The sequence below is a fragment of the Moschus berezovskii genome, chromosome 26 (assembly GCF_049115385.1).
Source record: "Moschus berezovskii isolate FMDL1 chromosome 26, NW_MosBer_1.0, whole genome shotgun sequence".
Lineage (NCBI taxonomy): Eukaryota > Metazoa > Chordata > Mammalia > Artiodactyla > Moschidae > Moschus > Moschus berezovskii.
Genome location: NC_142485.1, coordinates 31176071 through 31624331, shown reverse-complemented (window position 1 = coordinate 31624331; position 448261 = coordinate 31176071). Strand labels below are relative to the sequence as shown.

Here is a 448261-nt window from a genome sequence, read left to right as displayed (position 1 = left end):
AGACAGCTTCCCATCTGTGAAATTCGCTAATGCACAACTCCGCTCCGATGCTTTGTAAGGCATTTGATGACATCCGTGCAGCTCTGTTAAAGAAGACGCTTACAGCTAGGAGGAGACAACAGCAGCAGCAGCTCAGGAACAGAGCCGTGTGGGCTCTGGGGAAATTTCCATTTTCTCCTCGCTTAGAACCGTTCACCACCACGCTCGGCGAATCCCCGACTCGATGATGATGCCGTTTCTGAAACGCCCTCTCTCGGCCCTGAGCTGGATGTGGACAGGGTGGATGCCTGCCTTCTCTGCCCTCCCAGCCAGGCGGGAGGCCCCCGCTTCCGCCCCGCGGCGCCGGCGCCGGCTCTGCGGCCGCCGGTGCTCCCCGCCCGGCACTGCGCCGGTGCGCGCGGCGGCCCCGCGTGCGGGCCAAGCGGCCAGCGACGACCGCGGACGCCAGGGGCGCCCGTGGACGGGTCCGCGCCCGGCCCGGCCCTGGCCCTGCCCAGAAGCGCCTGGGGGGAGAGCGGGCGCTATTTCAGCCTGCCTGATGCGCTTGAGCTCAGATTTTCCCCTTTCTCTCCGGCTTCAGGCCTCCCACGCGCTGTGTCCTCTTTCCCTAAATCAGCATCTTTTCTCCGAGTCACTGCTTAGATTTTCCTTCCTGCCCGTGTGTCCCGGACACCGTAAGGGTTCAAGAACGAAAGGAAAGGGCGACGCGGTCATGGGGTCCGGGAGGACCCGATTTGGCCCATTTCGAAATGTAAATTTGCTTTTAAGTCATAAAAGGGCTATAAAAACCTTACGCTAAATAAGGAAACCTATCCCATTCAGGGGCCTAATTCCGCCCGGTTCTGCCCGGCTTGCCTCCCTCATTATACTTGTATAATACAGTATGGTTTCTATTCAGCCTTCCCTTCCTGTTTTTACACTTATTCTTGCTTCACTGACTTTATTATCGGCAGAATTTTGCAACGTTTTTTTTTTTAACACAGCCATAAATACTATTCAATTCAACAAATGCATACAAATGGTTTCCATTAGAATTTTAATCTACTCTCAAAATGAAAGAAAAGCTTAATATAAATCTTTTTAAATTACCAGAACATAAATGCAGACAGGGACAGCTCCAGATGATGCACAAGGGGTCGCACCCCGCTGTCCTCACTCATAAATTAATTGAGGTCTCTGGCGGCCCGTCAACGAATGGTGCATCCAAGAAAGATCATATCTGTCAAGATTTCAGATTGGTTTCCCCCAGACTTTGTAAAAGTCACAGCTTACAATACCTTCATTATGCCGATGAGAATGGCTGTCTCCCCAACTGGAAAGAAATAGGTGTTTTTGTTCTGTTGGACCAAGATTTACAGAAAGCAATTTCCCTCCATGCAGGAGATATGACAAACCTGCTGGAAAAAAAAAAAATGTCATTTCACAACTTCTTTCATTTCATCACCTTTTTTTTTACTATTATTATTTTTTAACGGCGAGATGTAGATTCCGTCCCCAGTGTGAATGGGCTGCCGTGACATTTAATGGCTGAGTAAGAGGAAGTCACCGCTGAGTGGAGGTGCTGAGCGACAACCTCCAAGAAGTGGTCTGGAAATGCCCCAGTGTCTGTTGGCCCCAGGAAGCGATAACCCAGGCCCCTGCAGCCCTGGGACCAACTTGAACTTGAGAACTCCCTCGACTCCCGACAGCCTTCGGCCAGCTGCTGAGCTGGCCTGTGTCCCTCCTGCCGGCGGAGCCCCGGCACGGCCGTTCTGTCCTTGGGCAACAGCCGGGCAGGCTCCGGAGGACGACTGAAGGGCAGAGTGTGGGCTTAGGTTGCTTTTTTTTTTTTTTTTCATCTCCTCATGTCACAACCTAATGCCGTTCTAGCAGAGCTTCTGCATATTAAATTGCCTTTTAGCAACTGGGAAGGGGGTGGCCATGATCTGCAGAGAAGCGACCCCTCACGTCAATGGATGCCGGGGCTGACACTCCTCCCCGGAAAGGGCAAGACGAGCCCGGAGACCAGGGGTCAGCACACCCCGGGAAACATCACTCCGTACAGCCACTTCCCTCTCTTGGGGTCAAGAGCTGCCGTTCGGGGCTCCTCACCGCAGGACCCCATCCCAGGCCTGTCACTGTCTGTTCTCTGGGCCGCGGGGGGCGACAAGGCTGATGGAGCCTGGGGAGGGACACACGCAAGGGCTCTGGGCCCTGGGGGCTTCTCTGAGTTTTGGGTACCAGACAGCAAGTGACGGAAAGCCGCTCAGTCATGTCCGACTCTTTGAGACTCTCCATGGAATTCTCCAGGCCAGAATACTGGAGTGGGTAACTTTTCCCTTCTCCAGGGGACCTTCCCAACCCAGGGATAGAACCCAGGTTTCCTGCACTGCAGGTGGATTCTTTACCAGCTGAGCCACAAGGGAAGCCCGTTGGCTTGGGTACCAGATAGAGACCAAAGACAAAATTAAATCTCTCCTCTTCCCAGGAGGTGCACTGGGCCCTGGGCAGCCAGCTGCCCTGGAGACGAGGGCTTCCCACCTGGGCGGCCACTCAGCTGCTCCTGGCGGGCAGGGCAGGGCCGCTGGACTGCCTAGTGGAGCTTTGTGTCTCTGGGGTGGTGAGGGGGTTTGCAAATCTTGCTACAAATGATGATCTCTATCCACATAAAGTGCTATAATAACCTCTTCGCTTATACTGAGTGGCACTGGCTGTTCAAGTGCTTATTTCTTGATTCTTAGCCCATTTGCTTTCCATTAGCAGTAATCCTGAGCCTGCGAAACTCCAATTACTGAATGATAATAGAAATTCGGCTCTGCCTCGAATTCTCGAGAACACGGGGTCCAGAGCAAGCCCAGGTTCCCCCACACAGTTGTGTTAAAATCGCATTTATGTCACGAGGGTGAGAAATCTGCCTGAGCCTGGGGTGAAAGGGTCGTTCCCGGGGATGGTGCTCTGCATTGCAGGGTCCTAGGGAGCTGGGTGAAGCAGGATCATCCTCCTTAGAGAGTCTGAGACCCTCAGGTGGAGAAATCCAGACAGAAAATGGGAGGCCGAATATGTGTTTCCTTGGATTCTTGAGTTGCGAGTAAGGATGCCTGGGCACCAAGTGCCTCCTGAGAGACACAAGTTGGTGGTGGTGGGGGCAGCTCAGAAGTTCACCCTAAACGATAAGCATATTCACAATGTGGCCCTGGTGAGCACTCCGGGGGTGTGGCAGCTGTTTTGCTTTTATTTTTCATCGTGGTAAAACACGAGTACCATAAAACTGACCATCTTGACCCTGGATAAGTGCACAGTTCAGCAGTGTGAAGTATATTCACACGGGTATGCAGCCAGCGTGCTCCAGAAATTTTTCATCTTGCAAAACCGAGACTCTGTGTCCACTGAACAACCTCCCTACACTCTGGGCCCTCAGCCCCTGAGTATATATGTGCTTAGTCATTCAGTCGTGTACCAACTCAGTCGTGTCCCATGGACTGAAGCCCACCAGGAAGGCTCCTCTGTCCATGGGGATTTTCCAAGCAAGAATACTGGAGTGGGTTCCCATGCCCTCCTCCAGGGGAATCTTCCCAACCCAGGGATCGAACCCAGGTCTCACTCATTGCAGACAGATTCTTTACCATCTGAGCCTCCAACCACCATTCTATTTTCTGTCTCTATTTTAACTATCCTGGGTAGTTAAATTCTCTCCCCCTACAATGTACACATACATACACAACTCAGCTGTTATTATTGTGCATTAGTGTGACATTCGCTATAAATGATAATCCAATACTGATATATGATTATGAATTAATGTCTATAGTTTACATCTGGGAAGCCTACATTCTCATCCGGGGTGTCTACCTCTAAAGCTGCAGAAGCCCGGGTAGGTGGACGGTTGAACAGATTACTGTAAACACTAATGTTCTTTAGCAACAACGGTGGGAGGCTGCTCACCCACAGGAGGCGGATTCACAGGGCGCCCCAGGGATCCAAGCACACGGGCACAGCGCTGGCGTTTCAAGAGTCTGAGCTCTTCCCTTAGACAGCCGCTGCGGTTCGTGCGAGAGTGGAAGGGTGCCAACCGCAGTTCGGGGACACTAACAACTCACTTGGCCCGTGAGCAATGTCGCGGCCGTGTCCAAGAGAGGACAGCCTGGACGAGAGAGCGGGAGCAGGCAAGGCGCCCGCTCCCAGACAATGAGGCTCGCAAGGGTTCCTGACTGAGCGGGAGTCTAAATTGAAACATCATCCCGGCTCAGCGGTGTGATCGCGCGGAAGCAAGTTGGAAAAGCACCAGACGGCGCAGACCAGGGCTGCCTGCGCCCGAGGCTCCGGCTGGCGTCCTAATTGGGCCAAAGCGCGTCCACTGTTGAGAAGCACCAAGTTCACGCGCATCACCTCGGAAGACTGAGTCAACCAATCCTTGACTCAACTAAAGTAGGTTCCCAGGCGGCATGGAGGGGTCGGGGACTGACTGTCCTGATACAGCGTCCAGGCTGCAGAGACCGGAGCTCACGGCCAGGCCTCCACCTCCATGGCGCCTCCCCACCTACGACCCAACAGACCAAAACCTGAAGGTCTCCTGATGGGGGAGACGCACCCAGTGGAATCCTAATCCACCTATTACTCAGTGAGAACACGCAGTGATGCTTTTAAATCAGGGCGCTGTTGCTGTTGGGTTAAGAGCTCCCTGGGCTTTTTTGGGGGGCGGGTGGAGGGGGCAGGCCCATGTCACAGTGCTGCTCTCCACCTCTTTCCTCTGAATTTCACAAGCTGGACCTGCATTGTGTAACTTTCCCTCCAGACAGCTGCTTAACCTAAGCATGCAGTGAAGACCGGCACTCATATTTGGCAGGGAAGTGCTGCATTTATTTACAGGGGTTGTTTTTCCTTTTTAACTGGAGAATAATTGCTTTACAAAGTTTTGTCTGTTGTTGTTTAGTCACTCAGTTGTGTCTGACTCTTTTGCGACCCCATGGACTATAGCCCACCGGGCTCCTCTGTCCATGGAATTCCCCAGGCAAGAATACTGGAATGGGTAGCCATTTCCTTCTCCAGGGGATCTTCCCGACCCAGGGATCAAACACGTCTCCTGCATTTGCAGGCTGATGCTTTACCACTGAGACACCAGGTGAGCCCTCTGTAATTTACGGGTGCATTTTTGTCCAGCATGTTTCTGAAGCCAGTTTGCACTTTCCTCCTGTTTGTCCTCAGTGTGATGTGGGGTCAGCCTGAGCATCACCCCGGATACAGTGGAAAAGAGAGGTGAGGGGACACAGCGAGCTTCCACGGCATTAGTCTGTGATATTTGTCAACCATGTGAAAACTGTCCTCTCACCCCACCAGGCTTCAATCTTAGAAGCCAGCTGGTGGAGATACTGCAATTGGCTTCATCTTCCCCTCCATTTCTGGCTCACAAAACAAATCCAGGTCACAACACACGCAGAGAGCCTGCTCACAGTATGGAATGTCTCCTAAACAATACTTTTCTGATTCATTTTATTAAGGAAATTAAATCGCTGATCCATATGAACTCTCATTAATAGATATTAAATGCTGCTTATTATCAGAATGCTAATAAATCATCGGGTTTTTAAAAAATTAACCACCCAATGGCTAACAAATTAAATGTAAATAATTAAGTCTGATATTCCTAGAGAGGGATCACAGGGGGTGGTACATTAGAGACCCGGCTTTTATTTTGCTTGGTTTTAAACAAAAGGAGCCCTTGCTGGCTGCTGGCTGGCGCCTCCCTGGCCCCGATCCAGAAGGCGGGGAGCATCTACAAGGCAGCTGACGGCCGAGGGGGGCAGTTTGGAGGTGGCCCGGCTACCTGGGCCTCAGGACCGAGTCCATGACCTTGGCCTCATTAGTCCCGGCTCTAACCAGCTGCGATTATCAGTGCTGGCCAACATGTGCTGTCACTGATTCCCTCCTCAAGGGCTGCTGCAGGTAATTAAAAGCATCAGCTCCACCAAGAAGATGGCCAGCCAGCCTGATCAGGGGTTAGACAGAACCACCGTGTCCTCACTCAGTGAAAAGGAAGTGAGAAACAAGCTTCCATAAGGTGGTTCTGGTTGTCACTAGAACTCAGGACATTAAGGAAAACGAAAAGATAAAAGTTTCGGCCAAAGAACTGATGCTTTTGAACTGTGGTGCTGGAGAAGCCTCTTGAGAGTCCCTTGGACTGCAAGGAGATCCAACCAGTCCATCCTCAAGGAGATCAACCCTGAATATTCACTGGAAGGACCGACGGTAAAGCTGAAGCTCCAATACTTTGGCCACCTGATTCAAAGAGGTAACTCATTAGAAAAGACCCTGATGCTGGGAAAGACTGAAGGCGGGAGGAGAAGGGGACGACAGAGGACGAGACGGTTGGATGGCATCACCGACTCGATGCACATGAGTTTGAGCAAACTCCAGGAGTTGGGGAAGGACAGAGAAACCTGGCATGCTGCAGTCCATGGGGTCGCAAAGAATTGGACATGACTGAGTGACTGAACAACAACAAAAATTTGTTATCCGGCACTGTGAGTTTGACAACTTCCCAGTACTTAGAGGATCTTTCTCATGAGATCAGTTGTAGTATTTTCAAACTTGATTCTGAATACTGTATCATAGAGACAACACGTGGAAGATCTTCATAACTCAGTGAACCAGCATTTTCCCAGTGACCAAGGCATGCTATAACAGCACACATGAGTAAAACATCAATTCAAAGTACCAGACAGACCCATGGCTTTTGATGTAAAATGACAGGAAATGTTCATTGTTATGGTTTCAGATTTTACACAGAGGCTATGCTTTAAGAAACTATCACTCATCAAGTTGTGGTGTGGTATCAAAGAAGAGGATTTGTAGTTTTTTTAAAAGGCAACTAAAAGTCTTCCTTTTTCTAATTAAAAAAAAAAAAAAATGTGGCCTCACTGTGCAGCAAGTGGGATCTTAGTTCCCTAACCAGGGATCAAACCCATGCTCCCTGCTTTGGAAGGGCAGAGTCTTAGCCCCTGGACCACCAGAGAAGTCTGCCTGCCCTTTTCTGACTAACTACCTGCATGTAGCCTGATTTCCTTCACACATTTCCACCAAAGTAATGCATCACAGCAAATAAAGAGCACTCACAGAACTGACACTCACCGTTTTCTATTAAGCCAGGTATTTAAAAGAGTTGCAAAAATATATCTTTTTAAAGAGTTGCAAAAATGTAAGACCATGTTAGTCTTTTCACAAAATACTTTTTGTTGTTCTGCAAAAGAGTTATTTTCACAAAAGTATGTTATGTTAGCATGTAAAGAGACCGTTGTTATTTTAAATGAATTAAAACATTTAAAAAATTTGTTTTAATTTCTAATCATTATCATTTTATTTCTAAAGGATCAACCACAATAGCAAAACTGGAATGGAAGTACCCAGACAGCCTCCCTTGGTGCTAAGGGAGCCCTGAGTCATACTTGTGGCCAGTGAGACAGAAGGGAGTATCTACTGGGAGCTGCTTTCCTGATAAAAAGGACAGGCAACAGAAAAGAAGTCTCTTGTTCACTCCCCCTCCCATCTTCTCATCTTGTACTTAATAGGGATGCTTGGAGCTTGACAAAACAAGCTTTAAGACATAATGCTAAAGTTATAAAGCAAAACAGCATAATGAAGTCCTTTGCCTCCTTGTGCACTTTTTGATTAATAACATTCTCCTCCAGTTCCAGCAGATTGTGCACCAACGCTCGCTGCAAGAAAACTGGGATACCAGTCTACTTTTCTCTCCTTCTCTGAATAGAATACATTGCCATTTATCTGTGACATGAATCAAAAGAATATGCAAAATAGGGTATTTCTGATACAATCTACCTTTATAAGAAAAGAGCAATTAATAAGCCAGCAGAATGATATTGATTCAATAAACAGCAAAAAAAAAAAAAAGAAGATGGATTTTAATAAAAATTACGCTTTTATTCTGCATTTAGAGGTGATCTGTATAAAGTCTGGGCCAAAATTTGGATACTCGAAATAAATCATAATTTTAATATTTAATTATCAGTACATAATGTGATAAACACCTTTAACACATAAAGCTCATTTAACCCTTTGTGTTAATTACTTCCTAGGATCAAGTTTCAAATGGGATTACTTGGGTCAAAGATTATAAACGTTTTTACGGCATTTATAAATATCTAAATTGCTTTTCAAAAGACTTCCTTCAATTACACAACTACTAGCAATACACATTGCATCAGCCTTACTTTATGGTTACCAAAGGTATATGATTGTGTGACATCTTTGTAATTGATTGTTTTAATTTTCTTTCTGAGAAGTTGGAACATTTTTTTCTTTTTCTATAGCAAGTAAAAAAAAAAAAAAAGACATAATGCTAAAGTTAGCCAAGTAAAAAATAAAGAAGAGAGCCCAGATCTTTGAGCCGCTGAATCCACTCCAGCAGATACAGTTATTATGTGAGAAAAATAAACTATTTGTTTAAGCCATTGAGAGTCGGGTGTCTGTTGCTTATAGCTTCGTATATTACTGATGCCTGCTTATTCAGGAAAAATGAGGGAAAGGCAGGAGAATAAACACAAAAGGCTGCTGCATGCCATGCATCAGTGTGCAGAGGAAGCCATTCAATACCAAAACACCCATCTGAAACCTGGACCGAATGGCATTTGTAACAATACCAACGATGTAACAGTCTTCATTAACAAAAGGTACAATAAAGCATCCCTCAACAGTAAGGAACCTGTAGTGATTTAAGACCCAATAAGGTCAAGGCATCCTCTAATCAGATGGGTTTACATGGAAACATCATCTCTGAGGTCCTGCCAAAAGCATACATTACTGCCAGCTTCCTAATCCAAAACCATATATAAGAATGCTTTAACTGAAACACAGAAGTTAAAAATAAGACATTTAAATTGTTATCTCCCTTCTCTCTCAAAGACAAATGTGCCCATTAACCCCAGACGTGAACAGGAAGATTTCTTCCTCTTGCATTCTGTGTGATCATATTTTTTCAAGATGTTCACAAGGAAATCAGTGTGCAAAACTAATTTAGGAAGTTGGCTTCTGATCAGCTCACTGAATTAAAGTGCAATCAGGGTCGTAACTTTTAAATGGAAATGTTAAACGTGTATTAAATACATCTGTGTCAGGTACAATGCAATGATGTGGGTGGGACAGGAGGCAGTGGGGACAAAGAAACAAGACATGCTCTGGTGGAGTTAATCATCTGGTTAGAACAGGAAGAGATCACTGTGAAAAGTTAAATGAAATGTCTCAATAACAGCTCTAGACAGTAGAAAAGATGTCATAAAACTGCACGATTCATTGCCAAAAAGATTGTTGCTAACAATCTTTGATGTAGGATTGCAGAGAAGACACAGATCGCTCCCAGATGGGGAAGGCCAGGGGAGACTTTACAGTCAACGCAGGATTCCTGCGCAGTCTTGAAAGAGACATGCAAAGTTGTGTGGGGGCAGAGGATGCACAATAAGAGCCTCTTAGAAAGGCTGGTTTAGGGTGGTCTGGTGGTTAAGACTTCGAGCTTCCACCGCAGAGAGCCTCAGGGTTCGATCCCTGGTCACAGAATTAAGATCCAGCATGCCTCACAATGTGGCCAAAAAAAAAAAAAAAAAGCTGGCTTATAGGAAAAAAATAAAATAAATATATGTATATATGAGGAATATTCCAGGACATCTGGGTGACCTGTGTAGGAAGGGAAGCAGTCCAGGACCCATGCGAACAATGCCAGGTTGTAGAGGAACATTAGACATTCAAAAGAAGGCGGCAGAAAAGGTGGGGACAATCTAAGAGTCCATCAACAGACGGGGAGAAACAACGTGGTGTGCGATGAAGTCTATTATTCAGCTTTCAAGAGGAGGGAAGTTCTGACACGTGCTGCAGTACGGATAAACCTTGGATACTATGCTCGGTAAAATAAGCCAGTCACAAGGAAACAATTCTGTATGATCCCAGGTCTAGGAGGTTACCTGGAGTAGTCAAATTCAGAGACAGAAAGTAGAATGCTGGTTGCCAGGGACAGAGGGGAGAGGGCAACAGGGAGTTTGTGTTCAGCGGACAAAGGAGTTTCAGATTTTTTTAATTCCTATATTTTATTTGGCTGCACCGGGTCTTAGCTGCATCATCAGGGATCTTCCATCTTCTCCGCAGCGTGTGGGGTCTAGTTCCTTGACCAGGGATTGATCCCAGATCCCCTGCATTGGGAGTGTAGAGTCTTAGCCACTGGACCACCAGGGAAGTCCCGAGTTCCTGTTTTGTAAATAAAAAGACTTCTGGGGCTGGATGGTGGTGATGGGCACTCAACAAAATGTGAATGTAAAGACTCTGATGCTGGGAGGGATTGGGGGCGGGAGGAGCTGGGGACAACAGAGAAAGAGATGGCTGGATGACATCACTGACTCGATGGACATGAGTTTGAGTGAACTCCGGGAGTTGGTGATGGACAGGGAGGCCTGGCGTGCTGTGATTCATGGGGTCGCAAAAAGTCAGACACGACTGAGTGACTGAACTGAACTGAACTGTATGGTTGAAAATGGTTAAGATGTTCAATTTTTGAGAGTCCCTTGTACTGCAAGGAGATCCAACCAGTCCATTCTAAAGGAGATCAATCCTGGGTGTTCACTGGAAGGACTGATGCTAAAGCTGAAACTGCAATACTTTGGCCACCTCATGAGACGAGTTGACTCACTGGAAAAGACTCTGATGCTGGGAAACGTTGGGGGTGGGAGGAGAAGGGGACGACGGAGAATGAGATGGCTGGACGGCATCACCGACTTAGTGGATATGAGTTTGAGTGTACACCGGGAGTTGGTGATGGACAGGGAGGCCTGGCATGCTGTGATTCACGGGGTCGCGGAGAGTCGGACACGACTGAGCGACTGAACTGAACTGATATTTTACATGGTAAAATGTATTTAAAAACAGAAAAGACTAGCAGCTGGCAGGTAATGATATGGCCTGGGCTTCAGGAGGGAGTACAGGGCAGGTAGGAAGAATTTACTTGGCTGCTGGCCTCCAAAAATAAGAGCAGCATCTTTTTCAGGGTCCAGGCCTGGAGCTGTGGGTTCCACTCAGTGATCCCATTGCTGAGAGGGGAGCAGGTGGTGTACAGAACTCCGCTCCAATTTTCCTTGGCAATACTGAACGCAACTTAATGAAGGACCTTAAAAATCTTTTAAAATATCTGACTTTGGAAATGCAGTTGGAGTCAGGAAACTGCAGACACTCACTTGTGACCCTGGCCGTCTCCCCACTGGCCTTACTCACATGGATGTGGACACTTCAGACAGCTTGATCCGGAAAAAATAAACTGCAGGTCGCATTCACATGGCTCTGACAGGTGGACAGTGTTCTTTAGCCTGAGGTCGGCAGAGCTGGGCTTCATCTAACAAATCTATCTTCTCTGACTCTGAACGAGGAAGCACTGGAGGACCCACTGAACACTTGATGTGGGCTCAGTTACATCAACTCTTTTGAGACCCCATGGACTGCAGCCTGCCAGTCTCCTCTGCCCATGGGATTTCCCAGGCAAGAATACTGAAGTGGGTAGCCATGCCCTTCTCCGCGGGATCTTCCTGACCCAGGGTTTGAACCCGAGTCTCCTGCATTGGTAGGATTCTTTACAATTGAGCTACCTGGTAAGCCCTGATACTTGGTTAGGCACTCAGTAACGATTTGGAGATTGATCTAGCCTCACAAATCAATGGCTTTTAGCCCCCCTCCAACTATTCTGCAGATGGTGATTGCAGCCATGAAATTAACGGACGCTTACTCCTTGGATGGAAAATTATGACCAATCTAGACAGTATATTAAAAAGCAGAGACATTACTTTGCCAACAAAGGTCCGTCTAGTCAAGGCTATGGTTTTTCCAGTGCTCACGTATGGATGTGAGAGTTGGACAATAAAGAAAGCTGAGAGCCAAAGAATTGATGCTTTTGAACTGTGGTGTTGGAGAAGACCCTTGAGAGTCTCTTGGACTGCAAGGAGATCCAACCAGTCAATCCTAAAGGAGATCAGTCCTGGCTGTTCATTGGAAGGATTGATGTTGAAGCTGTAACTCCAATACTTTGGCCACCTGATGCGAAGAGCTGACTCATTGGAAAAGACCCTGATGCTGGGAAAGATTGAGGGCAGGAGGAGAAGGGGATGACAGAGGATGAGATGGTTGGATGGCATCACCAACTCAATCAACTCATCACCGGGAATTGGTGATGGACAGGGAGGCCTGGTGTGCTGTGGTTCATGGGGTCGCAGAGTCAGACACAATTGAATGACTGAACTGAACTGAACAACAATTCTGAAAAATGGAACCAGCTCCAGGTCTTTCTAGAATTCTTGGGCAGCCTTCATCTAAATGGGATAAATGTGATCCCAACTCCAAAAGACTGTGGCCCAGAATTGCTTTGCCAGCTTCTGCCAATGCTAACGTCTCATTACCATGGTTCCCAGAACTGAGCAGAGCACAGACCTTCTCATTCAGAGCCTGGTCCTCCCACAGAGCTTAAAGGCTGCCCTTCTGACTGATGACTTGCAGAATCTACCACTTTCAGAGTAACCTTAGTTTAAAAAAAAACACAAGTGAACTATGAGTGTGAAAACGTCTCACCAGCATTACCAAGAGGAAAACTACCTGCCCTGCACTCTCAGGCTCTCCTATTACAACAGTCAATTCTCCAACCTAAATATTTTTAATCCTCAGGTGGATATGGACATTGGAAGATCAAAACTTATGCCTCAGGACTTCCATGGCAGTCCAGTGGTTAAGACTCCCTGCTTCCACTATAAAGGGTGCAGGTTTGATTCCTGGTCGGGGAACTAAGATCCTGTATGCTGCATAGCTTGGCAAAAAAAAAAAATTAAATGCCACAAATAAGCATATTCAAAAAAACCCTCCAAAACCCCTCGAAAACCCTGCTTCCTCAAGAGGCACAGAGGAAGTGTAGATTACTGGTCATTTTTATTCAAGCTCTTCTCAACCTTTCTTTTTATGCTTGTTTCCTTATTTTGCTTCATTTTTAATTAAGGAGGAAATGGCTAATATCTCCGATCACTTCCACTGCTGGATCTTGTTGGGCTTCCTAAGTCTCTAAGGATAGACTCTTTGAAAAAGGAAGAGAGAGCACAAAATGTGTCAAGAAATGGAGTTCCTGTCATTTCCCTGAGAAACGCTGCCTTTTAAATGGAGTTCTCCTACCAGCGGTTCCGTGAAAGATGGTTTCCTTATTGTCATTTATTACCCATGACAGGCAGCAACACTGCCTCCGAATCAGCCTCCATTCACAATTATCCAGCCGAGCCTGCAAGGCAAGAGAAGGCTCGAAACGCCTTCCTTCTGGAGCGCCGTTCCCAAAGGCAACAGTTCAAAGCAAACCTCTATTAGCTGGATCGCTGATATCTACCGAGTTCTCTGGACAGAAGATTCCACTGCTCCCACAGTGATATGGGAAACTAACATGGAATCACGTGCATTTCAGTCACCAGGAAGTTCAGCAACGTGGTCTATACATGGACACTTTATACACCCACCCATGGGCGATCACCACCACAAATACAACCCACCAGGCTATCAAAAGACGTGCTTCGTTTCTAGCAAGGATACTCCCTGTTAACCTCCTCCCAAGAAGGAAATGAAAAAAAAAAAAAAAAACTTTTTTTCATTAAAAACGTAATAAAATGGGACAAAATATAAGACAATATCAAAAGTAAGTTAGATGCACTACAGTCATTCCTTGGTATCCTAGGGGATTGGTCCCAGGACCCCCTGTGGAAACCCAAATCCATGGGTGCTCAAGTCCCTTAAATGGCAACAGTATTTGCATATAACCCAGGAATATCCTCTGTACAGTTTAAGTCCTCTCTAGATCACTTATCATACCTAAGTAAATAGTTGTAAGTACAATATAAACCTACATATAGACAAGACCTCAGAGGTATTTACGGCAATAAAGCAAGTATCACAATTAATCAAGTCATGTGCATTTTTTGGTTTCTATGTGCATACAAAAGTTATGTTTACACTATACATAACTAGTAGCATTATGTCAAAAAATGCATATACCTTAATCAAAAAATACTTGACTGCTACAAATGCTAACCATCATCAGAATCTTCAGTGAATTATATTCCTTTTGCAACAGTAACCTCAAAGATCACAGATCACCATAATAAACATTAATAAAGACGCTTAATATATTGTGAGAATTATCAAAACATGACACAGAAATATGAAGTGAGCAGATGCCACTGAAAAAAATGGTGTTGACAGACTTGATCCAACAAGGGTTGCCCCAAACCTTCCATATGTAAGAAACACAGCTTCTGTCAGTTCAGTTCAGTTCAGTCACTCAGTCGTGTCTGACTCTTTGCGACCCCATGAATCATAGCACGCCAGGCCTCCCTGTCCGTCACCAACTCCTGGAGTTCACTCAAACTCATGTCCACAGAGTCGGTGATGGCATCCAGCCATCTCATTCTCTGTCATCCCCTTCTCCTCCCGGCCCCAACCTTTCCCAGCATCAGAGTCTTTTCCAGTGAGTCAGCTCGTCGCATGAGGTGCCCAAAGTATTGGAGTTTCAGCTTTAGCATCAGTCCTTCCAATGAACACCCAGGATTGATCTCCTTTAGAATGGACTGGTTGGATCTCCTTGCAGTCCAAGGGACTCTCAAGAGTCTTCTCCAGCACCACAGTTCAAAAGCATCAATTCTTCAGCGATCAGCTTTCTTCACAGTCCAACTCTCACATCCAGTAGAACACGGTAAATAGAGATCTGCCTGGAAATAAATGGACATGGTAAATTCAAGTTTTGTTTTTAAGAACTTTCTGGATTTTTTTTTTCCCGACTATTTTTGATCCGAGGTTGGTTAAACCTGCATATGTGGACTCTGTGATTGCCGAGGGCTGACTGCACAGGATACTAACCCCCAGGCATATTCACAGATGTGACGTGACAATGACATGTGCATCCGTGCTCCGCCGCTTCACTCGTGCCCGACTCTCCGACTCTATGGACTGTAGCCCGCCAAGCTCCTCTGTCCATGAGATTTTCCAGGCAAGAATACTGGAGTGGGTTGCCATGCCCTCCTCTAGGGGATTCTCCCAACGCAGGGATGGAACCCGCATCTCTTACATCTCCTTGCATTGATAGGCAGGTTCTTTACCACTGGCGCCATCCTTGCCAAAAGGGCTCACAACTCATTTACAGCAACACAGAAATCTTACCCTATACTGTCCATCTCTAACTATCTGTACTGATTTTTTTGTCTACCTACTTTTTGTTCTATGCATTTTACAGCAGAGTGTGGGGGGTTTGGAGGAGATAAAAGAGAAAAAACTGAGGAGAGTAAAGGAGATTTAGAGAAAGAATGCGATAGGAGAACAGCAGGAAAAGCCAGACTGGAGACTGGAGGATTCTGGGAGGGAAGAGGACCTGGGACCGGTCAGGTTGCTGAGATGACCTGTTGGACAGCCACACCTGAGACGGGAGCAGGGCGTGCTGGGGAGACAGAGGGAAGAGAGCCTTCCTGGGTATCTCGTTTCCGGTCCATGGAGACGTATCACCCATCAGCCCCGGGAAAGCCTCAATCTGTTCTCTGAGCATTAAAATACACGCAGTGTCTCTGGAAAAGGAAATGGCAACCCACTCCAGTATTCTTGCCTGGAGAATCCCACTGACAGAGAAGCAGGCTCCTCTGTCCATGGGGCCACAAGAGTTGGACATGACTTAGAGACTAAACCACCACCACCACCACCTCCTGTGGGAGTTTTCTCCCAAGAGTTTCCTGAGGTTCAGAAAACCTTATGGTCAGGTTTTTATGTTGTCTGCCAGGTTATGCTAGATGGAAAAAATTAAATAAATAAAATAAGATACATGCAGTGTGCTTCACAGACAACCCGGAGACGACAGAAACAGAGTCGATCACATCATTATAATATAAAAATGAACATACCACAGCGTGGCGGACTCTAATATGATTTTAATAACATTGGCAAGGAGCCAAATTACAAATGTCCCAGAATCTGGAGTACAGAACCTCAGAGACAAAATAAAAAGTCATAAAAAGAGGAGAGTCTTTTAAATCGGTCAAAATCTTTAGGATAAAGAAACCGTTTTCTCAATGAAGGTACTGAGTGCATTTAATAAGAATTAAATGAGATTAAAGACAGGTGCACTGTGACCCATTCCCCAAACGGCGGTGATTAGGAAGGTGAGATTCGTGTCAATGATGAAGGCAGGGCGCCAGGCACACATGGGAGCTCGTGTCACCAACAGACCTGGACAAAACGGAAACCTGCTCCCGTTTCACTGGTAGGCGACAAGAGGGCAGCCTTGGAAATGGACCAAGGCATGCAGGCGCATCCCACCCTTTCACCCACAGAACCTGGGACAAGGCAGGGAGACAGGCTGCCTCCTCCAGGACCAACTCGTTACTCAGAGGCGCTAAGGTAAGAGCTCCGCATCCCCCACAAACCAAGAGTAAGAAGCTGGAACAGAGGTCCCCAGCCCCTAGAAGGACCGGGTGCCACCACCCCGGGGGTGGCAGGACCGCAGAAGTGGAGAAAGAAGCCCCCGCGTCAGCGATGCTCATCACCCGTCAGGATGAAGGGGCACCCCCTGCAGGATTTCTGGGTGGATGGGGGCATCCCTCAACTCTCCAGAGCAAATGCCTAAATCCTACTGTCCTATGGGTCTCTCTCTTCCCCCCGAGGACATCACGTGGTTTGCTTCATTTGGGCCAGATGTTCAGGTCAGGGTGTCTGCTCATCCCAGAAGGAACACAACTGCAATTATTTGTTTGCTGCCAGCACACGTGGTGTTGAAGAGTGGCTGTGAAACAGTGGATGACACACAGCTGACCCGCTTCTGCAGAGCCACCGGTGAACCAGGAGACATGAGGGGGCAGTGCCTTTACTTTAAACCCTAAATCAAGACTTTCAACAGATGCAGATTCCATGAGACAGGAGTGGGAGTCAGGAAGACGAGGTTTTATACTCTCTAGATGTTGACTTTGGCCGTCCCGGCTATCAAAAAGTTACGTGTAACTTCAAGATGAGACGCATTAGCAGCTTCTTAGAAGAGGATAATCCCAATCTTCAGGAGGTTTAATGAGATGGTGCTCACTGCAGCTTCTGACTCGGTCTGCTGTTAATTGAATCAAAGTCAATGACAATCTGGCTGCACTTTGGTGTGAATTTCCTAAAGGTAAGAAACAAAACATAGAAAGACATTATCCAGTGAGGAGTTAGAGCCATTTGTTTACTTTGGCTTAACCTACATTTTCTGCAGGGAGGGAAGAAAAAAAATTCCCTGGGATTCACTTGATACTTTGTCTCTATAGGAGCCAATTAGAGTGCACCATACCGAGAGAAATAGGGACAGGAAAAGACTAAAGACAAAAAAAGATGCGTGGGGTGGCTTGGTTTGTGTGTTCCTCAGCTGGCTGACTTCATGAATTACTGGGGAATCAGAGGATTTCTAACAACTTAGCGGCACGGCATGACATCCGATGACTAGTTTCCCCACCAGATTTATCTTATTGTTTAGGAAATTTCTGCAGCCAACCTGCAATCACTCTAAAGCAAAAAAAAAAAAAAAAAGAGTACATTTTCTTTTGCTCTTGTGCATAGCCAAAGTCAGCCAGCTCTAATGAAGAGTCATTTTAAAAATCATGTTCTATAAATGCAGAAGTAAAATAAACTCAGTTTTTCTTTTTACTCATTAATGTATCTTCTCAAAAAGGTAAAAAGAACATACTGGAGGACTAAACATATTCTTTAAAAAATCAATAAATATCTAATTATTGTTGTTTAGTCGCTAAGTCATATCGGATTCTTTTGCAAACCCATGGACTATAGCCCGCCAGGCTCCTCTGTCCAAGGAATTCTCTAGGCAAGAATACTGAACAGGGTTGCCGTTTTCTTCTCCAGGGGATGTTCTCAACCCAGGGATCAAACCTGTCTCTCCCGCATTGGCAGGCAGATTCTTTGCTGCTGCTGCTGCTTATTTAGTTGCTTCAGTCATGTCCTACTGTGTGACCCCATGGACTGTAGCCCGTCAGGCTCCTCTGTCCATGGCATTCTCCAGGCAAGATATTGGAGTGGGCTTCCATGCCCTCCTCCAGGGGATTTTCCCAACCCCAACCGACTCTTTACTACTTGTAAATAATTTGTGTCTTATAAGGCACAATAGTCCAAGAGATTCATTACATATAACCCATATCTGTAAAGAATCCAAAAGGTTAGCCATGTTACCAATTATAAGGACCCCAGTTGTGGACCACAGATGCTATAAAGGAACATCTTCAAGAGTTTTCAGTCTAAAAGAAGTTTCAACCAGAAAGCAAAGGTGGTTGGACTGACTTGCAAGTAACATGTACCTCCCAATATCTGCATAGCAAAGCAAAGGTGGTTGGACTGACTTGCAAGTAACATGTACCTCCCAATATCTGCATAGCAAAGAAAAGCATACAAATCTCAACAACTTTAAATCCCACTTAAACTATTACTGTAAAAAGAATTCCCAGTGTTCCAACCTAGCAGGTTACTTTCACCTTAAATTTTTTATGCCAGAGCTGTTATGTTACATCTGCAAAATTTAGAAAGGTTTAATGTTAATATAATAAAACATGTGAATTTTAAAGTTTCTCACTACCAGAATAATTAGTTCAAGCCCTGGGAAGCCATTAATATTAAAGTGTAATCATTACACAGTCTTCCGATACTTCTGTCACTACCCATTAAAATTGACCCTGAGGATGATCTTTAGAGCCGTTAACACAAATTTAAAAAGATGCTTCCTGTATCCAGACAAAACTCTAACCCAAAAAGATACACATACCCCTATGTTCACAGCAGCACTACTCACAATAGGCAGCACACTAAATGTCCATCAGCAGGTGAATGAATATAGAAGAAAGGATAAACATACACAATGGAATACTACTCAGCCGTGAAAAAGCGTGAAATAATGCCACACGGATGCAACTAGAGATGATCAAACTATGTGAAGTCAGTCAGAAAAGAGAAAGACAAGTACCGTATGGTGTCACTTACATGTGCAACCTAAAATATGACACAAGTATCTGTAAAATAGAAACAGAGTCACATAGGGAGCAGTCTTGTGGTTGCCAAGGGGGATGGCGCTGGGGGAGAGACGGAGTGGGAGGTTAGGGTGAGCAGATGTAAGCTTTTATATATGGGATGGATAAGCAACAAGGTCCTACTGTGTAGCACAGAGAACCATAATCAGTATCCTATGATAAACCATAAGGGAATATTAAAAAAAAAGAGTGTGTGTGTGTGTGTGTGTGTAACTGAATCACTTTGCTGTACTGCAGAAATTATCACAGCGTTGTAAGTCAGCTATGCTTCAATTAACAAAATAAGAGAGGCTCCCAAGTATGGCGTCAGGCCTCCCAGGCAGAAATCAAACATCAGGCAGGGTCAAGCGTGCAGTCTTCATCAGGCTTTTCCCAGCACCCTCTCCCGCAGTGTCTCCCACTCACCTGAAGGAGACCCCGGCCATTTCAAACATGAGCCTCGCAGCTGTTGTCTCATTGCTGTCGTGGTATTTATCAGACATGAAAATAACTTCTTTTATACCTTAAAAGGCAACGATGGGAGAAATCTCATTATGGGCACGCAGAGGTACTGCCACAGGCATGCGGACAGAAGCCCAGGGTGAGTCTGATGAGTCACGCGTCCCGAGTGGAGCGGCACACGCCATCCAGTTACTGACACCTGTGTCTGTGGCTTTCAAATCCAGCAGTGGACGGATTATACATCATCTGCCCTCCAGTCTTTATGGACTTACTTTTTTAATAAATGCAAAGTGAAAATGTGTCCAATAGTCAAGCCTTGATTCGATTAACAAATTTTCTTTACTTCAGGAAATCGAATATTCTTTTTTTCACAAGGCAATGACTCCTTAGCTCAAGAAGCTAGTGGGGGTGGTAGAGAAGGCTGGCACCATCAGAGATGTGGACCAGCATGCTGCCAAGTAAAGACTCTGCAGACCAGTTCAAGCCAGCAGACCAGTCCAAGACAAAGGGCCCATCTGGTCTCCTTCCCTGTCTCACCGGGCAGTTCAAGCACAAGGGCCAAGAGTCTGGAGGGCACGGGACACATCACACGCTCCTCCACCAGCCTCAGAAGGGACCACCGGAAGCTGCTCTTACCACGCACCCGCCGTCACCTCTGTGCTTGAGGATGGCGAGGAAAACTCGCAGAGGATGGTGCACCACCAGTGAGGAAGCCCACGACATTCCTTAACGGAGACTCTTGATCCTGAACCACCTAGACCCCTTCTGCTCAGAGATCCACGGGCTTGTGATAAACAGCCCCGTTAAAGCACACATCTGGCTAACATGATAAGTCTTTAAATCTCAAGCCGAGAGCTTTATGGAGATAAAGTGTAGCTGAATCTGAGATGTGACAGTTTGAAAAAGGTGCAATATTCAGCACACAATGGTGCAGATTTATGGTAACCGTAACGTGAGGAAAAACCTGAAGTCGGAATTTGAGTCTTAATGACGTTTATATGTACAAAGATATTTAGGTCCCAAGTATCTACCATATATTAGAGACAAATTAAAATTTCATGTAGAGACTCCCAGCTGACCTTGTTTCTGACAGAAATTCACTTCTCTCCCTCCCCCCTAATCTATGCACAATATGTCAGAAAATGGTAACTTGACAGTAATTATATGCAATGCCTGTGTTGTTTTTTGGCAGCTTGCAGTTTAAGAAGTTGCAAACTAAATTAAAAACATGCTAAGAATCACAGAGGATGCAATTAGTCTCAGAATACCTGGCACTGTTCAAAAATAAAACACGGGAAATACCTTGCAAAGTTGATAGTGCAATTAATTTAGATCTAAACAATAGCGATTTAAGATCAAACACATCTGCATTGAGCAGGCAGAGATGCAAATACGACAAATGCAACGGCCTGGGTCCTACCTGCCTGGATGATGAGCTTAGCACATTCATTACACGGGAACAAGGCGACATACATGGTACAGCCTTTCACGTCTGCTGAGTTTTTGTTCATAATGGCATTCAGCTCGGCGTGGCACACTGCAGATTTGAAGGAGAAAGAAAAACTTAAGACTGCAAGCTCGTGAAGAATTTGCTGATAGTGTTGAGGCATTCCGCTTGCCCCTCTGAAATAACACAGATGATAGACTCGACTTTTCAAAAGTTGATTAGAGATGGAAAGTACCCAAAAACAAGCGCCGCCTGGACTGACGGGTTGGCGATGAGCAGTGAAACTGTTGACCGCAGCAGCCCTGGGCCTGTCTGCACCTAGACCAGCCAGGAGGGGCCAAGGTCAAGTGTCTTCGCCCACCCCACGCAGAGCAAGAGCTCACGACTCCACGAGACCCTGGGGATGGAACTGCCAGCACCATTTGTGTGTTGATAAGCACACGCGGGGATATTTGTTGGAGCCATTAAAAGGGCAAAGAGCAATTTTAAAAGCAAGAAAATCAGGAAGTGAAAGTAAGCATTTCTGTCCCCAGGGATCTGCTGCACCATATGGTCCTCAGTCCACACACCCCCAAGAAAAAGATCAGCGGATAAACAGCAGTTTGTCATCCGAACGAAAAACATCCATCCGCTTAATAACCATGGGAAGTCGAGTTCTCACTATACAGGTCAGTGACCCCAGTCGGTGATCTAAGGGCATCCCCAGGCTTGACTAAGTCCAGGGTTAAGGAGGCCCCCTTCTCTCCTGTCCTGCACGTGCAGAAGCCCACCCAGCTTCCCAACTACTTGGCGAGCTGTTCCCATCACCTAACCCACAGGGCACTCCTGGGAAGGAGCTAGAATCCTTCCCCACTGGGCTCTACACCAGAATCCTCAACCTGCTTTGTCAGGCTGCTGTATTGCTTTCTAATAACATCACTTAAGTTTCTGGATGCTTTATCTAAAATTCTTCTCCTTGTGGTTGTGATTTGCAGACTTGTCTGCCCGGTTGGCATCCCCCAGGGAGGACACACCCATGTCAGTGTCCCACATGGGGACACTGTGATGGTCTGGGGTGTGGTCTGGGCTTTGGAATTTTTGAGATTCTCTCTGCAGCCACGTTGAGGAAACAGTGCCTGATAGAATCCTCTTCTATCTGCAGGAGGACCTAACACATTCCAGGCACACCAGTGCTAAATAAATGTTTACTGAATGAATTACCATCTGGCCCTGGTCCAAATCATACAAAAGTCCTAATTCTTAATATGGGGCCTTCCAAGGTCTCACCCTCTGTCTCCAACTCATCCACCTTCTACCCTGAGCACCTTCTTCCAGGAGCCTTGAGGCTGTAAAACTAAGAATGCTGCTTACCAACTGGTTCTACAAGATCAGGTCAGCAGCAGCTACAGTCACTGACCTGCCGTGCACCCTGAAAGGAATTCAGGACAGAGCACAGGCGCAGGCACTCTGGAAAGCAGGCAGAACAGGCCCTTAGACAGTTAGAGACATCTTTCACGAAAAAATCAGGTACCGATTCCAAAAAAATATTTTGATGAACCCGGATTCATGAATCTTCCCAGACTTCAGTTCAGTTCAGTCACAGTTATGTCCAACTCTTTGCAACCCCATGGACTGCAGCACGCCAGGCCTCACTGTCCATCACCAACTCCCGGAGTTCACTCAAACTCATGTCCATTGAGTCGGTGATGCCATCCAACCATCTCATCCTCTGTCGTCCCCTTCTCCTCCTGCCTTCAATCTTTCCCAGCATCAGGGTCTTTTCCAATGAGTCAGTTCTTTGCATCAGTGGCCAAAGTATTGGAGTTCCAGCTTCAGCATCAGTCCTTTCAATAAATATTCAGGACTTAGGAAAGCACTAAACTCATTAGCTGAGATACTTGTTCCTCGTGACTGGCTTATACTGATGGCACAAACTCCTTAGCCAAAATCATGTATACCCAGACCTCCCTTGCTATGTCTTCGGAGCTGCTCCTCTGACCTACCTGAGAGGCTGAATCCTGGGCTACAGTCCTCAGTAAGACCCTGAATAAGCTCTGAATAAGAGCTCTTACGATCTGTCTTTTTCTCTCGGTCGACAAGGCCTTAAAACAAGAGAGACCTGAACTCATGGCTGTCTTGTATTCGAGCCAGGGCATGCTCGCTTGGTCAATGCACTTTTTTTTTTAATCAATGCACTTTTACTCTGGCTCAGACAAGACACAGACCCCGCTCTACTTCCTCCCCAGGTCTCCAGTTTTCGGGGGACATCCTAAGTGTCCCTGCAAACCCCGCAGCAGCTCTGCAATGCTGAAGGCAGAAAGCTGACCAAGGGCCTCTCGGGAGATGTTGAGGGGTGTTATTTTAGCCTATGAATAACTCAATCCTGGGTGTTCACTGGAAGGACTTATGCTAAAGCTGAAACTCCAATACTTTGGCCATGCAACGAGCTGACTCACTGGAAAAGGCTCTGATGCTGGGAAGGATTGGGGGTGGGAGGAGAAGGGGACGACAGAGAATGAGATGGCTGGATGGCATCACCGACTCAATGGACATGAGTTTGAGTGAACTCTGGGAGTTGGTGATGGACAGGGAGGCCTGGCGTGCTGTGATTCATGGGGTCGCAAAGAGTCGGACATGACTGAGCGACTGAACTGAACTGAACCATGATTTAGCTACGTGTGGAAATGAACAGTCTCTGGCATTGTTAAGAAAGTCTAAAGTTGGGGTGGGGAGCTGTGTTTCATCAGATCACAGCCAGACAGAGAACAATCCTCGCTGACTGCAGAGGGACCGGAGCCTGGCTCCCCGAGGCTCTGTGCTGTAAACCCCGGGTTGGGGGGACGCTCAGGGCTCTCAGGGCACTGGCCTGGGAGGGGCCAGGTTAGCCTCATTTCCCTCCTGGTACTAACACTGCTCAGTGTTAAAAACAATTAGATGTAATTGTTTCTTTTACTTCCCCCCTGAGGGCAGAGCCCAGCCTGGCAGGCTCTCTGTAACTCCCCCAGAGCCCAGTGTTATGCCACCAGCATAATGGGTGCTAAATATTTACCGAATGAAAGAAGGAGGGAATTCGGATTCCAACTGATGGGGACGGCGAGGAGAATACAGAAGGTCCCCTTCAATTCAAATGTCAAAAATATGCTTTCCCCTCTAATGACTGTTTTTTGATGGTGCTGGGATTAATATTCAGAACTGCAGTTTCTGAATCTGTTAGGAAACACTAGGATATGGTCTTCTTTTGCCTCTCTTAAAAACAGTCACATTGAAACTACCTTCCTCTAATTCATTGGAGGCAGTGTGGGGCAAAATTTAACATTATGTCTGGACTCATTAATGAAAATTATCACATGAAACAGATTCTCTTGGGCGGCATCTGACATCCCTGTATCAAGGGTAGTTTATAGAGCTAATACACAGGACTCTAAACAGACTTCCTGTCTCTTAAATACGAAAACCACAGAACGGAGAACACAGAGCTTCTTGTTGGAGAAACAAGAGGTCTCCCGGGCATGTAAGCGGCCGAGTGCTGGGCACACGTGAGGAAAGGAACAAGTCACAATCTACCATCCTGCATGTGCAAAACCAGACAAAAGCGAGACCCAGGCGCCCCACCCATGCGTCACTGCCTTTGCTAACCTGTGCACCCCTCCAAGTCCAGATGCATCCAACACCTGCCCCAGCTGCTGAACTCAAATACCTGCTTCTGAGCCTGCATCTGAGGGTTGAGGGGAGAAGCCCCCCATCCCCACCCCCAGAAGCACCTGACACTCAGGGATGCCCCTGTGCTGTCAGCCTGGGTCCCCGGGTCCGAAAGTCTCCCGGCCTGGCTGACCTCTCGGCTCCGCCGCCTCCAGTCTCGGTGGCCCAGACCCTCGCTTCCCCTCCAAAACTGCCCTGACAAAGTTAAGGAAGTTCCTAGACACTGTTCTGGGTATAACCTTTATTTGCTGGGTCACCATGTAAACAGGTTAAGAAATACTAGTTGATGGAAACCTGTTGACCTCTGTAACGTGCTAGTGCCTGTATACAGTTCAGTTCAGTCGCTCAGTCATGTCCAACTCTTTGCGACCCCATGGACTGCAGCACGCCAGGCTTCCCTGTCCATCACCAACTCCCAGAGCTTGCTCAAACTCATGTCCATTGAGTCGGTGAAGCCATCCAACCAACTCATTCTTTGTCGTCTCCTTCTCCTCCTGCCTTCAATCGTTCCCAACATCAGGGTCTTTTCAAATGAGTCAGTTCTTCGCATCAGGTGGTCAAAGTATTGGAGTTTCAGCTTCAGCGTCAGTCCTTCCAAAGAATATTCAGGACTGATTTCCTTTAGGATTGACTGGTTTGATTTCTTTGCAGTCCAAGGGACATGGATATAACCAACTAATTAAAAAAAAAAAAAAGCTAAGTCCTAGTGTGTAGCATCTGCCAATTTCTGTGGTAGAAACACTCCCCCGGGGCCACTTCCAAGCTCCCAAAGTGATTATCATCGCAGAGAGATGCATAGAGGAGGCTACGCCCACACCCCGCCAGGCAGCCGCCTCCTTACCAGGCCCTTTCCGGCTTCAACCTCTGGGTTCCCTGCTCTCCTGGCCCGATTCTCAACCTCTCCCCCACCAGCCCTCTCAGCATCACCAGACCCTGTCTCTGCGGGCCTCTGCCCTGCCCTCAGGTTTCTGGGCATTTCCCAAAGTGCAATCCTGCTCTTTGGTTTTCCTCCCACAATGGTCGACTTTGAGAATTCATCCATTCATAGATCCTCAGAGAGCAGATCTACTTGTAAAACCCTGAAATCTACATTTCTAACCCCAATCTCCCATATTCTCTGCAGGCTTCACGTCTTCTTTGTGGGGGGTGGGGGGGGCTGAGTCCACTATGATGAACACTCCGCAGATATCTGATGGCACTAGGTTAAAGGATGCCTTTATCTGTTTGAGTGTTAGCGTTTTTATGATGTAGCTTAGGAAGACCTTCAGCTGGAACTACAAACAGGCCTGAGCACAAAAACCAAGCAAGGGGGATGGTTCTGTTACTGATCTCAAGATAAGCCTGGTTTCCACATTCACTGCAGGAATCTGGACCAAGTATTCCAAAGAGACACAGTGTCTGGGAAGTATTCAGAAGACAGTTAAATTGTTACACACACACAAGAAGACTCGTTTTCTGTTTACCCAGAATTACTCACCTATGGCTGAACAATAAGCAAAAGAAGTCTTCAAATACTACATGTATATTTGTTAGGTACAAAGAGTGACATAGAAACCTTCACTGATTCTCCACACTGTTTAAAAGGAAAAGAATCAAATGCTGAAAATATCAGATTCATGCTTCCAAAAGTTCTTGATTGCTAGAAGGAGAATCTCTGTTTCAGGTAATTATAAGACAATTCATATGCTTTGGCCTTTTTTCTTTTATATTACTGACTGTCAGAATTCAGAACACATTAACCTTGGCCCACTGAGAAGAGACTGTATAATTAGAAAACTGTATTTTTCAAATTCCCTCTTACTAGGGCTTGATTAATCCTTACTGTCTCATGTAGGCGTTTCTCTGGAAGTTTGACAAATTAACAGGATATATTCCATCCTTCGTTAGATTTAAGAGACTCAACATTTTATAGATTTAACTTTCATCTCGTTTGATGTAAGACTAATACAATATCTATTTTAGACAGTAGCATTATTAAGGTTTACTCAAATAGGTTTAAAAAAAAAAAAGAAGCCTCAGAATAAAGGCTAAACAACTGCTAATTGCTGCACAAATAATTTAATAATGTGATTCTAGCCCAAACCAATCATCACGTGGCTGCAAGGACGTGAGGGGAGCTACTGGGGCCTGATATAATTTGGGGTCAGGAAAATGAAGTTTCTATTCCAGTTAAACTCTCCAGGTTATTTAAGATTCCTTCTCGTTAGTAGTACAGGATTTTACTTGAAGAAAATGACTTCCGAGGGCCTGAGGGCTATTCTGCCGAGGCTGACCTAGAAAGCGGGACAGGCTGGTGAGCAAGCAGTGTCCGGGCGAGTGAACGGTCCAGACACAGGGCACCTGTTGAACCCAGCCTGGCCTGCCCTGCCTTCTTCCAGCGCTCCCCAGGCTGCACCTGACAGGCCTCGGCGTCTCTGGGGGCACTCCTGGGCCCCTGACTGATGGCCGTGACATTTCTTGGGGGAGGTGAGGCCACCCAGGATCAAAGTAGGGACAGTCTGTCTCGCTGCCAAGACACAGGGTCAGGACTCGGAGCCAAGTAGGGTGTGCTCAGGTCCGGAAATAGGTGGGCAGCTTCACCCTGCAATTAACAACTGACACAAAACGGGGTGCCGGAATTCAAGGTTGATCCGTGCATTAAAAAAAAAATAACTCAGTGTTAATTCTTTCAGGATACTCCTCTTCTGATAACAGAGCTTTTTTGGCATTCCTTCTGGAAAGCAGAGTCTGTGTTTTTACTGCTGGAGTCATACAGGTAAGCGAGGGGTTCACCCGGATCCCTCTCTTGGAGCACGAGCACCTGCTGACCCCCTCGGACACCTGATGGGGGGCTTCTGCTGAGAGGTGGAGCGTGTGTCCACTCCTCCAACAGATCCACGCAGGGGCCGCTTCCCTGCTTCAGGAGTTAAGACGGAATTTCAACTACCTGTTTCTTAATTATTGAAGGATATCCTGACAGGGCTTCATCCATCACCACCAGCCTCCAAAGGACCCGTCCTTCAAGTCAGTAATTGAACAGTAGGGGAGCCTGCAAAGTGAAGCCCTCCCATGGACAGGTTCACACTGCTGTATTTAAAACGGAGCGCCGACAAGGACCTACTGGTCAGCACAGGGAACTCTGCTCAATGTGATGTGCCAGCCTGGACGGGAAGGGAGTTTAGGGGAGAATGGATACATGTGTATGCATGGCTGAGTCCCTTTGCGGTCCACATGAGACCATCACAACATTGTTAATCGGCTATACTCCAATACAAAAGAAAAAGTAAAAAAAACAAAAAGTGAATCCCTCCCTGCCTGACCACCCCCCGGCACCCCCACAAAGGTTTATAAACGTCCGTTATCCCCCAAATCCACAGCAAACATAGCTACAATTTGGCTCTCAACAACATCACTCCTGGGTCTCATCTCCTGTCCGTGAAGCTCCCACATCTGCAAAGTAGCGACTGGATTCGTTATCAGAGTTTCAATGGACTGGAGGTTAAGGTGGAGCGGGGAAAGGGAGAACCGACTCAGAAACCCGCAGTTACATCACTTCTTTAGAAGAAAGTCTTGGTCGCTCAGTTGCGTCTGACTCTGCGGTCTGTCCATGGAACTCTCCAGGCAAGAATATTAGAGTGGGTTGCCATTCCCTCCTGCAGGGGATGTTCCCGATCCAGGGATGAACCCAGGTCTCCTGCACTGCAGGCAGATTCTTTACTGTCTGAGCCCCCTTCTCAGGGACTTTTCCTCCAACCCCAACCTGCGAGTTCTATGACCCTCTGCATCCCGTGAAACTCAGCCTCCTGGCCTATGAAACTGAACGCAAAGGACCTGCCTCTGAGACCTGCCATGCATGCAATGCGTGCAGCCCCAAAGGAGGACTTGGGAAACGTCGGCGCCTGCTGACTCCTCCTGAGACCCGTCGCTGCCCACCCGAGACCCTGTGGCCCCCAGTGGCTCAGCGGAGTGGGCAGGAGGGGAGACATCTCTTCCCCCTCTGTCCCCTGCCCCCTTCCTCTTGCTGAGGCTGCTGGCGAGCAGCTCAGGGCACCCAGGGGAGCCACTTAGCCCCAATGGTAGTGCTTGGGGCTAAAGAGACTTCTGACTGTGGTGTTTCCATTACTGATGACACAGCCCCCGGAACTCTAATTACGCTGCCTCCCTGTGTGCTAAGGGCACACAATCAGGTCAGAGGGAGGAGGAGCTGGGAACACTGCACTTCACCACGGGGTGAGCCGTGTCCCCCTTCTCACCGTGCATGCGATGGAGACACATCTGATGCTGAGAAGGTACCGAAGCAGCGTAGGGAGAAGGGGACGCGCGGCACCATTGGACAGCGTCGTGATGCGAACAGTCAAGCCCCCACGCTCCCCTCCAGGGTTAACAGCTTTCAAGGGTGAAGTGCAGCTGACCAGTGGGCACTGGACCGGGAGTCAGGACATGGGTTCTAACTGACCCCAGCTCCATCAGGCATGCCTCTTCGGGTGACATGCTGATCCCGCCTCGGCGGGAGGATCATTCGAGATTCCCGGGTGAGACCCAAGCTCCTGTCCCTGCCCCACGCTTCCCGGGCAGCTCTCAGCCCCTCCCAACACAACCACCCCTCCTCCTCCTCCCCAGTACCGGAGACACTGCTGCACCTCCTCCCTCCCCTCTCTGCCACTGCTGACCTCCCCTGCCGACCTCCCCTGCCGACCTCCCCGATCCTTCACCGAAATAGGCAATTGATCACATTGCTGTTGTTCAGTCGCTCAGTCGTGTACGACTCTTTGTGACCCCATGGACTGCAGCACACCAGGCTTCCCTGTCCTTCACTATCTCCTGGAGCTTGCTCAAACTCATGGTCACTGAGTCAGTGATGCCATCCAACCATCTCATCTTCTTCCTTCCCCTTCTCCTCCCGCCTTCAGTCTTTGCCAGAACTTGGGTCTTTTCCAGTGACTCAGCTCTTCACATCAAAGGTGGCCAAAGGATTGGAGGTTCAGCTTCAACATCAGTCCTTCCAGTGAAGATTCAGGATTGATTTCCTTTAGGATGGACTGGTTTGATCTCTCTGCTGTCCGAGGGACTCTCAAGAGTCTTCTCCAACACCAGAGTTCAAAAGCATCAATTCTTCAGCACTCAGCCCTCTTTATAGTCCAACTCTCACATCCATACTGGAGAAGGCAATGGCACCCCACTCCAGTACTCTTGCCTGGAAAATCCCAAGGACGGAGGAGCCTGGTAGGCTGCAGTCCATGGGGTCGCTAAGAGTTGGACACGACTGAGCAACTTCACTTTCACTTTTCACTTTCATGCATTGGAGAAGGAGATGGCAGCCCACTCCAGTGTTCTTGCCTGGAGAATCCCAGGGATGGGGGAGCCTGGTAGGAGGCCATCTATGGAGTCACACTGAGTCAGACACGACTAAAGTGACTTAGCAGCAGCAGCATGTCCATACATGACTGCTGGATCAAGCCTGGACTATATGAACCTTTGTTGGCAGAGTGATGTCTCTGCTTTTTAATACACTGTCTAGGTTAGCCATAGATTTTCTTCCAAGGAGCAAGCATCTTTTAATTTCATGGCTGCAGTCACTGTCCACAGTGACTTTGGAGCCCAAGAAAATCACGTCCCCACCTGTAACTCCAGGAACCGAAGGTCGGCTGTCACGGGCTCGGTCCCCACACAATGTCCTCCTCCAATCACTAAGCGATGAGCTTGGGGACCAGCCCTCTCACATCCCTCATCAATCTCTCTCTCTCTCCTGGAGTATTCCCATCTGCAAGCAACTATGTGCTGTAAAAACAGACAGACAGACACCAGACCCTCCCCTTGGTCAGACAACACACACCTCTCCATCACCACGCCCCAGCCCCCCAACTGGCCGTCATCCTCTCTCTTCCCAGACATCTCAAAAGCGGATCTCCATCCGCTCTGCCCAATGCCTCACCTGCTGTGCGTCCTTCACCTGCCTCCAGCGTACCTTCAACCCTCCCTGCCACCCGGAGCTGCCCTCTGCAGTGTGGGCATGGCCCCCGTGGTGCTGAATCGCACGGGCATTTCCCCATCTCCCTGGACCTCTCGGTAGCCTTTGGTGTGGCTGCCCCTCGCTCCTTCTGGAAACACTGCTCTGCGTGCTCCCTAACGTCACAGTCTTTCCCTGCAGCCCCTTCCGCTTCCATCAGCCTCTGCACCCGTGGCTCTCAGGGACGCGGCCAGGGCCCGGCCTCTGCATGCTCCCCCTGCGTCAACTCACCCATCCCCATGAAGTCACCCCAGGTCAACAGGCCACGTGGACATCACCCTCTGCTCTCACACACCCAGCCTACAGACCTCACACACTCCCTGGGAGCTCCCACAGATGCCTCCTACCTCACAGCTCCAGATTTCCCTCACTCTGACCCCAGACCTAGGTCCTGGGACCAGCGCTCTTCCCATCCCCAGCACCCGCCCACCACCCCATCCTTACCTGATGGGGCCCAATGAATCCTTCAGATCTCCAGGTAATGCTCACTTCCTCAAAAAGAACATTTAGCAACATCTGTTTGTCCCAGTCCCATCCACCTGCTCTATCACTAGTCTGCAAGCTCCTTGAACACAGACACCACGGTCATTATTTACTGCTGTTGAGTGCCTAGCATGGAATACGTATCACAGATCTCCCGTAAGTATTCGCTGAGTAAATGAACAAGTAGAGGTGAACATACGTGAGAAGACATCATGTATTATAAAATACAGTTACAATCTTTAAAAAAGGAAGCAAGAAGCCTCAAGAACCCAGAACAGACCACTCAAAGTGGTACAAGAATAGAGGGCTCATTAGTATTTATTTCAACTTCTAAAAAGTTATAATTCACTTGCAGAAGGAAAAAGGACACGGAGGAATTCTGCTTCTCTCTCCCACCTAAACTCAAAATTAATGGCATTTTGAACAAAGTCTTTTAATTGCAGAATTTAAAAATTCATGCTCGGTTATCTTATTCAATATTTTAAAGTTACTATGGCATCTATCATTTGAAAGAAGCACAGAGATGAAATTTACACCTCCACTAACTTGCCAGGACCTGTGCCTCAGATGGTTAGACGACATGAGCAGAGAGAAGACGGGCATGTTCTAATCCCCAAATTCTCCATTTATCATGGGATTTCCTGAAGCCAGGCCAGTATCCGTGTTCCAATAAACACCACCAGATGGACTGACTCACAGAGGATTCCCTAGTCCTTTCTTTCTGTTTGGGCTTAGAATCACCTCTTGACTAAGCATGTCTCCTTGCTTCATATATTTTCTTGTATTTACAGATGGGCTAGAGTAGGAAAAGACAACCCACTCCAGTATTCTTGCCTGGAGAATTCCATGGACAGCGGAGCCTGGTGGGCTACAGCCCATGGGGTCACAAAGAGTTGGACACGACCGAGCAACTCAAGCATGCACACCCACGTGGGGTCTTCTTCATTGCTGTCCGCCAACCTTTTTACATCTGTTTGTGGATGAAACACTCTTCAGCTGTCCCCTCCTGCTTGTGTGTACCGTCTCCATCTGGTTTATGCATCTCAGAACTGGAGCAGATTTGAATCACTGGGAGGAGGGGAAGGTATAAAGCCTGTTCTCTATTAATCTGTCCACATGCAGATTAATGCGTATTCCTTCTGTGTCACTGCCAATAGCAGCCATTTGCTGTAGTTCTCACCCCAGATGCTTCCAGAACACCTTAAAAAAAACTCTAAGCAGAGAAACTGCACTCTGATTGAATACAATCAAAGCTATATTGTTTAATTTTTCCGGAGAAGTCTAGAACTGGTGGAGTCCTCAGTAATCACTTATTTCATAAAGATATTGGGACGTGAAAGTCAAGCTGTGTATCTGACAGCCCCACAATCCCTGGGTTTACACACACCACACCTGGAGCCCAGGCTCTGGACGGTCAGTCTAGGAAGATTCTCTCGTTTGAACCTGATAACTGTCATCTTCAGCACTGTGCAGTTTTTCTTAGCCAGTATGCATATTAAAGGTTTGCACAGCCCTATCCAAATATAAAACAATAGCTCCTTAAGAAGCAGAAGCAAAAAACAATATAAATATTTGCAAAAATCTCTAGCAACCAAATTTTGGTGTGTATTTCTGGGAGAAAATATGTATCAGTGACAGCATTAACACAGCTTATGAAAGATGGAGTCTTGATGAAAAAAATACTCAAAACAAAACCTTAACGATTCAGGCCAGTTTCAGAACAGATCAAACAAAATCAGCATAACTGACACAGAACAGATCGATAAAGACCCCAAGGTTCATCGGAGTCAGCTGCTCCCTGTCAGCACGCTGCCTGGTAACACAGAGTTTCTAAGCAAAAGCTTATCAATGTAGAGAATTAAAGAAGTTATATTTATCATTCAGATAATTAATGGGCTGACACACTTGACACAACCTAAACGAGGCTGAATGTGGCCCTGAAGTTTTATAGAGGCTATTAATCTCTCAGCAAACCTTTTATTTAGAGACAGTACAAACTTTAGCCTGCTTCCTGGTCATCAATTTGGAAATCACTAACCTTGAGTTATTTTAAGTTTTATTATAAACTTCCACAAAGTAAACAGACTCTTTGTAAGCGAAGGCCAATATGTGTATTTTCATGGGTAGGTTCGATCCCATAGATGAGCATTTGAGCTGTTCGTACATTGCTACCTCCACAGAGCCAGGTGTTAGTATACACTGTTACTATACGGCCTTTCCAGATACTCAGGGTGAAATAGTAATCTCCTGCTCCTTGAAAATAATTAGCCCTGAATCTATAGATTAAAATGTATAGACAATGAAACTTCCCTGGCAGTCCTGTGGTTTAGACTTAGCCTTCCACTGCAGGGAGTACAGGTTCAATCCCTAGTCGAGAAGCTAAGATCTCACAGAAAACAGAAAAACAGAAGCACTATTGTAATAAATTGTATGTAATAAATTCCAAAAAGACTTTAAAAATGGTCCACATCAAAAAACTTTTAAAAAGTGTACAGATAAAAGTCAAATAAATGAATAAAATCATGATTTCTTCTTTCCTAAGGACTGTTTATAAACATTTATACCTGAAAATGAAATACACTTATGTTAAGCTGGTTAAATTTCAGGGGGAGCCTCACACATAAGCCGTTGTGTTTCCCTGTTTGTCTAAGACAGTACATGGTTGAAACCCAAGTTTGCCCCTCTTTTCATAAGAAGGATCTCCTTTATTTCTTTACTGTAAACTTGCTCCAAGGTTTTCCATTGATTACACTAGTCATTTTGTACAAAGTCCCTAATTAGACCCACTGTCAGGACACGAGTGCCGGATGGCCGGGGGCAGGGGGTGGGTGGTTGGGGACTGCCACCAGTGAAATTAGAATTCTGCAGGAAAAGAAACAGCAAGTCATCAAATCCATGGATCTGCCTAACAGAACCAGAGGGCACTCAATTTCAACCAGCTGAGGGAACAAATTTGATCTTAATTACTAAGAAGCTCTTACAAGTTGTGAGGAAGCCACAGCTTAAGACAGATCAGCCTCCTAAGTTCTTGATAAATTAGTTTCTCAAGACTAACCTTTTGGATGCCAAAGAAATATATCACGTGCGTGGCAGTCAGGAAAATGTCAGTGTTCAAGGGGGTAAGGTAAACGGCTAAGGAAATCACGAAAATGACATCTATGCGTGCTTAACAATATGCTAAACCTGAAAAATAAAGATTACATTTAAATATAAAATTGACAGAAGAACTGCCACATACTGGCAAAACTGTTTCAAGCTGCCATGTTCAACTCTTGCCTTAATTAATTCCAGCACTTTCCTTCCCAGCATTATACCCTTTTTAGAGTTTTTCTGCAGAAATACGAACTGACTCTGGAAAAAGTCCCGCGTCGCCATGTTTAGCTAACGCATCAGAGAACAGGGCTGCCCACCCTCTTGGGACATCAAGGCGATGGTCCCTTCCATGATGAAAAGGGCAGAGCAACAGGCAAAGCAATCCTGGCTTCGTGATTGACCAGGAGGGGCAGAGGAGGCCGAGCAAAGACATGTGCTTCGCCATGAATCCCTTCTTCAGTGGGAACCAGCATGGCAGGAAAACCCAGGCAAGCCTGATGTGCATGGGGAGCTCCTTTACAAACATGAAGTTTAACAACGGCTGCTGAGAAATAAAGAAGTTGATTTCACGCCAACACTCGGTCTGTAAACCGTGTCATCAAAATCGCTTATGAAAACCCACAGAAAGAGCGATCTCTGCGTTACCACGAGTATTTCACCTCCATTTTATAAAATTGGTATTTTGATTAAATGTGCTTCACTCTGATGAATTCCACAAAAAGAAACGAATGGAAAATGTCAGCTGAATTCTTCATCCTGGGGTTAGCAACCACCCCCTCATGAAAATCAAAGCCTTCCAAAGGTTTTTACCTGGTAAATTAGATAAATCTGATCCTTCCTGGGTTTTTTTCTTTTTCCATTGTCATTCATGTGAAAAGGTGTCACTACAATAATGCTAATTTCTTCCTGACACTGTTAACTGACATCATACTATCTTTTGGATTTTTCGGGAAGAGATGAGATAAAAGGCAGTTTCCTTGGCAGGGGGAATTTTCATTTTCCATATTAATACTACATTATCATCAAATTGTTTCCTGAAGTTTTGATCCTAAGCCTGGAAGGAAGTCCAGAGACCTGGCCCAGAAGAAGCCCCATCTTCCTATTCTGACACACATATTCTGTGATTACCTCCTGTCCACAAAGTGTCAGTCAAGACTAGTGACTTCCAAATTTACAGCATTAATAAGGAGAATTATTAAGTTGTATAACTTACTGGTAAACTTAAACTTACACAATTCCCAAGCTCCCCTTTGCAATGTGAAGGCAGGCCAGGTGTATATGGCTTCCTACTCCATCCTAGGTACAGGCCGCCACCATCTGAGCATTCCACCTCTGGCAGGTCGTTTCATGGAAATCTCTATTTGCTCAAGTGCATAGTGAGAAGACGAAAATGGGAGGCCCACTGTGCCTCGATCTACCCGTTTCGGCAAAGCTGAACCCCTGTGCCTCCCTGCAGGAAACACAGAGCACCGCCCCAGCATTAGATAATGTCACCTGCCTGTGTGGCTTTGTATTAGTTACTTAACGTTTCTGAGCCTTCAGGTTCCCAACCATGAATGATGTGGGCAGTTTAGACCCTGTAGGCATGAACCCCTGTGGGGTACAGGACCACAGACTGGCAAACAGACATCCAGCACTTACCTACACTTTTCCCAAACATGTACAAATGCTGTTCAATAACGTTCAGATTAATGCAAAGTATTACTGATAAACAACTCTTTGTCATCATGGATTTTCTGACTCAAAAGATACTACTAAAAAGTATGACCTCACTTACATATAGAATCGAAAAAATAAAAACAAGGTCACAGGCACACAGAACAGATGGATGGTTGCCAGAGGCAGGAGGTGGGGCAGAGAAACAGGCAAAGGGGGTCAAAGGTACAAACTTTCAGTTTTAAAATAAGTCCTGAGACTGTGATGTACAGCATGGTGACTGCAGTTAATACTACTGGACTGCACACTCGAAAGCTTCTAAGAGAGTAGATCTTATAAGTCCTCATCATAAGAAAAAACAATTTTCTGTAGACATTATCAAATATTGGTATGTACGAATCAACATGTCATATACTTGCAACTAATGTAAGTGCGTATGTCAATTATACCTCAACTTTTTAAAAAAGATACTAATAGTTTAACTAGCATTATACAGGGGTCTTGGAAGTTTTTTGACATTTAAAAGCGCGTCCCATATAATCAGTTGCTGTGGTTCAGTTGCTGAGTCGTGTCTGACTCTTTGTGACCCCATGGACTGCAGCATGCCAGGCTCCTCTATCCTTCACTACATAATCAGGAGAACTAGGAAATCAGTGGTCTAGAATCTAGATCATCTCTACAGCTCCTTTATAGGGATGGACACATCATCTATCCTTCCTGAAATAGCAGTCTGTCCACCAGGTTGATCCCACACAATTTCAGACATTGTCATTTATTTTGTCATTAATTTTTTAAGTCATAAAATGGAAAAAAAAGAATCTGCAGTTTAGTCAATTATCACCAAACATTTCTATTACATCCAAGGCTACCTAAACATTTACTTCTCTGTGGCTGAAAACCCTTAAAAAGACGGGAATCGAGTGTACGGTTTCCAGCCAGTCATAGTTATTTAGACTTAAAGCCCATCTCCGCCTGTATTATGATGGCAGTAATACTAAACGCCTCTTAAAAACCATTTAATACCTTCTCCGACTTTTACGGTACATCGAATTACAAGCTCGCTCTCCTGAAAGAAAACAGTCTACCTTCTAACACAGCTCTATGTAAAAATGAATAATTGATAAGTAAGGGGCAAAGAGCTTTGAAAACCTAGAGGTATCACATGAATGGTAAAAAATAATTCAGACAGACAACCGGTGCCCTGAAACTCAACAATCATGCAACAAAAAGCAATCAGAGAAGCTGGACAAATGCCTGTATGGGTTCTTTTTCCAGTTCCTTCTGGAAAGGAGCTCTGAACTTGGACAAAAGGCAAGTGTCTCAGAACAAACATAATCAGCTACTGGAGAGGTTCTGGAAGTGGGAAGTCGGGGGGCAGCGGACAGTAAGTGTATTGCAAAGCCTTTGGCTTTCTAGGTCACTGCCAGAAAGGTGCCTGGGCTTCCGGTGATTGAAGGAGGCACAGGTCCCACTGGGAGTAACCAATGAGGTTACTCACAGTTTAACTAACATTATACAGGGGTCTTGGAAGTTTTTTGACATTTAAAAGCGGGTCCCATATAATCAGTTGCTGAGTCGTGTCTGACTCTTTGTGACCCCATGGACTGCAGCATGCCAGGCTCCTCTGTCCTTCACTATACAATCAGGAGAACTAGGAAATCAGTGGTCTAGAATCTAGATCATCTCTACAGCTCCTTTATAGGGATGGACACATCGTCTATCCTTCCTGAAATAGCAGCCTGTCCACGAGGTCAAGCCCACACAATTCCAGACACTGTCACTTACTTTGTCATTAATTTTTTTAAGTCATAAAATGGAAAAAAGAATCTGCATTTTAGGAAAAAGCTGAGCTTACTATGAGTAAGCTGAGCTCATGAGTAACTGAGCTCAGGAGCCCATGAGGACTCCTCTACATCCAGGCGACCGCTGGCATCTCTTTGTGTAACCAGCCTCAGCACCAGAGACACCTCCCAAGAATCCCTCTATCGGGAATTCAGCACTGTCCTGACTCAGTGAATAAGGGCTGGGGTACTCACACCCTTCAGTGCGGACTCTGAATTCACTGACTCATTTTTGTGATCTTTATATGGGACCTTGGACTGTCCCGTGAGAAATCACCTTTGCATGTGCCTACAAACAACGAACCATTCCCCTTCTTTCTTATTGAAAGCACACAGAATCAAAAGCAAGAAGACCAAAAGTTTCTAAAACACGTAGGCCCATCGCTCCCGCACTTCACTCCTCTCAGCTGAGGCGGAGAAGGCAGTTTTACCCTCTCTTCCCCGGGACCCTGCTTTTTCTACTGCTCCCGGAGGGTGGGAGTGAAATGGACTAAGCCAACTATGAAACCCCCTGCAGCACCAAACTGTATCTGAGTCCCTGAGAACCCAGAGTGCTCCGTAGATCTCCCCAGTCTCATTCCTCAATTCCTTCTCCACCTCCAGGCACGTTTTTCTTTTTCTGTCAAAGACTAAGTCACTGCCCTGAAGCAGCTTAGACGAAAGTTATGGGGCGTATATAACATGATTAAGTTCCAGGAACATTAGTAAAAAATATGTAAATTCGGCTAAACAGAGACTTGGAGCTCTTCGTGAGGAAAAACTCCAGAGGAAAACCTCACAGGCAAGAGCCAACTTTAACAGAAAGGGCTCACATCACACCTGAACTCACTGCCTGCCTGCACTCGTTTCCTGCGAGCACATCTTTCGCATTGGGGTGTCCCCCATCTACGTGACTCCCAGCAGAGGGGGTCTGTTCATAAACACAAGTCCGCGCCTTAAAAGAAATTCAGCAGCATATGAAGCCCAAGGCAACTCTTCCCAGCATTAGCTGCATATTCTCCAGGGAATTTAAGGAAGACAAGGATGCTTGCTGGGCCCTCCCAGCTTATCTCTAAAGGGAGTCTCCCTGGGACTCAGATGGGCCACAAGCATCCTTCCCTAATTTAACGATAAAACCCAGAGATGGCCAGGCCCAGGGTCGGCTCCACGCATCTGACTTGCGGTCTCACCCCCATCCCCACCCTGGCAGTGCAGCGCCCCAGAGAACAGGAGGAGGCGACCACGTCATCCCTCGCCAGTGCCCAGCTCACAGCTTGTGTCCTGCCTCCCAGAGGTGAGCCTGAGCCAGAGGTCCTTGGTAGGTGGAAATACATGCTGCTCCTCATCAGAGCAAAGCCCAGGCTGGCACTTGGTTAACTGGCTCCATTCACGAGTCGCCAAGACACAAAAGGCAGGGGCCACGGTGCCCACGTCACGGTCGCCGACCCCGGGGCTGCAGCACTCTGCAGAGAAGCCCGCCACCTGCTACGCTGCCCAGCGCAGCCACCACCACGCCTCCACTCCTTGACTCTCTCTGGAATTTAAGGGAAGGGGTGGGAAGCTGGGCTAGTTCAATAGCATTTGTTTTCTTAACTGGAAAGGAAGACAATGCCTTCTGACTGTCCCTGGTATGTAAGCCCTCACCAAGGCCATGCCACGAGCAGGACAGAACACACAATGTGCCCTACCGTAAGGATACTTGGTATCCAGGATGTTCTCCGCTGTCCTCCTCCAAGGCAAGAGGTCATCGCTGCACCCGTTTGGCATCCCATTGTACCCGATGCCCACGATTTTGTTTTCTGCATTCACGATGCAGGCACCAACCTGCGGGGAAACACGCCCAAAGGCTTGATGACTTCGAGGGGCCGGTCTGCCACTGCAGAGGCAGCAAATGAAACCAGAGGCCTGCGGAGCTCCAGAATGGGCAGGCAGCCTCTGGAGGGGCTGAGAGTTCTGTCTCCTTGGGGTACAAGAGACAGTGAACAGGGATGTGTGACAATTTAGTCTATCACAGGAAAATGTGAGCAGGCAGGAATGCTGCGCGAAAGACAGCAGATTGACTCTGCTTTTCTAAGTTGGCAGGGGTCCATGGAGCCTCTTCCTTTTGTAATTTGCTCACTTGTGGGCATCTCCGTGTCTGTCTGCCAGTGTCCAAACATTCTCCTGCAGAACTCGCTTACCTGGGAATTTGGATCTTTGCTCCTCTGTGCTGATAAGAAGGCCACCGCCATGAAATACTCAGGCCATTCGAGATAGTCATCACGTTTTCTGCAGGGAACTTCGCTCATGCTGGGTCTAGAAGGCAAACACACAACAAAACAGCAGTCGACAAACACATTTTGGTCAATCTGCTTTCCAGTTCGACCCAAGCACACGTCAGCTTTGGCTCTCCAAACTTAAAACAATTTCTACTGACATTTATGAATCAGACATCACAGCACATTAACCCTGGACATTCTGTGGTCTTAAGAGAAAAAAAAAAAATTAAGTGAACTATTTTGAAAGTTTGCCTGTGTGGCTGCACCTTCCCAAATATTACATCTGTTTACTACTTTCTCACAGGACTTTTTTTTTTTGCAAGTTACTACACATGCCTGAACTACAAATCATTCTCATCTTTCACCTCTCTCCCTTATCAAAGGATGTCAGCACAAGAGGGCAGGGGAAAAGAGAACATTTTTTTGACCATCCAATCTATCCTGCGTGCATGCTAAGTCACTCCAGTTGTGTCCAACTCTTTGTGACTCTATGGGCTGTAATCCGCCAGGCTCCTCTGTCCATGGGGATTCTCTAGGCAAGTACACTGGAGTGGGTTATCATTTCCTTCTCCAGGGGATCTTCCCAACTCAGGGATCGAACCCATGTCTCTTATGTCTCCTGCATTGGCAGGCATGTTTCTTACCAATAGGGCCACTCAGGAAGCCCAATCTACCCAATCTATTTCAGATACTCTTAAGGGTTGTACACATCAACTCAATGAAGGCTCCTTCTGAGTTAAGGTAACTTACACCCCTCTTACAGAGACTCGAAGAACTTACGTAACTGGCCCTAAATCAGGTGGGATTACTATCCACGCCAGATGGATTCCATATGACTCCATCCTAGCTGTGATATTCCTGTATCCCTAACCTTCCCCTTCCCTTAGTTTCCCCAGCTGGGACAGAAATTATCCACCCTGAGTAGTGACTCAAACGAAGAGAAACTATTTAGACTCTTGCTATGATTATGGCAAGATTTCAGTAACATTGGGCTACAATGGGGGGAAGGAACTGTCTCTACAACGGGGACAGAGTTCCTAAAGTGGGCTAAAACTGCCAGTAAGGTGGGGGGCAGCTTTCAAGGGAGAGGAAAACAAGAGCAAAAAGCAGAGCTACACAGGAACGGACTTCAGTGAGTCTGGAGAAAGCCTAGGCATCTGGGCTTAAGAAAGGTGGGCATTTCCCAGCAGCTCTGCTTCGGGATCCAGCTGTGACGCTTACAGCTATGAGCAGCGCCCGAGGGTGCCTAGGGCTGGGTACCATCCACTGAGAACGATCCGTTTTGTTGTTGTTTAGTAGCCAGTCGCTCAGTCTGACTCTGCAACCTCGTGGGCTGCAGGGCTCCAGGCTCCTCTGCCCATGGGATTTCCCAGGCAAGAATACTGGAGCGGGTTGCCATTTCCTTCTCCAGGGGATCTTCCCCACCCAGGAATCGAACCCGTGTCTCCTGCATTGGCAGGCGGATTCCTTACCACTGAGCCACCGGGGACATCCCCGAACTGGCTCATTCAAAGTTTAAGGGTTAGCACCCAAACTCGCTGCGGGGGCCCCGGGATGAGTGATTGCCAAACAGAAAGGTGAAGACGGGAAGGAGAGGGGAACTTAAAACCCCGGTTTGGTCTACCGCTCGCCCCCGGTGCAGAAGCACAAGAGGACCACAGGTCCCGGGACATGCCGCTGGTCAACCGGCAGGGTCACAACCCGCCCTCTCCCGCCCCGATCCCGGGCCGGAGCCCGCCGCCCCGCTGCACACGTGGCCGCTGGAAGGGACTTCCAGAGCCGCCGCCCCCGGGGCCCCGGCGCGCGCCCTCGGCTCCCGCGGCGGGGAGAAGGCGTCTCGGAGGCCGCGGGGCCCGCCGCGAAAGGCGCCGAGCGCCGCCGACCCCGCACGCGTTCCCCCGGCAGCAGGCGAAGCCGGGAGGGGCGGCCCCGGGGCTCCGCGCGCCACGTGGCCCGCACCGCCGCCCGCGCGCCCCTCCGCTCCCGGCCCGCGACCTGCAGGCCAGCGCCCGTCCCCGCCGCCGCCGCCGCCGCCGCCGTCCCGCCGCGCGCCCGGGAGGAAGTCGGCCGGGGGCGGGCCCGCCGCGCGGCCGGAAGGCGGCGGAGGCCCGGGCGGGCGCGCGGCCGGGGAGGGGTCCCCGGCGGGGTCGCGGCGCCTCGGCGTCCCGGCTCGCTGGGGGCCCGGCCAGCCCACCCGAAGGGCCGGCGCGGGAACGCCTCCCCCCGGGGCCCTTGTCCCCTCTTTGTTGTGGGGGGTGTGGTTTGGGGTTCGCCGTGACTTTGATCGGGTGGCTGCGACCTGCGCGGTCGCCCCGCCGCCCGGGGTCCTCCCGAGGGGCCGCCGGCAGCCGCTCCCCCGCCCCGGGCTCCGACTTCAAGACAACCGCTGCTTTTTTTCGGATCTCTGGATCTGAGGGTAGTTCTTGTTGTTGATGGTGCAGGTTTGGGGTGTTTCCCCAACACCACCGCCGCTTGGATCTACCGTCAGCTACTTAAAGCTCTCGCTATACAGAAATGTGATAGATAAATAGAAACTATGAGAGTAAAAGACCCGAAAGAGCCTATAGCAATCAAACCGAAAGGGCAGGAAGGAAGAACTGGTTTTGGCCTCTGGAGTGGGCCTCCCGTGTCGCCGTAGCAGCTTGGGTTTCTGGCAGGAAGGGTTCGTCGGAGGTGGCGCACAGAAGCTCTGCCTCGAGGCACAAATGCCTCGAAGTTGTATTTGCATAGGCGCTTTGCTTGGCCAGTTTCCAGTTCCTACTCAAATTGTGTGGACGGGCCTGACACGTGTGCTGAACTAGCCGGCTACCCCTTCCGGGCCCCCAGCCCTGTCCACACCCCCTCCTGGTATTTCCCCGTGAAAGGTTTGCTGGCTATAAAATTGTGCATATTTTGTTACAATTGTTAAAAAGATCAGCAACACATAGTACAGGTCAATAGGAAAGACCTTGGGTGACATTTCTGAAGTCATATGCTCCAAGGAAATAAATCTGATTTTAATATGGTATTCTAGTCAGACATCTAGCCCCTAAGTCTGGTGGAACACTGGTTCCACCACAGAGAATGACAAAAGAACCCCTTTCTGTCTCACATATGGGGCTTGAGGATACTGTCAGCACTCCATAAATAACAGCTAGTGTAGTAATCATGAGTTCTGATCAGCACCTCCCAGATCTGAGCCTCTAATCCAAACAAAAGCGTGTTAACTATATTAATTTAGCCTCACAGAGGAAGAATGATGAGAACAAACAGTTGGTTCTATCTAATTTCTCACTACAGCAGACACATCATTCTTCATCTCCATGGTCCAGCCTGTAGATTCAATAATTAAATTATGTACTGCCTTCAGTGAATGCCGGGAAAGGGAAGGGGGAAAATACTTCATCGTTAACTATAGATTTTTTTTTTTTTAATAAGACTTGGGCTGGAAAGAGCTACATAGATTAAGATGATGATTTTTAATGTCAAGTTAACTTTACTCAGCTGTCTTGTTGCCACTAAAATATATTATATGCTGAGCCCCTGGTTCCCCTCCCCTCTCCCAAATCCACTGCTTGGTCCGTGTCACCCTCATCTATAGTCTTTGCGTCTTCATAGATCCATTTCTCTTCTTACCAACCTCCAACCTATACATCACCCATTGCTGCTGGTCTTTCAACCACAACATCATTAAGCTTTCTTCCTTCCTCTGCTCTGTAAAGACTGTCATACATAATTTAGTTACTTCTCATCATTCTCCATTTTGGTCAACTCTCACACTCCCCTCTGCAATAAATTCAGGATCCTGCTTGCTGCAAACACATTACCCTCAGTGTTCCTGCAATTCACTGAAAGTCTCTCATCTTATTAGATGACATCATTCATAATACAGGAAACCCTCCTGATTCATGGTTTCACAACCTGAGGTTTCAATTATTCTACACACACAGTGAACCCAGGCAGCCCAGGAGGAAAGAAAATGCCTTCCTTGGTTATCTTGCTCATTAACACCCTGTAACTCCAAGTGTGACTGTAGGTGTTAAAGCTCTCCTGTTAATATCTTGCATTTTGGTTTATAATTGAAGATCTTCCTCCACCCACCGCAGACACATTTTCAGCCACATCAAGTGTGAGGAGGTTTCACACGGGGTGAACACAATCAGTTGTTTGAAGGATTATGGTCACAGGCTTTGGCTCCGTGCCTCTATTTACAGGCCTGTGGGTTATCTATCTCTGATCTGGAGAACAACCTGGAATATATTTCAGTACCTTGAAGGCGACGAATCCAGGTTAAAAGGCAGCCTCAGATGGGGCTTTGACGGCATTCATAGATGTCGGCTCTATCAAGACACCGCTCACCACCTCTCAGCTACCCAGAAACAGAGGCAAGAAGAGGAGGAGGAGGAAAGTCACCAATCTAGGGACATCAAGTTTGTCATAGGAAAAAGAGCACCTGCCTTGGCATCTAACCAGACTGTGACCTCCAGTTCCACTTCTTACCATGTGATCTTCAAGAGTCTTTTGTTTCCTCATCTGTAAAATCAACAACATTCATGCATTCGATCATTTTTAAGTAATTCTCTGTGCATTAAGTGAAGTGAAAGTCACTCAGTCATGTCCAACTCTTTGCGACCCCCTGGACTCAAAGAGTCCATGCAATTCTCCAGGCCAGAATACTGGAGTGGGTAGCCGTTCCCCTTCTTCAGGGGACTTTCCCAGCCCAGAGATCGAACCCAGGTCTCCCTCATTGCAGGCAGATTCTTTACCAGCTGAGCCACCAGGAAAGCCCAAGAATACTGGAGTGGGTAGCCTATCCCTTCTCCAGGGGATCTTCCCGACCCAGGAATCAAAAAAGGGTTTCCTGAATTGCGGGCAGATTCTTTACCAGCTGAGCCATCAGGGAAGCCCATGCATTAAGTGCTGTGAATCTCAGTGACAAACAAGATAAACCCATTCTTCCCTTCACAGAGCTTACCACCCCCGCAAATAAATACTAAATAAATGACCCTTATTGCTGGCTCAGTTGATGCAACAAATGCCATTATTAGGTAACACACCTGTCGGAATATCTTTGTTCTTAATCCAGTCTTTGTTAGGACCAAAAACTTCTTTCCATAGCTCAACCACAACCCTCAGACACAAAGGACCACTGGAAACAGCTGTTTAAACCTTAAGTAAGGGGATGCATGGACCAGAAGTCGACGTAAATGATAGGAAATTAAAACTAACTATATGCGCTTGTCAATATATACATTTGTATACATGTGTTAGAGCAGGAAGTCGGTTGTTCACGGTTAATGAAAGGCAGACAGACTGCAAATTGACTTCGAGATTCCTAAACAAGATGTGGGTTTATGAGTTGAGGTCCCCAATGATTTCTATCATGACAGAGCTTCACAAGATAACAAAGATCAGTGAAGAAGTGTTAACTTGCCTTGTACACAAAGCTGGGTGCTTTGCTATTGTGCATCAATAAATGTTTGTGGACTAAATAGAGGAATTTTGTTGTTTTGTTTAGTCACTTGGTCGTGTCCAACTCTTGCGACCCCCTGGACTGTAGCCAGGCTCCTCTGTCCATGGGATTCTCCAGGCAAGAATACTGGAGTGGGTTGCCATTTCCTTCTCCAAGGGATCTTCCCAACCCAGGGATCAAACCCACATCTTCTACACTGGCAGGCAGATTCTTTGCCACTGAGCCGGAGTGGGTAGCTGTTCCCTTCTCCAGGGGAATCTTCCCAACCCGGGGATCGAACTCAGGTCTCCCACATTGCAGGCGGATTCTTTACCACCTGAGGCACCAGGGAAGCCCAAGAATACTGGAGTGAGTAGCGTATCCCTTCCCTTCTCCAGCAGATCTTTCCAACCCAGGAATCAAACCAGGGTCTCCTGCTTTTCAGGCTGATTCTTTGCCAACCGAGCTACCAGGGAAGCCCACTGAGCCACCAGGGAAGCCTAAATGAAGGAATTAATGGGCAATAATTGCTTTATGCCAAATTTTTTGGAGCATCCATCCCACGTGTCAAGAGAAGTATTCCTTGAGACTACCCTGGAGGTCCAGCGACTAAGACTCCAAGATCCCAACGCAGGGGTCCCAAGTTCGACTGCTGGTCAGGGAACTAGATCCTGCTTGCCTTGAGTCAGAATTCGCATGCTGCAACTGAAGATCCCACGTGTTGCAACTGAGACCCGGCGCAGCCTACATAAATAAATATTTTAAAAGGAAAGAAAGAAAACAAGGAGGGTTTTGGTGCAACCCGGGGAGCACAGGAAGATTTAGTAGCTTAAAAAAAGAAGAGGAAGTCTTCCTCTGTAAATTCTATTATACGCCTCTATCTGCTTCCTTTTTCTCCTTGTGCTTGATGGACCTGGAAAGACATTAATAAGTAAGACACTGGAGCGAGTAGCTGAGGAGCCAAGGGGGAGTTGAGCTGTTTTCAAGACTTGGGGGATCTTAGTCTTAGGATCCGAGTCTTGGCCTGTAAGTAACCAGCCATCTCCAGGGCCAGAGCCGCAGGCAGCTGGGAGGCTGTCTCTAGCATATCAGTTCTCCCCATGACTTGCTTTTCCTTCACAGAGCTGCATTTGCAGCCTCTTTCACACATAACTGGTTGAAGTTGATGGAAATTACATGTCTTATCACTTCTTAAAAGAAAAAAAATATAGAAAATGTAAATCTAAAAGAAATGGGCAATTTTCTTGTACCACTTTATATTTCTGTTTAAGTTACCAAGTGCCAATCATTCTTACTTTTTAAAATTCAGATTTGTCAAGCAGCATGCAGGCTTTCAATGTTGTACAAGAAAAGATAATGCTTCGTGTGGAACAGTCACTTATGTTAGTTCTGCAGACGTGCCTGCCTACTAAAGAGAATTTAGCAGACTGCTGGTTTGGGAGAAATATTAATGACCTCATTAAATGATCCCCTCAGCTCTGGGGTCACCATGGAAAGGTAATCAACAAGGTATTACAGTTCTGGATACAGAAATCTTTACTGACATCAAAGTCACCACTCATTTGTAGTGTGTTTTTAACTGATGTAACAAGGTGAGTGCCCAAGAATCAGTATAAATAAGAGGCCCTGTTAAACTGTACTGGGAAGTTAACAGCTATTATAATCTGCTTGGCATGTTGTACCTTCCATCAGCTCACCAGAGCGCTCACTAGGGGTAAACGTCTAAAATGAAAAAGCAAGAATCAAATTAATGTTTCAGTACTGCAGCTCACCTGTTGATGTTCAGTCGCTAATTCACATCTGACTCTTTGGCATCCCAAGGACTGTAGCCCACCAGGCTCCTCTGTCCATGGGATTTCCCAGGCAAGAATACTGGAGTGGGTTGCCATTTCCTTCTCCAGGGGATCTTCCCCACCCAGGGATCGAACTCGAGCCTCCTGCATTAGCAGGGGGATTGTTTGCCTCCGAGCCACCAGGGCAGTCCATTGCAGCTTCCTCCGAATGTGTATAGTGAGGGTAACATCTGTGGTCTTGCTAATGACAACAAGAGTCAAGGCCCTGAAGTGAAAAGTCAGCTTCTACAGGCATGAACGAGCAAAATAAACCAGAGAGCCTACCCTGTCTGAGTTGCTACTGACACTGTTCACAGTAAGAAATTCTAAGCTTGGATGCAGGAGGTGATGGAGAACAACGTGGCAATGACAAGGTCAGAGTCTGTCCACGCCCCTTCGGGATCAACCTCTGTCTGCTGCAGCGTGTGACTGACAGCCCAGAGACGATGCCCGATGCCAGCCACGGAGCATTCTGAGACACTCTGCTAGTCATGCTATCTTTGAATTAGCCCTGGGTTGAGTTAAATATCCACCGAAAGGAGTGGAAGGATCCTCGTGAAATCATCCTTATGAGAACAGGAGAGATTTAATAGTTTGGTGGTTACAGTAACCACTAGCCTGCTAGAAAAATCAATATCTCCACGGTGTTAGAATCACACCAAGGGGTCCTGGAGCCGAGCCCTGTCACTGAAGAAGAAACTCGGCTTCATTAGAGCAGGAAGTCAGGATGTGCAGGGAGGTCAAGCACAAATACAGCCTGGGCTCTTTTGTCCGCAAATCCAAGAAGATGCTCTTCTTTCAGGATCCAAGTTTTTTTTTTTTGAAAAGCACAGAATTTACAAAGCTGGAAGTGACCTCAACAATCATCGAGTCCAGCCCCTTCTCTTTACAGATGGGGAAATAGTGGCCCAGAAAGATGACTTGGCTTGCTCCCATTCACCCAGCTGACCTGGTGAGATTTCCTCCAGGCATCACAAGGCCTGTCCCCACTGTTAGAGTCTATGAACAAAAGCACACAGCTCTTCATTTAGAGCCTCGAAGGAAGGCACTCTGCTCAGCCTTCCAGGAGCATAAAGAAAGCGGAATCAGTTTCTCCCAACTCTGCACCTGAGAGAAGGTAAAACTACATGACGGGGTAGCAAACGTTCAATGGTTAGGTTGCAATTTAAGGTGATGATAAAAAAGGTGTCCAGGGGACCTCCCCGATGGTCCAGTGGTTACGACTACGCATCCTAACTCAGGAGGCACAGGTCTGATCCCTGGTCAGGGAAACTAACATCCCACATTCCGCACAGCATGGCTGCTGCTAAGTCGCTCTAGTCGTGTCCGACTCTGTGTGACCCCATAGACGGCAGCCCACCAGGCTGCCCCGTCCCTGGGATTCTCCAGGCAAGAAAACTGGAGTGGGTTGCCATTTCCTTCTCCAATGTGTGAAAGTGAAAAGTGAAAGTGAAGTCGCTCAGGCATGTCCGACTCTTCGCAACCCCATGGACTGTAGCCCACCAGGCTCCTCCATCCATGGGATTTTCCAGGCAAGAGTACTGAAGTGGGGTGCCATTGCCTTCTCCACAGCATGGCTAGGGGAAAAAATAAAATCAATTTGAATGAGCTGTCCAGAGTAGAACATGATTTGTTGTGTGTGTCTTCTACAGAAATATAGCCTTTTCTGCCCACCCAGGAAGTAGTTTATAGACATAGAGTTACCCCTGCTCTCTTTGTCATCACTGCCAGTAGATACAATATTCTGCTTATAACCCAGTTCCTTTTTCGGAAGAAGTACAAAATACACAAGATGCAAAAGACGAGCGCCTACACAAGACATAATAAGGATCACACGCATCTCAACCATTAGCACCAGAAGTTGCCCTAACTGTAGCCAATCACAACCTGGGGACAAGATCCCATCTTAGGGAACCGTCTTGTGTTTCTGTGTGAGTTGCTCAGTCGTGTCAAACTGTGTGACCCTATGGACTGTAGCCAGCCGGGCTCCTCTGTCCATGGGATTCTCCAGGCAAGAATACTGGAATGGGTTGCCACTCCCTTCTCCAGGGGATCCTCCCCACCCAGGGATCGAACCGGGGTCTCCAGCATTGCAGGCAGATTCTTTCCAGTCTGAGCCACTAGACCTGTGCTTAAGCCTGGACCAGGAAGACTGCATGCCCTCTTCTTGTATTCACTGAATATTAAATGTTACTATGTCCCTAACATATTCACAGCCCCCTTCCCTCCAGAACCATGGACTTTCAGACAAATAAGTATATAACACACATATACAAGGTCTTTCTGCTTTGTTCTATTTAATTCATGCCTTGTTGAAATCCCAGGGATAACATTACCTTTTTAGATAGAGTCCCACTATCTTTGCACCTATACAAAAAGCATCGTATGAAATACATAAATAAGAGCAGGCAGGGAGCACAGCCTCGCGGATTGGAGAAGATGCCTGGATCTGGCTTGGAGGCTGATAGCTAAAAAACTAAGCCTGGCTGCTGGAAACCAACAATATCTGCACAATAATGCAGAGACCCCCATGTAAACTCCTTATCTTTGCCTTCCACTCCTTTACGTTTTCGTATGCATGGCTCCCTGTGAGACTCAGAGGAATTCCCTTTCTTGAAAGTCTTTGTTAATAGCCTATTCAGTCCCTTGCTATTTTCATGTAACATCACAAATGCTATGTGCTGGCAAGTTTATGTTTTAGAGTGTGATTTCACTATGGAGCAGTTAGTTTTGTTTGTAACAGCCTGCCACTGTTCCAGCCAGATGCAGTATGCCAGGCTCCAGGATAGAGGAAAGAACTTCATTTTCTAAAAATGGGGGCAAATTCTATCACTGATTTTAGTGGCACATTAAGCCGGTTAGTACTAGACAGAACCAACATTTCACATGCAGACATATTCTCTACTTGAAAGTCAAGTGTCCTTCAAAAGACGGAAAAATTATTTGGGATTTCTGAAAACATCAAAGGAATCCCCCGCAAACCATCCCCATAAACGCTTCGATCAGTTTAGCAATTGGGGCCAGAGCCGATGGCTTTGATTTCTCTTTGATGCAAACCATAATACAAGATGGAATGGCTTTGGGAAAGGCTCATAAGCACTGGTCAGGAAAGTGGATTCTTCTGTGTTCACAGCCAGACCCCCGTGCCGATGGGCTGAAGCCCAATTGATGGTTGGCATTATTCATTCACAATGCACACTACAAAGCACTGCCCCCGCTTGCTTCATCCAAACAGAATCGCATCCTCCTGCTGTATATACAGAGACTGCAGCAGTAACCGAGATGCTTGAAGAGTTTTTTCACCGCATATGCCTTTAGAGGTACACATTTGGCTCAGCAGAAGCTAAACATTTTTAAGAGCACAGTAAGACATAGGCCAGAAAACATCAAAGCTTTATAGCTTTTGAGAAAACTTGATGGTCTTGCTGGTACAACTCCCTGTGATATGGTTCAGTTGTAATAACAATGGAAACTGTATCAGTGCAAGCTGCTGATGAAACATCAGAAAATGTAGCCAAGGGTCTTTTAAACCCATTTAAGAACTGTTCTTTTGAACTGCGCCTCTTAGCCTTGGAAAACATCTTCGAGATTTTAAGCAGGGCTCTGGATGAACTGCAGAGTGAGAACCTGAAATTATCTCGTGCCCTGGAATCAATATCAAGCGGTATTTTCTCTGAGAGAAATTCAGTCCGACAGAAAAAAGAAGGAGCCATAAGGAAACCGGGACCCTGGCTAAAACGCTCGCCTTAGAAAATACGCTGTAAAGCAGTCCAAATGAGGTGATGTCACCAGAAGCAGAAAACCATAGTGACAGAATCAAATGTGATCTGGGCTTCAGAATACTTCATTATCACTACCACAGGTCACTAAACTTCACACAACGCATCCATCAGACTGGATAGTCATTTGGAAGCCACCGCTGGTAGCTAGATGGCGCAGTGACCAACCACACACCCCGCGATCGCAGGCGAGCAGGGTTGAAACGGAGGCCTGGGTGCTCAGACCCAGGTTTGTTAGTCTCAAAGTGCTCTCTAGTGGCCACAGGAACAGAAAATTACCTGACACTTGGAAAGCACTTCGGGGGATGATTGAGAGCTAGGGAGAGGTCTTGGGATGGCAGGGTAGAGATGCTGTCTAACGCAGTCTGCATCTCCTGGGCCTGGAGTGTTAGAGGTTCAGTCGCATCTGACTCTTTGCGACCCCATGGACTGTAGCCCACCGGGCTCCTCTATCCTGAGTCTGTGGGAACCTTTTATGAGCAAACTTACCATTTCCAACGACCGTGTCGCTACCTGTAGAACACTGATAAATTATTACGCTTGACAGTGTAATTGCTATACCGTGTGCTAGAGGCTTATCAGATTCATGGGGGGAAGCGTTGGGGTTTAAATGAATCCTTGCTCACTTGTAGGGGGCTCAGTAGTGAAAGGTATGTCTAAACAGAATACAAAGTGCATTGAGCTTGTCCATCTATCTGACTGTGCCAATGCTCTGTGCTCTGCTTCGTAAGCGTAAGTCACTGTTTCAGGGAATGTGATGAGGCTAGGCATCAGGCTTGGCTGAAAGAAAACCATTTCTCAGCACCTGTATATTCCAAGCACAGTCCTATATTTTATCTCTGTGTGCATGCTCAGTCGCTCAGTCGTGTCTGACTCTTTGTGACCCCATGGACTGTAGCCTGCCAGGTTCCTCTGCCCATGGAATTTTCCAGGCAAGAATACTGGAGTGTATTGAATTTCCTCCTCCAGGGGATCTTCCCAACCCAAGGATCAAACCCACATCTCCTGTGTCTCCTGCATTGGCAGGTGGATTCTTTACCACTAGCACCTTTGTTTAATCCTCACAAAGAATCTTCTGATGGAGGAATCACTGGTTTTTTCTTTTTTCCAGAGATAAGGTGGAGGTTGACAAATTTTTCCTAGAAAGGATCAGCAAGTAAATATTTCAGGCTTTGAGGGCCAGCTGGCCTCTGTCACATCTGTGGATCCACTGATCTCTGCAGTTACAGCGTGAACACAGTCAAGGACGATAGACAAACAAATGGGAGTGGCTGTATCCCAATAAAACTTTATTCGTGGGCACCGAAATGTGAATTTCATGTAACTTTCGCATGTCTCCAAATAGTGTTCTTCTTTTGGTTTTGTTTCAGCCATTTAACAATGTTAAAACCGTTCCTGTCTCACGGGCCATACAAAAATAGGTGACAAAGCCGTACAAAAGCAGTGGGCTGTGTTGGCCACCAGCCAGAGTTTGCTGAGTCCTGCGATAAGAAAACTGAATCTCAGTGCACAGTTCTGTAAGTGGTGGCATCGGCAGTCAAGCCAGGCCTGACTGTGGTCCCGGCTGAATTGTGTGTCACGAGCTGGGCCTTCATTTCTAGTACATCAGACCTCCTCCTGCTCCTGCCTTCAGCATCGGAGTAAATTTGGTTTTTGTTTGTTACGAAAGAGAAAATTCGAAAGAGAACTTCTCCAGAAAGAGCCAAGACAAAGACAGGAAAAGAAAACAAGCGCTGAAGGCGGCCAGTTAAGCATTAAGAGTTATGCACAGCGCCCTTCCTGGAAGACCAAGACGCTGTGGAGATTTCTTAATCAGATGGAAGGCACGGGCCTTGAATTCAAAAGACTTGGTATCATAGAAGGAACATATCAGGAAATCATCAAAACACATTTTAAAACGTGCATGTGTCTATCCAATCACCGTTAGCTGGAGGGCAATACACAAAACAAGAGGGGCTGCTAGGAGACAGCCCTCCTGGGAGCCCAGGTCTCCTACTTTTAAAAGTGTCAGGCAGGTCTGCCCTGGTAGTCCAGGAGCTAACCCTCTGAGCTCCCAATGCAGAAAGCCCAGGTTCGATTCCAGGTCAGGGAAATATAGCCCACATGCCACAACTAAGAGTTCTCATGCTGCAACCAAGATTCAGAGCAGACAAAAAAAAAAAAACAGACTAGCAATTGTCTGAAAAAAAGCAGTGTCAGGCATTAACTCACTTGTAGCCTGAAGAATTTCAGGTCACCATACCCAGGCAGAATAAGAAAAAAATTTCTTATCTTTTTTAGAGTTTAGATTTAATTTTTACTTTGGGCTGTAATGCTGTCGAGCAAAAGAAATGTAGACTTGGTCTTCTCAGGTTTAAAATCATACATAAATAAGTAAGCCAATCACACTTTATCAGCACAAAGGCAGAGAAATATGTTACTGGAGCAGAAAAGAGAATCCATAAACAAGCTCAATTACAAACAGAGACTTTATAAATTACCATGTTAGCAACTGCAGAGCAGTGGGGGGAAGTCCATAGTGCCAGAAGAGTTGGAGGCCCATATGGACAAAATTAAAACTTGACCACTAGCAAACATGAACACAAAAGTTAATACCAGGTGGACTGCAGATCCAAATGTGAAAAGTGAACAATAAAACTTGGAGATCAGTGCTGTCCAAGAGAACTTTCTATGATGGTAGAATGTTCTGTAATTCTGCATTGCCCAATACATTAGCCACTAGCTACGTGTGCTTATTGAGCCCCTGAAATGTGGCTAGTGCAACTGAGAAACTGTCTTTTAAATTAAATTAAATGTTAGTTAATTTCAGTTTGAAAAGTCAAAGTGAAAGTCACTCAATCGTTTCTGATTCTTTGCGACCCCATGGCCTATGCAGCCCATGGAATTCTCCAGGCCAGAATACTGGAGTGGTTAGCCTTTTCCTTCTCCAGAGGATCTTCCCAACCCAGGGATCAAACCCAGGTCTCCCACATTGCAGGTAGATTCTTTACCAGCTGAGCTGTATATGGCCAGTGGCTTCCCAGGTGGCGCTAGTGGTAAAAGAACATGGCTGCCAATGCAGGAGACATAAGAGATCCAGGTTAGTTCCCTGGGTGGGGAAGATCCCTTGGAGGAGGGCATGGCAACCCACTCCAGTATTCTTGCCAAAGACAGAGGAGCCTGGTGGGGTCCATAGGGTCTCAAGAGTCAGACATGACTGAAACGACCTGGCATGCATGCATGTCACACATGGCCAGTGGCTACTACTACATCAGCACAGATCTAGAGGAAAATTCAAGATAATACTTTCCTGACCATGCGTTAGGAAAAAATTTCTTAAAAATCAGACATGTAAGAGTACGTAATAAAAATTCAGGACTTCTGGGACATTGCTGCTGCTGCTGCTAAGTCGCGTCAGTCGTGTCAGACTCTGTGCAACCCCATAGATGGCAGCCCACCAGGCTCCCCCGTCCTTGGGATTCTCCAGGCAAGAACACTGGAGTGGGTTGCCATCATTATGCTATGTGAAATAAGCAAGTCACAAAAGGACGAATACCATACAATTCCACTCATCTGAAACATCTGAAGTAGGCACAAATCCTTTCCATCAGTCCTTTTGTCAAAAGACCAATCAAAGGAAGAGTGAGGAAAGGTCATGACCCACGTTCCTCCCTTTAATTTGGCAACAGCATTTGGCTGGTAAACAGCAATTTTCAATATTTTCACTGGGTTGTTCTTGGCCAGGTTCTACCTTCCAGGAGTTTTGGTATTCTTAGGTCTGTGATTTTAATTTTTTTTTAAAAGGTGGTTTGCTTGAAAAAAGTTGGAATAATTTTTCTTTTAGTACAGGAAAGTATTATATTAATATAACCAAATTTAATTGCTTCACACATGGAACAGAAAATGAAGCAAACAGATCTCACACGGCTTCAAAAGAATTTGAATTATATTTCTGAATTCAGACCTGTATCATCAACTGAGATAATAGCAGAAAATCTACCAGGATTCTTCCCTGACAATAGCAAATATTGTATGGAATTCATTAGTACTTGAGTTATCAAATAGAGGATGATATCTGGGAAAAATAATGAGTTTAGTGATTATATGAAAACCAGTATGACATATGCTAAGTCATATTTTCAGTATCAAGGCTTGAAGCCAGACAGAATATTAATAGATGTGTGTGTACTTTTATCATAAACTGCTATCCAGTGATATAGCCACTAGTCTCACCAAAACTTCCTATATCCAAAAGAGAGTAAGCATTCTAGCTATAACAAAAATAACAAGACTGACTGTTGTGGAGTCCATTACTTTATAATCAAATTACATGACCTCTTGAAGTGGCTGACCTTTTACCTTCATTCAACAGTTTTACTTTAAAAAAAAAATGACATATTGGTTGTCACTGCACAAGTTTTATTTTATCAATACCTGCACTTTTCAGAATTTTGAAGAATTTGTCCAACCAGAGGTCAGAGCTACACTTTCTGGTAAGCTCTACACTTTCAGTTAACCCACTTTCTAGAAATCATAAAAATAGTAATGAAATCAACACACTCTGGAAACATGTTAAATGTTTGGAAATACCACTACCACCATCAGCAGCAGCACTTAAAACTTATTGAGCATTCATGGAGAAATAGAATTATACCCATTTCACAGATTAGAAAACTGAGACTCCAAAAGTTGAGTAACTTACCCAATTCCACACAGATACTAAGTGATGAAGCTAGCAGTCAATTCCAAGCATTTTGTTTGACTCTGGAGCCTGCTGCTGTGCTATACTGTCCTAGTTTCTACATTGCACCATCATCAAAAAGGGATGGATATCGAGTTCAAAAATATAATGGAATAGGAACCAAGCAGAAAGAACCCTATATTTTAAAAAAATACGTAATAGTTGAAAAAGATTCATCATATCTTAAAGAAAAAACTTTTCTCTGGAGTACTTACTGTATGCCAGACATTGCAGTTAAGTTGCTATGTATACAACTGTTTCTTTTAATCCTATTAACTGCTGTTAATTCATTCTACTATTACTATGAACTCCATTTTTAAAATGTGGAAATTGAGTCAGAGATTTAAGAATCTTGGCCGAGATTGCACAGCTAGTAGATGGCAAAGCCAGTGAACATTTCAACGTTGATTTCCTTTTTTCGTGTTTTTTCTCCAGATGAGACTCCACAGCTTAGCCTTTAGTCACCTCGCCTGTCTTCCCCTCCATCACACCTGCCTGAACAGACCCACACCTGCCCCCAGCAGTGAACCATGCGAGGTTCACACAACTGGGCAAACGGGCTTCACATTGAACTTCGCTGGGCTTCCCCGGTGGCTCAGACAGTAAAGAATCTGCCTGCAATTCAGAAGACGAGGGTTCGATCCCTGAGTCGGGAAGATCCCCTGCAGAAGAGAATGGCTACCCATTCCAGTCTAGTTGCCTGGAGAATTCCATGGACAGAGAAGCCTGGTGGGCTACAGTCCACGGGGTCGCAAAGAGTCAGACACGACTGAGCGACTAACAGCTGCACTTTTTACTGTGAACTTCACTATCCCACACCCCAGATGTGGGGTGTCATTATAACCCAGCGAGCCGATGCTTGTTTGCTGGTAAGATTACTGTCCTCATCTCCAACAGAAGCGTCTCTTCTCTCCTCTCAAACCTTCTGCCTATCCTCGTGCCTTCCTCTCACCTTCCATTACTGATACTTTGCCCTTTACTTGATTGAGAAAAGAAGACCTTCACACTATCTGCTTTACAAATTTACCCTCACCTGTGCTCTTGTCCATTTCTCCCTTCCTTTGGCAGCTGATCAGACAGCTTCCTTTCCTGTCAAGGGCGATCCTTCCTGTGTTTTCCGGATCTCATCCCTGCTTGAGAAGTGATCGCTTCTCAAGTATTTTGCTCCTTGCTGCTGCTAAGTGTCTTCAGTCATGTCCGACTCTGTGCGACCCCATAGGCGGCAGCCCACCAGGCTCCCCATTCCCTGGGATTCTCCAGGCAAGAACACTGGAGTGGGTCTAGTTTTCCCTTATTTCATCTTCAATTTTCCCTTCCCTCATTTCTTAAATGGAGAAGGAAATGGCAACCCACTCCAGTATTCTTGCCTGGAGAATCCCATGGACAAAGGAGCCTGGTGGGCTACAGTCCATGGGGTTGCAGGGAGTCGGACACGATTGAACAACTAACACGCATACACACATTTCTTAAAAACAAGCTAAACCCTGGACCTTCCATCTTTTAACCTCTCAGCATCTCAGCATATAGGCAAGGTCGAGTTAGGGTGAGTGGTGGAACCACATTTTAAGGGAATGGACTAGCCAGTGTCACGATTAGTCCTCCAGGCTCAGAGCAGACTCAGCCGCGTCTGCTGCAGCCTGACCTGCAAGGACCCCCTTCATCCTGGAGTACTGACCTTGCTGGTCATCCAAGAGAACAGGAATGGCAGCTGCATCACCTCTGCTGGAAACCAGGTGCTCTGGACGGGCGATGTTTTCACATTGAAGTAGAGCGCCCTGGCGAGGGGAACACCCTGGTGACATTGGTGATCTCTTATACATACTCTAAACCATTTGCAATAGTTGTAGGGGACTCCAGAGTCACAAAGATGACCCCACTAGGGGCCAACTGACACATATGTGTTCCTGAGTCAGTGAGAGATGGGGTAGAGTCTGTTGTCCAGGTAATGATGGGAAACTGAGTGCCAACCATGCCCCTGGGCATGCACTCTCAGAACGCCTGCAGGTAGCGACTAGCATCCTTCAGCCTTTTGTGTATCACTGGGCAACGGACTAAAACACGTTGTCTGGACAGTCACTTCCCTGGAGAGGGTTTACAGAAGTAAACTATGTAGATCTCAAGGCTCTGAGTCTCTTCAAGGGTTCCAGGAATCTCTGCCAATCTCTCTGCCCTCCCACTTACCATTACAGATGGTGAAGTTCCTGGCCCCGAGCTTCGTTTGACACGTTGCCAGTCTGACTGCCCGTGAGATACTGATATGAAGGAGACCAGGGATGAGTTTCAGAAAAGTGAGATTGATCCCAGAGTCAAACATGGCAGGCTATCAATCTCAGCAAGAGAGAGAGGGGTCTGTCTTATAGATGCTCCAGCCAGAGGGATCTGAAATATCTGATCCTTCTAACCCAGAGTACTAGCAGCTTCCCAAGACCCTCCAAGGAAAAACCCAATTCTCCATGCCCTTGACCACTCAGAAAAGTCTGGTGGGATGAACGCCAACAGGAAGGCAGAGATGCAGAAAAGGAAAGAGAGACTCAGGGAGAAGAAGTTCTTCCAGACATAGAACTCAGCTGATCCTGGATGGAACCAGTGAGAAAGGAAGGAAATAATCTGCCTACCCTCCTCACCCCCCAACCCCAGACTTAACACTGTGAAGCACAACAACACGAGGGGCTGAGGGCTTTCTAGGGTCCCAGCGCCAGCTCGGCCTGCAAGCAGGGGAGGGTGGAAATTCCACAGAACTGTGGTGCAGGAGAAGACTTGAGAGTCTAAGGGACGGCAAGGAGATCGAACCAGTCAATCCTAAAGGAAATCATTGGAAGGACTGATGCTGAAGCTGAAGCTCCAATATCCTGGCCACCTGATGCTAAGAGCCGACACATTGGAAAAAACCCTGATGCTGGGAAAGAGTGAAGGCAGGAGGAGAAGGAGCCGACAGAGGATGAGATGGTTGAATGGCATCACCGACTCAATGGACGTGTGTTTGAGCAAACTATGAGAGACAGTGAGGGACAGGGAGCCCTGACGTGCTGCAGTCCATGGGGTTGAAAATAGTTGAGATACGACTGTTGGCTGAATAAAGCAACTCAGCCCCACCCCAGTGGTCCCCAACCCAAGACAGGGAAGGGTTCTTTCTACACTGGTTCTGAGTAGGGTTAAGCTCCACGACCACAGCTGTGGTTGATTTGACGGCCATCCCATATAGGTTGCTTTCCTGCCCTGCCTCACTTTCCCCTCTACTACCTGTGCTTTTAGAAGAGTTTCCAAATAATGACTTGCCTTGAATCCGGTCTCCGTTTTGTTCCCACTCTCACAGATTACTTATTAATAACAAAAGAAATCTGGCAGACCACATCTTAACTAAATGGACAAATTTAGCATCCTCAATGATGGGACAAACAGATTCAATGGGAAGTGAACACAACATCACCTACAACGTACTCTCAGCAAAAACTCTTCAAGCTCAATCAATCATAAGGAAACAATCACACTGTTATGTGTCGAATTGTGTCTCCCCCAAAATTTGCCTGTGCAAGGTCTTAGATGAAGCATGTGGGATCTAGTTCCCCAGCCAGGGATCGAACTCAGGCCCCGTGAATTGGGAGCAGGAGTCTTAGCCACTGGACAACCAAGGAAGTGCCAACATGAATATTTTTAAAGAATCAAACTAGTTGCCCTGTAGAATATCCCACAAAATTCATATGTTGAAGGCCTTATCCCCAGTATCTCAGAATGTGAACTTATTTGGAAGTAGAGTCTTTGTAGATGTAATTAGTTGGTCAAAATAAGGTCATGCTGGAGTGGGGTGGACCCTAAATCCAACGAGTGGTATTTCTTATAAAACCATCATATGAAGACAAAGGTAGAAATTGGAGTTATGTTGGCCAAGGCCGAGGGAAATCAGGAGTTGGCAGAGGCAAAAAGAATACTTTCTTGGAGCCTTTGGAAGGAATGTGGCCCTGCCAACTCCTTGATCTTGAACCACTAACCTCCAGAACTGTGAATCAACACATTCCTGTTGGTTCAAGCCACCTATTTGTGGTACTTTGTTATGGCAGTCCTAGTAAACTGATCATACACAACACAGATTGTGGGATATTCTACAGGACAACTTGTTGGATTCTTTAAAAATATTCATGTTGAGACTTCCTTGGTTGTCCAATGGCTAAGACTCCAGTTCCCAATGCAGGGGGCCTGGGTTCGATCCCTGGCCGGGGAACTAGATCCCGCATGCCTCAACTAAGACCCTGCATAGGCAAATAAATAGTTTTTTAAAAGTCCATGTTATAAACAACACCAACACACACATACAAAATGGGTGGGACTTTGTTCTAAGGTGAAGGAGACTGAGGAGACATGCTAATTAAATGTACTGTGTGGCTTGATCCTGGCTATTAAAGGGACAACTGGGGAAATCTGAATATGGATTGAAAAGATTATGTTTTTGTGTCCAGTTGGGTCCAACTCTTTGAGACCCCATGGACTATAGCCCGCCAGGCTCCTCTGTCCTTGGATTTTTCAGGCAAGAATACTGGACTGGGTTGCCATTTCCTCCTCCAGGGGATCCCAACCCAGGGATTGAACTTGAACCCACGTCTCCTGTGTCTCCTGCATTGCAGGCAGATTCTTTGCAGGCTGAGCCATCACACTAAACTTCCTGGGTTTGCTAATGCTGCTATAGTGATACAGGAGATTTCTTCACTTCGGGGGGAAAATGTTTCTTGATGTCTACAACTTATTTTCAAATGGTTCAAATAAAACCATTGAACACACACACACACATGCACACATCCCCACATAAAGACTGCCCAAGCAAATGGGGCCAAATGTTACCAACTGGTGATTCTGGATGAAACATAAATAAATGCACTACTCTTTCAACTTTTCTTTAGTTTTGAAAATTTTCAAGGTGGTAAGCTGAAGGAATTATTGTATTTTTTGTGGGTGGTGGTTTATGGCAACCAATACTCTTTCACAGAGATGATGCCTAACTTCTTTTCTAACAAAGTAACTAGTTGTAAACAAACTGGTCGGCTTTTGTTCAATCCACATCTTGGTTAAGCGGGCAGATATCAAGGCATATAAGACTGCATCTCCTTTGAGAAACCAGGAGAAAACTGAGCAGATGATCCGTCTAAAATCTATCGCTTTGGGAAGTGTGCACCAGTCCCTACTCATCTATGCGATCCCGCTTCTTAGGCAGTCTTGACTCTAGATGTGTCGTTGCACAGACATCCCTTAAACCCGAGGCACTGACTTTCAACTAACTCGAATTTTAGCCCTAAAGATGAGCATCCCAGATTTAGATTTCAGCATTCTTTTTTGAGATTATTATAACTTGTTATGACCCTAACTCATGGAATAAACCTTACTAAATGTATTTTTCTCACTCAACTATTTAGGTTGAACATCTACGTGACAGCATTGAGAACTCTGAGTGCGTTTCCCTCATATTCAAAGTATTTCTATTCTCTGGACACCTCAGGGTAATTTCTGACATTATGACAAAGATAAAAACCTGAATGGCTGAACTTGCGAGTGCGAAGTAGTTATATTATGGCATTTATAAAGAATCTCTCAAAAGGATCCATTCAGCCGTATATTAGAGTTCATTTATAGAACATAAAATTTCATTTTTACACTGGGGAATCTCAGGAAGACTTGCTCTATACGGTTCCATGCTTGGCTTCAAGCACAGTAAGAAATGACACCTCTGGCATAATCATAAGAATACAAGAGGGAAGAGACACGGATCTGGCCATGATTGTTAGCTGTGATATTTATAATCTGATGTGTATATTTTAAATAATTTATTTAAATTTCTAATATTTTTATTAATATATTTAGTATCTAGTATGAATAGAATGGCGCTAGTGGTAAAGAACCTGCCTGCCAACGCAGGAGACATAAGAGACGTGGGTTTGGTCCCTGGATCGGGAAGATCCCCTGGAAGAGGAAACGGCAACCCACTCCAGTATTCTTCCCTGGAGAATCCCATGGACAGAGGAGCCTGGAGGGCTATAGTCCACAGCATCGCAAAGAGTCTGACACGACTGAAGCAACTTAGCATGAAACCTACTACAGGTTTCTTGACTTCAGTAACTCAGTACCAATAATATAAATTTCAATTGGTCAACTGGTCAAAAAATGACCAACGAGGGTGAGTCACGTAGAGACTTCAGTCCTACTCACTGTTTCCCCTGTTGGGAACTGCCCCTCCACTGGCTTCCGTGATACACATTCTCCTTGTTTTCTTCTGACCTCTCAATTTACTCAAATTTATTCTTCCTTTGATAGTTCCTCTTCCTTCAGTTTAGTTCAGTTCAGTCGCTCAGTCGTGTCCGACTCTCCGCGACCCCATGAACCACAGCACTCCAGGCCTCCCTGTCCATCACCCACTCCCGGAGTTCACTCAAACTCATGTCCACAGAGTCGGTGATGCCATCCAGCCATCTCACTCTCTGTCGTCCCCTTCTCCTCCCGCCCCCAACCTTTCCCAGCATCAGAGTCTTTTCCAGTGAGTCAACTCGTCTCATGAGGTGGCCAAAGTATTGCAGTTTCAGCTTTAGCATCCTCTTCCTTCAGTCACTACTTAAATATTATCTTTCCCTGCAGACTTTACCTGGTTTTCTCTTCACTCTATACACTCTGGGGATCCTACACAGGGTGTCACCTACCACTGATTGCTCTCAAAAATATCTCCTTTGAGCCAGCACTGCTCTTTGGAACTTCAAAATCAAGTCTATTTCTTCCTGCTGGACATCTCTCTCCCAGATATGCTCCTCCTTCTGTAACCCTGTGCTCAGCAAGCGACATACTTTTCCTGCACAAAACAGCCTTTTCCCACACAACACTTTGGGGTTATCTGTGACTCTTCTTTCTTTCTTTCCTTAAATGTAATTGCTCAATATGTCCTGTTGAAACTACAGCCTGAATATCTTTAAAATTTTCTCTTATTCTCCATCTTTACTTTCAATGACCGATGACTCAGGATTTCTGTCATATTCCAAAATCGCCTCCCTCTCTTAGACACTACATCTGAATCTACTCCTTACATTACTGTCAGAAGGACTTTTTAAAATATGAAAACAACATCACATCCCTTCACTGCTCAGAATCCTTTTTTCCTTTATCTCCCCTTTATTCTCAGGGAACATCTAAACTCCTTAGAATCCTCTGTATAGCTCTTTCTGATCTTGTTTTTTGACCATTCATATCCACTGTGCCACCATAGTGAGTGCATTTAATTTCAAAATCTTACTCGATTGCCTTGCACCTCTGCACACACTGCTTTCTTTCTCTGGAATGACTTTCTTCTGTTTGTTTTGCTAGCTGACTCCTACTGCCCTTGAAAGAGCGAGCTCAGGCATCATCTCATCTGGGAAGGCTGTCCCAGTCTGATTAGGTACTTCTCTGTGGGCTAACAGGCTATTCTGTTTATATATCTATCAAGAAATATAATACAGTGATATTAGTTTATCTTCTTGCCTGTGTCCTTCACTGGATCATTAAATTCCTAAGTATCAGTTCAGTTCAGTTCAGTCGCTCAGTCGACCCCATGGACTGAAGCACCCCAGGCTTCTTTGTCCATCACCAACTCCCAGAGTTTGCTCCAACTCATGTCCATCGACTCCATGATGCCATCCAACCATCTCATCCTCTGTTGTCCTCTTCTCCTCCTGCCTTTACTCTTTCCCAGCATCAGGGTCTTTTCTAAGGTGTCAGTTCTTTGCATCAGATAGCCAAAGTGTTGGAGTTTCAGCCTCAGCATCAGTCCTTCCAATGAATATTCAGGACTGATCTCCTTTAGGATGGACTGGTTGGCTCTCCTTGCAGTCCAAGGGACTCTTGAGGGTCTTCTCCAACACCACAGTTCAAAAGCATCAATTCTTAGGCACTCAGCTTTTTTTATAGTCCAACTCTCACATCCATACATGACTACTGGAAAAACCACAGCTTTGACTAGACAGACCTTTCTGGCAAAGTAATGTCTCTGCTTTATAATATGCTGCCTAGGTTTGTCATAGCTTTTCTTCCAAGGAGCAAGTGTCTTTTAATTTCATGGCTGCAGTCACCACCTGAAGTGATTATGGAGCCCAAGAAAAGAAAGCCTCTCACTCATTCCACTGTTTGCCCATCTATTTGTAAGGAAGTGATGGAACCAGATTCCGTGATCTTAGTTTTTTAGGTATTGAGTTTTAAGCCAACTTTTTCACTCTCCTCTTTCACTTTCATCAAGAGGCTCTTTAGTTCTTCTTCACTTTCTGCTATAAGGGTGGTGTCATCTGCATATCTGAGGTTATTGATATTTCTCCCAGCAATCTTGATTCAAGCTTGTGCTTCATCCAGCCCAGCGTTCCTCATGATGTCCTCTGCATAGAAGTTAAATAAGCAGGGTGACAATATACAGCCTTGACCTACTCCTTTCCCAATTTGAAACCAGTCTATTGTTTCATGTCTGGTTCCAACTGTTGCTTCTTGACCTGCATACAGATTTCTCAGGAGGCAGGTAAGGTGGTCTGGTATCCTAAGTATCAGTCTCTTTTTAATCTCTATATCCACATGGCCTGGCACATAACATTCTCAAACAAATATTCATTAAATGGAAATATACATTTAAAACTTTCATCAAAATAGAGTTTCAATGTATTGAGTCATTCAAGTATTATAGTCAATATTGAAGTTGAATATTGCTGGTGATATCCACAATCAAACACTAGTTTTTCTCATTATCAAGTGACCAGAGATTTGCTGCAATAGAAAGGAAAAAGTAAATTTTAAAATGATCTACTAGAGGTTGCTATCAGTTCAGTTCAGTTCAGTCGCTCAGTCGTGTCCGACTCTTTGTGACCCCATGAACCACAGCATGCCAGGCCTCCTTGTCCATCATCAACTCCCTGAGTCCACCCAAACTCATGTCCATTGAGTCAGTGATGCCATCCAACCATCTCATCCTCTGTCGTCCCCTTCTCCTCCTGCCCTCAATCTTTCCCAGCATCAGGGTCTTTTCAAATGAGTCAGCTCTTCGCATCAGGTGGCCAAAGTATTGGAGTTTCAACTTCAACATCAGTCCTTCCAATGAACACCTAGGACTGATCTCCTTTAAGTTGGTATAATAGTTATAAATTCTCTAGTGGCATTACAGTAGAACCATTAATAACAGATATTTCTCTGTTTTTCTAATTTCTCAGTATATTTTTACTTTTATGAGAAACCTAACTATTTTTCAACACTTTGGATCTCTCTTAAGCTTTCTAATTTGCATTCAGCTAAACTATAGCTAGCTGGAGATTTAGAGAGGAAATACTCTTTCATCATTTATATAACAAGTGCTGCAGGTTCTATAATCTTTATGAGTTTCATATGAACCACTGATTTGTGACAACATCAGTTGACATTTTATAGATCATCAGAATCTTCCTCAAGGCAGAAATTTACAGTGTTGTTTCTAATAGCCAACAGTCACAGAACTATTCATGTACCTGCTAACATTTATATTCCTGAGCCCCACTGTACAACTTCATTGTACTGTATAATCTTTGACAGCAATTCTTTCTCCTGTTTTCAATCATTCTCGGTTATAAAGCTATAAAATTAAGAAAACATCTTAGAATCTTCTTTCAACATCTTCCTTGTCTTTGTTTTTTCAACAGAAAAAGGCAATTATTCAGCTAATATGGAGACTTACTTAAACCTTCCATTTCTTTTTATTGTCAGTCTGCATCTTTCCAAGAAAAAAACTGATAACTTTGTTCCTTCAATATGGAGGAAAGAGAATGTTTACTTTACTCCTCTGGAATTTCATGTCAGGAACTAGAATCTTATTGAGATGATAGCCTATAACATTTCCTTTTGTTTCAAAAATAAGAGGGGAAATAGACAGGAATCCCCAGTATCTGTAGGTTGAAAGATATATACAATTATACAGTAATAGCGATCACAGTTCAGCACCACGGACAGTGGGACAGGACTCACTGCCCCATCTCTGATTTTTAAAAATATTCTACTTACACATCATTATCCAAAGTGAGTTGCACTAAATGTTCCTCTGGGATGCCAGGAGAAAAATATTAGAACTTCATTTCTAATTAGTTTCATTTAAAAAATTGTAAAGTTAAGCTTAGTTAACATTAAGTAGATGAACAGACGTGAGTACTGATGTACAATTTATAAGTAAATATACATATATATGTATATATTTGGGGTGCATGCTCAAAATACTAATATGTACAAAATCAAATGACGTTTGAGAGTGTGCCTATAGATGATGGGGCACTCCTGAAAGTTTTGGCCAGGGGAATGACATGATGAAAGAGGGTTTGGGGGAAAGCAATCTAAGAGCAGTATAGGGGTTAGATGGGAAAGAGTAGATGTTGAAGTTAGGAAGACTGGTTAGGAGGCTATTGCAAGAATCTAAATATCAACTAGTGTGGTGACACTGGGGAAGCAGAAAGCCATACTTGCAACAGATGTTGTAAAAGAAGAATCTTCAATATTAGGAGTGAAAAAATGTCAAAGAGCAAGTAGAATTTTGATCTATACAGGGAAAAGGGGAATCAGTTTTGAGACATGAACCACACTGTAACTGCCATTGACAAAAAAGCCCACATAAATAATACGATAATCTACAGTATTATCTTCTTGAACAGGAAAGTTAGGATCCTGGAAAGGTCCACAGCAAAAGATACATAGTTGAATAACTTAAAACCTTATAGGGAAAATAAAAAACAGAATTGTGGAGGCAATGATTGTACCCAAACTTATGGAAGTCTTATTAATTTTTATGTTCAGAAAAATAAAGCAATAATTACTGAGACCCCTCTGAGTAATTTTCCATCCATAAAATAATAAATATTAGGTAAGAAATAGCAATCAATTAAGGAAACATCATAAAATGTACATACATATGTAACTAGTAATGATAATTACTATAAATTATTCTCATTTGCCAGCTATAATACCCTGGGAATTTTTCAGGTACTTCCTCTTCCATTTTCAAGATGTGCTTTGGAATTTGTTTTTATTTTTTGTTAGACAAATGCATAATAAAGAATTTCCTGGCTGCTAGTGATACATTTGAAAAGATCCTGATGTTGGGAAAGATTGAAGGCAGGAGGAGAAGGGGACGACAGAGGATGAGATGGTTAGACGGCATCACCTACTCAACAGATATGAGTTTGACTAAACTCCAAAAGTTGGTGATGGACAGGGAAGCCTGGCGTGCTGCGGTACATGGGGTCACAAAGAGTCAGACACGACTGAGCGACTGAACTGAACTGAGTGATACTTAGCCTCCAAATTTCTTTCTAATTTTTGACTTGGATATGTTGCTTTATCCCACTGTGACTCCAGAAGATACACAGTAATTGGGATGTGAAACATATAAAATCTTTTAACCTTCAAATCACCTTAACCTTGGCTCTGCCTTTGATAAAACAGGGCTGAATTACATAACAGCACACCATAAACTTCTCCCGTGGAACCTCTGCTAGCTTTCGTGCAACTAGAGAAAGGTCCTCCCTTTGGGCAGAGGCAGCCCCCAAATCAGTGTGCACTTCAGTCTCTATTCTCACCATCGCCAGACACCAATGTACAGCACACAACTTCTGTTGTTTTAAGCCACTTGGTTTGCAATACTCTTTACAACAGCCCTAGAACATGAATACATGTGCCATCAACTCTCATCTTGCACCTATGTCCAGTTCACTGAGAATTTTTAAAATGACCAGGGACTTCCGTGGTGGTCCAGGGGTTGAGAATTTGCCTTCCAGGGCAGGGGATGCGGCTTTGATCCATGGATGGGAACTAAGACCCCACATGCTGCAGGGCAACCAAGCCCACATGCCTCAACTGCTGAGCCCTCACTCCAGAGCCCATGCTCTGCAACTAGAGAAAGCCCGCAAGCTGCAACAAGAACCAGTGCAGCAAAAAAAAAAAATGGCCTGGTTCAAAGATGAGTCAATGGGGTATGCTGAAGTGAGCTACAGTGGACTGCTAAATCCACTCAGAGGTGCCCCTGGGTGGCAGCAATTGCACTGGGCAAAGCAATGGGCACTGTACCTAGTGATCCTTCTATATCGAGAGAGAACTGGCTCAAGCTAAGTATGTATATGGACTCTTGGGCAGTGGTGAATGGTTTTGGCATGTCTGTTATGGGCATCAGAAAGGTAGGTCTGGAAGGGGACAAGGAGGTCTAGGGAAGAGACATATGGATGAACCTACGGAAGTGGACACAAAGTGCGAGAATCTTTCCATGGCACGATGGTGTCTATCAGAGAGCTTCTGCCACACGCAAGGCATTAAACAAGCAGGCAGATGGTACAGCTCATCCAGCCGATGTTAGCCAGCCTCTATCCTTGCCACCCCAGTGCTTGCAAAAGTGCTCGTGAACAAAACAGCCAGGCGGCACAGATGGAGACTGTTATGGAATTTGCTCTGACTGTTTCCTCTTCCTGGAGCAGTCTTTTGCAGATTTCTACGTCCTTGGCGTACATGCTCCCCTCTTTCAAGTCCTGGACAAATATTTCCTTCTCAGTTAGACACACCTGCAGAGGTGGAGTGATGTGTGAAGCTAGTGATGTTTAAGTTGCCCAGCATATAACTTGCACAATCCCCTGCGTGGGCTGGAAACGGCTGGTAGTCTTTGAGTGTGGAGGAAAGGATGTGAGTTTACAATTAGGTGGTATTTCTATGTCAACATTTCTGGTAATTGGCTTCATCAAGAGACAGGGACCTATAACTCTGAGGTGACTATAATTTCTTGTAACCTTTCCTCATTCCATAAATATTCACTTTGGGGACTAAGTTTTCATTCCCAATTTTGCATTTGTTTCTTAAGATGGATCCCCCGCTCCAACTTTACAAGCTTTGGGTACCACAAAACCTGGCTGTCCCTGCCTCTTCCAACCACTGTTTTACTACTTTTTAAAAAACTGCATCTGCTTTTTCAAAAAATATTTATTTATTTATTTGGCTGTGCCAGGTCTTAGCTGAGGGACACAGGATCTTTGTTCGTTGTGACCTATGGGATCTAGTTCCCCAACCAAGGATTGAACCTGGGCCCCGCATTGGGAACTTGGAGTCTTGGTCATGGGACCACCAGAGAAGTCACTGTTTCACTTCACTGCCCTTTGTGGTCTCATTTACCCTGCTTTAATTTTTCATTTCTTTTCCCCACTGCCCTCATCACCTTTGAACATTCTGTTTGATTCACTGCTTGTTGTTTATTGTCTGATCCCCTCCACTTAAATGTAGGCTCCAAAGAATCAGGGGTCTTAGCGTCATTCCTGGACTCCACGTGCCTAATGACTAGCTACCTGACACATGGCAGGTACTCAACAAATACTCGTGGAGGAGAAGACAGAAGGGAAGGAGGGAGGAAGGGCAGGAGGGAGCGAGGAGGGAGAAGGGCAGAAAAGAAGGAGAGAAGGGAGGCAGCAAAGGCAATTAGAAACAATTAGAGTCATAGCATCCATAACGGCAGCAAGATCAGAGGTAGGATTGAGGGAGCAAGGGACGACAGGAGCGCCCTGACCACAGGAGAAGAGACCACATGCTCATCAACCATGCGGGTCATCAGGGACCGCAGCCACGCACAGGCAGCGGGCGATGGAGATGTCAACCCTGAAGCCAGCGCAGTCTCTGCGGGTGGCATGAGGACCTCAGCTTGAGGACTTGAGGCCGCCTCTCCTGACCACCGAGAAGGCACTGTGGCTTGTCTACATGCCCAACATCTGCAGGAGGAGAAAGCAAGGAGAGGCACTCTGAACACCTGAGCCTCTGCCTGGAGAAGTGGATTCAAACCGGAAGAGAAAGCACTGATGGGCAAGCCCTTCCTCCTCTCCCTGAAGAGTCTGAAAGATTGAAGGTCTGAAACAAGATTCTGTCAACTAGAGGAATAAACCATGTGTTCTTGGCACATCAGAGTAGTAGTATATAGCCTTTTCAGTTCAGTACAGTTCAGTCACTCAGTCGTGTTCGACTCTCCGCGACCCCATGAATCACAGCACGCCAGGCCTCCCTGTCCATCACCAACTCCAGGAGTTCACTCAAATTCATGTCCACAGAGTCGGTGATGAAATCCAGCCATCTCATTCTCTGTCATCCCCTTCTCCTCCCACTCCCAACCCTTCCCAGCATCAGAGTCTTTTCCAGTGAGTTAACTTGTCGCATGAGGTGGCCAAAGTATTGGAGTTTCAGCTTTAGCATCAGTCCTTCCAATGAACACCCAGGATTGATCTCCTTTAGAATGGACTGGTTGGATCTCCTTGCAGTACAAGGGACTCTCAAGAGTCTTCTCCACCACAGTTCAAAAGCATCAATTCTTCAGCGATCAGCTTTCTTCACAGTCCAACTCTCACATCCATACATGACCATGGGAAAAACCATAGCCTTGACTAGACGGACCTTTGTTGGCAAAGTAATGTCTCTGCTTTTTAATATACTATCAAGGTTGGTCATAACTTTCCTTCCAAGGAGTAAGCGTCTTTTAATTTCATGGCTGCAATCAGCATCTGCAGTGATTTTGGAGCCCAAAAAAATAAAGTCTGACACTGTTTCCACTGTTTCCCCATCTATTTCCCATGAAGTGATGGGACCAGATGCCATGATCTTTGTTTTCTGAATGTTTAGCTTCAAGCCAACCTTTTCACTTTCCTCTTTCACTTTCATCAAGAGGCTTTTAAAGACTAGGAAAAACTAGTGATGAAGTACACAGAATAACTGGCGGTGTTTCGACACGCTCTATTCTAAAAGGTCTGAGAGTACCCACAGAAAAGAGGTGTGCCATCAATATTTTGGTCAGTGTTAGAAAACAGGTCTTTCTTAGTATTTTTCCTTGCATGTGTGCTTACGTTTGACTACTGACAGCATCTCCCCAACTAGGAGACCCCAGGTGGTTTTCACTGTGCTTGTGCTATTTTGACAAAACCGTGCCTTCGGTGAGTTATTGAATCATTGATTGCAGCTATGTCATGCAGCATTACGGCTTGTGGCTTCTACTTTTAAAAATTAACTGGGTTTTTTAAATATGTGTAAAATGAATTAATGGAACAAGTAAGTACCTCTAATATACCTTTTATTTATTTACATTTATAGATGAGTGATTCATACTATGCACACACAGACACACACACACACACAGAGTCTTAGCCTTTATGTGGAAAATCATCCTCTTGGCAAAAGAATGCATTTACCTGGAATTTAAAGAAGCTAGAAATAAAGAGTATTTGCTTTTCTGGAATAAATAAAAACCCACCTTGCCTTTTGCATTTCCTTCTGGACATAACAGGAAGCCTCTTCTCGGACAAAGCTAATTGCTTAACAGAAAATGCCAGCGAAGCTCATTGTAATGGGATTCTGTTCATCTGTAATTTCCATTCCCAGAACCAAATACTTTCATCTGTTCCCACGTCTTCCAAAAGATTAGGACCCTTGGTGGTAAAGGGAAACATCTACAGATTGTCATCTCATTTTTGAGAGCCATTCAGAGAGAAAGAGACATACTACAAGCTGGGGACCAGAACAGATTGAATTCATAAAAAAGGCACAAGCCAAACTGTTCACTCTGGTTCATGAAAAATTATCACTGTTGTTAAAGCCATATGTTCTAGGTAAGAGGACAGGTTTTGTATTCACTGTGACATTTGTTCTGAGGAATGTTAATGTACTTAATGCTAGCATGTGCTTAGCAGCAATTTGCAAGTTTGAAAAGTAACCCAGAGTTCAAAAAATGAGGAAGGAAGATAAGAAACTTCGTGTGAGATATTTCTCAATTATCACTGAGTCTGAATGTTAGAGCAGAAGTGGAGACCCTTGACATTTGTCATCATTTCATTGCTTTAGGTATGCAGATTCAACCTTTAAAAGTTGGTTCATTCCTAAAAAAAGAAAAAGTAATTTTTTAAAAACCTTTAAATTTTTTAAGCTGCTGTAAGGTGAAATTAGTAGAGGCAAAGGAACATAAATTACATTATTTCACTCATAAGAGTCATCTAGCATAGTCAAATACATTGAGACAGAAAGCAGAATGGCAGCTGCCATTAAAGGGTTAATGGGAGGAAAGACTGAGGGGTTAGTGTGCAACAGGCAAAGCGTTTGTTTTGCAAGATGAACAACGTTCTGGAGGTGTGCGCAGTGATGGTTACATCAGTGTACCGAGTTGTACTCAGTGCCACTGAACTGTACACTGACAAATGGTATGAATGGTAAATTTCATGTTATGCACGTGAAATTGTCACTATTGTTTAGTCACTAAGTTGTTTAGTCCAACTCCTTTGCAACCTCATATATTATAGCCGGCTGTCAGTATATGTATATGTGTAGCCTACCATAGGCTCCTCTGTCCATAGGATTTTCCAGGCAAGAATAGTGGAGTGGGTCCCCATTTCCTTCTCCAGAGGATCTTCCCAACCCAAGGATCGAACTCGTGTCTCCTGCTTTGGCAGGCAGGTTCTTTACCACTGAACCACTTGGGAGGCCCATGCATACTATACGACAATTCAAAAAATAAATTTATAAAAAAGTATATTGTAAGAATTCTGCTTTCCAAATGGCAATGTGAAGATCTCTACAGACCCATTTCTTAGTGAAACAAGCCTAACTGGTGAAAATTATAAAAATGTAAAGTCTCTAAAAATTGTCCTAAAGGCAAGTGAAGAAAATTTAAGAAAATCTACCAAAATTCAGCAAGAACAGCAACAGTCTATGGCATTTGAACCACAGATCTCTTCCTATGGCCTCATTTCCAGCATGAGGAAATCTAACCCCAGATGAGTGCAGCTAAACCACAGAGAAAGAAATGAACAGAGCTGCGGAGGAACGCAGAACAGCACCAAGTGTCCCAGGATACACACGATGGGAGCCCCAGAAGGAGACAGGAGAGAGAAGGAAAAGGTTCAAAGAAACAATGGCTGGGAAGTTTCCAGATTTAATGAAAAACGTGAATCCGCTCATTCAGAAATCTCCATAAACTCCACGCAGGATCAAGGCAGAGAGGGCCACTCCCAGGCACAGTTCAGTAAAAATGTTGAAAAAGACAGAGATTCTCTTCAAAGCAGCAACTGAAAATCAGCTTATCATAAGGAAATTTCAAAAAGATTAACAGCTACTTCTCATGAGAAACAACGGAAGCCAGAATGCAGTGGGAAGACACATCCAAAATTCTCAAAACCCCTCCTAACAACAACAGAAAATAACCCAAAACTATCAAATGACAATCCTATACACAGCAAAACTAGCCTTCAAACACGAAAGCAGAGCAACATCACTCCTAGATAAACAAAAACTGAGTGACTTCACTGCTAGTAGATCTGCCTTTCAAGAAAGAAGTTCTTCAGACTGAAACAAACTGATCCAGGCAGTAATTCTAATCTACATGAAAAAACAAAAAGTGCCAGCAATGTTAATTATATAATTATGAAAGATACTGTAAAAGCATTTTTCTTCTTTCTTCTCTTTTTTAAAAACTAATTTCAAAAACAGTTGTATGAAACAAAAGTATATAATTGTATTGTTGGGCCAAAAACATACAGAAATACAATCTATTTCCCAATGATAGCACAAAGGAGGTGTCTAAGCAAGGCTACATCAAAGTAAGAAAATGAGGTGTGTACGTGCTAAGTCGCTTCAGTCATGTCCGACTCTGTGCGACCCCATGGACTGTAGCCCACCAGGCGCCTCTGTCCATGGGATTCTCCAGGCAAGAATACTAGAGTGGGTTGCCATGCCCTCCTCCAGGGGATCTTCCCCATCCAGAAATGGAACCTGCGTCTTTTATGTCTCCTGCATTGGCAGGCAAGTTCTTTACCACTAGCACCACCAGGAAAGTGAAAGCCACTCAGTCGTGTCCAACTTTGCAACCCCATGGACTATGGAGCACGCCAGGTTCCTTTGTCCATGGGATTCTCCAGGCAAGAATACTGGAGTAGGTTGCCATTCCCTTCTCGAGGGGATCTTCCTGACCCAGGGGTCGAACCTGGGTCTCCCACATTGCAGGTAGATTCTTTACTATCTGAGCCACCAGGGAATCCCAATAGAAAGTAAGATTTTTTTCAAAAGCCACATGCAATCATATTCCTTAATATTAATATTCTATGAAAACGGTGACATTAGAGAGGGATTAGTTCCTGCTAGATTCATGTTTTTACATAAACGAACGCCTGACTCTAATTTCACAGCAGAGCTTTATGGCTGCAAATCAAAAACACAGCAAAGATCCATTTTTCCTCCTCTTCCTGTGTGCCCAAAACAAACAGGAAATTTGAATCAGGAATTCGTTATCACAGACAGTAGAATTCCATCAAATATCTGTAACACCAAGTACATCAAAATTATGAAGGTAAACTAAATTCTCAATTTACCAGTTTCAGGCAATAATCTACAAATACAGTTCAAGTTCTGAAAACTTAAAACATATTCAACGCCTGAGAGCAAAAGGCATTTTCTAATGCTCATGTGTGAAGGAGGCACGTTTTGCTTTTTAGACAAAATTTTAGACTGAAATTCATAAATAATGGAGTGAAAGCTAGAGAGTCATCTTTCCTTTCATCTAAACAAAAAGCCCTGGGAATGAGCCTCAGAAGAAAAATCCTCAAAGACGTGTGGAGAAGCTGAGAAAATATATCTGTGCATCTCTATAAATATAGTTAAATCTACCTACAGCTATTGCATAAGCTGTATATTATATCACACTGGAGACTTTTTAAGAGGTGATTTTTCACATGCATATAAGTTTAAAACAAGACATTTTCTGTATTCAATAAGTTACTAGCCTCTGAGACCCATAAGAGAAATTCTGAATTGACAATTTTCCTCCAGAAGAGGTATGAAAGAAGAACCCTGGCAAGCAATAATTTAATAATTTCCTCTTCTGTGTAACATTCAATAAATCCAGTTATTTTGTCTAACCAAGATCTATAAGCACAATAAAGGTAAATGATATTGTATCCACTGGACACATGTTACATATATCCTGGCTAAAAACAAAACTCAATCTAGTTTCCACAATAAATGAAGAATAATTGGAAAAGTCATGCATCTTAAAGCTTTGTTGGTTTTCTTTTTTAAGACTGATTTTCTGGCTGTGCTGGGTCTTCACTGCTGCACGCAGGCTTTTCACTAGTTGCAGCAAGTGGGGGCTACTTTCTCCGGTTGATGTGCTTGGGCGTCGGATTGCAGTGGCTTCTCTAGCTGTGGAGCACAGGCTCTCGGCTGCGTGTGTTTAAGCAGCCACAGCACGTGGGCTCAGTAGTTTTGGCTCCTGGGCTCTAGAGCACAGGCTTGATTGCTGTAGTACATAAGTTCAGCTGCTCTGTGGCATATGGGATCGTCCCGGACCAGGGATCAAACCTGTGTCTCCTGCATTGGCAGGTAGGTTCTTAAGCACTGAGCCACCACGGAGGCCCTAAGATTTTTTTTTTTGACCCGGACCATTTTTAAAACCTTTATTTAATTTACTACCATATTGCTTTTGTTTTTCACATTTTGGTTTCTTAGCCAAGAGGCATGTGGGATCTTAGCTTCCTGACCAGGGATCGAACCTATAATCCCCTGCACTGGAAGGCTAAGTCTCAACCAGAGGACCTCCAGGGAAGTCCCCACTTTGCTGGTTTTTATTTTAGGGATTAAAGGAAATTACGTATAGGAAATAATTTTTATAACATCTATCAACATTAACATTTTTCTTTCAAAATCTAGATTTGGTCTTAAATGTAATATGTGAAGTGCATGAACTGTAAAGATAGTCTTTTACTGGTAGTTAGTCACACCAGAAACCCACTGTTCAGTTAAAAATTAAGCCCAAGAAGAGAAAATTGAAAACAAATACATAACATTTATAGGCCAAAGTATGAGAGATTTTGTTGTTGCAGTTTAGTCAGTAAGTCGTGTCAGACTCTTTTGCAATTCCATGGACTGTAGCCCTCCAGTTCATGGAATGTCCATGGAATTCTCCAGGCAAGAATATTGGAGTGGGTTGCATTTTCCTTCTCCAGGGGATCTTCCCGACCCAGGAATTGAACTCTCATTCCTGCATTACCAGTTGAATTCTTTACCACTGAGCCATGAGAGGCTAAAGCTGGATAAATTTGTAACTGGGGCTGCTTTGCTAATCATCAAAATCTTCACCATGATGTTCAGACAGGATCCTCTTAGCCCAGAAGTCTCTATATAACAAGATATTAGAGTCTTTCTACAAACTTACAATGTTATGAAAAGATTTGACAAGAATGATACAACTCTCCCTCTGAAGTGAGAACTCCGTACCCTTCCTGTTAATCTGAGCATCAGTATATACAACTAAGAAGGCTTAGTAAAGTCCTGTTATTCAACCGCTAGTTCCCCCACATGGAAAACTCTAGAATGGGTTTTCTATTTGACCCTACATCTATAAAAACATTATCACTAATATACTTAATAGCAAAAGACGGCAGACTTTCCCCCTTTTCAGGAACCAGGCAAAGATGTCATCTTCCACCATGTCTACTCAACACTCTCCTGGATGCCTTGTGTGTGCTTAGTCGTTCAATCGTGTCTGACTCTTTCTGACCCCATGGGCTGTAGCCCACCAGGTTCCTCTGTCTATGGGATTTTCCAGGCTTTCTGCTCCAAGTCTGGCCAACATTTCAGCTAATAAGAAAGTGCACTCTACATTGGTATTGTCTGTCGTTCTTGCAAACCAAAAACTCCTATCAGTGGGTTTTCCCAATGGCCCTAGACATTTTGGTCAGACTTCAAGCACTGCTATAACAAGAACTATAATACACAAGTAGTTTGAACTTGGAACTCCAGGCCCAATATTCAAATCATCTTTTCACGAAAACCTGGGAAATCATGTCTATCTCATCATAGCCTTTGAGAAGAAAATAACCTATGACTCTGTACAGATAAAAAATCTTATCTTCTGCACTTAATTTTACTTTAACTGCACAGAAATTGGTATCTTCATACAGTCAACTACAGACATTCACTGGCCCCGTCCCACCTTCAAGATGTCCAGGTGTATTCCTCTTTCCAACGGTGTTTTTCAGACCTCATACTGTTGAACGAGGTGACACCAGGGACGTTCACAACTGCTGAGCAAACAAGCAAAGCCAAAAATACCCAATGGAGCTGCTGAAATGCAGCTGCTACCAGAAATCCTCCATAACCAAGCAGGACGCTTTTGATAACCAGAACAAAAAGTGAAGAACTATTACACGTTTTCTGAAAATTATTGGATTCATTAAAGAAGGCAGATTCAAAAAGAGTCATCAGCACAGTATCAAAGTAGCTGTTATATCACAGGATTTAAAAACTCTAAGTAACTTAAGGATTACTGAACTCAAATGTCTTCAGGGAAGCTATGGATCTGAGAGGTTATGGGTATTTTTCAAGGTCAGATATTGTTTATGGCAGGATTAGAATGTATGTATGGATGTGAGAGTTGGACTATAAAGAGAGCTGAGCACCGAAGAATTGATGCTTTTGAACTGTGCTGTTGGAGAAGAGTCCCTTGGACTGCAAGGAGATTCAACCAGTCCATCCTAAAGGAGATCAGTCCTGAGGGTCCTTTGGAAGGACTGATGCTGAAGCTGAAACTCCAATACTTTGGCCACGTGATGCAAAGAACTGACTCATTGGAAAAGACCCTGATGCTGGGAAAGATTGAAGGCAGGAGGAGAAGGGGACAACACAGGATAAGATGGTTGGATGGCATCACCAACTCAATGGACATGAGTTTGGGTGGACTCCGGAAGTTGGTGATGGACAGGGAGGCCTGGCATGCTGCAGTTCATGGGGTCACAAAGACTCGGATATGACTGAGCGACTGAACTGAACTGAGGATTAGAATGAGCACCCAGGTCTCCCAAATCTCCCTGAACAGCCGCTACTCTGCGACTGGGGACTGGTGAGCTGAATTCAGAGCTCACAGCATTTCTTACATGGCTGAAAACCCCAGGTCTCAAGTGGAGAATGGGCACCCTGGGTTTGTGGTATCTACTCTGCTGTTGTTGACCCGACACGGAGGACTTGATCTCACTGAGACAGTGTCTCATGGGAAACCATGCTCACTGGGTATCTCTCACCAGTTACCTGATGGTCCAGAGACCTACTGTCCAGAGACTATACACATGTCACCAATGCCACCCTGGAAAGTATAACCTATTTCAAACTATCTAGTGTACAGAACCATTTTACTATCATAAAACCCTTTTGCTGAATGCCCAATAAATAAATAAACTTGAAATAGAGGTTTAAGGTGCAGAACAGTGGAGACGGTGGAGAAAAACAGCATGGTAGTCCCTCAAAAATTTAAACAGAGAATTACCATGTGATCCAGCTTTTCCACATCTGAGTTTACACACAAAATGGACGAAAGTAGAGACTCAGATACTTACATACCCACGTTTAGCAGCATTATTCACAACAGCCAAAGGATGGGAAGAATCCAAGTGTCCATCAACAGACGACGGGATAAGCAAAATGTGGTCTATACATAAAATGGAATATTAATCACTCGTAAAAAAAAATGCAGGAACTTCCCTGCTGGTCAGTGGCTAAGACTATATTCTCCCAGTGCAGGGGGCTTGGGTTCAATCCTTGGTCAGGGAGCTAGATCCCACATGCAACAACTAAGAGTTTGCATGCCCCAACCAAAGATCCTGTCTGCTGCAGCTAAGACCCAGAGCAGTCAAATAAATAACTACATAAAAATAAACTTTTTTTTAAAGGGAATGCAATTCTGATACATGATACAAGATGGAAGAACCCAGAGGGCATTGTGCTAAGGGACAAAAGCCAGACACAGAAGGGCACATGTTGAATGATTCTACTTTAATGAGATAAGTAGGTCAGTCAAATTTATAGAAATAGAAAGAAAAGTAGTGATCATCAGGGGCTGGGGGGTTATGAGGTGATGAGAGGAATGTGGAGTTGGCATTCAGTGGGTACAGAGTTTCAGCTGAAAACAAAGAAAATTGCTTGAGATGGATGGTAGCAATGATTGCACAAGAATGAGAATGGACTTGATACCGCTGAACTGTACTCTTACAAATGGTAAACTTTATGTTATGTGTATTTTACCACCATAAAAAAAGGGGGGGTAGATTCCTACTTCAAAAATGGAGTCGGTGCAGAGGAAGATGTCAGTGAAACAATACATTGTTAGCAAGAGCCCACTTCTAAAGAAACAGGATCTTTCACTAAACCCGTAATTGTGTTTGCTCTTTCTCAAAAGATCAGAAAGAACTGATGCTGAAATTTAAAGCACCCCTTCCACCAAAGTGGTTGAATATTGCAAGGAAAGCACTGTTATCGCAATCTCTGTACCTGAACAAATCTTCTTCTCCTGTTTGTTGTCAGACTTTGATGTGTGTCCCTGGCCTGCAAGCTACCCTGCTTGGCCGCGTAAACTCCCATCTTGCCCCCGACCTCGGGGGTGACCCGGCGCGTTAGTGACTCCTGGCTGAGGTAAATAATACGGCAGCGTAGTAATCGCAGCTGTCAGATCTCACCCTTTTATCTGCCTCCATTCACTGTGAAGTGTCTCTCCCCCACTCCCTCCTACCAGGTATCAAAAACCCAGATAAAGGGGAAAGGAGTTATCTGAAGCATTGTGTGCCCCCTGTAAGAAATCCAATTATTTATGGTCACTGGAGACATTTCCTCTAAGTGTGTTAGTGAGTGACCTAAATGCATGGTTTTCCTCCTACCATTAACGGAGTCTTCCTTTATCTTGCATTTTAAAACCCTGAAGAGTCCTTTCCCTTCCTCAAGACAACGACAGAAGTTCATGGAAACACTCTGTGTTCCGTCACAACGCAGGGAAGGCACAGGTACTGGAGCCCTGTTTTGTTTGCTTGACTGGCTGGTTTGGTTTTCCTTTTTGGTCGCACCATGCGGCACGTGGAACTTCCCCGACCAGGGATCGAACCTGTGCACTCTGAAGTGGAAGCCTGGAGTCTTAACCACTGGGCCACCAGGGAAGTCCGGAGCTGTTCTTTAGTTTTTATTTTTCACCGTTTTTTAAAGAAAAATGGATCCTAACACTGTTGCTTCAGTCGTGTCTGACTCTTTGTGAACACTTCCTGGGGCAAAGATTCAGAGACCCTCCTATTAAGTCACTTCAGTCGTGTCTGACTCTTTGGATCATGGTTCTCCAGGCTCCTCTGTCCATGGGATTCTCCAGGCAAGAACAGACTTTTTCCCTAATTATCCTCCTCCTTGAAATTTTAATAGGACATTCATGAAGTGAAAAAGTGAAAATGTTAGTCACTCAGCTGTGTCTGACTCTTTGCGACCACACGGACTGTAGCCTGCCAGGCTCCTCTGTCCATGGGATTTTTCCAGGCAAGAATACTGGAATGGATTGCCATTTCTTTCTCCAGGGGGTCTTCCCAACCCAGGGATTGAACCTGGGTCTCCTGCATTGCAGGTGGATTCTTTACTGTCCAGGACATTTATGTAGGTTATCTATTTCTGTTCCATGAGCATATTCATACTTTATCATAAAGTTTCCATCCCTTCCCAAGAACCAACTTCTGGTCCCTAGGGGGCAAGGTGGCCCCCTCAGAAGATGCGTGCCCTCACTCCTTTGGAGAACCAGTTGGACTAGCTGTGACTTGAAGACAGAGCCGTGATGGGCCATCTTCTTGTGGCCAGTCTGGCAAGCCAGCTATGGAGTGAAACTTACCAGGGTCTGCATGCAAGCTCCACCCTTCCCTAGTGAGACCAGCTGGCTGAAATTTAGGAAACCCCCATCTTTTCTCAAGGCTCAGTCTTCTCCTCTATGAAATGGGAATCCTCTCTACCTTCAGGGCTGCAGTGAGAATTACACACTGTGCGTTACAGCACTGAGTGCCCATCATGTTACATCCTCAGGAAATTTTCAGTTCTCCTCTCTCCTTCTTCCCTTCAGTTTTCTGTCAAAAACAGAATATTCTGCTTTATGAGAGCTATCATGTGTTTGTTAGGAGGATTTTATTCCCTTTTCTGGAGATATACTAGATTAGAAACTAATTTGCAAATGAACGTAACATGTGTTGCTGCTACAGCTGGTGTGGAAATGTTAACGACCAACAGCTAGTAAACCTGATCATACATTACGGGAAAATAAAAAGTTATACACATGCTCAAACTTTACAGCTCACTGAAATTCCTTTGCACTTGAGAACTGAGGATATTCATCACTCTCTTCTCCCTTCTTTCCTTCCCCGATCAAGTTTCCCTCTTCTTAACTTAAAGCTCCATGGAGAGGACACCAACAAAACAGAAAGCATTCTCTCAGGGCAACTAAGCCCATGCACCACAGCTACGCAGCCTGGGCTCCAGAGCCTGCAACTCACAACTATTGGGCCCACGCACTGTAATGACTGACAAGTCCACGCACCCCAGAGCCGGTGCAGCGCAGCAAGAAAAGCCACCACAGTGGGAAGCCCTGAACCACAGCTAGAGAGGAGCCTCCACTCACAACCAGGGAAAGCTTGTGCAGCAAGGAAGACCCAGTTACAGCCAAAAATAAATAACACAATAAAAATTTTAAAAGCAAGGAAGATACTGTTTTACCAAAAAAAATAGAAAACACTCCTTCTTTCTTTCCAAGAGTAAGCTCCATCAGGCACACACTCAATAGGATTTTCTAACAAGCAAGCCTCTCATGAAACTTTCAGAGACAACTGGTTTACCCTGCTCTGCTCCACCCACCCCTTACTATACACCCAAAAGTCAGAAGTAATTTTAAAATTCGGCCCGTTAGGAGTGAAGGTACATGAAGAAGGATGCTTTGGAAGTTCTGTGATGGGAACTTTATGGTAATCTAATTTGGGAAGAAAATAAGGCATCTGAAATTACATCAGATGATGTCTTTCAAAAGATAGTAATCTGCCAGCAAGTACAAAATGTGCTTTCATGCGTACTTCAAACTAAGAAACTCACAGTTTTTTAAATAAGTAAATAGATAAATGACATTAGATACCAAATGCGAATTTGAGTTTCTGGCATCAGAGCCAATGCTTTCTCCACAGGAGTGGGTGTGGGTGGCAGATAAACTTTTCAGTTGGATTGTCTTCAGTCTTCAGAGTTTTTGGGGTCCTTGGGCACCCCTGGGAACAATGACTAGTAAGTCAGTGTCCCAAGGAGAAACTACTATATTTGCTAGGGAGGGATCTCACTCTTAAGCACCCTTACATGTCATTGGGTACAGTACTTATGGATTTGTGGTTCTGTTTTAGAAAAAGATCGAAAGTCTACTTTTTTTTTGGCCACCCTGTCTTGCAGAATCTTAGTTTCCTGACCAGAGATGGAACCTGAGTCCTTAGTAGTGAAAGTTTAGAGTTCGGACCACTGGAACACCAGGGAATTTCCTTAACAGCCTACTCATGTTTGTAGGTAATGATAAACTTGGGTTGATGATAAACTTGGGTAACAAATAAATTCTGAAATCTCAATGATGTAGGACTTCCTAAAGGTTCATTTTCCAGCTTCTACAAAATCCACAGTGGGCCTGGTGACTCTCCAGAGTGGCCTCCTGCATATCACTGAGCCAGGTCACTTCACACTATTGGCTTCTCCTACTCCACATCTTGAGAGTCCCATGGATTGCAAGGAGATCCAACCAGTCCATCCTAAAGGAGATCAGTCCTGAGTGTCCTTTGGAAGGACTGATGTTGAAGCTGAAACTCCAACCCTTTGGCCACCTGATGCGAAGAGTTGACTCATTGGAAAAGACTCTGATGCTGGGAAAGATTGAGGGCAGGAGGAGAAGGGGATTACAGAGGATGAAATGGTTGGATGGCATCACCGACTCAATGGACATGGGTTTGGGTGAACCCCGGGAGTTGGTGATGGACAGGGAGGCCTGGTGTGCTGAGGTTCATGGAGTCGCAAAGAGTCGGACACGACTGAGCGACTGAACTGAACTCATTTGGCTTCCAGCGTCGCTATTCCACCCCTCATCCAGAGGGGGCGCTCATCCTCCTCGCCTCTATCTAGAAGTGGGGCTGAGTTTGCAGGGTAGCACGACTGTCCCTTGCACAGCTGGACTTGGTCAAGTCTGCCCCTCAGCATCGTCAGGTGATGGTTTCCTATTCACCGTGCCGCCTCTTGATTTTGTGTGTGTGCGCTGGGTGTCGGGGTGGGGGACTATTTCCCTCCTGAATACGGAAACAGAGGGATCTGCACCTGCCTGCTGTTGAACAGCAAAAGTTCAGCACGTTTGACTCAACCAGTAGGGCTTAGCTCCTATGTACTCCACCTGGGCAAGTCACAATTTGAGGAATCAATTTTAAGCTTAAGAGGTCAATCAGCATTGCTTGATATAATAAATAACTCATCAGCGGACAGATTCAGCATCTTATTTACCAATGTCTTATTTCCTTCCTCAATGTTATTCTGGAATCAAATGAGTTTAGTCTCCCAAGACTGCACTGCTTCCGGTAAAAGCCAATACCCAAACCCGAGAGTTTATCTGGAATGTCCAAATATCTGGGGCTGCAGACAGTGAAAAATGGGACCGTCCCCATCAGTGCAGATGGCTGGGAAACTTGTGGTACCATGGACCGTGTTCAGGGATGAGATCAGTCACCATTAAGCCAAGTTCTTTTCTTTTATGAACTTTTAATGTTTTTTGGCATACTTGTAAGGGGCAATAAAAATGAAAAAGTATTCATCAGTATTAGTATGTATCTCTGTGGTCTTCCTGGTGCATGGTCGTATCATTAATTATGGATGGCTCCCACAGGGCAGTGCGACTCAAGGGAGCAGAAGTTGAATGCAAAGTCTTTCATTTTTGTTTTCACTCCAACATGTCATTAGTTCCCCGAGCACATCCCCCCCAATCCTTGCCCACTCACAGCATCTTGCTGGCAAGTCGATACACTATACCTTGAAGGGACTCTGCAGTTTCCCTCCATTTCCTGGCAGGTGAGCATTTCTATTTTAAGAAGTGGCTTGGTCTGAAATAGCCACTCTTTTCTCTGAGTGCCATCAGCACAATTGTATTTTGCATGTGACATACTCATTTAGCCTTTCCTCTTTGGGACCATGTAACATTTTGGCTGCCTAGACACACTGCTATTTCTGATCCCCCCTAGTTTCATGCCCAGAACAGAGACAGGCTTTTGGATGGATACCTAAGAGGAAAGACTTTCCTCCTCCATGGGAGACCAATAGTGCTCAGTTCTGGAGACTTAACTTGTTTTTTCCACCTCCTGCAGGCAAGAAGTCACATCAGATCCCCTTGCAGGGCCATCTCTCTCCTGAAAACAGCAGAGTCTGAGCAGCTAAGTGCAGCCACAATGGGACTAGGGGGTCCAATGAGCGCCTTTCTCAGCCACCAGGTCCCAAAATAAAAGGAAATACTTGGGATTTCCCTGGTGGTCCAGTGGTTAAGACTTCCCCTTCCAATTCAGGGGACAGGAGTTCAATCCCCTGGTGCCTTGCAGCCAAAAAACCAAAACATAAAACAGAAGCAATATTGCAACAAATTCAATAGGGACTTTAAAAAAAAAAAAAGGAAAACTCCGGGAAGAAAAGTGAGCCAGAGCAGAGGGAAGCAAAGTGGAAAAAGACTCCAGAGTGAGTGACAGCAGTGAGGTCAGTACAAAGATGTTAGGATGATGAAGAGGAGACGGGTGCAGCACTGTGTCCTTCATCCCGGGGTCCACAGAAAGAGGGGCCCTGCTGTGCACTCGGCCTGCGGGGTTCCCACATCACAGCGTTATCGTGGCAGGACGGGTCCTGGAGGAGGTGGAGAGCTCAGAGTAGGCTGCTTCCATTAACGCCTCCTGGGGAAATATGTCCTTCCGGTTCTGACTCCCTTCCAACTGCAGGAGGCTTCTCTGGGCTGGCCTTTCTGCCTTCTAATCAGACAGACCGAGCTATTGCATTTGAGGACACAGACTTCACAGCAAGGGAGAGGAGCTAGATGCCTCCTCCTCTGTGAAGCCTCCCCTGGTTTTCCCTCTCCCAGCACTCTCCTCCACGCATCCCGTTTCCACTCACCCACCTCTCCCAGCAGCTTGAGGGCAGGAACTGCATCACGCTCACAGTCCTGTCTTCAGCGACTGCCACCCTCCCAGCTCCTAGCCTGGGATGCTGTAGGAGATCAGTGAATGTTTGATACAACAATTAACAAATGAATGAACAGAACAAGCTAGTCCTCAGAAGAACACAATGCTGAACACGGTGTTCTTCAACAGCAAAGAGAGGCTGGAAACCCTCGTGTATGAGTTTTTTCCCTGTTGACTGGTAAGTATATTCAACGCTTCGGGACACCATGGAGGAAAGGTGTAGGCAGCACACACAGTCCTTTTTCCTTTCACTGACATCTCTGACCACACAGGGGCACTTAATCCTGTGAATCCTTTTATTCATGTATTCTTTAAGTTAACATGGATATTCATTAACCATGACTGAGCTTTTTGAATCAAGTATCCATCTCAAGATGTTTGAATCAGTGGAGTGCATCCCTGGGCAGCTGCCGGAACGGCTGGAATGGGTGTCAGGGGCCAAGCTGGGGGCAGGAATCCAAGCTAGTGACTTCTGCTAGGACTGCTGATGGTCAGGCTGTGGAGGACTCAAGTGCAGGTATCCTTGGCAGATAATTCCACTTCCATCTAGATCATATTTTAAAAATAGTTAAATGTGGTCTTATGAACCACAGTATATTATGACCAAGGGCTTCCCCAATGGGTCAGCAGTAAAGAATCCACGTGAAATGCAGGAGATCCAGGTTCGATTCTTGGGTCTGGAAGATCCCCTGGAGAAGGGAATGGCAACCCACTCCAGTATTCTTCCCTGGGAAATCCCATGGACAGAAGAGTCTGGTGGGCTACAGTCCATGGTGTCTACAACCCTCTGGGGTGGCAAAAGAGTCAGACACGATTGAGCAACTAATCAACAACAACAGACCATGAGCGAGCCCAGACACTCTGGTATAACCATCACAGAAACGGAAATAAATACATAGTCATTTTAATTTTTAAGGAAACATAGCACTGTTTTTTTGTTTTTTCATTCTAAGCAACTCTTTGCCTATGAATAAACTTGAGGATTTTCCTTTTTGGAAATGGAACTCTACTAAACTTTCCCCCACCATTCAATCCCTTTTTAAGTTTCACATTGATTTAAGATTCACATTGATCATCTTTCAGAAAGGAAGAACAAGTGAAGGGTATGGTGCCTGACAGAATCCTTACCAGTTAGAAACACAATGGAGGAACCAAGCCAGTAGGACCAGATTAAATCTATAAAAATTCCAAGCTGAGTCTCCCAAAGACCTGTTTGGACACGGCATATACCAAGTGGCTCAGACCCTCCCCACCCACACAGCCACGTTCCCTTGTCCTTATCTGTGGCTCTTCGCTACCATTTGTCCACCAGAGGCCACAGCTGGCTATGATGGCCTGAATATGGCCCACAGACAACTTCTTTGGCTCCCTTTGCGGTTTGGAAGATTTGCGTTCGGTGCTAACATTTAAAATTAGAGACTTCATTTTTTTTCTAAAGAACGAAAAAAAAATCTAGATTCCCATCATCTTCTCTTTAAAAATCAAAAGATGTGGCAACACTGGGCATGGATTTCTGTGTGACCGCATTGAGCTCAAACAGGTGCAACTGATTCTTTAATAACAATGGTAATAATAATAGAAGTTTTAGCTAATTGTGTAATAACAGCATTGTTATTCACCATACACTCTCTCTGAATTGCTTTGCAATGTATTCAGCCCTTTAATCCTCACATCAACCCTATGAAGTAGGCGTTGTCGTTATCTTCAATTTCTAAATGAAGAAAACAAGGCAAAGGGAGATCAAGTTATTCGTTCAAAGTCACACAGTTTGAATGGCAGAGCCAAGATTTGACTGAACCAAGAGGGTTGGCTCCAGAGTCTAAACAGTTAAGTACTAGTAATATGGTCTCCCCAGAAATGCTAGGTAGGAACAGACTGTTGTAGACATATGGATGCCTAGATGTGAAAACTGCTGAAATGAATGCGTAACAGTTAAAGGTAGTATGGGGTCCCACGTCAGGCTGCCTCCCAGGGCTCTGCCACTGGGAGAACTTGGACCACTTGAATGTTTTCAAGTTAATCTTATCTGTAAAACGGGAAAATAGTACCATCCCATGGACTGTTTAAACAATACAGAATTAAGAGAGGAACTCAATATAAAGTCCTTACCATAATTAAATGCTGAAATATGGTAAAGATTCAATTAATGCTCACTGCTATTATTTTAGGGCTTCCCACATGGCTCAGTGGTAAAGAATATGCCTACCAATGCAGGAGACACAGGATATGTGGGTTCAATTCCTGGGTTGGGAAGATCCCCTGGAGGAGGAAATGGCAACTTGTTCCTGTGTTCTTGCCTGGAAAATCCCACGGACACAGGAGCCTGGACAGCTACAGTCCACGGGGTTGCAAAGAGTCAGACACGACTCAGTGTGCTCGCACCAACCCAACCACCACCGTTATTATTTTATGTGGGTGAATCTTAGCTCCGAAAACTCTATACGTGTTGGACTAAGAAAAGCTTTTAACACTTTCTCTAGTTTCTAACAATTTGTAGTTTAAACTGTAGAGAAAAATGATATGGTTCTATGTCTAGGAAACACAGTTGAAGTACTAGTTAGTTGAAGAGCATCACTATGTAAAATAAAATTGGCCTTTAATTTTTTCAGCACACATTAATTAAGCCTCTGCTACATCATATTCATTGTTGCAAATCTAATATTTTAGCCTAGCTCAGAGCAGAACTTCAATAAACACTTGTAAAATAAGTAAAAGTGAGAAGTTGGTTCTTCTGAAAGGGAAGAAGCCAGAAAAGAAATTCTGACAATCAGTTCACAAAGAATAAGCAAACAAACTGAAAAAGTGCAATGGCAGAAAATTTTTTCTTGTTAGGATCAGAATTCATTGAACACTAACGAAAACAGAACACAGACCCCTTCTGACGTATTTTATACTGTTTAAAGATAAACATTTGTGCGCTGCAAGCCGCAAATGGATTTAAACTCCAACGAGGACTTTATAAGCCATCTGCCGGTCTCCTAATGAGGCTGGTAACTAGCATTGTTTACAGTTAGGCAACAGGGGTCATGGATATTTGTTGTAATGAAAGCTGCGATGCATCACTGCAGAATCTAAAAGAGCCTTCTTCACAAGGGCTAATTACAAATATAATAAAACAACATGAAAAAAAAAACAGAAAACCTCTTGAAGTCCACAGAGAAATCTAACTTGGCACAACCAATACAAACCATAGTACCCGCTCTGTTTTCATTTCATGAATTCTGATTACAGAAGCCAAATCATATTTAACTACTAACAATACTAGGCCACCAACGGGTCTTTTGCTTCAGATCACTTAATCACAAGATGCTTCGTGGACCATCTGGATCTCTAAGAAGTTTGCTGTCGCTCTAGCAGACAGTAGGCAAATGATTAGCAAGACCCACAGGTTTTTTTGGTGGGTTTTTTTTTTTTTTTGATAAGGTGTTACTTTAAAACTGTGCCTCCCTGGTACCCAAACTGAACCTGCTGAGTTAGTTCATTTAAGAAGGCCGCAGGGGTTGAGATCGGGGAGGGGAGTTTGGGAGAAATTTGATTGCTTACGATCACAGAAACAAAGGTACTGATTGGCTAACTGAATTTTTCACTTTTCAACTGGCTATTTTAGAACCCCAGAGATGTAGTCCGAATCATAACTCTTCTGGTCCATATATTATGGCAGTATTTACATAAGCAACTGGGGGGAAAAACTAGTGTACTGCATTAGTGGATGAGATCCGCATGAGTTCATTTCCTCAGCCTCCCAGACTAGGGAAGTTAAGAGTCACAACGTGACGGGGTTCTTACAGCATGTTTCACACTGGTAGCACGCTCAGCACCTGAAATGGTGAAGGTGAGGGAAGGCTTTTATCTTATTTAAATAGCCTGTTAATAGCCATGATGACACTACAAGGAGAAAAATATCCTGAGCCTGGAGAATGACTTCATAGTCAAGTACATAAAAATAAAAACTCAAATCAAAGACCACTAAGTAGGGACTTCCCTGGTGGTCCAGTGGTTAAGAATCCGCCTTCCAAAGCAGGGGACAAGGTTTCATCCCTAGTCGGGAACTAAGATCCCACATATGGGGGGCAACTAAGCCCTGGAGCCCCAGCTGCTGAGCCCACATCACAACTACTGAAGCCTGTGTGCTCCAGAGCCCATGCTCCTCAAGGAAAAGCCCAAGCCACAGCTAAGACCCCATGCAGCCAAATAAAAAAATATCTTTTAAAAACCCACTAAGTAATACACATGTCCCTGGGGAAAGAATACCCAGTAAAACTTTGACAGCAGGAGGAACATTAGGTGGATCTTACAGCTCAGACTGTAAAGCGTCTGCCTGCAATGCAGGAGACCTGGGTTCGATCCCTGGGTCAGGAAGATCTCCTAGAGGAGGAAATGGCAATCCACTCCAGTATTCTTGCCTAGAGAATTCCATGGACAGAGGAGCCTGGTAGGCTACAGTCCATGGGGTCGCTAAGAGTTGGACACAACTGAACGACTTCACCTTCTTTCTACACTACCAAATATTGAAACATATTAAACATAGATAAAGTCATCTGGTGGAACTGGGGCTTTCCTGGTGGCTCAGATACTAAAGAATTCGCCTGCAGGGCAGAAGACCTGAGTTCCATCCCTAGGTCAGGAAGACCCCCTGGAGAAGGGAATGGCCACCCACTCCAGTATTCTGGCCTGGAGAATCCCATGAGCAGAGGAGCCTGGTGGGCTGCAGTACATGGAGTCACAAAGAGTCAGACATGACTTGAGTGACTAAGTCATCTGGTGCAGATGAAAGAAAAGAATGAGGAACCAGTGAGTGGAATGGAAAACAAAGATCCACAGCAGATCCAATATGACTGGAGCCCCAGAAAATTGTACCTAGGTATATAAAAAAGTTTGAGCGTTCTTTGGCATTGCCTTTATTTGCAATTGGTTTAGAAAAGGCAGAGGAACCAGAGATCAAATTGCCAACATCCGTTGGATCATCAAAAAAGCAAGAGAGTTCCAGAAAAACATTGATTTCTATTTTATTGACTATGCCAAAGCCTTTGATTGTGTGGATCACAATAAACTTTGGGAAATTCTGAAAGAAATGGGAGTACCAGACCACCTGACCTGCCTCTTGAGAAACCTATATGCAGGTCAGGAAGCAACAGTTAGAACTGGACATGGAACAACAGGCTGGTTCCAAATAGGAAAAGGAGTACGTCAAGGCTGTATATTGTCACCCTACTTATTTAACTTATATGCAGAGTACATCATGAGGAACACTGGACTTGAAGAAGCACAAGCTGGAATCAAGATTGCCGGGAGAAATATCAATAACCTCAGATATGCAGATGACACCACCCTTATGGCAGAGAGTGAAGAAGAGATAAAAAGCCTCCTGATGAAAGTGAAAGAGGAGAGTGAAAAAGTTGGCAGAAAACTTAGATAATGGCATCTGGTCCCATCAGTTCAGTTCAGTCGCTCAGTCGTGTCCGACTATCCACGACCCCATGAATCACAGCACGCCAGGCCTCCCTGTCCATCACCAACTCCTGGAGTTCACTCAAATTCATGTCCATTGAGTTGGTGATGCCAGCCAGCCATCTCATTTTCTGTCATCCCCTTCTCCTCCTGCCCCCAATTCCTCCCAGCATCGGAGTCTTTTCCAGTGAGTCAACTCTTCGCATGAAGTGGCCAAAGTATTGCAGTTTCAGCTTTAGCATCAGTCCTTCCAATGAACACACAGGACTGATCTCCTTTCGAATGGACTGGTTGGATCTCCTTGCAGTCCAAGGGACTCTCAAGAGTCTTCTCCAACACCACAGTTCAAAAGCATCAATTCTTCGGTGATCAGCTTTCTTCACAGTCCAAATTTTACATCCATACGTGACCACTGGAAAAACCATAGCCTTGACTAGATGGACCTTGGTTGGCAAAGTAATGTCTCTGCTTTTTAATATGCTATCTAGGTTGGTCATAACTTTCCTTCCAAGGAGTAAGCGTCTTTTAATTTCATGGCTGCAGTCAGCATCTACAGTGATTTTGGAGCCCAAAAAAATAGTCTGAAACTGTTTCCACTGTTTCCCCATCTATTTGCCATGAAGTGATGGCCAACTTCAGACTTAAATTGAAGAAAGTAGGGAAAACCACTAGACCATTCAGATATGACCTAAATCTAATCCCTTATGATTATACAGTGGAAGTGAGAAATAGATTTAAGGGACTAGATATGATAGAGTGCCTGATGAACTCTGGACGGAGGTTCGTGACATTGTACAGGAGACAGGGACCAAGACCATCCCCATGGAAAAGAAATGCAAAAAAGCAAAATGGCTGTCTGAGGAGGCCTTACAAATAGCTGTGAAAGGAAGAGAAGTGAAAAGCAAAGGAGAAAAGGAAAGATATAAGCATCTGAATGCAGAGTTCCAAAGAATATCAAGGAGAGATAAGAAAGCCTTCCTCAGTGATCAATGCAAAGAAATAGAGGAAAACAACAGAATGGGAAAGACAAGAGATCTCTTCAAGAAAATTAGAGATTCCAAGGGAGCATTTCATGCAAAGATGGGCTCGATAAAGGACAGAAATGGTATGGACCTAACAGAAGCAGAAGATATTAAGAAGAGGTGGCAAAAATACACAGAAGAACTGTACAAAAAAGATCTTCACAACCAAGATAGTCACAACAACGTGATCACTGACCTAGAGCCAGACATCTTGGAATGTGAAGTCAAGTGGGCCTTAGAAAGCATCACTAAGAACAAAGCTAGTGGAGGTGATGGAATTCCAGTTGAGATATTTCAAATCTTGAAAGATGATGCTGTGAAAGTGCTGCACTCAAGATGCCAGCAAATTTGGAAAACTCAGCAGTGGCCACAGGACTGGAAAAGGTCAGTCTTCATTCCAATCCCAAAGAAAGGCAATGCCAAAGAATGCTCAAACTACTGCACATTGCACTCATCTCACATGCTAGTAAAGTCATGCTCAAAATTCTCCAAGCCAGGCTTCAACAATATGTGAACCGTGAACTCCCAGATGTTCAAGCAGGTTTTAGAAAAGGCAGAGGCACCAGAGATCAAATTGCCAACATCCGCTGGATCATGGAGAAAGCAAGAGGGTTCCAGAAAAACATCTATTTCTGCTTCTATGCCAAAGCCTTTGACTGTGTGGATCACAATAAACTGTGGAACATTCTGAAAGAGTGGAGAAGGCAATGGCAAGCCACTCCAGTACTATTGCCTAGAAAATCCCATGGATGGAGGAGCCTGGTGGGCTGTAGTCCGTGGGGTCGCTAAGGGTCGGACACGACTGAGCAACTTCACTTTCACTTTTCACTTTCACACATTGGAGAAGGAAATGGCAACCCACTCCAGTGTTCTTGCCTGGAGAATCCCAGGGACAGGGGAGCCTGGTGGGCTTCCATCTATGGGGTCGCACAGAGTCGGACACGACTGAAGTGACTTAGCAGCAGCAGCAGCATTCTGAAAGAGATGGGAATCCCAGACCACCTGAGCTGCCTCTTGAGAAACCTGTATGCAGGTCAGGAAGCAACAGTCAGAACTGGACATGGAACAACAGACTGGTTCCAAATAGGAAAAGGAGTACGTCAACGCTGTATATTGTCACCTTGCTTATTTAACTTATATGCAGAGTACATCATGAGGAACGCTGGGCTGGAAGAAGCACAAGCTGGAATCAAGATTGCTGGGAGAAATATCAATAACCTCAGATATGCAGATGACACCACCCTTATGGCAGAAAGTGAAGAGGAACTCAAAAGCCTCTTGATGAAAGTGAAAGAGGAGAGTGAAAAGGTTGGCTTGAAGCTCAACATTCAGAAAACTAAGATCATGGCATCTGGTCCCATCACTTCATGGGAAATAGATGGGGAAACAGTGGAACCAGTGTCAGACTTTATTTTTTTGGGCTCCAAAATCACTGCAGATGCTGATTGCAGCCATGAAATTAAAAGACGCTTACTCCTTGGAAGGAAAGTTATGACCAACCTTGATAGTATATTAAAAAGCAGAGACATTACTTTGCCAACAAAAGTCCGTCTAGTCAAGGCTATGGTTTTTCCAGTGGTCATGTATGGATGTGAGACTTGGACTGTGAAGAAAGCTGATCGCCGAAGAATTGATGCTTTTGAACTGTGGTGTTGGAGAAGACTCTTGAGAGTCCCTTGTATTGCAAGGAGATCCAACCAGTCCATTCTAAGGGAGATCGATCCTGGGTGTTCATTGGAAGGACTGATGCTAAAGCTGAAACTGCAATACTTTGGCCACCTCATGCGAGGAGTTGACTCACTGGAAAAGACTCTGATGCTGGGAAAGGTTGGGGGCGGGAGGAGAAGGGGACGACAGAGAATGAGATGGCTGGATGGCATCGCCGACTCTGTGGACATGAGTTTGAGTGAACTCCAGGAGTTGGTGATATACAGGGAGGCCTGGCGTGCTGTGATCATGGGGTCGCAGAGAGTCAGAGACGACTGAGCGACTGAACTGAACTGAACTGAACACTAAGTAATAAGCTAACTTTTTGAGGAATGGGAAAGATACTCACATCTTCTCATATGCCAAAATAAAGTCTAGAGATCCCACTACTGGGCAGATAGCCTCAGAAAACCATAATTCAGAAAGACATGTGTATCCCAATGTTCACTGCAGCACTGTTTACAATAGGCAGGACATGAAGTAACTTAAATGTCCGTCGACAGATAAATAGATACAGAAGATATGGTACATATCTACAATTGAATATTATTCAGCCATAAAAAGGAATGGAATGGGGTCATTTGGAAACGGCAACCCACTCCAGTGTTCTTGCCTGGAGAATCCCAGGGACAGGGGAGCCTGGTGGGCTGCCGTCTATGGGGTTGCACAGAGTCGGACACAACTGAAGTGACTTAGCAGCAGCAGCAGCAGCAGTGACAGAGATGGACCTAGAGTCTGTCATACAAAGTGAAGCAGGTCAAAAAACAAATGTCATATATCAATGAATATATATGGAATCCAGAAAAACAGTACAAATGAACCTATTTGCAGGGTAGGAAGAGAGATGCAGGTGTAGAGACTGAACATGTGGACCCAAGGAGGAAAGGGGAAGGTGGGACGAACTGGGAGAGTAGGATTGACATTTACACCACCATGTGTAAAATAAAGAGCGAGCAGGAAGCTGCTAGATAACACAGGGAGCTCAGCTCAGTGCTCCGTGATGACCTAAAGGGGTGGGCTGGGGATGGGGGGAGGGGGGCTTAAGAGGGAGGAAATATGTGCAAACAAATACAGCTGACTCATTTCATGGTAGAGCAGAAACTAACACAACACTGTAAAGCAATTATACTCCGATCAATCAAAATTTAAAAATAAAGTCTACAGAATTAAAGAATCAAATATAAAAAAATGAAACTATGTTTTTAAAACTTTTTAAAAATGTAGGCAGATATTTTTCTGAGCCCGAGGTGGGAAAGGCAGAAACCGTCCACCAGTAGAGCTCACAAACCCTCTGTCCCCTCAGTCTATCAAGGAGCCTGCCAGCAAAAGAGGAAAAGCTGCAAACCAATTCTGTTCATACACATGTTGTATATTTTAAATGCAACATAGACAATGATTTTCACAGAAATGCCATGAAAGACTAAACATATTACGAATTTAGAGGCTGCACAGAAGCTCCACACTGTGTTGATCATTTTGGAGGGCACACCATCCCGTGAATAAGACTTGCTACCTTCTGACTTCTGTGCTTTCAGATCACTCACACGGTAGTGCTGGCTTAATTAAACATGCTAATAAAAATAAATAAAATTTTAAAAATTTATTTTTACTCACACGCTGAATTTTAGCTCCACTTCTCAAAGGTGCATTAGTCACTCACAGGGGTTGACTGTGAACCAAAAAAAAAAACAAACTAAAAAAAATAATAACATACATACCACTCAGAACAACATCATACACGTATATAATAAACGAGTGTGTGCCTACATGCTAAGTCGTTTCAATCATGTCTGACCTTTGTGACCCTATGGATCGTAACCAGCCACGCTCCTCTGTCCATGGGATTCTCCAGGCAAGAATACTGGAGTGGGTAGCCATGCCCTCCTCCAGGGCATCTTCCCCACCCAGGGGTCGAAGCTGCATGTGTTTCATCTAACTTGCATTGGCAGGCAGGTTCTTTAACACTAGTGCCACCTGAGCTCATAATAAATGAGACCCCAGAGCAAATATAAAATGAATCCGTGCCTGCCAGGACAAGTGAGCCTCCAATGGTGGTGATCTCATACAAGAATTCTACAAGAAAAGTGTGAACAAGATGTCAGATAATGAATATCTAAAAGCTGGATTTTGTTCAACAAGGAATCCATGACTCTCTGTCGCTGGGCACCGCCTGTACTGAAATTTTGTCGTAGGATGACACGAAGCCATCAAAACTTTTGCATCATCTTCAGACCAGTCAGCGACCTTTCTGTCATCCATACAAGGCTTTTTGGAATGAAAGCAAAATGTTGCCCTCCAAGTAAGACTCTAACTCATTCTATCCCTAAAGACAAAGAAGAGGTAGTGACAGGAACAGATGTCAGTGATAGACCATTATAATATATGAAGTGAAGTGAAGTGAAAGTCGCTCAGTCGCGTCTGACTCTTTGCAACCCCATGGACTATACAGTCCATGAAATTCTCCAGGCCAGAATACTGGAGTGGATAGCCTTTCCCTTCTGCAGGGAATCTTCCCAATCCAGGGATCGAACCCAGGTCTCCCGCATTGCAGGCGGATTATTTACCAGCTGAACCACAAGGGAAGCCCAAGATATTAGAATGGGTAGCCTATCCCTTCTCCAGCAAATCTTCCTGACCCAGGAATCGAACCAGGGTCTCCTGCATTGCAGGCAGATTCTTTACCAACTGAGCTGTCAGGGAAGTCCATTATCATATATACATGTATCAAACTCACACATTGTCTACCTTAAATTCATACAATGTTATGTGCCAAACATAGTCACTGTTTAAAAGAGAAAAAATATAAAACCAATCCAGAAGCTAAAGGCCAATATTATGCATAAAGAGAAAGCAGAACAGTTCTTGGCAAAATGCCTCTGGTCCAAGGTCAATGGTGGACATCATCTTAACAGTGAACACCATCCTAGGTCCCTGGTGGAACACCAACCTAGGCCAATGGCAGATGAAGTGAAGGATTCATTGCTGCATGTCCTCCTGCTGCCAGATATTTATTTCTGTTTCTTGTTGGACGAGAACACTGAGGAACAGAGCGCAACTCTGCTCCCAGCATATGTGTGCCACACGCACAAGGAAGACATTCTCTGTGGCTTCTGATTCTGTTAATCTCCGAAAAGCCATGCTACATAAACAGGTATTTCCTTGTTTAGGTCATGATTATATGATGATTCAGTCAACCCAGCCTCTCTTTATTCATGGAGAACAGTTGGTGGCCAGAAAGATGCCTTTTGATCTTCATGAGTATTGAAAGAAATAGTGCAGTATGTAAATATCATTAAATCACCACCACTGTAAGTGTACCTTGTATACGGGAAATGAATGACTAGGAGTGTTGACCTGTTTTTTTAATACCGAGGTTCCACTGGAAAGGGAAGCCTGGCATGCTGCAATCCATGAGGTCACAAAGCGTCGGGACACAAGTGTGCAACTGAACTGAACTGAACACTGGTCATTGGAGAAGGAAATGGCAACCCACTCCAGTAATCTCGCCTGGAAAATTCCATGGATGGAGGAGCCTGGCGGGCTACAGTCCATGGAGTTGCAGAGAGTTGGACACGATTAAGTGACTGAACACACTGATTACTGAAAGCAAAGGGATCACCCAAGACTGCAGTCTTTAGATAATTTTTATAACCTCATTAGAACCCATAACAACCTTGGAATGATTTCCAGGGACTTGTTGCCTGCAATTTAATAGAAATAGATTTACTACTATCTCCCAAGTCAGAACTCTCAGCCTCACAGCTTTGACAATGACAGGCCTGTTGGGTTAGCCTCCATAGAAGAGTGAGCATAGACTTGAGCTGAAAAGCTCATCACAGTGTCTAAGTTTAGGTTCTATCTTAGTAGGCAGAACTAGCTGACGTGCGCGTGTGCTAATTTGCTTCAATCATGTCCGACTGTTTAGGACCCTATGGACTGTAACCCTTGAGGTTCCTCTGTCCATGGGATTCTCCAGGCAAGAATACTGGAGTGGGTTGCCATGCCCTCCTCCAGGGGGTCTTCCCAACCCAGGGATCGAACTGGCGTCCCTTATGTCTCCTGCATTGGAGGGCAGGTTCTTTACCACTAGCGCCACCTGGGAAGCCCAGAACTTGCTGAAAAACTCTCTCAAATCCTTGCTGCCATTTCCAAAAATATGAAATGTAATAGGAATACTCTAGAGTGGGAGAATAACGTCATTCTGGGGCAAGACAGTGAAAGCAAGTTCTCAAGTTCCCGTGCAATGAAAACTAATCCTCCTCCTGATGAGGTGGAAAGAATGTATTTTCCAGAATACCAGTTGCCTACCATCTACCCAGACGGAGCTAATGTGCTCTACTAAAATACCATATCCAGAAAAGTAGCTAAAATTGGGGTACTGAATGCTAGGTTTGTGACAGCCCGCTGTCATCTAAATGAGCCATCCAGATTTTTCAAGAGGCCAGTGTGGTGCATTAAAATGGGATCCTAAAGAAGACACCATTTGGAATGATTTGGTCAAACTGAAAGATCTAAGTCTTGAGGGGTGGGACCAATCTCTGCAGTCTTTCTGAAATGAAATATTTACTACCATAGTCAGAGAGGGTAGTTTCTGGGGTTTTCTTTTCATATATATTCATTTTTATTTATTTTATTTGACTGTGCCTGGTCTTAGCTGTGGCATGCAGGATCTTCTGTTGTAGCATGCAAACTCTTAACTGCATTATGTGGAATCTAGTTCCGTGACCAGGGACCGAACCAGGTTACACGGTCGTGATCTCTTCTTGAAGCTTAAAACTGCACTGAGGCTTTTAGCATATTAATTAAGACCTAGTTGACTGCCCATTTATCTTGCCCCAAGAAACTCCATGTCCTATTACTCACTACCGACCCCTTAGAGACACCACTATAGACTAGCCCCCTCCCCGACATCAGTATAAACATATTGTCCTAACCACAATCATGCCGTCTAGCTTCTGACAGTGATTAAGTGCTGCCACTTAGCCTCTGCTAGTCTGGGGACCCCATTATCCCTATGGGAGAGACCAGTTCTGTAATAGCAGCCCCACAGACAGCCCCAGTCTGCAGGGGACGATGGCCACCAGAGAGCCTCTGGATGATGCTGGTGCCCCTTGCCAGGCGTTCCTCACCCCCAGGGGACAGAGGGAGCAGATGGTACTTGGGGACCTATTCTCAGGCACCCACTTCTCTGAGCCTTTTTTCTTTGCTCCAGAGTCTGCTATGGCAGTTCTGCCATCTTTAATTCATCTTATGAAGTCCTAAAGGAAATCAACCCTGAATATTCACTGGAAGGACTGATGCTGAAGCTGAAGTTCCAACACTTTGGCCGCCTGACTTTTCCAGTGAGCTGACTCATTAGAAAAGACCCTGATGCTGGGAAAGACTAAAGGTAGGAGGAGAAGGGGATGACAGAGAATGAGATGGTTGGATGGCATCAGCGACTCGATTGACATGAGTTTGAGCAAGCTCCAGGAGATGGTGAAGGACAGGGAGGCCTGGCGTGCTGCAGTCCATGGGGTCACAAGGAGTTGGATCTGACTTAGTGACTGAACAACAATAAATGCAGGCCGACACTTTGTCCAAGATCCTAGGAGTCATCTGAGGAGGATGTCAGAGCCGACTGCTGGCACTCCTGCCTGGGAGTTACATCCTGCAGGATGGGAGAGGGCCCCCAGCTGTGAGCCTGCACCCTCCTGCAGGCTCTCACTCGGGGTCCTGCCACGATTGTGTCAGCAGGTTCAGCAGCCACTCAGGTTCAGAACCCCTCTTCTCTCTTGCTGGCTCAGCTCTCCCCCAGGCAGGCTGTGCTGATCTATGACCCTATGATCCCGTGGCCAGACCCAGAGGTGCAGGCAGACCCTTAGGAAGACAAGGCGTTGTCCTGCAAGGCACCCTTTTGCAACGTGGTCTCTAGGCAGAGGGATGCCCACCGTCTTCCAACCAGCACTGTGGCCACTCCTGCAGTCCCTGAGTTATATCCACCTAGAAAAATCCAGTGTAGGTCTCAGGGTCCCATTTCACTGTCAAAGCCCTGAATTAATCTTCCCACTGAATCAACTCTTCTCGTTCACATCATGAATGCTCAGTCGCTCAGTCGTGTCCGACTCTTAGCAACCCTGTGGACGGTAGCCTGCCAGGTTTCTCTGTCCGTGGAGTTATCCAGGCAAGAACACTGGAGGGGGTTGCCATTTCCTCCTTGAGGGGATCTCCCGACCCAAGGATCAAACCTGAGTTTCCCACATTGGCAGGCAGATTCTTTACCATTAGCACCATGTCCATCGGCAGAGGAATGGATAAGAAAGCTGTGGTACATATACACAATGGAATATTCAGTTCAGTTCAGTTGTGCAGTCATGTCGACTCTTTGAGACCCCATGAGCTGCAGCATGCCAGGCCTCCCTGTCCAACACCAACTCCCGGAGTTCACCCAAACTTGAGCCGATGATGCCATCCAACCATCTCATCCTCTGTCATCCCCTTCTCCTCCTGCCCTCAATCTTTCCCAGCATCAGGGTCTTTTCAAATGAGTCAGCTCTTCGCATCAGGTGGCCAAAGTATTGGAGTTTCAACTTCAACATCAGACCTTCCAATGAACACCCAGGACCGATCTCCTGTAGGATGGACTGGTTGGATCTCCTTAAAGTCCAAGGAACTCTCAAGAGTTTTCTCCAGCACCACAATTCAAAAGCATCAATTCTTCAGCGATCAGCTTTCTTCACAGTCCAACTCTCACATCCATACATGACCACTGGAAAAACCATAGCCTTGACTAGACGGATCTTTGTTGAGAAAGTAATGTCTCTGCTTTTTAATATGCTGTCTAGGTTGGTCATAACTTTCCTTCCAAGGAGTTCAGTTCAGTTCAGTTCAGTCGCTCAGTCGTGCCCGACTATCTGCGACCCCATGAATCACAGCACGCCAGGCCTCCCTGTCCATTACCAGCTCCCGGAGTACACTCAAACTCATGTCCACAGAGTCGGTGGTGCCATCCAGCCATCTCATTCTCTGTCGTCCCCTTCTCCTCCCGCCCCCAACCTTTCCCAGCATCAGAGTCTTTTCCAGTGAGTCAACTCGTCGCATGAGGTGGCCAAAGTATTGCAGTTTCAGCTTTAGCATCAGTCCTTCCAATGAACACCCAGGATCGATCTCCCTTAGAATGGACTGGTTGGATCTCCTTGCAGTATAAGGGACTCTCAAGAGTCTTCTCCAACACCACAGCTCAAAAGCATCGATTCTTCGGCGATCAGCTTTCTTCACAGTCCAACTCTCACATCCATACATGACCATTGCCTTGACTAGACGGACCTTGGTTGGCAAAGTAATGTCTCTGCTTTTTAATATACTATCAAGGTTGGTCATAACTTTCCTTCCAAGGAGCAAGCGTCTTTTAATTTCATGGCTGCAATCAGCATCTGCAGTGATTTTGGAGCCCAAAAAAATAAAGTCTGACACTGTAAGCATCTTTTAATTTCATGGCTGCAATCACCATCTGCAGTGATTTTTAAGCCCACAAAAATAAAGTCTTTCACTGTTTCCACTGTTTCCCCATCTATTTCCCATGAAGTGATGGGACCAGATGCCATGATCTTTGTTTTCTAAATGTTGAGCTTTAAGCCAACCTTTTCACTCTCCTCTTTCACTTTCATCAAGAGGCTCTTTAGCTCTTCTTCACTTTTTGCCATAAGGGTGGTGTCATCTGCATATCTGAGGTTATTGATATTTCTCCCGGCAATCTTGATTCCAGCTTGTGCTTCCTCCAGCCCGGCGTTTCTTATGATGTACTCTGCATATAAGTTAAATAAGCAGGGTGACAATATACAGCCTTGACGTATTCCTTTTCCTATTTGGAACCAGTCTGTTGTTCCATGTCCAGTTCTAACTGTTGCTTCCTGACTTGCATACAGGTTTCTCAGGAGGCAGGTCAGGTGGTCTGGTATTCCCATCTCTTTCAGAATTTTCCACAGTTTATTGTGATCCACACAGTCAAAGGCGTTGGCATAGTCAATAAAGCAGAAATCGATGTTTTTCTGGAACTCTCTTGCTTTTTCCATGATCCAGCGGATGTTGGCAACTTGATCTCTGGTTCCCCTGCCTTTTCTAAATCCATCTTGAACATCTGGAAGTTCACGGTTCACATATTGCTAAAGCCTGGCTTGCAGAATTTTGAGCATTACTTTACTAGCGTGTAAGATGAGTGCAATTGTGAGGTAGTTTGAGCATTCTTTGGCATTGCCTTCCTTTGGGATTGGAATGAAAACTGACTTTTTTCTAGTCCTGTGGCCACTGCTGAGTTTTCCAAATTTGCTGGCATATTGAGTGCAGCACTTTCACAGCATCATCTTTTAGGATTTGAAATAGCTCAACTGGAATTCCATCACCTCCACTAGCTTTGTTCCTAGTGATGCTTCCTATGGCCCACTTGACTTCACATTCCAGGATTCTGGCTCTAGGTGAGTGATCATACCATCATGATTAACTGGGATGTGAAGATCTTTTTTGTACAGTTCTTCTGTGTATTCTTGCCACGTCTTCTTAATATCTTCTGCTTCTGTTAAGTCCATACCATTTCTGTCCTTTATGAGCCCATCTTTGCATGAAATATTCCCCGGACTCTCTAATTTTCTTGAAGAGACCTCTAGTCTTTCCCATTCTATTGTTTTCCTCTATTTCTTTGCATTGATCACTGAGGAAGGCTTTCTTATCTCTCCTAGCTATTCTTTGGAACTCTGCATTCAGATGCTTATATCTTTCCTTTTCTCCTTTGCTTTTCACTTCTCTTCTTTTCCCAGCTATTTGTAAGGCCTCCCCAAACAGGGGTTTTGCTTTTTTGCAAAATAGAATATTATTCAGCTATTAAGAAGAATGCATTTGAGTGAGTTCTAAGGAGGTGGATGAAACTGGAGTCTATTATACAGAGTGAAGTAAGTCAGAAAGAAAAACACCAATACAGCATACTAACACATATACATGGAATTTAGAAAGAAGGTAATGACGACCATATATGCGAAACAGCAAAAGAGACACAGATGTAAAGAACAGACTTTTGGACTCTGTGGGAGCAGGTGAGGGTGGGATGATTTGAAAGAACAGCATTGAAACATGTATATTACCATATGTGAAACAGATCACCAGTCCAGGTTTGATGCATGAGACAGGGTGCTCAAGGCTGGTGCACTAGGATGACCCTGAGAGATGTGATGGGGAGGGAAGGGGGAGGGGGGTTCAGGATGGGGACACATGTACAACCACAGCTGATTCATGTCAATGTATGGCAAAAACCACTACAATATTGTAAAGTAATTAGCCTCCAATTAAAATAAATTTAAAAAAATTTTTTTAAGCTGAAAATTAAAAATTTTTTTAAAAAGCAGTATGTGTGGAGAGTATTGGATGGGATGTTAGAATGTAAGAGAGATGACCGTGCCTTCCTTGGTGGGTCTTTGGTGGATATTGGAAAGCAGAAAATGACGTTAGCATTAATGCAGAGGGGTCAGTATTTATGCCCAATCTCTTGAGGTCACTGCCCTGTCCTTAAACATACACAGACATGCCCAGGCCTCACTCTGCAGAGGGCAGCTCTGTCCACAGCCAGCAAACACAGAATGCATGCTCTCGGTATATTGCCCGCTCACAGCATCGCTGGAGAACTTCCACTCCTCACTTGCCCAACTCATCTTCAGATTTCTTGGTCACAGACTTTGCTGTTTATTCTCACATCTCTGTCCTTCCCTAAGGCCTCAGATTGGTCACACCCAGCTCCCTTGACACAGGACCACCTGCACTGCCTTCAGTGAGACCCTTTCACCCGGTTAGAACCGCCAGCCTGAGGCTGCCACAGCTTCAACCACGGCCCCCTCCCAGCTGAGCCGTGCAAACCTGTGAACTCGGGGACACACCAGCATGGTGGGAAGGCTGACAACAAACGAGTCTGTTCTGTTCAGAGGTCAGGACGCATTTGCCTGTGTTTAGCCAATAAGCTCGGAAGCAGAGACAACAGCTCAGGCTAAAAAATAGAGAACAGACACTCCGAAAAGCAAGGGAAGACGGGTACAAACTCCAGGAAGACAACAGACGCCGCAGTTCCTGACACAACGCTGTCAATTCCCAACAGGGAGAGAAATCCCCAGCTGACTTAGGCAGCCTTCCTGATGCTCCCACGAGATCCTCCTTGGCACCCTGAGACCTCATCCTCCCAGCTCTGTATCTGAGGCTTCACTCTCTGCTTCTTTCACCGTGTTAAACACACCTCGAGGGCAGAAACCGAGTCTAAGCATCACCACCCCCCACCCACCTGGCCACCCCTGGGGGCTGGAGCGGAAAAGCAGCCCTTCCGCACAAAGCAGGAAACACTTCTGACTCAAGGCGTCCGTGACCCCAGCATATGTGAATCCAGGGTGAGCCAAGGAAACAGGCCAAACCACAAGGAGTGGAGAACTGGAGGAGCCCGAGCAAACAGAGGGAGGGAGCAGCCCGGATAGCTGCGCGCCAGGAGAATGGGGCAGGGCCAGGAGTGCGGGGGAGAAGGGGGACCCTCAAGGCCACGTGACATCACTGAGGCCCAGAGGACTTCAGGATGCGGGCCTGAACTCGCTCCATCCCAAGATGACGAGAACAAGTGGAACTGGGATGCTACGCAGAAGGGAAAGACTCAGGAAATTTGGAACAAGAAAGCTGGGTCCAGGCGGGGTCCAAGCTTGGCCTTAGTCACAAGGTATAAGGCAAGAATCTAACGACTAAACAAAACAAGAAGTCAGCACAGCAACGCCTTACCAGCTACATGACTAGGCAACACCAAGAGAGGCAGAGATGTTTTTCAAATGGATGGATGGATGGATGGAAATACAAAGGGTTTACGATGCTAGATCATCTAGAGACCAGGCCAGGACTCCTTAGATTCCTACCTGCCAGGAATCAGGTTGGGTCCAAATTTTGGTTCAAGTGAGAACTGAGTGGCCACATCTGTGGAGATTCTCCGTGTCATAGGTCAAGGCATCAGAGGAAAATACTGACGGCTTCAGGCATGTCCTGAGCCAAGGCTGCTGGACTGAGGAAGCTGTAGAGGCAGTGACTAGAAATGTGGCGTCCTATGCAGTTAAGTCGGGCTTCCCAGGTGGCTCACTAGTAAAGAATCCGCCTGCCAAGCAGGAGACGCAGAGTTTGATGCCTGGGTCAGGAAGATGCCCTGGAGAAGGAAATGGCAACCCACTCCAGTATTCTTGCCTGGAGAATCCCACGGACAGAGGAGCCTGGTGGGCTACAGTCCATGGGGCCACAAGGAGTCGGAGGCAACTGAGCGACTAAACAACAAACAAACAGCATGTGGGGAGTTAGGGGTGTATATTGTGTCTTTCTCTAGTTGGTCTTAGGTTGGAAGCAGGGACCAAATTAAGGAAGCTGTCAGTTATTATTCAAGTCCTGGCCACTCTGGACTGATTGGTGGGGAGGTTATTGTTACGGTTTGGTTTCCTGCATTGCTCCCTGAGACCAGCCTGACATCCTGTGAGTCTGCCCTGTAGCAGGCTTAAGTCCTGGGCGAGTTGCTGCGGGCTTGTGGATCAACACTGTTTTTACATATGGTCAGGCCATTGTCCGTGTGCATGTTCAGTGCCTCCATCAATGGACTCCTTTCCCAAACCTACATCAAGAGATAGACTTCTCGAGAACAGTTGGGGAATTGTCTCTGTTGCTAAAACTTAAATAAAAATGTGTCTACTATCTTTAATGCCTGGAGACTGATTCAAATCCAACCTGGATTTGGAAACTCAAACCCAATCTGGGGTGATATTTCAGGCAAGCGCAAAAAAGAGAAAAACAACTTCACCCGCCTCAACTACACAGTAATCAGTTCGGATGCCACACCAAGCGGTGAATAAAAGAAGCCAGAAAGGCATTTCTCAACCTGTGCAGAGTCTTCTGAGCTCTGCAGGAGACACTGAAAAGTTAGAGAAGATTAAAATGGAAGGGACTTCCCTGGTGGCATGGTGGTAAAGAATCTGCCTGCCAGTGTGAGGGACACAGGTTCAATCCCTGGTCAGGGAAGATTCCACATGCCGCGGGGCAACTGCTGAGCCTGTGCTCCACAAGACAGAGCCACTGCAATGAGAAGCCCACTGCACCACAAGGAAGAGGGGCCCCCGCTCATCGCAACCAAAGAAAGCCCGCACAAAGCAACACACACCCAGCGCAGCCAACAAATACATAAAATTTATAAAGGATGTAAGTCTTCCTTCTCAGGCAGAAATTCTGACAAATTAGTGATACATTTCACATGTTAAATAATGTCACCAGTATAGATATAACCTAAGTACAGCCACACACCCAGGGGCTGAACTTGACCTAAAAAGTGCACACAAAAACATTTTTTTTTAACAACAGAGGAACAAGATTCTAGGATAAGTTTAATCTTTGTAATAATTTCCCTTTAAAAAACAGACAGCTTATCGGTAAGAAAGCCTCCTAATAATCAATCTGACAATGTTACAGCCACATTTTCACAGTATATGTTCATAAACTTTAATTACTGGAATTAAAAGACAGCAGCACATATGGTAAGACTATCTTAAAATGTAAAGTGACAGATGTCTATAAATATTAAAATTCTGTAATTATCAGTATAGTTCATTAATTATCTGTCTTCGGATCTTAAAAATAGGAATGATATTTATTCACAAACATTCAGCCATTTAATGAATAAGAATTCATACGAGGAAAACAAGGTGTGGCAAGCTGAGGCCTTTTTAGGGTTAGTATTTACTTTTAATCATCATGCAGTCAGAAGCAGTATGGTGACTTTTAACATGTCCTCATACTGGGAGTACTGCAAACCAAAGCTTAATTTGGATTTAAATAGACTGAATTTCCTCCCTATTTTTTCTGAGAACTAATGAAAAACAGTATAACTAGCTGGGTCATGGATACTGATGGGAAATAATTGAGGAGTATGACCTGACCTGTTTGATATCAACATTAATATTAGAGTATATAAAGCAGTAATGTTTGGCTTTCTTTCCGCTAGGGAACCTCATGGGATCTGAGCAGGGTTATTGAAGCCAGGACTTTTCAAAATGTACTGTTCATAGTAAATGCCTGGGGATCTGGGTCCAAGGTAGGGCCGGAGTTTGCATTTCTGCACAAATGCTAAGCTTCCAGTCCCAGGACTTAAGAATAACAAGGTCCGGACCACCAGCCGCCAAAGATTTTAATGCATCTCACACCTATCTCATAGGCCTTTATACACCTTGGCATGTAAAACGCTTTGCAAGCATCTCTAAAGAATGTGTGCATTATAGTGTCTGTCCTTTAGCCCTCATTGCTTTGTATTAGTCGCCCAGTTGTGTCCGACTCTTTGTGACCCCATGGACTGTAGCCCACCAGGCTCCTCTCTTTCTGGGATCTTCCAGGCAAGAATACTGGAGTGGGCGGGTTGCCATTCCCTTCTCCAGGGGATCTTCCCGACCCAAGGACCGAACCCAGGTCTCCTGCACTGCAGGCAGATTCTTAATCAGTTCCTCAGGGCAAACTTCCCAGGGGAAATTTCTATGAACCCGACAGGGGACGTTTCTGCTTGTCATTGACCACAGTTATCCCAGCTCGCTAAGAAACACCACCACTCAAAATGGTCATCCTAAGTGTGAATGTGGAAGGATACTATAATTCTGATGACTGAAATACAGGAGACTTTCTATTATGAGATATTCTGAAGTAGCCCAATCAAAGATTTCTGCTTGCCTTTTCAAATTATCACAAATGAGTACCGTTGCTTTGGGCTATGGGAGGAGATTTGTACAATTAAATTCATTCCTTCGAACAGGGGAGCCACGTGGAGGTCCAAGCCAACCCCGACGGCATCCCCCTGTGCCTGGAGGGCAGGGGCGGACAGGCATCATCCCTCACTGGTTTCTGCTATGCAGTGCCGGAGGTTGGCTGAGAAGAAAGGGCAGTGGGCATCTGAGACTTGGAATTCCAAGACTGTCCCAAGTCAAGGTACTGAAGCCAGAAACCTGCATACTCCCTTCTCCTCCAGCTCATCCTAAGTGTCCAGGGACCCCCTGAGGGGTTTTCCATGCCAGACTCTGGGCTCCTCTTCCCTAACACAAATGTGCCTGACCTATGCTCGCATTTCTTAAACGGGTGACTGGAGAGTATCCAGCGTTGCCTGAAAGGAAAGAGGACCGCTTTGCTTGTCTGAATCATCCCTCCATCCTTCCACATTCACACGTCTCCCGTGCTCCAGGGTCCAGGCGGACACCACCTTCTCCACGGAGCCTTCCAGGATGCCCCCAGCTCACTGAGCTCTGCCGCTACAGGACAAGGCTGTTGGTCTCAAGGCACTCACCTCCGTCTGCCTGGTATTATACCTGAGTACTGGGCCTCTCCTGAAACACTGCAAGCTCCGCAAGGGCAGACTGTCTTGTGCATCTCAAGCAGGCACTCAGGGAAGATTTTGGAATGAAGACATGAATAAAGGCTGGTATATCCTAAAGCCTGTCAAGGTGTTATTAGAGACTACAGTAAAGCTTGTCTTACGCCTATCATGCGTGTTACCTTATCTGCCATAACTCTAATGCCACTCACATAGCATGGAAGCATTTACACACAGTATTTGTTTAACCAACGTAAATCTCCAGTGTTGTACTATGCAGGTGATATTTGGGGGCCAGTGCCTCTGTTCTCATGCCCCCAGTGTACAACCAGCAGTTGTCTGCCTGCACCCCAATTAGAGACGCACAGGGCTGACAGCATACTGGTTGCACAAAAGACCCATGACATGAGCACAGCGTGACGACAGCTCTCTAGCCCAGGTGAGGAGAAAAACCCTTAGCTCTACTTAATATATTTAACAGAGGGAGCGGTATTTTTTTTCCCCTTTCCTCTCCTCCTCTTTTCCTCTTTTTTGTTTAAAATGACCACTCCTTGTCCCCACAAATGTTTTACTAGATTCAAACTGCCATTTTGTTTCCTTCTAACTTTTCATCTAGATGAACTTCTATGGTTCTTATGAGTCCTTCTTTTTCTATTTCTTCTAAGTTTTCACCTCTTCTTGTCTGCTTCCCAGTTCTCCCAGCTGTTTGTTTTTATTGCCTAACCATTTGCCACAGACTGAATGTTTACGACCCACAGAACTTCATCTGTTGAAACTGGACGCCCAGTGTAACGGTACTAGGAGGTGGAGTTTGGAGAGAGGCAGAGGCCTGGTGATAGGGTCAGTGATGGTCTACAAGAGACCCCAGAAAGTCCTTACCCTCTTCCACCGCATGCATCGTTGTGTCTGACTCTGCGACCCCATGGACTGTAGCCTGCCACGCTCCTCTGTCCATGGGGATTCTCCAGGCAAGAATACTGGAGTCGGTTGCCATGCCCTCCTCCAGGGGATCTTCCCAACGCAGGTCCCCCACATTGCAGGGGGATTCTTTACCAGCTGAGACACCAGGAAAGCCCAAGAATACTGGAGTGGATTGCCATTCCCTTCTCCAGGGGATCTTCCCAGACCAGGGATGGAACCTGCGTCTCCTGCATTGGCAGGCAGATTCTTTACCACTGAGCCACCAGGGAAGCCTCCACCACATGAGAACACAGGGAAAGGACAGCTGTTCAAGAACCGGGAAGCAGGCCACCCACCCGGCTCCCAGCAGACACTGAACCTGCCGGAGTCTTGATCGTGGACTTCCATCTGCCAGAACTGTCAGATTGCTATTATTTATAAGCCACGAGGTCAGTGATATTTTGTTAGAGCAAACTGAATGGACTAACACAGTGTCTAAAGTGGTACCAACCACAGTCCTCTTCTTTTCTTCAACTTTGTTCTTTAATGATAATTTGTTTTCTGTCCTTTCATCAGCGTCTCAATTTTATAAATTTTCTGTATCATCACTTCCTCTGTTATCTCAATTATTTTTTCATTTAACATCTAGATGACCCAAAACCAAAACAAAACAAACAAATGACCAAGTTCAGAGGCTTACACTGCAAATATCTGTGGGCTCACTACTCAGCCAAATTGGCTTCAGATTTTAATTTTACTGGAAAATAAAAGTAGGTTAAGCAAGTTTTTTCTTTCTATTCCTGTTTTAGTAAAAAAAAAATGTTATCATGAACTGATGTTGAATTTTATCAAGTGCCATTTCTATGTTTTCCAAGATGCTCTCATTTTTTTCTTTTTTAGTCTGTTAATGTGATAAATAATGTGAACACGATTTTCTAATTTTAAACGTTTTTGCACTCTGCAATTAACCCAATTTGTTCGTGAAGAATTCTTTTATTTCTATATTGCCAAAGCTCAGTTTGCCAAATTTATTTAGGATTTTTGTAACAACGTTCGCAAATGAGTCTTTGTAACTTTCCTTTCACTGTATAAGTTCGTGACGTGAGTTAGAAGGGTTGCCTCATAATCTATTTAAAAGAGTCCTTCATCATTCAGATAATCATTGGGTATGCACTGAACATTTCTGGAGTTAGGTTTTGGGAATGATTTTTAAGTACCGATAGGATTCTTCCATGATTTTTGATATTCAGCTTTTCTCTTCCTCTTCCAGTCCCTTGAGAAGTTACGTTTATTTGGGAAGACGGTCCATTTTATCTGTTTTCCCAGCACGGGTCTTGTGCTGTGCACAGCACTCCCTCTTGGTTTTCAAACATCTCTGCTCCGTCTCTGGCAACGTGTCTCAGTGCAGTTTCGTGTGTGCTTTATCTCTGTTTTTTTGCTCCGTCTTGCTGGCAGGTCTTACCATTTTATCAGTTTCTGCAGTGAATCAGCTTTGGGTTTTATAATCTCCTCTACTGTTTCTTTGTTTTCTATTTTACCAGTTTATGCTTTCTATTAATTTCATTGCATTTACTACTGTCGGGTTCATTCAGCTGGGTGTACAATTCAGTTGTGGCATTTAAGACTATAAATACCCCAGTCATTACCACTTTTGATGTACCCTGCGTGAGTCTGTGTATTTTCTTTTCATGACCATTCAGTTACAGGCTTATTTCCTAAGTGGAGAAGCTGTTTGGGGTTGTGATAAAAAAAAGATGGTTCTGCCTCTTGGACGAGTTACTGAATCACTCTGTACCTGAATTTCATTATCTGTAAGCTAATAGAATATCATTATCTGAAGATGACAGTTCTTTGTGTCACAGGGTTGTTATGAGCGTTAAACTGCCTAATACGTGTAGGATGCATTAACCAGTGCCTGGCATCTAGTCACTGCTCAAGTAACATTAGCAATTGTCATTCCATTATAACTATTTTATTGTCTAAGCTTTAGACGTTTTTTCTTCATTTGCAAAAACATGAAACTCTGCTATTTGTTTTAATTTCACATTAATAGCAGTGAGGTAAGAAAAGGTGGCCAATATGATAAAAATGCTTTGGTATTTGTTGGTTTTTCCTTTGTGACCCTAATTATGTTGCACATATGCCTTAAAATTACAGCTATTCTCTATGGGGCATAGGCTTTATATATATATATATAGCCATTAGGTCACACTTGTTGTATTATCAAAATCTTGGGTGTCTTTGCTAAACTTTTACCTGCCTGACCCATCAGTGACGGACAGTAATATGGTTAAAAACCACTCTACGTTGGTGGGTTTTTTTACTTCTGATTCTCTTCTGTCAACATTTGCACTTTACATTTAGGACTTGGCTATTAGGTACATACAACTGAGTGACTGAACTGAACTGAACTGAACTGAACTTCAGAATTATATTCTTAGGTGAATTTGTTCATTATTTAACAGTTTTCATTATCCCCAGCAGTGCTTTTCGCTTCCAGCTCTGTGATGCCCAATATTGTTATGACTCACAAAATTTGTTGTTTTTTGGTTCTGTTTTGGTTCTGGATAGTATATGTTTGGTTTCGGTTGTTTGATTCCTTACTTAACCTTGCTAAGTCATTATGTTTTAAGTACGTCTCTCGTATACAGAATATGGCACAAACTGTTATCCATTTACCTTTGCCAGTGTATCAGTATACACTGGATTTATTTCTACCAGCTTATTTTCATGCTACCTTCCATCCTTTTCTCTGCTTCTTATTTCTCCTTGCCTATCCCCTAGTGAATTAATAATTTTCATCATCATTTCTCTCTTATTTTCAACTCATTTGTAAGTTACATGTTCTACTTTTATTCTTTGAGGAGTTACTCTTAATAATATGATGAATATTTGACTTAAAGCCAAATTTAGTCAGTATCCTTACTCTCTTTTCAACTGACACTAGGATTTCAAAATGCATTTTAAAATGCCTATTACCTTATATATTTTCCAGTAGTTACAACCCTGTTTACATATTCTCAAGTCAGTCATTACTGTTGTTGCTATGAGTTTACATTCAGTTCAGTTCAGTTCAGTCACTCAGTCACGTCGGACTCTTTGCAACCCCACGGACTGCACACGCCAGGCCTCCCTGTCCATCACCAACTCCCAGAGTTTACTCAAACTCATGTCCATTGAGTTGGTGATGCCATCCAACCATCTCATCCTCTGTTATTCCCTTCTCCTCCTGCCTTCAGTCTTTCCCAGCATCAGGGTCTTTTCAAATAAGTCAGCTCTTTGCATCAGGTGGCCAAAGTATTGGAGCTTCAGTTTCAACATCAGTCTTTCCAATGAGTATTCAGGACTGATTTCCTTTAGGATTGACTGGTTGGACCTACTTGCAGTCCAAGGAACTCTCAACAGTCTTCTCCAACTCCACAGTTCAAAAGCATCAGTTCTTCAGCGATCAGCTTTCTTCACAGTCCAACTCTCACATCCATACATGACCACTGGAAAAACCATAGCCTTGACTAGACGGACCTTTGTTGGCAATGTAATGTCTCTGCTTTTTAATATGCTGTCTAGGTTGGTCATAACTTTCCTTCCAAGGAGTAAGCGTCTTTTAATTTCATGGCTGCAGTCACCATCTGTAGTGATTTTGGAGCCCCCAAAAATAAAGTCTATCACTGTTTCCACTGTTTCCCCATCTATTTGCCATGAAATGATGGGACTGGATGCCATGATCTCAGTTTTCTGAATGTTGAGCTTTAAAAAAGCCAACTTTTTCACTCTCCTCTTTCACTTTCATCAAGAGGCTCTTTAGTTCTTCACTTTCTGCCCTAAGAGTGGTATCATCTGCATATCTGAGGTTATTGATATTTCTCCCGGCAATCTTGATTCCAGCTTGTGCTTCCTCCAGCGCAGCGTTCCTCATGATGACTCTGCATATAAGTTAAATAATCAGGGTGACAGTGTGCAGGGTGACTGTGTGTTTTATGTGTTAGTTTACATAGCTAGTGCTTTTTAAATTTAGCCACAATGAATATATCTGTTTGCTTTCTATTTATTCTTGTAATTTGGTCTTTCCTTCTGAACGCGGTTTTCTTCTTCCTCCTCTGTAGATGGGATTCAGCAGGCAAGAATACTGGAGTGGGTTGCCATGACCTCCTCCAGGGGATCTTCCCAACCCAGCAATCAAACTTGCATCTCTTACGTCTAAACTGAATTGGCAGGGGGGTTCTTTACCACTAGTGCCACCTGGGAAGCCCAGGTCTAGTTACCCCCAAACCAAGAAATGACCATAAACTGGTACCCTTGGGCTGGAACCATGGGCTTTTCCTAAACTACTCATGGGTACCAGAGTGCAGCGGCTGCCGCCACAGCCATTCATTCTCTCGATCAACAGGGAGCTGGAAGGAACGTGTTTTTGGCCACCACACAAACACCTCAGACACAGGGATTCTCAGGCATGTGCTATCAAACAACTGCTTTGATGTATTAAGAAGTAAAAAACCAGCTTGAAAATATCTCCAGGAAACCAGAAACTATAAACGTTACAGTAACAAAGAAGCAAACAGAACTTCTAAAATTGAAAAATTCTATAACTGAAATGAATTACTCAAAAAAAGCTTGCAAGCAGGTTAGACAGAACTAAAAAGAACATTACTGAACTGAATGATGATGCTGGTTAGAAGAAATTACCTAGAATGCAGCACAGAAGACAAGAAATACAGAAAAGAGGATAAAATCATAGAAGGAAGAATCACGAGGGCCTTATAAACATTTATGGAGAGTCTGGAGAGGATAAAATAAGTAAATAAAAACCAAAAAAAAAAAAAGAGAGAGAGAGACAAATCCACAGATTTAAGAAGCTCATCAAAGCCAAAGCAGGAAAAAAGAAAATCCAGCTTTAGACACATCAAAGAAAATGAAAACAAAACAAATTTCTGAAAAGCCCTAAAAGAATATCAATTATTCTATAATTCGAAGAGAAAGATCTTAAAAGCAGCCAGAGGGGAAAAAACAAATTACCTTGGAAAGAGTTATAGTCGGGCTTCCCCAATAGCTCAGCAGGTAAAGAATCCACCTACAATGCAGGAGACACAGAAGACATGGGTTCAATCCCTGGGTTGGGAAGACCCCCTGGAGAAGGCAATAGCAACCCACTCCAGTATTCTTGCCTAGGGAAATTCCATGGACAAGGGAGACTGGTAAGCTACAGTCCATGGAGTCACAAAAGAGTTGGACATGACTGAGCAACAGCAGCAGAAAGAATTATACTTAGTTAATTCCTAAGTCTTTAACAGCAACAAAAGAAGCTGAAAGGATGAGATTTTTCCAGGTGTTGCATGCTCAGTCACTAAGTCGAATCCAACTCTTTGGACCCCATGCACTATAGCCTGCCAGGCTCCTCTGTCCATGGGATTCTCCAGGCAAGAATACTGGAGTGGGTCGCCATTGAAAGTGAAAGTGAAGTCGCTCAGTCATGTCTGACTCTTTGCGACCCCATGGAACTACAGCCTACCAGGTTCCACCGTCCATGGGATTTTCCAGGCAAGGATACTGGAGTGGGTTGCCATTTTCTTCTCTAGGAGATATTCCTGACCCAGGGATTGAACCCAGGTCTCCCGCATTGTAGGCAGACTCTTTATTGTCTGAGCCACCAGGGAAGTCCAACCAGGGTTGCCATTAAGAGACCATAATTGTCAGCCTAGAATTATTTCAGGAAGGAAGGCAAATAATGACATTTTCAGACAAACAAAACAGAAGTTGCCACCAGCAGAAGCTCACTACAGGAAATTCTGAAGGATATACTTTTGAAAGGAAAATAACCCTATATGAAAGGCCAGAGATGAGAAAGGAATGAATAGCAAAGGAAACCGTAAATGTTTGGCTAAATCTAACACTGACTGTATAAACCAAGAATAATGTTGGGGATTCAAAAAATGATAACAACGTCACTGGTATAATCTCTATGAAGGGAAATTTGGCAATATCTATCAAAATTACAAATGTATGTACCCTTTGATTTAGCAACCCCACCGTGAATTCTAGGAATTTATCTGAAAGTTACATAGTTCTCAAGATTAGTCACCCCAAATGTTTTGATTGCACATAAGAATATTTCAGAAAATATGAGCACACTCTGTGGAACGAAGAGAATTCTGAATTTGTGTGATTCTTTCCAAATTCTTTGATTCTTACTGGTTCTGTGTTTATAACCACTGGATTTAGAGCAATTTCCATTTCTAAATGCTTTATAATTAAATCACAATTTAAATGCATTCAGAAAATCGTGTTATTTAGAGATTCCATGATAGATGACCTATGAAGTAGTAAATCTTTTAATATTATAAACGAACTAGCCCCTAATTTCTGACTCTTAACTGAAGAAAATTTTCCTGTTGGCGTGGACTACATTTCAAAAGCTTTTAGCTTCTTTTTTTGGCTGAAATGAATTTTCCCTAAAAGCAGTTTAATCAATGGTGATGATGCTTACAAACAATCTCAAATAAGCTTATATAACCCAAAATGAGCTGAAAGTAGTAAAAAGCAACACTTACCGTGGCTAGAAATAGAAAATGGATGAGAAGAATTGGAAATATTTTTCTTCAATGTTGGTGCCTCGGGAAAAGTAAGTAAAAAATAGTATAGACACAATCAGATGGGAAGACAGAGTCCTTTGTGAAACTCCAGGCCCTCTCAAAGGCTTCAGAAGTTTGTGGGAAAATTAAAAATGTATGACTTCCCTTTTCCTTGGAACAATGTCTAACAGCGTAACATTTTCGCTTTGAGCCATGGTTATCGTCACTGATGGTGCCCAAACGGAGGCTAAGAAAGAAGGAGAGGAGGGCTAACCATTTCCAAAGGAGCCAAGCAAGAACTGAGAGGGGACAAGAGAATGAGTCTGTTCCCAAGAAAGCAATTGCCTGGGACTAAATAAATTGAATTGTAAATGGTAAAAAAAAAAAAAAAAAGAAAAGTAGACAGGGGATAGGTATGTCCCCTAGGGAATATCACAATCCCCAGCCCTCATGTAAGCTCAATAAATATTTACTAAACAGGGCAGACCTGGAACTGAACAGGATGGAGGGTGCCTGGAGAGAAGTTTGGGGGTCAATGTCAGTTACCTCTATTGACCACCAGGTGGTAGCATCATCTCATGACCTCTCTGGTGTCCCAGGTAAAACCTGGGGGGCAGGAAGAGGAGGCGTCAGTGTACAAACGCTAGATTCGCGCGCGCGTGAATGTTCCCGGCCAAGGGTTCAGAAGTGGGTAAGAACCTGCATGGACGTTCTCAAATCAGGTGAAGTGTACTGGAGTAATCCTACTGGTGAAATTTGGGTCCCAAATGCCCTATAAATTTTAACCTAAAGTCATTTTGTTCAAAAACTTGCCCCTCTGAACTACATTTGTACGTTTCTAACCATTAATATCAAGCTTAAAACAGGTGGAATGGGTGACTGAGCAGCAGTTCTGATGATCCATATTCAGAAAGTACTGCTGCAAGATGCTACCTTTTTAGTGGCAGCTGTGAACTGACCTATTTCCCCAAAATACAATTATTCCAAGCTCCATTATTTCAGGCTGGTTCATATATGAATATTCCTCTGGGTATTACTAAAATAAAAATCAAGTGAAACAGATTAAAAACTATATTTAATGGTCCCTAAAGAAACACTTTTAAAAAAATCTGCCCATGCTAGAGAATGATACCAAAGTAGTTTAAGAGTTTTAAGCAAGTAAAGTAGAAAGAAAAACAAAATGTCCTTAGACTATGTTAATGAAGATTTGGATAAATCCTGAAAAGAACATAGAAAACATAACAGAGATATGTCTTTTCTCCCCCCACCCCCTGCCCTTTTTTTGACTAATCACGTGGCATGTGGGATCATAGTTCCCCCATGGGGGATGGAACCTGCACTCCCTGTATTAGAAGGGGGAAGTCTTAACCACTGGACTGCCAGGAAGTCCCCCACCTCTCTTTTTTTTCCCCATTTACCTAAGCAATGACTGCTGAGTTTTCCAAATTTGCTGGCATATTGAGTGCAGCACTTTCACAGCATCATCTTTTAGGATTTGAAATAGCCCAACTGGAATTCCATCACCTCCACTAGCTTTGTTCCCAGTGATGCTTCCTAAGGCCCACTTGACTTTGCATTCCAGGATGTCTGGCTCTAGGTGAGTGATCACACCATCATGGTTATCTGGGTCATTAAGATGTTTTTTGTATGGTTCTTCTATGGATTCTTGCCACCTCTTCTTAATATCTTCTGCTTCTGTTAGGTCCACACCATTTCTGTCCTTTATTTGGCCCATCTTTGCATGAAATGCTCCCTTGGTATCTCTGATTTTCTTGAAGAGATCTCTAGTCTTTCCCATTCTGTTGTTTTCCTCTATTTCTTTGCGTTGATCACTGAGGAAGGCTTTCTTATCTCTCCTTGCTATTCTTTGGAACTCTGCATTCACATGGGTATATCTTTCCTTTTCTCCTTTGCCTTTTGCTTCTCTTCTTTTCACAGCTATTTGTAAGGCCTCCTCAGACAACCACTTTGCTTTTTTGCATTTCTTTTTCTTGGGATGCTTTTGATCACCACCTCCTGTACAATGTTATGAACCTCCATCCATAGTTCTTCAGGCACTCTGTCTATCAGATCTAATCCCTTGAATCTATTTGTCACTTCCACTGTATAATTTTAAGGGATTTAAGACATATCTGAATGGTCTAGTGGTTTTCCCTACTTTATTCAATTTCAGTCTGAATTTGGCAATAAGGAGTTCATGATCTGAGCCACAGTCAGCTCCTGGTCTTGTTTTTGCTCACTGTATAGAGCTTCTCCATTTTGGGCTGCAAAGAATATCATCAGTCTGATTTCGGTGTTGACCATCTGGTGATGTCCCTGTGTAGAGTCTTCTCTTGTGTTATTGGAAGAGGGTGTTTGCTATGACCAGTGTGTTCTCTTGGCAAAACTCTGGTAGCCTTTGCCCTGCTTCATTCTGTACTCCAAGGCCAAATCTGCCTGTTACTCCAGGTATCTCTTGACTTCCTACTTTTGCATTCTAGTTCCCTATAATGAAAAGGACATCTTTTTGTGTGTGTGTTAGTTCTAGAAGGTCTTGTCTTCATAGAACCATTCAACTTAAGCTTCTTTGGCATTAGTGGTTGGGGCATAGAGTTGGATTTCTGTGATATTGAATGGTTTGCCTTGGAAACAAGCAACGACCATTCTGTCGTTTTTGAGATTGCACCCAAGTACTGCCTTTTGGACTCTTTTTTGTTGACTATAAGGGCTACTCCATTTCTTCTAAGGGATTCTTGTCCACAGTAGTAGACATAATGGTCATCTGAATTAAACTTATCCATTCAGTCCATTTTAGTTCACTGATTCCTAAAATGTGGATGTTCACCCTTGCCATCTCTTGTGTAACCACTGCTAATTTACCTTAATTAGTGGACCTAACATTTCAAGTTCCTATGCAATACTGTTCTTTACTTCCATCACTAGTCACATTCACAACTGGGTGTTGTGTTCACTTTGGCTCAGCCTCTTCATGGGCTTCCCTTATAGTTCAGTCAGTAAAGAATCTGCCTGCAAAGTAGGAGACCTGGGTTCGACTCCTGGGTTGGAAAGATTCCCTGGAGAAGGAAATGGCAACCCACTCCAGTATTCTTGCCTGGAGAATCCCATGGACAGAGAAGCCTGGCAGGCTACAGTCCCTGGGGCCACAAGAGTCTGACACGACTCAGCAACTAAACCACCACTACCACCAGCAGCCTCTTCATTCTTTCTGGAGCTATTTCTCCACTCTTCTCCAGTAGCATACTGGGCACCTACTGACCTGGGGAGTTCATCTCTCAGTGTCCTATCTTTCTGCCTTTTCATATTGTTCACAAGGTTCTCCAGGCAAGAATACTGAAGTGGTTGCCACTCCCTTCTCCCGTGGACCACATTTTGTCAGAACTCTCCACCATGACCCATCCATCTTGGGTGGGGACTGCTGTGGGAAAATCTGGGTCTTGCTCTGGTGGGCAGGGCCACGCTCAGTAAATCTTTAATCCAATTTTCTGTTGATGGGTGGGGCTGTGTTCCCTGAGGAACCTGGTAGCCTTTGCCCTGCTTCATTTTGTACTCCAAGGCCAAAGCTGCCTGTTACTCCAGGTATCTCTTGACTTCCTACTTTTGCATTCCCATTCTCTATGATGAAAAGGACATCTTTTCATCACCCTAGGCCTAACTATGGAAGGGGTAATGGCGACCACTTTCAAAAGGACTTATGCCAGCGGATCCCAGGACTGTTGTATTCAGTACTCCTGACCCCGAAGCAGGCCACTGCTGACCCATGCCTCCATCAGAGACTCCTGGACACTCACGGGCATGTCCAGCTCAGTCTCTTGTGGGCTTACTGCTCCTTTCTCCTGGGTCCCAGTGCACACAAGGCTTTCTTTGTGCCCTCCAATAGTCTGTTTCCCCAGTCCGGTGGAAGTTCTGTAATCAAATCCCACTGGCCTCCGAAGTCTAATTGCCTCGGGGGTTCTCTGTCCCTCTGCCGGATCTCCAGGTTGGGAAATCTGCTGTGGGCCCTAGAACTGTCCAACACTGTGAGAACTTCAGTATAATCCTTCTCCGATTTCTGGGTCACCTACTTAGTGGTTTTATGGTGGAAGTAACGGTGACCTCTTCCAAGAGGTTCTATGCCACACACTGTGCCTCTGAGGTCTGCTGCAGCCAGAGCTCCTGTCCCTATGGCAGGCCACTGCTGCCCCATGCCTCCGCAGGAGACACTCAGATGCTCAAAGGCAGGTCTGGCTCAGTCTCTTGTGGGATCCCTGGGTCCTGGTGCACGCAAGTTATTGTTTGAGCCCTCCAAGCACTTCTGGTGGGTATGGAATTTGCTTCTAAACATGACTTTACCCTGCTACAGTCATGTTGGGGCTTCTCCTTTGCCCTTAGACACAGTCCTTCCACAGGACTGGAAAAGGTCAGTTTTCATTCCAATCCCCGAAAAAGGCAATGCCAAAGAATGTTCAAACTACCACACAATTCCACTCATTTCACATACTAGCAAAGTAATGTTCAAAATTCTCCAAGCTAGGCTTCAAAGTATGAGAACCGAGAACTTCCAGATGTTCAAGCTGGATTTAGAAAAGGCAGAGGAATCAGAGATCAGATTGCCAACATCTGCTGGATCACCGAAAAAGCAAGAGAATTACAGAAACATCTACTTCTGCTTCTTTGACTACGCTAAAGCCTGAAAGAGATGGGAATACCAGACCACCTTACCTGCCTCCTAAGAAATTTGTATGCAGGTCAAGAAACAATAGTTAGAACCAGACAGACTGGTTCAAAATTGAGAAAGGAGTATGTTAAGGCTGTATATTGTCACTTTGCTTATTTAATTTATATGCAGAGTACATCATGCGAAATGCCAGGCTGGATGAAGCTCAAGCTGGAATCAAGATTGCAAGGAGAAATATCAGTAACCTCAGATATGCAGATGACACCACCCTTATGGCAGAAAGTGAAGAGGAACTAAAAAGCCTCTTGACGAAAGTGAAAGAAGAGAGGGAAAATGCTGGCTTAAAACTCAACGTTCAAAATACCAAGATCATGCCATCCAGTCCCATCACTTCATGGCATATAGATGGGGAAACAATGGAAATAGTGACATACTTCATTATCTTGGGCTCCAAAATCACTGCAGACGGTGACTGCAGCCATGAACTTAAAAGACACTGGCTCCTTGGAAGAAAAGCTATGACCAACCTAGACAGCATATTAAAAAGCAGAGACGTTACTCTGCCAACAAAGGTCTGCAGAGTCAAAGCTATGGTTTTGACTCTTAATGACTCATATATGTCTCCAGTAGTCATATATGGATGTGAGAGTTGGACTAGAAAGAAAGGTGAGTGACGAATAATTGATGCTTTTGAACTATGGTGTTTGAGACGACTCTTGAAAGTCCCTTGGACTGAAAAGAGATTCAGCCAGTCCATCCTAAAGGAAATCAGTCCTGAACATTCATTGGAAGGACTGATGTTGAAGCTGAAGCTCCAGAACTTTGGCCACCCGATGCAAAGAACTGACTCACTAGAGAAGATCCTGATGCTGGGAAAGATTGAAGGCAGGAGGAGAAGGGGATGACAGAGGGTGAGATGGTTGGATGGCATCACTGACCCGATGGACATGAGTATGAGCAAACTCCGGGAGACTGGGAAGGACAGAGAAGCCTGCTGTGCTGCAGTCCATGGGGTCAGAAGAGTCGAACACGACTGAGTGACTGAACTGAACTGAACTGAAGTGCTGACACTGGATCACTGCCCATGAATCCTCCTTCCTCCGCTTGCACACAGAAGATTCAGCTCCTCGTCTCCTGCATTCCCTGGCTGATGATCCATCCTTCAGCAAAGCTCTGTTGATTTCCTGGGGAAAAGCTGCAAAGCCTTCACAGAGATCTCCCTTCCCCCACCAAGTCTCACTCCTTTATCTGCTGAAGACCTGCCCTTGGGAGTCTGTGGATCTCGAACTGCCCCAAGAATGAGATTGAAGTGAGGTTCCCTTTCCTTTTCTTTACTATGCAGGATTTCACATACGAATTCACGTAACATTTATGGAAGAGGTCTTAGGAGTATTTATGCAAGGCTCCCTAGGAAAGCATTTGACTGCCATGGACTTAGGTCAAGGATGCTTGATACTTTCCAAGGAGTGCCTCTGACCCTTGACCATTTGCAACCGTGATGCAGGGCCATGGTATCCTTGAAGTTTTTTAAATAGGCCTAGGATGAATGAGGGATGCACGCACCCAAATCATTCTCCCCAGTTATACAGGTTAATGTGGATAAGATATGACGAGATCAGAACCACAGTGAGATCTCTAACCTCATGCTTGTTAGAACTGCCATCATCAAGAAGCCAAGAGATAGCAGATGCTGGTGAGGATGAAGAGAAATGGGAACCTTTATGGCCTGTTGGAAAGACTGGAAAATGGTGCAGCCAGTATGGAAAATAGTACAGAGGCTCTTCAAAATGTTAAAAATTGAGGTACCGTATAATTCAGCAATTCCACATCCCGGGATACATCTGAAAAAATGAAGACATTATGTCGAAGAGCTATCTGTACCCCATGTTCACTGTGGCACTATCTGTGTGTGCATGCGTGCTTAGTCGCATCAGTCGTGTCCGACTCTGTGCAACCCCATGGGCCATGGCCCGCCAGGCTCCTCTGTCCGTGGGATTCTCCAGGCAAAAACATGGAAGTGGGTTGCCATTTCCTTCTCCAACTGCCTCCTGGAATTTGCTCAAACTCATGTCCATTCAGTTGGTGATGCTACCCAACTCTCTCCTATATATATACACACACATGTGCATACAGACAGACAGACATACACAACGGGGGGTTTCCCAGGTGACGCTAGTGGTAAAGAACCCGCCTGCCAATGCAAGAGACGCGGGTTCGATTCCTGGGTGGGGAAGATCCCCTGGAGAATGAAATGGCTACCCACTCCAGTATCACTCCTGGAGAGGCGTGGACAGAGGAGCCAGGTGGGTTATACAGTCCAGAGGGTCCCAAAGAGTCAGACAGGACTGAGTGACTGACCACACGCACAGAAAAACCTGGGAGAAAGGAATACACACAGGTCTCCACGTGTATGCACATGTCTGTCATCTCCGCCTTCACTGAGAGAGAAAGAAGTAAACCGGGAAGAAACAGCAGATTCACAAACAGCAGCCAGACTCTCCAGCCGTCTTTCCATAAGGCAGGATGGAGAGACGAAGAGTGTCACTCCTCCTTGTGAGTGACAGTTGCTTTCGTTTTAACAGATCTTTTTTCTGGCTGTGGCACACAGTATGCAGGATGTTAGTTCCCCCACCAAGAGTCGAACCTGTGCCCCCTGCAATGGACACGCCGAGTCCTAACCAGTGGACCGCCAGGGAAATGCCCTCTTTCCAGTTCCACAGCAGGTCTTTATAGCCTCACCTGTACGGTCCTGCTCCCCCAGCCCCTCCTGGATACTGTCAGAGACTTACAGCCAGGGGATTGTCTGATTCTTACTGACGCCAGAGTAGCCAAGGCATTCACACCCCAGGAATGCTTGAACAGAGCCAAGAACAGGGCTTAATCAAATAGGTGGAAGATTGCTTCACCCCTTTGTAAGGAGAGGCTCCCAGCTTGCACCTTGGACTTTTCAAAAGAGGCCAAGAGTGCTCTCTGCTAAAAAGAAAAGCCTCCTTTCTCAACATGAGTTTTGCTGTCACTTGTCAACACACAACTTTTTTTCTTTTTGCATTGAGAAACCAGAGCAAAACATAGGAGTGAACTTTGTAGTTGTTAAACTCAAAAACCAAAGACCAGCCAGATGGTTTAGAAGCCAACAGTGGTTGGATGACCACCACTTTTAGCTGCGTGTTTGCAAAGACACATGTATGTTAGTTACACTGTGTACAGTCACATAGAAAGTCATTGTAGCACCTACAACCTTTCTACATTCAATACTAATCAGTACCAGCCCTGTGATACATTTTTCTGCCTTCACAGAGTTAAATAGAAATCCACCAAGGGATTTAACTAATAGGTGGCTCCAGTGAATATATTTAAATCAAGAAATTCTCAATACGAGATTTCTCTGGGTATGGAGCCCAAATTAGTCTTATAGAGCTCAATCTTTCATATTTATTTTCAAGTAAATTCTTTATAAATTATCATTCTATTATCCATGATATAAACTTTGGAGGGTCAATATATAAGAGAGAAAAAAGCAGAAGGCTGTGCAACTTACAACCACAATGGCAGAAAAATGGAGTTTTCATGCCAGTTACAATATAAGAGCCAGAAGAGCAGGAGGATTTTCTGGGCTTTATGGCAGCTCAGAGTCCATCTGTTTCATCTGCTATTTGGCTGTCTGAACGGTTGGACTTTATTTCCTCTACATCATCCTGAACTTTTAAGAACAAACAAAAACTCTTAGCCAAGGATTGGGCACAGATGTGTTGCATTACATATTTAAATAGGCTTTATGTGCACCTCCTCTATAAATCTTAGATAATTTATTGTATTTGGGCTCCAGAATTCTATTTCTCTGAGTCTTTAACCTGCCAGTTTAGTGTCCAGGACAGAACAGCTATTCAAGACAAATATTGTTTATTAACACATATACACGAAATCTGGAAAGATAGTATAGATGAACCTGTCTGTAGGGCATCAGTGGAGACACAGACATAGAGGGCAGACTTGTGGGGGGGGGGGCGGGAAGAAGAGGGTGGGACGAATTGAGAGGGCAGCACTGAAACATACACACTATCGTATGTAAAATTAGAGAGCCAGGGGAGATTTGCCGCATGACGCAGGGAGCTCAGACCTGGGGCTCTGTGACAACCTAAAGGGGTGGGAGGCGGAAGGGAGGTTCAAGAGGGCAGGGACATACGTATACCTATGGCTGATTCATGTGGATGGATGGCAGAAACCAACACAGTATTGTAAAGCAATATCCTCCAAATAAAAATAAATAAAATTTTAAAATAATAGAAGAGAGAATATTGGATATTTGAAAGTCACAATCACGCCACGTAAACTGCAAAAGCAGACAAAATTATTTAGAACTAGTTCTTAAAGATTTTTGTCTAGTGTTTTGAAAAGTTCTAATCATTCTTGTTTGTGCTAAAAACATTACTTCACGGGGTTTGATTGTATCATACAGTAAACTCTTGTTACACATGAAATAGACAATATTTAAAATTGTCCATATGACATGTATTTTACGGCATTCATAGCATACTTGCCCACGTTGCATGAACTGTGTTAAATTCCTATCAAGGTGGAATCATAGATCTGGAAGAAATCTCAAGTTAGCAAATGGTTCAGCCTGCTCCCACGCAGGTGGACCAACCAGTCTCCTGTAAGAGGCAATGGTGGTCTCTGCACATTTAGAGATCTCTCCATAAGGCACCCTCTAAAGGGCAGGGGAGGGGAGCCTCCAACAGGGCAGCTGATGGCCCACTGTTGGCTTCAAGGCTGTTGAGCAGGTTGGACAGACTTGTCCCCAACACAGTCTCATTGGAGGAAGCCTGTCCTTCTTCCTTCTGTGGGAAAGTTTTTGCCTCATCCTAAACAGCCTGGGGTCACTGCCTGGAACCTAGGTTTACTGAATGGGGGAAAGCGGGTTTGGCCCAGTGGACCAAGCTGTCCAAAAGTAAGGCGCCAACTGGGGAATCAGGGCAACTGCCAGACTAGACTTCCGCACCTAGGAATGAATGAGGTCGGCTGTGGGGGTGTGTGCCTTTGAGGTCCTCTTACAGGCTGGGTTAGACGGCCATGGTGGCAGACATGGCATCAGGCAGAGACAGCAGAAGTGCATGGACTACCGCAGTGGGCACGCCTCCCGGACAGAACTGCTGTTGGGTGAACCCAGTTAGCAAGCCGAGAGCCCCGAGAGGCCTGTCTGCAGAACACAGAGACGCCCTCTCATTGTGCGCACTGTGTTAAAACCTGTGGGATTCTAACTTATGGAGGTGACTAAGTGACCATGGAGAGGTTAATGCCGGTGAAGTAATTTCTTACATTTTCCAAAGGAAGTGGGGCACACGGGGGCATGTGGAGAAGCACCAGGTTTGGTAAGAGCAGAAGCAGGAGTAGGGAGGCCACAGATCACAGCCTTTACTGGGGTTTCCCTGGGAAAGGCAAGCTTTAGGGTTAGCTGGAATAATTCTAGCATGGGCTTCAAAGGGTAGGGGCTATTCCTGGTTGTCTGGTAGGCAGCCCCGGGTTGATACAGAGCTGGGAAAATACTGGCTTGGTGTGTGAGAGTTAAATGAAGGAGGTGGTTAGGGATATGCATTTGGGATTGGGTGGGGGGGGGTTGTGGCATGAATTTTGCACCCCCCACAAAAGTTGGACCACAGTGGAGATGGAAACAACTTTGGCTGTTCGTTTGGCCCTGGGATGGCTGACTGCCAAGTGGACACAGAATTTAAGCAAACACAATCACAACACTTTAATATACCCCATTGTTTTGCCCTTTGGGAACCTCTTTTTTACATTTATGTATTTATTTGGCTGCACTGGGTCTTAATTGCAGCATGCAGGATCTAGTTCCCTGACCAGGGGCCGAACCTGGGCCCCTTGCACTGGGAGCCTGGAGGCTTAGCCACTGGACCACCAGGGAAGTCCCTTTGGGAACGTCTTTATTTTCTGGGCCTACGAGGTGATCCAGACACCTCTTGCATTTTCCCTGCTCTACCCCTAGAAGCAGCTGCCTCTTCGAGGATCCCTGGTTGCTTTTATTGGAACATAGTGTTGGAAGCCAAGCAGTAAATGCTGGTGCTAAGTACTGTGTCTTCAGTAGCGAGTTCTTGCCACTGAAGTGCCATTGTTTCCAGGTCCTCTGATGAGACAAGCCAGGAAATACATGTGTGTGCATAAACCCATGGATACATCCATAGTCCTTTTTTTAGAAAATATTTATTCATTTGTGTTGGGTCTTGGCTGTGTTGGAGAATCTTGTTGCGATGCATGGATTCTCTGGTTGTGGCGTGCGGGCTCGGGAGTTGCGGTGCCCAGGCTCCAGAGCATGTGGGCTCCAGTAGTCACAGCACGCACATTTAGTTGCTCTGCGGCATGTGACATCCTAGCTTCCTAAACAGGGATCAAACCCTGCATTGCAAGGCAGATTCCTAACAACTGGACCACCAGAGAAGTCCCACATGCACATTTCTAATTATCTGTATCTACCTATCATCTCTCTGCCTGTATTAAACTAGACATGAATTCATACTGATGCCTCCAAAACTATTTCAGAACCATGGGGTTCATTCTAGATTTTCCCCTTGCTTATTTGTAACTTCTTTTTTTTTTTTTCTTTGACAGTGAGAAACCTGGCTCAGGTCTACCCAAACCATCGCTGATAATAATGAATCAATTTTGAATGAAGATAGAAAATAAAGAAGCAACGTGCTCTTCATAACAACTGCCCACATTAACCACCACTCTGCTACAATGTGGCGGAGAATGTGGGTCCTGGAGTCAGCCCCCTGGGTGTGAGTTCCAGCTTCCTCACTTAAGAGATGTGTTGTCGGTGGACAAACCAGTTAAGCGATCAGGGTCTCAGCTTCCTCCCCTCTCAAAAGGATTCAAGAAAGGACATAGCTCACAGGGCTGATGGAAGAGAAAAGAAGTTAAGAGAAGAAAAGCACTTAGGATAGAACCCGGCTCATGGTACATGCTCAATAATTAACTTTTTTTAAAAAATATATACCAGATTTATTTGACCAAAATCTCCAATAGCCAAGAGTGACCTGACGACTTCCAATTTTGACTGTTTTGTAAATACGATTCGTAAATCAATCTAATACAAAAAAAAAAAAGTCACTTCAGTATGGAAAATCTTCAGTGGTTTAATATTTGCTCAAGATGAATCAATGCATTCCTCTGCAGCCAACTCTTTAACCATAACTTCTCCAAATTACACATCATTCCTTTAGCGTGCTGTCATGATGTCTACTTTCAATCCTCTTTGATCATTATTACTGTTTTCCACTGGACTTATTTCCTTTTCGCTGAGAAAGTTGAATTTTTTTACCTGAAGCCTGATCTTCCTTCAGGTCTGAAGTTTTTATTATGTACTAGTCCATCACTTTAATATTCCCAATGAGAAAGCAGCACATGGGTATTAGTATGCAACCTTGACATTTTAGGAATATTTTAAATCTCTGCACTGGCAGTTTCTTTAAAAATGTAAAAAAAATCTGAAATATTTAGCCTTCGCAAAGATATAAAAGACATGTCTTGAATTTATCATTCAGATATATCTTATTTGAGCATTATAGCTGCTCTGTAGACAGCCTGTACTTTTTCCTCTAAAGTTCACAGCTATTGGTTCATAATTAAACAAGGTCTTGTATAGTCAGGTGAAATCAAAATATTATAGAACTGGAGACAACACGCAAAGTCGATCACAGCAATACTTACAAAACTCACTTAGTCTCAGGAGAAACGTGGATGGAACTTATTCAAGAGAAGGTCAGGATTAAACACACAGATTCCCCCAACCCGTCTCCAGGAGAGTCTTATGCAATAGACCTGAGCCTGCAAATCGGAATTTTTACCAAGAGTTTCAGGTGCTGTTCCTCACCAGGTACATTCAGAAACACTGATTTTAATCCAAGATCCTGATTTTGTAAGGAAACTGAGTCCCAGAGAAGAAGTTCCCCACCACCACCCCCCACCTCCATTCACCCACCCAGCGTTTGGGAAACACCTCCTCCTATGTTGAAAGTATGTTTAAAGTCTGGGGACTGTGAGCTGCTGCTATGCATGGCCAGTGGAGCTGCAACTGGGTACAGCTTTTCAGACAGACGGTTTGGCAGTACATGTCAAAATATTAAATGTGCTTTATCCTTTGATCCTATAATTCCAGATGAAAACGGAATTTCTGAAATTGTCACTCAGACCACTTGCATCAGAAGCAGCTGTTGAGGTTGTGGATTTCATCATCTCGTGTCAATCGACTGAGTCATACATAACCTCTGGGAGTGGGACCCAGTCGTCTGCATTTTTAACAAGGTTACCAAGAGGTGAACAAGATTCACTGAAGCTGGGAGAAACGCTGCCCTTACAGGTGTGAGGGTCAGAGTCCGAGCCGGGGAGATGCGGGCATCCACACAGAGGGGTAGTTCCCCGCACCCCCGGCACGGGACGCGGAACATCGGAGCCCAAGGAGGGTAAGAGAAGTGTGTGCTTGGATGGGGAGGAAGGCGGGCAACACGAAGATGCTGTCCTCAGGGGGCGGTCCCCACACCTGGCGTGGGAGCCCTCCGAGGGGAGGGGGTGGGCCAGGCGTGAGGCATGCAGGCCACGTGGGGGCGGGGTGGTACCATCCGGGAAGGCGCCTCTGCAGCCTCCTTGGTTACATTCCCGAGCGTTGATTACATACATAAGTACAGTGAGGACAAGGAGAGTCAGTTCTCTCCCAGGTCGAGAAGGGAGTGAACAAACACGAAAAGCAAAGAAGACTGGAGTGAATGCTGTGATGCTGGGTGTGACGTGAAGGAATTCCTGTGACCGAGAAAGAGATATGCATGTAAATATGTTCACTACTAGGAGGGTTGGGGTGGCCCTCCTAGAGCGATGAGTTCACCTAAGTGCCCAAATGCCAGTTTATAAATACCGTTCCTTGCCTACAAAAAGGAACTGGGTGGGGTCCCTGGAGAAATAGCGGAGTCGGGCGCTGGGGCTGAGAAAGGATGAAAGGAGCCTGGAAAGGCTTCTTGTGCCAGAAAACAAGGAAGTGCTCAAAGAAAGATGGAGCTACGTCAGAGGACACAGGAAACAGACCGCAGGAGCTCCGGTCCTCGGCCAAATCTAAGACAATTTGAGCATTAAAAAAAAAAGATGGTGTAGTTGCCAAGAACTCGGGGGAGGGGAGCATGGGTATAGAGTCTGGGGAAGACGGGGATCCTGGAGATGGATGGTGGTGATGGTTGCAGGACAGTGTGAATGCACTGAAGGCCCCGAAACTGTATGCTTAAAAATGACTAAAATAGCAAGCGCTGTATTTATTTTGGCATAAAAATGATGGAATGGAGTATAACACACAGGATAAAAAATAATCCATAGGCCCCGAATGATCAAATTTTTTTTTTTAATGACAATAATAAGGGCAAAAAGAGATAGGAAAAGGTCTTCACATAAAATGCTGGCTGAAGGACTTTCCTGGTGGTCCAGTGGTTAAGAATCTGCCTTGCAATTCAGGGGACGCAGGTTTGATCCCAAGTCGGGGCAACTCACCCCTCCACCAGAGAGGCCATTTGCCACAACTACTGTGCCTGAGCACTCTAGAACATGTGCTATGCAACTAGAGAAAAGCCCACGCACAACAACAAAGAGCCTGCGCGAACACTTAAAAAATAAGACGAAAATAGAGCCAGATTTTAAAAGCTGGCTGATAAATGGAAGGGAAACACACATCATTTTGGAACCATCAGTGTAATAACTGATGTATGCAAGCATGGAAAAAAGAAAGCTGAGCACGGAAGAATTGATGCTTTTGAACTGTGGTGCTGGAGAAGACTCTTGAGAGTCCCTTGCACTGCAAGGAGATCCAGCCAGTCCATCCTAAAGGAGATCAGTCCTGGGTGTTCATTGGAAAGACTGATGCCAACGCTTAAACTGCAATCCTTTGGCCACCTGATGAAAAGAACTGACTCATTTGAAAAGGCCCTGACGCTGAGAAAGATTGACGGCGGGAGGAGAAGGGGACGACTGAGGATGAGATGGTTGGATGGCCTCACTTATTCAATGGACATGAGTTTGAGTAAACTCCAGGCATTGGTGATGGACAGGGAGGCCTGGCGTGCTGCAGTCCATGAGGTCACAAAGAGTCAGACACGACTGAGCAGCTGAACTGAACCGACTGAAGCATGGATCTTGGATAAATGCCAAATCCAGGGGGCGAGAGGTTTGTTTGGGAAAAGGATATGCACATGTAGTCTCCAAGTATCACCTCACAGGTGGTTACTAGTTACCGAGGAAAAGAAGCCTTTACATGGGTATCACGTACACACCGGTCAGACCCCACCTTGGGTGACTCGGTCGTGCACCAGACTGATGAGGATGTCAGAGGGCTCCTGATGTGATGAGGTGGGAAGTATGAACCTAACCGTGGCGCTTTCTTGACAAGACTTTTCATCTGAATCTTGAGGAAATCATCAAAAACCAGACTGGGGGGATAATCTGCAAAACTGCTAGCCTCGACTCTTCGTCACTGTCATGGAAGAATTTTTAAAGAATAAAAACCAGGAAGGGAACTTCCCTCGCAGTCCAGTGGTTAGTCTTTAACCACCCCCTGATCCCTGAGCTAAGATCCCATGTGCCTTAGGGCCAAAAACCCAGAACATAAACAACAGAAACCATGTTGTAACAAATTCAATAAAGTCTTTAAAAATGGTCCACACCAAAAAAAAAAAAAAAAAAAATCCGAAAAAAAAGAAAAAGCAGGAGGATGTTCAAGATTAAAGGAAACGAAAGAGACAGGCCAATTCAGTGCCACACGACGTCCTTGACTGCATCCTGTTTTTAAGAAAAACAAACCCAAATAGCTATACGGGACATTTTAGGGTAATCAGGGAGATTTGGGTATGGACTGTATGTTAACTAATACTTATTATATCAATTTTAACTAGGGGGGGTTGATAATAATGCTATGGCTATATATAGCAGAGAATGTCCTTATTTTTACTTTTATTCACGGTCGAATGAAAAAGTTCTTTATCTATAGATAGAGACATAAAGGTGATGTGGCAACATGTTATTATCTCCTGGTGAATCTAGAAGACAGTTACATAGGTATTCATTTTATCATGCTCTCAGTTTTTCTACAGTTTTCACGTTTTTCAAAATAAAAAGAATCCAGCTGTCTTGGGCATGTCTCAGGAAGTAAATGGCTCCAATTTCCTATTGTTTAAATATTAAAATAACACTATTACAACAGTAATAACAATATTCCACATTTGTAAAGACATAAAAACAGGAACTTCCCTGGAGGTCTTTATATGAATGAAATCTTTCTGAACAAATTCTTTTGTTTCTTGCTTCTTCTGTTGTGGCTGTTCAGTCACCCAGTCAGGTCCGTCTGTTTGCAACCCCACGGACTGGAGCACGCCAGGCCTCCCTGTCCCTCACCAGCTCCTGGAGTATGCCCAAATTCATGTCCACTGCATCAATGATGCCATCCAGCCGTCTCATCCTCTGATGCCCTCTTTTCCTTCTGCCCTCAATCTTTCCCAGCATCAGGGACTTTTCCAATAGTCGGCTGTTCGCAACGGGTGACTAAAATATGAGAGCCTTAGCTTCGGCATCAGTTCTTTTTTGCGTAGCTCTAGTTGATCCTTTTTCAGTTCAGTTCAGTTACTCAGTTGTGTCCCACTCTGCGACCCCATGAACTGCAGCACACCAGGCCTCCCTGTCCATCACCAACTCCCGGAGTCCACCCAAACCCATGTCCATTGAGTCGGTGATGCCATCCAACCATCTCTTCCTCTGTCGTCCCCTTCTCCTCCTGCCCTCAATCCTTCCCAGTTGATCCTTTTATCATCACTCTATTGTGTTGTTTAAACAAACCACATGATACGTTTATCCACTACAGTCTTTATCAGACATTTGCATGCTTCACTTTGGGGCTATTGTAAATAATAAGCCCTAAACATTCTGGTACACGGATCTGACGCATGTATGTGTGAATTTCTCTAGGGATACACCTGGGAATGGAATCAGTAGGTCTTAGGAAGTGTGGATAGCCTCTATTTTCTTAGATAAGGCCAAAATATGTCTCTAGCAGTCTGCATTCCCACCATCACTGATGACAATTCCTGTTGCTCCACATACTTACCAACACCCGACATTACTACATTTAAGTTTTTGCCAATGTAGTGGCCGCATGGACAGAGGAGCCTGGTGGGCTACAGTCCCTGGGGTCGCAAGAGTCGGACACAACTTATCAACTAAATCACCACCACCAGCAGCTGCGTAAGTATTTCTCATTGTGGCTTTAGTTTTCATTTCACTGGCTCTTAATGACGTTGGGCACCTTCCCACACATTTATTGGCAAAATCTATTTCTTTGAACATGCTTTATTACACAGACCTTTTTTTCCTCTTTATTCAATTTGAAAATCCACAAATCAAATGAATTGGGGAGATTATATTGTAGTTAATTTCTCAAAGCCAAATTTACAGCATTGAGTCAACATCAGGAAATCAAGAGCTAAGAGGAAGAAAGAAGATGATGCGGGGAAGAAGAGACTAATCGATGATAAGCAGAAAAGAAAGATCTTAGTGGAAAATCCAGAGGGACAGGAAAGGAGATACAAAATTGTTTTAAAAGATAGGGATGAGGGAATACAATCCCATCATTTATTTTATTTCTTTATTTACTTATTGGCCCTGCTGTACAGCACTTGAGATCTTGGTTCCCCGACCAGGATCGAACCCAAGCCCCCTGCACTGGAAGCTGGGAGTCCCAGATCCCATCTCCTAAAGCTGTTTTTCATGGATTATAAAGTTGGAATGGGGGAAAAATGCATATTAAACATAGTAAAAGGAAAATGGAAACTTACATTATTATGTAAGGAAGAATGTAAACGGATATTTATTCTAACAGTCTACCCCACAGAGCTTATAAGAGATCCCTTCTGAGAGCCTCACACTTACAAACATGTCATTTGAACTTTTGTTCCTCTGCGCTAATAAGACAGCTATTAAATGTTTCCTATCCTTTTAGCAATCACAGGGTTTGCTCAATGTGGTTCTCCATCTGCAGTGAAACAGGTAAAATCTAACCTGTTTGATGCTGCTTACTACTGAACCGGAATGATTGTTGCTGCCTAAGGTGTTGGTATCATAATTAACTGGAAGGGAAGTGGCTGTGGTAATTGAGCTTTCTGCTTTGGCCTGGCACTGGGAATTCTTAAAAGGTCATATGCCTCTCTTTTTTTCTTTTTAAAATTTTTATTTTTTGGCTGTACTACTTGGCTCCCTGACCAGCGACTGAACCCACACCTCCTGCACTGGATCACCTGGGAAGTCCCTCATATGCCTATCATTTTAAGGACTGTCTAGATAATTCTCCAAGCAAGGCTTCAGCAATATGTGAACCGTGAAATTCCAGATATTCAAGCAGGTTTTAGAAAAGACAGAGGAACCAGAGATCAAATAGCCAACACCTGCTGGATCATGGAGAAAGCAAGAGAGTTCCAGAAAAACATCTATTACTGCTTCATTGACTATGCCAAAGCCTTTGACTGTGTGGATCACAATAGACTGTGGAACATTCTGAAAGAGATGGGGAATACCAGACCACCTGACCTGCCTCTTGAGAAACCTGTATGCAGGTCAGGAAGCAACAGTTAGAACTGGACATGGAACAACAGACTGGTTCCAAATAGGAAAAGGAGTACGTCAAGGTTGTATATTGTCACCCTGCTTATTTAACTTATATGCAGAGTACATCATGAGGAACACTGGGCTGGAAGAAGCACACGCTGGAATCAAGATTGCCGGGAGAAATATCAACAACCTCAGATATGCAGATGACACCACCCTTATGGCAGAAAGTGAAGAGGAACTCAAAAGCCTCTTGATGAAAGTGAAAGAGGAGAGTGAAAAGGTTGGCTTGAAGCTCAACATTCAGAAAACAAAGATCATGGCATCTGGTCCCATCACTTCATGGGAAATAGATGGGGAAACAGTGGAAACAGTGTCAGACTTTATTTTTTGGGCTCCAAAATCACTGCAGATGCTGACTGCAGCCAGGAAATTAAAAGATGCTTACTCCTTGGAAGGAAAGTTATGACCAACCTAGATAGTATATTAAAAAGCAGAGACATTACTTTGCCAACCAAGGTCCATCTAGTCAAGGCTATGGTTTTTCCAGTGGTCATGTATGGATGTGAGAGTTGGACTGTGAAGAAAGCTGATCACCGAAGAATTGATGCTTTTGAACTGCGGTGCTGGAGAAGACTCTTGAGAGTCCCTTGGACTGCAAGGAGATCCAACCAGTCCATTCTGGAGGAGATCAATCTTGGGTGTTCATTGGAAGGACTGATGCTAAAGCTGAAACTCCAATACTTTGGCGACCTTATGTGACGAATTGACTCACTGGAAAAGAGTCTGATGCTAGGAGGGATTGAGGGTGGGAGGAGACGGGGATGACAGAGAATGAGATGGCTGGATGGCATCACCAACTCGATGGACATGAGTTTGAGTGAACTCTGGGAGTTGGTGATGGACAGGGAGGCCTGGCGTGCTGTGATTCATGGGGTCGCAAAGAGTCGGACATGACTGACAGACTGAACTGAAATGAACTGAGACAATAACATTTGCTGCTGCTGCTGCTGCTAAGTCACTTCAGTCGTGTCTGACTCTGTGTGACCCCGTAGATGGAAGCCCACTAGGCTCCCCCTTCCCCGGGATTCTCCAGGCAAGAACACTGGAGTGGGTTGCCATTTCCTTCTCCAATGTGTGGAAGTGGAAAGTGGAAAGTGAAAAGTGAAAGTGAAGTCGCTCAGTCGTGACCGACCCTTAGCGACCCCATGGACTGCAGCCTACCAGGCTCCTCCATCCATGGGATTTTCCAGGCAAGAGTACTGGAGTGGCTTGCCATTGCCTTCTCCGGACAATAACATTTAGGAACTGTCAATTAGGGTTACCTGTTCATAATAACTCATAGAGATAGCGACGTTATTTAACACTTCAGATGCAGAAAAGCAAAAACAAAAAAGTCACTAGTTCGATCTAGGGGAAAAAAGTTCTATTCATTTAGAAGTTCCGGTTTATATAATCCCTGATCTCCTGGAGAGACAGGGGATATTAAAATATTAAAACCAGTTCCTCTTGTCCTACACGTGAGTTGACTCAATAGCTTAACGATAAAGGTTATAACAATAATTCATTCAGAGATGTATTACACGCTAGTAACGAATTCTTACACACATCCTTGAAAATGGAGACCACATTTTACAAAGAAATAAACTAAATCGTATCAAATTACTGAAGAGTTCTTGGCCAAACACAGGATTACAGATGGGTTATTTAATTCTATTAGACTTGGATATTTCCTTCCCAAGATTCAGTCCCAAATCCTTAGCCCTTTACAGAATTTTCGGATGGGCAACATTCCTGACCTTTTGAGTCCTGACCTTTAACTTTCTGCTGGAGTATCTCTAATTTCTAAAAATCAAAGGATTACAGATGGGTTATTTAATTCTACTAGACTTGGATATTTCCTTCCCAAGATTCAGTCCGAAATCCTTAACCCTTTACAGAATTTTCAGATGGGCAACATTCCTGACCTTTTGAGTCTTGACCTGTAACTTTCTGCTGGAGTATCTCTAATTTCTAAAAATCAAAGCCCATATCAGATCCCCTTTTGGACTTCCTCATTTATTTCAGCTATTTGAGTCTCTCCTGATGGCCTAAAATCTTGGAATTGGACCAGGTTCCTCCTTCTGGTCTAGTCACCGCTTAATCTAATCAGGAGCAAATTCTTGCCGGATCATTCCTTTCCATGCCCTCCTCACTTTATTTCTAATCCAGGCTTTTATCTCTCTCATACCTATACTATCACGCCAGCCTCCTAACCAGATGGCTCCAGCCAGTCTTGGGTCCTTGCACACCAGGTTCAGCCTGGAGTTCTAGCACCCACGTTCTTCTGTAAGCCTGCTGGCTCTGCCATGCTGGTCCATTCCGGAATCATGTCCTCACATCTCAACCCCATCCATTCACCTTACCAATCATTTTCGTCATGCATACTGCTTTGATGAGACCTTCCTTTCCGACAGCCCCCACTCTCTTCATTTACCGTCTGAATGCTCCCCTTGACACTAAGCAAGCATACAGGAAACTGTGTTCTTTAACTTTTATGACTGGATGCATCTCCAATGAAGTTAGCAAGAAAAAAAAAAAGCTGTTTTTCATGGATTATAAAGTTGGAATGAGGAAAAATGCAAACTAAAGATGGTGAAAGGTGAATGGAACCTTATATTTTTTTCATTATGTAAGAAAGAATGTAAATGAATTCTTTACAAGCAAGCGTCTTTTGCACCTTACTTTTTTTCCAGAATCCTGGGCATCTTCCCTTATCAGCAAACACATTTTTACTCAATGCTTTTTAAATGCCCGCTGAGCATGGATAATTAATTTGCTTAGTCCCTTAATGACAGACACTGGTGATTTTTCCAGCTTTGTTATTATCGAGCATGCTACAATGACCATTCTTGCATACCTAGGGCAACTTTAATATCCATAGGTAAAGGAACCCTGAGGGACTTCACTGGTGGTCCAGTGGTTGAGGATCCACCTGCCAGTATAAGGGACAGAGGTTCTTTCCCTGGTTTGGGAAGAGTCCACTTGCCTCGGGGCAACTAAGCCTGTGTGCCACCACTACTGACGCCTGCCTGCACTGCACCAAGAGAAGCCGCCACAATGAGAAGAGCAGCGGAGAGCAGCTCCCACTCTCCACAACTGAGAAAGTCCTGGCGCAGCAATGAAGACCCAGTGCAGCCAAAACTAAGTAATCTTACATATCATAGAACTAGGATTGCTAAATATGTATGCACACTGGGCTGCTGCTGCTGCTAAGTCACTTCAGTCGTGTCCGACTCTGTGTGACTCCATAGACGGAAGCCCACCAGGCTCCCCCTTCCCTGGGATTCTCCAGGCAAGAACACTGGAGTGGGTTGCCATGGCACACTGGGCTAAAAACATATATTTCAATTTGGATAGATATAACGACTTCTCTGTTGAAATAATTTTCACTCTCCACTCTCGTTTTTGATACCACTCAACTTCCTGCCACCCAGGATCTGGACATTGACATGGGAGCTTTGTTTAATGGCAGCTCATCCCCACCGACTGTCAGTATTGGAGAACATCGGAAAGGTGGGAGAAAAAGGGAATTGAAGGCCAGAAAACTGGAATAATCTGGGATCTGGGGCAAGAGTCAGCATCGTCCTTCTGAACTGGAACCAAATGAAATCTAAATGTATCATCTATAAAATAGTGGATAATTTTCACGTTGATTTTATTTTTACAGACGTGAATATAAACAAAATGAAACGTCATCGTCTTAACCCCTAGGAATTCTCTGAAGGGATGGTACTATGTAAACTGCGTGAACTCAGAACAGCAGAGTGAAAACTTGATCGAGACAAAAGTCCTGCAGAGAAGCGACTTCCCTTTCTATCATCTGAACTGCTTCTGTGTGACCAAATGTTCCCTGTGCCACTCAGTGGAGAAGAAGTGAGCTTGTCTCTTAAATGCTTTGAGTTTTGTCTATTTCAGGTCCCTTTTTGAAGTCTTGGGCTTCCCTAGTGGCACAGCTGGTAAAGAATCCGCCTGCGATGTGGGAGACCTGGGTTCAATCCCTGGGTTGGGAAGATTCCCTGGAGAAGGGAACAGCTATGCACTCCAGTATTCTGGCCTAAAGAATTCCACGTCAGTCCACAGGGGTGGCAAAGAGTCGGACTAGACTGAGCCACTTTCACTTAAGTCTTAGATTTATGGAACAATAAACAACCATGACAGCTGTGTGCTATTTTGGATTCCTCATCCATTTTAGAAGTTGGGTAAGAATACTGACTTATCTGAAAGCTTATCAAATTTGAAATTAATTGAGAAGTATCATGCAGTAGTTTATCCCAGGGAAACAAACTAAATTGTGGCCAGGGCAAAGTGTGTCACTTTTTTCTCTAATGGCAGGATGCAGACATTTTTAATATGAAACATGTTTTCTGTTTAGGGGAGGGAAGCATATCGGAAGCAAGGTTTAAAGAATGGCTTGGCTGGGTTGCCAGATGATGTTATTATTAATAGTATACCATGACACAATTTTTGACCATGGTAATGGGCCAATTTAGAGCAGTCCAAAACAAAGCTTCTCCTTCACTCAGCGTGAGAGATTAGTTTTAGTCTTCTCTTTTTCCCAGCATTCACAAGTACAACCTTAAGCTTACACACTAGGATGGCCCATCTCACCTGAAATAGGGCGAAGCTTGCCCTCTGGGGTCACTTCCTGATGAATGGAGTGAGGCTGAAGGAGGGAGCAAGAGGGGTCTTCCCTTTGTCACCGGTGAAGCCTGGCTTCCTGGGTGTATACGAGGAAGACCTAGAAAGATACAGAAAGTGAATTCATCTTGGGTGGCTATCTTCCCTGCCTCCTACACCCTCGAGTAGCTCCTGAGGACAACCCTCTGAGTTCTCTAGAGTGTCTTATGGTTAAAGTTTCTACTCAGATGCTCCAGGTACGGATACAACCCCTCTAAGGCTCTCGCCCGAGAAGGCAGGTCCAGTCCTCACCACAAAGCTGTTCCAAGTCCCTGAGCCTCCATCCTTACTCTGCGGGACCAACCTCCTCCTCCTCCTCGGAGATGGACCACAGACGTTCCAATGACCTGGAGGACCAAGGGCCGTCCCCACCGCCAAGGCGCCCTGGGGAACCTCAATTAACTCGACTTCCTTATCCGTGGGTGAATCCAGGAGGGGAGGCGGACGCGGCTGCAGACCGCCCCCCCACCACCCGCCACCTCGAAAGCCCTAGTTGTGCACTGTATCCCGTGCAAGGTGGGAAAAAGTCTACGCATAAGGCGGCAGGATTAAGCGAATTCACACCTAGAGGTGAAGTACTGATCCCCGGGATCTTCCTTGATTTTTGCACACACCTCCCCCCCACTATAAAAGCAGCTGCCCAGTAACCCGGAAGACTCTGAATGGTGGGGACGGTGGTGCAGGCCGGGCTGGAGAGGAGTTGGGGGATTGGGAGGCTCCCTTCGAGACGGAAGGGCTGGGGAGCGGGGGGCCGCAAATGCTGTGGGTCGGGGCTCTGCCAGGCCTGCTGCCCGTGGCCCCGTCCAGCCCGGAGCCCGACGTCCGGGCCGACCAGGACGTAGTAGCTGCTGAATAAACACTTGTGGAATGAGAGCAAGTCCGCGTTCCTTCCCGGACACGTCCAGGGGCCGGGCCGCCGCGCTTTCCTTCCAGCGCGCTCGTCCGCACCTCCCCGGGCGGCGGCTGGGCTCGGGGCGGGGGACTTCCCGGGGCGGGGGCGGACGGAAGGGGCTGGATGCCCGGGGCTGGCACGTCCAGCGCGGGGCCCCGCGGGCCGAGCGGACGTGGACGACGACCAGGGCGGGGTGGTCAGCCGCTTCTCCGGGTCTGGCCCGAGTCCTCCCGGCGGGGGCAGGGGGGGTCGCGGCGCTCTCGGACCTCGGGACTCGCCTTCGCTGTCCGCCGCGAGGCGCCCGGGGGCCCCGCGGGGCTCGGAGGTCCCGGAGGGCCGGGCGCCCTTGCCGAGGCCCCCGGACGCACTTCCCGGCGCCGGCGGGGCTCTTCACACTTTCTCCCCACCCCTCGCCCCGGGAACCGCCCGGGGGACCGAGAAGGGGTGCGGAGCGCCGCGCCGGGGACCCTTTTGTGCCCTCGCTGTCCGCTGGGACCTTTTGCTTCCGAAGGGAGCCTCCCCACACCCTCTTCCTCTCGGGGAAAGTCTTGCAGTTTCCCTAGAAGTCGGAAAGAGGTGGAGAAGGCTGCGGAGCGCTCTCTCGTTAGTTTCCCGTTCCGAAACTCTTAAAAAAAATAAAATAAACCCCAAGCGTTCGTCCGTAGAGAGACTTTGGGGGTGCGGAGGAAGCAGCGAGCCGTGCATTCCTCCGTCCGCCTCCCTCCCACCTGGCCCGCGGCTCCCCTCCCCCGCCGCCGCCGCCGCCGCTGCCGCCCGGCTCGAGCCGGCGCCCAGGCCCGCGCGCAGAGCCGCGGAAGCGGCAGGGTTAAGCCCTGGAATGTGGCGGCGAGGAATGTGCATGCAGATGAGCCGGGCGGGTGGCGGGGCGGGGCGGGAGGCGTGGCGAGGGGCGGGCCCATGCTAATCAAATGCAAATGAGGAGCCCTGTCGCCTCCTCGGCCGCCGCTCCGCCGAGCTTCCCGGATCCGAGCCCAGACGGCGGCGGCTCGGGCAGCCTGGGCGCCGCGACCCTCGGCGGCCGTAGGGGGACGGGGAGGAGGAGGAGGAAGAGGCGGAGGCTGCGGCGGCGATCGCGAGGAGGCGGAGGCGGAGGAGGGTTCGCTCGGCCGCTCCGACGCAGACATGGTGGACTGATCCCCGGCGGGGCCGAGAGCAGGGTTTCCTGAGACGCCCCCAGTCCCCGCGCGCGGCCCGCGCCGCAGCCCCGCGGGCCCCCACCCCTCGCCGGCGCCCGGACCTGGGGTGCGGCGGCCGGGCCGGGGCAGTCGCGTTCCCGCCGCGTCCCGCGCCCGGGTCCCCTATGGAGGCGCCGCCCGCCGGCGAGGCCGCCGACCATGCCTAGGAGGGCCGGGAGCGGGCAGCTGCCGCTACCCCGGGGCTGGGAGGAGGCCAGGGACTACGACGGCAAGGTCTTCTACATCGATCACAACACCCGGAGGACCAGCTGGATCGACCCCCGGGACAGGTGGGCGGCCGGGCCGCGGGGCGCGCGCGGGGACCCGCCTCGGGAGCGCGGCGGCGGCTGTTGTCCGGGAGACCCGGCCGAGCGGCGGCGCCCGCGGCGCGGGGGGCGCGGGGCGCGCGGGGCGTCGCCGGCCCCCTGGGGGTGCTGCCGGGAGGGCTCCCGGGGAGGAGGCGCGGGGACCGTGCGCCCGGGCCGGGGCTGCGTCAGCCCGGCCGGGCGCGCTGGCCAGGGGGGCCCGCGGAGAACCGCCGCACCCGGGCTCCCCCTTGGCCACCACCTTCCCGAGCGCCCCGGGACCTCGAGACGCTCGGGCCGCGGAGGCGAGGGTGGGACCGCCGCGCGGGACGGGCGCTGTGCCCGCTTAACGGACCCAGAAGGGCCACCTGAGCCCTGCTCGGCACCCGCCTCCGCCCGGAGTTGACCAGATGGAGGCTGGAGGGCACATTCGGACTGGGTGGCGGGGCGGGGCCCGGGGCCTCCGGGAGAAGGAAGGCCCGAGCGCCAGGTGGGGGGTCACCCACTGGCTAGGCCACCTGTGGCATCTCTGAGGGCCGCTCTTGGCTTCCAGCCTCGAGTGCGCCGTCTTGACCCGGGGCGCGCCCTCAGGAGGGCCAGAGGTAGGCCCGGGGCGTGGAGGGGGTCCGGGCGCCCTTCCCCGCTGGGCCCGGGTGCTGGGTGCAGTTGAGTTTGCCCCTCAGATTCTGGAGACGCTTGTTTGGGGGGTTGCTACCTGGTGTTTATCTTCACCTGAATACTTGAACTGCCTCCCAGATCTTGAAAAGGCAGATTCTGTTTTGAAATAAAAAGTGGTGACATGAACCGTGGAACTGAACCTGGGTTATTGAGGAACTGGCGAACTTGAGCTTAGCATGTGTTCCTGTAAGTTTTTAACACACTTTTTATTCCTGCTCAGAAGCAAAGAGGAAAAACATGACATTCTAAGAAGTTTAGGAGCTGAAGTTTAGGTGAATGTTCACAAACATAGTTTCTCTCTTCTATCTTTCTTTTCACCCTGAAAAAGAAAATGTCCCGTAGTTAGATTTTTAGAAGAATCATAGGAAAGATTTCTAATAGTAAGTTTGTAAACTATTAAGGAAATATTCCTACTTATAAATTTAAATAATATACGATTAAGGAAAATTTCAAATCTTGGATGGTTATCATTTCTGAATTTTCTTTCCACCTACTTTTATCCTAAGAATATTGTTTTTGAATGCTATTGAAGAGCAGTTACAAGAAAGTCACAAGTGGCATTATAAATTTATGGAGCAATCCTTGTTAAATTATCCATGAAGGTATCAGTTTAGGTTTCCCTCTTGAAATGAGAAAAGACACCTGTGCTGAGGTCGCTTCTTGCTCCAGCCTGGTTGCCTGTTGCTGGCCTGATGAAAGTTATGACAAGCATCACACCTTCACAGTCTCTCCAGGCGTGTTAGCTGTTGTCATAAACCATGCTCCAAGCCAGTTATTGCACTTTGAAACTACTTAACAGATAATAAATGTCAGAGATGATGGTATGCACCCAACAGTGGCTTTTAAGGCACCTGTATAAATACTTGACTTTAACAGACGTAGGGTCATTCTTTCTGCTTTCTGATACTTGGAGTTTCAGGTTATTGAAACTTCAATGCATTCTTGAAATATTTAGGCATTTGAGATTCTCTTCTGCTTCAGTTTACATGATTTGTTAATATCATCTCTCTTGTGTTTACCAATAAGGACTACAAGGCTGTGTAATGCTTGGGTAAAGCAAATAGAAAGTGAAGTAAAATTATATGGCTTGGCTTATCTTTATCACCACTTCTTAAACAAGTTAAGCATGTCTTTTATTTTAAATTGTTAATGGATTAACAATTATCATGAACTCTGTTTTCAGGAAATGTGTAACCACTTCATTTGATGGGGACAAGCACTTTTGACTAAGGTGATTTGTTATTATTCCAGTTTTGCTTGAAGCTGTTGTATCTTTAAGTATTTATAAATCTGACTGGTTATAACTATTTCTGGATTTCAATAATAAGAGTTTTAAAGATATTCTGCAAGATCAGAGTCAGAGCTGATATACTTAAATTTGGTTGTGTTTTCTTTTAGGGCAGTGAAGTTTCTATACAGTCTTGCTCACTAATGTAGAAGATGGTCGGAGAGGTTATTTGAAGGAACCTGTGGGCAGTTTTGTTACACACTTACCAAACATGTGGACAAAGAGGTGTCATACAGGTCAATTGGAGTGTGCCCCTTCTTTTTACAGGATCAAATGAGAAATCCTGAAAGAAAAGTGACTTGATAAACTGTGGGTCTGCGGTACTTTTTACCTTTTAAAGCCATTATGATTATTTACCCACATTTATGTTCAGAAAAATAATGTGTTTTTAATGGTCTGTCAGAATCTGTAAGGTATTTCTGATTGCATAGGTAATTATGCAGATGTCTTGGAGGAAGCATGGGGGATTTCACAGGAACATAATTTTATAAAACAATGGTGATTTTAACATATCGAAGTATTATTTTAAATGCTTTTAAGCTTTTGAAGATTGATGACACAAGGCAGACTCTGCTGTGACATGATCAGAGCTCTCATTGCTCCACCTTTATTAGCTGAAAAAAGCTCAGATGAGTATCTGAACCCCTCTGAAGCTGCATTTTCACCTTTAAAATGAAGATCATACCACCTGCCCCATGGGGGTATCTTGGGTGCCCACAATGAGGGCCCAGCCAAAGAGAAGTAGTCATAATGTTGTCATTCCAGTTCAGGAACCCACTGGTCGTTCAGGGAAGCCCTGAAAAGAATAGATGTTCTGACACACATTTTCTCAGTGTTTATTGTGTGGTAGCCTCTGCACTAAGCTCTTTAACTGTGAACTCATTTTATCCTGCCAGTGGTCCTGAGAGGTGGGTGTTGTTATTATCTTCCAGTTACAGTTGGGGAAATGGAGTCACAGGGAATTGGAAGCCAGAGAACGCGACCGTAGAGTCTGTGTTCTCTGTCATTCCTCTGGACTCACTGGACATCTGGGCGTGCTCAGGGGTCTTTGCGTGGAGGACAGCCTCTTTGCCTAGGGTTGATTTTTTAGGCCAATTGACCAGTCTTTTCTCTTTGTTACTTTTATATAATTTATTTCCATTCTATGCAGTTTTTAAATGTTGCTTCCATGTATAGTGAATACGCAGTATTGCCTGTATTCCCCGTGTTCTACATCTCCTGTCTGACACTCAGTAGTTCATGCCTTCCACTCTCTCAGCTCTGTGTTGCTACCCCTCCACACTGGTAAGCACTAGTTTGTTTCCGGGAGTCTGCTGCTTTTATGTTGTAGGCACTGGTTAGTTGTATTTTTTAGATCCCATGTGTAAGTGATATCATCGAGTATTTATCTTTCTCTATCTGACTTATTTCACTTGGTGAAATACCCTCCAAGTCCGTCCACGTTGCTGCAAATGGCAAAATTTTGTTCTTTTTTATGGCTGAGTCGTAGTTCATTGTATATATATATATATATACCACATCTTCTTTGTCTATTCATCTGTTGATGGATACTTAGGTTATTTTCACGTGACCCATCTTTCTTGGCCTTCAGAGGATCCTGTCAACTGTGCAGGATTCTCTGATGCCTGAGCTCGCCACACAGGGTGAATGCCTTGGGGTTGTGGCCTGGGGACCAATCAAGCTGACCCCACTAAACCACAGTGCTGGTCCAGCTAGAACTTGGCAGTTCAGTGTTCTCTTGAGCACGTTAGAAGTTCAGTTTGGGGAAGCGTTAAGGGCTCCCTATCAGTATGAATAGATTATAGTTTCACTGTAACAGCCTTGACTTTGCCCTTCCTCTCCCCCTCCCCGAGTCCTGGGGAAAACTTCTCCGTGTCCATGATTCTTTGGCAACCCTCCCCACCCCAAGTGGACCAACTGTTCTTTTGCACGTCTGCTTCTTCACTCACCTCTTATTTTGCTCAACATAGGCCCCCTTTGACCACACCAAATGGTGTTTATGGTGGGCCATAGATCATGGCCAAATGGCCCAGTGTTTAAAAAAAAAAGCTAGTCCATGTTTTCTTCTGTTCAATGAAGGAGAAAAAGGTGGAGTGTTGGATTTATTTGCCTCTTGGAGGAGTAGGTGGCTAAGGCAGACAGGCATCAGGGCTAGGATGAGTGGTTTTACAAATCCCCAGGGGAATTCTGTTCATTTTCTGTCCTCAAATTGGATGTTGCAATAACTTTGTCTCGTTGAACTTAAAAGATTTATCACCACATAAAGCGACTTGGTAAAGAACCCGCCTGCCAATGCAGGAGACTAAGAACTCAGATTCAATCCCTGGGTCGGGAGGATCCTCTGGAGGAGGGCACAGCAACCCACTCCAGCATTCTTACCTGGAGAATCCCATGGACAGAGGAGCCTGGCAGGCTCCGGTCCATGGGGTCACAAAGAGTTGGACACCACTGAAGCGACTTAGCACACACGCAGGCAAAGCTACTTTACATTAAAATGGGCTGATGGGCCATAATCTCTGGTTTATGGCTTGCATCAGACGTTGAGCAACTTGTGCTTTCTGACTGGTGGGAAAAAATCCTGGGGATTGGGAGCGGGGTATAGGAAGAGGATGTCAGCAGGGTATCACCAGTGTCTAAGTTAACTTTGGCTCTCCACACCCAGCCTAACCAGCACCTGGTTAGGCTCTGTGGAAACTCTGTGTTATCTTTCTTTCAAAGTCAAAGCAAGTAATTTTTCTCAGCTTACTGCTGGAGTGTGAATTTTTCAATATTGCTCTCTTTGTCCTTTGTATCTGGTAGGTGTTAAATGAACATTGGTTCTGTTGCTGTGTAGTCGCTAAGTCATGTCAGACTATTTTGTGACCCCGTGGACTGTAGCCCGCCAGGCTCCTCTGTCCATGGGATTTCCCAGGCAAGAACACTGGAGTGGGTTGCCATTCCCTCCTTTAGGGAATCTTCCCAACCCAAGGCTTGAACCAGCATCACCTGCATTGCCAGGCAGATTCTTTACCACTGAGCCACCTGGGAAGCCCGATGAAGAAAGTTTGTCAAGTTAATGAAAGAATACAAGTGGAGCTACTCTCGTTTCCAATTTCTTGTTGGGTTTTCAAAAACTATACCCATAACCACCAACAACCAGAGACAATTGATTTTCCAGTTAGATTAAAAATAATGAGAGCATTAAGCCACTGCATTTTGACTAACAGCATAAATATGTGAATTACTTATGAGAGCAAAGAACACAAAATCAACCCCAACTGCCTTGATCACAGTCGCCCTTGTCATAGATGGCTGGGGATTGTCCCTCTCCGGGCCCTGTCCAACTCTGAGTGCCAAAGTGCTTACTGTGATTTGAGTGATTATGATATTTGAAGTGTGGAGAGGTTCTTAGAAGGTTGTTTTTTTTTTTTTTTTAAATCTCTCTGGGAAGCCCTAATTTAAACATAACTATGCTGTCCTCCAAAAGTTCCCAGCAGAAATACTTCTTGTTCTCAGCAGTTGGCTGAGATGCTTGCTGGAGTGAGCAGTGGTTGCTGAGTACACGACTGAGATTTCTCCCCTGACTTTTACTGGTCCATAGATTGCACTTTAATTTTGTTAGAACTCTCAGGACAAGAATTGCCTTTTCCAAGGAAGACTATTATTTATGAATAGGCAATTGATTGATTTTTAGCAGCAAATCACTTAAGTTGTGAGATACGTAATCAGACATTGTGATATGTGGCCTGCAAGCCAAGATCTCACTTTGCTGTGGGTGAGCCCTGGTTGGGTGTGCTCTGCCTGCCTCTGGGGCTTGGACATGTTGCCCTGTGGATGGCACGTGGGTACGTTTTCTGCATGGATGTCTGAAGGAAAACCATGCCCCCGCTGTAGAGGAGTGTAGCCAGCCTCATGGAGCCGAGGTGGGACTTGAACTGCACCAGCCCTGATGCAGTGTAAATCCCTAGAGACTGCGCCCTGGTCCTGTGTACCACCCTAGTCCCATGAACTGGACTGAAATTGGTTGAACTGATTTCCTATTTGAATTTTGGGCTGATTTCTTCATCCATTTCCAAAGCTCTTTTAATTGGAAAAATCACCACAAAAATATGAAGAAAAGGAAAGGAATTTTTAAAGGTACAGAAACAGTGTCAGACTTTATATTTTTGGGCTCCAAAATCACTACAGATGGTGGTTACAGTCATGAAATTAAAAGATGCTTACTCCTTGGAAGGAAAGTTATGACCAACCTAGACAGCATATTAAAAAGCAGAGACATTTCTTTGTCAACAAAGGTCCGACTAGTCAAGGCTATGGGTTTTCCAGTAGTCATGTATGGATATGAGAGTTGGACTATAAAAAAAGGCTGAGCGCAGAAGAATTGATGCTTTTGAACTCTGGTGTTGGAGAAGACTCTTGAGGGTCCCTTGGAATGCAAGGAGATCCAACCAGATCATCCTAAAGGAAATCAGTCCTGGGTGTTTGTTGGAAGGTCTGATGTTGAAGCTGACACTCCAAAACTTTGGCCACCTGATGTGAAGAGCTGACTCATTTGAAAAGACTCTGATATTGGGAAAGATTGAGGGCAGGAGGAGAAGGGGATGACGGAGGATAAGATGGTTAGATGGCATCACCAACTCAGTGGACATGAGTTTGCATAAACCCCAGGAATTGGTGATGGACAGGGAGGCCTGGTGTCCATGGGGTTGCAAAGAGTCAGACATGACTGAGAGACTTAAGTGAACTATGCATGTAAGTTGTAGGTTAAAACTGATTCCCCAAATATATAGCTTCAGAATGTTTTCAGTGTCTTTGGTGTTTTTTCCCCCAGCTATTTATTTTTTTACTGCGATAAAAACATCACATAAAATTAGCCATTTTAAAGTGCACAGGTCAGAGGGTTGTTTTTTTTTTTTTTTTAGTATGTTCATAGTGTCGTGCAACTGTGATCATTATGTGATTCCTGAATGTTTTTATCACTTCCAAGAGAAACCTGGTACCCATTAAGAGTTCAGTCCCCATCCTTTCTCCACCCCTGATGCCTTTGGACACCCCAATCAACTTTCTGTCTCTATATTTTTGCCTAACTGGACATTATAAATGGAGTAATGCCATATATTTCCTTATGTGTCTGGCTTCTCACATTTAGCATAAGGTTTTCAAGTTTCATTCATTTGTAGCCTGTACCGGTGTTTCATTCCTTTTTGTGACTTTGAATAATGTCCCGTTGTGTGGATATGCCACACTTTGTTTACCCACACATCAGCTGTTGGGTGTTTGTATTGTCTCTACTTTTGGATACTATGACTGAACGCTGCCATGAACATTTGTGTATGATTTTTATGTGACTACATGTCTTTGTTTCTCTTGGATAAAATACCTAGACGTGGAACTGCCGGGTTATATGTTAATTGTCTGTTTGACTTCATGAGGAACTGCCAAACTCTTTTTCCACAGCGGCTGCATCATTTACACTTCTGCCAGCAGTGTGTGAGTGTTCCAGTTTCTCCACATCCTCACCAATGCTTTTTTTTTTTTTTTTTTGAGCATTTCTAGTGGACACGAGCTAGTAGAGCTAGTATCTTACTGTGATTGGTTTTTGTGTTTTTTTTTGGCCACACCTCACAGCATATGGGATCTTAGTTCCCCAACCAGGGATGAAACCCGTGCCTCCCGCCTTGCAAGCATGGACTCTTAGCCACTGGACCATCGGAGAATTCCCTTACTGAGGTTTTGATTTGCATTTCCCTCAGTGTTTTGATAGTCTCAATGTGACCCAAGTTTTCTCCTTGTATCATAGCCTTTTAGCCTTTGTTACTGTACCCACCTTTTTGTGTTCCCAGCAGGCAGAGGAAGAAGAGTTAGGGTGAATTAAAAGTATAAAATACTGATAAGGTACATATTAATTTTTGTCTTCATCTTGGATATTCTAGGAGGCATAGATGTGAATTGCATAGATAATGAATCATCATCTGTGTGTATATAAACAGCCAGCTTATTCGATGATTTGATGTTTAAAAGCTTTAAACTAGTAATATATGGTAAGAATTAAAATCATTAAAAAAAAAAAAAAAGGCAGTTAGAGGAAGTGTGACGCCAAAGCTTCAGCCAGGCGATCGAGGTAAATGTCCACAGCAAGAAGTCACGTTGAGGTTCCACTGATACAATGTGATGGTCACTTTTTCTCAGTGGCCTTTCTCCCAGAAAACCAGCCTAATCATGTGAAAAACACCCACCGAAAAATCTCATAGAGGGCATTTCACAAACTGTCTGACTCGTATTCCTTAAAACTGACATGGTCATTAAAACAAGCAGTGTCTGAGAAGCTGTCCCAGCCTAGGAAGGCAGGGTGAATATGCAGGAGGGTGTCATGACGGGATCCTGGGGCAGAAAAAGGACACCACATAAAAGCTAAGGGAACCTGCATCGTAGGTAATAACAGTGTATCAATATTGGTTCATGGATTTGAAAAAACTTAACCCTGGGGGAAATTGAGGGTGGGGTGTATGGAAACTCTGTACCAACTGTTTGCTTTCTGTAAATCTAAACTGTTCTAAAAAATTTTAGTTTACTTTTTAAAAAATTACAGAAAAACACGCAAAACAGTTGGAAGTGTTTTTCTTTCGTCAAAGTGTGACCACACTATATAATTATGGTTTTTTGGTATACTTGAAAAGCAGGGTGGGCCAACTATGGCCCAAGGGCCAAATCCCAGACCACAGCCTTCTTTTTGTGGCCCCCTCCAGCTGAGAATGGGTCTTACATCATTAAAGTGTTGGAAGAAACAATAACAAAGAAGAATATGCGTCCGAGATTGTACGTGGCCCACAGAGCCTTAAATATTTACTCTCTGGCCCTTTTCAGAAGTTTGCCAACCTCTGAAGTCAAGTGAAATGAGAAAGCCTGTAAAATATTTTATGCATGCGTGCGTGCCCAGTTGTTCCAGTCGTGTCCAACTCTTTGTGACCCCGTGGACTGTAGCCCTCCAGGCTCCTCTCTCCATGGGATTTCCCAGGCAAGAATACTGGAGTGGGTTGCCGTTTCCTTCTCCAGGGGATCTTCTCGATCCAGGCACGGAACCCACGTCTCCTGCATTGGCGGGAAGATTCTTTACCACCACTGAGTCATTAGGAAAGCCCAAAATATGTTATACAAACACTTAAAAGAAATATTAGTCTTTTATGATAGGATGGAATGTTTATCAGTGGTCATTGACCATCGATTTCACAAGTAATTTGGACTCTAGACACTTTTGTGTAAAAATACATCAGATGTGGATGCTGAATCAGAGGAGATGCCTTGTTTCTCTTACTGCTTTTCTTCTAATGACATACAGCACACTCCTGAAAGTTTTCCAAACCTGTTGTTGCCTGTCTTAGCTGGAATTGTACATGGGGACAGGAGAGAAACAGGCAAAAGAAAACCCCACAAACTCTTGGAAGTACCATAGTTGTTTGTGTCCAGTTTACTCTTGGAAGTATAAACATCACAGTGATCTGTGTTGATCACTGGAAGGGCTGACTTTCCCAGGGACATCTTGATAGTATTTGTAAAGCACAGAGTTGGTGATGATGATCAAATAGAAAATATTTCTGTGTATTCTCTTTGCAAAGCTTTCACAAGTACAGGTGTTGCAAAGATGCTGTGAAGGGCTAAAATCATTTTCCTCTGCAAATAATTTTTCCTACACTATTAACCATGATGTCAGTAAAGAAATCACAGTTCTGAGAAGACAGCAGTGAGTAGCACTGGAATCAAGACCTACTGGGAAGTGGACCAGGAGTCGGGTAACAGAGCTGAGTTCTGAGAGCTGTTCTGTCATTCCAGTAATTTGGGAGTAGTGACTGTGGTCCCAGTGGAGAATCTGAGCAGAGATGTTCACTTAACCAGCTTCGGTCTCACTGAGGGGGGACATAGGAGATTTAATTTTAAAGAAATGCAGACATTATTCTGGGGGCTTCCCTGGTGGGTCAGACAGTAAAGAATCCGCTTGCAAGGCAGAAGACCCAGTTTGATCCCTGGCTCAGGAAGATCCCCTGGAGGAGGGCATGGCAACCCACTCCCGGATTCTTGCCCATGGACAGAGGAGCCTGGCGGGCTCGCAGAGTTAGACACGACCAACCGACTTATACTTTCACACTTTCAGACATTATTTTGACTTAATAGTGACTTTCAGCCAAGTTAGTGTCCCTGTTTTTTTCTAGAGAAATGAGTGTGTCAGGAGTAGGCAGGCAGAGAGCCTTTGCTAGAATCCCTTTGTGCTGTGTTTTCTCACAGGCTCCAACGTGAGTACCAACAGTTTGTGCTGTAAGCAAGGTTGACCTAGAGAGATTTGTGCTACAAACTCCTGATGAAGATTCTGACTTAGTGAGAGACCAGAAATATACTTGACTGACACCGCTCCATTGTATGCGAGGGTGGTTTTGTTAAGTGGCACTGTTACTCAATCAAATGTAAAGCATGGTAGATAATGTTTATTCTCAAAGGTTTGACGAGCACACCATTTCACTGAGTGCAAAACTTTACAGTTTTCCTTTGTGTTGTGGTTTTAAGTAGAAATGAATTGAAATGCCAGGCTTTTTTTTTTTTTCTTTGAAATTACGACCTGAGGATAAGAACATGCCATCCGTGTGAAAATCCGGAGTAAAAGAGTCGAAGCAGAGGAACAGGTTAGATTCCTAGCCCTTCTGCCTGGTACGATAACTGCTAGGAATGTGTGGCTATTTAAATCAATCAGAATTAAATAAAGTTAAACATTTAGTTCCTCACTAAATATTTAATCTCACTGTTCCATTCCGTTGCGTCGCTCAGTCGTGTCCAACTCTTTGCGACCCCGTGGACTGTAGCCTATGAGGCTTCTCCGTCCATGGGATTCTCCAGGCAAGAATACTGGAGTGGGTTGCCACATGCTAAGTGCCCAGTAGCCGTGTGTACAGATATAGAGCATTTCTGCCAGTGCAGAAAGCTCTGGCAGACTGCGCTGTCCTAAAGTGCTAGGGAGGTTGCTGGATTCAGGGAACTGAAAGAGCCCGTGTGGCTGCAGTGCAGAGGTGGAGAAAGAAGGGACTCATGAGAGAGGGCAGAGAGGTGAAAAGGGTGTCTGATCAGGGATGCCTTGTACACCATCAACATTTTAAGGGCATCTGGGAGCCATTGTAGAGTTTTCGGTTGAATGGAGCAGTGATGGGGCTTGTGTGTGTGTGTGTCCTTGCCCATTTTTTAAAAAGAGATCATTACTCTGTGGAGAAGGAATCATAGCAGCTATTGCAGTCGTGTAATCTAGGTGAGAAACAATCAGATCTTGAACTGGAATGATGGCTTTGGCAATGGATTGGAGATTGTTTTTCAGGTGAAAGTGAAAGAACTTGCATGTAGTGGTGGGGAAAGACCATGGAGGGCTTCCCTGGTGGCTCAGACGGTAAAGACTCTGCCTGCAACGCAGGAGACCAGGGTTCAGTCCCTGGGTCAGAAAGATCCCCTGGAGAAGGGAATGGCTACCCATTCCAGTATTCTTGCCTGGAGAGTCCCATGAACGGAGGAGCCTGTTGGGCTGCAGTCCTTTGGGTCGCACAACTGAGCAACTAACACCAAAGACCAAGGAAGGAATATGGTTGGTTGGCATCCAGTTGCATCAGTGTTCCAGAGTTCTCTTGTAGATTTATCTATCTGAGATGGTTGTTAAGATATGTACATGGAGACATCGAATAGGCAGCTGGATATAGAGTCTGGAGTTCGGGAGACAGCTCCAGAGCTGGAGGCACTAAATTCAGGGATACATAGCTAGTGTTTTTAAATTGTGGGATGGAGTGAGACTCTTGGGAATGCAGGAAAAGAAGAGGTCCCAGGACTGAGCCCAGAAGCATGCCACTATTTGGAGGGGGGAGTGAATCCTTGTTCCAGCTGAGATGTTATATTCATTCTCATGATAACATATCTTGTGCTTTCCACCACTGTGCTAACGATGATGAAGATGGTGATGATGATGATCTAAGTACCATGCTTGTTATTTCAGGCTCCAGGAGGGCAGGTCCTCCTCTGTCTTGTGTACTGGTTTGTATTTCAATGTTCAACTCTGTGCAAGATCTTAATGAATATTTATGGAATAAATGAAACCTTTGACAGGAACCGTTAGCCTCCCGATTTTAGGAAGCTGAGGCTTAACAGGTGAAGCATCTTGTCTAGGGCACAGAGCTGTTGAGCAGTGGTGGTGGGACTCACCCATGCCCATCTCACTTCAGAGCTGTGCCTTTTGCTGTGCAGAACCTCCGGGTGCCACTCACAAGGGCCCTCGGCGTCGGGTTTGGGGTCGGAGGCCAGGGCCACCTTTCAAGATTCAGTTTCAACACTGGAAGCGTCCCTGGATCACTCAGCCCCACGAGATCTTCCAGCACCTTATTTCTCATGGCGCTTGTTTTCAGCATCAGTATCAAAACTAAACGTATACTTCATTGATTCTTGTAATTGAACTGTTACCTTTTTCAGAATTTACTTTTTATTTTGCCAAACAAGTGGGTAGGCTCCATTTGGTCCAACCATGCACACTCTTTATATAATGCCCCCTTACAGGACACCCAGCCCAATGTCTTGTGCATATTTGGTGCTCAATTGAAGCCAGATCTGATTCTGTCACTCCTGCCTCATTCCAGGGCTTTGAGTTCTTTCAGGGGCTGAGATCTGATTGGCTGTTCTGTTTCTAAAACCCTCAGACCTTGTACCACAGCCCGCTCCCAATCCAGGCTTCCGTAGAGCCATCCACAGCACCTGCACCCCACGCCCCCATGCCCCCGCCCCAATTTGAGGACAGGTGAACTGATAATTAAAGGATGGAGAAGTTTCAAAGCCGTAATGCTGAGCTCCAGCTCTCCCAGATTCTTGGACAGAACTCTTTCTCTCGCATTGATTGAAACCCTGAAGAGCAGTTTGTTGTGAGAATGCCTTGGTTCCACAAGTGTGTAAGTTACAGACCTTGATTGGAATTCTTCTTTTACCTTTGAGCCTAAGTATTTGCCGGGGTGGGGGGGGATTGTTTCTTTCTATACATTGCCCCGAAGAAGGCAATGGCACCCCACTCCAGTACTCTTGCTTGGAAAATCCCATGGATGGAGGAGCCTGGTAGGCTGCAGTCCATGGGGTCACGAAGAGTTGGACACGACTGAGCGACTTCGCTTTCACGCATTGGAGAAGGCAATGGCAACCCACTCCAGTGTTCTTGCCTGGAGAATCCCAGGGACGGGGGAGCCTGGTGGGCTGCCGTCTATGGGGTCGCACAGAATCGGACACGACTGAAGCGACTTAGCAGCAGCAGCTGTACATTGCCCTGTTAGCATTTGCTTTACTCTGCTTAGATTTGGATTCAGGCTCTGGCCTCGGTTAAGGGGAAATGGCAGAAACTAAGAGTCACACTTTACCTATTAAGCCTCAGCTTCCTAAAATCAGGTCGTTAATGATTCCTGTTAAAGCTTTCCTTTATTCAGTAAATATTTATGAAAACCTTGCACAGAGCTAAACACTGAAATATAACCCAGTAGGAAGTGGCAGAAACAAATAGGTAAAGCTGTGAAACTTACCTGGAAGAATATGAACGTTTCACTAAAACCATGGTTTGTAAAAGAATCATTAAACTTGCACATTCCTTATCCCTATCACAAGCTACGCTTTTTTTTTTTCCTTTGTGAGAGCTGAAGCGTATACTCTGTATCTACTGCTATATGGGAATCTAGTATTCTTACATTTCCACTCTTGACTTGGTTTGAGATCTAAGTTTGTGAATTTCAATTAAATGCTTAGATTATGCATGGGAAAAATCTTTTGTTCCTGCGTTGCTATGAGCAACAGTTGTTAAAGTTAATCTTCCCTTTTAAAGGAATTGTGGGCAAATAAATATATGAATTTTAACAGGTTAAAAAAAAAAGGTCGTCCTTGAATGTTGTGAATGTTCTGTCTATAAAGTAAATCGTTACTCGGACCGTAATGATCCCGGTGAAGGGAAGAATGCGGTAAAAGTGAATACTCATCCACACTTTGACAAAACATTCCTAAAATACTATTCAAATGAGGAAAGACGACGGGCTGCAGTCGAGTGTAGCCAAGCCTTGAGTCTGACTGCGTTTATTATTGTGGCCAAAAAGAAGCCGTGTGTAGTGGTTTGCGTAGGAAACCCATGATTTATCTGAAATTTCCCAACTTTCTGTCTTCTTCTTTAAAAAAAAAAAAAAGACCTCGCCTCTGCTCCTCCACACCCTGCACGTTATCTGCTCCTTAAAGACTTCATTTGGCCTGATGTTTGTCTCATTGCTCTCCACCTACTTCAGCCTCAGTTTTCCTGACCCTGTGACGGCTTGCTGTTTGATTCTGTCTGTCGTGTGATTGTTTGCTGTTGCTCTGTGCTGTGGAAATGAGCAGTGTTCACCCAGATCAACGGTAGTAGTGAAGGCCCAGGTTGGCCCCTCGGAAGGGAAATCTAGAGCTGGCCCCGTGGTGGAGGCTGCTGGGTGGATTTCCGTGGATTCACTCTGCAGAAGGGCACCAGGAATGGGGCCGGCCTGCAGCAGCCAGTTCCCCAGTTAGAGGCACGTGCTGGGAACTGGACTGACTGTTGCAGGGATATCTGTGTGCATGGGTGTGTGCTCAGTCGTTTGGTCATGTCTGACTCTTTGTGACCCCATGGACTTTTAGCCTGCCAGGCTCCTCTGTCTGTGGGGATTCTCCAGGCAAGGATCCTGGAGTGGGTTTCAGGGATGTGTATCGATAATGTAATTCATTCTCCCTCAGAGAATACAGGATTCAGTGAAAAGACGCCGTTTGTCCACAGCCTGCATTATCGCCTCCTCCCTGGCTCACTCTTGAGAGCACTCACTAGCCCTTGACACAGTTTGCAGGAAGAAAACATATTTTTCTTCTGTAAATTTCAGAATAACCTGTGGAGCCCTCAACCTTCAGGAAGGGGTCAGACACCTGCCTCCCAGCACCTCTGTGTAGCCATCCATGCACCTTGTGTGTTGGGAAACGGTGATTTCTTTTTTGAAACAACAGTTTCATTTTACTTTTAAAAATTTAAATTGGGTTTTTATATATTTTTTAAATGCCAGTTTTAAAAGCAGAGATATAATATTTGGATATTAATTCTAAAAGATATTCTGGGTTAAGAGTGAGAACTTAAATGAGCATGTAGTGTTTGAGATGAATATTCTCTTAACTCATCAAGGAATGTTTTTTATGTGTAAATCATAGAAAACCATGCCTCTCGTATGTAAAGTACATTTCCTTTCACTCTTGTCAGTTCTTTTTCCAAGGTCAATATTTCACCCAGAAATTCTTTATTCCTATATTTATCTATAGCAATTATTATATAGTTCTTAAGCTGTTCCTTCAAGGAACTTGCATTTGTTTGTTGCTGACTTTTAAAGAAAGTCACAATGGAAACAAGTCATCTGAACCTCCGGTTTCATCAAGATATCAGAAGCATTGTTGTAGTTATAGAGATAAAAATTACCTTTGCAAATATAAAAAGGATATTTTACCACTTTAAGATTAAATCCTTCTAAGTTAATAATTTGGGGATTGAAGAAAAGATTAGAAAGCTGACTTTCCTTTTCTGATCTTGAAGACGAAAAAGAAAAGTCCTGTTTGTTGAAAAGCCAGTTATTTTAGAATTTTTAAGGTCACGTGATCAGCTGCCTGAAGGGGTATGTGTTTGTGTAATATATAAATTTTATTGAAAAACATCTTTATTCATGTTGAATAATTATGCAGGTGAGTGTGTTAGTCGCTCAGTCATGTCCAACTCTGCCCACCAGCATGGAGTTCTCCAGACAAGAACACTGGAGTGGGTTGCCATTCCCTTCTCCAGGGAATCTTCCCAACCCAGGGTCCAAACCCACATCTCCTCATGATGCATGGTTAATAAATGTGGTGAAAATCTCACTTTCACTATTAATAAGGGAAATGCAGAGGAAAACTCCAGTGAAATACCAGCTCATTTTTACCAGATTTACTAAAATTAATAAGCCTGATAGCAATCAGGTGTGGAGCGGATGCAGAGAAATACAAGCTTTCACCACTGCTGATAAAAATGTGAATTGATCAAACCACTAAGAACTGGCAGTGTATGTCAGCTTAAACATTTGCTTTCCTATAAGCCCAGAGCACCACTTAGTATCGATATATGTAAGCATGTGCAAGCAAGTTCATTGTAGCACAATTTATAAAAGCAGAAAACTGTCAGAAATCCAAATGTCCATCAACAGGGGATTGTATTAAGCAACTTTTGTGGTTTAGTCATATAATGGAATGCTATACAGTGGTTGAAACAAATGAACTAGAATATTCCTACATATATCAGCACAGATGAATCTTGATAGTGTTTAGAGAAACAAGGAAGGTTTCAGAAGTACATGTATAGTATATTGTTCATGTTAAATTATTTTTAAAAAAACCCCAAAATTAGAGTGGCAGGGACGGTGGAGCCTGGTGGGCTGCCGTCTGTGGGGTCGCACAGAGTCGGACACGACTGAAGTGACTTAGCAGCAGCAGCAGCATTTATGGACACATGTGGTCAGGCTTCCCACGTGACAATAGTGGTAAAAACCCTGGCTGCCAGTGCAGGAGACATAAGAGATGCAGGTTCAGTCCCTGGGTTGAAAAGCTCCCCTGGAGGAGCGCATGGCAACTCACTCCAGAATTCTTGCCTGGAGAATCCTATGGACAGAGGTACCTGGAGGGCTGACACGACTGAAGCGACTTAGCATGCATAATGAATTTTATTAATAGATATCCTAATTTTGAATTTTGGTGGAAAGCCCACTTGGTCACTTAAAAAAAATGTATGGCTAATATTAGGATTTGTACTTTAATATTCATGAGAATATTATATTAATATTCATAAGTCTGATTTTCTTAATTTTTTTCTTCCCCTCTTTTGATGCTCCCTTGATTAGGTTTTTCGTTCTAATGTTCTGCTGACTTCCTGAAAAGCATTTGGAAGCTTTCACTGTTTTCATGGAACAGTTCAACTTTCACTGAAATTGGGTGTTCCTTGCAGTTTAGTAGTGTTCACATTCATGACTTACTTGATTTTGTACTTTTTCTGGGGGATTAGTTCTTGGCTAACAGCTTTGGTGTCTATACGACTGATTAGATTTTTCCCTGTCCTCAGGGAGGCCAGTTTGGTATTTATGTTTTCCTGGATAATCGTCAGTGTTTTCCAGTGGATTGGACGAGGTAATCCCTTAACATACTTTACTTTCCTACTGTATCTCTGGTTCTTCCCCTGTACACATTTATTACTCAATTTGTGCTTTTTCATTCTTTCTTTTCAGTTTTTAGGTTATCTAATTGCTCAGCTGTTTTGCATATTTCTTTTTAAAGTAACCATCCCAAGTTTATTGTTATTAGCTACTTTTTCCAATTCCATTATTAGCTTTTTACCTTTTTTCTTTCCTTCCTTCTGCATTTTTGTTTTTTGTAACTTCTTGAGATTGCTTAATTTATTTTCATTACTTCTTTAGTCATGTTAGCAGCTAAAGCTGTGAATGTTTTTTTTCTCTGATGGTTTGGGGTGAACTTGAACCTGTCACGTTCTTCACAACCATCCCCTCTTCATCAGACTTAGCGTAAGAAGACATAGGCCTAACTGTTTCTTCAGATCTCTATTTCCTTCTGAAGGTTTCCCGTGAAGCTTATTAAATAAATTTGTGTGTTCTTCTCCTGTTAATTGGTCTTTTGTCAATTTAACTTTTTCAACCCTGCCAAGGACCCTAAGAGGGTGGAGGAAGGCTTTTTTTTTTCTCCCCTCCAGACCCCTGATCCCTGCTGCAGTTGTATAAGAGCTTCTGAAATGTTAAGATTTCATGGTTATTTGGTACTTAATCACCAGTATTCAGTTTTGAATTCCTCCTCATGTCAGAACTTCGAATCCGTGATAGCTCAAACCTCTCCACAAAAGCTTAGATGTGCTAGACACACTACCTTTTTCTGATGCAGTGTATGGCCAAAGAAATCATCTAAAGTGCAGAAAGCATCCCCAGTGCTGAACCAAGGTGCTGCCCAGGTGAGCCCGACAGTCCTCAAAGTAACTGAGAAGCCGCCATCTTGGCCATTCAGGTGTGTGGGTAGCTTTCATCTGCTGCAGGCCAGAACTGGGTGAGAATCAGTTACATTCTGGATTCTTGAGCAGTGACGGCGGTGTTGCTCTTTCAGGCTGACCTGTACAGTAGTGAAGACCTGATCCTAGAAGCTTCTTCCTACATCTGATCCCCTGGAATCCTCTTATGGCAGAGAAGGGTATCAGATGCAGTGACCTTGATAGCCTTCCCAACCCCGTGGGTATCCTGGGGCTCCTCTAAATATCCGGTACCTGGGAGATACACGTGGATGATGAAAATGACTGGGAGATACGTGATGTTCTTCTTACCCACTCTTGTCATTTTCAAGGCAAATAGACCTGACATTTCTTAGGAATAGCAGAGAACTGTTGTAGAGGAAGTGAAAGCAGTTTCCTTAGAACTCTGTAGGGTTTACATTATTACCGTATTTTCAGGTCAAAGGATGGATAGGTTAGCCTTTACATCAAACCTGGTGTGTGAATATGAAAAATAATTGGTCTGGTACGTCTTCTATGTCCTATGTACGTACACATTACTTTATTTTTATTCATGTGTGAGAATGAAAAAAGAATTGTAAGAAGGAAGCAGGATGCTGTACAAAAATTCTCTATTGTTACGACAGTAGAGTTACTGCACCCTGAAATGTGTTGGATTTTGAATTAGGTGTGAGGTTGAGCGTGTGCATATTTTTAATATTTCAGGTCTTTATTGCTCTTCACTTGGAGGCTTTACTGGGTGCTCCCTTGACTAACACCAGGAATTGTGTTAACCCCCACGCCGACTTCACACTGGACTTCCTTTGTCATAGGGTTAACACGTTTCTCCAACCAGAGTGGTTTTTCCAATGCCTGTGTTGTTTCTGGCTCTCCACTCTCCCCACCTCGGAATTCTTTTACCTCTTCATCATTATAAGCCATGTCCTGTGAGTTTGTGAAGAGATGCCTTAAGTTTTCAGTTTCCTGAAATATATCTTTTTAATTCTGCATTCTACCTCTGATCCTTAGTATATGCCAACTGTGGGCATTCTAGCCCTTCTGTGAAGACTGGTTCAGGAGTGGACAGGTGGCTTGTTCTGGACCCTGAGACTTGAGGGGGAGTCTGCTTGAGGCTGGGAAACAGCTGGAGAAGGGGACAATTTTTCTCATCCTCCTGGGTGTTGTTCTGCCCGGGTGCCGCCTGGAATGATGGTCCCCGTCTTGCTGCCAGCCTCAGAACGAAGCCCGCAGGGAGGATGGCAGGGTCGTGAGGGACAGAGGCGAAGTCTTCAGTGACACTGTTGAGCCACGGAGCCACACAGCCCTGGAGTCCCCAGCCTCCCTTGTGTTAGGTGGGATGATGGTTATTGTTGTGTGATCCAGCTGCAGACCAAAAGCTTTCATTTGCAGCAGAAACCTCACCCTTGCCCCTCTGCGTGGAATTGCGATTCTGGAATGTAGGCTTTGGAATCTTGATGGATCAAAATGCTGGCTCTTCTGTCTGCTTGGTAGCTTCACGATCTCATGCATGGTACTATTAACTTTGCCTTAAAGGGCTTCCCAGGATGACTCAGTGATAAAGAATCCGCTTACCAATGCAGGAGACATGGGTTCGGTCCTTGGCTCAGGAATATCCCCTGAAGAAGGCAATGGCAACCCACTCCAATATTCTTGCCTGGAGAATCCCATGAACAGAGGAGCCTGGTGGGCTTCAGTCCATGAGGTCGCAAAAGAGTCAGACACGACTGAGTGACTAAACAATTGACAACAGAGAGGCTTAATTTGTTTTGGTGCCAACATAATTATAGCAGTTAATCCTTTTATATTACCATTTCCCAGATGAAGAAAACTGAGGTTGAGATAAATTCAGCTTGTGAGTAAGCAAGAACTGAAACAAAAACAGACATATTTGACCCAGCTTCTCAGAGCCTCATTGTTTAATGTGAAAAATGGTGATATGTTAATGCCAACCTCTTAGAAGTGTTGGGAGGATTAAATGAGATGATTTTCATACAGGACATGTTACACAAACATCATTCAATAAATAACTTTTATTATTATTATTGCTATCGCTGTTACTGTATTCTCTGTTGTCTTAGGGTTTACAGCGGAAAATGACCCATGAGCCTTTGAAGTACCTTAATATGTCTCTTCTTTTCAATTGCCCATCTTCTTGAAATAGCCCTTCCACACTCAACGTTCAACAAATACTTGTTGATCATATGCTCTATAAATGATATGAATGATGGCTGCTGTTTTTTTTTTAATACCCTCTGATCTCATTTTCCTGTTCATTGCTTTACTATAATCTGACCTTTCAAAAGTAAACAGTGATCCTCTTAATAAATCCAGTGGGGTGTCAATCAGAGTTCGTTCAGGAAAACAGTCTCCTGTCTGTATTCTGAGGGATAAAGGGCTTAGTACAGAATCAGCTGCTGCCACCCCTGTTGGAAGAGTGAGGAGAGGCTGCCGCTGCAGGTCAGGGAGGCTGGCGGGGCAGGTGCGCTGAGCCCGCGGGCCGGACCGCAGAGCCGGCTGCAGTTCTGTGGGCTTCCCCCGATGGCCTGTCTACACTGCGGGGAGGGGACGGCTCTCAGGACCCGACCCGGGCTAGGAAGCCACTGCCAACCTCCCCTGGGGTCCTGCTCTCTGCTCCACTTCTGTCTCTTCCCGGGACAGGCCGCCAGCAGCCACGCCCGCTGGACGCGCAGAGATGTGGGCCCGGCCTCTGCCGGGTCCCTGAGAGTGGGGTCCCTGAGAGTGGGGTCCCTCACTCACCCCGCTTCTTCTCTGCTCTCTGACCCACTGCCCACTCCGCCCCTCGCCGGTTCTGACTTTGTCCTCTTCCCCGCGCTTGAGACCCTCCTCCCACCTGGGACTCCCAGACACGTGGCCCTGAGCATGAAGTCAAAGCTGTAATGCGCTGCACTTGTATTTTCCATTTAGATTTTATAGACTTTTATGATGTTTAGTGTTTTGAAATTTTGCGTGTTTTGCTTTTATGCTTTGTGTGTTGTGCACCCAGACGCTCAGTTGTGTCTGAGCCTTTGCGACCCCATGGACTGTAGCTCCGCCAGGCTCCTCTGTCCGTGGTGTTCCCCAGGCAAGAATACTGGAGTGGGTTGCCATTTCCTTCTCCAGGGGATCTTCCCGACCCAGGGATCAAACCCGAGTCTCAAGAGTCTCCTGCACTGGCAGACAGATCCTTTACCACTGGCACCACCTGGGAAACCCTTAGGTGTTTTGTAAAATGCCTAGAAAGCCTTTTTCTGTGTGAAGATTATGCAAATATTCATTATTTTTCTTCTAGTCTTTTTTTTTTTTTTTGAAAAAGGATTCTTTTATACATTTATCTTCAAATCACTTTCCCATCATTACTTAACATGTTCAAAGCTAAACCTACCACCTGTCCTTTGTCCTCTGTCTGCCTTCCAGGGATGTTTGTATCACTGTAGTTTTCACCATCTGGGCTCAGGGTCCTTTTCTAAAAAAAATTTTTTTTTTTTTTTGCTTTTTAATTTTTAGAGTGCAGTGTTTCTGCCATTCAACAATGTGAATCAGCCGTAATTATACATCTGTCCCCTCTGATTGACCCTCCCTCCCCTCCCTGCATCAAACCCTTTTGGTCATCACAGAGCGCCAGACCAGGCTCCCTGTGCTGTCCGGCAGCTTCTCACCAGCTATCTGTTTCACACATGTTTGTGCATATATGTTGATGCAGGGTCCTCTTGGATTCTGCCGTCGTCCAGTCTCTCTCTCAGCTCTTTCCGTAAGACATTCTCTTTGCTCTCCACTGTAACCTTTGACTCCCTACTTGGTTTTCTTATTGGGTCTTCCTCTAACTCTTTAAAAATGAGTGTTTTTTTCAGAGTCATATGTAGGTAGGGCAAGGTATCTTGTTACCATTGTACCACCAAGGCAGCCACGGTGCTTGGCACATGTGAGAACCTGTATGTATTGAATGACTTGGGGAATACCCATGAGTGAATGTCCTCTGTCCTTGTGATCTGTCTTCAGGATATTTCCACACTGACGTGCAGCTGTTACCTGCAGAATTAAGTGACCCCAAATAGTCTTCTGCAGTAGACATGGTGCATCTGCACAAGATATTGTGTACCGTTCTTACCAAGAACGCGGTAAGATACGGACTTGTTAACCTTTTTAGTTAGACATGCTAGTAATTGAGTGACCATACCTAAAGGTGTCCATGAGAGGTCAGTGGAATCTGGAGAGGTAATTTCTTTGGGCTTATTCTAGGATTCTGACAATAGTTCCAAGTTCAGTGTGTGTGTTTTTTTTTAATTTTAATTAATATTATAGAGGAAAATGCAAATTTATCAGACTTGCAGACAGGACAAGGCAGCGAAAGATCAGGTTCATGAGAGAATCAGGACCTTAATGTCACATAGACTTGGATACAGTAATGAACTAAATGAAATCCAATGCAGCATTAAAGGCCTTGCACCAGGATCTAAAAATCTGTCACATGAATATAGGATTGCCTAGTGGAAACACGAGGGGAAAGGGTGAGAAAGTTTTCATTGATAATTTGGGCTCAGCATAAATAATGTAACCTGATTTCTGAAAATGCAAAGGTGCTCTTATATGGTCAGAAGAGTAAATTCTGATTTTTCCTGTGATGTTATACCTAGACTGTTGGGTTTGGTTTAGGGATATTAGTCACCTGGAGCTTGTTCAGAGCTCAGGGCTTAGGGAGAGTGAAGAGCCTGGAGATAAAGTCACAGGTTGAATGGGTGGTGAGAAGGTGAACGTTTAGTCTGAAGAGGAGGGCATCGGGAAGGTATCTCAGTACTGAGCGATCCTACAATTTATTGTCTAAACCAGAACTCTGTGAGAGTGAAAGAAGGTGCTGTTAGTGCGTATGCTGGGCTGATGTGCATACAACTAGGACTGTCCTGGGCAGATGAGAACATGATCACCTAATGACAATGATCTGAAATATTCGAAGGTCTGTTATATGAAAGAAAGTTTGGACTTTACCTGTTCGAGTGATAGGGCCAGTGGATACAACTGCAAGAAGACCTGCATGTTCTTCCTTGTAATGAGCCCCAATCTGATACTTTGGTTGTTGAAGAGTGAAATAGATTACCTTACAAGGTGGTGTGTTCCCCATCACTGCTGATGCCAAGACTTTTAACCTCCCTTTCTAAGTCTTGGTAATGTACAGATTAGGTGAATGAACTTGCGCCAGTCCCTGAAGTGTTTGTGTGCTTACTCTTCCTAAGTACTCGTCAGCTGTCCGTTTTCTCGTTACATTTGGCACGGCCGTTTGCGGGTTGCTGGCCCTGTGCCTGTCCCTAGCGAAGGTTAGAACCATGGCTGCGATGGCTCTTCCGACAGGCCTGGTTCTGCAGTGAGTTGATCTCCTGTCCCAGCTGCCGACTCGAGTCGCTGTGCGTTAGGGCACTAACAGCCTCTCCTGCTGTTGTCTTGTTCACTTCTTCTCGGTTCCCGCATGCCTCTCTTTTTATTTCTGTCTCCGTGAGTCGTGGCTTTCATGCTAAATAGAAGATGCCTCTTCTTCCACGAGGGAGCAGCCCCTTCTGTGATCAGGGAGCCCAGCTTCCGGTCTGCTCATGTCTTGCTGTGGGTGCTGTGGTCTTTCTTTGGCTTCCTGGGAGCTCTGAGTCCATGCTCGAGTGTCCGATCCTTTCTTTAGTCCTTTACAACAGAAGAGGCACCTTTGACTGTTTCTGTTTTATTAATGAGGTTTAGAAAGGTTAGATGATCTGCTGGAAGTGACCCATCCAGTAGGTGTCTCAGCTGGATCCAAGCCCAGGTCTCCTCATTCATCCATTTAGATTCATCTGAATGATAAACAAAGTGGCTTTTTTTTGATACTAAAATACCATCAACTGTTAAAAGTAACAAATTATTGTAGATGAATCTCAGATGCATTATGTGAAATCAATGATTCTCTCAGCCTTTAAAAAACTATTGTACCCTGCAGCCCTTTTACATATTTTCCCCACCTGCCTATTCCCTTCATGATACCACAGACGTATCATCTCTCAGTTTATGTACCATAGCCCTTTGGCAGACTCAGACCATTGAAATATCTAAGATTTTTACACCTGCCAGGAGTCGGTTTTCACTTCACTCTTACTTGCCCATTGAGAATGCACGGACTAAGGAAGGAAGTCAAATTCAAGTGGTTGCGTATGGTGGGAATCCATTTCTATGGCATTCTTGAACAGGAAAATCCATCAGATCAGGGTCTTCAGTCCATTTTGCTTTTATTTTTATAAAGGATGTGAGAAAATGGTCTAGTTTCATCCTTTTACATGTTGTGGTCCAGTTTTCCCAAAACCCCTTATTGCAGAGAGTGTTTTTCCCCCATTATGTTCTTGCTTCCTTTGTCATCATAATTTTGCCATAATTCTTCATAATAATTGACCATATGTGTGTGAGTGTATTTCTGGGTGTTCTAGTCTGTCCCATTGATCAGTGTGTCTGTTTTCATGCCAGTACTATACTATTTTGATTATGGTAACTGTGTAGTACAGTTCAAAGTCAGGGAGCAGGATACCTCCAGTTTTGTTCTTCTTTCTCAAGATAGCTTTGGCTGTTTTCAGGGAAACTTCTCTAGTAATGAGCTACAGAAATAATCCCAGGAAGTATATATCCTTAAACACATACAGCTTTCTGGAAACACACACACACACATACACACGATGTGCAGCCGAAGATGCCATGAAAGAACAGTGTAAATGGAGGTTGTCTGGAGACTCGTAAGGACTGTGTCCTTGACACAGAGGCCAATGTAGATTAATCAAGATTGGCAATCCTAGTTTTTCCCTGGGACTTGCTAAAACCAGGTTGAGATTTAAGTTGAAAAAAAAAGAGCAGAAGGAAAGTGGTTTCTGCTTCTTAGTGGAAGCTGGCTCATCGTTTCTCAGTCTGACTTTTTAAGTTTTCCAGTTCCTGTGGCAGCCAACATGGGCAAATGTCTTTCTGATACATTTGCCTTTTTATGGTTAAAGCCAAGATTCTTCTTTACTGTAGGCTCCAAATGAAGTGTGTTAGCATCCTATATCAAGAGGAGCCTGGAGAAGCAGGGCTGGTGGAAATAATACAGGTTTTGCTTTTGGAATAACAAAAGTATTTGAATTTCTAAATGTTGCCAAGAAATGGAGTTTCTTTCTATATTCACATTCTTACATGTAATCATCGTATGGCATCTGATTCTGAGCCAAAATGTTATATTTTAAATGGTGTGGTGACAAATGACCTGTTTTTTTCTTTTGAAAGCCCTTACTGAATTGTCACATATTCTAGGAAGGTTCCCAGATATTGCTGTAGGGAAAATACGCCTTTCATAATCTCTATACTACAGTACTGAATATGGGCTTCCCAGGTGGCTCAGTGGTAAAGAATCCGATAGCCAATGCAGCTGATTCAAGAGACTTAGGTTCAGCCACTGGGTTGGGAAGATCCCCTGGAGAAGGAAACCGCAACCCACTCCAGTACTCTGGCCTGGAGAATCCCCGCGGACAGAGGTGCCTGGTGGGCTCCAGTTCATGGGTCGCAAAGAGTCGGACACGACTGAGTGAGAGGGCACTTTTCCTGGGAACGTGGAGAATATGAATGAGACTGAAGACAAGGTGTCTTCAATTTAAGTCACATTTTCAGCTGACTCAGTGTATCCTCGCCCCTAATCTGTCGTCTCCCGCAGTCACCACAGGTGTTTCTCCTGCAATGCGGGAGACCTGGGTTCAACCCCTGGGTTGGGAAGATCCCCTGGAGAAGAGAAAGGCTACCCACTGCAGTATTCTGGCCTAGAGGAGTCCATCGACTCTGTAGTTGGAGGGGTCACAAAGAGTTGAACACGACTCAGCGACTTTCACCCACTTCCCTTATCCCTGTTGGTGTTGTCCTTAATTCAGCTGAGATAGCGTCTTGTCAGGGTGGTTTGTTTTTTTTTATATATATATTATAAAGTTCCTTTTTCCTCCCCTCTTTCCATTCTGTCCTCTTGAGAAGAAAGTCACCATGTTCAGCCCACACTTAAGAACTGGGGAGTGATGATGTGCCTCCGCAAGGGTACAGTATGTACATAAATTAAAACAATATTTTAAAAAACTTTTTATTTTGTATTGGCGTGTAGCCGATTAACAATGTTTTGATTGTTTCAGCTGCACAGTAAAGGGCCACAGCCATACATATACATGTATCCATTCTCCCCCAAACTCCTCTCCCATCCAGGCTGCCACATAACATTGAGCAGAGTTCCCGCTGCTGTACAGTCAGCAGTCCTTGTTGGTTATCCATTTTAAGTTTAGCAGTGTGTACACATCCACCCCAAACCCCCTATCTCTTCCTCCCATCTTTCCTCCAGGCAGCCATAAGTTCGTTTTCTAAGTCTGTGTAAAACAGTATTTTTATAAGCTAACAGTGGATAATTGGAATCCAAAATGAGATACCACTGCACGCCTTTTCCGTTCCGTTCCATCGCTCAGTCGTGTCCGACTCTATGCGACCCCGTGGACTGCAGCCTACCAGGCTTCTCCGTCCATGGGATTCTCCAGGCAAGAATACTGGAGTGGGTTACCGTTTCCTTCTCCAGGGGATCTTCCCGACCCAGGGATCGAACCCGGGTCTCCCGCATTGGAGGTAGACGCTTTAACCTCTGAGCCACCAGGGAAGACTTTTAAAATGGCTAAAATGGAAAAAGTAGTGACATTAGCAAGTGCTGATGGGGATGTGAAGTAACCAGAACTCTCATCCATGCTGATGGAATGTGGAACAGGACAGCTCCTCTGGAATAAAATTGGCCACTTTCTCATGAAGTCCATACACACTTACCATGAAACCCAACAGTCCCACTCATTGGCATTTTTTCTAGAAAAGTAAAAACTTACATTCACACAAAAACCTGTACACAAATGTTTACAGCAGTTGTGGTCATAATTCCCTCTAACTAGAAATGACCCAGATGTCCTTCAAGGGGTGAAGGTGTGAGCAGATTACAGCGCTTAAATCCAGTTGAACCCTGCTCAGCAGAGAGAGTGGTGGAAACAGCTTGGATGAATCTCCTGGCATTTACTTAGCGAAAGACTCTGTCTCAAAAGATTCAATGCTGTATCCTTCCATTTATACAACCTTCTTAAAAAGATCAGTTTATAGCAATGAAATTAGTGTTTGCCAGGGTTTGGGGGCAAAATGGGAGGAGGAACGTGTGACTACAAAGGGCTAGAATGAGGCCTTTTTGGGTGTGATGGAATATTCTATATTCTCATTGCGGTAGTGGTAACTTAAGTCTGTACATCTACTAAACACTCCAAAAATGTCAATCAACTAAAAAAATAGCCTAAATAAAAAGACTCCATTAAGGTCAATACACAATTAAAATTTAGAATTTATCCATGTTGAGAATATTTTCATGTGTTTAGAGGGCATTTGGTCACCTTCAGTTCAGTTCAGTTCAGTTCAGTTCAGTTGCTCAGTCGTGTCCGACTCTGCGACCCCATGAATCACAGCACGCCAGGCCTCTCTGTCCATCACCAACTCCCAGAGTTCACTCAAACTCACGTCCATTGAGTCGGTGATGCCATCCAGCCATCCCATTCTCTGTCGTCCCCTTCTCTTCCCGCCCCCAACCCCTCCCAGCATCAGAGTCTTTTCCAGTGAGTCAACTCGTCTCATGAGGTGGCCACAGTATTGGAGTTTCAGCCTGTGGTGCTGGAAAAGACTCTTGAGAGTCCCTTGGACTGCAAGGAGATCCAACCAGTCCATTCTAAAGGAGATCTATCCTGGGTGTTCATTGGTCACCTTATATATGTATATATTTATTTATTGGGCTAAACCGGATCTTAGCTGTGGCATGTGGGGTTTGCAATCTTTGTTGTGGCGTGTCTGTTAGTTGTGGCGTGCAAAGTCTTGTTGTTGTATGTGGGATCTAGGTCTCTGGCCAGGGATTGAACCCACGCCCCCCGCTTTGGGAGCTCGGAGTCTTAGCCACTGAACCACCAAAGATATCCTACCTTTTCTTTTAAACTCCTGGGTGGGGATTTTTTTTGGTTCCTCATCTTCTTGTTGGCGTACTAGTTTTTTGTTTTGTTTTTTATTTTTTAACATTAAAAATAAAAGAGTTTCTTACATATTTTAGAAACAAATTTTTGTGAGTTATATCTGCTGTAAATTTCTTCTCCCAGTTCATAGCTTATTTCTCTCTCCCTTCCAGGGTATTTGATGAATGCCAGTTATTGGAGGAGGAAATGGCAACCCACTCCAGTGTTCTTGCCTGGAGAATCCCAGGGATGGGGGAGCCTGTGGGCTGCCATCTTTGGGGTCACACAGGGTCGGACACGACTGAAGCAACTTAGCAGCAACAGTTCTTAATATAGTTGGGTCTGTCCATAGTCTTATTTATGATTGTACATTTGTTTCTTGTGTAGGAACACTGTAACCTGAAGTCATGAAGTATTCTACTGTATTATCTTTGCAAAGCTTTAAAGATTTGCCTTTCACATTTGGGTCTTCAGATCACTAGGACTTGGTTTTTGAGTATGGGGTGGGTGGAATAAAGCCAATTTCATTTCTTACCCTTTATATCTAACTTGTCACCACAGCACTACGTATTGAAAAGTACAACTTTTCCCACTGAACAGTAATACATCGATATATCTCTCACATCCATTTCTCTGTATGAAGTGTCAATCTTTGGGTGGTTCTATTTTTACGTTGTTCTTCAATTTATATTTATTGGTCTATATATATATTCAGTCCTTTCACCATTATAATATTACCTTAAATATTATAGTTTTATAATGAATCTCAATATTTGATAGGAAAAGTCTCCTAGATTATTTATATGAAAAGAGTGATAACATTTGCAAATAATGACACTTTTGTTCTTCCTTGCTAATCCTTAATCCCTGTCTGTCTTTTTCCTGCCATACAGTACTAGCTTGGACTTGCAATGCAGTGTTGAAATGAAGAGTAATAACGGGCGCCTTTGTTTTGTTCTAAATCCTGCAGGAAATGCTTTCAATGTAAATAGGCATTTTGTGGACGCCTCTATCAGGTTAAGGAAGTTCCCTTCTGTTCTTAGCATGTTAAGGGGGTGTTTTTCTTTCTTTCTCAAATGATGTTGAATTTTGTTAAAAGGTTTTCTGTTCTCTTTGAGATAATCAAATAAGTTTTCTTCTGTGAATGGCATGTTGCATTAAATATAGTAATTGATAGTTTAATGTTAAGCCAACCTTGCATTTCTAGGATAAACCCAGATTGGTTATGAATTACTCATATTGTTAGCTTTACTTACCAATACTTTTTTTCAAGTTTAAAATGCCATTTAAGTAACATGCATTCCTGTTTCAAGGATATTAATATTTTAAGTGGCACATGATTATGGAGTCTCTTAGGCTGTAAGATGTATTTTGGTTTCAGAGATGTTAAAATACTTTAGCATATAATGTGCTATTGTTTTGCTTTATGTCTACATTCTTAAGCTATAATTGTACTTCCTCATTCTTTCCTTGTCAGATTTTGGTATTAAGGTTATGTACTTATACCATGATAAAATGAGTTGGGGAATGTGCCCACTTTTTCTATTCTATTGATTAATTGATATAACATTGGCCGTAATTCATTCTTGACTGTTTGGTTGATCATGCCTGTAAAATCACATGGGTGTAGCATTTTAACTGCTGATATAGTTTCCTTAATGCTTTTGAAACAATTCAAGCTTTCTGTTTCTTCTTGATTCAGTTCTTTCGAGTTTCAGTTTTCAGGGATTTTTTTATTCCATTCATATGTCCAAATCTGTTAGCGCAGAGTGGTCCATGAGAAATTCATCTGTTTAATCTAGATTGTAGCATTTGTAGTTGTACTTCCTCTTCATTTCTGCTATTTTCTATTTGTATTTTTATTTTCTTCCTTTTTCTGTTCCTGTAGGAGGTTAACCAATTTTACTTTTTTAGAAAGAAATGAATTTTGATGTTGATATTATTCATCTTTCTTATCATTTGCTTTCTGTTATGATTTTCTGCACTTATTGTTTCCATTCTTCTAATACTTTGGGTTGATTTTGCTGAATTTTTTTTCTTAAAACTTCTTAAAAGAGATGGTTAAGATTTTGGTCTTTTCTCTTTAAAAATTGTACTTCCTACCTAGTAAAACTAATGCCATTGTTCTTGAATTTGTTTATAGTTTTACATGTAGGATTTTATCATTCTGTTTCACACATTTTGTCATTTTTAGCTGTTTTTTTTTTCCCCATAACAAAGGTTTGTCATAGATTTTGATTTCTGATGCAGTTAAACTGGAGTCGGAGAACGTGTACGTATATTGCCATTTTTGTTGTTGTTGTTTAGTTGCCCAGTCATGTCTGACTCTTTTGCAACCCCATGGACTGTAGCACCAGGCTCCTCTGTCCATGGGAAGAATACTGGAGTGGGTAGCCATTTCCTTCTCCAAGAGATCTTCCCGACCCAGGGATCAAACCCACGTCTCTTGCATGGAAGGCAGATTCTTCACCACTGAGCCACCAGGGAAGCCCATTGCCATTTTAGTGAATATTATTCAATACATGTATGCTTGAAAATACAGTGTATTCAGCAGGCTGTTATTACAAAGTTTCTTTCCTACATGAAACTTGAGACCACTGTTCGGAGGGGAGAGTGGTCAGGCGCTGCCCATAGAGAGAAAGACCAAAGCCGACTCCCTTCATTGTTGTTGGTGGATGGTATTAACTCCCATAGCACTCACAAACATGAACTACTTACTCAGAACTTCTCAATACTTTCAAGAATGTATCGAGATAACAACTTTTCATGTACACAAAGAAGTATTCTCTTTAATAAGCAGATAAAATTAGGATTTTACTGTTGATAAAATGATTGATGAGTCCTTATGAGAACAGCATGGGAAAAAATTAATTGCTTTCTTGATTTATATCCTGTTTTGTTTACTTGTACTGATATGATAGTGTGGCATTAGTAATAAAAGCAGGAACCTTTACAGAGTTTTCACCCTGAGCCAGTTGCCAAGTTGAGAACTTAGACCCTGGAGTTGGACTGCCTACCTTCAGGTCTCGGCTCCCCCACCTGAGTGACCTTCCTTTGCTTCAGTTTCCTGAAACGGCTATACTGGTTGCATACATTGCGTAGTATTATTTTAGGAGTAAAATTGGATGATCCTGCTTCTGATAATAGGTGTTGTTGTTGTTCAGTCACTCCGTAATTTCTGACTCTTTGCGACCCCAGGGACTGCAGCACGCCAGGCCTCCCTGTCCATCGCCAACTCCCGGAATTTACTCAAACTCACGTCCATTGAGTTGATGATGCCATCCAACCATATCATCCTCTGTCGTCCCCTTCTCCTCCTGCCTTCAGTCTTTCCCAGCATCAGGGTCTTTTCAAATGAGTCAACTCTTTGCATCATGTGGCCAAAGTATTGGAGCTGCAACTTCAGCCTCAGTCATTCCAATGATTATTCAGAACTGATTTCCTTTAGGATTGACTGGTTTGATCTCCTTGCAGTCCAAGGGACTCTCAAGAATCCTCTCCAACACCACAATTCAAAAGCATCAATTCTATGGTGCTCAGCTTTCTTTATAGTTCAACTCTCACATCTGTTGGGTTCCCCTGTGGCTTAGTTGATAAAGAATCCGCCAGCAATGTGGGAGACCTGGGTTTGATCCCTGGATTGGGAAGATCCCCTGGAGAAGGGAAGGGCTCTCCACTCCAGTATTCTGGCCTGGAGAATTCCATGGACTGTATAGTCGATGGAAGAGTCAGACACGACTGAGCGACTTTCACACTCACTGTCACTTTCTCACATCCGTACATGACTACCGTAACTTTGACTAGATGGACCTTTGTGGGCAAAGGGATGTCTCTGCTTTTTAATATGCTGTCTAGGTTTGTCGTAGCTTTTCTTCCAAGGAGCAAGTGTCTTTTAATTTCATGGCTGCAGTCACCATCTGCGGTGACTTTGAAGCCCAAGAAAATAAAGTCTGTCACTGTTTCCATTGTTTCCCCATCTATTTGCCATGAAGTGATGGGGCTAGATGCTCACTGATGATAGTAACCAATATTATATGACATTTACTTTGTGTGACATAATGCGCTAAACTTTTACCATAGGTTAATTTAATTGTACAGATCCCTGAGAATTTTGTATCAACAAACCCCCATATTTAGACTTACTGAGCCTTAGAAAGACGTCGGGATAGAAAGAAAGCCTTCTCAGGCCTGCTGACTTGTGTTCCTGTGGTGGGGAGTCCCAGCCAGAGCAGCTCCTGCGTGAGAATGAGCTGGGCTTGTGGGAACCACACTGGGATGATTTGGTTGGTGTTAATTTTCATTCAGCTATATTTGCATTACAAGTTTGTGTTAATTTCTGCTGACTGAATCAGCTGTATGTCTACATATACCGCCTCGTTTTTCACCTGGGGAGGAGTTAACAGGAAAGGAGAAATGGGTTTTAGAGGATTTCAAGACTGTTAAGGGTCTCCACCCTCAGCCCACTAATCCATGCTGCCATAAGACAATGGCACTAGTTCTGGAGACTGGAACTCCAAGACCGATGGGTTGACTGATTTGCTTCCTGCCGAGGGCTCTCTTCCTGACTTGTAGATGACCCCCTTCTCACGTGTCCTTATGTGGCTCTTCGCCATCAGTGTGTGTGGAGAGGGAAGAACTGCTCCCTCTTCCTTCTCTTATTGGGCTTACCCGGCGGCTCGGCATTAAAGAATCGGCCTGCAGTTCAGGAGATGCAAGAGACTCGGGTTCGATCCCTGGGTCAGGAAGGTCCCCTGGAGAAGGGAATGGCCCTTCTCCAGTTTTCTTGCCTGGAGAATCCCATGAATAGAGGAGCTGGCGGGATACAGTCCATGGGTCGCGAGAGTCAGATGTGCCTTGGCAACTAAACCACCACCTCCACCTCTTCTTTTGAGACCACCAGTCCTATCAGATTAGGGTCCACCCTTATGACCTCACTGAACCCTCATCAACAACACTTGGATGTCGGAAGGGCACAGTCTGCAGCACCCCACCCCCACTCCAGGGGACAAATATGACATCTTCTGTGCCTAGTACGTTCTCTGCTGCCTCTTGGTGAGTGTCAGTTTAAAAAAAAAAGGTCTTGCCAGAGGGACTAGGTTCACCTTTGTATCACCAGTGGGCTTATTTCACAGTATTTGTCATTTCTGCGGGCAGTGAGGTGGCATGCGTTCCTTAAATAAGGCAGACGGTGGCCCTGCTGTGGAGGCCCCGGAGCCCGTCCTTCTGGGCCAGGAGGGGTGTGTTGTAGGCGTGCAGCTCTGCTGTCTTCATGTCTCCTGTGATGCATTTCTGAATATACAGATGCATCTAGTCATCAGCCATGTCACAAATATTTAACCCTCCTGCTGTATGCCAGGCACTGTGTATGAGCTTTGACAATATGTGATAAGCAACACAGAAAACTGGGCTGTCTTAGCAGTGTGGTCCCTGCAGTTTAACTGACCAGTCAGCAGAGACGCATAGCACAGTATGTGTGCTGAGAAGAATTCAGACAGGTGAGGCCACTGGGGAATCAAAGTCTTGATGGGGTGGGGTGCTATTTTAGAAAAATGGTGGAAGAGTATTGGCAAGAGCCAGGGAAATATCTGAGAGAGAACATTCTGGACAGAGGAGATGTAATACAAAATACAGAGGTTCACTACTAGATGGAATATTCTTGGCAAGCACTGGAAGGGGGACACCAGGTGCTGGGTCATATTGCCTGGAAATGCTCAAATGAATGTTTAGTATTGCTACCATTAATGTGATTATGGTGCAGATAAAGAAACAGAACTTTTTCTGCCCAAATGTACTTGTCGGCAGTTAAGTTGTAACCAGGATCAGCTTGCCATCCCTCTCCCCTTTTAAAATCAAAATCAACTGTTCCATTTTCCGAGTCAGTCCTCAGTTTATGGACACTAATGGAGCGATGCTGTGTTTCTCTGAGCTTTCCACCAAAGTGTTATAGATGCAAAGACTGAACCCAAGAAGGGGGGTGTGCGTGCGCATGTGCAGGCGCGCACAGGTCTTTCCATAAAGGGAACATTTTTTTGTAATCTCTTTTCTCCTTCTAGAGATCCATGCCAATTTTACGTTCTTCTGAGTAATACATTTGTGCCTACTTTAAAACCGAAATACCGTTTTAAATGCCCAGCCTGTGTTGTGGGTTTGCGTATCCTCACCCCCAGGCACATTCCCCGACTGCACCAGGCTGAGCAGCTCTGGAGCAGAGCCATGTGTGGATGTCCTGGCCCACGTCCAGCAGCAGCTAATGTTACCCAGGGGGATTAGGGTGTGGGCTGGGTGGTTTTACTGTTAGTATCCTGTAAAGTGAAACACAAGAATGTTCAACTTCCTTCCATAAATTACATATAAAGTAAAAACCAAGAAAATGTCATTTTCTTCCCAGAATGAGCAATGTAAAGTGAAGCCTAAGAAAATCCAATCTCTTGTCAAGAACGAACAGTGAAATTGACCCTGGCGCCATCGGAAGAGAATCACCAGATAGATGATGTAGCAACAAGCATTTACCCCCAGATCGCCTTTATTTGGCTTTGGAATGTGTAATGTGCCACTCACTTTTGCAGGCTCATTTTCTTTCTAGATTATGTTTGATTGAATTATTATCCTGACCGTCTCTGAATATTTATTAATAGTGGGCAGAGGTGACTCCAGCATGGCACCCAGGCGGCTGTACTCTCCCCTTGCGTCCCTGCGCTGGCCGTGCTGCCTAAGGATCCTTCTCGAAAATGTGCTCTAGCAGATCATTACTAATTGATGAGGGTTGCCATGGAGATGAGACCCATTTGCTGTCTCTTTCATGTTAAGCATGTATGGACCTCTTTGGATAATTGGGAACCAGCAATAAATAATCTGATGACCATTCTTTTAGTTTTATGTATTTTTAATAATATACAAACATTTTTTAAGTTAAGAATTACACTCGGTTCTATTTCTAGAATAGTAAATGAAATCTAATCAAAGTTTTTAGTAGAACTGAAAATGCTACTTATTTTGAGTCATTAATTTGTATGGCATTTATATTCTTAGTGTGAACTCTTCTTTAGCAGAAAGGCTAACCTACTAGTGAATATGAGATTAAGATAATGGATTCAGAGCCACGAAGAAGGAAGTCATAATAAACTGTTTCCAAGGGTCTTTAAAAGGTGTCTGTATTTCAGAATCTTGTGTGAACTTACATATCTTCAGAACTTCTCCTGAATAATTTGTTCTCTGGCTTGAGTATTCAAAAAGTAACAAAGTCAAGTTTCCTTTTAACAGTTGATTTGCTGTTCAGTCACTAAATCCTGTCCCACTCTTCAGTCGGTTAGTTAACTTCGTTAGTTTAGTGTTTAGGAATGTTTATTAGTCTGAATCAGGGAGCTTTTCTTCTGGTTGGTGTGTATGTGTTGATGAGGTTGCAGAGATGATTTAATAAGGTAATAATTGGGTGAAATGTGACCATTTTGACTTGAATAAATAGTAATTATTTACTGTGAAAACTTAGTGCTTAATTTAGTAACCTGTTTTGGAATTCCGAGATTCCCTGGTGGCTCAGATGGTAAAGAATCCTCCTGCAATGCAGGAGACCCGGCTTCGATCTTAAGAAAGTCTGCCAGTTTAGAGATTGTTTTACTAGGAGATTAATACTGAAAGGTACTCAAGTGAAGAAAACTGGTTGGTTTAATTTCTTAATCTTGGAGTGTTGCTAACTCATTCTTTTGAAGGTTAAAATTAATATTTGAAGGTAATAATTAAGTCCGTGGCTGCCAGGACTAATTGAAATTTTTATAGAGAGAAAATATACGATCCCAGATGTCATTATCCATTCATGCCATGTCTCATTAATAAGAGGTTATTGAGGTTATTCCGGCTTCATTTGTTTTCACGTTAAGTGTTTTTAACAGGACAAGATTTGTTTAATGATGTTCATTGTACATGGAACGCTGTTCATTGTAAACACATTGTATTCTAATTAGGAGATTGTATGCAAACAATGTTATGATTTTTAAATATTGAGGAAACGTGCCACCTCAGTAACATCTAGGGCATTCTTAAAGCCCCTGTGCTCTTCTCATGTTGCTAAGTACTGGCTGCTTTTGGTTTTATTTAGCTGATGAGATCTGACAAAAATCACAGCTTAGGGGAGGATGGCCATAGATGAGATCGGGTGCTCACAGAATTCTCTGTGCTTCTTAGAGTGTGGACTCCATAGGCACAGAGGAGGTTGAATAAGTTTAGTCCTGCAGCTGAGAATCTCAATGGCCTGGCAGTTGAGAGTGTGGTTTTGATTCTGGCATCGTGGATTACTGACTGTACAGCTCTGGTAGGTTTCTCTGCCTGTTTCCTCAGAGGGTTGTTTTACTGATTAAATGTGTGTTATTTAGAAAACACTGAAGGATCACAACGGCCTGTATCCACAATAAATGCATATAAATAACTTTTACATAAATACAGAAACTTTCGAGTAATATTTCTTGATCTCTTCAAGCTGTTTGAAAACATACCTGGCAAGCTTGTTTTCTCGTATTGTTGTTGAAAAGATGACAGACCAGCAGTACTAAGGAAGAATTTACAAATAATTACCCATATACCCAATATTTAAAAATAATGCTTGCATACTATCTTCTAAGTATAGTTTATTTGCATGAATATTTTATGTTAATTGACACAGTCACTCTGGGCAGCTGAATGTGACTGGCCCGTCCTGGTCATATCCTTGCTAGGGAGCAGGCTGGGCAAGGTGGTGCCCATTGTAGCCCCACGGGAGGGAGCAGGACATGTTCCCTCTAGCAGACAGATGGGGTAAGCAGCTGAAGCTACAGAAATCCACTACGGTGCATAATGGGCTCCTCATACTGTGTGGATGGTCTTTCTCATCCAGAAATATTTGTCTTTTATAAACAGGTATGATGCTTTTAGTTGGTGTCTCAGCGGTAAAGAATCCGCCTTCAATGCAGGAGACTCGGGTTCAGTCCCTGGGTCAGGAAAATTCCCCCTGAGGAGAGAATGGCTACCCACTCCAGTCTTCTTGCCTGGAGAATCCCAAAGACAGAGGAGCCTGGAGGCTATAGTCCATGGTGTTGCAAAAGAGTTGGACATGGCTTGGCAACTAAACCAACCAACAAACATAGGTGTGATGCTTCTAGTCCAGGCCAGTAGCCACGAGGATGTACACCTCCAGCAAGTGTCCATCATAACTTGTTTAGAGTATTTATTTGCCAGAATGTTGCTCCTTTTATGTTAACTTGAGGCAGAATGGTTGAAGGGATATAAGTTGCAATGAGCTGCCTCCAGAAGGTTGCAGTGTAAGGTGTTTGGACGAACCCTCTCTGCAGCTGGGGCAGGGAAGCAGGATGTGGGTGTGGACTCGATTCTGGGACCTAGACCAGCTGGATCCTTCCTCGGTTGACTTGTCAATTCCAAGGAAAGCCTTGAACGTGAGGCGCAGGGAGTTCTTGCAAGTTCTCTACCCCAGGTCCCATGGGTTGGCAGAATGATGCTTTTTCTGGATGGGAAGGACCACTTGGGATTCAGATGGGCACAGGTCAGCCCACTCCTGAGGGCACCATGCAAACTGGGTGGATACCTGTCTGTCTAACAGCGTGGTCCTGGGGATGGCAATGTGAGGGTTACCTGGCTGTCAGCAGGAGAGGACTGCCGGGAGGGATGGCAACCAGCTCTAGTCTGGGAAGTGAGCCAGCGAAGTCAAGAGCAGACTCTCCAGAGCCGGGCAGTGGCGGGAGCTGGCGTGGTGAGTGGAGGGAGGAGGTGGCCAGCCCGGGTCAGGAAGCGGGATGAGGGGTCGTGAGAGGCTGCTGCCCATCAGGACTCTGTTTTTGGAACAGAAGTTGTCACACTTTAATGATCTTAAGAAACACCTAGGGACTTCCCTGATGGTCCAGTGGTTAGGACTCCATGCTTCCACTGCAGGGAGCAAGGGTTCAGTCCCTGGTCGGGGAACTATGATTCCACAAGCTGAGCAGCAAGGCCAAAAAAAAAAAAAATAGAAAAGATTAAAAGAAACATCTAGAAAGCTTATTAAAACATAGTTTCTTGGGCTCATCCAAAGAGATTGTGATTTGCTAAATTGAGTTTGGGCCCGTGCCATGAATTTGCCTTTTTAGCAGGTTCACAGGGCATGTCAGCACTACTGGCCATGGACCACAATTGAAGAGCCAACTATTCTAGACCAAGAGTGGTATCTCAGGCAGACTCTTCTTATCCCTCCACTCTCAACACCTCTGATGAGAAAAGAGAAGGAAATAGGACTTTTTGAGTTCTAACTCTAAAAATCAGATGATATATATTTATATATGTATAGCATCATTTAATTCTCACGCACGTACATAATGTAGTCTATTTTCTGTGAGGCTGTGGAGTCTCAAAGAGACCAAGTAATTTGCCCAGAGCCACACAGCTAGTCTGTGTTGTGACTGGTTTTCTGAGTTAAAGCTAGGCCCTTATTATAATTCATATTATTTTCCTTACAAGTAACTGCACAGCAGGGCAGTTGGAGGGAGCCTTCACACCTGTGATAAGGAACAAATGCTTGGCTTCCCCTGGCGCTATTGTTGGTGGCTACATTCACCCGGACCTAGATTCTGGCATGTGAATCGCAGAGATTTTTAACTGGTAAAACCTCTTCAACATTTCGCTTAGGATGTGTTAAAAAGATGATATTGAAAACATAATGAAATTTTAAAAGTTTAGGGTCAAGCTGAAAACGGTACAGAAATTTCTGGCACACTTTTCTTTAGGATTTCAGTTAAATCTTGTAAATGATCTTGAATGATGTCAAAATGAAGGATCATCCAAACAATTTATTTCTTTTAAGTTCTGTTTTCCAAAACATAAAGACAAACACAAAAGCAGATGAGGGCAAATAGAAGAAGGAAAGGTGAAACATCCTTTTCTGCAGTGAAGTATATATTTGCGCGTGCTAATATATTCCATTCTATGTCATTGTTCAGTATGAAAACAAACAGAATGATTGTATTGAATAATCCTTTTGTTTTGAGTAGTTAAAAAAAATTAAAAGTAGGTTATAAGAAATTTTAGAACTCTGTGAAATTATAGCTCTGCAGCTAGCTGATCTTGTACCAAACCGCCCTTAAACCCTGGTTTACCTCCTTGAGTACAAAAGCTGTATGTAGCATGTGAGATTGTGGGTGTCTCACTGTACTTTGTGTGCACGTTTCTCCTCCATAAAAAAATACCTGTCTTGGCTAAGCACGTGCTTTGGGGATATAAAGTGGTGTTTGGATATATGTGTATATATGCTTCCTGGGTGGCTTAGGAGAGGAGCCTTGTGGGCCACAGTCCATGGAGTCACAAGAGTTGGACGTGACTTAACAACTACACAGCTGCTACCATAGAAAGAGAGAGATGTTGATACACTGTTCAAGAATTAATCTGGTAATGACATATCCCGTATTTATATCACTGTTAATGAATGGTGAGGTTTAATAAACTTGATGTGGAAAGCCTGTTGACCGTTACTTAAATTGTCTCTAGATCTTAGATTTTTAACGAAGTGAACATATTTAGATTACCGTGCTGCTTCTATATCCTCCTCCCCGTTTTGAAATTAGATAAAGAACCTTAGATGTCTCTGATTTTTCTCGTGAAACTCATGTTTACCAGACTCTGCTTTTCTGTTCTCTCCTGCTGCCTTCTCCGTTTCCCTGCAGAGTAAACGTGGCTCCCTTCCCCTCCAAAGATAAACGACAAGAGTAGGCCGTTGAGTTCAGGGGATGGTGGAGCATCTTAGCTCCTCTGTCTGTATCCCGGCTCTGCTCTTGGCTCACCAAATAATTATCCATGGTTCTGTGCAACTTCTCTCCCTGAGTTTGAACTCCTTGTGACATGGACTTTCTTATTCAAGTTGGAATCTCTAGAAGAATCTCTCTCCCCAATCAGGGTGACACGGAAGAGCTAGGAAAAAAGATCAAGCATTTAGTAGAACTGAGCAATTAAGAACAAATCCACCAAACCTCAGTCTCACCCCCACGATAAGGTCAGAGGTTTACTTTTTAAGAAAAGACAGAGCAAATACAAACCTTTAGGGCCCCTGAGCACTGCAGAGATTATATGGTGTTCCTCCAGGATAGCTCAAAATAAAGAGTACTGAAGAGAAAGAGAATTAATAAAGGACCTCCTCAGGGTTCTGACTTTCTAATGACCTCTTCATTTCTTTTTTTTCTAAGTATTAAATCCAAAATTATTCTTTCTAATTGGTGTAAGAACAGGAAAGGAGAGTTTTCAACTCTTTTTTTTTTTTTTTTAAGTGTGTGTTTGTGTGCAGGTAGAGAGAGAAACTAGGTTTAAAAAATACAAAGCTTAATGAACTGTTATAAATGAATACCTTTCTAACACCACCCAGGAGTCTAGAACTTGACCAGCCGCTCCGGAGGCCTTCTATATCCCTTCTTATGAAGTAATTATCCTGAAAAAACTATAAGCACCATGAATTTATTCTTTAAAAAATAATTCCTCTGAATACTTTTTTATTTAATCCACAGCTTCTGTCTTCACTCTTTTTTTTTTTCCTGATAGCATTTCCCTTGTGCAATTTTGTGTTTCTTATAAATGAATAATAGATCTATAAATCTGATCAAATTCAAGATAGATAACAGAGATATTTTGGTGGTAGAAAGCATACACGTCTGAGATGTTTCTCAGTGAGGTTGGGAAAACAGTTAGTGTTTGAGTCATGGATGTTCATTGTCTAGATCTATGAATACTAGGGAGTTGCAAAATGATGCTGTCATTCAGACATTTGTCATTCATTTGTTAACTGGATTATTTCTGGGAGGAAAGATTTCCTTCATCTGCCCCCACAGAGTTCAGGGGAGCTTCTGGGGTGCTGGGACCTGTGTGAGCCATGGAGTTCTTCTGCCCACCTGACCGCCTGAGATGATAAACAGACCTGGAAAGGGCCATTTGAGAGGCATTTTGGTTCTTGGCTTGGACAGGGAACAAGTGGTAGTGGTCTGCAAATTGTTAGCTGTTACCTACTCGCTACCAGTGAATCTTTTTTCAGAGAATGAACTCTGCTTTAGAAAAACCTTTGCTACTCAGGTTTTTTTGATCTATTCCTGTTTGTCGACAAATCTAAAACCTTATTTTGCTAATGTGTGCATGTGTGCTTAATCACTCAGGCATGTCCAACTCTTTGTGGCCCCAGGGACTATGGCCCCAGAGGCTCCTCTGTTCATGGGATTCTCCAGGCGAGAATCTGGAGTGGGTTGCCGTTTCCTCCTCCAGGGGAGATTCCCAACCCAGGGATTGAACTGGCATCTCCTGCATTGGCTATGAAACCACTGCAGGATATCATCTGGTCGTATCTCTTGCCTTCAGTGGGTCACGTGAAGGAATCTCCATCCTACAGAGTTTAAAGCCATCACAGGGGCTCACAGAGGCCAAAACTGTCAGTTTTTTAAAAAAGATTTTTTAAAACAAAATAATTTCAAAAGTTAAATTTTAAAGTAAATATTTTTGCATAAGCCATCCATATCAACTGGAGTATATTATTGCAATTGTTTTCCTCAAAGTTTCAGAGATGAAAAAGGGGGATATTGACACATTTCTTGTCCCTTGGACTCTGGAAAACAGCAGTATAGTTTGGACTTACTCATGAAGGGAGACCACAATTTATCTATCTATTGGGACTTCCCTGGTGGTCCAGTGATTAAGACGCCTTGCTGACAATGCAGGGGGCATGAGTTCAATCCCTGGTCAGAAAATTAAGATCCCACATGCCTAGCGTATTGGCAAAAAGATTTTAAAAAGAAAAAGGCAATCTGTCTGTTCTTGTTTCTCTTGTAACAAAGAAAAGGATTTATTTCCTTTAGGTATGCTGTCTTGTGTATATTACATATTTTTGTCTTCAAAATAACTTGAGGCTGTTGGTGTGAGTTACACAGCTCAGAGAGGTTAAATACCTTTCCCTGAGGTCACAGAGCTGGAGAATGGACCAGCTGTGATTCTCACAGTGCCTCTCAGCCAAGAGGTGGTTCTCTGTGCTTCACCAGCTCTCAAAAAGGGATGGGAAGATGGAGTCACATACCAGATATTTTTTCATGGTAACCCAGCTGAAATGTTCTGTTTCATTAGTGTTTATTTCATTTTGGTTTTAGCACTGTAATTCATGTTTCAGTTCAGTTCAGTCGCTCGGTTGTGTCCGACTCTTTGCGACCCCATGGACTGCAGCACCCCAGGCCTCCCTGTCCATCACCAACTCCCAGAGCTTGCTCAAACTCATGTCCATCGAGTCGGTGATGCCATCCATCCGTCTCAGCCTCTGTCGTCCTTTCTCTTCCTGCCCTCAATCTTTCCCAGAATCAGGGTCTTTTCTAATGAGTCAGCTCTTCGCACCAAGTGGCCAAAGTATTGGAGTTTCAACTTCAGCATCAGTCCTTCCAATGAATATTCAGGACTGATTTCCTTTAGGATGGACTGGTTGGATCTCCTTCATATTTAAATATATAATTCATATTTACATCTAAAATATTTAAACATTTAAAATGATTATTGTTTTATACCTTTCAAAAATGATTATTGTTATTAAAGAAAGATCTCCATACCACGTTAATGTTATTTTGATTAAACTAATAATTAAAATGCCAGTTTTTAGTAATTATTATTGCCCTACAAATAGTTATGATTAATGAGCTCGCTATTTTAACAGTAGTTTAGATAACTTTTAAAAGCAAAAAAAAAAATAGTTTTTAATCAGTTAAGTCTGTTTAAATAGACTGCATTCTAAAAATTAACCCCAAAATATGCAATTAAAATACTATAATTTATATTTTGTAGATAAATATTTTCGGAGAAGGCAGTGGCAAGCCACTCCAGTACTCTTGCCTAGAAAATCCCATGGATGGAGAAGCCTGGTAGGCTGCAGTCCATGGGGTCGCTAAGGGTCAGACACGACTGAGCGACTTCACTTTTCACTTTCACACATTGGAGAAGGAAATGGCAACCCACTCCAGTGTTCTTGCCTGGAGAATCCCAGGGACGGGGGAGCCTGTTGGGCTTCCATCTATGGGGTCACACAGAGTCGGACACGACTGAAGTGACTTAGCAGCAGCAGCAGCAGATAAATATTTTATATTATAATATAAATATTATACTTTTGGCTTAATTTTTAGAATGCATTTATTTGATTTTTTGGATATGTTTGTATTTCTATTGAAAGTGGGGACTCTGGAGATTGCCTGCATCTGAATCCTGGCTCTGCTTTCTCTGGCGGTATGATTTGCAGCAAGTTACTTAACCTCTCTGAGCCTCAGCTGCCTCTTACATTAAGTCATAGGAGTACCTAACTCAAAGTTTTATTAATGAAGAGTAAGTGATTAGATACCTGCTGGAAATGTGTTAACTGTTTCTGTGATTACCTTGAATTGTGCATACTGAATATTTGAGTTACGAAAAGGAGTATGTCAAGGTTGTATATTGTCACCCTGCTTATTTAACTTATATGAAGAGTACATCATGAGAAACGCTGGGCTGGAGGAAGCACAAGCTGGAATCAAGATTCCCTAGAGAAATATCAATAACCTTGGATATGCAGATGACACCACCCTTATGGCAGAAAGTGAAGAGGAACTAAAGAGCCTCTTGATGAACGTGAAAGAGGAGAGTGAAAAAGTTGACTTGAAGCTCAACATTCAGAAAACAAAGATCATGTCATTTGGTCCCATCACTTCATGGGAAATAGATGGAAAAACAGTGGAAACAGTGTCACACTTTATTTTTTTGGTCTCCAAAATCACTGCGGATGCTGATTGCAGCCATGAAATTAAAAGATGCTTACTCCTTGGAAGGAAAGTTATGACCAACCTAGATAGCATATTAAAAAGCAGAGACATCACTTTGCCAACAAAGGGCCATCTAGTCAAGGCTATGGTTTTTCCCGTGGTCATGTATGGATGTGAGAGTTGGACTGTGAAGAAAGATGATCGCCAAAGAATTGATACTTTTGAACTGTGGTGTTGGAGAAGACTCTTGAGAGTCCCTTGGACTGCAAGGAGATCCAACCAGTCCATTATAAAGGAGATCAGTCCTGGGTGTTCATTGGAAGGACTGATGCTAAAGCTGAAACTCCAATACTTTGGCCACCTCATGCGAAGAGTTGACTCACTGGAAAAGACTCTGATGCTGGGAGGGATTGGGGGCGGGAGGATTCGGGGACGACAGAGAATGAGATGGCTGGATGGCATCACCGACTCGATGGACATGAGTTTGAGTGAACTCTGGGAGTTGGTGATGGACAGGGAGGCCTGGCCTGCTGTGATTCATAGGGTCTCAAAGAGTTGGACATGACTGAGCGACTGAACTGAACTGAACTATTCCTGAAGTTTCTGTCTTATAGGGAAAATCTTTCTCTCTCTCTCTTTTTTTTTTTAATCAAAATGGTCAACTATTTTTGCTATGTTCTCACCATTCTGGCTAAATATTGATTCTCATAACAAACATTTTTTGGGCCCATAAACTGGGCTGGAAGCAGTAGATATGTAACTAAAAGGCAGTTTGCTATCAAAGAATTCACTCCATTGGAGGAGTGGGCAAGGGAATGCAGGGTTTTCATACATGGAAACGCAGGGAGTGAAGGATGTAGCTCTCTGGGTTGAGGCTGATCCTTGGGAGCGCTTGTGGGGGTTGCAGAATGCCATTACTCAAATGCTTTTTGTCTCTCTTTATTTTAAAGACTTTTAAAAGAGGAAGCACATTTTTTAAATTTCCCCCTTTGAGCTGGGCTTTTGAGTTTGTATAACTGAACTGCAATTATAAGAATTTTTCTTTCAAAAAAATTCATTAATTTAAAAGATTTAGTTGTAATTGACATATATCTTGAGTGTAGATGTACAACGTAATGATTTGATATTTATACATCTACAGTGAAGTGATCTCCACAGTAAGTCTAGTTGACATTGGTCCCTACACATGGTTACCCCTTGGGTATATCTTGAAATGACCTTGAACCTCCTGTCCTGAATGAAGAGAAGGGAACGGTCAGGTATAACCTTGAGTCTGCCCCAGTGCATTTACCAGCGGGATCTCTATTTCTGTAATCATATGGTTATGTCTTCCATAGAGAACCTACCCTTTGTTACTGCTATACTTTGAAAATGTTGCAGCATTTCACTAATTGAGATTTATGTAATTATAACAATAATTTGAACTGAATCAGGATGTAGTTAACCCTTGTGTGTTTGGTGGCATTCGACGCTGACTAACCATCAGTCCCTCCCCGGTTGGGATATCTGTTCCGTTCAGTCACTCAGTTGAGTCTGACTCTTTGCAACCCCATGGACTGTAGCCTACCAGGCTTCTCCGTCCATGGGATTCTCCAGGCAAGAATACTGGAGTGGGTTACCATCTCCTTCTCCAGGGGATCTTTCCGACCCAGGGATCAAATCCGGGTCTCCCGCATTGGAGGCAGACGCTTTAACCTCTGAGCCACCAGGGTTGGGATATAGCCTTGTATATATCCCTGGTTGGGATAGAGCCTGTGCCCTCTGCTGGAAGCACCCATTGGCAGCGCCGTCCCCACCCTGCCCCAGCACTCTGCTCCTTCCCTCCATCCCGGCCCCTTCTCTCAGAGCACCAGTGCCAGTTCTCCCTGAAAGCTCTTCTTTCATGCTTCTTTGAGAACTACAATTCCTTTGCTATCTCTATGCTCTCACAGCTGCCCTGTCCTATTGTATTATAGAATGGTGGTGGTTCAGTCACTAAGTCGTGTCTGACTCTTCTCTCACACATGGACTCTAGCCCGCCAGGCTCCTCTGTCCATGGGATTTCCAGGCAAGAATACTGGAGTGGGTTTCCTTCTCCAGGGGATCTTCCTGACCCAAGGATCAAATCCATGTCTCCTGTGTCTCCTGTGTTGGCAGGCAGATTCTTTTCTACTGAGCCACCTGGGAAGCCCATATTATAGAAGAAGAATGTGCAAAACTGGACCAATAAGATGAATGAAAGGAGGGGGAAACTGATAGGCAAAATTAGATAATCGATATTCAAAAAATAGAACTTCGTAGGGCTTCTGTTAAGACTTCCTTACCTCCTTCCTTCCATGCTTTTTTTTTTTTTTTTTTTTAACTTACATGCAGCAAGTTCTAATTACTACATCTTCCAAGGAGAGGGAGGTAGTTGGGATAGTGAGAACAGGCTTCACCAAGTTGATGGTCCACCAGATGGGCTTGGAGGATCAGCGGGGATAGTTGGAGGTCAGCACAGACATAGTAGCCAGTTTTGGTTGAAGGAAGATTAGATAACAAATTTGGAAAAGAAGCTGAAGACTAGCTGGTAGGAGACCGTGAGTATTGAGGAAAAAAGATTTGAACCTGATCCTTTATAAGTATCTTTCAAAGGGTCTTGATAAAGAAATCATGGCTTGGAAGGTGTATAGAATGAAGAATCTGGAAGCATGTGGCTGGAAAGATTGAAAGGAAGAGTGCTTGGAGGGAGGGGGGCTAATTGGGACAAAACTATGACGATCTCGGGTGATGAGGGCGCCTTGGTCAAGTGCTGTTCTTCGAATGAACATATGTAAGGTTGCACCATTATTCTTTCCTCTGTTAGCAGTTGGTTGGACTGGCCCTTCTCTGTATGTGAGTGCCTGCTGCTATATACTTACAGAGTCACTGATGCAGGAGCACCCAAGGAAAGACGGAAAGAATTTTTCCCTGTGCTACTTGGCAGGGCTGGTGGTTTAAATCAGGATTTTGCAACCTATATTATGGAGCCTGATTACTTAAAAGGTTGTTGTTGACTTTTTTTGCTTTCTGAATTCAGATTTGAGGATGATGTAATAGTGTTATTTGTGAATTTCCCATTCTCTTTTGTTCTTTGTTCTTTAATTATACTGCCTTCTACTCTTGGTTGGCTTTGTCATTCTCAGTGAATGAGCTAAGAGCTTGACCGGCAAGTACTAATGGGAAGGCTGGGCAAAATTTATCTTTCTGTCTTTTTAACTTGTTTTGAAATCATTACATACTTACAGTTGCAAGAAGAGTACAGAGAATCCCCATCTATCCTTCACCCAGATTCCTCAAATGTTAACATTCCTCCCCCTTTCCCCCGCCTACACACACACACACACACTCTCTCTCTCTCTCTCCCTTATATACATTAATTTTTATTAACCATTTGAGAGTAAATTACACTTATAAACCTTCACCCTTAAGTACTTCACTTTACATTTCCTTCAACAGGACACTGTTTTCCCTAATCACAGTACAGTGATCTGTTCTCTGTACTTTAAACTGTGCTATGTCGAATTTGTGCCCCACCACTGGCCTTTCAGGACAGGTCCCCCATACAGTTCTGGCTCACCTGTTTTATTTAGTTGTAATGTCTCATCACTTTCTCACAATCTAGAATAGAATCTCAGTACTTCTTTGTCTTCCTTGAACTTAACATTTTTTTAAGAGTATCAGTCATTTTTTGGAATATTGAATGTCCCTCGATCTGTGTTTGTCTGGTGTTGAATCACGATTAGATTCAGGTTGTGCATTTTTGCTCGAAACACCCGGAAGTGATCCGGTATCCTTGAGTGCATCATATCAGGGGGTATGTGATGTCTGTCTGTCCCGTGGCTGGTGCTGTGAACATTGGCCTCTTGTTGCAGGGGCTGTCTGCTGGGGTTCTGCCGGTGTCCATGGTGCAATGGCCTCTGTGAGGGCAGGGGACGGGGTGGGTTTGTGTGTCCCTCTGTTGTTGGCATGTCTCTTGCAGTTTTCTGAATTTCCACCTCTTGGCTTTTTCCTCTTTACCATGCAGTTTCCAGACAATGCCTCCCCTCTCCTTTCTACCTTCAGTTCAGTTCAGTCATTCAGTCGTGTCCAACTCTTCGTGACCCCATGAATCACAGCACACCAGGCCTCCCTGTCCATCACCAACTCCCGGAGTTCACTCAAACTCATGTCCACAGAGTCGGTGATGCCATCCAGCCATCTCATTCTCTGTCATCCCCTTCTCCTCCCGCCCCCAACCTTTCCTAGTATCAGAGTCTTTTCCAGTGAGTCAACTCATTTCTACCTTGTTTTCCCCCAAATAGTCGCCTTACCAGGACTGCCTTCTGGTGTCTGGATGTACTTTTTTTTTTTTAATTAATTAATTTTAAAAAAATTTTTTTATTGAAGTGTAGTTGAATTATAATATTGTACTAATTACTGCTGTACAGCAAAGTGACTCAGATTTGTACATACATATACATTCTTTTTCATATTCTTTTCCATTATGGTTTGTCGCAGGATATTGAAAATAGTTCCCTATGCTAAACAGTGGGACCTTCCATTCTATACATACCAGTTTGCATCTGCTGATCCCCAACTTCCAATCCAACCCTCTCCTTCATTTTCCTCCCGCTTGGCGAACACTAGTCTGTTCTCTGTGTCCTTGATTCTGTTTTGTAGATAGGCTCATTTGGGTCGTGTTGTAGATCCCACGTGGTATTTGTTTTCTGACTCTCTTCTCTTTGTATTACCATCTGTAGTCGGATGCACTTCCCTGTAGTCTTCTCCCCACTCCCCAATATTTTCACAGTTAGAGGGACTTTCTCTTTTAGGCTATAATTTTGTGTTGAAATAGAGTTGTTTTATAATGTACTAAAAACACTTGAATCACAGTAAGTCAACTTCATGAATAACTGTACTTTATAATGAAATGTTATTATAACCCTTCTCTTCTGTTTCCATATGCCGTATTTATGTGATTCATTTTCCCTATTCAGTCAGATTTTAGAGCTCTTTTTGCCTTCCCCTAAAGTTTCACTATTTCAGTAAGATGTTAAAATCTTCAGCCTGATCCAGCCCTGGTAATTTTTACTCAGGGACTGGAATGAACTAAGGCAGAGCTCATTTTGCACAATTCTGATGTGCACACACATGGTTTCTGTGTTTAACACCAGCCCCACAGCAACAGGGTTCAAGTTGCAGCTTCCAGCACGTATTAACTGTAACTGTGCAAAGTATAAACCTCACTTCCATCTACGATCAATGCCCAGATAACAAATGTGTGCAATTATCAGTGACAAATCGTATTCCTTTTTTCACCTCTGCCACTGATTGTTCGCCGTGCGTCAGTTATTCAGTTCACGCACAGACAACAGAGTGTGCAGCAGTACTGCCTCTTTATTTCCCAGTGATAAACCCCGTGGCATTTTACAAGAATGAATAATTGAAAGAGGGAATTGGGCCAACAAAAAATGAAGGTGCAGCAAAGAAATGAAAAGTGAGCGTGCTGGAAGTGAAATGGGAAGTGATTAGAAAACGTGAAGGTGTGACAGCCAAGCAAGGAGAAGATGAGACCGAGGCCCGCGTGAAGCATATCGAACACATCCTGCGAATGTGGAAACAGGGTGAAGTCCGTTCAGCATCTTTTAGTTTAAACTGTGCTAGGAACTGAAAGTTGCTTTTGGTTGACATGGGGCATTTCCTTATATTTTGGATCAAAGACTGTAATTTTAAATATCCCAGTCAGCTTGATTATCATTCAGGCCAAAGCAGGGAAATTAGTTGCTGCGTTGAAAAAAAAAGTAAAAACGTGGGTAGTGAAGAAGGCATACTCTCTGTAAAGACTGGCTTCATTATTCAGAAGCTGGCATGAATTGATTACTACCAAGCCATCGAGGCCTGGTGTGCTGTGATTCATGAGGTCGCAAAGAGTCAGACACGACTGAGCGACTGAACTGAACTGAAAGCCATCGATGAAACTGTAGCACAGATATGGATGCTGCTGAGAAGTTTGCATCCAGGTCCCAAGGATTAGTTGCTGCAGGTAATGATGATGAAACTCAGATATTAATGTTGATGGGACAGGTTGGAACTTGTGCCATAAAAGATGTCAGGTCTCGACGTGGTTATGAAGGAAGAGGCTAAACACAGAGTAACTGTGTTTACCCTGTTTGCGTTGGGTGACTTTAAATTAAAACCTGTGTGTATCCATCAGTCTGAGAATCTTAGAACATTAAATAGTCCTGAAAAAGCATCTCAACCAGTCATTTAGCACATAAATAAAAGATCATGGGCTATAGTATCATTGTTTCAAAACTCGGATCAATTGTGTTTTTGTCCAGAAGTATGCAAAATAATTTAACTTTTGAAACACAACCCCTACAGTTATATTCTCTCGGGAACTTGCATGAAAATAGCAAAATTTGCTTTTCAGTAGCTTTTGAAGTATGTTATCATAAGTGGACTTTCAGACTGATTATTGATTCTACAACCAGAGATCATGCATTTTCTGGAGCTGAATTTTGGAAGAAATACAAGATGAAGCATGCATTAGAAACAACCAAGCATTACAGTGGAAAGTAACAGTGAGTAATGATGGCAGAAACTTTTGCCACACTGTGAAAATGACATCAGTTCAGTTCAGTCGCTCAGTCGTGTCCGACTCTTTGCGATCCCATGAATCATAGCACGCCAGGCTGACATTGCAGGGTTTAAATCAAATGTAAATAGAGTTATAGAAGGAATAGTTGACAGCAGGAACGTTGACACTGCCTGCATATGAAAGACGAGATGTGTGGCCCTAGGAACTTAGTGAAGGCGAATTTTTTGGCTTAAATGAGGCAAGTGACTATGATGAAAAAGACGAAGACATCCCAGATCAAGTGATGCCACCGAATATCTTAACATTAAAGCAACTCTTGGAGATAATTCACAAAGGATAAAGTGTTACCAGTTGATCCAAACTTAGAAAAGAATGTGGCAGTTTGTCAAGGTATAGAAGAGATTCTCTTTTAGAATCATAAGTTATACCACATGAAGAAGATAAGCCCTGTTCAAACTACTCTTGATTAAGTTTTTTTCACAAATAAACACTTTAATTCTGTTTTAATGTTTCAAATTACAGTGTGAAAGTAAAGCTGCTTAGACGTGTCTGACTCTTTGTGACTCCATGGACTGTAGCCCACCAGGCTCCTCTGCCCATGGGATTCTCCAGGCAAGACTACTAGAGTGGGTTGCTATGTCCTTCAGGGGATCTTCCAGACCCAGGGATCAAACCTGGGTCTCCCACACTGCAAGCAGACTCTTTACCAGCTGAGCCACCAGGGAAGGCCCCAAATTACAGTATACTAAATAATTTAGTAAATTACAGTATACGAAATAAATATTGGAGAAGGCAATAGCACCCCACTCCAGTACTCTTGCCTGGAAAATCCCATGGATGGAGGAGCCTGGTAGGCTGCAATCCATGAGGTCACTAAGAGTCGGACACGACTGAGCGACTTCACTTTCACTTTTCACTTTCATGCATTGGAGAAGGAAATGGCAACCCACTCCAGTGTTCTTGCCTGGAGAATCCCAGGGACGGGGGAGCCTGGTGGGCTTCCGTCTATGGGGTCGCACAGAGTCGGACACTACTGAAGCGACTTAGCGGCAGCAGCAAATAAATATTAGTTTTACCATTTTTTCATTTCCCTATACACTGAGAGCTTTTAATATTTTGTTGAAAAATCCCAAAGGTCCTGAAACGATTGAAGCCTTTTCTCATTAATTATTAAGATTATTTTGCACAATTTTGGCTTTTACATTCATTTTTATGGTCCTACACCACCTCGCAGACCACCTGTACTAACAATAAAAGTTCTTCATCTCCCATTGCCAGCACTGCAGCAACCACTCTCAGCTGTTCTGTTGTCTATGTCTTGCTATATTGTTAGACTCTCCATTGTGTTTCCCATTAGCATGCTACCCATTATTCTATTGGGTTGGCCAAAAAGTTCATTTGGATTTTTCCATAAGATGGTACAGAAAACCCCGAACGAACTTTTTGTTCAAAGCAATACATGATACCTTGTTCTCCCCTACCCTGGCCTTGTTTCTTGTCTGCAGTGTTGGCAAAAGTGTCCTTTTTTTTTCCTTCTTTCTTTTCTTTTTTTTGTGTGTGTGTGTGGGACTTTTAGGTTTTCTGAGTCATAAGGAACAACTCTGCTACTCAACTCTATTACCCAGTTCTTCTCACTTCCCCCTCCCCGTACCATTGCCAAGTCTAGTTAATCTAGTTCAGTGGTTATCTTTGATTCCTAGAGCATGTACTTGGTCCCATCATTAACCCCAAGGTCTCATCAAAGGCCTTTTACACATTTGCCTTTTCAAACAGGTTCCTCGTTCTTTTGTGTTCCAAGAGGCATTGTTATTGCTAGCGTTCAAGTTTTGTTCTTCTCCTATAGAACCTTGGGCTTCCCTTGTGGCTCAGCTGGTAAAGAATCTGCCTGCAATATGGGAGACTGGGGTTTGATTCCTGGGTTGAGAAGATCCCCTGGAGAAAGGAAAGGTTACCCACTCCAGTATTCTGGCCTGGAGAATTCCATGGACTGTATAGTCCATGGAGTCGCAAGGAATCAGACACTAATAAGCGACTTTCACTTCACTTATAGTGCCTTGGCGAGAGGAGATGGCTTAAAGGAAGAGAAGCCCTGGCCCCTAAGAGACTAGCAGCGAGAAACCTTCGGATATCACAGTGATGGGGAGTAGGGAGCAAAGAGGATAGAAGGAAGCAATGAGACCATTTCCCCAGTGAACATAAAGGAGGAACGCTCTGGATGATGAGAGGCAATAAAGACAGTAAAAAGGGACGCAGGCAGGATGAGAGATCAGAAGGCCAGAGTCTTGGGAGACGTGCACTCGATGTCCCGGGGTTATGTTATCCACACCCTGTGTTCCCAGCTCGCCTGGGCTGCAGGACCTGGTGAACTGGAGCTGGAAAGTGTCTCCTCTCAGCTGATGGAAGTGGTCAGAACAGAACAACAGATCCTCCTTCCAGTGATAAAACTTGTCGTACAACAGGGAAAATGCAGAGAGCTTTCTTTACATAAACTCTGGGTTTAAGAGACTTCTGTGATCTGATTTGGGGGCCTAAGCAAGTAAGTAGCCCAAGAGCTCAAGCAGCTGATTTACAATAAATGAACTTTTGGAACCCAACTCTAGTGTAAATTAGAATGTGTTCTGTTTCTTTTATTATTTTGCATTTGATTCTTTGAATTGACCCAAATGACTGGAGGCCTCTTCTGTCTTGACTGTGCTATGGTGTGTAGATTGCCCAAAATTATTAAATTGAATCTAAATGTTTTCAATTTCATGAAGAGATGTTGGGTATTTTCTAGGTCATTGTACAAAAGTGATTTGTGATCTAGCTTATAATTTTATAACATAATTACACATAGAATTGAATTATTGAATAAGGTGGCAAGATTAGTGGGCGTGGTTTGCTATGATGTTACAGGTTGTATTAATTTTAGAAAAAATGAAATTAGTGTTCCAACGGACAAGTGAGCTAAGCCCCTGAATTACTCTATTCAGCTGGGACAGACTCAATTTAACAAAACGGTACTTTTAGAGTTTTTGAGGGTAATGAGAAAATGGAACTGAAATTAAAATTCTCTCATGCCATTTGGACAAAATAATTTCTGTGAGCAGCAATTAGGAAGGTCCATATAAGAAATTCACTTTCTGCTCTAAATTTCATTTAGTAAGACTTCATAATCTTAAACTGCCTATTACTTTACTTGTAAAATATTATAACTTAATGGTAGGTCAGTATCCTCTGTGATTATGTGATTCAACTTTTTTTTTTTTTTTTAAGTAATAGGAAAAGAAAGAAGAGATTGGGAAATGGTCTTCAAAAGACAAAAGTTTGAAGTAAGCTAGAGATTCTGCTTTCTTAAAAATCGAGGCTATTTTAGAAAAGTCTTAAGGCAGTCTGCACTGTTGGAGAAAATCCCTGTGATACATATGACTTTGGAGTAAGTCCTTTCTTGTGGGTATGGGTCCCAGAAGAGCTCTGGTTTAGGCCAGCTTGACCCTAAGCCATATCATGAGGATGCTCCTCAGTGGAGTCAGCCCTCCTTGGTATTCCTTGACCTTGATTGGCTTCTGGGGGCATGGATAGATGTTTTAAAAAAAACCAGGCAAATTATGACTGGCTGGCTGCCAGTTCTGTGTGACAGCCTCCAGTATGGTGACTACCACACCCTCATTACCATAATGATACTTATCCTGACCAATGATGCCCTATAGAAAAGGCACACTGGGGGCATTTCATAAACCAGAAGTACTAATAAGTGTTACTGGGGACTATTGCAGATGTATTGCATGCATGATAAATCACTTCAGTAGTGTCCAACTCTTTGCAACCCCCTGGACTATAGTCAGCCAGGCTCCTCTGTCCATGGGCTTCTCCAGGCAAGAATCCTGGAGTGGGTTGCCATGCCCTCCTCAAAGGGATCTTCCCAACCCGGGGATTGAACTGGCGTCTCTTAGGCCTCCTGCATTGGCAGGTGGGTTCTTTACCACTAGTGCCATCTAGGAAGCCCATTGCAGAGGTATTAACAACTAATAAATGTTAGCCTTATCTCAGCACTATATTCACAAGCTTTACCTCTAATGGACCATCAAGAAACATTTCTTTTGTTCCAGAGTCTCACATATACTGGGTAAACACCCATGGGAGCTCAAACCACGGTCAGGGGTTGGGGGGCGGTGGTCAGGGGTTGGGGGGCGGTGGGCAGGGGTGAAAGGCCTCTCCCAACTTGGAGAGTCAGAGGTACATTTGCATCAAGGCGTGGAAGGGCCTCTCGACGAAGGTTTGGTATGTAGAGAGTGGAAAGCCAAGTTGGTAAGCTTTCTTTTTTTTCCTCCCAAATTCCACTCTGATAACAGCAGAAAAGCATATTTGGCCTGCGTGGCATTACAGGATTTGAGCATTAGAGGTCAGGGACTGGCTCGAGGAGCTGTCGTAGCCAGGCCCCGTCCAGCCTCAGCGGTGGTATCGGAACAAACCGAGGAGTAGGTGAGTTGCTTCTGTGGGTGACGTGTGTTTCATTTTTAGGGAGTACAGCAGTCCTTTTGAAGGCAGTTTAAGGAGTGGGTGTGGAGGGGGTGTGGGGGAAGGAAACCTCAGCAGCACGCTCTTAGAGATTTCCTGTTGTATAAACGCTACATACTTCTCATGCCTTCAGACTCAGCAAACGGGAGCGAAGCCCGTTGGGGCTGAAATTTAATTACTTTTACAAAGAAAGAATGTAGAAACCCTATAGGTAATGAAGGAACTTAAAAAACTGGCACAAAGTGCGAGTTTTAATTTTTCATCCAAACCCTATGTGTGGTGGTTGAAATAGGGGATCATGAAAATACTTGGACAAAAAAATAAGTGCGTTTGATTTTTTTTTTTTTTAATGCTCTGGTTAAATTCGTAAGACTTTCTGTTTTAGCAGAAGTGTCCATCTTTGGGGGGGACATTCTGGACAATAAAGGGCCTGCTTTATTGTGTCCCCGAAGTAACAACGCATTTGTGTGTCTCCAGTGTGCTTGGCGCAGACCCAGAGCACCACTGATACCCTTACACTACACACTTCCTCCTTCTAGTTTCATACTGTGTTAAATTCTCTCTTTCTCTTACTTATGTTTCCTTTGCTTTCCTCCCCCCGCCCATTCCAACTTAGCCTGTTCGATCTATACCAGTAGCTGAAAGAAGCAGCTACTGAAAGATTTTTTTCCCTTTCATTTTCAGAAAATCGGCAGAACTGCGTCAGACCCTTGGGGCAGTTGTGCATCATGGCCTGCGACATTCAGGGCTGAGAGTGATGTTTTCTGTTATGCAGGTGCCGTATCTTCGAATTCATTGCAAGTGTCCTGAGGGGACCACAGTAGGCCTGGTGGTCACAGTGTCTGGATTTAAGACCTGGCTCCTCACTTAGCAGCCCATTCTGGACAGTGCTCTTCGTTTCTGTGAACCATAAAATGTTCGTAAAACGGGAACGCATTGTATTTACTGCACAGGATGTTTTGACACATGGAGGAGCTGGGATACAGGGGTGAAGCAGGCCCGGCTCAGCGTGTGTTTACAGCATGCTTCCGCCGGACCACAGAACCCTTATTCCAATTGCATTGTGCATAGGGCCATCCCTGGGGAAGACGGGTCTGCGGGGTGACCGAGGAGTGTGGCTCTTATCTGTGTGAATGGGGGTGCTGGTTATACAAGGGCCTGTATGGACTTGAAAGAACCTAATGTCTACTGGAATCACACATGCTTAGGAAGAGACTCAATTTATCAAACGTTTGCTGAGCACCCACTATGTGCCAGGCATTGTGGGGAGTCAGACACCAAATCATTTCATGATTCGGACTGTTACACCCATAACTCAAATGCACAGCAGAAATGATCTTTGAAAGGGGATACAAATTTCCAGTGGGATTTGTGTCGATGGAAGGAGAGACATTTCCTGTAGGTGTGCCCTCACATGTCCCTGTGTGTTGGGGGAGCCCCAGTTTATTCCTGATGTCCCGGTGTCCTACAAATTAACATCCGCTGTCACTGTCAGAATTGTCCCAGTTTGGATGATATATGGTCCCCTTAGCTTTGAGGATCAGGTAAAACTTGACACTTTGGAGCTAGAGAGCAGTCCAGGTAAAGATAATACCATGAGCAAAACACATGGGCACTGGGAAGACTTTGGTATTCTTGAGAGAAACATGTTTAGGGACTTCTCTAGTGGTTAAGACTCTTTGCTTGTAATGCAGGGGATTTGGGTTTGATCCCTGGTCACGGAACTAAGGGATCCGTGTGGCACAGCCAAAAGAAAAGAAAAACAGGTTTAGTTTGTAGCTTTGGCAATAAAAAAGGGACTCTGGTGATAACAGTTGGGAAGGTGGGCTGGGGTCTGATTCTGTATGTCCTAAATGCCAGAACACATCCCTTGGATTTTATGTAATTGACACTAGAAGTCAGTGAGCGGCTCTTTCTTTTTTTTTTTAAAGATTTAAAAAGATCCTTGTATTTCCTGCCAGATACAGTGAAGGGCTTTTTAGGGGGCACAAGGGTTTGAAACAGAATTGTTAGGGGTCACTGCCAATAAAGAAGGCAGAGCACCGAAGAATTGATGCCTTTGAATTGTGGTGCTGGAGAAGACTCTTTAGAACCCCTTGGACGGCCAGGAATCAAACAAGTCAATCCTAAAGAAGTCAACCCTGAGTATTCATTGGAAGGACCGATGCTGAAGCTGAAGTTCCACTACTTTGGCCACCTGATGTGAAGAGCTGATTTCATTGGCAAAGCCCCTGAAGCTGGGAAAGATTGAAGGCAAAAAGAGAAGAGAGTAGCAGAGGATGAGATGGTTAGATAGCATCACCAACTCAATGGACATGAATTTGAGCAAGCCCTGCGAGACAGTGGAAGACAGAAGAGTAACAAAGAGATGGACATGACTTAGCGACTGAACAGCAACAACTGCCAATTAAGGATCATTTAGATTTCTGTCTGAATCAGTGGGAAAATAAGGTATGAATTACAACACCCTGAAAGTTTGCAAAATCTAAAATATCATCAAGCTTGAAAGCGTAAATTGACTTTGAGTCTTTGAATCAAACCCCGTTGTTTTATAGTTGAAGAAAGCTAACAATCAAAGAGATTGCTAAGTGTTAGAGCTCTCCCAGCAAGTTATTGGAAAAGACAGGGTCAAACCCAGATGCTCTGATTTTCGGTGTGGTGGGTATTTCGGTTCACGGTAGAGCTGTATCTTGGGAGACTCCACGTTACTTCTGGCGCACACATCTGGGTCTCTGTGTCTTGGCTTAGTTGTGATGGAGTGAGAAACGTCTACTTCAATGTCAAGGATATTGAAGCTTATTTTATTGTCTGGTGCCTAGAAATTCTTTGAAGAAAACAGACATTAAGGACAGATTGTAAAGCCAGTCATCCCCTCTCTGTATGTCACTGAGGGTGAGGGTGCACGCCAGCTGCAGTAGAAATCGTCCAGGACAGAAAGAAGTCTAAAACAAGACTTAGGAGAGTTACCGCTTTCACACATTGAAAAAGGATTTTAAATCATGGCGTGCGTAGCAATACAAGAGTTTTTAAAAAAATTATCTCTTAATTATGAAATATCTTTTTTACAGCATAAAGTATTGTGAAGTCTATATCTTTGTATTTTAAAAAACCTTTGGAAATATTAAAATTAACAAGATTGATCAAACGAATACAAGCTTAGCATCATTGGCACGAAAGAACTTTACATAATCATATTTTTGGTACTTGTAATTAAATGCGTGACTGTAAAGGTGTTTGAGGAAGAAAAGACAGGCGTGTCATATTTTTTATACTTTTTGGAAAGTTAGCTTAGGTTTTTTTATCATCATATTTTCAGATGTCCATCAGAGAATTTCTGAAATACAGTTTTGGAATGACTCTGGTGTACCCAAACGATGGAGTATAAATTTTGATGCATATAAACCCAGGTAGTTATATCACATAGTTTTTGCATTAAAGGAGGTAATTTTGGAGATTCAGTCCTGCGGTAGAGACATGAAGTGTTAAATGTTACAGCTTTCCGTTGTAAACCAGAGGATTACTGAGTATCTGATAGTTGAATACTCAGTATGAATATCAAAATAATATGTTTTCATCCCAGAAATTTTTGAAACCCGATTCTAGCTTACTCTAAACAATCAGGTTGTTGTTCGCCTATGTAAGGAAGTAGCTATCAATAGTTTCTCAGGATACCAATCTGAGCTTCAAAAGAAGAGCCTACTTCAAAAGGCTGATTTTATTTTCTTTGGAAAATGGGTTTTCAAGATACTTAGAGAAGACAGTAGTAGGTTTGTTGGACAAAATGAGCATAAAGCCGCAGCAGAAATAATGATGAGAGGGTGGTTCCAGATGTACAGGCCAGGTGCTTATTCACTTAAAAAAAAAGACAAGAACGTTAGGTGAACAGTTGCTGTGCTGGCCAGAGAGTGATTTCCACTCCCTGGAAAACAGTGGGTTTTCCAGAAAACAGTGGGTCCTCTTTGACACAACATCAGCTTAAAACGTCAGATTTGGGAGGCAGACTGACCCACCACTCTTCCCCAGTCAGCCATTTTTACATATTTAATGGCTTTTCTTGGTATTCACCTCTGTGTTTTTAAAATAACACTTGGATGTGTCTTGATTCTTTAGTTGGTAGATTTGGAGAATTGACTTCCCACTGGGGGTGAGGACTCAGCTCTCCTAGGTGCCTCCCCACGTACACATTCCCCTTCCTTTCACCCTTGGGTATTATTTGTTCTTGTTCAGTCACTCAGTCATGTCCGACTCTTTAGAACGCCATGGACTGCAGCACTCCAGGCTTCCCTGCCCTTCACTGTCTCCCAGAGCTTGCACAAACTCGTGGCCATGGAGTCAGTGATGCCATCCAGCCATCTCGTCCTCTGTCGTCCCCTTCTCCTCCTGCCCTTCATCTTTCCCAGCATCCGGGTCTTTTCCAATGAGTTGGCTCTTCGCATCAGGTGGCCAAAGTATTGGAGCTTCAGCTTCAGCATAAAGTCAGTATTCAGTGTTTACATTCTTTCTGGCTATGTAAATATTGTTTCTGGATGACCAGTCTAGTGTACTACAGTTGAATTTCCTTTGGCTGTCTCTGTAGTTAATCATTCTCTTTTTTTTTCCATTGGCTTACTTTTTTGTGTCCCTGTCACCCATTTACTGCCAAAGTTTCCGTTCAGCACATTTAAGCACAACAGGCATTCTGTCGGTTTCACACCTGCTCCTTCTGTTCTTGGTCTCCAGTTCACCCTGGTGAGCCACGCAAGGGAACTGTTGCACGTATCATCATACACTCATGGGATGTCCATTTTCTAAAAGTTGAAACACTTAAATGTTTGAAACCCATGTCTTCCAGTTTTCTTGATATTCTCTCTCCTTTTGGTGGAGTTGCTTTAGAAAGGAGACCTAGGAGATAAATTTGTTGAGTCTTTGCATCTCAGAAATGCCACATGATTCTGTTCTCATACCTGACAGATATTTTACCTGGGGATGTAACTTCAGATTGGAAATAATTTGTACTGAAAAATGTGAGCATATTTCTCTACTGACTTCTTAGCCTCCAATCTTCTGTTTGAGAAGTCTGATGCCTTTCTTATTCTTTCCTCCAGACCCCTCCCCACCCCGCGTTTTATTGAGAAATGATTGACATGCAGCACTTTTTATCTGTTCAAGGCATACATCATGATAATTTGACTTATATATATGGGTAAAATGATCATCACCATAGGTTCAGCTATCTCACAGATACACTAAAAAGAAAAGGAAGAAAAAAGAAAAAGTTGGCTACTTATGGAGAACTCTTAATATTGACTCTCTTGGCAGCTTCCCTGTATATCGCACAGCAGGGTTCGCCGCCGGCTGTCAGTGGTCATCATGCTCGATGTCACGTCCCTAGCACTCAGTTACCTTATAGTTGGGAGTCTCTGCCTTGGACTATCTTCCTCCAGTTCCCTCTTCCATCACCTGCCTCCCCTGGCCACTGCAAGTCTGATCTCTTTCCTTTACTGAGGGTTTTCTGTTTTGTTGTTTGTTTGTTTGCAGATTCCACAAATAAGTGAGATCATACAGAATTTGTCCTTCTCTGTCTGACTTATTTCACTTAGCCTAAGGCTATGGTTTTTCCCGTGGTCATGTATGGATGTGAGTTGGACTGTGAAGAAAGCTGATCGCCGAAGAATTGATGCTTTTGAACTGTGGTGCTGGAGAAGACTCTTGAGAGTCCTTTGGACTGCAAGGAGATCCAACCAGTCCATTCCAAAGGAGATCGATCCTGGGTGTTCATTCAAGGACTGATGCTAAAGCTGAAATTCCAATACTTTGGCCACCTCATGCGACGAGTTGACTCACTGGAAAAGACTCTGATGCTGGAAGGATTGGGGGCGGGAGAAGAAGGGGACGACAGAGAATGAGATGGCTGGATGGCATCACCGACTCAATGGACGTGAGTTTGAGTGAACTCCGGGAGTTGGTGATGGACAGGGAGGCCTGGCGTGCTGTGATTCATGGGGTCGCAGAGTCGGACACGACTGAGCGACTGAACTGAACTGAATGAACTGAATGACTGGTGATGTTGAGCATCTTTTCCTGTTCCTATTGGCCTTTCCTGTAACATCTTTTGTAAAAAATCTAAAGACCATCCAAAACAATGGTCCTGTGCCCATTTTTTAAATTCGGTTATTTTTTTATTTTGCTGTTGACTTTTAGCTTTGCTTTTAGTTTTAGTTTGCTTTGGATGTTCAGGGTCTTTTGTGGTTCCATATAAATTTTAGGAGTGTATTATTTACTTCTATTTAACAGAAAAGTCATTGTTATCTTGATAGGCATTACACTGAATTTATAGATGACTTTTGGTAATATTGACATTTTAACAATATTAATTCTTCCAATCCATGAAAACAGGATACTTTTCCGTTTATTTCTGTCGTCTTCAATTTCTTTCATCAGTGTCTTATAGTTTTCAGAGTAGAGGTATGTCACTTCTGTAGTTAAATTTATTCCTAGGTATTTTCCTGGTTTTGATGCCATTGTAATTGAGATTGATTGATTTATTTCTTTTTCAGAAATTTGTTGTTAGTGTATAGCCTTTCTCCTGCACTGGCAGTCAGGTTCTTTACCACTAGCACCACCTAGGAAGCCCTCAGTTCAGTTCAGTTCAGTTCAGTCGCTCAGTCGTGTCCAACTCTTTGTGACCCCATGAATCACAGCACGCCAGGCCTCCCTGTCCATCACCAACTCCCGGAGTTCACTCAAACTCATGTCCATCGAGTCGGTGATGCCATCCAGCTATCTCATTCTCTGTCATCCCCTTCTCCTCCTGCCCCCAATCCTTCCCAGCATCAGAGACTTTTCCAATGAGTCAACTCATCGCATGAGGTAGCCAAAGTATTGGAGTTTCAGCTTTAGCATCAGTCCTTCCAATGAACACCCAGGATTGATCTCCTTTAGAACGGACTGGTTGGATCTCCTTGCAGTCCAAGGGACTCTCAAGAGTCTTCTCCAGCACCACAGTTCAAAAGCATCAATCTTTCGGCGATCAGCTTTCTTCACAGTCCAACTCTCACATCCATACATGACCACTGGAAAAACCATAGCCTTGACTAGACGGACCTTTGCTGGCAAAGGGTATCTCTAATTTTCTTGAAGAGATCTCTAGTCTTTCCTATTCTGTTGTTTTCCTCTATTTCTTTGCATTGATCGCTGAGGAAGGCTTTCTTATCTCTCCTTGCTATTCTTTGGAACTCTGCATTCAGATGCTTATATCTTTCCTTTTCTCCTTTGCTTTTCACTTCTCTTCTTTTCATAGCTATTTGTAAGGCCTCCCCAGACAGCCATTTTGCTTTTTTGCATTTCTTTTCCATGGGGATGGTCTTGATCCCTGTCTCCTGTACAATGTCACAAACCTCTGTCCATAGTTCATCAGGCACTCTATCAGATCTAGTCCCTTAAATCTATTTCTCACTTCCACTGTATAATCATAAGGGATTTGATTTAGGTCATATCTGAATGGTCTAGTGGTTTTCCCTACTTTCTTCAATTTAAGTCTGCATGTGGCAATAAGGAGTTCATGATCTGAGCCACAGTCAGCTCCTGGTCTTGTTTTTGCTAACTGTATACAGCTTCTCCATCTTTGGCTGCAAAGAATATAATCAATCTGATTTCAGTGTTGACCATCTGGTGATATCCATGTGTAGAGTCTTCTCTTGTGTTATTGGAAAAGGGTGTTTGCTATGACCAGTGCGTTCTCTTGGCAAAACTCTATTAGCCTTTGCCCTGCTTCATTCCGTGCTCCAAGGCCAAATTTGCCTGTTACTCCAGGTGTTTCTTGACTTCCTACTTTTGCATTCCAGTCCTCTATAATGAAAAGGACATCTTTTTGGGGTGTTAGTTCTAAAAGGTTTTGGATGTCTTCATAGAACCGTTCAACTTCGGCTTCTTCAGCATTACTGGTTGGGGCATAGGCTTGGATTACTGTAATATTGAATGGTTTGCCTTGGAAACGAACAGAGATCATTCTGTCTTTTTTGAGATTGCATCCAAGTACTGCATTTCGGACTCTTTTGTTGACCATGATGGCTACTCCATTTCTTCTAAGGGATTCCTGCCCACTTTAGTAGATATAATGGTCATCTGAGTTAAATTCACCCATTCCAGTCCATTTTAATTCCCTGATTCCTAGAATGTCTTTGTTCACTCTTGCCATCTCCTGTTTGACCACTTCCAATTTGCCTTGATTCATGGACCTAACATTCTAGGTTCCTATGCAATATTGCTCTTTACAGCATCGGACCTTGCTTCTATCATCGGTCACATCCACAACTGGGTATTGGTTTTGCTTTGGCTCCATCCCTTCATTCTTTCTGGAGTTATTTCTCCACTGATCTCCAGTAGCATACTGGGTACCTACCAACCTGGGGAGTTCCTCATTCAGTATCCTATCATTTTGCCTTTTCATATTGTTCATGGGGTTCTCAAGGCAAGAATACTGAAGTGGTTTGCCATTCCCTTCTCCAGTGGATCACATTCTGTCAGACCTCTCCACCATGACCCACCCATCTTGGGTGGCCCCACACAGCATGGTTTAATTTCATTGAATTAGACAAGGCTGTGGTCCCTGTGATCTGATTGACTAGGAAGCCCTAGCCTTTCTGATTCTTTTTTTTTTTTTTTTTTTTTTGGTGACCTAGTTCTTGAAAGTTTTTAGACTCTTCTCATTGCATCTGTGTTCTAAAATAACACATATTGGGCTTTGACATGGGTCTTTTTTTTTTTTAAACAATTCTTCTGGGTGGGCTATTCATAATCAAGAAACCAGTTGTTCAGTTCAGAGAAATTTTCTTGTATTGCATCTTTGATAATGTCATCCCTTTTCATGTGTACTTTGACCTCTCTCTTTCTGGAACTTCCGCTACTCAGATAGTAGACCCCACATTCTCCCCACCCCGTCCCACCAAGACTGGTCCTCTAATTTTTCTATCATTCTCTTTCTATTTGTCTTAGTTTCTGGGAAATTTTCTTAATCTTCTAACTCTTCAATAGATAGGATCACTTCTGCTGTCATATTGTTCAGGTCTTGAAATTCTTTCTCCATATGTTTATTTTTAGACAGTCTGTTATAGCTCTCCGTTTATAGCAAAATGGTAATCGATTAAATTTCCTTCAATTTCTCTGAACAAAGTTCAGATTTTCTCCTGTGCATTAAATTGCATGTCTCATTGTTTTAGTGTATTTGTGTTAGATTCTGCTTTTATTTAAGAGGCCCAGTGTTCTTAACTTTTGCCTTCCGTTCCATTCCGTTCAGTCGCTCAGTCGTATCCGACCCCGTGGACTGTAGCCTACCAGGCTTCTCCGTCCATGGGATTCTCCAGGCAAGAATATTGGAGTGGGTTACCATTTCCTTCTCCAGGGGATCTTCCCGACCCAGGGATCGAACCTGGGTCTCCCACATTGGAGGCAGACGCTTTAACCTCTGAGCCACCAGGGAAGCCCAAAACTTAGAATAGCTAATACCACTCATTCTGGTTCTTCCATTCCTTCTAGGCACGTGAGGGGATTAATTTCCCTGCCTCCAAAAGATGTGTTTTGGCCATGGAATGTGAAGAGTGTGGATGTACATGTAACCCGCACCCACAAGACTGACCGATCACGATCTATCTTATCTAGTATTGTAATGGAGGTGCCAGTCACCCGAGGTATATCTGGGAACCCTGAGCTGTACTGTGGAGGCCAGCTGCCCGGGGGAGTCATCCAGAACCACTTTGAACTTGGCTTGAGTGGGAAATCAGAGTCTGCTGTGTTCAGCCACTGAGACTTTGGTATTGTTTTTTATTATAGCATTCATTACCTGGCCTAACCTGAGCAATACAACTTGGTAAATGTAAGCCCCTCTACCAGGGGTTCTGAGAGCTGAGTAGGGATAGGGTGCCTGTACCAGTTGCCGGAAAGTGCAAAATCTCGGTGGCTGAGTCTTTCTAGAGAGGAAACCTTCAGTTTCACCCACGTTGGGCAAAGGCAGGCTGATTGTCTGGCTACTTCTTAACAGACTTCCGGCCAGCCCTCCACAGCCACACCCAACTCTCCGATGTCCTTGAAGCCGGAATCCCAGACCTTTCAGGGGTTTGCAGCATGAATCAATCAGCTGCCTGGCTCTCCCTTGCCGACTCAGGTTTCCTGTTTCTCCGCTCTGCTACCTCAGTTACCACACGACTTTCCGCCAGCCCAAATTTTGTGGCTCTTGTCCCCAGACTTGCCCTCTGTCCTTCTGTGCTTGATTTTTTAAAATCCCTTTCCTGCAGTTTTCTAGATGGAATGTATTGAATCTATTGTGTTTATTGAAATTTCCTTAATAAGGGATTTTTTTTCCTTAATTTTTTATTATGAAAAATTTGAAATCTGACAATTTATCACCACATTTCCTTTATTCTCTCCTCCCTCTCTGTTTAGATATGTGTGTGTATTGTGTTTATGTTGGGGTTTTGGAGTTTTTTTTGCTATTACATTGGCAAGTAAGTTACAGATATCATGACCCTTCACTATTAACTAGTTCAGCATGCATCTTCCAAGGAAGAAGTATTCTTTTATAAACCATAATACCGATTATTACAACTATGGAAAATTTTTTAAAATCCTGTCATATCATCTAACATGTGTCATCCAACATCTAGTATAACATCTATATATTTAAATTACCCAATAATTCTTTTATCCTGTTTTCTTAATTAAAAATTGGGATCCAGTTGAGATAAACATGGTTTGTTGGTTGTTATTTCTCTCCCTCTCTCTCTCTCTTTTTTTTTAATGTCCCCACCTGGAAGTTTGCAGGATCTTAGCTCCCTGACCAGGGATTGAACTTGTGTTGCCCTGCAGGGAAGCACAGACTCTTAACCCCTGGACTGCCAGGGAAGTCACTCCTCAACGTTTTTTTGTATTTTTTCTTTAAATTAATCTTGAGCAGTACCAACACCTATAGAACTGGATTAATAACTAAAAATGAACCCCTGTTAAGGAGATGCTAGTAACAGTATACAGGAATAGGGCAAACTTTGTAAAGTGGTTTTAATGGTTGGCGTTTCTCACTCAGGTGTCACTAATCGAAAATCTAACCAAGCGATGCTTCGCACCTTGGGTGTGTTAACGTTTTGGGTAATGAAGCAGTCTTGTCTTCGCTGCGATGAAGAACTGTATTTAGAGTCTTCTCAGCCTTCCCGACAGCGGCCTGTGCGCTTGGCCAGCACTCAGCCTCAGGACTTTTGTTTGCTTCGAGCTGAATTTGAGTCTGGGCTCAAAGGGCATTTCTGTTTATGACTAATGGGGGAGCTCCAAAGTTAGTGTAGTTATCAGACATTGCTGACATGCCACACGTCGAATTCCTAGTGCTCGGAGGGCCTGGTGCCCTGCCAGAGGAAAACAGAGGCTGGAGGGCACAAGGAAATGCCGCCACAGAAAGTCTTCCTATAACTTACAAAAATCCAATCATGTGTTTAGCCAGCAGACCAAATGCCGGGGATGGAAGTGATTTGTAGCATGTTAGCGCCATTCCTTGGGCTGCTTACGAACATTTCTTCATTTTCTGATACTTGATTCTCAGAATTCCATTCCTGTAGCTTTAAAAAAAAAAAAGAAATTCTTTTTGTGATTCTTTTGGTTGTACTCTGAACCAGAATGAGGCACTTTTTAATGCAAAAACCTCTACCTTGAGAGGGTTTTAGAGTGTGATTGGGGGATGGGGAGTTGGGTTTGACGTCCATCAGTGCAGATGCAGTCCTCAGCAGAGAAGACAGTGATTGAGCGTGTCTTGGATGTGGCCATTGTCTGGGCCCCAAAGACTCCTGCGGTGGACAGGACAGGTCGTAGGGAGGCGGGAAGAAAGACAAATCAGTCTTTAACCTACGTGGATGTACCACTAAAACATGCTAAATGAAGCCAGACACAAGAAAGCACAGATTTCCATTTGTATGCAAGTCCAGGAAAAGTAAATCTGTAGAGACAGAAAGTAATTTAGTGGTAACCGGTGGGGGTGTGGGGAGTGGCGATGGAGCTCCTGGTGGTGCAGTGGTAAAGAATCCCGCTGCCAGTGCAGGAGATTTGGGGGTTCAGCTTCATGGGTCAGGAAGATCCCCTGGAGGAGGAAACGGCAACCCACTCCAGTATTCTTGCTCGGGAAATTCCATGGACAGAGGAGCCTGGCGGGCTACAGCCCATGGGGTCGCAAAGAGACGCAACTAAGCACAGCAGCTGGAGCAGGGGGCATCTTTTGGGGTGGTCAGAATTGCTAGACTTAGATTGTGGGGTTGTTTTAACTCTATAAATTTACTAAAAATTTCTGATTTGTACACTTACAGTGGGCAAATTTTCTGGTATATAAATTAAACTTCAGTTCAGTCGCTCAGTCGTGTCTGACTCTTTGCGACCCCATGAATCACAGCACGCCAGGTATCCCTAAAATCACTGCAGATGCTGATTGCAGCCATGAAATTAAAGACACTTACTCCTTGGAAGGAAAGTTATGACCAACCTAGATAGTATATTAAAAAGCAGAGACATTACTTTGCCAACCAAGGTCCGTCTAGTCAGGGCTGTGGTTTTTCCGGTGGTCATGTATGGATGTGAGAGTTGGACTGTGAAGAAAGCTGATCGCTGAAGAATTGATGCTTTTGAACTGTGGTGCTGGAGAAGACTCTTGAGAGTCCCTTGTACTGCAAGGAGATCCAACCAGTCCATTCTAAAGGAGATCAGTCCTGGGTGTTCATTGGAAGGACTGATGCTATAGCTGAAACTTCAGTAATGCTATGAAAAAAAAAAAGCTCTTGACTTGGGATTATTAAATTCCAGCATGACCCATAGCTGCTTTCTGTGGTCAGAGTGACCAGGGGCACGAAGGTGGGTAGTTACTGTGGACTCAGTGGAAAGGAGAGAGACTGCGTCCACGGGGTCTCTGCGCAGGCTGGCTTTCCCGGACTCTGGAGGTTGCATCCCCTGGTAACAGACACTGAGCCTCCAGACATAAAAGAGAGATGGGCGCTTTTGTTCTGGGAGCCTAGCCCCGTGTGGTCGTTACAAGGATGACTTTGTGTTCCCCTCAGCTCTGCCTGCGGTCGCAAAGGCACTGGTGTTCATCCGTGACACCGCAGGGAGGCACAGTCCAGGTGTATTTGTCTCCAGAGCAAACGTTTAGCCACCGCCGGCAAGGCGATTTCTATGCAGCTCCCACCTAGGGGACAGGCGCTCGTGGTCTGCAGAAGCAGTGGTGGGACCAGAGCCAGACTCCGTGCATCTCGTGTGTCCCAAAGCTTGAGAGAGGCTGTCGGTAAACATCGGAAGACCCGACGGGCGCATGAATGAAATGTCTCTTTGTTGGTAGTTTTATTGTTACTTCCTATTGGCAGGAATAAAAAGACTGAAGACTGACGTGTCTTGTGGTTGTTTTTCCTCTTCCAGTCGAAGTCGGTTTCCTCGGCATCCTTACCGTGACCTCCTTGTATCCCCCTAAACGTGGGCACATCCCAAGGCCTTGCCTGGCTCATCAGTTTCACCCATTATCTGATCTCCGCCTGGAAATTTCATGCCGCATCTCACCTGCCTTGTCCCTCTGGCAGCTGGCACACGACATATCTTTACGTTAATTGATTATCATTTTGCTTACCTGGGCTGGTATCAACACACTCCTTTGAAACTGCAAATCGTAGCCTCGTGGACTTTCTCGGTTCCTGCTCTCACGTCTGTTGAGTGCACTGTTTGAGTAACACTCCCAGCGTTTGATTACCCAGCTTTTCCGCTTTCAAATATCCAGCAGGGCTGCCGGCCCCAGGAGCCTGTTTTTTCGTTTCCCTGCCCTCCGCGCTGCCGCCAGCTCGGTCGCCTTCCTCGTCACGGTGGTCGCCTCCTCTCTGCAGGTGAAAGGGAAGACTGGATTCCGTTTCAGCCTCTCTGCGGTGCTCACAGGCGTGAGGATCCCTGAGGATCCTGTGGAGAGCATGACCGTGCCCTCTCCATTTCCGATTTAGTGGTTTGCGGGGAGGAACTTAATAACTTGAATTTCCACCCAGGTTCCAGGTGGTGCTGACACTCCTGGTTCAGGGACCGCACTTTGAGACCTGCTACTTTTATGCACCCGGTCCATCACTCTCAGGTCCGCTTTCCTAAATTAAAATTTGCCCCAGGTCTGCATTCCTTGCTAAGGTCTTCTATTCAGCCTAGGACTGTATTTTCCCAGGTAGGTGTAGTGGAGTAGGAAAATCACATTAAGTAATTTTTAGTCTTTTTTTCCCCCCCGCTACTTTTCAGGTCTTCTTATTAGATCAAGGAGATCTAATGGTGCTAATATTATGTCTTTAGCACCTTTCTAATACTTGCTGGTGTTATTCAGTCACTCAGTCATGTCCAGCTCCTGCGACCCCATGGGCTGCAGCACACCAGGCTTCCCTGTCTGCAACCATTTCCCAGAGCTTGCTCAAACTCTTGTCCATTGAGTCGGTAATGCCATCCAACTGTCTCATCCTCTGTCGTTGCCTTCTCCTCCTGCCTCTTGTCTTTCCCAGCATCGGGGTCTTTTCCAATGAGTTGGCTCTTGGCATCAGATGGCCAGAGTATCAGAGCTTCAGCATCAGTCCTTCCAATGAATATTCAAGATTGATTTCCTTTAGGATTGACTGGTTTGATCTTCTTGCAGTCCAAGAGGTTCTCAAGAGTCTTCTCCAACACCACATCTATTCTTCAGCACTCAGCCTTCTTTATGGTCCACCTCTCACCATACACGACTACTGGAAAAACCATAGCTTTGACTAGATGGACCTTTGTCAGCAAAGTAATGTCTCTGTTTTTTAATACGCTGTACAGGTTTATCATGGCTTTTCTTCCAAGGAGCTAGTGTCTTTTAATTTCATGGCTGCTGTCACCATCCACACTGATTTTGGAGACCACGAAAAATTCTGTCATTGTTTCCCCATTTATTTGCCATGAAGTGATGGGACCGATGCCATGATTTTAGTTTTTTTAATGTTGAGTATTATGTCAGGTTTTTCACTCTCCTCTTTCATTTTCATCAAGAGGCTCTTTAGTTCCTCTTCACTTTCTGCCATAAGGGTGGTGTCATCTGCCTATCTGAGGTTATTGATATTTCTTCTGGCAATCTTGATTCCAGCTTGTGCTTCTTCCAACCCGGCATTTTCCATGATGTACTTTGCATATAAGTTAAATAAGCAGGGTGACAATTTACAGCCTTAACATGCTCCTTTCCCAATTTTGAACCAGTCTGTTGTTCTAATACTTAATTGCTTTTTTAACAAAGAGAGCAAGCCATTAGCTCAAAGCTGCTGCCAGCAGTTTGATAAAATTTTATATTACAATTTTGTTTTCATTGTATTTATTTTCAATGGCAAGAGTTAAGGGGCTACAGTTGGAAACACTGGGTTAAGGGGTGGAATCCAGAAGTCCTAAAGAATTCTTGCATATCTTTTCTTCCAGTGGGTTTCATACTTCAGTTATTTTCATATATCACGTATAGTTCTTTGGATTTATCTGAAATTAATTTTGTAGTAAGGAAGAGAAAGGATCTAGCTTTTACCCCCTAACTGACTGTCCACTTAGCTTAACACTTTCAAATAATCAATCTTTTACTCATCGTAAACAAAGTTTATGGGTAAGTAATATCCTTGGAAAAATATTTACAGCTTAACAAAGGATTAATATCAAAATATATTAAAAATTACCACAAATCATTAAGGACAAACAACATAATTTTAAAAAGGACAATTCACAAAAGAAGGAAATAGCATATAGAAAGATTATGAACCTTCAGTTCAGTTCAGTTGCTCAGTCGTGTCCGACTCTTTGCAACCCCGTGAATCACAGCACGCCAGGCCTCCCTGTCCATCACCAACTCCCAGAGTTCACTCAAACTCATGTCCATCGAGTTGGTGATGCCATCCTGCCATCTCATCCTCTGTCGTCCCCTTCTCTTCCTGCCCCCAATCCCTCCCAGCATCAGGGTCTTTTCCAATGAGTCAACTCTTCGCATGAGGTGGCCAAAGTATTGGAGTTTCAGCTTTAGCATCAGTCCTTCCAATGAACGCCCAGGATTGATCTCCTTTAGGATGGACTGGTTGGATTTCCTTGCAGTCCAAGGGACTCTCAAGAGTCTTCTCCAGCACCACAGTTCAAAAGCATCAATTCTTCGGCGATCAGCTTTCTTCACAGTCCAACTCTCACATCCATACATGACCACAGGAAAAACCATAGCCTTGACTAGACGGACCTTTGTTGGCAAAGTAATGTCTCTGCTTTTTAATATACTGTCTAGGTTGGTCATAACTTTCCTTCCAAGGAGCAAGCGTCTTTTAATTTCCTGGCTGCAATCAGCATCTGCAGTGATTTTGGAGCCCCAAAATATAAAGTCTGACACTGTTTCCACTGTTTCCCCATCTATTTACCGTGAAGTGATGGGACCAGATGCCATGATCTTAGTTTTCTGAATGTTGAGCTTCAAGCCAGCTTTTTCACTCCTCTTTCACTTTCATCAAGAGGCTTTTTAGTTCCTCTTCACTTTTTGCCATAAGGGTGGTGTCATCTGCATATCTGAGGTTATTGATATTTCTCCCGGCCATCTTGATTCCAGCTTGTGCTTCCTCCAGCCCAGCATTCCTCAAGATGTACTCTGCATATAAGTTAAATAAGCAGGGTGACAATATACAGCCTTGATGTACTCCTTTTCCTATTTGGAACCAGTCTGTTGCTCCCTGTCCAGTTCTAGTGTTGCTTCCTGACCTGCATACAGGTTTCTCAAGAGGCAGGTCAGGTGGTCTGGTATTCTCATCTCTTTCAGAATTTTCCACAGTTAATTGTGATCCACACAGTCAAAGGCCTTAGTGGTCATTATTAGATTCTGCCCCCTCTTCCAGTTATCTTGTCGAGGAATGGTGGTATATGGTTAAATGAACCTTCACTTACTTTGTGGTTGTTTTATTCACTAAGTTGTGTCCGATTCTTTGAGACCCCACGGACTGTAGCCCACCAGGCTACTCTGTCCATGGGATTTTCCAGGCAAGAAGACTAGAGGGGGTTGCCATTTCCTTCTCCAGGGGGTCTTTCCAGACCAGGAATCGAACCTATGTCTCCTGCACTGGTAGGCGGGTTCTTCATCGCTGAGCCACCTGGAAAGCCTAGTTCCTTAAGTTCTGATAAAAGTAGCTTAGGTTCATTGAGTCGACTTCCGTAAGAGAGGCTTACTCTCACAAGGTTCCGTCCACACAGGGTGAGTGTGCAGTGTCGTCTCTGTGGTTGTGATGGGCATGTCCTCCAGTGACTGTCAAGCCTCTTCCCATCCTGGTCCTCGAGCAGCTGTTATCTGTGATGCAATCTGCAACAGCTGTGTGTTGTTTAAACTCTAGGTAGGAGAACAAGACCTCGGTGGTGGGTTTTCATTTGTTTGGACAGTCATCTCTTAAGCCCTCTTCCTCTTCCAAACATTCCTACCTTCTTTGCCAACATATCCACTTAAATTCTCAAACTATTTTCCAAAACCAAATAATCAGGCAAGCAAATATTTCTTGGCACTTAGCAGAGAAAAGAGGTACAGGTTAAAGTGTTTGCTGACCTCTGTGTTTTCTCCCAGTAAAATACTTAAAAAAAAGAACTTGCTGAATTTTTAAAACACCTGAAATAAATTCTTTGCCTTCTTTGTAACTAAGAATCTGTTTTCTGTTTAGCTATTCATTTCTGATACATAATGTAATGATAGTCAACTAAAATAAATTATGAGACCAGGTATTTTGGTTCGGGTTTTAAAGATGTTTTCCTCCTATCCTGTCCCATGATATAAGGTCAACTATCATCTCAATATCAACCTTCATATTATCCTTTTAGTTAATGCAATTTACTGTTAAATGTCTCTGTAAACTGAACATTTTTTAAAATGACAGTTCTTCCATGGTGTCCTTGTTTTCATTTTTGTCTTCCTTTCTGACCTGCACCCACTCAGTCAGCCAACACAGATGCTCTGCTGACTACATGCGAGGAAGGCATCGGGCTAGAGATGCAGAGAAGGCTGAAGGGGCCCTGGCCTTGAGAAGTCCATAGGCTGATGGGAAAGACAGGCCTAGTAAGATGCTTAAGGTGGCTCCTGCGTCTTTCTGGGGGTGGTCAGGTGGGACGGGGTTCGGGGAACACTGTGTAAGAATTGCACTCCTAGGTTACATGGGATCAACAGTGTAATGGTTTCTTAATACTGCCAAACTGTTAAAAGGATATATCAAGTTACAGAATCACCAGCAATAAATGAATGGAACTGATTTCCCACATCCTCCACCAGAACTGAATTTCATCCTTGGGACAAAGCAAAACAAAACAAAAGCTTGATATCCTGAGAGTCTTAAAAATCAAGCCTCATTATTGTTTTATTTGGCATTTATTTTTATTATTAGTGAAGTTGAGTATTTTCCCATGTTTTTATTATTTTACTTACTCCAAATAATCACTTGGAGTCTTGGCATTCTTAAAACTTATTACTAATTTTATGAAAGGATTTATTGAGGTGAAATTCACAAAGCACAGAATCAGTCACTTTAAGATGAACAATTCAATGGCATATATGTGTTCGCAATGGTGTCCAACCCCCACCGCTCTCTAGTTCCAAAACATTTCCATCACTCCACTACTGATGGGCACTTGTCTATTGCTCCTCTCTGTGGCCCCTGGCGACCATTGATCTTCTTTACATTTGCATGTGTTTATCTATACTGGATATTTCATATACATAGAATTATAATATGTGACCTTTGTGTTTGGCTTCTTTCACTTACCATAATGTTTGGAGGTTCATCCGCATTGTAGCATATTTAGTATTTCGAGGTATTGATACTTCATTCCTTTTTATAGTTGAATAGTATTCCATTGCATATATATACCACTCTTTGCTTATCCTTTCATCCACTGATGGACATTTGAGTTCTTTGCACCTGTTGGCTTTCGGTGGTGCTATGAACCTGCTGCTGCTGCGGCTGCTGCTGCTGCGGCTGCTGCTGCTGTGTCACTTCAGTCGTGTCCGACTCTGTGTGACCCCATAGACGGAAGCCCACCAGGCTCCCCCGTCCCTGGGATTCTCCAGGCAAGAACACTGGAGTGGGTTGCCATTTCCTTCTCCAATGTGTGAAAGTGAAAAGAGAAAGTGAAGTCACTCAGTCGTGTCCGACCCTTAGCGACCCCACAGACTGCAGCCTACCAGGCTCCTCCATCCATGGGATTTTCTAGGCAAGAGTACTGGAGTGGCTTGCCATTGCCTTCTCCGTATGAACCTGCAGGTACGTGTAATTGTTTGGGTACCTGTTTTCAATTATTTTGGTTATTCACCTCAGAGTGGAATTGCAGGGTTATACAGCAATTCTGTGTTTAACTCATTGAGGAACTACCGAACTGTTTTCTATGGAGGCTGTACCGGCTTAGCTTCCCATCAACAATGTCCCATTTCTCTACATCCTCATCAACACTTGGTGTTTTTGCTTTTTAAATTATAGCCATCCTAGTGGGTACCTCATTGTGGTTTTGATTTCCATTTCCCTGATAACTAATAATGTTGAATACTTGTTACTGTGTATTTCATATAAAAGTGAGAAGATAAGAGAAAGAGGAAACCGTGTTTCTGAAGAACTTAAGTGTTCTTTGAGGGAAAAAAGTTTACTTAAAATTAAAGTGGTCCAAATTTGAGAATTAGCAAATTAGTTGTCGTAGAGATTTCTGAAGCATAGGCTTTTGCTTCCAGTTTTTTTTCCTCCCCCAAGCTGCAAGTCTTGCAGGATCTTAGCTCCCAACCAGGAACTGAACCCTTACCTTTGGCAGTGAAAGTACAGAGTCTTAACCACTGGACTGCAAGGGAATTCCCTCCAGTTTCATTTTTAAGTTGAGTTTGTTTTCATTTTCTCTATCACCTGGGTGGATTGGGGCTGTATAATGTGCCTTTAAACAATGGTTCTCAGAAGTGTGGTCCAGGGAACAACAGCTTGAGCATCGTTGGGGAACTCGTTACACACACAGATCCTTCCTTTCCCTTCTGCTCACTTCTCGCCGCTTGACATTCCAGCCGCCTTCTTTGCACCTTGGGGCCGTGTCTCACACAACTGGGGACATCAAGGACTTCCTGCTCACAGCCAAAGGGAAGGACACCGGGTCTGTCCAGGTCGAGGAAAATGTGAAGTTTAAAGTTTGATGCAGCAGATACCTTTACTCCTTGGTCATCACAAACAGCAGGCAGAGAAGCTGAAGCAGTTCCTGGCCCCAGATTTGGCAGTGAAGGAGCTGAACTGAATCACAAACACTGATTTGAACTGTATGAAAATTTTAAAAATTCTCAAAAAAAACACACAAAACCTTGCAAATCCTAGTATCAGTAGATCAGTCCCCACCCCCCTATCTGCTGAGTCCCAGAAGTGGCCCCAGCAATCTGTTTTAATCATCTTTTCAGATGAGTGGAATATGCTCTTAGGTTTGAGAACCTCGGCTGTAACTCAGAATTTCAGGTCAGTCCCAGTATTAAAGAGCTCCTGAGGGAGAGGGAATTCACAATTTTGACTTTGTTAGCATCAACTCTTCTTTTTATCTTTCATAGGCAGGCCATGCAAACAGTTAAACTGAATCGTATTATAGTCTCCTGCTAATTCTTAAACATCATATAGTTTTACCTAGAAATTGCTGTCCAGTCTGCTTTTAATCTTTGATCAAATCTCTAAAGAATTTAAGAGCTGCGTGTCCTTGGAGTGTATCTTCCATTCATCTGCGGTCGGGCTTTATTTTTCACTTCTTTGGAGCCGCTCCTGCCGAGGTTTCTGGCGTGAAGGCACCGTGGGCACTTACAGCCACTACTGCTGGATCCAGGTGTGCTCAGGCAGAGGCAGCAATGGACCCCTCCTCAGCGGGGTCATCTGAAATTCCAGGGCCCCTTCCACCTCCTCCCGCCAGAATTTCTTTTTTGGGGGGTCCACACTGCAGGTCATGTGGAATATTAGTTCCCCGACCAGGGTTTGAACCTGGGCCCTCTGCACTGGAAGCATGGAGTCTTAACCACTGGACTGCCAGGGAAGTAGCCCTCCAGAATGTTTTTAAGGAATTCCTTTCTTGCAATTTCTTCCAGAAATTGGTGGCCAGTCAATCCAAGTAACATATCAGTAGTTAAATCCGTGCCCGGAATTGGTGGTACCAATGGCTGTATCCTGCACAAGAGACTTAATGGCTGGAAACCACAAACTTGGACTAGAGGGGCGTGTGCAGCACAGTCACAGGCTCCTTTGATTTTTGTTTTGTTTTTCCTGCACAGGGTATTCAAATGGAGATAATACTTAACTGTACTTGGCAGGATTTTATGGGGATTTAACTCATATATAGATATTTAAAGCATGTGTGGTACATGGAAGCACTCAGAAAATGTTTATTAGTAATATAATTTACTCTATGTAAAAAATTGACCTTTTTTTTTTTTTAAACATAGAATATTGGAAGTATTGACATTCTTGTAGGTACTGTGTTTGTGTCCCCAAAGCAGCAGCATTTTGGGGGCACACAAGCCATGTGTACTTTCTAAGGTGAATTATTCACAAATGTTGCCTTTCAGGCAAATGTTGCCTCTCATTCCTATTTCTGAGGGAATGAGAGGATTCCGTTCGGTGGTGTAAGGGAGATGCTGGTCTGGCCTCCTGCCATCCTCCAGATCTGAAATCTCTATGCCAGAGTTAGAGTGAAGTTAAGGAGTCAATGTCCAGTGGTTAGGACCTGCCTTCCAATGCAGGGGGCACAGGATCAATCCCTGGTCTGGAAAGTACGGACCCAGATTGCCTGGGGTGTGATCAAAATATTAAAAAAAAAAAAAAAAGCCGGAACACCTGAGGGAAGGCTTTTTGAAGGGTAAGAGGGGACTGTTCTTATTGTTTGGTTTTCAGCCACTCAGTCGTGTCCAACTCTTTGCGACCCCATGGACTCACCAGGCTTCCCTGTCCTCCACTGTCTTCCGGAGTTTTGTTCAGACTCATGTCTGTTGAGTCGGTGATGCCATGCCTTGCGTCCTGTTTACTTGTAGGCTGAGGGAGAAGAACTGTGAGATAGTTATCAAGTTAACACCGGATGGTTACTGATGGAGCGTGGTTGCAGCACAGGGAACAGCAGAGGCGATTACGGACGGAGCCTGGCGGCTTTTCAGTGGAGGGGAGAGTCGTGAACTGGTGAGGGCATGGGGCATCCTAGGCTGCAGGCCAGCGGACTCGGAAACAAGACTGCTGTGTTTAAATATCTGAAAGCCCGTCACACTGGCTCTCTGTGGCACCGCGAATGAAATCGGCCGCGGTGGGTCTCAGCTGTAGGGAGACCCGAGTCTAGCAGAGGAGGCCGGAATGGGAGCCAGTGGCTCAGAGAGGACGTGGACCCAGGCTGAAGCGGTGAGCCCGGCTAGGCGCCCCGTGACGCCCCTTCCAGCTGGCAGCCTCGGATGAGCCCTGGGGCGCCGTGCCCTCCCCGCTCCGGGGTCCTGCCTGTCTGCCCGCCCTCGCCTATCCAGCAGGACCCGCTGAGAAGAATTTAAGCAAACTTTCCCAAGGACGCAGAACTAACTGCCTTACCCTCTTCCGAAGAGGCTTGCGCTCTTAAAAGCCAGTTTCTTCTCGCTGCCTCCGTTCTCTCGGCCCTGTTTCCCCTGCTCCCTTTTCGTTCCTTGGTGTGGCTAGTTTCCCGATGGAAACACAAGCTGCTTTCCGGGGACTGATGAGCACCATTTGTTCTTTCAGGAGTAGCGAGCGTTCTGTTATTTTTACGTTCCCTGTGAAATTCACGCTGTGAACCTCATCGTTAGCCCCAGCCCTGTTCTCAGAGCAATTCAAGCAGCTTTGTGTGGACCGATTCTGCAGCGATCGCAGACGACGGCGCGGACTCCGCCTTGAGTTAAACGTAGGCAGCAACAGATGCTGGGAAGTAAAAATAACCCTTCAGACCTTTAACGTTCATGCTCAACTGTACATTTGGGAGGCTGGGGCCGTGGCAAGAGTTTTATTAACCTGCAAATGGTTCTCTCTGTCCAGTGCCGTTTCATCTCACGTTAGTCCGCGCAGCCTCGGTTGCAGTTCGCTCCGAGTGAGTGTGTCTGGCTGTGCACTTGCGCACACACAATATTCACCATCATATAAGCGGGAGGAGTGCATTCATCTGTGTGTGACATCTCCTGTCATAGGACCCTGACTCCGTGGCCTGACAATAAACACTCGATGATGGGTTGTATGAAAGAATGATATAATGCCCACAAGGAGAGGAAATGCCATGCAGAGTTCAAGCTTTGTATGTAAACTGTGGCAAAGTGCTGCAGTAAATTGCCATTTTCTTCACATTAGTCACGGAGCAAAGGAAGACTGTTTTTTAAGCAAAGAGTAATCTCTGGAATTTAGCATAAAGACGCTCGGTAATTTCAGGCTTTCTGCCTGCTGTTGCTCCTTTGTGGGAGAACCAACTAACTCCATCCATTTTTTTACATCCTCGACATCAAAGGAAGATTGACTCTTTGAGAGATTCCTTGTGCAAAACAAGAGGAAGAAATTTAGAAACACTTCTTCTGAGTCACATTTCTAATTTTGGAATACGTCTGTTATTTCTGTTTCTCCTTACTTCTTACTGTATCATAGTAATATGTTTTCTTTATCAGGATAGCAGCGTATCTGAGTGCTTTTGTTTGTTTGGTACCTGAGAATGTTACTCTATTTCTGTTTCATAATTTGCAAAAGAAATAAAAGTTTGAAATTTATTAATGTGTATTTAATGATAGTGTGTATCTGTTTTTCTAGATACAGAAAATACAGTATTAAATTGATTTTTGCAGCAACACTGCAAGGAAGCATTTATGTTAAAGTTACAGGAAGGGAAATGTCTGAATTTTTAAGTGAGTTCACAGTTACATTTATACTTACAGAAGTAATGCCAATGTTAGGACAGTGACAGTTAATAAAGTACTTATTATCTGCTTTGAGCAATAATAGGAAAAGCTGAATTATTTCCAAGTGTAATCAAGTTACTATAACTTGTAATCATAGTGCATGTTCTGAAACTTTCGTGACTTATGATTGTCGAAGTAGTAGGTATATTTACATCATACTTAGGCTTGAACATGTTGCTTTGCTACCCGGATAAAGCTTGCATAATGTCTCTCTTTTGTCATTCAAGCATACCATTTCCATGTCTCCTTATCCTTTATTTCTTTGGGATGCATGTGCCTTTTAGACAGCCAGGATAGAGGAGATTAGGGCGAGAGGATCCTCCAGCAGAAGGATGTGCAAGGATGTCCAATCAGGTGATGGAAGCTCAGTCTCACAGACAGAGTATGAAGACAGGGCCATGTCCCATGGCGTGGGGAGCTTTTGATACACATAGAATCTAGTCCCTTTTTCAAAAGAAAACCCAATTTTCCTGCACATTTTTCATGATATAAGGTGGGATTTGAGCACAATTCTAAGAGCCAGATTTTGGACTCAGATTAAGTTCAAATTGACTCCAGGTTTGCAGAGTGAACGTGGCAAGTTGCCATGTTTAGATGCCTTGCTTAACACGGCTGAGATTCATTTTGCTCGTCTACTACATATGGAAGCTTTCCACTTGTCAGGCATCACACCAATTGGTTCGCATTTAAACTTTCATGATCTCCTCCCCACTCCGTCCCTACCTTTTAAAAAAAATTAATAGATTGGAAAACAGAGGCTTTTAAGGTTGATAACCTGCCTGGCGTTGTAAGATGGCAGAACAAGGACTTGAATCCAGGTCCCTTTGATGCCAAACTTCAAGTTCTTAACTTCTGAGGAAAATTCTTTCGAATTACTTGGAACATTTGATTAAACAAACACCACTGGGCCCTAGAGTTTCCGATCCTATAGGCATAATATAGACTGTACTCCAGGGCCCAAGGATTTGAATCTAACCGGCTCTGAGATTTAGAGCTTCTGGTCGTGGGAAGTGGACTCTGACAAACACTGCTGTACACTGTACTGCCTGACTCCGTCCCCTGGAGGGTGAGAGACTGCACGCACGTGTCCTGCTTGAGTTCATATATTGCCAACATTCGTTGACTGCCTAACCATATCCTAGACACTCTTGAGTTAGTCCGTTCTCATCCTTCCATTCATCGTAGCCAGTAGTCACATTGCAAGAAGATAGTGGTGTGACCACCACTTAAAATGAAGAGAAAGAAACTGAGGTAGGGAAGGCTGTCCAGTAAGATAGCCCCACCTTATAGGTTATTATTTTTTTAATGTAATTCAACCTTTTCTGTAAATTTTTTTTAAAAAATTGTGAGGGTAATGATAAACAAGATGTGAAGTTGCTCAGTCGTGTGCAACTCTTTGCGATCCCATGGACTGTAGTCCTACCAGGCTCCTCCATCCGTGGAATTTTCCTGGCTATGATACACAAGATGATCATAAAAGTATCCTAGTGAGCTGCAAGTCCTGGAGATAAATGGAAAAGTTATCATGACAGTTCTTAGCAGTCCTTGCCACCCAAGTAGATAGAGTGTTCACACTAGTCCTCAAAAAAACTGAAGAAAAGCCTACTGTGTTGAAATGGGGGTTTTAAAAGAAGCTTTCCTCAAGTCAGTTTCTTACAATGCAAATGTCCTGTGATGTGGCTGTACTGACCCTTGATGTTTACAACAGTGGCCAGACTAGTCACCTGCTTTCACTTGATGTTAACAGCAAGCTTGGGCCTGTGATGTTGGCCTCGCTACTCATCAATGTACTGGCCATATCAAGAAGAGCTCTAGAAAAAACTTGGGGAATAAACAGCTCTCTGCTCAAAATCATTTTCTTAAAATGATTGCTTTCAGTTTAGTTCAGTCACTCAGTCATGTCCGACTCTTTGCGACCCCATGGACTGCAGCATGCCAGGCTTCCTTGTCCATCACCAACTCTCAGAGCTTGCTCAAACGCACATCCATCAAGTTGGTGATGCCATCCAACCATCTCATCCTCAGTCGGCCCCTTCTCCTCCTGCCTTCAATCTTTCCCAGCACCAGGGTCTTTTCCAGTGAGTCAGTTCTTCGCATCAGGTGGCCAAAGTATTGGAGTTTCAGCTTCAACATCAGTCCTTCCAATGAACACCCAGGACTAATCTCCTTTAGAATGGACTGGTTGGATCTCCTTGCAGTCCAAGGGACTCGCAAGAGTCTTCTCCAACACCACAGTTCAAAAGCATCAATTCTTCAGTGCTCAGCTTTCTTTATAGTCCAACTCTCACATCCATACATTACTACTGGAAAATGAAAACATGGAAAATGATTGGTTTAGTTGGGAGACTAAAGAGGAAAAAAGCTAAGTGAGGAATTAGAAGTCATTCCCTTGGTGAAAATGAAGTGACTTGGCCCCGAGGTCGGTCCTGGGGGGCATTCTTCATGACTCTTCTCTGGGCTGGACTGCTTCAGAAGGCCGGGACCCCTGCAGCCACATCCAGAAGTAGACTTCACACTCAGGGAAGGTTGACAGAAAAGGAGATGCTTCTTTCTTTGGAGCCTTGGTGTACTTCATCCTCGGAGGAGGGCTGTTGCAGGCCATGCCTGAGAAGAAAGGATTTCCTTCCTTTTCATGTTTTCCTCCCAGAGTTCAGAAACACTACACAACTCATTACTGTGATGAATGATGCAATTCGAGAAATGACCTGTATTTCAGTTGTGCTGTGAGATCACTGATACGCACCAGCATGGATCACAGGGTCCAGGTGACTTCATATTTGGAACTGCACTGATGGGGCCCGAGCGTTAAATTAGCAGAGATGTCACCTGAAGTTGGCCACCCTACAGCAGGGTGGTCACCAGTCTTTGGCGCTGGCCTGCCTGCAACTGCTGTAACAACCAAGGAAAATCTGAGAGGCGAAAATGAAGGAAGTGAGAGAGAAAATCAACCCATGATAAAGTCCAAAACCTGTACTCTGCTTAGATAACTAGTTTCCCTATTACTTTTAAGGCTTAAAGAAAAAATATAAGGCATTTCAAAAGGTGAGGTCACGTCAATATATAAATATTAATACTTTGTGTGTTTGGTTCCATTAAACATTTTGTTGAGGGACTATTAAGTCCAAGTGTAAAAATAAGATCTATTTGTCCCTCCTCTCAAGGAGAGCTCTTCATGGACCTCACAGTTGAGTTAATTTTTAGAAGAGCAACCAAATCTGTAGTTGGTGTAACCAGGTGTATATCTTGTCTTGAGCATGTGTGTGTGCTCAGATGCTCAGTCGTGTCCAACTCTCTGCGACCCCATGGACTGTAGCCTGCCAGGCTCCTCTGTCCATGGGATTATCCAGGCAGTAATACTGGAGTGGGTTGCCATGCCCTTCTCCAGGAGATCTTCCCAACCCAGGGATCAAAGCCACTCCTCCTACGGCTCCTGCATTGACAGGCAGATTCTTTACGTTGAGCCACCTGGAAAGCCCTTTTCTGTTCAGTGGGAAGGCTATTTAGCTTCAGAGTTCACTCTGTATCCCAGCTGTCGTAACCCTCAGCTTGGAGTTCTTCCTGGATGACCTTATTCATTTATTGTACAGATTTATCTCCCAGTCTTAAGCTGTAAACTTTCAAAAGGTATCATGACTTGCTACTTTTTTGGATATTCATCTCTCCTTTTCAGCCCTGTTTCTTTTTTTTTTTTTTTTTCCTTTAAAGATTTCAAACATAGTAGCGGAAACACTAAAGAACAAAATGGAAATGCAGCCTGGACACTTAGCACGCGGGTGTTGCTGGACTTCGACACGTGCGGTTGGATGGAAAGAGTCACTTGTGCCTCTGTTCTGGTCTGTTCCAGGTTGACCAAGCCCCTGTCATTCGCTGACTGTGTTGGCGATGAGCTGCCGTGGGGATGGGAAGCCGGGTTCGACCCTCAGATTGGTGTCTACTACATCGATCACATAAACAGTGAGTTTTTCCTTTTTGGTACAAACAAGCATGTCAGACAAGTAATCCCCCCAAATCTAGAGTCATACAGGAAAGCAAACACTCTACAGAATGAATTTCTCTATTTCAAACCCTCACTTTCCATATTTAACAGAAATATCCATTTTGGAAGTTTTGTTGGGCTTATGGGGGCAGAGAGGGAGAGGGGAGTCTGTCTGTCTGTCTGGAAGGGCACCAGACCCTCCACCTTGCAAGTCCCCTCCCCCATTCCAAATGGCATGCCCCGTGCAGGTATGTCCATAGTACTGGCTGCTCACTCATTATACTGCCCTCACATTATTTGTTTATAGGTTTTTCCTCACTAAATTGTGAGCTTCCTGTGGACGGTGACTGTGGCTTTACTTTTCTGCCTTTGGGTGCCTCATATGATGATAAATTCTTCCATGTTAGAACAGTGAAGAGCTTTGTCATGTAACGCACAGATTAAAAACCTTTCTGTTTGTTTTTAAGAAATTAAAGTGCATTTCGGTTCTAAATTTTGCTTCAGAAAACACTGTCCTGCATATTTAAAAACTTGATGATCAGAATATAAATTTTTAGGTCTCCCATTTTTCTTTTATACAGTAATGGGATTCCAGTGGCCTGGCGGATTTACTGTGCCCCGAAGTGCCCCAGTTACCCACAGCAAGTAGTCTTCCCACTAAAAAGGCTCTGATCCGTTGTCTCATTAATCTTAAAGATATTCCTGTGAAGTAGTTTAGGGAGGAAATTGTATGTTCTTCTCTTAACAGCTGGTCTACACATATGTTATGTCTTGACATTGTTTGGTTTCAGCATTATTGTCTTTTTTTTTTTTCCAGTAGAAAATTAGTGTTTGGCTGTTCAATACTATTTCTATGTCACACTATTAAATACCAAGAAGTACAAGTTTTGACCTTGACAATGATAGTTACTTTAGGCCCTAAGTGTTTGTGATGAAATTCACCTTTCAGTGGCTATGCGTGTGGACTCAGGGTTCTGTATAGATACTGATGGGGGTGTTTGTAACTAACTATTAATAGAAGGTAATTATGAAGTACTGTCTGTAAGGTTTTGATATTATCACTGCAACCAGAAGTAAATCACTTTTTGATAGAGTCAGAGTTGTACCTTAACTCTTTTGTCTTTTAGTAATTAAGGTCCATTTACATATAAATATGCACAAATTTTAAGCATGTATTTCAATGAATTTTGGCAAATATATACTCCTTTGCAGCTGCTTCTCAATCAAGATGCAGAATATGGTTTTTTCCTCTGTGTTTTCAGACTTGCTCCCTTAGCCTTATCAGACTCTTGATACTTTGTGCCATTCCCTTTTTTAAAATATTTTAAAATTTTAAAAATCTTTTTCATAGAAGCAATACATGTGCTGAGGAGAAAAGTATAAATTATAGGTTAAAAAAAAGGAAGAAAACTCAGAAATAGCCAGGTATTCTAAGCCTTTCAGTGTGTCTGTCCAGACCTTTTCATGTTCACACACAGTTTTCAATTTATTTTTTACATCAAGTGGAACTATATCACGTACAGTTTTATAAACTGCTTTTTAAAACTTAATATATAATCTTTCATCCAAAAAATTTTCTGCGCATCGTATCGACTCTTTTGATAAGAGAACCTCATATTTCTCTCAGATGATCTTCCTAAAATAAAACTAAGATCCATTCATGCCCTTCCTTAGAACCTTTCTGCCATACACTGTTGCTTACAGAATGAGTTCTATATTTCTCAACGTGACATTCAAGAAACCACAGCTCGTCCCTCTTGAGGTCTTGGGGAAGAAGTGAGAGAGCAGAGCCTTAGATTCTATTCCCACCATCGCCAGTAGATAAAGGAGAACAAGTAAAGCACCACGTCCATTCTGAGCGGTGTGCCTGCAGCTCCCGAGAGAAGGTGCTTTAAGCTGATGCCCAAAGGATGAGTGAGTTAACCAGGGCTGGAGAATAAGGGGATGGGGTACAGTTTGGGGGCTGGAAGGAGAAACTGCCTGCAGAAGGAAGCCCCATAAGTAAAGCCAGAGGTCTGAAGAGGCCACAGGAAGCAGGACTTAATGAAAGAAAGAAGAGAAAGTCAGTGATCTGAGGCTGGTGTGAACGAGGCTGGGAGAACGGCTGGAGCGCCAGAGAGGGGTTGGTGCTCGAAGGGCCTCTTGTCTCAGAACTTTCAAAGCCCTGCTTAATCACTGCTGATTCCACGGGACCTGACTTTTTCAGCTGGAAAAAGTCCCCTGTCTCTAAACTGCCATGGCACTCAATCTTGCTCTTCTCGGGGCTCTCACCATTTTCTACCGTATAAAACGCTTGTTGTCCTTGTTGTAGCTTTTATTCCTGTGTCACGACCTGTCCTGAGCTTTGTGATCTCTTTGGCAGGAGGGATCACGCCCGAGCATCTTGTTTTCCCTAGTCATGCAGCAGATGCTCAACTGTCTATAGAAATAACACACCATAACAGGTAAACATAGCAGAGAGTTTATAAAATGGAAGATAAGGAGAGTTGCTCATATTTATTTTATTCATTCTTCCTGAGCACAGCAGAAAGAACAGAAATGTACTTAAGAGACAGAAGTAATATTCCTTTGAAGAGTCTAATGTTATCTTCCCTGATAAGTTCTTATAGCTCACAGTGTGTTCGCTATCTATAAATTTCCCCATCTGTAAAACTGATGAAATGTGAATTCCCTTGAGGTTCGTGATGTCTTAACAGTATGTGATATATTACTTCTCTTATATAGTAGACAACATGCAAATTATATTGCATTATAATACAGTGATCTCCTAAGGCCACCAGGTCTTAATAAAAAAAAAAAATTTGTGTAATGTACTTTTTTTGAGTATTTACATTTAATAAATATTCTTCACTGATCTATTCAGCAAACACAAGTGATGGAGATAAAGCCCAGTTCTACTTTATGAAGCCTTCAAAGTGCCTCTGGGAACCCACGTTTGTAGTTCCTATTTGAATGGGACAGTATATCAGAAATGTCAGTGGTGCCTGCCGAAGCTAGTAGCATCTGCTATTTAAACCAGTCGACTGGAGTATTTCAGCTAATCTATCCAAAACAAGTGCTGACAGTTTATTATTATGATTATTACCATTGTACTTTACTCACTTAAGTGTCCATCAGTGTTACTTTCGGTGTTTTGTGGCAATTTAGCCGTTGACAAGCATTTTATTGAAAAGTATGCCTGTTCGCCAATATATAGGGAAATACGATTAGGTAAAACCTCCAAAGATATTGAGAGAGAACTGGGAATACATATCTTACTACAGCTGTTATAACTTAAAAGCATTTCAGGTTTTTCATTTACACTTTCAATTTGTGTCATCTCTTTATTTGGTTAGTTTCCTAGTTATTTACCTCACTGCAACAAGTTACCCCAAAACTTATGACTTAAAATCCGTTTATTATCTCATCGTTTCTGTGGGCGATGAATCCAGGCAAGGCTGGGGGTGGTCAATCCTCTGGCTCCAGGGCTCTTTCCAGCTGACCTCAAGGTGTGAGCCGGGCTGCATGACCGGAGGGACTGTGCTTCTAAGCTCACATGTGTGGTTCTCAGCATAATTCAGTTTCTTGTCAGCTGCCAGCCAATAGCCCCCCCATTCCTTGCGTGTGTGTGTGTGTGTGTGTGTGTGTGTGTGTGTGCGTGTGTGCGTGCACACGCTCAGTCACGCAGTTGTGTCCAACTCTTGGCGACCCCATGGACTATACCCTGCCAAGCTCCTCTGTCCATGGAATTTTCCCAGGCAAGAACATTGGAGCGGGTTGCCATTTCTTCCTCCAGAGCATCTTCCCAACCCAGGGATCGAACCCACGTCTCTTGTATCTCCTGCAGTGGCAGGCGGGTTCTCTACCACTAGGGCCACTTGGAAAGCCTGCTATGTCCATAACGTGAAAGTGGAAGTGTTAGTCGCTTAGTCGTGTTCAACTCTTTGCAACCCCATGGACTGTAGCCCTCCAAGCTTCTCTGTCCATGGGATTCTCCAGGCAAGAATACTGGAGTGGGCTGCCATTCCTTTTTCCGGGGGATCTTTGCAACCCAGGAATTAAACCCAGGTGTCCTGCATTGTAGGGAGATTCTTTACCATCTGAGCCACCAGAAAAGCCCACTATGTCCATAGAACGGCTTTTAATTTGGAAGTTGGCTTCATTAGATTGAGAAAGCCAAGAAGAGCCAGGCAGAGAGAGCAAGACGGTGGTTGCAGCCTCTGTAACCCAATCTCCAGAGACACCCCGTCTTCATCGTGTGCTCCATTTGCTGCAAGTCACTAGGTCTGAGTGGCATCCAGAGGCTTGCACACTAAGAGGCAAGGATAATCGTGGGCCATCCAGAGTGAAGACCATACATTTCTGTGTTAGAGGATGGATTCTCTCTACTTTGAGTCAGTTTGCATTCATATTTTTCAAAATACTGGAATTGAATGTAAATATCACACATTTAGGTGGCCATAGACCTTGAATTCGGAGAAGGCAATGGCAAGCCACTCCAGTACTCTTGCCTAGAAAATCCCATGGATGGAGGAGCCTGGTAGGCTGCAGTCTGTGGGGTCGCTAAGGGTCGGACACGACTGAGCGACTTCACTTTCACTTTTCACTGTCACACATTGGAGAAGGAAATGGCAACCCACTCCAGTGTTCTTGCCTGGAGAATCCCAGGGATGGGGGAGCCTGGTGGGCTTCCGTCTATGGGGTCACACAGAGTCGGACACGACTGAAGTGACTTAGCAGCAGCAGCAGACCTTGAATTATAAGGAATATTTGAAACGGAGACGTTTGGGCTCTTAGTGGCTGACCTCTGTCTATGATCTGGGCTTTTATTGTGGTTTCCTCTGGGAGGGGTGCAGGAGGCAGGTTTCAGCAAGTTTAAGATGGGATATTTCAAATAATTTCATAATTCCACACAGGATGCAGTGCGTGAGCTGTCGCAAAGCACAGGCTCTCAGCTGCAGCCGCTCATGGGAATCACTGGAGGAGCTTATAAACCTGCCATTGCCTGGGCTCCACCCGCAGAAACTCCGATTGGTCCGGGATTTCTTTTAGAGCCCTTCAGGTGATGCTCGTGTGCAGAAGTGCAGGACCAAGAACAGTACCTTGAAATACCTTTAGTATTCTCCTGAAGCTGGGCACCGGGGTTTGGTCTTTTCTCTTGTTTTAAAATTTCTGATTCACTGTGGACTGACTGGTATTTTTATAAAAGAACAATCACCATGAATTAGAAAAGTTGAAAAAATTAAAAATGCAAGCCCCCGTATTATTATTAAGGTCAACAGGTACACAGTAACTGTATGAAATTGCTGTAAGATTTCAGTGTTTACTCTTGACGCCTGTACTTACTGCCACAGGCACATAACCGAGCTCGTGGACCGGTGCGGGTCTGCATCCCAGACCCTGAGGTTGTAGACGTAAAGGGCAGCCTGGCGAGAGTCCTGTGTTAAGTGCGCAGAGGTGTAGGGAGTGTATTGGCTTCAGATTACACAGGGGCCATAAGTAGCGTGGCTTCTATTCTGAAGGTACTGGGGAGCCAGAGGGTTCTGGGAAGGGCTGACCCAATCATAGCCATGTCTCTGTGCTTACTTTGACATTGTATATGATATATTTCCAGTGAGAATAAACTGATGACAAGGACAGAAAGAGGTCAGAGTGGGGATGGACTGGGTAAAATAAAGCAAAAACTCTATCACGTTTCTGGAGACATCACTTCATAACACTAACTACGTGAAGGAGATAAAAATTAAAGACGGCTACTCTTTTTTTTTGGCTGTGCCTCACAGCTGCAGCATGTGGGATCTAGTTTCCTGACCAGGGACTGAACCCAGGTCCTCTTTATTGAGCGCGCAAAGTCTTAGACACGGCTCAGAGCACAGAGACCACCAGGGAAGTCCCAGCTACTTCTTTTTTAAAGCGTAAATAATAAAATAAAAAGCCTGTCATTAAATTCTGAAAAATAACCCACCTGATTTATTTTCAGAAACCACCCAGATCGAAGACCCGAGGAAACAATGGCGGGGGGAGCAGGAGAAGATGCTCAAGGAGTACCTGTCGGTGGCCCAGGACGCCCTGCGGACACAGCGGGAGCTGTGCCACGTGAAGGAGCAGAGGCTGGCCCTGGCCCTGGATGAGTACGTCCGGCTGAGTGACGCCTACAAAGAGAAGTCCAGCTCTCGCACCAGCTGTAAGTACAGAGTGGCTGTTCAGACCTGAGAAGTGGGGACCGACCTGAAGGTGATGGGAGGCCACTGGGTGTCTGTGGGACTGCGCTCTGGGTCCTGTGCCTCCTTGGGCAGGAGGAGCCCCTCAGCCCCGCTTCACATAAAGGTCTCCTCGCTGAGGGATCAACGTTTACCTTTTCAGATCAGGGCAAATAATCTGGCCCTTGTGCTGCTCTTGTACATTGTTTTTAGTGGGACTAAACTGAAACTGGAGCAGTTAGCACAGATGAAGTTTCTGTTGACCACCTGAGTTGACCGGCCTCTCTCTCATCTCAGAGACTGGCCTTTTTTAATGCAGCAGCTGTGATGGGCTCAGACGTCCCACTTAAGTGACAAGTTTCTGGGTAACACAAAGCGCAGTTAAGCTGTATCTGCAATAAGCTCCTCTAAGATTTTATCCATAGATATAAAATCCACAGGAAACTGAGGCACTGGGGTCTTGATAACGTTCCTTTTTATTGAAAAAAATGATGAAGGTTTGAAGATGACTTTTTATATCTAGGTGTCTGATGAATGACAATAAAGGAGTTATAAAGTTAAGTAAGTATCCCAGAAGCATGTAAATCTTGTCGTTTTTAGCGTTTGTAATTTCTAAGTTGACAGCTAATTATGCAGTTTGTACAAGTCACTTTTTTTTTCCCCCTCTCTTCTCCCTTTGAAAGTATTCTCAGGCTCTTCATCCAGTACTAAATATGACCCTGATATCTTAAAAGCTGAGATCTCCACTACACGATTAAGGGTAAGATTTTTTTTTTGACTGTGGTTCTATTAATATGCTGAACATATGCAGAGTCTGGAAGGGGCCTCTGTGGTCATCTGCCATCTCAATTCAGTGAAGGAACTGTTCCACTTATCCTCAATGGATGGTCTTTCTGCTTTTGTTAAAACATGTTCGTGAGATTGTTCTTACTAATGTGACAGTGTGTTCCATTTCTGGGCAGTTTTATTGTTTGCGGTTAGTCTATAGAATCAAAATCTGAATCTAAAAAACTTCAATTTTCCTTACTGTGCTGAAAGTACACGTCCAAATTGGAGCTTAGTTGCTTTTTCATCAGACGGCCCAATCTATTAAGATGTTCACAGTTCACATTACCAAATCACTTCTTTTTCTAAGTCAAACTTTACTGGTGCCTCACACTTCCTTATGGGTTGTTTGCTGATCTTTACCCTAAATCTTTCTGACCACACAGCTGTTAAGGTCACAGCTTGTTTATCCTTGATTTTTGGAGTCTTAAAGACTGCTCACCAAGTAAATAAACTCATGCAACCCTTGCATAGGTCATGAAAGAGATTATTGCCGTGACCCCAGAAGCCCCCATGGTATTCCCTTGTCACCCTTGTCCTTCTCCCTAAAGGTGACACTAAGTGACCTTTATTGACAATGCTATAAATCAATTTTCTGCCTGCTTTGAACTTTGTGGAACTGAAATGCTACCACATGGATTGCTGATGGCTTCTTTTGTTCAACATTTCTTCTGTATTTTTAAAAATTTATTATTATTATTTTATTTTGCCTGTGTTGGGTCTTAGCTGAAGCACGTGGGCTCTTAATTGCGGAATGTGGGATCCAGTTCCCTGACCAGGGGTTGAACCCGGTGCTCCCTGCATTGGGAGCTCAAAGTCTCAATCACTGGACCCTTGTTCAACATTTTGAAATTCATCCACATACACTTTTATTGTGTGTAAACCATCCCACCTTTGTGTAGATACCATGAATTCTTCATTTTTTCTACTATTGATGTACATTAGAGTTTATACAAATTGCTAGTAATTAAAAACTTGCATCTTAATGTGTGTGTCTGTTACACATGCCTTTTGGGGCACAGGTATATGCATTTTTGTTGGTTATGCAACCAGGAGTGGAACTACTGTGTTAAAATATACTCGAGCAGCTACTCACACACAGTTTCGGGCTTTGTTAGTCAATCAGTTCAAAATGTTTCCTGATTTCTTTATGATTTCTCATCAGAGTGTTCTGCTTAGTTTTTAAGCAGTTTTGGATTTTCTTATCCTTTATTCAGCTTAATTCCACCACAGGTTTTCAATTCTAAAATTTATTTTTGTTTTTAATTACCTGCCAAGATTCTGCACATCAATGTAATAATTTTTTGAACAAAATGATCAGTTATTTTCAAATTCCCTGTCTTGATTAGTATAATGTCTAAACCTTCCTATGTGTTGAATTCTTTGGTCTGGTTTGGTTTTTTTCTCTGGATTTTTGGTCAGTATTTGGCCTCTCACAGCTGCTTGCTTTTAATTAAAAGCCATATATTATATATGAAAGAGAATAAAGATAATTTAAGGTTTGGGATGATCTCGTTATCCTTCAAAGAGGATTTACTTTTGCTTCTTAGAAGAAATTAGTTCAGGGGCAGATAACTTCACTTCAGTCAGGGTTTGAGTTTTCTGAATTCTGGCCTTTATTCTTCTTCTTCTTTTTACTTTTTCACCACTCCCGTGGTATAAGGGGAATTTGTGCCCCAACTGGGAATCGAACCCACAGGGAAGTCTGTGGGTTTCATTCATTTTCCTCAGAGTGGGTCTATTTCCAGAGCACCCTTTCTCTTAGGTCAAAGCTCTTCAGAATCCCAGTTGAACTCCTGGGCTGTTTCCTGAGGAAGCAGGCTGTTTGAGGCTGGACTGCAATGTCTCCCTGGAGCCCTCGGCTCTGAGGAACAGCCAGTGCTTCTCTGCATGTCAGGCTCCCGGTCACCGCATTCTCCCAGCTTTTCACTTTCTCGATCACATAGGCAGATGCCTCAGAAGGAAAACCGATGCCAAGTTTGGATCTTGCCTATAGGCCTCTCTTATCATTTGGCTCTTTAACAGAAGTTCTTGCTGTCTTGGTAATTCTCCAGTGTCTCCAAACAGATGTTTGTTTAACCTCACAACTTTTCTATTTGTTCTCAGAAAACATGTGAAGAAAGTCCATCTATACTTTCTAGAAGCAAACCGCTCTTCGGTGTGGACTTTCGGGTGTAACTTATGAAGTCACTGTTGGAAGTTTTCTTTTCTGCCACAAACAGCCCTATGCCCTGTCCAGCCGCCTTCATTTCTCTGTCTGTTCCTCGCGGAGCTCACGGGCGGTTTGTGGGACACCTCGTTGCTGCGTCTCTGTGTCATGTCGGTACATTTCTGTAATCTCTCAGGCAGACATCTTATCTAAAAAAAGGCTGGGGTGGGACGACGGGTGAAGGTATGTTGTCAAAACTTACCCTTGCTAAACTTCAGTACTCCCGGGAGCTGTGCCCATCTCCGACGTCATTACGTATTATTGCTTCCGCTTTGAAATTTTAACCATTCTTCACAGTTCTTTTTTTGTCAGACATAAATGCAGTACCTCATATTGTATATGGAATACCTCAACAGGCTATCATAATCTGTCCCTTTAAATCCCACTGTAGGAAAGATGCAAACTGAGAGAGGGGTTTTTTCCAAACAAAAGCAGGGCTTCCCTCGTGGCTCAGTGGTAGAGAGGCCATCGGCCAACGCAGGATACATGGGTTCGATGCCTGTTCCGGGAGAGCCCATAATGCCTCGGGGCAGCCAAGCGCCTGCGCCGCGGCGCCCGGGAGCCGAGAGCTGCTGCGCGCACGCGCCCTGCAGCCGGGGCCCCGCCGCGAGAGAAGCCTCTGCGAGGAGACGCCCTCACCACCACGAGAGAGCAGGCCCTGCCCGCTGCCACTGGAGAGAAGTCTGCACAGCAAAGGCCCAGCACAGCCGAAATAAATAAATGAAATGATTCAAACGAGAATAAACAAGAGCACACAGGTTGCCTCACACCAATAGCCATCGGAAGGAAACGGAGCCCTGTATAACTGGGAGAGATCCCGGAAGACCCCACGGAGTCTCGACCCCCAGACTCATCGCCTGATGCCGCGGAACCCTCTGATAAAGCTTATTCTGCAGCGGGTTTAACGCGCTCTTAGGAGCCTGTGTTCACACGTGTGTCATCGCTGTGGGACCACAGAGTCGGGGAGGAGTGCCCGCCTCGACAAGGCGCTCCCCTCAAGAAAGAGGGAGGAGGCATTCACGAGTAACGAGTGAAAGATGAGAGCCTCTCTTCCGTTAATGACTTCCTGGCAGTGAAAATGCCTTTTAATGGGGATGCTTCCACAGCACAGGGGCCCTCGTGGTCCACGCTCTCTTGTGATGCTTTTAGCCATACCATGGTTTGAACGTGGCAGGGCAGATGGTGCCCTCTCTCTGCCACATGGGCATGTTTTGGCCAGGTAGCTCTTTGAGAGAGCCCCAGGCGTTCTGAAGTGCCTGGATAGCTTGAGCCGAGTTTCGTGGATTTTGACAACCTACCTTTTCTTGGCTCGCCTATCCTGGAGAAGTCCTTGCATGTACCCTCCCCTTTCACAAAGTAACGCCACAGAAATTGTTGTGCAGTCGGTCAGTCGTGTCTGACTCTTTGCGACCCCATGGACGGCAGCACACCAGGCTTCTCTGTCCTCCACTATCTCCTGGAGCTTGCTCAAACTCATGTCCATCGAGTTGGTGACACCATCCAACATCTCATCCTCTGTCGTCCTCTCCTCCTGCCTTCAGTCTTTCCCAGCATCATGGTCCTTTTCAGTGAGTTGGCTCTTGGCTTCAGGTGGCCAAAGTATTGGAGCTTCAGCTTCACCATCCGTCCTTTCAATGGGTATTCAAGATTGGTTTCTTTTAGGATTGATTGGCTTGATCTCTTTGCAGTTCAGGGGACTCACAAAAATAATAACTCATGAATTAGCTAGCTCCTCATTGCTTTGGTGTCTTATAGGACCTGTCTCCGTTTTGGGTTCTAGCAACAATTTTTCAGACAAAGCCTAGCACTGGTTTCATACCGCATTATTTTAACATAACAATATTAGCCAGTGTGCTTTATTTGTTTTTATTGAATTAGAGCAAGTGGGTAAAGTGTTTGGGAACCAGGTACATAGGAGCATCTGTCTAAAACATCTGTTTTATTTTATATTATGGTCGTAGGTGTTGGTGATAACTGGGCTTTAGTTTCCTCCTCAGGCTGATGGGATGACAGTACTTCCTGGCGTCTAGTTGTTGAAAAGGTGAAATGAGTAAATTAAGCTCTTTTAATAATATACTCATCATTTTTAGAGGTAGTGTTCAATTTTTTGGAAAAAAAAATCTTTTTTTAAGATGAGGAATGTAAAAAACTTATACCAAAATTTATTATTTCATTTGTTCATTATGGACACTTACGATAGAGAGTAGAATATCTTACATGAACTAAACCTTCAATTCAACTGATATTTTAAAAAGTTTATAGCAAAAGTTACAAATAAGTGGGATTTGGTAAAAATTTGATGCAGGAAAATTTTGGTGACTTGATTAGTTTTACTGATTAAAAACAAATAAAATGTTGGAAGTGTAAAAGTGTAAATTTCTTTAGAAATACAGATGCAGTTGAGAAATTTTTTTATTAACATTTTCAGATCTTTTTATATAGATTTTTTTTAGTCTTTATTGAGTTTGGTACAGTATTGTTTCTGCTTTATGTTTTGGTGTTTTGGCTGGGGGGCATCTCAGGTCCTCACCCAGCGATCTAACCTGCACCCCCTGCATTGGAAGGCAGAGTCTTAACCACTGGACCCCCAGGGAAGTCTCACATTCGAGATTTCCAGCATGTCACTACAGCATATGCTGTATGATCCAACTTCTAATTGTGTCAAAAAGGAAGCAAACACTCCTTTGGTTAAATTATTTGCTGCTGCTGCTAAGTCACTTCAGTCGTGTCCGACTCTGTGTGACCCCATAGACGGAAGGCCACCAGGCTCCCCCATCCCTGGGATTCTCCAGGCAAGAATGGGAGTGGGTTGCCATTTCCTTCTCCAATGCATGAAAGTGAAAGTGAAGTCGCTCAGTCATGTCCAACCCTTAGCGACCCCACCGACTGCAGCCTCCCAGGCTCCTCCATCCATGGGATTTTCTAGGCAAGAGTACTGGAGTGGCTTGCCATTGCTTTCTCCGAAATTATTTGCTCTCCATGCAAAATCCATAGCTGGTTCGTGGGCACTGCTATTGATAACAGTGTGCTGTCTTTTGTTCTTAAATGTATTTACTCACACATTGTTAATACTAATCCACTTTGAATTATTTTTAATTTAGCAATGGTGATGGACTCAGAAGAGCCATCCACAATCTCACCTATTTGTAGTTGTGGCCATAGATTTTGAAAGAATAGTGGTTTAACGTAAGGGTTAGTTTGTAACTGTGAACAGAGTTAGCTCATGTTCACGTCAAACGATGGCACTGTAACCAGTGCTGTAACTAACCTACCAAAACCATAACTGTGTGTTTCAAATAAGAAGAAAGATGCCTTCTGAGAATGTAAATTGCTACCAATAGGGATTGTCTCTATTGACTAATAGGGGCTAATCCTCTCTAATAGGGATTGACTAGATATGAGTGACGTCTTTATGCTTAGCTTATTTATTAGGTTTTTATGTAGGCCATTTTGCTACAGGTCTAGTTTGTCTTCCCTGACAGAGGTCCGTCTAGTCAAAGCTATGGTTTTTCCCGTAGTCATGTACAGCTGTGAGAGTTGGACAATAAAGAAAGCCGAGAGCTGAAGAACTGATGCTTTCGAATTATGGTGCTAGAGAAGACTCTTGAGAATCCCTTGGACAGTGAAGGGATCAAACCAGTCAATCCTAAAGGCAGTTAGTCCTGAATATTCATTGGAAGAACTGACGCTGAAGCTCCAATACTTTGGCCACCTGATGCGAAGAGCAGACTCATTGGAAAAAGACCCTGATACTGGGAAAGACTGAGGGCAGGAGGAGAAGGGGGCGACAGAGGATGAGATGGTTGGATGGCATCATTGACTCAATGGGCATGAGTTTGAGCAAACTCCAGGATATAGTGAAGGACAGGGGAGCCTGGTGTGGTGCAGTCCCATGGCGGGGTCTCAAAGAGTCGTACACGACTTACTGACTGAGCAACAAAGATTGTCTTTGATCTTACATATACTATCAAACCGCTGATAACTAAAACCTTTATAATGGTAGTTTTCAAAAACTCTCCAGGCTTCTAGACCACTCTCTGCTGCTTAGTAAGTAGAGAGTAATCCACTTCAGTGGATTACTTATTCTCTTTAGTACTGAGATCCGTCACTTGTAAAATAAGCATTAAAACTCTATCTGTCTAATAGAGTAGTTGTGAGGATTGAGAGGACAGTGCCTGGAACATGTGAAGCACCTGGAATGTTACCTCTCATCTTTGCCTCCAAGTAGAGTCCACGTTTTTTTAGAGAGTCCACATTATTTTAGTCTACATTTTTAGAAAAGGCAGAGGAACCAGAGATCAAATTGCCAACATCCATTGGATCATTGAAAAAGCAAGAGAGTTCCAGAAAAACATCTATTTCTGCTTTATTGACTATGCCAAAGCCTTTGACTGTGTGGATCACAACAAACTGTGGAAAATTCTTAAAGAGATGGGAATACCAGATCACCTGACCTGCCTCCTGAGAAATCTGTATGCAGGTCAGGAAGCAACAGTTAGAACTGGACATGGAACAACAGACTGGTTCCAGATAGGGAAAGGAGTACGTCAAGGCTGTATATTGTCACCCTGCTAGTTTAACTTACATGCAGAGTACATCATGAGATACACTGGGCTGGATGAAGCACAAGCTGGAATCAAGATTGCTGGGAGAAATATCAATAATCTCAGATATGCAGATGACACCACCCTTGTGGCAGAAAGCGAAGAAGAACTAAAGAGCCTCTTGATGAAAGTGAAAGAGGAGAGTGAAAAAGTTGGCTTAAAACTCAACATTCAGAAAACTAAGATCATGGCATCTGGTCCCATCACTTCATGGCAAATAGATGGGGAAATAATGGAAATGGTGACAGACTTTATTTGGGGGGGGGGTGCCAAAATCACTGCAGATGGTGACTGCAGCTATGAAATTAAAAGACACTTGCTCCTTAGAAGAAAAGTTACAACCAACCTACACAGCATATTAAAAAGCAGAGACATTACTTTGACAACAAAGGTTTGTCTAGAGTTGGACTGTGAAGAAAGCTGATCACTGAAGAATTGATGCTTTTGAACTGTGGTGCTGAAGAAGACTCTTGAGAGTCCCTTGGACTGCAAGGAGATCCAGCCAGTCCATTCTAAAGGAGATCAATCCTGGGTGTTCATTGGAAGGACTGATGCTAAAGCTGAAACTGCAATACTTATGGCCACCTCATGTGATGAGTTGACTCACTGGAAAAGACTCTGATGCTGGGAGGGATTGGGGGCGGTAGGAGAAGGGGACGACAGAGAAAGAGATGGCTGGATGGCATCACCGACTCGATGGACATGAGTTTGAGTGAACTCCGGGAGTTGGTGATGGACAGGGAGGCCTGGCGTGCTGCGATTCATGGGGTCGCAGAGTCAGACACAACTGAGCGACTGAACGGAACAGAACTGAGAGTCCACATTGTGCTAAACGTGCCAGTCAGCACTAGCGTAACCCTTTGCTGTGACCTCAGGGTATTTGTTTTTATGTTCTGTGTCCTGCATTGAAACTGGGCTGGAGAATGAGAGTAGAAAACAGTGATAGCTAAAGACATCAAATGGCTCACTGAGAAGAAAAGATGTTGGACACTTAATCAAACTCTCTTCTTTTAAAAATACAATTGTATTCTAACAGAGTTCCATTTGCAACTTTGACCTATATAAGAAATAGAAATGGATTTTATTTTATTTTTCTTATTTTTAAATATCTCTTTTATTTATTTATTTGGCTGCACCAGTTCTTAGCTGCAGCACGTGGGAGTTTTTTCAGTTTTGGCATGTAGGATCTTTATTTGGCTGCGTGTGGGATCTAGTTTCCTGACCAGGGATCGAACCCAAGACCCCTGCATTGGGAGCAAGGAGTCTTAGCCACTGGGCCACCTGGGAAGTCCCAAGACCAAGCTCTTAAAAACCAGAAACAATCCCAAATAACGTTGAGTTGGAAATAATACCTGTTTTTACTTATTATAATAGAATCAAACATTTTCATCCTTAACAAAATAAAATGCACATTGGTATTAGGCAGCTGAGAATCACTCATGTAATCCGTTCAGAAGCCTCCCCAGGATAAAAGCAGTAGCTTCCAGTCAAGTGTAGGAAAAGTAAATAACGGAGGAGAAAGGAAAGCACAGGCGCGTCAGTCTCCTCTATCATTGTCACCCAGCACACGATACAGTCTCATGTCACTTAAGCAGGGTGTGCATCGTCAAAAGTTTATTTAAATTTTAAATGATCATTTTAAAAAAAAAAACTTTGTTTTTTGACTGCTCTGGATCTTTGTTGCTGCGCATGGGCTTTCTCTCGTTGCAGCTGCAGGGGCGGCTCTTCCTGGCAGTGGCCTCTCTTGTTGCAGAGCACGGACTCTAGGCACACGGGCTTCAGTAGTTGCGGCACACAGGCTTGGTAGCTGTGGTGCACACTCCTAGTTGCTCCGCGACACGTGGGATCTTCCCGGACCAGGGGTGGAACCCGTGTCTCCTATATTGACTGGCAGACTCCCATCCACTGTAGTACCAGGGAAGTCCTTAAATGGTCATTTTTGAAAGAATTTAGATGGGTGTGTCATCGAAGTCCAAATGATTTTCAAGTTTTATGTCTGTGAGACACACTTTTAATTTGGTTGTTCCAAGAGGGCTCAATAGATAGCATGCTTCTATCAACTGTGTTTTCAAAGGTAGATACAGGTTTCAGCCCAGCTATTTGAGTTACCATTGATTTTTTGGATTTCTGCTCCTGCTACTATTATTGTTTTTAAATAACAATGCTGGTCTTTTTTGGTAGAAAACTGTTTGAGAGTGCTGTCAGAAGTAGAATCACACGTGGACTGAACTGAGATTGTTGATGGCTCCTGATGTGGTCAGAGTCTGATGCTAAAACTGGAGTGTCTTCGCTGAACAGTGTGCATGAGCTTGTTGCTCTGTGTGAATGTTAAAGTGCCTTCAAGATCCCTCTCTCCCAGGCGAGCCCTCCTCCCCTGGCCAGGGTAATCCTCTCCTCCTTGGGGTCCAGGAGCATCATTTGTACCTCTCTGTGTAGTTAGGAATTGGCCCTGCAACACAGTTGTTTTAGTTTACTTTTATTGAAGTATAGTTGATTTGCAGTGTTGTTAATTCCTCTTACACAGCAAAGTGGTTCAGTTACACACACACAGACAGACATATATGTTCTTCTAACACAATTATTTCTGTTTCCTTTTCCCTAATAAAATATAAGTGCCTTAGGGCTCAAACTGTTAAGCGTTCTGATAAACCCAGCAGGTAAATTATGGAGCATCTACTCTATCCAAAATATTGGGCCTCACGGTCTAGAATCGTGAGTGTCATACCGCCCTCGTCCTTGTCATCTGAGTCCTCAGAGTGGCTCTTCTCCCTCTCGACTTTTTCCCTTCTGGTCCACAGTGCTGTTTCCCTGGCTTCTCTTGCCTATGCTTCACCATGTCCTATATCTCCTCTCCTCATGGACCTCTGAGCGCTGCAGATGCCCGGGTTCTTCTTGAACCTTCTGCACACGCTATCTCTAGATGATCTCACTTAGGCTCATGCGTGTAAAAACCGCATCCTTCTATCAGTGACCTCCCTTCTGTATCTCTAGTCTGGACAGTTGCAGGTGCATCCAAAGCGCCGCGGGTATCAGAAAAATAATTGTCTTACCAGAAACCCTTGATCTTCCCCCCACAAATCTGGTCCCCCTCCCCATGAGAGCACCTTCACGCACCCAGGGTTTTGGAAGTGACCTTTGACGAGTAGCTCAGCTGTTAAAGAATCCACCTGCAATGCAGGACACCCCGGTTCAATTCCTGGGCTGGGAAGATCTGCTGGAGAAGGGATAGGCTAACCACTCCAGTACTCTTGGGCTTCCCCGGTGGCTCAGCTGATAAAGAATCTGCCTGCAGTGTGGGAGAGCTGGGTTTGATCCCTGGGTCGGGAAGATCCCCTGGAGAAGGGAAAGGTTACCCACTATAGTAACCTGGCCTAGAGAATTCTACAAATTGTGTAGTCACGGGGTCTCAAAGAGTCGGACACAACTGAGCAACTTTCCCTTTCACTTTTCGGAACATCTTCTCCCTCGCCGTCCACACTGAGGCCATCACCCCGTGCTGCAGGTTCTACCTCTGAAGGGTCTCCTGCAGCACGCCCGCCCACCTTGCAGACAGGACAGCCCCTTTGGGCCACTGCAGTCAGCACAGTGGCCTTCTGCAGCCATGAAGCAGCTCTTGCTCTGCAGTCCCGCCTTGATTCTCATTGTTCTTAGGAGGAGATTTAGAAATCCTCAACGTGGCTTCAGGTGCTGTGTCATCGGGCCTCCTTTTCTGATCCCACCTCCTGCCCCACATGGCACCTCTGTAACCCAGTAGTGGCAGCTATCTCTAAATCCCAGACGCCGGCTGAGGTTGCCCTGGCCATGCACAGCTTAGGGTGTGTCCACAAGCTCCACCCTGCAGGGACCCTTCGATCAGTGAGGCCTGTGGACCTTCTGGCCAGGGAAGTCCCTCTGTCCCCATTTTATGTCTTGAAGTATCCTGTGCTTTTCTTTTCGATCACCAATGGCAATCGGTAAGGTTTATTTCATTGGACGATTATTTGCTCAATGTCAGGCTCCCTCATTGTTCTGTAAAACCCATAAAGGCAAAGATCGGGTCTTTTGTGTTCACACTTTCAGACCCAGGGTCTGACACACTGTGGAGAGTCAACACATATTTGTGGAATGAGTAAACAGGAAATAAAGGTGCAAAACGCGGAATTGCTGTACACCAGAACGTGCTTAAAACTTTAGGCTGCAACTTATATGGAAATAAGTTTCTGACACCCATGAGAAGACCTTTAGTTTGTGACTGAATGAGGCTCGTACCATATCTCTGACCTGGCAGGTTTTAGTATTCTTATTTCCAAAGATAACGGGGAAAAAATAATTGTTACCAGTTCAACAACAAATTATTTATTGACCTCGTGGTGTTCACCTGGTATCACTCGGCAAGCTTGGGGGTACAGCCTATGTGATGCTGCTTCTTCCATGGGGGACAGACAGGAAACCAGTGCATAGACAATTTCAGCTCTTGGAAAACTCTGCGAACTGAACAAAACAGAGTAACGGCCTTCATGGGGTGGCCAGAGGAGTGCCGCCTGGCACTGCCAGTCATGATGTCCAGCTCAGAGCAACTCTGCTACATAAGATAATGAGAGCAACTTTGAGTAATCGCATCACCGATAATCTAAACTTACTTAATCTCTTTCCATGGAATTTATATCCAGGGGAAATGAGTCGAGTAAACGTTAAACCAGTGGCTGTGTTTAATAGGTTACTAATAGGTTACCTTTTAAAACTGTGTTGCTAATTATTTACAAACATTCATATTTACATTTTCTCACAAAAGGTCAAAAAGCTGAAGCGAGAACTCTCACAGATGAAGCAGGAATTGCTCTATAAAGAACAAGGCTTCGCCACTCTGAAACAGTGAGTATGAAAATAACGAAATTAACTCTCAAATAATCCAAGACCCCTGAGCCAATCCAAAGAAAGCCGAAGTGCAGATGACATAAGAGTTTTCTCAAAGAGTAATCAAGTAGGAGGTGCAAAGCTTGGCACCAAAAAAAAAAACAACAACACAAGAAAACAATCAACCATAGAACAATAAAAAAAAAACACTCGGGAAAATCTACTATACACTTTGAAAAGGTCTGAAGTTTTCCCTAATAGGTAGAAGACCCAAGGAAACCAAAGTGAGAGACTCAGCTTCATCTCGCAGGCCCACCAGCTGGCCTTAGGTGGAGACGGAGCGGGCAGTTGGGGCCCAGGACGGGCTGGGGTGACCAGGTTCTCTGTGGAGCCTGACCCAGGGGGCCTGTCTGCCTCTGATGCCTCCCGCCCTCACGGAGCCAGTCAGGGGTGTCTGCCGAGGGGCCAAGTCCGGGCCCTTGAGTTCCCTCTGCCCTTTCCTGCTTTGTGCTGAAGTCCACTGGACCCCAGCCCCAGGCTGAGCCAGGTCACAGGAGAATGCAGATGATGGAGGGCGGGTCGGAGGACTGGGGCTCCCAGACCTGACAGGCGCACCCAGGCGTCCAGCTCCTGCAGCACCCACCCCGGAATCTCCACCACAGGGACGCAGTGGCAGTTCACGCAGCCCACGGCCTTGGGGAGGGCTGAAACCATAGTCCCTTGAAAGGCATCCGGTGGCCCTTCTGGTCCCCTTCTCCTCCCCCACTGCCCCGCGGAACCCTGCAGTAAGGCAGGATTCACTGGGGCTTCCCAAGGGGCTCCTCTCCAGGCAGGTTTACGCCCTTCCCCTGTCTGCCTCCACAGCATCCAAGGCAGCAAGGCGTCACCCCGTTAAAGATCCCACGTGTTCACTGACCGGGCCATCTGAGCCAAAGTTTGGCTGAGGAGCTGTGTTTCGGGACCCCCATCGCTCCTCTCCGATACCAGCCACATGACTTTCATCTCAGACACTGCTTTCCGGCCTAGTCTTCAGTTTTGACACTCACCTCATGTGATCATGAGCATTGGATTCTTTTCGATGCTTCCACCCTGGTGGTTCTCCAACCTGACTGCGTATTAGAATAATCTGAGGAGCTCTTAAAATAAAATACATGTGTCTGGTCTCCATCCCAAGACCCCCCATGTGGTTCTCAGGTCCAGCTCTGTTCAGAGAACCTCTGTGGAGTTTGCAGCGCACCCCCAAAAACTGAGCAGCCCTGGCTTCACCTAAATGTGTTGTTTAGTCAGTTGTCCATCAACATACAGGAGGGCGTCATGGTAGGAACGCCAGCAAGCATTTAGCCACATGTTACGTACTTTTAAGACACATGAAAGTATAACTCATGTCGCCACCAGGATTAAAGGTTAGCCACACTTGCTGTTTTTGTTATATCGATGTAACAAGGATGTATTGTTTCAAAGCAGTTTGCTTGCAAGCAGTTTTTATAGGAATCCAAGGCATGTTTAAGAATCTGTCAATAACATTCCACAAGAAAACAATAGCCATTTGTTGTAGAAATTCGGGCTTTCTCTTGCAGTGATTCTAATCCGAGGAGCAAGAGCAGAGAGATACCCTATCTAACGTTAGACGCCTCTCCTGCATCTTAACTATAGACAGAATAAAGCTGTTTTCATTCAAATGTTTACCACCATACTACGAGAAGATTGAATAATAACTGATTATACCCAGGGACCATGTTTTTCAAGAAATCATGTTCCTGATACTAAAGGGAATCTTACTTGGGGTTATGACCGAAAATATATTTCAGTAATAAATTTAAGCAGAATCCCACTGTAGGATTTTGCAACTTCACACTCACAGTAAAATGGAATAATTTTGTGGAATCTGCACCGATTTAAGCCCCGGTTTTCATTCTGCCTGGTGCCATCGTTTATGCTGGATGAATGAATGTAGTTTTATTCTCTGTGTTACTCATTTCAGACTATGGTCCCAAGGGGGACCTTGGCCCTCAGCAATAGTGTAGCTTATGTGTAGATGGACACCAGCAGGAGAGGCATATATCCGCTTTGGCCCATCCAGTGGCATTGGTTGCATGTACTTTATTATAGAATTGATTTATGATGAGATTTATTTTATTTTCTTAAGTTCTTTCAGACTTTAATTACTTGTTCAGCACCATAAAATATTTCCTAAAGTTCTACTTGGAAAAATAAGTTATCTACAAACTGTCCTCATTTGAGTAAACTTTAGAAGAGAGAATAAGATAATATGACGTTAGTTAATTTTTTTTTCAGACTATACCCTTCACATTGAAATAAATACAAATTAGTAAATGTTTTAAACCAAATTAGCTCACAGACAGTTTTCTATGATTTAATAGGTGCCATATCTCCAGAGAGTCTGGGAATTAGACAAGGACATGCCCGAGATCGTGTGTCACAGCATTGTTGGCTGGTGCGACAGGGGGGTGGCTGTGTGTTTCTGAAGTAAATGTTCTTTCCTAGAGTCCCAAGCAACATAGGTGATGACGAAGAACCTGAACCTTTTTTTTTTTTTTTTAAAGAACTAGGTCATTTGGTTGGGCCCTGTGACCCCAAAGAATTCAGTTACCTGAAATCCTCTGACGTAGGGTGACCCTATGAACTGTGGGATGTTCAGTAAGCAAGTACTGCTTACCAGGTACTAATCAACAAGCTCACTGGGGAGCTCTTGATTCAACATTAATGGACAAATGAACACATCTGCCCTTGCGTCTTGTTCCTAGATTTGAACTCATTCAGCAAGACAGGCAATATTATCTTGACTCATAACTGCCATAAAAATAGAATGCTTTTCATATATTTAAAAAGAAACAAGAAACTAACCAAATAATCCAAGCATTGTAGGATACTCACTAGTATAAGCAAAAATCACCACCCTTTATTAATGGTCACCAGACTATGCCCTGGGCTAGATTTTGCACAGACATCACGGCACATAAAATTAGATGGCAGTGATGAATCCTGAGGTTCCTGGGCTCGCCCAGTTTACTGGCATTTCTGTCTTCCTGCTGAATCAGTTCCCCGGGTCCCAAACCTTTGCCAGGATCAGCGTGTGATGAGGTTTGAGTTCAGTCAGCGGTGGGACCACCCAACCAGACTGTAAACAAGAAGCCTGAGCCCGATGCTGATGGCAGTGGGCTGGGTATGAGGTCGGGGGTGGCAGGGGTCTCAGCCCAAAGCGGTCAGAAGAGAAAGGAGAGACCACCACCCTGAAGCTGTGTATGAGTCCAGCAGTAAACATCAGCTAACCGAGACATCCCCACACCCAGTTCCTGCAGTCTGTTTAGCCTGTACTCTGACATCCTTTGATTGTTTTTTTCCCCTCTCTTTTAACAGAATTGATAAAAAAATGTCTGGAGGCCAGAGTGGCTATGAACTTAGTGAAGCCAAAGCTATCCTAACAGAACTGAAATCTATCAGAAAGGCTATTAGCTCAGGAGAAAAAGAAAAACAAGATCTGATGCAGGTATGTGATAGAACGTTTTTTTGGGTCAAGTCAAACTACTACCTTCTTGGGCCTCAGAAATGAGGCCCTTGAGCAGAAAGTTCTCCATCGGAGTCTGGATGGCCCCTTTCCACCACAACCCCATCCCCCCCCCACCCCCGCCTGCACCCCATTCATACAGAATTTGGTCTCATTGGAGACTGTTACGGGTACTGAGCCAGCCGCTACCTTGGAGGAGAACAGATGGGTCCTAAGGTTCTGATATGCTTATTTGAAGGCTGGCTTTGGGTGACCTTTGAGACAGGGGCTGGCAGATCCTGGAGCCCGTGTATGGAGATTAGCATCTTGGTGCGCCCTGCAATTCACTGCAAACTTCAGGCGGAGCCCTAATAGGCAGGGTTATCTAAACCAGTGATCCTTAGCCCAGGATACAGAAAGGGCATGTCACCTGCCATCAGTGAGTAGATAATACGCCTTGAGAAGTGGGGGAAGAGTGCGAGGAGCTTAGAAAAGTTACTCCCCACCCCAGGAGATTCTGAAGTGCTAGCTGGGAGTGGCACGGAAAGATGCTGACCCAGCTGGGGGGCAGCTGTGGAGTCACCTGGGAGACAGGCTGATGGCACTAGATCCCCTGGTTACACCTGGACACGTCTCACCTTACGGACCTGAGCTCCATTGGCCCAGCCCTACGTGTAAAAAAAACAACCGTTGCATGATCAGTGTTCTGCATCTATATATAGCACATACAGTCAAGTTTTTTTTTAAAGAGGTATCTCTTCCTCCTCCTCCCCTCCTTCTATCCCATAATTATCACAAGCACTGAGGATTCTTTGTAAAAGTTCAGATATTTGGAATTCTTCACCTGGCTGGGTGAGGATTTAGTCTGTCTTTCAGAAAATGTTTCAGCCCATGGTGAACAGAGCCTCTGCATTTAAATAAAATATTCAGCTACTTAATGTCAGTTTCCAAAATTCTGATTGAATACAAGTGAATATTCTTGAACCCATATAATTTTGCATTGGGGGATTTTTAAAATAACTTTCAAGAAGCAATTAAATATAAAAGACAACAGTAATAATAGCAAATACTTAAAATACTGACTTCGTGCCAGACGGTCTTCTGCCTGCTTTGCATAGAAATACTTCATTTAATTCTCTCGGCAACCCTAAAGATAGGCTCTGTTATTATCCTCAACTTACAGATACGAAAACCACAGTACAGAGAAGGTGAGTTACTGAAAGTCACACAGCTGATAAGTGGCAGGACCAAGGTTCAAAACCAGGCAGTCTTGCTTCAGAATAGATGGTTCTAACATACACATAACGCATACAGAACTTTACTTGGATACGCTTTTTGTTGTTGCTCTACAGTGAGCCTGCTGATTAAATCAGTCATCCCTGAAAAAAAGTTAATGGTACTTGTACAGATTTACATTGGACCCTCATAATTTACCAATTTTAGGTCCTCTTTGATTCTTCCTGTAAACTTTGAATTTATACATAGGACAGATTAAGTTTAAAAATTAGATAACTTTTAAATTACTAAAATATGTAAAATAAGTGATAAATATAGAAATCAACAACAGGGCTGAAAAGGACTTTATTTTTTTTTTTATTTAATATTAATTCAATTAAAATTTTATTTTATTTTTTTTTCCCTTGCAAGACAATTGCCTTAATCATTTATTTATTTATTTATTTTTTTTTTTACAGTTAAAAGTATTTTTATTGAAAAAGCACAAATGCAAAGAAATGAACAGAGGAAAATTTATGCGTCGAACCTGGACTGGTCACTTATGATAATATAGATGCTACAATTCCATTCTCCCCAATCATTCCACCTTCACCCTCTCCCACAGAGTCCCAAAGACTGTTCTAAATGCCTATGTCTCTTTTGCAGTCTCTTATACAGGGTTCAGGTTACCATCTTTCTAAATTCCATATATATGCGTTAATATACAGTATTGATGTTCTTCTTTCTGGCTTACTTCACTCTGTATAATTGGCTCCAATTTCATCCACCTCATTAAAACTGATTCAAATGCATTCTTTTTGATGGCTGAAAAATACTCCATTGTGTATATGTACCAAAGCTTTCCTATCCATTCATCTGCAGATGGACATCTAGGTTGCTTCCATGTCCTGGCTATTATAAACAGTGCTGCAATGAACATTGGAGTACATGTGTCTCTTTCAATTCTGGTTTCCTCGGTGTGTATGCCCAGGAGTGCGATCGCTGGATCATATGGCAGTTCTATTTCCAGTTTTCTGAGGAATCTCCACACTGTTCTCCATAGTGGCTGTACTAGTTTGCATTCCCACCAACAGTGTAAGAGGGTTCCCTTCTCTCTACACCCTCTCCAGCATTTATTGCATGTAGACTTTTGGATAGCAGCCATTGAAAAGGACTTTAGATATCTTCTGTGACTTTCAAACCTCTTTGGATATGACCCACAGTAGGAAATATATTTTTCATCAAGACACAGTAACACAAATATCTTCACCTGTAGATATACACACACACACCAAATTTCACAGGAATATGCTTGCTTTTGATACTAGTAATATACTTTGACTTTATTTCCTAGTCTCCCCTGTTTCATTTTAAAACATACTAGTCATGACCTACTAAATTAATTGAATTCATGGTCATCCCAGATAGGTTTGAAAATATACATCTTTTCACTGTTCACAAGGAAAAAAAAAAAAAAGAGAGAGACTTGTCCAAAGTCTTTAAAAGGTTTCTTTGTTCTTTTTTGCAATGTATTATTCCATGTGACGTTTTATCCCTCATACGTTTTGGATAAAAATATATACATTTTGTATAAAAATGCCTTTGAAAGAAAATAGAGGTTAGGTGAAAAACAAGTATTAGATCTCTGATAGTCCTAATTTCTTATCGTGAGGATTTTATATATCAGGAATAAATCCTGGCTCTTCCTAAAGCTGATAATAATGAGCTTCTTACGTTTTTGTTAGTGTTTTGTAAGGGGGGGTTGTTGGTAGAAGTTTAGATTTTTCATTTTTAATGCTATCACTGGCTCACATCTTCCCTGTAAAATAAACTCCCTATATTAAACCTGGATGCTGACAGCAGTCATGTTCAATTGTAATTATGCACTTTCCCAAACCAGACATCACTGCAGGTACTGATCGACTGCAGCTTCTGGGCCTCTGTTTCCTAATCTCTAACATCTACGTGAGCTAAATAATCTCTTGGATACTATCCAGAAATGAAATGGCATAACTGTAGACATCTTCTCAGTAGGAAGTCTGCCTGCTTTATCTAAAATGAGATTGCATTATAGGTATCCCATGTCTCCAGAATTTCTACTGAATAAAATGGGTAGCCCTCATTAAAATAGATTTCTTTTTAACAAATTTTCAAAATGAAAAATGCATTTGTATGTATAACGGAGTCACTTTGCTGTCCAGCAGTAATTACCCCAACATTATAATTCAACTATACTTCAATAAAAAATTAATTCAAAAAATTTAAAATAAGAAATACATCTATTAAATATAAAGATACCATGATTTACAGGGTGAAGAATTCCCAAGCTGTCTTGAGAAAGAGAAGATAGCCTGTTTTAATATGATCTCACATATTTTCAGAGTCTGCATGTATGTGCAAAAACTGTCTTGTACCCTTATTTTTTTCAGTCCTTTAAAGTGATAAACACCCACTAAGATAAATGAATTGTTGTTTACACTGAGATTAGCTCTTTCGACGTAATTTTTCCCTGGTGGGAAGTTTCACCCTCTTCAGTGCTCGACTCTATGAAGTGCTTTGTGTTTCCTGAACAGAGCCTTGCTAAGCTGCAGGGGCGGTTTCACGTGGACCAGAGCATCGGCACATCTGAGCCAGACCTGAGATCCAGTCCCATGAACTCGCATCTCTCCCTCTCCAGACAGACCCTGGACGCGGGCTCACAAACCAGCATCTCTGGGGACGTAAGTCATCCGCGTAGAAGGGCCCTGGTTATAGCATCGCTGGCAGATGGGATGGGGGCCAGAAAGAGGGTGCAAGTTCCAGCTGTGTGCATGCAGCATTTCGTACTCATAAGACTGGATTTACAACCTTAGCCTCATCTTTTCTGCCTAGGTGCCAAGCATATCAGAATCTGTCCAGATAAATAGCTTGGTTCAAACTTTCTCATACTGTGTTTATTCAGAGACTCTATTGAATGACGAGAGACACGTGAGAATTTAAGTTTTTCCTCTTAAGTTTAGAACCTTGGAAATTAAGGTCCTTCCAAATACACATTAAGGCTAATGAAAAACATAAATATGTGCCTTTGAAAATGAAACCAAAGAACTTGCTTTTACACATCTGAAGTTGATTATATTAAAATGCTTGATTGGTGGTTTATACCTGGCACTTGAAAATATTTAATGTGGTTTGAATATTATTACCAGTTTATAGTCTACCTTTTGGGACACCATTAGCAGATATTTACTTTTCAATAAGTTCCCAGTTATTTTTGTGTTCTTTGAATTCTGTGCTATGAAAGTAGAGCAGGTAGAGATCAACAGTAGGGCTTACCTGTTTGAAAAATTAATTTTTGAAGTAATTTATTTATGTTCATGCATTTGGAAGTTAAATGATGGAAATTTTGGCTCACAGAGACAAGGAAATTAGTTCCAGTTCATAAATTTTATTGACCTGTACGCCCTTCATAAACTCTTAGACACCAGAAGCATTTACCTGATTTTTTTTTAATCCTGATTTTAATGTGTAGAGAAAAGGATGTTAAAGTCTTTGAAAAAAAAATTCAACAAGCTTGAATTAAAAAGAAATGTTTTTGTCCCCACTGAGACGCGAAAGTAAGTGCCTTTGCAAACTGGCGTTCCCAATTTCGATACTGTCTTCTTTAGCTTTTCAATTACTCGTACTTCCTAGAAACAAAAGCAGTTTTACTTCATTCATTAGCAGAGTTAATTGACTTTTTCCCTTTTTTTTTTTTTTAACTAGATCGGAGTGAGAAGTAGATCAAATTTAGCTGAAAAGGTCAGACTGAGCCTCCAGTATGAAGAAGCCAAAAGAAGGTAACAGCAGGGGAACCGTGTGGCGGTCAGTGGTCAGTGGGCTCACCCAGTGTTTTCCAGAATTCATCTTTATTCCTGTGGTGACATCTGCTGGGCGCTCACCACACGTTCTTACTGAGATCACCCTTCAGATCCTGGAATATAAAGGTTGTGGGGTCTCCCCCACCCCACCCAAAGCCAAAGAACAAGGAGAATTCATGAGAAGGGCAGGAATGGAACTGTCGCCTTCTTTCTGGAAGGAAGAAGCTTTTTAAGGCTGTACGGTACCTACTCACAATTTAAAGTGATGAAGTTGGTTCCCCAGACAGTGCTGCAGAGACTTGGGTGCTGGGCTTGGTAGCAGCTAGGAGCTTGAAGGTAAACAGCTTCAAGCCCCTTCCTCGGTGTCGGAGGGAAGCCCCCCGCTGGTGTGCTGGGGGATGTCTGGGTGTCACTCAGTCCTTTACCCTCTCCACTCTTCTTCAGCACAGCCTCACCGCCTTTTTCTTACCTGGGCCTCCGGAGAGGGTCTGGGAGACTCCTCTGTCCTCAAGTTGGCGACAGACTGAGCAGGTTTTCATAACGTAGGAACTGTGCTTGCTCTGAGAGAGAGGGTCACACCGAAACACTTCATCATTTTCCTTTTAAGAGTGTGAGGATGCTGCTGTTCCGTTGTCTGGGAAGGCACTGGGGGCCCAGGCCTGTATTATCAGAAGCAAGAACTGCTCAGCTGAGAATGGGTGTGGTTTCCCACTGCAAGGCAGCCCAGTAGGTGGATATTGAAGTGTATCTGTTAATACTGGTGATGATGAGAATTTAAAAGTCACTGGCTAGGGACTTCTTTGGCAGTTCAGTAGTTAAGGCTTCATCTTCCAATGCCGGGGGTGGGAAACTGGGAATCCCATAGACCTCGCAGCCAAAAATAAAAACCCAAAGCATAAAACAGAAGCAGTATTGTAACAGATTCAATAAAGATTTTTAAAACAATCCACATCATAAAAATAAATAAATAAATATTAAAAATATTTTAAAAAAAAACTCATTGACCAGATTTCTTAGAGGTTGTCTGGTTTTAACAATGCCATTATTTGATCTGCCTCAATCCAATATTTGCCTCTGCATAGCCTCTGTTACTAATATTACTTGGTTCTTTGATTTACTGAAAGAACCCTAAGCTTTGTTCCACAAGTTATTAACCACCATGAGCTTGAGCAAGTCACTTCGCCTCTGAGCAGCATTGTGCCTGGCTAATTTTAATGCCTGTAAAGTTTCCCAGGTGGATTGTAAATGTCTTGAGGGTAGGAAAAGTGTCGTGCACCTCGTTGTCTGCTTCTCACGTCCGGGACTGGCGCTTTCCCCTCGACCAGAACTGAGGGCTCCTTTGTGCTGCTGCAGACTGGGGACATGGGAGCCTGTTTGGGTCGCTCCGGCTATGAGCACACCAGCCCCCGAGCCGCCAGAACTCCTCGGTTCTGACATAAACAAAGCCAAGATCAGTGTCTGGCTCTCCGAAGGAGAACGGCCGTAACTCAGAATTAATCTTGGGGAGGTGGGCCTCATGCCCCTTCGTCCTTGGGGTTTGACTCGACTTCCCTTGGACCAGCTTGAGCTCCTGCTGGACTCTGGCTCCATCTGGAGCTTAAACAGCACTTGTCTTCTAGGTGTTCCCAGAAAGCGTCATGGTTTCTTGCCCAGATTTGGCACAGTCTTTGCAAATCAAATTCAAGACCTACCTAACGCCCGACCCCACGAGCAACAGGTGCGGCCTTTCTTTCACTGCACTGTCGCTCATGCTTCGGTTGTTTCATTCAGTCCCATCGAGACTTAAGGTGTCGGGTCCTTCCCATTCGGTTGCACTGCAGTTTCTCTTACCATTTGGGGTTTTGCTTTAAAGTTGCTAGTGATTCTGAGGAGATGGTAAGTCTCGGGGGTTTCTGCATGTGTTGAAAGTGCTTTTTCTTCCTTAATTCTGAATAAGTAAAGAATGTTGTGTTTACTTGTGTTTGGGTTGTGTTTCTCGGACACCTGTTTTCTCCTGCAGCCTTTGTTTTACATGCTTAATGAAGCTAATAATATCATGCTTATTTAGCATTTTGATGATTAATTTTCCAGTACGTTGAGACAGTTGTTTACAGTTTTGTCGTTAAAGCTGAAGAATAGCTGATGTAACATCTATCCTAAGTGCAGATGACAGGTGAAAGTCACAAGTACATTATACACACAGCACAGTTTAAGATGGCAACTTTCCTTTTAACTCAAACAGGAAACTTAAGGCACGAGAATGTGGAGCTACTTCCCTCTTGGTCCTGATAACGGTTTTTAATCACCTTTTTCTTCTCTTCTACAACTTCTTCCATCTAAAAGGGGGGGGCAGGCGCCCCCTTTTCTCTCTTCGTCTTCTGCTATGTGCTGTGATAATACCAGAGTAACCATCCAACATTTTGAAACAGGAATATAGGGTTCCTAATGCCAATATCAGCTTCAGCATCAGTCCTTCCAATGAACACCCAGGACTGATCTCCTTTAGGAGGGACTGGTTGGATCTCCTTGCGGTACAAGGGACTCTCAAGAGTCTTCTCCAACACCACAGTTCAAAAGCATCAATTCTTCGGCGACCAGCTTTCTTCACAGTCCAACTCTCACATCCATACATGACCACGGGAGAAACCATAGCCCTGACTAGACACACCTGAGTGACTGAAGTGAAGTGGAATGAGTGCCAGTATCAGTTGCGTTCTTAGTGTGCCTTTTTGAAAGGTATTTTATTGATCTGTTTGTTTCACTGCCCCAGGTCTTAGTTGTAGCTTTCAAACTCTTAGTTGTGGCATGTGGGATCTGGTTCCCTGACCAGGAATCGAACCCAGGGCCCCAGAGTTGGGAGTAAGAGGTCTTAGCCCCTGGACCACCAGGGGAGTCCCCATAGTTTGTCTTTATCTTGTGCTTGTGGTCAAAAGCCAAGTGCCGTTCCTCTTGTGAACAGTCGCGACAGTCCTCACAGTGCCCCAGACCAAGTTATTGGATTCGGGTGGTCCTTCTGATTGAATCGGGAGTTGACTTGATGGTTGAGTACGAAGCTCTAGACGCAGTGAGGTCTGGGATCAGCAAAATCATGAAGCTGGGGAGGAGTCCCTTGGCTGTGTTTTCCTCCTCCCTGCTCTCCTGGCCGAGTTGCCCCTTCCTGCCACCACCCCGGTTGGGCCACTCCCCCAGCCTGTGCTGGACGCCGCCGCCAGCCATGTGCAGAGCAAGACCAGGTCGACACGGCGACCGCGGGGCTGGCTTGGGGAGCACGTGGTATAGACTCTGCCCAGGCCCGGAGTGGGAAGCGAGCTCCCGGCTGGAGGAGGCCCTGCCCACCCGCTCTTCGCTGGTGATGCTGGGACCTTGAGAGGCTGCCTTGGTCATGGTTCTGGGTGGCTCAGCCCTGTCTTCTCCCCTCCCATGACTGGCTGATCTTCAGTTGCTGCCAGCGTAGCACAGGTTCAGCATCTTGACCCAGAGGAAGAGAGCCAGAATGACAGCATTTCAGGCATCACTCACCAGAGTTGTGGTTTTTTTTTTTTAACAAAGTCCTCAGGTGTTCCTCCATGCATCAGGGCTGACTGGTCCTCTGCTTCTTAAGCATCTATGTAGTTTGACCTTCATCCTTCTTTTCAGGAAGTAGCTGTGATGACTGGATTTTAAAGGTGGGGAGGGTGAGGCAGATGAGAAGTAAGTGTAGCATCAGCTCAGGGACCCGACTAGGGGCTGCGGTTCTGTCAGCCTCTCACCCACCTGTCGCAGCTGCCCCTGGGGGGTCAACCGTAAACTTAGCTTGCCTAGTGTTTTCCCCTCCTTGGGACTTCTTAGAATGTGCACGGCCATTTTATTTTGTCATATTTTATTTTCATAATATATATATTTAATAGAAGTACAGTTGACTCACAGTGTTTCAGGTCACAGCAAGGTGATTCAGTTATACACATACACATATATTATTTTGGGAGTGGGGGCTTCCCCAGTGGCTCAGATGGTAAAGAATCTGCCTGCAATGCAGGAGGCATGGGTTCGATCCCTGGTTGGGAAGATTCCCTGGAGAAGGGAATGGCAACCCACTCCAGTATTCTTGCCTGGAGAATCCCATGGGTGGAGGGGCCTGGTGGGCTACCGTCCATGGGGTCGCAAAAGAGTCAGCTGTGCCTTAGTGTCTAAACCACCACCATATTATTTTTCAGATTATCTCCGTTATAAGTTATTAGAAGGTACTGACTTTAAGTTTTATTTCAGTATGGCCAACCTGAAAATTGAACTGTCGAAGCTGGACAGCGAGGCGTGGCCTGGGATGCTGGACATAGAGAAGGAGAAGCTGATGCTGATCCACGAGAAGGAAGAGCTTCTGAAGGAGCTGCAGTTCATCACCCCGCAGAGGCGCACGCAGGACGAGCTGGAGAGCCTGGAGGCCGAGAGGCAGCGGCTGGAGGAGGAGCTGCTGGCTGTGAGGGGCACGCCCAGCCGGGCCCTGGCCGAGAGGTGCGTCTCCCGCCTGGGGCCCCGGGCCATCCTCCTGGTCCAGGAATTTCAAACGCACCTGCCCATTGGAGAGCCAGCACGGAAGGACTGCCCCCGCCCCGTAGAGCAGTAAAGCACACTCCCCTTTGGCCCCCTGGTTCCTCGGAGATTGTTGCAAATGTGAAAATGCCTGAGACAGATGTTGAATAAGTGAGGAATGTTGACAGAAAACTAGGAATGCAGTCTGATAACAGTGGCTGTAAACTATCGCAGCACTCCGATAAGAGAGATTATCTGGACTGTTAGAGCGGCCTGAAGCTTCCTACTCTGGGCTTTATTACCCACAAGAATGCAAAAGTTGATTGCTTTTCAGTTCACAAGGAAAAGACGTCTTGCTCCCTTTGATATTTCACCAGGTCACAAGACGTTCGCTTGGACTTTGTCTGTTGAAACCTTCATCTGAAGCAGGTGAAAAATAGGAAAATACTTTAAGCCATTTTTAGATCTTCCTGTGGGAAGGTGTAAATTGATCATTTGATCTAAAAAAAAAAAAATGCAGTTCTGTAAGCAGATCAGCTGCACTCTCAGGCCGGGGGACCCGTGTGTGCAGGATTGCCATGAGGCCATTGCCCCCCCGGGGTTCAGGCCTTGCTGACCAATGCCCAGACCTGTTCCTCTGTCTCAACCATAGGCCAGGTAGCCCTTTAGAACCCCCCCTGCACCCATCATTTAGGCCCACAGGTAAGGAGCAGAAGGAAAAGCAAGAAACTCACATTTGCATATTTTCAGGTGACCTGGAAGTAAATTTAAAATCCCCAGCCATAATCCAGTCACTTTTTTTTTTTTTTTTTAACTTCTTGGCTCCTTGCATGCCTTGTCCTCAGCATTTGAGAAGTAGAGTGGTAGAGAAAGCAGGGGTGGTGGGCAGGGAAAAGCACCTCTGACATTCCTAGTCACGCGTTAGCCTGGGCACCTGTTTAACCATGACCACGTGGGGAGCGTCAGCCTCCGTGAGCTAAGGTGCTGACGGAGATGACTCGTGGCTGCAGCGTCACAGCTTTTGGGAGCATGAGAAAGTATCCAGGGGGACCCTTTACAGATGATGACTTTTCACCATCTTAAATACTTCTCATCACTCCCCTGCATCTCCTCCCCTCCCGCACTGACATCTCTAGTCCTGTGAGCTCTAGGCTCAGCCCGCAGGCAGGTGTCAGCCGGGCTGGCCAGGTAGGGATCCATCTGAGCAAGACGAAAAGGAACAAAATGTAAGGATCAGAAGGCAGACTTCAGTTGTTTCCCTGAATTACCTTGATGCTCTTGAATGTCTCTGTCTGTGTCTCTTAAATTTCAAGATTTAAGAGATTCGCAGGCAAGATTCTGCGTCGTTACTGACTTGTGGCCTCTGCAGGGGCCCACAGAACTCACATGAATTTTCAGCCGGAGGGTGAGCCCCCAGAATCCCTCAGCCCCAGTCCTTGTGGGCTCACTGACTCTCAGGACCAAGGAGGCCAAGCTCGCCCCCTGGTGGTCGTAAAGCGCATCCGGCGGCGTGATGCTGCGTGTGACCCATTTCCCGCAAAGAGAAACAACTCTCAAATGAGAAAAGCCTTCCTACACATCTGCCTGTCCTTACAGTTACTGAAATTCCTTAAACCCTGCGCTTTCCTACAGCTGATAAGATCTTAACATTGCTCCTTCTTTTTTCACAACTCTTAGGGGTTTTGCCTTACGTCTTGCCAAGATGTCTTCATTCTCTCTTAATTATATGAATATTTTTGCCACTGGTTCTGAGAAAAAGGGCTTCCCTTGTGGTTCAGCTGGTACAGAATCCACCTGCAATGTGGGAGACCTGGGTTCAATCCCTGGGTCGGGAAGATCCCCTGGAGAAGGGAATGGCTACCCACTCCAGTATTCTGGCCTGGAGAATTCCATGGACTATAGAGTCCATGGGGTTGCAGAGTCAGACACAACTAAGTGACTTTCACTTCACTCACTGAAAAAAAATTCATAGCAAGTGGGAGGGGGTATGAGTGTATTTTTGTTTTTTTTTTTTTAAATGGAAAAGGAACTTGTTCCTTCTGTAGATGACATGCGCCCTCTGCTGGGGACACCGGGGGCAGAGGTGAGGGTTCGAAGGCACCCTTGTCTTGCCAAGGGCAGCCGAGCCATGGTGTGGAGCCGTGGGACCGTGGGAGGCGGCCTTCGGGGCCAGATGGAAGAGAGCCTTCTCACTCAGGAGGACCACTGGCAGGGGCTGGAGAAGGGTGAGGGGGGGCTGGAGAAGGGTGAGGGGAGACAGGGCTGACGTCTGAGCAGCATCTTGGGCCCTACCGGAGAGGAAGGGGAAGAGGTCATTTTCCAGGAAGGAGACCGCGAAGCTGCTCCCACCGGGAGAGGCTCTGATCCCATCAAAGACAGGAGGTAGGGCGCTTGACCAAGGACAGTGACAGCCTCACCCACCTGGCGGGGCTTCTGTAACTCCTGGGGCCTTCGTCAAGCTTCTCCCAGTGACCTGTTACCTAGACACCTGCTGGACTGGTCCTGGGGAGGGGCTCCTGCGCTCTCCAGGCAGTCTGGGTGGAATAGGGAGAAAGAGGGGCCTGCCCTCCGGGAGCTTAGGGTCCAGTGACGGGACACAGGCCAGGCCTCAGGGGTTCAAGGGAACCAGAAAGGGTCCAAAAGAGCAGTACCTGAGCCATCATCAGGGGAGGACACAGGGACCATCAGGTATGACTGACTAGGACAGAAAGCTTCAAATTTAAATTGCAGCATGAAACACACTGTCACATGGAAGCCTCCTTCAGTTCAGTTCAGTCACTCAGTCATGTCTGACTCTTTGCGACCCCATGGACCGCAGCACACCAGGCTTCCCTGTCCATCACCAACTCCTGAAGCTTGTTCAAACTCATGTCCAAAGAGTTGGTGAAACCATCCAACCATCTCATCCTCTGTTGTCCCCTTCTCCTCCCACCCTTAATCTTTCCCAGCATCAGGGTCTTTTCCGATGAGTCAGTTCTTCCCATCAGGTGGCCACAGTATTGGAGTTTCAGCCTCAGCATCAGACCTTCCAATGAATATTCAGGACTGATCTCCTTTAGAATGGACTGGTTGGATCTCCTTGCAGTCCAAGAGACTCTCAAGAGTCTTCTCCAGCACCACAGTTCAAAAGCATCAATTCTTCGGTGCTCAGCTTTCTTTATAGTCCAACTCTCACATCCAAACATGACTACTGGAAAAACCATAGCTTTTACTAGATGGACCTTTCTTGGCAAAGTAATGTCTCTCTTTTAAAAAAAACAGCAGAAAACCTTCGTGTAGGTGTGACAGTTTTAAAACTTACCTCAAAAGTACTGCTTCTGTATCAGGTAGATTGAAGGACTTTCTCCAGACCTTTGTGTACCTTCTAATTCAGTTCACCTACTTTGAATTAATATTTTTCCTTGTTTTTGTTTATATTTGTTTATATTTAAGAAATTTTAAAGAAAATAGGACCGTACTCCTTTTCAAAATACACCTGTGAAAACTGTGAATTAAGAATTTATCACCCTTTGAAGTACTGAACAAAATGATAAGAGTTACTTTTTTTTTTTTATTTTAACACAGTGAAATTGTGTTGGTGACACATCAAAGGACAAATACCTATAAATAAAATATGGTCATGTTTCCTTGCTGCCTAAAACGTACATAGGATTTCAAAGAGGTTGAAAAATTAGGGAAGTTTTCTTTTTCTGCAAAGAAAAGTAGCTAATTTTTTGTATCGGCACCTTGCAGGGCGTGCTGAGGCTCTGAACACGGGAGATTGGTTTTGATGTCTGCGGAGTTCTTTCACGCACGTAGCTGGCTCCGTTTGATCCCTTGCACAGCCTTAGCAGGTGGACGCGGCAGGATTATAATCACCATTTTACAGATGAGGAAGTCAGGAGCCACGGTTAGGTGACTTACTGTAAGGGCCCGCCAGTGAGCAGCCCACCCCAGAACCGAAATTGTGGTGGTTTCCTGGGTCCCCTTCTGCTCTTTTCAGTGATGTCTAAAGACCCTGATGTAGACAGTATGCTTGATGTGTTTTTAAAATGGCTTACTCAAGTACACAATTCCATCATACTTGGATTTTTTTTTTTTTCAGTCTCATAAAAACTTGTTCAGCTGAATGTGGATTAAATTTCATGAAAATCCCGTTGCAGGTGATGAGAGGTGCTGTCGATGGAAATCACTTTTATGTCTTTTGCTTGCTCAGAGGGTTAAGCCAAGATTAGCTCACACTGGCAATATGGACACTGGACTAATTTGTTTCTTAATCGCCAGAATTCTCATCAAAATGAGATTGGAATTCTTGTCACTGAATATGATTTCAGAACAGCCCTTAACAAATTCCATGCTCAGATGATCTTTCCTAATTCCTGTTATTTCCTAATTCCTGTTATTGTTGTCAGACGTTTTAGTAACGGAAGTGGAAGTCACAAGCCTGCAGAAGAATCCTTAATCTTTGCTCATCTCTGTTGTTTTCGTTTCCTCCCCACTGTCTTTCCCTCATTTGTGAGTGTGAGGTTTTTTACTCGTTTAAGAAACTTTTAGAATACCGGAATTGTACCAGTTCCAGTACCACCGGCCACATGGCCATCTCTTCCTTTCACCCAGTGGCAATGGCCGTGGATGGTCCTGACCACTTTCCTTCTGATGGGTTGTTCTGTTTTCTCTGTGTCGAGTTCATTTGGATTTCACAAGGGAAAATAATAAGGATCTTTTTATTTTCCCTTCACTTTCTATGCTTATCGTAGTTATGTTGAAAATAAATTTATTTCTCTCTCTCTTTTTTTTTTTTGTCTAGATTGAAATTGGAAGAGCGGAGGAAAGAGCTGCTACAGAAACTTGAAGAAACTACTAAATTAACTACATATTTGCATTCACAACTTAAAAAGTAAGCCTGTTTGGTTCTTGAAGGGAAAATTTTTCTTGGCTACCTTCAGGCGTGTTGCAATTCTGCTTCAATTACCTCCTCTTTATTTTTGATGACTTAAAAGTAAGAAAATAGTTAACACTAGTACAGTTAAAACCTGGATGACCAAATTTAAAGTTGGAGAGATTTGTTTGTTTGCTTTCATGAGCCCCAGGGTCCTGCTTGGAAGCTGTTTGCAATGTGTTGGGAAGAAGATATATTTGAATGATCAGGACATACTTAGGAAAATAACATATTTCTCCACAACATCCCTTCTTTTAAAAAGGGAGATTTGCCCTAAAATAGCCACACATTCACTTCCAAAACATACACAGAAAGAGGAAGAAGGGGAGTGAGCCTAGCGGCCTTTGTCTTTAGAAGCTGGCCTTATCCTCTCTCACAATAAAAGATTTCATTCTTTAAGTAAAGTCACTGCATTCACCCTTCATACTGTTTACCTCCACACACACACTTGTATATATTTTTAATTGCACAGTTGCTTCTGGATATTTATGCAGATAGATTTATCAGTAGATGTTTGATCCCTTTTTAAATTTTTTGTAAACTTTTACACAAGGAGGATGATTTTTGGTAAGAGTAGGATCGCTCCTTAAAGAGTCTTTGAGAGCCGGGTTGGGAACGTTCGTAACTAGCCACGGAAACGTGTGATGTAGCAGCAGGGGCCCTTTCCCCGGTCGTTGCCCTTGATCTTTGGCATCACTGGGTTCCTTCCCTCTCTGCCAAAGGAGCCAGCAGGGGCTTCCATCTACATCTTCGAAGTTTCTTGTTTTGTTTTTGTTTTTTAAGTTTTATTTCTTAATTTATTTTGGCTGTGCTGGTTTTCCGTCGCTGCATGGGCTTTTCTCCAGCTGTGGCGAGCAGGGGCCCCTCACTAGTTGCTGCACTTGGGCTCCTCGTGGCAGTGGCGTCTCTTGTCGCCAAGCACAGGCTCCAGGGTGCTCGGGCTTCAGCAGCTGCAGTTCCCGGGCTCTAGAGCACAGGTTCAAAAGCTGTGGGGCATAGGCGGAGTTGCTGCTCAGCATGTGGGATCTTTACCACTGAGCCACCCGGGAAGCCCGCGTCCAGGTTCTCACTGTGTGCCTTCCTTTCCCAGCCTCTCCGCCAGCACCCTGTCCATGTCCTCCGGGAGCAGCCTGGGCTCCCTGGCCTCCAGCCGGGGGTCCCTGAACACGTCCAGCAGAGGGTCGCTCAACTCCCTCAGCTCCAGCGAGCTCTACTACACCAGCCAGGGCGACCAGCTGGACGCAGATTATCAGTACAAACTGGACTTCCTCCTGCAGGAGAAAGGCGGCTACATGCCTTCTGGCCCCATCACCACCATCCATGAACACGAGGTGGCCAAGTCCCCCAGCCAGCCTGGCCAGAGTAGTCCCGGGGGGGCGGGGGCCGCAGCCCCAAGCCACCCCGCCCCATTGGCCGAGGCCCCCAAGTCCGTGGCATCCTTGTCCTCACGGTCCTCCCTGTCTTCCCTGTCCCCACCCGGCTCCCCCCTGGTCTTGGAAGGTGCGTTCCCCATGTCTCCCCACGACGGCCCCCTCCACCAGTTCTCTGCTGACTTTGATGACTGCGAGCTGAGTGGCCGCTTTGCAGACATCAGCCTCGGAGAGCATCAGCTGCTGCTGGACCCTGACCCGGGAGGAGCACCCCTGTCTCTGCTGGACGAGAACAAGGAGCTCGGCGAGTGTGCTCAGGAGCCGCTGTACGAGGGGCCCACAGGTACATGGAAACCCCGCTCTAAGCTGCCCCACCAGATCATCTTAAGGGATGAGGGGAGGTTACTTTTTCCGTGGGAGCAAATATTGGTACAGTCCCCCTTCTCTTTTGGCTGCTCTTTTTCCATTTTGGCTTCATTTGGGAAAGAACGTTTATTGCTATAACTTGCACATTTTTTTTTCCTCTCATCAAATACAAATCGCCTTCCGTATTTAACAGATTTAACCGTTAAATGTCCATTATGTCGTCTGGTACCCTGCTGTGTCCTGCAGCTGCCTGGGGACATACTTTGTGAACATTCTTCAGGCTTCCAGATAAGGGTCTGTTTCTGAAATAGTGAGGTGGGGAAGAGGACTTTTTTTTTTTCCAAAGTTGGCCTAAAACAGATTCAAACCAAGGCAATTAGCACAGCAGCTAATTAGTACCAAGGTTCAATGTTTAGATTGCTATGGGAATTCTCTATAAATACAGTTTCTGTTTCATGCCAGACTCTCCCTTTCCGTGGAGAGTTAATTTGGAGAAAGCGGTCCCAGACTGCGGTGTCGCCCTGCCACCTTCTGGCTGCAGTGCTTGTTGCCATGGGGTTGAGTTCCCACTCCTGCCTCTGAGCTCAGAGAGGCAGAAACAGAGGGGGAATCTAATACGCTTTAATTGCTTGCCTTTGCGAGGCCGGAGCTTTTAATACAGCAGATGTGGTTGTAAAGATCCCGGGATGGCGTGCACCTTAGTTAGCAGGTGGTCACAGCTGTGGTCTGAGGAGCCCGCCCCGAACACGATAAGAAAGAAACCGCAGTGCCCGGAGCACAGACAGAGATGCTGCGCGGTCCGAGGAGCCCGCCCCAAACACGATAAGAAGGAGACTGCAGCGCCCAGGGCACAGACAGAGATGCTGCGTGGTCCGTGTACCGCCCGCCCGGCAGGTGCCAAGGCTGCAAGTGACATGTTAACGGAAATAATTAGCCGCAAAGAAAAGGAGCTCCGGAGCAGTGTTCACAGAATGGCTCCAGCAAAGCAGACACCTGCCGCGGGGCCTCGCGCCTGCCCCCGGGAAGGCATGCGGTGTGTGGCACTGAGGTCCGCCACCCCCCCGGAGCCAGCCCGACCTGCAGTCGCATCTCAGGGGCCCCTCCGTTCCAGCGAGCACATTGCCCCGTCTCTCAGGCTTGTTAGTCCCTCACCTGCAAGGTGGGGGCAGCACGGCGTCTGCCTCATGGGGTGCTGGGAAAGTTGACGCGCTCATAATGCATCAGGAGCATCAGCCACGTCTGGCGCTCGGTGTGCAGCTCACGGGAGTTAATATCACCCCTATGACGCTGAGCAATGCACACTCTGCCAAACCCAGTTCCTGCCACAAACCACTGACATCTGCAGAGGAAGATAAAGCTAGAGAGAGGGAGGAAAGAGGAGTGGGTTTTGTGCCTTTGTCCTGTGCTCTGGGCCTGAAGGACCTTACAGTTACCGAGCATTTCGTCCGGTTCCTGCTGATGGCGGAAATCAAGTCAGGTTACCTCCAAAGTCCGTCCGCAGTCAGCCTCTGTCATCGTCAAAGTCAATTTCAGGCTGCTGTGGTTATCCCTGGGGGTAATCAATAAATCATGTCATCACCTTCACCCCTCGTGAAGGAGGGGTGGGTGGGGAGAAGGCACTCCATCATCAAGGAAGAAGCATTCCTCCTGCCAGAGATAAAAAGGGAAAGGCAGCAATCAATCCAGAACCTAGAGCCTCAAGACTTAAACATCTTAACAAGATGTAAAGTCACGACTCAGAAGGGGGGCGAAATGAATACCAGTGTGGATCCTTGCTCTCCGCCGGGCCCTCCACCGGCCCGAGGATGAAAGCGCGCCGTGGGCTTGCAGCTTATTACACGGGAGTGCAGATTCAGACGAGGCTGCCGGCTCTCCGCAGGACTCCCGGCCATAAATATGAGTCAGAGATAAAAGTTAAGTGGGAGTCGGTGAGGATTCAGTAACTCACAGTTTTTAATGGTATTTAGCCAGTGAGGAATTCTGTAAGTCAAAGACGTTTCCCCTTTAACTTCTATTAGAGCAGCAGCTGGGGAGATGGAAACTAGAGAGACGTTTCTTCCATTGAGCACCAGAAGCTGTTACAGAAACTTCTCCAGCACTTGAGGGAGTCAGACAGCTTCTTACCCCCGACTGTGGCTTCTGTAGTGATCACTGAGACACGAGAGGCAGGGAACCCAGGAGAATGTGTGCCATTGATCCCTCCCCTTAAAATATCCTGGGACGGGAACACCAGATTCTTTCCCAAATAATGACCAAAGTTACAAGCATCCCAGGATTTTGTAAGTCACAGCACCTAGAATCATCCACTTCTGTTGATATCCTTCATTCTCAGTGGAAATTTTATTTTGAATTTCTCAGAACCAAACCATGTGTGTGCGTGCATGTATGTGTGTGTGTGTGTGTTAGACTTAACTTTTCCTAAGAAGAAATCCTAATGGCTGCTATTACTCTCCCCTCCCTAGATGTTGAAAAATCGTTACCAAAAAGAAGAGGAGTCCACTTGCTGGGGGAGAAGACTGCCTGTGTGTCAGCTGCGGTCTCGGATGAGTCGGTGGCTGGGGACAGCGGGGTCTACGAAGCATTCGTGAAACAGTAAGGACCCAGCCCGAGCGGCTGCTGCATGCACGTGGGTGACCGGCCGGGAGTGCCCTGCCCTCTGGCCACTCACTGCAGCGGGAAGGGCTGTGGGCATTAAAGCAGGGGCAGGCCTGAGAAGGTCGGGGGTGCTGGCAGCATTCCACTGGCAGGGAGTGAGGGACAGGTAGATGTGCTCACCAGCTGAACCTCTTAGAGACGCAAATGTGATTTTTTAAAATTATTTATTTATTTGTGTCAGGTCTAGGTTGCAGCACAGGGCATTTCCACTGTGGTTCATGGGCTTCTCTAGCTTCGGCACCCAGACTTCCGTGTAGCTGTGGTGCGAGGGCGTAGTTTCCCTGAGGCGTGTTGATCTGAGTTCTCAGACCAGGGGTTACACCCATGTGCCCCGTGCACTGGACCACCAGGGAAATGCGGCAAGCTTGATTTCCTGGCACGCCGCAGCGGCCGCCCAGTGCCTGTGTGGCACACAGAGTGTCTTGTGTGTGCAGGTCTCAGGCACCCCAGTGCGGGGTGCGGCACATCCCAGGGAGCCATGGGAAAGCCGGTCACCAGGCAGGCCTGCCCCTCGGGGCCCAGGTGCAGTCCTCCCAACGAGGGGAAGCCAGATTTGAAAGAGTGAGCTTGCACTGGGGTCAGGCCCACAGGCCAGTCCAGGAGTGCTGTTAGTTCAGGATTTTGTTCAGAATCAGTGAGGGGCACACAGTTCCCAGGTGGCACTAGAGGTGAAGAACCCGCCTGCCAATGCAGGGAGACATAAGAGATGTGGGTTCGATCCCTTGGTCGGGAAGATCCCCTGGAGGAGGGCATGGCAACCCCCTCCAGTGTTCTTGCCTGGAGCATCCCCTGGACAGAGGAGCCTGGGGGGCTACAGTCCATGGGGGTCACAAAGAGTCAGACACCACTGAAGCGACTTAGCACGCACGCAGTGACCACAGCCCCACGTGTCCTGATTCACAAACATTCACCTGGCCTGCCGGTGTCCCACCCGCAGGCCCAGTGAGGCCGAGGACGTGCCGTACAGCGAGGAGGACACCGCGGTCATGGAGACGGCCCAGGTGCAGATCGGGCTGAGGTGAGGACGGCTCCAGAAGGGCAGCTTCTCGCCTCTGTGCACCGGCGAGTGGCCTGAGCCCTGCCTCATCTCATCCGCTTCTCTCTGAACAGATACGATGCAAAAAGGTCGAATTTCATGGTGATTGTAGCACAGCTCCGAAATCTGCATGCCTTCCTGATACCTCACTCTTCAAAAGTGTAAGTAAAGTCGGTGGCAAACAAATCAAAGAACTTCAAATTCCCAAGTGAGAATTTTACATCTAGCGGTTCATCCAGGTGAAGACACGGGGAAAGACACGTACGGCAGGGCTGGTCATGCCTTCGTGAGCTCTAGATAGAGACGAAGACAGAGTGATGCTGGCCCACCCCTCCTCTGGTTTTCCGAGTGGGGCAGTGAGGTGGGGGCTTAAGAGGGGTGGCTCCAACACCCCCGGAGCCTGCCTCCCAGCGCTGAGGTTAGGGGTCCCCATCAGTAGTGTTCAGGGATGACTAGCTGATGATTCTGTCGGTGACTGCTCCCTCCTAATTGAAGGCAGGAGGAGAAGGGGGCGACAGGACGAGATGGTTGGATGGCATCACCGACTCAATGGATATGAGTTTGAGCAAGCTCCGGGAGAGAGTGAGGATAGGGGAGCCTGGCGTGCTGCAGTCCATGGGGTCACAAGGTTTCGGACGCGACTCAGCAACTGAACGGCAACGGGAAGGCAGAGAAAGTCGACTTCTCCTGCAGCGTCTCCAGCCTTAATGGCTGCGGCCCAGGGCCCACTGGGTTTTTCATGCTGAGTCCCCGTTGTCAGTATCGCTACAAAGCACAGAAATAGTACGGCCTTCCTCGGTTCTTCACATGGACTTATACTGTTCATGATCGGAGAAGGAAGCTCTTTAGAACATGAATTAGAAGGCCTGGAAACGGGGCAGTGGGGAGGGATTTAACGGGTGTTCTGTTTCTGGGAATTTAACAGAAGATACCTCATGCTGTTTATAGGGACTGTGGGTCCTCATGTAATATGCGCTCAGAAAACTCACTTGAAAGTGATGGTAGAAGGTACTGTTTTTATCAGACTCTTCCTCTGAATTTGACAAAGCATAAAACCGTTTATCATATCTGAGACTTCTGAGATGCTAGGCAGTGATTTTTTGAACTGTTAAAAATTCATCTCTCAAATTGTCATAACTGTACGCTCCTTAGTGTTTCTTTTCCTCTGGAAGGACAAGGCGTCTCATCCCTAGGGAATGACCGTCAGCATTTCTTGTCTAATGCGCAGGATGAGTGTTCTTTGGAACACAGTCACCCGTGTCTACTTGGTGTCCCCACCTTCCCAGGTCCCGATGGTGGCCGCTGTGGAGCCAGCCGGACGTGGTCAGGCAGGACGTAAATCCGTCTGGTCCTCAGTCTTCGCCCCCCCCACTTCCCTACTGAGGGCCTTTGCTGCAGCCCCAGGGCGTGGGGACAGGCTCGGCCTGGCATGATCCAGGACGCCAGGGGCACCAGTGTGTTAGGAACAGAGCCTTCGAGCCCCTGGGTATGACGACAACCATGGTGGCCACAAGCCTGGGGTTGACGATAAAGTCAGTGTACCCCGGTGCTCCTCCCCCGGGAGGAGTGTTCCAGACACCAGCTGTGAAGCCAGGATTGTTGAACCAGTGAGTCCATTTCATCCTTGTTCTTTGCAGGTATTTCCGGGTTGCTCTGCTTCCCTCCTCAAGTGACGTCAGCTGTCTGTTTCGAACGAAAGTACACCCAGCTGCGGAGTCCCTGCTGTTCGGTGATGTGTTCAGAGTGGCCGTCTCCCAGACGGCCCTGCAGCAGAAGACCCTGCGGGTGGACCTGTGCTCCGTCGGGAAGCACCGCAGGGAGGAGTGCCTGGTAGGACCTCTCGTTTCGACCTTCAGATGACACCACTGGACGTGCTGAGAGCCCCTTTCCAGTGGCCATTCTGCCAGCCCTGAAACTACTACCTGTCTGCCCAGTGTCTCTGACACAGCCCAGCGGTGGCTTCATCTTTTTGTCTGAAGTCTTAATTTCTGTTTTCCGTTCTCTTTATTTCAGACCTTTCTGATTTGCTTAGCAATTATGATCCTCCATAAAAATCGAGTTCTTTATTTCTAACCATTGGATAAAGAGCTCTGGCCTCTGTTACGACCATCACTGTAGAGTATGCTTATTTATTCCCAACAAGAATAAGCACCCGGTGCTGGGCGCTTTACATACATTATCTCATCATCCCCTCGACAGTCTTAGGAAAAGGGTATGATGACATTTGCAGATGAGAAACTCCTTAGAGGGGTCATGTGTTCAAGGTCACGCAGCTTGTGAATATGGATAGGTATCAAAAGGACATCCCACCCCTAGTTCACTGTTCAGATTTAATTTAAGCAGGATGCTGAGTAAAGTTCCCTACTTCAGCATGTTCTCCCAGCGATGGGGTTACAGCTGGTAGAAGAACTCAGTGTGACTGTTAAGAGCAACAGGATCCTTGCATACCAACACAGAAGACCTCATACATCACTAATAGTGGGTTCAACCCACCGGTGTGTACATCATCACATCCCAGCAGAGTTGCACAGGGTGCAGGCGTCTAGAGGTGTGCCCAGGTGTTCAGGAAGCCATGCGGTCTCCAGCTAAAAAGCATGTAGTTCAAGGGTCAGCTGTAACACCAATCTAAAAATCAACCCTGGGATTCTTTCAAGGTCCACTTACACACAGATTTTTTTTTTTTCCTACTAAATTCTTGCCATAATACTACATAATCTGTGGTTGGTTGAATCTGAGGCTGTGGAACCTTGAATACAGGGTGCCAGCTGTAAAGTTAGACATGGATTTTCAACGGCAGAGTGGGGAGTGCTGTCGGCCCCCCTAACCCTCGTGGTGTTCAAGAGTCAACTGCATTTTTTTTTTAACATTTCTTACTTAGTCACACCTGAAAATATGACATCTCCAGGTTTAAAAAAAGAAATCCACCAATGCTTTGTATCATGAGTATTGCATCTTTTTCTTTCCCTAAAACAAGCTTGTCCAATAATCTTCATTATATTAGAGGGAGCAAATATGGATTGAAACATTTCATTTTCTGTCTCTCTCTCTTTATTTTTTTTTTTTCCTTTCCTTTCACACAGGCGGGAACTCAGATCAGCCTGGCGGACCTACCCTTTTCCAATGAGATTTTCACTCTGTGGTATAACTTGCTTCCTTCAAAGCAAATGCCCTGCAAGAAAAGCGAAGAGGAGACAGAGGACTCGGTATTTCAACCAAGCCAGCCGCTTGTGGACTCCGTAGACTTGGTGAGTCAAGTCTTCCTGAGACACTTAGGTCTGCAGTCCGTCTGAAATTAATCTTTGTGTCGGCTTCGAGGTAGAGGTCAGGGTCGTTTCTTCTTTTTAATCCATGTGATAGCCAGTTGGCCCAGGATCATCTGTTGAAACGACATCTGTCCTAACTGCACTTCAGTGCCAGCTTCTATCCTAAGGCAGGTGACTTCTGCGTGTTAGCCGGTCCCTGAACTTTCTCTTCTGTCCTGTTGCCTTAGTTGTCCGTCTCTGTCTACATTACTAGGCTTTTTCAAAATGAAGGCTTTCAAGAATTCATCATTTAGAGTGATGTTTTCTGAGGCTATTCATAGATAATTGCTATCAGATTAAGGAAATTTCCTTCTCTTTCTAGTTTGCTGAGAGTTTTATTATGCGTGGATATTGGATTTTATCAAACATTTTTACTGTATCTCCTGAGATGATTACATGGCTGTTTTCTTTTATTCTCTCAATGTAGTGGATTATACATTGACTGACTTTTGAATGCTAAATCTGTTTCAGATTCCTGGAATAAAGCAGACTGAATTGTGGTGTATCTAATGCGTGTTTTTACATATATTCTATCGTAAAGAATATTGAGACTTGCTTTATAGCTTAGCAGGTGTTCAATTATAGTACAGTTCCATATAGTCTTGAAAAGGATGTATTTTCTGCAGGTCACCTTTGTTAGTTTTGCTTTTCAAATCTTCTGCATTTACTGATTTTTCAATTTGCTTATTTTATCACTGTTTAAAGGTACAGTAAAATCTCCAGCTTATGATTATAGATGACTGTTTCTTCTTTTAGTTCTATTAGTCTTTGCTTTATGTATTTTGCATCCAGGTTATTAGATGAATATAAATTTAGCATCGTATTGTATCTTTCTGTTCAACTGACCCTTTTATCACTATAAAATATCCCTCTTTATTGCTGATAACACTGATAGTAATAAACATATCAGTTTTTTTTGTTAGCATTTGCATGGTTTATCTTTTATTATTCTTTTACTTTCAATCTTTCTGTGTTCTTATATTTAAAGTGTTTTTACGTGTAAGCAGTACTTAGTTGGTTTTGATGTCTTATCCAGTTTTAAAATCTTCTTTTAGCTGAAATATTTATTTACACTTAATGCTATTATTGTTGTATTTGGCTTTGAACCTTTCATCTTACTCTTTGTCCCCTTTTAGTCCTTTTTTCCCCCTTCTTTTGGATTAACCAAGTATTTTTAAACTTAGATTTTTCTTTCTATTGGATCACCAATTAGTACTATAGTCTTTTCTTTTTTGCTGTTTCTCTGATGATTACAGCATGCACCCTTGACTTATTAGAAACTGTGTTAAATTAATGCTTTTTGCTTTTTTGCAGATGGTACAAAGATTTTTAAAGGCTTTTCTTTTACTTCATGATTCTCTTTCCTCCTCCTGTACAAGTACCGGATATATTTTAGTTACATTTATTTTAAATCCTACAACACATTATTATCATTGTTTTATTGACAATCAGTATTTATTCAGGTTTCCCTATACCCTTTAGCCTTTCTTTTCCTTTCTGCATTATTGTGCTTCCAATTCAGGTCATTCTCCTTCTGCCTGGAGAATTTCCTTTAGTGTTTCTTTTTGTACAGGTCCATTGGCATATTCTTTCAATTTCATTTGTGAAGGACTCTTTTTCCTGTATATTCAGAATTCTAAGTGAATGATTATTTCTCTGGACACATTGAAAACAATGTTTTGTTGTCATCTGGCTTCCATTGATTCTGTTCAGCTGCTGGAGGACAGGCTAATTGTTGATTCTTAAAAAGTATTACACCTTTTTTCTTCCACTGCTTGTAAAATTTCCTCTTTTTCTTTGGTTTTCAGCAGTTTCACTCAGATGTGCTCATATGTGTTTTTCTGTTTATTCTAATTAAATTCTCCATTGTTTCATCAACAATGAATAAATTCTTCATTGTTTTCTTGAACATATTAATTACAAAACTTTTACTTTCTTCTCTAAATAACTATGTATGTGGATCACCTATGGGTCTGCTTCTTTTGCCAGTCATTCTTCTTGGCTTTCGGTCATGGGGTCCTGTTTCCAGCAGGGCTGGATGTTATGTATGGAGTGCAGAGGATCTGGCGGGTAGCTTCCTGCAGAGATGATCTAGTATCCTCCTGGAAGGCAGATGACAGCATGGGCAGCTCACCTGGATCACTTGAGGGACCTGAATTCCAGTTATTCTCTTCCTAGGACCATGAGGCAACTGAAATATCTGCTTAGCGTTCAGCCTCCTAGCAGGTGGTTTTACTTTCTCAGCTTCTCACTCTGCACGTATGTGACTTGGGTGGGGCAAAGGTCTCTACGGGAATATTGTACAGAATACTGGGCCTGCATCAGTTTCTTTCCCTGACCCCTCGTAGGCGGACTCCCTTGTCCTCAGCTCTGTTTCATCTCTGCATCCTGCCATCACTGCCACAGTCCCGGGCGACCATAGCCCCTCACCTGTGTGCCTCACCGTGGCATCGAGACACACCCCCAAGAAGAAGAGTGGCGTTGCATTTCCTCACATTCCCCTCCTCCCTGGGATCTTCGTCCTTGAGTCCTAGCTGCCTTTGCTGCTCTTCGTTGCTTTGAAACAACTGGAGTTTTTTGCTTTTCCTTTTATTGTATTCAGCTTTCATATTTGTTCTCAGCGAGAGAAGTGAGTCTCATACTTCCTTCTCCTCCACAACTAGAAGCCTAAATCCCCATCTGATAAGTTTTTAAATCATTTCTGAAGTTTATGGTGTTAACTGCCCTACGTTGTACCTTCTCCAGGATGCAGTGTCAGCCTTACTTGCAAGAACATCAGCTGAGCTGTTAGCCGTGGAACAAGAATTAGCACAAGAAGAAGAACCAGGGCAGGAAGAAGAGCACAGAGGTCCAGATGGAGACTGGTAAATAAGACTGATTTCATTTCAGAGGGTGTGTTCAGTTCCTCAGAAGACACTTTGAGGGGCACCTTCATGGGTTCAGATCTTGTTCTGGAATTAATAGAAAATAACGCAGCTTCAGGGAGTGGCCCCAAGGAAAAGCCGCTCCTTGGTGTCAGAGAGTTGAAAAAGTAATGGTGAGACTGTGGGCTAAGTTACTAACATGTGAGCAAGATTCTTTGTTCTTACCTGAGTAATTTTGACACTACTTTCTGAACTTTTCTTGTTGATTTGTTTAAAGTCTTAAACTATTTTAAAAATATGATAGTTTATTACAGAGTCATAGATAAATTTAAAAGTAGACTCTTTTTCTGTGAACTACTGGAAGCACCATTTAGGCACTGGTAGTTCAAAATAGATTTTTAGAAAACAGCTTCTGAGTGGTTCCTTTCCTGTCTGTTGCCACTATTCACCTTCTTTTCCTGTTCCCTTCTCATTTTTCATACCTCGATTTTTTAATTTTTTTAAAGAAAAAAAGGTATTACAGCGTTTGTCTAGATACACATACGTATGCTGCTGCTGCTGCTAAGTCACTTCAGTCGTGTCCGACTCTGTGTGACCCCCTAGACGGAAGCCCTCCAGTCTCCCCTGTCCCTGGGATTCTCCAGGCAAGAACACTGGAGTGGGTTGCCATTTCCTTCTCCAATATGTGAAAGTGAAGTCGCTCAGTCGTGTCTGACCCTTAGCGACCCCACGGACTGCAGCCTACCAGGCTCCTCCATCCATGGGATTTTCCAGGCAAGAGTACTGGAGTGGCTTGCCATTGCCTCCTCCGACACATATGTATAAAGAACTGTGTTTCTGGGTTTGCACTGTTTTCTCTAACACATATTTTAGTGAAGGTGTCAGGTTTTTTTAGTACATATGTAAAATCATTTGGACTAATTTTGTGTGTTTTGTTATGCTGTTATGTTTGAACTACCGTCAACATATATTTGCATATACATACATATATAGCAGCGTTTGTCTGAATGTGTGTGTATATACAAGACTCTACAAACTTGGAGTAACAAGGTGTAAATAACAAAACTGGCTATTTGGAAGAAGCAGCTTACTACAGTGACGTAAAAACGTACAGAGATGCCTTGTTCTTATCAAAAGTCCTTTATAGTGAATAAAAATCAGAGCATTGCAAAAAAAAGTAAGTCTGAGAGTGACTATGAGGTTCATCGTATCTTTAATACCTTGCACACATAAAGTACAACTTGTTTCACACATATTTCAAAAAAATACACTGAAAGGGTCTTCCCTGGTGGTCCAGTGGCTGAGACTCCATGCTCCTAACGCAGGGAGCTTAGGTTTGACCCCTGGTCGGAGAGCTAGATCCCACACGCTGCAGCTGAAGGTCCTGCATGCTGCGATGAAGACCGAAAACCCCGCGTGCCCCAACCGAAGCCCAGCACAGCCAGAGAAGTAAATATGTTTAAAAATGCACGGAGACTGTAACCTAAGGGGACTGATGACTTAGAGTCCTCATTGCTCGTTTCCCCGTGTTCGTTTCAAGACCAGGTGTTTAACAACTAGTCTGTTCCAGTTTGTCGGTATGTCACCGATCACAGTTAAAGCTTGACCTTTAGTTATCAGTGGAAAAAGTGTTCCCGTACCAAGAACGTGAAATGCAACAAAGAATGGGACATTCTTCCCTATCCGGAGACCCTTGCTTTCCTGTCAGGGCAGTTTATGCAGAATATGGACCGTATTTGTTTTCTGGAGCCTGAGTTGTAGTGCCACCCAAGCCCGGGCAGTGAGTGGGCTTTTGTTAAAGACAAGAAAGCAGACCATTCAGAGTCTCTGTTGCCCGAGTGGCGAGACTCTTCTATCCAGGGTTCCACCTTTGCTACCCTGTGAGCACAGTTGAGAGTGGATATTTTTATTCACTCTTAGCAGAGTTGCTCTACTCTGTGGTTTGATTAATTGTGTAATAAATGAACAATTGACACCAAGTTATAGTGAGTGTCAATATGTTTAAATGGTGGGTTAAACTTCGTATGTGATGTTTTAGCATATTTAGCTTAATTTAGGAATTATATCAAGTTTCATGAATTTCCCTTTTTGTTATGAAATTATGGTGATTTTACTGCAGATTGCTGGAGAGTAAGATGTTGACTTTATTTTTCATGAGCATTTTAGTAAAAGTTCCAGCCAGAGAACTGGCTTGCATCGTGATGTGTGAGTCTGTTCGTGACCCAGACCTCGGGTTAACACGCCCAGGTAGCACTGCTCACAGAGCACACCTGGTTGACCCTGAACGGGGTTGTGTTCTGTTTCACCCATAGGTTGGCCATGCTGAGAGAGGCCTCAGATGAAATTGTGGCCGAGGAAGGGGCCGAAGTGAAATTGGAGGGCAGTCGCTGTGCAGAAGACGTAAGCTCATGCCCAAGTGTGCCCGAGATAAATGAGGATACAAGTAGGAAAGAAAGCGGCTGTGCCAATGACCTTGGGAGTCAGCCCCCCGCAGGAACACCGGCCCTGGTGAGCACTGTCGACCGTCCCCTCCTAAAGCGGTCTCCTAGAGGCACCACGGAGTCCAAGCTTGTCTCTTTGTGCATAATTCATGTTAGGATTTTTGTGCCAAAGCTGATCAAGATGAGTGTTTGTGGGAACAGACCATAAGAAGCATTCAGTTCAGTTCAGTCGCTCAGTCGTGTCCGACTCTTTGCGACCCTATGAATCACAGCACGCCAGGCCTCCCTGTCCATCACCAACTCCTAAAGTTCACTCAAACTCATATCCATCGAGTCGGTGATGCCATCCAGCCATCTCATTCTCTGTCGTCCCCTTCTCCTCCCGCCCCCAATCCTTCCCAGCATCAGACTCTTTTCCAGTGAGTCAACTCGTCGCATGAGGTGGCCAAAGTAAAATGCCTTAACATTTTCAAATGGGCCCCAAATACTCATTTTCTGCTTAAATTTCATAAAAGAAGATAAACAGTGCTGTTTAGCTCTCTGTGAGAGTTCTGTGAATATTTACTAGAGGTGTTTTCAGGATTTCCTGGAAAACTCCAGGATGCCTGCTTAATTGTTTTACGTTTCATAAATGTTATGGGTCCGTTGTTTCCGTCTCAAACGTGAAGTGAACATGTGAAGCCCATTTTGGTTAGATGGGGTTCCCACTGAAACCTGTCCCGGAAGGGGCGGGTGACCTGGTTGCGGTGCGGTTGCCAGGCCCGTTAACCAGGTGGTTTTGCTGCTCAGTGAGAGATGTGGGGACCCCCATGGTGGTGCAGTGGTAAAGAATCCGCCTGAAACGCAGGGGATGAGGGCTCAATCCCCAAGAGAAGGAAGTGGCAACCCACTCCAGGATTCTTGCCTGGGTCATCCCATAGACAGAGGAGCCTGGTGGGCTACAGTCCATGGAGTCACCAAGAGTCAGATGCAACTTAGTGACTGAACAAAGAGACATGTTGAAACTACCAGACCACCATCTCCAAAGGGGGGAAACCATTTTCAAGGTTTGAGGGTGCCAACAAATGTGGAAGTTTTAAAAATTCCAATTTATTTCTGATTAAAATACCCTGACTGAAAACTTCATGTGTATGAGTACATTCGGCCCTCAGTGTCCATGGTTTCTGCATCCGTGGATTCAACCAACCATGGATCTGACTCAGCGACCCGCAGACAGTAGCCGTGGTCCCCAAGTGGCTGACCGCGATGGCGGGGAACCCCAGATGGGGAGGCCAGCTGTGGGACCTGAGCGACCACGTAGCTCAGCATGCTGGAACCCCACCCCCACAGAGACCCATGATGGCTGTACATACAAATTTGTATTCTGCGCAAACCAGAGGTTTAACTAGTATATTTCCGTCTTCCTGTGTTTATCTACTTTTATCATTTATTCAGCAAAAAAACTAACCATAAGGTTGAATAATGTTTATGATGAAGCATTCTCAAATCAGACTCTTTGTAGATGTACATTTATCCCTCTGTGGACTAAGGCTTCATTATTTTAGGCCTGACCTGTTAGAGGGGACCCCGCCATTCCATTTATGGGTGACCTTGTTGGACAAATACAATCCTACCCACTGAGGGTGACTTCCCAGAAACTAATAGAAAACCGCCTTCGCATCTGGAGAAAGGCCCTGGTGCTCCCTGGGTCTCTTGTAAGCTGTTCTTTCCACACTCAGGAGAGGAGCACCCCATGCTCCCATCTCACCACCCCTGACAGATCGCTGACCTCTCTTCCAGGTTGATAAAGAGACAAACACTGATGAGGCCGGCAGTACCAGCATGGCTGTGCGCCCCAAAGACCGCAGCAGCCTGAGTGCGCGCCAGCGCCCCTTCGTGAGGAGCAGCGTGATCGTGCGCTCACAGACCTTCTCCCCCGGGGAGCGGAGCCAGTACGTGTGCAGGGTAAGGCTCTGCGGGGTCAGGGGCCTAAGGGGTCAGGGGTCTGTGGGCTTAGGGGTCTGCGGGGTCAGGAATCTATGGGGTCAGGGGTCTTCGAGGTCAGGGGTCTGCAAGGTAAGGCTCTGCAGGGTCAGGGGCCTACAGGGTCAGGGGTCTGCAGGGTAAGTCTCTGAGGGGTCAGGAGTCTGCAGTGTCAGGGGTCCACGGGGCCAGGGGTCCACGGGGCCAGGGGTCTTCGGGGTGACAGGTCAGCAGGGTCAGGTGCGCATTGTTTCTGGGGAGCTGCCACATGCACCCCCTGCCTCCAGGGGTGGCCCATCAATGACAATAGACTGGGTCATGGGCGTCTTCAAACTCAAATTAGCAAATACTAATGACTAGAAATGCCAGAAAATATACATAAAATATCACACTCCCAGTCATTCTTTTTAGTGTGGGTTGTGGAATTTTTTCCTTTCCTTTCTTTTCCCTTAAGGGCCTAGCCGCTTAGTCTACCTGAACCCCAGTGTATATTCAAAACCTTCAGTGATGCGAGAGTTATGGTGGCTGGTGTATTTCGGCACGTTGGTCCTGCCAAACTAAAAATAGTGAATTGCGTTTCAGAACAAAAATCACCTTCACTGATGCCTACAAACAGATTCATAGTTCTGTGGAGAGTATTGTGTGATACATATCAGTTTATCACATTCTAGTTCCATAAGTATTTGTAATTGATAGTAATTTAGTTTTGACATTACAAAGTGGGTTAGAAAATACTTTCAAAATTCTAAATTTATCCATTCAGTTCAACAAACATTTTTATTAAGCACCTGCTATTTATTAAGCATAATTTCAGGTACTTGGGATTCATCCATGAACCAAAGACCCAGAGCTCTGCCCTTGCAAGGCTTTCGTTCTTGTGAGTTGAGCCAAACAATAAACATAACAGATAACCTGTGACGTCTCTGGGTGAGGCCCAGTGCTATGGAAGACTGTAGAGCAAGTTAAGAAGGGTTAGGATGTTGAGGATGAGGGTCGCAAATTGAAGTAGGGTTGAGAACAGACGTCCCTGGAAGGTGACGTTTCAGCAAAGACCTGAAGCAGGTGAGGCAGTGGGGATGGCCCCCCTGGGTGAGGGTGTCCCTGACGCTGTGACTTCACTCTGATCCCGAGCTCTGTGTCTCACACAAACTTTTCTTCTAAAGAATGGATGATGCACATTAGCTAACGATTCAAAGGATAATTTTATTTCAAAATTTAATTATCTTAACACATAACTTCTTATAACTGAAATCAAAAGGTAATTATTTAAGAAAATTAGAAAAGCATCAACAGGGAAAAATTCTTTTGAGGAGGATCTTCTTAAAGAAATAAACTGTGGAGAAGGAAATAGCAACCCATTCCAGTATTCTTGCCTGGAGAATCCCATGGACAGAGGAGCCTGGCAGGCTACAGTCAATTGGGTCGCAAAGAATAGGACCTGACTGAAGCAACTTAGCATGCACGCACAGGTGATGTCACTGATCCTCAGAACACACTTTGAGTTGCAAGGGCATGCTGCTGCTGCTGCTGAGTCGCTTCAGTCGTGTCCGACTCTGTGCAACCCCATAGACGGCAGGCCACCAGGCTCCCCTGTCCCTGGGATTCTCCAGGCAAGAACACTGGAGTGGGTTGCCATTTCCTTCTCCAATGCATGAAAGGGAAAAGTGAAAGTGAATTTGCTCAGTCATGTCCGACTCTTAGCAACCCCATGGACTGCAGCCTACCAGGCTCCTCCGTCCATGGGATTCTCCAGGCAAGAGTACTGGAGTGGGGTGCCATTGTCTTCTCCGTGCAAGGGCATAACCCTCTGTTAAAAGAGGGAAAAAAAGACTAGTAACTACCTTCTTTCTGTGACCAAGTTCTCAGTTCCAGCCTTCCTCTAGCACAGGGTGAGGCACTGATTTCTTTCTTTTTCTTTAATTCTTTGTTGCCAGTTAAATCGAAGTGACAGCGACAGTTCAACACTGGCTAAAAAATCACTGTTTGTGAGGAACTCCACCGAACGGCGAAGTTTGAGAGTCAAGAGGGTATGTAGTCCACCGGCAGCATCCCGAGGTTGCGGACCGCCCCGCGTCGGGCGTGTCAGACACAGAACCCCAGGGCCTCAGGGTGTCCTTGCTCCGTGCTCCTGGGCTGTGGGTTGAAGCCACTGTAATCGTGGAGACACAAACGCCGTGTCTGTTCTGAAGAAGGACGAGTTAGAGACCGCTTATTCATCGCTGGGATGGAACCTGTGATAGCGAAGGATAGATTCGGTTTGAAGCGTGGACAGAGAAAAGGCTGCTGGGGGGTGGGGGCGTCTCGGCCACTGGTGGGTGGGGGCGGCCAGCTCTGGAGCAGCTGTGGGGAGAGTATAACACCTGGTACGTTATGTGAGAGGCAGACGTCCTGGTAAAGGAGCACATGGTTTCAGCCGCTTTCTTAGAAAACAAGATCTTTTCCGAAGGCTAAGATCAGTGTAGATGGAAAAGCTCAAGTCAGGTTTCTCTGGAAGCCAGAGATCTCTGGATAAGAGCGCAAGGGCAACTCTTGGTGAATATTTAAATAAATTAATATGGTTGGAGTGTTCAGAAATTCCTGTTCACTTACCGGCAGCTGAAATGCTAATAGAACGTGTTCATTTGCTGATCTTTTGTTTTGTGCTAATTTCTGAAGCTGCTTTGTATTGGCTTAGAGCGTGTTCCTCAGTGGGAACACAGCCCTGTGTGAGCTAAGCTGTGCAGTGATGGGCAGGGCTTCCGGTCTGCAGGAGGCCCTTCCAGGGCGGACAGGCAACCCCAGGTGCAGAGAGAAGAGGGCAGTGGGCTCACTGTGTCGGGAGAATCAGAAAGCCTTCACAGGGAAGGTCTCTGACCTGTGGACAACAATCTCGAAAGAAGGTGATAGCTTTGCTGGGGGAACAAGCGGGATGCTGAGTGCTGTCGGTAGGTGTCCTGACATGGCACAGGGCCCAGAAACACATTCAGAGAAGGAGTGACCCTGCTCGGCCAGAGCGTGAGCCTGGTGGACCGGAGTGAAGACTGGAGGGCACAGTGAATCATTTGTCTTCACCAGCGACCCTGGTTTAGTGCCTCTGGGCAAAGTGCTGGACGTGTGACTGGGCAACACTGAGCTTCCTGGTTTATTTAGCTTCCTAGTTACTTGATGGACATAAACACATTTCTTTTTTCCAAAGGTAAATATGCAAGCATTTATTTAACCTCAGCATTTTCAGGACATTTTCAAGTACAGCTGTTTGAGGTTACCAAACTTTATGCTTTAAAAGCACCTCAATTTCCATCAGCTTGAGTGAAAATTCTTTTCCACGCCTTTCTAAGTCCCCTGCACTTTTTTAGAAAAGCTTTTTTATTTTGTATTGGAGTATAGCCAGTTAACAATGTTGTGGTAGTTTCAGGTGAACTGTGAAGGGACTCATGGATATACATGTATCCATTCTCCTCCAAACTCCCCTCCCATCCAGGCTGCTACACAACTCTGAGCAGAGTCCCCTTTGCTAAACAGTAGGTCCTTGCTGGTTTTCCATTTTAAATATAACAGGCAACCGTAAGCTCATTCTCTACGTCTGTGAGCCTCTTTCTGTTTTGTAAGCTCGTTTGCATCATTTCTTCTTAGACTCCGCATATAAGGGGTGTCATCCGATCGATCTTCTCTGTCTGACTTAAAACTTCACTCAGTGTGACACTCTCTAGGTCCATCCATGTTGCTTCAAATGGCATTGTTTCATTCTTTTTAGTGGCTGAGTAATATTCCATGGTAATAAACATACCGCGTCTTCTTTAGCCATTCCTCTGTCAATGGACACTTAGGTTGCTGATGTCTCGGCTACTGTAACCAGTGCTGCAGCGAACATTAGGGTGCGAATATCCTTTCAGATCATGTTTTTGTCCAGATACATGCCCAGGGGTGGGATTGCAAGGCCCCTGCACTTTTAAAAACACATACCTTTAGAGAATGATAACATTCTTCAGAAAACTGTTAACCAGAAGTGTTTTATGAATTGAGTGAAGCTGAAAAACAGTGGGCTTACTGATAAACCTTAGTTCCTAGAACTTCTTGAACCGGATAAAGGCTAATCCTGAAATATCATTTAGATCATTTTTAATGGCTTTTAAAGTGGGCAGGTGGAGTCTGGTAGACACAAATGAGGAAGAGTATTCTGATGTAGGAGTTACAGCCTGAGACGTGAAGGGAGCCGAAGGGAGTGGGGCAGGCGTCCTGGCTGGGAAGGCGGGGGCCCCACGTGAGGCACAGGGTTGGGGGGCCCGTCAGCAACCCCCTTCCCAGCTCAGTGGCACCACGCTGACAGCCTGAGAGCAGTCGTGGCGGGGTCATGGACACCAGGGAGATGGGTAGAGCTCACACACAAGCACACCCTCCGTTACACCCTTACCAACAGGCTGTGCACTCGGGAGTCTTTAGAAAGCCTCCGCGTGCCTGACAGCTGGGAAGGGTTTCTGATCTTGAAACAGTGAGTAATGCAATGAAACAGGGTGTGTATCTAGATGATTCTGCTGTTTGTTAGAGTAGAGGTTGAATAAAGGGAAAGCTAATAAGATGCTGAAGCTCCAGCATTCTGGCTACCTGATGCAAAGAGCATTGGACTCATTAGAAAAGACCCTAATGCTGGGAAAGATTGAGGGCAGGAGGAGAAGAGGGTGACAGAGGATGAGATGGTTGGATAGCATCACCGAATCAATGGACATGAATCTGAGCAAACTCTGAGAGATAGTGAAGGACAAGGAAGCCTGGCGTGCTGCAGTCCGTGGGGTCACAGAGTCAGGCACGACTGAGCAGCTGAACAGCAACAGCAGAACGTTCCAGCAGGATACACTGGGCGGCGAAGGGGAATCGGAGGAGACAGTGCACGCTATTCAGGTCTGGGTGACGGCTCTGAAACGAGAAGGGGGACAGACGGCCCTCTCCCTCCTGCCTGTCATGAGCACTGTCGTCATGCCAGCCCTCCCGGCTGGGATGCCTGTCCAGCCTGAGTCCTTCTCTCTTGTGTCAGGTGGTTCCGTTTTCATGAGTAGTAATCCCTCTTTTCCATCCCCACTGCCAACAGTTTAGGCAGGAAACACCCTTCTCATCTCCCTTCACCCCAGAGTACTGCCCACCCTGTCTGAACAACTTTCCTCACGTGGGTGTGACCCAGCCCTGAGCATCCCTCCTCGCCTTCCTTCCTGTGACACTGTCTCATGGTTTTCTATCGTTTACTGTCTCATGAAAGTTGCTCAGTCATATTCAACTTTTTGCAACCCCCATGGACTATATACAGTCCATGGAATTCTCCAGGCCAGAATACTGGAGTGGGTAGCCTTTCCCTTCTCCAGGGGATCTTCCCAAGCCAGAGATCGAACCCAGGTCTCCCGCATTGCAGGCAGATTCTTTACCAGCTGAGCCACAAGGGAAGCCCAGGAATACTGGAGTGGGTAGCCTATCCCTTCTCCAGTGGATATTCCCAACCCAGGAATTGAACTGGGCTGTCCTACATTGCAGGCAGATTCTTTACCAACTGAGCTATCAAGGAAGCCCTATTTCTATGGTTTTCCATTATTTACTGTCTCATGTTGAGAGGGTAACAGGCAGAAAGGCCAAGGGTCTCCAAATGCTTCCCCCAAAAGTCAAGGTCTCGAGTCTGGAGTCAGTGTCTGTCCCAGGACATACGTTGTATCTCTTCAAATAAGCTCATAAAGTAAAGTTAGTCCTGTAAAGGCTTCTGTGTACTTTTTGGATCCTCTCGTTAGTCTCGACCGCAATTGGTACTGTTTGAACTTCTACCGGGACTGAGGCAAGCCCTCCTGGAAGGGTGCCCTGACTCTCAGCCTGTTCAGTTGGGAGCCTCAGAAACAGGGACAGAGTAAGGACAGGAGGGAGCTGAAGGTTTCACACCCGAATCTGCGCCCTTAGGACACAAGTCTGGCACGTCTCGCAGAGAGAGAAAGAGCAACTCATATGGCACTTCTACCCATTTCTCTTGTTTTCTACAGAACTGGTCTAGTGTGAAACGGTATTGTTAAGAAACCCTTCAACTGGCCAGCATTCCCCATCTTTCAAAGGATACCCGACCATTCAGTATCTCAGAAGATCAGGCATGTCTTTTTAAACTCTGGGGATCAAACTTGTCCCAGCTTTTTTAAAAAAAAATTCATTGTAAAGGAGTGATTCTGGAACTGCTAGCTCCCATCTGTGAGAGAAAAAAGCAGCATCCACAGCCGTGGCTTTTTTCAGCCAGAAGCATCCTTCCCCACTCTAGATGGGGGTGTGGACAGACTTTCCACCAAAGCTTTCCTTCCCTGGTCGGACTTAGCCTGTCCCTTACTGATGCAGGCATCTTACTCGTCCCTCCGAGGCTGGGCGGAGATGCACCAGGGGTAGACCTAATGGCATCCCAGACTGACTTAGTTCCATACCACCAAGACCTTGGTGTGATTTGCCCTCTTCTCTGATGCTACCCGGGGTGGAGCAGAGTAGTTTTCCCGGAATGTTTGCCAAGCTAGGACTCCTAGGGGAAGCATCCATCTTTATGTGCCTCTGCGCATTCCTGAGTACAGTCCTGACCACAGGAGAAGCAGAGAGTTATAAAGGGATGGATGACAACCAAGATGTCCCTTCTGAGTGTCTCCATGCCAGGATGTGTGATAGCAAAAGAGGTGGTAGAGGGCTGGCCAGCAAGGAAAAAGTGATTTTTGTCCTTGAGCTATTAGAGCTAATCCTCCCAGTTCATTTCCACAGATTCCACAAAAGGAGTATCTAGGGAGTTGAGACAAAAGCCACCAGAAAACCTCCTCTGGTCTGCTAAGAGCTAGCGCTACCAAAGAAGAAGCCCATTGCACTTCCAATCTGACCAGATCCTGCAATTCCCGATCTGTGTCCTCAAACACCGCGTGGTCACCAGCAGTGCTTCTATCCACATAGATAGGAGCACAGCTGTGACAAAGACTCATTTTCAGGTCGCTGGCCCCTGAGGCCGGCAGCCAGGAGAGTGACCTCTAGCCTGAGAGACATTCCTGGAGCTGGAGTTCCGCCTCACTCCCAAACATGCTCCTGTAACTTTCGGCTCCTAGCAAGGCTAGGCGCTTCCATGACTACCAAGCTTAGGGTCTAAGTAAAAAAAGTACATAGTAATGGCATGAATCACAATCCACTGAAAGTCTGTGATCAAACAGATCATGTTAGTAGTTCTAATTCCCCACGCAATTATGAAATGGTCAAAGAGACCAGGAAAAGGTGACCAAGGGAAGAAAGTTCGGTGTACACACTTTCCCCATCTCTGGCCGCTCTCCTAGCAGGGACCTTGGGTGTCTCTTGGCATTGGCAGATCGGTATAAACCCCAACAAGGCTCCCCTTTTGGGGGCTGCCTTCAGTCATTACGAGGCACCGTGAAACCGCAGAGTAGGGCTTATCACTTGCTTCGCGCAGGGCGTGTCATTCATTCACAGAAGCACACTGTAGAATTAGTAAAGTGGAAAGCGTGCATACTGAGAAAGCAGAGAGGCTATAGCTCTGAGTGTGTGCTTCCCTTGTCCTGAAGATCCTGGACGAGCCCCTGAGATGATAGCCAAACGATGTGATCTCCGAAGAAGATTTAACTCCGGGACCAGGGACCAGGCTTGATCACTCAAGAGTTTTTGTATAGCAGGGTTTTATTAAAGTATAAAAAGCGACAGAGAAAGCCTCTGACATAGACATCAGAAGGGGGACAGAGAGTGCCCCCTAGCTAGTGTTAGCAAGGGAGTTATGTACTTTTTAAATTAGTTATTACAATAAATTAAAAGAATGTCTCAAGGTTGTAAAGATCTTACTAGACCCACTCCCATAATATACATTTTAAGATAACAGGATTAGCCAGAAGGTTTTCAGGAAGGAGAAACTGTCCTCAAGCAGGATACATTATTGTTCTATAATCCTTAGTGAAAGTGAAGTCGCTCATTCCTGTCCGACTCTTTGCGACCCCATGGACTGTAGCCCACCAGGCTCCACCATCCATGGAATTTTCTAGGCAAGAGTACTGGAGTGGGTTGCCATTTCCTTCTCCAGGGGATCTTCCTGAACCCAGGGATCGATCCCAGGTCTCCTGCATTGCGGGCTTTACTGTCTGAGCCACCAGGGAATCCCATATAATCCTTAGTCTGAAGTTTAAACTGAGTTTGTTGTGTCATCATCAGTTGGGGGCTTAAAGAAAAAAAAAACATTTTATGTAACTAAAACTAAGGAATGTAGGGGAAACAAAAAGATGTTTGTCCTTTCCTCCTCCTTGAGAATTCCAGACCCCTATCTCCACTTTGAGAAGCCCCAGACCCTTCTTCTTATCCACCTGCCTAGGAATTGACTCTCAACATCATCCTCTAAACCAGTTCCTCGAGGTCAGAAATATCGGAGGTGTCTTCTCCTCCTGGTGTTTGTTTTGCCGACAGACCCCTAGCGGGGGGGTCTTACTCATACACAGTCAATGATTATTTCTTGATAAGCAAGTGGATAAGCTTGGCCCCAGAAGGAACACGGTGACTCAGGGACGAGAGTGGGTGTCAGACGATGGAAAATGAGGAAGGAGCCGGAGTCGAAAGACGTTGGTTCGAGGAGGGTGTCTGGACCCCAGCTCCGCTGAGCCTCGCATACAGAAGTGATGGGCGAAGGGTGCTCTGCGGGGACACAGGTGCAGGCCTGACTCGGAGTCAGTTCCTCACGATGCGTCTGCGGTCCGCATAGGGCAGCTCTGCGCAGTCAACTGGTCCCTGGTAACAACTCCAGAGATTCTGTGATTCAGGGCAGTACAGGCTCGTTCGCCTTGACCGCGCGTGCTCCGAGGTGGGTTTTGCCTGGTTCCTGTGTCCCTGGGGACCGGGCCACAACCCCTTGGTCCTCCTGTCCGGGGACCGGCGCTGCAGCGGGGCTGTCATGTCGTGCTCTAACCCCGCAGGCGGTGTGCCAGCCGGTCCTCCGGAGGGCAGCGCCCGAGTGCCCCGTGCGGACCTCCCTGGACCTGGAGTTGGACCTGCAGGCCTCCTTGACCCGGCAGAGCCGCCTCAATGACGAGCTGCAGGCCCTCAGGGGCCTGAGGCAGAGGCTCGAGGAACTGAAGGCCCAGGGCGAGACGGACCTGCCGCCGGGCGTGCTGGACGACGAGCGCTTCCAGAAGCTCCTGAGACAAGCGGGGAAGCAGGTAGGCGGCGCCTGAAAGCCTCTTGGCGGTGGAGGGTGCCAGCCTGCACCCCCGCCCCACTCGGGTCTTCACACCCAGCACATCCGTGCCCATCATGTTTGCTCCTGCCCAGTGGCAGCTGTGGCATCGAACCGTAGAGAGGAAAGAGCCGCAGCACACGGTGCATCTGTGCCCTCTGGAGACGGATCTGACTCCCCTGAGTACAGGTGCTTTTCCATTGCTGTGTTCCCCGCTCCGTGAACAGGCAGGTCACCTGAGTCCTGAGCTTTTCTTTCCCGTCTCTGAAGCTTGCTGTCCCCGCCTAGAGACTGTGTCCACCGTGCACCTCGCATTCTGGCCACGGAGGTCGGTGAGAACCGCTGGCTTCTCTCCTGCTTGCTCTGCAGCCCCACGCCCCCTCCTTACACACACGGGGACACCCCGGCGCACACGCGCACGGGCACACACACCCCTGCCCCTCACGTCCACCTGTCCCCTGCGGCCGGGGATTTGTGGGGTTTTCGGCCCTGTGGCCGTAAAGTGCCTGGCGGTGAGCGAAGAGCCTGCCAGCTGTCGTAAAAGACAGCCGTGAACAGAAGCCGGCGGCAGAGCGCGGGTCGGCCTTCCTCGTCGGGTGACACGCGTTACCTTTTCCTTCGTGGTGGGAAGTCTGTTTTGCAGCTCAGAATAAAAGGAATCAGAGTCCGTGTCCTTGTGCGTCATACAAGCCCCAGGAGGCAGAGCGAGGAGCCGGGACTGTAAATCTGCGAGGATCACGTTCCCGCCCCGCCCGGCTCTTTAACGTGACCGGGACTAAATCACGGGACCGCCCTGTGGAGCGGGCTCCTACCCCGTACGCTGAAGGTTAATCACACTCTCCTGAAAGTGAAAAGTGACAGTGAAAGTCGCTCGGTCTTCTCAGGCTCTTTGCGACCCCATGGACTATACAGTCCGGGGAATTCTGTAAGCCAGAATACTGGAGTGGGTAGCCTATCCCTTCTTCAGGGGAATCTTCCGGATCCAGGAATCAAACCAGGGTCTCCTGTGTTGCAGGCAGGTTCTTTACCAACTGAGCTATGAGGGAAGCCCACCCTCTCCTGAAATCCGGGGCGTAACACTGGCTTCCCAGATTTCAATCACGGGACCCTGTGGACCTGAACACTCCCGTACAGTTTGGGGCACCTTTCTCATTTCACTAGCATTTCCAGAGACAAACTCCTAGTCCTACAATGGTTATTTGTATCAGCTTGGCTGTAAACCAGAGACCTTGTCCTGTCTCTTAAGCCTGAAGACCTTATTCTTTGACTCTAAAGTGTATAGCTGCCTGCGTTAATAACAGGAGCCCAGAGGGTCCCATTGATGGGAGGACCCATCAGCTTGCTGCAGGCAGCACCATCGACAAAGCTGTTTTCCCGCCTGTCTCCTAGTGCCGAATGCCTAGCTCTGGCCTGAGCTGATCCCTCTTGGAAGCCTCTAATTTCCTCACCCATTTCTTTTACTACCCTCACTGCCCCCACCGTGACCAGTGGTCTCCAGGAGGCAGGGCCACACTTAAATCCCGCTGCCAGAGCACCCACTTGGGAGGCCATGGGTGCCCAAGCCAGCTTGTGTCCCCAGCCCCCTGGCTCAAGTGACCCCTCCCGACACACACTCTCCTCCCTGCCGAGGGCCACAGCGCAGCTCATCCTCTGGGCAGCCGGAGGCTGTGTGGAAACTTAGGGGTCCGGGCTTCCCCTGCCCTCCCCCCGGGGTGTCTGCAGTCTGGTGGGTGAGCAGGGCATCACTTTGTAAAAGCCGCACACCCCTGTGCACTTTTCTGGCACAGTATGTCAGTTTTATATCAGTAAGCAACTTTTAAAATGCGTGAGACAGAAAGAAAAGGTAAGAGATTGAAAGTGTATTCACCAAAATGTTAACGGTAGCTACTTCTTGAACATGGTGCTATAAGTAGTTTTTCATTTTTCTTTTTTTTTGAGAGGGAGGGTTATTAGAAGTTCTAGAGGTAACACAATGATCCCATATTGCCTGTATCAAAAGGTTGTTTTTTTTTTAATGGGTTAAAGCTCCCCCTTGCCTCGACCCAGTGGCTGCTCCCCGTGGTCGAGGTGGGCTAGGGGATGTCGTCCCCTCTCCCCCACCCCTCAACGTGGAGAAAAGCGCCCCCGGCCTGCGCTGCCCGCCCCGCTCCTGACGGGAGCCCCGGCAGCTTCCCGGCCTGAGAGCGCGCCCTCGGGAGCCTCCGAGTAACGTGCCGGGGGCCCTGTGCCTCTGTTTCCCCGCCAGGCCGAGCAGTCCAAAGAGGAGCAGAAGCAGGACCTGAACGCGGAGAAGCTGATGCGGCAGGTGTCCAAGGACGTGTGCCGGCTCCGCGAGCAGAGCCGCAAGGTGCCGCGGCAGGTGCAGTCCTTCCGGTGAGCGCGGGGGGCCCGGGGGCCCGCGCCTTGCAGGCTCCAGAACCGGGAAGCGGCGGTTTGGGGGGAGTGAACGGAGGGGCGGTGGGGGGCGGGCGGCAGCTGGGTGAAGTGACTTCTGCTCTTGGACGCACCAGCCTAACCATTCCAATAGAGCAGCTCAGGGAACCACGGCCTGTAGACAAGCAAAGATAAAAATCTGGAGCCAGGATTAAGGATCAGGTGGGAGATAAAAATGCCAGTCTGCATCCTACTATAGTGGTTCCCCAACCAGATGTGGGTCCGACATCCTAGGACGGGTGAGAAGGTGACCAGGAGAGGAGATGGTTGGGGTGTAGGAAGGACCTGCCAGGGCAGGGGGCGGGGCATGGTCCTGGTCTGGGGGCGGGGTGAAGGATGTTGTCAAACACAACAGCAAGAAGAGGGTTGACATTCCCTGAACAGAGGGCCATGTGACCATCCAAGGACACTTTCAGTGGAGTGTGGAGGGGGACACAGAAGAGGTGTGGCTTTATTGGTTGTGGCGGGTGTGTGTGTGTGCATGTGTGTGGGGGGGGGGGGGGAGTTGTAGAGGAGACTGTAGGAAGCTCCTGGTGGGAGGGGAGAGACCCGAGGAGCGTGTTTGATGGCAGAGGCAGGGTGACGTGGAGGGGCTGGACGGGAAGGAATGGGGTTTGGTGCCAGAGGGGAAGTGGGAGGTCAGGGTCGCCTGAGTGAGTCCAAGGGGGTGAGAGGGGACGGGGGCATCGTGGGCTCAGACTCTTCTTAGTATTCTGGCCTGAAGAGTCAGCGTTTTCCTGTCTCCATTCAGCTCCAGAATCACTCTTGAAACTTGCAGAGGATGCTGCTTGGGGTGGCGGGGGGGTTGTGGAACTGCAGGGTGGCGAGAGGAACTTTCTCATGCCTTTGGTGCTGTGGTCACTTGGAGAGTAAGAAACACAGTCCAGTGGGGAAGTCATCCAACCCCAGCTGTTACTAAACCCAAAATAAATCATAAACACTCCTGAGTCCCTTAGCATCCAGACCCATGCACATCACCAGGCAGGTGATGCAGACAAGGGAGGTGGGCCGGGATAAGGCATCTGCCTGGAGGCCTCCAGGCGCCAGGTCCCTCCACGGCCCCGGGGATGCTGCCTGAGCTGCTGTCTCACCTGGAATCAAAGGAAGAAATCAGGAATTTGATGTGACCTATCTCAAGTGGAGACCCTGACAACTAATTCGGGTGTTTAAAAAGACATGTAAGCCAAAGACATTTGTTTTCGGCGAGTGTCAAAGCGGAGGTCCCCGTGTTGAGTTCTGTCTTCAGTGACGTCAGGACCACTTTCACCTGCCTCTTCAATGCTTCATTTTATCTCATTGACTTGAACAAATGGACGGGACTCTGCGCCACAAAAATAGTTCTCCTTCCAGTTTCCCGGGGGTTTTCATGCTTCCTTCCTTCTCTGTCTCTCTCCTTAGACTTGGAGCTTCTCTGCTCAGTCCTGGCATCTCCACCCTCATCCTCAACCATCTAATCTTTATCCCTCCTTCCGGCGCCCCGCGTGGGGACCCCCTCAGCGAACTGTGTTCCACGTGAAGACTTTGTAGAGGATAGACATATTGCTCCTGCCTTGGGTGGCTCTGCAACCCTAAAACCTTATTTCTTTAACACTCTGCTGACAACTGAAGACCATCCCACCCTCTTGTTTCTCAGTTTGAGCCTCTGAGGTTGTTTCCACCATACTCGCCCCTGCCCAAGTCGGGATTCGGGCAGATCTGCCTTTACGATGGTCAGGCTCCGTCTCTTCTCCCATCTTGTCCTGGTACCCATCGCCTATTAAGTTGCCCCTGACCTTAGAATAGTATTGAGTTTGAAGAATTTTCCCAGGAGCATCTACTTTTCTGTAAGGATTCTGGCTTCTGGAATTCTCTGCCACCTGGTTGAGAAACATGCAGGCCTAGACTGACATCCCGCTCCCCTGATGATTTATAAACTGAGGCTGGAAACACTGGAAGGGACCTTACTGCCTCTGTCCACAGAGTTGCCACTGTCCCTCAGGTCCTTGATTTTAAATGGAGTTCTAGCTAAGGACAAAAGCTCCCATCCAGGCCTGTGGATACACTGGCATTCTTGAGACTATTTCTGTCGGGCGCAGAGCATTTTCAGCATCCTGTTTAAGCTGGTGTGTTTCTCACCCCTGGTTCCAGGGAGAAGATTGCCTACTTCACGAGAGCGAAGATAACCATCCCGTCCCTGCCCGCTGATGACGTGTGACCACATCGCCAATGAGCTCGTGTTTCCCACCTCTTCATTTCTTAGGGAGGGCAAAAGACTGAACATGCGTCTTGTTCGGGATTTTGTTTTGTAATATAACTGTCAACTCTTAAAGAGCTTTTATTTCACATCAGATTTTCAAACATGTTAATTTGTAAAGTACCTTGAATATAATTCTTATTTGTTTAAAAAAAGAGAAAAAAAAATCAGATAACCAAAACAGGATCACCCAGTACCCAAATGTACAGTTTTGCCAGTGGGCTTTATTTGGTAGAAATGGAATAGAGGCAGGACCCCATGTGTATCCCATTGGGCCAGCTGTTGAGAAATAACTTGGTTTAGCAGAAGGCGGTTTTCACGTTTCCTTTGTCCTCCTGTGACCCACCGTGAGGCTGGCAGCAGGTGGCCCTGGGTGCCTGAGGGTGGCTCCTTCCACAGGAGCAGGAGCCTCAGCGTGGGGTCCCAGGTCCACATGGGCCAGAGGCCACATTCATCTCCGTCACCTCTGCCGGAACACTGTGTCCTGAGAACAGCTTCCTTTTTGTCCTTTTCTATGTGTCTAAAGAAAATAAAAACAAAACACTAAGCATGAGAAGGTAAGGATGCAAAGGAGCCATTCTCCTGGCGACACTTCACATATCGTGACATGTGACTTTAAAGGCAGGGAGATGCAAGGGGGGAAGAAGGCCAGTTTGCCTCCAACACAGCAGAATCAGCACGTCAGTGAGCACCCGCTGCTTCTCAGTCGGCGTGAGTGTAAGTGTTCACACCCGAGTGTATGGTGTGCCCCAGGCAGGTTGGGTGCTAGGCGTAAGGGTGGTACCCGGTGGAGGAAGGTGGGCGCCCGGGGCTCAGAGGACTGGCAGTGCCAGCAATGCCAAGGGAGACACGTCAGCCGCACGCGGTGCAGCCAGGAGCAGAGGAAGGAGTGTCTTGACTGAGTCGGGGTTAAATAACTTCAGTAAACAGATTTCTTCTAACATTTACTAGAAGTTACTTTGCAGCCGTCATTTTTAGGGAATCCTGCCTATAACTTGTGGTAAGCAGTTAGGATGCAAAGAGAAGAGAGTGCCTGGGGAGATTGTTAAGTTGAAGTAAAGGCTGAGTCACTTGTAAAAAAAAAAAAAGGTATATTCCAGACGAATAAGATGGAAACCAACTAAAGTTCCTCCGGTGGAGAATGTTAGCTTACCCAACACAAGCACTTCAAAGAAACAAATCCCTCGTGTAGCCCTGCCTGCATACAAGGCTTTTAAAATAAATAGTTTCTGTGCAAGTTAACCCATACCTATTACCCAGTCTGTAATACTGGAAGAGGCAGTGTTTGGTGAGCCACCTTAGGTAGCAAGTGAAATCAATTTTTTTTTTTAAAGAGATGCAAAAATCGTCTTAAAGTAATGGGTCCCCTAAAAAAAGAAACATGAGTTCTATTCCTACGCTAGAATCCTCATCAGTAAGAATTTATGTTTGAAAGCAATTACACATGTTTTGGAAAGTTCATTTTTTCAGAATCAGAATTCAAATCAAGCCATTTCTGAGCCTAGAATTGCAATGACTTTTCCTAAGTGTCCCCACCATTTATGTACAAAAGTCTCTGAAGCGATAACTGGACATGACACTACTTTGAACAAAAACCAGCCTCGTGAATTGACTGAGCACAGTCCTTGCAGGCAGCCCAGTTCATCCTGTTAGGTGACCGAGGAGAACTGGAAAACGAGCACCGATCCTCCTTGTCAAGGTCAAATGTGAAAAACAGAAGTTTATTTAATGTAGAGTTAAATGAAGGTCAGCTGTCTTCAGCTTCTCAGTTTGACCATGATAATGTTTATAGGATTATGTGTGGTTGTACCGTACGATTTTATTTTCTTCATTTATTTATTTACGGTCTTATTTATGTTCTGTTTAATATATAGTTCGGTTCTGGCCATCTTAAATGTTTGACATAGAAGAGGCTATATTGGAATATTTACAGCTTTATAAATTCCATCAGATTAGCTGTTAACTTTTTGTACTACACAAGAGTTTCAGACAAGCGTAAAAGAATAAAACATGTCTCAGGCTCGTACTTAGCAGTTGTATGCAAGATGCTTTGGTTTTATTTTACAGCATTTGCTCATTTCTAACATGAGAGACAAACTTATTTTAATATAATCCTTTTTCACACTTTAAAAATCAGCAATAGTGTTATGTATTTATAGGCAGCTTTTAACAATCCTGTCGTATTTGTACTAACCCAAATGATTCACAGTGACAAAGCATTTTAATAACTTGATCACAAAACCATCTGGACAACATGAATTTTAATATTATAAATACTATTTTTTAAAGGTAGAATTTATTCTTCACAGGGTAAAAAGAATGTAATATTTAGTTCTCAAGTTTGAATTATCAATATGTTATTACAATTTTGTATATCAGAATCTTAAGTGTTACAGGTACAGAAAGAATATTGCTAGCCAAATGAACAAAGTTTAGCTGAATCTCTGTAGCATGCAAATCAAATAAATTTAAGATCTTTTTGGTATTACTTTATATTGTATTAAATATCAAAAGCTCAGGACTGAAACTAAATATTTAATCAGGTTAAATTCTGAATATGTTTCTGTTTTAATTTGTCTTGTTTGTAAAAGTATACAAATACATCACATAGATTAACTCTGGTTTCTGCACTTTTCATGTGTTTGTGGGTGGAAAAAAAATTCAGTTTTTTTTTTTTTTAAACAAAGATACATATTGCATAATACTTTATTTCAGTGTCTTTATTGTTCACTTAATTTCCTTGACTGGCACAAACACAAAAGTTTACTCAAGCTATGTACCAAACAAATATAAAATCTTTCACGAAGAATTCGTCAAACCCACGGCTTGTTGTGAATAGCTCTTAGCTGGACCATATGTATCATTGATTCTTTTAAAAGGGGCCTGGGGAGGGGGACGGTGCTCTGCCCACAGCCCCCAGACCTGGCCCGCAGCACCCCTGTGGCTGGTCCATCTACCCCAGAACACAGGGCACAGAAGCAAAAGCACATCTGTGTGGTAGATTTTTACATGAATCTTTAAAACCCCAGACTGCCCTCTTCTTCAGTCTCCAAAGAGGCACTGAGTTCTGCAGTTAAAAAGGAGACGGTGTGTCCCCCATAGGCACCTGTCATGCTTTCAGACAAGCAGCGATTCTCTTAGTATAATCAAACAGCCAGACTTTTGTGGCTGTTTAGTCACTAAGTTGCGTCTGACTGCCATCCCATGGACTGTAGCTTGCCGGGCTCTCTGTCCATGAGATTTCCCAGGCAAGATAACTGGAGTGGGTTGCCTTTTCCTCCTCCAGGGGATCTTCCCAACCCAAGGATCAAATCCATGTGATTCTTTCCCACTTAGCCACCAGGGAAACTAGACTTTTAGTTTCAATATAACATGATTTTAAACATTAAGTCAATGATTATCAGTAACATTTTCATTTGCCAAGTGATTTTATCTCTATGAATAACACCTTCAAAAGATGTGTAGGTGCTGATATAATGTTTTATTGACCAGTTCTGTGCAGTCACTGAATCTATTTTAAAATTGAGAAAACCCATCCCCAGTAATGAATATGATGACTATTAAGTCTTGAATGGTTTTGGTCTCAGAGTAGAAAAAAATAGTTTACCACCTTAGAAAGAAATGACAGTTTCAGAAACAACAGAGGAAAATGCATTTTAGAAAGTGGAAAGCATAGCGAATGGGTGACTGTGTAACCAGGAAATCCTACCAAATCATCCAAGGAGGAGACACCGTGGACCCCTTCTGGCTTAGAGTTTCAGGTGAGTGGTTTTCATCTCCAGATGTAGATGGTGAGGCTGTGTTTCTGCCACTGCATAGTGGCCGGAAGCCAGGGGAGCCTGGGTCCCGCAGGCAGCCCAGTTCAGCAGACACCCTCCTAGCAGGAGAGAAAATCCAGCAAACCAGCCAATAAAGAGGGCCTCTCCAAACTCCCACCTGGGCACAATCTCGGGGATGCGCTCGTCCCAGAACTCCTGGACCGTCACGTGGGCCACCCAAGAGACGGGAACGAGAGCTGTGACGCCTGCTGTCCAGAACAGAATTCCTCCCAGGATCAGCAGCCGCTTCTTGACGTCCCGCTGTGTCTCTCCAATCCTCAAGCAGTCCAGGCCAAAGCCCGATACCAGCAGGCCCAGGAGCCCCAACCCATTCGAGAGGAACATTAAAACCCTGGAGATCCTGAGCTCAGCAGGCAAACCCAGGAAAGACTCGAAGTCCTTGCACTGCATCCCCACTTCCTCCTGGAAGACACAGGCTTGCCAGAGTCCCATAGTCCAGTTTTCCATTTCATTTAAATCCAGGTTGAAATTCTTCCATTGTGGCAGGTAGTTTGTAAGACAGGATAAAACCCATCCCAGCAGGGATAATGAAATTCCAACTAATTGTACCACCGCTCTAAACACTAAAGCCATCATAAAATCCTGCGACCTTAGCCAGGCTAACCCCTGTCTTTCAGTGGCTGTGAAAAGAAGTGTGACACTTGTATTAATATTATCACTTGCAGAGCTCAAAACTATTTTTTCATTGTGTATATAGGAGGATTCTTGCCAGAGTTGCTATTGTTCGATTCTGTGTTGAATAGATTTCAGAAAAGGATAGGGAAATAATTCTGCAAACCAGTCATGCCAAGGTGTGGCCAAGATCATGTTCACGTCCTATGGACTGCATTTCGTAGTAAGCAGTTTGTCCCCGAAATAACATGAACTGGTAATAATCCTCTCATTGTGAATGTATAAATGGTTTTCATGTTGTTCCCAAACTTTCTGATAAGTCAAAGAATTAAGAAGTCTCCAGGCCAAATGTTTAATTGACAGTTTGGTTCAACTCCTGCTGCTTTTTATCTAATTGCACCTGTCAGACTTTCTTCTTTTCAGAGGTCTCATATTTCAGTACGCTTATTGTGGTAAGTGTTATCGGCTTTAAAAATAGGTTCAACACAAGTATTTCTTAACCAAATCAATCATAGAAATTTCTTCTGTAGGCTTTAAATCAGACTTTGTTTTTAATCTCTTAGGCTACATATACCCCATAACATATCAAAACATTCTGAACTAAGTATCAGGTCTGTTTAACCCCAGTGCCTTCCTGACAGCTACACTCATGTGGGCATAAACACTTGCTATTTTTCATTTGTTTCTTTTCCTGAATAATTATGCAGCAGAAAAGTTAAGCAGCATTACTGTGTAGGTTAGAATCCACGTCCGTTTCGGTTCATCCCCATGCTTATAACTTTTCATTGAACAAAGGAATGTTTTTATTACAGCCAATGAGCTGAAGAGCAAGCAAAATATTTTTGGCATTGTTTTTTTCAAGTCTGAAGCTTTTGAGGGAATAGACAAGAGAAGAGATTGGCTGGTGTTTTAAATCTCAAGAGTATCACAATGTACTGAAAACTTCAGCCTCTTAAAGTCCTGCCTAGCAGGGTTCCTAGTAATTTCCTAAACACAAACCACCTCTGTTCAAGAAAGACCAAGTCATTGTTGTGGAAATGGCACTTTGGAGAGGCTTAGCATGTGGTTTAGCTAGTACAGAATGCTTAAAGGATTTCAAATTGTTAGGTTGTTTTTTTTTTCCTTGAGGAAACAGGTTATCAATTTCAGCTACCAACAAAACCAATAACAATTTCTAATATCAAATTAACACATTAAGCTTAATGCTGACTCTCTTGGACAATCACCACTACGTTTTGATTGAAATAACCAGATCAATGAAATTTCTTTTGTTCATACCTACGTAATGCTTACCACAACAGTTTTCCTTTAGATATAAGATTGGCCTCTTTCTTACTTCTCCAGGTTTGGGGAGGATGAGCTATCTAGGATAGAAAAGTCATTGTCTGATAAGAAAATGTGAGCAGCACAGAGTTAGTTACATAATGAAGACCCCTTTTTCCTACAGACACTCCACCCGAGTTGATGAAGGAAGATATACCTCTCTGTTCTCCTCAGTGCCTTATAATGAAGGGTTGGCAGTTCCATTTTCCAGGTATGCACACTGAGTTTGGATTTCTGCCACTGCATAGCGGCCGGAAGCCAGGGGAGCCTGGGTCCCGCAGGCAGCCCAGTTCAGCAGACACCCTCCTAGCAGGAGAGAAAATCCAGCAAACCAGCCAATAAAGAGGGCCTCTCCAAACTCCCACCTGGGCACAATCTCGGGGATGCGCTCGTCCCAGAACTCCTGGACCGTCACGTGGGCCACCCAAGAGACGGGAACGAGAGCTGTGACGCCTGCTGTCCAGAACAGAATTCCTCCCAGGATCAGCAGCCGCTTCTTGACGTCCCGCTGTGTCTCTCCAATCCTCAAGCAGTCCAGGCCAAGGCCCGACACCAGCAGGCCCAGGAGCCCCAGCCCATTCGAGAGGAACATTAAAACCCTGGAGATCCTGAGCTCAGCAGGCAAACCCAGGAAAGATTCGAAGTCCTTGCACTGCATCCCCACTTCCTCCTGAACGACACAGGCTTGCCAGAGTCCCATGGTCCAGTTTTCCATTTCATTTAAGTCCAGGTTGAGGTTTTTCCAATGTGGCAAGTAAGTCGTAATAATGGATAAAACCCATCCCAGCAATGAGAGCAAAATCCCAACGAATTGCATTGCTACTCTCGAAACTAAAGCCATTGCAACAGACCTTAGGACCCTTGACACCCCTATAGGAGCTGCCGTCTCGTGGTGGGCAGTAGTGTGACAATCTCTGTTCAGTGCTGCTCAGGGAATATAAGCTTTGGTCGTTAACTCTTTGCGCACTCTGAAATGCGTTTTTGTTCTTCTCGAATATAGTGTTTCATGTAAAGGACGAAGGGCTCTGTTAAAACTATGAGTTACGCTTTCCGATAAGGATTTGATCTGTTACCTTCCAATTTGCTTGGTAAAATTATATCCCCTATGCTTGATGATTATAAGTCTAAGGATGAACAAAGAGGGCTCTATGACCCCTCACCCTAAAATACAACAGAAATCTTTGTGCTTCAATATGGATTAATTAGATTTTAAGTGGTGATAAAAGGCCAGCTCTTTCTACAACAGGACCTCATTGTAATAGCTGAATCTGAGATTTCAGAGATGCAAAACAAGACCTTGTAAAGAAAGGTAGACTGTTTGTCTATAATCTTTACTCTTCTCAGCCTTCCTTAACCTACACGAGAGCCTGGCCCACGTTCTTGAGTGTCACAGGGACTCGGTTGGGACTTGGCAGAGAACGTTTCCCTCAGATTCCTTTGAAAGGTAGAGGCGGGGTCACTGGATTAATTAAAATGAAAGACACCGAGGCCATGCCCAGCGGTACCAACTGAGAAAGGGGGCATCTCTGGATTTCATTCTGAGATTTTCCCCATCCTTGTTAAGGACCTGAGATAGATCCTGATTTCTTAATATCCAACAGGTGTTTTATTTGGTCCAGAATCAAGCTGTCTTCACTATCATTTAAGCCACAAAGGCAAAGCAGCACCAGGCAAGGAAACTCCTACCAATTCCAAGACAAAACAGCCTCCCTGGGGCTAAGCTTTGAGGCGTCATCTTGTCTATGTGTGTCTGTGTGTGTGTGTGTGTGTTTTCTCACTACGTTTTAATTAATTAACTGAAGGATAATTGCTTTACAGAATTTTGTTGTTTTCTGTCAAACCTCAGCATGAATCAGCCATAGGTTCACATATGTCCCCTCCCTTTCGAAACTCCCTCCCATCTCCCTCCCCACCCCACCCCTCTAGGCTGATACAGAGCCCCTGTTTGAGTTTCCTGAGCCCTACAGCAAATTCCCGTTGGCTGTCTATTTTGCATATGGTAATGTCAGTTTCCATGTTACTCTCTCCATACATCTCGCCCTCTCCTCCCCTCTTCCTACGTCCATAGGTCTATTCTCTATGTTTGTTTCTCCATTGCTGCCCTGTAAATAAGTTCTTCAGGACCATTGTTCTAGATTCCGTATATGTGTTAGAATATATTTATCTTTCTCTTTCTGACTCACTTCACTCTGCATAATAGGTTCTAGGTTCATCCACCTCATTAGAACTGACTCAGATGCATTCCTTTTTGTGGCTGAGTAACATTCCATTGTGTATATGTACCACAGCTTCTTTATCCATTCATCTGTCGATGGGCATCTAGGTTGCTTCCATGTTCTAGATATTGTAAATAGTGCTGCAGTGAACAATGGGATACGTGTGTCTTTTTCAGTTTTGGTTTCCTCAGGGTATAAGCCTAGGAGTGGGACTGCTGGATCATAAGGTGGTTTTATTCCTAGTTTTTTAAGGAATCTCCATACCATCTTCCATAGTGGCTGTGTCAGTTTGCATTCCCACCAACAGTGCAAGAGCGTTCTCTTTTCTCCACACCCTCTCCAGCATTTGTTGTTTGTAGACTCTTTGATGGCCATTCTGACTGGTGTGAGGAGATAGCTCATTGTAGTTTTGAGTGGCATTTCTCTAATAATGAGCGACGTTGAGCATCTTTTCATGTGTTTGTTAGCCATCTGTATGTCTTCTTTGGAGAAATGTCTGTTTAGGTCTCTTTCCCACTTTATTTCCGTTACTCTAGGAGGTGTGTCATAGGGGATCTTGCTTTGATTTATGTCACTGAGTATTCTACCTATGTTTTCCTCTAAGAGTTTTATAGTTTCTGGCCTTACATTTAGGTCTTATATTTAATCCATTTTGAGTTTATCTTTGTGTATGGTGTTAGGAAGTGTTCTAATTTCATTCTTTTACATGTAGCTGTCCAGTTTTCCCAGCAGCATTTATTGAAGAAGCTATCTTTGCCCCATTTTATATTCTTGCCTCCTTTGTCAAAAATAAGGTACCCCATAGGTGCACGGGTTTATTTCTGGGCTGTCTGTCTTGTTCCATTGGTCTATATTTCTGTTTTTGTGCCAGTACCATACTGTCTTGATGGATGTAGCTTTGCAGTATAATCTGAAGTCAGAAAGGTTGATTCCTCCAGCTCCATTCTTCTTTCTCAAGACTGTTTTGGCTGTTTGAGGTCTTTTGTGTTTCCATATGAATTGTGAAATTTTTTGTTCTAGTTCTGTGAAAAATGCCATTGGTAATTTGTCAATACCCAGTTGTGGATGTGACCAGTGATAGAAGCAAGGTCCAGTACTGTAAAGAGCAATATTGCATAGGAACCTGGAATGTTAGGTCCATGAATCAAGGCAAATTGGAGGTGGTCAAACAGGAGATGGCAAGAGTGAACATAGACATTCTAGGAATCAGTGAATTAAAATGGACTGGAATGGGTGAATTTAACTCAGATGACCATTATATCTACTACTATGGGCAGGAATCCCTTAGAAGAAATGGAGTAGCCATCATGGTCAACAAAAGAGTCTGAAATGCAGTACTTGGATGCAATCTCAAAAACGACAGAATGATTTCTGTTCGTTTCCAAGGCAAATCATTCAATATTACAGTAATCCAGGCCTATGCCCTAACCAGTAACACTGAAGAAGCCGAAGTTGAACGGTTCTATGAAGACCTACAAGACCTGTTAGAACTAACACCCAAAAAAGATGTCCTTTTCATTATAGGGGACTGGAATGCAAAAGTAGGAAGTCAAGAAACACCTGGAGTAACAGGCAAATTTGGCCTTGGAGCAAGGAATGAAGCAGGGCAAAGGCTAATAGAGTTTTGTCAAGAGAACGCACTGGTCATAGCAAACACCCTCTTCCAACAACACAAGAGAAGACTCTACACATGGACATCACCAGATGGTCAACACTGAAATCAGATTGATTATATTCTTTGCAGCCAAAGATGGAGAAGCTCTATACAGTTAGCAAAAACAAGACCAGGAGCTGACTGTGGCTCAGATCATGAACTCCTTATTGCCAAATTCAGACTTAAATTGAAGAAAGTAGGGAAAACCACTAGACCATTCAGATATGACCTAAATCTAATCCCTTATGATTATACAGTGAAAGTGAGGAATAGATTTAAGGGACTAGATATGATAGATAGAGTGCTTGATGAACTATGGACGGAGGTTCGTGACATTGTACAGGAGACAGGGATCAAGCCCATCCCCTTGGAAAAGAAATTCAAAAAAGCTGAATGGCTGTCTGAGGAGGCCTTACAAATAGCTGTGAAAAGAGGAGAAGCGAAAAGCAAAGGAGAAAAGGAAAGATATAAGCATCTGAATGCAGAGTTCCAAAGAATAGCAAGGAGAGATAAGAAAGCCTTCCTCAGTGATCAATGCAAAGAAATAAAGGAAAACAACAGAATGGGAAAGACAAGAGATCTCTTCAAGAAAATTAGAGATTCCAAGGGAACATTTCATGCAAAGATGGGCTCGATAAAGGACAGAAATGGTATGGACCTAACAGAAGCAGAAGATATTAAGAAGAGGTGGCAAGAATACACAGAAGAACTGTACAAAAAAGATCTTCACGACCAAGATAGTCACGATAACGTGATCACTGACCTAGAGCCAGACATCTTGGAATGTGAAGTCAAGTGGGCCTTAGAAAGCATCACTAGGAACAAAGCTAGTGGAGGTGATGGAATTCCAGTTGAGCTATTTCAAATCTTGAAAGATGATGCTGTGAAAGTGCTGCACTCAATATGCCAGCAAATTTGGAAAACTCAGCAGTGGCCACAGGACTGGAAGAGGTCAGTCTTCATTCCAATCCCAAAGAAAGGCAATGCCAAAGAATGCTCAAACTACCGCACAATTGCACTCATCTCACACGCTAGTAAAGTCATGCTCAAAATTCTCCAAGCCAGGCTTCAGCAGTATGTGAACCGTGAACTCCCAGATGTTCAAGCAGGTTTTAGAAAAGGCAGAGGCACCAGAGATCAAATTGCCAACATCCGCTGGATCATGGAGAAAGCGAGAGAGTTCCAGAAAACCATCTATTTCTGCTTCATTGACTATGCCAAAGCCTTTGACTGTGTGGATCACAATAGACTGTGGAAAATTCTGAAAGAGATGGGAATACCAGACCACCTGACCTGCCTCTTGAGAAACCTGTATGCAGGTCAGGAAGCAACAGTCAGAACTGTACATGGAACAGTACAGACTTGTTCCAAATAGGAAAAGGAGTGCGTCAAGGCTGTATATTGTCACCTTGCTTATTTAACTTATATGCAGAGTACATCATGAGGAACGCTGGGCTGGAAGAAGCACAAGCTGGAATCAAGATTGCTGGGAGAAATATCAATAATCTCAGATATGCTGATGACACTACCCTTATGGCAGAAAATGAAGAGGAACTCAAAAGCCTCTTGATGAAAGTGAAAGAGGAGAGTGAAAAGGTTGGCTTGAAGCTCAACATTCAGAAAACAAAGATCATGGCATCTGGTCCCATCACTTCATGAGAAATAGATGGAAAAACAGTGGAAACAGTGTCAGACTTTATTTTTGGGGGCTCCAAAATCACTGCAGATGGTGATTGCAGCCATGAAATTAAAAGACGCTTACTCCTTGGAAGGAAAGTTATGACCAACCTAGATAGTATATTAAAAAGCAGAGACATTACTTTACCAACCAAGGTCCGTCTAGTCAAGGCTATGGTTTTTCCCGTGGTCATGTATGGATGTGAGAGTTGGACTGTGAAGAAAGCTGATCGCCGAAGAATTGATGCATTTGAACTGTGGTGCTGGAGAAGATTCTTGAGGGTCCCTTGTACCGCAAGGAGATCCAACCAGTCCATTCTAAGGGAGATCAATCCTCGGTGTTCATTGGAAGGACTGATGCTAAAGCTGAAACTGCAATACTTTGGCCACCTCATGCGATGAGTTGATTCACTGGAAAAGACTCTGATGCTGGGAAAGGTTGGGGGCGGGAGGAGAAGGGGACGACAGAGAATGAGATGGCTGGATGGCATCACCGACTCTGTGGACATGAGTTTGAGTGAACTCCAGGAGTTGGTGATGGACAGGGAGGCCTGGCGTGCTGTGATTCACGGGGTTGCGGAGAGTCGGACACGACTGAGCGACTGAACTGAACTGAACTGAACTGAATTTGATAGGGATCGCATTGAATCTCTAGATTGCTTTTGGTAGTATAATCATTTTCACAATATTGATACTTCCAACTAGGAACATGAAATATCTCCCCATCTTTTATGTCATCTTTGATTTCTTTCATTAGCATCTTATAATTTTCTGTGTACAGTTCTTTTTGTCTCCTTAAGGAAGTTTATTCCTAGATTTAATTCTTTTTGTTGCAATGGTGAATATTATTGATTCCTTAATTTCTCTTTCTGATTTTTCATTGTTACTATATAGAAATGTAAGTGATTTCTGTGTATTGATTTTGTATCCTGCAACTTTGCTAAATTTACTAATTAGCTCTAGTAATTTTCTGATACTATCTTTAGGGTTTTCTATGTACAGTATCAATTCAGTTCAGTTCAGTCGCTCAGTTGTGTCCGACTCTTCACAACCCTGTGAATCACAGCACGCCAGGCCTCCCTGTCCATCACCAACTCCCGGAGTACACTCAAACTCATGTCCACAGAGTTGGTGATGCCATCCAGCCATCTCATTCTCTGTCGTCCCCTTCTCCTCCCGCCCCCAACCTTTCCCAGCATCAGAGTCTTTTCCAGTGAATCAACTCATCGCATGAGGTGGCCAAAGTATTGCAGTTTCAGCTTTAGCATCAGTCCCTCCAATGAACACCCAGGATTGATCTCCTCTAGAATGGACTGGTTGGATCTCCTTGCAGTACAAGGGACTCTCAAGAGTCTTCTCCAGCACCACAGTTCAAAACCATCAATTCTTCGGCGATCAGCCTTCTTCATAGTCCAACTCTCACATCCATACATGACCACGGGAAAAACCATAGCCTTGACTAGACGGACCTTGGTTGGCAAAGTAATGTCTCTGCTTTTTAATATACTATCTAGGTTGGTCATAACTTTCCTTCCAAGGAGTAAGCGTCTTTTAATTTCATGGCTGCAATCACCATCTGCAGTGATTTTGGAGCCCCAAAAAATAAAGTCTAACACTGTCTCCACTGTTTTTCCATCTATTTCCCATGAAGTGATGGGACCAGACGCCATGATCTTTGTTTTCTGAATGTTGAGCTTCAAGCCAACCTTTTCACTCTCCTCTTTCACTTTCATCAAGAGGCTTTTGAGTTCCTCTTCACTTTCTGCCATAAGGGTGGTGTCATCTGCATATCTTAGGTTATTGATATTTCTCCCAGCAATCTTGATTCCAGCTTGTGCTTCTTCCAGCCCAGCGTTCCTCATGATGTACTCTGCATATAAGTTAAATAAGCAAGGTGACAATATACAGCCTTGACGCACTCCTTTTCCTATTTGGAACAAGTCTGTACTGTTCCATGTACAGTTCTGACTGTTGCTTCCTGACCTGCATACAGGTTTCTCAAGAGGCAGGTCAGGTGGTCTGGTATTCCCATCTCTTTCAGAATTTTCCACAGTCTATTGTGATCCACACAGTCAAAGGCTTTGGCATAGTCAATGAAGCAGAAATAGATGGTTTTCTGGAACTCTCGCTTTCTCCATGATCCAGCGGATGTTGGCAATTTGATCTCTGGTGCCTCTGCCTTTTCTAAAACCTGCTTGAACATCTGGGAGTTCATGGTTCACATATTGCTGAAGCCTGGCTTGGAGAATTTTGAGCATGACTTTACTAGCGTGTGAGATGAGTGCAATTGTGCGGTAGTTTGAGCATTCTTTGGCATTGCCTTTCTTTGGGATTGGAATGAAGACTGACCTCTTCCAGTCCTGTGGCCACTGCTGAGTTTTCCAAATTTGCTGGCATATTGAGTGCAGCACTTTCACAGCATCATCTTTCAAGATTTGAAATAGCTCAACTGGAATTCCATCACCTCCACTAGCTTTGTTCCTAGTGATGCTTTCTAAGGCCCACTTGACTTCACATTCCAAGATGTCTGGCTCAAGTCATCTGCAAACAGTGAGAGCTTTACTTCTTTTCTGAGCTGCATTCCTTTTATTTCTTTTTCTTCTTTTATTGCTGTAGCTAGGACTTCCAGAACTATGTTGAATAATAGTGGTGAAAGTGGACCCCCTTGTCCTGTTCCTGATCTTAGGGGGAACGCTTATAGTTTGTCACCATTGAGAATAATGTTTGCTTTAGGCTTATCATATATGGCCTTTACTCTGTTGAGGTAGGATCCGTCTATGCCCATTTTTAAAAGAGTTTTAATCATAAATGAGTGCTGAATTTTGTCAAAGGCTTTTTCTGCATCTATTGAGATTATCACATGGTTTTTATCTTACAATTTGTTAATATGGTGCATCACATTGATTTGTGTGTATTAAGGAGCCCTTGCATCCCTGGAATAAACCCAACTTGATCATGTTGAATGAGCTTTTTAATGTGTTGTTGTAATTGTTTGCTAGAATTTTGTTGAGGATTTTTGCATCTGTGTTCCTCAGTGATATTAGCCTGCAGTTTTCTTTTTTGCATGTTGTCTTTGTCTGGTTTTGGTATCAGGGTGATGGTGGCTTCATAGAATGAGTTTGGAAGTGTTCCTTCCTCTGCAATTCTTTGAAAGAGTTTTAAAAGGATAGGCAATAGCTCTTCTCTAAATGTTTGATAGAGTTCTCCTGTGAAGCCGTCTGGTCCTGGGCTTCTGTATTTTGGGGAGAGTTTTGATCACAGCTTCAATTTCAGTGCTTGTAATTGGGTTGTTCATAATTTCCATTTCTTCCTGGTTCAGTCTTTGAAGATTAAACTTTCCTAAGAATCTGTCCATTTCTTCCAGGTTATCCATTTTATTGCTATATAGTTGTTCATAATAGTCTCTTAAAGTCCTTTGTATTTCTGCAATGTCTGTTGTAACCTCTCCTTTTTCATTTTAATTTTGTTGATTTGATTCTTCTCTCTTTTTCTTGATGAGTCTGGCTGAAGGTTTGTCAATTTTGTTTATCTTCTCAAAGAACCAGCTTTTAGTTTTATTAATCTTTACTACTGTTTCTTTCGTTTCTTTTTCATTTATTTATGCTCTGATCTTTATGATTTCTTTTCTTCTACTAATTTGGGGGGGGGCAGTGTTCTTCTTTTTCCAGTTGTTTTAAATGTAAAGTTAGGTTGTCTATTCAATGTTTTTCTTTTTTCTTGAGGTAGGATTGTATTGCTATAAACTTCCCTCTTAGAACTGCTTTTGCTGCATCCCATAGGCTTTGAATTGTCATATTTTCATTGTCATTTGTTCCTAGAAATTTTTCTATTTCCCTTTTTATTTCTTCAGTAACCTGTTCATTATTTAAAACCATATTGTTTAATCTCCATGTGTTGGTGTTTTTAACAGATTTTTCCTTGTAATTGATATCTAGTCTCATAGTGTTGTGGTCAAAGAAGATACTTGATATGATTTCAATATTCCTAAATTGACTGAGGTTTGATTTGTGACCCAAGATGTGGTCTATCCTAGAGAATATTCCATGCACACTTGAGAAGAAGGTGTATTCTTCTGCATTTGGATGGAATGTCCTGAACATATCAATGAGAGCCATCTCATCTAATGTATCATTTAAGACTTGTGTTTCCTTATTAATTTTCTGTTTTGATGATCTGTCCATTGGTGTGAGTGGTGTGTTAAAGTCTCCTACTATTATTGTGTTACTGTCAATTTCTCCTTTTATGTCTGTTAGTGTTTGTCTTATGTATTGAGGTGCTCCTATGTCGGGTGCATAGATATTTACAATTGTTATGTCTTCCTCTTGGATTGATCCATTGATCGTTATGGAGTGTCCTTCCTTATCTCTTGCAATATTCTTTATTTTAAGGTCTATTTTGTCTAATATATGGATGGATACTCTAGCTTTCTTTTGCTTCCCATTTGCATGGAATATATTTCCCCATCCTCTCACTTTCAGTCTATATGTGTCTTTAGGTCTGAAGTGGATTTCTTGTTGACAGCATATATATATGGGTCTCGTTTTTGTATCCATTCAGCCAGTCTGTGTCTTTTGATTAGAGCATTTAATCCATTTACATTTAAAGTAATTACTGATATATATGTTCCTATTGCCATTTTCTTAATTGGGGTTGATTTTGTAGACCTTCTTCTTCCCTTGTATTTCTTGACTATACAAGTCCCATTAACATTTGTTGTAAAGCTAGTTTGGTGGTATTGAATTCTCTTAACTTTTGCTTGTCTGAAAAGCTTTTCATTTTTCCATCAATTTTGAATGAGATCCTTGCCATGTACAGTAATCTTGGTTGAAGATGTTTCCCTTTCAGTACTTTAAATATTTCCTGCCATTCCCTTCTGGCCTGCAGAGTTTTTGCTGAAATATCAGCTCTTAAAAGTATGGGGTTTCCCTTGTATGTTACTTTTCCCATGCCGCTTTTAATATTCTTTCTTTGTGTTTAGTCTTTGTTAGTTTGATTAGTGTGTGTCTTGGCGTGTTTCTCCTTGGGTTTATCCTGTATGGGACTCTTTGCGCCTTTTGAATTTGATTGATTATTTCCTTTTCCATGTTGGGGAAATTTTCAACTATAATCTCTTCAAAATTTTTCTCATACCTTTTCTTTTTCTCCTCTTCTGGGACCCCTGTAATTCAAATGTTGGTGCATTTGATATTGTCCCAGAGGTCTCTGAGGCTATCCTCAGTTCTTTTCATTCTTTTTACTTTATTCTGCTCTTCAGAAGTTATTCCACCATTTTATCTTCCAGCTCACTGATTCATTCTGCTTCAGATATTCTGCTGTTGATTCCTTCTGGAGTATATTTAATTTCAGTAATTATGTTTTTTGTCTCTGTGTGTTTATTCAGTTCTTCTAGGTATTTGTTAATTGCTTCTTGCATTTTCCCCATTCTGTTTTCAAGGTTTTTGATCATCTTTACTATCATTATTCTGAATTCTTTTTCAGGTAGTTTGCCTATTTCTTCTTCATTTATTTGGACTTCAGTGTTTCCTGTTTGTTCCTTCATTTGTGTAGTATTTCTCTGCCTTTTCTTTTTTTTTTTTTTAACTTATTGTGTTTGAGGTCTCCTTTTCCAGGCTTCAAGCTTGAATTCTTTCTTTGGTCCAGTGGTTTGTGTAAGCTTCATATAGGGTGAGATTTGTGCTGAGTTTGTTTGTTTGTTTGTTTTTCCTCTAACGGGCAAGGTTGAGTGAGATGGTCATCCTGTCTGCTGATGATTGGGTTTGTATTTTTGTTTTGTTTTTTGTTTAGATGAGGCCTCCTGCACAGGGTGCTACTGGTGTTTGAGTGATGCCGGGTCTTATATTTGAGTGGTTTCCTTTGTGTGAGTTCTCACTATTTGATGTGGTTCATGGTGTCACAAAGAGTCGGACATGACTGAGTGACTGAACTGAACTGAAGGTTAGTTCTCTGGTAGTCTAGGGTCTTGGAGTCAGTGCTCTCACTCCAAAAGCTCAGGGCTTGATCTCACAGCTCCTTAGCCAGTTTCCAGGGGTTTTCAACATGTTTCTAGCCAGTTTCCAGAGGTTGCAGGCAGCTGCTCCAGAAAGTCAGCTCTGCTCTCCTCTTCCTGGCCGAGTCTCCAGTGCATGAACTCTGCTAGTCAGCACACACTATGCACCATAAAGGGGGAAAAGCAGCAGCTGCTGCGGTCACAGGCCTTGTCGATGTTTTTGATAGAAGCCACACCTGAGCTCGTGCTTCTGCAGAACAGTATCCTCAATGTGGGGCCTCAGGGACCCAGGACGAGAGACCATACCCAATGTCCCCAGAGCTGGTGCCCCCAGCAGGGCCCTGGGCTCCTGTATCCATAGCCAGAGGGGCAGGACCAGATGGGCGTGCCAAGAACAGGAAGGACCTGCAGCTTCCTAAAGTGGAACCACTACTACCCTGAAGATTCTCATCCATGAACCAGACCACCACCCATCATCAGATTTCTAGTCCACAATGCAGGGAGTTCCTTCAGGGTGTCGCTTAGTGATCAGAGAGACAGCACCTGGATCCTGAAGCACCTAAGTAAATCACAGGAGTCAGGTTAGAAGACATTCCTTCATCAACATTTTCCATCAGACATTAAACAGGGTGAATTCTTTCTCAACTTTTAAAAATATTCAGGATCCCCTAGAATCGATTGCTGTCCTCAGTATACTGAAATAAGTTGCTTCAGTTTGCACAATGATACAAGGATCCAGAAAGGGTTAACGACCTGCCAGGAGGGTGCCTCATCCCAGGGAATAAGATACTGGCAACTTAGAGTTTCCTTCTAGGGGGAGGTCAAGTTGATCAAGCTCTTCAGAGCATCACTAACAGTTACAGAGCATGTGTGTGTGCATAAGTGCTCAGTGGTGTGACTCTGTGCGACCCCATGGACTGCAGCCCGCCAGGCTCCTCTGTCCGTGGGATTTTCCAGGCAAGAATACTGGAGTGGGTTGTCATTTCCTTCTCCAGGGGATTCTCCTGACCCCTGGATTTAACCCAATGAAGGCAGATTTTTTACCACTCACCACCTAGAGATGATTCTTAATATTGCATTGACACTTTAAAAATGGAATGGAACAGGCTACTCTGCATCTCCGAGGTGTTAAAAAGATGATTCTCACCTATCTGGGCTATGGGGAGGAAATTTCTCCGTGGTGGGAAATAACCTCCAACTCTTTGTTCTTGCAACATGCAAAAAAAAATTTTTTTTGAGCACCTCCTACTGACCGAACAGTAAGTGATGAAGACACTGCCAAGACCCACAGGGATGCAGACCCCACCCCTATCTGGGATGGCAGGGTCGGGGTTGGGGGGTGGGGCAGTGGTTGAGGGGGTGGGCTCACGTTCAAGTGGGAAAAGCTGTGAGCAAATGAGTAAATACCATCATTCAAAGCAATAAAAAAAAAAGGGGGGGTGTGAGTGTTCCAGGCCGAGGAAACCCCAGGGCAGCAGCCCTGAGGCCAGAAGTATGAAGCCTCCCCTCCCCTGACCTGGGGGCTCCCGTCTCCACATCTCTGTTCACGGATTAGCAGCTCTGACCATGATGCTCCCAGAAGGGGAGGTAGGAGTGAAATTCAGCCAGGAAACAAGTATTACCGGCAGGTTTCTCAGCGTGTGGAGGACAAGATGAAATGGTTGGCTGGGTTTGGGATCTTCTAGGACACACGCCCAGTGAATGTGAAGACACTAGAGTCAGCAGTGCTTTGAGAGAGGAGGGCCCTGGGGGCAAGCACTCAGAGAAACCAAACGCCCCACCTCTGCTCCGGTCAGGCTTTTCTATGGACAGGTGCTCCAGGCAAAGGGGTGCCTCCTGCTGAACCAAGGTTTGTTTTGGGTTTTAACTATTTATTTTGAATTGGAGCATAGCCAATTAACAATATTGTGATAATTTCAGGTGGACAGCAAAGGAACTCAGCCACACAAGTACATGCATCCATATCCCACACCCCCCAAATCCCTTCCCCTCCAGCCTGCCACATAACATTGAACAGAGTTCCCTGTTTTATTTTTCTTTCATTTTTTTTCTTTTTGATGTGGATCCTTTTTAAAGTCTTTATTAAATTTGTTAAAATATTGTTTTTTGGGTTTTTTTATGTTGTGGTTTTTTTTGCCCCAAGGCATGTGGGATCTTAGCTCTCTGATCAGGGATCAAACCCCCACACCCTGCAGTGGAAGGTGAAGTCCTAACCACTGGACCACCATGGAAGTCCTCAAATAAAGGTTTTGGGGTGTTTTTTTTTTTAAGGAAAACTATAGCTCGTTTTTTTTCTTCTTCTTAGTATTCCTAGTTTGCTAAATAGTAATCCTCGCGATCAGCGCTGCGAAATCACCTAGTGTGACAAAACACCCTGTAGCCTTCACAACCCCCAGAGCACAATGCCTTGTATCTATCAGGTGCTCAACAAGCACATGTCTAAGAAACGCGTGAGGTGGCTCCTCCTCGTGCTCATGTGCGTGTCTTCAGTCACTCAGTCCTGTCTGACTGTCTGTGACCCAGTGGACTGTAGCCCGCCAGGCTCCTCTGTCCATGGGATTCTCCAGGCAAGAATACTGGAGTGGGGTGCCATTTCCTCCTCCAGGGGATCTTCCTGACCCAGGTATCGAATCTGCATCTCCTGCCTTAGCAGGAGGATTCTTTACCACCTGGGAGCTGACAGTGAGTGTTTGTGTACAACGACAGCCCTGCAAACGCTGATCTCAAGGCCAGTCACCTGCCCTCTCGACAACACAACATGCTGGTGCCTGAGCAGGACGAACGGGCTCAAAGCTGTGAACTCAGTCAACTGCCTATAGTGAGATAGTAAATAAGCTGTCAAAACATCAGGAGTTGACCTACAAGACTGCCCTATTCTTGAAAGGTGTCAAGATGGGCGTAGGCTAGGTTTGGGGGAAAGGAAGGAAGGCTGGATCAAAGTTTTCAAAGGATGCGAGAGATGGATGCTTGCTCATTTTAACATGAATGTTTAAAAATTCAGGGCACTTATCAATTTATATAACTGCCAGGCAGTGTATTGAGTGGCTCTTGAAACTTTCATCAAAAAGTTTTGGTAAGAAGAAAAGAGGAAAAGATGCCATCCTTGCCCATTGGAGTTAAAACAAAAAACCTAAGGACTTCCCTGGTGGTCCAGTGGTTAAGACTTTGCCTTCCACCGTAGGGCCTCAGGTTCAGTCCCTGGTAAGAGAACTAAGATTCCACATGTAGCACAACCAAAAAGCATAGAAAAACAAAAACCAAATGGCAAATAAAACAAAAGAAAACAAAATAAAAAACCCAAGTTGGGGGACATTACAAAACTGTAAGGAAACATCTATCAAGTATAAACTAATACTGCTCTGCAACTTTAACATGTGTGCCCCGGTCTTTACACTTGTAGACAGTGGCTTCCTGCATTAGAAGATCTTGGGGGCACGGGCGGGATGGTGGTCAGCACCTGAAAGTTACTCCCTCTGCCTGACATTTTGCTCAGGACTTTCTGGGGACGAACAAACAGAGCAGGTGGTGGGAGGGGACCATTGCAGCAGAGAGCTGCTCCGGAAGGAATATATGGACCCTTCCCTGGGGGCTGCCCTCCAAGCCCCCGTGCAAAGAGGGTGTGTCCGGACGTCCACACCAGGATGCATCACCCACACGTAAGCACTGGTGTGTGTGAGCGTGTGAGCAACTGCAGGTGTCCTCAGGCAGAGGAAGTAGGGGAACCCTGGAGGAAAGGGTGTATTTCCAGCCCCAGGGTTGAAAGCCCTTTTCATCACTGGTGTGCCAGAGTGGATTGTTTCTGAAAGCTAAATCATGTGATGTTTCCATCCTCTGAGGCCCTGGCTGACATTTTATCCCAAGCCTTAAAAGGACAAATGTGTAGAAGATAATGTGAGATCTGAGTTCTGGAGAATGAAAGGGACATCCTGTCATTCAGTGAGTGACTGATGGGATTAAGGGACACTTTAATATTAAAGTATAATATTATACTATATATATAATACTAATATACTATATACTTTATAATATTTTATAAATATTATAGGGCTTTCCTGATGACTCAATAGGTAAAGAACCTGCTTGCCAATGCAGGAGATGTGGGCTTGATCCTTGGGTCGAGAAGATCCCCTGGAGAAGGAAAGGGCAACCCGCTTCAGTATTCTTGCCTGAAAAGTCCCATGGACAGAGGAGCCTGGCAGGCTACAGTCCGTGGGGTGGGAAAGAGTCGGACACTACTGAGCGATTGAGCGCAATGAGTACACATGCTTTATAAAGTTTAATATTCATACTTAAATATAATATTAATAGCCAGTGTTTACTGAGCACTTGCTGCCTGTCAGGCATTAGGAGAAGAGCTTTATCTGTATTATCTTGCTTATCCTCACCGGAACCATGCTATTCTTGCCTCCATTTAATAGATAAGGAATTTGAGGCTTAAATAAGCCAGCCAGCCGCGCTGCATAGAGGAAGATTCAAGCTCAAATTCAACTCAAATAGCCAGGTCTTAATCATTTTATGGTGTAAAAAGTCATCTTTGGCCGTTGTCACCGCCACCTCTTCATCCTGTCTGGAAGTTATACCCGCTCACCATCAGCATCCACTTGGCCCAGTGTCTCCTCCTTGGACAAGGGTCGGGCGCTGTTTGCATCTGACAGCAGAGGGGCTGAAGCCACAGAAGCTGGGGCCGGCTTCGTGGCTGCAAAGCTAGAAACTGCATCAGCAAAGGACCTTTTCGGGGAAGAAAGTGAAGTGGGGACTGTCCTAGCCAGGGACTCTGTCCCCACCCACTTCACAAATAGAAATGAAAAGCTTTCTATCTCCGGATTAACTGGGTCCTTTTCTTTGTAAATCCTTTCTAAATATTAATCTAGGCTCACCACCCTCGGGGCTAAGTTAATTTCCAGTTAACAGATGGGAAATACATTGCCCAACAGCTGCAGCCTTGGCACCTCCCTCTTCGGGAGGTGAGTGTCAGGAGAGGCCTGGAGTCAGGGTCAGTCCACATCTCAGACACACAGTGGCTTCATCCCATGGGACACTGAGGCCTAAAAAAAACATGCACCTGATTAGGACCAGCGTCAAGATGAAGGCCTGGTCTCCAGGCTGGGTCTGCGGGGCTCTTTCTGAACCTCTCCCACGCTGCCGGGCTCTGGAAGGAATCCACAGCCCCTGATGGTACCCCAGGCACCCGGGTATTTGTTTGCCATTTCTGCAGGAGAGAGACCAAATTCCATGGAACAATAACCTCGCACCTGCCACGCAGGGGAGGGGAAAAGCCAGGAGGGAGGTGTGACTCCAGGTCGAGGGGGTGAGGCAAAGTCAAGGCCGTGGGCAGCCAGTCTGAGGCTGCATTAGCCCCTCTTCCCAGATTCTGGCTAGCAGGAGGATGAGGTGGATGGTGGGGCCACAGGGGTGACACTGAGCAAGCAGGCTGGGGTCAGTCATTTGACTCCCAAGCAGCTACTAGATGTGAAGCCAAGAGCCAGGCCCTGGGGTCAGGAAGGGTGATGAAGAGATGCGCGGTCCTCGCCCATCAGCGAGGGGGACAGACGGTACAGGAGTGAAACGAGAACCAAGTGATGGGGAAGCTCTGAGATGCATGAGGGGTGGTTCGGTCTCTCTGAGAACGTGAAGCATGAGCCGAGAACTAACCAATAGAAGGTCAACCGAGCCAAGACCTGGGGGGACCAGTCCAGGCTGAAGAGGCCAAGGGGATATTCGCTTGGTGTGGCTGAGGAGCCAAAAAAGAAAGTGTAGGCAGCTTCAGGCGTGGAGGTGACGAGGCTCAGCCTGGGGAGGGACTAGCGGGGATGGAGGGATTCTGGTGGGTCTTCCGGAGGGGACGCCGGCAGGACCGACTGATGACCAGGCATCGGGGAGAAGGCACAGAGGAGTCAACAGTGACACCCAGGGTCATGGCTGGAGCCTCTGGGTGGCTGGTGACAACGTGTCCTGAAATGAGACAGACCAGAGGAGATGGCAGGGGGTAGAAGGCTCAAGAGCCCTTTGGGGTCGTTTCATATTCAAGATCCTATTAGTTATCCGCACAGTGATGCCAAGTAGGTGGCTGGATAAAGGCACCTGGCGCTCAGAGATCCCAGTGGAGAGACCTATGCTGGGAGTCACCGGCCTTCAGAGGGAATTTAAAAATCTGGACCAGATGACCCATCTGAGCAGCCAGCTGTGTCCCAGGGCCTTCAGAGCCAGGAGGGATATGTCACTCCAACCCAGAGCCAGGCAGGCGCTGCCCAGTCCAGGGGCAGGGGGGGCGAGAAAGTCCGTGGACGGGCAGGCATGCTGGCCCTCCCCATCCCAGCACACCTGCCGCTGCCAGGTACCCAGCTCCCCGAACACAAGCCCCTTTGTTCTCTCAACAGCTTGTTTCCTTCGGGTTTCCCGGGGGCAGCGTGCTCAGGGGGTCTGAAGGCAGTCTCGCCCACAAATCCCCTTGCAAAGAAAATCCTTGTGTCCCCATGACGGTTTTTGTCTTGACCTCTCTCATAAACTCTTTGTTAACACACCTGTTCCTGCTCAGGGTTTTAGAGTTTGGAAGGGAATTTGGGGTTGGGAGTTGGAGCGGGATGATGAGATTCAGCAGTGGATTTCAAGCGGGCCCCTCCCTGGCTCCAAGGGAAGGGGTGGCGGCAAACACTCGCTCACCTACATGGGCAGTTCCCAGAGACCAGTCAATATAATATTTAGCCAGTCAATATAAAGGGCCTTGGGAAATCCCCACCTAACACTCATAAAATGGTCTTACTTCAGAATTGTTACATGGGTTCCCTACCCCTGCCGAAGAGAAAGATTTCTCCATAAATCAAAGACTTACTTAAAGGAAATGCAAGAGCTTGGGCTCTGGCATTGGAAAGACCTGATTGAAACCCTTAACTCAGCTACGTACACTTCTACAGTGGAGATCGCTTCTTTCACTTTTCTGTGCCTCGGTGCCTTGATCTGTAAAATGGGGATAACAGGAATAATTCACTAGCATTCACCAGCTGACTGAGAGGGCTGGGGAGAACTGTGGAAGCTGCAAAGCATAGGAGGCCCTCAACCAACAGAGCTACTGTTTTCACTTTGCATTTTGTCTTTCAAACCCATGTTCGCAGGATGATGGGAAATTGCGTCTCTTCAGCGGCCAGGTGGTTGTTGTACACTGGCCAAAACAAGTCCCCCTTTCCAAAGTCCTCGTACACCTGGAGTCTTCTAAAACCAGGGTTTGTGCCTTGGCAGGCGGGCTTGGCTCCGCCGGCCTGCCAGTGAAACCTGCTCTTTCCCTTTAGACAAGAGTGAATGGCTCTCTCATCGGATTGCTCCTCTGACACTGCTCCGTCCAGGGTGGTTTTGGGTGACTGTCTCCCTTGCCCTCAGATTAGCAGGATCAGATGGCCCGGTCATCAACTATGGTTCCTGTGGCCACCGGCCCACCTGCTCAACCCGTGGCCAAGCCGGGGAGTCTGGATCCAGAGTCAGTGTTTCTTACCAAGTCTCCCTAGGACCCTGCTTAGGGAGAAGAGCTGTCTATACTATCAGCACAAAGATTTCCATCAGCCTTAGCTGGAAGGAAAATTGTACTTCTAAGAGGAGCAGAATTGATTTAGAGACATTGTAAATGTGAACCACTTTGCATCTGCCCTGAATTTTTTCATCCTTCCATCCATTCACCCACCCACCCATCAGCATGTTCCCTCCTGCACCAGGTATTTCTGGTTGTGTCCCTATACTAAGCTAAGCTAATAAAAATGTAATTTTTCCCATTTGGAAGAGCCCTTTTCTTGGAGTTCATTGACTCTGAGCCTCCGAACCCTGATTACCTCCTCCAGCCCTGCCCCCTCCAGCCACTCTGGATTCTGATTTATTTGTTCCTGGTCATGCTCCTCCTGTCTTTACTAAAACGCGAGCTCCCTACACACCTGAATCCATCTGTCTTTTCACCTCTGTATCCCTGGAGCCTATCAGAGGCAAGTCTCTGCATGCATTAGGTGCTCTGTAAATGTTTGTTGAATGAGTGAATGAGTTATGCCACCGTGAGGATTTTAGAGTTTGGAAAGGGATTGGGGGTTGGGGGTTATAATGGCACCATGAGATGTACCTGTGGATTTCAAGCAGAGTAGAAAAAACAAAACAAAACCAGTCAGGTATTCCCAATGCTATTCCACCTATTCTGGCTCAGGGGAGGAGTCAGGATGGGTGCAGAGTGACTCTGGTACTTTCGAAGGTTGTGTGATGACCTTGCCATTCCTGTCACCCATTCACTCAACCGAGAGTTCCCGAGAACTGACAGATGAAGGGCATTGCAGTAGGATCTCTGACTCACACACAGATGGATAGATACGGTCCCCATGAGTTTGGAGCATGTCCCCCCACCCCCGCCGCAACATTTAGCTTTCCAGACTTTACTGGCTGATTGACTGGATGCATGTATAATGCTGTGAATGCTCTGGGCAGATGGATGTGGCCCCTCTTTAAAAGACGGTGTACAGTCTTACAGGGAAGACAAGACATGCACCGGTATAACTAACACAGGTAAGGATGCGGCGGTGGGCCAGGGACTTATTAAAGGAGATGTATTAAGGGGAAAGAGGAGGCCCAGCTAAGGAAAGGAAGAAATAGACTGACTTGGGATGGTGTCGAGGAGAAAGTGGCATTTGAGTTTAGCCCAGGAGATTGGGCAGGACTTGAATAAAATTCACTGCACGTGGTTTATTCCTTGCCAGTAGAGAGTGATCACAGATCGGAAGTCTTCATCCATCTCCTTGATGTTTCCTTATTAAAGATCCAGTTCAAACCATCAGACACTGTAAGTAAACCTTCCTCATCTGAATTTTACTTCACATGCCCTCAGTGTTCAATTAGACTGACTTTTAAAGCCATCAGGACTCCTGCATAATTTGAAACTTATTTTTGTGGAAGTGAAGCTTTCAAGAAGTTCCATGATCCTTACAGTAAAGACAAGACAAAGATATTTCAGCTAGCTTGTGACATTCATGCAACTCCTACTTGAATCCTTAGTAACAATCTTTAGAAAACTTTCTGATGATCTTTAGAAAATCATGGTCTTAAGGGGGAAAAAAAACCAAGCCTGTTGCTTCTTGATAAATTGAAAACCAAATAGAAAAACAAAAAACAAAAGTGCTTCAGGAAATAAAGGTAGAAGTAGATCTTTAACAAGCTAGGACTTAATTTACTATCAAAAAGACATAAAAAAACATGAGGTATAATGTTGCTGCTACTGTTGTTGCTAAGTTGCTTCAGTCATGTCCAACTCTGTGCGACCCCATAGACGGCAGTCCACCAGGCTCCTCTGTCCCTGGGATTTTCCAGGCAAGAGTACTGGAGTGGGTTGCCATTTCCTTCTCCAATGCATGAGACTGAAAAGAGAAAGTGAAGTCGCTCAGTCATGCCCGACTCTTAGCAACCCCATGGACTGCAGCCCACCAGGCTCCTCTGTCCATGGGATTTTCCAGGCAAGAGTCCTGGAGTGGGTTGACATTGCCTTCTCCAGAGCTATAATGTTAATGTCATTAATTTGAGGCTCAAAAGAACCAGAGAGGAATGGACTTTGTATCATAAGCAGAAAAGCTATGACCAACCTAGACACCATATTAAAAAGCAGAGACATTACTTTGCCAACAAAGGTCCATCCAGTCAAAGCTATGGTTTTCCCAGTAGTCATGTATGGATGAGAGTTGGACTATAAAGAAAGCTAAAGAATTATGCTTTTTAATTGTGGTGTTAGAGAAGACTCTTGAGAGCTTCTTGGACTTCAAGGAGATCCAACCAGTCCATCCTAAAGGAAATCAGTCCTGGGTGTTCATTGGAAGGACTGATGTTGAAGCTGAAACTCCAATACTTTGGCCAACTGATGCGAAGAACCGACTCCTTGGAAAAGACCCTGATGCTGGGAAAGACTAAAGGCAGGAGGAAAAGGGGATGACAGAGGATGAGATCGTTGGATGGCATCACCAACTCAATGAACATGAATTTGAGTAGGTTCCAGGAGTTGGTGATGGACAGGGACGCCTGGCCTGCTTCATGGGGTTGCAAGGGGTCTGACATGACTGAGCAACTGAACTGAACTGAACTGATTAGATCAAATGTTTCTTAAACTTGAGGAATTTTCAGGTAAATAATTTTTAAGTCCTCTCAGAATTAGCTCATGAATCCCAGTTTGAGAAAACGATGACTTAAGAAATGCAGTCTTTTATGAAAATACCAAATGCAAATTGCCATGGTAAGTTTTCTCTTTATAATTGACAATTTTAAAAAATTATCAATAAGGTGAAAATACAAAATTAAAATCTTGCAGATGCTTAAGCATCTGTGATTCCCAGTTTGAGGAACTTTAAGAAAATTACATTTAAAGTAAATAGGATATCTAGTTGCCTAAGAAAGGATAGTCACTATTGTCTTTACATGATATACTGAAAAAAAGTTAAATTTTAATTATACATGGACACAACATATGGTAGAGAGAAAATAGTAGAATCTAGGGATTCTATCTTTTTACTTATTAATTTATAATATATATCCCATCTAACCTACTTCTCTAAAGAATCTGAAGTTGGCAAAGACAAAATTATAAACCTTGCAAAGCAACACTGTTGGAAGAATTTTTCTTCTTACTGATTTATCGCTTTTCCACCAGAGTACGTCCAACATTAAATTTTGAAGATTACATGAAAAGATAGATTTATGCAACCATCTTTAATATCAAACACACATGAAATAAACTCTTTGCTTAAGCAAAGACTAAGGTGCAGGACTTCCCTGGTGGTCCAGTGGTTAAGAATCTGCCTGCCAATTCAGGGGACATGGGTTTGATCCCTGGTCTGAGAAGATTCCACGTGCCTCAGGACAACTCAGCCCATGGGCTACAACTACGGAAGCCCATGCTCTAGAATCTGGGAGCCTCAAAAACAGAAACCCATGCCCTGCCACTGAAGAGTAACCCCTACTCACTACAACCAGAGAAAGCCCCTGTGCAGCAATGAAGACCCAGGGCAGCCAAAAATAAATTGTTTTTAAAAGAGATAAAGGGGAAAAAGGAATTTAAAAAAAATTTTTTAAAGACTACTGTGAATCTTGTCTAAATTATTAGATAAAAAATTTACTGCTGGTATATTTCTTGTCACTGCAACAAGAAAACAACCATGGCTAGAAAACAGTATTCGCTTTCACCAGGGCCTTCTGAGTTCTGGGACCTGCTTTCTCGTTTGGTTTCCCTGCTGACTGGATGTTTGGGAAAGTCCTTAAGGGCAGTGGCCATATGCTGTCCCTTTCTGGAAGCTTCATGTCTGCCTGGGACCTTGGGCCTTTCAGAGACCTTCTCGCCATGACCACTCAGAAGAAGGCTTGGACTCCGCAGGGCCCTCTTGCCCAGCGACACTCATGCCCTCTCCTCTCTGCCAGGCCACTCTGTGTTGTCCTTGTTCTTAGGCCTTGCTTTCCACACAATCATCAGCTCGAATTTTCTGTTTTGTTTTTGTGTTCCTCGCAGTTGCCCCAAATTTAGAATTTCTGTGCCCACTTCCCACCCAAGGAACCCCAGCCCTGGCCCCCAGTGTGACCAGAACTTTGCAGGGGCTCATTGACATCCGTCAAGTAAACAGGATGAAGCGTGGTAAAGACTCATCAAGGGCCCGGACTGTGACACACATGGGATATTCTGTGAGGTCTTCCAAGAGCAACATAATAGAAAAGGAAATCTGCTTCCTCGCAACGAAGTTTTGATTGATCGTTTTTCTTTTTTCTTTTCTGGCCTCAATCCGTAAAGGGAATCGGACGCTCTAAGACCATAGCCCAGAATGTGTTCAGAAGAATTGATTCTGATGTTACTGAAGCTGAGAGATAACTGAAGAGCCCGTTGACGACGAGACCCCAGAGTGCTCCCCTTGCTGCCTCAGCTGGGAGTCAGTCCTACTCATCTCCAGGTTCTGAAGCGAAGAGAATCCAAGGGCTCACTTGCCATGGATACCTCACAAGTTTCTAGTCCAGCCCTGGATTGCTGCAGAATGTCAGTCCTGGTGGCCACTGTCAGTACCAAGGTTAATTACTCCATCCTTCCATCATCACGTATGTTTGTCCATACATCTATTCTTTCCACAAACTGAGCCCTGCCTCATGGACTGGACATGGCTCAAACAGGCTTCTAGCCACTACAGTCCAGTGTGATGAGTGTTAGACCAAGAAAAGGGCAGGACGTAGGACTGGTGGTCCAGTGGCTAAGACTCCTGAGGAACCTCGGCACACACGCAGGGTGGAGAGAAGCAGGGGCAGAGCTGCACTCCCAGCCCCTGTGTGGTTCCCCAGGGCTCCCCTCCACGCTTTCGTAAAGTCCAGACTTGTCACATGAGCCCCAAACGCATTACCCACCTAAGGATGGGGATGGGAGAATTTGAAGGCCAGACTCATAGAATTCTTGGATTTTACCCTGGGGGACAACAGACACCTCCCATGTGTGGTATAAGCCTCCTTAGGAGTCGCTTCTGTGAAAGAGAAATGACCTCCGGGCACCGGGGGGCCTGCCTCCCGAGTGACCTATTTGCTCTTCCCTGGGCGCGGCCCTACATTCTTTCATGCTGGAAACTCTTTGCCAACCTGTGGCCACCTGGCCCCATGCCAGGCTGATGGATTTCAAACCCCCAGCAATGACAGATATGTCACTTAAAACAATCTCCCATCTATTAAGCTAGCATAATTTTTTTTTTTTAAGAATAGAGCACAATGCTGGCAGGACTTTAAGGAAATAAGCACATTCATACACTGCTGGTGAGTTTATAGTGGTTCCTCTCTTTCTTGAGAAAAAAAATCAGACAATATGTAACAGGAGCTGAGAACGGTGTGACCCAGTCATTCCACTTTTGGGAATATGCTGCAAGAAAATAATTCCAAGAGAAAAATAACCACGTACACACAAATATATGCACAGCGACTGAGGTTCAACACAATACAAAACTGGAAATGGGCCAGGACACACAATAGGGAAACGGTTAAGCAAATTGTGCGATGACATGAAACAGCCTATGGCCATTAACCGTGACAAGTGTGGACCTTGCCAGCATGTTCAGATCTGGATGTTTAAGCCGTGATAGAATGTAAAGTGGCGTGTCCTGCTGAAGGTGACTAGTTTTTACAGTTTGTAGGTATTCTCTAAACATTACAAGATAACCTAGAAGGAAAGAAGTTTAAGCGCTCCTTGAGTCCTTGCCTTGTAGAGTTGCTTAAGTTCGTCATTTACAAAGCATGTTTTTGAAAAGCTGACGTACAGATGGCTCTTTAAAAGGAAACCAAAACCCCAACCAGGGCTCAAAGGAGCCTGGTGTCCTGTAGTGTTGGGACCCCAGGCTGCTGGTTTTTGTTTGTTTTTTTGATTTTAATTGGAGGACAATTACTTTACAATATTGTGATGGTTTTTGCCATACATCAATATGAATCAGCCATAGGTATACCTGTGTCTCCCCCATCCTGAATGCCCCTCCCACCTTCTGCCCACCCCATGGCTCCAGGTTGTCACAGAGCACGGGCTTGGGGTGCCCTGCGTCATACACCAAGCTCCCACGGTTATCTCGCTTACAGATGGTAACGTGTATGTTTCAGTGCTATTCCCGCCCTCGCCTTCTCCCACTGTGTCCAAGAGTCTGTTCTTTACATCTGTGTCTCCTTCGCTGCCAGGCTGCTGTCCTTAATGCTGCTTCATCTCTGACTTGGACCTGACGGTTACACACCTGCGTCAGACAGGAGACACGCCTCTTCTTTCTCCAAGCACCACAGGCTAGCCCCGGGCAAGGAGAGCCTCTGGTCCCATTTCTGCGTCAGGTGGTGCCCAGCAGGAATTTACAGGGGGCCCCTGGGCAGGAGCAGGGGAGGCATTCCTCAGCTTGATGGAGAAGCCAAGACATCTTCCTCTCCTCCGGGACGGCTGGTCTGGCCAGACTGGCATCTGCTGTGCCTGCCTGTAAAGAAGCTACACGCAAGGAAGCGAATGAGCGGCAACCTGGTATTGAGGATCTTTAGGGTCTAACAACTCAGAAGTTTACAGGCACCAATCCTGGTGCAAACTGGGGCCTCAGGAAATAGCTGCAATCAATTCTCTTTTCTTCATTGTATTATTACTATTCGAATCCAATCCAAAGACTGTTGTTTTGGTAAGAGCTTCATTAAGATGTAATTATATACCAAGCAATTCGTGCATTTAGAGTGCACCATTCAATGCTTCTCGTGTCGTCACAGTTCTGCGGTCATCACCACGATCAACTTCCAAACGCCTGCGTCCCCTTTAGCCATCACCTCCTAATCCCTCATCATCCACGCAGAGTACGGAAAGATCCTCACTACTGGTCACCACAGAACCAAAGTATACGGCCAGGAGGGGGGGGTGGTGATGTCTGCCCACCCAGGGCACGTCACCCCTCCTCCTTCCCAACACCTGCTCCCCACCCCCAGCTCGGTTCAGTGAGCCACTCCTCCCCAAAGGCGGCTGGGCCCCCTGGGGCTGGGGGGGTGGGGGGAGCCGACCAACCTCACCCCATCAGGGTGGGCCCGCCTGGACCAAGCGTAATCCTGCTCCTTCTGGTGATGGGCCTAGAACAGATTTAGGACCCGAGGCTGCCCAACAGGAAGTGACAAACCGACTAGGGGCTTCTGGGGAAAGTTTCGTCTGCCCTAGAACAGTCTCACAGGAAGGCAGGGTTTCTTTTCTTCATCCGACTGCAATTCGTGGAAACGCCCCGACCGCTGGCTTCCAGCCTGAGGAGGAAGTCAATGTTGAGGATGACAATGGAGCAATGGAAGGACCCCCGGCCCTTGGTGAAACTGTAACACCCGGAGCCGGTGACCCAGGGCCGCCCCACCTCCAGACTTCCTGTTAGGAGAAAACAAATTTGCTTGTTGTTTAGGCCAGGGTTTTAGTTTCTGGCGGTTTAACACATCCTGGTGGACATGGGATGGTTAATGGGAAGGCCTGACCTTAGAATTTATAACAAGGGAAAATGCTTTGTCTACCCGGCAATACTGATTGTATGCACACAACGGTGGGTGGAAGAGGAACGGAGGTTTTGTTTTCAATCAAGAAATTTCTTAATAATTTTTAGATTCTATCTTTTTATTGGATGGGATTAATTTCAAACCATCCAGCTTAATCCTCAGGCCTATGGAAGTAAGCAGAAACAGTCAAATGAGAAAGTAAAGGGGTCAGCTGTCCTGACTGGAACTCTGAGAGATGCAAAAGTAGGCAGAGGGGTGGGAGAGCTTTGTAGAGAAAAAAGGGAAGGCTTCCAGTTGGCCCTAATTGGAGGCTGCTGACCCCAGGAAGCTGTAGGTGGGCCACTCAAAGCTGGCCATCCTTCATCATCCATTAAGGGTGCATGTGTGGCTTTCTGGGCTTCCCTGATAGCTCAGATGGTAAAGAATCTGCCTGCAATGCAGGAGACCCTGGTTCAATTCTTGGGTCGGGAAGATCCACTGGAGAAGGGTTAGGCTGCCCACTCTAGTATTCTTGGGCTTCCCTGGTGGCTCAGCTGGTAAAGAATCCACCTGCAATGCAGGAGACCTGGGTTCTATCCCTGGGTTGGGAAGATCCCCTAGAGAAGGGAATGGATACCCACTCCAGTATTCTGGCCTGGAGAATTCCTTGGACTGTATAGTCCATTGGATCACAAAGAGTCAGACACAACTGAGTGACTGTAAGTATAACATACTTCCTTTTGGGAAGAAACTGTGTGAAACAGAATTTATCAAAATTCCTGTGTTTGAGGGCACAAATCTCTAGCAGTACTTCAAACAGAAAAACCACTTGTACTTGAAATTGCATGCATGATGTATCCAAAGTGTTATATCAAGCGCTGGCGTATCTGACACGACTTTTGTCTTGAAGTCTCGCAGCTGCAGACAAAACAGCACACAAAATTCTACCAGCACAGTAAGATCACCCAAGAGATAAACATTCCCAGTTACAAAATGGCACATAGTCATCAGCGAGTCAATGTATTTCATTTCAGAGTTATTTGACACCACATTTGTGTAGCTCAACATAACAAAGAACATTTAAAATGTATTTGCACGGCTCATAAGGGTGCTTCCTATTACACTTGTTTATTTATATATAGATAAATAGATGTGGACCATTGTTAAAGTCTTTATTGAATTTCTTACAATATTGCTTCTGTTTTTTATGTTTTGGGTTTTGGCCACAAGCATGTGAGAGCTTAGCTCCCCAACCAGGGATTGAATCTGCACCTGCTGCATTGGAAGGCAAAGTCTTAACCACTGAACCACTAGGGATGTCCCTACGCTTTTTTCCTTAAAGTAGACCTTCCAAATTGTATGTGCTTCTCTTGAAACACTTGGATCTACCCAAGTCTTGAGCGAAAGTAAAAACAAAAAGACAGTGGGAGAAGCACACATTTCAACTTAAAACAGCAAAACAAAAAAGTATAGTTATTTGTAGGTATAAAGAATATCCCTGCCCTTTTAAAATGAAAGCAGAGCATATCTATTGTTCTTACAATTGACAGTTTCACTCCTTCATGTTACCTGCCTGGCCCCTGTTACTAAGTGGGTCACCCCATTGACAAAAAAAATTGCATAGACTTAAACAGAAACAGACTCACAAATTTATGGTTACCAAAAGGGAAAAGGAGGGGGAGGGATAAATTAGGAGTATGGGATTAACAGATACCCACTACCACATATAAAATAGATGAGCAATGAGGATTTACCGTGTCACACAGTGAACTATGGGGCTCTCCTGGTGGCTCAGTGGTAAAGAATCTGCCTGCCAATGTAGGAGAGGCAGATTTGATCCCTGTGTCAGAAAGATCCCCTGAAGAAGGAAATGGCAACCCACTCAAGTATTCTTGCCTGGGAAATCCCATGGACAGAGGAGCCTGGCAGGGTATAGTCCATGGGGTCGCGAAAGAGTCGGACAGGTCTGAAGCGACTAGAACAACAACAGGGAAATATACTCAATATCTTGTAATAACCTCTAATGGAAAACAGCCTGAAAATATAAATATATGACTGAATCACTTTGCTGTATACCTGAAACTAGCTCCATATTGTAAATCATCTGTATTTCAGTTTTAAAAAATGTGGAAGCTTGACCCAGAGGCAAATGACAGCCAAAAGCGGGGAAGAAGGAGACATGTGAGCCTCCAGCCGCTGCTGATTTCTGCAGACTCTTGTTCAGGAGGGAGACGAGGGCTGAGGGGCAGAAGCCCGCTTATCAGATGAGATCAGCGTGGGGAGTAAGTCATCAAATGGAAAAACAGTCTCTTAAAGTGGGGAATCGGGAACAACGACACAGAAACTTCCTGGTGGTCCAACGGTTAAGAATCCACCTTGCAATGCATGGGTTCAATCCCTGGTTGGGAAACTAAGATCCCACATGCCTTGGAGTTACTGACCTCATGCCCCAGTGAAAGATTCCACATGACTCGACAAAGATCCTGCGGGCCACGACTAAACCCAATGCAGCCACGTGAGTAAATAAGTATTTAGGAATAATGACATGTGTTCAACTGCATCACACCACTTTACTTGCCAAGACAGAAATGAACATTCTGCCTGTCGACACTCATCTCGCGACATCAGGCCAGGCCGTTTCAGGAGAACGGGTCAGTGGACTAGGAAATTTCTGACTTTTGTGCAGAAAGCACACTTGAACGCAGCCTCTGCTGAATCAACTCTTGGTTTCTTTAAAACAGAGTAAAAACTTACAGCTCTCGAGCATTTCAGGTGCGGACGTCAGGATTCTTCTGACTTGCCCCTCATCTGTTATAATTGTCTCACCAACACCAAAGATAAAGAGAAGTTTTCAATCACTCACCTGGATCGGTTTTTCCAAAGTTTTCTAACTAGTTTTCATATGAATGAAGTTTATTCTCACTCAAATTGAATTAGTTCAAGTGATATTTAACTAAAAGACAAATCAATACCAAGAAAAAATGGCATAAACTGGTTAGGAAACAAACGTCACTAATTTAAGGCAATTGACTCAACCGGTGAGAGTCAATTGCTTAGAACAGCCTGCCGGCTGAGAGCTCTCTGCCTGCGGTGGCGTCCTTCCGTGAACTTCCCAGGGGACCAGAAAATGTCAATTAGTCAGGCTAATGGACAATGTGATCAAAACGTTTGCTTGATGACCTCTGGACAGAGCAGGTCTTATACTGAGTATCCAATGAGTTTCACCTAGTAGTGTAGCAGCAATCTTTGAAAATGTCAAATTTTAAGCAGCATGTAACTTGTGAACATCACTTGCCATCGTGTGATTTGAGGCAAGTGAAAATGTATCCACCAAAAAGTTAATTTGTAACTTTTGAACTAATCTTTAAATTGAGACCAACCATGAAAAGAAATGGATTGGCCACCATCAAAACCACCAGATCGACCCTGATAGTCCTTCTGATTGGAGTTTCAGGTTCCTGTGCCTACAAGACACACACGTGGAGACATCGGTGTGTTCGTTTAACAGGGAAGCAAATGGAAGACACTAATCTTGTGTCCATTCTTAACTGAATTTGGTGAAATTTTTAATTGTCATTTACTGAGCTTTTTGATTATACCTTCCACATGACTTGCATTTGGCACATGAGACAAATGTAAATATGCTCCCTTTTAAATGTAAGAACACGGGACTAACAGTTTAAAGAAGCCAGTGCTTTATTGCTTTTCCGTTATGAGGCAAAGAAACTTTAACAATCAGAATATCACTGGCAATTTTTGCTCAAGAGTTTGTTCTCTTTCAATGGTAGGTCACAGAAACTTACCATGAACTACCTCCCTCTAAAAAGGAAATTTATCAGCACACATAACTGGGAAGGTCTGGACGGGCCTTGCCCGCAGGGTGGGCTAGACTCAGTGACCTCGGCCTTCGGTCAAGCCCCTCCCTCCCTCCTGTCTCCTGTCTCTGGTTCTCATGCCTTCGTTCTCATGCTTTTGTCTCACCTGCGTCACCTTCCACCATCAGGCCCAGGTTGAATGACCTTCTTCTTCCTTTTCTGCTATGTGTCGACATTAAACCCACACAGCCCTGCCAAACCAAGTGAGCCCGACCACGTTGTGAAACTAAAGGAGTTTCCTCTAAATCCATGGAAATCTACAGTGAAAGAGTTCTACCCAGCTTCTTATGAGAGGACCCAACCTCCCTGCATAGATAAGAGTGTTCAAGAAAATAATCCAATATTCACTCAGGTCAAGGGCAAAAGGTGAAGAGGAGGTCCATCACAGATCACGGGACAGGGCTCCTGGGGACCAAGGCTGGACTCCACGCACAGTGGAGCCTCTCAGACCCTCTCTGCTGTCTGAGAAGTTCTCCAGAAATCAAGGGGCACCCCCAAACGGGAAGAACTTAGACAGGAAATGAGAGAAAGAAGCTGAGACTCAGAAAAACATTCAAGAGGCAAAGTTGAAATGCATTTGCAGGCCTGTGTTCCAAACAAAACAGCTTTTGAATGGAAAACTGCTCTTTAGAATGATAGACAGGAATCATATAACCCCCTCCAGGGCCACCTGGTGACCAGCGCAGTAACAGGATGGATAATATGCCAAGATGGGGTGTATTGCTTTCCTCTGGCTTCTGTAAGACGTTAACAGATGGCTTAGAACAATAGGGGGCTTCCCTGGTGGCTCAGCTGGTAAAGAATCCACCTGCAATGCAGGAGACCCCGATTCAATCCCTGGGTAGGGAAGATCCCCTGGAGGAGGGCGTGGCAACACACTCCAGTGTTCTTACCTAGAGAATCCCATGGACAGAGGGACCTGGCTGGCTTCCTTTCCATGGGGTCACAAAAGAATCATTAACACTTAGAACAATAAATAGGAAGTAGTCCCTCTTCAGTTCTGGGGCCGAAAGCCTGAAGTCCCAGTGTCGGCTGGCTGAGCTCCCTCTGGAGGCCGTGGGGGGTGGTGCGGCATTGCGTTCCTGGGGGTGGTGCGGCATTGCGTTCCTGGCCTCTTCCAGCTCCTAGTGGCTGCCGGCCTCACTCGCCACTCTGCTCTGTCTCTGACTCCACAGGGCCTTCTCTGTGTGTTTTTCTTTCCAGCCTGTGTCTCCCCTCTTTGTAAAGACTCTTGTCTTTGGATTCAGGGCTCACCAGATAATGCAGGATGATCTCTTGAGAGCCTTAATTACATCTGCCAAGTAGATTTTCCAAATAAGGCCGCATTCACGTGGGAGATCACTGTTCATCCTACTAACCAAGGACTTGCCAGTTGCAAGATAAATGGAATTTCTGCTGAAACAGACAACTCTCAAAAGCTTTTGCTTTCTGGTGTTACACAGTGCAGCGGAACATTAAAATTTAAAAACGAAAATAGCCTTCCTTTTCTAATGGGTAATTAAATGCTTCTCTATTAGGGATAGTTTTTAAACTAATTTTACATGGCCACATGTGTAAAAGAAGCTTTGGGAGAGGTGGGTTCCTACTGGTAGGATGTGGACCTTTGCAGGCTGTCTTGTAGATAAACTAGATCATTCAATTCAATTCAGTCGCTCAGTCATGTCCGACTCTTTGCGACCCCATGAATCACAGCACACCAGGCCTCCCTGGTCCATCACCAACTCCCGGAGTTCACTCAAACTCATGTCCATTGAGTTGGTGATGCCATCCATCCATCTCATTCTCTGTCATCCCCGTCTCCTCCCGCCCCCAATCCCTCCCAGCATCAGTCTTTTCCAGTGAGTCAACTCGTCGCATGAGGTGGCCAAAGTATTGGAGTTTCAGCGTTAGCATCAGTCCTTCCAATGAACACCCAGGACTGATCTCCTTTAGAATGGACTGGTTGGATCTCCTTGCAGTCCAAGGGACTCTCGAGTCTTCTCCAGCACCACAGTTCAAAAGCATCAATTCTTCGGCGATCAGCTTTCTTCACAGTCCAACTCTCACATCCATACATGACCATGGGAAAAACCATAGCCTTGACTAGACGGACGTTGGTTGGCAAAGCAATGACTCTGCTTTTTAATATGCTATCTAGGTTGGTCATGACTTTCCTTTCAAGGAGTAAGTGTCTTTTAATTTCATGGCTACAATCAGCATCCGCAGTGATTTTGGAGCCCCAAAAAATAAAGTCTGACACTGTTTCCACTGTTTCCCCATCTATTTCCCATGAAGTGATGGGACCAGATGCCATGGTCTTAGTTTTCTGAATGTTGAGCTTCAAGCCAACCTTTTCACTCTCCTCTTTCACTTTCATCAAGAGGCTTTTGAGTTCCTCTTCACTTTCTGCCATAGGGTGGTGTCATCTGCATATCTGAGGTTATTGATATTTCTCCCGGCAATCTTGATTCCAGCTTGTGCTTCTTCCAGCCCGGCGTTCCTCATGACGTACTCTGCACATAAGTTAAATAAGCAGGGTGACAATATACAACCTTGACGCACTCCTTTTCCTATTTAGAACTAGTCTCTTGTTCCATGTCCAGTTCTAACTGTTGCTTCCTGACTTGCATACAGGTTTCTCAAGAGGCAGGTCAGGTGGTCTGGTATTCCCATCTCTTTCAGAATTTTCCACAGTTTATTGTGATCCACATAGTCAAAGGCTTTGGCATAGTCAATGAAGCAGAAATAGATGATTTTCTGGAACTCTCTTGCTTTCTCCATGATCCAGCGGATGTTGGCAATTTGATCTCTGGTTCCTCTGCCTTTTCTAAAACCTGCTTGAACATCTGGAAGTTAGATCATGCTAAGTCACTTCAGTCGTGTCCGACTCTGTGTGACCCCATAGACGGAAGCCCACCAGGCTCCCCCGTCCCTGGGATTCTCTAGGCAAGAACACTGAAGTGGGTTGCCATTTCCTTCTCCAATGTGTGAAAGTGAAAAGTGAAAGTGAAGTCACTCAGTCGTGTCCGACTAGTAGCAACCCCACGGACTGCAGCCTACCAGGCTCCTCCATCCATGGGATTTTCTAGGCAATAGTACTGGAGTGGCTTGCCATTGCCTTCTCCAAGTTAGATCATAGGGAACTTCAAATTCCCACCTACAGCCAAAACTCCACCCTTTTCTTTCCTCCTGTTCGGAGACATTCCACCTTCTGCATGTTTGCATCTATTTAAATTTTTTTTCTTGTGATGAGAACTTTAAAGATCTACTCTCTTAGCAACTTTCTTCTTTTTTTTTTCCTTGAAGTCGCTCAGTCGTGTCCGACTCTTTGCGACCCTGTGGACTATAGCCCACCAGGCTTCTCCATCCATGGGATTCTCCAGGCAAGAATACTGGAGTGGGTTGCCATTTCCTTCTCCAAGGGATCTTTCCAACCCAGGGATTGGACCCAGGGATTGAACCCAGTTCTCCCGCATTGCAGGCAGACGCTTTAACCTATGAGCCACCAGGGAAGCCCAGCTTTCAAACACGATACAATATGGTTAACTAAAGTCACTATCCTGTACATCATACCCTCAGGATTCATTTAATCAGTGAGCATCTTTGGAATCAAATCATTTGATAGAGCCTTGATTATTTAAGATAAATTTCTAGAAATACACTCACTTGATCAAATAATTTAAAATGATTAACTAACAGCTTGTTTAATATATATTATTCTCTGTTAATGATTTAATCCCAAACTCTTGATACATAGCACAAAACTGCCCTCCGAAACTCTTATATCAGCTGACACTCCCATCAGGAACATAGAGACCTATTTCCTCACACCAGCTCTCACCAACCTTGTTGGATAATTAAAGAAACCTAAAGATCTAGTTGTCTCTGATTTTGCTGTTCATTGAGAATCTGAGGACAAAATAAATTAGCTTTCTGAGCAGTGACTAGAGCCTCACGGGATGGAAAACATCTTAGACGAAAGCAAAGCAGGTAGCTCCTCTACTTCAGGTTATCAGGAGCTTGTCTGAAATAGTTTGGAATGAGTGGTTTAGGTCAATGAGAGGGTGATTCCAATTAAGGAATTTTAGCAGAGGGGAGAAGGCAACTTGAGTAAGTGAATGGCCATTATTGTCTGAGATGAAAGCAGTAAACCCGTCCAATAAAGAACACGTTGTTTGAAAGACCTGATTAAGTACATGTCTGCAAACGGACGTCAGCATGGCAGGGAGGGTTGTTCTAACCATCGATACTGTGACTTACACCATGACATTGACCTCATCTTAAGTGAGTTACGAAATTTTCTGGGTCTCAGCCATGAGATTTCTCACTGAGCTGACCTCACAGTGATAAGATAGTCCAAGCTCGGGTCTGTCAATGCCGTCTATCTGGGCAGACCCAGGAAAAATAATAAATGAGCAACTGTGTAAGGCTTAGATATAATCTCATTAGGAGGCCTTTGTGGTGAAATGGTGGGAAGTGGATTATGGTGACCTAGTTCTATAACCCATTCTGAAACTCTCCGAGACTATTCCAAAACCTGTTCTGCCTAGAATTAAAATACACATGCTGTAAAGTCATTTGGTGTTTCCAGTGGAATCAGAAGCAAATCTCTACTATGCGATGCTGAATGGATACAGAAAAGAGCTGTGAAAAAGCTCTGCGTTAGAGCTACCTTGGGACTTTGGACGGCTATTCGGAATCCCAAGAAGCAAATTGTTCACCCACAAAACCTAAGTTCTGCAGATAGGAAAATTAACATGTATTTAGAACCTGAAAGAAACTGAGCTGTGAGGAGGAGATGTTCAAATGAAAGTTAAAAATAAAACCCACCACATGGGACTTTCCTAGTGGTCCAGTGGCTAAGACTCTGTATTCCCAATGCCTGGGGACCCAGGTTCAATTCCTGACCAGGGAACTAGATTTCACACGCTGCAACTAAAGATCCTGTGTGCCCCCAACAAAGGCCAGGAGCAGCCATATATAAATATATGTAAAAGGAAAACCTACCGCATGGATGGACTTGGAGGGCATTATGCAAAGTGAAATAAGTCAGGCATAAAAATACCGTATGGTATCACTGGTATGTGGAATCTAAAAAATACAATGAACTAATGAATATGACCAAAAAAACAAGGCTGTCTGAAGGACTGAAGGAGGTCAGACGTGCAGAGGTTTGAGAACCATGCTTGGTACACGGTAGGAATAAATACATGTTGTCTCTTCTGAGACAAGAAATGTTTATCAAACGCAACTGTGTTTCAGTGCCAGGGAGCTGGCCCTGTGTCTCAGCCTACTGGAAAATGGAAAAGAAAACCCCACAAGATGACCAGAGAAGTCACTGGTGCCAGGGGAGCAAGGCAGGACACCATCCCAAGCCACTCTGGGGAAGAGGACGAGACTCAAGGAAAACTTGCCAGAGGGAACGACCCGTGTGCTGAACCCCTGCAACTGTTCACTCGGTGAAGAAAGGAGAAGACGGGAGAGGGGAGAAGACTCCAGAGAGCAAGAGACATGTGCTGGTGGTTCCGGAAGGCTTGAGCAGGTCATGGAGGATGCCTGGTGGCAGAGCAGACGCAGCTGAACCAGGAAGCGCACTTCTGCCATCCTCGGGGATCTGAGCTTTATCCTTAAAGCCAAGGGGAGGCCCTGGAGGATTTTAAACAAGCCCACCCCGTAACAGGTTAACAAACCAGTGTGCTGCCGTCCACCCTGATCTTTATAGAGTATCTGCAAGAAAACCTGTGTTTTTCTTTTGTCATCTCTAAAGTACTTGTAGTAACACTTGTCTGGGTCTTTACAATTCCGTAAGGACAACCAGCTAGATAAGAAATGCTTGCTCCTGTGAGATTTTTCCCCCCCATTTCTTTGCTCATTTTGTGCAATCACTTCCAAAAACAGGGCCTGCCGATTGTGTTTCTCCTCATGTCCCTGATGTGGGATGGAGGCACGGAGGGGCCTTGTGCTGTCTTTACGGCAAACCACGTGGCCAAGCGGCGGAGTCAGCCTGAGGGTCATCCACAGATTTATTTGAGGAGATGCATTTATGGTACTAAATGGCTGGGCTAAATGGGTCCATTATCTGGCCTTTTCGCTGCTGCTATGAATGTCCCTCCAGAATGTGGGTATCGTGCTTCCCAGACGTGACTTTGAGACATTTATGCCAGTTCCGGTCAACGCACACGCATGGGCTTGGGTCATTTTGGTCATGTTTCTTGAACATTTAGGCACAAACTCAATGGAAGATCCTCTATTAAACGCTTCCAGAGCAATCAAAGGCAGAAAGAGGGGAAAAGAGCAGAGATTTGTTGAATACTCAATGGAGTCTAGGTGTTGAAATGCAACCCTAAATTATTCATGGCTTGGAAAAAGCCGAGAAAAAAAAAAAATTGTCGCTCTACATCCTGTGGGCCACTTCAAAGGATACCATCTTTCTTCTGGACCTGGGGGTGCCCTCGCCACTGGAGGTAGGGAGAAGGAACCCCGCTGAGGGGGTACCGTCCAGGGGACCATCTGCCAGGAGTGAGAGGCAGACACCTCCCAAGCTGAGCCCCTGAGGGGCAGGCACCGCCCTCCGAATGGAAACTGTTGGCTTCTGAGGTTCATCACCCCACCCTGCAAGTATACTCCAAGACACACGGCTGCTTCTTATGAACTGTCTGTGCCAAAGCCCCAAAATACCTTTTCCATATGTTCTTGTTTGACTTCCCCACCTCTAAGGTTTGTTCAGCAGAAATTGGAACAGATTCTGGAAGAATGTACTAGCTTCGATTTATTTAACAAACTAATTGTGTACATAAAGGAATAAGCAGGGGTGTACAGACATACAGAAATGTGGCAGATATCCATTCAGTTATGTGCCTCTGACATCTGAGATATGGGCATGTCTTATGAGAAAGGGAAATGACTACTTAAAGAATAAAATTACTGCAGAATTTCCACATTCTAGGGAAAAAAGCGGTACTCATAGTAGGCAGCACAAATGGTTAAGAAAACGTGTGTATGCTCAGTCGCATCCGACTCTGTGTGACCACATGGACTGTAGCCAGCCGGGCTCCTCTGTCCCTGGGATTCTCCAAGCGAGAGTACTAGAGTGGGTTGCCATGGCCTCCTCCAGGGGATCTTCCTGACCCAGGAATCGAACCCATGTCTCATGTCTCCTGCACTGGCAAGCGGATTTTTTACCACTAGTGCCACACAAGAAAATAAAGGGGACCTTTGGGTCAGGAAAGGGGACATCCCCTGCTCACTCTCTGTGGGCTGGGATTAGGCAGGGAAGGGCAGAGAGTAAGAGAAAACCCACTTACTCTGCTTGATAAAGAAAGGGCAGCAGGCACAGTCCTCTGGCCATTCTGGAGGAAAATGGCTTTAGGGGCCTGGGTGGTCGAAGGAGGAGCTGACGGGGAAGGAAAGAGGCCTCTTGAGAAGACATGCTGGCAGACACCCACACAAGCAGGACAGCCGATGAGACTTGTGGTAGGGAGCACAAAGGGACCAGAGGGCTGCGATACTTGATTCCTACAGTCGTCCCTCAGCATCCAAGGGGGAAGAACTGGTTCCAGATCCCCTCCACCCACGGATACCAGAATCCACGGATGCTCAAGTCCCTCATATAAAATGTTGCAAACTCCAATACTTTGGCCACCTCATGCGACGAGTTGACTCACTGGAAAAGAGTATTATGCTAGGAGGGATTGGGGGTGGGAGGAGATGGGGACGACAGAGAATGAGATGGCTGGATGGCATCACCAACTCAATGGACATGAGTTTGAGTGAACTCCGGGAGTTGGTGATGGACAGGGAGGCCTGGCGTGCTATGATTCATGGGGTTGCAAAGAGTCGGACACGACTGAGCGACTGAACTGAACTGACTGAACTGATACATACTTTCACATTTATTTTTAAATTTTTAAAAATTTTATATTGGAGTATAGCTGATTAACAATGTTGTGATAGTTTCAGGTGGGCAGCAAAGGGACTCAGTCATACATCGACATGCATCCATTTTCCCCAAACTCCCCTCCCATCCAGGCTGCCACACAACACTGGCAAAGTTCCCTGCTCTCTGCCGTAGGTCTTTGTTGGTGATCCATTTTAAATGCAGCAGTGTGTACATGCTGATCCCAATGGTCTCTAGTTTATTTCCAATACCTAATACAGTGTAAACTCCACCTAAATAGTTGCAAATATTATGTTCCTGGCATGGCAAATGCCAGCTTTGCTTTTTTGCAACTTTCTGAACTTAAAAAATATTTATTTCCATCTGCATTTGGTTGTATCCACCATCTAGGAACCCCTGGATACCAAGGGCAGAGTAAAGCAGCAAGTCTTTGCCTGTTTGAGCAGTGATGTAAGAGTCTTCTTAGGCCCTAAATGTTCATCAGATTTTACTGCTGTTTGTGCTATGAGGAAAGAGAGATGGGTGTGTTTAAGGTGGACAGAGCAGCCTTAGGAAGCAACAAGATGGACAGATCACTCGGATTCAATAAAGCAGGAATTTGTACCAACAGTTGACTGTGGGAATACAGCCCATAAACCCCCTCCCCTCAGTTCTGGGGCGTCACTAGAAATCTCAGTAAAGCCGGGAAAGTTCTAGAGCCAGAGCTTGGCATAGGGCCTCCATCAGGTCTATTTAAATATGAAAGAAAAAGGGAGATCTGCAAAAGCCTGGAGAACATAGAAGCATCCAGGCAGCTGACACTGATGACAATTCCACATAATTACGAGTATGGATCAAAAGCGAAGAAACCCTGGTGATTCATCATTTCCAGATTTGCTGCTCTGACTTCTTCATTGGGCACCAACTCAACCTGTGGCCCATGATGCCATGTTATTTCTCTGGCTTTTCCAAAAGCCTCTTCAGTGTTGTTGTGGTGGGTTTTTTTGTTGTTGTTGCTGTTGTTGTTTGCCACAAAGGAGAGAGACTCTAGTAGACACAATTCCTTCTTTTTAATTCCTTCAATTAATGATGTGCTCATTTCTCGTGTTCTCTAATTGAAGCCATTTTTCCTCCTTTCACAAGCGTAGCACAGAATCGCCCAGTATATAAAGAAAGGCCAAATGGGAATGAACAATTACATTGTTTTCAAAATGGAAGTGATTTTCTTGGCTTTTCATGCTATAAAAGGAACTTTCTAAAAAGAAGCCTTTTTTAAAATCAGACAATACAGAAAACTAAAGAGGAAAATAAAAACACCTGAATTCCTACCACACAGCTTTTTTTGATTTTGCAAAAACTCCATAATAGATGGTGCAGCTGCTGTGCTGAGCTCAGTCGTGCCCAACTCTTCGCAACCCCATGGACTGTAGCCCACCAGTCTCCTCTGCCCATGAGATTTCCCAGGCGAGCATACTAGAGTGGGTTGCCATTTCCTCCTCCAGGGGATCTTCCCAACCCAGAAATTGAACCCGGGTCTCCTGCATTGGCAAGCAGATTCTTTACCACTGAGCCACCTGGGAAGCCCAAGAGATGGTGCATGAAGCTAGCTTCGTTTCTTTCTAGCTCTATATGGTGAATGTCTATGTCAATGAATGTGGAGCATCATTTTAAGCAGCTGTATAATATTCTGTTGGATAGAGTCCCTTCATTTATTTCGCCAGTCTCATTTACAGACAGAAGCAATGAAGAGATAAATGGCCTTTTACCAATATTTTGCATGCTTGTCCACCTGCTTCCTGGGGATACATCCTAGAAGCATGAGGTAGTGACTAACTCTTTGATGCATGTATTCAATACCTACTATTACACATCTCTGTTGGCACTGAGAATAGAGCAATAATCTAGACCAGCAAGGTCCCTCCTTCAGAGTCGTTAGTCTGTTAGAAAATTTAAGTATTAATTAAACAAGGAATTCAAATAAAGTGAGATGAGTGTTTTCATGGGGAAAGTACAGAGTATTCTGGCTCAAAGGAAATGCACTTCAAAAAGGCTCTTGCTACATCTTAGCTAACTGCTCCCTGAGCAACCTTATGTAAATATACCCTTCCCCTAGAAGGTTTGCAAGCACCTTATGTCCATAGGCAATCCTGTGAACCCACATTCATTTTCGTCTTGGCCCATCCCAAAGGTCAAAGTTGCTCTCTTGACTGAGCTCATGGTACAGGCATTATGTCAATGGGTCTCTGGTTACTTTTCTATTGTCCTGTCCATTTGTTAAAAAGACACTTAGCAACCCTGCCTTCACGTAAGCGCAATTTCAGAAGATGATTGCTTAATTTCCCAAAGATATCCTTCAATTTTCATACTCAGGCAAACTGTTCAGAAGCTGAAGTTGGTCCCCAGTCTCCCTGACCCCCTGTGCTTCAAGGCCTGCAAACCTTGGTGCTTCTTTCCATCCACATGGGGCTGCCCCCAGCCCAGTTTTTCCTGAATAGTACTACACACCACTGCCTCGGAGAGCTCAGAGGACTTCTCATTAACACATACCTGTTTTTTATTCTTTCTGTACAATATGTGCAGGACGTGCAGGAGACTTTGGGGCGGTGGAAAGAGGGAACGAAAAAGATGAAAGATTTTTAAGTAATGATCCAGTCTAGAAGAACCTGGGGAAGTTCATAAGTCCCACAATATGCTCATATAGAGTATTCACTGGGCTTCAGGCTTTCTCATCACTTCTCTTCTATAAATCAATCTGAAATCTCAAATACCATTCATTCATTCGCGCAGCCTTTACTGAGGCTGTGCAGGGCCTCCGAGCCTGAGGATAGAATGTGTGCAGGCGACTGTATGAACATCACAGATCACATGGGTTTTAGCTATTGTTACATTCGTGGACCTGCAGACTTGGAAAGTCATCTTCCAGCAGGGGGAGTTGGCAGATTCCCCAAGAAGGTGGATAGTTCATTGCGCAGGTCTTGAGGGCCTTTCTGGGGAACCCCTCATGTGGAAAACTGGACCTGAATGGCAAAGGCTGTGGGGAGCGGGGCCCTCCTCAGGGTCAGGGAGGACACAGCTCCCGGGTGACCTGATTAGGGTGGCACCCATCACAGGAGGGTGGCCCCGGTGGCTGTGGAGTTGCACCATCCTAGGCAGTAAGGCTATCATCATGGTAGGATCAGAAGCTGTCTTTGGGGGATTTCATCGGCTGTCCAGTGGCTAAGATTCCAAACTCCCAACGCAGAGGGTATGGGTTCGATCCTTGGTCAGGGAACTAAGATTCCCCATGCCATGTGGTGTGGCCAAAAAGAAATAATAAATTTTTAAGAAAAGAAGGGGACTTCCCTGGTGGCCCAATGGTTAAGACTCCACCTTCCAAAGCAGGGGTCATGGGTTCAACCCCTGGTTGGGGAACTAAAGTCCCACATGCCTTGGGGTATAGCCAAAAATTAAAGAAAAAAAAAAAAAAGAAAAGCATTGATATGAGACTTCCCTGGTGGATCAGTGGTTAAAACTCTTTCTCGAGGAGCTAAGAGCCCGCATGCTTCACGGCCAAAAAACCGAAACAGAAAACATAAACAACATTGTAACAAATTCAATAAAGGTTTTTTAAAAAATGGTTCACATAAAAAAAAAACCTTTAAAAAAAAGTTTCAAAAAAGAAATCCATCTTTGGGAAATCTGACTTTTGCATACCACTGATCACTTCATGGGAAATAGATGGAAAAACAGTGGAAACAGTGTCAGACTTTATTTTTTGGGGCTCCAAAATCACTGCAGATGCTGATTGTTCAGTTCAGTTCAGTTCAGTTCAGTCGCTCAGTCGTGTCCGACTCTCCGCGACCCCATGAATCACAGCACGCCAGGCCTCCCTGTCCATCACCAACTCCCGGAGTACACTCAAACTCATGTCCACAGAGTCGGTGATGCCATCCAGCCATCTCATTCTCCGTCGTCCCCTTCTCCTCCCGCCCCCAACCTTTCCCAGCATCAGAGTCTTTTCCAGTGAGTCAACTCGTCTCATGAGGTGGCCAAAGTATTGGAGTTTCAGCTTTAGCATCAGTCCCTCCAATGAACATCCAGGATTGATCTCCTTTAGAATGGACTGGTTGGATCTCCTTGCAGTATAAGGGACTCTCAAGAGTCTTCTCCAACACCACAGTTCAAAAGCATCGATTCTTCGGCGATCAGCTTTCTTCACAGTCCAACTCTCACATCCATACATGACCACGGGAAAAACCATTGCCTTGACTAGACGGACCTTGGTCGGCAAAGTAATGTCTCTGCTTTTTAATATACTATCAAGGTTGGTCATAACTTTCCTTCCAAGGAGCAAGCGTCTTTTAATTTCATGGCTGCAATCAGCATCTGCAGTGATTTTGGAGCCCAAAAAAACAAAGTCTGACACTGTTTCCACTGTTTTTCCATCTATTTCCCATGAAGTGATGGGACCAGATGCCATGATCTTTGTTTTCTGAATGTTGAGCTTCAAGCCAACCTTTTCACTCTCCTCTTTCACTTTCATCAAGAGGCTTTTGAGTTCCTCTTCACTTTCTGCCATAAGGGTAGTGTCATCTGCATATCTGAGGTTATTGATATTTCTCCCAGCAATCTTGATTCCAGCTTGTGCTTCTTCCAGCCCAGCGTTCCTCATGATGTACTCTGCATATAAGTTAAATAAGCAAGGTGACAATATACAACCTTGACGCACTCCTTTTCCTATTTGGAACCAGTCTGTTGTTCCATGACCGGTTCTAACTGTTGCTTCCTGACCTGCATACAGGTTTCTCAAGAGGCAGGTCAGGTGGTCTGGTATTCCCATCTCTTTCAGAATGTTCCACAGTTTATTGTGATCCACACAGTCAAAGGCTTTGGCATAGTCAATGAAGCAGAAATAGATGTTTTTCTGAAACTCTCTTGCTTTCTCCATGATCCAGCGGATGTTGGCAATTTGTTCTCTGGTGCCTCTGCCTTTTCTAAAACCTGCTTGAACATCTGGGAGTTCACGGTTTACATACTGCTGAAGCCTGGCTTGGAGAATTTTGAGCATGACTTTACTAGCGTGTGAGATGAGTGCAATTGTGCGGTAGTTTGAGCATTCTTTGGCATTGCCTTTCTTTGGGATTGGAATGAAGACTGACCTCTTCCAGTCCTGTGGCCACTGCTGAGTTTTCCAAATCTGCTGGCATATTGAGTGCAGCACTTTCACAGCATCATCTTTCAAGACTTGAAATAGCTCAACTGGAATTCCATCACCACCACTAGCTTTGTTCGTAGTGATGCTTTCTAAGGCCCACTTGACTTCACATTCCAAGATGTCTGGCTCTAGGTCAGTGATCACGTTATCGTGACTATCTTGGTCGTGAAGATCTTTTTTGTACAGTTCTTCTGTGTATTCCTGCCACCTCTTCTTAATATCTTCTGCTTCTGTTAGGTCCATACCATTTCTGTCCTTTATCAAGCCCATCTTTGCATGAAAAGTTCCCTTGGAATCTCTAATTTTCTTGAAGAGGTCTCTTGTTTTTCCTATTCTGTTGTTTTCCTCTATTTCTTTGCATTGATCACTGAGGAAGGCTTTCTTATCTCTCCTTGCTATTCTTTGGAACTCTGCATTCAGATGCTTATATCTTTCCTTTTCTCCTTTGCTTTTCGCCTCTCTTCTTTTTACAGCTATTTGTAAGGCCTCCTCAGACAGCCATTTCGCTCTTTTGCATTTCTTTTCCATGGGGATGGTCTTGGTCCCTGTCTCCTGTACAATGTCACGAACCTCCTAGCCATGAAATTAAAAGACGCTTACTCCTTGGAAGGAAAGTTATGACCAACCTTGATAGTATATTAAAAAGCAGAGACATTACTTTGCCAACAAAGGTCCGTCTAGTCAAGGCTATGGTTTTTCCCGTGGTCATGTATGGATGTGAGAGTTGGACTGTGAAGAAAGCTGATCGTCGAAGAATTGATGCTTTTGAACTGTGGTGTTGGAGAAGACTCTTGAGAGTCCCTTGCACTGCAAGGAAATCCAACCAGTCCATTTTAGAGGAGATCAGTCCTGGGTGTTCATTGGAAGGACTGATGCTAAAGCTGAAACTGCAATACTATGGCCACCTCATGCGACAAGTTGACTCACTGGAAAAGACTCTGATGCTAGGAGGGATTGGGGGCGGGAGGAGACGGGGACGACAGAATGAGATGGTTGGATGGCATCACCGACTCTGTGGACATGAGTTTGAGTGAACTCGGGAGTTGGTGATGGACAGGGAGGCCTGGCGTGCTGTGATTGACGGGGTCGCGGAGAGTCGGACACGACTGAGCGACTGAACTGAACTGAAATGATATTTCCTGGAGCATTTTTCCCCCCACTGTCCCTCGTCAACCCCCTTTGGAAAACGCCAGCTTGTCTCCTTTGTGCTAAGAGGCACAAGAAAGGGAACTTCTGTGTGCTCAGGGAGGCCTTCTCTTCTGGGAGGCTGGAGGGGCTCAACCCTGGACACAGTAAGAATGAGCAGAAGGATCAAAGTCGCACGACCGCAAGGGGGTTAGCTTTTACCTTTCTCTGCACGAAATGTTCTGCTGCTGCTTTCTCGCCTTCTTTTCTGCCTTCTCCTTCTTTTTTCATCTCCCCCTCCCCACCATCCCTTTCCAACTTCCCTGGTGGCACAGTGGTGAAGAATCTGCCTGCCAATGCAGGAGATGTGGGTTCTATCCCTGGGTCAGAAAGATCCCCTGGAGGAAGATGTGACAACCCACTCCAGTATTCTTGCCTTGAGAATTCCATGGACAGAGGAGCCTGGTGGGATATAGTCCATGAGGTCTTGAAGAGTCAGGTACAACTTAGCAACTAAACACCACACCACACCACCCCTTTCTGACCCACAGCTCAGTGACCAGCTGAGAAACAGCCAGACTTCTTGAGACCCCATCAAGAAAGGATGCAGAATCAGAAGCCAGACCTTGCCCCGAGGGGCTGCCACCAAAGGGAACCACCCACTGACAGTCTGGAAAGGGACCCATGGTTACTAATTTGACCGTAGCCCTTCCTGAATTTTTACACTTCAGTGGGAGAATAATATCACCCTTTGATTTAATTATAGTGGAGCTTTGTTCTTTCCATGCAAGAATCCCTTTGTGATAGGGCCCAGTGAGAAAATACAGAGGTTGTTCTGAGCAGCCCTGATAACTAGAATCGGGAGCCACATTGAAAGGCAGTGTCTCCGGCTTTTAATTACTTTCAATACGGTTCCTGTGTTATTGTATTTCCCTTGCGTTTTTGGAAATGAATTTTTCACGGATGATTGGGTTTTTTGTGCTCTCCCTCCTGACAGGAAAGATTTGGGTCTTTGTCTACACAGGAACCATACAGCACGCCTGAGCCTGAAACCAATCGATGCAAAGATACACCTAACCCTGGACCAGTGGTTCGCCAAAGGGGCAGAATGCCCACTGCCAATCGGACCAGCACGGGGAGTAAGTAGCCTAGACAAACCAAACTCGGATACAGAGTCTGACGTCAGTGTTGGAAACAAACGGTTGGGATTTGGGGGGGGAAAAAATTCAATTGTTTGTGAGTTACGGTAGCTCAACAATCCTCATTATCGGTTTATTGACTTTTATTTTTAGACTTTTAAAGTCTTCCCAAAAATAGGAAAAGGTGTACGTCCAGGTTGTATATTGTCACCTTGCTTATTTAACTTATATGCAGAGTACATCATGAGGAACGCTGGGCTGGAAGAAGCACAAGCTGGAATCAAGATTGCCGGGAGAAATATCAATAACCTCAGATATGCAGATGACACCACCCTTATGGCAGAAAGTGAAGAGGAACTCAAAGGCCTCTTGATGAAAGTGAAAGAGGAGAGTGAAAAGGTTGGCTTGAAGCTCAACATTCAGAAAACAAAGATCATGGCATCTGGTCCCATCACTTCATGGGAAATAGATGGAAAAACAGTGGAAACAGTGTCAGACTTTGTTTTTTTGGGCTCCAAAATCACTGCAGATGCTGATTGCAGCCATGAAATTAAAAGACACTTGCTCCTTGGAAGGAAAGTTATGACCAACCTTGATAGTATATTAAAAAGCAGAGACATTACTTTGCCAACCAAGGTCCGTCTAGTCAAGGCAATGGTTTATCCCGTGGTCATGTATGGATGTGAGAGTTGGACTGTGAAGAAAGCTGATCGCCGAAGAATCGATGCTTTTGAACTGTGGTGTTGGAGAAGACTCTTGAGAGTCCCTTATACTGCAAGGAGATCCAACCAGTCCATTCTAAAGGAGATCAATCCTGGATGTTCATTGGAGGGACTGATGCTAAAGCTGAAACTGCAATACTTTGGCCACCTCATGCGACGAGTTGACTCACTGGAAAAGACTCTGATGCTGGGAAAGGTTGGGGGCGGGAGGAGAAGGGGACGACGGAGAAGGAGATGGCTGGATGGCATCACCGACTCTGTGGACATGAGTTTGAGTGTACTCCGGGAGTTGGTGATGGACAGGGAGGCCTGGCGTGCTGTGATTCATGGGGTCGTGGAGAGTCGGACACGACTGAGCGACTGAACTGAACTGAACTGAATTGTTCACCCCTCGGGGCACACGGATGGTGGCTATAAAGTTACACAATCAGCACGCTGACAACAGCCAAAAAGAGAGAGCCAGCTCCCGAAATTGTTCCAAACCAATTGCACTGTCTGTTCCTCACAGATCAAATCCAAAGTAAATATGCAGATTCTTTGCTCTCGGACTCCAAAGAATACACATCAGACACGGGAGGCTGGCGGGACCACTGAGGTTTGGGACTGGAAGTGACTGAGCCTACAAGACAGCAGCGCAGAGAAATAAACCCTCCTCCGAAAGGTGCTGGCTGACTGTGGAGGGCCAGAGCTGGAGTCCTCGGCCAGGGGACCAGAGAATAATGGAGGCCAGAGGTGGAATCAGAGGCCCTGGAATGGGTCCAGAACCTACCAGCTATAAAATCTGAAAGAAAAAAAAAAGCGAAGACTGGGGAGGCAGAGGGTGACTGGCCACATTTATTCGGTCCAAACTCGTGCCAGGACTCATTGTAAGCACGGTGGATACACCTGTCAGTGATGGAGACAGAAGCCCTGCTTCCTTGGTCATGTTGGGGATACAGAGGATGAGCAGATACAGTGTGACAATCACGTAGGAGGAGACATGAAGGAGACCTGAGGCCCCAGCACTGAGTGGGGTTCGGGACAGGCCTCCAGGGGCACGGTTTCCAGGCTGATGCCTAAGGGCAGGATGGGGCGGCCTGATGGTCGGCAGGAAAAATGCTGCAGGCACAGAGGAGCAGACCGTGGGTGCCCAGGTGCTGAACCTGCAATCCCATTGGCAGAAAGATGTGCCCTTATCAGGGCCACCTCCTCCAAGAGCCTGTTTAAAATGTTATCCACACACACATTTCCCAATCCTCTTCCTGCTTCACTTTTCTCTGGAGAGTTTCTCACTATCTGCCATACTTCATATTTTCTTTTTCGCTTGATTGCCTTTCTCCCCTACCAGCTCTGTGAGAGCAGGAATTTTTTATTTATTTTTGCACAACTCTTTGCACAATAGTGCAATTGCTTCATGGATGGCAGGTATTATTATTATCATTATGTTCCCAGTCACTCAGATGGATCCAACTCTTGTGACCCATGGACTCTACCTTGCCAGGCTTCTCTGTCCATGGGATTTCCTAGGGAAGAATACTGGAGTGGGTTGTCGTTTTCCTCCTCCAGAGGATCTTTGCAACCCAGGGATGGAACCCGAGTCTCCTGTGTCTCCTGCACTGCAGGCAGATTCTTTACACGCTGAGCCATCGGGGAAGTCTCACAACCAAAATAAGTAGCTTTAACTCTAACCCACTTTATAAATACAAGACTACATTAAACACTTGGACACAGACACACAGCCAGGGTGTAGTATCTAAGCTTCAAAGATGGGTCACTGATGGGCTAAAACTCCTGACATCATGCCTGTGTATTGTTTCATCCTCCTGAATCTAGTTTGGCCTTGTGACTTCCTTATAACTAGCAGAACGCAGCTTGAGGGGCACTGGGTGAGTTCTAAGGCTAGGTCAGAGGAAGCTCGCGCCATCTACCACTCCCTGGATAGCATGCTCTTGAGTTAGCCACTCCCAGAAAGAAGGTCTATGACCCTGAGATTCGGCTCCCCTGGTAGCTCACCTGCCCACCAATGCAGAAGACTCAGGTTCGATCCCTGGGTTGGGAAGATCCCCTGGAGAAGGAAATGGCAACTCTCTCCAGGATTCTTGCCTGGAGAATCCCATGGACAGAGGAGCCTGGGGTCGCAAAGAGTCGGACACAACTGAGCGACTAACACTAATCTACAATTTGTCAATTCATGTTAATGAATGCACACCCTGTTAAGCAGTACAATTTCTCTTTTGGATTAGTTTGTACACTCTTTTATCCCTGGAAATCCTTAGGAACAGCCTGTTAGATTCTGGACAAAGATTTCACCCCTTAGAATCCATTTCCTACACTTCAATGTGTATATAACTCCAAAGGACAAAATGGCAATAATTTGCTTCTATCGTTTCCTTTACTCAGAGCCACTCCTTCCGAAGTCTGTAAAGATTCTTCATGAGACTCTGGCAAGTTCTTAATTTTTTTATTTTCCTTTTAAAGGACTTGTGGGTGAAATTATTGAAAGAACTTTATCTCTGATAATAGATGGAGTATTGAATTGACTTAATAAGTAAAGAAAGGACGGAGCAGAAAGAGGTTAACTATGTGTGAATTTATAGATGCTTCGGTGTCTGGGGTCCACGTGAATAATATATTACCTCACTGTAAATATTAACTCTGCTAGAGTCTAGGTCTTTAAACACAAATTACCAGGAGCTCCAGGGAAGGACTGGATGCTCTGTTCTTAATGATCTTTTTAACACCAGCTCCAGGTACAAAGGACCCTTCAGGGAATGCCTGGATTGTGTAGTCCTTAAGATGCTGGCTTCCGGTGTGTAGTAGTTTGCAAAGGAACAAAGAAAAGGTGCCTTCTCCACAGAAAATAAAAGCGAAAACACTGGGAATGTATCCTTTGAGAACAATGACAGTAATTGCTATCGGCCTGGAGACTCCAAGGTTTTAAAAATTCAGTCACTTTTTTTAAGGTAATAAAAATAGAACCTTTGACCAAGATTATTAGTAAAGGTACCGCACTTTACGCACATCCTTCCGCTGTGAATTCGGACTCAGCAGGTCTGTTCTCTGCTGGCCTCCGGGCAAAACCCGCAGCAGAGCCTCCCTCATTCTGGACTTCTGTCACAAAGGGCCCTCAGGAAACCAGGACTAATGAGGGGAAACGGGGGCGGGTGGGATGAATTGGGAGAGAGGGATTGACCACATATGCACGACTATGTATAAAATAAATAACTAATGAGACCCTCCTGGATAGCGCAGGGGACTCTACTCACTGCTCTGTGGTGACCTGAACGGGAAGGAAATTAAAAAATAGACTGGATGTTTGTGAACGTGTAACTGATTCCCTTTGCCATACAGCAGAAAATAACACAGCACTCTAAAGCAACTATGCTTCGCCGCTTCAGTCTTGTCCAACTCCCTGCGACCCTGTGGACCACGGCCCGCCAGGCTCCTCTGTCCACGGGCTTCTCCAGGCAAGAATACTGGAGTGGGTTGCCATTATACTGCAATACAATCTTTTTTAAAAAACAAACAATCCCTTCTTGGTGCCTCTGCTCTTGTCCTGTGGCTCCAGGGGAGAACCTTGAGTGAATTCTAAAAGGATTTCAGGTAGTAGTTTAGGAAAATAGACTCTGGGAACTTGGTGCCCTATGAAATGCCCACTTTTTTCCTCAGAGGCAGAGAAAAATGCAAATCTGGGTCCTCAGGAGACTAGGAGTGTGTCATTCGTTCAGTTAATTAGTCATCAATTATGATTGAGTACCTATAATTAAGTGCCAGGTAGTGGGTGAGCATTGGCAATTCCGTCGTGAATAAACAGTCTCCACATGTAACCTGGGGGTGCGGGGACACACAGGGCAAGGGTTGGGTCATGAGTTATGATGTCAAGGGACACCCTGTTGTGTGGGTTGTTGCAGGACATTCCCTCCCACCGCCTTCATTTGCTCTGCGACCCGTTTCCCGATCAGGCTGTTACTCACTGCCTCGCCCAGCTACCCTGCCGTCGGCATCTGCAAGTTCTGTGATGGGTGAGGCAACAGAAAGCCCTGTCCTTTAAGGTGTCCCCATCCATGCAGCCACTCTCTGGGTTAGTTCCTGAGGAGGATTTCCCACGACCCCACATGGTGGTGGCCGCCTCTCTTTCCCTCGCGTCCCTGTGCTGCCTGGGAGACAGCAAGACCATCTCCGGGAGAGGCTGTGACCAGGAGAGAAAGACTAACCTCCCTGCCAACCCCGAGTCTCTGCAAGGTGCCGAGACCCTATGCTTTTGTGCACATCATCCTTTACGTTCACCCAAGCCCATGATGGAGGGCTTGGGTACCCTCAGTTTACAAATGAGAATGTGAGATTCCAAACTTTCCCGAGATCTCATCATTAAGAGGGCTTCCTTGGTGGCTCAGACAGTAAAGAATCCTCCTGCAATGTGGGAAACCTGGGTTCGGAAGATCCCATGGAGGAGGGCATGGCAACCCACTCCAGGATTCTTGCCTAGAGAATCCCCAAGGACAGAGGAGCCTGTTAGGCTACAGTCCACGGGGTCACAAAGAGTCCGACATGACTGAGCAACTAAGCACAGCACAGCAACATTAAGAAGTTACAGAGCCAAAACTCAAAACCAAGTTTATTTAACTCAGCAGACCAACCTTAACCTAGGATGGTCTGTGATGTCAGTAGAAATCTGCTGCTGCTAAGTCGCTTCAGTCGTGTCCAACTCTGTGCGACCCCATAGACGGCAGCCCACCAGGCTCCCGTCCAGGTCCCTGGGATTCTCCAGGCAAGAGCACTGGAGTGAGTTGCCCTTTCCTTCTCCAATGCGTGAAAGTGAAAAGTGAAAGTGAAGTCGCGCAGTCGTGTCCAACTCTTTGCGACCCCATGGACTGCAGCCTACCAGGCTCCCCCATCCATGGGATTTTCTAGACAAGAGTGCTGGAGTGGGGTGCCATTGCCTTCTCCGCAGTAGAAATCTAAATGGAATCAAAGACATTATGCATTTTTCTTTTTCTACAAGTATGTGAGCAGTCTTCCTACTATTTCACCCACCTAGATGACACTCTCGGAGAAGGCAATGGCACGCCACTCCAGTACTCTTGCCTAGAAAATCCCATGGATGGAGGAGCCTGGTAGGCTGCAGTCCGTGGGGTCGCTAAGGGTTGGACATGACTGAGTGACTTCACTTTCACTTTTCACTTTCACACATTGGAGAAGGAAATGGCAACCCACTCCAGTGTTCTTGCCTGGAGAATCCCAGGGACGGGGGACCCTGGTGGGCCTCTGTCTATGGGGTCACACAGAGTTGGACACGACTGAAGTGACGCAGCAGCAGCAGCAGCAGATGACACTCCCAGAGAGCTGGAGGAAGGGCTGACTTCAGGTTCAGAGGAGAGGGACAGTCACGTAAGGTAGGTGATTGCATGAGCTTGCCTTGACGTATCATTTGCCAGGAATTGAGTGTTACACACACTTGCATATTAATGTGCCCAGGGGATCACACAGAACATTAGTGTGGTCTTCACTGCTGGGTGGATTGTCTTTGAAACTTTTCCCCAAAAGTGACCTTACTGTTGTTTACTTGCTCAGTTGTGTCCAACTCTTGAGACCCCATGGACCACGCTCCTCTGTCCATGGGATTCTTCAGGAAAGAATATACTGCAGTGGGTTGTCACTTTCTACTTCAGGGGATCTTCCTGACCCAGGCATTGAAGTCCCGTCTCCCGCAAGTCCACTGCTCTGCAGGCAGATTCTTTACCATGAGCCACGAGGGAAGCCCAAGTGACCTCTGGCAAAGTCATTAAAATCAGTGTAGACATCCTGCCTTGGGTCCTTGTCATTCTAGCTTCGGGAAAGAGGAATGACCAAAATTTACTGATCCAAATCCTGATCACCTGGGAAGGAAAAAGAAGAAAAGCAGCTTGCTTTTATTATGTAACACTCCTGGCTAAGGAAAAAGGAATCTTTGACTTTGGGGAAAATGAATCGAATGGGAGGGGACGGTGCTTTAAGTAAACCTGGCTGTTTAAACACAACCCTCCACTCCCTCTGCTCTTTCTTTAGAACAAACTGGGTTTCATTTTGCCAGATATTTGAGGAGAGTCGGACCAGGTAAGTCAAAGTCATTGACAAATGTTATTGTCTCATGTATAAAAGTTGAACAAAATAAAAGTATAATCTGCAAATGAACCCAAGTACCTGGATGCTGGTTGCTGATGACAGTCACAATTTAGTTTTGGTTTTAAAACTCACAGTGGCGTTAATTCTCTACAAAGCTTCAGTCCCACCTAGGACTTTTTTCTCAAGCTTCTTTATAGAAATCACTGAGCATGGTATTACCCCCCACACTCCTGGGTGAGCATCCTGGGAACTAAACTGACCACCACTTACCCCTGGGCAAGGAGTGAGAACTCTGGGTTCTGACTTCTTAAGAATGATGGAAACTTGAACCTTGGCAGCTCCTCCCAGATTTTATCTTGCCTGCACTCAGCAAGATAGTGATCGCACTTTCAGTTGGAAATGCAGCTTGAAGGATTGAATGGAGGCTGGGGAAGAGACTCAGCCCACTGGCCGCAAAGCTACCCCAAGCCCTCTGTTGCTCAAAGGAATTCCCACTCTCTGACGTCTCTGCACTCACACGCCCTCATGGCCTCCCAGCCTCTCTGGATGCCCCATGTGGGGGCCTGGCCTGACCTGACGTGGCCTGGTTCCTTGCCTTGTTGTTCAGGCACCCAGTCGGGTCCGACTCTTTGCGATCCCATGGACTGAAGCGTGTCAGGCCTCCCTGACCCTCACCATTTCCCAGAGTTTGCCCAAGTTCATGTCCATTGCATCAGTGATGCCATCCAGCCATCTCATCCTTGTCTCCTACTTGACATATTAACAAGTTTCCATATCTTAAAAGTCTAAATCTGCTGCAAATAGCCTGGCTCTCTGGCTTAAGCCCAAGAAAGCCTCTTACCCACCTACATACTGGCTCAGTGACATAAGTGCATCCAAGGTTCAGAGAGGGAAGTAGTGAGTTGGAAGCCTGCATAAACTAGCCTCTCCCAATACAGTGGAGGTGAAGAGCCAAGAGTACTTAGCCCCTTTCAGTAGTCAGCATCTCAATGGACGCAGTCACCATTTTCATCAACACTGAGTAATATTTCCCAAGTGCTTCTCAGTTCAGTTCAGTTCAGTCGCTCAGCCGTGTCCGACTCTCTGCGACCCCATGAATCACAGCACACCAGGCCTCCCTGTCCATCACCAACTCCCGGAGTTCACTCAAACTCATGTCCACAACGGCATTATATTAAATCTGCCCGGGACTTTTGGCAACACAGAGGATGTGAAATTTCTGGTCTCAATGAGCATGTAATAAAAAGCAAGGCACGGTAGTTAACAGCAACTATTTATGGAGTGTCTCCTGAGTGTCAGCGTTTTTCTCGACGTTTGTCTGTGTGCTCAGTTGTGTCGGACTCTCTGTGACCCCACAGACTGCAGCCCACCAGGCCCCTCTGTCCATGGAATTTTCCAGTCAAGAATACTGGAGTGATGACTCAGGGAACTCAAACCAGGGCTCAGTAACAACCTAGAGGGGTGGGATGGAGAGGGAGGTGAGAGAGGTGTTCAAATGGAGGAGACATAAGTCAACCTGTGGCTGATCCATGTCAGTGTTTGGTAGAAACCAACAGAATAGCATAAAGCAATTATCCTTCAATTAAAACTAAACAAATTAAAAAACACTCACACACAAAGAATCCTGGAGTGGGTTGCCATTTCCTTCTCCAGGGGACCTTCCAAACCTGGAGATCAAACCTATGTCTATTGCCTTGCTCCTGCATTGCAGGCAGATTCTTTATTGCTTGGCCACCAGTGTGTGCGTAAGAGAAATTAATTCAAGGCTCGAAAAAAGAAGACAACTGTCATAGGAAAGCCTGCCTCGTGGTGTAAAACGGCGGCTGCACTGAGCCACTGTCACCCTGCAGGCCTTGAAACTTCATGTATGTCTTTCGGGACCTTCACACTTGGAAGGAGCCGGCCCATCGCCTGCCATCATTCTCCCCTTTTCAGAAACACCATGGGAGGTATAGTGATGCTCAGGGTCAAGGGCCCAAGTGTGGTCTGGGTCTGGAGGGAGACCGTGATTACTCCCACAGTCGCTTGGCAGCCTTTGTGAGCTGAATCAGTGGCTTCAGTTGACACCTTGGTTGGCAGACACCTCGCTTCCTCATTACCAACCTCATAGGAAAATGCCCTCGCTGGCTGGGCCCCGTGACTTAATTTCTATTACTTTTGAAGCACAATGAGAGAACACGGAAAAGAAGCTTAACCTCATTCTAATGATAATCCCTTGTCTATAACCATCACAGTAACAGCAGGACCTCTGCTCTGCACTGGGAAAGCAGGCCCTCGGCCCAAGGCCTCGCAGAAACACCGAGAACGGCTCCAGGGGCTCTCTTCACCTCTGTTTCCTTCACTCGGGTAACTCTTCTTGCCTCGGACGCAAGGTTGCTTGAAACTCTCTGAGGCTCCTTCCTCCCCTCCCCTCCCCGCTCCTGGAAGGGGCACATTAAATTACCGCAGCCTTTCTTTCATCTGCAAGCTTGGCCATCCTTCAAGGAAGCGGTTGGGGTGGAGGAAGAAAGGGCGTGAGCCATGGTCATAATTTCCTGGGCTTCACTTCAGTGACTGTCCCCATGCAGCCCCAACTAAAAGGACGAAGGGGAAGGTTAAGAAGGAGCCCAGGGAGAAGGAGGGGTAAAGGCAGACTCCTAGGTGTGGCCATGAAAACATGCCCCCAGATTAACTCTCCTGTACTCCTTCTATCCACGGAGGCATCTCTGTACTCTACTCTTGAAGTTGACCCCAGCAGCCATTTAGCCAATAGAATATAGTGAATGCGAGATAACTCCTGAGCCAATTTGGGGACCAGGCCTAAAGAAACTGGGAATGTCCCCTTTCTGCCCCTCGGGTATCAGCCAGCTAACTGTGAGAAAGGCCAGGCCGCTGGGGGAGAGCCCCGTGGGGACTGGAACCCAGGCCCCAGGCTCTCAGCACCAGCTGAGCTCTCGGCCAAGAGCCAACTCCGACTCTATTCCCCAGGCAAAAGCTATCTTCTCAGAGGATCCTCAGCCACCAAAGGGGCTGCAGGTGATGCCACGTGGAGGTGAGATGAGCCTTCTCCCATTCCCCAATTCCCATCCAAGTGGCAGATCTGACCTGTCAGCAACGAAGCTTTGGAATGGTTTGTCAAACAGCAGTAAGTAACTGGAGTACCTCCACCAGCCTTCTATGGGGGAGCTGGGGAGGGATGCTGACCTTCCCCAAGCCCCCTCCCCAAGAAGTGGCCTCTTCAGCCTCTCACACAACAACGTGGGGTCTGTGAGATGGGGTCACACAATGGCTGGCCCAGCCCTGAACATCTTCCACACACTGTCCAACCCTCTTCCCCACTGTCCCCTTCACATGCCCTCTGATCATGGGGACCTGCCCAGGACTGGAGATCCTTAGCCAGTTCCTTTTAACGTAGGAAAAACAAATGAGGGGACTTCCCTCGTGGTTCAGTGGCTGAGCTTCCACGCTCCCAGTGCAGAGGGCCAAGGTTTGGTCCCTGGTCCAGGAACTGGATCCCTCATGCTGCAACGAAGATCAAAGATACTCCAAGGGGCAACTAAGATTCAGCACAGCCAAACAAACAAACGGGGCTGGCAGTTTAGTCACTCAGTCGTGTCTGACTCTGTGACCCCATGGACTGTAGCCGCCAGGCTCCTCTGTCCATGGGATTCTCCAGGCAAGAATACTGGAGTGGCTTGCCATTTCCTTCTCTAGGGGAATCTTCCCAACTCAGGGATTGAACCCAGGTCTCCTACTTCACAGGCAGATTCTTTACCGACTGAGCTATAAGGGAACAAATCAATAAATATTTGTAAATAAATAAATGGGGATTGAGAACTCGTCACCTTGTCTACCAGGCTCAAGTTCACTGCCCTCTAGTGGGGACTTTTGCGGACTCCCAGCCACAGCTCTGCACTGTGCTGTGGGCAAATGGATTCCAGAAGCAGGGTGGGGATTACCGGTGGGGGTGTCTGGGAGGCCTGGGGCCTTGGAGGAAGCCCAAGGAAGGTCTCAGGAGCCAAGGGGTGGTTTGGAAGTTTAGGAGGTTTAGGAGGAGACAGGGATGATCAGTATCAAAACAGAGAAAAGACAGAAGCATCTCCTGGATTTGGGATGATGGGCAAACCCAGTTTCAGGGAGCTAGAGAGTCAGAAACTACACCCGGTGGATCTGAGTAAAGAGTAGGAAGGAAGTCGGGGCCATGCTCAAGGACAAATCCATTTTCTTTTCTGGGAATAAGAGGCAGGCGGTGGGCAATCTGTAGCTAAAGGTGCAATGGGGCGGGGGCGCTGGGGACCTCTTATTTCTCATGGTTGATTTCCAAGAAGGGGAGTGTTAAGCAAGATTATTCAAGAGAGCAGCCCAGGGGAAGGGTTGACCTCTAAGGCCTGGCCGCTCCCTGGAGAGGTGGAAGGGGGTGGTACCCAGGATTCAAAACGCAAAGGAAGCCCATCCGCTTGGCCCTCGCGGAAAGCGAGATGCTGGGGACCAGGACCCGACCGAGGAAGAAGGGGTGCACGAGCGCCCGCGGCTCTTTTCTGCACGGGGCGGGGGCTGGGAGGGCGGGGCCGCCTGGATCTTGCATTTGCACGTTCAGTCCCCAGTGGTCTTTTACAGACCAATGCACACAGCATTTTCCAAGTCGAAACATCATTTCTAAGTACGGTTTTACTCGTCTTTACGTAAGAGGGCGCAAACCGAGAGTGTCCGCACTGAAAATGGCTTTGGGAGGCGGGGCTGGGCTCACTCTCGCGGTCTTGGAGTCCCCTCCGCGGGTGGCCCACTTGGAACAGGACGGAGCTGGAAGCGCGGGGGTGAGGGGGCGCGGGGGGCGGGGGTCCCTCCCGCGGTCCCGGCTCCTCGAGCGCCACCCAGTGGCCTCAGGGCGGAACATCCCGCCGGCCCAGCGCGACTCCCGCAGAACTGCAGCCCTTTGTGTTCAGAAGGCGCGTTTCCTGCCAAAGCGAACCGCTGTGTGTTACAACGACCGAAAGAGCAATCCTGGAAACAAAGCCCTGATTTTTTTTTTTCTTTATAGCAGCAGTGGAAACCGGACCCCACTTCCTTCCTCCAGGATTAGGGCCTTATTGATGCTGGTGGAACCGGTCATCTTGTTTCAGGGTTGACCCGCAGCCATCCGTGCTCGGAGAGCGAGAGAGGAGAATTATTTACGCGCTCCCGGGGATCTTATCAAAGGGTTTCTGTTCGGGTGACCAAAATGTTACTATTACAAAGGACTCTCTCATAGGTGTTTCTTTGACTTTTTTTTTCAAAGTTTTTTTTTTTTTTCTTTTTTAATGACGCTGAGCCTGCATTTCCTTTCCGTGAGTGGTGGAAAGCAAGGAGGCTTGGGAGCCTGCAGTGAGTGACACTTAAATGTCTTTCTGAGCCCTCCTGTTCTCCATCAAGAAACCCTCCATCGGGGAAGCTCGCCATACAGCTGCGGTGACCGGGTTGATCTGCTATATAATGAATTCAATTCTCATGAAGGAAGTCAGGACAAACGACTTCAAAATAAAGGTTTAGACAGATTTAAAAATGGAAAGTCCATAGCCAATTATGTAAAGTAGGACTGGAGGAGGAGGACAATCCCTCCCAGGCAGTTCCCCCCACCACCTGGTAGCTGTGAGGAATTGAGTTAAAGGCTTGATGTCCCCCGCAAATTAGGGACAACAGTAATACCTATTTACTTGGTAGGATTGACGCAAGTTTTAATGAGATTATATATATATAAAATGGTCATGAATTTTACTACAGAACAAGTCATATTAAAAAATGCCACATTCTGGGTTTTTCCAAGTCATATTAAGTCAACTTGCCTGTCTGGTGAGACGATTCAATCTCAGTCATGTTTCAGGTCTCCTCCCATTTCCAGGGTCACAGAAGAATCACTGGCATATCTGTGGTGTCTAAAAACCAAAGCTGGGGTGGGGGGCGGGAATGAAAGGAATTCCCTGGTGGTCCAGTGGTTAGGGCTTGGGTTCAGTTCCTGTACAGGGAACTCAGATTCCACAAGTCACGAAGCACAACCAATAAAAGCAATTATTTCTGTGTCCGTATTATTCCAGGTACATTATAATCTAATTTTAAATCCTCATCATGATTTAAATCTTTATCATGAACAATATCAGAAAGAATTTCATTCATAAATCCTAAGGTGGAGTTTAGAAAAAACTGTACGTAATTTAGTTTAAATGTCTGTATATTGAAGTGAACAGTGTTCCTTAAATCAAATAGCACTTCCTCTCTTTCTCACATATATTTTTCACATTATATAATACATATATTTTTATATAAAGTATATATAATATATAGTTATATATAGCTAACTATATAGTTAAATAGGGCTTCCCTGATAGCTCAGTTGGTAAAGAATCTGCCTGCAATGAAGGAGACCCCAGTTCAATTCCTAGGTCAGGAAGATCCACTGGAGAAGAAATAGGTTACCCACTCCAGTATTCTTGGGGTTCCCTTGTGGCTCAGCTGGTAAAGAATCAGCCTGCAATGCGGGAGACCTGGGTTCGATATCTGGGTTGGGAAAATCCCCTGGAGAAGGGGAAAGGCTACCCACTCCAGTATTCTAGCCTGGATAGTTCCATGGACTGTGTAGTCCATCCGGTCGCAAAGAGTTGAACACAACTGAGCAACTTTCACTTCACTTCATTTCTTCATATAGTTTAATAACTGTATGTGGTTATATATACAGATAATGATATAAGATATAATTGTACATAAAATATATTTATATATGCATACATGCTCAGTCGTGTCTCACTCTTTGCAACCCCATGGACTGTAGCCCGCCAGGCTCCTCTGTCCATGGAATTCTCCAGGCAAGAACACTGGGGTGGGAGTCCCTTTCCTATTCCAGGGGATCTTCCTGACCCAGGGATTGCGCTTGCATCTCCTGCACCAGCAGGCAAATTCTTTACCACTGAGCCACCAGGGAAGCATATATATGTGATCTGGTTCTAGCTGAAAAGAGAGTGACCAGTGTCTCTAACAAGACACTTGGGGCCTTCCTCCACCCCTTTTCATCACCTGCCGAGCCCCCCCCAACCCCCCCACCCCCCGCAGCACACATCACTTGGTCCATCCAACAGGCACCAGGGAACTAACTATAAAATAGGAAAAGGTTTTTCTTACTTTCCAGTGCCATTCAAAATGGAGCGACTGACTACAGCAGTCCATTAACCTGCTGGTGAGAAAACCTTTCCAACAAAACCTCCTCTTCCACAAAGATGAAGAAAATTAAATTCACAGTTTCATCTCCTTGCATCTTATAGCCTTTTTTTTAAATTAAAAAGACCAACTGTGGTGAGCATTACTTTTAAGGCCACCGAGGAGCGTCTGCCCTTGTACAGCCCGGCCCTGCATTCCGGCAGCCAGAGCCCCACTCACTCGCTTCGGCTTAGGCAAGGAAGTCGCGTGCGCAGACGGCGAGGCCAGGTCTCGATCCGCCCCTCGGTGCTCCCCCGGGCTCCTCCTTGCTCCGCCGTGTGTCGTGTGTTGGGGCGCAGCGCTGAGAGCCGCAGCTGGGGCCGGGGGATGGCGGAGAAGAGGTGGCCCAGACCCAGACCAGAGGGCCCTGTGAAATTCCGACAGGTGAACTCTGAGGTCAGTGCAGTTGACTCGCTAAGCCCCTGGGAAGGTGGAGACGCAATCTGTTCCATACGGGGAACATCTGGAAACAGGATGCTCTGTCTGCCAGTTCCAGAGACCACTCCCCCACCAAGCAGTATTTCTAACTGTTCCTTTTCTGCGCCTTTTTTGCACAAAACTCCCTGAGGCCAGCTGGCACAGTGATAGCTAATAGTCCCTGCTTTTTGCCTGCTGCAGTGTACAGGACAAGAAAGAGCCTTTCCAGTTCATTTCTTGAAGTCAGTATCACCTTAACACCAACATTTGTCAAGTGCATACACACACACAGACAAGACCAATATTGTTTAAATGGAGGCACAAATTCTAAGTAAAATACTAGCAAAAGTATAAGGAGCAAGAGTGAACAATGCAACAAAGCCAACGTTTCACATGAACCGCTCCCTTTGCACCCCGAATGCCCTCTCCGGCTAAAATTCTAGGGTGGACAAGGGTGGGGAGATCCTTCCATCATTGACCTTGGGAAAGGCTGGACCTGACGAGCAAGCATGCTAAGTTGCATTAATCCTGTCTGACTCTGAGACCCCATGGACTGTAGCCCTCCAGGCTCCTCTGTCCATGGGATTCTCCAGGCAAGAGTACTGGAGTGGGTTGCCATGCCCTCCTCCAGGGGATCTTCCCGACTCAGGCATCAAACCGGTGTCTCTTGTCTTCTGCATTGGCCGGCAGGTTCTTTACCCCTAGCACCACCCGGGAAACCCCCGATGAACAAGGGTGGACATGAACCAAGCATCAGGGAAGCCTCCCCAAGCAGAAATGTGGTCTGGACGGTTCACCCTTTAACCGCAGCATAAGGGGATTGCAGTGTTGCCTTGACAGGGTGAGCACCGCCTTTTCCATCCACTCCCTACACCTGTCCCACCTCGGGAGGAAAGAAAAGCTGAAATGTAGGTGAACAGCTCATCCAGATTAAGGCATGCCATCTTTCTGGATGAGAAGACTTGACATTGGGGTATGGCCGTTCTTCCTAAATTAATTTCGATGTGTATGGACTCAGGGATGGGAGCGATGCCAAGAAACACCTGGAACGGCCAGCAGTGGGAGGGGGAGGGTCCAGGCCATGGATCTGCCATTTCCAAGCCTTTTACAACTTTTCCCGGGATCAGGGATCCTGGCAGGGGCAGCTGAAAGTTTCCTTCCTGTCTCGCCTCACAGGAATCTGCCTCGCCTTTCGGAGAAATCAATTTTGCTTCATTAATAAACCTGAGTCAGCCTAAGACATTTGAGTCTGTATTCTGTTGTGCCTTTCCCCCAGAAGACAAAATTTTGTAGTGTAACTTATGTACATTTCATAACTGGATAAAAAAGCCTGGAGGTGCTTCTGTCGGTCACACAGGGGCCAAGCCCCAAACAGAAGACCCAGATTTGTTCTCACTGTTAAGGAGACCAGTATTTCTTAAAGTGTGGTAGACGTACCACCTGAAAGCCTAGTTTATTTATTTTATTGACTTATTTGGCTGTGCCAGCTCTTAGCTGCAGCATCGGAACTTTTAGTTGCAGCATGTGGTATCCACTTCTCCAACCAGAGATTGCACCCAGGCACCCCGAATTGGGAGTGTGGGGTCTTAGCCACCCAACCACCAGGGATGTCCCTGAAAATCTAGTTTAAAACTCAGAATCCAGAGGCCACGCCCAGATCTTCTAAATCAGAATTTTCTTTGGGTGGGGCTCAGGAAATTTTGAGAAATTTTCTCGTGTGAGTTTTACGAACACTCAAGTTTGAAAACCATTTCATTAATGCATCTGTGACATCCCATCTCAGCTCTAAACATTGACCTCGGGTGTATTCCTGGTTCTACCACTGCCTGTTGACTGAGCCTCCAAGATCTTATGTAGAAGATAGAGAAAAGTCATATCTGCTATGAGGTATGTGTCTAACATCTTTTGAAATCCTGAGATCAGAGAGGCCAGATAAACATGGCTTTCACCTGCAAAAGGGGCTTCCTTGGTGGTTCAGCAGTAAAGAACGCACCTGCTAGTGTAGGAGACATAGGTTCAATCCCTGGATTGGGAGGCTCCTCTGGAGGAGGAAATGGCAATTCACTTCAGTATTCTTGCCTGGGAAATCCCACGGACAGAGGAGCCTGGAGGGCTGCAGTCACAAAGAGTCAGACACGACTTAGAGATGAAACAACAACAGCTGCGAAAGGCCCAGAGTCTGTACTATTAACCGTAGACGTATTTATTGAACATTCACAAAGTGCTGGGTACTAGGCCACGAAATTCATGTGGATTATCTCATTTTATCGTCATCACAACCCTGGGAGGGGGTACACAGGAGGCAGGAGGGACTCGGGAAGGTTAAGTAACTCACCCAAGTTCTAACAGCTGGCTCCCATCACATCTCCAGCACCTTCCTCACTCTGCCCTCTGCTCACCGTCTCCCCTTGCTCTGAGCCAAGACCATGCTTTCCTTCAAGGTCCAGACCTAGCCCCTCTCCCCAAGACACCCTGGTGTCTCTGTCACCTTTGAAGCGCTAAGGCACCTGCAGCATCCATCCGGTATTTTTAAGTATTTTACATACATTTTAAAAATGTATATTCTGGCTTCCATGCTGCATAGTAAGCTCCTTGAGAGCACAGACAGTGCCTCAACCATCTTTGTGACCCCCAAGGCCAACACAAGGTCTCACCCACTGCAGACAGTGGTTGGAGGGCCATCTCGGTGGAGCCACCTGTACAGTCCACCAGCGTGCCAAGGAGTGATGACCAATGCTCATGATGGTGACTAAGAGTCTTTAAGAAAATGGTAAGTTGAGAAAATGTCTGTAAATGATATGACCGATCAGGCATGACTATCCAAAATATATAAACAGCTCATACAACTCAACATCAAGAAAAAAACAAGCTGATTTTTAAAAATGGGTGGAAGACCTGAATAGACATTTTTTTCAAACAGGACATGCAGATGGCCAGCAGCCACAGGACAAGAGACTCAACCTTGCTGATCATTAGTTAGTTGGTTAGTTAGTTCAGTCGCTCAGTCGTGTCCGACTCTTTGCGACCCCATTAGGGAACTGCAAATCAAAATCACAATGAAGTATCACTTCCCATCTGTCAGAACGGCTGTTACCAAAAAGACCACAAATAACAAATGCTGGTGAGGGTTTGGAGAAAAGGGAACCCTTGTACACTGTTGCTGGAAATGCAGATTGGTGCAGTCACTGTGGAAAAGAATATAGACGTTTCTCAAAGAACTAAAAATAGAGCTACCCCAAAACACAGCAATTCCACTCTTGGGCGTCTGTCCGAAAAAAAAAAAAAACCACACTGATTCAGAAAGATACAGGCATTACTTGTAAATATCCCACCCTAGGGATGCACAGCTCCCCGCTCCCGCTCCTTCCCACCAGCTAATCCAGAATAGTGACAAAGACCTGGAAAAGGAGGGTGAGCCCCAGCCTGTGCTTTGGCGGGTCATCCGCTGGGCGGCGCGACTCCGCCGCCTTCCTGCTTCGGGCCCTTTCGACGCTGGGGCCCCGGCACCGGCCGCGGGCAGAACCCACCAGGCTTCAGAGGCGGCGGCACCGGGAGTGGCTCAGCAGGCGGACTGAAGCGCAGAAAGAACTGAAGCCGGGAACAGTCAGCGACTTCCCTGGATTCCTGAGAGCCCAGCAAGAACCGAGAAGGGATGAACGTCTCGGGCTGCCCGGGAGGAAAACTAAAAGATCCGGGAGTGGGATTTTGTAGATCGTAAAGGGACAGACTTCACCCTTGCGGTTATATTTTACAGTCACCCTTGGGGTTACTGGAGCGCCTTCTCAGATATATTGGGAGAGAGATCGCTGTCCCCAGAGAAAAATGGCCTGATATGGTCAAAGCGAATGCAGTATCATATTATTATTCTGGAACAAAATAGAATGGCATGCTTTATATTTCTATCTTGCTTTTGTTTGGGGGGTGATTTCAGTACAAAACACCTACCCAGCATTATCTTATTCCTCGACGATGCTTCTTTTTTTTAAAAAAAAAACCCTTAGAATATTCAAAATCTATGTCTTGCTTACAGGAGACTCAAGAAAGAACGCTTGGCAAGAATGAAAGTCAGTTGCTAAATGAAAAAGCTTCCCTCCCTCTCCAAGGAAGGATTACAACAGAGCTCCCAGGCCCTCTGAGCCATGTGGGCCCCATTCTGCAATCTCCCAAGGGAGGGCTTTTTCTGAGCCAGGCTGCTCAGGCCAGAGCCAGAAAGGGAATCACACCTTAGGTGGCAGCTGTCGCTCCAGACTTTTTTGCCTTGTGTTGTGAGCGGGTCTCCATCTTCTCCTTGCCTTTTCAGCCACTGTGAAGTCCCCACACGAGGTTCACTATAAATCGATGGGTTTCCTGGAAGTGATAGTTTCTTTGTGTCTGATTCGGGGACCTCAGGAGATGAGAGGCTAACCCCTTTTCAAAAACCAGAGCTGGTAGAAAGAATGCTGGCCTGGAAATCAAGTGCTAGGCACTGCTCAAGGGCCTCTCTGATCCTGTCTCCTGATCATTCCTTGTTCCTAAAAACGAGGAAAAGGCATCAACTATAGAAATCGCCAGAAATAGAATTCCATGATGCCAGAAGAGAATTAAAGTAATTCTTCAAATTTGTTCAAACAGATATATTACATCTCCTCTCTTGGAACCAATAACTAGAGAACTATGACACTTGTCTTTCAAAACAAGAAAAACAAAAAAGAAAGGAGGACAGCCGGTCTGGAGCCACCCAGGCAATGATATGGACAGTCTGAGCTGCTGGACAGTCCAACCCTTCAATCTCCTCTTGTGACTCCAAGCTGAAGCCAATGTCTGATTCCTGTCACGTGTTTACTGAAAAGTGCACTCAGATTTTCTACACAAAAAATGAGTAAATTCACGGCTATGGAGGTTACAGAACTATGTTCTTTCCCCTCCCTGCTTACTAGTTTTAGTGTCATAATGTCATAAGGCAGTGATAAAAAGCGTATTCTGATCCTCTTAAGCTTGAGCTTGGAAAAATAAATAAAGTGAATAAAAATTGGCCCACTCTCTTCACTCTGTATCAAAGCCCTGTGGAATCAATATCACCACACCAAGCCCTACTGAAATCAATGGCGTAAGCTCCTGAATTCATTTCCATGGAACTTACTGTTATAAAAATAATTGGATTGTGCAGCTCTCCAATACTCCTTTCAAGAAATAGAGAAAATGTGGCTTTGCTGGTGGGGGGAGGGCGGTGAAAACTCGTCGAAGTGCTTGCTGGTAGGTTTCACCCTGCGTTCGGTATTGTCTTGTCAAGAGGACCTATAATCAAGTCTCGAATGAGCCTAGCAGTCCTACCCTCAATGAGGTGTTTAAAACTGCCTTGCCTAGCGAGAATGAAAACACTTCTTTTGTTCCCATCTTCAAAATTAACTGCATGGTATTACCACTATCAATGAGGTGTTTAACATCAAAATTGCCTTCCCTGGTGAGAAGAAAAACACTTACTTTGTTTCCTTCCTTAAAATTAATTGAGGTTTTTAAAAACTCATCCTTATTCAACCAACATTTGCATAGAAGGGGAGATAAGAAGAAGATGGGATTTTTAAGTGTTGCCTTTGGTAGCCCATCAAAGGCTTCCAGCATGTTCTTTCTGTTTAGACCACTTGCTGAACACTTTTCTTCCCCTCAGCTTTATCCCTACCCCAATTATATGCTATAACACTGGTCTCACTGGTATGACCCTTGGTAGGGAGTTAATAGGTACTTGCTAGAATTAAAGAATGAAGGATTGAATCCATTGACCCAGATATTCCTTATAAGCTTGTGGATTTTTCACACTACTACTCTATTTATTCAGCGGGGTTAAATAAATTGCTGATTAAAAAAATTAAAAGTAGTCTCTAACATTAATATCTGAGGGGTTTTGGTAGATAGGTCAAGGGAAGCTTCTCTGGCTGAAACTGTCTGCCCTGACCAGGCAGGATAGTAACCACTTGTATGAGTTATTTTACAACAGGAGGTCCTGGTAAGGAATACAGAACTAACAAGCTACCACCAACCTGAAGAATTCAGGAAGGGTCAAGAGGAGAGAGGAGACGCCAGTCCCTGTGTCCTACCAATCTCCCAGAATCCTCCTCACTGGAATCCATCTTGGCTGAGCAATGCACACACACCCAGGGAGGACCCTGAGTCAGAATGATTGGCCAGAGACAACCGGGAAGCTAAGCCCATCACCATAAAACCTGAAACTGCGAGTCACATGGCAGAACAGTCCTCCTGGATTCCCTTACCCTCCTGCCTTCCACCCGGGTTCCCCTTCCCAACAAAGCCTCTTGATTTGTCAGTACATGTGTCTCCTTGGACAATTCATTTCTGAGTGGTAGACAAGAGCCCACTGTCAGGCTCTGGAAGGGGGTCCCCTTCCTGTGACAGATATAGCTAAAGATGCTTCCTTTGCCCATTTTCCTCAGGAATTCCAGAGGTGGCTCTGACTTCTGTTGCCATTTGGGCAGTTTGTGATGGGGGTGGGGGGGTAGCTGTGGTCTCTGCCTTTTGCAGGTTGCAGCAGAATGTAGAAGGCAAAAGAAGTATCATCAACTTGATCTCATGTATTCCTTATAATTCATATGTACCATTATCCTTGTTTTAAAATTAAGAAAACAAAGACTTGGGGCTTCCCTGGTGGCTCAGTAGTAAAGAATCCAGCTGTCAATGTAGGAGACACTGATTTGATCCCTGCTCTGGAAAGGTCCCTTATTCCTCGGAGCAACTAAGCCCATGCTCCACAACTACTGAGCCTGTGCTCTAGAGCCTGGGAGCCACAGCTACAGAGCCCACAATTACCAAAGCCCCCGCCCTACAGCCTGCGCTCCACCAGTGAAGCCACGGCAGTGAGAAGTTGGAAAACTACAACTAGAGAGTAGCCCCTCAGTTCAGTTCAGTTCAGTCGCTCAGTCGTGTCCGACTCTTTGCGACCCCGTGAATCACAGCACGCCAGGCTTCCCTGTCCATCACCAACTCCCACTTGCCGCAATTAGAGAAAGCCCTCACAACAATGAAGATCCAGCACAGCCATAAAAAAATAAATAAAATGCTTAAAAAAAGAAAACAAAGCCTTGCAGAAGTTAAACTGTTTGCCCAAGGCGGCAATGGTGATGGAGTCAGAATTCAACCCCAGGAGTGTCCGATCATCAAATGGTTGTTCATAACCACTAAGTTAGGCGAAGTACCAGCCTCTCATTTGGCATCCTGGATCCCTCCAGGAACGTACCTTTCTACCTCCTCCCCTGCTCATGGTTTCAAGGCAACCACACATTCATGTATTGGAGCCCAGAGCATAATGAAGCACACATTTCAGTGTTTCCTCTTTCTAGTTTTCAAACTGCCCAATAATTAAGTGGAATATTGCTGTCCTATTTTAGTGCCTGGACTTAGCAAGTGTTGATTTAGTTCCTATTTCTTTTCAGCCTCTACACCTTGACACTTAATCAGAATTAATTAGACTTCATCAAGGAGCAATGGCAACCCACTCCAGTATTCTTGCCTGGGAACTTCCACATACAGAGGAGCTATAGTCTGTGGGGTCGCAGAAAGTCGGACGTGACTGAGCACGCAGCTGGGAGCAATATATGACAGGGGACAGGGTCCTAGACCAAAAGTCAACAGGCTGACTGTTTCTCTTAGTTTCTCATTCTTGCTTTCCCATTAACCCACTGTTTGACCTTGGGCAATTATTTAACCACTCTCACCGTCAGCTTCCTCATGTATGAAATAAACACGATCTCATGGTTCCCTTCTGGTGCTAACTTTCCATGATTCCGCAGAGCCAGGATCCAGTTCATTATTTTACGGGAGCTTGAACTGCGCTTCTTCGAGTACCACCAACTCTCGTCTGATCTCTATCTGTATGTCACTCCTAGATTTAAACCTGGGGATAAGGCACAAGGGAGGACTGTCACGAACATATGGAAGGACAGGTAGTAACGACCTCATCTTATCAGCATTAGGAGGAACACGAAGACTAAAAAAATGGAATTGTTTTCCGGAAGGATCCATATGCTCCTCTGTCCATAGGATTGCCATTTCCTCCTCCAGGGGATCTTCCTGACCCAGGGACCAAACCTGCATTTCTGTCTCCTGCATTGGCAGGCAGGTTCTTTGCCACTAGCACTACCTGGGAAGCCCAGTATTAGGTAAGGAACTATACTAATTGCTGTGAAAAGGTTTTATCGCTTTGGCTCAAATGTGGAGGAAAGGAAGTCCTCTTATAAAAGGGCATCCCACAATGGGATTATCTTGTGCCATCTGAAACATTATCATCCTTTCTTTAAAATATTTTCTGGTATTTGGTGATCCTACAGTGCATACGGCTGTTACTCCCACTTTTTTGAGTGTGAATTCTTTATTTATTGATTTTGTTATTTCTCTTGCATGATATTGACCCTACTCAGATGTTTTATTGTTCTTAGGGTAGACGCATGACTCAGACCTGCACAACCAGAATACTTCACATTCCTGGCTAGACTGCTTGAGGAATAAAAATACGACTCAACAGAATGAATGAATTCCCAAAAGAACCTCTGGATGATCACAGAAACTACCAGGAAAGGCTCTTTCCAAAGCCCTTGCTGAGCTCTGGCAGATGTACTGCTATGGGCCGCTGGGAACCATCTTGCCATTATGCAAGAAGAGCTTATCTGAGATTGAGGCTTACACAGAGAGAGCAAGTCTAGAGATGAAAAGAAATAGGCTTCCTGATTACATTGAGTACCTGGATCCCAAAAGCCTACTTCCTGAAATATTGGTAATATAGCCAATAAATTTCCCTTTTCTGTTTAAGCAGAAGCTGTTTTAACTCATAATTAGTTTTGTCACGTGCAACCAAAATTAATCAAACTAGAATTTGTGAACCCATAGAGGAAGCCCACAGTTACCCCACTTATTCACATCAGTAGATACCCAAGAGGTTCTTCTAAAATTGAGGTTATTGCTATGCCACAGGAAAAGAAAGCAGAGTGCTGTCATGTCTTATCTGACTTTCATCTTACATGCTGATTTTTTAGAAACTAACCCTCATGAAAGATGTAACTCCACAATCCTATTTAACTCTCACAGCAGCAAACACATTTGTTGACATTTATTAATGTCAAGGCTTAATGCAAAAACAAAATGGCATAGATCTTGGAGGAACACTTTAAAATTCTCTACCTGCTGCCAGTTTACCACTAGAGGTTAAATTTTCTCTTCAAGCCAGGCTTTTCTGAATGTCCAAATATCTGCTATATGGCCTCTGCCCCAGAATTTTCTTACCTTACATGGGAATCAAGAGCTAACCATCTAAAGTTAATAGATTAAGAAATTAAAGATTAAATATATTTAAATATGTGACAGGTGACCAACAGAACACTAAATATTTAACAAACATTGGGTGAGGGAAGAGACTGTGTAAGTGATACAGATTTATCATTTTTCACATTCAGAAGTGAAATGAAATGCATAAAGTTGAAAAATCAAGAAATAATGTAAGTATGGGCTTCCCAGGTGGCGCCAGAGGTACAGAATCCACCTGACAATGCTGGAGATGCGGTTTCCTTCCCTGGCTGGGGAAGATCCCACTATTCTTGCCTGGAGAATTCCATGGACAGAGGAGCCTATCAGGCTACAGTCCATGGGGTCACAAAGAGTCATCCGACGTGACTGCGAGCTCTCGCACGCGCACACACACACACAATGTAAGCATGTAATGTGGAGTTATGAAAATAGTCCCCCAAAGAAACCAAGACAGAGACTGATATTAATTATAATCTCTCTAGAGGGCGACCAGGCTGAGAAGGGAGGGATGTTTTCACTTTCAGTTCTCTTTAGACATTTCCTTTTTGTATGTATGTATAATTTACAATTTTAAAAAAATTGACCAGAACTTCACTGTTTGTCTAGGCAGCTTGCTCCCTGTTCTCCAAAATGTCCATTTCAAGCACTCTCTACTCCATTCCACAGATTCCATCTCACCTCCCATCCCCAGTCTTTACAAACTTTTTTTTTTCTTTTAAAATGGAGGCAAGTTTTCTCCATCTACCTGAGGTTAATCTCTCCTCCTCTATGTTGGAGCCCAGGTGCTCTGACTTCTTCAGAAATTTTCTTTTAACCCCCTTTTCGACAGTATCCTCAAACCCTCTCTCCTTTAGCTCCTCCCAGTCAGCTGGTACACACACTGAAGCTACTCTCATCTTAAATTTAAAAACTGCCTGGATCCATGACCCTCTCTAGCTTCCTCTCTCTTCTCTCTTCCACAGCCAATGTCTCCGCTTCCTACTCCTGAAGTTACTCCAAGACAGAATCTGCCTCCATCACTCCACCAAAACTACTTTTGCTAAGCCAGTGGTTCCCGGCTCTAATGTGTGTGTTCTGTGTGCTCTGTCATGTCAGACTCTTTGTGACCCCGTGGACTTTAGCCCACCAGGTTCCTCTGTCCATGGGATTTTCCCAGCAAGAATACTGGAGTAGGAATCGAATCCGTGTTTCCTGCATTGGCAGGCGAATTCTTTACCACTGAACTTCCTGGAAAGCCATTGGATCATTAATACCAGTATTCTTTCTTGATTTCTCCACAGGGTTGATCTAAAACAATAAGACAGTCAGTTATCTTCCCAGTAAAAATGGATTTACTCAGGAACAGCAAAGGATTGCTATTTAGAACATGCAAATCCACAGAAAAAATAGGCAAGTCCAAAAACCAAAGGAGAGGAGGGCTGTTTTATAGAGGAGCAGGAGTTGGGTGGGGCTAGTACAAGCAAAGAGTCCATCGGAGGAAACTGGGAGTTTGAAGTGTAGTGGCTTTTTTAAAATTTTATTTTTAATTGATGGATAATTGTGTTGCAATATTGTGTTGATTTCTACCAAACATCAACATGAGTCAGCCATAGGTTTACCCGTGTCCCCTCCCACTTGAACATCCCTCCCACCTCCTTCCCCACTCCACCCCTCTAGGTTGTTACCCAGCCGGCTGATTTTCAGTCTCTCATTGACTAGGTTGTTGCCCGGGGAGGAGAAATTCATCCCCCAGCTGGGTTGTGAAGTAATACCCTGCTTCCTGTTGAAGATGCAAAGGCATTTGTTTTCTTACTGGGTCAGCAATTGACCTTGAGTGTAAAGGCTTGAGCAGGCTCCCTTCTGGCCTCCCCACTTCATCTTATTTATTTATTTTTTTAAGGGACTGGCGAGATGGCAACAGTTCATTAGGCTGGGCCAGCCAGGAAGCAAAGGGGACTGAGCCGCTGCATGCCCAGCATCTGTGGGGGATGGGCTCCAGGCCCAACCCTGGCCTCAGTGCTCCCACTGAGGGCAGCACCGTAGGTCTGGAAGTGTTCGTGGGCCTGCTGGTGTGTGAGCAGTCTCAGGGACATGGTGTCCACGGCCACCTCTAGCCCCGGCTGCTGGGTGATCACCGTGTGGGCATTAACCAGCTACAAGGAGGCCAGCATGGAGCGACACACTTCAAAAGCAGGCTGGCCTGCCACCAACTTTGCAAAGGGACGCCACTGGTTGAGCTGGCTGGACCTTGAGACCACCCAGTCCCCACAGGTGTGGATGTCAAAGGGCATGTGCTCCTCCTGCTCCTGGAGCAGGGTCTGGATGGTGTCCTCCCAGTCCCAGACCTGTTGCTTCAGCTCTGTCTCCTGGATGAGCTCCTGATTCGAGGTGGTGACGAAGAGCTCCACATTCTTTTGGACCAACTCTTCAAAGTGCAGGGACACTGGCATGGCTGCCGCTTCCCTGTCTGCATCTCCCCCGGGCTCTGACATCTGCTGCTCCCAGGTCTTCCTCCACAGGCCACGGCCCCTCCTCAGCCCTTGGCAGCCACCGCTCAGCCACCTCCCTTCTCTGCAGCTTCTGGACTGTCTCCAGCTGCTCCCTCACATGCTTCCAGTACAGAACCTCCATGGCTGCGAAGGAAGCGCCCTTTCGCCAGGGCCTCCTGCTGTCGGCATGGGGCCGGGTACTGCTGGTGGAAGTCCTGCAGCTTGAGGGCACCCTTCATCTTTCACTTCTGTCCTGGCACCTCCTCCATGCGGGTGGTGGGGGGGGGCACGGAGTAGGGCCTCCCTTTCCTGCAGCGCTCAGAATCCAGGGAGTCGAAGGGCTCCAGGCCCTGCCAGGGGTCTGGGGTCTCCTTCAGCCAGGATGCAGGCTCCAAGGCCTCCTTCCGCTCCCAGAGTGGGCAGCAGTCTGCTCTAGGCTCCTGGGGCTCGATTGGGACCTCAGGGGCTGGACTCCCCCACACAGAGACTTCCATGGGCTGCTCCTCAACCCTACCAGGCCCCTTCTGGTTCCTTGGCAGCAGTGCCTCCATGAGGGACACTCCCACCGGCTCCAACAAAAACGTTATTCTGGGGCGGGGATGCATCCTAAAACCCTTCCGGCGGGCCGGGACCTGCCCCTGCCGGCTGGACAGGGGGCTGCTATTCTTCATCTCATCGGGGGCTACCGGGGCATTGGGCAAAAGGTGGATGAGGGTCCCAGTGGGGGCCTGGCCACCCTGAGCGCCGCGTTAACACAGGAGCCCAACGACAGGAACTGGGGGCCCTGGAGCTGCCTCTGCCACCGTCCCATCTTCCGTCTGGAGAAGGGCTGCTTGGCCCACTTCTTGTCGGAGATGAAGTCGAGAGCCTGGTGGAGCAGGGAGTAGAGGGAATCCGCCTTCTGACTGGAGATGCAAGCGGAGCCCCGCATCAGCTGTGCCACCCCAGTGAAGTCCATTGTGGTTTCGCCTTTGGCAAAAGAAACGCAGATCTGGTCCAGCACCTCGAGATATTCGCCCAGCTGGGCCGCCACGTCCACCTCCCAGTTTCTGCTGAGGTGGCGGGTGGGTAGCAGGAGGTGGGTGAGGAAGTGCCTCTGCGTCCTCCATGTTCAGGAGAGGCCGCAGTGCCGGTTTCCAGAGGGGCCAGTGTGCTCAGCCTGCCACTAGTTCTGGAGCCATTTTCCTCCACTCCATTTTAAATGACGTTTTTCTCTGTTCACAGAACGGCTTCTGACACAGGGGACTATGCTCTTAAAACATTCTGGTCATTGACTGTCAGGACACACACACATCACCACTGTGATCATGGTATCAAAAGTTTGGCCTCCCTGTACACCAATGCTGAATCAAATCCTGGAAAGAGTTTTGGGAGAAGTAAAAAAAGGTAGATAGTTCTATTGCTTTACCAGGCAAAAGGAGACAGACTAGACTTCTGCCTCGAAAAACTGTGTCTCAACCCTGGAGAACTTGCTAAGGGGCTTGAACAGGTGTTCACAAGGTGGGGGTCTCTGACAAGATTGTGTGTGTGTGTGTGTGTGTTAGTCACTCAGGGTCGTGTGTGTGTTTTAGTCACTCAGGGTCCTCTGTCCATGGGATTCTCCAGGCAAGAATACTGAAGTGGGTTGTCATGCCCTTCTCCAGGGGATTTTCCAATCCAGCGATCTAACCTGGGTTTCCTGCATTGCAGGCAGATTCTTTACCATCCGAGCCCCCAGGGAAGCCCTTAATCTTGTCTCACGTGGTGGCCTCCTAATCTTAATAAGTTTGTCTGATCCCTTTAATCTCATGTCAGGTGATTTCTTGATCTTCTCTGTGTTCACTTCTCGCCTAAAGGCCAGCCCGACCTGGTTCAGGGCACTAGTGGATTGTCTTTTTCCAAAGGTCCAGGCAGAGCCTCCAAGCCAGGCTTTAACAATACATGAACCGTGAACTTCCAGATGTTCAAGCTGGTTTTAGAAAAGGCAGAGGAATCAGAGGTCAAATTGACAACATCCGGTGGATCATTGAAAAAGAAGAGAGTTCCAGAAAAACATCTATTTCTACTTTATTGACTATGCCAAAGCCTTTGACTGTGTGGATCACGATAAACTGGAAAATTCTGAAAGAGATGGGAATACCAGACCACCTGACCTGCCTCCTGAGAGATCTGTATGCAGGTCAGGAAGAAACAGTTAGAACTGGACATTGAGCAACAGACAGATTCCAAATAGGAAAAGGAGTACGTCAAAGTTGTATATTGTCACCCTGTTTATTCAACTTATATGCAGAGTACATCATGAGAAACTCTGGGCTGGATGAATCACAAACTGGAATCAAGATTGATAGAAGAAATACCAATAACCTCAGATATGCAGATGACACCACCTTTATGCAGAAAGTGAAGAAGAACTAAAGAGCCTCTTGGTTTTTCCTTTGATGAATTATCTGGCATGGGGGAGATAGCAAGTATGATTCCACACCTAGATGATATCTGGACATTTTATTATTTTTTTATTTAAAATTTTATTGGAATATAATTGCTTTACAATGTTGTGGCAGTGTCTCCTATATAACCACGTGAATCAGCTATATGTATCTATATACCCCTCCCTCTTAAGCGTCCCTCCCGAGCCTCCCTCCCACCCATGCCACCCTTCTAGCTCATCACAGAGCACTGAGCTTGAGCTCCCTGTGCTATACAACCTCTCCTTCCCCCTTGAGTTCACAAGTCCATTCTCTTAAGTCTGCATCTTTATTCCTGTCCTGCAAATAAGTTTATCACTATCATTTTTCTAGAATCCATATCTATGCATTAATATATATGTTTTCCTTTCTTTTTTTAAAAAAAATGCAGATTCCACTTCGCCAAAAAAGAAGCTAATGATTTACATTTAATGACTTCAAATTATATGTGTGTGTATGTGTGTGTGTGTATGTATATATAAACTTAGTCTAAGAAATAAAAATGACCTTTCAATGTTCCTAGCTATTAAAAAATAAATTACTTTTATTTGTAATATAGAGAAAACATGATTGCTAGTTTGGGGTATTTAATAACTTAGTAAATTGAATTATTTGCAGTTTTCCTCAAATAACATAATTTCAGATTAGCATTACTGTAGAGTGCTCAGTCTCTAAGTCATGTCCTACTCTTTGTGACCCCATGAACTGCAGCCCACAAGCTCCTCTGTCGATGGGATTTTCCAGGCAAGGATACTGGCTATCTGGACATTTTAAACCAAGAATTTTCTTTTTTATTTTTTGCCCTGTAGCAGTCCAGGCATGTTGCTTTGAAAGGCACTCAAACAGAGCCTGGATTTCAAAATTGATTGTTAAAATTATAATAAGAGCATTTTGGGCTGAAAGCTGGAGTATTTGTTATTTGCAGGAGCCAGATGCTTGACCTAAAAGATATATGTCTTTTTTTTTTTTAAGGTTTACTTTGCATATGAAGGTTCAGGGCATAGGTCACGGACCACGAAGTTAAGAATAGCATATATCTTACTTAAAAAAAAACAAAACTGCCTTCTCACTATAAGTAGACAAATTACTGGACTAGAGGGAGGAAGGATTCAGAGAGAAAAGGACAGAAGGGAACGTGTGCAAACCAAGGAGGGTCCCGTGGGCTGAAGGGGAGGTGCTGTTGACCCTGCCTCAGTTCAGACAGTTCAGTCGCTCAGTCGTGTCCGACTCTCTGCGACCCCATGGACTGCAGCACGCCAGGCCTCCCTGTCCATCACCAGCTCCCGGAGTTCACCCAAACTCATGCCCATTGAGTCGGTGATGCCATCCAACCATCTCAACACCTAATACTGGAAACATAAGCAAGTCAGGAGTAATGTTAAGTGTGGACTTTCTAAAATGGAAAAAAAGATGCAAAGAAAAAAATGCTCTAAGAGGGTAAAGTCGGGGCCGTGGAGACAAACGCACTTCTCCTTTCCGTCCAGCTAGGCGTTACTGTTTGTAAATTTAAGGAAATACGGAGACATAAGTTCCTGGTGCAGCGTTTGATATTGACCAAAAATCCACTCAAAAGAAAGCAGTACTGCCTGGGTTGAATTGCGGAAACCAAACCCAAATCTGCGGGGTCAGGGCTGGTTTCAAAGACTGGGCTCCACAGGGCAACATCGAACTGGATAAAAGTTATCACTGATCTTTTATTAGCACAGTTTAAACGAATATGCACCTGCACATCCCTAAATGCCCCGAGACCCGAACGGCTTCAAAATGCCTCGCTGATCTATATTCGAAACGGCGCTGGATGCTGTTTTCCACGTAACCAAAAGATGAAAGCGAGCTTTATTTCGGCCCTGATGGAAAACAGCGTCCTGGGGCCGAGACGCCAGACCTCGCGTCGGGGCAGCAGCGCGAGTCCGCGGGGACGCGCGCCAGACGCGAGGACTCGGCCGGCCCCGCCCGGCAGGTCCGCGTTCCCAGCCGCCCTCGGCCGCCCCCAGGAGCGCGGGAGGCAGGAGGCCGGAGCGCGCGGCGTCACAAAGCCGACCCGGAACGGGGAGGCGGGCGCCGAGATCGAGGGGGCCCCAGGCGGACGCACAGGCGAAGCGGCCCCTGCGGCGGGGGCGTGCCCGCCGGCCCGCGCTCCGCCTCCCCGCCCCCGCCGCCGTCGGGGCCGCAGCGCCGCGGCCGCCCGCGCGCCGCAAAGCGTCCTGGGAGAGCCGGCTCGCGCCGGAAGGACGCGCGGGCGCTCGGCGGCGGCGAGGTTATAAAGGGGAAGCGGCCGGCGGCGGGCGGAAGTGGGCGGTTCAGCTGCTCCCGGCGCCGTTGTTTGGGGTTTGGGCCGCTGGAGGGGCGGTCTCCGGAGGGCTGCCGGCGCAGGCCGCAGTGACAGGGCCGCTCGCCCCGCGCCCCCCGCCTGCCTCCCGGCTCAGCGTCCGCTCCCGGCCTCCGCGACCCGCAGGCCCAACATGGCGCAGGAGGTGTCGGAATACCTGAGCCAGAACCCGCGGGTGGCCGCCTGGGTGGAGGCGCTGCGCTGCGACGGCGAGACCGACAAACACTGGCGCCACCGCCGGGAGTTCCTGCTCCGCAACGCCGGGGACCTGGCCCCCGCCGGCGGCGCTGCCTCCGTCCCCCGGGAGGAGGCCGCCGGCGCCGAGAGCGGGACCCGCAGTCGGCAGCTGCAGCAGCTCATCTCCTTCTCCATGGCCTGGGCCAACCATGTCTTCCTCGGGTGCCGGTGAGTGAGCAGCTCTCCCGCGGCCCGGAGCCCTCGGCCTGGAGGGGGAGTGGTGAAGCGCGGGAATCCGCGGGACCTGCTGCCCTCTAAGGGCGAGAAGGGCGTCTCTTGGCAGAAGCCGACACGATTCACCGTCTGGAGGTGCCCCCGTAGCGTGGGGAACTGCCACTGGTGTCGTTGGCGACGAGCTGACAACGCTCTTGGGCGGAGAGTGACACTAAATCTAAATTAGGTTTGTAAGAAAGGGCCCCGTCTCCCAGACCCTGGGCGTTTGTGTGTGAAGTTCCAGGAAACCGAAAGTTCCTGGCGGTTGGTTCAGTTTCTTGATTACTACCAGGAAATGCAGTTCCTGTGGCTTGCAGTTTTTGTACCCTAGAGGTGGCAGCGGAGCAAAAACACTTTCTGAAGCGTCTCTCCCTTCTTATTACAGGTACCCTCAAAAAGTTATGGATAAAATACTTAGTATGGCTGAAGGCATCAGTGTGACAGATGCTCCAATCCATACCACAAGAGACGAACTGGTTGCCAAGGTGAAGAAAAGAGGGATATCGAGTAGCAATGGTTAGCAGATCATAGCTGTGAACATACATAGGAGTTTAGAACTTAAGTTTGATGTAATTAGGAATTATCGTTATTACTAATTTTTTAATGAGTTATAATTTTTATAATGTTAATCAAGTTGGAATGTTAAATTATGTGTTTATATGCTTTAGGCTTTGAATTTGATAGTTTCCTTTGACTGTCGTGAGATTTCGAAGTGTTAAATGTTGCCTATGCTGTTAATTTTTTAATCTTAGAAATTATTGATGTTATTCAACGCTGTTTTAAGAATTAATGAAGTTATTCTACACTTTATAAAGAATCTACAAAATCCTGAAGTAATTTCACCTTACCTGATGTCTTTGTTTTAATATGTGTATCTGTGTTGTACATTTTGAGCTGATGTGTGTGTGTGTGTGTGTGTGTGAAGTAGACTTACATTTCTGCTTTCCTTTTTTTCAGAAGGGGTAGAAGAGCCAGCCAGAAAACGAGCCATAGAAGGGAAAAACAATTCTGCAGTTGAGCAAGATCGTCTGAAAATTCCTGCAAAAACATCAGCTCACCAGGAGAGCAGCTCAACCTGTTCGGGTTCCTCTTCCAAATCAGAGAGTAGTGGGAACTTAGCTCGGAGCTCCAGCACCCCGAGTCAGAATAGCAGCGCCACAAGTGATGGAGAGCGTGCAGTTGGCAGCCAAAGCAGCAGCAGCACTGCCTCTCAGGTGACAGCGGCAGGGTCTGGAAAAGCTTCTGAACCAGAAGTTCCAGATAAACATGGTTCAGCATCATTTGTTTCTTCATTGTTGAAATCCAGTGTGAATAGTCATGTAACCCAGTCCACTGATGCCAGACAACAAAGTGGATCGCCCAAAAAGAGTGCTTTGGAAGGCTCGTCCGCCTCAGCCTCTCACAGTGTCTCAGAGATTGAGGTACCCTTGTTGGGCTCCTCAGGAAGCTCAGAAGTAGAGTTGCCACTGTTGTCTTCCAAACCTAGTTCCGAGACAGCTTCCAGTGGGTTAACTTCTAAAACCAGTTCAGAGGCAAGTGTTTCGTCATCGGTTTCTAAAAACAGTTCATCATCAGGCACATCTTTACTAACCCCCAAGAGCAGCACCTCAGTGAACACAGTGCTGACTTCCAAAAGCGCTTCACAGGTAGCTGCGTCGCTGTTAGCTTCCAAGAACAGCTCTCAGACCAGCAGCTCTCTGGTCTCCAAAAACACTGCCATAGCAAGTGTGTCCCAGCTGGCTTCTAAGAGTAGTTCTCAGACCAGTATGGCACAGCTGCCTTCCAAAAGTACTTCACAGTCAAGTGAGAGTTCTGTCAAGTTCTCTTGTTGCAAGTTAACCAACGAAGATGTGAAACAGAAACAACCTTTTTTCAACAGACTGTATAAAACAGTGGCATGGAAGTTGGTGGCTGTCGGTGGCTTTAGTCCCAGCGTGAATCATGGCGAGCTCTTAAACGCAGCTATTGAGGCTCTGAAAGCCACACTGGATGTGTTTTTTGTCCCGCTAAAAGAACTGGCAGATCTGCCTCAAAACAAGAGTTCTCAAGAAAGTATTGTTTGTGAATTGAGATGTAAGTCTGTGTATTTAGGCACTGGCTGTGGAAAAAGCAAAGAAAATGCTAAAGCAGTTGCATCAAGAGAAGCCTTGAAGTTATTTCTCAAGAAAAAGGTAGTGGTAAAAATATGTAAAAGGAAATACAGAGGCAGTGAAATAGAAGACTTAGTACTACTCGATGAAGAATCAAGGCCTGTAAACTTGCCTCCAGCATTAAAACATCCTCAAGAATTACTGTAAAGTGTCCAGAATATCACTGTGTACATTATCTGGTATTTGAAGAGAAAAACTGGCTTACTTTTGTATATGAAACACAAGCTTTCACAAATTTTGTATTGCTTTTTTCCAGTTTTGCAGAAAATTTACATTCTCGTTCTCTTCACACAGTGGAAGTTGTAAATAATTTGTGAATGGCAGTATCCATTAAAAGATTTATGCATTAACGGCATATCAGTATGCTGTTTTATTTGCTGAAGAAAATACTGTCTTCTATTTTTAATGACACATTAGGTACGATGTGTAGTTCTGTAGTCTTGAAATTTTTGTACTACTTTCAATTTGGTGAAAAATGTATAAGTTGTCTACCATGCTTTTTTTTTCCCTAGCTGAATAAACTTTCACATCAAAGAAAAGGGGACCATAGTATTTGAATGTCTGAAAGTCTGTGAAGCTTAAGGTTTCAAGAATGTTGCGCATAATATTGAACATGTCTGTTAAGGAATAACAGAGAAAATAGTTGCCTCAGACTATTTTTATGAGAAGTTGTAAGCATTTTTTAGATATAAAGCAGTGTAAAATACTTGTTTATTTTATTCTGAAGTTGTTTGAAATTCACCATGATTTTGATCTTTGCAGATTCTTTAAGTGGGTTAATTTATGTTTTGAGGTAAACTACAATTTACCCTTTTTCTTAAAGACATAAATGTGGGTTTCTATATTAAGCATATTTTGTGACTACTATAATTAACGGATTGATTTGTTTAGATATTAAATGCTTTAAGCTATTTTACCTTTTCAAGAAGTTGCGTTTTTTTTTTTTGTTTTTTTTTTTCACCCCCAAAGTCAGAACCAATTCTTGTGAATAGGCCTCCTGTTACTAGTCATCGTAAATTACAACTGGGTAATTTTTCACAGCTTGATACAGTTTTCTATGGGTAGTGAGGTTGCTGCTGCTGCTAAGTCGCTTCAGTTGTGTCCGACTCCGTGCGACCCCATAGATGGCAGCCCACCAGGCTCCCCTGTCCCTGGGATTCTCCAGGTAAGAACACTGGAGTGGGTTGCCATTTCCTTCTCCAATGCATGAAAGTGAAAAGTGAAAGTATAGTTGCTCAGTTGTGTCTGACTCTTAGCGACCCCATGGACTGCAGCCTACTAGCCTTCTACGACCATGGGATTTTCCAGGCAAGAGTACTGGAGTGGGGTGCCATTGCCTTCTCTGGTAGTGAGGTTAACAGTTTACAAATCTAGAAGCAGAACCAGGTGTTTTATTTTTGTTTACAAATCTCAGAAAAACACTGGGCAGGCAGTAGAAAAGTTAAGCTCAGCTCTTGAATTACATTTGTTGGTAATGAAGTCATGCTTCTGTGTCCTAGGTGATTCAGACTGGATTACTCTGGCCTTCTGGCTTTCTAAAATTGCTGCACTTTGACCACTGATGTGATAATGTACCAAGAAAAACCAGGACATGACCTTTTACATGGCAGTTGTGTTGGAGTAGGAAAATTGGACGTAAATAATAAAATTTAAGTATGCAGAAGTTATTTCTATTTTATATTTTAGAAATAATCAAGATAGTACATACACTTGAAATAATTTTTATTTCACTAGATAACTTAAAAATGTTTCATTTTTGAACATGTTAAATTGGATACCAAAGTTTAAAATCCATATTCTGTGAATGGGTTGCCTTTATATATTGTGAGGAGCAGTAACATGAGTGTTGTGAAAGCAGTTTTAATTACCTATTTCCTCAGCCTTGTACTTTGTGGGCCAGTGATTACAAGAATAAGTTTCTGTAATGTATCTAAATTAGATGGTTTAATAATTGCCTAAATTGGCTAAATTTCAAGTTAATATTAGCTATTGAAAATGTTTTACAGTAAACTTTTTATATGGTAGAACTGGAGGAAGCTGCTTAGTGTAAAAACACATCTAATTTATAAACACTTGCTATTACTTTATTAAAATTTAAAGAATCCCTGGTTTAAGAGAAATGCAATTTTGCAGTTCTTCATAATAGCATAGGGCAGAAGAAAAGAAGCTTTGGAATCTTATTCTTGAGAGAGAATCTTGGCTCTGCCTCTTTAAGTAGGCATGTAACTGGGAATTCAACCTTTTAACTTCATCTGTAAAATAGACGATCTGCCTCAGAACTGAGGGGAACAAAGTAATACATGCAAAGCGCACTATAACTGAGGAATTGCTTGTTTATGTGTTCTCATTTTCTCAGAATCTGATGAGTAGCTTTTATCATTTGGCCCATTTTCAGATGAAGAAACTGAAAAAGTAATTTGGTCAAAGATCAAATTCAAGACCCTATCTGATTCCAGAGTCCAAGCTCTCACTGTGTTTTATTGCTTAACGATCTTTCTCACTTCTCTAAAGGCTAACATTTCTGAAAATTCCTCGGACTGGTTTCCTACTAGTTTTAAGTGACGACATCATTCCAAAGGCTCATTTTCTTGAACTGAGTCACTTTAGGAGACCTAATGTTTGTACTACTTCTCCTTAGTACTTGCATGTCTTACTAGGGAATTGTCCCATATGGGTACAGTTGAAGTTTGCTAATAAATAACTTGCAATCAAGTTTACTGAATAAAATGAGATATTGAGATGGGAAATTCTTGTTTTTCTTCTAAATCTGAGATTAGATGATGTCCTAAAACTAATTTCCCTTGATGGTACTAAAGTCCAGGAATGGTTTTTTTTCTTTACGATAACGACTTTAAAAAATGGTATTGTTGCCAGTTTTTAACCCAAATTTTGGGGGCCTTCATTGGCTGAAATAATTGTCATGAAGATAACATGTAATTCCAAGGCTTTTGATACATTATCAAAAGCATGCTTCATTTTAAATTAGATGTAAGAGGGCCAGCCATTTTCCTTGCCAAGTACAACTTTCCTTGATACAGATTTCTCCTTACTCTGATTTCCTGAGCAATGGCAATGAGAAGGTAACCAAAGCAAGCAGTGGCTGGGAACCAGGTCGGTCTTCCATCTTCTGTTGTTTAAGAGGAATTTGTCGACTTTGTCTTAAAAAGTGGTGCCATCTATTGACTCACTTCTTAGATGCTGGCAGATCGATGGGTATCTGTTTAAGCATAACTTAAAAGAAATTTGTGTGGTTGATGATTAAAGGAATTCTTTGTAGCTTTCTACTGTTTAAACAGATAAAGACAGGGTTGTCAAGCCACTAGTATTGCTACTCCCTCTCTGCAAAAGAAAATGGATAGAAATTTCAGTGAATGTAGCTTAGTGGCCATTGAGCTAGAACCATTCCTTTCTCCATTTCTTCCCTTATTACCAGCTTTACTCTCAACTTTTTTGTTTTTTCTTTAAAAAGACTACTGGAGAAAGATCATTGTCTTAAAATACTAATTTTTAAATTTCTCTTTATACCTTTGTGGTTTATACAGCAAGAAAAATAGTGTACTTAGTGGACAAGGTCCCAAACTGACTAACTTGATGGGGGTGGGGAGGGGTGGTGGTGCAGGGAGGTGGCGGAAGGTAATACCAAACAGGAAGGGTTAGATACAGGATATTCCTTTGAGTAAAAACTAGAGATTTCATATACCAATCCTTAATCAAATACTTTCTGTGATCAAATACTTTGTTTCATAAGTAGAATCAGAATTCTTGGAAGGTGTTAGTAACAACCAAACTAATAGCATAAACAGCAAGCATACATGGCTATAATGCTGTACTATGATATAGCAGTGGCACTGTTATATATATATATATATAAAATGTACATAAAACTTGAAGTGTAAATACAAATGTGCAAGAAGATCACCTAGTGTTTTCCTTATGACTTTTCATGTTTTGTCAGTTTAGCAGGGCTTGGACATTGAAATGATAAAATACAAACTGTGAATATGCAATCAGTGGTTTTCAAACTTTTAGTCATATTTCTTAAAAGATGGAATCCTGTGTGTCAAATTGACAGGAGCCGACCTACTTAGAAAGAGGGCAGCCATACCCCATGGCTGAATTCCTCTACCTTCTGTTCTCAATTCCTGGGCATCTCCTTGGACTGAACGGAAGGGGGGTTAGCAATGGATAAGACCTTGTATAGATGCCAGCTTCCTTCTACAACAGGTATTAGAATGGATGGAGCAGAAAGCCTCCAGTTTACTATGTGGAACTAATCTGTTTTAAAGTAATAATGTGATTAGAATTTGCAATGGGTAGAGACTTAGGCTAAAGGGACCATCACATAAATTAACATTTAGATAACCCCCAAAATAGCTATCATTTTTTTCTTTTTGTGAAATATAATTGCAGAAGTTCATATATAAAGCCCAATAATTAATAAATGCCCACATAATGAGATCATCTAGGTCAAAAAAACAACTATCAGCACTGCAAGAACTCACCATGAGGATCGCTACCATTCATTGGGTGCCTACAATACGCTGATGCTTTATGTACAGCTTAGTCTCCTTACCTGTAGGTGGATTGCTGTTGTTGATCCTATTTCACGAATGAGAAAACTGATGACCATTCTGACGTTCTCCTCAAATCACAGGATGAGTAAATGTTGAAGTAGGGACTCAAATCCAGTGTTCTAGAAGACTAAACAATGTTCAGTTCAGTCGCTCAGTCATGTCTGACTCTGCGACCTCGTGAACTGCAGCATGCCAGGCCTCCCTGTCCATCACCAACTCCCGGAGTTTACCCAAACTCATGTCCATTGAGTTGGTGATGCCATCCAACCATCTCATCCTCTGTTATCCCCTTCTCCTCCTGCCCTCAATCTTTCCCAGCATCAGGGTATTTTTCAATGAGTCAGCTCTTCGCATCAGGTGGCCAAAGTTTTGGAGTTTCAGCTTCAACATCAGTCCTTCCAATGAACACCCAGGGCTGATCTCCTTTAGGATAGACTGGTTGGATCTCCTTGCAGTCCAAGGGACTCTCAAGAGTCTTCTCCAACACCACAGTTCAAAAGCATCAATTCTTTGATGCTCAGCTTTTTTTATAGTCCAACTCTCACATCCATACATGACTACTGGAAAAACCATAGCCTGGACTAGACAGACCTTTGTTGACAAAGTAATGTCTCTGTTTTTTAATATGCTGTCTAGGTTGGTCATAACTTTCGAGTTGGTTCTAATTTGGGGCACCGAATGTCAGCCAGTGAGACATGCTGTCCCATGATACTTGTTTCTATCCTAGAAAATAGTAAGTGTAATCACACTTTGAAGGAAATTTGAGAAATTTTATTTAACAATTTAAATTAGGAAGCTTCTAAAGAGGTAAACTTAAAAGGAAGTTGCTCATATGTATCTGAAATAATTGTTAGGAAATAGTTTCTAGACATTCTATTTGTAGAATTTTAAAGGGACAGTCTACAGAGGCAGTGGTATAATCAATGACATAACCAATGGTTAAATCACTGCAGATGCTGATTGCAGCCATGAAATTAAAAGACGCTTACTCCTTGGAAGGAAAGTTATGACCAACCTAGAGAGTATATTAAAAAGCAGAGACATTACTTTGCCAACAAAGGTCCGTCTAGTCAAGGCTATGGTTTTTCCAGTGGTCATGTATGGATGTGAGAGTTGGACTGTGAAGAAAGCTGATCGCCAAAGAATTGATGCTTTTGAACTGTGGCGCTGGAGAAGACTCTTGAGAGTCCCTTGGACTGCAAGGAGATCCAACCAGTCCATTCTAAAGGAGATCAGTCCTGGGTGTTCATTGGAAAGACTGATTCTAAAGCTGAAACCGCAATACTTTGGCCACCTCTTGCGACGAGTTGACTCACTGGAAAAGACTCTGATGCTGGGGAGGATTGGGGGCAGGAGGAGAAGGGGACGACAGAGAATGAGATGGATGGATGGCATCACCGACTTGATGGACATGAGTTTGAGTGAACTCCGGGAGTTGGTGATGGACAGGGAGGCCTGGCGTGCTGTGATTCATGGGGTCGCAAAGAGTCAGTCACGACTGAGCGACTGAACTAAATTGAACTGAACTGAATGGTTGAAACAAATTTCATATGCAATAAAACCTATCCCATTACGCTTGACCATTTGTTTGTTAAATCTTTTTCTACACTAGCTGATTAAAAAAAAGAGGATTCTCATGAAATAAAAACTAACAGAGTTTCACAGAAGCATCTCTAGTCAGTCTTACCTGTGTGCACTGTGGTGGATTACTTAATGAACACACACGCTCAGTGGCCTGCAGTTTGGGAACCAACATGGGATAAAGTATGTGTTCCTTTGTGGTCGCTTTTCATGTCAAAATATTTAATGCAATTAACAAGAGAGAGATGATACAGGTAAAATAGGTAAAATCAAAATACTATTTTGAAAACTCATTCCTTTCCCCTGAAATTTGCATTCTCTGGCGGTCATTCCGCCATCATGGCTCATATAGGAAAGGAGAGAAGGATAAGGGGACTTCAGGAAAGTCCATACAGGACTTTCAAGGAAGTGAAAATGCACCATTCCAGCCCTGGCAGATTTTGAGGAGGGTCAAAAGATGGAATTCCAGCTGAGCTAAAGATGATGCTGTTAAAGTGCTGCACTCAATATGGCAGCAAATTTGGAAAACTCAGCAGTGGCCATAGAACTGGAAAAGGTCAGGTTTAATTCCAATGCCAAAGAATGTTCAAAATACTGTACAAGTGCAATCATTTCACACAATAGCAAAATAATGCTCAGAATTCTCCACGTTAGGCTTCAACCGTACATGAACCAAGAACTTCCAGATGTTCAAACTGAATTTATAAACAACAGAGGAACCAGAGATCAAATTGCCAACATCTGTTGAATCATAGAAAAAGCAAGAGAATTCCATAAAAATATCTGCTTCATTGACTATGCTAAAGCCTTTGACTGTGTGGATCACAACAAACTGGAAAATTCTTAAAGAGATGGGAACACCAGACCACCTGACCTGCCTCCTGAGAAACCTGTGTGCAGGTAAAGAACCAACAGTTAGAACCAGACATGGAACAATGGACTGGTTCAAAACTGGGGAAGGAGAAAGTCAAGGCTGTATATTGTCACTCTGCTTATTTAACTTATATGCAGAGTACATCATGTAAAATGCTGGGCTGGATGAAGCACAAGCTGGAATCAAGATTTCCAGAAGAAATATCAATAACCTCAGATATGTAGATGACACCACCCTTATGGCAGAAAGCGAAGAGGAACTAAAGAGCCTCTTGATGAAAGTGAAAAAGGAGAGTGAAAAAGCTGGCTTAAAACTCAACACTCAAAAAATGAATATCATGGCATCCGGTCCCATCACTTCATGGCAAATAAATGGGGAAACAAAACAATGACAGACTTTACTTTCTTGGGCTCCAAAATCACTGCAGATGGTGACTGCAGCCATGAAATTAAAAGACACTTGCTCCTTGGAAGACAAGCTATGACCAACCTAAAGTCAAAAGCAGAGACATGACTTTGCCAATAAAGGTCTGTCTAGTCAAAGCTATGGTTTTTCCATAATCTTTTATGGATGTGAGAGTTGGACCATAGAGAAGGCTGAGCACCAAAGAATTGATGCTTTTGAACTGTGGTGTTGGAGAAGACTCTTGAGAGTCCCTTGGACTGCAAAGAGATCAAACTAGTCAATCCTAAAGGAAATCAATCCTGAATATTCACTAGAAGGACTAAAGCTGAAGCTCCAATACTTTGGCCACCTGAAGCAAAGAGCCGACTCATTTGAAAAGACCCAGATGCTGGGAAAGATTGAAGGCAGGAGGAGAAGGGGACGACAGAGGATGGACGAGATGGTTGGATGGCATCACCAACTAATGGACAGGAGTTTGAGCAGGCTCCAGGAGATGGTGAAGGACAGGGAAGTCAGGCGTGCTGCAGTCCATGTGGCTGCAGAGTTGGACATGACTGAGTGAGTGAGCTACATCATCAAAAGAAGGGGAGCGGGAATTTGAGACAAGTGGATCCTGAGGGCATGGGCTTCACCTGTGTCAGTATCGCAGCAGTGGAAGTAATGACCGTCTCCATGTAATAAGCCTGCCTCATCTATCCCCTGCCTGTAATCAGAGAATACATCCTTCCTTAGGAGGGTCCAAGAGATGGAAACAAAGAGGGCTTGGGCAAGAAATCTCCATCATCTTATCCTGCCAGAGATGCTTCGTTTTGGGGGTGACTTTTCAAAGTCTGGGAAGACAGTATAGAAATACAGATAATAAAGTAAATTCATAGTATTAACACCTTGGTATGATTTAGGAATACATTTTATGATCCTTGGGATATTTTGTGTGTTTTTGTTTTTCCAGGTGTTCAAAATAAATATGGCATATGGGGGGAGGGGGAATAAACCAACAACCTTAAATCCAATGCTGCTGAGCTGCACAACACCAAGGGGAGGATTCACGTGGAGTACTATGGATGTTGTGCAATACACTGATGTCCTTGGAGTGTGAAACAAGGTGGCCCTGTTTGGAATTTCTGAGATTGCTGTACAAGGAAACTTAGAAAACTCTTACTTAAAAAAAAAAAAATTGAAATAAACATTGGTGGTTTTATGAAGCACAGCATGAAAATTCCAACAAACTGTTCTTGGAGGCAGCATATGCTAAAGTGACTTGATAATGCTGGGGGCACTATTTATACTTGGTCAGGTATTACTTTGGTCAACATATTTTTCTATGGGAGAAATTATTTCAAGACAGCAGCCTAAAAGATCATACCAGCTGAGGTAAGGCTACTTGGGTTATGATGAATTGAGCAAGACATTGTTTGGAAGGTTGTACAACTTAAAAATGAGTTCTGCAGTGCAGGTAAATAAATTAAGATGATTTACTTATTTAGTGATATCGGATCACAAGTACTTCCTCAACCATTTAATCCCAAAAGTCTAATAAGGGAACCTCTTTTTACTCCATGAACACTTAAATAAGAGACCATAAGGGTCAAGTAATAGAAGCAAAATGGAAGCTTTGATGGCAAACAAGTTGTTGACAGTTTTTCAAGACTTTGTTTGGAGCGTAACAGATAGGACAGAATTGCAAGTTTGCCCTAGAGAGGCTGGAGGCCATGGAAATAGAAAGTAAGTGCCCTATGGCTGACTTCATTTACCTCTTGCCTACTTGACATAGAATTGTTGAAAGTCAGCTTCTCACTGTTGAGCAAAATACACCTTAACATTGTAGCTCTCAAGTATAGCTGGACAAACAGTCAAAAGGCATGCATAACTATTCAAGCAATCATCTATACATTCTTTATAGTTATATAAGTATATAAGTTAAAATAATCCTAGGCATTTGAAAAGTCACGTTAACTTTAAGCATCTAGAATGTCAGTGCAAATATCTAAGGGTGTAAAAGGTTCGTGAGGAACATGACAACACACATTCTGCTGCAGACAATATGTAAACTTCTCAAATCAGTTCTGTTTAAAGAAAAAAAAACAAATTTACAAATCCTGATTTTATGTACTTCAATGAAAAATTTTATTTGGAAAGACTATCTTTATTCCATTATTCTACCACCTTCAAAACATTTTTAGGGCACCTCATTTGGAATGGCCTTTTGTTCCAGAAGCATATTCTTTTGAATTGCCTTAGCGATTTAGTGGTAGAAAATACTTGTATTTTGTTGATTGACTTGTTTTTTATTTACTTGAGTTTATGGTACAAAGTACACTTATCAGACAGGTCCTCGAATATCCTCATCAGGTTGGAAGATTCCCAAGCCCTCACTTCAGAGTTTAGAGCTGCGGGACCAGAACAAAGGGGAGTTACTTCTCAGTTTCCAGAGCTGGCAATAGCTCTCAGACCAGCTAAAGAGGTGGTCTTGAGCTGGGCATGTTGATTAACATCTGAACTGAGACCAGGAGGCTAGGGGGAGAAAGGTGCAAGGGTAGGTCGGGGGTGGGGATAGTACAATAAAGTTCTCAGGGCCTCAGGGGTCATTCTCCAGACAGATGTGCTGGTACAGATGTCCTGCATGTTGACTTAAAGAAAAATTAGCTATTGTGATGCCCAGTGAGTTCTTCCCAGGGCCCACACTGTAAGAGGATGGTCATTACAGCCACCCAGCTACCCAGGTGCTGGAGAACACCCTCTTCCCACTCTCAAAGTCTTTTTCTCCAACAACATCTCAAATGATTATGCCCCGAAAAGAAAAGCAGGCAAGGGCTTTACCTTAGACACTTCCCCAGACAAGTGATCAGAACAGGCTGGTGCTGGAACCTTTCCCACAAAGTACTTACCTCTTGTTTTCCTTCCTCCTGGATGTCAAGCTGCTACTGCTCCCAGCTGAAGCGGCTCTTTGCTGTCCATGCTGTGGACACCTTTGCCACAAGACGTCTGAGGATTAAATCCACCGGGGAGTGGCTGCTGAACAGCATTAACCATCTCACTTTGCCATCATCATTGGGTTATGATGAAGAGTTGTGCCTTACCACTGAGCAAGACATTGTGTGGAAGGTAAGTAAGTGTTAGTCGCTCAGTCATGTCCAACCCTTTGTGACCCCATGGACTGTAGCCCACCAGTCTCCTCCATCCGTGGCATTCTCCAGGCAAGAATACTGGAGTGGGTTGCCATTCCCTAGTTTTTTGGTCATCACAGACTTCCTGGAGAAGACTGTTCTCAGTAAAATAACCTCCAATGTTTTGTTCCATTCTGATAGTTAAGAGATGGCCATCACAAACACAGTACATGCTCTAAAATCTGACATGACCATAAAAAGAATAAATCGTTCAATCAATAAAATTGGTGAAATATCAGCAAAAAAAAAAAAAAGACTTGTGATGTAATAACCAGTGGATGTCACACTAATAAAAAGGGAGAGGAGAGAGCCAGTTCTCTCTTTCGGACAAAGTTCATCTCAGGAGAGTCTGATAGCAGCCGAGCTCTCTAAATCTTTCCCCTCCTTCCTTGAGAAAAGTCTTCGTATTGCATACAACCCTCTGCCTCCAGGAGGCAGCATTAGGGCATTGATTTCTCAGGGAATAAACAAAAAACGCAGGACACACAGATAAACATGTTATTCATCAAACATGTACTGGGCATCTTATCTGCCAAACACCTAAGGAGTTTACATTGACTGGAGAATGGAATGGTGCTAACAGCTTTCAGGAGCGAAGATGCCTACTTCCAATTCTGCCAGTAGTTCAAGCTGCAACAACGTGATCTCTTCCAAATATGTCAGCCTTCGTGTTGTTCTCTTTATTTCTCACTTCCAGCCCCTCTTCCTGTGATCAGCCCTCCCTTTAGATCGATGATAGTTTAGGAAATGCTCTGATCACTTCCAAGTGAAGCAAAAGAATGGTTACTATTGGTTACACTCCTTTCTTAAAATTACAGACAGCATGTCAGACTTTTCTCTTCCCAATGTCTTTGTAGGAATTTGTTTTCCTCTGGGCTGCAATGCCTAAATTAGTCATTATCTGATCCTTTATAGAAGTCTGCTGACCCTTCATCTTACCCATCATTATCCTTGTTTGAACAAACTCAAAAGATTCCAGATGGTACATGAAAGGCTTCTGTCTGCTTCTTCGATCACCCTGGCCTCATTCTCTTCTCCTCCTCAGGACTTTAATGCTTGCTGCATCCTTTCCCTTCAATGCCTCTAAAGGTTCATTCTCATCTTTTGGGTCTTATCTCAAATATCCCTAACTTTTTTTATTTTTTCACTGGAGTAGGTTGCCATTTCCTTCTCCAGGGGATCTTCCTGACTCAGGGATCAAACGTCTCCTGCATTGCAAGCAGACTCCTTACCGTCTGAGCGACCAGGGCATAAATATCGCTAACTCTTAATAGAGTATCCCTTACCCCAAGGAATCACAGGTCCTTCTTTATTACCTTCATAGTTATCTTATTTTTTGCTTATTTTGCTTAGTCATTTTTTCCTCGACTAGTATAGAGGCTTCATGAGACCAAGCATCTTACTGTCTTGTTTATCAGTGACTGGCACTAAGTAGGTGCTTGGTAATTTTTAAAATTGTAGTAAAATACACATAACACAGAGTAAACCATTTTTAAGTGTACGGTTCGGTGGTATTAAGTACATTCATATTGTTGAGCCGACATCACTACCATCCATCTCCAGAACTTCGTCAGCCCCATGCCTTCTACCCCTGACAACTACTGTGTTCTACTTTCTGTCTTTATGAAGTTGACTACTCTAGGTACCATGTGTGGAATTTCTCTATGTGGAAACCTATGTGTCCTTTTGTAACTTGCTTGTTTCATTTAGCATAATGCTTTCAAGTACTGTCCCTACTGCAGCACATATCAGACTTGCCTGCCTTTTCAAGGCTTCCTTTTCCTTTCCTTTCCTTTATATGGACATATCGCACACTTCGTTCATCCATTCATCCATCGATGAACACTAGGAATTTCTTAATTAGAAATCTAAATTAGGCTTGATTGAGTTTTAAAAGCACAACTAGCTAACTAATGAACAATTAGTATGTGCTTAATTTTATATCTAAAATTCCACTTGCAAAGCCAAGAAAGTGATCAGCATGTGCACAGAAGTCTACTGGGGACAAGAAAATAGGTAAGAATATATCACCTGTTTTGGAAATATTCTTAAGTCCTTTTGCATCAGACTTCTTTAATTGTCAAAAAAGTATTAACCCCTCAGTTGTGTCTAACTCATTGCAACTCCATGGACTGTAGCCCTCTAGGGTCCTCTGTCCATGGGATTCTCCAGGCAAGGATACTGAGTGGGTTGCCCTTCCCTTCTCCTGGGTATCTTTCCCACCTAGGGATCAAACCTGGGTCTCCTGCATTGCAGGCATATTCTTTACCATCTGAGCCACCAGAAAAGCCCATGTATTGTTAAAACAGAATACAAATGCAATTTCATTCCATTTTCTTAATTTAAGAACAGCACCTAGATAGGCAGGCAATGCTTTATTAATTAACAGCATTCTTCTTAAAAAAATCATTTTGTGCTACTTAGATAAAATTTCAGTTTCACAGTTATGAAGCCAAGATTAAAGGAAAAACTGAAAGAACAAGTTGCCTGAACATGAGGAAAATGTAATAGAGGAAAACAAAGAGAAATCTGGACTTTATTTATCTAATTACACCAAGGGGGAGTGGAAAATTGAAGAGGATCAGAATATGCCACCCCCAAATATGCCACTTTGGCATAAGGATTGTTTTGAGTTGAAGGCAACTGAGAAGCAGCAGATGCAAGAAAAACTCTCTGCTCTCCCCTTTTCTGTCTGTCTAAAAGCAGAAGTTTCCTTTTGTGAGGGTGTCACCCTCTCCTGGACCAGGAAGGGAAAAACAACATTTGTCATGAGTGATGGAGATGGTGCTGAGATGAGTCCACATAAACAAACCCTTTCTCAGTAAGCCATCTTCCATTACTATCCTCCTATATTACTTTCCCACAACTTACCACCCACAGAAGTCCAAACCCTTTTCACTTTGTCTTGTCACTTCTCTAGGACTTAGCACCCACTGTTAACATGGTATATAAGCCCCCTGCGTTTAATTGATTCTTTGGATATTCACTTTATATGAAGGTCTCCATGCATGTGAAAATATTAAAATATTAACATCAAACAGATAAAGAAGGCTGAGTGCTGAAGAATTGATGCTTTCAAACTGTAGTTTGGGAGAAGGCTTGAGAGTTCCTGGGACTGCAAGGAGAGCAAACCAGTTAACCCTAAAGGAAATCAACCCTGAATATTCATTGGAAAGACTGATGCTGAAGCTGAAGTTTCAATACTTTGACCACTTGATGTGAAGAGTTCACTCACTGGAAAAGACCCTGATCCTGGGAAAGATTGAGGGCAAAAGGAGAAGGGGGCGACAGAGGATGAGATGGTTGGATGGCATCACCAACTAAATGGACATGAGATTGAGCAAACTCCGGGAGATAGTAAAGGACAGGGAAGCCTGGCATGATGCAGTTCATGGAATCGCAAAGAGTCAGAAACGACTTATTGACTGAACAACATCAAACAAAATTTGTATGCCTTTTCTCCTGTGTGTCTTTTGTCAGTCTTATTCACAGGCCCTAGGCACAAAAATCTAAGATGAGAGTTTTCATCCTCTACATAATAATTTGAGAACTTAATCCACAAGGCATTTGCTCAATGAGTTTTCTTTTAATGAGGAAGGAACAGTGGTATAATAGAAAGAACTTTGAAGTTAGATAAGCCTGGATTGAAGTCTTGAATATACTGTTTAATATATGACCTTGGGCAAAGTATTTAAATTCTGTGCCTCAATTTCTGCATCTATAAAACAGATAAGACCGACTCAATGTTGTTGTTGTGAGGGTTACGTAAGATGAAATATGTAAAATATTTTAGTTTGTATCTCTGTTGTTAAAGATGGCTGGGAAGAGCTAAGAGTTTAGGAAGAAGGATAGATAAAAAGTGAACCTTAAGCTTTTCTCTCTTTCTCAACTTGGGGGTAATATAGAAACATATAGGGGGCCCACTGGGTTAGCTGGCAGTTTGGTGCAAAGAACTTTGCAACTGAAAGAGGTATTTGAGAAAAATCCAAGACCTCAAAGAGTACAACATAAAGCACAGAAGGGAAGCAGCTGCTGTGGGTATTGCTGAATGATTCACAGGAGGAAGGAAGGAAGAAAGGAAAGAAAAGAGACTGTCTGGCTGAATATCAATAGGTAGCAAGAGCTTTTACCCGATAATTCTGCTTTGCTGCTGCTGCTGCTAAGTCGCTTCAGTCATGTCTGACTCATAGCGACCCCAGGGACTGCAGCCCACCAGGCTCCCCCGTCCCTGGGATTCTGCTTTAAGGGGCCTCTATTAAGGACACGATCCAAAATACATAAAAGCAATTGAGCATACAGGTGGTCATCTCAATCTTATGAGACAGAAAACCCAAAAACAACCTGAATGGCCATAAATTATAATTACAATGTTTTTATATGGTAGAATATTACTAGGACTTCTCAGGTGGGCCAGTGGCTAAAACTTCGCACTCCCCATGCAGGGGCCTGGGTTCTATCCCTGGTCAGGGAACTAGATCCCAAATACCACAACTAAAGTTTCCGAGTGCCACAACCAAGACCCAATGGAACAAAAAAAAAAACAAAAATTATTTAGTCATTATATACAAATGAGTGTAAATAAATATTATCAACTCAATTATGTAAAAAAAAACCAAAGGAACAGGTGAAAAAAGACTGGAAGACATACAAAAATAGTGTTAAAAGTACTTTGGATGGTAGATTATGAATGTGGAGATTCGATGTATTTCTTTTTAGTGTTGCCTATTTTGAAAATTTCTACCCTTAATTAGTGTTATTTTATATTTTTCTTTAATATGAACCATTTTTAAAGTTTTTACTGAATTTGTTACAATATTGCTTCTGTTTCATGTTTTGTTTTTTTGGCCTCAAGTCATGTGGGATCTCAGCTCCTCAGTTAGGCATCAAACCCTGACCACCTGCAGCGGAAGATGAAGTCTTAACCATTGGATCACCAAGGAAGCCCCCAGTGTCATTTCTATAACCTTCCCTCTTTTAAAAAAAACAAACAAACCATCAACACCACAACAAAAAAAAACTTATTCAAAAACTATACACAGAAAAATAGCTGTAGTACAGGCAATCTTTGATATTGATTAAAAGGAGATCCAGTCACTTCATGTTTCAGAACTGTAGGTGGCAAGATGGAACTTAAAGAGCCTAAGACCAGTGCTTCCTCCAGAGTGGGGGCAGCTCTTCCCACTTCATAGGGAGAAGGCCCACAAAAGAGAGTCTGCACACTTTCAACAGTAAATTGAGAGTCTCAACGGAAGCCTCAGAACTTTTTACTGTAAAGCATGGAAGAGAGAATCCTGGTGAGACTTTGGGGACTATAGTTTCCAATATCCCAGTCAGTCAGTCAGTCAGTTCAGTCGCTCAGTCGTGTCCGACTCTCCGCAACCCCATGAATCACAGCACGCCAGGCCTCCCTGTCCATCACCAACTCCCGGAGTTCACTCAAACTCATGTCCACAGAGACGGTGATGCCATCCAGCCATCTCATTCTCGGTCGTCCCCTTCTCCTCCCTGCCCCAACCTTTCCCAGCATCAGAGTCTTTTCCAGTGAGTCAACTCGTCGCATGAGGTGGCCAAAGTATTGCAGTTTCAGCTTTAGCATCAGTCCTTCCAAAGAACACCCAGGATTGATCTCCCCTAGAATGGACTGGTTGGATCTCCTTGCGGTACAAGGGACTCTCAAGAGTCTTCTCCAACACCACAGTTCAAAAGCATCAATTCTTCGGCGATCAGCTTTCTTCACAGTCCAACTCTCACATCCATACATGACCATGGGAAAAACCATTGCCTTGACTAGACGGACCTTGGTTGGCAAAGTAATGTCTCTGCTTTTTAATATATTATCAAGGTTGGTCATAACTTTCCTTCCAAGGAGTAAGCGTCTTTTAATTTCATGGCTGCAATCAGCATCTGTAGTGATTTTGGAGCCCAAAAAAATAAAGTCTGACACTGTTTCCACTGTTTTTCCAGCTATTTCCCATGAAGTGATGGGACCAGATGCCATGATCTTTGTTTTCTGAATGTTGAGCTTCAAGCCAACCTTTTCACTCTCCTCTTTCACTTTCATCAAGAGGCTTTCGAGTTCCTCTTCACTTTCTGCCATAAGGGTAGTGTCATCTGCATATCTGAGGTTATTGATATTTCTCCCAGCAATCTTGATTCCAGCTTGTGCTTCTTCCAGCCCAGCGTTCCTCATGATGTACTCTGCATATAAGTTAAATAAGCAGGGTGACAATATACAGCCTTGACGCACTCCTTTTCCTATTCGGAACCAGTCTGTTGTTCCATGTACAGTCATAAAAAGACCTCGACACAACTACTGGAGAACATCTGATCTGGAACAGGACCATGTGCATATGTTTGATCACAAGAGATTTAAATCTGATAACTAAAGCAGACAGCTTCCCATTCCCCGGTTCCAGCAAGAGTTTAAGACTATGTTTTTATATCATAGGCGCTTTTGTCTTTCTGAGAAGGCAACTAGGAACAGATGACTGTACCATGGCTCAGACAATGTATTTTCCTCTCGCTGACATTTCACTGCAAATAGCATTTTCCGTGGTCCATTCCACAGGGACTTTTTTCTTTTTGGAGTCCATGGTTCCTTGAGGTCAGAATTTTCGACAGTTACAGGCTCTGTGCCCCTCATCTGATTTGCAGGAAATATGTTAGCAACTTCAGGCCAAATGCCAAGGATACCAAGCTGATCCCAAAGTGTCAGCAAAGCTTCCTTCATTCCTGCCTTCACAGGAGCTACTCATCTCTTCGTTTTTAAGATTTTCTAGGTGAGTCAGTTAATGGACTGTGTCTCCTTGATTTATAAGCAAACATATTAGACCTTCTTGACAGTTCTCACTGAAATCGCTCTCTCTTGACTTTCTGAATGACTCCACAGCACAGCTAAGTTTAAAGTAATCTTCACAGAGCTTCTCTCCTAACTTGTTTTTAATCTTTAATGTGGATAAGGGGTCAAGACTCACGTATTCACTCTGAAATGTTTGCATGGTGGTCTGTTTAGAATAAAACATGTAAAGTATTCTTCCCTCAGCTAAAATTTTATATTCTAACATATATATGCATAGAAAATCTCTGGGAAGACTGGTAAGAAATTGGCTTTCTCTGGGAAGAGGGGTGGGGACACAGGCATGAGACTGTACATACTTACACCGTATATCCCTTTTTACTGTTTGGATTTATCATCTGCATGCATTTTTTAAAGATATTTGAATTAATTAAAAAATCATAAATGAAAGATAAGAAATCCTGCTTAAGTGGACACTTATATCATGTTCTTGGTTGGGAAGACTTATCGTTGTAAAACTGTTTAGCCCTCCCACAATTATCGATGAATGTACTGCAATTCCAATAAATTTCTAGCAAGATTTTTTACAGGAGTTTGACAAGTGAATGTCAAAATATCTCTGAATAAATAAACATCCGCAAATGCCCTAATTTGAGAAAGAGGAGGGATTCACCTATCAAATATTAAGACGTGGTATTGAGCCAACAAAACATAAAAACTGTACTTCAGATAAGGGACAGACAAAACAAAGAAGGAAACACAATGGGAATGTGGATGAAGGTTGAGTCAAGTCATGGGGAAAAGGAGTATTTAATGGATCATGGAAAAATGGTTTGCTTCATGGAAGAAAAAAATAAAACTTTGTCTCTACCACACACCATATACAAAAACAAATCCCGGTCGGATTAAAGGTGTAAAAGGTTAGAAAATATTAAAAATCGGAAAGTTTTTTTAAAATTTCTTAAAACAATCCTCTCAATTCACAAATGGATACATGAACACACCAAAATTAAGTCGTTTTGTTCAAAGAAAACATACTGGCAATTTTAATACATAGATAACAGACCGGGAAGAGATATTTATAGTATTTAAAATCAATAAGGGGAAAAATGACTACAGAGAAATTATGCAAACCAGTAAGAAAAAACAGGAAAGCCTACAGGAAAATGGTCAAAGAATTTTCATAAAGAGATTCTCAACCTCACCAGTAATTAAATCCAAAGTGAAACAATTATGTGTTTGTTTTTACCGAGTAAACTGACCAAGATTAGGAAGTTGGGTAGAACCAAGTGATGGTGAGGATGTACAGAAGAAACACCCCAAATGTTGTTAACTGGTGTTAACTGCGTATTAACTGGTGAAGCCCTTTCGAAGATCAATTTGGAAGTATTACATGAAAGTGATAAAGTCCACATGCTATTACCTAGTAATTTCACTCCTAGATATACCCTAGAGAAAATCTCAAATGGTTCACAGGGTAACTTCACAACTAACTACTCACTGTTGTGTTGTTTGCGGTGGCAAGGCTGGCAGCAATTACTATTACCCAATAACAGAGAACACTAAACATTTCTCATAACTTGTAAAAATGCTAAATACACTGCAACAGTTAAGCAAACAAGTGTCACTTTAAGAAAAAGACTCTTCTCTAAAACTCTAAATTTATACAACAAACAAAATGAGAATTTATATTGTTAAAAGATTCTTTTAATTTATATCAGGATAATGGGAAAACTTTTATTAGAAACCAGAATACCTGACTCCACCATTCAGGAGCTATTTTACTTGGGGCTAGAATCTAGCCTAGATACTTAATCTATTCAAGTCAGTTCCTTCATCTGTGAAATGCTGTCTTGTTTCAGTGCCAGTGTGAAGAATAAGCATGACAATATTTTGTGAAATATGAAATGTTATAAACAAAAACCTAAGGATTCATTAAAATTACCCTTTTGATGTAAAGTAGCAACTCCTTTAATATTTTTTTAAATGGATTTATAAGAACAGAATTTACACATGACTCAAAAAAGGAAATGTACTATAATACAGAAAACTCTATTTCTGGGTCAATTACTTTCAAGCACGGTAGGAGGTAGAATATATACATATTAAAACATTCTGGATAATGTAAAGATAGAATGAGAGTAGGCTATGGGAAGCTCCTATTTTCTCTTTAGAATAAACTCATTATTTCTTGAACAATTTTTAGCTTTCTATTTTAATTTGATTAATTTTAGCAAAATTTTAGAACTGTGTGTGTGTGTGTTTGTGTGTGTGTGTGTGAGTGGTTGTCCTAGGGTTTACAATACACGTCCTTAACTTTTCGGTGTTTTCTAAAAAATATTTACTTATTTATTTAGCTTCACTGGGTCTTAGTTGCCACAACTCATGGAGGATCTTAGTTCCCAGACCAGGGATCAAAGCTGCATCCCCTGCATTGCATGGCAAACTCTTAACCACTGGACAACTGGGGAAGTCCTAACTATCCAGTGTTTTTTAAAGTTAATATTGTAGCACTTCACATGAAACAGAACACTAAAAATTGCATGCCTCATTCTCTCTTTTCCTTCTAGAACTCTACATGTAGATCTTTTGGTATTATCTTATATAATAGGTCCCTCAGGTACTGCTCATTGTTTCATTTTATAGCAATTTTCCTCTCAGACCTTCAGAGTGAATAATTTCTACTGATCTGTCGTCAAATTCACAAACACTTCCTTCTGTTCTTAAGGTTATCTGGTGTAAGTTTTATTTCAGACATTATATTTTTCAGTACTGTAACTACCTTTCAGTTCTTTTCAAATTTCTTTACTCTTCTGAGATTTTCCATATTTTCATTCATTACAAGTGTGCTTCAAGTTCTGAGCATAGCTGTGACAGCTACTTTAAAATCCTTGGGTTGAATTCCAACAGCTGATTCACTGTAGGGCTAATTCACCGTTGAACTAGGTTTAGAGGTTACATTTTCTTCCTCTGTATGTCTAGTAGTTGTAGATACTATCCTGGACATAAAGAATGATGTACTTTAGAGATCTTACTTCTGTTATGTTCTCTAAACAGCAGCAATGTCTTTTTGTCTTCATATACAGTGAACTTGAGTGAACTCAAGTCAGTACAGTGTTCTTGGGTTTATCTGGGCTGCTTGGAGTCCACCTTGCACTTGGGTAGATTAGGAGTTAGCTAGAGACTTGGGCATTTTCTACACAGACTTTAAGTCTCCCTCTCTGTGGCTTTCTTCTTTCTGGGATTTCTCCTCCACTTTCCATTTTTTGTTGTTTTAATTGCCTCTACTTCATCTCTTTGGTGAGGCAAGGATTCCCAACCTAGGGTTATGGCAATGGCCTAACACATGACGCCAAGCGCTAATCATGAGACTGATGGCAGTTTACAGTTAGTCACACATACTCAGAGCCTGGGGGAGGATACCAGACACCATTCAGGACTTGCAGGGATGTACCTGGTCCTCAAACAAGAAGGGTTGTTTGGCTAGAGGACCTTTTAGGACCATGGGAGCAGAGTGGGGAAGGGAACTTGGTGTTAGGCCATTCATAGCCTTCCTGATTCTACCCAATGTCAAAGCAGCACATGATATTAACTCTAGGCCCAGTATCACACTGTGGTTGTGCTGGAATCCACTCTCTGGCTCTTCAAGTCAGTGTATCTGCAAGTTTCCAAGTTTACATCATCCTACAGAACTGGGTGCTGCAGGCTAAAAGACATAAAAATAGGAAACTTCTGAGTGCCATTTCATTCTTCTAAGTATTGACTTCCCTCCAGAATTTGCCTTCTTTTGCTTGTGCTCCAGTCCCTCTTGGTATTTTAAAAATATCTTATCCAGAATTTATAGTTGTTATTTGCAGAAGAGTGATTTGATGGGAGCTCGCTGGTTAATACCAGAAGCAGAACTTTTGAAGTTCATTCTTAATCTTTGGCTGTAAGCAGTTTAACTAAATAGCTGAAGAAATGACCAGATACAATTTATTGATTATAAAAGGAATTGGGTGGAGTCTTTGGAATAATAGTAAAGCATATTAACTCATAGCTGTAATTAATAACTGTAGGGCTCAAAAAGTATCATCCCATAAGATATGTACATTTTGATTTAGTGCAAATTTTGATTCCACACAAATAATTCCAAGTTCAGTTGGACTCAGCACTCATCAGATAAAATCCAAGAAAAAATGTGTTTTATTTCATATTTTTTACATACTGCTATAATAGATCTGAAGGGAAAAAAGCCATTATTTGAAAACATAGTCCCATATTTCTTCTTGAATATGCACCATCTTCCATAAACCATGATTGACTTCTACCAATTTTCTCTTATTCTGTCTTGTGTCTACATTTATTCCTAATTTGATTTTATTTATACTTATTCTTATAAGCATTTCCCTAACACTCTATATTCGTTCTTCTGTATCCCTACAAGACTATAAATGTCTCCTGGACATGGATCAAAGATTTGATTCCGTTTAAATCCATACACAGCACATACTTGCGTATGTCAATTATTCCTTTTTCAGTGAATCCTATCAAGACTTGGATGGACAAATTGGGTGTTAAATTTCTTCAGAACTCTGGATGTGGCTGTTGTCTTTGGTGAGCTCAGAACCACTCACAAGAGTCAACAGCAGGTTATGAACATGGCTAAGACTTCTTATAGCAAAGGATAGAGAGCAAAGTAACCAGAACAGATGTGCTGGGAAGTCCAGAGAGGTTACTACAGGCTTCCAATGCCCTTGGTCTGAAGCTGCAAGGAATCCTCTCTCTCTCTAGCAGCAAACTACAGGCATATGTTAAGTACCTCTACCTGTGGAAGCCCATTTGAGTCTCAGGGTCCAAGATTTTTATGGGGAGCTGTTAAAGTACACACATTATGCAGTACAATCAGCTACAGCAACTGAGACTCAGGTCCCCAACCGTGAAACCAGGTGACCGTGTTGTGCAAAGGAACCTGACAAGCCAGTATGGCGTGTTCCATTTCTCCGGGTATTCACCACAAAATCATCACTAACATAAAAAACATTCCACAGGCCAAAGTCCCAGGGCCTGCCAGGTCAGTCATGGTTTCCTTGGAGACATGCAAGAAATAAGCAACCAGACCCGCTGCAGAAACTTTTTCTCCCAAGGGTCTGTACCTCCTTGCTATCCGTTACTACCAACTCCTGGCTTACTGATAGAAGTAATACGAAGCTAGCTAAGTCCTGGCATTTGGGAAAATGTTTTTAAGACCATTGCACATCTAAATAATTTCCTCTGGTCTGTCTACCCTTCCCAACATTTTCCCAGACTCCAGTTTCTACAGTGGGCTGTTCTTTACAAACAAGGAGGCTACATTTAGGAAGCAACAGTTAATGCTGTTTGGAAGAAGCATACGTGCTCAGTCGTGTCTGACTCTTTGCAACCCCATGGTCTGTAGCCCTAAAGGCTCCTCTGACCCTGGGATTTCCCAGGCAAGAATACTGGAGTGGGTAGCCATGCCCTTCTCCAGGGGATCGTCCCAACCTAGGGATCAAACCCGGGGTCTCCTGCATTGCAGGCAGATTCTTTACCATCTGAGCCACCAGGGAAGCCTGCTGCTGCTGCTGCTGCTGCTAAGTCATTTCAGTCGTGTCCGACTCTGTGTGACCCCATAGATGGCAGCCCACCAGGCTCCCCCGTCCCTGGGATTCTCCAGGCAAGAACACTGGAGTGGGTTGCCATTTCCTTCTCCGATGTGTGAAAGTGAAAAGGGAAAGTGAAGTCGCTCAGTCGTGTCTGACTCGTAGCGACCCCATGGACTGCAGCCTACCAGGCTCCTCTGTCCATGGGATTTTCTAGGCAAGAAGCCTACTAAACCCAATTGATATTACCTCCTGGAAATTTTCTATATCTAGCTCCTTCATTTCATATAACCTCACTTTCTTATTAATTGCTCCTTCCTGGCTTCTCTGTCTCTCTCTTCCCAGGTCATTATTCATTACAGAAGAGCTGTCAGCCCCATTCTTTCTAGGAAGCAACACATCACACACCGAAGAATAGTTTCTGAAAAAGATCCCTTACATGAGGTATTATAACCACTCAGGTCACTATATTCAGTTGTTTTCCTGTGTGTCACATATGTAACACATATAATATCAATTTTATTAAAAAATTAATTGATTCCTATCCCAAATTGAAGAATATGCCCAGTGGGATGGAAATCTATTTCTTGGAACCCTTTGAACCATGGAACAGAAATAATAATAACTGCTTCCTGTACCCCATCCTTTCTTTGCTATACGACATCTGGACTCTTTTCCCAATCTTTTTCCTTTTTCAGCTGCTATATTCAGAGTCCTCTTCATCAGATACTTCTGCTTAAATTTCAATCATGTAGAGAAGACCACAGCTCAGTAAGGGACAGCAGGGACGGACTCCTGCTGTAGACATGGTTCATAGGTCCCTTCTGTGGCTGTAGGCACAACTTATACATGGCATGAACACAGAACATCAGCCTGAATATGAACTTTCAAATATTTAACTCATAACAATGATAACCTAAGGTATTCAAGTAAAATTGCACAAAAATTAAGAAAGCTCTTAACAAGTTGAAGGCTATACTGAATGAGGAAAAAGCTAATAGAACTTCTCCTAAACTGCTAAAAAAAACTTCACAAAAAAAAGTCCTTCTGAGTGAAAACTGTCTAGATCAGTTTCTAAAGGGTGACGTCTTCAAATCTTCAAACTTACTAATTGTGGTATTTCTTAATTTTAACTTTGTATAACAATATATGCACAATTAGAATGCTGGTATGCAAAGTACAGACATTACCAGCAATAGTAGCAGAAAAATTCTCATTAAAAGTGAATTGAAGCTAAACACTATGTGCTCCTTTCCCAGTGAGTAGTGTACATATACCTTTTGTTACTGGAGGGTGCACGGAAATCTTTTTGCTTCTTTTATATTAAAAATAAAGTTTATATTTTGTTAAAGCAATAAATATATTTAAAAAATCAAATGTGCAAAATATTTGTGAAAACAGTTCTCCCTGCAACTCCAGATCCCCAGGCTCTAAAGCCAAGGCAACTATTTTTATAGATAACACTGGACTGTTCTTCCAGAGATACTTTATGTGAATAGTAAATAGTAGTAATTCTAAAGCTAACATCAGGGAACTATATTCAGTATCCTTTAATAAACCATAATGGAAAAGAATATGAAAAAGAGTGTATATGTATAACTGGATCACTTTTCTGTAGAAAAGAAATAAAGCATTGTAAATCAGCTATACTTCAGTAAGATAAATTTTAAAAAATAATAAAGCTAACATCATGTAAGAAAGTCAGTAGGCTCTTTTGAAACTATTTTTTAATCAACGTGCCACTTTTCAAAGATTACATTAGATAGGCTATTAGTCCAACCCTGAATTACAACTGTATTTTTTGTTATACATAAAGTGTTATGAATAGTTCCTATAGATATAATTTAAATGTTGTGATCCCTCAATCTTAATTCTCATCAATCTTATACCCACCACCATCAATGGCTCAGATAATCACTCCTTTCTCTGATTCTTCTATTTTTCCTATAACAGAGAGGTTTTCAGCCTCTGATACTTTCCACACAAAATTTCCCCCATATCTTTTATATCTTCGTTCTTTTAATCTGTCTAATTCCAGTTCTTACTTTCAGCTGCTGCTGCTGCTGAGTCATTTCAGTCGTATCCGACTCTGTGTGACCCCATAGACGGAAGCCCACCAGGCTTCCCCGTCCCTGGGATTCTCCAGGCAAGAACACTGGAGTGGGTTGCCATTTCCTTCTCCAATGTGTGAAAGTGAAAAGTGAAAGTGAGTCGCTCAGTCGTGTCCGACCCTTAGCGACCCCACGGACTGCAGCCTACCAGGCTCCTCCATCCATGGGATTTTCTAGGCAATAGTACTGGAGTGGCTTGCCATTGCCTTCTCCTACTTTCAGCAGGTAACAGGAAAAAATATTTCTACCGTCACTTGAGGCATTTCTTCAAGGTTGTCTCCCTGATGATGTCATTTCCATGGCCAAAGAGTATAATGCTAAAGGATCTGGAAGTACACCATGCAAAAGATGCCACGCCTCGGCTGCAGGTAGGTAATGAAGAACACAGTGTGTTTTCTCCAGCAGAATGGAACTACTGAGGGCAGTCTAGAAGACAAAAGAAAATGAGATAAATTATGTTAAATAAATATTTCCAAAATGTGGCTCTTTTATAGAACTAACCCATTTAAAAAATACTTGTAGCAAAATAAGGATATAATTTTCCAGAAACATATATACTGAGTAAATCAAGATACACTGGTTTCCATAGATTAAAGAATCAATAGAACCCCAATTTATGGAAATAAATTAGATAAGCAGTTTTAAAAAATCTGTTACCTCAGAAGCTAAATCAATATTCACTGAAATGCTGGATTAAATTAACCATGCCAAGAGCAATTAATGAAACAATAGCTCCAATAAAGCCTCATTAAGTAATCAATTAGAATCATTACAAGGAACAAAAGATTTAGCAGGAAGCTCCTGGCCAGTAGCCTGAAAGTGAAGTCGCTCAGTTGTGTCCAACTCTTTGTGACCCCATGGACTGGAGCCTACCAGGCTCCTCCGTCCATGGAATTTTCCAGGCAAGAGTACTGGAGTGGGCTGCCATTTCCTTCTCCAAGGGATCTTCCCAACCCAGGGATCGAACCCTGGGTCTCCTGCATTGCAGGCAGATACTTTACCATCTGAGCCACCTGGGAAGCCTGGCCAGTAGCATCAGTTTTATTTTTAAAAGACCATTCTTATTTTAACCAGTGCTGAAGGTATGAGGCATTTGCCCTTGAAAATAAGTAACAGTCTAAAGGATTATAGGAGGACTTCTCATAATTTTGATTTTGTGATTATTTGGATAATTACCATTCAGGAAATTCTAATTTTCCTTTAGAGGTGATTTTGTCAATTTCGCTGCAAGACTTTTCAGAAAAAGTAATTTTATAATATCCCAAGTTCTTAATTTTTTCCCCCTCTAAGGGTGCTATTCTCCTTTCTAATGATTATGAGCCAAGATTAACTAATATTTGTTTTACTGTTAAATTTTTAGGTGTATACTTATTTCATGTATTGCAGTGTGACCTTGGGCAAGTTACTTATCTGGGTCCCCATATTGAAGTGAAGTGAAAGTTGCTCAGTTGTGTCCGACTCTTTGCGACCCCTTGGATTAGCCCATGGAATTCCCCAGTTCAGAACACTGGAGTGGGTAGCCTTTCCCTTCTCCAGGAGATCTTCGCAACCCAGGGATTGAACCCAGGTCTCCTGAATTGCAGGTGGATTCTTTACCAGATGAGCCACAGCCACAAGGGAAGCCCATGGTCCCCATATTATCACCTGTAAAAAGAAGTTGGTCTAGAGTTGATCCTTAACGGGGATTCTCAACCTCTTCACCATCCTTCCCTACGAACATTGTTAGGGGAACCACTGACTGAAACTGCCTGCCCTGGCCAGGCCAGATAGTCGCTATTTGCATGAGCTATCTTAAACAGGAGGTCCTAGAAAGGAACACAGAACTAACAAGCTACCACCAACCCGAAGAATTCAGAAAAGGTCTAAAGGAGAGAAGAGAAGCCAGTCGCTGTCCTACCAACCTCCCAGAATCCTCCTAGATGGAATCCATCTTGGCTGAGCAACGCACACACACCCAGGGAGGACGCAGAGCCAGAATGATTGGGCAGAGATAACCGGGAAGCTAATCCCGTCACCATAAGATCCAAGACCATGGGCCATGCACGTAGCAGAGCAGTTCTCCTGGGTTCCCTTACCCCTTTGCTCTCCACTCGGGCGCCCCTTCCCAATAAAACCTCTTGCTTTGTCAGCATGTGTCTCCTTGGACAATTCATCTCCCAGTGTTAGACAGAGCCCTCTCAGGACCTGGAAGGGGTGCCCCTTACTGCAACAGCACAATGGTTACGATGAATTAACATCAGTAGTGTCTCACCCACTCCAGTACTCTTGCCTGGAAAATCCCATGGACAGAGAAGCCTGGTAGGCTGCAGTCTATTGGGTCGCTATGAGTCGGACACGACTGAGTGGCTTCACTTTCACTTTTCACTTTCATGCATTGGAGAAGGAAATGGCAACCCACTCCAGTGTTCTTGCCTGGAGAATCCCAGGGACGGGGGAGCCTGGTGGGCTGCCGTCTGTGGGGTCACAGAGTCGGACAAGACTGAAGTGACTTAGCAGTGGCTCCCCCAGCTACTGTTGCCTGTCTTCTCTTCCTTTGGGGTACATCACTGATCGAAGATTAGTGTTAACTACACAAGTCTATGGAGAAGGAAATGGCATCCCACTCCAGTATTCTTGCCTAGAAAATTCCATGGACAGAGGAGCCTGGCAGGCTGCAGTCCACGGGGTCGCAAAGAGTCAGACACGACTGAATGACTTTTACTTATACAAGTCTATAGTGCTCGGGAGATTAAAAATGACCAACTGAAATTGTGTAACCTTGAGAGCAATTTTTTTGTTTTTCCTTCATTCAACCTATATACTCAGCACTGTGAGGGGCTCTGGGACAACAAGCACAGTTCTTGAATAAAATCATCTTTTCTGAGGTACTTAGTAAAAAAGAAAAAAACTCCACATAATTTAAAGAGGGTGAAGTCTATGCTACCATGGCTTTCAATGCATTACCTCTTTACCACACTTCTTTGTCCATTTGATGAAATTAATAGGAAAATCTCTACAACAAATTAAGCGTAGCATGTGTCAAGCACTGCCCCAAGCTTTAATCTCACACTTGCAAAAGTAAGAAGTCAAAACTTCAGTTTACAGGTTTTGGCTACTCTACAATTCTAGGCTATTGTTGGGTTTATTGCTTATCTGCAGAAACATTTTAAGGTAAGGTACTGCTCACTAAGATAAAGGGGTATGGACGAGGACAGAATGTGCTGGCATCTCTTTTATCACTCTTATGGATCAAGCTATTTCATTATTTGTACAGGTTAAATGATTTACACCTGCAATATCAACCATTTAATTTTGGACAGATTTATTAAGTTTCCCCAGCAAAATTAGGCCAGAGTTTCAATTTTGAACATAAGTATAAATCTCTCTTCCCTAAATTTTAAACCCTTTCTCCTGCTTTTAGGAAATATAATTGCATAATTCAAACCCCTTCAATACTGTGACCTAGTTACCCCTCTTGGTGTTATAAACGGCTTGTGTAACTATGGTAACCATCCAGGGACTATTGAATGTTTTTCTGGTCAGCAATATGCAAAGTATACCATATGCTTTATTTTTCTCTCTGGGATAACCAAAGTGGATAATACATGCTTGTTTTTCTTCTTAGTTATGGATATGACATTTTATCATATTGGATATTCTATGACAATAGACCAAGTCGTTCACAGGAGCTCCGTGGAAAGGTTTTAGGATCGTCTTTTGCTGTTAGTGGTCATTCTAATTGCTGCACAGCACTGTAACCCATAGTAGGACTGATTGTGTACACCAGTCTGTGCTTTCTACCTCATAAACTAAACATGTAGGATAACAATACTAACATTAGCAATATTCCATCCTGACTATCTGGTATTTTCTGAACTTCGTCCTTTAGTCCTAGACAAAGTGTTTCCTTAAAGCAAAAAACTAAAATGGAATCATCTTGGGGGTCTACTTAGATACCAGGAAGACTTATTTCCAGTTTTTAGTGATTTTATACATCTTCCTTTTTGCTCTATTTTCCTACAATTAAGGTGTGCCCTTGTGCTCAGTCGTGTCTGACTCTGTGCGACCCCGTGGACTGTAGCCCGTCAGGCTCCTCTGTCCATGGGGTTCTCCAGTTGAGCATACTGGAGCAGGCTTGCCATTTCCTCCTCCAGGGGATCTTCCAGACTCCAAGGATTGAAACTCCATCTCCTGTATCTCCTGCATTGGCAGGTGGATTCTTTACCACTGAGCCACCTTGGAAGCCCCGCAATTAAGGTAGATTACTTACATAATAAAGCAATCAAAAATGCTTTAAAATTAAGCTCACTGGAAATGCCGATTCTTAGTATTTGTGGTTATTGTTGTTGCCTATTGTACTGATGAACTGATTTAAAGTTTTAGGTTTTTTTTCAGTATAATTTAAAATGCTTCATTTGGACTTCTAGGACAAATTACATTCTAAAACAAATGCCTAGATTTTTAGAAGATTTATTGGCAATAGATATAATTACATTTCTACAGTGGGCTATCAATTAGTAACCTTTCAATATGAGGATTTTGTTTAAAAGTGATTTCCTTGAATTTCAACACCTTCCTTAGAAAAACATTGTTATTTGCTTCACTGAATTAAATAGGGGATTAACTGACTCTTAGTGGTTTAGAAAAGGCCTCACTAACCAAATGCAGCGTGGAACAACTGCACCAAATACACTCGGCAAACAAACCAAGTGTGAAAAGGCATCAATTAGACAACAGGGAAATTTCAACTGTCTGGATATTAAATGATAGATAATTTTTGGCTGTGACAATGATGTTGTAGATTATCTGTTCATATTTAAAGTATTTATGGAGGAAAATCATAATAATGCATAAACAGTAAGGGAGTGAAATATTATGGGCCATATATTGATAAATGTTCGAGCTGGGTGAATGGTATATTTGGATTTACTGTACTATTACCTCTACTTTTGTGTGTGCTTGAAATTTTCCAGAATAAAGTTTTTAAAAATATTAAAAAGTAGAAAAAAAGAAAAGGATTTCAAATTTAATTGGCCTGACTCAAGCAGTAGCTGAGTTTTCTCAAGCGGTGTCTTTAGGAAACCTTCAGCACTGCTTACTAATTATAGTTTTCCAACAGTTTGCAGAGTTTTGTTTTTTTTAAGAATAGTTGTGTGTGCTTAGTTGCTCAGTGGTGTCTGACCTTTTTGAGACTCCATGGATTGCAGCCCACCAGGTTCCCTGTCCACGGTATTTTCCAGGCAAGAATACTGGAGTGGGTTGCCATTTCCTTCTCCAGGGGATCTTCTTGACGCTGTGATATGAACCCATGTCTCTTACAACCCCTGCATTGGCAGGTGGGTTCTTTACCACTGTACCACCTCGGAACCCTCCTTCATAGTTTGAAGTAGTCTCCCGCATACCCTGCCAACCCTTCACAATATAAATAATGCCCTCCAGAGACCTCTTGGGTTTCCCTTGTGGCTCAGCTGGTAAAGAATCCACCTGCAATGCAGGAGACTTGGGTTCGATCCCTGGGTTGGGAAGATCCCCTGGAGAAGGGAAAGGCTACCCATTCCACTATTCTGGCCTAGAGAATTCCCCATGGACTGTATAGTTCAACGGGTGGCAAAGAGTCGGACACAACTGAGCAACTTTCACTTTCACTTTTTTCCAGGGACCTCTTAAAAATTTCCTACCAGGAAGCTCTTACAGTAACAGATTTATAAATTAATGTTAACATCAGACAGTTCTACTAATTTGAAGGTGTCAGTAATTTATTTTTTTTAAGGTTACTTTTGTACTTTTTCCACTTTTATACTGAAGAGCAAATAAGATGCCTTTTTTCTTTACTCATACAACTAAACATCACCAATTAACTTCTATATTTTGGAGAATTGGGGACTTTTAAATATTGCATTTAGCAGGGTAAAGGAAAAGGCCCCAAATTTCCAGTTAAGTGACTATTGAGAAGAAAAGGACATGATAAATAACCAAGGTCAAGGACTGAGTTTGGGGAGTACAGTGATTTTTTTTTAAATCTCCCCCACACTCTGCTTTCACAACTATGGTAGGAATAAAGGCTGATTATCTTTTATAAATCAGCATAGCAAGAAAGCACATCTCTGACAATTCACATACACACATATATTACCATATCAGAGTGCTCTTTATAGATTTAGAGTAACACAAGCTGCAAAATCATTATTTAGATTTTTTGCTTCCTTTCAGCCTGTTCAACAGAATTGTGAAAGGTGAAACTATTTCCATTTCCATATTCATCCTTCCTTCCTCTCATTCTGTTCCTAGTTTCTGGAGGGAGTGCTTTAGGTGTTATGACTCATTGCTTTCTCTCACTTCTAGTTCTCAGGCTGAATAAAACCCACAGGTGCATTTTGTGTCACATTTGAATTATAGAGCATCTTGTATTATCTGGGGCCTTCATTAAAAACTAGCTGATTTAAATATATTAGCACACAAAAATAGAAGTTTAAGTAAAAGGTGATTAAAATTCAATTCTTAGCAGTGACTTTTTTGACAAGACCTGGCCACTTAATCTGAAAGACTTCCAGAATGACACCAAGAAAATCCCTAGGCAGTTCTCAGAAATATTAACACAATACACTGTACTGCCTAGGTTGACTTAATATTCGAGTGATCAAAACCTTGAAGCCTCACAGCACAAACACACAAGACAGTCTCTGAGTCCTGAGCCATGTTATCTTGTTCCCAAGACTCAAATTTCCAAGAGTCCTTTTTTTGGGTTTGAAATTTAAAATATCCTCTAGATCAAGGTCTAGACTGCTCTTTGCATGTCAGTGGTTATGTACTATTAACAGCTGTTTCAAAAGGGCTCTAAATAGGTCACCAGACAGGTGGCCGACCACTGCGAATCAACTGGATATAAGGAGAAATTCAAATTTATCGCCCATTCAGGTTTTCTTTTTAGCGCAGAGGTGCTACTCATAACAGTGCTTGTTTACACAGACAATCGTTAAAGTTCCCCGGGTATTTGTTCTCTTTACACCCATTTCTTTGAAAAATTACACGCTGTTATATACACTGAGTCCATACGGAATTCAAAATCAACTCCTCTGCTGGGCATTTCATTTAACACCAGACAGAAATGTAAACCGTGAGAGCCGATCACCTAAGACGAGGGTAAGTGCCTGACTCCTCATTAGGTTTATCCTGGCATCTCCATCACTCGTTCAGTGCGGGCCCACAGTGGTTTTGTTTTGGGTCGAAGATGTTAAGTTGACCGTGCCCCTCTAGCCGCCAGGAAGCCGCCGCCGCCGCTGTTTCAAGTTTAAACGTCTGATCCCCGGGGGTAAAACATGTTTTGTTTTGTTGTTGTTGTTTTTTTTTTAAAAAAAAACGTCTGTTGGACAAAGAGGTTCACGGCAGAGTCTGCCTAAAATAAACACGAGTCTTCAAAAGTTGGAGGGCGGAGCAAACCTGCAGGTCCCGGGGCGGCGGGAGACCCCCCGCAAGGGCGGAAGGGCGGGCGCTGGACCCAGCCGAGAAGGGAGAGCCCAAGGCGGGCGGCCAGGGCACAGAGAGACGCAGGGGGCCGCGATCGGCCCCCGCCGCGCCGGGAGCCTGAGGGCCGCGGCGCGAGGAGGCCGGGGCCCGGGCACGCCGCCGCCGCGCATGCCCGAGAGCCGCGCCCGCCGCGTCGTCCCGGCAGACCCTCCTCAGGGCCGCGGCGGGAGGCGGCCGCCCGCTGCCGCTTTCGGAAGCCCGCCAGGGGCCGCGCTGGGCCCCAGCTGATGCGGGCGGGGGGCGGGGCGGAAAGCCGGTAACGCCGGGCCGAGAGCGCGGGACCCCGCTTCCCCCTCCCCGAGGGAAGGACGGAAGCACGGCGGCCACCAGCCCACGCGCGTCAGCCCCACTCAGACACTGAGCGGAGAGGCGGGCCGCGCCGTGCTGCCCCTTTAAGAGGAGGCGGGGCGCGGCCTGCCGTTTGGCCGCCCTCCGCACCCTCCCCCCGCCCGGGCCGAGAGTTGACAGACCAATCGCCCGGGTGGCGGAGGGAAGGCGGGAGAATGCGAACCCTGCGGTAGGGCGCTAGGGGCGGGCCCCCGGGCCTCCGCGGGAGGGAGCCCTGCGCAGGCGCAGAGGCGGCCGCAGCCGGAGGGGCGGGGGCAGCCGGGCGAGCGAGACTCTCCGGCAGGCGCGGGAGGGGGATTGGGGGAAAAGCGGGCAGAGAGAGGCTTGTCATGGGGATCCGAGTTACGGGGCGGCACTGGTAGCATCTGGGGCCTGCCGGGGGGACCGGAAGTGTCAACGCCCGGGACCCCGGCGCCAGCTCCGCTAGGGGAGGTCGGGGGTGGGGGGGTCCCCGCTGCTTTAGTCCTGGGAAGGGAGGGGGGAAGGAGGGAGCCGCGGTCTCGCCCCGCCCCTGGGCTTGTTACGGCGGGGGCGGGGAGTGAGGGCTTTTTTTCGGGGGGAGGGAGCGGAGATCGGGGGACTCGGCAGTGCCCTCCGGAGCGGCGGCCGGTGTCCCCGCGGCGCCGGGCTGCCGAGCCGAGGAGCTGCGGCGGCCGTGGCTGTTGCATGTGTGGCTGCTGGATGCGGAGGCGGCGGCGGCGGTGGTGGCGGCGGCGGCAGCAGCAGCAACGGCAGGATGTTAGGGCAGCAGCAGCAGCAGCAGCAGCAACTCTACTCGTCGGCCGCGCTCCTGACCGGCGAGCGGAGCCGGCTCCTCACCTGCTACGTGCAGGACTACCTCGAGTGTGTGGAGTCGCTGCCCCACGACATGCAGAGGAACGTGTCCGTGCTGCGGGAGCTGGACAACAAATATCAAGGTAGGGGCCGCGGGTCCTCCCTCCACGACGCGGGGCCGCCGGGCACAGTCGCTCGGAGCCTGCCCCGGGGAAAGTGCCACTTTTCCAGCTCACCCCGAGTGCACACAGTGTGTGTGGGGGTCTGGCGTGTGGGAGCCGGGGCAGCGGGCCCCCGCAGGTTGTGTTCGTGGCCCTGCCCCTTCCCCCGCTGCGGACTTCTTGGTGGGGGGGTGGTCTTGAGGGTGAAAGGGAGCGGTGGCCGCTCGTCAGCCCCTGCTGTAGACCCAGCGGCTGCAGCCGCTGTGAAGACGAAATCAGCCATTTTTAAGCAGCAAGCTCATTTGTTCCGGGTGTTCGCCCGCCGGGTGCCGCAGACCCCTCGGCGCCCCGGCCCGGGGAGCATGCAGCCGGGCGGTAGTGGTGGGGAGTGTCGTGGGGAGTGAGCGGCCGGCCGCGGCCGGACTCCGCGGGCCCACAGGGCCGGGCTTCCCTCAGCCCAACCCGCCGCGGGCCTCCACCCCCTGAGCGCAGATGCACTGGAACGTGCTGGGGGGAGGGGGCGAGGGCGGGCTGCGAAGGCGGCCTCCGGGGAGGTCCCTCTCTCGGCGCTCCGGGGCTCCGGGCTCGGGAATCGAGTCTTCCCCCGTCTCCCGCCCCAGGGAAAGTTCCGGGCCGCAGCCTTTCCGGGCTGCTACAGTCGGAGGGTTGAAAGGCTAGGGCGCTTCCCACAGGGCAGCCGAGGGGTGTGTGTCTGTGTGTGTGTCTCAGTGTGTGGGGCGAGGAGGACCCCCTACCCGCGCCTGGGGGCGGGGCTTGCAGAGGTGACGTAGCGTGTGGGCGGGGCGCGGGGACGCGCGCTCCCGCCCATGCGGGAAATGGCTGGTCGGGGGAAGGCTCGGGCGGCCGTGCAGGAAGTTAGCTCGCCCTCGGCGGAGTCAGCGTTGGGATTCGGGACGCGTTTGTCTGTGAATTTTCGACTCCCCCCCCCCCAGTCACTCAAATCACGACAGTCACAGTCAGCCTCAGGGACCGTCGCCGATCCCGGCACGGCGTAGGTTCCGGGCCCTGCGTCACTTCCGGGTCCCCGAAGGGTGTGAGCTGGTTGACCGGGCAACCGCCTGGCGTCCCTCAACCCCCGCGTCCCTCCTCCGCCGAGTTTCAGTGCTGTGGCAAAAGCCGCCCTTTGTGGTCAGACCCAGACAGCTAGGACCGGGAATCGGCCTTTCTTACAGAGCGTGTTATTTGTTATTTATCATTGGTGACCCTTTCTCCTGCAACTGCGAGGGAAGGACTTAAATGGGGAACTCTTTGCGGTCAATAATCCAGAATCAAGAAACAGACCTTGGACCTGATGTGGAATCAGCCCTCTGAACTTTAAAAAGATAACTTCTTGGACCCATTCTCAGTTTTTCGACCCGTCGCTAACCCTACAATTTAGTGTCTTAACGCATGTCTGGGGTGGTGTTTTGGGGCCTGCAGCCTGAGAGAATATTTCGTTGTCTCTGTGTCTTGTTTTTTAACCTGTAGTTTATTTCTGCCTTTTGAATCCATATTGACAGGATTGGTCTCTGTTGGGGTAGGGGGAGTGATTAATACAGATTACTTACTGGTTGTCAGTTGCTGCACTGCGTTCAGAACATTATCCCATTTAATCTTCACAGCTCAATGAAGTGAAAACTCATTTTGCAGACAAATTTAAATTTACAAGGAGTTTAACTTGTCCAATTAAGTGGGAAATGTTTGACTCCACATCGGGGCTTCTTCAGGTACACATGGTCGTTTTTAAAGTATTTAAATCTTTTTTTTTTTTTTTTAATGCTCTCCAAAGGTGTTTTCTATAGACATGGAGCACATACCTGAATTGTAACCTAAAAATATTACATGTGTGCTTAAGAGTTGTTTGTGGAACCTTTTTAGTTTTTCAAATGATAACTCTGAAGTTTGTAAAACTTGGACGCTTTTACATTTCTTTAAAGACCTATTTGAGTTCACAAAAGTTAAGATGCTTTCTTTTAATTTGAATTGGCGAGGGATAATTTGTTGCAGGAAATATGCAGTCTTGACCATCTCGAATTGAAAGAAGCAAATTTGACAACGTGAGAAACAGTATTGGGCCTTGAAAGACTGAGAGATGAGAAAAAGTTATAGCTCCCTTAAGACTATAGTTTGTTTCAAAAGTAATACAAAAACAGTGATCTAGTTTTTATTCTATGTGCATGCTTCCTAAGCTCAACTTTCAGTTTTCTGTTAGCTTTGTGTTCAGTTCAGTTCTGTGTGTTTTTGGTTTTTCACATCTTTAATTTCTTTGCTAGTTCTTAAGTATTTTCTGCTTTTTGACTTAATATTTACAGTAATAGTGATATAAATTATTTAGACAGATTTCTTTCTTACCTATTTCATACATTTTCAGAAATTACTGAAGAACCCTAAAAGTAGACTTAAAAACTTTTAAAGATAGAGGAATGAAGAAAACAATTGCATAATTGAATGAAGTTTTTATTGTGTGTGTGTTAGTCGCTCAGTCGTGTCTGTCAAGGACTGCAGCCTGTCAGTTTCCTCTGTCCATGGAATTCTCCAGGCAAGAATACTGGAATGGGTTGCCATTTCCTTCTCCAGGGGATCTTCCTGACCCAGGGATTGAACCCGGGTCTCCTGCATTGCAGGCAGAATCTTTACCATCTGAGCTATCAGGGAAGCCCTGATATTATGGGGTATTGTTATTAGAGAACCTCAGTTTTTGTTCCAATATTCTTGTTCATAATTTCCTTCATAGTCAAAGGTTATTTATACCTTTGAGCTAAAATTTCTAATTTAATATCCAGTGCCTTCCATGCAGGTGTATAGAATGTGCTTAAAGGGCAGAGCCAAACTGACAGGTCTGGCGCAGTTCAAAGTCTAGGGTGGTTACCTGTCGAGCTTCAGTGTCTTCACATGCAGAAGTGGTGACTTCCTCACAGGATTGTGATTCATGAGAAAGTTGCATGGAAGGGACTCAGTAAGTGTTAGTGGCCTTTCTTCTGTCACTGTGTAATTAAGGTGTCTTGAAAACATGAATTTTTACCTCATATATAGTATCTGTGTTGCAATGCTAAGTTGCTTCAGTCGTGTCCAACTCTGTGCAACCCCATAGACGGCAGCCGACCAGGCTCCGCCGTCCCTGGGATTCTCCAGGCAAGAACACTGGAGTGGGTTGCCATTTCCTTCTCCAATGTGTGAAAGTGAAGTCGCTCAGTCATGTCCGACTAGTAGCGACCCCATGGACTGCATAATTAGCTTCTAATTCCTGATTATTGGATAAGGCTTGCCTTTATTTTTTAAACTTCAATTTTTGTGGGTCTGAGGGGAAAACATATAACTTATTTTTCCTGGAAGAAAGTTGAGTTCTAAAGAAATCCACGTACATATCAAGCTGGGAAAATGGGCAGGATGTGAACATTATTTAAAAATACACTGTGCAGGTGTGAGTACCCTCAGCCCTGTGGGGGCACATTGTCTGGTAAATAGTTGTCCTTTGTGTGAGTACCTGCAGTTTCCAGGGAGGTTCTATTTCATAAGTTGTGTTGAATATATGCGCTGTGTTACCTTGCTTGCAGTCACGCCCAGTTATGTTACTCACGTAATGTTTTTGTTCTTGTCGTTAAGAGTAATGATGTTAGAAGGTTAAAAAACAGTGATATGGCATGTGGTATGATAAATTCCAAGTTGATTTTTGTTTCTGCACCTTTTCTGAGAACTCTTTCAGATAGCATTGTATCTCATAAGGACAAGAAAGAGGACAGATTTGAATAAGACATTTATGTAAATGTTGGTGACATCTGGAACTATATTTTCAAATTTTTGTATGTCTTCTAATGACTCAGCCATTTTTAGTTGATTTAAGTGTGTCCCACGTTCTCTATAGTACCCAAATCAGCAGATCAAAAAACTGAGGACCAAATGCTGAGTTATCCACAACAGCACAGTGACCCAATGCTGACTTAACTATAATTTTGTTAGTAGCTTAGTCAGTTGATGCCAGAACCTAAACCTGTTCTGGAAATTGTTTGATTTTCAGAGTCTCCCATGTGATGAAATAAAAGAGCCATTCAAGCTAATATCATGGAAAGCTAAGAGTTATTTGTGACTGCTTTGCTTAGAGAGTGTCTCTGGGGCCAGGTAGCAAGCCATGGAAACATAGTTGGACAGTAATCTAGCCTAGTCCTGGTGAAAGACTTTTGATTTTTAATTAGCCACACATCTTTTTATTTCTAAATGTACTTTCATGTTGGATAATGTGTGGTCTTCGTAAGGAAAATAAAATGTTTTTAATGTATTCATACTATGCAGGAATGTGGTTTTATGGTTGAGTTTTTTTTTTTTTTGAGTTCTTTCTTACTGTACCAGTTCTGGGAAAAATAACTAACTTGAAAAATGTTATATGTGCCACCATGCATTTTCTTTTTTTTTTTTTTTTCTGATTTTTTCTTTTCTTTTTTTAGAAACATTAAAGGAAATTGATGATGTCTATGAAAAATATAAGAAAGAAGATGACTCAAACCAGAAAAAACGCCTCCAGCAGCATCTCCAGAGGGCATTAATCAATAGTCAAGAACTGGGAGATGAAAAAATTCAAATTGTCACACAGATGCTCGAATTGGTGGAAAACCGGGCAAGGCAAATGGAGCTGCACTCCCAGTGTTTTCAAGATCCGGCCGAAAGTGAGCGAGCTGCGGATAAAGCGAAGATGGATTCCAACCAACCAGAACGATCTTCCAGAAGGCCCCGCCGGCAGCGGACCAGTGAAAGCCGCGATCTATGTCACATGACGAACGGGATCGAGGACTGTGACGATCAGCCTCCCAAAGAAAAGAAATCCAAGTCCGCCAAGAAAAAGAAACGCTCCAAGGCCAAGCAGGAAAGAGAAGCTTCCCCCGTCGAGTTTGCAATAGATCCCAACGAACCTACATACTGTTTATGTAACCAAGTGTCTTACGGGGAAATGATTGGATGTGACAATGAACAGTGTCCAATCGAATGGTTTCACTTTTCGTGTGTTTCACTTACCTACAAACCAAAGGGGAAATGGTATTGCCCAAAGTGCAGGGGAGATAATGAGAAAACAATGGACAAAAGTACTGAAAAGACAAAAAAGGAAAGAAGATCGAGGTAGTTAAAGGCCATCCATGTTTTAAAGGGTTGTCTTTTATATAATTCTTTCAGAATTTACTTTCAGAAAATGTTTTAGGGTAAATGCATAAGACTATGCAATAATTTTTAATCATTAGTATTAATGGTGTATTAAAAGTTGTTGTACTTTGTCTGTGACCTTAATTTTCTGCACTGAATTACCAAATATTTTAAAGCAGGTATTTTTCAGATCGCCTGATGAAAGGAGCAGGGACTAGAAAAGGGTGGCTTGAACATGATGAAAACTTCACACACCACGCCTATCTCATCTTCACTGACTCTGCAATGCTAATTTGGGGGGAAACACCAAAGTTTTGCTGGCATTTTAGTTCTGTGTGCTTAAAGTTTAGATACAGTGGAAAGTTCTCTGTAAGCCTTCAGGTTATCTTGGATAATTTAAAATATGAACACTATACCATTCAGAGCTTCTTTCTCCCTGGCCCCATTTACACATACACTTGTTGATCTCTAGTCTTCCAAGAAATTAAGGAAGTAGAGATAAGAATTTGGGATTCCATGTGGAATAATGTGCTCTTACTGGAGTATTTGCTGCTGTATTTTTCCATAGTAGCGTTTTGATACGCAGTCAGTAGCCCATTTATAAATACCTTGCTGCTGCTTCACAGCTGTATTTCAGTCTAGTGCTTCATAAGGGAGTTATTTTGTTTTAACTGAGGCAGGTAGGAGCAATTAGAATACCAAAAATGCTGCCATGGGCTTATGTTGGCAAAATTTGGGTCATGCAGTATCATGGTTCAAGGCGCTTGAGCAATTTTAAAAAAGCATCTTTGTTAACTATTTTTCATGTTGACCCACAGCTGGGATGCCTGGTCACAGGCCTATCAGCGGGAAAAAGGTATACTAGTCTTTAAATATTGCCTTTATGTCAAACAGTAGTTTAAGTAGTTTTGCCAGTGGCTGTAGTTCGTTTCTGTCCCAATCAGAAATTATATATTATTTTAAGTAATAGTGTATTTACTTTCTTAACTTTCTGGTATTGGTGCTGTTTGGTGTCTTCATGTTTAATGAACTAATTTCATTATAACAATGCAATTAATAATGTATTTGTAAATTGAATTTTACAAGATTCTAATATTTTAAGGGTAAGCATCTTGATGGATACATATCCATATATTTGGAAAAGTTTTGGTTTTTCAGGGGTGGGGGCAGTGGATTGACTAGTCCTTAAATCTATATGTAACATACTTTTTATTCCTCATTTCTTCCTAATCTGATGATCTGGATTCTTTTTTGATTAATATGTGAAAAATCCTGTTTGCTTGTTTGGAAAAAAGAAAGAAAAAAAAAAAGTTTTTTTCTCTTCTAATTCTCCTGTGTGACTTTTAGGCATTACGTTTCAACTCATCTGGGTATCAGGCTGCTCATCTGTAGTATGCAGTTGACTTAAGTATCTCTGTGGTTCTTTTGAAATCTATAGAGTATTTTCTATTGTAGTAATGGGCTTCCCTGGTGGCTTAGAAGGTAAAGAATCCACCTGCTATATAGGAGACTCAGGTTCGATCCCTGGGTCGGGAAGATCCCCTGGAGGAGGAAATGGCAACCCACTCCAGTATTCTTTTTTTGAAAATCCCAGGGAAATCCCATTCACAGGGGAGCCTGGTGGGCTACCGTCCATGGGATCGCAAAGAGTCAGACACGATTGAGCAACTAACACTCAGGGATTTAAATAATCAAAGGACTTGTTTTTCACTAATTCTGTCCTTCATTCTGAGATATGAGGACAGTTCAAAGGTGAGCTAAGAGGCGGGTAAACACACAATATTTGATTAGCTTCTGTCCTAAGGATATTTTGATTGATGACTACAGTTAATTATGTTGAGCAAGAAATATTGAATTGTGGAGAAATCCTTTTCCTGCGTGAGATACGACATTTTGTCTTAGGGATTATGTCCTTGTGACCAGGATAGAGCTGCCTTCCTGACAGTGTTGAAAATAGCAGTGTGTGCAGAGCCCCCCAAAACTCGCAGGTGTGACTCTCATAGAGGTCGACACTTCTGTGCGTCAGTTTGCCTCAGCCTGTGGGAGAAAAGGAGAACCTACAAATAGAAGTCCCCAAATTTGGATTAAACTTACAGGAAGAGCAACGGAAAGTCCAGAAAGATGTGTTCTCTTTCAGACCAAATGTTTGAAACACTTATTTTTATGAATTTTTTTTGTTTGTTTTCTGTACCACACAGGAGATAGAAGCCTTAAGTTTGTATAACATTATGACTGGCATTACTTTTTTTAAGTATCAGATTTCATATACTATTTCAGTCCATGCTTACCAACTCACACTATGTACCAATGGTTTGCCAGCTTGTCTCACATTGGAATTAACCTCAGGAGCGTCACAAAATACTGATACTTAGTTCCCACCCTCAGCAGTTGTGATTTAACTCATTTGTTGTTAAATGTAGTTTTAATATTAGCATTTTTAAGACCCTAATGTACAGAAAAGTAGAGCCTCTGCCATGCTATGAAACTCAGCTGATTGAAAACTGCTAGCAGATTCTCTGTGTCTAGGTTTGTGTGCCTGAAGCACAGGTAAGTGTGGATACGTACCTGGGAGTTTTGTGACCCCTAATGAAAGTGAAAGAGGAGAGTGAAAAGGTTGGCTTGAAGCTCAACATTCAGAAAACAAAGATCACGATATCTGGTCCCATCACTTCATGGGGAATAGATGGGGAAACAGTGTCAGACTTTATTTTTTGGGGCTCCAAAATCACTGCAGATGCTGATGGCAGCCATGAAATTAAAAGACACTTACTCCTTGGAAGGAAAGTCATGACCAACCTAGATAGCATATTAAAAAGCAGAGACATTACTTTGCCAACCAAGGTCTGTCTAGTCAAGGCTATGGTTTTTCCCGTGGTCATGTATGGATGTGAGAGTTGGACTGTGAAGAAAGCTGATCGCTGAAGAATTGATGCTTTTGAACTGTGGTGTTGGAGAAGACTCTTGAGAGTCCCTTATACTGCAAGGAGATCCAACCAGTCCATTCTAAAGGAGATCAATCCTGGGTGTTCATTGGAAAGACTGATGCTAAAGCTGAAACTGCAATACTTTGGCCACCTCATGCGACGAGTTGACTCACTGGAAAAGACTCTGATGCTGGGAAAGGTTGGGGGCGGGAGGAGAAGGGGACGACAGAGAAGGAGATGGCTGGATGGCATCACCGACTCTGTGGACATGAGTTTGAGTGTACTCCGGGAGTTGGTGATGGACAGGGAGGCCTGGCGTGCTGTGATTCATGGGGTCGCGGAGAGTCGGACACGACTGAGCGACTGAACTGAACTGAAAGTTCCACCAACAATACTTGAAGAATCAGTATTTGGGTGCTTCTTGTTTTCCCAGTAGTGACCATTAAAAAAAGAAACAATTCCTATTCATGGACCAGTCAGTCTAGGGGCGAAGGGATATATATATGTATATATATATATATATATAATACACATATATTATATATATATATATATATATATATGAGAGTGAGATTATAGATAGGTCCAGGTACTGGGGATAAAGTGGGTTTCCCTGGCTCAGAGGAAAAGAAGCCACCTGCTGACTGAGGAGACCTGAGTTTGATCTGTGGGTCCGGAGGATCCCCTGGAGAAGGAAATGGCAACCTGCTCCTGGGAGATCCCATGGACAAACGAACCTGGCAGGCTACAGTCCGTGGGGTTGAAAAGAGTCGGACATGACTTGGTGACTTGAGCACCCACACACTGGTGTTAGATCCCAGGAGGAAAGGACAGTAGCAGATGAAAATGAGCAGAAAGGGAGGTGAGGCTAGTTATGTAGTTAAAGGCGGTCTCTAAGGACGTGATCGTTGAGCTGAGACCAGAAATAAGAAGCAGGCAAAGAATTCTAGAGGAGGGAGAAATGGAACAGGCGTGTCAGTTTGACTAGAGCATTTGACGCCATGCGGGAGGGCCTTCCTGGCAGCCATGGTAGAAAATTTGTGCAAATTTATCACATGAGCCTTGATGAAGATAGATACAGGAGACTGAGGTCTTTCTGCCAAAAATACTGCTGGCTTAGACTAGGGTGGGAACAATGAAGTTGGTGGTGGGTGGTAGGACTCTGTGTTTAAAGGTACAGGTGTTTGGAGGACTTTGGCCCAGAAGCTGGAAAGCAAGGGGATGACAAACATGACTTGAGTTTTGGGCTTGAGAGATCTAGATTTGTGTTTTGCAGTTACGTTCACGGTGCCTGATAGAATTCTGGTGGGATTCCATCATGGAGTTGGGGGACTGACGTTAGGGGAAGATACGGGAGATTAAACTTTAGGGAGTTTGCCTAGGAAGGGAGTTTAAAGTCATGTGACTGAAATCACTCATGTAAATACATCAGTGCTGCTCAAATTTTAACAAGCTTGTGAGTCATCTAATTTTCTGAAAATGCAGATTCTGACTCAGTAGGCCTGGCGTGAGGCCGGAAATCCTGCATTTCTAGATACCTACAAGCTCCTAGGTGACACTGCTAGTTCAGGAACCCACATTTTGAGTAGCGACCATGTACATCCAGAAGAGGGAGGCGTGGGCCTGCCTGGCGGTACCCCAACTTTTGAAAGGGGCCAGCCCAAGGAGATTCCAAGTTCTCTCGGTTGAGAGAAACTGGAAACAAATGACACCAGAAACAAAAGTGAAGAAAGTGTTTAAGGAAGGGAGTGATCTTTCAAGTGTTTGTCAAGTTAGGTGAGGACTGAGAACTCATGTAGATGGGAGACTGTTTAACATGCTGCAAGGTTTGGGGTGAAGGCTTGGCTGGTATAAATTGGGCCAGCTCCATTATTTTTTGAGGGGGCCAAGCTCCGGGGCAGGTGAAACTTCCTGGCCCAGGGATTGAACTCACACCCCTGGTGTTGGAAGGGCGGAGTTCTAGCCCCTGGACTTCACCCGGGAAGTCCAGAGCAGAAGATTGTGGCAGAGCCAGCAACTCCAGGCAGCTCCAGTTCTCCCATCAAGGGAACAGCGGTGGGATGAGGGGCCAGGCAGCTCAAGGAGGGTTCTAACTGAAGGAAACAGCCGCGTGATTATGTGCCAATCGGAATACTGCGTTAGAAGGGGGACAGATGAGGCCTCTGGAGAGCAGCGGGTTTCTGCAGGCATGGAGTCCCAGTGGGCAGGCAGGAAGGAGCGAGACCTGAGATTGTGAAGGCTTAGCCTCAGGCCCAGGGAAAGTGCCAGCTCAGGCGTCAGAAGGGAGGGCAGTATTTTTGCTCATTAATTCAAGTATCTATTGCATACCCGTTGTGGTGGTGGTGGTTTAGTCACTTAAGTCGTATCTGACTCTGCGACCCCATGGACTGTAGCCCGCCTGGCTCCTCTGGCCTCGGGATTCTCCAGACAAGAATACTGGAGTGGGTAGCCATTCCCTCCTCCAAGGGATCTTCCCGACCCAGGCATCAAACCCGGGTCTCCTGCATCATAGGCAGATTCTTTACCGATGGCATACCTGTTGTACTGTATTTCCAAGGCACTGTTTTCAGTACTGAGGCTAAAGCAGTGACTGGAATGATAAGTCTGTAAAGCTAGAGGTGCTTAAGTTCTGGAGTGAATGGGCGTCAGCGCAGACAGCTTGCTAGATTTAGTCCTGGGAAAGTTCTGTGATTGTTCTCACAGCTTCTGTGTTGCCCGTGAAGAGGTGAGACGGGAAAGGTGTTGGAAGTCTGCAGGCGTTGGTGGGAGGTGAGCGGCAGCTCTCACTGGGGAGACAGGGCAGGTGATTGGGCCCGTTGTGCCGGTCAGAGCGCAAGGGCAGCTGGAGTCTCTGGTCTTAAGCTTCAGATGAACTCATTCTTGTTGCCTGGATGCCGATGTGAAAAAAGAGGTGGACAGGAGAACTGAAAATCTCAAAATCTCTGCACAGTGGGTGGTTTAGTCGCTAAGTCGTGTCCGACTCTTGCGACCCCATGGTCTGCCAGGCTCCTCTGTCCACAGGATTCTCCCGGCGAGGATACTGGAGTGGGTTGCCATTTCCTTCACCAGAGGATCTTCCCTCCCCAGGGATCGAACCCAGGTCTCCTGCATTGAAGGCAGATTCTTCACCTACTTAGCTATGAGGTAATCCCTCTGCTCAGTAGGCACCTGGGAAAATGGCAGCTCCCCATCCTTTTTATACACCCACAGGTGGCTTCCTCTGAGAAATCTGTCTTCCTCTCTCCCACCTGAAATAAGAGGAGCCCATCCTCAAGGAGCAATTGGTATCAATAAACTCCACAGCCCTTCAGCCCTTGAATCAAGTCCTTAGGGTTTGATATCACTCAAAATCTGATGCTAAAGCTGAAACTCCAATACTTTGGCCACCTCATGAGACGAGTTGACTCACTGGAAAAGAGTCTGATGCTGGGAGGGATTGGGGGTGGGAGGAGAAGGGGACGACAGAGAATGGCTGGATGGCATCACCGACTCGATAGACATGAGTTTGAGTGAACTCCGGGAGCTGGTGATGGACAGGGAGGCCTGGCATGCTGTGATTCATGGGGTCGCAAAGAGTCGGACACGACTGAGTGACTGAACTGAACTGAAAATCTATTTTAAACTACAAGTTATCTCGAAATTGCTAGGTTGCCTAAACTCGACATCAGTTAGAGAAACCAAACCTCCTTTGCTGCTGCTGTTTAGTCTCTCAGTCGTGTCTGACTCTTGTGATCCCATGGACTGTAGCCCACCAGGCTCCTCTGTCCATGGGATTTCCCATCAAGAAGACTGGAGTGGGTTGCCATTTCCTTCTCCAGGTGATCTTCCCCACCCAGGGATCGAACCCTGGTCTCCTGCTGGGCAGGCGAATTCTTTACTGATCAGAGCCACTTGAGGAGCCCACAACGTGCAACCAGGGCTCTGGACCAGACTCCTGCTGTGGGCTCCTCTGGGATCCCCGTCAGGTCACCTGTCCTTGGCTTGCAGTTTGCTCAGCTATAAAACGAGTGATTGAAGAAATGGTTATCTTGAAAATGTGGTTATTGTTATCCATGCCTCTTGGCATTACTCGAAGGAGAGAGCTTTGGTCACAAACTTCTCTAACTGGTTAGTTCACTAACTAGTTTATAATACAGCAGGATTTCTTGTGGTCATGCCACAGGCAGGATCTTAGTTCCCCAACCAGCGATGGAACCCACGCCCCCTGCAGTGGACTCACAGAGTCGTAACCACTGGCCCACCAGGGAGGTCCTAAAATAACAGCTTTTAATCCATGTATGTGGTTCAGTTCAGTTCAGTTGCTCAGTCGTGTCTGACTCTTTGCGACCCCATGGACTGCAGCACACCAGGCCTCCCTGTCCATCACTAATTCCTGGAGTTTACTGAAACTCATGCCCATCAAGTCGGTGATGCCATCCAACCATCTCATTCTCTGTTATCCCCGTCTCCTCCCCAGCATCAGGATCTTTTCAAATGAGTCAGCTCTTCGCATCAGGTGGCCAAAGGATTGAAGTTTCAGCTTCAACATCAGTCCTTCCAATGAATATTCAGGACTGATTTCCTTTAGGACGGACTGGTTGGATCTCCTTGCAGTCCAAGGGACTCTCAAGAATCAAGATATTTTAAGCAGAGTTTTCTGAACACCAGACGCTAGAATGAGCCTGAGGGGTTTTTGCCATTTCCATAAACCATTCTGACTTTGTGTTTCAAAGTCTTATTTACTCTATATTTTTCTTGTAAAAAAGAAAGACTCACTTTGTGATGTCAATTTATTTTTAAAAGGGAGCATATCACTTCGGTAAATGGAAAATTAGTATAGTTTTCTATGAGTGAAACACTATAAAATATAATGAAAACAAAGCCCTGTTATTAAATTCCAGTTCTATAGTATTGCCTGTGAAAGCAGAGGCCCAAATCACCCCTCTTTTTCGGACCTGAGGATCAATGTATGGTCTTAGATTTTTTTCTGTTTTTTTTTTTTTTTAAACGTGGATTTTTTTCTTCCCTATTCTTGACTGTCTTCAGATAGCAGCGTTTTGCTATATACTTGGCTTTGAACAGCAAGATTGAATTATTTGACCAGGGCCCTTAGCTTATTTATACAGGGACACTAATCTTAGAAACTCCCCACATATAAACAGTGGTGTTGGGCCAACTGGCTAGCTTTCACCAGGGGCTCAGATTTTAGATGAGTGATAGAGGCTGATGGCCTCAGTGGGAAGCAGTGGTTTTGGTACCGAGAGGAGAACTTGCTGTTTTACTTACCAAGGATGTAACTTGGTAGCAGATAATCCCAAGCCTTGAAAACAGACGGTTTTGTACTTTTGTGCCTTCCTGAAACATAACATCCTCCAAATGGCAGAAAGTTTCTTCACGGGTTTTTAGAGCATGTTTGCCTTTTGGCTTTTGTAAATTTATATTTCCTATCAATTTGAAATTCTCATAGATTAACTGGTTGTAAACTCTGGCAAAATAGTGATTGAAAAGTTACTCAGTTTTGACTACAAAAAATTCGTAGTAGCTTTGGCTCTGAATTCATGGTGCCTACCTAATGCCCTGAGTATTTTCTATACCCACGTCAGTTTCGTGTTACTTCAGGGTAATTCTGACTAAATTTAAGGTGCAATTTAGAGGAATTTTTCTAATTGCACCATGAAAAACAAAGAAGCTTCCAGTGGCTGGTGATGAGAAGGAAAAAATGATGGATCTAGAAAGAAAGGATAGAAATACTTTTCTTTTTACTTAACTCTTTAATAAAATTCATCTTAATTAGATTTCTCTTTCCAGTAGTAGATTAAATTCTTAATTATCTGAAACTGAGATTTTAAAGCTTTCTTAAAAATGTCGCTTTCACACCATTTGAAGATCTGAAACTAGGCATGGCTTCTTTTGAACTAACGAGAATACCTTTAGGATTGTGGGAAAGCACTTTTGTGCAGAGCTACTTTATGTGTGAGAGAGTTTGCGGCCATCACTTCATGGGAAATAGATGGAAAAACAGTGGAAACAGTGTCAGACTTTGTTTTTTTGGGCTCCAAAATCACTGCAGATGCTGATTGCAGCCATGAAATTAAAAGACGCTTGCTCCTTGGAAGGAAAGTTATGACCAACCTTGATAGTATATTAAAAAGCAGAGACATTACTTTGCCAACCAAGGTCTGTCTAGTCAAGGCAATGGTTTTTCCCGTGGTCATGTATGGATGTGAGAGTTGGACTGTGAAGAAGGCTGATCACCGAAGAATCGATGCTTTTGAACTGTGGTGTTGGAGAAGACTCTTGAGAGTCCCTTATACTGCAAGGAGATCCAACCAGTCCATTCTAAAGGAGATCAATCCTGGATGTTCATTGGAGGGACTGATGCTAAAGCTGAAACTGCAATACTTTGGCCACCTCATGCGACGAGTTGACTCACTGGAAAAGACTCTGATGCTGGGAAAGGTTGGGGGCAGGAGGAGAAGGGGATGTCGGAGAATGAGATGGCTGGATGGCGTCACCGACTCTGTGGACATGAGTTTGAGTGTACTCCGGGAGTTGGTGATGGACAGGGAGGCCTGGCGTGCTGTGATTCATGGGGTCGCGGAGAGTCAGACACGACTGAGCGACTGAACTGAACTGAACTGAACTGAACTGAACAAGCGGTTGGTTAATTTAGTGTATTGTGAAACAGAAGCTAAAGGCAAATTTTACTTCTTTACATGCAGGATTAAGGTAGATGATTTGTTGCGGGTTTTTTATTTGTTTTTGCCAGATCCTTGAATCTTTGTTTTACTTGTAATGCTCCACTGAGGTCTGTCCTGAGGGTATAGGACAGACCTATGGTAAGCTATAAAATGGTAAGCTATAAAAGAGAGTATTATTGCACACGATCGTTTGTAAATGATCCCCAGGCATAAGCTGAGTGTCATTTGTTTCCTTAACATATTTTCCCATTTCAGACCTACCTTGTCCTGACTCTTGACATTAATAAGACAATTCAAAGATAATCTAAGTAGCCTGAAAAAATATTTTGCAAAAGCGTATCACATAGAACTAGAAGAGCATTCCTGTGGTAACCAAGCAACATCTTCTGTCTTGGGGGTGGGATTATGCTCCAAACCAGAGTTTCTCAAAGTGTTCCATGGATACTGGAGTGCTAATCTGCCCGAGAAAGCTGGGGTAACCTGCATGCTGTACCCCACTTCTTAGAGATTCTGGAGAAGGGAATGGCAACCACTCCAGTATTCTTGCCTGGAGAATCTCATGGACAGAGAGCCTGGCAGGCTACCATCCATGAGATTGCAAAGAATCGGGCATGGCTGAGCAACTGACACTTTCTTTTCACTTTCTTAGAGATTCAGAACGTACGTATTAATGTGTGTGTGTGTGTGTGTGTGTGTTTTGGCTGCACCATGCAACATATGGGATCTTCGTTTCCCCGTGCCCTTTGCACTGGAAGCATGGAGTCTTAACCACTTGACTGCCTAGAAATTCCTAAAGGTACATATTAGAGGTTCTGAGAAATCTTGCCACTGTAATACCTACTCAAACTCATTACTTACTTCCCCTATAAGTACCTACTCATATCCCAAGGAAGTAAGGGGCATTTCATACTTTTTGAGAATATTGCCCTAAACCATCCATCAGATATTGTGGATAACTGTACTGCCTAGGGAGTTACACCCAAGCCGCTGCCCTTGCTCTATATCCTCAGTATTGGTACCATTAACACCATTATTTAGGAGATATTCATCAAGGGTAGGAACTTACACATTCTTTCTGTTAGGCTGCTGCTGCTAAGTCACTTCAGTCGTGTCTGACTCTGTGTGACCCCATAGACGGCAGCCCACCAGGCTCCCCCGTCCCTGGGATTCTCTAGGCAAGAACACTGGAGTGGGTTGCCATTTCCTTCTCCAATGTATGAAAGTGAAAAGTGAAAGTGAAGTCGCTCAGTCATGTCTGACTTGTAGCAACCCCATGGACTGCAGCCTACCAGGCTCCTCCGTCCATGGGATTTTCTAGGCAAGAGTTCTGTTACGCAGTAATACTCAATTGCATGGAGGAACTCTACATGTTTTAAGCTTTCCTAAATGAATCTGACTCTGATGCTGGGAGGGATTGTGGGCAGGAGGAGAAGGGGACGACAGGATGAGATGGCTGGATGGCATCACCGACTCAATAGACACGAGTTTGAGTGAACTCCGGGAGTTGGTGATGAACAGGGAGGCCTGGTGTCCTGTGATTCATGGGGTCGCAAAGAGAGACGACTGAGCGACTGAAATGAACTGAACTGAACTGAAATGAATCTGATGCAACAAATAACAATACTGTCTAAATAAGAATTGTCTGTAGCCTGTTATCTCAACCTTGAAAATAATTTAACTTGTTCAGTTTCTTGATAAGTAGAACTGGCCTAGATTTCTTAGGTACACAGGACTGTCGCCTTCCTATTTTAACTGGAGAAATGCTAGAAGAAACTACTTTTAATAATCTTGTATCCATTTCTGGACAAAGGGCCAGTGATACTGAAGATCTGAACTGAAGCTGCCTTTTGTGTTACCACATGGCTCAGGTAGCTGTGAGACGTGAACTCTGGCTTTATTACAAAACATTAAGCAGAGAGTTCCCTGTGCTATACAGCGGGTTCTTGTTGGTTATCTGTTTTACATACAGCAGTGTGAACGTGTCAGTCAAACTCCCAATCTATAGTATGTTTTCTGTTTCTTTTTACATACCATCATGAGAGAGGTTCCTTTCACATTGGGATCAGGTCTGTTTTTCCACAGGTCTGACTCCTCTCCCACGATAGGGGGCAAAGCCTTGTTTGTAGCATCAAAAGTGATTTTGCTGCTGCGCTAAGTTCAGCCATGGTGTGCACAGCATGTCATAAATTATGCACCGATTATATGGCTGAATTCATTATCCTCCTTCTTAAAATATGCAGTCCTTCCCAAACAATTAGCGCTTAATTATGGTTTTTTTTGTTTCTTAATTGTTCCATATGTCAGGATTTTATTTCTCCACCACACTACATGCCTCTGTATGGCAGAGATCAGGACTTAAACTTTTTGGAACTCCCAACACAGTAATCCAAAGTCTGTCCTAATGCATGCTCTTGCTGACAGGCTTGGTGTTTTAAGAGAATGTTGGTAGGACAAGTATCAACTAATCTGGAAACACGGGCAATTTATCTATAGTACAAACAGTATGTGCTTGTTATCTGGCAAACCAACAATGAAATCGCTGGGTAAGAGTTAAAAGATAAGGAAAATAGCTTCTCAGCCTTGTAAAGTCACATCACCAAGTATGTTTCAAGGAAACCACTGGATTGTATGTATCATTGGCCTTTCTGCTATAAACAGCTAAATCCATTCTCAATTCTGTCTCTCAGACGCCCCTTCTGCGCTCCATTGTTGAACATTCTCCCTCTCGCTGACAACTTTTCTGCAGGAATGTTTATCGCATTCATTGGCTTTCATTATCCATCTGCTTTTCTAGCTCCTGAAAGATCTTCTGATTCCTAATTCAGAGACAGAGGAGAAAAAACAGGGCCGTCAGAGCCAGGCAGATCTCAGTCCTAACCTAGGCTCTGACCATTTGCTGGCTGTACATGTCTCAGCCATTCTGAGCTTATGTCTTCAACCATTAAAAAATAGGAATATTAATATTACATCTCAGGGTTAATTGTGACAATTGAAAGAAATACGATTCTCATCTAGATTCTAATTGAGCTGGCACCCAACAAACGTAAGATTCCTCACTTTCTTTCTCTGTGAAAACATAATACAAGATGATATTGCAGTGATGATAACTAGTAGTTCATTTCTACTATGTCACTAGTACTAGGCTAGTAACCTGAGTCTTTGTGGAGTATTCACTGTTGAGTTCAACATTATCACTTAATCCTGTTTCTTCTTCTTTCTGCTGTCCTCCGTAAGCCTTTGTTTTCTATGAAGCTAGAGATTTTCGGTAGCTCAGAGAGCTCTTGATGCTGATGAAAACCGTTACATCCTGTTCCTATCTTGTAATTATGAAACCTCTCATCTCACCAACTGGATTCTTTCTGAAGCACCCTTTCCATTATCTCTCTGCTCTCATCGTGAGTTTATGGCTCTTCAGTCTACCTCAGATTGAGGGATTAACCCCCAATTTCCCAGCCCCACAGTCAACCCTCCAACCAAAGTTGTTGTTGTGTTTTGGGTCATGCCCAGCGGCGTGTGGCATCTTAGTTCCTCAACCAGGGATCAAACTCGTGTCCCTTGCATTGGAAGCAGAGAGTCTTAACCACCGGACGACCAAGAAGTGCCCCAACCAACATCTTATTAGGAGAGTCTGCCTTCTCTTTCTTACTCTCCGTTTGCCATCTCTCTCCATCCTGCCCACTTCTGGTCATAGACACTTTCGTATCTCATTCCTGATTCATTTTGTGTAAACTTGGTTTATGCATTTCCTCTGTTTGAACAAGGATTCTTTTCTCACCTTCCTTCATCTAAATCCTACACTTCCATTAAGGTCAAATTTTAAGTCCACAGAACCTTCCAAAGTCAACCAAACTTCAAAACTATATAATTAATATTTATTTTGCTTCAAAAGAGTTTTTTGCCAGGTTACATCTCCTCAAACACTACAGATTATAATCCTTCAAGGAAAAGGAAATTATATTCGACTACTCTGTTTTTCTCCAACTCTGAGCCTATTCAGACCTAGTGGAAACAGTAGGCACTTAATAAGTACGGAAGTAAATCACTGTTAGAATAATCAGTAAGCCCTGGGACTCTCCACCACAAAAACCTTTCGAACACCAAAAAATTTCAACTCTAGTCTGTGAAGAAACTTTTGTTTAGTTGATATGTAGTAAAGGTAGGGTTAGTTTTGTTTTAAAATGCATGCGTGTTTAAAAGCCAGCCTTTCTCAAGAAGATTCTGAGTTTGCAATCAAAGCTACATAAAGGATGAAAAAAACTGGATAGTTTAATAAGAATCATGTAGTGAAGAAAGGAGATAATTATACCTAGAGTTTTGTCTCCAGATTGTTGAATGGTTACTTTTCCTGAATGTGACCTTTTTGTCTTTGGGAAGATAACACGATTTTGTGTATGAATATACACCTTGAGCAAGATAAGAGAATAACATCTAACTAAGATTTTTTTTTTGTAAGCACCACCACTGTTCCTCGTATCTAAAAAAAGCATGTATCATTCTAAGTATAAATACATTATTTAGTTTATTTTTAATATAATTATAAAGCACAGTATCATATAGCATACCCTCTTATGTGTGCTGACTTGTATAAGTTGATGGGACAACAGTTAATGAATATCTGGTAAGAGACTAAAGAAAACAAAATAGTTGTTACCTGGAATCTTCCTGGAGCTCACTATTTCAGGTATATATATATATATTTTTTTTTTCAGATTATTTTCCTTTATAGATTTTTACAAAATATTGATTATAGATCTCTGTGCTGTACAGTAGGTCCTTGTTGGTTATCTATGTTATATAGAGTAGTATTTGTGTGTTAATCCCTAAATCTTAATTTATTCCCACTCCTGCCCTGGATTTTTTATTTTCATTTTATTTATTTATAGGAACTCCTGTTATCTTAAAAATTTTGGCCATACGGGTTGGGCGCGGCAGGGGACGGGAATGTGGATGCTAGTTCCCTGAACCAGGGACAGAACCCTGTGCCCCCTGCACTGGAAGGCGGAGTCTTAACCTTTGGACCACCAAGGAGGTCCCTCAGGCTTTTTATTTTGAAGTGACTATCCTCTAGCTCCAAAAAGTTGACATTTTGCCACCAGCCTGTCTTTAGCCCTCAAAAGCTATTCTAATGCTTATCTTGTCTCCTAGACTCAAAATTTTTCTCTTTTCAGATACCATTGCCAAGAAGCCCTCAATTGCAAACGAGTCAGTGACCCAGTAAATTACCTAATACAGCCTGTAGCTCCAATCAGCAATCGCTGGTACTGGCTCAGAATACTGAAGTGGAAAGTATCACTTGGGGCAGGTGACGACCAAGGACTTGGAAATGAGGGAAATAACAAAACTTCCAAGGGATCCGAAGAGAACTATGCAAATCTCTTTGATGACTCTCAGGCTGGTTGAAGACCCCAACAATACAAGACAAGGTGTTTGCTTTTCTGGACACAAGTCACTGTTTCTTAGCAGAGACGGCTCAAAACAGCAGTCAGATCAGAAAGGTTCACAGTGGTGGTATCATCCATGAACCAGATGCACAGTCTTTACCTAGCAGGTGTCCCCATCAGTTAAAAAGATGAAGGAATCAGGCAATTAATACCTAATGTCATAAACATTTGAATCATAACTTCCCTTTCTCTGAATCTATGTTAATCAAAAACTATTACATGATTTGGTTTCTCAAATCCACAGAGAAAATAAGAGCGATATGAACTCTAGGCCTACTTGTCAGTAATATTTCTTATTGAAATGAATAAATTCAAATTTTGATTAATATCATTCAATGCCTTGTCAGACTTTTCCCCCAAATCTGATCAAACCTGGCACACTGACTCAGTTTAGTTTCTAAATTCCAAAAAGCTGTGGGCTGCCTTGGAAATTCACTTGATCATTTCTTGATTCGATTGAATATTTTTGGAAGCTTCTTAAAGCCCAACTACTGTGCTTAGGAATATAGCTTTCAGAAAAACGGACGTGACACTGACAGAGAGCTTTTAAGCCAATGGGTATAATAACACATGACAGGGGTTTCTTGGTAGCAGTGTTTTTCTAAAAAAAGAAAAATATTGAGTCTAGAAGAGATGATTAGATTCAGGAAGGCTTTCTGGAGTAAACAATGCCTCAGTAGAGACTGGAATTAGGAATTAGAAGATCACAGAGGAAAAGAGTGAAGGGGAAGCCAAATGAGGGCAACAGAGAGAAATTGTCAGGCGGGGCATTTTATGTTTAAATGTTTTTTTAATCCAAGTATAGCTGATTGATAACGTGTTGGTTTCCGGTGCACATCGAAGTGAATGAAATGCCATTGCAGCTTCATGAATGGACCTAGAGATTATCATACTAAGCGAAGTTAACTCAGAAAGAGAAAAACAAATACCACTTATTAGTGCATATGTGGAATCCAGAAAAATGGTACAGATGAACTTATTTGCAGGGCAGGAACAGAGATGCAGATGTCACGAACAGACATGTGCTCGAGGGGAAGGGGAGGGGGGGACAAACTGGGAGAGTAGCATTGACCTATATACACCACCATGTATAAAACGTCGCTACGTCGTGTCCGACTCTCGCTACCCGATGGACTGTAGCCCGCCAGGCTCCTCTGTCCATGGGATTTTCCGGGCAAGAATGCTGGAGTGGGTTGCCATGTCCTTCTTCAGGGGATATTCCCAAGCCAGGGATCAAACTCCAGTCTCCTGCACTGCAGGCAGATTCTTTACCGACTGAGCTACCAGGGAATTCCCTGGGAGGGATATGTGTATACATGTAGCTGATGCACTTTGCTGTACAGCAGAAGCTAACACTGCATTTCTCTTCTCACCTTTATAGCCAGATTTCTTGATGGATGTGTATAGGTCGGCTGCCATCACATCCATGAAGCTTATGTCAGGGTCTGCAGTGCCCTTGATATTATTTCCTACTCGTTTCACCCCATTTAGGAGTACCATTGGCACAAGGGCTATTTCTTTTAACACTGTCATCCTTTGGCATTAATTATCAGGACTTCTTGGGTCTTTATCCTTAGCGCTGTTCTCTTTCCATACTCTTCTGGGTAAATCTCAGCTTTTCCAATATCTTTAATTGCTATCTATATGCCAATGACCCCCAGATTGACTTCTCCAAGCCTCTCTTCTCAACTCTAGATTTACTTCTCCACTTGAATATCAGGAACATCTCACAAGTTCACCATGTCCAAGACTGAGTTTGTTGTCTTCCTGCTCAAAGAAGATCCGTTTCCTATGTTTTCTATCTTCATGATTAGAATCACCAAGCAGGTTACACAAGCAAGAACCTACATGTCATCCTCAATCTCTCATTTGTCATTATCTTCCAAATGTAGTACAACACATCTCCACTAAACTCCTAAATAGTGGATTTTCCCTCTAGTGTCAAACACTAGTCTAAACAACATCTAAGGAACCTTGGTGAAACCAGGGAGCATACAAATTTTTTGAGATCTCCTTCTCTCAAAAATACCCTTCTACTGTCCCTTTAGTATGCTAAAGGTTATCGGTTTCCATAGGATCTAAGAATGAACCATGGGATAATGATCAAGTCATTGCCTAATGACTTTATATTATGAACATTTATATATGAGTACTTAAATTATGAGCAGAATGAAAAAGTATAAGCCTATAATAGCTAAATCCTTGCATTATTCATTGGTTACATTCTACTTAAATTATATTCTGAATAAGGCTGACATTTGAAAAAATGAGGGTATAAGGGACAACAATTCATTATTAAGTGGTAAGTGATATGAATTGTAAAAGGTGAAAATAAGCTGAAAATTGTACACAGCAGATTTTTTTTTAAAGGAAAGTACCAATGAATGGAACTTGAGTGCAATATCCTATTTTACATATTCTCAATTTAACACTAAGAGAAACGTAAATACTAAATGAAAACTTAGTACAAAGCAAATTCAAATGAGAAAAAAATATTTTCAAAGAAGCTTCATCAGGCAATGCTAGTACAATATACAGCAATGAAAACAATTGAATTAGTCTTTTCCAATCTCAAAGTGCTCTCTTGGAGACGAGCTATCAAATGTGAGGGAGTATTTTTAACACGAAAAAACTCCCTCTCTCCCCAAAGTACAGCCTGGCGACCAAACACTCTCAAATATTGCACTGAATGGCCAACCCTGAGTAACCATGACAACAGCCTCTGGAAAGGTTAGCACCGTGCCTCTTAGGAAAAAAAATGTAGTTCAAGGTCAAACTCTACGTTTGTGAAGAAGCCAGATCCTATTCCTCTCACAAAGTTGTCATCGAACAGCTGCCAAAATTTGAGCCTCCCTTGGCCAAATGGCTCTGCTGGCTTCCTTCCGTGGGTCCCACCAGGACTCCCTGTGTCTTTTCTTTCTGTCTTAGATAAGTGGGGTTCCTCCATTTCCAGGAAAGTCCAGAGTTGGGGTGGCAGCCTTGAAACCCTCTCACTTCCTCCATCCTGGGTCCTGGTGCAGGGTGAACAGGTTCTGGCTGCGGCCCTTCTTCCTGAAGGCCAGATCAAATCTACCAGGAGGTAAGAAGGAACTATCTCCTATGAGTCCTTCCAAGTCATCTTCTGTATCTGTGGTCTCTAAATGGACCTCCCTATCAGAAAATGCTTTGAGCATGTATCCCCGATATGTTCAAGTTGACCCTTGAACTAGTAGGTTTGAACTGCAAGTGTTCACTTATACATGGAGTTTTTTCAACAAATACATGCTATCTGATCCCTGGTGGAGTCCCTGGAGGCAGACTAGTGACTGGGAAGTTATCCAAGGATTTTCGACTGAGTGGAAGATGGGCAGAGGCTTCCCAGGTGGCACTAGTGGTAAAGAGCCTGCCTGCCAATGCAGGAGACATAAGAGATGCAGGTTTGGTCCCTGGGTTAGGAAGACGCCCTGGAGAAGGGCATGGCAACCCACTCCAGTATTCTTGCCTGGAGAATCCCATGGACTGGGGAGTCTGGTGGGCTATAATCCATGGGGTCGCAGAGTTGGATATGACCGAAGAGACTTAGCAGGCATGGAGGGGAGGGGTTACACATCTCACCCTAAGTTGCTGAAGGATTAATCATATTTACTTCTAAATTATGGATACGATCCTATGCTAACTGTTATATATTAAACTTCAGTGAAGCTTAACGGTTTCCTTTTTTAGAAAATGGAGAACTGACATTTTCTTCCTACTCTTCAGCAGACCATGTTACCCACCTCATACAATGCTTATGCTGCTCTTGGAAGATCTTTGGTGTTCACGTTCACTGGAGTTAACATTCTGAAACTCACGTAAATCTCTCCCTGCTTAAAATCCTTCAGCCACACCACACTCAGGATAAAGTCCAAATTCCTTGACACGCCTTTGAGAACCAGTGTGGCTCTGATCTTTACCCTTCCATAATTTAGAAATATACCCCTTGCCTTCTCTCTATGCCTATTTTCCCCGCCCCCTTGCAGGACTTTGCACAGACTCTCCCCTCTCTATTATAATCATTTCTCCCCGCAGTCTTCAGGGAAAACTGTTATTTCCAGAAAATTCCTGGGACTCCCCTCCTTCACCCACCACCTCGTCAGGATTCAGAGCCCCTTGTGCTGCAGGTTTTGTTCTCTGTGCAAAGTCCCCCAGAACCCATTGCAACTGTGAACTCACCAGTGAGCTTGCTGAAAGTTGGAATGGGTTTCTAAGTAAAAGGCTTGGGTATACCAAGGTGAGACAAGTGAAAACCTCTTGCCTTTAGATGGTGTCTTACATCAGCCCAGGGATGCAGTGAAAGAGGTTTCCTTGTTGATTTGCAGGACTTTCTAAAATAGTTAAGATATGAATACTGCAAACATTTTCTTCTAATCTGTGATCTGTCTGTTTTATTTTTGATGTTCTTTGTTGAACCAAAAACTTTAATTTTGATGTCACCAGTTCTATAGATTTTTTTTGACTTATGGTTTATGCTCTTGGGATTTAAGAAATTCTTGCTCATCTCAAAATCACAAAGACTTCTCCTACATTGTCTTTGGTTAACTGTATAGCTTTTATCATTTACACCTAGAACTAAGGTTACAACGCAATTTCATTTATAGACCCCTTTTGTTTTCTGTGCAATATGCTGCCGCATGTACCAATTTCTTGGCCCTACTTTCAGTCTTAATAGTTTAAATACTGAAGGCTCCTTCTGTCTCAGGAGAATAGTTAGAGACAAGTCATGCATGGCCAGGCTTAGAGGCTATGAACTGTCCCTGTCTTTCAGAGTGAGCACCTGACCCTTAAAAATAAACAGCTGGCTTTAATAATAGTGATGAAATCCAATTAGAACTTTTCCTCTCATTTGGGACACTGGGAGGACGGCCCACTCTATTTTCTAGTAAAGGTACAAAGTAAGACATGCTTACTAGGTGGAAAAGTTTGGCAGAGATTAAACATAATGGAAAAGAATATTTAAAAAATATATAAATATATAACTGAATCACTTTGCTGTACAGCATAAATTAATACAGCATTGTAAATCAATTCTACTTTCAAAAAAAATCTAAGCTCTGTAGGAAAAAAAATCTAAGCTCTGTAGAATTAAAAAAAAATAGTTTTGCAGAACCACAAATACATTGTACTCCTTTCTTTGTTACAAGTTCTATTAATCATCTTTGGGGAATGGTACAGCCCAGGCCTTGTTCTTAGAACTTTAGCAACACTTTATGAAGCCATGGTTTTTCCTGATGAAGGAGAGGGTGGCAGATGGCAAATGGCTCAGAAGCCCCTACAAGAAGTTTTCCATGGGTTTCTTGGCATATACTACCTTCTTTTTTCCTCATGCAATGGGACATCTAGTCAATATTTTTAAGATACAGCAAATTCTTGTATTTGGCAATATTGGGTGCAATATTCTTAAGATACAGCAAGTCCTTGTTTTTGGCCTTTCCCGTGGGAAAACAAAAAATGAGGGTTCACATCTTTTTGTCTTAGCAATATCATAGGACTGATATAAATAAAATAATGACACTCAGTCCACTAATGAGAATAGTGCCCAGCAAGCCGCTGTTCACAAATATGAAGTGGATGCTCATATTAAATTTTAAATTAATACTAGATAAGATTGTTTCAGTTCTGTTGAATCTTGATAAAAATGGTTTTCAAACTAAACTAGCTCCCAACTTGTCTCAGCTCGTTGAGTCCAAAGATGACAATTCTGGTCCTCATGAATTTGACCTAAGTGTTATATTTTGAGATATGCTAATTTTCTTCAGCCAAAAAAAAAAAAACCTTCAGAGGGACACTGTTGACAACTTGATTAGGTTTGATTTAATTGGTGCAGACACTTGCTTGACCCCAACTTAGAATCGCCTGGTCTTTTCAGAATGTCTGGCAATGAGCTAACAGGGTACTCCACTGTTCCCACAAGACAGGTAGAGGTCTTTCCTGAAGCTCAGTGAATAGGATTGCAGGCATGGGGCTATAGACTCTAAAACACACCCGGTTACAGATTTAATGTAACTAGAAGTGCAAGGATGGGGACTTCCCCGGCGGTCCAGTGCTTGAGACTGCTCTTCCTACACAGTGCCATGCAACATGGCCGAGAAAATAAAGTTAAAAAAAGAACAAGGATGAACTGACCCCGTGGGTGTATATCTGGGTATTGTAACTCTCCAGGGAGAGCTTGTTTCTTAGCCGGAGTTTGGGCTCTATAAACGTTATTAAGCCGTAAAGCTTGGGGGTTAGTTGTCTGTCTGGTCCTCTCGTAAGAATTCTCCAGCTATTACCTAGTCTTTTCCTTGCTAAGACTTACAAACTATGTACTCACTAGGACCCACATTTAGAAGCCTGTATGAACAAGTCTGGTCATTCCTGAGGTCGTTTATACCCAATATCCAGTCCTCTCTGTCCTAATAGGAGAAAGCTTGTCGTGTCTAATACTAACTAGAGTCTCCCACGTCACCCCACTGTCCATAAGACAGAAGTGAATATATATTTTATATTGAATATTTTCCCTTGCTAGTAAAATACTTAATTTGTACGCATGAGTGGCTGAAGATTTTCTGCGTTTTATCTATACGATCCCACCATCAATCATTTGAAATTGTGCTATCTGATCGGGTAGCCAATAGTCTCATGTGGCCATGGAGTGCGTGTGATGGGAATGGGCCAAACTGAGACGTGCTTAAAACATAAAGTATACACCAGATTGGGAAGACTCAGTATAAAGAAGGAGGGTGAAATATCTCATGATGGCTTTTATATTGATTGCATGTACAAATGGTAATACCTTGGATGTACTGGATTAAATATAATATATTGTTAAAATTGATCTTAACTATTTCTTTATACTTTTTCAAATGTGGCTCCTAGAAAATTTAGAATTAGTTTTGTGGCTCCCATTGTTCTAATGGACAGCACTGATCTAGAAGCTGGCTTTGGGTCTCTTGGCATCGGTTCCTTGCCCCATTCCCTCAGTCAGAACACTTGATCTCATCTGCACTTGTGTGAGTTCTTTCATGTGGCTTAATCACCTCCGTCAAACATTGTCCAAGCAAGCAACTGGGCATTAGTAAAGATTAGAGCCGATGACGAGCTTCTGGTTACAGCCTTCCTGGCAAGAGATGCCAGCTGCAAAAGAAGTTACTGGACATGCTGTAAGTTATGTAACTTCCTACCAAGGGGACAAAGTGAAATTCCAGGACTTGTGCGTGTTGGACTCCAAGGCATTCGTTCTACTTGACCAAAAGTATGACTTTAGCCTACAGCAGAAAGTGTCACTGTCAGAAAAGTAACAGGAATAGGGGATCAAGGTGAAAAAAATCAACTAAAAACCTCTCAGCTGTACAATTCCAGGGTTAAAATTATATTTCCTCTGCCTCCATTACCTACACGGTTGGACTTCTTAGAGTTTCAGTCATGACCCCTCTTTCATGGCTTGATCACTGGGAGTTTTTCTATAGTTTGTCTTTCATTTAGTTGGAGGGAACTTTGTTTTATTTGACTCTTTCAGTGACTTGTAGAGTTATGAGTTCTTATAATATTTAAGTCAGTGTGTTAACACCAAATTATCTCCCCAAAGCAATACAAAAAAATAATGAATAGGGAAATGTATGTTTACCCACCCCCATTCAATTTTCCCCCCTAATAAACCATGTAGTGTAAAATTTGAATCTACCTCTGTTTCCCAGGAAGAAAGCTTATTTCATTTTATTATTTAACCTTTTATTATGGAATCTTTTAAACATACACAACAGGAAAGAGAATAATACAGTGAGTCCCCACATACCCATCATGATGCAATTTCAACAGTTGTCACAATAGCCCCAATCTTACACCATCTATCTCCCCATATATTTCTGTTTTTCTTGAGCATTTTGAAGCAAATCTCATACAATTTGTCTTTTTATAAATACTTCAGTGTGCGTGTCTGACAATTAAAAAGGAATGAAAAAAAAACTGGTTTGACATAATCACTCTAAAAGATCAATAATCATTCCTTAGGGAAAAAATCCTGTATTATACATGGTGACGGATGTTAAGTATTAATAGAGCTATTGTGGTGTGACCATTGCATCACAATATATGCAAATGTCAAACCACTCTATTGCATACCTGAAACTAATAAAGCGATATATGGCAGTTATACCTCAATTAAAAAGAAAGAGAGAGATTTCCCTGGTCATCCTGTGGATAAGATTCTGGGCTCCCAATGTAGGGAGCTAGGTCAGGGAACTAGACCCTACATGTTGAAACTAAGATGTCCACATCCTGCACAAAAGATTGCTCAAGCCAAAACTAAGCAGCAGTGCAGCCTAAATAAATAAATTTTTAAAAAATTTCTTAATATAGTCTAAATTCAGAGCACATTTGAAATGCCCCACTTTATCTTCAGTTCAGTTCAGTTCAGTTGCTCAGTCGTGTCCGACTCTCCGCGACCCCATGAATCACAGCACGCCAGGCCTCCCTGTCCATCACCAACTCCCGGAGCACACTCAAACCCATGTCCACAGAGTCGGTGATGCCATCCAGCCAAAAATGCCTTTTTTCAGGTTATTTTTTGAGTCAGGATCCAACCGAGTATCACACCTTACATTGCCATCTCTCTTATTGTGTAGCAGTCTCTTTTACACAGGCTACATACAGTATGTGAAAGAAAATGACTCATTTGACAAAAGACTCTCCTACAATCTGTGCTGGCTGTTTCCTGGTGGCCTGATTCGATTTGTTCTGCAAACTCGTGTATTTCCTGTACATGAAGTTAGGTTCAACTTTACGGTCAGCAACCCTTTACACGAGGTGCTGTGTACTTGGTTTGGCATCACATTACGGGTCCATAATGGCTTATTGTTCCACTTACGAAGGCCAAGACCAACCATTATGGGCCAGATTGTCAGACTGATGCCTCCTTTATGAAGTTTCTCACCAACGTTTCATTTAATGGTTTTGGCTTCTGACAACAAAAGACCGGTTTGTACTCAGATGACAAGGATAAGCAAGGCCAATGTTTTCAGCACAGATCTGCTTGAGGCAGCATAGAGGTATCTTCTGAATACTCTCTGCTCAGGTGTGGACCCCCTCCATGGCCTCTCTGTTCACTCACACCTTTGCCTGCCTCTGGATGGGTGTCCTTGTCAGAGAAGACATCTACCTGTGAGTGTATCAGCAACATAATTTTTGGTTGCCCAACCCGTGGGATCTTAGTTCTCCCACCAGGGATCAAAGACACACCCCATACATTGGAAGTGCAGAGTCTTAACCACTGGACCACCAGGGAAGTCCCATAAATTATATTTTTAATTTTATGATTAGTTTTTTTTTTTTAAAGAGCCTGGGGACTTCCCTGGTGGTCCAGTGGCTAAGACCCTGAACTACCAATGCAGGGGGCCCAGAGTTCAATCCCCGGTCAAGGAATTAAGATTCCACATGCTGCACCTAAGACCTGGTACAGCCAAATAAATATTTAAAAGAGACCGAAGAAGAGAAAGGGCTGTGGACATGGAAGATAGGGAGACAGAGGGAAGGAGAGGATTGTTGGCATCCTGAAGATTCCAGTGTTCATCAGACCTGAAAACACCCCTTAAAATACAATCGAGTCAGACTGGAAGGAACATGAATCTGTGAAAAAGAGTTCTCTTCAATTTCTCATCAGAGAGAGTATATAAAGGAAGTAGACTGTCCTACTAAATAACTCAGCCTAGTGATTGATAGCATAAAAGCATAAACTATTTTAAACTACAGAAGTGAGAATTTGAAATGCAGGATATCAAATCCTAAGACTTTTATGTCATGAATTCAAGATGCAGGATTGCATGAACAAAAATAGATCTGAGATCATTATTCAAAACAGCAGAAGATTCAGAAGGAGAGGCAGAAAGTTCCACGGAGGCTCTTTCTGATTTAGGCAGAACTGCTGCTTATATGACTCTTGATTATCATGAAGGGAGGCCTGGCATCACCAAGAGATACAAAGGCTTTACAGATGGATTGAAAGTCCCCCTGAAAGTGAGCCAGAAATGAGCAGAAACCCAGAGGATGTAGGTTTGTAGCCAGTCATGAATAGCTCATCACAGAGAGAGTGCCTGCCATCTTGACCCATGATTGTGTTTGTTGTTGTTGGGTCGCTCAATTATGTCCAACCCTTCTTGACCCCATGGACTAATATAGCCCTCCAGGCTCTTCTGTCCATGGGGTTCTCCAGGCAAGAATACTGGAGTGGGTAACCATTCCCTTCTCCAGCAGATCTTCCTGACCCAGGAATGGAACCCTGGTCTCCTGCATTGCAGACAGATTCTTTATCTTCTGAGCCACTAGGGAAGCCCTATGATTAGGAGATAAAACTTGCCGAGGAAATGGGGATTCCTGAAATCTGGTTGAAACTCCAGCTTCTTCACGAAGCAGTTTCAAATGTTGTAATTTCCATTAGAGAAACAGAAAAGGGGAAGAAAGAGTGACAGAGGAAGACATCGCAATTCCTAATTTGTTCAACATTCCTGATTTGTGATCCTTTATGATCATGTTCAAAAGATTTTAAAGCCAGGTTATGCTTTCATAAGTAAAGGCGTGTGGAATCTTTGTATATATTCTAAAGGGTTCTATGAAATTAAATTTCAGGACAAAAATTGCCATCGCTTTTTGATGACTCTGTGAATTCAGTTTTTCAAATCCGTTCCTCTGTTTTGGCTGAAGGTGTGTATTGGAGGCTCTGCCCATCTCTTCTGCAAGCTGGTCAGAGATCATTTTGAGCTGGTCTGAAAAGACTCAGTCAAGTGGCCAGAGACTCTGTTTCCATTGAACGTGCTGCAATAAAGTCTCCCAAAGACGGCCTGACAATTTGAGCAGTGTTACGTAAGAAGACAGAGGCCAGTTTGGTGTGGTATCAATTTGCAGTTGAGTTAGCATATTGTCCCACGAGCCATAAATCTTGTAGTTTCACCAGGTTTCCGCTTGATTTATAAGCTTCAGTTGCCAGGCACATGTCACACTACACAGGTCCCCCTTCCTGCCACGTTCCAACAGCTTTCATGAGAGCCTAACGTCAGAATTTGATAAAATGTCAGAAAACAGTGAGATGGCTGGATGGCATCACCGACTCGATGGATATGAGTTTGAGTGAACTCCGGGAGTTGGTGATGGACAGGGAGGCCTGGTGTGCTGTGATTCATGGGGTCGCAAAGAGTCGGACACGACTGAGCGACTGAACTGAACTGAACTGAAAGTTCCAGAGAGGGAGGAGCTTGACAACCAGCCTATTTATAAATGTGCCCTTTTTATTCTTCACGTCCTGTAGTATGAACATGGCCTCAACCCAAAGCTCTTGGTCTAAAGGACCCGGTTCTGAAGTGAGATGCATCTAATATTTAGAGTTAAATTATACAGGCAGACCTCGGAGATAAGGCAGCTTTGATTCCAGATCACTGCAATAAAGACAAGATGTCATTAAAGTGAGGGCCACAAATTTTTTTTGGTTTTTCAGTGCAAAAAAGGTATGTTTACACTCTACTATACTCTTTCAGGTGTGCAATAGCATAAATAGTCTAAAAAAGCAATGTATGTATTTTAAAAAATGCTTTATTGCCTATAAATGATCATCATCACCTGAGCCTTCAGCAAACTAATTTTTTACTGGTGGAGGGTCTTACCTTGAGGTTGATGGCTGCAGACTGGTCAGGATGGTTGTTGCTGAAGGCTGGGGTGACTGTGACAATTTCTTAAAATAAGACAGCCGTGAAGTTTGCCCCACTGATTGGCTCTTTCTTTCACTGAAACACTTAGAGGCCACTGTAGGGTTATCAACCGGTCTAGTTTCAATATTGTTGTGTTTCAGGGACTAGGGAGGCCAGAGGAGAGGAAGAGAGATGGGGGAACACCCGGTGAGTGGAGCAGTCAGAACACACACAGTATTTGTCAATTGTTTGCTGTCTGATATGGATGAGGTTCATGGGACCCCAAAACAATTACAGAGTAACATCAAAGAGGACTGATCACCATCACACATATATAACAGTAATGAAAAAGTTTGAAATATTATTACCAAAATTTGGTAATTCTCACTTTGTGAGAGACACAAAGTGAGCAGTTTTTACCTGATAATGCTTCATCAAGGATGTTCTAAATAGTCAGGTGCTTCTAGACTCTCCAAAAGCAAGCCCATTCTCTAGATTCAAAGCTTTCAAATGTCTACCCTGCTCTGACTCTGGTGAGGGAAGATTGGTGTGGCCTACTAGGCTGAAGAGAGATGCCAGGTCCAAAGGGGACTTTACAGAAGTGATGGCTCACCATCTATAAAGGACACTTTGGGGCTCATTTGCAAACATAACCTCAAACAATTTTCGCAGAGATGTGTAGCTTACCTGCCAATAATCATTTTGGGGAGATGGTGAGGAACAGGGAGGCCTGGTGTGCTGCAGTCCATGGGGTCGCAGAGTCAGACGTGACTGGGCAACTGAACAAGAACAATCATTTTCATAAATGATACTTCTTCATTGCCTGGAGATTAGTATATGTATGACACTGGCTGTAGCGGCAGTAGGAGAGGCTCAATACCACCTTTATAATCCCGGGGTGAATGGTATGGGCGAGATGGCACCCTCAAAGCTGTTCAAGGCTGCTTGAACTAATTTTGAAGAACTCATTAAAAAAACATTGTAGCCTAGGCTATAGAGGCAAGCGTGGGGGGCAGCCTAGCAGCTCTCAGACACAGGAAAATATGCCCTGGAAACTCAAGTGCTATGTGTTCACGCTTGTTCTGCTAATGACATGGTGACACCAAGCTGTTGTGTCTATTTACTCCACTGTATACACAGATGGTGTACTGACTGCCAGAATGGTGAGCTGAAATTATATATGTAAAAGTGCCTGAAATCTGGCAGGCATTCTATAAACCATTAACTAAATTGGAGAGGAGCTACATGATTCCAATTTGGCTTGTGCAAAGACCGAAATAGGACTTCCCAAGTGACTCAAAGAATCCACCTGCTTCATGTCCCACCTAGGGTACCAAAAAAAAAAAAAAAAGAATCCATCTGCCAATGCAGGATGCAAGAGACACAGGTTAGATTCCTGGATTGGGAAGATCACCTGGAGAAGGAAAAGGCAACCCACTCCAGTATTCTTGCCTGGAAAATTCCATGAACAGAGGAACCTGGAGGGTTATAGCCCATGGAGTTGCGATGAGTCGGGCACGACTGAGTGACTAAACATGCATGCACCCAAAGAGCAATATGGCAATCTCTGGCTTACAAAATAATTTCTAAATCCTGATTACCGCAATAGTTTCCAGCAAAGTGACTTCTACACAACCTATCACATCATTTAGAGACACTCATGAATTTCACTAGGAGTTGATTAGTAGCGAACAATCAGTACAAAACAATATGGAGCTCGGGATACATAATAAGCAAAGCAAACAAAATTCCGCTTCTCCAGAAGCTTATAGGCTCATAGGAAGTCAGGGTTATCCCTACCATGCGCACATTGTGAGCAAATAATTTTTTTAAGTCCCTTGTTCATAAAAACAATTTGATTTTTAAAATGTATTAGAAAATTTAGGGATTCATATGAGCTACAGCGATTTATTAATGAAACTTGAGAATAATGGTTGGAGGAGAGGTATTAAAGTATTTGCTTACTGCCTGTCAGTGCAACAGGGTGAGGCGGGGGGCGTTACACGGCGCAGACGATGCCTGCCTCTAGCCGCTCAGGCATTACTGTTGAAAGCTGGCACCATACTGAGAAGAGAGCAAATGGAAGCCAGGGCTGCCTTCCCGAGTCAGTGACTTGGTTTCACATGAATGGAATCATGTATTGTGTGGTCTCTCGCTCAATGTGTGTGGTTTATGTTTTGCAGTTGCCATCTTGAAAGTTCTGATAATTTCATCTTTGCACTTGCATTTTGTAAGCAAGTCCTATGGGATGATGGAAATAAGCATATCAGCAGCAGAGATAAACCAGGGCCCTGGCACTGAGCAATTGACCCGATGGCCAAGCACACATACATATGCGTATCTTCTGGGTAGCCTGGGCTCCGTGGGGTCTGGGACCTGGCCCTGATCAGTGGTGGTGAGAGTTGCAGTAGCAGAAGCCATGGTGGCAGACACAACAGCCGCCGCCACGAGGATAAAGAGTGGCACGGTATGGGGGGCAGCACCAGCATCCAGGGTGGGGAGTCTTGACCCTCTGTCCCCAGAGCCCATCCTTCAGTATCTGCACAAATACTCTCTGGCCTGAGCACTGGGATAGGAACTGCGGGTGCTCAAGTGTTAACGTTTGTCAGTAAGTTATTACAAAAGGAAAGCGTACACCTGGGAACTGCAGCAAAGCATATCAGGGAGTTATTAGAATTCTCAGAGTTTTGGATCTCCAGTTTATAAAACTGCTGGAACATTGCAAAGCAAAGCAAACATCCACAGGCCTGGAAATTAAATTTAAAGGTCATTGCATTCAATGGAAAAGAACACTACTTTCATAAGATGCTTCAAATAAACCAATTATTAATAAGGGAGAAATTCTTAAAATTAAATTTTCATTGTAATTGAAGGTATAATTATAGAATCCATAAATAAGCATTTTAAGTTATGTAAGAATCATGAAGTCAATTTAAAAAACCACCATAAGTTAGAGAAAACCTTAAAATGCCAGGGTATAATTTAAAATTTAAAAGAATTCAGACTTACACAAAATATATTTTGTATTGAGTAAAATCTTTTTTAGAAAAATTATTCTGTGAGAATAATCTCTAAATGTGCTAAACTTTAAATTTCAAGATAATATATCAGAAATTTATCATGTTGTTACAGACCACAAATGCTCAAATGGTTTCTTCTTTTTCAAAATTAAAAATTATAAAAAATTATTGTTCTTGTGGTTGGAACAATCAAACAGGTCTTGAAAATAATTATTAACACTTCCCTGATAGCTCAGTTGGTCAAGAATCAGCCTGCAATGGGGGAGACCTGGGTTCGATCCCTGGGCTGAATCTTCCCCCAGAGTTGGGAAGATCCCCTGGAGAAGGGAAAGGCTGCCCACTCCAGCATTCTGGCCTGGAGAATTCCATGGACTGTATAGTCCATGGGGTTGCAAAGAGCTGGACACGACTGAGTGACTTTCCCTTTCATGCTGAAGAAATCAGAGGAAAACATGAAGAGTATGCATGAACAAAAGGGAGGTTTTGTCCAGAGAGACAGAAACTGTAAAAAAGAGTAAAATGGAAATCTGAGAAGTCAAACGCCGTGAAGTTAGAGATGAAGAAATCCTATAATGGGCTTATAGCAGATTGGGAAGAGCTGATAGGTTCATAGGAATTATCCAAACTGAAACATGAAGAGCAAGCTAAGTACTTTTTTTTAAGCCTAGAGCAACGTGGTAGCTTCCATTGTGGCTCAGATGGTAAAGAATCTGCCTGCAATGCAGGAGACCCAAGTTCGATCCCTGGGTTTGGAGGATCCCCTGGAGAAGGGAATGGCAACCTGAGCCAGTGTTCTTGTGTGGAGAATTCCATGGACAGAGGAGCCTGGTGGGCTACAGTCCATGGGGTCACAAAGAGTCAGATATGACTGAGCGACCTAACAGAGCAACAAAAGCTGTTGGACAATATCAAACAATTGTTGGACAGTAGTTGAAGTTGGAGTTCCTGAAGAAAAAGAGAATAACAGCAATAACAACAACAAAACAATGAAACAGATAATTGTTGAGAATTTTCCAAAATTAATGCAAAACAACAAATCACAGATTCAAGAAACTCAGAGAACTCTAAGCTGGAGGAAAAAAATCATGCAGGCACTTCATGGTTAAATTGCTAAAAACCAGGAAAAAGATAAAATCTTGAAGGTGGCTGGAGGAAAAAAGAAAAAAATAAACCCACATTTTGTTATTGTTTTAATTTGCATTTCCCTGATGACCCAGGATGCAAAACATCTTTTTATATGCTTATTTGCCATCTGTGTATCTTCTTTGGTGAGATGTCTGTTCAGGTCTTGGAACCATTTTAATCAGCATTTTCTTATTTTTAGTATTGAGTTTTATGAGTATTTTCTATATTTCAGAAACAGTCATTTATCAAATGTGTCTTTTACAAATATTTTCTCCCAGAATGTGGCTTGTCTTCTCATTCTCTTGATATCATCTTACACATAGCAGACGTTTTAAATTTTATTTTAATGAAAACTAGCTTATACTTTCTTTCGTGGACTGTACCTTTGATGTTGTGTCTTAAGTCACAGCCATATGTAAGGCCCATTTATATTTTCTCTTATGTTTTCATCTAGAAGTTTATAGTTTTTTCATTTTACATTTCAGTCTATAGTCCATTTTCAATTTTTGTGACTAGTATAATGTCTGTGTCTAGATTCTTTTTTTTTTTTTAACACGTAGATGTTTGGTTATCCCACCACATTTTTTTTTTAAGCTGTACCCCTTGGCATGTGGAATCTTAATTCCCCAACCAGATATGGAACTTGTACTCCCTGTATTGGAAGGCAGAGTCTTCGCCACTAAATCACCAGGGAAATCCCCAGAACCACTTTAGTTCAGTTCAGTTCAGTTCAGTCGCTCAGTCGTGTCCGACTCTCCGCGACCCCATGAATCACAGCACGCCAGGCCTCCCTGTCCATCACCAACTCCCGGAGTACACTCAAACTCATGTCCACAGAGTCGGTGACGCCATCCAGCCATCTCATTCTCCGTCGTCCCCTTCTCCTCCCGCCCCCAACCTTTCCCAGCATCAGAGTCTTTTCCAGTGAGTCAACTCGTCGCATGAGGTGGCCAAAGTATTGCAGTTTCAGCTTTAGCATCAGTCCCTCCAATGAACACCCAGGATTGATCTCCTTTAGAATGGACTGGTTGGATCTCCTTGCAGTATAAGGGACTCTCAAGAGTCTTCTCCAACACCACAGTTCAAAAGCATCGATTCTTCGGCGATCAGCTTTCTTCACAGTCCAACTCTCACATCCATACATGACCACGGGAAAAACCATTGCCTTGACTAGACGGACCTTGGTTGGCAAAGTAATGTCTCTGCTTTTTAATATACTATCAAGGTTGGTCATAACTTTCCTTCCAAGGAGCAAGCGTCTTTTAATTTCATGGCTGCAATCAGCATCTGCAGTGATTTTGGAGCCCAAAAAAATAAAGTCTGACACTGTTTCCACTGTTTTTCCATCTATTTCCCATGAAGTGATGGGACCAGATGCCATGAACCACTTTAGAAAAGACTAAATTCTGACTTTTTTTTTTTTAACCTGTTTTCTCATTGCTTTTATAGAGGAAATAATTTTCAGAGATCTGACTTAGTTTATTTTTCTGATGTCAACTCCCAATATGGAAGCACTGGTTTAGGCATCAACACATCCGATCCCACCTCATAGTCACATCAACAAATTTAACTCTTTGTGTTACAGTAGCTATGTTTTCCTGAAGGTTCTGATGAGACCTATACCATGTACCATGGGTAATGCAACCCAACACATTTGCCAAATACGTTTCTGAGCAAACTGTTCAGATTTCTTTTTAATTGTTATTTATGTGTTTATTTATTTAATTACCATTATTACTAGTATTATTGCTGAGTATTATTATTTTGCCACACGGCATGTAACATCATAGTTCCCCGACCAGAGACTGAACCCAAGCCCCCTGCATTGGAAGCTTGGAGTCTCAACCACTGGATCGCCATGGAAGTCCCTCAGATTTCTTTTTGAATCGTAGTTCTCAGAGTTGTAAAGCCTCTTGGGACAGTCTGTCCACAAGGGACCAAAATGAATAAATTTACCAAAATGATCTCTCAGTAGCTTTAATTAATCTTGTTTCATCGGTTCTGAACTTTTCATGCTCCTGTCACATAATTATTTGTAAATTACATTCATCACAATTTCTTAATTTGTAGTAATTTTATCACTCAGAGGATAATTGTTAATTATTTTCCCCTATGATTATTATGGAAGGAAAACAAGAGTTTCAAAAACTGTGAAATTAAATTGGAAGGGAATTTCAAACAGTCACATTCCCCTTTGTTCTGACATCCCAGATGGTGTCTATGGTTAGTATTCATAGTTATGCAAAATGACAGATGTTGGAAGCAAATATTTTTAGCGTATTAATAAGAGCAATGCGCTGGCCCTTTCTGGATTAGCAGGGATCGTACTGATAAAAAGTGCTGAGAACCCTCTCAGAGCAAGAAAAAGAGGCTCATATACTGTCTTGGATTTGTTTAGTGTCTGGATCAATAAACAGAACATCAAAAAAATTGCGGCATACCCCTTACTCTACCAGAGACTTACGATGTAACCTTAGCCGTGTTCCTCCTGGAGTAACACGGGGCTGTGGACCAATAAATAGACTCATAAGCAGGGCCTAACAGCTTATGCAGCCAACATCACAATCAGGATATGATTCCCAAATTTACAATGAAGAATAGTTGATTTTCAGCATTGTGTTAGTTTTGGTATACAGCAAAGTGACTCAGATCTAGATAGATAGATAGATATAGGTATAGATATAGCTATAGATACAGGTATCCATCTAGTTATCTCCTTTTTCAGATTTTTTCCGGAGAAATAGAATCAATAGGATGTGGATATACAGAGAAAGAGATGAGAGATTTATTATAAGGAATTGGCTCACAAGATGATGAAGACTGGCAGGTCTAACTCTGCAGTGTGGGCCAGCAGCCTGGAGACCCAGGACAGCGACAGTGAAGATGAAATTCAAAGACCGTCTCCTGGATAATTCTCTCTCAGTGGGAGAGGTGGGGTCTTTGTGTTATATCCAGCCCTTCAACTGATTGGGTGAGGTCCCCTCTGGAAGAGTTTACTGGACAAGTTAGGCGTTCTTAACACAGGAAGCAATACTTCAACACTAGCATCTTAACTCCTCCTCCTCTCATGCTTCCCCCTGGTGGTTCAGATAAAAAAGAATCTCCCTGCAATGCAGGAGACCTGGATTCCATCCCTGGGTTGGGAAGATCCCCTGGAGAAGGGAATGGTGACTCACTCCAGTATTCTTGCCTGGAGAATCCCATGGACAGAAGAGCCTAATGAGCTACTGTCCATGGGGTCGCAAAGAATTGGACACAACTGAGCAACGAAGCCCCCTCTCCTGCTCCCTGTTCAAACCTCGTTTCTAGTGGAATAGAAAACTGACACTTTCAGTTTTCAAATATTTTGTGCCTTGGAAACATTGGATGATAGCAGCAATCTCAATTCATTAATTTTAACTCCCTCTGCTGTTTCAGCAGCACAGATCATTTTGAAAAAATACAAAACACAAAGCCAAAAAACACCACCACACGCACACAGACACACACAACCCAAGGAACACTTAAGGAGAGGAAAAACCCAGAAACTAATTGGAGAGGGCCAAGGTCCTGCACATGTCCCCTAAATTCGTATTTTTAAGTCCTAACATAGGGGACGGTGTTTGGAGGTGAGGATTTTGGGTGTGATTAGGTCGTGAGGGCAGGGCCCTCATGAGTGGGACTTGTGGTTACAAAAGAGGCCTGAGCAAGACCCCTCACCTCTTCCAGCATGCTAAGACACAGCGAGAAGGTGCCGACGATAAGGAAGTGGGCTCACACCAGACATGCAACCTGCCAGCACCGTGACCTTGGATTTCCAGCCTGCAGAGCTTGAGGAATCGATTCCTGCGGTTTACAAGCCCCTCGGTCTATGGGGGCTTTGTTATAGCAGTCCGAATAGACATAGGCAGGACTGTAAGAAGTACCCCTTTTCAGATTTTTAGAAGAAGTAACCTTCCTGTGAAAAACTAAACGAGAGGTTACGGAATGTACTTTTAGAAAATAGCACTTTTCTCTGTCACAGTGTCATTTTATCATGACTAAA

General features: G+C 44.6%; 6 protein-coding genes and 2 pseudogenes across 12 annotated transcripts; 3 read left to right on the top strand and 5 right to left on the bottom strand.

Annotated features, from left to right (window-relative positions):
• Positions 1–13711: 13711 nt before the first annotated feature.
• DCTD (dCMP deaminase) lies at positions 13712–139172 on the bottom strand. 5 transcript variants are annotated; one of them, XR_008684524.2, is made up of 7 exons: positions 41928–42034; positions 39855–39969; positions 39363–39498; positions 20932–21048; positions 19476–19572; positions 14893–17167; positions 13712–14744 (listed from the first exon to the last, which is right to left on the bottom strand). XR_008684524.2 is itself a non-coding variant. In XM_055416373.2 (7 exons), exons 3-7 carry the CDS (start codon positions 39960–39962, stop codon positions 17089–17091), a joined length of 537 nt encoding a protein of 178 aa, XP_055272348.1. In that variant the 5' UTR covers positions 39963–39969; positions 94528–94582; positions 137678–139172; the 3' UTR covers positions 14752–17088. The 5 variants fall into 5 exon arrangements, 4 of the variants coding, with proteins under 4 accessions (XP_055272348.1, XP_055272350.1, XP_055272351.1 ...); XM_055416373.2 differs by lacking the exons at positions 13712–14744; positions 41928–42034 and adding exons at positions 94528–94582; positions 137678–139172 and having other exon boundaries at positions 14752–17167; XM_055416375.2 differs by lacking the exons at positions 13712–14744; positions 41928–42034 and adding an exon at positions 42509–42593 and having other exon boundaries at positions 14752–17167.
• Positions 139173–139594: 422 nt separating this feature from the next.
• WWC2 (WW and C2 domain containing 2) lies at positions 139595–292086 on the top strand. Its single transcript, XM_055416378.2, has 23 exons — positions 139595–140124; positions 222778–222887; positions 228869–229072; positions 229772–229848; positions 241498–241577; positions 244938–245067; positions 248853–248999; positions 250021–250094; positions 254340–254582; positions 259387–259476; positions 260609–261231; positions 263717–263846; positions 264847–264927; positions 265020–265106; positions 266583–266775; positions 268026–268190; positions 270993–271111; positions 273424–273619; positions 275332–275496; positions 277449–277541; positions 284433–284675; positions 286938–287065; positions 289253–292086. The coding sequence occupies exons 1-23, from the start codon at positions 139994–139996 to the stop codon at positions 289317–289319; spliced, it is 3576 nt and encodes a 1191-aa protein (XP_055272353.2). The 5' UTR covers positions 139595–139993; the 3' UTR covers positions 289320–292086.
• On the bottom strand, positions 289545–293773 carry LOC129549215 (claudin-22). The gene is made up of 2 exons (XM_055416256.2): positions 293295–293773; positions 289545–289878 (listed from the first exon to the last, which is right to left on the bottom strand). Exons 1-2 carry the CDS (start codon positions 293771–293773, stop codon positions 289545–289547), a joined length of 813 nt encoding a protein of 270 aa, XP_055272231.2.
• A 1537-nt stretch (positions 293774–295310) lies between these two features.
• LOC129549216 (claudin-24-like) lies at positions 295311–295973 on the bottom strand. Its single transcript, XM_055416257.1, has one exon. The coding sequence runs from the start codon at positions 295971–295973 to the stop codon at positions 295311–295313; it is 663 nt and encodes a 220-aa protein (XP_055272232.1).
• Positions 295974–366392: 70419 nt separating this feature from the next.
• Positions 366393–368114, bottom strand: LOC129549247 (condensin-2 complex subunit H2 pseudogene; annotated as a pseudogene).
• A 3549-nt stretch (positions 368115–371663) lies between these two features.
• CDKN2AIP (CDKN2A interacting protein) lies at positions 371664–374718 on the top strand. 2 transcript variants are annotated; one of them, XM_055416380.2, is made up of 3 exons: positions 371664–372168; positions 372599–372698; positions 373171–373311. In XM_055416380.2, the coding sequence occupies exons 1-3, from the start codon at positions 371897–371899 to the stop codon at positions 373177–373179; spliced, it is 381 nt and encodes a 126-aa protein (XP_055272355.1). In that variant the 5' UTR covers positions 371664–371896; the 3' UTR covers positions 373180–373311. The 2 variants fall into 2 exon arrangements, with proteins under 2 accessions (XP_055272355.1, XP_055272354.2); XM_055416379.2 differs by having other exon boundaries at positions 371685–372168; positions 372599–372729; positions 373171–374718.
• A 24355-nt stretch (positions 374719–399073) lies between these two features.
• LOC148773764 (uncharacterized) lies at positions 399074–407987 on the bottom strand (annotated as a pseudogene). The gene is made up of 2 exons (XR_016036472.1): positions 406577–407987; positions 399074–399894 (listed from the first exon to the last, which is right to left on the bottom strand). The product of XR_016036472.1 is annotated as an uncharacterized LOC148773764 (transcript).
• ING2 (inhibitor of growth family member 2) lies at positions 407907–416319 on the top strand. Its single transcript, XM_055416381.2, has 2 exons — positions 407907–408236; positions 412694–416319. The coding sequence occupies exons 1-2, from the start codon at positions 408056–408058 to the stop codon at positions 413362–413364; spliced, it is 852 nt and encodes a 283-aa protein (XP_055272356.1). The 5' UTR covers positions 407907–408055; the 3' UTR covers positions 413365–416319.
• The last annotated feature ends 31942 nt before the right edge of the window (positions 416320–448261 follow it).

What these genes read in the sequence shown, in the direction of transcription:
- LOC129549215 (XM_055416256.2), bottom strand. Translation starts at nt 293,773, where the DNA reads ATGATGGCTTTAGTGTTTAGAGCGGTGGTACAATTAGTTGGAATTTCA. An exon ending in ATCCCCGAGATTGTGCCCAG is followed by an intron (nt 289,879 to 293,294) that starts GTGGGAGTTTGG and finishes TATTTTCTTTAG; the next exon opens with ACACATAGAAAAGGACAAAA.
- DCTD (XM_055416373.2), bottom strand. Translation starts at nt 39,962, where the DNA reads ATGAGCGAAGTTCCCTGCAGAAAACGTGATGACTATCTCGAATGGCCT. An exon ending in GGATACCAAGTATCCTTACG is followed by an intron (nt 21,049 to 39,362) that starts GTAGGGCACATT and finishes TCAAATCTGCAG; the next exon opens with TGTGCCACGCCGAGCTGAAT. An exon ending in TAAGCTCATCATCCAGGCAG is followed by an intron (nt 19,573 to 20,931) that starts GTAGGACCCAGG and finishes TTGCCTTTTAAG; the next exon opens with GTATAAAAGAAGTTATTTTC.
- WWC2 (XM_055416378.2), top strand. Translation starts at nt 139,994, where the DNA reads ATGCCTAGGAGGGCCGGGAGCGGGCAGCTGCCGCTACCCCGGGGCTGG. An exon ending in AAAAACAAGATCTGATGCAG is followed by an intron (nt 245,068 to 248,852) that starts GTATGTGATAGA and finishes TTTCCTGAACAG; the next exon opens with AGCCTTGCTAAGCTGCAGGG. An exon ending in GCTGTACGAGGGGCCCACAG is followed by an intron (nt 261,232 to 263,716) that starts GTACATGGAAAC and finishes TCCCCTCCCTAG; the next exon opens with ATGTTGAAAAATCGTTACCA.
- LOC129549216 (XM_055416257.1), bottom strand. Translation starts at nt 295,973, where the DNA reads ATGGCTTTAGTTTCGAGAGTAGCAATGCAATTCGTTGGGATTTTGCTC.
- ING2 (XM_055416381.2), top strand. Translation starts at nt 408,056, where the DNA reads ATGTTAGGGCAGCAGCAGCAGCAGCAGCAGCAACTCTACTCGTCGGCC. An exon ending in GCTGGACAACAAATATCAAG is followed by an intron (nt 408,237 to 412,693) that starts GTAGGGGCCGCG and finishes TTCTTTTTTTAG; the next exon opens with AAACATTAAAGGAAATTGAT.
- CDKN2AIP (XM_055416379.2), top strand. Translation starts at nt 371,897, where the DNA reads ATGGCGCAGGAGGTGTCGGAATACCTGAGCCAGAACCCGCGGGTGGCC. An exon ending in CATGTCTTCCTCGGGTGCCG is followed by an intron (nt 372,169 to 372,598) that starts GTGAGTGAGCAG and finishes TTCTTATTACAG; the next exon opens with GTACCCTCAAAAAGTTATGG. An exon ending in AGGGATATCGAGTAGCAATG is followed by an intron (nt 372,730 to 373,170) that starts GTTAGCAGATCA and finishes CCTTTTTTTCAG; the next exon opens with AAGGGGTAGAAGAGCCAGCC.